The 523,556-nt window shown below is 37.6% G+C and overlaps 21 protein-coding genes and 3 long non-coding RNA genes across 43 annotated transcripts; 11 read left to right on the top strand and 13 right to left on the bottom strand.

Annotated features, from left to right (window-relative positions):
- Positions 1-5,390: 5,390 nt before the first annotated feature.
- On the bottom strand, positions 5,391-16,843 carry LOC139980693 (phospholipid phosphatase 1-like). The gene is made up of 6 exons (XM_071992530.1): positions 16,669-16,843; positions 11,940-12,100; positions 10,080-10,411; positions 9,795-9,852; positions 9,256-9,432; positions 5,391-8,878 (listed from the first exon to the last, which is right to left on the bottom strand). The coding sequence occupies exons 1-6, from the start codon at positions 16,826-16,828 to the stop codon at positions 8,759-8,761; spliced, it is 1,008 nt and encodes a 335-aa protein (XP_071848631.1). The 5' UTR covers positions 16,829-16,843; the 3' UTR covers positions 5,391-8,758.
- Positions 16,844-17,459: 616 nt separating this feature from the next.
- LOC139980692 (heat shock factor 2-binding protein-like) lies at positions 17,460-28,598 on the top strand. 4 transcript variants are annotated; one of them, XM_071992529.1, is made up of 10 exons: positions 17,460-17,590; positions 18,263-18,420; positions 19,094-19,238; positions 19,825-19,928; positions 20,614-20,763; positions 21,674-21,806; positions 23,116-23,239; positions 23,869-23,972; positions 25,066-25,166; positions 25,970-28,598. In XM_071992529.1, the coding sequence occupies exons 2-10, from the start codon at positions 18,334-18,336 to the stop codon at positions 26,075-26,077; spliced, it is 1,056 nt and encodes a 351-aa protein (XP_071848630.1). In that variant the 5' UTR covers positions 17,460-17,590; positions 18,263-18,333; the 3' UTR covers positions 26,078-28,598. The 4 variants fall into 4 exon arrangements, with proteins under 4 accessions (XP_071848630.1, XP_071848628.1, XP_071848627.1 ...); XM_071992527.1 differs by having other exon boundaries at positions 17,472-17,622; XM_071992526.1 differs by having other exon boundaries at positions 17,553-17,678.
- A 6,160-nt stretch (positions 28,599-34,758) lies between these two features.
- Positions 34,759-51,430, top strand: LOC139980688 (uncharacterized). 2 transcript variants are annotated; one of them, XM_071992517.1, is made up of 2 exons: positions 34,759-34,783; positions 48,938-51,430. In XM_071992517.1, exons 1-2 carry the CDS (start codon positions 34,771-34,773, stop codon positions 50,422-50,424), a joined length of 1,500 nt encoding a protein of 499 aa, XP_071848618.1. In that variant the 5' UTR covers positions 34,759-34,770; the 3' UTR covers positions 50,425-51,430. The 2 variants fall into 2 exon arrangements, with proteins under 2 accessions (XP_071848618.1, XP_071848617.1); XM_071992516.1 differs by lacking the exon at positions 34,759-34,783 and adding an exon at positions 45,181-45,247.
- On the bottom strand, positions 40,694-45,041 carry LOC139980695 (uncharacterized). Its single transcript, XR_011797642.1, has 2 exons — positions 43,639-45,041; positions 40,694-42,353 (listed from the first exon to the last, which is right to left on the bottom strand). It is a non-coding gene; the product is annotated as an uncharacterized lncRNA (long non-coding RNA).
- Positions 51,431-57,832: 6,402 nt separating the features above from the next.
- LOC139981596 (transcription elongation factor SPT6-like) lies at positions 57,833-101,312 on the top strand. The gene is made up of 36 exons (XM_071994100.1): positions 57,833-57,993; positions 58,819-58,917; positions 61,168-61,272; positions 62,011-62,081; positions 63,006-63,158; positions 63,988-64,054; positions 64,791-64,875; positions 65,494-65,596; positions 66,749-66,835; positions 70,681-70,767; positions 72,980-73,081; positions 74,299-74,412; positions 74,622-74,711; positions 75,853-75,995; positions 76,640-77,010; positions 77,791-77,920; positions 79,835-79,985; positions 80,876-81,030; positions 82,332-82,530; positions 83,134-83,279; positions 83,678-83,872; positions 84,741-84,876; positions 85,565-85,702; positions 86,294-86,461; positions 86,799-86,926; positions 88,034-88,241; positions 89,207-89,354; positions 90,642-90,790; positions 92,225-92,365; positions 92,798-92,993; positions 93,637-93,752; positions 94,070-94,192; positions 96,133-96,484; positions 97,446-97,523; positions 98,296-98,680; positions 98,966-101,312. Exons 2-36 carry the CDS (start codon positions 58,833-58,835, stop codon positions 99,210-99,212), a joined length of 5,352 nt encoding a protein of 1,783 aa, XP_071850201.1. The 5' UTR covers positions 57,833-57,993; positions 58,819-58,832; the 3' UTR covers positions 99,213-101,312.
- A 690-nt stretch (positions 101,313-102,002) lies between these two features.
- LOC139981598 (uncharacterized) lies at positions 102,003-227,116 on the bottom strand. Of its 3 annotated transcripts, none has more exons than XM_071994103.1 (26): positions 226,930-227,116; positions 225,587-226,100; positions 224,641-224,691; positions 223,637-223,713; positions 223,072-223,216; positions 222,800-222,937; positions 221,654-221,704; positions 220,908-221,000; positions 214,388-214,601; positions 118,358-118,443; positions 116,809-116,964; positions 115,267-115,385; positions 114,537-114,696; positions 113,803-114,023; positions 113,092-113,163; positions 112,644-112,730; positions 111,837-111,938; positions 111,380-111,491; positions 110,255-110,381; positions 109,251-109,371; positions 108,356-108,543; positions 107,692-107,868; positions 107,264-107,306; positions 106,187-106,288; positions 105,637-105,773; positions 102,003-105,069 (listed from the first exon to the last, which is right to left on the bottom strand). In XM_071994103.1, exons 2-26 carry the CDS (start codon positions 226,071-226,073, stop codon positions 105,039-105,041), a joined length of 3,297 nt encoding a protein of 1,098 aa, XP_071850204.1. In that variant the 5' UTR covers positions 226,074-226,100; positions 226,930-227,116; the 3' UTR covers positions 102,003-105,038. The 3 variants fall into 3 exon arrangements, with proteins under 3 accessions (XP_071850204.1, XP_071850206.1, XP_071850205.1); XM_071994105.1 differs by having other exon boundaries at positions 113,833-114,023; positions 226,930-227,110; XM_071994104.1 differs by lacking the exons at positions 214,388-214,601; positions 220,908-221,000; positions 221,654-221,704; ... (4 more) ...; positions 225,587-226,100; positions 226,930-227,116 and adding exons at positions 127,063-127,276; positions 134,962-135,054; positions 136,357-136,407; ... (4 more) ...; positions 140,340-140,863; positions 141,667-141,826.
- LOC139981594 (uncharacterized) lies at positions 154,254-209,734 on the bottom strand. 4 transcript variants are annotated; one of them, XM_071994095.1, is made up of 22 exons: positions 209,601-209,734; positions 189,792-189,958; positions 189,219-189,296; positions 180,085-180,931; positions 174,448-174,718; positions 172,409-173,691; positions 171,177-171,314; positions 168,976-169,063; positions 165,420-165,743; positions 164,385-164,876; positions 163,982-164,208; positions 163,406-163,567; positions 162,457-162,609; positions 161,693-161,753; positions 160,214-160,530; positions 159,652-159,829; positions 158,776-159,099; positions 157,708-157,937; positions 157,061-157,204; positions 156,564-156,716; positions 156,052-156,112; positions 154,254-155,679 (listed from the first exon to the last, which is right to left on the bottom strand). In XM_071994095.1, the coding sequence occupies exons 3-22, from the start codon at positions 189,236-189,238 to the stop codon at positions 155,378-155,380; spliced, it is 5,775 nt and encodes a 1,924-aa protein (XP_071850196.1). In that variant the 5' UTR covers positions 189,239-189,296; positions 189,792-189,958; positions 209,601-209,734; the 3' UTR covers positions 154,254-155,377. The 4 variants fall into 4 exon arrangements, with proteins under 4 accessions (XP_071850196.1, XP_071850195.1, XP_071850197.1 ...); XM_071994094.1 differs by lacking the exon at positions 209,601-209,734 and having other exon boundaries at positions 189,792-190,177; XM_071994096.1 differs by lacking the exon at positions 209,601-209,734 and having other exon boundaries at positions 168,976-169,060; positions 189,792-190,176.
- A 4,671-nt stretch (positions 227,117-231,787) lies between the features above and the next one.
- Positions 231,788-298,400, bottom strand: LOC139981595 (uncharacterized). Its single transcript, XM_071994099.1, has 22 exons — positions 298,261-298,400; positions 290,580-290,746; positions 290,002-290,079; positions 258,301-259,147; positions 253,623-253,893; positions 251,924-252,870; positions 250,688-250,825; positions 248,376-248,463; positions 243,622-243,945; positions 242,584-243,072; positions 242,181-242,407; positions 241,590-241,751; positions 240,640-240,792; positions 239,875-239,935; positions 238,394-238,710; positions 237,832-238,009; positions 236,956-237,279; positions 235,888-236,117; positions 235,233-235,376; positions 234,250-234,402; positions 233,751-233,811; positions 231,788-233,211 (listed from the first exon to the last, which is right to left on the bottom strand). Exons 3-22 carry the CDS (start codon positions 290,019-290,021, stop codon positions 232,910-232,912), a joined length of 5,436 nt encoding a protein of 1,811 aa, XP_071850200.1. The 5' UTR covers positions 290,022-290,079; positions 290,580-290,746; positions 298,261-298,400; the 3' UTR covers positions 231,788-232,909.
- LOC139981597 (uncharacterized) lies at positions 263,501-282,823 on the bottom strand. 2 transcript variants are annotated; one of them, XM_071994101.1, is made up of 9 exons: positions 282,429-282,823; positions 280,493-280,591; positions 279,655-279,808; positions 278,851-279,061; positions 278,055-278,082; positions 270,377-271,234; positions 268,088-270,061; positions 267,508-267,642; positions 263,501-266,788 (listed from the first exon to the last, which is right to left on the bottom strand). In XM_071994101.1, the coding sequence occupies exons 2-9, from the start codon at positions 280,587-280,589 to the stop codon at positions 266,583-266,585; spliced, it is 3,663 nt and encodes a 1,220-aa protein (XP_071850202.1). In that variant the 5' UTR covers positions 280,590-280,591; positions 282,429-282,823; the 3' UTR covers positions 263,501-266,582. The 2 variants fall into 2 exon arrangements, with proteins under 2 accessions (XP_071850202.1, XP_071850203.1); XM_071994102.1 differs by lacking the exons at positions 278,055-278,082; positions 279,655-279,808; positions 280,493-280,591; positions 282,429-282,823 and having other exon boundaries at positions 278,851-279,002.
- A 2-nt stretch (positions 298,401-298,402) lies between the features above and the next one.
- LOC139981601 (zinc finger HIT domain-containing protein 3-like) lies at positions 298,403-307,242 on the top strand. Of its 3 annotated transcripts, XM_071994115.1 has the most exons (5): positions 298,403-298,542; positions 298,792-298,858; positions 304,834-305,003; positions 305,489-305,560; positions 305,942-307,242. In XM_071994115.1, the coding sequence occupies exons 3-5, from the start codon at positions 304,871-304,873 to the stop codon at positions 306,178-306,180; spliced, it is 444 nt and encodes a 147-aa protein (XP_071850216.1). In that variant the 5' UTR covers positions 298,403-298,542; positions 298,792-298,858; positions 304,834-304,870; the 3' UTR covers positions 306,181-307,242. The 3 variants fall into 3 exon arrangements, with proteins under 3 accessions (XP_071850216.1, XP_071850215.1, XP_071850214.1); XM_071994114.1 differs by lacking the exons at positions 298,403-298,542; positions 298,792-298,858 and adding an exon at positions 298,867-299,084; XM_071994113.1 differs by lacking the exons at positions 298,403-298,542; positions 298,792-298,858 and adding an exon at positions 302,073-304,358.
- Positions 307,243-308,746: 1,504 nt separating this feature from the next.
- LOC139981605 (actin-related protein 2/3 complex subunit 3-like) lies at positions 308,747-314,612 on the bottom strand. Its single transcript, XM_071994118.1, has 6 exons — positions 314,413-314,612; positions 313,282-313,372; positions 312,195-312,274; positions 311,707-311,775; positions 310,904-311,030; positions 308,747-310,139 (listed from the first exon to the last, which is right to left on the bottom strand). The coding sequence occupies exons 1-6, from the start codon at positions 314,416-314,418 to the stop codon at positions 309,982-309,984; spliced, it is 531 nt and encodes a 176-aa protein (XP_071850219.1). The 5' UTR covers positions 314,419-314,612; the 3' UTR covers positions 308,747-309,981.
- Positions 314,613-316,787: 2,175 nt separating this feature from the next.
- On the top strand, positions 316,788-325,916 carry LOC139981600 (2-oxoglutarate and iron-dependent oxygenase domain-containing protein 2-like). 4 transcript variants are annotated; one of them, XM_071994109.1, is made up of 8 exons: positions 316,788-316,944; positions 317,744-317,864; positions 319,070-319,126; positions 320,080-320,190; positions 321,188-321,287; positions 322,687-322,811; positions 323,534-323,791; positions 324,904-325,914. In XM_071994109.1, exons 1-8 carry the CDS (start codon positions 316,937-316,939, stop codon positions 325,159-325,161), a joined length of 1,038 nt encoding a protein of 345 aa, XP_071850210.1. In that variant the 5' UTR covers positions 316,788-316,936; the 3' UTR covers positions 325,162-325,914. The 4 variants fall into 4 exon arrangements, with proteins under 4 accessions (XP_071850210.1, XP_071850212.1, XP_071850211.1 ...); XM_071994111.1 differs by having other exon boundaries at positions 316,789-316,944; positions 317,744-317,868; positions 324,904-325,916; XM_071994110.1 differs by having other exon boundaries at positions 316,830-316,861.
- Positions 325,917-326,124: 208 nt separating this feature from the next.
- On the bottom strand, positions 326,125-343,675 carry LOC139981599 (coiled-coil domain-containing protein 157-like). 2 transcript variants are annotated; one of them, XM_071994106.1, is made up of 14 exons: positions 343,486-343,675; positions 342,745-342,887; positions 341,803-341,915; positions 339,522-339,705; positions 338,550-339,055; positions 336,850-337,064; positions 336,065-336,255; positions 334,877-335,053; positions 333,949-334,123; positions 332,175-332,332; positions 331,539-331,657; positions 329,993-330,153; positions 328,520-328,627; positions 326,125-328,134 (listed from the first exon to the last, which is right to left on the bottom strand). In XM_071994106.1, the coding sequence occupies exons 2-14, from the start codon at positions 342,877-342,879 to the stop codon at positions 327,956-327,958; spliced, it is 2,421 nt and encodes an 806-aa protein (XP_071850207.1). In that variant the 5' UTR covers positions 342,880-342,887; positions 343,486-343,675; the 3' UTR covers positions 326,125-327,955. The 2 variants fall into 2 exon arrangements, with proteins under 2 accessions (XP_071850207.1, XP_071850209.1); XM_071994108.1 differs by having other exon boundaries at positions 329,993-330,150.
- Positions 343,676-344,528: 853 nt separating this feature from the next.
- Positions 344,529-354,021, bottom strand: LOC139981150 (N-lysine methyltransferase KMT5A-A-like). The gene is made up of 8 exons (XM_071993344.1): positions 353,998-354,021; positions 352,648-352,719; positions 352,147-352,207; positions 351,703-351,967; positions 350,962-351,055; positions 350,470-350,529; positions 348,916-349,106; positions 344,529-347,716 (listed from the first exon to the last, which is right to left on the bottom strand). The coding sequence occupies exons 2-8, from the start codon at positions 352,699-352,701 to the stop codon at positions 347,506-347,508; spliced, it is 936 nt and encodes a 311-aa protein (XP_071849445.1). The 5' UTR covers positions 352,702-352,719; positions 353,998-354,021; the 3' UTR covers positions 344,529-347,505.
- Positions 354,022-355,808: 1,787 nt separating this feature from the next.
- LOC139981149 (synaptic vesicular amine transporter-like) lies at positions 355,809-373,642 on the bottom strand. Of its 3 annotated transcripts, none has more exons than XM_071993342.1 (15): positions 373,539-373,642; positions 368,041-368,260; positions 367,042-367,468; positions 366,174-366,232; positions 365,479-365,562; positions 364,086-364,181; positions 363,739-363,828; positions 363,159-363,269; positions 362,396-362,491; positions 361,572-361,650; positions 361,090-361,141; positions 360,746-360,809; positions 359,926-360,045; positions 359,556-359,601; positions 355,809-359,001 (listed from the first exon to the last, which is right to left on the bottom strand). In XM_071993342.1, the coding sequence occupies exons 1-15, from the start codon at positions 373,539-373,541 to the stop codon at positions 358,842-358,844; spliced, it is 1,707 nt and encodes a 568-aa protein (XP_071849443.1). In that variant the 5' UTR covers positions 373,542-373,642; the 3' UTR covers positions 355,809-358,841. The 3 variants fall into 3 exon arrangements, with proteins under 3 accessions (XP_071849443.1, XP_071849444.1, XP_071849442.1); XM_071993343.1 differs by lacking the exon at positions 373,539-373,642 and adding an exon at positions 372,517-372,735; XM_071993341.1 differs by lacking the exon at positions 373,539-373,642 and adding an exon at positions 368,850-369,018.
- A 6,871-nt stretch (positions 373,643-380,513) lies between these two features.
- Positions 380,514-386,240, bottom strand: LOC139981606 (dCTP pyrophosphatase 1-like). The gene is made up of 6 exons (XM_071994119.1): positions 386,074-386,240; positions 384,879-385,019; positions 384,449-384,527; positions 383,775-383,806; positions 382,845-382,879; positions 380,514-382,611 (listed from the first exon to the last, which is right to left on the bottom strand). Exons 2-6 carry the CDS (start codon positions 385,016-385,018, stop codon positions 382,421-382,423), a joined length of 477 nt encoding a protein of 158 aa, XP_071850220.1. The 5' UTR covers position 385,019; positions 386,074-386,240; the 3' UTR covers positions 380,514-382,420.
- Positions 386,241-386,381: 141 nt separating this feature from the next.
- LOC139981604 (NADH-ubiquinone oxidoreductase subunit 8-like) lies at positions 386,382-395,909 on the top strand. The gene is made up of 6 exons (XM_071994117.1): positions 386,382-386,538; positions 388,791-388,859; positions 390,100-390,189; positions 391,523-391,695; positions 392,188-392,316; positions 393,303-395,909. Exons 1-6 carry the CDS (start codon positions 386,499-386,501, stop codon positions 393,432-393,434), a joined length of 633 nt encoding a protein of 210 aa, XP_071850218.1. The 5' UTR covers positions 386,382-386,498; the 3' UTR covers positions 393,435-395,909.
- LOC139981602 (ran-specific GTPase-activating protein-like) lies at positions 394,875-403,247 on the bottom strand. Its single transcript, XM_071994116.1, has 6 exons — positions 403,055-403,247; positions 402,135-402,238; positions 399,949-400,109; positions 398,897-399,025; positions 398,153-398,212; positions 394,875-397,435 (listed from the first exon to the last, which is right to left on the bottom strand). The coding sequence occupies exons 1-6, from the start codon at positions 403,073-403,075 to the stop codon at positions 397,194-397,196; spliced, it is 717 nt and encodes a 238-aa protein (XP_071850217.1). The 5' UTR covers positions 403,076-403,247; the 3' UTR covers positions 394,875-397,193.
- Positions 403,248-406,560: 3,313 nt separating this feature from the next.
- Positions 406,561-410,074, top strand: LOC139981052 (galanin receptor type 1-like). Its single transcript, XM_071993190.1, has one exon. It carries the CDS (start codon positions 407,108-407,110, stop codon positions 408,260-408,262), a length of 1,155 nt encoding a protein of 384 aa, XP_071849291.1. The 5' UTR covers positions 406,561-407,107; the 3' UTR covers positions 408,263-410,074.
- A 14,266-nt stretch (positions 410,075-424,340) lies between these two features.
- Positions 424,341-446,267, top strand: LOC139980970 (uncharacterized). The gene is made up of 3 exons (XR_011797751.1): positions 424,341-424,995; positions 444,049-444,181; positions 446,204-446,267. It is a non-coding gene; the product is annotated as an uncharacterized lncRNA (long non-coding RNA).
- A 3,856-nt stretch (positions 446,268-450,123) lies between these two features.
- On the top strand, positions 450,124-471,212 carry LOC139981637 (branched-chain alpha-ketoacid dehydrogenase kinase-like). The gene is made up of 11 exons (XM_071994175.1): positions 450,124-450,472; positions 451,719-452,118; positions 457,313-457,381; positions 459,737-459,895; positions 460,491-460,610; positions 461,168-461,266; positions 461,865-461,938; positions 462,696-462,824; positions 464,726-464,815; positions 466,480-466,638; positions 467,726-471,212. The coding sequence occupies exons 2-11, from the start codon at positions 451,861-451,863 to the stop codon at positions 467,868-467,870; spliced, it is 1,302 nt and encodes a 433-aa protein (XP_071850276.1). The 5' UTR covers positions 450,124-450,472; positions 451,719-451,860; the 3' UTR covers positions 467,871-471,212.
- Positions 470,784-483,917, bottom strand: LOC139981639 (uncharacterized). Its single transcript, XM_071994177.1, has 4 exons — positions 483,684-483,917; positions 481,661-482,393; positions 481,006-481,239; positions 470,784-478,648 (listed from the first exon to the last, which is right to left on the bottom strand). The coding sequence occupies exons 1-3, from the start codon at positions 483,804-483,806 to the stop codon at positions 481,013-481,015; spliced, it is 1,083 nt and encodes a 360-aa protein (XP_071850278.1). The 5' UTR covers positions 483,807-483,917; the 3' UTR covers positions 470,784-478,648; positions 481,006-481,012.
- A 1,502-nt stretch (positions 483,918-485,419) lies between these two features.
- On the top strand, positions 485,420-506,040 carry LOC139980835 (solute carrier family 15 member 4-like). 2 transcript variants are annotated; one of them, XM_071992791.1, is made up of 8 exons: positions 485,420-485,615; positions 486,756-487,430; positions 488,103-488,401; positions 492,190-492,352; positions 496,688-496,789; positions 500,505-500,844; positions 502,070-502,829; positions 503,239-506,040. In XM_071992791.1, the coding sequence occupies exons 2-7, from the start codon at positions 486,867-486,869 to the stop codon at positions 502,408-502,410; spliced, it is 1,809 nt and encodes a 602-aa protein (XP_071848892.1). In that variant the 5' UTR covers positions 485,420-485,615; positions 486,756-486,866; the 3' UTR covers positions 502,411-502,829; positions 503,239-506,040. The 2 variants fall into 2 exon arrangements, with proteins under 2 accessions (XP_071848892.1, XP_071848893.1); XM_071992792.1 differs by having other exon boundaries at positions 485,540-485,682.
- Positions 506,041-509,759: 3,719 nt separating this feature from the next.
- Positions 509,760-514,472, top strand: LOC139981240 (uncharacterized). The gene is made up of 3 exons (XR_011797817.1): positions 509,760-511,370; positions 512,314-512,446; positions 514,226-514,472. It is a non-coding gene; the product is annotated as an uncharacterized lncRNA (long non-coding RNA).
- The last annotated feature ends 9,084 nt before the right edge of the window (positions 514,473-523,556 follow it).

The raw sequence follows: 523,556 nt of genomic DNA, 5'->3' as shown, positions 1-523,556 counted from the left end.
TTTGCGCGAGTCTTCACACCCTTTAATCACACTCCCTATCATCCGTCTACAATTGTAGTCGTGTATACTGTCATAACGACAAAATATGCATACAAGCATACAGTAGCACAATCGCGTATAGTTCTGGTGTATTCGTGTTTGACTGGTTTGATTATTAGATATGCAGCTTTTAACATATTTTTTTGCCCTCCCTGCATGCAGTAAAACATGGTCACGTCGAGTATATAGAACTCAACAATACTCCGCAGACTTTATGCAGAGGACTGGACCAACAATAAATATCAATATCTAGTCGCGACTCGGATTCTTTTCACGTACTAGTTTTAAAGCATCACAAATGAGCAATCAACAACAAGCAGTCTGTGGAAATTACATCAATCACCAGGAACACTTTAAATCACACACAACAAGAGATATATAAACAAAAGCTAGGACTCACGTCTTGATCAACGTAGGTAGGTAGTGATGGCGCTGTATCAGGTACGTTAATATGCCATACTCCATATATTATATATCTCACAGCGCAGCTCAACATGACTGCATTTTCAACTAGCTAGATTGAGATTTCACTTTATTTGGTTCTTCGGCTTGGAAGACGGGAGATGCAGTAGCTAATTCCCCCCCCCCCACTCACACCCTCCCCCACCCCACAACAGAGACCTAAGAACAATTAAGTATCCATAATAATATTACATAATTATGAAGGAAATGGTAAACTGATCAAACTTCTTTCTCACTTTTTTTCTTCAAACATAGAGAAATTTGCATCTATGGGATTTGCACTGACTGGATTCACTCAAAGTTTTGTGAACTTGTCGCTGAATCTACTTTTCAATGATTTACTTGCAAGCCTTATTTCGTTATTTTCAAAATGCGACCATGCATTAATACATGACAGATTACCATCAATTTCAGTTAATATAATATCTTTCATCAAACCTGTGAGTAAGAATACCTGCACGAGGTCTTAGAACCTACATGTTCATGTATGAACATCAGGCGCGGCGGAACGGAAAAATTATTGGGGGGGCTAATGTGTGGAGACTATCTAAGCGGAGCGCCACCATCGGTTGGCGCGGAGCGTACAAGAAAATTTTGGGTTCTTTCAAACCCCCAGATGGCCGGAAACAGCACTTCCCGAGTGTTTTATGCTGCGAATACCTAGCCCTAAACTATGGGTCTCAAGCCTGCAATTCCTCAGATTGCACGTAAAAGTCTGTAAAAGCATTGTAATTTGTATATTTCGATGGTGTTTTAAGAGAGTAGCTATTACTCGTAGTGTACTCGCAAAGACGTTTTTGAGTGTAGTAAGGGCAGTGGCGGAGCTAGGGGTATTGGTCAGGGGGGCAAGAATGGTCTGTAGGGGCGCTTTCGACACTATCTAATCGGAGCGCCACCACAGGTTGGCGCGGAGCGTACAGAAAATTTTTGAGTTAAGTTACTCCCTAGATTGCAGGAAATGAACCTTTGCGGGCCTTGCTAATTTGCAGATAAACGGAGAATAAATAGGTGTCGTCGCCATTTTGTCGGAAAATTACACCAACAGAATATGACAAATGTCAATAGGTATATGAGAGCGCAATAAAATAGTCAATAATCGCGAATAAGTTAAAAGTAGTGAAAAGCTGAAAAGGGCGCCAGCAGTCCATTTGAGTCCGTCAGGGGGGGGGGGGGATCCGCCCCCTGACTGTATATATGGACGCTCTGCCACTAAGCAAGGGGATGTTGGAGAACTGGCTGAAATGAGGCAAGTCATTGGCCTAAGACGAAGTTGTGTTACGTTTACCGGTACTCACACTCACTGCTTCCACTTTTCACTGGCGTGAAGACGCGGTTGGGGTGACAATGTGGTCTATAGCCAGGGGACGGGCCGAGGGACCAGGGTCCCCCAGCAATTACTAAAATTATTACACCTATATAGTATACGTGTGCATCGGACAGATCGACAAGTATGCATTGAAAAATGGGCAGATGCACGTTTCGGAGCCTTGGTAAATATTGGGGGGGCTTATCATGCATTTGCCCCCTCAACTTTTTCATTGGGGGGGCTGAGCCCCCCCAAGCCCCCCCGGTTCCGCCGCCACTGATGAACATGCTTTGACTTAGTTACAGGTCGACGTTCATTTCCCCTCCAACACCCTTCCCTGCCACTCCTCCTGTTTAAGAACTACCAGAATGGCAGGTTGCAAAAAGTAATTCGGACTGAAACTAGCATGAGGCCTACCATCATATCAACCCCCCCCCACCCCGGTCTCTATATAACCCCTCCCAAACTGTTAAAGAATTACAATGCCAGGCATAGAAATATCAATGCTGACTTCAAAATCAGCATGAGAATATAAAACTTAGTTGGTTACACAGTTCTAACATTATTCCCCCCCCCCCCCCCCGCCCTCCCCATAATTTTAAAGAACTACCACAATGTCAAGCATAAAAATTTAAATTAGGATTTAAAATCAGCATGAGATATGAAACTTGGTTGGTGAGGGATCTACTATTGAATGTACCCCCCACCCTACCCCCTTCTAGCCCTTTCCCCCAACTTTTAAAGAACTACCATGATGTCAGGCAAACAAATTACCAATTCGTAATTAAAATCCATACGATATAAAACTTAGTTGGCTAGACGTCAAGCATTAAGACTCAGTCCCCCTCTGTCCCAACCCCCCCCCCCCATCCCCCTCCTCCTCAGGTATACAAATATCAATTCGAACTTAAAATGTGCTTGATATCAAACTTATTAGGTTAGAGGTCTACCATTAAACATCCACCCCTCCCACCCCCCCCCCCCCCCGATTGAAAAGAACATTTAAAGAGCCATATTAAGAATCATAATGTCATGCAATTCTGCATTAAACTAACATGAGGATATAAACTTAACCATTCTACACTTCCCCACTGTATTCAAAGTGTTGCTCTCATCTCACTCAAATTGATTTACTGAGACCGCCAAAGCTGAAAGAAAAATGTTATGTAAAAAGTCACAAAACTTTTCATAAGTATCCTAAAGTTCATTGGGGAGGGAAACATATCCGGATTCAACTATTATTTCCATAAAGTGTTAAAGATTGCATCCATCCAAAATAGGAAAATAGAATACACAGACATATAATGAAAGAAATATAATTATATATTGAGTGAAACCATTTATTGCACATCATTTAACTATATTTTTTGCTTATAAGGCACTTTTAACTTTTGATCATAACTATATAAAGAATAACTTTTTTTTGGATAACAATAAAACTGTTTCAAACAAAAGCAAATAAAAATAGGTTAGTGTTATAAAATTTGCTAATAAGAACTAAAACTAATAGGACAGATGTAGTAAAAGAAATAAATTGTCCTATATAAGCAATATCAGGAATATTTGGACATGGTGTCTAAATATGACACTTGTTTTCCCAAAAGTTTAACCTCTGAGTTAATATGCAAGATAAAATATTTAAATTTCAAAATTGTTCTTGAATAGCTAAAGATAAAGATGTGTCATAAATTCCGGCATCAAGTAAACATCTGACCATTATTATCTACCTCAAAATTCTAACTTTCACTAGTAAGCAAGAAATGGCATCGATCTAATGAATATTCATATAAACAGCATTACATATCAGCCAATTGGGACAATTTCCTAATGATAATACCACTCTACACTGTCCTCCCATAGCATGCTTCAAAGCACTGGTACTGACAGTAAAAACAGTTCCTAACCTTTAGAAACATGATAACCCTTATACTGCTCATACTGCCAGTACGAGTGCTTTTGATGCATGACACGAAAGTACAGTACCAAGGAAGTTGTCCAAAAATGGGTGAGATAATTTCAAAAGGGTTTCACAAGGCTTGAAATACAAATATCATCACAATCAATGTCTTGTTGTGCAGTTCGCAAATGGTGGTGATAGTAAAAGACGTAGTTAATCATATAAAATTACATTTACTGTACATGCATTCAATTAATAACGTTGGATCAAACTGTTTTCAATTTCTTTTCTCAGTCTAAACTTTGATGAGAATGATGGCAAATATGAGTTGCATTGTGTGCTAAAGTCTATCAAAACTGATATCAAATTCTAAATAATTTGTTGTGAACAGTGATCCCAAAGCATTTGAAACAGATGCAAGAAGAGTATTTCAATGTGAAATGTGTGAATTAAATCTTACATGTCTTCTCCACAGTTTTCCTATTTTGCTATATTGTTCATTCAATATCATCTTTTCCATTTGTATTGACATATATTTAAATTTAATTGATTTCAAAAGGTTTAATCTCCTTATCTTGTCAGGATTTCGGTTGTCTTTTCCATTATCCTTGACAGGAGTAGGCTCTGAGTTTGATTGGCATATTTAAATTATTTTATTAACCACCTAGTCTCCGTTTTAATTAAAATTTTGACAAATTGAGTGGTGCCAGTCGGTCTGCATGTGTTATTTTTGTCTCTTTCTTTCCAAATACATTTATTATTTTGAACACCCTATGGTAATGACAAGATGCAGAAACAAGCAGACTCTCTCTTGGGTCAAATCATAACAGAAGGTACTTAACCATGTTTTGTTTTATTTGGCACCAATTAATAATTTGAATTTCATGGAATCGAATTCAATACTTTTCTCTGTTTTTCAAGGATTTTGTTTCTACTACATTATTCTTGATGGCAAGATGCTCTGTATTTGATTGATATATTTAAATCATTTTGAAACTGAACGAGTCTCTATCTTGACGTGAAATCCGATCTTTTGCAATGATAGCGTACACACTCCAGTATTACTGAACATGGTTCAGTGTGGTTATTGCGTCTGAGTGAAAACAACATAAGACAGACACTTTACTTTGAATAGAAAAAGGAAAACAAATGTAGGCCAGGTCAGGAGAAAGTGTTCCTTCATTACATTCTTTCATCATGAACTAATTCATGCTCTCTCGCATTCATTAGCTATACAAGGCGGGTACATATTGAAGTCAACTCAGTTAATTGCCCATTTGGCATGCCTTGGCGGGACCGTGCCATATCAAGACAACAAGAGCACATGAATCTATATGTATCTATACAATGATAGCATGTGAATATATATAAACTGGATCTGGTTAGCACTGCGGTTGTACAGTAAACTGAAGGACATCCACTCTGTTAGCTGGTCAAAGGACCCCGGAAAGTATGTAAACTTTACAGAAGAGATATACAGTGATGATATGAATGGAACCAATTACAGAAAAAGGCCCTTTTGAATAAAAAGTATAAAATTAGACGTTCTAAACTTTTGATGAAGTATATATATCTATTAAGTGCACTTTTGTACATCAATAAGCATATAGGCTATGTTAACGTAACTTTTACCCCTGCTTCGATCGTTACTGGTTTTGGTATTCTAGCATATTAAAATTGTTTGTAGTAGATATATTACACAATCCTTTGACCAGAACACTACTGAAAGCCGCTCTTGAAAGTGAAGTGTACAAACACGATACAGGTCTTAGTATGTACATGTATATTGTAAGGTTGTAACTGTTTGCTTCTGGAACATAAACATCTTACTCTCCCTTTGAAATGTGGTTAAAATGGATAATACTTGAAAATAACGATAAAACTGATATCTAATCCACACGTTTGTGAGTATCGTGAAGAATCTTGGCCGCACATTTCGAAACCTCTTTTTCGACACTTTGGTAGTTTTCAAGCTATTAATTGAAATTTCTTGGATCTGACTGGTTCTGAAATTGTTACTTCAGAATATTTTGCCAGCAGAATTTGGCTGTTTCGATGAAACACTTTGACAACAACTCTTTCAGTTTCAAAAGAGTAAAATGATCATATTTCTCTTTATCAAAAATATATGATTTCCTTTTCAAAGAAATGGATTGACTTTTCTATAAACGACAAACAAAACAGATTAATAACAGTCCCATGTTAAGCTAAACAGTTTAGACAAGCTTTTTCATAAACAAATTAAGATATTCATTTCTGAAAATTGATTTTCTAAAAAACGTTTGTAAACATTGAAAAACTGGATAAAAACGAAAAGTATGTGCAAACTGTGTTTTTAGGTCCTAAAAAAGTCAAATGGGAATAAAGTTGATTTTTAAGTACAATCCAGTTTTGGCATACCATAGCTTTCCATTTCAAATCAAAGCTTACAGTAGCTTACTGTAACACATTTATTACCTAAAGGAATGAACTCTCTTAAATATTTTTCCTAGAACTAGGCTGAAAACCTATGGTGACCATGCATTCTTGTCAGCTGGTCATGTCTTGTGGCATGATTTACCTGTGTCTGTCAGGACATCCCCTTCTTTTTCTCAGTTTAAGTCACAACTTAAGATTTATTATTTCAATTTTGCTTTTTCATAATTATTGTACAGCGCCATCGAATACTCTGTAGAGTTTGGCGCTTTATAAGTTTATCTATTATTATTATTATTATTATTAAATACCTGACCATTGGATAAACCCCTTACAAATGAAAATTCCCAGTTTTTTTTTTTCTCTAAACTTACAATGCCCTCATCTAGTCTCACTTCCTCTTGTCAACATAATTAGTTCGTGAAGGTCATGTGATTAATCTGCACTGTACACAACATTGTTTTACCTTTGAAGATGGAATACAATGCATACAAAATTTATGAACAAAGTAAAAAAGACCTAAACATATTCTAGATAATACAAGAAGACTCACAAGTTTAATGTCAGTAAAGGTTACATTATGAACAGAGGAGGTCGTGTCCATTCATCAAAGAGAAGGGGAAAAAAATATTGACAAGCTGAGAAATTAAGAAATTAATAAATAATTTCTTCCTCCTGGATTAACCTTCACTTTTTAAAGTTCATTTACTTTCAAAGTAAAAGCCTCTCTCCAGGATTAACATGTTTTTGTTTGTACTTGTCGCATGTCTCTCCTCTTGTTCAAAGGTGGATGTAACATTATGATGCTAAGAGACAGTGTTCCACAGGTGCGTAGCGAGGAATTTGCCAAGGGAGGGGCAAACCTGTAGGCAAACTATTAGAGCTGTAGATTCGGCTGTGGAAACTATTTAAGCGTAGCACCACCATGAGTTGGCGCAAAGCGTAGAAGAAACAATTGGGTGAAAATGCCTCCCAGATCGCTGGAAATGGCACTTCCCAGGCTTGTAAGTTGCATCTAAGCATTTTCTATATTGAAATTACTAGCGATATCAAAAAAACATACCCAAAATATATGCTCAAAGGGGGGGCTACACGCCTGGTGTTCCATGCTTATCTATGCTACTATCGACTATCATGATTGATTTTACAATCTAGGTTCTCAAACCTACGGACAATGGAGAAGTCTTGTTTTATGGATCTGCAGACAAAGGGAGACTTTACAACATGACCTTTGATCCTGTCGCGGATGAGGAGGCTACGGTCATGAAATGTATATTTTTGTTCTCTGTGCACGTGATGGCACTTTCAGATTTGACATTGGATGTTAGTCAATAAAGTATTTACAGGCCCCCTTCAGCTTTTATGGATTTCATTTTTTTTGGGGGGGGGGACCCTCTGCTGACCCCTTTTACCATCATCACAGGCTCCCCAAAGTTTTCACAACCCCATTTGTTGAAAAGATGGATTCACGGTATCAGGAAACATATCCAACCCACTTTTGATTGAAACATACCTTACCGAAAGCAATTTTATTTTCACAAGCCGTCTGCATTACTGGGGATGGAACGAAAAGATTTAAAGCTATATATGTGCAAATTCACGAGTTTGCAAACCAAACCCTAGTTTTGGACTTTCAAAGTCATCTTTCCTTGCAAGCAGCTGGTTGCATATTTTGGTGTATTAACATGAAATATTCCTATAGTTCACTACCCTCCAGATTAACTCAAGGAATATAATGCAGGGTTACAAATGCTATTTAGTAACTATAACAATCTCATCTATTATTTGTTTATTTAAGCAAAGTAGGTACAGTAGTACATGGGCTTTGAAAGGGTCATCAGCACAGGCTAGGAATTTATTTATGCTTACAAAAACATCATCAGAAAAAAAAAGAAAAAAACTTCATGGAGCTTTAACCTTACTGGAAAATGGCTGGTTAAATGAAAGGACGATTTGTATGAATTAAATATATATTAAAATTGCAAGCAATAAGCTCCTGCAAACAAGGAATTATTGAAGCAAATGCAATAGCACCAAAAAACTTTGCTACAATTAACAATTTAAAAAAAAAAATGTAAAACCGGAAAGCCAGTTAGCTTTCGTTTTGTGATTCCTTGTCATACAATTAGCTCAAACTTTAAAATAATGATGACTAAGATATACATCTTGTGTAATCGTTTTAACAAGATTTTCAGACTTTCACTTAAATGTTGACTGCAAATGACCTTTGACCTCCAACCAATTTTCACTAGAGTTCTTGTAGTCAACAAACTGAATCTACATACCATGTCTCAAGTTTAACAAAGATGTACTTTTTCAGTTATTTTGGTCACAAAAGTTTTCAGACTTTCACCTCTGTTGACCCCAAATGACAATTGAACTTCACAGAAAACAATGGGCTTCTTGTACTCCATAAGACACATCCACATACTAAGTATGAAGTTAATCCACTATTAAATATTTGAGTTACGGTGTCTACATGCGAGTGTCACATACATACACACACATGTCATCATTATAGCATAGATTCCTTTCGCCTTTGGCAAGGTGTCAAAAGCCTCACATCAAAACAAAAAATATGAGATAAGTTGAAAGTTGATATTAGCTTTTCACTTTTGGAGAAGAGATTTTTTGTTGGTTTAGAAGATTCCTTCTGACCTTGAGCCTCTGTTTCTGGAGCTCATCTCCATGAAGACTTCATTCTGGTAGCTGTCACCATTGTTGGATTTACATCGAAACATCCTACAAACAGCAAATGCCTGTAATTAAAAAAACACAGATGAGAAAATGAAGAGAAACAAGGTTTTGGTTAAAAGTAACCTTGAGGTGGACAATTGGTTATCAAACGATGAGCTCTACAATGAAACCAACCAAACACCTTGGTCAGCCATAGTCACACATAGAAGATTGAGATTTTTCAGTGGTTTATAATTAAATTTGACTTTTCCCAAATTATTTTTAAAAATCAGAGACTTAAGCAGAAATACTCCTGCCATTTGAAAACATGCTGGATGGGGAACTGCCTGGATCTAATCTTTCCGTTAATGGTCTAATATGATACCACAAGCGGGGGTGACGTTTCATGCAAAATACTTTCAATGATATGAGACACGTACATCATGACAGTCAAACATACCATGCAAACTGCCACAAAAGTACCAATAATGGCACCAGCAAAAACGTCACTCCAGTGATGCTTGTAGTCTGAAACACGACTCAGGCAGGTGTAGGTAGCCAACATCAGTGCAACAATCTGGGTCATAGGTCGTATGTACATCAGCGACCGGCTCTGCCATCTGCTTTGGAGATATACCTGCATTGGTAGAGAGTAATTTTTCTTTTACTGAAAAATGATCATGAAATTTCCCATGAATAGTCATTGCCTTTGTTTAAGATAGGATTGTAAAAAAGTTTTAACAGGGGGAGAGGGTTTTGATATGCAACAATTTGATAATAAGGAAGACTTCTAATCATTGCTTTGTATCAATTTCCTGAGGTAGATTTCACATGAATGCTGATTGGTGACAGGTATTGAGAGAGGAGCAATTCAAGTCCAATATTTTACAAAAAAAACAGAAATCTTATCATCATTTCCATGGATGCAAAACCTAAAATGCTATAAAATTATTGCCTGAGCTGTGTTGCTGATACAAAATGAAAATAGATAAGGCTTACCGCCAAATAGACCATGCAGTACACCGAGGCAGAAGAATGGCCCGATGGGAAAGATCGTCTGAAAGAATCATTTTGATGTATTATTCATAGCGCATGTACTGTACGATGCAACTGAAAAACAGTAAAATGCTGCAGGATCTTCTTCAAAGGCTAAATGATATAATATTATCATATATACCTACAAAGGCACTTTGTACTGTTATGTATAGAAGAAAGAGATAAAACTTAAGAGTATTATGTCTCTTTCTGTCTTCATAAACCCCAGGTGAAGTTTTTACAACATACCTGGCTTCATAGATCACGTCCTCCGGTGCGTTGCAAACGTCATCGGTGATGTAAAAGTTCTGGATACCATCAGTGCAGTTCTCGGGGAAGAGTTCCATTTGGCAGACGCTGAAGAAATGAGGACGAAGTCGCCCTACCACATTCTTTATCACATCAGTCACAGCCATGGTGGTCAAGAGACCAAATCCAAAGACACAGAGGGTGCGACCAATTTGAAAGATCAGGGGCGGAATCATGAAACCCCCGCAGCAGTGGTTGTCATCCTTCGAGTGCAGGTAGTCGATGTCCATCCTCTGACGGTGGGCATAAATGAAGATCTCTGTGGCCAGAACCTGAATATCATAATAGAAATGTTTCTTATTATTGTCTGTATCATATCTTCATCAAATTGCTACCCAGCCTAAGCAACTCAGATTATTATGCACAAGTTACTATATTGCTAATAGCTCTCAACTGTATACTCTTTTGATAATTTTGACATGAAAAGTTAGTCTCCAAGAGGGAGGTGGGTCTGGGAGGGAGGAGAGGAGAGGACACCTGGAAGTTGGTGAGGTCTGTGAGGGGAGAGGGGGATTAGATGTCAAAGGTTACCATCGTCATGTTTGGCAGATGTAAACGGTGCATTTAGTACAGGGGAGATGTGTAGAAACAGAGTACATCAGGGTCCTCCATTCCTCAAAGACGACATAAAAGTGGGTGTGGGGGCGGGGGGGGGGTGGGGAGGGCTTCATATGCAATGGAACTTAGCATGTCAGTCATATAATATGTACATTGAAATACAGATAAAATATGGGTTGTCTAACATACATTACAGTGGACTCAGGGAGAAGTTTGAAAGTACTTAAGTACTTAAGTACTTTAAGTAATTCAACACTTGACTATGCTATGATTATGTTTGAGCTAGTAAAATTCTATATCCTCATGCATATTTGAAGTTTGTTTCAAGCATGTATGTCTGGTATAGTTAACAGCTTGATAGACGAAGCAGGAAATGATGTTTATATACAGAGTTAACGGTGGGTTTTCGTTTTCCTAAAAAGCCTTCCCATGAAGCATATGACAGGAAGAGACTAGTCACCGAAATTATTTGTCAGTTCCAAGGGCAAAACCTGTGTATCATCAGCACTGACTACTAGTACTGCAGTAACATACAGTCAAAAGCAGTCAAAAGTTCATCCCACTGATGAAAAGGAAATTGATCTCTTATCAATTGAAATATGTATGCCAGAAAATTGATAACAAAAATTGTGCTTATAGAAGCAACCCTAAGAAAGTTTACAAGTCTTTATGCTACAAGCCGAGGACAGGCTTTACAGAAAAGATATTGAGAAACAATAAAAAAGAGCAATTAGTTTCTGAACTGAAAGCAAAGTAAATTTAAAGAAATATAAATATAAAGGGAAAAAAGCAGAACAAAAAATCATGCAAAAAATACCAAATTGCAATGTTGAAACTGGAGCAAATATAAAGAGACATTTTAACTTCAAAGTGTCGATACTGTACATCTGTATGCAGAGATTGCACAGAGATTGCACAGGAAGGGAGGAATAAATAATACACAGAACAACTAATTGGCCAGTTATTGGTGCAGGAAAGTTGTAATTTGGAAAGAAGAGTACCCTAAGTCTTTTGGAAACTGGAGGACAATGGTAGTGCCCCAAAAGTTTGTCCAATCTCGTTTCTTGTATTACACTTGGAAATAAATCTTCAAAATAATTTTTTGTTGGTTGTTAGTGGTTGGTTAGATTTGGGAATATATATGGTGATAGTGTGCCACTGTAGCCGATACCGCTACTAAAATTGTGAAAACCCAATTAATTAAAGAGATTAAAGCCAATGAGAGGAACCACCCGTACTTACCAGTATGGTGGTTAGTCCGATGCCAACAGCATACATGACAATAGCAGGTACAGTAGAGTCGTTATATGGATAACCCAGCGAGTCATCGTTACAGAAGAATCCTCTGTGGAACACTGGAACCTCAATCCCAGGAAGACGGAATATAAGGACCGGGACCAATACTGAAAAAATAAAATGTTTCAAAGATGTTTAGTTGACTTAAAATAGGTAGAACATGGTTTCGGTATCAGGAAGTGGAGTTGGGGTGGTTGCAAATGACTACAGTGTATGGTAGGTGGTTTCTATTAGGGGTAGGGGTAGGGTGGGTATGAAGCTGAGCGTACAGTTAAGTATTTTAGATGTCGGCACTGAAGAGTGACTGATAATTGAGCAGATTTAGATGAACAGCTTTGCAGATAAATCTAAAAAAATTTTAAAAATAGCAAAATGGAGGTGCATGACTTCGTCCACATGCTCAAACAAAGTCAAACCTCAAAATACGAGAGGAGGCCATTTGTGACATATTAAGCAATCACATTTTGGGAAACCAGCCTGATGGTTTCCTACATTTGTTTCAAGTTCAATATACACAATTTTCATATAATTTTTAAATGAAAATAACTGTATCATAGAGATATATAATGATGAAACATTCTTAATTTTCTCTAAATCAATAACAGCTGCTTTTATAATTTAATGAAGCAGCTTCTTCATCTCAAAGGAATTTTAAATAAATTAATCAATCCCATCGGATAGTTATTATGTGCGCTAGAAAAGAGAATTACGAATACAAGAAAACAGAAACAGTTTTAAGACATCGTTGTGCAAGTTTCTAATCTTGTTATGATGGTCTCCAGGATATGACCGACTCAAACCAGAAATAAGGTAATTAATTCTGGCTTCCCTTGTGTAAATAACTTTAAGTACCTCCTATCTTAATATGGCTTGAATCACTGGCTCCTGACTCTTTTTATTTTTGTTCATTGGAGGGGTACAAATTACCAGGTGATTCATAAATGTCAATGGTGATAAGTCTGAAAAGTTTTCCTTCTGTTAACTTGAAAATTAAGTTGTAACAATTTCTGCTTTAAGATTTCACATGTATTTTATTTTGTTTTTTACTTGGTATACAGTGCTTTAAGGTAAATATATGTATCTGTCAGTGTCTTAGGCTCAGTCTTGGCCCAAACTGATGTAAGTATTGCATACATATTGCATTATAAAAGTATACATGTAGCCACATGAAACACACATTTGCAGTTACATTTAGAAGGTGAAGAGTTAGGCATGCAGAGAGAGTTATCTTTAAGGTACTAGGCTTATTATTTTTAAATATTTTTGTGCCCTTACTACTTGCTCTCCTGATGTCAAAGATGAAGTAGTCTCAGTAGTTCTAAATACAAACATCCTTGGCAAGCCTACAACTTGGCAGCATCCTCCTGCTATCTTTAGACTTTCATTGAAAATTGGCCAAACTCCTTGGAATTCATTGCCTGTGCATATTCCAAATTCAATTTCTGTTGTTAGCTTTTAATCAAAATCACATAAATAAACCCCTTTGTAGCCCAGACCATTTTGTTAAAGTTTGTAGGATTCATGCTTTTGTCTTTGTGAAGGATTTTAAATTGTTGCTTTTAACTTCTGGAGTTGCTTTGCTTAAATACAAGTGTATAATTAGTTTTTTAATTGGCTACTCTTGTTTGATTTTGATTTTCTTTCTTCTTTTAAAATCTTAATTATTCTTTGGGATGCAATGCCAGAAAGTTCTATGAAAGACCTGCTTCTTAACCTCATCCTATGCTTTCCTCCATGTTACTTACTTTGTACGATTATAAACAAGAAACTAAATTTATACTCATATTCGCATGAGGAGTAAACTAAAACAATAGCATTACATCATTTTTTAAATGCATTATATTTTCACGGTGATATTGTGAACTGTTTTTTCTTGAATCTCTATTAAACAGTGACATAGTTTAATCATTAATGTATGATCGACATATCATAAATGTGTTTGAATTTCTGTTTCATATCCTGCAGAGATTTCACTCTCAGGTTTCTATGAACAATAGACTTTGCTAATCGGCTAAGCAAATCTAAAGATAACAGGGAGGAAGTTAGGGTTCAAATTATGTGTGCTACAGTCTCATTTTCAAAGACTCTGAATTTTTTCTCTCACTGAATACTATAGTTCCAGTGTAGAAAACTGCTTAGACCTTTCCAATTGTATAGCAACTTGACAATTTTGCATTATAGCATTTTGGGATGCAATACTGGATAAATTATTCCCTGAATAAATATTTCCAGGTTTGAACACATCAAAATGTAGGAACTTTTTTTGTAAAGGCTGAACGTTGTCTAATCATGTACAGAATCAAAATAATTTAACATCTTACATTTAAAAAAAAATGATAAAAACAACCATCACCTTTCATGAATACACCATTTCGATTCTTGGAAAAGTTTAACAATGAAGTGTTTTAAAAGAACTCTTCTCTGTCAATTAGTAATGACCTGCCTGATGCAAGTTGATTAGTTTACTTTTGGCTGAAAGGTTCCTGGAAGTAATTTAGCAAATGTGTAATTTTTACTGCATCCTGACGAACATCAGCGAGGAAGTAACTTTCATTTTCTAACGCAGTTGAGAACAATGAAGGCATCATTTGAGAACAAGGGCAACGACTGGCAATGTTCACCATTACTGTAAGGTATACCTTATTTGTGTTAGCATACATGTTTATTATTACAGCACCAAAAGCAAAAGGTTGCCGAAAACAAGTGCAAGTACAGGATGAACTATATTGACACTATGTATTCTGAGATAATAAAAGTGTAGGAAAGTACCAGGGAATAATTTACCCAGTATTGCTGTACAAAATGCTGTACAAAATGGTCAAGTTCCTGTACAAGTCCAAAGATGTATACCAGTTTTTCTACATGGGAAATGATAGTATGCAATGAGAGACAAACTTCACAGCGTTCGGAAAATGCTACAGAAGATTTGAAGACTCAACTGTTCCCTTGGTACATTTTGCATACTGTTACAGTAATTAAGAGCCCTGTCTTTAAGAAATAATCCAAGTGTATTAATTGCAGAGTGTTACATTACCAAGAAGATTGGAAAATATCAAGTCATCCCTTGAATTCTCAAAATATAAGACTTGATATAAAACATTATTAAATTACATCTGATTAACTGATACTTCAACATTTAATAGCGAGTCATATTTAGCCAGTGAATTTGTTAAACATTCAGACTATGCAATAGAATAAGTTTAGTAGGGTAATGACCAGGACTAATTATTTTAAGTATGATCACTGATTTAAATTGATTTAGATAAAGACCAAAACCTTAAACTTATTTACAGGTACATAGTTTTTTATTTCAACAAATAATCAAAATTTCGCTAAGTTCTTTTATTTAACATGGAATGATTCAATTATGTACACTGGAAATAAACTGTGAATTAAATCTACATAGATCGATTATTTTAACCAAACAATGTCTAGAGAGACAGTACGCACCAACAAATCAAAAAGGTTGCATTATTTTTGTTAACCATGTAATTTCTTGCAAGAATATAATGAACTCATTGTTTTACACCATTAATGTGAGTGGTGAGGGGAATATAATGGTTTAATTAGCACTTTGCTAAAATTTATAGGCTTTTGCACATCTAGTGCTTTGTAATCTCAATTAGTATGCATTAGGGTGTTGAATTACTACCAAATAGATAATGGTACTGTTCCTTCATGGAATGAAAGGTGTTGCCAAGGGTACAGTAAGTCAAAATAAAGATAAATTGTTGATTGTTAAAAGACGTGTCTGTAAATTAAATGGCTACTTGTGAAAATGTCCTAACTACCTTCGCCTTATTGTTTGTGGAGACTTGTAATGTTAAATTAGGAATACTGTAACCTAAATATTGATTTAGTTCCACACCAATGAGGAATTAGATTTAATGTGAAAAAAATACACTAAGGAAAATGTATGTGTAATTTCCTTGAGCTGGGCATCAGTGTAAAGAACACATGGTGCAGTATTCAGACACAAGGTCCTGGGCACACAGGACAAAAGGCAGGCACAATTGTTCCCTGTACCTTAGCTGAAGGTTTTCATAAAAGGATTCGGGAAAAAGCTGTGAGATATGGTTCTTCGCATTCTCTAGAAGGATGATTTGTTCAATAGACATACCACTAATATGAAAATTGCAACAGCCAGATGGATGCTCTTCAGAACTTACCAAATTTCATGTAACTTATGCTCTGTGATAACTTCTTAGTAGTTTTAGTCTAACTCACTCTAACATAGCCTAAGTTACTCAAATTAGGTCAAACTTTAGGCCCAAGTCGCCCCTAGCCTAGTAAAAGGAAATTTAACTAAAGGGGCCTATTTTCGATGACCTCGATTCTTTTTAATCTCCTATTAAGTCTCATTGATATCTAACTTTTAGCAAACACCAGCAACGATGTGCATTTCCTTGCACAACTCGCAGTAATATTGAGCGAAACCGATCATGTATTCGCTGAACTAGTCCACCACAACAACTTACTGTAGTCTGTACGCTTGCATTCTGTATGCTGTCATAACGATGTAACGTAAAATGTTACTATAGCCTATACATATACTGTAGTAAGGTGGTTCAGCAGACGGAACATCGCAGCAGACGGCATCTTCATAAACATCATGAAACGGTCAATTTTCACCAATAAAATCCTGGCTTAAATTGTTCATATGAACGTGACTTACCAATTGCAAATGCAGCGATGTCAAGGAACATCGTCCCACACATTAAGAAACACTGACAACATTTATTCGCCATTTTCGCAGTATTCAACGTCAGCGAAGGAACTTCTGAATTAACACTTATATCTTGTAGTTCAGTCGTTTCATCTGCTTCACTTCGCATTGTTTTAGATTACTCACTGCGACTGCGTAATAAATATAGCGATGACGGTTTTCACTCTACTACTTTCTAGAATACCGGTACTTGTTCCTTGAAAGTGTCATGCAGTGGCTAAAGGTTGCATGGTGTGTTGTTGGTTTTTGTCACTCAGAAAATGTACGTTAGAGAATTGTGTCATAAGTAAAACACAAACTTTCTGAAGGAAGATGATATCTTTTATAACCCGACTCTGACATGCCGTCAGTTTGGTTAAATGCAATCTTGGACAAACATAGATTGCTTTCATCAAACATTATAGCGCTCTAATTCGATGATGAAAGATGCAACTTCTGTTGACGTAAATCAATTTTCTACTAGCTGTACACGCGACTTATCTAAGACCACCCCCCCCCCCCATTTTGTAAAAGGCCGAGATCTGTCACTCAGTCGGTCTTTTATGTGTGTGGTCGGGCGCGGGGGTCGGGGTTTCCTCTTTTTCAACCTCACAAAAAAAAAAATTAAGCACAATACACAATACACAACGATTGTTGTGTATTCATAAATTTTGCTAATGCACCCCAATTTTAAAAAGAAAGAAAATATATTTGCATGAAGATTTTGAGGGAAAACAAACAAATTTGGCGCTGTTACCCTACATGCACCAGAGCCGTATATTTAGATTCTGACATGCACCAGAGTTCCTTTATTAGTATAAAGGAACTCTAATATGCTACAACGAGAAAAGTGTCATGAAGCAACCACCACCTGACGTCATAAGCTGGGAGTGTAGTAAACCAATTGGAAAAGTTGACAAATATGTACAGTACCGCCTGGCAGGCCTAGCCTAGTATTTTGAATTCTCTCATTAACCTTGGTGCACTAACTTTAAAAATCAATTTGATTTAAAATTAAAGACAACTGTAGGCCTATGTGTTTGTTTTTAGCGATTAAGTTTAACTATGGCCTAGGCATAGGCCTTTGTGCAGTATAGCCGTTAGGCCTAGGTTAGGCCTTAGGAAGTTTAGGACTAGGCCTACGTTAGGCTATGACAAATGTTAGACCTTTCGACGCGTTACACTACAGTGACTTAGGTTAGGACAGTTTATGTTACGTTTAGTGTTAGGTTTGCCATTTTCACGTAATAATCAAAATCCCTAGAATCAAGATTTACTACATTTCTTTCTAAGTATAACATTAGAGACATTCAAGGAAAGAATGAAACCATTTTGGTTGAAATGCATTTCTAAATGTCTAGGTCTAACAGTAACACTACAATAAAACTCAAACCCAACTTTAAAAAATGTATCATTTTAGTTGGCTAGTTCTATCAAGTCAGTTTTATGAATAATTGTACATCCTGGTATGATTCAGTCCTAGTGTAAATGTCAAGTGGTAGTCAGTACAAAGAATTCCTCAAATTATAAGGTACTTATTTCAGTTGTGCTCTCTTTCCTTCAGTTTTATTATAGGTAAGCCTAGTCCTACGTTGAACACATCCTTGAAACTTATAAAATGCCCTCAGTACAAAGATGGAGGATCTTGTGCAAACAGCAAATGAAAATGTGCAGTGTCTTGCAAGTGAATGGAATCAATTGAAATTGACTTTAGAAGAAGAGGTGAGAAATAAGATATCTTTGGTTTAATTAGAACCTTTGTTTGAATTTTAAAGGGAGTATTGTGTGATTTTCAAGTATCTTAGAACTTCCTTTAGGTCTAACTCATTTACTTCATTCATTCATTCAATCCTGTAAATGTTACTCATTTAAATTTGGATAACAAATTACAGCATGTACTTCATATAAAGTTTGGGTTAGTAAAATAGATTTCTCATCTTTGTAATATATTATTAATGTTACCTGCTATCATAACAACCTAACAATGCTATTGAAAATGGCAAATTAAGATGCTACTAAAGTGCAAAGATAGAAACACTATGTAACTAGCACAAAATGATAGAAAAGGTCACTTATTTCTCACAAAGAAATATACAGGACCTTGTAAGAATATATTCAAAAACTAAATGTAATGCAGAATGTTAAGATGTTTATTTCTGTGTTTTTGATTCTCTGACAAAGGCAAAAGGAATAAAACCATGTGAACACAAACACTTAAAGTAAAATGTGAATGAACTTGATATGTTGATATGTCTGTTCAAATTTGCATTAGCACTGGTCACTTCATATTCCTGGGGCCTTTGGCCACTGTTATTGTTGACTGTTTTGATGTAAAATATGACAAGGAATCACTCAACCATTTGGCTTTCTGATTATCTATTTTACTAATGTACAGAAATATCAGAGAAGAGGTCATGTGATGGTGTCTGAAAGTGACCTCCATAAGTTACAAGTGGAGATATCAGCAAACAAGAGAATGTTGAACAAGTTACAGCCTGAGGTATCTAAATGCAGAGAATATTCAAGAGAACTTCATGAAGGTGTGATATTCAATATTTTTTTTATTCTATCAAATTTTTTATTATAATGTTAGTGTGTCGCTATTAATTACTGTACTTAAAATGATCATCATCAGCTGCTCTTTACACCATTGCTAGATAATGTGGAGATGTTTAAGCATCCATATGCACATCAACATGCATTATAATTACTAGAGTGGACTAGATTGATAGTCATGTATGGTTTAAGTAATGAATTATAACAAGCTGAGAGGGTTGCTACAGTACAGTGAAGATTTTGGGGAGGGGATGGGGGGGGGGAACAGTGGTGGCTACAGTTTACATAGGCTGCATATCGAGTCATTCCAGTGCTTGATTACTGTGTTTCACTCATGCCTTCACTATTAATTAATTTCTGTGAGTAGCTTTCACAAAGTACAGGGTTTTGATACCAGTATCATTTCAAAGCCGTGTTTAAAGAATTCATAATGAGACATAACAATTTATACATGTACAAAAGAGAGTAAACTTTTTTTCCAATTGATTAACATTATCAAAAACACAAATTTTTTAATCATTTCATTGAAACATACCTGCGAAGAATAAATATTTTTTCCCCCCATTCCAGCATTAGCTAATTCTGAATCAAGTTTAGAGCAAAATCACCAGAGACAAAACCACCTTCAGTCAAGATGTGAAGCTCTGAAATCAGAGTGTGATCTGGAGAGAGAAGTAAGTCGATAATGTGTTGATGAACTTTTGTTAAGTTTTTTGATAAGTTTTTTTTACCATGATTACCCTTTCTTTAGGTAACATAAAATAGCAACTATTTCACATAAAAATGAACACAAAGTTTGAACCAAAAACTATATAGAAACTGAAGCCCAACTGTGCTAAAGAAAAGGCCAATCTCATCGAAAAGAAAAAGAGAGAGAAAAAAAAAATGAAGGGATTTTAAATAACTAGTATGGAATTTGTGGTTTAATTTTTCAAATTTGACTTCCAGTTGGTACTATTAGTTTAATTTTTTGATTGTAAGGCATCAATCAATTGTTCAATTGAGATGCAGACATTTCAGTGAATGTATCTTATTTGTGGTTTTTCGTTGTTTTTGTAAGATTTCTTTTTCACACTATCCATTTTTCTTAAGCATATTGCACTAGTTGTACCTCCCCTTGTGTGCCAAAAAAAAAAAAAAAGGCTTAGATTGACTGGAATTGTGTTAGATAAATTAATTTTATGTTACAATCATAATTTTTTTCTTTATATTAATTTATGTCTGAAGAAGTAAAGAAATTATTTGTGTTAAATTTTCACACATCAACGCAATATAGACCCTCACAAGCATATCGGCGACATCTTAATGTAACCGTTTCATTTCATTTCACATTTACATAATATTTTTGTCACCATGCAGAGCAAATTAAAGATGCAAGCAGAATTGTCCGAGGTTTCCAACCAGCTTTCTTTACAGTCTGAGTACTGTGCTAGCATGGGTGCTGTCTGTTGTACACTGTTATGGCGGGCCTCTCAACAGGAACATATGATTCCACACCTTTTAGCAGGGGTACGTATATAATTTACATGTAATCTCTATCAGGGAATCATTATTCCAGTAAAATGCTATGCAAAATGTTCACATCGCTCCACAGGTGCAAAGGTGTGTAGCAGTTTCTTGTACTCAGGATGGAACTGTAGTATTTTATAAAATACTATTTTATAATGAGACAAACTGTTCAGAGCCCTTAACTCCACACACTATTAATTATTTCTTGTCTGCTGCCACCAACTTTTAGAATGCTAAATTTTGCTGGTTACAAACAGTAGCCTGCTTTGAGAGGTTTTTTTCCCCCAGGTATTTGCAGAAATTGATGAGCGTCCAGAACCCCACATCTAGACAAAGGGTCTGTGTGATGGAAGGGCACCGGGTGTTGGTTGGAGGGGTTTTATATTCATAAGGTGGTAGCAAAATATGACATTTGAACTAGATTTGATAATATATGACCATTTTTAGGCATTTGTACTTGCCAGTTCTATGACAAGGTGTACCTTTTTTCCCCCTTTTTGTTTACGTTTGTTTCATCCAAACATCAGCTACCAAGATATGGCACCTGTGAGTGACTTTTAATTGGGACTTATCCTATCTATCCAACATTATCATTTGAAAAAGTCATATGAAAACATTTTTTTAAATTTAATTCTCTATAATTTAAACTGTGTGAATTTAGATTTGCAGTTTTGGTATAATTAACACCGAACAGAGTTGCTGTTATGTCCATACTTTTTTCTGTCACTCTTTTCTACTGACTGACTAACTGAAAGTATTTCTAATTTGTTAAAATATCACTGTTCATATATAGCCATCATCTTAACTTTACACTTGGGTGAAATGTTTGTTAACTTGAGACTTGTTTGTCAGAAAATTTGTGAGATAAAATGAGGTCATTCCACGACTTAATGATTTTTAATGTTTACAGAGTCAAATGAAGAGTTTTCTATCGGTAGTCAGTCACACACTTGAGAGCTTCTTGGCCACATACGAAGAGGATATGTCAGATGGGGTGAATGAAGAAGTGCAGTTTGTGCTAGCCCTGGTGGGAACTGTCACCAGTAAGTTGATGGGCTTGAAGGTCGTCTGTATAGACCTCAACTATAGCACGCTATCATGGAAAAGTTTCTTGAGATTATGTAATCGACCTGCCTTGGTCGTAAAATGACCTCTTTTTACCAATTAGTTTGTCTTGGCCAAGTCGTTTGTAATAATACTCTTTTTTTCCCCGTGCAAACTGTACATGCCACAGAGTCTGTTTCTGCCTATCACGAATGTGCTTGCCCACTGTATTTTACATGCCCGAGGATCTGTCCGAGACAAACGCGTGTTGGGTATTTCTCCAAAGAGGGGTGTGAAATTATGCAAACCACAAAATCTTTATTCATATTATTGTTACGAAATTGCGTGTCATGTGAGATCATGTTTCTCCCACACAATTAGCGACCGTCTCGCAGTGTACAAACCAATCTAAGGTCAATTCGATTGTTCACTGAGGGAGTCAGGGCTTGAATCAACATTTTGGGGGAAGTGGGCCCAATTGGCAAACCTGATTGGCTTCTTCACTTTTCTGAATCAAATCTGCCAAAAATCAAAGGAAAACATAAGATAGCTTTGGATAAGTGTGCAAGACCCTAGTATCAATCTAAAGCGTTGCTGCAGGAGTTTTCTGGGCAGCCTGAGTACAGCCAATAGATACGGGAAAATAGCTTTGTGAAAAAGGGAAGGCACACAAGCCTGTACATACTTTGGTCTTAGCAAGACTACCAATTAGTCTGCAACGCCTGCCACATATTTTTTCTTTTGCTCTAAATAGTAAATTCACCATGGCAGATATATCCTATAGGAATATCAGTATGCCATGCTGTGATATATGTACCCTGTATCTGTTAAATAAAGGTACATATAACTGACAGGGCCCATATGAACTTGAACTAATTGTTCATATTAGCTCTAATTCAGAGTAGCTCTTAATTAAAGGAGTTTTCAGGGGGAAAAATTGAACTATCCCTGGATGAAAAACTTATGACCTCAAGGATTTTTATGAAATTATGAATACCCATGCAAATAATCAGATATTCTTAGACCTGACAAAATAAAAAATGTTTGAACAAATGTGTTGTGAATTTTTTATGTGGTGTATTACCATATAGGCCATTTGAAGTAAATATCATAATTCAATAGACAGTAAGAAATTTAATGACTATAGAGATGTACGGGTTGGAGACTTATGGACAAATGTGAAATGACAGGAGTTGAAAATAAGAAGACTTTTTAATGGAACTTCTTGTTCTTTTACCCAAAAGTAGAGTGTCTCCAAATGTTCGTCTTTTTATTAATTCTGTCCATTTTTTTGCTTTAATTCTTCAGATGTTGCTGCATCTGCAGTTGGAAGGGAATTCTTGTCCAAGTCATCTCACAGCCAAAGTCTTATTGAGACTTTCAAACATTTGCTCTCCAAGCCTCCTTCAAAACACATTGTGAGGTTGAAAGGGTATGTACATGAGTAATTAAACATTGTTTAATGCATTGACATATTTATGAGAAACACTTTCTGATGATTTCTGTGATGCCATGCCGTTTAAGAAAGAGTTCCTTAAAAACAGCTGAGGCATCAGTCGGACTAGTTTTAAGTCTCGCACCATTTAATGAACTTCAAATCGACATTTTTAACGATTTGAGATTAATTTTTTGCATGCCAATAATAAAAATTTATGATTTCTGAGATAGAGATATGTATATAATCAGATATGTAGATAATCAAATCACATTTGTGTTGAATTGATCTTCTTAATTGACCTTCTTAATGGACAGTCTTTTGATGGAAAACTCTTTCAGGTTCTGTGTCTAAGTTTGACACTTTTCCTCTCATCAAGAAACGATTGATTGCCTGTAAAAATTTCCCGTTTATTCGTATACCTCATTTATGTAAACTGCACTTGAGAAAAAGATGATTTAAAATATTGAACATTTCCATGTTTTACAAAGGAACTATGCGAAATTTGGCCGGTTGATGCATACTGAAATAGAATCATACATTGTGGAAATTAAGCCGGTGACACGATTTTAAGAATCATTAATGTTTGTATTTAACTGTTTAACATTCTGCCCTAAAATTTTCAGATTAGCAATCATGGCATTATACAACTTGAGCATCAATCAAACTGGACTCAAGTCATTGGCCTCAACGAAAGGATTGGTGCCTTTAATGACCTGGCTTCTCTCGGGTAAGAAAATTTCTGAATTAATGCAGCATGTTGTAAATGTCCTCCACTAAAAATCACGTTTCTGTTGCCCAATCTGGAAGGTCTTTTGAAATCGTACTAAATTCGACATGCAGAACCCTATGATATTGTAGCAAAATCTTTTAAATCAAGCAAGAGTAAACTGAATCGATGAATTTTAATTGAACGACAGACCAAAATACTAGGAGGAGTTTCTATGTACCATCTCTTTGTGAAAAATATGTCAACATATATAACTATATGAATTATAGATATTATCATATGATATTTTCCAAAAAGTACTTAAAAGTCCTTGAATTACATTATTTCGTTTTGTAGACAGTACTCTGGGGTTGTCCAAGGCTATTGCAGTCTTCCAGTTTAGTTAGTTCTGCACTGTTACTGAACTATTAATTCTCCTTCTTTGGTGAGGGCCTTTTCCTTCTTTGGTGAGGGCCTATTCCTTCTTTGGTGAGGGCCTATTCCTTCTTTGGTGAATCCCTCATATTGGAGACCTACATTTATCTATAGTTCTGCAATGCAACACTGGATAAATTATTCCCGCCTAAAAGTTATTCTGCGAAAGAGTTTAAAAGAATTGACCAATTAAGCAATTTGACCATAGTAATATGACTGACGATTATCATCATAATTTCATGAAAAATGAAATACAGATCCTCTAATAATCATCTGCTGCCACTGTACTTCTATCCCCTCAGCACCTCATGACTATATATAAATATCACTGCCTATCTCCCCTGCCCCCCCCCACCCCTCATGCTACATATCCCCTCCCAGTGCAGGGAAATCATTTTAGTCTTCAAATTTTGTGTAGTGCAGTTTAGAAGGTTCTGAATTTGGTCTCTAATACAAAATGCTATCGTTTCCTGTGTAAAAAAACAAAAAAAAGCGGCCAATCATCATTGGACTTTGTATCGTAATTTGACCATCTGACATAGCATTTTGATATGTGATTCTGGCCGGATAAATTATTCCCTGCGGTACACTGTGGTGATTTTGATGGTTTGAATAATAGTCCTTTTTGTTTAGTTTCATTTAAACATCCCATTTCTTCTTCTTTTTTCGCTTTCTTCAGCTGAAATTTCGGACGAAATGAGGCTCCATACATTGCTGTTGCTACATTCCTTGGTTTCTGAGCCAAAACATCTCAACTTAATGTTGGAGGTCAAAGAAGGGGTAAAATAAATTTTAATATATTTTTCTCAATTTGTCCTGTACATTGCCAGGTTCTGTAAATTCCATCTTTTTTTTGGGGGGGGGGGGGTTGCTCGTTTGGTTGGTCTTGCATATTGTTCTTAAATGTTCCAGAGTGTTTTTCAGAAGCTATCGTTATTATAATATTTGGATATTTATGTCTAAAAAAAGATCAAACCTTGCCCAAAAGTTTAAGGTCATTTTCCCACTCTAGACCTAGCATCCATACCAACGGCATTGTTTGCCAACATTTCACAAAAGAATTTATGAATTTTAGTTTTCATGTCAATTTTTTGGGTACACCAATATATATTTTTTTGACAAATTGTAAAAAATATACAGAAGTTGTGTTTCTGAGACAAAAAGAAACTTGTCATGTATTAGAGTTTTCACTATTTTTAAACAGCAGAGGTATATTCTTTTTGTTATCAGCTGACAGTATGAGAAGGGATAGCTAAAAAGACTAGAGGAGGGTGGTGGGGGGGAGGGGGCATTGATACCAATATAGGATTTCAGGATAGTGGTATGTTATGTTTACTAGTTAATAAAATAATAAGTTATGAAAGAGCAAGGAGATGGTTGAATTCCATTTTTAGCCACTATTTTTATCCCATCGTACTTTTCCTGATGTTTGTTTGACATCTCTGCTTGTTTTCGATTTGGTTATCAAAATCAAAATTATATTTGTGCGGGATTTTAATTGTGGGTGTAAGGGGAATGTATAAAGTCGATGCAAGTTCAGAAGCTTTCAAAGAGACAAACAGATTTTCGGTTGTCATTTTCAGATGACAGAACAATTGATGCAGGAACTGTCAAATCACAGAGACAAAGATATCCGAGAAGTGTTTCTGGAAATAACACAAGCTGTACGTGCAGTCGGGAGTGAACCATAGTACATGGTGGTGTACAATGGGCAACTTCAGGCTACACACATTGAGAAATTTAATTCATGCGACGACGTTGAGAGATGTAAGGACTCAAAAGTCTCGCATGTCAGTTCATCAATCTAAATCAAAATGAGATGTCGATACCAGCATAGGCGTAGGAGGCGGGGGGGGGGCTGGGGGGGCTCCAGCCCCAATGTTTGTGAAAGTTCGGGCAATATGCTGAGAATTTTTTAGGCACATACTGAAAGAAAAATAATTTGCAATGTTTTTTTCAATGGTTACACTGGTATTATTATCATCCTTATTATTGTAACAACTTCCCCAATAATTATAACCAATATGGAAGGGTAATAACATGGCAAATGATTGTATGTTATTGGCATGCGATGTATAATAACCGATGCATGCTAATAATGATGTGCACAAGAACATGTTGATCGCGCGAAGCGCAAAAGAATTTTGGTTATATTTTTCCGGCAAATCGTTACAGCCCCCCCAAATCAAATTGGGCTCCTACGCCTATGGATACCAACAAATAACACTTGTCATTGTTTGGTTGATCGGTCTGACTATCAATTACCTCTTAGCAAGAGAAAGTTTTTCCCATTCCTACCACGTCATTATAACACAAAGACAAATTGTAAGCCATCTGCTGCAATTGAGTCAATATTAACAGACTGTTTGCAACTAGTAAGGATTACCTGTGGTAGATATTTTACACAGTGGGTTCGTCAAGGCTGAACACTTTTCTCTTTTTTTAAATTATCAATAACTGTTACAGAGTTATACAAATACAGAGGGTGCTCCAACAGATGTAATCAAATTTATCGAATTAGTTAAAGGCAAAAAAAAATGTTTTAAAAATAAAATTAAAGGCAAAAAATGTTTTAAATAATTAAAGGCAAAAATATGCAATGCACTAGTTTTCAAACTTCAACAAGCATATCAATGCCACTTTCAAACCATTTTACAAATTTAATTTCATTTCATTTAATTAGTCATTTAGCTGTTTATAACCTTACTCAATATTTGGGACAACTTTGACAAGTCAAAGCATCCAGTAAAAAAAATTCAACTTTTGATAAATTTGAGCAATTTTAGTATTGTTATATATCTTTGAGACCAACGATTGGGGGCCTTTATGCTTTTATAAGCGCAGCTAATGGACAGAACTGTATGCATAAATTTTGCATTAAAAAAGGCAGGTATAAAGTTTTTTGACTTACTAAACATTGAAACGAAAATTAAATATAACATAATTAAGTATTCTATTATGTTACAAGTTGTGCAAAAAAAAATTCATGTCTGAATCTTTAAAGGAGGCAGTTGACATAGCAGCAGTAGTTGTTAGGTTCTTGGACTATTTTATTATTATTTTTCATGGCAAATGGAATATTTTATGGTTCCCTAATTCTTGCTATCCATTTATTAAGTTTTCTGTCTTTACACCTAATGGAACTGCAAAATTTTGAATTTTCAGAATACATGGCCATGGCAATCAAGCCTATATGCTTGAGGAAAGTATTACACTATTTGTGCCAACAATTTTCATTTTTTCCAACAAAATATGGATGTGCACGACCTTATGAGAGAAATGAAATTAGAAGTAAAAAAACAAATAATTTCCTTCTTGTTATCCAGCTAATGTTTTAGTTGTGATGAAATAAAAGGATTGAATAACAAAACCCCAAAAATATAAAAAAGTCTGTCGCATTAAAACATACTCTTTGAGCTGTGCCATGGGTTTCAAAGAAAATTACAATGTAATCTAAAAAATTCTAATACAATTTTATTACAAATTTGTTATATGAGTGGCCCTCACCCCCTTTTGAGAAATTTTGGTTAACTGGAGAGTGCTTGGATGTGGTGTTATATGTACACTATTGAGCCCTTCAACCCCCACCCCTCCTAATCCAGAAATATACAGGGTTGTGCCCCTGGTCAGAAAACTAGAATATATCACATCATACCAACTTTCTGCCATCCTTCTTTTCAAGTGCTTTCAAATGTGTCTGTTCAGAGCTATAGCCACTCAACAACATGACTGACTTGTTACCACGTTTAATGTATCTTAACCTATTTTGGGATTATTCTTCTATAAATGATGATTATTGGGATGTAAAAAATATAACAATTTCATAATGATAACTTGCATGATATTGACTATGTCAATAGTCTTGTTCAAGGCCCTGGCTTTCTGCTGTTTCTTTGCCTGTTACAATTAATATGAGTGCGCCCTCACATCCTCTTACGAACTTTCCCCCTGACAAGCAGCTTTTTGGAAGGGCGCACTTTATTAGTTTTATACAGAGCCGTATATAGACAGCTCTGGTTTTATAATTCGACGATATTAAATACAGAACAAACGTCTTTGACTAAGCCTACAATGTCAATGTAGTTGCTGCTAATGATTGAATAGTTCTTATAACGTTTGCTTATACATGTGTATTGTTTGTTAACCCTTTTTTTTGTAGCAATCAAAGTAATTGTATCAGAAATAAAAGTTTGTAAATGCGGTTATTACTTATGTTGTGTTGTCGGAGTGCTCTATCATTATTGTAAACATAGGGAGTCAGGAGCGGAACCAGGAAATTAACAATGGAGGGAGGTGGCCCTGAGGTCCTATGGAAATCGACTCCATCATAGGAGGTGGAGGGAGGGGTCCTGAATGAGTCCCCCAGGGAAAAGTAAACTTTTAGACTTGAAATGGTGCATATTTAGGCTCCCATACACACGTACATACACACATACATAGACATGCACTCAAACCGATGAAAGCATCATACTTCTATGACATCGTGCAATAGCACCAACATAATATTGGGTTAAAATTATCACAAATTCATTTCTATGCAGAGCATCTTTTTTTATTCAAAATGGTTTCTTAAATGATTTGATTTAATATATGTCAGGCGCGTAGCCAGGAATTTGCCAAGGGAGGGGCGAAAATGTACATTCGGCATTGAACACTATCTAAGCGTAGCGCCACCATGTTGGCGCGAAGCGTACAAGAAAATTTTGGCTTAGAATGCCTCCCAGATCGCTGGAAATGGCACTTCCCAGGCCTTGTAAGTTGCATCTTAGTATTTTCTCATTTGAAAATACTAGCGATATCATAAAAACCTTAAAAAAAAAAAATATGCTCAAGGGGGGGGGGCGGCTGCCCCCTTCGCCTCCCCCCCCTTGGCTACGCGCCTGATATATGTTTATTGATATTTCCTTATTTTTTTCAGTTGACTAACACTTTGAAAACTGATGCTTTTTTTACTAACTCTTAATTTGCCTTTAATCGCTGTTATTGAATTTATCTATCATACGTTTTATTCTCTCTTATTAAACATAATTGTATTTTATGCTATTTATACTGGAATGAAGGATCGGAAACTGAAACTATAACTAGATCTAACAGCTAGGACATGTTCCTTTTGAATTTATGTGTGCTATGAAAAAGAGGTTCAGCCTACACCCTCTATCCACTCTTGTTCAAGCATATATTAATTGGATGCCACCATACAAATTGAAATGATAAAACTACCATTAATTTATCATGCACAACCAACCTGAACATTCTGCAGCTTGCTTGCATTTTGTGTGCATTGAAACCTTAGCTTTTTCTTAGTACAAACTTGTCTAACATTCTGTCCAGGTGTTGATCAAGGAATGAAAAGAATGTAGTTTCACAGGTTTACATTAGCAAGACTTGAGAAATCAGCAGAAAGATGTACAAATAGAAAAATCTTATAATACTACCAAGTATTATTCTCAGTATTTTTACCGGGATTTTAAGAGTTGCGCCAGCGCTGGGATACAACATCTAAAAATTGTTTGCGTCCTCTCAGAAAAAACTTGCGTCCACACGTTCCTCCATGAAAACATGCACTTTAAATTACCTCTATACAGGAACGCACAATACTTAGTTACAATGACCCCTGACAAAAACATTGGCTTGTGCGCAACGGATATCCTATAGTTATAGGTTTATAATGTGCATATTGAAAATCATAAATGCAAATTATACAACTCATGCCTATGGAAGCGTGGGAACACTAATATTATATGTATTAATATATCTTAGATTAAAAATAAATTCATGTGTTTGCACTGAAACCCTTTACAAGGTGTACTTACTATATAAAGAGAAGTGCAACTCATAGCAAGAATATTTTGACATGTGGTAGCCCATACATGCAATACAGACACAACTCTTTAAATGTACACAGATTGAAAGAGGAAGGTGCCAACTGCATTATCAGTACGCAGCTAGTACGGTACGTTGCCAGCATTATTTTAATATATGCCAGCATTAATTTGAATTTATGTCCACATCAAATCAATTTTATGTAGACATAAAAAGTCTTGCCCTCTGATATGTCGTCATAATTTCTAAATTTTGTCCACTGTGGCCAACCATACACGTTGTGATATTTGAGAGTGCACACACATGAGAGCCTATACCATAATACGTTGTGTTTATTGAGCACGATAAATGCAAAAATGTTTGCAGACAATGGTAGGGACTATTAGCCAAACAAATCACAGGAAATTTGGAAACGCATCATTGACTGCTTTCAGCATGAAACTTCTTTGTAACGGGAGTGTTTTTAACATTCTACTTTGCGGTTGATTGTTATCATTTATTTGTTTTGAAACAAATTCAATCATCTATACAAAGGATTGGAAGAAATTTTGGTTCTTTTGAGAAGTTGCGGTTTTTAAAAGAAAGAAAGAAAGATATTATTCCAAAAAGTACGAAAACATGTTATTGGAAACCTGCTCAAATACCGAATCATGTGTCGTTGTACTCTTGTTTACACAATTTACACGTTGACACTGAGGGTTATATCTACGATTTGTGCAAACAGATGAATATTTTTTTCAACTCCCTGGTTTAAAGTTGCAGTTAAAACGGCATGTCTATTAAGTGTTTATATAAATGAGGAATTGTTATAACGGAACGTCATTACTCCTTTAGAGATGTGTAACCAACCATGTTCTTTAAAACTTTCCTAGCTTCCAAGATTGTTATTATTTTGAATTCTTATACATGAACTCATTCTTTCATTTTTGGCTTCATCATCTGTTACTAACAATATGTTCAAATTTGTTGTATCACAGTGTTCTTGTGTTTAATTGTTTCTACCTGGTAAGTTGCATCACATAATTTAAAAAACAAAAAAGCACCCACGGTTACAGTTTACCGTTAATCAATGAATCACAGGTAGGGATGTGTCTGTTGTATAAAGCTTTACAAGATTGTTTGCCCTACACAACAAACAATAACAACACCACTGAACTGAACAATGTGGCAACAAACACGTATTTAATGTAGATCCCACCCGTACAGTATACCCACAAAGAAATGTGTAATATACACTCGAGTCCAGTTTTCTGCACTCGGACTTTAGACCAATTCCAATTTGGTATATCATCTTGCTTGGTCTTGGCAAATCCCTTATTTCTGAAGTTTACTCTTTGAGTGTCCAGAATGAGCACTTATCATGTAAGGAGTCAATGCAGTCTTACACATTTAGCCACACATACAATGAATATCTTCTTGTTTAAAGCAAATCATATGAAGCCAATGCTTTGATCGGTTGCTGCTATTCGTGATATGGTAGATTCTTTAGCATAAACGATAGTGGCTTTGTAATTTATATAGAGATTGTGTGTATACGGTAATCCTCACAATATAACTCCATTTCAATTAGATCCTTTCATCGTTCAAAGCTGTTTGAAAGTTATGGTTACAAAGATAAAACGGTGATCATATAGATGTCATTTTGATCTTAGTTATACAGTGAAAGTCAGTGTGATGTGACAAACAATAATTCACAATTACACAGGCTGCCCCGAAATGACCATTGACCTCAACAACTGGCTTCTTGTACTAAATGTGATACATCCAAATACTAAATATGACATCTGTCCTTGTTAAAATATTGTGATAAACAATGGTTTCCACAATTTGAACCCTGGTGAACTCAACGAATATATGACCTCCGCCCACAACATAAGGCTCAATATCACAATATTGGGACTACTAGCCCCCTTCATCATCTACATGGCTGGCTGGTGAATGCCAGCTGAACATACACTCTCAGGCGCGTATCCAGGGAGAGGCGTTGGGGCGTGCGCCCCCGGGTAAGAAAAAGAGGAGAGAAAAAGAAAAGAGAAGAAAGGGGAAAAAGAGGAGGAAGGAGGGAAAGGAAGGGAAAAGAAAAAGAAGAAAGGGAGAAAAGGAGGGAGCAGAAGAAAAACGCCAAGACATCGCCAAGATGGTGGCGCTCCGCTTAGATAGTACTTTGCGCCCCCCCCCCCCGGGTTAGAAAATCCTGGATACGCCCCTGCATACTTCTCTGAGGATCTGATTTTACTCAAAACGGAAGGAGTAGCCAATTGCAACAAATGCTTATGGAAATCCCAACATGTCATGTCGCTAAAGTTCACAACACTTCATACATTGGATTGGCGCGCGTGATAATCTGTCTAAAACTGACATAACGTTAGATTAGGTAATACTCATAATTACGGTATGTTCACGCTATTGACTGCGTTCTACTATATACTTTGTGTATTTCGAACATTGTTTTGAGTATCAATACTGAGGAGTGTGCTTGTCCGGAATGTAAATGGGAGTTCATAATTAAGTATCAGACCCGGTATGTTATACCAGTCATTATTCCAAAAAGTTAGCAAAGTCAAGACGTAAACAGAAAAGAGACCTTCTGGGTAACATTTCATGCCTTGACTGCTATATACTTCGAGATTTGTTCACAAGATGCTCTTGATAAACTAAACGATCGCACTGGTATATATTGAATCATCTCTAAGCTTCAGGGAATAATAATTAACTAGATCTAGGGCTCGTTAGGTTATCAAACAGTGAAAAAAGGGACCACGTATTTGTTGAACCTCGAAGAACGAAACAAAAGGACAAGTGTTTATTCGAAAGATTAGGAAAGATCATGGGATTTATTTGAGGGACGACTAGGATATTCTGAGAGAACTTCGTCAGCTCTACACGAACCTTTATAAGGCAGAGAATGATCATTCTGGTGAAGGTCGTCTTTCCCACGAAGAATGTAAACTTGCCACATTTTCTTTCCTTACTCCAAATGTCCTGATAGCGATGGACGCACAGCAAAAATTTATAAGCATTTTTGGCTGCTATATAATTGGAGACTGTGTTGTCGATTCACTAAACCATGGCTATAATTTTACTAAATAAAAACAGACATCAAAGGCGCCGCAGAATCACTATTGTTATGACATCAGGGGTTTCTCATGGTTCTTTGATTTTTGTGAGATACAAAGAAATATATCACACAAAAAAATATCCAAGGACGTCAGTTAATGCACAACACACAGCTGATTGTCTTCATATTGGGGGCCTTAACTTTACTTGACGCAGGCTGCGTACCTGGGGCATTCGAGACAATGTCACTAACGTCATAATAAAAGCTCATTAAACTTACTTCAGCACGACTATATAAATATTATTCACTGTATGGAGAGATAAAGATCTTTAATTGATAATAGCTATACAACCCCTTTATAATTCTAATCTTTTGCATCCCCTATTTTGTTTTGGCAGCAAGCAATCAAATTCAATGCAATTGAATAAATGAAACGAACTTGAACTAACTTTAATGGATGTTTCCATGGAAGCAGAGAAAGGACATCGAATAAACAACTTTATCGATATGTAGAGCTTAAATAATGAAACACCCTGTTAATAAGAAAAGAAAAAAAATTAAACTTGTCGAGATGACCAGAAACTGCTATTGAGCTTTTTGGCGAGGCAAAATACCATGGTAGAATATGACATTTCTAAAACATGACCGCTGTAGCAAGTTATCGTCCCATTTTATACTGGAGAAAATAAACAATGCATTTGAGATATAAATAGAACCACTCCGAATTGTGGTTATGGATGGTAGAGCGTCGTAGCTATTGGAGTAGAGCGCCACCAATTTTAGTTTACTTTTTTTGCTTCATATTTTGATAGCGAGCTGGACCATGCTTTGGCCAGCTCGAGATCAAGAGAACCCTTAAAACCGAGAGATATTTGTGTTGTAGTACATCGAGCGGCGGTTTCTTTTAATTAACATATTAAAACTGGTAGTTTGATTAGTTGGATACAGTTGGTAAGTGATGTTGTTAAATTCATTGACGGGGTGATGGGGGCCATGGGACCGTTAAGCGTTTATAAATTATATGTTAAGAAATGTCACATTCATATCAGGCCATGTGTTGCATTTGTAGCCTTCTGTGCATTTCCATTGGGACGCTTAAGCGTAGGCTACTGCGGATTCAAGATAGGGATATCCTGCTGGCAGTGTGCAGTTGGGGTAGTCATGGGCCTAAGTTACTTAAGCTATGTTGAGTTGTTGGTATACAGGTATCGTTGATTATAGGTCTGATTTAATTATTGTTTTCATGATAATTACATTAAGAGTAATTACCTGATATTTATAGGATTTATTTGTTCTCTTTTTTTTTATATAGTGAACCGTGTTACAAGGCTATGTAAAGTCTTATCTCAAGGTGTGCACAGTGAGGGTCACACAATAAACACGAGTTGGCAACCCAAAAATTCGGAGTTTGTTTTATGTCACGAGTACAGATGGTAGAGCGAATTGTCTGAAATAACTAACTAATATTATCAAGAAGTATCAAAGTCGATGTTAAATATTGACATGATGATAATAAGTAAGTTTTTATTCATTGAAAGTAGGTCAATAGCTCATACCTTTTGAAGGAACTATTCCATGGCACTTGGACACATATTCAGGGTATATTGATCAGACAGAGTTTGAATATTTTGCTGTTTAAGTCTCATTGTGCCAGAATGCATATAGTCTTTCTGTATTTACTGCAGTACCTAGATCGACGTTTTGCACAATTTTTGTGTGCAAACCCAAAGGGGGAAGCGAAATAGTTTTCGGTGGGTCGCAGGATTGTTCTAGACGTTGGGAAATTTATCTTATGCTTTCAGAGCTTGCCTACAGAGATCGATTAGGTTATATTCATAACATCAACTTCATAGTCTAAGAGTTTGGGATCTGATGGAACATGACGACGCAGTCTTTAACGAAGATCTTAGGTCAAAGTTTGCAGACCACTGACCTAGATAACACAGTTGAAAAAATCAGCCCCCCCCCCTCTTTCTCTTATCTACAATAAAGCAGTTTAACCGAACGCTTTCTGCTGCCAAGGGAGAAAGGTTTCAAACCCCTAGCAAAGAGGCCGGTGATTTTTACCTACAGAATTTGAAGACGTGAAATATGTTTGTAGAGCTTTCGTGCAGCTTTTACATATGTGTATGTAGGTATTTTAGATCCTTCTGCAAGCAGGAACTCGCGAAGGAGCCTCATTGGCTTATCAAAGCCGCTAGCTGACCGAAATCAGTCTCCTATTTATTGCATATATATGTCCATTTTGCCACGGGAGTTGAGGTTCATCCGTAAATGTTGCGGTATTTGGGAATTTACTGCGTCCCACCAAAACAATTTCGTCCGACACCCTGTGTAAATCTGCATCTATGTGAGGTCAAAGTTTTGTTCGGTGATCCGAACAGCTTTGCTAAAGTAAATTGGTAATTTGCTACATTTCTCTCAAGATGTTTAAAGTGGTATGAAATCGCCACAATTAATCATATTTTTAAATCATATAATTATCCAAGAAGGCCAATATGATCTTCCATACGTGATGAAAAAGATATATCCGAGTGTATCTAAACAGATCAACCAATCAGTGTGCAGAATCTTGCTAACCTAACACTATTAGCCAATATAAAATGGTGAACTTAGACAAATGACGCAATATATATATATATATATATGTTCAGAATTGTAATTTCCCCAATTGTAATGAGATTTGGCTGGATAAGGTCTTACATTCCAACTCTACTTCCCAGTGTGTTTATTCCCGATATTTAGATAAAGTCGCTCAGATACCTACCGCCAGCCGTAAATGGGCTAATGTGTTCAACAACTTGACGACTGAAGATTGGAATAGATTCTACAGTATTCCTTGGGCTACAGTTTCCGAATCAAAAATCCAATATTTTCAGTTTAGAGTTTTACATAGAATAATTGGGACCAATAAACTTCTTCATACTATCGGAAAATCCGACTCTCCAAACTGTACCTTTTGCGATACGCATATTGAAAGTATAGAACATCTGTTCTGGGAGTGTAGTGTGACATCCACCTTTATTTTAGGGGTTGAGGCTATGTTATTAAATAAGCAATTCTTCTTCTCCAAGAAGGATATCCTTCTTGGTTTCGGTGTTGATGTAGCTCACCCATACAATTTTCTTATTTTATATATGAAGCATTTCATCTTTCAATGTAAATTGAATAAATGTATTCCTGTTGTAGAGGATTTCTTCTATAAATTTAAGTTTACAATAAGTGTAAAAAAGTACACACAACATCGATATCGTAGTAAAAGTAAGGTTAACTTTATGCAGCTTAAACAAGCATTTAGGACATGTGATTCTCTTTTCCATTAATCTCGTTCGATCAATTGTGCTGTTTATTAGAACAACTGTTATTTTGTTATGACGTTTATTTAATCTGAAGCATCTATAGTATGAAAATATGAAGTCTGTTAATTTGACTGAAGTTATCAATAAATGGAGGAAAAAAAAAAAAAATATATATATATATATATATATATTATATAGGCTATATATTTATAAAGATATATATATATATATTTATATATATATATATATATATATAAATATATATATATTTATAAAAATATACATATTTATAAAAATATATATATATATGTATATATATATATATATATTTAAAAAAATATATACATATATATATATATATTTATAAAAATATATATATTTATAAAAATATATATATATTTATATATTTGTTAATATATGTATATACGGCGATTGTTTTATTTATAGCAAAGTAGCTTGACACCGAAATGAAATAATTAAAATTAACGTTGTACCATTCAGTACCGAGCACTTTGCATGACGAAGCACCCAAACAAACAAAAATCAAACAAAACACACGGGTCATGATGACTTGATCAAATTTCAAATGTTATGAAAGATATATTTTAGTGGTTGATATTGTATTACTAGTCTTATTGTTCTCTCTCCAGTTTTCCACCATCTCTCTGTCCCCCACCCTCACCTCCTATCCTATTTTAGATCAGAGGAACTATTCAGTGGTACGGGAAACATGCGTACTGACCGTGTTAGTATTACACAGCGTCTCGACTATATTACACATTTGACGCCGCGTCAGTGTAACTTGACAAGTGATCACAAACCGCAATATTCTGATATAAAAACAACAACGGTTAGCTCGTTGTGCTATAGACCGCATACATCACTATATCTTTTCATTGACATATATTATATCATATGGAAAGAATATATACAAGAAAATATTGCCAAATAAATTATTTTCTAATCCTTTTGGTACTGCGCTTGATTAAACGAAGGAATGTATTTGTTAAGAGAATAGTCCAGGTCAAAATTTCTCTTTGATATTTTAAAGAGGAACATAATCTTAGCATTCTTGTGAAATTCTCATTGAATTCCTATGTACCGTTTTTGAGATATTGACAGTTGAAATTAAGTGATATCCTACCAAAAGACAAGCAGGTGTGATGTTATAGTTGCACACTGACAAATAATGTTTTGTATTTTCTTCATTTTTCAGTCTATTGATTTGACCTTGGATTGAATAGGGTAACTATTTTGTCTTAAGGGGATGTGAAGTTTATAAAATACTATATATGATACATTCACAAATTGGCTGCATCCAATTGTGGAGTATAAAATTAGATTTAAATTTTTTTAAAGGAAAACAAAACATTATTTACCAGTGTCCAACAATGAAGTCACACTTGTTTGCTCCAAGTTCACTTTTGGTGCAAAGGGTGGCAACTTCAACTGTCAATATCTTAGAAACGGTACATAGAAATTGAATGCAGATGTCACCAGAATTCTCAGATTATTATTTTCCCCTTAACATATCAAAAAGGAAATTTTGACCTGGAATATTCCTTTCTTGTGGTCAGGCAAGTAAGTATCAGAGGTATACATAGGCGTACGAGGCGGGGGGGGGGGGGGCAGGGGGGCAGACTGCCCCCCAAATTTCCAGAGGACAAGGAATTCGGGCAAAAGTCCTGAAAAATTCGGGCAGCCTAAGAGGAGAAAAAAATATATATATTTAAATATGCAGTAGCTTGCCCGAATCTTTTTCATATTTTTGCCCGACAATGCCGTGGAGAGCGTTCTGTTTCATTTGTTTTGTGACATTAATATTAATATAGGCCTAATGCTTTTCTTTATTTAGCATCATGATGCCCGAATATTTCCGTGTAACACCACCGTAAGCGCAGCTTATCTGGGCTACCACGCTTTTTGCACTATCGCCCAAATTATTAACAGGGAACGCCGCTCACAATCGTGGTGAAATGCATGCATGGAGATTAGCAGTCTCTGAAGTGAAAAAACCGCAGTAAACATTTCTTTCTAACTAGTCAACTGTAAACCTGGACATCCCCGACATGAGTGTATATAAGAAACATTTTCTTTTTCATGGATGGTGGGGGGGGGGGGTGCTACAAGCCTAAAAGTACAGGTTTATCATATTCTTTGTTATTTTTTATACTTTTTTTGTGAGACAAATTGCAGTCTCACCCAACACAGTGACATTTTCCCGCCTACAATGTATATTTTTCTGGAGGTAGCTGAGTACTGTGTTAAAATAATAAATACCGTAACTAAGTAGTAGCTTAAAAAATATACTGTCCTATTTTTCCCCTTCAAAGTGATTTTACCATTTTTTCTTCTTTTCTAATTTACCCAAATTTTTGGGGATTAAGTGAAAATTTCTAAACGGAGATTACAAAATAAAGAATGTTTAGATGCAACTTGCAAGGACTCAGAAGTGCCATTTCCGGCAATCTGAGAGGCATATTTTGCCAAAAAAATTCTTGTACGCTACGCGCCAACCGATGGTGGCGCTCCGCTTAGATAGTGTCATGGGAACTTTCGGGCACAAAAGTTTCTGCCCCCCCCCCAAACCGAAATGGTCCCGTACGCCTATGGAGGTATACCTGCGCTTTGGAGTAAAGATTGCGCCATAATAGGTATCATTATTAGCGAAGATATTCTCTCGATAAATTTTCATCAAAAACTTGTCAGAATAATTACGTACAATATGGATGAGCACGTTGATAAACTTAAGACATTGCAAACTATGGCCACGGCCAGACATAAAGAAGTGAATTAATTCATTTGACAATGGGTTAAATTGTCCAATCTAAAGTCTCAGTTGAATGGCTATTGAACTACTAACCGGGATACCCTATAATTACATATTATTGTAATGAGGCTTACGATATTAATTTCCTCGGATTGAAAGAATGGGTGAATGAAACTTAAATACTCTGGATTTCATACACTAACCTCGTGAAAAAAAAATTAAATAAAAAAAAAAACGTTAAATAAGTAATTTGTTCTAACGTTACGGTGCAAAAATATGTTTGCAGAAAACTTGTAATCTTAGTTCGTCGTCATTGATGGTGGCCATTATATCCCTTAGTTAAAGTATATGAGCCACCCATCCCCCTCCCCTCCCCCCCCCCCCCAACCGCAAACGTGCAACATGTCGATCACCTTGTCTGCGTACCAGTTCCCGGGCTTGTAAGCGCGTTCACACGATCGTGTTACTTTGACTCATAGATTAGCAACAGTTCAGATATCACGCAAATTAAGACATTGGCGACAGCACCATGTGTTAACACATCGCTGAAGCTTAGTTAAAGAGTATGTGACATCAGCCTTCTGCTAGGATTACCTTAAAGGCCCAGCCACATCTCACCGGATTGCACGAACGGACAAGAGTACGCGCGAAAAACAGTCATCCGGTTATTTCGGTTGGCAAAAGTTGTCGCGCATGCATCTGGGGGTTGCAACGTACCGGACGTTCAACGGTGAAAACGGATTACAAACGTACAAGGGACGGACAGCAACGGACGAACAACGGATGAACAACGGAATAACAACGAACGAACTAACGAACACTAACGGATAGTAACGAATTTACAACGGACAATTAACGGATATAGAACATACAAAACGTAGGAGTACCGGAAAAGTAACGGACATACCGGACTAGCAACGGAGAAGAAACGGTCTAAAACCTGGGCCTCCGGAGTGCCTTAAAATCAGGGGGCATCCTCATGAAGTCGATGAAAGATTTTGGTCTTCCATTCGCAGCTCCTGCATTAGTTGGTCATAAAGACCACACTGCCGTCTTCTCTGTGAACCTAGCAAGGCCCTAGACCAGCATTTACGCCGAGCACGTCTCTTCCTTCTCTTCTTGACTTATTCATTGGTCTTGATGTTGGCTTCAATGATAATAGTCAGTGGGCCGAACCCCAAATATATGCTTCAAAATTGACATCCGTTGCATTCTTTAGTCACTAAGGTTTGATGGTTGGGTATGGTTGAGGAACACCTGAACAATATATTTTCACTTGTTGTCCAGTGAAAAACGAGTTACTTTTTGAGAAATCGAAGGATTTTGAGAGGGAAATTTCACACACTGTAACGCCATATAGCAGTTCTGCTATTTATTTTTTGCTGAAAAATCAAAGTTCAGGCAATGTCAATGATAACTGCAGACAATGAAATATACGAATGAAATACAATGAAATATACAAATGACCAAAACATGGACAGAAAGTGCAAAGGTCGAAGGTCAAAGTCATGAACTCAAGGGATACCTTACTGTTGGAAATACATTAATATTTATTGATACTTTGAATACAAGTGCATTTATTTTTTTGGGAAAAACAAAACATTCATCCACCGCCTTGACCTGAAATGAAATATATTAAATGATATGAAATATAACAAAATTATTTTGTGAAGAAGGAAAATTGTTTAGAATTCTAATGTGAAACCTGAAATGAGCTGTGTTGCATATTAACAGATGCCACCAAAAGGACTTGTGCTATGTTATGTACAAAAATGTGTTTCATGTAGTTTCTTGTTTAACTTAATCTGTGAGGGGAATACTGAGATCTGTTAAGTAATTGAATACATTGGCTCAATCGTTCACTTATTGAGTTCCTTCCTTTTTAAATATAAATGCATCATGCAACAGAAGATCCAAAGGGGTCAGAACCCCCTGGGAATTGTTAAATATATTGATTTTATGAGATGAAAAAAAAATGGTCAACAGTAGCCTATCATCCACATACAAATTTTCAAAAAGGCATTGAAACTTGGGTCACAATTTAATGATGATTAACGTTTTGGATCTGTATTTCATCACTCCAATTTTTTTCTACCCCTGCCAACTCCCTCCCCCCCCCCCCACACACACACATACACTTTCTGGAAAATGTCAAGGTGTATATACAAAAAGAACACATATATATATTGTTACGTGACCGTTCTCAGACTTAATGTGGAGAACAGGTCACGTGACATAAAAAAGAGAACACGAGGATGAAAGTAAGTTTAAAGCATTTAATAAGCTATTTACATGGCAGAACAAAGTGTAAATATGAACATAATACATAACTATAGATTCTTAATTCAATTAACGTCTTTCTGGACTTGGAGAGCCGGGTGGAGAGTTTCTGCTTATTTCTTGAGTTACCTTAGTGCTAGGCGGATAGTGTCCAGGTTTGCTTTAGAAGTAGTTCGGCTGGATGTAGATAAAGTTCAGATAGAGCGACGCGAACCATTAGAGTGAGTAGGTCGGAGTTCAGACAAAAGTATAGAGTTAAATATATACTGTGTTTAAAATGGGCACAGTAATCAAGCCAAGGAAACATCAGAGGTGTGGCGACAACCTCTGAACGGAACGAACGGAGAAAACGGAGAGAGTGCTCAATCGGGCTTCTGCGGCGTTTATACCGGGAGTGTAAAGGAATGTTCCAGTAAGTTATGAATATTCATGAAGTCCACAGAAACACTTTGTTGGCGAGTTCCAGTTATGTAGAGCGCGTGAGCACATCTGGGATCGTAACAATCGGAAGACTCGGAGACTTGAATGGTAACTTATATTACGTAATAGGGTAGGTGAATAAGTGGGTTACATAACAATATAACATACAAATTGAAGCATGTGTTTGTAGCAGCATCCAAGACATATTTCAAAAATGAGGAGAAAAACAGGTAGTATTCTGGTCGCAGATGCTTGGCTGGGTTGGGAGAACGAACGTTGTTGCCTCTTGGTAGCCGGTGGAGCATCAGTTGTTTTTTCTGAAAAATACCAAAAGAGGAACAAATACTTAGGAATGCTCAACTATACATATATAGTTACAGAATTAAATAATGCTTTTCCTTTAGAAAACCATGGTTATGCAGAGGCTATGTAAAAAATAGTGCAAGTTTTCAAGTACTATAGTACTACAGTATATCTATGTGTTTACTGTTTAGACTACCAGAGCATCAACATGGAATTTCTCTTCTTCATCCATCTATCACAAACATGAATTACCACCCACCCACCGAACCTACTAGCAGTCACAAAAGTACTGTTATAGGAGATGTTATCATCATCGCACTCATCAAATAATATCAAGGAACACTTTTACCCATATGACAGATGGTGGTTAAAATTTATATTCAGAATGACCAATTAAAAAAAGTTTGAATGAAAGTAAATAATTAAACACTAATATTTGCATGTATGCCTGCCTAAATATGGTAAAGAAACTTCTGTCACTGATAAAATATATGATATAATGGACAAAGAAGAGGCCTAAATTCATATATAATATAGTTTCATTGAAGACGCTGTTGATACTCTGGCCAGAATGCTAACCATAATCATAGAGCATATAGAAATTGAATAACTGAAGCCTTGGTTATGGGGATACAGGGCTACACGTCTGGGAGAGTTGACTTAACTACACATACTGAATTGCTGTTGACTAGCAAAAAAAATAATCATAGTAGGACTGTGTCATATTGTAAGGATCGAGTGAGAGAGAGGACATGTGCATAATCCAGGGTCTGGTGCAGCTCATAGGCAAAGATAAGTTTTGGATAACCAATGGCTAGATGGGGATACAAGGCAACACAGGATAGTACATACATCATTATCCTACACCTCAATGGTCCACCCGACCCCATCTCTCGAGAATTTCATTGTTATGAATAGGCTAGTTATGAAAATGTTTATAAACGCAAGTAGCAGGAGGCCTACACAGTCAGGAAGAACAGAATGTAAAGTTAAAAAAAAAAGGAAGCCATCCTGCACTAGAAAGCTGATCTTCGGAGTCAAAATATGAGCTAAAATAGTTACGACAGGCCAGGCGTATACGGTATGCCACAACGTTAGGCTTACAAATGCTCAAGGCACTCGTAACGTTAAATATCACTAGGTCTATAGATATGTACGTTACGAATACGAGCCTAGGCCTATCACTACAGGCCTCAAAAAGAGTAAGTCAAAAGATTCCCACGGGGAAAATTATGATTTAAAAATTGATTGGATATGTGGTCAGTGATGAAAATCAGGAATCATATTAATAAAAATCACCTTCCGAAGTAGTATCCTGAGATTTCCTTGCTTTACTGATGTTCGTTTTATTAGTGAAGTCCTGGTAGCAACCTCTGTGATAACGAAACGAATCGTACTCTCGATTCCCTGTCCAAATACTCTCCGATTGAAGGGCAATAAGGCTGAATCTGCTATGGCCGATATCTCTCCACTGCTTCGCGCAGGTTCTAAAGGTGTTCCAGCTTTTTTCGGAAATTTTATCAATTTTTCAGTACTATTTGCTCGAGAATGGCAAACGCATTCATCCATCGTTCGTATCGGTAATCAGTAAGGTGAAAACCACAACAGTCTTTCTATAGCGTCAGGTGACATGATCACGAGACACAAACTGCCTTTAACCATTGGCTTAAAACGTCAATATTGTTACGCGAGGTAGGTGACTTTCACAGTGTCGGAACGTACACAGGTACAAATTAGTACCTATTTAACGCTTGTTTTCTCGAAAAGTAACTCGTTTCACTCTGGGCAACAAGTTGAAATGACAAAAGGAGTTAAATGTTAACGCATTCTGACTGTCAAACCTTAGTGACTCGAGGGGTGCAACGAAAGTGTAAGATTTTAGTGGTCGGCCCACTGACTATAAGCATCTGTGCTCCTAAAGCTGACAGTGTGTTCTGAAGCTTGAATCTTTCTGAAGGGTCCATGATGTAGGTGTTGACGGTAGAGGTTATAGGAGCAGAATGAGGCGTGGGACGCTTGGAGTGGACAAGGTGGAGGTACGCTGCATCTCCGTTCTATGTCCGTCTGTTATACTTTCCTGGCCTGAGTTCTTCCGTTTCTTCCGTGTAACGTCCGTTACCTATCTGTTCATTGTCAGTTCTATTCCTTTGCACTTCCGTTATTTCTACGTTAGCGTCCGTCGAATATACGGTATAGGTACTGTACTTCTACGTTTCATCCTTTCTTTGTCCGTTAATGATCCGGTGAGCAATAGCAATAACCAGAGACGAACGGAGAAATACAGTATGCCAAACGCATACAGAACGAACAAAACGCATGAGAAACTGATAAAACGGAATGCTTAACGGATTAGTAACGAATAAATAACGGAGATATTTTTCGGTGGATGTCCGTTCCAAGTTTTGTGCATGTTCAAAATCGACACCGGACAAACCGGACCCTCCCGGTAATGAAACGTAGACTGACGGAGGAGAACCGCATACTAAACGGATACTAACGTACATCAACGGAGTGCCATTTTTTGTCTTCGTTCCCTCTCCGTCATTGCAATCCGGTGAGATGTGACTGGGCTTTAACAGTCGAACTATACACATGTAATGCTAATTTGTATCAACGAGAGTTCATAGCTGCAAATTAAAGTATACTCACATTCTTGTGTATAATTGGCTTGGTAGTTCAACACGGTTGAAAAGTTCTAAAATTCAGGCACTCTACCGATGGCTGTAGTGACCATATATACAATAACAGGTGGATTGGGAACCACTGGAAAGAAGAACAACAAAAACTACAGTAGGAAATGTTGCGCGGAAAATAATAAGGGCTGTATTGAGGAAATTAGCATGTAAAGACCCCCGGATGTGTTTGATTACAACTTTTCTGTATGCTGCCGTGTTGGTCGAAATTAATGGTAAATATAGCAATTACCGACTTTGCGATCTGCGTTATAGTCATAACCGATTTTGCAATCCGCGGTCCCCCTCACAATGTTGCAAGGTCGGTAAGTGTGACTCGATAGGTTTCCCTTTTGGGGATCTGGGTCTTAATGCGAATAATGATGAGATTAAATATATACCAGAGTTTACGAGGATATGATCAAAGTTTAGCTTTAATAATAATATTAACTAGGATTAATGATCCACCAGTGGCGTGCACAGGACTGTAAAGGTTGGGGGCATTTAAAATCACCCCCCCCCCCCTCTAGTCCGAGTAAAACAATAAAGTAATATTGAAACTTCAAATGGTTCAGTCTGGGGTATATTTATATCATAATATAGGTTTTTATCAGTTGCTCTAAACGCAAATTCTTCCTAAAGTATTCCCTCGATTGATTAAGGTAATGTCCTGAATCTTTACGGGAGGGCCAGATGCGAATGAAATATTTTATATAGGAGAGTTGCTGCCGTGGGATCATAGAAACCGATTCCCGTGTATGGGGTGAGGGCAGTGGCGTCGTGCCCATTGGGGCCCGGGGGCACCGCCCCCCCCCAAATTTTGTCAAAGGTGTCATAAAATGTCATAATTTAAAAAAAAAGTGTTTTCGAAATCGAAAAGTAGACTAAATAGTCAATTGCTCTTTGATGGTCGTTGCGGATTTTCCACACAACTCAAAGACGACATATCGGGATTAGTAATGCCATTGCCTTTGAATATGTTTGTCCTAAGCTCGTGTTTGATACAGTCACAATTAACCTGGAAAATAATCACTTCGTTACCGCACGTTTTACCTTAGGTTTCGTTACTTTCGATTTTTCTGCCCATGTTTTCAAACGGCATACCTTTTTCTTCACCCAGTCACCACTTCTCACGGGCATGGGTGGTGATCATGGATCAGCCAACACAAAAATGTTTCGATTTCTTAAATTTTGGGCGCTTCTAGGAGACGAGGAATTGGTATCCTGAGGAATAAATGGCGATCACTTTCTTCGAGAATATTTCCCAGAATAAAAAATTGCCGGAAATTTTTATCAATTGTAGGGGTGTTGCTTACTGCCATAAGGCACGGGAAGTGCCATTTCCTGCAATCTGAGGGGTCTGCCAGACGAAAAATTTTCTTGTACGCTGCGCGCCAACCTGTGGTGGCGCTCCGCTCAGATAGTCATCACCTGCTCACGGGCCCCCCAAAATTTATTTTCGCACGACGCCCCTGGGTGAGGGTTCCTGGGTCCCTGAAATGGTGTAATCTGAAGCATTTTCGACTATAAATTAGGTCGATATAAGTAGCCTTGTAGAATGCAAAGTTTTGCGGGTAAGTTCTTTGGTGTGAGATTGAATGAAAAATAAAGGGGAATGGTACACCCGTAGTAGTGGTCCAATTCTTCGCAAACATCCCCGACAGAACCACCCCCCTACTGACGTCATCTGCCCTATCACAGAGATAATGACATAGGTGATATATTTAGGATACGTCATTGGGAGCAACCGTTAAAAGGAGAGAGTCGTCACAAATCATTATTTTTATCAATATGTCACATCAAATCATATCACATCATATCGCACCACATCATAGCACAGCATATCATATCACCGAGCAGAACTAGCAGGTGACGAACGCCTACAGTGGAATTACGGCCTTCCTTGTATATATATATATATATATATCTATCTATATATATATATATATATATATATATATATATATATCTATATATATATATATATATATATATATATATATATATATATATATATATATATATATATATATATATATATATATATATATATATATATATATATATATATATATATATATATATATATGGGCTCACCGGGGGTGACTTCAAATCTAGGTACCGCAACCACACGAAGTCGTTTCGCAACAAAAAATATGAAAAGGAGACAGAACTATCCAAGCATATCTGGGCACTGAAAAGCAAGGGGAAAGATTACACTATTGAATGGAATATATTGAAGCAATCCGACACACACCAACGCGAATCAGGATCATGCAATCTATGCATGGAAGCTCCGAGTAGCAGTATGATGATAGTTTAGTTAAGTATATTATGTGATATTCTAGCTCTGCCTTGGCATAGAGCACTCTTTGTGAATATTGACCACCATTCTATGTGATATATATATATATATATATATATATATATATATATATATATATATATATATATATATATAGAGTAGGTTGGCGTCTATCTTGGCGCAGAGTGCTCTATGTCCATTGGACAGAGCGGAATATATGTTGATCCTAGATGAGACTAGTGGAACACTAGTAGTTGTAACTCGGAGTTTCACGCGTTATAGCGATCTTCAGACAACTGAACTATATATATATATATATATATATATTTATTTATACAGTGGAGGTTTGGCCAATGTATTATATATATATATATATATATATATATATATATACATATATAATACATTGGCCAAACCCTATATATATATATATATATATATATATATATATATATATGTATATATATATATATATATAGTCTGTTCAAAGTATCTCTTTCGAGATCCGGCTTTAGGAATCACAAATGATTTTCGAGTTGGATAGCATCATGTTTGATCTCTAGAGTAGGGCAAAATATGTCACCAAAAACAGAACTAGTATTGTTCGATATAGGTGACAAACGTCTACAGTGGAATTACGATCTTCCTTACCGGTTTCGAACCTCTGGACATACAATCAGCGTCCATAGCCTAGTGGTTAGGGTGTCCGCGTACAGAGCGGGAGGCCCGTGGTTCGAATCCCGGTGGAGGCTGAAAGTTTTTTCACTGTTCTTGATTTTCCAACTCATTACGATTTTCATTTATATATATATATATATATATATATATATATATATATATATATATATATATATATAAACATATATAATACATTGGCCAAACCTCCACTCCCTTTCGTTTACGACTTAATAATCACAAAAGAACAATCAGACTCAACAAAACCAGTTTTCCAGTGGCTGAACATTTTAATCTTGTGTAATTTGTGTTAACATAATTAAAGAAACTTGAAGGAAGTCGAATTGATCGTTAAAGTACGTTCACACTGTCATGGTCTCAATAGGGATATGGCTTTTCTTTCCGGGTTCAACCACTTTGAGCAGTCTGGGGCTTACGGAATATGTATATATATTGTTATGGATATTATATAAAATAGAGCTTTTCACCTGGCGGTGTTATATAACAAATTCTATATTTATCTGAAGGTTGTGAAATGTATGACATAAGGCTCAGAACTAGCAAACTCGTATACATCCATTGAAATCATTCGTGCGCTGTCATGACTGAAGACACCATAAAAGATCGTAAAAGATTTTGTAGAGACGTAAATTGGCTTATATCTGCTGATTGTTTTGAATAATTCACAACTAAATCACGGTATTACACCCGTTGAGCTAACACTGATAAAACTAGTGATATATGTCACTACTGCAATTTTAAGTTTTGGTTTTCATTTATATTTTTAAAATGGATCTGATTACAGCATCATTACTTCTGCTTACTTTCAACTTTATAAATTGTCTATCGACTTGTCCAACAATTGAAGGATGCTCTTGCGATGATGATAGTTTTAACTGCGACTTGTCATCCACAAAATTACGAAGTATACCGCTTTCATTGCCAGAAAACACAAGAGTGATTAGCTTGGACTCTCATCAGATAGAAACTCTGAAAGTAGGTGATTTTAGTGGCCTTACGAATCTGTATTCTATCTCACTCGAAGATAACGCAATAGAGACTATTGAGGATGGTACATTTTTGAATTTAACTTCTTTAGTTTGTCTGAGACTGAGATACAATAAATTGTCTGTATTGGGACAAGACGTGTTTCTCGGGCTACACAAGTTGGAGACGTTAAAATTAGGGTCCAACAGTGAGTTAATTCTTCAACCATGTGCGCTGAGCCCACTGACACAGTTGATAACTTTGGACCTATGGAATACAAACGTATCCTTTGAATTGGATTTATTTACGGGTGAAAATTGCAGCAATGGAGTAGTGCCATTCTTGGGTCAACTTAACATCCTTAATTCAGCGACAGAAAGGATAACTAGCAATCTAATCTCTAATATTTCTCACGTAAGAGAGTTTTTGTTTGGACGAGATGGAATCGTCATTGAGGAAGGCTCTTTACATCACTTTCTACACTTAGAACGCTTAGGTGTTGCTTACCTACCCTTCTCTTTCTTTTGCGATGACAATGTTGGAAGTCCGTTTCCAATGTTATCAACTCTCATCATTTCCAACATTGACTATTTTACGAAAGGGATCTTACAGAACAACAATTTAAGAAATCTTATGTACAGAGATTCGAGTTTCACCCATTTGCCCGCTGATGCCTTTCTCGGAACTCCATCTTTGGAATCCTTAGGTTTTGTGTACAATCGGTTGACAACCATCCACAGGGATGCATTCAAAGGTTTAGCGAGACTGAAGGAACTACGTTTCAGTCATAACTTGCTTACTAGCCTACCTGAAGGCTTATTTGCTCATACACCATCGCTGTCGAACGTTTATTTGAATGATAACCAATGGCTTTGTGATTGTGGCATAAAGTGGTTGATTACTTTCTTGGATGATAAAAACCCTGATAATGCTGGACGTTGCTCTTCACCTGCAGAGTTAGCAGGAACCGAGTTTGTAGATCTCTCTATAGAACAAATAACTAACTTTGAAAATTGCAACAATACAGCAACAACACAAGAAACAGAGGTAGATCTACCATTAATGTGTTCGACAACCACTCCTGTGCCCACATTGACCGTTATTCGTTCGCAGTCCCCAACTAGTGCAATTGGCACGCCAGACTTCCCTAAAACATTTGTATTGCTTGGATTCGGTTTGGGTGTGTTAACATTAGTTATATTGGCAACGATTGCTTGCTTCATCAGAAAATGTCTGACCAAAATTGCGGATCATTGCAAGACGGAAGAACCAAATACCGAGAATGCTCAAGAACCTAACATATATTACACCGAAGTGGACGAAAACACAAATGGCGGCGATGTTGAATTAAGGGATATTTCAGACAGGGTTCCTCACGTTTATGATCACCGAATACATAACGATGCCATGGATTCTGAGTATACCAGACAAATTTACCGACAATAAACGTGATTTGGGGATTAAACATGTAATCTTTACATCTTATTTCTTCTTTTATTTTAATGTTAGTAATCTTGTCGAAAGTTTTGAAGTTGCGTACCCATCTGTCTAGTTTAAATGCAGTGTCCTGAAATCGTTATCGTTTCTTCTTTGAAGAAGATCCTGCTGAGAGGATGAAAACGTAGGACACTCTAATTTACACTTTTTGTTTTGATTTACTCAAAATTGAACATATTCAGTGGCAGACATTTTCTTCTTCAGAATCAAACATTTTACCTTTGACAATGGTTAATATTGTACATTTCATTGCTACTTTCTGTATGTTTAGGCTTCAAAGTGAATCTAATTCCAAGCAAGTTCATAACTACTTCTAGTTTTCATACCAAGATTATATGAACTATGAGGAAGTTTCCAACTTCTTTACTAAGACACTTGTCTGACTCAGTTGGATAAATGTACAGAAATCTTGAAAGTTGCGTTTACTAATTGCTGTTGATCATCATTAACGGTTTCTTGTAAGATTAATTGGTGACCACTTGGCGTTGTTAACCCAGTAAATATGGCGTTGTACTTTTGTCGGTTCATCGTAATAGTATGACAGGAAGTACTTATGACAGAGAATTCAATCAAGGAAACTAGGCCTAAGCTTGAGGTCCTTAAATTGATGGGCATGTTAGCCTAAGACTTGTTTACAGACGTACACGCAGAAATAGTTGAAGTGTATAGATGGGCAAGTTAGCCTAATACTGGTTCACAAATGTATAGTCTGTTACAACTCCCTGGTGTGTTACAAATTTCATTATTTTAAGTCGCTCATGTATAGAAAATAAATGATGTTTGATGCAATCTTTATAAATGGTGGAAGTGTTTATTGGCGCTGCCTTCAAATTTGCATCTTATAACAAAAAGAGGAACTAAACAGATTGGTGGTTTATTTTGTTTTCATGTAAAAAGAATGGTTACAATTGGCCATATTTGATTTTTGGTAATAGGGATTTATATATATATATATATATATATATATATATTTATATATATATAAATATTATATATATATATATTTATATATAAATATATATATATATTTATATATATATATTAATATATATATATATATATATAAATATATATATATATAATATGTATAAAAAAGAGGAACTATTTACAGATTGGTGGTTTATTTTGTTTTCATTTACAAAGAATGGTGTAATTTGGCATATAGCCATATATGTTCATTAATTTTTATTTTGGCAAATATATTATATTCGAAAAGGTGAGGTAGTAGACTTGACGTTTCTTTCAATTCATGTTAATATTTTTTTAGCTTAATTTTTACACATGCTCGATTCAGCTGGTTCATCATGTTAAATATATTTTTTGTTTAGTATCCTTAACAAAGAGTTAGGCAGCTCTTTGTTTAGATCTTTTCTTAAAAACCTCAGCACACTGAACACGTAGTAATAGTTGAATTTTATAGATGGGCATGTTAGCCTAATACTTGTTCACAAATGTATAGTCTGTAACAGCTCCCCTGGAATGTTACAGATTTCATTATTTTAATTCGCTCATGTATAGAAATATTGTTCTATGCTGTCTTTACAAATGGTGGGGGTGTTTATTATAGTTGCAGCCTTCAGATTTGCAACTTAAAAAAAAGAGAAACTATATACAGATTGCTTGTTTATTTTGGTTTTCATTTAAAAAGAATGGTTTCAATTTGGCATATAATAATAGCCTATTTTCGTTAATTTTTATTTTGGGAAATGGAAATAAATATTGTATTTGAAAAGGTGAGGTAGTAGACTTAATTTTTCTTTCAATTCATGCTGATACCATTTTTGTTTACTATTTACACATCCTCGTTTCAGCTGGTTCCAATTTCAGCTGGTTCCATATATATATATATATGGAACCAGCTGAAACTCTTTTCCAGCTGGTTCCATATATATATATATATATATATATATATATATATATATATATATATATATATATATATATATATATATATATATATATATATATATATATATATATATATATGGAACCAGCTGAAACTCTTTTCCAGCTGGTTCCATATATATATATATATATATATATATATATATATATATATATATATATATATATATATATATATATATATATATATATATATATATATACATATACATATATACTTTTTCACAGATGTATAGTCTGTTACACAGCTCCCTGGTGTGTTACAGATTTCATTATTTTAATTCGCTCATGTATAGAAATATTGTTCGATGCTGTCTTTACAATTGGTGGAGGTGTTCATTATAGTTGCAGCCTTCAGATTTGCAACTTAAAAAAAAGAGGAACTATATACAGATTGGTGGTTTATTTTGTTTTCATTTAAAAAGAATGGTTTCAATTTGGCATATATAACCTTTGTTCATTAATTTTTATTTTGGCAAATGGAAATAAATATTGTATTCGAAAAGGTGAGGTAGTAGACTTTTCGTTTCTTTCAATTCATGTTGATATCTTTTTTGCTTAATTTTTACACATGCTCGATTCAGCTGGTTCCATTTTTGTTGCTGTGGGTGAAAGTTCCTTTGTATATGCTTGGTGGGTATACAATCCGTAAACGGTTGTGAAAATTCACCAAAAGTCCCAAATTTGGAGAAAGGACGGACGTTGAAAATAAAAAATGTCGAAGTATTCTTTTGTTACAGTAATAAAAGAAATCATGCAAAAAAGGGCAAAATAACTCGCAATGTTCAGATAAAAAGTAAACATTTCCGTGTGAGAGGTTATTTATTTATGTTTAAGCTTAAGCGACAACAAATGTTGAAGAAGCCCGCAATGGCGTATGGATTACAGCAGTTACACGTCGAGTGGCTTCCAATTCAACATTTTCCCCAAATTTGGAATCTTTTCAATTTAGAAAGTTGTTTCAGATGGGAAATCGTAGATTGCCCTTGGATGAAAAACCCATCTTACTATGACCCGGCCGCGATTTTTTTTCCCAAACAGGTTTGCAATTACGGAGTTTTCAGCCGGTCAGATAGCTCGTTACGTCAGCCTCAAAAATGACCATCGCTTGGAAGTTCGAAGACATACACACTGACACTTAAATAAGTCTAGTTACTGGGTTTCCCTTCAAACGCCCTAACTTTACTTTTAATGCTTGGATCACATACTAACCTACTTATGACCCATACGCTACATTCCGTTGGGTTCGTGTTTTCGTTATCCAAGATTCGTGAGTCGTACTTCTATTGCAATCGGAATTCGTTCGTGGAATGGGTAAACCTACAGTTAAATGTATTATTTTGCTCATCTCTATATAAGTTCTCCTGCTTCCTTTCCTTTGCTTTCCTTTTCTTTCAATCATTTTTTTTATGTCCTGTCTCTTTCTTTTAAATATATTTCGTTGAACTGAAGCTGTTTTGTTTCTGAATTTCATTTTTATGTATATGGCACTAGCCTTGTAGGCTATTTCTATATTTTCTTCTCGAGTGGTTTTCGTAGTGTGCTATTTTACGACTGTAGTCATGTACATAATGTTGTTTCTTCTGTATGATGGTATGAGAACTAAATTTGAATGGGACTGAATTGTATGTAGTTCAACGGTTCGCAAAGATGAGTAAGCAATATCAAATGTGGCACGTACCACGTCGGTAATGTTTTGCATTACACTCTGACGATCCCCAAAGTTAATGATTGTAGCATGACACAAGTTATGTCTTTTCCATTAAAGGAAAAATACAAACGCGTCATTTGTGACACTAAGATTTCGATAAAGCTCTGGCCGTTTTTCCAATTCTCAGCCGTATTTCCTTATATCGCTTCTGAACGTTTTATTATAGGTAAAAATCCGTATGTAGTCTCTGTTTTCTTTTCCAGAGAATTGAGTGCGTATACTGCACTTGGCTGGCATATCACGGTCATAATCACGTGATCAGTCCCAATACTGATTCCCTTCATTGGGTTACGTTTTCAAAGAATCTGATTGTTTTATGTGTCTTCTTTACGTGAATCGTGATAGTTCTCTATAGATCAAATCATGATCACGTGAGTTAGTATAGCACCTTTTTAAGGCGAGGCTCTGTCTTGGTGATCGGACTTTTTCAAAAAGCATAACACTTAAGCTGTCTTTAGGTGGGGGGGGGGGTGGGTGCAGGGGTTGGAACTGTGGAAACTTACTCGACCATAGCGTTTTGGAAGTAAATACATTGTCATTTAATAGCGTGATGAAGCATGGCAATTGACGTAACCAATGGTTTTGGCTACGATATCTTCAAAATTGATATGCAAGAAACAATTAAAACAATGGAAACGATTGTTTCGATTGTTTCATATTCGATGTGCTAGTCGTACTTGACACGGAACGGATGCATTTTAAATTAATGTGCTATTAAACCACGAGTGTATTCATGTCAAATTCTTGTTAAAATTATGTCATTTATTCATGGACAAATTTACCAAGCCAGATTTTTTTTATCCGCACAATGCAGATTTCCTTTTGAGATAATCATACATATCTCAACAAAATTCTTGCAAAATCTTTCATATGTATGTTATAAACTTTCAAAGGAGGCTATATACATACTGCCGATTATTACATTGGTGAGTTCATGGGCGCATATCCTGGTGGGGACAGCGGGACGCGTCCCCACCAACTTTTTCAGTGTTGGGAACATGATATACCGTATCCCCACCACTGGCGGATCCAGGGCCTTTGTTTGGGAGGGGCCAAAGTGGCATTAGAGTGATATGGGGGAGGGGTCTAAGGAGGGGGTGCCCTCCCCTTTTGAAAATTTTCTATTGCTGAATGCTCTCAGACAGGCGCGGCGGAACGGAAAAATTATTGGGGGGGGGGGCTAATGTGTGGAGACTTTCTAAGCGGAGCGCCACCATCAGTTGGCGCGGAGCGTAGAAGAAAATTTTGGGTTTTTTCAAACCCCCAGATGGCCGGAAACGGCACTTCCCGATCGTTTTATGCTGAGAATACCTAGCCCTAAAATATGGGTCTCAAGCCTGCAATTTCTCAGATTGCACGTAAAAGTCTGTAAAAACATTGTAATTTGTATATTCGATAGAGAGTAGCTCTTACTCGTAGGGTACTCGTAAAGACGTTTTTGAGTGTAGTAAGGGCAGTGGGACGCTTTCGACACTATCTAAGCGGAGCGCCACCACAGGTTGGCGCGGAGCGTACAGAAAAGTTTTGAGTAAAGATACTCCCTAGATTGCAGGAAATGACCCTTTCCGGGCCTTGCTAATTTGCAGATGAAATAGGTGTCGTCGCCATTTTGTCGGAAAATTACACCAACAGAATATGACAAATGTCAATAGGTATATGAGAGCGCAATAAAATATTTAATAATCGCAAATAAATAAAAAGTAGTGAAAAGATAAGGCTCTGGTGAAAAGCTGAAAAGGGCGCCAGCAGTCCATTTGAGTCCGTCGGGGGGGGGGGGGGGCATCCGCCCCCTGTCTGTATATATGGACGCTCCGCCACTAAGTAAGGGTATGTTGGAGAACTGGCTGAAATGAGGCAAGTCATTGGCCTAAGACGAAGTTGTGTTACGCTTACCGGTACTCACACTCACTGCTTCCACTTTTTACGGGGCGTGAAGACGCGGTTGGGGTGACAATGTGGTCTATAGCCAGGGGACGGGCCGAGGGTCCCCCAGCAATTACTAAAATTATTACACCTATATAGTATACGTGTGCATCGGACAGATCGACAAGTATGCATTGAAAAATGGGCTGATGCACGTGATGCACCCCAACCGCGTCTTCACGCCCCGTGAAAAGTGGAAGCAGTGAGTGTGAGTACCGGTAAGCTTATAACACAACTTCGTCTTAGGCCAATGACTTGCCTCATTTCAGCCAGTTCTCCAACATCCCCTTACTTAGTGGCGGAGGGTCCATATATACAGTCAAGGGGCGGATGCCCCCCCCCCCCCCCCCCCCCCCCCCGACGGACTCAAATGGACTGCTGGCGCCCTTTTCAGCTTTTTCACTACTTTTTACTTATTCGCGATTATTGACTATTTTATTGCGCTCTCATATACCTATTGACATTTGTCATATTCTGTTGGTGTAATTTTCCGACAAAATGGCGGCGACACCTATTTATAAGTTCTCCGTTTATCTGCATATTAGCAAGGCCCGGAAAGGGTCATTTCCTGCAATCTAGGGAGTTTCTTTACTCAAAAATTTTCTGTACGCTCCGCGCCAACCTGTGGTGGCGCTCCGCTTAGATAGTGTCAAAAGCGTCCCTACAGACCATTCTTGCCCACCCCCGTGACCAATACCCCTAGCTCCGCCACTGCAATTACTACACTCAAAAACGTCTTTGCGCACCATCGAATATACAAATTACAATGTTTTTACAGACTTTTACGTGCAATTTGAGAAATTGCAGGCTTGACCCATATTTTAGGGCTAGGTATTCGCAGCATAAAACACTCGGGAAGTGCCGTTTTCGGCCATCTGGGGGTTTGAAAAAAACCCAAAATTTTCTTGCACGCTCCGCGCCAACCGATGGTGGCGCTCCGCTTAGGTAGTCTCCACACATTAGCCCCCCAATAATTTTTCCGTTCCGCCGCGCCTGGTCCATAGTGAGATTCTGGACAGAATCGAACCACGAGTTATCGCGGAGAAATTCATCGACAACAAGCCAAATACACGGAGGAAGTAATTGGATGTTTCTAATTATATGTCTCTGAACTTGTGAATTATGAATAAGCTGGGCCTTACAACCTGCTGTACACTACTGTGAGACGTATAAGCTTTCTAATATGAATATAAGAGCACGCAAGGGAAGCATCCATATAAGTCGATGTCACTTAAATTATCACCAGTTCTCATTTTATTATATTTATCCACAGTTAGTCCAAATAGGACGGAAATCGCATTTGCGGCAGTCTGATTGCTTTCAGAGAGAGGACCCGAGACCCATCGTATACAAAGGTCTACTTGGATTATTTGTCCACTGATTCTTTTTCTGCAGACGCCCATGCATTTCTCAAAACCAGATTTCTAAGCCATGAGATTTAAAATTTAAGGAGGTTTGGGAGCATCATAGGGTCTGGGTGTGATATTTCCGGCGATCTGGGAGGTATATTTGCCCCCAAAAAAATTGTACGCTACTCGCGAACTCATGATCGCGAGTAGCTTAGATAATATCAGAGAACAGACACGCGTCCCCACCATTATCCAAGACTGATCTGCGCCCATGGGTGAGTCAATAGATATTTTGAAAACATTTTTCTGACCAATTTTCGAATTTTATATCCCGATAAAAAAGTACACCTAAGGAGTAGGCCTGATATCTTGCTTGCTATATTTTGAGCATATCCTGTTTGTATTTGGCGTTCCAAGGGAAAGCTACAAAATGCTCAGTGTTAGGCTAGCGTTATATCATAAGACATTGCGTATTACATTGTACTTAACTGTGCTAGGTTTGGTTGGTGTATGGATACATAGGGCCGTCCTACAGTAACGCGCCACCAGAAAATTTGTTTTTCTAAAGCTCCCTTCGAGGGTTATTTCTCTTCGTTGTGACCTTACCGGTGGTCAATAATCACAAAGACAGTAAGCGAAACGCTTTTTTTTATTATTCAAGAACAAGTCGAAGCACTAACTAGCCTTGTACCAGTGTAGTACTACCATGATGAATTAGGGTAGTGTAGCCTAAGCTACTGTAGGCTAGGATAAGTTTAAACTTTCTGTTGGATGCCTACTCTAAACAAAATCATAGCATCAGTTATTCCTTAGTCAGAGTCAGACCTCTACCAGTGCAGTCTGTATAATGAATAATAATGCACTTAGCAGTCAAAGTGAGGCTACTATGGGTCTAACAAAATTATTGTTCTGCTTGATGAGTAAGACTAGGCTAAATCAGTAAGTGTAACATAGTAGTTAGTACATACCTTGTGTAATTTCCCCAAAGACTTTTCACGTTTGCCTAACAGGTAACATTAGGGCCTTATGTAAAATATATCAGATTTTCGAGGAATTGGATTGTTTCTTTGCCTTGGCTAGGGCTCATAAACTGTAAATGTTAGGAGAGCCTTGATTGAACGGGCCTTAATAATAAGTAATAAGTAGTATTAAGCCTCTTCCAGTTTTATGTATTTGTACTTAGGCTAAATTAGCCTAATGTTCTTTTTACATGTTAGCCTACTGGTATGTTTGAGGATAACCTTAAGTATGATTCTTAGTTTCGAGTGTTGTCAGCTGGCAGTGTGAACGGCAGTTCCGAAAGAGCTGAGTGCTTTTTATGCTATCTGAAAGGAATGTAAAGGATTGGAGGTATTATTAATGAAGATAGTCAGAGATTGTGGGAGTAATTCTAGAATCAGATTATTTCCTTATTTCATCAAGACCTCTTGTAACCAATTTTGTTTGTCTTATCAGGGGTCATCCAGGAGATGGAGAAGGAATCATTCTTTGAGGAGGAAGCAGATGTATCGGATGATGAAGATGTTCAAAACAGTAGTGATGAAGATGAAGAACGTTAGTACACATTTTAATCAAACAGGTCTTTGTTCATGCAATGCCTTACAAAGAGTCTTTCATAAAGGGTAGTTCAGCAATATTAATTTACTAATGTGGTGAAGTCAAGCTACTCATTGAATGGAATTGCCCTTTACAGATTTAAAAATCAGTACATAGTAATAATTCAGATCTAACAACTGGCATAATAATATCTTGCTAAGAAATCAAATTTTGTTTCCAAATTAATGTTTGTTTGCAAGTCGATGTTAATTGGACAACCGCATCTTGTCATCCAGCACTTTCTAATCTTTGCTTGTTTACCTGAATCAGATTTTTGTGCTTCCTTGGGTAACAAAGCTTTTTCCGGTAATGCTACAAAACTGTTTGAAACATTGGAAAATATCTTGAAACCAAACTTTTTTTCAGGAGGCATAGGGTATCAACAATTATTTGTTTCTATGTTTTTCTTTAGAGCATTTGTATGACTGTAGTAATACTCTGGTAAATTTTACTTGAAGAGACCATGTATCTTTTCTTTGTTAAATGTTTAAGTGTCACAATTTGTTACCACAAATGGATCTCTTGAATTGAAGCAATCAAGTCAAGTATATCAATGGGTATATGGGGCACTCAGAGTCAAGGCTTTAGTCAGTGAACTGTCCTTGAAGTGGATGGCTGGTTTGCCACCCACTCCCTCCTACCCCCTCACGCCCCTTCCCCCTCACCCCCCCCAAAGATTCACAGACCTACATCGTAGTCACTAGTACAGGCTTCACATGCACCAGCTGAAACAACCTTGTGGAAAGGAACAACGCAACACACAGGTTTTGAGAAGAGTGAAAAAGAATCAAATTGCACAAAAGTTTGATGAGAAATGAAAGCAGATTTATTTGCTTGAAGAGCTGAAGTAGATGCCACCATTTTTTTTAACTGGTAACAATCTAAGTAAACGAAGATTCTACAGGAACAACTCCAACTTTTGGACCTTTTTCTCAGGCTGCAAATTTGACACCCAGTGTGTTAAATTCAGGCCCCCTAATAGGCTTCCAAAAAAAGCTTGGCTAAAACCCACCATATTGTGGAGTCATTTAACTGTTTGTGGAATTGCATGAGTAGGGCTATTCAAGTCTGTGACATTTAATTCAAGTGGTTATTGGGAATTGTCTTTATGGCTAGTACTGTAGTAGGACGAGTGTTTACCTTAATACATGTGGCAAAAAATTAAAACAATAGTTCTTTGTTAGTTTTTTCAAACAAATAAACTGTCACACACATTTGCACTGTTTTTTCTCACCAGTCTGTACAGCATTTTGGCTCTAAGATTATAAGCCGACGAAAACTTGAAGTAGTCTTGTGTTTGACTAGCATTTGTGGATTATTGTCAACCAGGTCACTGTGCCATCTTTTTTATATTTGAAAAAGAGCATTGAATCTTCCCTGTAGCATAACAGCAGAGATCCTGTTTGGTGACTGTAACATATTTACATCCTGGATGCTGAACATCCAGTAATAAAAAGCTTTTGGGTGATGTGTTGTAATTCAGAAAAATGCCAGTGAGAATTGAGTTTTAGCCATTAGATTTTTTAAGTACTTGCATTTTCAAGCAAGTGGCTTGAAGCCTAGGCCTGTGAGCTTCATTAATATCATTGTGATGATGTTGTGATAATCTTCCATGATACATAATGAGATCATTATGATGATGTTGTGATAATCTTCCATGAAACGTAATGAGATCATTGTGATGATGTTGTGATAATCTTCCATGATACATGAGGAGATCATTGTGATGATGTTGGGATAATCTACCATGATACATAATGAGATCATTGTGATGATGTTGTGATAATCTTCCATGATACGTAATGAGATCATTGTGATGATGTGATAATCTTCCATGATACATAAGGAGATCATTATGATGATGTGGTTATAATCTTCCATGATACGTAATGATATATTGTGATGATGTTGTGATAATCTTCCATTATGCATAATGAGATCATTGTGATGATGTTGTGATAATCTTTCATGTTACAAAATGAGATCATTGTGATGAAGATGTGATAATCTTCCATGATACATAATGAGATCATTGTGATGATGTTGTGATAATTTTCCATGATACATGAGGAGATCATTGTGATGATGTGGTTATAATCTTCCATGATACGTAATGAGATTATTGTGATGATGTTGTGATAATCTTCCATTATGCATAATGAGATCATTGTGATGATGTTGTGTTTTTGTGTTCTATTTCTTTGACAGCAGATGAGGAAGACCAGGGCAACATCCCTGACCTGATCAATGATGATGTGGAAGAGGGAGTTGATTCCGATGAGGAGATCGTCGGCAGAAAGAAAAGAAGGAGAAGTGAGTCGTATTCTTGAAGTTTACGTTAAATCTAGTTTATAGACAGGTTTGAAAAGTATTAAATCAATCAGAGAATTTGAAAGTCTTATATGCTAATGGATAATTATTTTTGTTTGTTTGTTCATGTCAACTGAATGTGTGGCCTTCATTTATACCCTTAATCACTGTTCAACATCAACTTCCTGTTCTGTCAAGTGGAATTGGGATTTGCATATTGGATGTTGGTATAAATAACTTAATGATAGAGTCTATTAATTTGATCAAGTGAAGTCAGTTAGGTATAAAAGATCTTGTTGCTGAGCTGTTTTCTTGTCACATGGTCCCATAGGTTATGTTTGTCTAAGAAATTTTGGAAAGTTGATCTTAAAATTAACTGAAATGAACTATTTTTGAATTACAAAATACAGAGAAAAGATTCTCAGAAACAAGGAAAAAGTGTAATGTACGGTATGCCTATGATTAACCGACTGCCTCCTGACTGGTTTAAATAATTTACCCGGAAGAATTAAATCTTACATTTTGTTTTCTTTCTATTCTGGAACCTTGTGTTGGCTTGGATGTTGAAGGAGGGGAAAAGTGTACTGTAATATATACTATAAGTGTATGTTTCTTCAGTATAGTGTGAATATATGGCCTAATTAAATGAATTTTTGTCTTAATTTTTATCCCCTCTCCAACTGAAGTTTTCGTACCTACCTTTCGTAATGTTTATAAAATAATTTTTTCCTACTCTCACAGACATTGATGACAGGTTAGAAGATGAGGATTTTGACTTGATCGAAGAAAATCTCGGAGTTAAAATTGACAGGGTAAGGGAATTTACCTTGGTTTGTTTAACAGACATATAGTAGAACGAATAAAGGGGGTTGGGTGGGGTGGGGGTCACGTTGGAACCATCTCACTGATACCATTGCTCACAAAAAAAATTCAATAAATGTTGACACCATCATTAAGCACTTTGGAAAAGAGTTCTAGAAAGTAGGAAACATATTGACCTAGAAGCGATAAATTGTATGTAAGAGTCATTGGATTCTCTCATAGTCCTGTGGCTGCACCCTATGGGAAGTGCCCCAGGGGACACGTGGTAATGGTGCATTGTGGTGCCCCACGAGAGATTGTTTGAATTATGCACACTTTGGTGTGTAGGCGTGACAAGTTACCAATGACCAGGGTTAAGTAACACATCCGGGACAGCAAGTTTGCTTATGAGGATGTTCATTAATCAAGAATGTACTAGGGAAATGTTAACCATGTGTAGCAAGAAATGCGGGACAGAACTGGCCCAACTTTGGCTTTATAATTCCCTGTTTCTGTGCATGTTTAGGGTAAAAAAATAGTTAAAAATTTATTTTGGTCTCCTAGTTTTATAGAGAATAAATCTGCATTCCATGTATCCTTTCAGGTCCATTCAAGTATTTCTGGAATAGTTTCCGACAGCGTTAACTGTAACTGAAATGTTTATTAGTTAATAGTTAAAGGTGTACAGTTCTTTTGTGTTGTGAATGTTTGTGTGATTCACTACAGCAAGACTTGAAGAGAGTGGTTCAGCAATGAAAGCATGTCCCGAGGCATGAGTATCCGTGGGGCTACACCTGGCTCTTGATGCACCTGTTTTATACAGCCACATAGGCGTAGGAGGAGGCGGGGCTGGGGGCTGCAGCCCCCCCGCAACCAAATATTTTTTTGCAATTGTAACTGGACTCGTCTGTCTCTCTTCCTTTGGAATCGACCAGAAAAAGCGAAGGAGAGTGCAGCAGTTATCCGACGAGGAAGGAAGCGGCTCAGAGAAAGAAGACGAAGGACTCAACGCAGAGGATGACAGGGACGCCATCGCTAAGGAAATATTTGAAGGAGCAGAAGACGAAGATGAGGAGCAAGGAAGACAGGTAGATACACTAGCAATAAATGTTTACCACCTGATTCTGATCAATGTGTCAATGTGTCATTAGACCCATCTTTGATCTGGGTCAGTTTAATTTTAATTTTGACCACATGACTTAAAATTTGAGTCTTTCGCATTCCAACTAGTAAAGACTTGGCAAAACTGGTCCCCTTTTTTTTTTAATTTATATTTTTACATATTGGACACTTAGCTACAAACAAAATATTCCAAACTTCAAAAGATCTAAAAAGAGAATTTATGAACCATAGAACGGAATGCAAATTTGTTTGGCTCAACTTTTGCAGCTTCTTAGCATGTACATTACTGTGATATAAGTTACTAAAACTTATTCATTATTAAAAAAAGAAAAAAAAGAGAAAAAAAGTTTCATTCATTGTATAATAAGCCGAGACATCTAGCTATCTTTGTTTAGTCATGCAACACTGTCTTTATAACATGATTTTTGTGGTTACCATAGTTATGTAATAATTTGAATTTTTATTTTTTTAAAAGATGATGTAGCAGAGAAACAAGGCTATTACAAAGGGTAACCAATACTTGAAAAGAAACACAAAATTTTATCAATTAAGGAATCATTTCATGGTTATCCGTTGAGGCTGAAATTTTCAGCGATCCGTTTTTTCGTAACCGGTTTCGTATCATAATTGTGTGTATGTATCATCATCATCTTCTTCATTCCTCTCTTACCGTGCCCCCAATAATCTTAACAATGCGCACACCCCCCTCCCCACCTCTCAATGACCTAATGATCAGTTTACTAATTGCAAGGTTTATTAAAGTATTTCTAATTTTTGAAAAATACCTCTATTCAGGACCCACCAAGACCACAACCAATCCCAACTCAGGATGAATATGCAGAATCGGAGTCGGAAGAATCAGGTAAATCACTTGATGATAAAATAAGGCCGGCACTGTTTGTCATTATCGGAACAGCTCCTTGTGTTCAATTGTGTTGGAATTATCACTTTTTAGCATTCAAATTGTAGATTTTGTAGTCAATCTGTTTTATCGCTTTATGCTTCACCAGTACTTTTAATAGTTTTTCGATCTCATATTTCTGTTTTTTTGGCATTGTATTTTCTAGATTGTTTGTGAAGCGCACAGATGCATCGCGCGTAGTGCGCTATATAAGATTTTATTTACATTACATTACATTGTGAAGTGTATACATCATTGGCTTTAGTTGGTTAATAGGAAAATATGACAGCAGTATATTGGGGAGATGAAGGCTTAGATGATTATTAGAAGTGTGGTTGATTTTGTTCTACTTGATAGTCATCATGTACAATATAGATTCTAGTGTCAGAGGAGAGCGGAGGGGGAGGGGAGGGGGGGTGCCAAGCCTGATCATGGCTCCAGCTGGTTAATTTTCTCACATTCTTACATTCGACACAGATACTTGATGCAAGGGAATTTGAATGAATCCTTTCTATGAGTATGGTGGACGTAGAGTTAAGAGTCTCCTTCTACGTTTGATGTTTAGAGTTATCTTGAATCTCTTAAATGTTATTTCCTGCCTCTAGAGACTCACTTATCTGGAGAAGAAGGCAACAGACTATGAATGATCGTAGATTTTCACATATATATGGAACTGTGTTTTTAAATTTTTTATCAGATCCTGATGATTTTATTGTCGGTGATGATGGCCAACCTATCAGTGGAAAGAAGAAGAAGGGACAGAAGCACAAATATACAGATGCGTAAGTAGACAGTGACTCTTCAATTCCAACTGCTCTATGGTACATGTGTTACTGCAGTAATTGCTCTGTGCCAGTACACGTGTTACTGCAGTAATTGCTCTGTGCCAATACACGTGTTACGGCAGTAATTGCTCTGTGCCAGTACACGTGTTACGGCAGTAATTGCTCTGTGCCAGTACGTGTTACGGCAGTAATTGTTCTGTGCCAGTACGTGTTACCGCAGTAATTGTTCTGTGGCAGTACGTGTTACGGCAGTAAGTGCTCCGTGCCAGTACACATGTTATTGCAGTAACTGCTCTGTGCTAGTGCACGTGTTACGGCAGTAATTGCTTGTGTTGGTCTGGTACAGTACAAAGTAGCGTAAATGAGTTACTTCCTTTTGAACAGATCTAGCTGTATTAATTTATGATACACAAAACCTTAAAGAGAGAAGAAGATTTTTCTTGTGACCGCCAATTTTTCCAAATTTAACAAGCGTTACTTACTTAATAAATTTTGATTAAAACAATTCTCAAAGTTGCTCAAAGTGTAGTTCTCTTCTTGTGGTAGATGTTGTAGTTTATTCTGTGTTATATGTAAATATTTTGCAAAACTTCATGGATTTTCTTGTCTCTACAGGGCTCTACAGGAAGCTCAAGATATATTTGGCGTCGAGTTTGATTTTGATGAATTTCAAGAGTACAGAGAATCTGACGTTGACGATGATGAGGAAGATTACGAAGTAAGCTAAAACAATTGGCACATGCCTGCCTATCTGACCCTTCTTTGTCTGTTAATTACTGGTCTTGTCTTTTTGGAAAGAACAACCACACAATTTGAAATGACTTAGAGAAGTGTTATTTATCACACACAGTTATAGAAGAAAAAAATGAAAATAAGTAAAAACCATTTTTTTTTTTTTAATTGTCTAGTCACCTTATCTGCTTGAATCCATCTTACATTAATGTGTGATTTACATAACCCTTTATTTCTTTTTCTCTTTTTTTATATAAATATATGTGTTTGTGGGTATTCCTGTGCTGGGGTTTTTCTTTGGTTGGGCTTTTCATGAAGCATGTGCCCTTCTTGGACCTTTAACCTGTTATGTCATGTTATTTGTTCTCGTGCTCAGAGCCTTGTACTCATTCCTAGGGTACTCTTTTTGTACTCATGCTTAGAGCCTTGTACTCATTCCTAGGGTACTCTTTTTGTACTGGTGCGCAGAGCCTTGTACTCATTCCTAGGATACTCTATTCGTACTCATGCTTAGAGCCTTGTACTCATTCCTAGGGTACTCTACTGTAGTTGTACTCGTGCTCAGAGCCTTGTACTCATTCAGAGGGTACTCTAGTTGTACTCATGCTTAGAGCCTTCTACTCATTCCTAGGGTACTCTACTGTAATTGTACTCATGCTCAGAGCCTTGTACTCATTCATAGGGTACTCTACTGTAGTTGTACTCATGCTCAAAGCCTTGTACTCATTACTTCTTTTTGTACTCATGCTCAGTTAGTATCGACAGTAGCTGCATCAATCAGGAACGCTGGTTTCACAACTTTACTCTGTCAAGAATTAATGTCAGTATGGCCTCAACCAAGAAATCAACATTCCACAAGTAAAGATTATAATCTGAGGTTAACTATGATTGTGGTAATTTTAGGGACTACATCAAGTTCTACCCAATAAAAACATGTATAACAAAAAAAAAAGGTAAAAGTGGCATGTATTCTGGACATGTCATAAATAAATGCTTTAATAAACTAAAGATTTTGTCAATTGTCGCATCGCATAGTGTTGATGTTAATGAGCATTTGTATATATTTATAAAACACATAAACTACGTGATTTAAGCCTAAATGGATTAATCTCCGGTCATGTTGTCCCATTCACTCTAGTACGACGACGAGGAAGGAGAAGAAATGGGACAGAGGCGGCAGAAGAAGTCTGGTCGATCTAAAGCACCAAAAACCAGCATTTATGAAGTGAGTGTTGTTAATAATCTCTCTGCATTGGTTGATATATAGCTGTTTCCTAGAGTAACTACTACGTTCAGATACCAAAAGCCACTATTCCTGAATGAAGTGTTGAAAGTAGATACATATATATATATATACAGTGTTGTAGCCAGGATAAAGTGAGTGCTGGCTAATTTGAAGAGAGTGGCGGCTAATTTGTCTGACGATGGCGAGCGAAGCGAAAATTAGGTATGTTATTCAATACACCCTACGCCCCACCGGCATCACTGAACTGAACCCACGCCTAGTAAAGCCCTCACAAGTCACAATTACATATTAATTATCGTTGTTATTTGTATTGTACGAGGAAAGGCTTAATAAATAGGATTTTGCATTTCACAAAATCTGATTGTTTGTATACCGTTTTGTATGATTCAGTGCTGGATTGTATCGCTTAATCCAAAACACCTGTGCAGGTGTTTGCAATAAAAAAAAAATCTTGTTCTTGGCACCTTACTTTTTGAGTAATTTTCAGTGTATTTTGATTTCATTTAATACAAGATTCACTGATTTTTGTGACGGTCGGTAGGAAGCTTGAGTGGCGGTCGGTAGGATGCTGATTTACCCTGAGAGCCGGTCGGCAAGCACTAGTGGCGGTTACGCCCGACCGGCGCCGACCGGCGTGGCTATAACACTATATATATATATGTATATATATATATATATTAGGGCTGTGTCATTCCGGTTAATTCACTAACCGGTTAACCGTTTCTATTAACCGAACGGTTAACGTTTAAACGTAACCCGTGTTGTTGCCTCAAAATAAGAGCCGAAAATCAGAGTTATATAGCTCAGATTATAATTCCGAAAGAGCGCCACCACTTTTGATGCGGAAGTACATTCTCAAAATAGCGCTTCAAGTATCGTCTTTTCGTAACGCGTATGTCAAGAATTTGGTTGTATTTGCTTAGTTTTGACGATCGTTGCATTGAAAAAGACGAATCGCGCGTTTTCATGAAGTTTAAAACAGATTTTTGTTTCTCTTTCAGTTCATCGGTAACTGTTACAGAGATATTTGAAGCAAATATTTCTTCGTTAATTGCGTAGCCCCTACTGTAATAGCGCAGGCATTGTATGGCAGTTACAAGCCTAATATTACTAGGCCTACTTAATATTGGCATTGTGTATTGAAGTTCGCTATCATATGGAGTGTTAGACTAAAAGGCTTTCACCAGCTAGGCCAAGGTTAGGAAAGTCGGTTGTTAGGAAGCGATTACTACAGAAGTGTACGGTAGTAGGGCTAGGCCTACGCAATTACAAGTACAACAATGGGTCACAGATATATTGAATTTGTGCATTGTGGCGGGGTAGGCAGAGGGTAGGGGGAAGTGTGGAAAACATTGTAAAATTTCCCGCGAACACCCTGTCGATTTCCCGCCGGAGTTCGCACAGCAAACACAATTAGCACGCGTAGCATAATGGCGTGGGGCAGTCCCCCGGTGGGGTCATGTGGTGGAACCCCTTTGGGGGTCCAGGGGTTAACGCCCGGAAAATTTGGCGCGTCTGGCGATAAAATATTCGCAGCTGTGGATGCAAAATACTGACAACTTTTTTAATTTAAATTGTTCCGAAAATGATAACAATTTTGAAATGACAAGTAAGAGTAGCCATATTTTGTTGGATCTAACTGTCTTACAATCATTAAAAACTTTAACTTAAAAAACATGCGATTTTATGAAACAACGTTCGGCAAAGCCCCATTCCTAGACTGCCTAACAATAGCTTGCACTATACTACAACTAGGCGATAGGCTGCATTTTCCAAGGTACCTTGCCAAACAACTGTGAGCTCATCCCCTGTCTAACACCTGTTGTTAACAATTTTGTGGCATGTTGCCAAGGAACGTTTCATGATCTAGAATGAATAAGGTCAGTCAGTAAAGGTTCGGTTAAGTTATGAGAATTATTACCTTAGACGTGTAAGAAAAGGAGGTAAAATATGATCCCCGTAACAGCTAGGTAGCCTAAGTAAAACAGGCAACTGACTCCTCCGCATGAACAAGACAATCTATTCCACATGATACATGAAAGTAAACCTTGTAATCACATGTTTAAGGCCACTTGGCATGATTATAAATGCTTAATATTGTTTCCATGTTCTTGTAGAAAACGTAAACTTCGCAATATACAAGGCTAGTTGTGGTTTTGTAGTTACGTGAGATCCGTAACCGACGAGGTGGTTAGGCTATTTGCTATACACTAAACTATGGTAGGACATTATTTTCTCCGTAATTTTGGAAATTCTAGAAAATACTTTTTCGCCGCTTAACACCACATGTGTTCTTACGTTTTATTCATAATTGGGTGTACTAGAGCCTTGTTTACATGACATTAGTTGCATTTAGCACGATATGCCAGTTTCGCGTGAATTATTGGAAAGTTTTTTGCTCGATCTTTTGTAAAATTTGAAAGGTGTACCAACTTACTTTTCGTACACAATTGGTTATTTCTCTACTGATTTTCAGAGTTTTTTTACAGTCAAGTGTATACGTCGGCATTGAGTATAAACTTATCACGAATGCAAGAAAACGATGCGGGGATTTCCAGCAGACAAATGTTTTCTTTGTGGGATTACTGAGTCTGTTGAATGGAATCCCGCACCTTAGAGGGAACACTGAACTGAAATTACATCATAATAAAGAAAACGTTTACTGCTTAAATACAATATAAATTTGAAAGGATTAGATGCAGACTCGCCACGTTGTCGAACGGGGTAACAATAGGCGCTTCACGGGTCGCATACCGCTTGGTAATCCCTTCAATCGTACCGCCAATCTTAAAAATCTTTTGTATGGATGCGTGATAAAGTTTGCAATTGTTACGTGATTTTCGGCAAGCAAATGTTGCGGTCTATTTCGTGAATAAAGTGATGTGAAGACGCGCCGTTGCGACTGCGTAATTGGCATTACAAAAACGGTTAAACTTATACGATGTACGGTGGACGTTTATCCGGCCGTTCGGTCGGTTAACCGGTTAACCGTTTAACCGTTACAGCCCTAATATATATATATATATATATATATATATATATATATAATATGAATGTGTAGCAAGTGGTATGACAGATATATAGTAAATTAAAATAAAGGATAACACTTGGGTAATACGCCCTCAATGACAGTTATACAAAGCCAATTTATACGCATCACACACCAGTAGAATCACTGTGTTCCAGTGGTACGGACTTCGGTTCGTGACACAAGATCCGGGGTTCGATTCCTACCTTCACCTGATGAGTCCCAAAAGGACGAAAACGGTGGTTAAGTGGTATTTTTCTGGTTGTGGTGGTTTTCTGTTATTCTTTATTTATTTACTATATATATATATATTTATATATATATATATATATATATATATATATATATATATATATATATATAAAAATATATATATATATATATATATATATATATACATATATATATATGTTTGCCAAGTAAAAAACTTTATACATAGAACCAAAGCTAGCATTTCTGGAGTAAGTTTTCTAGCTAGTTTTTCATGGTAGTAGATATATAACTTTGCTAAAGTAACAAACTACATACACACTCTAAATACAAGCTTCTATGAAGGTAGTGTTGTAACACATTAAACTGCATTGGTAGATACGTAACTACTATTTGGAAATAAACAAACTAAACACACAGACACCAAAATCTAGCACTTCTGAATCTAACGTTTGTACCGCAGCATCAATTGTGTTTCCACATTCTGTAGCTTTATGATTCGTTCACTAGTTGAAGCAGCCCACGGTTACTAAAGTAAAAGAAATGACTGAGTTGTCAAGTTTCCAAAATTCTTCCTGTCCTACAGGTTTTCGAACCCAGCGATTTGGAGAGGAGGCATTTCACAGACTTTGATGAAGCAATCAGGACCGGAGATATACCGGAAAGATTTCAGGTAAATGGTATTCACATTTCTTTAAAATAAATCTTAGTATATCCACATAGACATTGTTGAAATTGAAAGAACCATCTAGACTGGAAATTTTCTTCATAAGTAAGAACAAAGAGTTTCCGCATTCAGGAAGGATAACTTACTTACGGCAAATTATCAATGAAGTCAAAGGATGCTGTAAAATATTCAATTTCTAAGTGCTTTTCCAGGGAAAACTTAAAATAAGGGGCTAATGCAGTATTGCTTATAACCTTTTTGAATTAGATATATATATATATATATATATATATATATATATATATCAATATATATATTTATATATATAAATATTTTTTTTTATTTTATATATATATATATTTTTTTATATTTTATATTTTATATATATTTATATTTAATATATTTTATATTTGATATATATATAAATAATTTATATATAGGCAAATACACAGTAAACCAACACGAAATGATAACATAGAGGTTTTCCACCCCTAAAATTGATATTTCCAATGTTCTGTAATGTTCAATATTACTCATTTGAAGCAAAGAGCTAGAGTAAAAAGTTTCAACTTCCTACTTGAATTTTGAAAAAATGGCCCATTAGAATCCTATAGGAAAATAACGGTTGAACATTGACATACGGCAAGAAAATACAACGGTTGCAAAACATTGACATACATCACATAGATGGCAATTTTTCATAAAGTTTGAAACATACTTAGTCTTTGACCTTTTCCTATGATGGCATACAGTCATGTCTAACTCACAACCAAATTAGAGTAATATATGATGTATATATCACGCTCAGTACAGCATGAAATAGATAACGGCGAACATGTAAAAAATGTTCGACCGTTATAAATTTACGTTAAAAAATGGCATAACTCAAAGATTTGAAATGTATATGATCCATGTTACTGCACTCAGAATCTTAGCCAGTAGTGGTTTATATAAACACTGAAAACATCATTTTTTGGTGCACATGGGGCACAGGTGGCAAATTTTAAGAAGTTTGACATACAAAAATGTAACTCATGTGTATGTCAATCTTTTTCAAACGTACCACTATACCCCCATGTGCATCATCAAATGAAGTTTCCATGGTTTTTATAAACTATTTCATGGTAGGAATCTGTATACACAAAAGGAACTACATGCACTGTATACTTTTTGAGTTTGGCAATTTTTTGTGGTACATTTATAACGGTCGAACATTTTTGACATATTGTTCGACCATTACCTATTTCATGCGCTACTAAGCCTGATATGCATCACCTATTGCTCTCGTTTTGTTGTGTGGCAGGTATGACTATATGCCATCATAGGAAAATGTCCAAGACTATATATGTTTTAAACTTTATGAAAAATTGCCTGCCATGTGATGTATGTCAATGTGTTACAACCGTTATATATATTTCTGGTGTATGTCAATGTTCGCCCGTTATTTTTCCCATAGGATTCCAATGGACCAAAATTTCAGAATTCAAGTAGGATGTTGAAACTTTCTATGCTATCTCTCTGCTTCAAATAACTAACACTCATCCTAATAGAACAAAGAAAATACCAATTTCAATACTGAAAACTGCATGTGTTGATTTTCGTGTTGGTTTACTGTGTAAAGGCCCATATATATATATGTAAATATATATATATATATATATATATATATATATATATATATATATATACATATATATATATATATATATATATATATTTATTTATATATATTTATTAATTGGCCATATTCTCTGTGATTTATACTTTGGAAGTAGGTTGTGAAAATATTTCAGACTGATAAAACAATATGTCATGTAGAGCACTCATTCATTAATAGCTATTATTAAAGGGATGGTTGGTGGCAGAGCTGATTTGCTAGCTCAGACTTGGTTAATGGAAGTGTCCTTTATTCATACATCATATATGTGTCTATAGGAAGACTGATCGTTCTGGATATTGAAACATTTTGGAATATAATTTCTATTCTGTAAGAATCCTTACCAGTAAATTGATTGGTCGATGCCCTTAGTACAAGCGAGTGCTTACAAATAAGAGCTGGAAAACCTCTGCTCTTTTGCTGGTTCTCACTTAATTTTTAGACAGATTTAACTCGCTTGCTCTACATTAAATGTCAGATGGTTATGTGGAATTTTGAGCAAATTGTATGGCAAGGAATCACAAAGCCAACTGGCGTTTCTGGTCATTCTTCTTCCTCTAGTTGAGACAAGTACCAATCACAAAAGCAGATGACTTAGAACTAGAAGAAGAGGCTGAGTGGATTTATCGTCAAGCTTTCCTGAATCCAACCATTTCTAATCAGGTAAACCGTCTGGTGTTTGATGATTAAAGTGAAGTACTGAGTGAGTAACCTTCCGTGAACCAACGAGGGTGGAGATTCCTCATTCAGTTCCAGTGACAAATTTTGTGGAAAGCAATAGAGTTTCCTGTAGAAGGAAACCCATCTTCTGAAGAAACAGAAATTGTATCCTCCGTAAAAAACATCGGAGAAAGTTTGACCAAGTTGACTTAGGGTTGTTGTCATAGTTAGGTTAATAGTTTTCTGACATGATTCCAGGTTTAGTTTAACCCTTTAAAATATTGAGATTCAATGACTGCAACCTGTTAGCAGCTTGCATCCATTTGCATATATCTCTGTCAATTTTCATTGTACAGTCAAGCTCATGAAGTCAGTACAGCTCTCCCTGGTTGGTGTAGCTTGGTTTAATTTGTAACTGACTTATATAGTCATTTAAAATATGAATCAGATCCATTAAATTTGTGTGTGTGGTGGGAGGGGTGGGGGGGGGGGAAGGGTGGAAGGATTTATTCTTGAAATGTTGCGTCACTAACACTAGTGTCAGAATCAGGAATCTAATACAAAAAAATAATCATATATACATTTTTAGTTTTTTTTTGTGTGAAGAAATCAAACTAATATCGCTGTTGCATATATGTTTACACTGCCATCAAATGTCGCTTGCAATAGAATTTTCTATCCGAAATGATTGAATGTTGCATCACTCTAAACACTAGCATCAGAATCAGGAATCTAACACAAAAAAATTATCATATATACATTTTTAGTTTTTTGTGTGTGAAGAAATCACGTTAATATCGCTGTTGCATATATGTTTACACTGCCATCAAATGTCGCTTGCAATAGAATTTTCTATCCGAAATGATTGAATGTTGCATCACTCTAAACACTAGCATCGGAATCAGGAATCTAACACAAAAAAATTATCATATATAAATTTTTAGTTTTTTGTGTGTGAAGAAATCACGTTAATATCGCTGTTGCATATATGTTTACACTGCCATCAAATGTCGCTTGTTAAGTTGTTATAGAATTTTCTATCCGAAATAATTGATCTTCATCCATCGGAAATGCAGACTTTTTACACGCCACACTTGGAAGCTGGATGAGAGTAGATCCTTATGGCTTGATTGTATTATTTGTACCAACCCTCTGGTGTTGATCAGTTAGCTAGAGTTTTCTCGTCTTTTGTTTCAATCTCTTCGTTGCTTCGTTTGAAGGCAATCGGTGACAACAGCGACGGTTATTACAATAATCTGTACAATAGAAGACCTGCAAGGACAAAAGGAAAAATCAGAGAGGCCCTTCATTTTATCAGGAACCAAAACTATGAGGTAGGTTTAGTCATCTCCTTATGGATGTCTTTCTTTCCTTTTTAAATCAATTTCTTTGCACCATTATCATTCCTCAAAATCCATTTCTTGATCCTGATGGCATTCTTCGCTGTGTGAACTTTGTAAAATTTGTGATTATGCGTCGTGTTCTCAGACAAACATCTTGACAGCCTCCGAGAGTGTAAAACTTGCCTTTTTATTTTTGGCAGGTTCCTTTCATAGCTTTTTATCGTAAGGAATATGTGGAACCAGAGTTGAACTTTAACGATCTGTACAGGGTTTACCATTGGGACGCAAAGGTTAGTATTGAACTTTATTGATATGTATCTATAGGGTTTACCATTAAGATGCAAAGTTTAGTATTGAACTTTAACGATCTGTACCGGGTTTACCATCGGGATGCAAAGTTTAGTATTAAACTTTAACAATATGTACAGGGTTACCATTGGGATGCAAAGTTTAGTATTGAACTTAAACGATCTGTACCGGGTCTACCGTTGGGGTGCAAAGTTTAGTATTAAACTTTAACGATCTGGACAGAGTTTACCGTTGGGATGCAAAGTTTAGTATTGAACTTAAACAATCAGTTCAGGTTTTACCGTTGGGGTGCAAAGTTTAGTATTAAACTATAACAATCAGTTCAGGTTTTACCGTTGGGGTGCAAAGTTTAGTATTAAACTATAACAATCAGTTCAGGTTTTACCGTTGGGGTGCAAAGTTTAGTATTAAACTATAACAATCTGGACAGGGTTTACCGTTGGGGTGCAAAGTTTAGTATTGAACTTTAACGATCTGTACCGGGTCTACCGTTGGGGTGCAAAGTTTAGTATTAAACTTGAACAATCAGTTCAGGTTTTACCGTAGGGGTGCAAAGTTTAGTATTAAACTTTAACAATCTGTACAGGGTTTACCACTTAGTGCAGTCAAAATGTAGTTTAAGGTCAATAAAATATGGCGAGTTTGGCATTTACCATTGCCTGCCTCTCATTCTCTCTATTGCATCTCTCGTTACGATGGTCAGATCTCTTTGCGTTATTAAATAATAACTGCCCGTAGCAATCCAGTTCATGAAATTGTGCTGGAGAGGGGAAGCAATGTTACATGAATGGTGGATTGGTGGGAATTACTTGAATGTTTATCGCAGATATCCCCGACTTTCAGATATCAGTTGGAGGGGTTTCAGTCTTCTCATTCTTCATTTCAGGATAACCGTTGGCCCTTCTAGATTTGTAACCGATGAACATTCATCAGTGGATTGATTGATTGATCAATCGATGTGATGTATCAAGCAAAGTAACATAATAGAAAACATTTGTAGGGAGAAAAGGACCCCACTTTATTCGTGGTTCACTGGAGTAAAATAGTACTTGTTTTTTTTTAAAATTTATACAACTTCTGATGGATATGTAACTTTGGTTTTGTTTTGACCCTTTCATGCAGTGGTGCCAACTAAAGACGAGAAAAGACAACCTACGTAAGTTACTGGAGCGAATGCAGAATTATCAGTATGAGGTTATTGCCAGCAGTGACAGTGACATCCTGCCAGACAAAGTCAGACCACTGACAGAAGCTGATGTAGACAGGTGCGTAAAATGTCTTCTCTGTGGTGATGCAGATATTTAGAGGGATCCATTGGGGGTGGGGGGCATGGGGGAGGAGGGGCATGGGGGAGGGGAGAGGTTGGTTACACACCCTTTCACATTAATATATTTTATGTAGTGCTGTCCAGTTGAGAGTGTGTGCTGTCCAATTGAGAAGGTGTGCTGTCCAGTTGAGAGGGTGTGCTGTTCAATTGAGAGGGTGTGCTGTTCAATTGAGAGGGTGTGGTGTTCAGTTTAGAGGGTGTGTTGTCCAGTTTAGAGCGTGTGCTGTCCAATTTAGAGTGTGTGCTGTCCAATTGAGAGGGTGCTGTCCAGTTAAGAGGGTGTGCTGTCCAGTTTAGAGTGTGTGCTGTCCAATTGAGAGTGTATGCTTTCCAATTGAGAGGGTGTGGTGGTCCAGTTGAGAGGGTTTGGTGTCATGTTGAGATAGTGTGTTATTCAGGACTAAACTGTGAAAAAAAATTGACTTCCTCTAGGTTTGAATCTTCTTCTTGTGGATAGAAATTTTTACAACATCAGCTTTATAGTGATTGATGTGAAATATTTAGAGATCAAACTGGATTTGATTCGGCGTGCAGATTTTTCCACTCTTTTTTCCAATTCTTTTTTTTTTATCTCCATTTCAGGATAAACGACGTGGACACGGTGGAGAAGCTGAAGGACATCTACCTGCATTTCCTGCTGTACTACGGCCGTGACATACCAAAGATGCAAGCCATGCTGAACAAGAAAGAGAAGAAGAAGAAGACCATCAAGGTCATCCGGAAAGTCAAAGTCAAGAAACCAAAGGAGAAACCGGTGACGGAGGATGGAGAAGAGAAGGAGGAAGGGGAGGAGGATGATGAGGAGGATGAGGAGGAGGAAGAGGAGGTAGAAGAAGAGGTCGAGGAGGAAGTGGAAGTCGACGACGACGAGAACGAGACCAGCGGCACCACGCAGGACATCAAGCAAGCCAATAGAAATACCATGTACGGGCTATGTTCAGAGGCAGGTCTGGGTAAGTGTTGCTGGGAATCGATTTGTTTTTTTCTGGTTTCGAATATCAAAATTGCTCCTTTATCCAATTTAGGACAAAATGTTAAAACAGGATATTGTGGTGGCCGAAGTTGATTCATGGAAATTTGTCTTGTATCTGCTCGGCCTAACCCCACCCACATAGCATCAAGTATGGACAAGATGTGAAATATTTCACCTTTGGTGGCAGTGTTTTCAGAATGGTCATGTCAACGCTAAAAACAATTTCCCAAAAATGTAGAGGGGTAAAGGGTTTTAATTGGCCTTTTTAAGGGAAACAGTCACACAAATGTTAGATGTTCAACATGGAACTCCTTACAGTACAGTGCGGTTGCTGTAGTGGTCTTGGCTCTTTCTTTTTGCCTAATTTTAGGGAGGCAACAAAATAGAAACTGTCAAATTGTATTATTATTATTGATTGTATATTGAATACATGTCAGTACTCACAGAGATGTCTCAGTCAAACAGGAGACGTATCTGTTAGTCTGTTAGTACTGCCAAACTGTATTATTATTGATTGTATATTGAATACATGTCAGTACTCACAGAGATGTCTCAGTCAAACAGGAGACATATCTGTTAGTCTGTTAGTACTGCCAAATTGTATTATTATTGATTCTATATTGAATACATGTCAGTACTCACAGAGATGTCTCATTCAAACAGGAGATGGATCTGTTAGTCTTTGTCCCTAAAATGAAACGCCAAAAGGGACTACATATTTCACGTTAAATTGAAAGATTTGTTTCCTTTCCTCTTTCAGATGGTCTTGCAAAGAAGTACGGTCTTACACCAGAGCAGTTTGGAGAGAATTTAAGAGACAATTACCAGCGATACGATCCCGAGCAGCTCCCCGTGGAGCCAAAGACTGCAGCCGCAGATTACATCTCAAGGTAAAACCTTGGACGGCCAGTAATCTCAGGCTCTCCCTCCATATCTAGCAAATCTAGCATATCTATATGGTTGCACATAGCAGAATGTCAAGTTTGCCAAAAAGAATGTCAGATTGCTACGCAGATGCGAAGATTTGGAAAGCTTTCATCTTGTACCCGGTATATTATTGTTTTCAGTAATTTATATGTTTGCGTGATTGATTATTATGATTATTAAGAGTATTATGGAAAAATTTACACCCTGTGTGCACCACTGTTGCATGCTGCAGCTTATGTGTTACTACTTAAGATATTTCTCAGCAAAAAACCAGCCATACTTTCTCATACTAATATCTGAGGTTTGTTTTGGTCACTAAAAGAGTGCCCTCTAAATCTCATTGATAAGCTTACTATATTAAAATATTTACTTAAAGATGAACGATAGTGATTTTCAGCATTGACGAAAAAATACGATTTTATTCAAGAGTATTCTAGTTGGTTTCCGTTTTACACATGTGAAAATTCAAGTCAATCCGATGTTTTGAAAGGCTGAAAAAACATTCCTAAACTCGTTGATTTTTTAAACAAAAATTGGGCTTTTCGCGAAAAGCGATATGATGATCACGTGATCTACAGTGACATGTGACGTCATTATGATGATAACAAAGTGAGCTCGGCGTAGTGTTCTTCAGCTGTGTGCACTGAGTGTGTAAGTTTAGTTGCAACCTACTCTATATTGGACTCGACAAACAACCTAAACCAATAGCAAAATGCCAAGAAATTGCGTTGTAGGGGGATGCAACAGAACGAATGTGGACTCTACAATCAGTTTTTTCAATTTTCCAAGGGTGTGTATGCTCGAGCGAAACAAAACATCGTGTAAGTATTACTTACGGTAGCGCACACTGTCACTAATGTTTGCACAGTGTGAAAGTTCCGTTTGCGGACCTACGTGAAGTTGGGCTAGAATATGATTCCTCCTGAAGCCCAAACCACGAGACATGCATGTGAATAAATGCAATAGGCATTGCATGTAGTGAGAAAATTGTTAGAGCTAGACTAACCACTCGATTGAGTTCAAATGCGGTTGTATTTCAAGCTCAATGGAACCTTTCTGTTGGATTTAATAACGTACGGAACAAGGAACGTTTATGTTTTACAGTAGGCCTAGTGCATACAAGCGTTTCTACTTTGTTTAGAACTTTGGATTTTCTTTCGGATGTTATACTAATCTACGTTTGAGACTATCATCACTATTATTATTGTGCCAGTTTGACCAGTAAGTGAGCACATTCATACAGCACTCTGTATAAAACCCGCCAACAACGTGATCTTGTGATTTACGTTACCTTGGGTCAGCTTGCGAGTTACCTCTTCAGATATTGCGAAATTGTTGTGAAATCGTCGCAAATTTCGTATAAAAAACTTGTAAACACGTGGTGAAGTAATCAAGAAACACCATGATATTCATAATCTATTTATGTCTTGAACATTACGCTGGAAAATTAAACTAAAATAACAGTTATGCTGACACGAAATGCACGCACAGCTCCGTACTGAACAGTATACAACAGAAAAGATCATCACAGTGACGTCATTCACTGACTTGAGGGTTGTTCAAGGTCGTTGCAGTGTTTGCAAATTCCTAAATTCGTATCAATTACGGAGACGAAAAAACAATGTTTTAATTCCCTTTTTTATAACTTTCCGGTGTGCTATTTGGAATATTAAAAAAATATGTTGCTTGGTAACATATAAACTACATTATATATGAAAAGGAGAGATTTTTTTTCTGTCACTATCGTTCTACTTTAATTTTTTTTTATATTACTGGTCCGTGTGAACTTTTAATACAGTTACACATCTTTGAATGAGCAGAGAGAAAAATTCAACGACTGAATTGACTTAATGTCTCATATTCTTTTGTGTTCCCAGTAAATTTGACTCAGAGGAAGTAGTCTTGAGAGCGTCTAGATACATGGTGGCGTTGCAGCTCGCCCACGACCCTATGGTCAGACAGTGTGTTCGCCAGACTTACTACGAACGCGCCAAAATATCTGTGAAGCCGACGAAGAAGGGATTCAAGGCAAATAATTTTATGGATTATATTTTTATGTATATATATATTTTTTTAATTGGGGATGTGGTGACCCCTTAAGGTAAGCCTAGGCACCCTTCACATCATGACCCAGTGGAATGGTGCTTGATCTTGCCCAGGGTTGTCCAACCTTTTGCAGAGGAGTGGCCACATGGAATGATTATGATGAAGGAGGGGGCCGCATGAACCCTACGCTTGATTTTTTGCCCGAAGCCCAAGGCAACAAAATGTGAGCACTACGCGCGGAGCGCACTGATTTATTTTCCATCCTGATAAAACAGATGAATAAAGTCCAGTTGCCCCCCCCCCCCTCCGATGAGAGAGTGTCACACAAACTGACCTGTATGCAGTTTTTTGGACCCAGAAGGTTCGAATGATTGATTATTTAGCTTCAAATTGTTATCAATAAATCTGCTCACTAAAATTTCGCACCGTAGAGCATCTCTGGCGGGCCGGACGCAACACTGCGGCGGGCTGGACTGTGGCCCGCGGGCCGTAGGTTGGACATCCCTGATCTAGCCCCTTGTGAAACCTTTTACGGTAACCCCAATACTCACGAGACATTCCGGACAATCATGTTTACCCGACTGCACGATTTACTAATGAAATTGTACTTCATTAACTAAATAGAAAAAACATGGACATCCCACTGAAATTTCTCACCCTGATTATTATGCAGCTGAAATGGTAAGTTGCTTAAGTTACATGTATGAGTGGTTTCTTTGTTTCTTTTTGTTTGTAATAACAGGAAAATTGATGAACACTTATCCCTGCCGCACAATAAAATACCTCATGTTTAATCGCCGAACCACGTCATGTAAAAATAGTCGGTACTGATTTTGCATTTTTGTTTTCGTCGTTGTCTCGTTTCATGACAGGAAATTGATGAGAACCATCCCTGCTACACCATGAAGTACTTGCTGAACAAACAAGTCAAAGATCTTTACCTCGATCAGTTTCTGAAACTAACTCAAGCCGAGGAAGAGGGTCTCCTGAAGATGAAGATGTCCCTAGACATGGACATCAGGCACAAGTGAGTGATGACATTAAAAAGTGAAATAAAGATGATACAGAGAGCGTGGTGGCCAATTGGCTAAGGCGTCAGACTCGTGATCCAAGGATTGCTGGTTCGATTCATGCGTAGTTCATTACGTTGTGTCCTTGGGCAAGATGCTTTATCTCCCTTGCCTCTCTCCACCCAGAGATTAAATGGGTACCTGTGAGGGAACTTGTCATTTGACGCAGTATATAACTGCTGCCGACTGGAGGGATTGTCTCTGGGACAGGTTATCATTGACCAGGGATAACATAACGTCTGTAAAGCGCTTTGAGACCTATCGCTGGTATAAAGTGCTATACAAAAAGCAAATATTAAATATTTTACTCTAGTTACATTAAAGATCTCCCTGCTTTGCCGTAGACGACCTTTTTGGGTCATCATCGTCGTTAAACTGGCCACCGGTGTGTCAGTTTATCTTCGTCTTTGTCTGCATCTCTGATATTCCTTCTGCCAATGATGGTAACGGCTTGGATGCTCGATATGAAAATTGAACTATTTAAAGGCATTGAAGACTCGCCCCAAACTGCGTGCCAAGCTCTGAAAAAGTGAACTTTCCGTTGCTTGCAAGTGAAGTTTTCTTCATGTCGCTGCAAAATGCAGACAGTAATAAAACGTGATACCTTGTTATCTTTAGCTGGACCTGAGATGTCCATCGCTGTATCGTTTGTACACTGTGCTGTGGGTATTGACCGTAGCTGTATGTACTGACTGTACACTAGTGTCTGGTTACCGACGGTAGCAAGCTGTGTGTGTATTTTCTGGGATCGATGGTGGTATCTATGACTTCTGTTACACCTCATTTCGAAACTAGTTCAGATTACCGGCATTAGACGTTTCTTTGTGCGCGAGTCTTCACACGCTTTAAGTCATAAATATGGTTGTCTATCTGACTAATATTGTGTAAAGCAAACTGAAGCATCGCTAATTGTCAGTACCAAAATTCAACAGAGACTGCCCTTGCTCAGTTTTTGTCACAATGAATTCCTACAAACTCAAGGAGTGTCATACAAGTATGGATACCATGCATGTCAGGCAATAATAATTTAGTGTCCAAATGTTGCCTAGCAGTTTTGAAGACTCGGAATTTTAAAAATAGTGAGCTTCCTGTGTGCAGACTCTGCTATACATCTTTGCACTTGAGTAGCAACCTGATCATCTTGCATAGCATTTTCAGATGCGATACAGAATAAATTATTCCCTGCATGCATGTTTGTAGATATATATACCGAAAACTGCCGACAAAAGGAAACTAAATTTGTCCTTCTTCTCCGCAGCGATACCTTTGGTTCTCATAGCTACCTGGAGGAGATTCGACAGCTGTATTACAGAGACGAGTTCAGTCACCACGTACAACTGTGGAACAACGAGAGAGGGAAGGCACTGGAGGCAGCATTTGAGAAGATACTTTACCCAGGGTTCGCAAAGGAACTGAGAGCCAAACTGATCGAGGAGGCTAAAGTTAGCATCACAAGGGTAAGATTTTGTCGTTTTTCAGTATTACACTTAAGAAGAAATAACCAAGAAAGTTTTGTGGTTCTAGTAAATCATGCTGTTTCCAAAGTTGGCTAACAGGCTGAATGTAAGGTTGAAAAGTCATCAACCTTGCCCCAGCCCCCCAAGAAATGTTAGAAAATCAAATAAAGGTCATCCTGGTTCAACCTTCTCGTAGTATTTTATTGGCAACCTCAAAGTATTTTGTCCCACTACAGTTTTTAACTGCCAAATTTAATATTCTTCAGTGTTGGGAAATATAAGGTTTGGTTAATAACGTTTGGGTAACTTTTAGCATCGTTCTAGCTAAAAGTCTGAGACACCGATGAACGTAACAGATTGAAGAACTTTTTTATAAAGGGGGTCGATATTGTCGTTTTTTTCAACAAACTATACGCAAGACTTATCGATTCTAACGAACGTAATTATCTTAATCTGTACCAAGTCAGAGTCGCAGGTTGTTGATTCTTTAAGAGTTTTTTTTTGGGGGGGGGGGGATGAAATTGGTACTAGTTCTGTGATCATAGGCCATTTACATGGCCACCAAGTATATACAGTACATCAAACTGTCGGTCTCTCTCGCAGAACTGCTCTCGTCAGCTGTTCAACTGGTTGAAGGTCGCCCCCTATCAAGCAGACCAGCAGATGGACTATGATGATGACGACGACGATGACTATGAGAGTGGGCGTTCTGGTCTCCGAGTGTTTGCAGTCGCTCATCCATCAGATCTGTAAGTTTTTATTCAACTTCGTCCCTTTTTTTATTATTATTATCATTATGATTTACCAGATTTTATATAGCGCCCTTTTCATGCTTAAGCATATACGAGAGTGCTCTACAATGACGATAAAGTGACAAAACCCTTAAAATATGAATATGAAGAATAAAATGGATGCAGCTTAAATATTTATATAATTAGATATATATTATATTAAAAATATTAATATAAAGACATATATATATATATATATATATATACGATGGCATTAAATTCTTCCTTCTCATCGGTTCCGTTTCATCTCAACACCTCTCTTTTTTCCAATTGTGATGTCTTCAGTGTTCTCAGACTGTAAACATGATAACTTCTTCAGGCATCGACTGTTTTTTTTTCTCTCTTTACCTCCGAAGGGATTCTGCGACATTTGGCGTCATCGTAGACGGCAAGGGTGAAGTGAGCGAATTCATCCGTCTTCCCCACTTCTTGAGAAGAAGCCGCAGCTGGTCGGAGAGAGACAGAGATCTCAAGCTGGCCGACATCGAGAGTCTGAAGGTGTTTCTCACCGAGAAGAGACCTCACGTAGTCGCCGTGGCAGCCGAATCCAGGTAATTTGTTTGAGGACGGTCGCCAGGGAGATGAAGTCCTGGAAAAAATGATACCATATCATTTGAATAGAATTGTTTATAGTCTTGGCTTTTCAAGCACCCCCCAATTCCAGAGGTGGGTTGGCCTGGCGGCCTAATGGCTCGGAACAGTCAAGCCTACTTGAGCTACTTCCAGGTTATTTGTGGTCTGAAAAAGGGCTACTCTCCATCCAAGGATCCAAAAGGCACCAAGATGTGCCACCCATCTTTAATGCTCGGTGCCACTAATTGGATTATTGAGTCAATATCAGTTTATGCTCCAATCTGTCCTAGCCTTATTTCTTTGCCGGCCACATTTTGCCCATAAATATGCTCGGCTCCAGTGGCAAATAATAGAACGTTTTCTCATTCGTGATATGGTTTGAAAAAAAGTGTTTTCCAATATCGCTGAGAAATTCTTATTTCATCTCATTATTTTTCAAAAGTCTTTCAACCACGAACTAAACCTTTCGTCCTTTTTTTTTGGTATGAATATTTGTATCTCATCGACTTTGTATAGTATAGTAAGTTTAGGAAACAGGTCGTTTAAAACGGTCTTTGAAAACTTGCCTGAAATCTATCCTTGATTACTTTTAAACCAATTGATACATGATTTCCAAGTGTTCTAAGAAACGATGGATAGATTTATAGAAAGAGGGTGTGTCTATGATGAAATTAAAATACCATTCTGGCAAGTCTTAAAAGTCATATTTTGTCACAGAATCACTGTGGGTTGTTACTCTCACAGCGGATAAAGAGTAGTTCATTCCAGTTCCCCTCGTCGATTAATTACCGTCACACTCTTCTCTCGCTTGATCCTTGTTTTTCGTTCTTCTGTTCGCCTGGGCAGGCAAACGTTAGACGTTATCGAAGACATCAAACGCTGTATCTCTGAATTGGAGACCGAACAGCAGATGGCTCCCATCAACGTCGAACTGGTCGACAGTAATGTCGCAAACATTTATGCCAACAGTAAAACTGCCGAGGTAGGTCAAAAGCAATCTCCTTTTCTTTTTCCCTTTTGGGGACGGGGGGGGGTGGTTTAGATTTTTTGATGATTGAAGAGTGAAAGGTATTTGCCTCGGCTCCTATCCTTCACCCCACCACCCCTCATAACACCACCCCTCTCTCCACCACCTCCATGAAATTAATTGTTCAACGATGTCGTAGATATCGGTGACCGTATTCCTGCTGAAATGTTCTCAGCACCCCATCACCATACTCCACCCTAAATATTGTACAACAGTTTGGTTAACATGTACAAAGGCTGTATAATAAAATATTTCATAAGAGTTCACAGTTAGGCTGCTCATACAAAAAAAAAAACAGCAAGTATTATAATTTTGATTGGTCACATTCATATGTAATGACTGTATTACTTTTCTTTATTAATGATATTTTATATTAACTTTCCGTCACTAATGTTATATATGATTTGTAGACTGGTGGTGTTTGTATGGCTGCCTGGAGTTTGCTTCACTACTGCTCTAATCATTCTTTCATATGAGCAACCTTACCAATGAGCAACCTTACCAATGAGCAACCTTCCAACCTTACATTTTTGGGGGAATGCCCTACTGGTGTTAAATAACAAAACAACAGTGATGATGGGATTCTGATTGACTTGTGTGTATTTTTCTTTCTTTTTTATCCCCCCCTCCCCCTCCCGCAAAGTCTGAGTTTTTGGAGTTTCCGACCTGTCTACGTAAAGCAATTTCAATCGGCAGGCGACTGCAGGACCCTCTCCAGGAGTTTGCCCGTCTCTGTAACGTGGATGAAGACATTCTCTGCATCCGTTTCCATCCTCTCCAGGTAAACCACTTTGCAAAGGAAAGCCCTAAATTGTTGGGTTTGATTTGGTCATTATTACCCTGGTATTCAATGTGCGGGTGGCAACCCTCTTTAGGGTCGACAAAAATATTTTGGAGGTTTGTGCCCAAAAAATTAGATTGAAAAAATTAAATTGCTGATACTTGTTGAAGAAGCTTGAAGTTTTAATTATTTCGAAAGATACAGAATATAACACAATTTTACAAATTTCTTAAATTAGGAGGATGCCACCCCCACCCCAAAGACTCCTTCCCCTGGCCACAACATCCACCATTGAAGGGTGGCCAAGATGATGATGGTGAAAACTGGGGTCACCCAGCAAAACATTTTGAAATACCATTTAGATTAATTGATTGATAGATATATTGATCTATTTGTTGATAGATTGATTCCATTAGTTAATAAATTGATTGTTGATGCTCCTCAAATTTATTACATGAAACTGCAAGGTACTAAAATTAACGTATAACTGCAACCTGCCCACAGTTTTTGTATTACTCGCATAGACAGAAACGTTTCTCGATTCCAACTCTTTGATTTTATTATTATTATTATTTTGTTTCTTTGAAACAGGATCTTATCTCACAGGAAATGCTGAATGAACATTTGTACCAAGAGTTCATCTACAGAGCTAACGAGGTAGGAGTGGACATCAACCAGGCTCTAGCACATAACCATGTATCATCATTGATACAGTTCATCTGTGGATTGGGAGCTAGGAAGGGAGAAGCCCTTCTAAGGGTAAGTGTTCTAAATAATATAAATACCGGTCAGCAAAATGCTGCAAACTTTGAGATAAACATCAAGACTGTGATCTTTTTTTGGGATGAATGATATAAACTTGAACTAACAAAACTTTTGTTTAATAATGTTTATGCCGATCCCTCATCATCATTTCTCATGGGTAGTGTAGGAGAGGGTTACGTTTGTGGAGGTGTCCGACTTCAGCGGTGTGTTCCGCAAACGTGAGGGTAGCCATCGTTACTGACTTCTACAAGACGTTAATATGTGCGTAGTTGTATGCGCTTGTATCACTGCTGCAGTATTTAAATTACCTTTGATCGTCATTTTTTCACAGACTCTCAAACAGCAGAACATGCATTTAGAAAACAGAAACCAATTAGTCATGGGATGTCAGCTCGGTCCAACCGTCTTCATCAACTGCGCCGGCTTCATTAAGATCGATACCACCTCTGTAGGAGACAGGTAAGATGAAATGAAACATTACATGTTTAATACAGTTTGAGATATGTTCAGTAGTGATGAGTGGGAGAGTGGTGTTCCCCACCACCTGGGTAGGGACAGGTAAGATGGAATGAAACATTACATGTTTAATACAGTTTTAGATATGTTCAGTAGTGATGAGTGGGAGAGTGGTGTTCCCCACCACCTCGGTAGGGGACAGGTAAGATGAAATGAAACATTACATGTTTAATACAGTTTCGAGATATAATCAGTAGTCCTCAGTGGGAGAGTGGTGTTCCCCACCACCTCGGTAGGGGACAGGTAAGATGAAATGAAACATTACATGTTTAATACAGTTTGAGATATAATCAGTAGTCCTCAGTGGGAGAGTGGTGTTCCCCACCAACTCGGTAGGGGACAGGTAAGATGAAATGAAACATTACATGTTTAAATACAGTTTGAGATATGTTCAGTAGTCATTAGTGGGAGAGTGGTGTTCCCCACCACCTCGGTAGGGGACAGGTAAGATGAAATGAAACATTACATGTTTAATACAGTTTCGAGATATTATCAGTAGTCATTAGTGGGAGACTGGTGTTCCCCACCACCTTGGGGACAGGTAAGATGACATGTTTAATACAGATATATTTTCAGTAGTCCTCAGTGGGGGAGTGGTATTTCCCACAATGAAGACAGGCAGAGTGAAGTGAGCTGTCTTTATGGAATTTTAGTTAAAGGTATCATGTTAGAGGAGGCGGAGAGAGTTCACAGGTACAGAGTAGTTTGAAGGAGAATCAAACCTTCCAATCACCATCTTTAGGTTATATGATAGGGATAACCTGTGATGAACAACTATCTCTCCCCCCATCCCCCCACCAAATTGTCTAAGATAAATCTTGCTCCGATCGGTAGAGATATCTTAGGTTGAAAGTTTTGTCTTTGAGCTGCCATTTTGTTGTCGGTCTGTCATGTCCAGATTTTCGTCCTTGTGCACGGTGCGTCCAATCGTCATTATTAAGTTCAAGCAATGGTCCCCACATAGTAACACAGTAAGTTCTCTCAGCCTTGTTCTCTCAGCCTTATAAATACTGTTTTTAATTTATCTGCTATCTTTGACCATCCTTCCAGCTCCGACTCCTACATAGAGGTACTGGACAGTACTCGAATCCATCCGGAGACCTACGAGTGGGCCCGTAAGATGGCCGTGGATGCCCTGGAGTATGACGAGTCGGCAGAGGACGCCAACCCCGCTGAGGCGTTGGAAGAGATCTTGGATAATCCCGATAAGCTGAAAGACTTGGATCTCGATGCCTTCGCCGAGGAGTTGAAGCGACAGGTGAGTAGAACTCGATTGAGTTACTCAGATCGTTACTCAGATCGTTACTCAGTTACTCAGATCGTTACTCAGTTACTCAGATCGTTACTCAGTTACTCAGATCGTTACTCAGATCGTTACTCAGTTACTCAGATCGTTACTCAGTTACTCAGATCGTTACTCAGTTACTCAGATCGTTACTCAGTTACTCAGATCGTTATTCAGTTACTCAGATCGTTACTCAGTTACTCAGATTGTTACTCAGTTACTCAGATCGTTATTCAGTTACTCAGATCGTTACTCAGTTACTCAGATCGTTATTCAGTTACTCAGATCGTTACTCAGTTACTCAGATTGTTACTCAGTTACTCAGAGAGCTGATGAGTACCTCGAGGAGTATGTGAGGTGTGAAAGCGGCCGGTTTGCAAGCAACCGATTGGCAAAATAAATAATTGGGTGGTGGGGGGGGGGATATCCAACAACTTATTAAACTTAGGTTTTACGTCAACCCGTGTGCACCTGAGATCTTTACGAAAACTGCAGTAACCGCTGGGTTAGAACCTAACAACTTCAATGGGGGGTACTGAGCACAGGAAAGGCTATGGTGACTTGAGCTGTGTTTGATGAGGATGTTTAGCAAGTCACAGATTGTTCAGTGAGGTGTCCAAGTAGTTGGTGATTATATAACCACTTTATTGATATGCTAAAGCTTCATGTCTTATCAAAGTGTAAAGAAAATTGGTAGTTTTGTACAATAGATGAGATAGATGAAACTACTCTGTGAGTGATAGGATTTGGTATTCTGGTACATGCATGACGAGATCGATACATCTTTTCGAAGTAAAAGGAATCGATGTATCGGTACAAAACTCTTTCGAGACCCAGACTGCTCGTCATCTTTCTCTTCGTGAGCTGTTTTTTTTTTCTCTTTTTTCGGGGGTATTTTGCTCACCTTTCTAAGTCAATGATGTTTTTTCGTTGTCTAGGGTTACGGAAATAAAAGTATCACCCTCTACGATATCCGGGCCGAGCTGAATAGTCGTTACAAAGACTTCAGGATATCCTTCCGAGCTCCGTCTCCCGAAGAGACTTTCTCGTTGTTGACGAAGGAAACTCCAGAGACGTTCTACAGAGGTGAGAATCATACGTTAAGAGTGACACGTGAACCCTCAGAGGAAGGGGTAAAAGTTCTGGGGGGGGGGGAGAGTGCCCAAGAACAAAGGTGGATAATAACTTGTAATCTTCATTTGATCTGCTCTCATCTGTTTATTCATTTCAAAACCACTGGAACAATCCAATTTTTTTTTTATTAACATTAAGATTGAAAAAAAGAGTGTCTACAGGAAGGTGAATCTGTTGAATTTGTTTTCAAGTACAGGAGTATCAGTACTTCTAAGTATGGGAGGGGGAACTTTTGTCTAAGAAGGGAAAGTGTATTTCTGGTGTTCTGTTTCCTAAATTATAAAATTATGATTTCATGTGTAATCAATATTGCCAGTATTAATGGACTTAAAAGTTAGAAAAAAAAATAGAAACATAAAGTAAGGATAGACATCTGTCTGATTTATGATTATGTCTTAACATTTAGATGATTAAACATCACCTTTTACAGTAATTGCATAGAAATGTGTTTGGTTTTTTGTTAAGAAGGAAAGGTTCATTCATAAATTGCAAACAAGAGCATCATGATCACATGCTTAGACTTGTAAATAGCAACTTAGAAAAGGAAGTACTATTTTCATGTTTAAACAATGCATGTATGTCTCCTAGCAACCTCTCCCACAGGTTTTTATTTGCCTGCTGACCAGAATATCTAAGAAGAGTCATCCTGTGCAGGGGTAAAAAACAGTTGTGTGGGTTGGATTGTGGCACTACCCTGTTCTGATATTTAGTAGATCTGTGGCCGCAGTAGTGCCCTGGGAGGGAGCTGTTTGAATTGTGCACACTCTGGTGTATCTGTATTACCAGTTAGCAATGATCAAGGGGCTGGGTACCCATTGTCAAGTCATGGGAGAAGGGCCTTGTCCTTGATACAAGACTCTTAGCCTTCCCAAGTTTTTGAAAGAATGTTTAAGAGGTACAGGAATCCACACATACTTTTTATTATAATGCAGACAGTTTTGGTTTCCCGGAAGGGAAAACTATGGAGTCTCTCTTACCGACCTTGCAAAATTGTGAGGGAGACTGTGGATTTCAAAGTCAGCAATAACTATAATGCGGATCACAAAGTCTGTAACTACCATTACGGTTAGATTCATCCAACACGGCAACATACAGTAAACGTTGTACTCAAAGCCGAAGCCAAAGTGAATTAATCAGGTCACACATTCGAAGTCTATGCATGCTAAGTTCTTCAATACCGCCCTCATTCCCTCTCAGGAAACATTTTGATTTAACTGGTTGTCCATTTTCTCTTGTCAGGTAAAATGATGGTAGTTAGAGTCCTCACTATTGCCAGGAGGAAACCTCGCACAGATCAGCTAGAACAGGCCAACCCAATCAGAGATGATGATACTGGCTACTGGCAGTGCCCATTTTGCCTTAGGTCAGATTTTCCAGAATTGAGTGAGGTATGAATTCAAATAGATTTGAATGATGTTTTTATTACCTCTTGGTCGGTTTCTTTCTAGTTTGTTTTAATTTGCATTGTAGTCTGCTTAAATAACAGTCCAGTTTGTTTGGCTTGTAATCCTTCTCTCTGTTTGTTCTGGTCTGTGTTGCTTGTAGTCTGTGCAATCTAGTGTGTGTACATTCTAGGTTGTATGGTTTCCCTCCTAGTCTGTGTACATGCTAGTCTGTGTTGCTTGTAGTCTTTGCAATCTAGTGTGTGTACATTCTAGGTTGTATGGTTTCCTCCTAGTCTGTGTACATGCTAGTCTGTGTTGCTTGTAGTCTTTGCAATCTAGTGTGTGTACATTCTAGGTTGTATGGTTTCCCTCCTAGTCTGTGTACATGCTAGTCTGTGTTGCTTGTAGTCTGTGCAATCTAGTGTGTGTACATTCTAGGTTGTATGGTTTCCTCCTAGTCTGTGTACATGCTAGTCTGTGTTGCTTGTAGTCTGTGCAATCTAGTGTGTGTACATTCTAGGTTGTATGGTTTCCTCCTAGTCTGTGTACATGCTAGTCTGTGTTGCTTGTAGTCTGTGCAATCTAGTGTGTGTACATTCTAGGTTGTATGGTTTCCCTCCTAGTCTGTGTACATGCTAGTCTGTGTTGCTTGTAGTCTTTGCAATCTAGTGTGTGTACATTCTAGGTTGTATGGTTTCCTCCTAGTCTGTGTACATGCTAGTCTGTGTTGCTTGTAGTCTGTGCAATCTAGTGTGTGTACATTCTAGGTTGTATGGTTTCCCTCCTAGTCTGTGTACATGCTTGTCTGTGTTGCTTGTAGTCTGTGCAATCTAGTGTGTGTACATTCTAGGTTGTATCTTTCCCTTCTAGTCTGTGTACTTGCTAGTCTGTGTAACTTCTAGTCCATGAACACTTTCTTCTGAACATTCCTGAGTTCATTTTAGACTGTTGTATTTAGTCTGTATAATCTAGTCTGTGAACTTGCTAGTCTGTGTAACTTCTAATCCATGAACACTTTATTCTGAACATTCCTGAGTTCATTTTAGACTGTTCTTTTTAGATTGTTCTTTATAGTATGTGCTATTTAGCCTGTCCATTTAGTCTATGTACTTTCAAGTGTGTGCAAACCTAGTTTCTGTACATTCATGGATATATGCGATCCTTTCTACTGTGTGCACATTTTGGTCTGTGTACCTTCTAATATCTAATCTAGTCACTTTCATGGAATTCTAGACTGTTTTCTTTGGTGCATTCTACTATGGCCTGTTCACATTCCAATTGGTTGTGTGTTATTCTAGTCTGGTTATATGCTAGTCTGTGTACGTTCTTTTCTAGTTTGTTTGCTTGACATTTACATTCTAAAACATTTGTTTAACCTTTATGACTTATATTTGATGACTGCCAACTGTAACTGCTTTTTCCCCCCTTACCTCCCAGGTGTGGAGTCATTTTGACGGGGACAAGTGCCCCGGTCAAGCCATGGGGGTCAGAGTTCGTCTGGACAACGGTCTGTCTGGATTCATTCCAACCAAGTTTTTGAGTGACAAGAAGGTCAACAACCCAGAGGAGAGAGTCCAGGTAATATAAAAATGAAAATATCCCTAAAGCCTATTCATTAATTTTCTTCTTTGAAGTCATAGAGAAGTATGCCAAAATTCTGGGCAAATTACCATTGATGCAGTTTTCATTTATTCCAGTATAAATAATAAAAAAAGTATTCATGAAAAAGAGTCAAAATTTGACATCATGATTTATAATTTTAACAAGTGGAGTGCACCCACAACTGTTCTTACCAATGATTAAATATGCAACTCTTTTACTTTAACAAATTGATTTTCTCCCTGTAGCATGGAGGAATATTTTTAGACTTGCAATAAATGCCACACTGTTTGCCTGTAATAATATCCTTTATGTTATATCCTGTATATATATATATGATAAGTTTTAATATGAGATCATTTTATATGGTATCCTGTTAATGATGTCGTTGTTTCTCTTCCATCCGTGCAGCCTCAACAGACCCTCCATGCCAGGGTTGCTCGCATCGATATTGAACGGTTTCAGGTGGATTTGACCTGCAAGTCATCAGACCTGAGGGATGAGAGAGGAGAGTGGACTCCTCCTAAAGATACTTACTACGACCACGAGACAGCAGATAGCGAGAAGAGGCAGGAAGATGAACAGAAGGAGAAACAGTCCAAATCAAGTATGTCCTCCTCTGCCACCTTCCCCTCGTATCTTCCTCTCCTATCTTCCTCTTCCACCTTCCCTTCCTCATCTTCCTCTCCTATCTTCCTCTCCTCATCTTCTCTCCTCATCTTCCTCTTTCTCTCCTCATATTCCTCTCCTCATCTTCCTCTCCTCATCTTCCTCCTCATTTTTATCTCCTCATCTTCCTTCTTTTCCCTTCATGTCCCTTTTTGACTTCCATTCGGAGTTAGATGAGCTCTGTGGTTAACTTCAAGTAAGTGATAATGAAAAAGATCTTAGGATATTAAGATGGAGAGAGAAAGGGTATAATGGCAGGGTATCTGGTTATAAAATGGGTGATTAATGTAACTTGGCTATTAGAGAAAAATGTGTTGGAAGCTCAGTGTATGGACACTAATATGATAGAGATGGGGGATAATGAGACATTTGCCTGTTTGGCTCAATAACTTATTATGTGGAATAAATAGCAGGAATAAATGAACAGCAGAAAACTGACAGACCCTTTTCCACTACAGATGTTAGTGCAGATAGCACACTGCTGTTATGTATCATATATTATTATATTCATTTCCCTGTAATAGTACATAAGGTTTATTGTTTCAGTATGATATGTAAATATTTCTTTCTTTCATATCTAGCTTACCTGAAGAGAGTCATAATCCATCCTTCATTCCACAATATCACCTTTAAACAAGCTGAAACCATGATGGAGGGAGCTGAAGTTGGAGAAGTCATAATCAGGCCCAGCAGTAAGGTTAGTCATCTTAAAGCAATTGACTTCCACTTCTCATCATATTTAGTGAAATAAGCACTTCTGTCTTCTTTACTCCCCCCCCCCATCCCCCCTCAGTTTTCTCCCAAGGATTGTTATATACACGGAGAGAGTCAATGCATCCAACCTGCAGACACTATTGTCTCCTGTATGCATCTATGGTGTTATATGATGTCATATAATGACAGTTTATATCCTAATGTGGGATCTCATTCATGAAAACAGCATGTATTTACCACATGTTTGATTTTTCTCAGAAGCATCTATTTATTATCGTGTGTATGATTTTCTCATGACAGGGTCCTGATCACCTCACTGCCACATGGAAGGTTGACGATGGCGTATACCAACACATAGATGTTAAAGAGCAAGGCAAGGATAAGGTCTTCAACCTGGGCAAGTCTCTCCATATCAACGATGAAGTAAGTTCAATTTTATAGATAGTCCCGGAGGGTACTAGATAGTCCCGGAGGGTACTAGATAGTCCCGCAGGGTACTAGATAGTCCCGCAGGGTACTAGATAGTCCCGGAGGATACTAGACAGTCCCGGAGGGTACTAAGACAGTCCCGGAGGGTACTAGATAGTCCCGGAGGGTACTACATAGTCCTGGAGGGTACTAGATAGTCCTGGAGGGTACTAGACAATCCTGGAGGGTACTAAGACAGTCCTGGAGGGTACTAGATAGTCCCGGAGGGTACTACATAGTCCCGGATGGTACTAGACAGTCCCGGAGGGTACTAGACAGTCCCGGAGGGTACTAGACAGTCCCGGAGGGTACTAGACAGTCCCGGAGGGTACTAGACAGTCCCGGAGGGTACTAGATAGTCCCGGAGGGTACTAGATAGTCTTGGAGGGTACTAAGACAGTCCCGGAGGGTACTAGATAGTCCTGGAGGGTACTACATAGTCCTGGATGGTACTAGACAGTCCTAGAGGGTACTAGACAGTCCCGGAGGGTACTAGACAGTCCTGGAGGGTTCTAGATAGTCCTGGAGGGTACTACATAGTCCCGGATGGTACTAGACAGTCCCGGAGGGTACTAGATAGTCCTGGATGGTACTAGATAGTCCTGGAGGGTACTAGACAGTCCCGGAGGGTACTAGACAGTCCCGGAGGGTACTAGATAGTCCTGGAGGGTACTAGACGGTCCTGGAGGGTACTAGACGGTCCTGGAGGGTACTAGATGGTCCTGGAGGGTACTTGATAGTCCTGGAGCGTTCCAAATAGCCCAGGAGGGTACTATATAGTCCTGGAGGGTACTAGATAGTCCTGGAGCGTTCTAAATAGCCCAGGTCCTGGAGGGTATTAGATAGTCCAGGAGGGTACTAGATAGTCCTGGAGCGTTCTAAATAGCCCAGGTCCTGGAGGGTACTAGATAGTCCAGGAGGGTACTAGATAGTCCTGGAGGGTACTAGATAGTCCTGGAGCATTCTAAATAGCCCAGGAGGGTACTATATAGTCCTGGAGGGTACTAGATAGTCCAGGAGGGTACTAGATATTCCTGGAGGGTACTAGATAGTCCTGGAGGGTACTAGACAGTCCTGGAGGGTACTAGATGGTCCTGGGGGGTACTAGACAGTCCTGGAGGGTACTAGATGGTCCTGGTGGGTACTGTTACAGAATAGACTTCTTCACACATTTCAAAATTTTAGACAACGCTCAAATGGAAAGCAAGGACGAACAGATAAGTGAAAGAAAAGGCATAAAATCAATTTGTTTATTTTGAAGTTTAGTTTGGAAATCTACTGTCATCAGAGGAATGAAGGAAAAAGAAACAGGAAGAAACTGAAAAAAAATGAAAATAGAATGTACAGACAAAGCATTACCCAATGCCCTGTAGAACAATCAAAATCTTTACAATGCCGTGTAGAACAATCAAAATCTTTACAATGCCCTGTAGAGCAATCAAAATCTTTACAATGCCCTGTAGAACAATCAAAATCTTTACAACGCCCTGTAGAACAATCAAAATCTTTACAATGCCCTGTAGAACAATCAAAATCTTTACAATGCCCTGTAGAACAATCAAAATCTTTACAATGCCCTGTAGAACAATCAAAATCTTTACAATGCCCTGTAGAACAATCAAAATCTTTACAATGCCCTGTAGAATGATGGAAATCTTTACAGTTCCGTTGTAAGAGGGTCATCGCAACAATCAAGCCGTGCCCTTCCTCTCCCCTTGACATAAAAAGAAATAGAAGAAAATGATTTGTATGAATGTCTGAACAATGTGGAGCATTAACAACCCAAAGATCCTGCTTCACAGGCTTTTCTGATCCTGTTATCAGAGAGTTAACCAGAGAAGCTTTCACCATGTAAATAGAAGTCTCAACAGAAAATCTATGACATTTCTCTACAGGAATACGAAGATCTGGACGAAATCATTGCTCGACACATCCAGCCTATGGCAGCTTTCGTCAGAGACGTCCAGCAGCATAAATACTACAGGGAGTTGGACGGAGGTGGGAAAGAGGCGATGAACAAGATCTTATCGGGAGAGAAGAAGGCACATCCATCCCGGATACCTTACTTCATGAGCTTCGTGAAGGAGTACCCTGGCAAGTTCTTGCTGTCCTACCAGCCACGGAGCAAACCCAAGCACGAATATGTGACGGTGACGCCGGAGGGATTCCGTTACAGGGGTCAGATGCACAGCTCCATCAACGCCCTCCATCGATGGTTCAAGGAACACTTCAGGGAACCCATACCAGGTCAGTTGAATGGTTCTATATGGGAGAGGGGGTGAACCCATATCAGGTCAGTTGAATGGTTCTATATAGGAGAGGGGGTGAACCCATATCAGGTCAGTTGAATGGTTCTATATGGGAGAGGGGGGTCACCTCAGGGAACCCATACCAGGTCAGTTGAATGGTTCTATATGGGAGAGGGGGTGAACCCATATCAGGTCAGTTGAATGGTTCTATATGGGAGAGGGGGTGAACCCATATCAGGTCAGTTGAATGGTTCTATATGGGAGAGGGGGGTCACCTCAGGGAACCCATACCAGGTCAGTTGAATGGTTCTATATGGGAGAGGGGGTGAACCCATACCAGGTCAGTTGAATGGTTCTATATGGGAGAGGGGGTGAACCCATATCAGGTCAGTTGAATGGTTCTATATGGGAGAAGAGGTCACCTCAGGGATCCCATACCAGGTCAGTTGAATGGTTCTATATGGGAGAGGGGTTTCACTTCAGGGTCAGGTCAGTTCAATCCTCCCCCCTCCCCGACACCCTACCCACCGGCCCATTGTCCACATCACTAAGAACAGGCTATGGGAGAGGGGATTTGACCTGGGTTGTTGTGCTTCAGTCAGTGGTAATCCAAATAAGTTGGCCATTGAAGCTTGGAAGAACTCACAGAAAGACATCTTATTACCTTCCTGATGATTTTTTTTAGGGGGGAGGGGGGTAGGGGGAAGTTATCAGAAATTAATTTCTTCATATCACAGAATTATTAATAACATAATGTAAAGATGATATTTCCAGACATATCTCATAATCAAGTGTTTGCCTAGGTTAATTCACATGTACAATGATGCTCGTTACCCTTTCTTCAATGCCGATGACCACCCCTAAGTTACCTAGGTCTTAGAAATTGACCTCATTTCCCCTCTCATTTCCCCTCTCATTTCCCCTCTGATTTCCCCTCTCATTTCCCCTCTTCTTTGCAGGTGTCTCATACACCCCTACTAGTACTCATCGCACACCGATGTCTGTCCGAGCGGATGGCACACCTGTGGCCTGGGGAGGTAAGTACCTGTCGTGTACATTATAAGCCTTCAAGAAATGTTCTCAGATCCAGACCTTCAGACAGGTCAAACCAAGTTATATTTTGGTATCATGGTGGGTCAGTTGCATTAATTTTGACTTGTGAAGTAGTATCTGTAAAGGGTGAAGACAATGAAGTAAATGTGTGGTCACTGGTCAAAGAAAATGAGGTCAGGATAAAGTTAAAGAGGTGACAACAAAAATGAGATTTTTGATGTTAAGAATTTAATGTAATATCTGTAAGGGTAAAGACAAATTAAGTAAATGTGAGGTCAAGATTGTGTGGTAAGGATTTCAAGGTAATATATATGTAAGGACAAAAACTAGAAAAAAGGTAACATTGTTAAGGTAAGGAATATAAGTTAGTATCCGTAAGTTAAAGACTATGAAGTAATGTGAGATAAAGACATGCAAATGGTGAGGATTTTAGGTAATATCTCTATGAAAGGTAAAGAAAAGGTATGAAAGTAAGGTAAGGTAAAGCATCTGAGATATTTATTGTAAAGTAATATATATATATATAAATGGTAAAGATTGAGTAGTATGTGAGGTTAAGATTGTGACATATTGGTCATAAGGTAATATATGTAAGGTAAAGAATGTGTAGTATCATACAATAAAAGGTTGTGAGGTAAGGGTTATAAGGTGGATAACTTACAGGACAGGTAATTGCAAGGTAATATTTGTAAGCTAAAGGTTCATAATAGTTGTAATTCCAGTATAATGTATTCTTCATATTTTATGTTTTTCCAGCGACACCTCTCATTCAGAAGACTGGAACAACTTTCACCGGTGTGTATGCCACGCCCAACATGCTTTCCCACACCCCACGCCAGACTCCAGGCACACCGTCTATCAATGCGGCAGCGGCTGCCGCCCGTTTCAGCTCCTTTGCTGGCGGCAACTCCTATCCTTACACCACTCCACAGATGCTGACACCGCAGTACGGTGTTCAGACACCACAAGCCAATAGAACCCCTCAGATCAACCCAGCCAGAACACCATCCCACAGCAGGACCCCTCAGTACCCTACCACCCCCCGGCAAAACCAGTCGGGACCCAACTGGCGATCAACTCCATCGACAGCCCAGCAGGTCGTCAACGCTATGCAGATGTCTCAACGAACACCTCAACAAGGGTGAGTGAGAGAGAGAGATACAGTCTGTGACAGAATGCGAACTGAAAATGGGATTTTGTGGGGCTCTCTAATCTTAACGCATTTGTATAAATTCAGTGGGTATTTTGCTACTTGTGTAGAAAAATCATGATTTTTATATTTAAAATGATATGAGTGAGGAGGCAGTGGGAGGAGATAGAGAAATCCGGGAGAAGTGTTCTCTGACTGTCCATCCATCTATCTCTAAGTTGCAAACTACTCCTTGCTCCTCCCTTATTTTACATCACTCTTCTATTCTTCCTATAGAAGTGCGAGGGCCACTCCTACTGCTGCGTCTGTGGACTGGGCCCAGCAGGCAGCCCAGTGGGCCAAAAGACGACAAGCTGGCAAAAGTCCATCGATCGGGCGCAGTCCTGCTTATGCACAGAGTCCTCACATCGGAGGTCGTGGCAGCGTAGCGGCTTCACCCATGCCCGAGCCTAGTCCCATGGTCCTCGCCACCCCTGCGTCAATCGGCCACGGGGACGCCACCCCATTGATAGACGAAAGCTGATTATAATTACAGAAGTCGCTTCTCTTTGAAAGGATGAAAAGTCATCGATGCGGACGGAAAAATGGATTGAAAAGTTGTTTCATTATGGACTCTGTATTGCAAAGCATAGGTCAACCCCGGACCCTTAAGATGATAAGTTGGAGAACCATGTGACAAAACTTGAAAAGATCATTTGAAACTGTTAACTTTCAAAGATACCTGTCCATCTGGTCCGATACTAAAACGGTCACTCAATTAAAAGTTTATGAAATGGTACAATTTCTCTGTAATGTTGTTTAAAAAAATTAAATTACCTCTTGAGGGAGTAGCCTCTTGGAGAACTCAACCCGAGTTTTGTTGTTATGGCTTACATGAGAGCACCTCTGCATATCCAGGGAAGTGTGCATATACATGAACTACTTGAAAATTGGCATTTTTAATAAAACTCTAAATTTCTTTGATGCAATATCAAATCTTTTAAAATCCAGAAAGTATGATGTCTTCATGTACAGCTGGTTAGAGGGCAGCCTATCTGTTGTGCATTTGAAATTTTGACAGTGCGGTTGACGTTTGCTTTTGCACGTACCAGTCACTCCCCGAGGGTTACAACTTGAGATGATGTTGTTAGTTTATTCGATCAATCATTTAATCAGCAGATGTCCTTTGAAGCTGTTTACACTGTTTTCTATTGCAGATGTTCCTGGGGTTAGACTGCTTTGCATATGAAAGAATTGGGACAGAGCTACAAGCTCATTAACTTGCAAGGTTTAATCACAAGAAAATTGCAGACAAAAAAAATATAGCTTGCGGGTGGGTGTTCTTAGGAAAAATTAGACTAGCTACTAACTTGGAAATTTCGAATATGCCGTTTGAGAGTAGGAAATGGAAAACAAAATTAGGTGCCGCTTTAAGCATTAATACAGAGAAATGGCTCACGTACCCTGAGAGTTACAACTTTATATTCATGAAACTGAAGGAAGTGGACATTTGGGTGTATAAAACTGTATCATAATGCTCCTTTTCACTGTGGAATATGTAAATGCTTAGTTCTGGTCTATATGTGCCAAAAAAACAAGAAAAATGGCTAATCTTTACTAATTTTATGAGCTTTTTTTTTTTTGGCAATGTGGATTTGAAAAAAAGTTCTGGACAATGTATCACTTTTGTGTTTTTCAGTGTAATTGGCTTCATATTGTGACTGATTAATGATCAAGTTATGACATGACATGTTTTCTGTTGTAATGTAATTAATTTCTCCTTGCTTAATTTCATGTCTTTTGTTTTAATTATGAGCTTTGATTCCAGCGAATGTTACATCTTAGTTTGTGTTTTAGTCTGATATTGGACGATAACTTTCATTGTGCAGCGGCTATCCGGTAACGAAGAGTACAAAGAAAGAGGATTTGAGAGTTTGTAATTGTGAAATTATGAGAGGAGGGGGTGGGTGGAGTAGAAAATAAAGATTTAATTTGAAGCAATATCAATCAAAATTGGACACAATCACTAGAGTCGAGACATTTTTTATTTCTAGAACTGCACTAAGTTGCAGATCTATCTGTGATATTAACAGAACTAATAAGTTGATGTGTCCCGTTCAGATGATTACATCTGTCTTTCTGACCACACCCAACGATTATGTTTATTTTTATTGCTGATAAAATGACCGATCATGAGAAATAATAATGAAGCAAGTCACTCCTGGAACAAGGAGAGTATCATCGTTAAAGGAGAAATAAACAAACACGTAATCATCATTACTTTTTGCCGTATAGAAGGTTGTGGATGATGAATAAGAGGAAAAAATCAATCATTTTTGCATATCCTATGAAGACCGACACCAAAAGATTTAAAGTCACGTCAGGTGGCTGTTAATTCAATCAGTGTGCTATTTTGATGAGCACTGTCTGTTCTGTTGTTGAAAATGAATTCACATGACGGCATTAAAAAGTGGTTTTTTTATTCTTTTCCCCTTAATAAATGAAAATACCAGTATGAGGTTTTGTTACAAAAGTTCAATATTTTAATAACAGCATTGGCAAATACCACATGTATGAAAGAACAAAGTAATGAAGAAGGACAGAGAGAGAGAGAGAAATAAAAAAATGGAAATGTCAAGTGCCAGTGGCTTTGTGATGTCATTTATAGACTTGTTCAAGTCTGCTGATCGAGATGTAAGAAGAAATATGAGAGAACCAGGTCGTAGAGGGGTTGTGGAAGGTTACGGGTGGGAGAAGTAGATGGAGGGTATGGGGAAGGTGTGGAAGGTACATGGTAGGGGGTAGATGGGAGGGGGAGTGTGCCTAGATGGGAGGGGGGTGTGTGCCTAGATGGGAGGGGGGTGAGTTGTTGCAATGTCCTTACAATGGATTTCAACTGAAACAAGGAAATTGTTGTCCTTGTTGAAACGGTTAATGAGTGTTTGATGTTACTCTCCTCATACACCTGACAAACTGAACGGTTAATGAGTGTTTGATGTTACTTACTCTTTATCACACACTTGACAAACTCTTTGTGTTCTGCGGTCTAGTCTTGAAAGACGCAACTAATTGAGTAATTTATTTTCTTTCTGTGGGGCGATAATCCAAACCCCCCCTCCCACCAACATGTGATATCCGTAACAACAACTCCAGGGCTACCCCTCCCCATTATAGGATACTGGATCCAGCAATTTTCTGCCAACAGAAAATATTTTTACAAACGGCTGTTTGGATATTACTTAGGTTTCCCCGACCCCCCCCCCCCCCCAAAAAAAATGATCCAGTTTATCAAGGAATAGTTCAATATAAGAAATGATGAAAATCGCAAGTCATGTTATATATATTCATGTTTTATTTCACCGAATTGTCCAAATGTTTTACAAAACTTTCCTCCAGAATCGACAAAACTTTCAGCATTGAAAATCAAATAAATTCTTTGTGTTTGTGAAATAAACATATTGCATCTATTTTCCTTAATTCGAATACAAACTTCTTCTTCCTTCTCATCATAGTACCGTGAGTAAATCTTCAGAAAATATTGACTTACTTCATTTAACCTTAAGTCTGACAATTGCATTTAATAATATCAGCATCTTTCAAAATGGCAGCCTCCGAAACTGCATGATTCTCAAACATTTCTCTGTGTAAGATTAAAATATTATCTTTTAATTATTAATCAGCCTTCTTTTCAAAGAAACAAATGAAATTGGCAGTAACCTATTACAGTTAGCCATTGATCAATATTTAGGAAGAAATTGCTAGCGAAAAAGAAGCTTCCCTTGTGAAGTTCCCTTGTGAAACGAAGAGACCTGAACTTTACATGAAGCAGACTTTTCAATCTCTTATATATAAATAAATTGAATACAATATTTGAATACAATGATGCTAATAGCCTACATAGTAGCATACATAGTAACATACATAGTAGCATAATAGCATTGTATCATTCTGTCGGGTATTAAAGGTTACTAAATGTCTTTGATTGAAAGGTGGGACACTTCATCCCTCCCTCTCCTTCGAATAAAATATTAGATCTTAAAGAGGGGCTGCATTGCTTTTCCTCTCAAGGTTGTGGGGGCCTATATGAAGCCATCCACAATAATTTGTGTGTTGAAAACGATTATACTATGCTTCCGAAATGGTCACTTCTAAGAGAACTCATTGCTAACAACTATGTCGTTGCTTTGTAATTATCAAGTTATTAAACCATTTAATACCAGTACAATTAATTTTGAGACTTAAGTTATGATTTAATTGTTGTTATTGGCAAATCTTCAAAGTGCTTGCCACAGTTTACTGTTTGTTCCTGGGTGGGATTTAATGTTGCAAAGAAACATCTTTTCAGGTATGTTTTATTTCCTAATGTTCCAGTATTTTTCCTACAAGATTATGGTAGTTTCAAGTTAACAATGCACCGTTTAAAATATCTGAATACTAGAATACACATAAACAGTGCTGTCAACACAGCACCATGTGAACTAAAATTTGGAAATGTATCAGCAACTTTTGTGGTACGTGGTCAATAATTTCACTAAATCTGCTGACTATAAATCAAAATCATATTGGAATATGATCCAACACATTTTTTGTGTGCACCAAATGATGGCTACTGAGTGGCTAATTAATGAAAAGTGATTCTTTTCTCAACAATTTGTTGCTCAGACAATTAGTATTTATACTTAATCTTCACCAAAAATCAATAGGAAAAATTTCAAAAAGTTTTCTTTTAGGGTTAGGAAGTTTTCACAACAATATATTCCACATTGTTCCTAAAAACACATCTGCTATAACATGAATGTAACAACAAAACTCCCCAAAAATCAACAGGATTTTTTTTTTAAATATCATCTTTTAGAATAGGGAGTTTTCACAACAATAAATTCCAAATTGTTACCAAAAACACATCTGCTATAACATGAATGCAACAACAAAACTCCTCAAAAATCAACAGGAAAAATGTCAAAAAATTGTTTTTTTAGGATAGGAATTATTCGCAACAATAAATTCCACATTGTTACCAAAAACACATCTACTATAACCTGAATGCAACAACAAAACTCTCACAGAATGTTTGTCTTGAGAATATAGTACCAGACCACGCCGGGAAAAAACCACTCCAACTTGAATGGTGGTGCGAAATGGACGACATACTGTGTAGGGTGCTAATCTAATGCATACAGGTAGTAGAGCTGTGTTGCTATGGGAACCATCCAACTAAAGCTTTGGCATTTATTTATATATAGAAAAATGAATACTGGCAAATTGCTTTGAAGGCAAAAAACATTGAAGCAGATTTAAGGGTGAAAATGTAACATCCAACATTTAATAAAGATTCAAATATTTTTTTAGCAGTGTGCTTCACGTACAGCCTCAAACAAAAATAGAGGCCCAACTTATGATTATTAAACTGGGAATCTGACTTAAGAATATCTTAAAAGGTAAATAGAATAATACATCAAGGTGTTAATAGTTGTGCTGTTCACAATAATATAAAGAAAGAGAACTGAATACATAGAACAAAGTAAACACCATCAAATAGGTTTTAATGTTAGTCCGATTTTTGTTTATACAATTTTTGTACAATTGTTAAGCAATTAAGATATTTTACAAAATTTAAACAGATTTCTTTTTTTTCTTTCTTTCTTAACATGATTATCATTATTTCTTGAAATTGTTCATTCTAACAGCTCCTAAGTGGCTGATTATTAGATTGAAGTATTTAGAAATGCAAAAATTTTAATTTCAAATTTGTTCTTGAAAGTTAAAAATAATGACTGCCTTGACAGTTAAAGACAGTTTTTCTTTTGAGTTCCACTTTAATCAATCGCTGAAAATATATGACAAGAAAAATAACGTTTTCTTAAATTTGTAACCTGAGAAACTTTTGAGAAATGTTTTTAAGAGCCTCCATAGTGAAGAAAAAATTTGACTTGTGCTGCATGTGAACCGTTTGAAGAGCGCAAATCTCTCTTGCGGTAAAACCTCTTTAATGTGACGACTACATGGTTTATTAAAGGTGTTTATGAGAATACATCAAAATGCTAGATGCATTTATATGAAATATTTTACCGGGCAGACTTGATTTCTCCTTTGGTATGGCTTAGTCACTTACCCACATTACTCCTGTATTGAATACAACCATCCAGTTGGAAAAAATGAATACATTGCAGTGAAATGAGCGTTTGAATTATCTTGCCCATTCTGAAAAACTTGTTGACTTTTTACTGTCTATTTCAAAGATCTGCTGCACATGGTATAAAGAGAATGTTCAAGTCTTGATACAGTCATGTAAATGTTAGTTTTTTTTCCTCGTTCAATTTCTCCCCACATATCTACGACCTGGTTCCATGTTTTATGTAAATCTTCTCACTTAACAGAATTCCTCATCTCCAGATATTTCACTGAAATTAAAGAGGAAAAGAAAAATTAATAGTTTGCTACATTGTTTTATGTTGAGTGTAAAACTAGATAACAAAACAAAGAAAACGGTTTAACTGTCAAATGGAAAGAAAAATAAGAAAACATAAGAGGAGTCTAAACCATAAAGTTAAATGTGGATTATCTAACGTTTTCCATTATCCTGATTCAGGATTAACTAGACTCAAGCAATCTTAGTTGTATGATACTGCAACTTTACCTCCCTGTAAGTTTACACATGGTTGCATGGTTACAGCAAACCATGATAGAAATGATATTAGTCACCTGAAATGAACTTTTAAAGTGACTCTTATAGTATGAACAAGTCAAGATGAAGTATTGCTTTGAGAATTTTGCTTTATTTTAGCAGTGCTCGCTTGTTGGGAGAACATTACACTGCTGACAAGATTGTAAACAGTGTGTTTTCTGTTGTTGTTTATCCCTTCAACTCATCCAGGTCACCCCTCTGGACCCTCTTTCCAAAACTACGACTCGTCTTCAACGAAATAAAATCTAAACAGAAAGACGGGAAGACGGTTATGTCTACTCACCTGGCTTCAAAATCTTGTTCCATTTCTTCCAGTAGTTCTGGCGCCCTCTCTAACATAAGCGTATACAGCTGATCAAGGTATTGTTTCTGTCTGTTGGCTTCTTGAACCTCTTCTTGAAAGACCTGTAGAATTTCACTCTGTTCCAAAAAAAATAAAAGTGGTGATGAAAACATCAAATAACAAGTCAAAATGTAATGTTTCTTTGAATACTGTTCTTTATCCATCATATCCATCATATATTGAACATTTCATTTGTACTTATATTTATGTATATGTATTTATACACATATATATTTTGTTTTTTCTTTTCTTTTCTTTCTTCAGGGAGTCTTCCACATTGTTAAGCTTCTAACTTTATGGAAGACTTCCCTCCAGTTTGTACTTTTGTAGCAAAACAAATAAATAAATAAATAAATAAATAAAATATCATATTTGGTGTCATTAAAAGTTGGGGACTCCCTCTCTGCCCCCCGCCCCCAAAATCCGTGTGGTGTATCTAGTACCTTCTGTGTGAATCGGACTGCCATTTTATCAGTCAAGAGTGACCTACCTTGGTATGAGATTTAATTGCCTCCCAGAGAGGGACGTCATCATCCAGATTTTCCAAGATACTGCTGAGATCTCTTTGTTCCTTTTGATGATTCTGGTCATTCTGGTGGGACGTAAAACAAAAGAGTTAATAATGGGTGAACACAGAGAAAACAAAGGGTAAACAGAGCGTGAGCGAACGGCTAAACAAAAGGGTATAGAGAGAGTAAACAGAGAGAGAAATGAATATCAAATGTAAAAGCTGTGTGAGGGATTGAAAATCCAATCTACCTGTCAACAGGGAGAAGAAATTCATCTTGGATGTCCACATAAAAGATCACGTGGTAGGAATTTATGATCAGTCAAAATTTGGCAATGCTAGGAATACTTGAGAGGATTTAACATGCACAGATCATTGTTAAAGCAATTAGATATCACAGACTACATATAAACATTGACTCATTAAAAACAACATATTTGCAAAAAATTGTAAGCCTAAGGGTGTGACTTTAATATTCTCTTGATGATATTTGTTGACATGTCTGATTTCAACATATTCGAAAATTTCAGGGACAGATAGATCTAAATAATTCTATTTGGATTTCAACATCTGAAGTTAAACTCTGATGACAATAGTTAATTTGGTCAAGCACAGACTTTGTTAATATAACTCAAGTAGTACTTTATAGATTTTGAGAACTCCTTAAATACAAAACTTGATTTTTTTTGGCCTGACATCACTCATTTATGATCTCCCGTTTAATACTGTTAGGTCAAAATAAATACTCTTTCTTTTTTCATTGAAAGACCCAACGCAAAATAAACATCATGGTAGCAGTTGCTAAACAAAAAGGGTCTTGCAAGTTTTCTAAAACTGTGTTGCACTAAAAATGAAGGCTTTAAATATCCATCATCAAATAACACCTACATCCATTGTAGTTTATTAGAATCGTAGGATGAGGAATGAGGAATATTTATTATTTGCGTATGTTTAACTACCAAGTCGTCAAAACAAATGTTATAATCTTTACTTTGTGACATACCATTTTCTATCTTTGGCAAAAACAATATCAATTTATAAAAACTAATTGATACTTACATTTGGAGATGAGGATTCATTCCTGGCTGTGTCCAAGGCTAATCTGAATAATGAAACGTAATATGTAAAATATAATATCATCGCTTGAAGGTGACTCCATTTCCCTTACCCTTTCCCCTCCCAAACCTCAGCAACAAATCAAAAAGAAAAAAAATCCAATAATTATTTCCCAAAGAGTAATTTGGAAACTTTTACCAATTTTATAGGATGCTGACATCTGTAAGCCCTACAGTTGACGTATAAAATCTGTCAGTCTATCTGTCTGTCTATCTATCTATCGAATTTGTCATCTCAATGTGGGGCTTCATTTACTGTTGGTATTCTGCTATTATCTCTGGTTTCGGTAAAAAGTCAACTCTTTTATTTTGTTCCCTTCCTGCCAAGCACAAAAACGTCACTGTTTAAACGATACATCCTGATAAACTCACTTCAGTTGCGTAATTTCTAGCAACAAGGCTTTATTTTTAGCGTTGAGCGTGTCTATTGCGTCTTCTTCCTCCTTCTCTCTGAGAAGGACCAGCTTCACTTTAGATGTGCTATTCAGTTTGGTGTTACCCTCGGCAACAGATGAGACGAACGTACTGTGGTTGTTGATTTCAATAACTCTGTGAAACAATTTGGAAAAAACAAGGAAGGAAATTAATACTTCCTCACAAATTTTAAATGTTTAAATAATTTTAATATTGTTGTGAATGGAATGTATGATACTAATTTCAGTTATCTCCTTTGAGTGATTTTATTCTAATAACTATATTTGTCAGCTATGAGACTTTTAACGGCAAGAGAGCAACAAAACAGCCTTTGCTAGATGTTACCAATATAGAGTATAGAGATATTTCACGTCTCCATGGAAACATGTTAACACTGTGACAATAACTGTCATGCAATTTTGAATACCATTCACATAGAGATATAACAACAAAAATATGCTTACAAAGGGTCTTGCAAGTTTTTTAACACTGTGTTGCCAATAAGGCATATCTAGCAATTTTTCTATCACTTTATAGTCTCTGTGTCTCAAATATACTGGCAAAACTGAACACCAAAAAATTGGCAACATTTTGATAATTTTTTTTTTTTACTGTTACTCACCTATCACCCAGTCTCATGGTGTCTTCTGGTCCACATTTACTGATGTAGATACCTTTCCTGTTCCCAGAATTCCCCAGCTCAAATTGGTAGCCCTCGGCGCCAGCGTTGACTATCGCGGTTACGATAACAAACTCTTTGTTCGGCGGCAAGATGGTAATCAGTGAACGACTCTCAGCCAGTTCTTTTCTCTGAAATAAAAAAAGGTTTTCAAATAGTTTGAAAGGGTAAATTTAATAGGCATGTTGATTCTCAATAAATTCATGAAAGCATGCATTCACACATCTATCCATTCTATTCGTTCCTTTAGTTCATGAATGCATGCATTCATTCATTCACCAATCCATTCCATTTATTTATTCCATTCAATAATGCACATTCATGCATTCATTCCATTCATTCATCCATCCATTCTATTTATATATTTAGTTCATTAATGCATTCATTCATTCGTTCCTTTAGTTCATGATTGCATGCATGCATTCATTCATTCACCAATCCATTCCATTTATTTATTCCATTCAATAATGCATGCATGCATTTATTCATTCTTGTAACACATTTACTTAGTTCCAATAAAGAGCTAACAATAACATGTTACTTTACTTTTTAACATGATACAATTAAGCTGCAAAATGACATTTTTTGTGAAACTTGTCTCCAAAAGTCTAGAATTCTGTGTTCTCTCTCGTCCCATGTAGAAGCGATAAACATTAAATCTCTACAGCAGAAAGAGTTCACAAGATCAGTCAGACTACTTACTACCAGTAATTGCTTGCTAATCCATACTACTCAATATTCGATTCAGTGTCATAAATAACTAACTCTAGGCGACGAAGAGATTTCGCAAACGAGGAAAAAAAATTATCCGGACAACGACCCCAAGTTTGACACTCACTTTTGCACAGGACATTTGGTAATCAGCCATGGCGACCTCCATTGTACAAAGAAGTCGAGTTTGTTCGAGTTTCAGAGCAACGAGGTTGGCCTCTTCCAGCTGTACAAGGTAATTATCATTCCTGAAACACAGACAAAAGAAATTTAGCTATAACCAAAAATACAAAAAGTCAAGAGAAAACATTTCTTGAATACCAAGTTTATTACTTCATGAAAATTAGAGTGGTACTCCTTATTAACTCATAACAAGTACATATTGGTACTCGTTTGGCTAGACAGGATTCTATTAACCCATATTACTTGAGCAGTGGTAGGTATATCTTACCTACATACTGACATAACCTAACACTCTAATAAAAATCAAAACAAGAAATATGGATTTATATAAACACGATGTCATGAGCATATATATAATATAAAACGTTTCACTTTCACTGAACAAGAGAACGAGAAGTGAGTATTTTCGTAAAGGCTGTGAGAAAAAGAAAATAACTGACTGAAATATTTCAATGGTATGACAGTGAAATCACTTTTCTATTATAAGGTATTACCATTCTACAGTACAATCACACTATATCCACTTTGTCATGTTGTGTTCTTCCTTTGCAAATCGTCAATTTTGAAACAATTCCTAGACATCGACTAATCGCATTTTAAATAAATGGTAACTTTAAAGAGAAAGATTCTAGCTGTTTGAAGCAAAGCTGGCGAGATTTAGTGGAATGTTAGCTCAGTGGTTAACGCCGGTGCCTTCCAATCATAAGGTCCCGAGTTCGAGTCACTCCAAGATTAATATATGTCGTCCATTCATAATCATGGACGTTAAATATGAATATCAGAGACTGACTTCGGTCAGCTTGCAGCATTGATAAGCCAATGAGGCTTCTTCGCGATTTCCTGCTTGCAGGAGGATCTAAAATACATACATACAGATTACTTCTAACATAGCACCTGTGCCAAACTTGATAATTGGGGAGTCAAATCAATATCTCAAGCCAAACTTACTCGGTATCCATGTTTGGGTGAGGTGTTTCTCTTTTCAAGTTTTCAATCTTAGCCTGTTTTGCTTCGACCTCTTGCGTTACGCCCTCGAGTTGAAACATCGGAGCTGCTAAATCTCTCGGCAATGAATCTGATGAGATGAAGTGTTTAAGCTGTCATGCATCCACTTTTCCACAACTGCTACTAAGTATTGTTTGTTTCTATTTCCATAACAGTGCTGCACATACCACATATAAATGTTAATTACATTGTGTTATTTAAATGCTTGTTGCATAACAAACACAAATAGTTTGTACAATATGGTTCAGCAAACATGCTATCGCAAATCCAAAATATGTGGTCACATCACCTTTCCACTCAGAAGGCAGTCTATAAACTGTTAGAAAACCCCCCCCCCCCCACCCGACCTTTCGCAAGGACCGAGTCACCGCCCACCAGTTTTCCCACCTCTCTTAGACTATGGACTTGATGCAAAAAAAAAAAAATAACTTCAAGGATCTCCTTGCACAAACACTCCAAAACCAGTAGATAAATTTTCCAACGTCTGCAAAACTGGAGACCGACCAACATATTTATGCGACCCACTTTTGGGGTCGTGACCTATAGTTTGCAGACCTTCGCTCCATGACCCGATCGTTGCATAAAAAAGCCGCACATGCACAGATCACAACATTACATACAAGAGCGGTTTCTGTTATTACATGTGAGGAGAAGATTTTAAATTATTTTTTATCAAAGTTGTTGCTATGACTACTTCTCTTTGCATACAGAAATCACAAATCCAACTTTAATCCTACATCCAAGAAATAGTTAGAAGACTACAAATTATTTTTGATCAAAGTTGTTGCTATGAGATACTTGCATACTTGCATACTCTTTGCATACAAAAATCACAAATCCAAATTTAATCCTACATCCAAGAAATAGTTCTCAGTACTTTTACAAGCTTCCTGTAAACAGTCTGAGTAGACAGGCAGAGTTGACAGGATGAACAGAGTTTAAACGCTATCTGATTTCTTATATTGTTACATTTTCTGACAAAAGCTTAACATTATTCTTCCTACGACAGCAGCTTTCTTTCCACATATTGAGACCACATGAATTTTTCACTAATCTTCTTCCAGTTACCTAAATCAGGATTAGCCGCTCTTCTCCGCTCCAGTAACTTCAGATTATTTTCTGTATTCAGTCTTCTCAGGGTGACCTTTAACTTGTTAAAGACTTCTTCCATGGAATCGACCTACACGAGAAATATGTAAAACGACTGAAGGCACTGAAGAAAGAAATTCATCATATTTGCTCTCAAAGAGACCACATTTCCTATGTACGATGCGCTATGTACCAGCCACAGAGCGAAATCGAAACCGTGATTGCATTACACAATTTTGAGATGCCCACATTACCAACCACAACAAAACCATATAATTATATTTATATCAATACACTTTAGCAAAAAAACATCACACTTTAATAAAAAATATACAGAATCTTGAATGAGCACACAGAAAACAAAAAAAAGAGACTTGGATAGAAGACTGAATGAACCCTGGCTTGAAAACTTCTGTGACTTTGAAAGAATACTTACCCCTTTTAATCTTTCTTTCAGCTTTCTGTTTTCCTCTTCAAGCAATTTCAACTTTTCATCTTTAGAATCTGCAAGTTCCTGAGACCTAGAAGGTGATCCCATCTAAATACATGAGATAAATTTTAAGGTTTTTGTTTTTTAAATTGTTAAATAACTTCTCTGGTTGACAAAAAAATATATATCAAGAAATATTAACCAAGCTCCCTCACAAACTTGGATTTTCAAAAATCTGTGTTAACTTCAACTTCTTGAGAGGGTGGTGGGGGGGTGTTCTCATTGCCTTGTCTGTCCCATTCATCTTTTTCAGCTGTTTCCTCTGTTTTCGGTACATTCTGTCTCTGAAGAAGATCCTGCTACAAACAAAACATCAGGCCCTCTAAACTGTTGTGTATTTATCAAAACAGGCTTTTTGCAGCAGATTAACAGTTTTTTATCAGTTTTCCTTTTTGTCGGGATATTTTTGTCTAAACAAAGCATGAAACTTAAGCTTCGTTCCAAAACACTTCAAATTCCTAGCAAATTACAACTTGACCCTAGCATTGCTTAAATTAGGATACAAGTTGTTACTTTATAACTTGTATTCACGAAATATTTCATTTAGTTCCTGGAGGAAAGAATGTGCAAATTAGTTAAATAACTTCAGTAAAAAAAAAAAAATTTTAAATTAATAAAAACTGCTTTAACAAGTAATTAAATAATATCAACATCAGAAAAATATTTGGGTAGCATACGAATCCGGCTAGATAGTTTATAAAAACATGTAAAACGTTCCCCCCCCTTCTCCCTTTTGCTTGAATTCTTACTTACTTTCCTGTCTGAGTTGTGTTTGACGTTGATACACCAGGATGCTGAACGTCCAATTCTTGTCTGGAGAGATTTTTCAATGGAAGCCATCTGAAAAAAATAAAAATCATCATAATAATCATAACATTTAGTGATTTATAACACGCGTATATATCCACCCGGAACGGTGCTCAAGGTGTGGGAGAGAAATGAAAGCAGAAACGAATGAACAAAGGAATTATTAGTTAACATTCATGAATGCGTGGTGCATAATATGAAATTTTTTAACAAAGTGAGGGAAGCAAACAAAATAGAAACAAATTTAAAAAACAACAGAAGAAGTTACAGAACGGATGTACTTTATAGTTTTCTTTTAGTCTGAGATAGATTTGAGGTTTGGATGCAGAAGTAACGGTTTGATTTCTTGGCAGACATGTTGTATTTTAGTCTCACTATGATAAAAAGGACTTACCTCTTTTTCCAACTGATTTAACTTTTCATCACCGACTGTGACAGCAAGTGTGTCAAATGATTGTGCTGACATCTAGGATAAAAAGATTAAAATTCATCAAAAAATTCATCGAAATGTGTATGAATTTTTAGAATTCACCCAGTGTCAACTTGCAATGAATGACAGCTGAATAAAGACATATGGACATGGGGAAGAGAGGAGGGGGGGGGTGGAGGGGAAGAAATGTGCAAAGAGCAAATTAGTCCCTGGGAGAAGTAAGTGTCTTTACCTGAATCTGACCTCCCTATACCCTTTATCTTATTCAATCTATTTGATGCAGACTTATCTCTGTTCTAAGGTTACTAAACACAACGTGAAGCAGACGTAAAAAAAAAACACACAGTTAGCTGAGTTAGTTCCTACCGTAAAGGAGCATTTTGCATCTGGCCACACATTGCAGCCAACTTTTTAAGCCATCCTTCAGGGCATTGTTCAAACTAATTTTAGACGTGATCAAACTTTTAACAAAACCTACAAGGTCATTTTTTCCACCAATGAATACTATTTAGTAATCCTTCTGATCTATCCCGAAAAAGTTTTCGGCAAGCCACTTTTTCGTTGATAGTGTTGAACATGTGCAAATCACGAAACAGAATCATGAAAACATTTTCCCCCCTCCTCCCACCTTTTTCTCTTCCTCAGTTGAAATGGAAACTTGATGAGTTTACTTACGAGTAGTGAACTCGAGTCGGTTTTACTTACGAGTAGTGAACTCGAGTCGGTTTTACTTTCGAGTAGTGAACTCAAGTCGGTTTTATCGGGATCCTGCTCCGCCTCTGCTTTGCTCTCATTGGTTATTGCCATTAGTTCATCCTTTGATACCTTCTTACATAATACATATGCATGAGACTCCTGTTGTAGCAACAGCGTCTCTTCGTCAACGTCGTTCAGATCTGTTGAGATAGCAAGAGGACATTTCGATGCTTTCCCATTACCACCGTAGGTAAAAACTCACCAGTCGACAGATCACTGTCTGATGACATGTGCAAATTATCTCAGGTCAAAGGCCAAAAACGCATATGAACAATTTTGGAATTGTCCAAGTTACATGTGATTAACACTACTTTGGATGATATTTTTTTCACTCGTTATTAACCTTCATTTGGTGAAAAAAAATAAAATTATAAAGGTGTCTTAGTTTAATCATTTGCAATCCTATTTTGAGTAATGCTTGATACGTTTGGTGGAACTAGTGCCCAGAAAACAAGATAAAATGCTACTTAAGAAAGAAAAAAAAACACTACATCTTAATAGCATTTTTTATGGAGGACAAAAATGTTGAATTTGTTTTTGACATGTTATAAATGCACCTGGCAACACCAGAGTTACAGATGTCACCATAGCATAGCAACTAGGCTGAGATTTTTTTTTTTAATGTGACACAGAACACTGTTAACGGTGCGTACCTCCTTTGCCGTCGACCTCCAGAAGACAAAAATCTTTAGCGTTAGCGTCGGACAAGCCATACTTCATGAGGGCCAGAGGAATTAGCTCATGAGCTGGAGTAGAGAGAGACATAGCAACCAACTTGCCCTTGGGTTTCTCATCAGGTAGTTTTAGCACCAGCTGCCAAGAATAGAAGATAACAAGTTAAAAAGGAAATATAACAGTGGCTGAAGTTAATTGGTCAAACAAAATTTCTGGATATTTTCGGCAGTCTTAGGTTTAAACCACATCTTAACAGCATTTTATATGTAACGAAACAGGGATACAAATACCATGTGTTTATGCTCATCTAGCTTGTACTCTTGAAGTTACCGTGGTTACAAGCCAAGGGATCTCACAAGCACACCATCCCTTAGATTCATTATGCCTTCAGCAAGGAATAATAAAATCCATATACTTTGGGTTGACAAATTGCTGGTAGGCCATGCTTTGACAATCTACATTCAGTAAGTTGAGGGGTGCATACTTTGATATGTAAATATATTTGGATGTATTTATTTTGGATGTATTTTGGATGTATTTATATTGGGATGTATTTGGGATGTATTTGGATGTATTTATATTTAGATGTATTTATTTTGGATGTATTTGGATGTATTTATATTTGGGATGTATTTATATTTGGGATGTATTTATGTTTGGATGTATTTATATTGGGATGTATTTGGGATGTTAATACATTTAGCTCACCTTAATAACGCCTCCCTGAGCAGTTCGTTGTCTCAATTCAAAATGTCCCGACAAACTCTCTCTCCAGTTCTTTCTAACTTTTAATGGACTCTCGTTGTCGTCCATTTCTCTGTCTGTCACTGGGGAGAAGGAAAGGTGACAATATCATTAAAATAAACATTTCATTACTAAACGCCGCAACGGGTAGTTCTATGCCAAAATTGGGTCATTTGTAAATAACGTCATGTTTAATTCATGTCGCATTGTCCATTTAACAGGATGCATTGTTTCTATCTATTGACGAGGTTGTCCAAAATCATGTTAACGAGTCATTTCTCTCGTCATTATGTGTCATCTAACTTGATGACAGGTTGTTTTTAATTTAGTGTCGTGGAATGAATCAATATGGACTTCACATCATGTGTCAACATGCCCAATATTACTTCATATTATCATGGTTTCATTCTTCTTTTGCAAGGGCTAACATAAAAACGAACTGTGAAGGTAAATTTCAAGAATGGTCCAGAGGTTTTGCATATTACTGACAGATAACACCGAAAAATACGACACAACACTTGACCAAAGCATATCTACAAATCTGATTTACAAGGTTGACAAAAAACAACATTTGAAAATGACCACAAAGCCCCAGATACTTTTGACAGTACAAACATAGTTGTTACGTCACAGATTTAAATTGTCCAGACCACCCAAATTACTCTAGGGCCTTTATCGCTGGGTCTTATTTTCAAAAAAGAAAAAAAAACTTCCCAGCGGTTACATATTATAAAATATGAGAAAAAATCTGAGCTACTTTTTCAAGAACCACATTTTGTTCCTTTACTGTACTCTTTAAATTTTGAAGTAGAGAATAATAATTTGATATGCCAAGGTACAGATCACTACTAGATGCTACATGGTTCAACAGTCATTTACCCTTTAAACATGTTTACATCATTCATCCTAACTTTATCCATGATGTTCCTGACTGTCCACAGAAACAAGTTTCTCATTCTTGTCAGCTGAATCTATCTCTCACTGAATTCTCTGAGCTCTCAAATTTTTAATCAGGAACCACGGTTTGACCCGACTTTTGGGAATCATGATTAGAAGCATTGACATCTATTTACAGTAACAACACAAAAACACAAATTCTGCATTCCAATGTCAGAAATTTGGCAATTTCCATGAATTTCCATGACCAAAATTCATTCCAGACATTGACTGTTTGTTTAGTATATACTGAGAATTTTTTTTAGGCCCACTAAAAATTTGAAAAAGTGGGTTGTTCATAATTTCTCTGCCCCCCCTCCCTCCCCCCATTAAAGCAAAGGCTCAATTAAAATGAAGGATGCCAAGTCGTTAATACATGGTTGTAATGAGACAGAAAAACTGCCATCATATTGAAAATATGTTGATTTTTTCTTTAACGATGTTATGACATTATCACTATTGAGCTAGTAACTACACATACTTAAAACCGAACATGATTAAATGAAAAAATGGCAAAAATGACCAGAAGTGACATGCAAGAGTGAGAAGGAAGGAAAAGCTTTGTATTACCTGTGCTGTGGTCTTTATCGTCAGCTACACAGACCTCAGAGATACAATAAAGTCTGGGATCTTCGACCATGTTCAGGGATTCTAAACAGAGATTAATCAAATCCTTGGCTTTGTCACTCTCTTCAATCTCCAACTTTAACCTGACCGGTTTATCCTCTGAAAAATATCAAATTCCATCAATTAATACTTAGACAACACTGTATATATATATATACAATTGTAGCCAGAGAAAGGATTGGGAGAGGAGAAGGGGTGGGAAAGGGGTGGGGGAAAGGGATATACCTTTCCTTCAAGTTTAAATATACAACTTATCAGGATCCAGATGTTGTTCCATTACACCTTTCAATTCCAAATTCCTTTCTGGACCAAAAAAGAATTATTCCATCGTCGCTATTAATTCCAAAACGAAATTCACAAAAATACTCTCAACAATGTTTTTGGTAATTTCTCCTCAATGAATTTTAAATAAAATTGTAGAGATCTTCTTGAAAGAGATCTTATTTGTGGACAACATGACTGTCTCCAAGAGTGTACTTTAACCGACAGTGAGATGGTCTTTACTGTAAACAGACTCTCTGGATACTGTAATTTCCTGTGGGCACTAATAAGAGTTCCAGGTTGTGATAACGGTTGCAAACCAATTGATATAAGTCACACAACAGAGAGATACTTAACACTAACAGATACCTTTAATATAGCTCCTGGCACATAAACTCAAAAACTCATTTCTTTTGTGACTACTGAGAGCTCTTCAATCTAAAAGTAAACTCAGGTAATAGAAGCTCTTTTCTGAGACAGTTTCATCACTAGAGTAACAATTACTCAATTCACACAGTAAACGTATCAGACTGTTTGATCTGAGCAAACAAATCCACTGGTGATGATAATAAAATAAACAAAATCAAATCCGAGAGTTATAATGTGTATAGAAGGGATAAATCTGAAAAGGGAATGTGGATGATGGTCTCAGCAAACACCAATACTTGCTGGTTTAAAACATATCAAAGAATCTGACTATATAATAAGAAGAGAGATTATATCAGAGACCTACTGTCCAAAATTGTTTTGAGCTCTCTAAACTGGTCACAAGCAATCAATTTCCAAAAGCCTTAAAATCACCCAATATATACACATATATATCTATCTATACATATACGTGCATCAGGGAGGAAGGTTTTACACTTAGATTCCCTCGAAAGCATTGTTTTTGCTGATCAATTGTTTGGATTGCGACCCTGTAAATTTAGAAAGTGTGGTGTTAGAAGACAAATGAACCAGAATCTTATGGAACTTAACTTAAGAAATCATAAAAGTATATACAAGACCAGTGACTACTTACTGTACACTATGACATCATATGCAACTATGATTCAAATACTTTTTTTTTTTATCAGACACAACTGAAAGTGTAATGTAATCATTTTTGCTTGCACAAATTCTGCTATAAAATTTCTTTGAAATTGAATATCAGCTTTGATAGCATTGTGCTATATATATCGTACCATACAATCAGAAAAAATAATTAGGTAAATTCCGTAATACTACTCACTCGCTGCACCTATGTCTGTCCACACTCGGACGAGCGATGGATTCTTAGACATTCCAGACAGAGCATCCCGAAGTTTGGTAAAACTCCTGTCGTGAAAAAAAGGTGATGATCGTGAAAGCAGTTTTCACCAAAATTTCTATCAAATGTATCACAGGATTACTACACTGCATGTGGTATTATCGCTAATTTATTTAAGAGCTATCCAGCATCTTCATGAACCGTTTTTGCCTTCTACAAAATAAAACAAGCTATGGAAATGAATAAAGACTGGACATTAGTTGATGTTTGCATCAAATTATTTTAGATATACTGAGATAAGGATGGTACATTACCATTGTTGTGCTTGAATTTGTCCACAACTCTAGGGAACTGTACCAATAAACCATTTTCCTAAAACTTAACCCACTGTATACTCTCCTCCCATATCATGTTTTCAAAGTGCTCGTATTGACAGTGTGGACAGTTCCCTTAGAACAGGGGTGGGCAACCTTTTTGAATGAATGGGCCAGATATAAGGGGTGGAAAAATGACTGGGTTTCACCTAACCAACGACCTGCTGTTGATTTCATACATTTGATTCCGAGGACTTTCAAGCAATAGGTGTGTGTACTATGGGGATCATAACCCTACCTGACAGCATAATTAGTGCAGATAAATTCTAAGCAGCTAGCTTGTTTTTTTGTAATGATGTAAAATAGATTGATTTTTCTTTTTCTTGAGACATCTCATGGGTCACAAAAAAATCACTGGTGGGCTGCATGTGGCCTGCGGGCCGAAGGTTGCCCACCCTGCCTTAGAACATACATCTGATAGATACATCATCTATATACTGTATTCATACTGCTCATACTGCCAGTACAAGTGCTTTGAAGCCGGACATGACAGTGCAGTACAGTAAGACTGGGTAACAACATGTAAGACCCTATTGGGACTAACCTACAGCTCACAAATTCTGTTGTAGATTGTGTGTAGAACACCAATACAAAAGTATTAAAGAACCTTTGATACTAACATGTAAGACCCTATTGGGACTAACCTACAGCTAACAAATTCTGTTGTAGATTGTGTGTAGAACACCAATACAAAAGTATTATAGAACCTTTGATACTAACATGTAAGACCATATTGGGACTATTAACCTACAGCTCACGGATTCTGTTGTAGATTGTGTGTAGAACACCAATACAAAAGTATTAAAGAACCTTTGATACTAACATGTAAGACCCTATTGGGACTAACCTACAGCTCACAAATTCTGTTGTAGATTGTGTGTAGAACACCAATACAAAAGTATTATAGAACCTTTGATACTAACATGTAAGACCATATTGGGACTATTAACCTACAGCTCACGGATTCTGTTGTAGATTGTGTGTAGAACACCAATACAAAAGTATTATAGACCTTTGATACTAACATGTAAGACCCTATTGGGACTAACCTACAGCTCACAAATTCTGTTGTAGATTGTGTGTAGAACACCAATACAAAAGTATTATAGAACCTTTGATACTGACTTCGTTATCGTGCTAAACGAAGACCACTAACAAACTTCCTTATTGTCAAATGTGTTTAGGGTGCACTTTCTTTTGTCACAGATCTATATATACAATTACGGAGGGAATTCCAAGTTTCTATACCCTTTTGCGATTCAATGAAATGTGACGCCATCATAGACACTGTGCTGATTGAGGTTACCTATGACAAACATCTGCAAGTTTCAACATTTGTCTACGTTCATTAACTGTACCTACCACTATTTTGCATGAGAAATAGGGATGTGGAGATTAAGGTTAAATTAAGGTGACCAGACATCCCTGATTTCCGGGGACAGCCCCTGGGTTTCACATGCTGCACCCAGATTCAAAAGTGTCCCACAGAAATTGTCCCCACTTTGTAATGCATTTACTCTCCCTGGAATATCCCTAAAGTTTGTAGAAAGACCCTGCCAGAATTTCAATTTTTACCTGTTATTGGTAACTTGTCATTGGTAACTTGTCACACCTACACACCAAAGTGTGCACAATTCAATCAATCTCTCCTAGGGCACTACAGTGCACCACAACCACGTGTCCCCAGGGGGACTTCCCATAGGGTGCAGCTACAAACCGGCGCACGCAACTATATTTACAAGTTACCTCGCAAGTCCCCATTTATACACCTGGGTGATGGGCAATGGAGATAAAGTGCCTTGCCCAAGGACACAACGCAATGATCTGGCCAGAGCTCGAACCTGTAATCCTTAGATCACCAGTCCACTGCCTTAACCACTTGACCGAAACGCCCTTGGAGTAAATAAATTGTTTCTGAATGAATTATTTCTAAACTTGGGCATTCGACCATCATCCTTGAAACATAGAATCCCCATATGTGCAGTGTAAGTACATATAAGTATGGATGCCAACATGGCCGGGGAGGGGGGGGTGGGGAGAGAGGAGGGTCATCAACAACATCATGTGCCTGGATTTTCTGAAAAAAAGGATGGTCACCTAAAAGTTTACAGGAGTGTCCAGAGTTGTTTACAACTGCCTGATAGTTTTTCATGACAATTATTTACTGGCCTATACTGTACAGACCTGTGTAAACAAGGGTAGAGTTGGGAGCACCTGTTCCTAAAATTGATATTTTTCCAGAGATTACCCATTGCCCTGCATAAGAATATCAGATTTATTATTCTTAATAGACTGTGTGTATAAAAGAAGGTCATACACAGCCACACAATTTATGATAGCTCAACTTATAGTGGGGGATGTAGAGACAAAAATGTATTAAAAATTTATATCTTATTGTCGACATTCACAACATTTCTGAGAAGTAATTTATTCTTATTGGAAAGAGAGGGGACAACACCTATGACATCTCATAAATTGGCAAAATATAAACCGATATATGCCCTAATATTCGCTAAAGAGATATGTACACACAAACTCATACTGAAAACTACCTATATCCAAAGAACAAGGTCATTTTTATTTCCAAAAAAATTATTTAAATTATTGGGAATAGAGATAAGAAGGAAAAGAAGTGTCTTACTTGAGAGTTTCAACCGACTGGCTTAATCCCTGACTACAGAACGACTTAAGCTCTGGAACGCTATATTTCTCCCTTAACGAGGAATTCATTTTAGACAAGACTTTTTTTTTGTACCAGCCGTGGTGTCTAACACACCTTCGTACCAGCTTACACTCCCTTCAATAGATGGTGTTGGGACGATTCGATGAATCGCTAAAGCACAGTGTTAGGAAACAAGTGTCTATCAATGAACAATGCATTGTTAAAACCCCACGCAGTTCTGTCTAACAGGAATTTCGACCATCACAAAAGGGGCAGGACTTGAATAAACATGTTACACATGACTAACCCTGCATAGTTCATATTCTATCATGCTAATCCATTCAGATGCCATCTTTTGAGTCAAACCAATGATTTTGAATAAAACTTTAAAGAATTCTTTTATGTACAGTAGTGGGAACCTTGGCAACCACTTCTAGAACTTACTGGAATTCAAATATGATCGTTATAGCAACAAGGTCACATGTTCACAAGGTGGTATATTATATATTATATATATATATTGCTTACTGTAGCACCGCTATAGGACTGAGATTCAATAGTTTGTTTACATTCAAACTTCATAGAAATTTTTTTCCTGACTTCAGTTTATATGTAAACCTGTAATGTACAGTATATAATATGGATACAAAAAATAGGTTATAAAAGATTGATTGATTTAGCTGAAAGATTCAGAATTTACAGATGCTAAACCAGAAATGCAGAAATTAAGCATTGGAAGGTGTTTTTTTTTTTATAGTTTTATTATTAGCCAAATCTTTAAGAAATCTGGAATCCTTCACTCTTTGAGATATCCTCTTATATTTAAGGTTTCCATAGATTGTTCTCTGTTGAAAAGAAATAACCATTGAATGATGCTAAAATACTGTAAATATTAGAGATGAACTCATTCAGAGACATATCCTCATAAAGTGTAGGAGATTCATCCCCCAAATTAACTACTTGAACTACTGTATCATGTTTTCAAGGTTTTCAAACATTGACCTCTGCTGACATCAAATGAGTTTTATTAACTTTGACCTTTGCTGACCTCAAATGATTTTTATTAATTTGACCTTTGCTGACCTCAAATGCACATGACAATCAATCAAAAGTAACTATTTTTTACTCAATACAGGGTATTCACAAACTTCTGTACAAGAGATTCATCCAACATTTATCTGTTGAGATACAGTATAGTGTTTTTAGACTTTGACTTCTGCTGACCCCAAATGACCTGTGACCTCTGATGGTATTCATCTGTACAGAATATGAGATATACTCATTCCAAATGTGAGGGTCATTAGAACTTTCCTTCTTATATATATATTACAAGCCAGGTATCAAACACACATACACTCAAATTCATATATACTATGTGTACATAGGTTTATGATTGCCATCAAAAGCAATGATGTTCATCTGCACACAATTTTTTTTAAATTTCTTTTACTTTCAAATTACCTACCGTAGTATATACTGTATGTAATAATTCTGCTACAAGGCATCCTGTCATAGTTTCTATATAGCATTGGTTGCCACATACAGCTGCAACAAGCTATCCAGTAGGTGCGAAATGATTCACAAGTGAAGCATACCTAAGTTACAAAATGGCTTTTTAGTTTCCATTGTTACTCAATGGCTATAAATGACCCTGAAGCACAATCGAACCAGAAAAGTCACTTTGTAAAATCAGGCATTCCATACACACCTGGGGGTGGAGATTTGACAGTTTTAGTGTAACTATTCCGAATAAGGCAATTTTTTTTAATGAGAATATTGTAACTTTCAATATTGAATCAACTTTTGAGTTAACTTTTTATCATAGGATGATGCTGTGTGACAATGCTATAACTGTTATTTGTATCATAGGCAATATTGGCTGATTAAGTTGACTGGTCAAGTGTAATTTCAGTTATTTAAGTAATGCCAAAACTTGGGAAATTTTCCAGATTTTTTATTTTTGAAATGTTCATCACTACTATGAAAAGAGTCTGGGCGACAGAAGAATGCGGATAAATGAATAAATATTAGTCAAGTAATATATTTACTCTTAAATTGATCCTTACTTAGTGAAAAATTCAAGGAATGTGTCTTTGATAAATTGTATTCTTATTTTGAGTAAATCTTGGTAGAAAGGCATCCAAAATTCCGGCTATTTACTGGCTAAATGTGAGTGAAATTTGTCATTTGCTGATAGCATGGAAAAAGGTACTGGCATTTTTCTGTCAGTAGATAATAAGAACATAACCACGTAGTATTAAAGTCGGTTAACATAATTTGTCAGTCAAAGAAATCAACATGAATTCAGTAATTAACATTTAGCCCCGAATTAATGATTATTATCAGCAAATATTATTGGGCTGCTCTCAAATACCTGTACCATATTAACTGAATGTGTGTTAAAATTCTGGGACTAAAATGCCAGCGGGAACTTAACTTTTAGACAGTAAAATATTTTTAGCACTTGCAAATTTTCTAAAAAATGCAAAATTCTAGGCCTGAGTAGTTGGTAGGATTGGAAATGTGAAGCTGCAGAAGTAAGTCTCAAAAAGCTGTTTTAGAGAGTAAAAATGCAAACTGAGTAAAAATGCAAACTGAGTAAAAATGCAATCTGAGTACTACTACAACCTGAAGTCGACTAAGTACTACTTCAAACTGAGTGTTTCTAAAAACTGAGTACTACTACAAACTACCGAGTACTAAAACTACTGAGTTATACTACAAACTGAGTGAGCTTCTAAAAACTGAGTACTTCTACAAACTACTGAGTACTTCTACAAACTACTGAGTACTACTACAAACTGAGTACTAACTACAAACTACTGAGTACTACTAGTGAGTACTAACTACAAACTACTGAGTACTACTATTGAGTAGCTACTACAAACTACTGAGTACTACCACAAACTACTGAGTACTTCTACAAACTACTGAGTACTACCACAAACTACTGAGTACTTCTACAAACTACTGAGTACTACCATAAACTACTGAGTACTACCATAAACTACTGAGTACTTCTACAAACTACTGAGTACTTCTACAAACTACTGAGTATTACTACAAACTACTGAGTACTACCATAAACTACTGAGTACTTCTACAAACTACTGAGTACTTCTACAAACTACTGAGTACTTCTACAAACTACTGAGTACTTCTACAAACTACTGAGTATTACTACAAACTACTGAGTACTACCATAAACTACTGAGTACTTCTACAAACTACTGAGTACTTCTACAAACTACTGAGTATTACTACAAACTACTGAGTACTACCATAAACTACTGAGTACTTCTACAAACTACTGAGTACTTCTACAAACTACTGAGTATTACTACAAACTACTGAGTACTACCATAAACTACTGAGTACTTCTACAAACTACTGAGTACTTCTACAAACTACTGAGTACTTCTACAAACTACTGAGTACTTCTACAAACTACTGAGTATTACTACAAGCTACTGAGTACTACTAGTGAGTACTAAATACAAACTACTGAGTACTAAATACAAACTACTGAGTAATACTACTGAGTAATAACTACAAACTAAGTGAGTACTTCTACAAACTACTGAGTACTAACTTCAAACTACTGAGTATTACTACAAGCTACTGAGTACTACTACAGTTAAAACAGGTTCTTTTTAGTATACTTCCAGCTTTGCTATTGACAGTGGCTATTAACCATATTAGTTCATGACAAGTTTGCACTGTACAGTATATACAGTAGAGTGTTCAGACCTAGTTAGATCTGTGTGACAAAAGGAGATACAAGAATTTCACACTTCTGTCTTTTATGAAATTATCCAATAGAACTTAAATGCTTTGTTAAACTGCAATAAAAAAAAAAATAACAGGTGTGAAAATTAACTGGATAGTATCTTAAAGTGTGTCATCAGGTACAGTACAGACATCGGTGGTGGCAGCAGTGAAGTAACACAAAATTTGGAGAGTTTGAAATTTGCATAAATTTGATCTTAACATTTAAACTTTTTAAGGCTGAATAGATATTTTCCACATAAACAGCTGTAACACAAAAGTTTGTTGTTCACCGATAGTGTTACCATACCAACAGCTTGATTTCAATAATTGCTAAAGTGGGAGGATTCGGGTGTAGAATATTTACCAGGAAGAATTTCTGTTACTCTCAGAAAGCATTCTTCTTAAAAGATCAGTCCAGGTCAAAATTCTTTTTGATATACAGGTATTAAAGAGGAACATGATCTAAGCATTCTAGTGAAATTTGCATTCAATTCTTATGTACTGTTTTTTCTATATTGACAGTTGAAGTTATCTGATATTCTACCAAAAGTGAACTTAAAGCCTAACAGGTGTGATGTCATAGTTGCACACTGACAAATAATGTATTCTTTTAAGCTTTGATTTACTCAATGTGTTCCAATGTTAAAGTCAACACTAAAGTAGAAACCAGTTGGTTTGTGCTATTTATGTTAGAATTTAGGCAATTTGCTACTTAACACTAGCAGGTATTCATGTGTATTATTTACAGTAGATTTGTGGATTTTCCTGTTTACCGGTAGAAATAAATAAGCTCTGGCATGTTTCTGCCGATAGGCATTAAGTACATTAACACATGAGTTGCTTAACAATCATCAGTACAAAAATCAGACACCATTTCTACGTATACCTAACGTGAAACCTGTATTACTGCATATTATCAGCAAATATGTGGAGTGTTAGTGTGGAAAATCAGCAAAGTGGAGTGTTAGCTCAGTGGTTAACGCCGGTGCCTTTCAATCATAAGGTCCCCGGTTCGAGTCACTCCAAGATTAATGTATGTCGTCCAGTTACAGAGTTGTTGACAATTCATAATCATGGACGTTAAATATGAAAGTAAGAGACTGACTTTGGTCAGCTTGCGGCTTTGATAAGCCAATGAGGCTTCTTCGCAAGTTCCTGCTTGCTGGAGGACCTAAAATACATACAAACATTATTGGCCAGCTCTCAAAGGCCTGTACAGTAAATAACAAGTTTTGTGATTCAGGAAAATGCCAGTGAGAACTACATTTCAGCCACTAGAATTTTTTTAAGTAACAGCTTTATTCTAGCAAGTGACTAAACTGAAATTCTAGGCCCGTACATGTGATTACTCTTTGTGAAATGCCAAAATAATTGAAGACTGTACCAGAGTAATTACAAAAGCAGAGATGCAAAAAGTATTCCTCATAAGTACTTGGAATTCATTTGATAGAATCTGATATCTATTTATATAGTTGAGACAAACTTGATCTTCAAGGTCAAAGTTCAAACGAGCTAGATAAACACAAACAAATGCAACTGCAAGTCTACTTGATATCTTTAGGTCAACGTGAATACCAGATATATGTACACAGGGTTATCAATGACACATTAGCAATTATAACAAAGACATAATAATATGTCTACTTGAAACAGAACTTGATATTGTAGGTGAAACTCGATTGGATATCCTCATTCTAAACGCAAACTTAAGACACTACGTAAATGTGACTGGAATAGGTCAGGGGACCCCCAATAGGGAGCCAACATTCCCAACATCTAAAGTTGATTATTTGTAAAACTTCAAATTCCCATCAAAATGTAGCATCACAATTCATCAGAATCAAGACTTTACAAAATGAGTTCTTTTAAAATTCTCTTACCCTCTCTTCTTTTTCTTGCCGTTCCCGTCACGTCTCCAACTCCCTCTGCTGTCGGATTCACTGCCGGTGCTACACATACTGTCCTGGTGCACAGCCCTCTCTGTCTCTTCGGGGTCCGCTGGAATCAGCTGGACCCTGGGACTGGGAGACTGCATCACCGTCACAGCGGCCAAATACTTCTGCTTTTCATATTCACTGGCTTCGTCGATAGAACCTACAAAAATAAATAAAAAATGTCAATAAGAACATGTATTGACTTGTTTTTTGCTTATTATTTTCACTTTTTATTTTCCTTATCATGTCACACCATGGTATTCAAACTTTTGTGCATGGTGATTTTCATCATTTTCAAGTTGGCACTCTCTAGTGGCCTAGGAGGAATCGGGGATATTGTGTCCCCCTCCCCTTTGAGGATTTTTTTTATTTGATTAACTTGATAAAGGGTGCCTAGTTTCAAAATGGTGTTACATTTTACAGCTTCTGACAGAAATTGTTTAAATTCACGAGTTTTACATAAACATCAGCAATTTCTTTTTTCTTTCAATTTTTGGGTGTGACCCCTCAGAAAATGTTTTGGCAAACCTAAAAATGGGCTGTGATCCCCACCACTAACAGAGATGTGATCATGTACTTTAATGACTATAACAATGGGAAGTGTTCTTGTGAAAACCATTGTTGCTCTGTAAAAGGACTAATTTCATTTTGTTTTAATCATACCAATAAGTTAAACAACAACAAAAAAAGTACAAGCATAGGCCTGTACAAAACCTAAAAAATTCTCAACGATGACATCATATTATTATTGTATTTCATATTTGTGTACTCTATCAATTTATACCAGGATGTTATGTGCGCTACATATTTTGATGATTCAGTCATTGTTATGAATCCCTTCAAATTTAGCGTCGCAATCGTGGGACACCGTGGGTGTGTACTACTTCCTTCTACTGTTATACAGTAACAATACACACACTGTAAGTTAAGAAGTCCATGTTTGACATTAACCTTATCAAACTGTGCCAAGTCATTCTAGGAATGTGCCAATCTGAAGCAGTTGTTTATTGACATTTTTCATAGTCCAAATAAAGTTCATGAGGTCAAACAGACTACTGCAACGCCAGATATCACCGACACGCCTAAGTGCTTCTTAGTACCACAAGACACTGGGAATAAACTTAGTGTTCAAATGTTGTGTGTCAGTTCCAGAATATATGAACTATTTCTCTATAAAATACGATGGTTCCTGCAATACAAGATCTGCTGCACAGCTTTGCACTTGGTATAGCAATGTGCTGCATTTTGTGATGTGAAACTGGATCAATTATTCCCCTGTAACCTCAGGTGAAAATCAAAGGTGAGACATTGACACTCAAGATTAACATAACCGATGATGATACCATAAAAGCAACAGGGTTAGGGAATTGACTGAGATAGACTGAAGGAGTTAACAAGAATGATGGTGATACCATGGAGCTCTTAAGAGTTACAGGACTGACAATTAGACCATGAAACTCACAAGTTACAAGAGTTTCTGTGTAACCATGGAGCTCTTAAGGGTTACAGGACTGACGATAAGACCATGGAACTCACAAGTTACAAGAGTTACGGTGGAACCATGGAGCTCTTAAGATTTACAGGACTGACGATAAGACCGTGGAACTCACAAGTTACAAGAGTTTCTGTGTAACCATGGAGCTCTTAAGGGTTACAGGACTGACGATAAGACCATGAAACTCACAAGTTACAAGAGTTACGGTGAAACCATGGAGCTCTTAAGAGCTACAGGACTGACGATAAGACCATGGAACTCACAAGTTACAAGAGTTACGGTGAAACCATGGAGCTCTTAAGAGTTACAGGACTGATGATTAGACCATGGAACTCACAAGTTACAAGAGTTAAGGTGTAACCATGGAGCTCTTAAGAGTTACAGGACTGATGATTAGACCATGGAACTCACAAGTTACAAGAGTTAAGGTGTAACCATGGAGCTCTTAAGAGTTACAGGACTGACGATTAGACCGTGGAACTCACAAGTTACAAGAGTTACGGTGTAACCATGGAGCTCTTAAGAGTTACAGGACTGATGATAAGACCATGGAACTCACAAGTTACAAGACCGACAGTGAAACCATGGAGCTCTTAAGAGTTACAGGACTGACGATTATGGCAAGGAGTTTGCGAGCGTTGAGATTGATGTTGAGGGCGTGGAACTCAAGAGATTTATTTTGAGACCACAAAACTCAAGATTTACCAGGCTGATAGCTCAACATTCTGTAGTTGCAGACCAACAGGTGATATCATGGACCTCTGTTTATAAGTCTGTTGTAAGGAACTTGAGAATAATAAGATGAGACTGGTAAGACCATGAAACTCAAGAGTAATAAAACTAACAGTTAGATGATTGAACTCACCAGTTATAAGACCAATGGTGATACCATGGAACTTCAAGAGGGACAAAACTAACAGTTACATGATTGAACTCACCAGTTACAAGACTGATGGTGATACCATGGAACTTCAAGAGGGACAAAACTAACAGTTACATGATTGAACTCACCAGTTACAAGACTGATGGTGATACCATGGAACTTCAAGAGGGACAAAACTAACAGTTAGATAATGGAACTCACAAATTGTTGGACTGATGTTTAAAAGTCACAAGTCACTAGATTTTAGATTGAAAAGTATCCATGATTGCTATCTTGAGATACCATGTTTACAATGTTTTCAGTGTTTGACATCTGGTGACCTCAGATGACCATTGACCTCCACAAAAACATTAGGGGAATTCTACTAAATTTATGATGCATATACTTGCCAAGTTTAAAATGTATTCATACTCCTATCATGAGATATTGTGTTTTACAAGGTATTAAGCATTTGACCTCTTGTGACCTTTGACCACCACCAACAACAATACAGTTCTTCTACTTACTATAATGCATCAACAGGTCAAGTATGAAAAGTGTCCATGCTTCCTAACTTGAGATATCGTGTTTACCTCTGGTGACCTTTGACCTCCACAAAAAAAGTGTAGGGTTCTTCTCTCAATGTGACATATTTACATGCCAAGTATGAAAAAGTATCCAGGATTCCTATCTTGATATACCATGTTTACAATGTTTCCAGTTATTGATGTCAGGTGACCTCAGATGACCTTGACCTCCACAGAAACAAACAATAGTGTTCTTTTCCCAGTATGACGCATCAATGTATGGAGAATGAACAGTATCAATAGTTCCTATCTTGAGATATCATGTTTACGAGCTGGGTGTCACACACACACCAGGGATGAGCCTGGGGTAAAAAAAATCACAGAATTTTGCAAAAATTGCGGTATAGGCTCCAGTTTGCGTATGCTACAGTGTGTTAGGATAATAGTTTTTGTCCCCGAGGTAGAAAAGAAATCACAGATATTCCGCGAATTCGCAGAAAAAGCTCATGCCTGACGCACACGCCAACCACGCCTACATTGGTTACGATTATCATCAAAACCAAAACCAAAGCCAATTGAGAAAGAATGAAGGAAGTCCCACAGTGTTGATAATATATAATACTACTGGTGTGACACTGTACATGTAGCCCAGGAGTCGACCCAGCCAAATTTTTGTGTCAAACCCTCATTTCTGCTTTACACTCTCAGCGTGTACACAATGAAGCAATCAAACCACACAGCTTTCATGTTTAACACCTCACCACACCACGGAAGAGTGATTTGTTCACCGGGTTACAAAAGCGATTTGGCTTTGTGGTTAACACTTCACATATCCCATGACCCTACTTCACTTATAACTTGACTTTAATATAGCCAAATGTTTGCTTCTCTGCCCAGCTGGCAGATGAACAACATCATTGACTTTATAAACAACCACCTCTGTGGGGAATAATTTATCAACTATCGCATTGCAAAATCCAATGCAAAGTGGAGGACTTGCTACACAAGTGCAGCTGTTTACACAGGAAAGATATGTAGCATATCAGGGGCATATCCAGGATTTTCCAATAGGGCAGGCGTCAGGCATGGATGATCGGCGTCCTGGGGAATGGGTCTAAGGGGAGGGGTGGACAATTTTTGCTTTCGAAGAAGGGCTGAAATGCAAAATGGTGCCATATGCATGGGCGGCGATCCGTACTTCCGAGTGGGGGGGGTATGACCTTGTTGACTATCTAAGCGCAGCGCCACCATGAGTTGGCGCGAAGCATACAAGAAAATTTTGGGATTAACAAACCCTCTAGATGGCCGGAAACGGCACTTCCAGAGATGCCAAGGTCAGATGTTTTTTAGGCGGGTGAAAATTGTCTGGTGCTGTTGGTTACATACACCATCTATTAAAGCGGAGCGCCACCATGGGTTGGCGCGAATCGTACAAGAAAATTTTGGGATCTTACGGCCCCTCAGATGGCCGGAAACATCACTTCCTGGGTCATCTAAGCTGAATCTATACTGTCTCCATATTTGTATTGTGTCTAATTTTTTTTCATTCCAGAGGAAAAAATATCTTGAAATAAAAAAAATCTCTGAAAGTTTGCAGACGCTGTAGCGTTCACGTGTGTCGTAACGGTATTATTTTTCACGAATCATATAGGTAACGTTGCTTTCAGCCAGGCATATTTAGCACGATCGGCTTTGAGTAATTTCCGATCCTGGCGGTTCTGAGATAATTCGCATTTTGGTGTGATGAAATGAATTTCACGCTAGCAATGATACACTTTCACAGGAAAAACTCTGTGGGCCTACAATGCGGGAGATTCTTCAAAAATGCGAGAGTTTTTTGGAAAATGCGGGAGATTCGGACAGGTGGGCGGGTGAGCGGGAGACGACCCGAAAATGCGGGTGACACCCGCCCAAAGCAGGTGACTTGGCAGCACTGCAGTTCCCGAGGTTTCCAAGCGGCATATACCCAACTTTAAAATAGGGATGTCATGTCCAAAATATCTCATAATCAGGATCCAAAATACCTTTTTTTTAATTTCGGGTGTTATTTTGGGAAAATTGCCCCTGTCAATCTTGTTTCAGACGCAACGTTAGAATGTTCGAGAGCTCTTTTATATTATTCGATGAAGAAAATGGCCTCATGCAGGCTATTATAGGTCTATACACATGCAATACACAATTACACATAGTTACATTCCTAGGTACCGATTGCTAGGGCATCCAGGTGAAATGTGTATTAAGCATTACCCTGGTAACATGAGATTCTCAGCTGTTCGAGGGAACATGTACGTGTGTAGGCCTACTATAGGGCCTATATGAATACTATGGGCAGGGATGAGACTGAGCCGGGGAAAAAAAATCTGAAATTTATCGATCGCCGTCCTGGGGGAGGGGTTTAAGGGGAGGGGGTGTCCCCCTCCCCTTTAGGATTTTTTTGTCAGGTAAGGAGGGGTTAAATGCAAAATGGTGGACTCTAGATGGAATCTATCACATCACGTAACTCGCCAAAAAAGTGTGGAATTTCTGCTTGTATAATTTATCCATTAGCTTTTTTGAACCAAAAAAGGCTTTTTTGCTTGCTTTGTGCTATTTGATTCCACCACTGGTCAAATTCGGTGTTCGTTCCCTTCACAGTCCAGCATGTTCGGCAAAAAAAATAAATAAAAAAAAATTAAATAAAAAAAATTAAATAAAAAAATAATAAAAAATAATAAAAAACGCGAATTTACAAGAAAAAACGCGAAAATGAAAAAAAAAAAAAAATCGGAAATCCGCGTTTCCGCGGAAGAGTCTCATGCCTGTATGAGGGTGCATATATGTACTATATCAATACCGTGGGCGCAATAATACATTTTGTTGTTATAGGGCCAATGAAGCCTACAGTCAACTATTCTTGCTTTATAAAGACGCTTTATTTGAAGATTGCACTGCGTTTATAGTACGCGAGAAATGAAGCTAAAAAAGAGCCGTACATTAACGATGATTCATAAATGTAGGCATGAAAATATTCTTATCCCTGGCATTTGGTGGTGGGGATATGGTGTATTACATCCCCTCCACCCATTTTCATGGGGGGATATATCCCCCCTTCCCCCCCAGGATCACCGCCCATGGCCATATGTGATCCATTTTTCGACCTTAATAATAAGCAACATTTCCAGTAAATATGGACACAAAATGCACAATTTAGTATGGCTGGCATGTCACTTAGTGTTTATAGTGATAATACAAACACAATTACCATCTATGTTTCTAAAACTATTATGCCGCCGAACTTCGCCAGAACCTTTTTTTGGCAAACAAAAAATAAAGCATACGGGAGGGGGGGGGGGTTGAGCGATCACGGACATCTCACTTAAAGGTCGTCATCAATTTTTTTATTTTTTTTTGCTAAACTTTTTTTTTGGTGACGGCCAATAGGGGGGCGCGCGCCTGTTGCGCCCCCCCCCTGGATACGCCCCTGGCATATTATAGGAGACAAAGTTCTGAGCATTCAAACCTGGTACTCAAAATTTGACAGTTGTTTGAACATCAACTTATTCAATCAATCAATCAGAAGACATTTATATAGTGCCAAAGTCAACAGAAATTGTTCAAAGGCGCTATTAGCCTTGGTCATTGGTAACTTGTCACGCCTACAAACCAAAGTGTACGCAATTCAATCAATCTCTCCTGTGGCACCACAGTGCACCACAACCATGTGTCCCCCGGGGACTTCCCATAGGGTGCATCCACAAACCGGCGCACGCAACTATATTTACAAGTTACCTCACAAGTCCCCATTTATACACCTGGCTGAAGAGAGACAATGGAGATAAAGTGCCTTGCCCAAGGACACAACTTAATGATCTGGCTAGGACTCAAACCTGTAATCCTTAGATCACCAGTCCATTGCCTTAACCACTTGACCACATTCACTGCTCTGTTGTACAGCATCTTAGTCCTGTACATCACAAGGTGTGTAAAGGGTAGATCAGACATATATGCCAAGTGGTCCCCAAATTCCATCAACAAAAAATCACAAACCTGCTGCCAATGTTAACAAAAAATTTGGCAACTGGTCCTGAATAGCTTAGTTTTACCGTTGACTGCTCAAAAATATCCTGGAGCATAAAACAATGGTCAGTGATGCTCAAAATATCAACAAAGCATTTTCTTTCCGTCTTAAAAAAGCATTTTACCATAGTTCCTTGGAGATTATTTTATAATTCTACATTTATTTCATTATTTGGATTTAAATTTATTTATTTTATTCTAATACTCATCAATGTCTGGGAATAAATTTGGAGCATGAGAATGTCTAGGAAAGTGCAGAATTTGAAAATTGTGAGCAACACATCGCAAAGCTTAAACATTAGAAGTTATACTGATGATCTTTAAAAGAATGGAGTTGAGTTAATGTGTGTATCTTGTACTCACTTAGTAACAGAGGATTGTACTCACTTAGTAACAGAGGATTGTACTCACTTAGTAACAGGGGATTGTACTCACTTAGTAACAGAGGATTGTACTCACTTACTAACAGAGGATTGTACTCACTTAGTACTCACTTAGTAACAGAGGATTGTACTCACTTAGTAACAGAGGATTGTACTCACTTAGTAACAGAGGATTGTACTCACTTAGTAACAGAGGATTGTACTCACTTAGTAACAGAGGATTGTACTCACTTAGTAACAGAGGATTGTACTCACTTAGTAGCAGAGGATTGTACTCACTTAGTAACAGAGGATTGCACTCACTTAGTAACAGAGGATTGTCCTCTCTTAGTAACAGAGGATTGTACTCACGTAGTAACAGAGGATTTTACTCATTTAGTAACAGAGAACTGTACTCACTTAGTAACAGAGGATTGTACTGTCTTATTAACAGAGGATTGTACTCTCTTATTAAAAGAGGATTGTTCTCATTGAGAACAGAGGATTGTACACACTTAGTAATGTGCAGAGGATTGTACTCACTTAGTAGCAAGGGATTGTTATTCGGATTAGTGGCGTCATAGAGGCTGGATAAAAACCTCTCCCTGTCCTCTGAGCTATACATCTTCATCTGATCTGAGAGTTGGGTAAAAAAAAAAAGTAAAAAAAAATTCAAGTTTGGGGATATATATTTATACCATCAAAGATATCCATGGGAATAGTATTTGAATGAATTAACAGACCCTGTCGAACAATTCGCAGGTAATCCATACATGAGTGCCTTGTCAAGGATGGGATATCTGTAAGGGTAACCTAGTTAGTTCAGCCACTTTGAGTGATAAGCCTCTCATGCTAGCAGGGTAACTTTAGTCAGGATTTTAGTCTTGTTATCTCAAGAAACCTGGATGGGTAAGATGACAGGGAGTCTCTCTTTCTTCGTACAGTCTTTGTTCTGTCTAATTTTTCTCTACTCATTGTGTTGTAGAGAGTAACGCAGTCTAACAATTTTGCACCTGCTATGTAATGTTATAGGCAAATGCTTTCAAAATGCCATCTATTGTTTGCCCAACCATTCTGTTTTTGTTATGTAAAATTAGCATGTTTTGTACTGAGTTACAGAATAGTGTGTTTTTAGAGACAGTGGTCAGTTGTAAACTGTTCTTCAAAGAGAAAGGTTGAGTGAGAAATGAGTATTAGACAGAACACAACGAGTTGTAAACTGTTCTTCAGAGAGAAAGGTTAAGTGAAAAATAAGTAGGCCTATAAGACAGAACAAAACTTGTAAAAGACTGAGAAAAAGAGAACGAGAAAAAGAGAGAGATAGAGAGATGAGCAACAAAATAAAAGAGAACAAGCAAATTTCCTTTTGAGAGTTAAATTTCATTGGTCCAATTTAGTTCTCTGTCCATCTGTCTCTTTTAATTTAAAGGTCGGAATTTCCGTCACAATCAACAGATGTGCGAAAACATTCTACATTTATATCGGAAATTGCACAGCAGGCGCGTAGCCAAGGAGGGGAGGGAGGGGGGCAAAGGGGGCGACCGTCCCCCTCTTGAGCATATTTTTTTGTATGTTTTCATGATATCGCTAGTAATTTCAAATAGAAAATGCATAGTGTCATTTCCAGCGATCTGGGAGGCATTTTCGACCAAAATTTTCTTGTACGCTTCTTGCCAACTCATGGTTGCGCTACTCTTAGATAGTTTGCAAAGCCATATATACAGCTCTGATAGTTTGCCTACAGGTTCCCCCCTCCCTTGGCCCCCTATTTGTTCATGACGTTAATACCAACTTTTTTTAGAATTATGTCCTTAGTGTGTCATTGTTTTTTTTTTTTTCGGTACGCCTCTGAAGAGGCTAACCAAGGTCAGTCAGAGGTCAATTCCTCTATCTTTTCATATAGTTTTCTACTTGATAAACAATTTGTTTTCTCCTCACCGAGTAAAGACATGTCAACATTCTTGAGCTTTGAGCCGGTGATTTGATGATCTGAAGAAACGAAAAGGGAAATGTAAAAGTTCTTAAAAGGTCAGCAATGCAGGTTTGCAAAAGAACGCAAACAACGAAGGAAATTGCTCAAGCTCTGTCCCTAAATTCCTAACTTTGATGAATATAAATTTATAATTGACTTACTTAAACTTTGATGAATATAAATTTGTAACTTGATTTATTTTACAGCTATCTTGTGCTAGGACAAACCAAAACCATCAGATTAAACTATTGTTGCAAAATCACTTTGGTTCAAAATCAAATTGATGTCCCTCTTAATGTGAATATTGAGCAGGAAGGCAGTTATTTGATAACACTAAGCAGCCACATGTGCATTTTCAGATAAGTCGAATTTGAATATCAGTTAACAACTAACATCAGGTGGCTCCTCGATTTACAGTTTTAGCTCAAAGTTAGAGTAGATTTGAAAGCGATAGATTCATGGGATCTCCTCGGTAGTGTGACCAAAATAATTCTGAAATTTATAAGATGTTGAGATATAAGAAACAATAAAAACTTTGCTAAGATAAAATCAAAAGAATTTGTGATCTATTGATTTGTAACCAACTTTGTTGTAAGATTTGGATGATTCAATTTGCTTCTTGATTACAACATTTCTAACAGTAGGCTCACCACTATCATGTTCTTTAAACACACTATGTGAATTTTGTGCAAATGAACCAAGATGCTTGTATTTTTTTTTTTTAATTACTGCTATGTACATCAATTAAATACTTATATTTGAAATGAGCAAAAAATGGCTATATGGGCATCTTCACCAAGAAGAGGGGCTGGAAAGCTCTGTTGGTAGATAAACAGGAAGTCTTGAAATCAAGAGGCCGCAGCCTTACATCCCACTATCAAGAAAATCTTGCTCTCATCAGATTTGTTTCTTATTTCCCCATTTAGTCTTTCATTGTCACCCTTTCATACTTACATTACAACAATGTTAATGCCTGTAAATTTTAGTGTCACTGGTACTCTAATTTTCTTTTTCGTAATTTATGTCGTAATTTATTCCTAATTGGACAAAACAGCACACACAATCAAACTAATATGGAAACCTCTCACTGCTTCCTCTAGATGGAGTGGAAACTTACCGAGGAAATGGTCCGAGTATTTTCCGAGTTTGATCGATTCTAGCCAGAGAATTACGTCTTCTTTGGTCCAATCATCTACGGGTTTCCCTAGTCTGGACTGGTGGCCCTCGGAGAAACCAGTCGGTGGTCTTACGATGTCTGAATAATGAAACATAAATATGTCAATTCAAACCAAAATATCTTTCACCATAAATGTAAACAGATAAAATACCAGGGATTGAGACGAAAGGCACTTGATCAAATTCTGACTGATTCTCTGCATGAAACTCACCGCGTGCTTTCCCCGATCTAGGTTGGTCAATCTTGTGGCCATTCTTTGCCTTCTTGTCATAGCCATCGAATTCGTCGACACTCTCCCACTCGGATCCAGATTCCCCATCTTCTAACCCCGGCAGGGAAAGATCGACATCGTCCTCCTGAGGTAGGAAATACCAAAGGCGTTATAAGGGTGAATATAAGACAATATAGATAAATACTTTCATTTGAACATAGAATTGAAAAAAAGACTGTGAGTTATGAAACTTATGATCCTTGTAGCCAAAGTGGGGGTCACAAAACAAAAAATTGGCGGGGTTCCCAAACGAGTCAAAAGAAAACAGAAATTTTTGATATTTGCCAAACAAAATGCCAAAACCTTACATAAAATATATACATTTATATAAAGCCCATGCCCAAGCCAAAACATACGCCACTGAATTATTGTTGCCAAACTTAGGCTCCTAGCCTACTATACATCCTTACTAAAGACAACATTTTCTCATGCAAGGTAGGTTGACCCAACATGTTTATCATAAATTGTCAGCGCACCGGTCCATGTACAAAGAGACAGACTCATTTACCTCTTGCATATTGATGAGATCATTGACAGCCAAAAGTAATCTCTTCCTGAGTTCGGTATCATCGACTTCTAGGTCAACTGCAAAAAAGAAAGAATGCACAGAAAATCTTGCCAAAAATAGTTGTGCAACGGTTTGAGGACTGATTTTGTCTATTTCCTTATAATTTACTGCGTCAAAGAATTTCCCACAAGTATGTCCAAACACGATAACGAAACATGAGAGAATTAGATGAATAGAACGCCTGTTTTAGGTTTGTAATGTGATTCTTGAAACGACTGTAAATTGTCCATTGAAGTTAAAAATTCCAATTTTAAAGAGTAACACTAACAGTGACAACCATCTTGAAAGCATACAAGATTTACTTAACATTTTCTTGTTTCATTATTTGGTTTTTAACGTCTTTAAAGCGATGGTAAGTTTTAAGTTCATGAGATTTAAATAAATTGAAATTCAGTAATATTACAAAATTGATGGAAACATCAAAACCATGGGAATTAGTGAGGGAAACTTGAAGGTCAAATGTGCAAAGGGTTAAAGACCTTGCAGAAGTAATAAATGTAATATATATCACTTCATGTTTCAGTTGTCAACCTTCAAATTTGAAATATAAAGCTCAAACTACACTACAGTATACAGTATATAGGTTTCTTCAATGTGCAACAGGGACACTATGTCAAAATATTGGATACCAATTGAAAAATACTCGAGTACCCTCGTTGGCCTCTTATTAACGCTCAGACTACTGAAAATGTTGTCATTCAAATTTTGTATTGTCCAGCTTACTGCACAGCAGGGTATAACTTTAGTGTTCAAAATTTTTTCTTCAAAAAATTTACTTCAAGAAATGCTTAATTTCTTAAGTAGAAGACTACTACGCATCCTATTGCACTTGTGTACATAGCAACTGGACTGTATGATATATATAGCATTTTCTGATGCGGTACTTGTTAAAATTATTCCCTACAGTACAGTGCAAATTTGTCTTTGACAGGGCGGACTAATTAAGTCAATTTGAATAACAAGTACATATGATTGCATATAAATTACCCAAGTCTTCCTCAGTTACTTGCAGTAAATAATCTCCATCAATATCACAACCTGGTGAAAAAGAGACAAATTCAAAAGAATAGTTGAGTGTCATGTTTTCAACACATGAAGTAACTGTAAAATTTGCAATCTGGCTGGTAATTCAAATACCCATGCCATGTATCCAGGCTCAGAAATTTCACACCAGAATATTACATAAAAATATATCTCACTGATACAGACAGTTTCTGTAAATTTATGTCCACAATGCAAGACAATAATATACTTTAAAACAGATATATAGTGAGTAAATCTGTGGTTGTAAGTCCTGCTGTACTGTGCACTCTCTCAGTCACTAAATTAGCTATACTTTACACAGTTTCGCACTTTTCACGAGAAACAGAGCTACAGTACATTAAGAAGACACAAATAGTAAGCAATATGATACAGTTTAAAGTTCTCTACATTATGGAATATTCTCAACTTAACCATCGATTAAAAAACATTCTACGTTCAATACAAATCAGCCACTGAAAATTTATGATTATACACAACAAAGAATCTTCCCCTCATCTGAATTGAGTCCAATTTTGTGAACATTTTACAGATACTATATAAGTCACTATGTGCACAAAAGATCAGTTAAAATATAAGGTCATGATTAATTATTTGAAAATTACACTGGTTATAGTATCATGAGTAACAAAAAATTGTAAGCTTAATACTGTATGGATCTAATTGGAGAGTAATTACAGTATATTATCATTATATTCATCATTATCATGCCCATAGCAAAAGGAGTGCACTATATGAAATGGATGTGGGCTAATTGAACACATGAAACTATTCCACCAGTGTTCAATAATAAACAGAGGCCTATAACCCCTCCCTCCCCCCCCCACCATCCCTATCGAAAAGGATTTTTTTGGTGTACAAAACAACAGTCAAAACATAGTTGTTGACTTACCATCAAAGAGTTCCACAAAGTATGCCAAGTCATTGTCTTTCAACCAAGCTAATACTTCCTCCTCACCCCAATCCTCAGTAGCTTTTAATTTGTAGCTCTTCACTACATCTTTATCTGCTACCCCGACAGGCTCTTCTGCTTTCTCCTTAGAATCTTTACGCACCTGCAATGCCTCTAAGTCAGAAGCAAGCTTTCCTAGGACGATATAACCGGGAGGCAGATTGGATGGTTTATTAGTAGTGCCGTTCTGAAGATCTTGTTTGGTAACTCCATGCGATACTTGAGTGTCCGAGCTTGATATGCTGCCAGTTTCTGACTTATTTTTATTTGATTTCCGTCCAAAGGGTAATTTAAGAGATGATACCTTACTTGGTTTCTTCTCTAATGATACCACTGATGAGGCTGGAGAATTTGAGGTAGAAGAAAGATTGGACTCTCCTCCTGTCTTCTTCTTTTTTTTAAATCCAAACATCTTGGAAATCTCTTGGAAATCTCATTTGCTACTCATGCCATGGCTGATGTTTCTGTGGAAAATATGTTTTATAGAAACAGGGTGACTTTATTGTCAGAGTAATTAAAGAATAGCCCCCACATTTCGAAAAGCTTAGTTTTTGGGGTTGGGGTGGGAGTCGCAGTGGGGCACTTAATACTTCCTAACAGGGTCAAACCGGGAGTCAGAGTCGCAGTACAGAAACCATTAATAATTAGGGGTAGAATATATTTTAACTGAAGTCAGAATCACAGTGGAGAAGCTAAATAATTTGACTACTTCATCCAAAAAAAAATACCTTATGAAAGGCAAGGTATTCTACAATTGTACCAAATTTTTACATTCCTAGGAATGTAAAAAACAAATCCTATCATACAAACTAATGAACCACAGCTTATGACTGCCAGTGTACTGGTAAATGTTAGTTTACACAGTCAAGTAAGACCAGACTAGAGCCTATAGAGGAATGCTTTTGACATCGCGTTGGGCTAGGCCATCAAAAGGGTTTACAGTTAGGCCTATCACTTTTCTAGTAATTATTTTGATACTAATTTGCCACATTGTTGGGTTCATCTGTACCTGTACGTCCGCCAACAGAGGTATACAACCGTACAACATTAATATTATCCTACTGTAGGTCTACACTCTGATACTGAAACTCACTGACTATATTATTACGTATGCTTGGCTTAATAACTAGTGTGATGCCTAAATGTTAGGCCTGTGTTGGTAGGCTACGCCCGTTCTCGGCAATAGCTTAAACTTAATTAAAGACTTGAGTTGGCATTGACAATAATATCAAAACCTTTATGCACATTATTGGGGTAAGACTATTACTTTTCTCGCATATAATTGGTACTACCAATTATAACATCACTCAGTTTCCAGATTTTCTCACAAATCCTCGTGTAGATGGAGGTCTCACGCTCAGCTGGTACAGTACAATAAGCCTGTTTGTAAACAAATATTTTATCGGTACAGTATTTCGAAATTCTCATTACGTCAACTTGCTCAAGTCGTTTCAGTCACGGTATCTATAGGACGCCATACGCACTGTGGACAATGCTGGGATTATGGATATCCCTGCGAGAATTGGAAGTTACCCGTTTCCGAATATATATCAGATCACGAACGCGCATCCGATTGTCTCTGTGTGGGGAACGGGCGGACACACTTACAATAATAATAACAAGTGTTATTAGTTGTAATTAAATAATAATAGACATTTCGACCGTAAAACCTCGCAAAACTCAGTCAAATTCTCGATTAAATGGTCAAGGTTTTAACATTTTGTGTAGAAATTTCGTCATAAACCAGGTGCGTATCCAGCAGAGTTGTCAACAAGTCCCTAGCTGCAAGTCTCAAGTCAAGTCTCAAGTCTTTACCAGCAAGTCTCAAGTCAAGTCTCAAGTCACCTTGAAAATTTTGAGCGAGTCTCAAGTCAAGTCTCAAGTCTTTGGAGGTCGAGTCTCGAGTCAAGTCTCAAGTCCCTAGCTGCAAGTCCCAAGTCAAGTCTCAAGTCTTTGAAGTTTGAATACAATGATGCAGGCTACGAATAATGTAACAGTGTTCCAGGAATTATGTGGTATAAATTAAACAGCCGAATAGCAAAACCGGGGCACACGCCACGGAACAAATTACCTCAAAATTTGCTAGCCACTGTTTTATTGAAAAAGGCCAACTTTCAGCCAAACAGCAGCCCTGGATGGAATATTCAACCAAGCCAATGGTAGTTATGGTAACGCCTGTAGTCGTCGTTGGGCGCTCGTAATTCGAGCGTACACGCAGGGCCGTCTTAACGCATGGGCCCACTGGGCCCTGGCCCAGGGCCCCGCGATGTCAGGGGCCCCGCAATCACAGTAACCCCGTGTCTTAATCTGGGAGGAAAACTTATTGAATAGGCCATTATGCCTGATTGAATTCGATACTTGACAACTTGTGACGAGAGTTGGTGAAACACTTGAGAGTTTGACATTAAATATTCAAATCTGAGTTGGCAACCCTGGAATATAAAATGCCCCGAAGGCTTACACAAAGAAACTGTTACTCCGTAACTATAAGAAAGAGGAAATTGCCTCAGCCACGAAAGGCATAAAATTTGAAAACCGTGGGCAATACCTCACTACCAAACCTAAACAAAAGTAACCTCCACTTGTGTTCAAGCTCACCTTTACACCCCATATCAAAACCACGCATTTGAAAAAAACACTTTAGAAACATTGGCACTTAATCTCGCAACACGCAACAATTATCCAAACTGTTTCCAAAAGAACCGATTCTAGCCTACAATAGGGCCCAAAATCTCAAAGATTTACTTGTTAACTCAAGGTTTCGTACTAACGAAGAATCAGCTGACTCTCAAGGTTCTCACGAAGCTCTTTTAGATGCTCTTATAGCTGCACCATGAGTCCATAAAAACTTGTGCACAGAAAATAGATGCCTTTTGAGAATGAGACGCCCAGGCCGAATATAAAATATTCAAAGGCTACTACTGATGAAGCTCCTCCTATGAAGTTTGAAAGCAGAAACCGGTCTAGTTGGTCATAAGAACCTACGCTAGTCTCTCCTACTATTAACAGTACACTCAATTCACCTAATAGGTGCAATTATGTTTCACCATGAGGAGCATGCTATAAGTTCATGTTCCTCGGGCCCTCCCTTAAAAATACTTCATGTTCTTGGCGACTACGTTGCGTTAGATAGTGTAAAACCGCCTACACCTCCCTCTCAGTTGAAAGACTCAACACAAGGGTGTTACAAATGGTAAGTCCAGTATTGTTAGGGAAGGGATGGAGGGCAACTGGAAGATTTCTCTTCTATAATGTATTTCATTTTTTAAAATATATCACGTATGTTATTCAGCTAAAGTTTTATGCGCGACATAGGGAGGGCTGGTAAATGCAGGCATGTCTATACTTGAGCGATTGTCAAGGATGTCAATTTTTCACGCAACTTTTTTCGAACTCACGGATTGATGGGCCCCGCTCCATTGCCGGGACCAGGGCCCGGTGATCACTTAAGACGGCCCTGCGTACACGAAACCATAATTATTTATTATCGATATCAACTTATGTAGTTATTTAATGATTAGAAAATTGTGAAATACAAACAAGTCTCTAGTAGAAAAACCGAGTCTTTTGAAGGCAAGTCTCAAATCAAGTCCCAAGTCTTTGCTAACTTTTTGGGCAAGTCTCAAGTCAAGTCCCAAGTCTCTGACAGCCGAGTCTCGAGTCGAGTCTCAAGTCCTAAAATTTGCGACTCGAGTCGGACTCGAGTCCGAGTCCCTGACTCGAGTCCCCAACTCTGGTATCCAGGGGGGGGGGGCGTTGGGGCGCGCGCCCCCCGGGTAAGAAAAAGAGGAGAGAAAAAAAAAGAAGAACAAAGGAAAAAAGGGGGAAATAGAGGGGGAGGAGAGGAAGGAAGGGAAAAGAAAATGAAGAAAGAGAGAAAAGGGAGAAAAGGAGGGAGTAAAAGAAAAACGCGAAGACATCGGGAAGAGAAAGAGGAACAGTGACATCATTACAGCGCTGAAGGGTAGCCAGTGACGGATCAATGATTTCGTAAATGTGTGACTCACCCTACCCCTTACACCGACAACTCCATTTTTTGACGTTTCCATTTTCCTCTCTCACTAATGATCTATATATATACTATATATGGTCTATCATAACGCGTGTGTAGAATTGTGCTATGAAACCAACTGTGGCTGATCTCGAACTCGACAGCGTCGTCGGGGAACATGACGATTTTTGGGATGGGGCGACCGCCCGCCCCCCCCCATTCAGCATTTTTTTAAATGATATCACTAAGTAATTTCAAAATAGAAAGTGCTTAGATGCAACTTACAAGGCCTGGGAAGTGTCATTTCCAGCGATCTGGGAGACATTTTTGGCCAAAATTTGCTTGTACACTCCGCGCTAACAAATGGTCCTGGGTAGTGCCATTTCCAGCGATCTGGGAGGCATTTTCGGCCAAAATTTTCTTGTTCGCTTCGCGCCAACCTATGGTGGCGCTACGCTTAGATAATTTGCCTACAGGCTTCGCCCTCCCTTGACAAATTCCTTGCTACGCGCCTGTTTGAATTTGTAACGCAAACAGCAGATATCACATCATATCAGTGAGCATGAAAATGGCGTTCCAGGATGAAAAGCCTCAAAACTGTCCGACTTGCCTGAAAAAATAACCAAAAATTTTCGCGCGCGCTCAACGTGTTAATGTCAATATCATATAAGCAAGCATCGGTTATTACATCGCATGCCATCATGTACCGTACGTTCCGTTAAAATTGCGCAGTATACCGCGGGATGCTCATGTAAACAACGACATGTCTCATGTAGATGTATAAAAAGCATGGCGGTCCAATTATGTCAAAACTCTCTTTTACATTAGTAATGGCGAATCAGGGGCTGCACCCCCGCCGCGCGCGAAAATATTTTTCCCACTTCGACGCGGCCACATGGGCGTGGCTTATGAAATACGTCACAGGCCGGTGTGACAGTACAGAGTGTCCCCCTGTACAAAGTGTCTCCGCGGACACTTTGTACCAGCATATTTAGTCCGGTCGGACATTATCTGCTGAAAATTGTGTCCCACCCTCACAGCAAATATAGTCCCACCGGACGAAATGTCCTGGTACAGAATGTCCGCAAATACTTCATAGCATCTTTTGTCCCGCATAAAATTTAAGCATTTCGACATTCAAAAGGCAATTGAGTTCATTATATCAATAATTAGAGCAGATGCATACATCAGAGTTAAATGTTACAGGAAATAAATGAGACGTTGTGCGTTGCTGCAAAACAAAAAATAGAAGGGGAAAAAAAGAAGAAGAAAAAGAAACAAGTCTTCCATCTGTAGAAGATGTTAATCATGTTTTTGTAGTGATTGCTGCTATTTCATCCTCCGTATATGTTGCATGTTGTATTCGGCAACTACATTGCGTTCATAGTCATCTTTACAGAGGGAGGGGTAGTATAAACCTAACTCCCCCCCCTCCCAACGGAGGGCGGGTACGGGATAGGGAATGCAACAGCTACAAAAAAAAAATGATAATTGCAGAGGTAAAATATTACGAACTTTAGGAGTCCAAACTTCATTGTTGCCGTATTTCCCTAACACACAGTGGGTAAGTTTTGGCAAGTATGGTAACTGTACTTCATGGGTCTACGAGAGTTGCCTAGGCAATATGAAATTTCATCCGTGCGTAAAGCTCATTATAGGACGGGAACCGAGGGTGTTTTCAAGTTACGTATAAGGGGGGGGGGGGGAGTTGGGATGGTAAGTTATCGAATTTGTGTCCTGGGGAGGGGTCTTCTTAAGTCTGTGACCTATCTGTGATGAGTTCCAAAATATTTTTGTTTGCTAATAACAACCATGAAGTAGCTGGACTAGATACTTCTCTGACCTTGAACATGTCAACACTGCCCCAACCCTCTCCGTATGGACTTGACACCTATTTATTGACTTTCATTACTACTTTATTGTTTACTTTTTTACCCTTCCTTATTTTTGTCACTCAATCGTCAAGGTTTTCTCCCTCTCAACAAGGTGGAGGGCCATTCCCCCACCCCCTGCCCCCTAAGCCCCGTTGTGATGGCCATGCGTGAAGCAAATTTTCATTTGTATAGACAAATGGCATTCCAGGCAATTCCAGTGATAAAGGTTCGTTGTTTCTTATTATGAATGTTTCTTATTGGACAAAAGTGGTTCAAGTTAGAAAAGATATATTAGAACGATACCCTCTTCAAAAGAGCTGCAAACATACAGGAAACAAAACAAAGCCAAACAAGGGAAAGAATAAAGCAAATAGGACAGAGCAGGATGCAATATGCTAGATTTTTTGTCTCATCATGTTTCTCACACTTTAAATATGTCATTCTTGTAGAGAAAAGTTTGTTAAAAGAAAGTTAATATAGTAACAATCAAAACATGAAATTGGATGATAGTCATGCACAAACACAATATTCTGAATCTATATCAGACTGGGCAAAGAGTGAAAAATGATTATACATGGGATCTGGGAGGTAGGAGCCTGGGGGGGGGGGCACTGTCTGTACATGCTATTTTTAAATGGCATCCCATATCTTTTTATAGCACGTTTAACAATTAACAATCTCAATAAATAGTATTGATAACATACTAACACATCATACATCATATTTAAGTGATATGGCCGGTGTGTATCGGTTTATATCATATCGAGTGGTGGTTGTGGAATGAGAAAATGTCCCTCTGATGTTGTGTGCCCACCCTCACTTCCTACCCCCTGCATGGGGAAATTTAACTGGAATGATGACTCTCCCTTTGTAGCTCTGATGCAACTAAAGATAATCCATGCTTTCTAGAGCATCCTTCAAGCAGGGAGGTATTGCTTGATTAGAATGATATACTACTGTCACTCTTCTTCAAACAATATGTACTTGAAACTCTCATAATCCACATGAAGAACATCCTCTTTAGAGTTTGGTAAAGACCTCAATAAAACCATGCAGAAGTTTCCCTATTAGAATTCCCCCCTTGAACTGCTTTCCACAAACAGTAGGATTACCTATATAATGCTTTAATGTGCAACTTGATACGGTCAAAAATTTAATCTTGATTGTTAATTACAAATAAAATAGCTGATTCTCATATATCCAATGGGTTTTTCGTTAAGACTTACACAGAAATCCATAACAGCAAAAGTTACAACAGGAAGAAGAATATGGTCGGTTATATGTTTTACTATGAGAACTTATCTTGAACACAACTTCCAGAACCAAGAAACACGCCTTCTTATTTGTTATTTAATGAAGTAATGAGGTGATAAAGAATTTCGAGCGTCACATCCCTTCGACTACGACTGGCAGTGAAAAGTCAATGGCCTGTCTTTGCTTAAACGTATAGCAGCCGACGCAATTTTCTCTCATGATATGTTAGAGTGAAAGACAAGATTATTGTCGGTAACAAGTTAACTGCTAAGAAAATCGTCTAGACATGTCTTCTGTTAACCTCATACATACTCCCTCCATTGGTGGTCAGGGATGAGATATCAGTACAACCAAATCTGTGCAAAATAAAAGTTGAAAGCAATATTATGAGTAGTGAATACCACACTGTAAGTCATATATAAAATAAATTATCATCTTGGAAAGTTATGTGTAAGCTCCACTACAAAGATAATTAACATTCACCATGTTGGTTAAGTGTAGACTGTATAGTGTACAACTGAACTATGCTTAGGCATTGAGTTAATTGGATGATCTTTTATTGTGACACATACATGTTTATGGGATTACTGGCTCCATTTTATTAATTGGAGATTGCATGTCATAATTTTGGCGCTATATTGTACAGTTCACTACCAAACCTGAAAAGTTTTAACCACATGAGCCAATACAACTTTGGGGCATATTAATTAAATTTAATATCAGAAATTTATCAAATTAGAGTAAGCTAGGATACAACAGAAACTTGATGCCTTTTGGTGCTCTATTGATGTATGTGTGCATGGTATGACTGTTTAATGCCGATCAAACATAAATTGTCCTGAATCAGGATCCATGGGGGGTTCAAAACACCCTCTGTATGACCCAAATGCAAAAACAAATAATGCTAGCTTACCATTATTATAGTAAAATGTACTATTATACATCATTTTGCATCAAGAGACCTAAACATTGCCTTATTTTGCCAAAGAAAAAGGGGTCCCTCTCCCAGGTTTCAGGAAATATCCCCCACCACACACACAAACACATTTAGCAATTTTCCACAACGGACCTAACAGAGAAATGGTACCAAAACTCAGTTGATACATTATCTCTCTTATCTTGTCGAAATTCCTGTCAAAACAGCCAAGTGGTAATAAGTTCACACTTTCTAAACAGAAAAGTTCCCTGTGGTTACAATATCAAACTGTCCAACACCTTTTTGAAAAACAACACACAATAGGTGGTGTCTAGCTGTGGAATGTGGTCTTAATTATTTACTCATCATTTGTTTGAACAAATAAACTGTGTCTGCTGCAGTGAAACATGTCCAGCCAAAATCACTTTTTGGGGATGTAAATCAAATGACGACAATTGTCAGGCTATATGCTACTTAAGAACCAGAGGTGGAAACTTTGCAAGTAAATATAGGAACAAAAACTACTTACATATAAACTTGTTAATGGGGACTTAACCTGCAAAGATTTACAGTACACTTTCTCTGTTCTCACCTACCTTTGTGATCTTTCTGTATGCTTAATACCTATTTGGAAATAATTTATACTCAAACACAGCATTCTGCCATGCACTACAAGTTATTTGCATGGTACAAATAACAGATATGATGCCATTCATATTGGAACTAACTACAGAAAATTATTCACTTTTTAAGACATGCTTACCTCATCATCACATCAGTAATGCAATAAGAAGTTGATGCTGCAGTCTTTTCAGGCACTGCCTTAGTCTCAGGCCACTTTGAATAGAAGTCAGACAGTGTTATGATGTACAGTCGCTTGGCAGCTGTCACTGGTAGAGGACCAATAAGATCTACACCAACCTGTTAAGAAAGAAGACAGCATTTAGGTGCTAATTTCAAAAACAATTACAAGTTGCATGCTTTGCCTTGACTGTTGTTCTATTCCATTGCTTCATTCTGTACAGAGATCTAGATAAAAACAGTGGGATATCTGATCGAAACAGGGTGTTGGTGGATTTAGGCCAATTATTTTTACCTTGCAAACATGAAAATGTAACTTACACCATACTGTACCATATATTTATAATCTCTTCAACCACTAAACCAGAAAAATGATATGCCACTTTTTGCAACTTACAATTATATTCCTATATTGATGGTTGCTCTGCAGTTAGGCCAGAGTGTGGCTTAAAGGTATGCTGTATAGGCCTTAAATATGCCAAATTTTCACTATGGACAAAATTCTTGAAGTATGTTTATTTCCCTGGAGGAAATTTACCTCACTGGGACATTCAATATCTCGTGTCATCATTTAGAATTTCTGAGCACAATTTAAAGGGTTATTACCCCTTGGAAAGTACTTTTTGAAAACTTTTAGCAATTAAAGTGGCCAAAATTTAGGGCCAATACAGACTACCTTTAAACTTGTAAATGTTGAATTTGTCCAGAAAGAGTGACATTAACTGTACTAAACCTTCACTGCATACTGCAGACATCTTGTGCAATTAAAACAGATTGAGAATTTACCTGTTTCCATAATCCAGTTACAGGAATGCTATGGAGACTTGTTCGTAGGTCTACAGGACAATGACGCTTAGACATCCTGTTGAACATAACTTGTTACATCAACGTTGATAGTATTCCAATAGAATCTAGACATAGTCTGTTGTCTTGTTTATCTATGCAAAGATGAACACCTTCAAAGAGATAAGAAAATTCATGATCAAGGAGATATCATGTTTTTTTGCCCCCCCCCCCAAAAAAAAACAAACAAACAAACACACACAAATATATGGGCTGCAGGATTGGTAGTTCTAGCTGAAGTGCCTTAAAATTGAATTACAACTCTATATCGGTGTTTGAAATGGAATATTCGCATTATTGTACATATTGCATGGCCACTATTTGGGTCTGTAGATATTTAAGGAGTTTTCTTCTGCAGTGAGGTTTGGCATGTAGAGAATATGCCACACCTAAAAAAGTACTATCAGGCCTTCAATATCTGTTCTTACCAACCAAAATTAATGAACGTGAATTTGTTATGTACAGTATTAGTGCCACTTTCCTCTAGAAGTAGGCTAGGCTATATGCTATTGTCCAATAATAGCATTTTATAGTGTCCCATGCATGCAAACCAGACTAGCTCTGTAAGCGTTAGTGATCTGTTGTTATCTTTTATGATAGGCAGGGCGATAAAAGGTAGAAATTTATAATAATTTTCACAAAAATTTGTTAAGACAATTGGGTAAACAAAACGAAAAGAAATAGGCCCTAACAACTTTGTTCATGCACTTACAACTTTGCTCAAGCATACAACTGATTATAATGTTGCATAAGCAATTGCTTGACTTTTGCGAATGAGTTTTTACAACTAACCAAACGTGGTAAAAGAATATCATGATTTGTGCACCAATCAGTCCTAGAGGCCTGGTTATAGTTTAACTGTGGAATGGCCGTTCGCCATTTAACAACCAATACCATATTGTGTATCCTATACTGTAAGTTACAGACATTACCTTATAGATGTCACTAGTCAGTATGAGCTGCCTCGGTTTGGGCGAGTTGAGAAGCCCTAGATAGCAAAACTTTCCTTTATTTTCGGTATGCAAGAGTTCCATTTTCAGCCAGTCTGAAAGACTGACTTTGTCTCCGTAAGATCCTTCTCTGTTTTATTCTTGTAAACCCACTTGAATAGCTCTCATCTCTTAGAATATCTGCAATTTGTCTCACGTTTTCTGTTAGCTTTTCCATTTTTAGTTGTCGCTCGACTTTACTGCTAAATATACGGAAGCCGAAATACGACAGTTTGCTAATAATACGGATACTGCCAGAGTCCATTACTAATTAAATTTTTGCTACTCGAACGTACATGCTAATGCGGACGTAGTGTTCAGGGGGACACAATTTACAACCAAATATGCGACCAACAAATAATGTCCCCCCTCGTTTCATCATAGCATAAACTGTCCTGGGAGACAGTCTGTACCATCTGGCCTTGTACAAAAGGTCCGGGAGACTAAATGTACTGGTAAATTCAGTATATACTGTCCCAGTGGGACTGGGACAGTTTATACTGAATATGGAATATTTGCGACAGTTTGTACTGCTACACCGGCAAGTTTGTGACTTCGACTTCGAGCTCTTACGTATAGCTCTTTAATAATATACTCAGCTAATATACTCAGGCCTAATATACTCAGGCCTAAGACATGACTTCATGAGATCCATGATGATGTGCGACTGCTCCTCCCAGTCAACCGTGTCTTATGGAGCTCTTGAGGTAAATTCCATCACAAAATCAAACTGTGTTTGTTTATTAGATGTGTTATGAACCTCCCGTGTCTGGAAAAGAACCTCTCGTGACAGCAGGGTCTGGAAAAGTTATAAATGAACCTCCCGTGGTATTGATTATTACACTTCATATTACACCAGGTAGGCCCACTGACCTTTCAATGCTAGAAACCTACAAAGATACATGTATTGTATTGTGCCCCATATTGTTTTATCCATCATTCTAAATTATTTGTTCATTTATAAATGAACCCCCTTTTAAACGGCAGTAAGGAGCCTACGTGCTTTCATCATTAGTTCGTATTGTTACGGACTTGAAATATTCTACCCATTTTATTAAACAGTTGTCACTTGCGTCTGTATTAACTATAACCAGGGAGCTGTTACTGTTAGAGTAGCAGCTCCCTGCTATAACTATGCCTAAATAGCAATGTCCCTCTGTACTAAACTATTTATTATACTGGTACGTGTACTAGAATCCCTGACATGTAACTTAATTGAGAACTTTCAGCACCCAAACAAACACCCGAGAGATATCACTGCATAGTCTGTGACGTGGACCAATAAGCCGTAACAACGACCGATAGTCCACGCCCATTATGCTAATGTAGCCGCGTCGAAGTGGGAAAAATAATTTCGCCCGCCGCGCAGTGGCGGAGCGTCCATACGGTCATGGGGGCGGATGCCCCCCTGACGGACTCAAATGGACTGCTGGCGCCTTTTTCAGCTCTTTACCACTTTTTACTTATTCTAGATTATTGACTTTTTTATTGCGCTCTCATCTACTTATTGACATTTGTCACATTTTGTTGGTGTAATTTGGCGATGACACCTTATTCTTCGTTTATCTGCAAATTAGTTAGACCTGGAAAGGGTCATTTCCGGCGATCTAGGGAGTATCTTTACTCAAAAATGTTCTGTACGCTACGCGCCAACCAGTGGTGGCGCTCCGCTTAGATAGTGTCGAAAGCCCCCCCTACAGATCATTCTCGCCCCTCCTGACCAATACCCCTAGCTCCGCCACTGCCGCCGCGCCTCCTACGCCTATGTGTGTAGTGTTCGGTTTCGGAAATATCTGCTATTTTTTTCATTTCCTTCAATCAAGTTTTATAATAGCCGTTATAAGAGGTTTTAATATTTGTACACCAATAAATTAACTGTGTCTGAAGTTTCGAAAATTTCTGACCAATATTCTGCCTCACACTTCCCTCTACTCGTGCAATTTTGACCGGTCTGTTAGGGGTTGAAGGAAGTTTTTCTATATTGGTTGTCCATAGATGAAATTTTGTACAACATTATGGGGATGTTTTGAAGTGAGTTTATTCACGAGAAATGGGAATTTTCAAATTCTGAACAAATATGGGGCTTAAAACCTTGAAAAGTGGGGCTGACGGGTATTGTGGGCCGCGACGTAGAATCACCTACAAAAGCAAAGACCCACAGGAGATGCGATCAGGTCGAACATGATGTGTGCCGGGTTGACAATCTTCAAAAAGGTTATGGATGGAAAAAAAAAACTATTAAGAAATACTTGGTTCTCAAGCAAAAAGTGTACATCTGGTTGGTCATTTCAAGCCCGAGAAGTTCCGTTTCCGGTGATCTGGGGGGTATCAAAATAAGAAATTTTCTTGTACGCTGCGCGCCAACCGATGGTGGCGCTCCGCTTAGATAGTAGTTCGCGGCCCCGGGTTTGAAAATCCTGGATACGCGCCTGCGTTTGTTGGTATTCTAACAAAACCATCACGTGAAAACAAAAACAAACACACGGCCATCGCATCCTCGATCGTGCATGTACGTGATGAGTGGTTAAAACAAACCTTGTGTTCTTTTTGAACGCCTTTCCTAAAATTCGTGCCTAGAATCTTGAGGTTGCATACTACTTATGAATTCAGAAGGCATGATATGAACATTTCGCTAAAACTGACTGAAATAGCGCATACTGTGCATGTGTTCACATTATCGTTGGCCTACTTTAATTTAGGAAGTGTAAATTGCAGGGGGAAGCTACAAATGACCCACTAGTTTGAATGCTAAAATATGCCCTGATAGTAGTGATTTTCCATGGGTAATGGAGCCTCAGGTTTCATTTGGCTTTGGCTTTTGGGTCGGTGTTGGTTGGGTTTTACTATGCATGTACTAATGAATAGAAGAGTTACTTGATACATGTTTAGGAGTTAATGTTTGCCAGCCTGTCTATGTGAATACAACAAACCATTCTGTTTCCACAAAGGTATAAACGTACGCAAACGAAAAGGGTTATGAACGAAAGGGTTTGCCACAGTAAAAGCTATAATCAAGATTTTCATGAGAACCATATGATCTCTTTTCTTTAATCAGAATTGAGAGGTTTGTTGAAATGTATTCTGAATCTGTTGCCAACACATTCTCCAGAGATACATTTGGCATTGATGTAGTGCCCCTCCCATGACCCTCAACGAACAGGTAATAACAACTCTATAGGGAAAACCAATGATTACTAAGTTTGTATCTGTATTGTCAATTAAATAAAGTGAATATGTACATTTCTCTGAAAAGCCAGATAATTTATCAGCTCTCAGCTTTTCCTTAACATTATTACACTTCTATGCATACATGATATAAATACTATGAAGAAAAAACTAAAAGACATTTTCAGTTCAATTGCCATGATGACATTCATTCTGTTAATTCCAAATGCATTCACAAGTTCCTATGATAAAATTTGACAAATTCATATCTTTCCACACAAAAAAAATGTTATGAGGATATGGTTTGATCAAAGGAAGCAGCCAATTTCCAAGAATTGTTTTGAGCCACCAGAATATACCTTTAATAAGTAGTTAATCTTAATGGGAATTACTAAACATCATCTTTAAGTAGCAGGTTGATCTACAAACTGACACATCAGTCCAAAATGTTATCCAACATTATCAAATGGCAAAGAGATTTGCAAAAGGTGCCTAGAAGATTGAACACTTTTGCCAGGTTTCAACATCTGTTGACCTCAACTGACATTGACCTTCATAAAACAAAACTGTTGGAGATTCTAAGAACACTGCACCTTTCATATTAAAACTCTGTCAAAGTTATTATTGTTCTGATATAGAACTTAAGCGATTTCACATTTTGCCATCTGCTGAACTTACATGACCTTTGAATGCCATCAAAACAATCACAACCTTGTACTCACAACAGGGAAGCTATACATCCATAGTATCAGGTCTGTCAACGTTAATACTGCTGTTGAGATATTATGTTGACAAAGTAGGGCGACATACACGCACATATGTTGACATGACTGCATATGTTACTTGTAATTGTTTACCTAAAAGGCAAGTATACCAATATGGACTTGTCACATAGAGTACATACATACATAACCATGTTAGACAGGGAGGAGAATATTTTATGTAACTCCTACACGTGTAATTACACTTATAGTCCTTTTGTTATTTATAAGCTCTGACTGTAAATAACTGTTTGTACAAAAATGTCTCGCTAACTTCCTTACCCGCTCTCAAGTGAATACATTTCTGGGTACAGCACCACTGGTGATATGATGCTTGTGTTCATCATTATTTACTTACAATAACCCACAATATGATTTCAGTCATTATTCTGGGCACATTGTAGCTTCAACTACATGATTTTTACTTCTGAATTTTCTGACAAGTTTCGCACATCTTTCATTTCCTTGTTCTGTTAAGGCATTTTCCAATTTTGTGATGTTTGTGGGAGATATCAGTGAATGTTTGGTCAGCTTCTCTAACAACAGAGTTCCTGGTGTCTTGTGCTTCTTGATCTCAGTAATTCCTTCCTCAGAAAGTTGGAAAATATTTGCCAGCAGGGTAGATTGGTCTACATCAAGATGTTCTGATAAGTTCTGCTTTAGCTGATCAAAAGATTTAATGATGGCTGTGAGGTTGAAAGGAAGGAAATTGAAAATTTTTTTAATACACTACTTTATATAAAATGAATTAAACTGATCCCGTGTCATGCAAACAACATGCAGAATTGTGAGACAACAGTGATTTGTTTCCACACACATGGGTTAAATAAACCTTAAAAGCTCAGAGTTTTCGATGAAACTCAACATAAATACTCAATAGAATATACATCTTGAAACAGGTGGTTGAATTTCACTTGCAGGCAGTATGTAAATGTTGATGTATGAAAAGTAAGATTACACATCTTATATGAAAGGATTAAAAAGCAAACCTCAACACTTTACATATGTCCTACAAATAATTAACATGATTTTAAATTGTTAATAAGGTAATTACTCACATTCAGGTAGGACAAGCTGGAATGGAGATGTGATTTGGTCAGTGTGTAGTAATTTGTCAATCTGTAAAGATAAAATGAAGAGGAAAGCTTGATGACTCTCCCAGAAAACTAGTTTGTGCATATCTCACCTCCATCAATTGACAGTGCGTACCAAAACACGGTTTAAGTGATATTTGTAGATACGCTAATTAGTACTTACTGTTTAGGATATTTTGTATGTATTACATTTGTGATATGAAGACAGCTTGTCCAAAGGCCTTGTTTTGTGTTCATTTTAACATTATATTTCAAACCTGTATAATGGAAATCAGTTCGTCAATTTAGGCAAACAAAGTAGAGATTTCAATAGAAACAAAGAAATGACTTAATTAGAGAAGGTAAAAATGGTTAACAATTAAAATAAAAGGTAAATATAAAAGAAGTCTTAGTAGCTAAGATAAATCCAAAGTGAAACTTTAAACTCCTTGTATTCAAAGTTTTCTTTGCGTTAATTTAAACAAAACTCAAGTTACCTGCAACTGAATGCTTAACTGGAAAAGATTCTTCATGGACATCCCAAATCTTGCTTCTATTTCTAGATTGACAGTATCTTTGATCCCTTTATTCTGAAGATGGAACTCTACCTTGTGTCTGTTCTTAAACCATATGGTTTCCATAGCAACATCCTAAAAGAGAGAAAATTCAAGATATTTTTTATTATCATTTTATAAACTTGTGAGAATCTTGAACATTGGTGGTCAAGTTGTTAGGGCAACGCGCTTGCAATTTAAAGAATGTAGGTCCCGGTAGGCCTACTGGTTGACTGGGGGGTCACAATCTGGATTTGGACAAGGGAAGTAACATCAATTGCATGTCTTCATCCAGGTGCATACATTGGAAAATGCAAGGAAAGTTGTAAATATGTGAGACAGGAATTAACTGCTTTCTGTACATGATGCTAAGAATAAATGATAATACAATATACATTTTACATTATATATAAATGATCATATTTGACAAAATTACTAACCACTTTTCTAGGATGTGGGTTACACTGTGATGTACTGGAGTTAGCGCTAACATGTAAAATCGAAGTCATAGATTTGAGTACAATGGAGACAGGATCATGAATTATGGTTCCTTTTTGCTGGTAGATTTCTTCATTGATAAGACTCTATTAATATAAGAAAATGAAACAATTGAATGCTATATAATTATTTATGTAAATTTTAATGTTAACATCAATGCACACACTGCTTAGTTGTCCTATGGATTATCAGGAAGCAATAACATCTTCCTGGTATGACCCTCTCTGGGGTGGCCATCGTTTGATAAATCCAGGAGCTGTTTTAAATATCTAAAACATAGAGTGTCTGAAAGGATGCATTATCAAAGACCATTAATAGTCTGACAGATTATGTTATGAAATCTAATTCTTTGCTGTCTAAATTGTGGACACCTGGTGAAGGTGTGTTTACAAATGTGTCTGTAATTACTTACTTGTTGCAAATTTGCAATGATCACTAGCAATAAATTATTGAAAACTTAAATAGCTATTGCTAAACACTGCATCAATCCTATACAATCATGTGTATGAACCAACTGGAATCTGGCAGACAGCTGGAATCCATCAGATTATTAGCAATACCACTTGAGCTGACAGAATCAGCTACTTACTTCATGTTCCAGAGTGTCATCATTATGAAACCAAAGATGGATTGTCAATTGATCGCCCGATTCAGAAACTCTGTTTACAATCGGTAAAAGACAAACACGCTTCCTCATCTTGGGTATGAAAGGGACATGAAGACCAATGAGACAGGGTTTCTCAGCTTCAACTGCAAGGTGCTGACTATTCATAGAGCAGCTGAGGTGTTTCCTTTCTAAGCTCCACTTGACAGATTTATCTGAAGAAAATTTTAAAATCATTTTGCTAGTTAGCTTTTATAACATGGTGAAAGGTAGAACACCAATCCTAAACTATACCGTATGTGATTTTAAGGGACAGTGTGACGGTAGAAAATACAATCCTACATACAAAGAACATCAAAATAGTGCAATATCATGTTACTAACTCTATGTATGGATGCAAGGTCACTAGATAAAATCCTGAAGTATAACAAAGCTTGAATGGTATCATTTTCCTTTGGAAATGTTGTTTATTTCTCCCTAAAATGTGCAACATTTGAAATGTTTGTACAACCAAAAAGAGAATGCCTCCTTGTAATGGAGATACTTTTTCTGGACATCACCTCCTTCTTGAGATATTGATATCTACATTACACAGAACCAGAAGGTGAAGTAATTTCCTTGCCAATATTGTGTTTTTGTACTCAGGTAGTGTCACGTATAGTGTGACTTTAATTCGTTTTACATAAGCAGTATGGAGGTTTGGAAGGTTTTCAGGCTTTGACACATATTGACCTCAAATGACCTTCTAACCAGCACAAAACACTTTGTTTTATATGTCCCAGTGGATCTAAATAGTACATATTTTTAAATCATTTTGCTTACAAATGTTTCAGACTCTGACCTCTTCAGAAATGTAGGGTTTTTGTTTTTATGTAATATGGCACCATACGCCCAGTGTCAAATAACACCATTATGCAATGTTTGGCCAAACCATGTTTACAAGTCAAGAGGTGGTACACACAAGCTCATATACATACTTCTGTTGATCATACAAATATTTTAGTGACTAAAGCTCACTGGAGTATAAAAGACAAGACTAGGAAAGAAACATACCTGTTTGTAATACACCAGAGTACACATCAATACCCATCTGGTTAGTTAAAGATATAGCACAGTGTGGAATAATCAAGGTGGCAGGCTTGTGTAAGGTTAGGCTTTCTGGACCAAATTTCACAAAGGGGGTCAACCTTAGACTCTTCTTTGAGATAGGTCCTTTAATGGCAGGGTCAGCAGAAACCCACAGACTAACAATCCTTCCAGTGTGTAGTGCACCAGCTGGTACACGCAGAATGACACCTGCAATAAACATCTCTCCTCCATGCTGATCAAAGTATTGTTCTTTATAAAGGTTGGATCCTGGGAACAAAGGAAGTCTCTCTGGAGGAGAAAAGTAATATATTTCATGAGAAAGGAAAAAGTTTTGTCACTTTCATGAATCATGTGTGAATGCAAACTGTTGTTTAATTCCACTATATGAAAATAACCTCTGTAACACAAAACTGATGTTTTCATATTCCTACTTTAGGCTATTTGTAGATAATTCAAAAATATCAAATAAATTGGAAAGTCAAATACTGATTTGATATGAGAAAGAGAGAGTAAAACCTGTAATCAACTATCTGCAAGAAATGTTAGCATCATTGAATTAAACATGAAACAATTAATGACATGTCAAATGTACAGAAACAATAATAAATAAGCAGGGTATATCATATTTCTCTAGCATTGACATGCCTGAAGCTATATTGGAGGCAAATGATAAATTCATACTGAAATAAAGAAAATCATTCATTTTGGTAAATACTGAAACATAAGGGTTGCATGAAGTAACTGTAATGATCCTAGAATGTCATATAGGATTGAGAATAAATATATAAGTAACAAACAGAGAAGGAATACACATGTTGCTAAAACTATCGTGTACTTTACCATGTTCTTCCTTAGCAAGCAGCAACAGCCTTCTTCCCAAGTCCAGTTTTCCATGAGACAATTTCAAGGCTCTTTGGACATCCAGTCTCTTGTATCCCTCCTCTAACAAAATTTTGAAATTAACTGACATCTTTGGTTCACTTTTTGAAAGGATTTCCTGTTTCTCTGGAAATTTTACCTATAATAAAATTGAAATATTACAAATTGTTTATACAATTCATACTTTTTATGAAGACAACTCTCCGCTGCATTTGAATATTTTCAAAAGACTTCCTGTGCACTTGATCTCTACAAACCCAACTTTTGAGAACTAAAGCATAAAATAAAGGTTAAATGTTTGTTATTTTGTTATGATTAGTAAAAGGAGGACTTATCAATATTAGTAATGGAAGAGTAATTCCTTCTTCTGTTATGTGACTTGCATGACTGCAAAAAAGATACTTTTCATATAAGAAAGTACAGTACTAATCCATTCGAAGATCTTGATTTTATGCAAATTGATCCTTGTTTTCCTTTAAAGATATAAGTTTCAAGTCTCAACAAGTTTTTGCGAATCACAAACCATTTTCTTATCATCTTTCTCTCCTTCATTTTCCTTTCCAATCTTCTCCTGTGATGTACCAATGTACTCCAGCACCAGTCTTGCCACCTTATTAAAGTGAATAGCTTTCAATCCATTATACATTCCAATCATTCTGTTTGGCATGATGAGCTCTCTTTCATCCAATATTTTCATCAGCATCTTTCCAGATTCTGCTGCTTCTTGAATTGTTTCATTTTCTGCTGGCTTGAGCTCAAAATACACACTTAGCTTTGCACAATGTTGTTTATCTAGAAGCTTTGCAATGTCTCCTTTCATCTTTTCATATTTGTGTATGTCTGAAAGTGAGAACAACAACATCTACTTTACAAAATCCGGTTCTGGTCGGATCCAAATTTTGGAACCGGCCGGAACCGGATTTTGCCGGATAGTACATGAAATGCGGCTGGAACCGGATTTTTTCATTACACAAAAGAAAATAATTAATAAGAAGAAGAAATATGAAAGAAGGAGCAATTCTTAGGTGAGGTATACGCACACCATCAGACCATTGAGAAAATTAAATTAAACATGTTAAACCTAATTTTTCCTTACTGTGAATGTTTTTATTAATTAGTGGAAATAGTTTACATTGATTTAAGTTAATACCAACATCTTTTTAAGGAATAATTCAGGCCAGATTTTGAAAAATCCGGCCCGATTTTGACAAATATCCGACCAGAACAGGAACTGGATAAATGCTCACTATCCGGCCAGGTAGTCCGGCCGGCCGGATATTCGGTGCATCCCTACTTTACAATCGAAAAAGTGTAGCGCATGCACAGATATGAGGGCCTTAACCACATGCTTATTATGTGCCAGTTTGAACAAAAAGCAACATTCACAACTAACATACATATTATACTACACAACTGGCCCACAAGCATGCAACCTGCATGACAATGTTGGTGTGCAGGTCAACTGTGGGTGCAAACAATAAATCGGATAAGTTTACTGCCAACAACTAATTGCATGCAACTCTGCAACTTTAAGCCCTTATCTTGTGCATAAATTCTAGTCTTGTATCCAGCTTCACCTTCAAGGTTGCTTTTTGCTACAAAGTAGGAAGTGAGCATACTAACTGAAAATGAAGGGTGTAAATATAAGTTAGATATGTTTTGGGTTTAGCAGCAAGATTAAATTTCTCTCCAAGATAAGTGTTTGTGTTGATCAAATATTTCCCAATAAACTAAGTTTAAATAAGTAACACTCGGGTGTGCCTACTTCTACAACCAAATATTATTACTTTTTCACCTCTACTCAGACACTCACCTGGGTCCATGTACTATATATGTGCTTACTCTTTCACCTCCACTAATACACACTTACCTGTTGTATGTATAGGATAAAATAATGAGCATTCATAATATTTTGTTCCAACTTCACTTACATGCAGGACAGAGTGGACTTTTAAAACTAGCCAAGTCCAACCATTTGTTCAACTTCCACTTAAAAACTCACCTGTATGCAGTTCTTTGAAAAGAATTTCCTGGCTTTCTGGAGATAAGAGAATGTTCTTCACCTGAAGGAAAAACAAAAATTTTATGAATAATGGAAACTTTAAATATGAGAAAGTCTAACATACAATAGTGCAGAATATCTAGCACAACCCTGTGAATGATTAGGTTACAGTAGGAATGTGATGTAGAAACATAGAGCTGAAACAGAATAAAATAACACATAATACAAATTGGAAATCCCAAGGAAAGGAATGTTGATGATAACATACCTATAATTTATGGAGTATTTAATGGGTACTTAAGATGCCAAATAAAACAAAAATTCCAATGGCTGTTGACTTGTGTGTAGAATAATTCATACTTTTTCAGCATTTTGCTGCATTTTGAGTTACTCATTTATTACAAAGCAATACCAAGACAAAGTGGTAAACAGGATCAAAGTAAGAAACTTAGGTACACCAGGATCACTGGAAAGACTGAAAAAATATACTTGAATAACAGGCTACTATAATTCAATTAAATTCAATTGTCACCCACCGTTAATATTACAATGAAAAGAATCCATGAGAGAACATGCCAACGAATAACTGTAATTCAGCACTGATTTTATTCAATCACCATGTAAACAGCTGCAAGACATTTAACAGACATTACATGAATAAACAAATAACTGATAAGAAGAGAGAAGATGTCGCTTAATGTCACATAATGAAGAACCATACGAGAACACAAACAGCTGGACGACAATCAACAGATATAACTCACCTTTGATTGGAGGATAAGGACTGTCTGGTTCTTTTCATGTTGTGATACTTTTAACTTCACATCAACCATGTCAGTATCTCCATCGTTGTTTCTGTTAAGTCTGAACTGATGAGAGACTCTACTGGCAGCACAGAGGTGATCAATGTCTACATGCTAATAGATAAAAGATATTGAAGTTCAATGTACTGAGGATGAGAGTGCTTGTTATGAATGCAAAGAAACAATGCCACATATAAGATATAAGTATTAAGGAAAAGTTAATAAGGAACCAAGACGTGTGGGCAAATACAAAGCCTTACATTTCATTGGCAGCTGGTGAAGATTGTACGTTATATTGTAATGAAGAATTCCATACAACATTTTAGGTTAAGTTTGTCACATGGGGTAGGAACCCAACAGGAACATAGTAGAGCCATGGATATTCATGTGATTTAAGATGAATACCGGCTTATATCAATCCTTCTGTATTTGATGAGTGTTCAGAGAGTTTACTATAGGCAGGCATGTAATTGTCTTAATCATTCCTGATTACAGGACAGCCACCTAATCAACATCCCACTCCAGCAAGTGAGAGTTTGCCACAGCATCTGAACACTACCTCCAAATAAAAGGGAAGTGAATAAAATACATCCCCATTAATCATCACCAGAGATGGTGGGTGAAATTTTTTGTGAAACCATGTGAAAGAACAAAGGATTTCATTTCCTAAGTCATGAACCAAAAATAGCAACCCTCACAAGATTATGCTCAACAACACTGCCCACCAGGCGTTTTGCATAGCTTATAGTACTGTACCTGTTGGGTTTTTTAACCAGAAAGTAGTGGTTGTAGAGCCAATATTCTAATCGCTATAACACTTTGAACCACTTTAGGTAACCAATCCTCGGTAACAAGGCAACTTACATATAATGTTAGAAGACAAACTTGAATAGCATTGGTGATTACAAACCTTTGTTGATTCTTCCTTCGTCAGATGGTAACTATCACTGGGCGATGACATCATCAGATCAATGTAAGAAGCATAATCACTGCCGTCATTTAATGTCCGGGTAACTTGAAATGTTGTATAGTTTCCCAGACTCAGTTTGGACTGGTAGTCCTCTAACAGCAACTAAAACATAAGAAAATAGAGAAGTTTAAAAAAAATAGCAGAGTCAATTATGCAATTTGTTGTGCCTTCATTCTTCTTCATCAGTACTGCTATATCAAGTAACAGCAGCCTTTGTCCCTTAATTTACTAAAATCACCAATAAATGTTGCATGTTTTCATTGGATCCTCTAAATCCTTGTTGCAAATTAAGTGTAAGCTCTGTATTTCAAAAGTAATAGAGTTTTCTCTTTGAATGTGCTATGATGAATCAATAAAAATGAACCCTTAACCAATCACTTCATAATTTGCCAGTAAAACACAATAAAATTCAAAGAAAGCAAGATTCCCAGTAGGCAACTTACAGATCAAAGTACAAAGCAGAATTGACCTCAAACTGCTACAGATATCACCATGGTTACAGGAGATTATCCTCACCTTGTACTCTTCATCACTGTCCTTACAGAAACAAACAGTTATTAAGACATCATCTTTGGCATCAAGCATCCCATCGATAAATGGAACAATACGGAATATATGCTTCTGTTCTGTTTCTTGGCTGACTAAAGTAACAAAAACGTAGCTCAGGTTGTTAATATCAAGACTGATCTTCTCTGGGTACAGCTTCCAATCATTAGATTTCTCTTCGGTCCAAGTTATTTCACCTATAGTAATATAATATATACAAAATATATTATTGGTAATCTTAAATACAGTAAATATCAAGAGCTTATTAACTAAGACATATTTTACCGTAATGATTCCCAGCATATAACTCATTTTATTTCTCCTGGTACATTCATCAATTGCATAAAAAGTGTTCATTGGTCATCATCTTTACCTTCTGGTGAATGTTCTCGATCTTTCAGACCAGTGAAGATCATAACACCATGTCGATCTGGCTCAGGGATAATAGCCGAGTGAGGAATAGTCAGCTGGGCTGGCTTGTTGAGGACGAGTCCTTCTGGCTCTAGTTTTATCAGGGGTGTCATTCTGCCTCTACGAGCACTTCCTGGGAGGTGTATGTCAGGAACATAGATTACTTTAACAGCAATTACATGATCGAAGGATACAGCGTCTTCAGGAATAGTCAGATGTACCCCCATGATGCTAATAGTTCCACCTTCACACTTTACCATGTGTTCAATGTATGAATGATGGTGCCTCATTTCAAGTATCTGTGAATCTTTTCTTTGTTTTGGTAGTTCTTCTCTCTCTGTTCTCTCCATCAAACTCTCCTCACTATGCTCGTGATCTTCCTTTGTTTCCTCTCTTTCATCAGAACCTTGTGATGGAGTTGATTCATCATTAGGGACAGATTTGACATTTTCAACTAAAAATAATGGAAAAACAAACACTAGTAACTGAAGCTTTGACTTTATATAATTTTTTTTTTTTTTTAAATTGCCATACTGAACCACATTAATGAAACACTTTTCAACAATACTGCAGCCTTGCTATTGATTTATGAAGGAGGTACGTATTGAAGGAACCATTATACAATATGTAACACACGCTTTGAGTTGTTAGAGAATTTGACGAGTGGCAGCGGACAACAGGAGATTTAAAGATTCTAGCATCGTGTCTGAGAGTGACCACATGGCTTAAATGGATACTTGAAATATTGGCTAATCCCATGGGACCTAAAATTTTTTGTATTTTCAATGTTTTTACGATAAAGAAATGAACCAAATGACGACAAATAATTGGCAAAAAGATCCACTTGTAATTACTTTTATCATACATACATAGTGATAGTAAATAATTTAAAAATAACAAGTTGCCTGAAAGCAGCATATTAAGCCCTGACTGTACTGTACTATGTTTGTTTAATGTATTCTGATAATGTATTCTGCATCATTTTATTCAATCTTACCAGGCCAAGCAAGCAGTTCTGGTGCTTGGTTTTCTTCAAACTGAAAGGGGTCAACTTTAGACTGATATGGAGATAAGAGATATTCATTTGTTCGGTTTAGCTGAATATAAACCAAACCCTTTTGTAGGTTAGTGACATCATACATGTTGATGATGTTTCGTGTCTTCATGAAGTTAATCAGAGTGATTCCTGGTGTCTCTATCAGAGAAACCCTGCGTAACAAATCAGTTTCTGCCGGTGGTAAACCAAACAGAGTTGCTAATTTCAGAGTGCTGTCTAGAGTAAGATCATCGGCAACATTGACCATTAATCTGCCGTAATCAGCTGAAGTGTAAATAAAAGTAAGAATAAATATGGTTAAAGATCACACTCAGCGCATCAAACCAAGTGAAAAAACTAATTTTTCAATAATAGATGAGATCACATTTTCCTATTTCTCATTCGATAATTGGATTGCTTTGCCAATAACATAAAGAATATAAATACCTCCAATATCTTTCTTGTATTCTCATTAATATATAACAAGTAAATACTTTCTTTAAAATCAGTTCAATAGCAGAAGATGATATAACTTATGTGGAATATGAATACATTTAATTCCTTTTAAAGTACTGTTGATGTAACTGTATTTTCTACAAAATTATACAAGAAAGAAATTGAAGGTGTTGATATGCTTTATGTTATTGGCTTGTTGACCCCAGTGACATATAATATATATATATATATATATATATATATATATATATATATATAAATATATATATATATATATATATATATATATATATATATATATATATATATATATATATATATATATAAGAAAAATCATCATTTACTCCAAAAGAAAATATTAATAGAGAAAACCAGAGAAATAAGATATGTCTCATAATTGACAATAAAGGAGTAAATTTTTAGAAAATATATTGGAATTTTCGGTCCCCCTGGGACCTTCGTCAGCAATATATGGCAGTCGAATGGTTTACTTTATTATATATATATCAATATCTAGACATCGCCCTAAACTCTAAGAACATACCAACAATGCAGGATCTTGTGATGTGCTCCCACTGCTCCTAACCATGTATGTTAAAAACCTTTGTCAGTTTGAAGTTACAGGAGTTTGGTATCCAACAGAAAGCACCTTCAACTGGCATTCACTGTACTTTTGATATTAATTGTATTATTTTGGATGATGGTGATGACGTTGTTGAAATGTCAAACTAGAGCACCAATGGTGCAGAAGCTCATACCTTTTCGAGCTTACAAATGTGGGGCCCACAAAACTTTATGGCCCACCAAATTTCAGGCCATTTTTCAGATTCCACCCATTTTTGGCCCATGAGGGATAACCCCCCCCCTCCGTTAGCAGAATTCTGGCCACGCCACTGGCTATAATTCCTATTCCCCCCCCCTTTAAATCCTATTTTACCCACTCTCTCAAACAATGCCACTGACCTACCCTATTAAACTTTCTCCCCTCTACCTGAGCAGACCTGAAGCACTCCTTGCCAAAATTTTGGCTGGCTGCCTACATACCTCAGGCTCAAAGACTTCTAAGAATCGGCAAGTGCTGATTGGCTATAGGGCTCTCATGCTTACAGTTCAACAGTTAATAACAACTCCCAGTCCTGCTTTAATTCCACTAACAGCCCTTGCAGAGCTTAACCACAAATGTAAACAAACCCTGCAGAGACTGGGAGACGAATTAAAGGAGCTTTGGCAAAAGGTGAAGGCTCAGATTTTTTTAAACAATGGGGATTAATTGTAATTAATTAACTTTTGACCAAAAATTATTAGGCATCACCTTATTCATACACAATCCAACAATCATCAGTTCAACTTTGAATATAATCCATCAAAATCTTGAGGAGATTGAGATATTTGAAAATATTACAAAGAATGACCCCTGATGACCCCCTAAATGACATTTGACCTCAATTTTCCGAACAACCCTCGTAACTCTCATCCCGAGGAATGTTGTGACCAAGTTTCATTATAACTGGCCATACACTGTACGAACAGGAGCAATTTGAAAATATAGGGCCGCGGCCGGGCCACAAAAGACTCCTAGTTGATATTTGATCTCAAATTCATGAACACCCTGAAGGTAAAACTTCCATAGTACTATCGTGACAAACCCTCAACATTGTACAATGGAGTCTGTAGGAGAAGAAGCATTTTGCAAAATTTCCACAAAATGGCCCATTACGGCCCACAGGTGACCTTTGACCCCAAATTTCGGACCATCTCTGATGGCCCTATACCCAATGGTCCTTGTGTCCAAGTTTCATGAAATTCCATCAAACACTGTGCGAGTGGGAGCGGTTTTACCAATTGTTGACGGATAGAGTGATAGACCTGCACTGTAACAAAAGCTCACACCAGCATGCTGGCATTAGCTAAAAAAGCTTGATCTTTGCTTGCGAGTGCATGTAAGGCACCTACTAGACTTGTGTTGCTAAGGAACAGTGAATCCTGTCGTCTGCTACTTATGTCAATGTACAATGTGAATGTACAGTCCTGATATGTTGCATGTGTTTCATCTGCAGCTCAATGTTTTTAAAGGAACTAGCAACTTTGCAATGGAAATATTGCAGTAAACATTGATACGTGCATCACTTATCTAAAATTCTGGGTTCCTTAACTTTCTTCAGGACTGTGGAAACTCTGCAATGATGACACTAGCTGTAGATGGGATACATTGATACAATGAATATGAGAGAAGTTATAAGTGTTTCCATGGAGTACATCACATGACCCTGCTTGTTACCATGGTGCACATCACATGACCCTCCATGGATGGTATGTCTTAAACACATCTCCTTTGACATATTAAAGTGGTCTAGCCTTCTGTTTAAATGTATATGATCTACTCCTGAATGGCCTTAGTTTAATTGCTATAAATTTGTTTGAGATAAACAACAGATACCTAGATGTGTTATTTTGTTTCCATTAGATAGTGATCACATGACTACCAGAGGATTAGCGCACATTTGGAGTTTCATAGCATTTCTAAAGATGATTAAACCTAGGTGAACTTTGACACATACAGTATGTATAATTATTCTGTTTCCATCTTCATAAACACTCATCAATACACAATAGAGTAAGATTTATTTAAGGAGTATATTAGTACCAGTGTATTGCTTCAATGATCTCAGGTGAGAAAGAAGATCCACCAAAACCAAGATGAGGTTAAGAAGGAAGACAAATTAATTTATCCCTGGACGGCCTGACTATCCTTTAAAAAGATATCTTCTTTCCCTGGTACCCCTTGATTTATTTACACCTGAGCACAGCCTACTTGACTTTCAATATCTTCAACATCATTGACAGTTTGGCAATGCATCTACATTAATTAAATCAACTGAAGGACCACCCACCCCACCCCCCTCTGCAGCCCAATCTTCCAACATCTCCCCTGACAACTTTGAAGATCTGCAGGTAGAACTATTTAAGGACAAACAGACTGATATAAGGAAAAACTGTACTGCCTGCTTTGATATTTTCATTGAGCAGCAGTACTTTGTCTTTTCATTGTGATCCTACGTACCTGCCAAAGTTGATTCTTGTGATACATCTGGAGTTTCACATCCTGCAAGTAGGGTTTCTTCCTCCATAACAGATGCAGATGAAACCTGCTAATAAAAAAAATAGGAAAGATATCTCATTTGGTGTACAGAAACATTAAACCAGAGGGAAACCTTTCCCAGAGGTACTTGCCTATAAATACATTACATATGCAGGACAAGAGTAGTTTGCAAGCTAACCTTGGCTGAAGTTCATGCTGCATGTACCTAAGCCGACCTTTGACCTCCACCCAAAGCAACACGGAAGTCAAAGCAGCATAAGTTTTACAACTTCGTTAGGACTTGACCTTTAGTAAGGTTTGACTTCTGCAAACCTTAAATGAGCTTTCACTTAGACCTAATTGTGCAGCAATTTTACTTATCATTTGGGGAATCTACCATGCATATATGATCTTTTTTGCAGGTTAGCTTCTCAATATAAAGCTCATTCGATGTTTCAAAATTTGGACCTCTGCTGACCCTTAATGAACTTTGACCTCCACCCAAAATAATAGGGCTCATGTACAGTACTTCCTGTAAGAAAGACACATGCCATCTATGAGCTATGTGGTATAACCTACAGTATATTTATATTGGGATATCAGGTTTACAAGGTTTGTGTTTATAAGGCTTTACAGAGTGTGACCGTTGCTGAACCCAAATTACCTTTGAAGTCCACCCAAAACCAATAGGGTTCTTGTACTAATTGTGGGGAGGCCACATGCCAAATATGACAACTGCAGAGGTGGCCGATCTTAAGATATTGTGTTTACAAGCTAGGACGTCATATAAACACACACGCACCAACTTGACTGTATAGGTAACTTGCCTACCTATGGTAACTTCCAAGTAACCAAAAAGAACATTAGTTTTTCACCTGTCAAATGACACCAACTATGTCTTCAGTTGATATAACCAACTGATTTTAGCATTTAGGTGAATGTACTCATACTCACTTCACATTACTTGTAATACAATGTAGCATGAAATTTGAACATATGTTTTAACTCATTGAACTATTTCTGTAAAGCTCAAGATTATGTCGTCACCTTGTAATACCTTCAACAGTGGAATATATATTTGATCACAAATTCAACATATTAATGGTCTAAGTCACAATATTTTCCTCACTTCATAAAGACACACTTCTTTTCTACTGATGGTATACTGGCTACAGATACACATTGTTCTACAGTCATAATTCACTTAGGCTTCTATATGTAAGCACCTTTCACACTTTCCTGGATCGCGCGGGGTCTTGCCAGATCTGGGCTACGGGCGCATCCGTGGCAATTTTTGAACATTTACAAGTCCAACCACCGATTGAAAGCAGAATAGGACCATAGCAACCCGTAGACGATACGTAGCAACCCATAGTGGACCCTTAGTGCTTCTTAGTAAGCCGTGATCATGTGATCGTAGACATATCCACTACAGGTTGGTACGTATAGAAACGGATCATGCCAAGTAATGGTACGTATGCATTACTACTGCTTGATACAATTTGCTACGGGTTGCAACTTGTTGTAACAGGTTGGAACGGATTGCTACGAATCGAGGTACCCGAAGCTTTGGTCAAGTGGTGACGCTTGCCTAACTGTTCCATCATTCTGCCTTTCTCCATCAATAGGAGCACATCTCACCATCACTGCAGTTCATTACACCACCAAAGAAGAGGGAATCAAGAGATAAGAGGGAGAGCCCAGCATTAGCAGCTACAGAGTCATCAGAGTTTGGATTCGATGTTGAATTTAGGCCTGGATCCAGATATGCATGTCTTTCTGGTGAGGTTTCGGAGGTCCTTCAATGTATGAAACAAGGTGTGGAATGAATGACTGCATCGGGCGAAAGGTCCTTTCATAGTACCGTACCAATCCATTTAACACTTAGGGGATATGTTACAGCCAATAGTAAGCCGTAGGGGAAACACATCAACCTGTAAGAAAGCTGTAGCTATCTGTAAGTAATATGTACCTATATGGAGTAGATCCGGGAAGCAATTCGTGACATCCTTATCAACCCATAACAACGCCGTTATAACCCGTACTGGACCCGTATCAACCCGTTCTGGATATGAATTATCGCCTTTCTAGGTCACAGACGCTGCCAGATCGCATTGCACTACTGATCGTTCCAAACTGTGGCGCCATCTGGAAAAGTGTGAAAGGAGCTTTAGTCGCTTTACCAATTGTTGCTGATTCAAGGCTTCCCTAGTCTGCTTCAGGACCTCTTGTAAGGCCATGGATTCTTTGGCATATTCCAGGTGAGACTTCACAAGTTCATCTTTTGTAGCTCTCAGATTTGATTTAGCCTCTTCCAGCTCCTGTCATGTAAACAACACAATGAATGAGACAAGAAGGATGCACCTCCCAGTGGTTACTAACCACAAATTAAAATTTATACTAGCATTGAAGTAGCCAATGTCTGAAGAGAACATACTGTATTCTCCAAGTTGACAAACTTCTTCATATTTATTTTCAGGCAGGCTGAACTGATAACCTTTTGACCTATACTTGGGGTGTGACTAATTGCAAAATTACTACCTGTCTCAGAAAATCACATGTTTACAATAAATTAGTGCAGAGAACTGTGACCAAATTGCCTTCAAAAGGAATTGCCATGAATGATGGAACTACTGTTCTAGAATATTAGGAATGTAGGCCTATTACATTGAAGGACAGAGGTTAAATTATATCTATTAGCTTGATTAATTTTATGTTTTGATGGTCAATAAGTCCCATAATATTGTACTACATATTGTGCCATAGCACATACAGGACTCCTCTGTTTACCTTTGCTAGATAACTTAAATTACCTCTTGTAACTAAACAATTAGAACAATGCAGTGTAGCTTCAGTTAAGTAGAGATATCAACAAAGCATCACACCATGCATTACACTCTCGAAGATCTGTTCCTGAGATAAAGGGATTAAATTTGTTTACCTGTGTGAAAACAGAGAGACATATAGGCTAGGTGAAGCAATTAAAGATTAAGTACAATAGGGATCTTGAACTTGTGATGTACAAGTTTCACGCCTAGATGGGTCTTTGTTAATTTCTACTTTTTTATTGTCTTACCGTTACATGTTTTGATTGACATAGCTTAACCTCAAATGACTTTTGACCTCTATAAATACGTGTAGAGTTAATGTACATCATATGAACTAAATATCATGCTTGTACAAATTCTGGAGAAAAAGAGGTGTTAATATGTTCATCATTCGACCTCTACTGTTGGACATCATAAACTGAAAATACATGTTTTGTTTGCAAATGGTAACTTACAAATTCACTTTATACTACTCGATCAAGCAGAAGGGTAGTCTTGTTCAAAGTGACTAAATTTCTCATGAACCAAGTTAGGTAACTTGGTCATCAGTTATCTACTGTATAATAAAATGCTATGTGAAGTCTAACCTCTTTCTGCTGCTGAATTAATTCGTCCTTCGCATCCTTCAGTGTCTTCAGTATGTTTTCAGTTGTATTCAATCGGTCTCTGAAGTGTTGTCTTTCCTCCTCTGTTGTCTTTAGTCTTCCAGTCAGCTGTTGTCTTTCTTCCTCTGTTGTCTTCAATGTATCTTTTAATTGTTGTCTTTCTTCCTCTGTTGTCTTTAGTCTTCCAGTCAGCTGTTTTCCTTCTTCCTCTGTTGTCTTCAATGTATCTTTCAATTGTTGTCTTTCTTCCTCTGTTGTCTTTAGTCTTCCAGTCAGCCGTTGTCTTTCCTCCTCTGTTGTCTTCAATGTATCTTTTAATTGTTGTCTTTCCTCCTCTGTTGTCTTTAGTCTTCCAGTCAGCTGTTGTCTTTCCTCCTCTGTTGCCTGCAGTGCAACTTTCCACTGTTGTCTTTCCTCCTCTGCTGTCTTCAATTTATCTCTGAATTGTTGTTTTTCCTCCTCTGCTGTCTTTGGTCTTCCAGTCAGCTGTTGTCTTTCCTCCTCTGTTGTATTTAGTCTTCCAGTCAGCTGTTGTCTTTCCTCCTCTGTTGTCTTTAGACTTCCAGTTAGATGTTTTCTGTCTTCCTCTGTTGCCTTCAATGCAACTTGCAACTGTTGTCTTTCCTCCTCTGTTGTCTTCAATTTATCTTTTAATTGTTGTCTTTCTTCCTCTGTTGTCTTTAGTCTTCCAGTCAGCTGCTGTCTTTCCTCCTCTGTTGTCTTCAATGTATCTTTTAATTGTTGTCTTTCTTCCTCTGTTGTCTTTAGTCTTCCAGTCAGCTGTTGTCTTTCCTCCTCTGTTGTCTTCAATGTATCTTTTAATTGTTGTCTTTCCTCCTCTGTTGTCTTTAGTCTTCCAGTTAGCTGTTGTCTTTCCTCCTCTGTTGCCTTCAGTGCAACTTTCAACTGTTGTCTTTCCTCCTCTGTTGTCTTCAATTTATCTCTGTATTGTTGTTTTTCCTCCTCTGTTGTCTTTAGTCTTCCAGTCAGCTGTTGTCTTTCTTCCTCTGTTGTCTTCAATGTATCTTTCAATTGTTGTCTGTCCTCCTCTGTTGTCTTCAATGTATCTTTCAATTGTTGTCTGTCCTCCTCTGTTGTCTTCAATGTATCTTTGAATTGCTGTCTTTCCTCTTCTGATGCCTTTAGTCTTCCAGTAAGTTGTTGTTTTTCATCTTCTGATTTAGTCAGTTTGTGAGAGAGTTCCTGCCTTGTGTCTTCTAATGCCTTTAGTTGATCCTTGAGTCTTTTTTTGGTCCACCATGAATCTGAAACAACCATATAAGATACAAACATGGTTAAAGATTGTCTTCCACCCAAGAAATTTAGTCATGTAAGTAAACACAGTTCAATGTATGTTAATATAATGTATGCAGTAAAAACTTCCAGGAAAATATTGTGACAAACTTGCACCAAAGTTGGTGAGCTCACATTTGGTCATACTTTAGTATGTTGTTTGAGGTGACACTGCAAATCTTTCACTTTCCTTATTGTTGATTCTCGCCCTGATTCTGAGCAAAAAATTCAAGTCCCTTAAATGATCCTCCAATATATCAAATTCAAGGATAATAAATTACAACATTTTAAAAGGAGTTGAATTTCCAAATTTTTACCAATCTTGTCTAAACATATCCCAAATCAAACTTTTGAGTGTATCCCATCAGTAACAGACTTATGCAAAGATTTGACTGTGGTGCAAGACCTTGACAATGCATTAAACATGAATAATTACACTTCTGAACATCCAAATTGGATTATCTTTCTGGATTTGAAGTACATACATTACAGGCCATTAGGTTATTCAATTTCTTGCCAACTCATTTATCAGGTTATTTGTATCAAAGGATATTGATGGCGGGTCCATCTTATATCAACCATGGGTTAATTAAGTTAAGTTAATACAATAGTATATTACCTCAAATCACATACTGTAGATCTATTCTTTGTGTAGGCAATGCGTTTGCATGTTTCGCGATTCATAACATATGTAACTTGCTAAACTCTCTGATATAAACATACTACACCTTGAACTTGTTGGTAGACAGTCAATACTGCCACCAATTTACTCAGTCCTTTGTCAGAGCATGCTGTCATTAAATGGCTGATGTCATCGACAGAGACCTTCCCTGCCTCTCTGAGATGGTGGACAAAGGAAGAAAAGGGTGCATCACTCTCAATAATGTCCTTTGACTCCTTAGCTGGAACCTTAAAGTAGTCAAGTAGTTTCTGACAGTCATCTTTCTCAATCAATGACTCTGAGTGGATCAGGAAGTTTTCAAAAGTAAAGATGTCACTCTATAAAAAAAGACAACAAAAACAAAATTAATATATATTTGGTAGCAGAAAACAAAATAGATGTAGAAAATTGACGCATTGAGGCAACAACATATTCAAAGTGATGGATTTATTTTAATATATTTTATGATGGTGTGGATAATGTGATTTTGGTTTACCTGAGTTTCTTTAACTGCAATATATATAATATATTTATTTCTGAAATCCGAATAAAGTAAAAGTGTTCAAAGCTGACAATGGATGGATTGATTTTTCAGACCGTGCATGCTTCTATACATGAAGCTGTATCAGGCAGAGTAGATTTATACATGAGACACCAAATTTAAATTATAGTGTATTGGGCTAAACATTTTTCTTCAAGTTTAACCAATGAACACTAAATTGTGACCCATGTTACTTTGTGAACGTGAACATGGACTCAGAACTACTTAAAGTGTCTTCTATTCTGGGCATTGTTGGTCATCAGTAACATTAAGACACACACTAAACCCTCTCCTACCCCCCTTCTTACCTATCACATTTTCCTTAATTCTTAATAGTGTTGTTTAACATGAGTTTACATATTAATTACTATGTCAATCATTGATGTTGTAGTTTACACAGTATTTTACTTACAGAAGATTCATTTATTTAATCCTAAAATCTTGCATTAGACATGTACTCAATGAGTAAACAACTATCTTAGAAGCACTATAGGTTACGTGCTTGTTAGTTGCACAGCTCAACTATATACATGTGCTGCAGCTCCAATGCCTGAATAAAGTCCAGACGCACTGTCAAGTCTTAAGATTGCTGTATACCCTAATTTGAATGTGCAGCTACTGCACTATGAGCTATATACAGCTTCATAACAAAGAACGCATTTGTAGTCAACTTATGGACAATTGAGATCGGAATATGGCCATGAAAATTCAACTAATCAACTGGAGAGAAACATTAAAGGTCACCGGAGGTCAACCTGAGGTCAATGGTCACCTAGATGCGGGTCGACTATTGGATTACAATAGCGTAACTTCCAACCTTGATGGACATTTTGTTCTCAAGTTATTGCAAAGTACTAGCTTGTGACCCCTAATTGACCTTTGTTGACATTGGTTCACATGACCCTTATGTTTGGAAACGATCCCTTACCTCATTTACAACTAGTCCCAAAATATCAACCGGATGTCAGAGGGAGTTTCACAAGTTATTACAAACAAACTAAACATTTTGACCCATAGTTGACCTTTTGTGACCTTGGATCACATAACAGTTATTTTGGAAAATGTGCCCCAACTACATTTACAACTTGTCCCAAAATATCAGCCACGTCAGACTTTGTGACTAGAAGTTGTTGCAAAAATTAGCATAAATTGGCGGTTTGTTGCACATAAGCAACCTTGAATGACCTTGGATGACCTGATGATTTTTATCAAAATGTTCTACTCGATGATGTGAAATCTGTCCTAAATTTGTTATGTGCTCTAATGTACACACACAATGTTATTGCTAATAAGGTATCACATCCAACCTTTGGCCCGTCATAACTTGAGAAATGGGGGTCCGATTGAAGCGGGAGTTGGTTTCCTCTATAGAGCACCAAAAGCTCTATCGTGTATATATCAAAATACTGACTAGGTTCTTTTTTTTTCTTTCACGTATCTCCTAAAATGAGCATATTTTTCAAGATTTGACCTTTTGACCTCACGGTCAGATGTAGTGTGACACAATGATTCCAAAACGCAACAAGTCTGTACGACCATCCTAACTGTACGTATTTATTTTTTTATAAACTGATAACTTCGCACATGAAGGTCGCAGAGGGGTCAACTATGGACAGTTTGGATCGGAAGGTACATTTGAGATCCAATTATGGCCACGAAAATTCAAATAACCAAGAAACTTTTAAAGGTCACCGGAGGTCAACCTTAGATCAAAGGTCACCTAGATGCGGGTCGACTATTGGATTACAATAGTGTAACTCCCAACATTGACGGACATTTTGTTCTCAAGTTATTGCAAAAATACTAGTTTTTGACCCCTAATTGACCTTTGTTGACCTTGAATCACAAGACCCTTACATTTTGAAATGATCTCTTACTCCATTCACAACTACTCCCAAAATATCAACCATGTCAGACCCTCTCAGTGGGAGTTTCATAAGTTATTACCAAAAAAGAACCTTTTGACCCGTAATTGACCTTTTGTGACCTTGGATCATATAACGGTTATTTTGGAACACGTGCCCCTACTACATTTACAACTTGTCCCAATATATCAGCCATGTCAGACTTGGTGACTAGAAGTTGTTGCAGAAATTTGTTGGCAGTTTTTTGCACATATAAGCAACCTTGAATGACCTTGATTGACCTTGGATGACCTAATGGTTTTAATCAAAAATGTTCTACTCGATGATGTGAAATCTGTCCTAAATTTGTTATGTGCTCCAATGTACACACACAATGTTATTGCTAATAAGGTATCACATCCAACCTTTGGCCCGTTATAACTTGAGAACTGGGTGTCCGATTGAAGCGGGAGTTGGTTTCCTCTATAGAGCACCAGAAGCTCTATCATGTTTATATATCAAAATACTGACAAGGGTTTTTTTTTTCCATGTATCTCCTAAAATGAGCATATTTTTCAAGATTTGACCTTTGACCTTTTGACCTCACGGTCAGATGTAGTGTGACACGCTGATAACTGATAACTTCGCACACGAAGGTCGCACAGGGGTCAGCTATGGACAGTTTGGATCGGGAGATCAGATTATGGCCACGAAATTTCAAATAACCAAAGAAACTAATAAAGGTCACTGGAGGTCAACCTGAGGTGAAAGGTCACCTAGACGCGGGTCGACTTCTGGTTTACAATAGCGTATATCCCAACCGTCACAGACGTTTTGTTCTCAAGTTAGTGCAAATATACTAGTTTTTGACCACTAATTGACCTTTGTTGACCTTTGATCACGTGACTGTTATGTTTGGAAACGATCCCTCACCCCATTCACAACTACTCCCAAAATTGAATATCAACCATGTCAGACCCTGTCAATGGGAGTTATTGCTGTTTTCAATATTTGGGTTTTTGGCCTCTAACTGACCTTTGGTGACCTTCACAGGCACCAAAAACAATAGGGCATACCTTCTCACAATGGCGGATCTATATAATGTACCAAGTTTGAGTTAAGTCCAACTTTCCCTTGTTGAGTTATCGAGCATACAAGCTAAAGCGCCACACACACACACACATACCTGAATACATAGGTTCCTTTGCTTTCAAGCAAGGAACCAAAAAGGCCTTTTACAGGAAGACTATTGTTCTTACACTGGTTGAAATGTGGTAGTGCTTTCTCATGCATGGGTAGCATTGATCACATTACATACATGTGCATAGTAATTGCATATATATTACACTGTGTGCTTGGTGACAGCCAATGAATGGGGATCTTCTCTAAATTTAGTTAATTAATGTACTGCATATTAAAACAATTGAGTAGGATATTGTGTATCTTCACTTACACAAAGTGATGTCTATTGTCACAAAATTGACAGGAAGACACTGCAGTAATACATTAGTTTCTCTGCATTCCTGACTAATTTTCACCTAAATAAACCACCCTACATCCTAAAATAGAAGGAAGCTTGTGTCATACCATTTTATCAAAACTTAAAGACTGTGATCAAATCAAGGTATCATCACTGCAGTATTTGCTATACATGTGCACTAGAGCCAATTGAACTAATCACTATTGCCTATTAAATTAATATAAAAATATTGCCCTTTGTCTTGAATTTTACCTCATTTTAAGGAAAATTGAACCTGTTGTGTTCTTAACAACAGTGTGCATTCAGTATTGTCAAATGTGTATATTTCAGCAGATTTGAGAGCCAAAATTAATGAAAGGAACTATACTTTTGCAACGTGCATTTTGCATCCCTTTTCATAGAATGTTGGGCCCAGATAATCACTATAAAAATCTTTGCCCATAAAAATAGCACTTATTGCATTAATTACAATATTTCACATTCACTACTATCAAATATTTTAAAAATTAGCAGATTGTATGCTCTGAAAATAAGAAAAATGTTTTACAAATTGTGTGTGTAACAAAGTGCAACAAGCATCCAATGGCCTAAATGTTTCATAAAATTTTGCACTTAATTTTCCACCATTTTAATCTCCCTCTTAACAAACAAGTAATAGTTGTGTTCTTAATTAAATTCCGCATTCACTGATCAAAATTTTATCAAAATTAGCAGCTTGTATAGTCAGAAAAAAAGAAAAAATATTTCCATGTATGATGCTCTAATATTGGAAAGTCAACAAGAATCCAATGGCCTAAATGTAAAAAAAAAATTCCCCTAATTTTCCACCATTTTGATCTCCATCTTAACAAACATGTGATATTTGTGTTAACAATAAAATTCCGCATTCACTAGTATCATATTTGTTCAAATTAGCAGGTTGTATAGTCAGAAAATAGGAAAAAATATATTCCAAATTGTGTATGTTGCTCTATTATTGCAACAGGCAACATGAATCCAACGGCCTAAATTTTAAAAAAAAAAATTACATATACTTTTCCACCATTTTGATCTCCATCTTAACAAACATGTGATATTTGTGTTAACAATAAAATTCCGCATTCACTAGTATCATATTTGTTCAAATTAGCAGGTTGTATAGTCAGAAAATAAGAAAAAATATTTCCCAAATTTTGTATGTTGCTCTATTATTGCAACAGGCATCAAAAATCCAATGGCCTAAATTAAAAAAAAAAATTGCACTTACTTTTCCACCATTTTGATCTCCATCTTAACAAGCAAGTGATATTTGTGTTAACAATAAAATTCCGCATTCACTAGTATCATATTTGTAAAAATTAGCAGGTTGCATAGTCAGAAAATAAGAAAAAATATTTCCCAAATTTTGTATGTTGCTCTATTATTGCAACAGGCATCAAAAGTCCAATGGCCTAAATTTTTTTTTAAAATTGCACTTACTTTTCCACCATTTTGATCTCAATCTTAACAAAAAAGTGACATTTTTGTTAACAATAAATTCCGCATTCACCAGCAACAATTTTGTTTATTTTTGAAGCAATTAAGACTGAGAAAATAAGGAAAACCAATTTTAATTGAGAGTACAAAACACTTTCCATGACAACCTTACCAGAATCAGCAAATCCCAAAGAAAAATTGTGCCCTTATTTTTCATTAAATTTTGCAAACTAGATCTCAAAACATCTAAAAGTGTCTTCTCGACACTTGTTCGCATAGAATGATACCCAATTTGTTGAGCTTCAATCAAAGGATTGCTTTAATAAAAGTGATTAATATTCCTAATTTTGACCATAGGCCTATATTTCCTTTATCAGTACTTACTGTGTGATATTCATAGACTTCTCCAGTTGTGCTGATAACCAAAAACAATCTGTTTATGTTATTATTGATCCTGATTCTCATGGAATCATCAGGAACTTTAAAAGAAGCCAAGATATGACCCCCAGAGATGGATGAATGACCCCCAGAGATGGCAGAATGACCCCCAGATAGAGAGTAAACAACAACTTGTCTACCCTCACCACCCCATAATATAAATATTAGTCCTTTCTCTTCACTCACTGTTATACTCCAAGCATATCTGTACTGTGTGTATGTATATTCCTGTTCTATTTCTCCCTCACTATTATACATTAAAGCTCTCCAATCGACTGTACAGATGAACAGTTTATAATTACTAACTGTTATATCAAAGGGCCAGTCGTAATCTCCTAATCCTTTTAAGGTGATTGTCTTCTTTATTCTCAATTCTCTCGAATCTAAGACAATCACCTCTTTGGAATCTAAACCAACATACACTAAACCATCTCTGGTTGTCATACACGAGGCTTCACCGTTAAACTTCCCTTGATTGACCAGACCGCCATTACTATCGTACAATGCTATCGTATCATTACAACATGTTAAAAACAGACGATCATCCAGTAAACAAACAGGCCGCCATTCTGAACCAAACTCGGTAAATTCCTCAGAAAAATAGGGATCTGGCGTCAATAATAACGGTTTTTCCTGAGAATCAGGATTAATGTTAAACATAAACAGATCGATAAAAGTGTTATTTTTCTTGCTGCTATATCCAGCGACTGCCAAACGGCCAGTATCGAGCACGTCCATGAACCACACATTGTAACCATCTTGTACAGTGAATCGTGGAATCGTTGTATGCACACTGTGTGTGTGGAACGCAAAAAGTGAAAAGTTAGGTCAGGTTTTGAAGCTTGTCTCCGTGGTAACGAAGAATCTAGAGTGATTTTTTATTGAAGAAATGTTGATGAACAACGCTCAGACTGCGAAGTGACTAGGCCTTACGAAGGGTACTGAATCCTCAAACAATCTTTTGATTAATGCAATGGAATTATGAAGTCGTGAACAACAATGGCAATTGTCCAGAGCATAGTAATCTTCGTAATAGAGACGTTCTAGGCCTAATAATTAGGATACTTGCCTATAGTACCATGTCTTATAGTTTCCCATTACGAAGAACCCACTCGCGCATATCACGAGTGTGAAGGAAGTACATGGCGCCACATGGATGTGTATTTGGCAAGCGGAGTAAAAAGTGGTAGAAATTGCAAAACTTGACTGAACCAAATATTCATATTAAAGTATCCTTTTAAAGTCGAAATAAAACTCAGAATGAAGAAAACAATGGGAAGTAATTACTGTGTGTACCGATATGAAATATTCCTTTCACAATATAACAACACCGACTAGCCTACATGCCTTACTGTTAAAAGCCGGCAGTTTCAGTCAAATTGATAAAATTGCATAGGTTTTAGTTAGTTTGCTTGAATACGATTTATTTATCTTCCATATTCATCGTTATCATATGTATTTACTGATGAAATTTTTTAATGCAACTTGTGCTGCGTACGTGTTGACCACATGCAGTACATGTTAATTCATTTGCATTAAGTGCCAAAAAATGGTGGAGCTATTCAAGAAAGCTAACTTTATCAAGGGCTCCGCTAATGAAAAATGATGGCGCTATTAAAGAAAATCAACTTGGTGTAAAGTTTTCAAGGGCTTCAGACAGAAGTTTAGTTTTGAGTTCTTTGACATATTATAGTCTCTATAGCCAGGGGCGTAGCGAGCGGGAGGGGGGGTGGGGGTTTGGTCGCTGTCGGCAAATTTTGGGTCTGTCGGCAAAAGGAGAAAAGGTGAAGAGAGCGGAAGGGGAAGAAAGAAGGAAAGCTGAATAGAGAAAAGGAGAACGGGAGCCTCTTCATCGGTTATTTCTATTTTCCAGTTCTTCATCTGATAAACTCATTCACCAATCCAATCACCCGACGCCTGCAAGTTAAAAATCTCTCGGCAAATAACTGATAATGTCAAGGTCGTCAGTATAGCTACTGTATCCAGGCTGAGCTAGACGAGTGCCAGAATCGCCGGCAACTCAGTGAAAGAAATGGAATTAATTTAAAGGTTCTCCGTATAGGCCGCAGCCCACGAGTCGTGCTATCGTGTGACAGCGTGTTGTTATATATCCTCTGTTCAGAATGACGTCTAATTAAGTAAGTAAGTAAGTTAAACTTTATTGCTCCAAATAAGGAAATTAGTGTCTCGCACATAAAAGTTCAAAACAGTACAAAAATAAATAAGCATAGGAAAATAAATCAGGATATATACAGATGGAGATTAAAGAATGAGAATGAAAAACAGTAAGACAAGGACAAGATAAAAGATCATTGCAACAGCCTAGCGACGTAAGTTGACATTGAAAAGTTTGATTGCACGGGGAGTGAACGAGTTACGATAGCGATTAGTTCTCGTGTACGGCTGTCTCAGTCTGCCACTGCCTCTGTTAATAACATTGTCATTAAGATAACAGTGAAGGGGGTGGCAACAGTCATTCCAAACTGAATCTAGCTTTGTTTGAAGCAGTGACTGGTACACCGAGTCGACTGTATGCTGTTGACCTCCAATGACTCCCCCAACTTTTCTAATTATGTGATCGATACGGTCCTTCTCGACTTTAGTGGCATTTCCACCCCAACATATAAGACAGTATCTCCAAACTCCGCAAATAATAGAATTATAAAACATTTGCATTATATCGGTATGTACGTTGAATTTAGACAACTTCCTGAGACAATATAACCTGGTATTTAACTTCTTTACCAGGGCATCCACATGACCATCCCATGTTAAGCTATTGTTGAGGTGAATACCCAGATACTTGTAGGAGTGAACCCTTTCAACTTCTTTACCCTTGATCATGACTGGAGAAGGTTCAACAGCATTACGGCGGAAGTCGATGATCATTTCCTTCGTTTTAGAAATATTCAATTGCAAGAAGCTACTGTCACAATAGTCAACGAATGACTGCAGCTGGCAGAGATATGCCCCATCATCATTACCACGAATGAGTCCAGCCATGGCTGTGTCATCGGCAAACTTGATGATGGGACATATCTTCTCCTGAGATCTGCAGTCAGACGTGTACAAGGTGAAAAGAAACGGAGCTAGAACTGTGCCTTGCGGCGCTCCGGTGTTGGAGGTAATAATGTTAGATCGACAGGTGGGACCGAGTTTGACAAATTGGGTGCGATTTGTGAGATACTTGACAATCCAGTGAATAAACCCATGTGGGATGCCCATATTGATAAGCTTTGTAGCAAGATTGTGAGGCTGAATAGTGTTGAATGCAGATGAGAAGTGAAAGAACATCACGCGTGCAGAATTGACATGGTGCTCTAAGTGTGAATACAAGCATTGAAGAAGTAGCAGTATGGCATCTTCACAACTACGGCTAGCCTTGTAAGCAAACTGTAAAGGATCTAAAAATGGAGCAACTAGAGGATTAAAACGATTTAAGAATAAACGCTTGCATACCTTCATTGACACTGCAGTTAACGCTATAGGGCGAAGGTCGTTCATACAAGAGATGACAGAACATTTTGGCACTGGAATAATACTGGATTGCTTATATAGATGAGGCACCTCCCCAGTTTTGAAGGACAAATTGTAAATTACAGTAAAAATGTGAGCCAGCTCTATTGCACAATGCTTCAAAACCTTAGGTTGGAAATTATCGGGTCCAGCAGCCTTAGATGGGTTTAACCTGGAGAACTGCCGGCGAACGTCCCCCTCGGACACCACTACGTCACAAGTATAATTTGTCGATAAGGTTTGAAGCTTACTATGTTCATCTGTAAAATCTTGCTGGTCAAAACGGTTATAAAAGTGATTCAAATCATTGGCATAATCATGGCTCATTTCTGGTATGTGGCGAGAACTAGAGCTATTACTGTAGCCACTCATAAGGCGAATACCCTCCCAGACACGTTTCATGTTATTGTCTGTGAACAGTTTCTCTATCTTGTCCCGGTAAGCGGCTTTCTCCTGGGCGATCACTCTTTTAAGCTCCTTTTGTACCTCCCTCAGTGCGCCCGAGTCACCCCTCTTGAATAAGCCCTTCTTCTTGTTGATGATATTCTTCACCTTCTTTGTGATCCACGGTTTGTTATTTGGGAAAACTTTGACTTCCTTCTTAGGGATGGTATTGTCAACACAGAAAGATATGTAATCGCTTATTGAACGTGTCAGTTCATCCAGGTCAGCGCTGGCCTCCACAAACATATCCCAGTCTGTACTGTCCAACTCAGTCCGCAGATGATCGACAGCGTCATTGTTCCATCGTTGTACATGGATTACGCGGGAATTCTCCCTCTTCACGATGGGTCGATATCTGGGCATCAGATTAACCAGATTATGGTCTGCTCTACCGAGCTTGGGCAGTTGGACGGACAGATAAGCGTCTTTAACATTTGTATAGAGCAAGTCCAGGGTTGCAGCTTCGCGGATGGCACACTTGACTTGTTGATAATAATGCACACTGCTTCGTCTGAGATTACAATGGTTAAAATCACCGTTGATTATAGTGAGAGCATCCGGCGCGGAGGTTTCAAATTTATCAATAATGTCAATGAGTTCCATTGCCGCTGATTTGGCAACATTGCGATGTGGAACATAGACAGTGTGAATAATAACGTGTGAAAACTCCCGTGGCAAGTAATAAGGGCGACATGTGACAGTTAAAATCTCGATATTGGGGGAACATGAGTGACGTTTAATATGGGCATTATTCGGGTGGCACCACTTCTGATTCACGTATATGCACACCCCACCCCCTTTTCCTTTCCCGGATTGAGTTGTCCGATCCTCTCTTAATAGTGTGAATCCATCTATCGAGGCATGGGAGTCAGTATGGTGTTCGGTAAGCCAGGTCTCGGTGAATGATAGTATACAGTACTTGCATTCCGAAATTCCTGCAGAAATTTGCAGTTAGCGGAGATCTCATCAATTTTATTAGTTATTGATTGTACGTTACCCATTATGATAGATGGTAGGTAGGGTTTGTGCTTTAATCGCCTGTTCCTCTTCCTCACACCTCCTGCTTTGCCCCGTTTCCGTTTTCGAATTTCCTTGGGAATGCTATTGTCAACGAACAGACGTTGTAACTCACTATGTGTAGGCTGGCTGCGTAGTGCGTAGAGCTCGGCTGTAGAATATCTCTTGTCGGCGATCGACTGAAAATCACTGATTCCTCCAAACAAAGAGATAATGTCCCAAGAAATACGACCAATATGGTCATCCAGACGATTGGCTTCATCTTGTATGTATGAAAGTAGACGATTATACAAAACGAACATTAAAATGGACGAAAAACTGGAGAGAACTAGTGCGAGTGTGTCGCCACTAGAGCAGCGCCACCAATCAGGCTCAAATTACATTCACCAATGTTCAGCAATCAGAATCTGACTTCCTAATTTCAAGCTGCGATTTGTATAATCTACTTTCCATATAACGTACCGGTATGCAATTTTTCTTCGTTATCCAATTAATTCTTCTTCTGCCGACTGCCATAAAAAATAATATCGAAATGGAAATTCTACGGTGCCAAATTTGACTTAAAATATGCACCAGATTGCATCTAAGGACGTTTCAATACTAAATATTTTCCAAAGGGGAGGGGGACACCCCCTCCCATTAGACCCCTCCCCCATTTCAGTCACCACTTCCAGATCCGTCGGTAAATCAACTTCTCCACACCCCCCAACAAAAACCCCTTCGCTACGCCCCTGTCTATAGCTACATATGTTTCAAAGATATTTACCTTCAGAATATGCTAAAACTCTGGAATGCTCACTTAATGGCATACAGAGATCGATGACGCCGGTGTCTTAGTGCAATGCTAAATCTTAATGTTAATCCACTGTTTTAAACTTCTAATAACTCCACCAAAACATGTTCTTTTATCTCTATTAAATTTGTATTATATCTTATATTATAATTTGTATTGACCCGATGCTGTGCATCCGAGGGGACACGTTCCTCCTGTTCTCTAACAAAAACGTTAAGAAGTGCCCCGTTTCATAGATTGGAAGTGCACATCTTGGACAAATACCTTACTTTGTCATTTTGTGTTATTTACAAAATGTCCTTTTGTTGAGACATTTAAGAAAAGTGTACTCAGGTAGTGCCATTTTGCTGATACATTAAAGTAATCAATCGAAAGGTGCTGTTTCGTGGTCATATTAAAATAATGTTATTTGTGGCACAGAATGCAGAAAGGATCAATTTGATCCGCGACTTGAGATGGCTTCGTTCTTTACCTCCTCAATGCAACGACACCGTGATGCCCCCCCCACCCACCCACCCCTCCCCCTCGACACTGATCCATTTCCCCCATTTCATGAGTTATCTGGGGAACGAACAGTTCATTTATGCAAGACTTCTTTTTACGAAAGATTTTTATTATATAACATTGCTTGCAGGGGCGGCGGAACCGGGGGGGCACAGGGGGCACGTGCCCCCCACTTTTCCTCGGGTTAAAAATGTGCCCTTTTTCTACATAACTAGAGCACCAATGGTGCAGAAGCTCATACCTTTTCGAGCTGAAAAATGTAGGGCCCACAAAACCAATTTTGGGCCTGTGAGGGATACCCCCCCTCCGTTAGCAGAATCCTGGCCACGCCACTGGCTATAATTCCTATTTTCCCCTTTAAATCCTATTTTACCCACTCTCTCAAACAATGCCACTGACCTACCCTATTAAACTTTCTCCCCTCTACCTGAGCAGACCTGAAGCACTCCTTGCCAAAATTTTGGCTGGCTGCCTACATACCTCAGGCTCAAAGACTTCTAAGAATCGGCAAGTGCTGATTGGCTATAGGGCTCTCATGCTTACAGTTCAACAGTTAATAACAACTCCCAGTCCTGCTTTAATTCCACTAACAGCCCTTGCAGAGCTTAACCACAAATGTAAACAAACCCTGCAGAGACTGGGAGACGAATTAAAGGAGCTTTGGCAAAAAGTGAAGGCTCAGATTTTTTTAAACAATGGGGATTAATTGTAATTAATTAACTTTTGACCAAAAATTTTTAGGCATCACCTTATTCATACACAATCCAACAATCATCAGTTCAACTTTGAATATGATCCATCAAAATCTTGAGGAGATTGAGATATTTGAAAATATTACAAAGAATGACCCCCGATAACCCCCTAAATGACCTTTGACCTCAATTTTCCGAACACCCCTCGTAAGTCTCATCCCGAGGAACATTGTGACCAAGTTTCATTATAATTGGCCATACACTGTACGAACAGGAGCAATTTGAAAATATAGGGCCGCGGCCCGGGCCACAAAAGACCCCTAGTTGATCTTTGATCTCAAATTCATGAACACCCTGAAGGTAAAACTACCATAGTACTATCGTGACAAACCCTCAACATTGTACCATGGAATCTGTAGGAGAAGAAGCATATTGCGTATTTCCACAAAATGGCCCATTACGGCCCACAGGTGACCTTTGACCCCAAATTTTGGACCATCTCTGATGGCCCTATACCCAATGGTCCTTGTGTCCAAGTTTCATGAAATTCCATCAAACACTGTGCGAGTGGAAGCGGTTTTACCAATTGTTGACGGATAGAGTGATAGACGCCGCACTGTAACAATAGCTCACACCAGCATGCTGGTATGAGCTAAAAATGTTCTACATATAAAAGAGTTTACAAAGTGAAACCCACGTCGAATGAAATATTTCGGTAAGTTTTAAATGTTTACTAGCATAGGCGTAGGAGCCCAATTTTGATTTGGGGGGCTGTAACGACTTGCCCGAAAATATTCCCAAAATTTGTCGCGCGCTAAGCGCGCGCTCAACATGTTACTGTGCATATCATATAGGCATGCATCGGTTATTACATCGCATGCCAATAACATACAATCATTTGCCGTGTTATTACCCTTCCATATTGGGTATAATTATTGGGAAAGTCGTTACAATAATCATGATGATAATAATATCAGTTTAACCATTGAAAAACCCATAGCAAATTATTTTTCTTTCAGTAGGTGCCAGAAAAATTCTCAGCATATTGCCCGAATTTTCAAAAAAATTATTGGTTGGGGGGCTGCAGCCCCCCCCCCCCCCAGCTCCTACGCCTATGTTTACTACTACAAGGCTTCTGACATGCTGGTGAGTGCCATTATGCATATTCAATTCGCCACAAAAATCCTAATGCATTTCCAAAAATGTATTGCTATTTAACATTGTGACTTTGTAATAAGGAGAAGCCATTTATAGCCTACTATGAATAATGAGTATGGTTTTAATATCCCATAACCTACCCCATCCTTTCGTATTTTGACATATTTCATTTGCTTTCATGCATGTATCGATCGCGTGTGCAGGGACTTGGACTTTATAATGATTTCACCTCATTTTGTCTCAAAAGAAAACTTGTTCCTTGTTTCCCAATTTGCACATTAGATATTGCAGTGCTAGTATGCATGTTTCCTTGAGGGGGGCAGTGGCGGAGCGTCCATACAGTCAGGGGGGATGCCCCACCCCCCCCCCGACGGACTCAAATGGACTGCTGGCGCCCTTTTCAGCTTTTTACCACTTTTTACTTATTCGCGATTATTGACTTTTTTATTTCGCTCTCATCTACCTATTGACATTTGTCACATTATCTGCAAATTAGCAAGGCCCGGAAAGAGTCATTTCCGGCGATCTAGGGAGTACCTTTACTCAAAAAATGTCTGAACGCTCCGCGCCAACCTGTGGTGGCGCTCCGCTTAGATAGTGTCGAAAGCGCCCCTACAGACCATTCTCGCCCCCTGACCAATACCTCTAGCTCCGCCACTGGAGTGGGGGGGGGGGTGGCGTTGATGGAGTGATGTGTATACGCAAATAAGATAATACAATAAGAGTTATAAATGGTACTAAATATCAGGCTGCATCAGTCCAATGGAATTTCTGCAAAGTGCCCTTCGACGTTGGTGCCCCCCCAGATTAAAAGTGCTTCCGCCGCCCTTGATTGCTTGTTTATTTTTAGGTGAATGTAAAGATAACAAATAATCAATACTTTCCTAATACTGTCATGTATAGTTGCCAAGAATATACATATTTGGATCTTTTATAAAAGAAATAATAATACTTACGAGGTTTTCCTGGTGGCCATTTTGACATGTGCTTAATAAGTTCTACGAGAATTATATTAATGCAGCGGGAGTTCTGATCTGCGAATAAAATTAGAAAAATTCTTAAGAAACAAATATGACATTCCCCCCCACCCCCCCCAAAAAAAATTCATACCGAGGAATATCTCAATAAATACAGAGATAAACAGAACGGAAAGAAGATGTCATTTTGGGTGAATGCTGTGGCCTCATTTGATGTTTAACAAGCACCCTTGAATTAATATGATGGATGAAATTATGTTACTGGTCATCCCCGATTCTAAAATCACACTGTGTACGATCGATCAGGAATTTACGTTACAGTTATATTTCATTTATGCTGGATTACGAAAAAGACGACGAAACCGTAAGAAAATAGTTGAACTTTTGAGAAAATGATATATTCACATATACAATGGTCAAAAGTGGGGATTTTCTTTAAAGAAATTTAAATTTGTATTCAAAATGTCCCGTACAGGCCTGTTGTTCAAGTTAGCTATATTTCCCTACACTGCAGTGCTGTTAATAGAAATTCATAAATGTTTTTTTACTTACAATGTCATACGTCTGTGTTAGACAGGTGTAGGTGAGGAACAGCTAATATTCTTCGGAAGGTCTTGAATATATACTTGTTCTTGATATAAATCGATCCGTTTTTTATGCTGAGTCACTGGCAGGTCAACGAAGCGTGCAGTGATAATACAAATTTCAAACAGAGGGCCCTTTGAGATAATTGAAAAAAAATTAAACGAAATGCTGTGCCTTTGATAAAAGGGTGAAGCAAATTCTCAACTGAATATAAGATAATAAACGCTAATACGTGGAACACAAAAAAAAGGTAATGGATGGATAACTGCTATAGTAAGAGAGGACGGCAGGCTTGATCTGAGCTGGTGTCTAGCAAAGGAATAAATAATAAATTATGCCCACTAACCCTTAACCTCTTAGATATAAACCATATCGCGTGGTTTTCAAGTCAATATTGAACTTAAACCAATTCGGTGAGATTTTCCTGTTTGTTATACTGAACCTATTTGAGTGTTATCTTGAATTTTATTACGTACTGAATTAAAAACATCGAACTTCAAAAATGGGAGGGAGAGGAGGGACGGAGAAGAGGGGAGGGAGAGGAGGGAGGGAGAAGAGGGGAGGGAGAGGAGGGTGGGAGAGGAGGGGAGGGAGAGGAGGGAGGGAGAAGAGGGGAGGGAGAGGAGGGGAAGGGAAGGGAGAGGAGGGGAGGGAGAGGAGGGGAGGGGAGGGGAGGGGAGGGAGAGGAGGGCAGGGAGAGGAGGGGAGGGAGAGGAGGGGAGGGAGAGGAGGGGAGGGAGAGGAGGGGAGGGAGAGGAGGGGAGGGAGAGGAGGGGAGGGAGAGGAGGGGAGGGGAGGGGAGGGAGAGGAGGGCAGGGAGAGGAGGGCAGGGAGAGGAGGGGAGGGAGAGGAGGGGAGGGCAGGGAGAGGATGGCAGGGAGAGGAGGGAAGGGATGGTGGAGGGAGAGGAGAGGAGGGAGAGGGTGGGTTGGCGTAACATCAATACAGATGATATGTCTGTAAAGTCTACAGATCATCGAGATAATCACATAGCCTGAGATATTTCACTCCCTCTTCCTCAATCTGTCTTCCACTGAGCAAGTGGGTCACTATTATTTGTCGTCTAAGAAGTCCAACATAAGTCAGTAAAACACGAATTCATGTTAATGCGTCTTTCATATATAATTACGGCCGATTTGTATGGTCAACGGTCCTACAGGCGCATATCCAAGGGCAAGGGGGGGGATGGGCGGGGGCGAAGGGGCAGCCGCCTCCTCCCAAGTTCTTGAGCATATTTATTTTTGTATGTTTTTATGATATCGCTAGTACTTTCAAAAGAGAAAATGCTAAGATGCAACTACAAGTCCTGGGATGTGCCATTTCCAGCGATCTGGGAGGCATTTTCAGCCAAATGTTCTTATACGCTTCGCGCCAACCCGTAGTGGCGCTACGCTTAGATAGTTTGCAATGTCGTATCTACGGCTTTGATAGTTTGCCTACAGTTTCGCCCCTCCCTTGGCAAATTCCTCGCTACGCGCCTGCGGTCCAATATAGTCTGATCTGATAACGAAATATTGGAAAAGTCTAAATGGTTTTCCGTTATTATTCAAAATAGAAACCTGGCAAAACAAGGAGATGAAGTTTTTCAGATCAGAGTATATTGGGTCTCTTGGATAAGTTGGGGAGGGAGTAAGGTTGGGGAATTCAGACGGGAGTACATACAGTGGATGAAAATATGTTCAACGATTGGTTCAGAGTATATGTCAGTGCACATGCAGGCGAAATATGCCGATCTTCCTGTATGAACTTCGTTCTTCTATGAGTCAGCCTTAACTTCCATTCCCATTGGCTCACAATTTCGGCCTCTAAATTAAATTAATTTGGTAAGCCATGTGCAGAGAATAACGGGTTTTAAGATAAACCTTAAATATATGCGTTCTACTGCTTTAATACTTAATTCCAACTGTTCCTAGACAACACTGACGTAATCTAGTACTTTGGACTATCCATGCACTAACATAGTTTCGTTTTAGCGCGAGCTGATTGCTTTATTTAAACACTTCAAGTCCAACAGTCCATGCACGTCACCAAGAATGATAACAAATTAAATAACCTGTCTTCTTCATTTCGTAGAATTATGAAAACAGTAGTTTTTATTATTTTTTAGGATACTGTTTCGAGCTTACAACAGCAGAAGGAGAGGAGGAAGACGGAGATGTGGATGAAAAGGGGTGTGAAGTGGTTCCTCATTTGATTCGGGTAATTTCGATCCACTTATCGGTTACAACGTGTCCAAGAAGCTATAGCTGTGACGCGGAGAGCCTACAAATATGACTTTGTGTTCAAAGTTCGTTATTTGTGCTCAGTTAAATATATGGAAAGTAAATATTTGAGTACTTGGGTAATGATGATGATACTTATAGCCTATATGACTACAAGTTTATTGCCTTCACACTGCTGTTCCAATGCACCGTGTTTATTACAATACCCTATACACATGGTACCGATAATGGAAAGGTCACAACGAACTTTCCTCATCTTGTATCTATAGCAAGGCCCTACCCACGCTGCGCGTGTAACAAATAAACACACCGGGATTACGGTTTACAGTGGCGTATATTTCTTTTTGAGATTAGGGGGATGTGGTGATCCACAGATATTGAGTTGAGGATGGCGAACCACGAGCAAAGTGCGATCGCAAAAAGATCACGCATATTCGGCAAAAGTTATCGTTTCCAACAATTCCGGTTAACAATCAAAGGAAAACATCGTCCATTTTTTTCATCCAACTGTTTTAAAAACAAAAACTTTACGTATATTTCTCTATACGTAAATATCTTATTTTACACAGTTTTAACAGTTTCCTTATTTTATAACTCTTCGTATCTGTTTATTATTTAGTTCCTCTGACATCTTTCATAACGTACTACATTATTTCGTAAAATATGTCCCTTTTCTCAACAAAACTTTCACAACGAGGTAAGCCTTTCCGGCTGACACTAAATGTACTTTTTAGTTCTTATGTGCACCCACAGCAATAGAACTTACGTTAAGAAATAACAACAACAATAACAAACATCAGCTGGTGTGCATTCAACATCACGTTTCTTACCGTCGATCTCGAAGTCTTAAAATGTGACACTACGTACTGTAACCGTCTCAAGATCATAAAATTATAGCCAAAACAAATGATCACTGACAATTGAATTGGGTGAAATTGTACATAAAACATGTCTAAGTTGCGTAGACCTAGCTGTGTGTACAAGAACTCCCTAACTCCAACTAACGTGTAGGCCTAGCCTAACTAACTTACAAGTTACGGTGGTTACAAAACTTACCATAGCTTAGGCCTATAATAACTAGGCTGTATAACCCTTAAATTAAATACTTATATTATTATTAGTGAAGGTAAAGAGTAAATGACTAAAACATTCTGTAGTTAGCCGTGACTTTGTTTACATTACAAGAGAAGGTTGTTAGTGTGACACCCCTTCTCAAATTTATGATGCAACACTACAGTAGTACTAGTACTAGAAGGATGGTCATAGTGAACTAAAATCAACAATTAGAATTGTGGTTGGCTAGGAATTTCATATGTTTTTTCATGTTTAATATAATATTTAATCTTTACAGAATGGCTGAAGTAAGCAATACATACAAAAGATGATTGGTATGTTCATTGCCGTGATAAGTGTAGCAATAATTTGTACTGAGAAAAAATTCGTAGGAACATCAAATCAGGCAATACCATTCCTGCATTTTCTATCTGCTTTTGTTTCTCCTTTCATATATATGTTTCATCATAAAGGAAGCATGATAATGGCAAAATGATTCAACCAGCTGTCTGCACAATGCCCACTGTGTTGTTAACTTAAGATACTATTGAATCAAACAGTCAAGAACTCAATGATGTTTTCCACTTTGGCTAAAAGATACAAAATTGTGGAGTGACTAATTGGCTGCGGTTTCTCTACATGTGTGTTTTATACTTCAACTGCTGGCTCTACCCTCTGTAACAAATTTCAAACAATTACTGTATAGTTTACTTGCCGCAAGTGATATACACATCACTGTGTAAAATATGTGGAAAGCTTGCCACCTACCGTATAACCAGCATTGTTCTGCATCATTCAAAATAGTCATATATAGATTTAGTCATATATATGTTAAATTTTACAAGCAGTGTCAGCAAAGTGTTTAAACCAGTTGCAGGATGCAGTAATAGATGGTCTTGCTTTGTTTATCCAGTAAATCCGGTGAGAAAGGGCAGATAGCCTGGTGGCACGCTTGAAGCAAAACCATTTAAAAAAAAAAACTATCAAATTTTTACTCGTTTAAAGCAAACGAGCAGTTTCACAGGGATGTAGCCAGGGGGCAGGTGGGTGGGGAGCAATGGGAGCGATCTCTCCATCCCCCTGTGAGTACCCCTAAAAGTAAAATTCAGCTAAAAGCAGGGGAAATCATTAAAGCTCCTTTTCACGTTGGATGATACTAAGTGACCCTTCTCACTCTTCCCCCTGATAATTTGTCTGCTACTGTACGTAATACAAAACTCTTATAATAGTCTTTTTTTCTTGCCATGTGGGAGACATTTTGGGCAAACAATTTTTTGTACATCTTGGAGCTCCGATAAGCGTTATAATGCTCCCTTTATGATAAATGCCCTTTTAAAATTCTGTTCCTCTCCCACCACATTTCCATTTCTGGCTAAGTCCCTGTTCACAGCTAATATTCTAGACCCATTTGTTCTGCCATTTTTGGTTAGGATGTTTTGGTCCCAAATCCTTTCGAGCCAACTTTTTTTCTGGACTCAACTTTGGATAGTTCCATTTTCTGTTGTGTTAGCATTTACTTGATCATTGGAGTTACTCATATGTAACATGATCAAAGGCATATTTAAGAGAGTTGATACGAAGTTGGTATGATGATAACATTGGGTGATGACATATGCAACACACTTATTTTACTTAAAACAAGGAACTATAGTGCCCATTGAAATGCATGAGACATATGGTTGCCGGACAACTACCCCCCGTACATATACCACCCAGACTCATACCCCCAGGACAAGTACCCCCCTGACAATCAGCCCCAGACAAAACCTTCGAAAAGGAATACCTCTGGGGACAACTACCCCTGGACATACACCCCAAGGACAAATACCCCCCCAGGATAAGTACCCCCAGACAATTTCCCCGGACAAGTACCCCCATGACAATTACCGCTGAGGACAATAACCCCACCTTCCGGCAATTACCTCCGGGAATACTCCATCCACATGAATGCACCGGCACAGATACCACTCCCATGTTGCTACCCGAACTAAACCAGAATACGCCCCAGTGCCCCCCCCCCTCCCCGTGAACCAAGCAGACCTTTAGCTGGTGAACCCCGTAGTATGAAAGCCCATTAGGGCCATGAAAGATAATCTTCTTAATCTGACATATCAGATTATTATTCTGATATATCAGATTGTTATTCTTTTTCTTTCATAGCCCTAATAGCCATGCCTCACCCCCTCCCCCTCCTGCGTCTAAAGGGCCATTGCACACAACGACTCTAGGGGGTATTTGTCCGAGGAGGTAGTTGTCCGGGTGGGTAGTTGTCCAGGGTTTTGTTTTCCTCGGGGGTAATTGTCCGGGCGGGAGTTTTCCTGGGGGTTATTGGCTTGGGTGGGGGGGGCTAATCGTCCGGGGGTATTTGTCTGAGGGTTATTTTTCCGGTCACGAGATATAGGGCTTTGGGGAAAGAATTGTGTTCCCTTCATATTGGGTATCTGACTAAGTTCTCACACCTCGTCTGCACATTTTGTGATTGGTATGGGGAGGGGTCTTAGGGGAGGGAGTGTCGATTGCTAGCTTAGCTTCATAACATGCTGTTCGTTCAACAACTTATGACGAATCATAAAAGGATGAGAAGGCACGTCGTCGTTGTACATACGGTTCGTGACACTCATTCGAGTGCGGTCAGGTAGGCTATATGTATTTTATTACGCAGTGGCAAACTGTAGGCTTGTAATAGGCTATAGGCTAAATTTAGCTAATTGTATTTGCCAAAATAAGTAAGTAGCTGAATCGGTAGGCCAGAATGTTAGTACGATAGTAATCGAGTTAACGAGCTGACGAGTATTCAAGATAAAAAAGCAGTGACAAAATACCATGACAAAAAAAAAAACGTCTTAAAATATTTATTTGATTCTGAAAGGGGGGGGGGAGCAGTTTCTCCCACTGCTCCCCTGGCTACGTCCCTGAAAACAACACAGTACACAAAGTTAAGGGATACGCGAATTTACCTTACAACACCGTATGTCAAACTCCTTCCCATATCAGTGGTATAACCCCCCCCCAACCAAGTAAAAAAAAAACCTTACCCCCTATTTGCCCATCTTGCCAAGGCTGTTGTCACTGCATATGTGAGGGGGGGGGGGTATAATATGAAACGTTAGGATGATATAAATCCGCATCTCCGTTGAGGCATCAAATACATAATAAATCAGCTTTATCGTCACCTGGAAACGATAGTCTACAGCATGACATCATGATTGCACAAAGCATCAAAACGACCAGTGTCGTTGCGCAATAGAATGGTCCGTTTGATTCATGGCTTAATAAATCCGGATTTTCTCGTAAAAAATCGGCGATAGACTAAAAAGAGAATCTCATATGCCTATCTTTACTATTCGCTGAATTTATTCCTTCAAATTCCACTCTAAACCTCATAAAATGTGTGCCTGAAAGATCCTCCAAGGAACGTATAATGCAGGTACAGTACGTCTTGGTCGGTAGCAAAGACTCAATTTTGATGCATGTAAGGGTGTTATCATATTTCATAAAACTTTTTATACCATTGTGTAATTGTGTTAAATTTGGTACTGTCAGAAAGACCATTTTCTAATTCACGATATTTTCAAATCTTATACATTTACAATGAAGTATGTGCCCGTGACGTCAATTTTTGGAATGATAGTTTACTCAAATTTGGAAGTGTTCTGAGTGGTCCTTTTGATGCTTTTGTCAATTTAGCTCCATAAAAGCCCTTTTATTAATTTTAAACGGAATAAAATGGTAAATGACAAACATATATAGTAACTGGCACGTTCTTCTACATCATTGACCAGATCCGATGTCAAAATTCGGTATTTCATGGTAAATATGGCACTAACCCTAACCCTAGGGTTAACCCTAGGGTTAAACAAAAATGTGACAGAAATTATGAACAAACTGATAAATCGACAGGTTTTTTTTAGGGGCGGTTCCTTAATGAACAGTTGATATTATCTGAACATTTGGTCCGCCAATTATCTAAATGAAGAAAATTATAAGGAATTTTGCTATTTTTTAGCGACAGAAGTAGCGCTATCGCGCAATGGTCAAAGTTACAACTTTAGAGGGCGTCCCTGTTGGTCCGTTTGGTGATTTTTCCTAGAATTCTCGCTAGGCTCGTCCACGGTATAAAAGTAGACAATTAAAGGCATGATCCGAGTCATGAACAAGGCTTAAAAGATAACAAAATCTAATTGGGGGCACTTAAAATGTTTCTTATTATTAATATGGACTTAACTACGTATCGCTGGTTGTAAAAATTAAGGAAGGCCGACTTTGCGTAGTAATTATTTGAAATTAAATGCCCAGTCGCTTTATGCAAATTACTTGGTCCTTTAGGTGATGAGTATATCGTACGTTTTCCCTACACGCCGTAATTGGTCAATTTAAACTAACATGAAAACTTTTAAACAGATTGATACCATTCCGCTCGTATATAGGCACACAATGTAAAAAAAATCGTGAAGGTGTGTCTAGATTTGGATTACTGATTACAGAGGGACTGGATTTTTCTCAGTTAAGATTATTTCTTGGACTCATCAAGCTACCCAAAAAATCTCATCAAAAACATTTCAAATGGGCAGAGTATCTAGTATGACCTCATTTTCATATCTGCATATGTAAAGTACTCAATTCAGTGGTGGAGCTATTGAAGGGGGTAATTAACTCTGCCCTCCCTCTCCCCAACCAAATCTGATACTTACCCCAACTATATAAAGCTAGGCTAATCATTTGCATTAGAAAAAAATCAACACAAATCATTTATATGAAAAGGCCTTTTGACAAGTAAAAACTCAACGAAGAGGAACAACCAACCCCTCCCCCAGGGACGTAGCCAAGGCATTATGATTTGGGTGGGGGTGTAGTGGCTGAAAATCCAACTGGATGGGTTTTGAAGCCAGAAAATTCCGACTGCCTTGTACCCCCCCCACCCCTCCGCGCTACTATTCAACGATACGGTCAGTGTCAGTCAGACACCCCATCTTTCGCGACTGCACTTTTGTTCCGAACATTTTCGATATATATGTACCCACTGGCACTCATTTCACAAATTTATTAGCCCCCCCACGCCCCACCAACCAAAAATTCGGGCAATATGCTGATAATTTTTCGGGCACCTACTGAAAGAAAAATCATTTGCAATGTATTTGCAATGGTTAAACTTATATTATTATTATAATTAATATTGTAACGACTTCCCCAATAATTCTTACCAATATACAACACGGAAAATCATTGTATGTTATTGGCATGCGATGTAATAACCGATGTATGCCTATATGATACGCACATTAACATGTTGAACGCGCGCGAAAAAATTTGTTTATATTTATCGGACAAGTCGTTACAGCTCCCCCCCTCACCCCCCCCCCAAATCAAGTTGGGCTCCTACGCCTATGACGGTAGTTCTATTAGGCATTTTCAGAGTATTAAAAATCATACGCAGTTTTGTATGGTGGAGTATAAGGATCGCGAGATACAATTTGTGGCAAGGAAAGCGTGGTTAATTTGACTGATTAAAGGTCAATTTTGACCGAGATTTTTCAATTATTAGGTCATTCACAATCACAGGAATATATGAAAAGGCCTAGATAAACTAAAGTGCGACAGTCGGAAATTCCGATTTTCCAACTATCGTCAGTTTTACCAAGCTTCTTTTTTGGGGGGGTGAGACACCCCCACCCCCCTTATATATTTGCCCTGAAAATATACCTTGCCGTAGTTGGGGCACCACCCCTATCTTGTTCTGGGTGAGAGTTAAGTGTTGCATATGTACCACAGTACATGTTGGTATTGATGCAAAGCATCTATTGGTGGGATGTAATTTGATACACCAGGGGAGGATCCAGGGGGGGGGTTAAACCTCCCTTGAGTTTTCTGAATTTAAAAAAAAACACCTTCATTTGTACGCAGTACCCTCCTTTTTCATAGTATCCACACAGAGCCTGTATAGATCTACTCAGGATCGAGTTGAAGATTGTAATTTGAGTGATTTTACCTAGGGACACACCCTCCACTTAGACCTTTCCCCTACCATTCCAGTCATTTCAATTTAGCTGAGAGTGAACACGAAAACTCCACTTAAAAGTGTTTCAAGGAATCGGTGGGGCCAGAGATCCTTTTCCTGTGCAGCCTCAAAATTGTGGAATTACTTACCTCAAGCAGTAAGACTTGTCAACAGCCTTGGAACCTTCAAGATATATCTAAAAACTTACCTGTTCCAAATTCCATATATGTAATCTTTTTTTCTGCAAAGCGCCATGAGCTACTTCAGGCGGATACCGGCGCTATACAAAGTGTCCATTATTATTATTATTAAATATTTTAGGGTTCTGTTGCCCAGTGTCTTTGCAATTATGACTGTCAGGGTCTCTGCAGAGGCACCGATGCTCCCATTTTGGCTGCTATTGGGTTGCCATTTTGTAAAATTTCATAGCGCTCCACGCCAACCGATGGTGGCGCTTCGCTTTATAGTTACTACTGTAATTTTAATTTTGCTGAGTGTACATGCACGGAAACCCGACTTGTTCCCAGCAACAAATGGTGGGGTCCTGCTTTGATGTGCAACTGTCTGCAACATCATAACCTATTTTTTTCTACTGCCCACTCCTGCAAAGATGCTAGACAACGTTTAGCAAGTAACACCGGTTTTATTAACCCCCCCCCCCACAAAGTCGTGAATCCCTTTAGGGCCCACCCAGACACACCTACACTCAGTTGGAAAAAATCTATTCAGTTGGTAGTTTGGAGTATCTCACCCCGAATCATCTGATCCTAGCTACGTCCCTGATTGGTTGTCCACAGATAATTGTGCAATATTATGGGTAGGTTTTGAAGTAAATCTAACGAGAAATGTGAATTTTGATATTCTGAACATATAATGGGCTTAAAACCTTGAAAAGTGGAACTGATGGGTATTGTAGGCTAGAATAACCTACAAAAGCGTAGAATAACCTACAAAAGCAATGATCCACAGGAGATGAGATGACGTCAAACATGATGTGGGACAGGTGACAATCTTCAAAAGGTTATGGATGAAAACAAATCTTGAGAAATACTTGGTTCTCAGGCCAAAGTGTACATCGGGTTGGTCATTCTCATGCTCTGGAAGTGCCATTTCTGGTGATCTGGGGTGTATCAAAACCCAAAAATTTCTTGTACGCTCCGAACCAACCAAAGGTGGCGCTCCGCTTAGATAATAATTTGTGCCGGGACAACTACGCCCGGACATACACCCCAAGGCCAAAAAAACCCGAGGATAAGTACCCCTGGGACAAGTACCCCCTTGACAAATACCATCGAGGACTTTTACCCCCATGCCCCGGCAATAACCTCTGGGAAAACTCCACATGCACAAATACACCAGCACAGATACCTCACCCAGGTTACTCCCCCAACTATACCAGAATGCACCCAAGTAACCCCCTCCCCCCCTCTAGCCTGTGAACAAAGCGCACCTTTAGCTGGTGAACCCCGTAGTACGAAAGCTCATTAGGGCCATGAAAGCAAATTTTCTTAATCTGATATATCAGATTATTTTTCTGATGTAACCAAATTTAATAGTGCAATATAAAGCCCTATACAAAAACTAACATAACATAACATCAAGTAAAATTACTCAGAAGAAAACTTAAAAAATGGTAAGTCGCAATAAGCCAGAAATGTTCGGAGATTAATTATACAGAATAGTGTCACTCTAACAAATAGTAAATTAATAGTTACTACCATCAGTGACTAATGCCCAACCCCCCCCCTCATGCTTCCTCAACCGCCGTCCCCACCTATCTTGCCCTGGACCTCGGTCCATTGTCTGGAGGTTAAAAGTGCCAGGGCACACTACGACCCTAGTGGTGCCTGTTTAACCGGTACCCTGACCCAATTGTAAATATCCTCTCGCAGTTGCCCGAGGGACCAGGGTAGACCTTTAGGCCCCTGGGAAACTAGCTGAAAAAAATACCTGCATATCTGTCGCTGTATCAGTCCCCTAAAGTTAACAGCATATGTCCATGTGGATATTCTTCCAGGGGTATTTATCTGGGGGGTAATTGTCTAGGGGGTATTCGTCCGAGGAGGTAGTTGTCCAGGTGTGTAGTTGTCCGGGGGGTTTTTGTCCTTGGGGGTAATTGTCCGGTGGGTATTAGTCGGGGTGTAGTTATCCTGGGTGATTGCATGAGAAATAGGGATGTGGAGATTAAGGTTAAATTAAGGTGACCAGATAATCCCTGATTTCCGGGGACAGCCCCTGGGTTTCACATGTTGTAACCCGATTAAAAGTGTCCCCGGAAATGTCCCCAGGTTGTAATGTATTTACTCTCCCTGGAATATCCCTGAAGTTTATAGAAAGACCCTGTCAGAATTTCAATTTTTACCTGTTAGGCCTTCTGTTCATAAATAGTGACAGCTTGAACCTAAGCTGTGATTGTTCACAACACTGTACAAACGTATCAGTTCATTCCTGGTTCAGAGACAACTTAGGCAACCCAGACCATTGAATAATTTCATAGCCTTTTAATTCAAATGGACGACATCCTATCATACTTAGTGATGAATAAGAGGGACAGACTTCCAGTTACCTTGTAGTTTCCTTCTTTTTTTCTCAACCAAATTTTTTAGCTTGATCAATCAATCAATCAGAAGACATTTATATAGTGCCAAAGTCAACAGAAATTGTTAAAAGGCGCTATTAGCCTTGGTCATTGGTAAACTCCAAAACTTACTGGTTTGGATATTTACGAGTGACGAGCTTACCTGTCTCCCCCCAACCTATGCACCTCATTCTACCGCGCCTAGAATGTCCTGGTAACCTTTTAACACTGTGCACCCTCTGTGACCCGGCTTCACGGGTCACCGACCTTCCTTCTCATGAGACCAAAGCCCCTCCAAAGTGGTCTCTGCCTTGGAGTCGAGTAGTAGTCCTTCCCGACAAATGGGAGGGCTACCCCCTCGACTCCTAGTCTAACATCGAATTTCTGACGCTTCCAACGGGAGGGGTAGTACTCCCCTTCCTGTGGGGAGGGGGGGCTACCCTCTACGACCCCGTCAGCCTGTACCCCTTAGGTCTAAAAAGGTAGCAGAAGGTACTCTACAAGTTAGGCCCAAGGCCCTGAACACCGTAGTGTTTAATGGAGAAAGACGAAGGAAAAAGAGTATCAACATTATAAAGGAAATATATATATAACGCTTCTCCATATATATATATAAAACACTTTAAGACACTCTTCCTTAAGTCACTCATAGTGGCCCTAAGTTACTACGAGATACTACAAGTTACTACCGATTACTACAAGTTACTACCTGTTACTACCGGTCAAGATAAAACTATCTTTGCAACAAACTCGCTGGTAGCAATAGGTGATGGTACGGGGGCTCGTACGGCAGTGGAACCTCCTTTCCTCAGGTCTCTTGGCCTGTGCTAGAAGGTGTTTTGTTAAGTCAATGAGACCGCTCCTCCGTGCGGCTGTGTTCCACCCCCCTCGGGGGAGGGAGGCGGGAATGGAGACAGGTAAGCTCGTCACTCGTAAATATCCAAACCAGTAAGTTTTGGAGTATTTACTTCGTTCCTCGCTTACCTGTCTCCCCCCAACCTATGCACCGAGTGGCACTGCCCGATGGTGGGAGGCCCGAGGGGTGGGACCTAGTACCCGCCGGATCTCGCATCACCACGCTACGAAATGCCGCCTCAGCCTGTAATGAGTCTGAAAGGTAACAGGCGACGAACGTCGTTGGTGTCCGCCAAGCTGCTGCCTTAAGGATGACCTCTATTGGGACTCCTGCAAAAAGAGCTGTCGAGGCCGCTTTTCCTCTAATGTCATGGGCTCTCGTTAAAGTTGTGCCAACTGCGAAGGGCCGAATAATCTCCATCAGCCACCGAGAGAGGGTGTCCTTAGACACCGTTGAAAAAGGTGCTCTGGGTAGTATGAACAAGGACATGGTTGTTCGTCTCAGGGGTTGAGTCTTGTTTAAGTACCATTTGAGAGCCCTGACTGGGCCCCACAGTATATCCTCTGCGACTGAGGAAAGTGTCTTTATTTCAGGGATAAAGATGTCCCCCGGCAGGAAGGAAAGGACCTGGTTCTTGGGTATGAAGGACGGATCGGGGACCATTCTCCCGTGGTTCTCAAACCTAATATGGTTCTGCTTTGTAGGCAGAGCGTGGAAACAGCTCCTTCTTCTTGCTGACGCGAGGGTGATCAGGAAAAGGGTTTTCTTTCTAAGGGCTGCCAGCGAGGCTGAAGCCATTGGTTCGTATGGTGATTTAGTGAGTGCCTGCAGTGCTGCTGATGGACTCCACGAGGGGGCGAGCCGTCTGGTCCGAGGACGCCTGTTTGTCATCCCCCTGATGGGCTGGGTGATGTCCCCGTTGTTGCCCGGGGTGGACCCATCTGGAAAGCCGCGGTGGATCGCGGTAATTGCCAACCTGTAGTTCTTGATGGTTGACACTTGCTTTCCCTCCTCGAAGAGGGAGTGAGGAAGTCTACCACTTGTGCCAGAGAGGTCTCGGCTGGCAGTGCCTGTCTGTTCTGGCACTATTCCCCGCCTAACAAAATAACCCTGATCAGCGATAACCTGTCAAACATAGAGACAGGTCCCTCCTCATTGCGGTAGCCAAAAAGCCCCCGACTGACAGTTTATCTAAAGGTCCCCCTTTATACACCTGAATGGAAAGACGCAATGGAGATAAAATGCCTTGCCCAAAGACACAACGGGATGATCTGGCCAGGACTCAAACTGCAAGTCTTAGATCACCAGTCCACTGCCTTCACCATTTGACCACAGTGCTCTCGAAAATTGAGTACTGAATGGATAGTTTGCTTCATCAGAATCTTGGTCAATGCTACAACTGTTATACTGTATGTGACTACTAAAACTATATATATGTATTTATGTATTTTAGTATAATGTATTATATGTATTTTGGATCATCCTGCAAGCAGGAACTTGTGAAGAAACCTCGTTGACCTATCAAGGCCGCAAGTTGACCGAATTCAGTCTCTTACATTCGTATTTAATGTCCATGATAATGAATTGTCAACAACTCTGTGACTGGACGACATACATTAATCTTGGAGTGACCCCAACTCGGGACCTTATAATTGCAAGGCACCGGCCTTAACCACTGAGCTACAGTAACTGGGCTATAGGTCTACTCATCAGAAACAAACTCCCAACAGGGACCGTGAAGTTGGTGAGAGGGTGGGTTTGTAGAAATTCCACCTCATACATCCCTGGCTGCTTTAACCGAGCCCGGGGAGTTACTCATCACGCACAAACGCGTTATTAAACGCTTCGTCTTCTGTTATGATAACCTTATTTGCGGTGTAAAACCGAAACGTTTTCAGGCTAGTAAATCCACACAAATTTCCTAAGGGCATGAATATGACATTAATATAACATTAAAAACTCATAGAACGTTATGTCGACGTTTCAACAACACCACATTTGATGTTGTATTAAATGTTATGCTAACGTACCTGTTACTTCTCAAGTCTCTTCATGTCGAGATGAGAATTGTATCACTATCGTAGTACAGTGAAAGTTTCCAACTTCCTATTGGAACCAGCTAGCGCATGGTCACGGCTAGCATATCAGGTGCTACGAAGTGCAACTCTGCTTAAAGTTTTGGAACATCGAACAAGTTATTCATGGAGCGTATCCCGTATGTTCGGCGCGTGATAGCCCTTGTAGCTTTCATGGGGTTCTATCCTACCCCTTATTCAACTTACTAACGCGTATGTCTTGGTAATTCACCAGAGAAGTAGAGAGGCTTATTCCATAGGATCGCTCACATAGTCGACAGCTCGTTGCAGCAAACGTTGAGCTCACACGTGGCAAGCCAGGTGACTGCCTGGCCCCGCCTCCTCTCTTAACAAATGTACCGCGTTATACACATTGCTGGCAGTTTGCCAAGGCTTAAGAAGTTTTCGTTTTTCTGGCACGTTGCCAATGTTTGAGATAGTCCTCTTTTTGGCAGTTTGCCAAGATATTAAAGCAGGGAGAGTAAGTCACGAGAACCGTTTGAAACCATTCAGTCTTGCGCATTTTAGCATATTCGGCTTGCGCATTTTAACATGTTCTGAGAGTGGGTTCCACAAGTGTTTTAGAATACAAGTGGGGTTTTAAACCTAGATATATGGCGATGAATTAATATTAGAGAGGAGTATAATTAGCGAGGACGATCTGACCCATGAATGCCCAGGAAAACTATGTCATGTCCTGGTTTCTGCTGGTACTGTACTTGTTAAACACATTTGGGATGTGTAGCGATTAAAGGTGTAGCGGTTGCGGTGTTTTTCCGCAATTGATTCGAACCTGTCGTCGTAGCCCAAGCTGCTAGTTTCGGGGGGCAACGATCCCCCCGATGTAGAAGGCTTTCCTCCTCTGGGAAGCGGGAGTAACCGTCCTCTGTAACCCCGAAATCTAGGGGTCGACCTCGTCGTCTAGGCCGGACAGGTTGACCGACGTTCTGCAAACCAGAAGTTCCTCACCGGGGGACAAATCAGGTTGCATTCTTTGGTCTGGGATTGATCGTGGTGTCGCGGCCGGGTGTTCAGTGCCCGTATTTGTCCTTCCCTCTCTGAGGCTGGGGATAAGTATATGTCCATTCGCCGTGGGAACCTCGCTCGGGGCCGGCTCTCTTTTCGGATTGGGCGCTCTGGGGGCCCAGCAGTTGTTACTCTCGTCGGCCCCCGGCCTCGGGATCGGCCGCGGCTCCAGCTAGGAGGTCTGCGGACCGGGTTTCTGCCCCTGCTTCCCCGTTCTGGGGGCCCAGCAGTCGTCGATCTCATCGGTTCCCGGCTCCGGGACCGGCTCTGGGTCCGTAGTGGGACTTTGGTTTCGGGCTCCCTATGGAGTCTCGTCGGACCCGGGCCCTCCGAAGCCCATCTCTCGGGACCCAGCAGTCGATTGTAGCTCCGGTTCCCGGCTTCGAGGCCGGTCTCGGGTCCGGAGTGGAACCTCGGTTCTTCACTCCCTCTGGGGTCTCGCTGGACCCGGGCTCCCGGAGCCCATCTCTGTGTGTACCACGCCGAGTACCACTCTCCTCGACCCGGACATTCTGTCCGTTCCGGTCGGAATTTCTAATGGGCTTTACATTGGCCTTTAGCCTTGCCCTTGCCTCCCCCTTGGTCATACAATCCGGACGTCGCCGGGACCTTGGGTTCTGGTCGGAATTTCTAATGGGCTTTACAGTGGCCTAGGCCTTGCCCTTGCCTTCCCCCTTGGTCATACAATCCGGACGTCGCCGGGACCTTGGGGGGGCAAAAACTCTTTCCTCTCTCTCTCTATCTCTCTCCTCCGGAAGGGGAGTCTCGTACATCAGCTAGTACAGTGCGCCAAGCCATTGGGCCACTCTATGTGTTCTTGGCCACTCCCCATTCTATCTCTTAACGACTCTTTGGCTTCTTCCTCACCTCCCGTCTCTCCTACAATTCCCTCCCCTCTCGGAGAACCGTTGGGGGGGCGGGATGGTGTCCAGTTTGTCCCGGAGCTTCGAATGCTTGCTAGCCAGCCAAGTGTATAATTCTTGCCAAGGAGCTGGCGTAAACAAGATTTAGACCAACAAGGGTCTCTGGGTTACAGGTCCTGCCTCTGGGGCAAGGATCCTGGCCAATCCCCGCCCGATCCGGGCGGAACATCAAACAATTGACATAATTCAAGTGGCTCCAAGTACATGATTGAGAAACTCACGGTAGGAAGGCTAGGAAAGGTAGTCTATCGTAAGAACGTAAACTAACCAAGGGAGTGGAAGGAGCGGGGTGGGGAGACTAGAATTGCTTTTGCGGTTTTTGATCGCGATAACTTTCGTGGAAATTTCGTAGAACTTCGTTGACAACCGTGCCCGCAGTGGTCTAAAATTTGTCAACGAACTTGTTCGTTTTCAACTTTTTTTTTTTTTTTTTTTGATTTTCAACGTCTGTTATCGATCGTTGGTTTTTTTTTTTTTTTTTTTTTTTTTTAACGGGAGTTAAGCGAAACAGTACTGTACGCTACAAGAGTGAAAACCAACACTTAGAAAAACGACCAAGTAACGAAGTACATGAAACGAGCAAACATCTTATAAGAAAAATAACAGATAAAAACATGTACAGATAAGAACATGTAAACAAGGCGAGAACCGCCCATTCGCGCTAATGCGAAAAGGGGGCTCGTGGTTACAAGGTACGCTACAAAAGTGAAAACCCAACACTTAAAAGCGAACAAGTAACGAAAGCATGGAAGGCAAAAAATTTTTCTCTTGGCCGGAGCCTGGCCCTTCTCTTTCTCTGTCCACACTCTCTTCCTCGGCCCCCTCTCACCACCTCTCCTTCCTCTTCCTCTCCTATCTGTACTAGGTCTCCCACTACTAGGGAGCCGCTGGGGTTGGGGAGCAAGTCTAGTATGTTCTGTAGCTACATTCTAAGTCCTGCTAGCCAGGTAATGATAATTAGCCAAGGAATGGGGGTGAACTGGGAACACACCAGACACGGAACCCTCCTGGAAAAAGTACGGCACTAGGGACAAGGGCAAGTTCATCCCCGGCCCTCACTGGCCGGAACATGGAGCAATCAATGCATTTCAGCTGATTCCTAGACATGACTGAATGACCCCTAGTTAAGGGAACAACTTCTTAACAATATGATAGGAGGAGCCCCCCTTCTTTGGGGAGGAAAACAGCTAACAAGGAAGAGATAGGTATAATGTAAACATTTACAAATAAATGTAATTATAAATATGATATACCCATGTAGTATAAATTAATATACACATGTGGTATAAGGATAATGAAATATACACACATGGTAAGGGCAATGCGATACTACCTTAACACCGTGCCTCGGCTAGAGGCCCGCGGCTTACAAGGTAACAGAAATAGGCATAAGGCCAGCCCACAAAAAGGTGGGGAAAAAGCCAGGAACGAGCCTGGGAGCAAGGAAGGGACAAGTAATATAGATATATAACGTATAAAGCAACGATAATACAAGAGAAGTAGAGTAGTTAACAACTAAACAACGGGTGAGGGAAAGAACTAACGCAATAGCGTGTGTAGCCAAAAAAGGCGGGAACTAGCGTAACTACGGTAAACAATTCGCGGAACTGCTACCAGTACTAGAGTTCTGCACAGAAAAAAGCGGAGCGAACGCCGCTCCCGAAAAACAGCCCTAAAAACCTCTCTAAGAAAAGAAAAGGATACTTATCGGGCTGCAAAGACTTCAAATACTTCCAAAAACAGTGGATGGGAAAATATTTCCGATCCTAGGAACCAAAAGTGGACGAAATTCGGTGGAAAATATCCGCTCGAAAAAATACGAAGTAGACGCTTTGGTTGGTAGAATGAGAAGGGAGGTCGGTGACCCGTGAAGCCGGGTCACAGAGGGTGCACAGTGTTAAAAGGTTACCAGGACATTCTAGGCGCGGTAGAATGAGGTGCATAGGTTGGGGGGAGACAGGTAAGCGAGGAACGAAGTAAATCTTGTCACGCCTACAAACCAAAGTGTACGCAATTCAATCAATCTCTCCTAGGGCACTACAGTGCACCACAACCACGTGTCCCCAGGGGGACTTCCCATAGGGTGCAGCTACAAACCGGCGCACGCAACTATATTTACAAGTTACCTCGCAAGTCCCCATTTATACACCTGGGTGATGGGCAATGGAGATAAAGTGCCTTGCCCAAGGACACAACGCAATGATCTGGCCAGAGCTCGAACCTGTAATCCTTAGATCACCAGTCCACTGCCTTAACCACTTGACCGAAACGCCCTTGGAGTAAATATGTTGTTTCTGAATGAAGTATTTCTAAACATGGGCATTCGACCATCATCCTTGAAACATAGAATCCCCATACGTACAGTGTAAGTACAGTATTAATATGGATGTCAACATGGCCGGGGAAGGGGGGGGCGGGAGGAGGGTCTTCGACAACATCATGTCTCTGGATTTTCTGGAAAAAATATGGTCACCTAAAAATTTACAGGAGTGTTCAGAGTCGTTTACAACTGCCTGATAGTTTTTCATGACAATTATTTACTGGCCTATACTGTACAGACCTTTAAACAAGGGTAGAGTTGGGAGCACCTAGTTCTAAAATTGATATTATTCCAGAGATTACCCATTGCCCTGCATAAGAATATCAGATTTATTATTCTTAATAGACTGTGTGTGCATGAAAATGGTTCATACACAGCCACACAATTTTATGGTAGCTTAACTTATAGTGAGGGATGTAGAGACATGAATGTATTAAAAACTGGTATCTTATTAATTATTCATAGTAGCATGAATAATTAATACTGTCGACATTCACAACATTTCTGAGAAGTAATTTATTCTTATTTGGAAGAGAGGGCACAACCCCTATGACATCTCATAAAATGGCAAAATATAAATCGATATGCCCTAATATTGGCTTAAGAGATATGTACACACAAACTCATACTGAAAACTACCTATATCCAAAGAACAAGGTCATTTTTATTTCAAAAAAAATTATTTAAATTATTGGGAATAGAGAAAAGGAGGAAAAGAAGTGTCTTACTTGAGAGTTTCAACCGACTGGCTTAATCCTTGACTACAAAACGACTTAAGCTCTGGAACGCTATATTTCTCCCTTAACGAGGAATTCATTTTAGACAAGACTTTTTTTTTGTACCAGCCGTGGTGTCTAACACACCTTCGTACCAGCTTACACTCCCTTCAATAGATGGTGTTGGGACGATTCGATGAATCGCTAAAGCACAGTGTTAGGAAACAAGTGTCTATCAATGAACAATGCATTGTTAAAACCCCACGCAGTTCTGTCTAACAGGAATTTCGACCATCACAAAAGGGGCAGGACTTGAATAAACATGTTACACATGACTAACCCTGCATAGTTCATATTCTATCATGCTAATCCATTCAGATGCCATCTTTTGAGTCAAACCAATGATTTTGAATAAAACTTTAAAAAATTCTTTTATGTACAGTAGTGGGAACCTTGGCAACCACTTCTAGAACTTACTGGAATTCAAATATGATCGTTATAGCAACAAGGTCACATGTTCACAAGGTGGTAATTATATTGCTTTCTGTAGCACTACTGTAGAACTCAGATTCAATAGTTTGTTTACATTCAAACTTCATAGAAATTCTGTTCCTGACATCAGTTTACATGTAAACCTGTAATGTATGTAATACAAAAAAATAGGTTATAAAAGATTGATTGATTTAGCTGAAAGATTCAGAATTTACAGATTCTAAACCAGAAATGCAGAAATTAAGCATTGGAAGGTGTTTTTTTTTATAGTTTTATTATTAGCCAAATCTTTAAGAAATCTGGAATCCTTCACTCTTTGAGATATCATCTTATATATAAGGTTTCCATAGATTGTTCTCTGTTGAAAAGAAATAACCATTGAATGATGCTAAAATACTGTAAATATTAGAGATGAACTCATTCAGAGACATATCCTCATAAAGTGTAGGAGATTCATCCCCCAAATTAACTACTTGAACTATCATGTTTTCAAGGTTTTCAAACTTTGACCTCTGCTGACATCAAACGAGTTTGATTAACTTTGACCTTTGCTGACCTCAAATGACTTTTATAAACTGTGACCTTTGCTGACCTCAAATACACATGACCATCAATCAAAAGTAACTATTTTTCTACTCAATACAGGGTATCCACATACTTCTGTGCAAGAGATTCATCCAACATTTATCTGTTGAGATACAGTATAGTGTTTTTAGACTTTGACTTCTGCTGACCCCAAATGACCTGTGACCTCTGATGGTATTCATCTGTACTGAATATAAGATATACTCATTCCAAATGTGAGGGTCATAAGAACTTTCCTTCTTATATATATTTTACAAGCCAGGTATCAAACACACATACACTCACATATATACCATGTGTACATAGGTTTATGATTGCCATCAAAAGCAATGACGTTCATCTGCACACAATTTGTTTAAGTTTCTTTTACTTTCAAATAACCTACCATAGTATGTATATACTGTAATAATTCTGCTACAAGGCATCCTGTCATAGTTTCTATAGCATTGGTTGCCACATACAGCTACAACAATATATCCAGTAGGTGCGAAATAATTCACAAGTGAAGCATACCTAAGTTACAAAATCGCTTTTTAGTTTCCATTGTTACTCAATGGCTATAAATGACCCTGAATCACAATCGAACCAGAAAAGTCACTTTGTACAATCAGGCATTCCATACACACCTGGGGGTGGAGATTTGACAGTTTTAGTGTAACTATTCTGAATAAGTAAGGCAATTTTTTTTAATGAGAATATCGTAACTTTCAATATTGAATCAACTTTTGAGTTAACTTTTTATCATAGGATGATGCTGTGTGACAATGCTATAACTGTTATTTGTATCATCTAGGCAATATAGGCTGATTAGTTTCTTGACTGGTCAAGTGTAATTTCAGTTAATTAAGTACTGTAATGCCAAAACTTGGGAAATTTTCCAGATTTTTTTTGTTGGAAATGTGTTCATCACTACTATGAAAAGAGTCTGGGCGACAGAAGAATGCCGATAAATGAATAAATATTAGTCAAGTAATATATTTACTCTTAAATTGATCCTTACTTAGTGAAAAATTCAAGGAATGTGTCTTTGATAAATTGTATTCTTATTTTGTGTAAATCTTGGTAGAAAGGCATCCAAAGTTCCGGCTATTTACTGGCTAAATGTGAGTGAAATTTGTCATTTGCTGATAGCATGGAAAAAGGTACTGGCATTTTTCTGGCAGTAGATAATAAGAACATAACCACGTAGTATTAAAGTCGGTTAACATTATTTGTCAGTCAAAGAAATCAACATGAATTCAGTAATTAACATTTAGCCCCGAATTACTGATTATTATCAGCAAATAGTATTGGGCTGCTCTCAAATACCTGTACCATATTAGCTGAATGTGTGTTAAAATTCTGGGACTAAATTTTCTAAAAAATGCATAATTCTAGGTCTGAGTAGTTGGTAGAATTGGAAATGTGAATCTGCAGAAGTTAGTCTCAAAAAGCTGCTTTAGAGAGTAAAAATGCAAACTGAGTAAAAATGCAATCTGAGTACTACTACAGACTGAGTACGACTAAGTACTACTTCAAAAGGAGTGTTTCTAAAAACTGAGTACTACTACAAACTACCGAGTACTGAAACTACTGAGTACTTCTACAAACTACTGAGTAATACTTCAAACTGAATGTTTCTAAAAACTGAGTACTTCTACAAACTACTGAGTACTTCTACAAACTACTGAGTACTTCTACAAACTACTGAGTATTACTACAAACTACTGAGTACTACTAGTGAGTACTAACTACAAACTAGTGAGTACTACTATTGAGTAGCTACTACAAACTACTGAGTACTACCACAAACTACTGAGTACTTCTACAAACTACTGAGTATTACTACAAACTACTGAGTACTACTAGTGAGTACTAACTACAAACTACTGAGTAATACTACTGAATAATAACTACAAACTAAGTGAGTACTACTACAAACTACTGAGTACTGACTTCAAACTACTGAGTATTGCTAGAGGCTACTGAGTACTACTACAGTAAAACAGGTTCTTTTTAGTATATGTCCAGCTTTGCTATTGACAGTGGCTATTAACCATGTAAAATTGCTATTAGCTCATGACAAGTTTGCACTGTATATATACAGTAGGGTGTTCAGACCTAGTTAGATCTGTGAGACACAAAGAGAAACAAGAATTTCACACTTCTGTCTTGAAACTATTCAATAGAACTTAAATGCTTTGTTAACCTGCAATAAAAAATATAAATAACAGGTGTGAAAATTAACTGGATAGTATCTTAAAGAGTGTCATCAGGTGCAGTACAGACATCAGTGGTGGCAGTAGTGAAGTAATACAAAATTTGGACAGTTTGAAATTTGCATAAATTTGATTTTAACTTTTAAACTTTTTAAGGCTGAAAAGAATTTTTCCGCATAAACAGCTGTAACACAAAAGTTTGTTGTTCACCGATAGTGTTACCATACCAACAGCTTGATTTCAATTATTGCTAAAGTGGGAGGATTCTGGTGTAGGAAGATAATTACTAGGAAGAATTTCTGTTACTCTCAGAAAGCATTCTTCTTAAAAGAATAGTCCAGGTCAAAATTTCTTTTTGATATTTTAAAGTGGAATATAACCTCAGCATTCTGGTGAAATTTGCATTCAATTCCTACTTACCATTTTTGAGATATTGACAGTTGAAGTTATCTGATATTCTACCAAAAGTGAACTTGAAGCCTACTGTAACAGGTGTGATGTCATAGTTGCACACTGACAAATAATTTATTCTATCAAGCTTTGATTTACTCGATGTGTTCCAATGTTAAAGTCAACACTACTGAAGACTACAATAGAAACCAGTTGGTTTGTGCTATTAATGTTAGAATTTAGGCAATTTGCTACTTAACTCTAGCAGTAGGTATTCATGTGTATTATTTACAGTAGGTTTGTGAATTTTCCTGTTTACCGGTAAATAAAATAAGCTCTGGCATGTTTCTGCCAATAGGCATTAAGAACATTAACACATGATTAGATGTTAATTATCATCAGTCAACAACTCAGGCACCATTCCCATACCTAATGTAAGACCTGTATTACTGCATATTATCAGCAAATATTATTGGCCTGCTCTCAACGGCCTGTACAGTAAATAATGAGTGTCAAGAAAATGCCAGTGAAAACTTTATTTCAGCCAGTAGAATTTTTTTTAAGTAACGGCTTTATTCTAGCAAGTGACTAAAACTGAAATTCTAGGCCAGTAACTGTTTGTGGAATGCAAACATAATTGAAGACTGTAACAGAGCAATTACAAAAGCAGAGATGCAAAAAGTATTCCTCATAAGCATGTGGAATTCATTTTATACAATCCGATATAGATATAGTTGAGACAAATTTGATATTCAAGGTCAAAGTTCAAACGAGCTAGATAAACAGAAACAAATGCAACTAAAAGTCTACTTGATAGCTTTAGGTCGAAGACAATATCAGATACATGTACACAGGATAATCAATGACATATAAGCATAACAAAGACATAGTAATATGTATACTTGAAACAGAACTTGATATTGGAGGTCAAACTCGCTTGGATATCCTCATTCTAAACGCAAACTTAAGACACTACTATAAATGTGACTGGACTAGGTCAGGGGATCCTTAGTAGGGAGCCAACATCCCCAACATCTAAAGTCAATATTGTCAAACTTAAAATTCCCATAAAAATGTTGCTTAACAATTTATCAGAATCAAGTAACAAAATGAGTTCTCTGAAAATTCTCTTACCCTCTCTTCTTTTTCTTGCCGTTACCGTCACTTCTCCAACTCCCTCTGCTGTCCGATTCACTGCCGGTGCTACACATACTGTCCTGGTGCACCGCCCTCTCTGTCTCTTCGGGGTCCGCTGGAATTAGCTGGACCCTGGGACTGGGAGACTGCATCACCGTCACAGCGGCCAAATACTTTTGCTTTTCATATTCACTGGCTTCGTCGATAGAACCTACAAAATTTTTTAAAAAGATCAAAAATCAAACGTGTATTGACTTTTTTTTTTGCTTAATACTTTCATTTATATTTCCTTTATCATGTCACACCCTGGTATTCAAACTTTTGTGCATGGTGATCCCAATTTTCACATTTTCAATTGTTGGCACTCTCTAGTGGCCTAGTGGCCTGTTTATGTTTAACTTGATTAAGCGTCCCTAGTTTCAAAATGGTGTTACATTTTACAGCGTCTGACAGAAATTATTTACATTCAAGAATTTTACATAAACATCAGCAATTTTTTTTTCTTTCAATTGTTGGGTGCGGCCCCTCAGAAAATGTTTGGCAAACCTTACAATGGGCTGTGATCTCCACCTTGAACTATAACAGAGATGCAGTTCTATGACCGCAACGATGGAAAATGTTCTTGTGAAAACCATTATTGCTCTGTAAGAGGACTAATTTCATTTTGTTTTTATCACACCAATAAGGTTTCATCAACAACGAAATAATACAAGGATAGGTCTGTACAAAACCTAAAAAATTCTCAACAATGACATCATATTATTATTTTATTTTGTATTTGTGTACTCTTTCAATTTATACCAGGATGTTATGTGCGCTACATGTTTTGATGATTCAGTCATTGTTATGAATCCCTTCAAAGTTAGTGTCGTCGTGGGACACTGTGGGTGTGAACTACTTCCTTCTACTGTTCTACAGTAACAATACACACACACATCTTGAACTGTAAGCTACTGTAAGAAGTCCATGCTTGACATTAACCTTTTCAAACTGTGCCAAGTCATTCTACGAATGTGCCAATCTGAAGCAGTTGTTTATTGACATTTTTCATAGTCCAAATAAAGTTCATGAGGTCAAACAGACTACTGCAACGCCAGATATCACCGACACGCCTAAGTGCTTCTTAGTACCACAAGACACAGGGAATAAACTTAAGTGTTCAAATGTTTTGTGTCAGTTCCAGAATATATGAACTATTTCTTGACTATAAAATACGATGGTTCCTGCAATACAAGACCTGCTGCACAGCTTTGCAACTTGTATAGCAATGTGCTGCATTTTGCGATACTGTGATACTGGATCAATCATTCCCCTGTAACCTCAGGTGAAAATCAAAGGTGAGACATTGGAACTCAAGATTGACATAACCTATGATGAGACCATAAAGCAACAGGGTTAGGGAATTGACTGAGATAGACTGAAGGAGTTTACAAGAATGATGGTGTAACCATGGAGCTCTTAAGAGTTACAGGACTGATAATTAGACCATGGAACTCACAAGTTACAAGAGTTACGGTGTTACCATGGAGCTCTTAAGAGTTGCAGGACTGATGATAAGACCATGGAACTCACAAGTTACAAGAGTTACGGTGTTACCATGGAGCTCTTAAGAGTTGCAGGACTGACGGTAAGACCATGGAACTCACAAACCATGGAGCTCACAAGAGTTACAGGACTGATGATAAGACCATGGAACTCACAAGTTACAAGAGTTACGGTGTTACCATGGAGCTCTTAAGAGTTGCAGGACTGACGGTAAGACCATGGAACTCACAAGTTACAAGAGTTACGGTGTTACCATGGAGCTCTTAAGAGTTGCAGGACTGACGGTAAGACCATGGAACTCACAAGTTACAAGAGTTACTGTATAACCATGGAGCTCTTAAGAGTTACAGGACTGATGATAAGACCATGGAACTCACAAGTTACAAGAGTTACTGTGTAACGATGGAGCTCTTAAGAGTTGCAGGACTGACGATTAGACCGTGGAACTCACAAGTTACAAGAGTTATGGTGTTACCATGGAGCTCTTAAGAGTTACAGGACTGACGATTAGACCATGGAACTCACAAGTTACAAGAGTTACTGTGTAACCATGGAGGTCTTAAGAGTTACAGGACTGATGATAAGACCATGGAACTCACAAGTTACAAGAGTTACGGTGTTACCATGGAGCTCTTAAGAGTTGCAGGACTGACGGTAAGACCATGGAACTCACAAGTTACAAGACTGACAGTTAAACCATGGAGCTCTTAAGAGTTACAGGACTGACGATTATGGCAAGGAGTTCGCGAGCTATGAGATTGATGTTGAGGGTGTGGAACTCAAGATTTACTTTGAGACTACAAAACTCAAGATTTACCAATCTGATAGCTCAACATTCTGTAGCTGAAGACCAACAGGTGATATCATGTACCTGTTTAATAAGTCTGTTGTTAGCAACTTGAGAATAATAAGATGGGACTGGTAAGACCATGATACTCAAGAGTAACAAAGTTAGATGATTGAACTCACCAGTTACAAGACTGATGGTGATACCATGGAACTTCGAGAGGGACAAAACTAACAGTTAGATAATGGAACTCACAAATTGTTGGACTGATTTTTAGAAGTCACAGGATTTTAGTATGAAAAGTATCCATGATTGCTATCTTGAGATATCATGTTTACAATGTTTTCAGTGTTTGACATCTGGTGACCTCAGATGACCATTGACCTCCACCAAATACATTAGGGGTATTCTACTAAATGTGATGCATATACTTGCCAAGTTTTAAAAGTATTCATACTCCTATCATGAGATATTGTGTTTTACAAGGTTTTAAGCATTTGACCTCTGGTGACCTTTGACCGCCACCAACAACAATAGTTCTTCTACTTACTGTAATGCATCAACAGGCCAAGTATGAGTGTCTATGCTTCCTAACTTGAGATATCGTGTTTACCTCTGGTGACCTTTGACCTCCACAACAAGTGTAGGGTTCTTCTCTCGATGTGACATATCTACATGCCAAGTATGAAAAGTATCCAGGATTCCTATCTTGAGATATCATGTCTACAATGTTTCCAGTTATTGATGTGTGGTGACCTCAGATGACCTTGACCTCCACAGAAACAAACAATAGTGTTCTTTCTCTCAATATGACGCATCAATGTATGGAGAATGAACAGTATCAATAGTTCCTATCTTGAGATATCATGTTTACGAGCTGGGTGTCACACACACACACCAGGGATGAGCCTGGGGTAAAAAAAATCACAGAATTTTGAAAAAAATTGCGGTATAGGCTCCAGTTTGCGTAAGCTACAGTGTGTTAGGACAATAGTTTTTGTCCCCGAGGTAGAAAAGAAATCACAGATATTCCGCGAATTCGCGGAAAAAGCTCTTGCCTGACGCACATGCCAATCATGCCTACATTGGTTACGATTATCATCAAAACCAAAACCAAAGCCAATTGAGAAAGAATGAAGGAAGTCCCACAGTGTTTATAATATATAATACTACTGGTGTGATACATGTAGCCCAGGAGTCGACCCAGCCAAATTTTTGTGTCAAGCCTTCATTTCTGCTTTACACTATCAGCGTGTACACAATGAAGCAATCAAACCTCACAGCTTTCATGTTGAACACCTCACCTCACCACACCACGGAAGAGTGATTTGTTCAACTAGTTACAAAAGCGATTTGGCTTTGTGGTTTAACACTTCACATCTCCCATGACCCTACTTCACTTATAACTTGACTTTAATATAGCCAAATGTTTGCTTCTCTGCCCAGCTGGTAGATGAACAACATCATTGACTTTATAAACAACCACCTCTGTGGGGAATAATTTATCAACTATCGCATTGCAAAATCCAATGCAAAGTGGAGGACTTGCTACACAAGTGCAGCTGTTTACACAGGAAAGATATGTAGCATATGGCAGCTGTTTACACAGGAATCATACGTAGCATATTAAAGGAGACAAAGTTCAGAGCATTCAAACCTGGTACTCAAAATTTGACAGTTGTTTGAACATCAACTTATTCAATCAATCAATCAGAAGACATTTATATAGCGCCAAAGTTAACAGAAATTGTTCAAAGGCGCTATTAGCCTTGGTCATTGGTAACTTGTCACACCTACAAACCAAAGTGTACGCAATTCAATCAATCTCTCCTGTGGCACCACAGTGCACCACAACTATGTGTCCCCCGGGGACTTCCCATAGGGTGCATCCACAAACCGGCGCACGCAACTATATTTACAAGTTACCTCACAAGTCCCCATTTATACACCTGGGTGAAGAGAGACAATGAAGATAAAGTGCCTTGCCCAAGGACACAACGCAATGATCTGGCTAGGACTCGAACCTGTAATCCTTAGATCACCAGTCCACTGCCTTAACCACTTGACCACATTCACTGCTCTGTTGTACTGCATCATAGTCCTGTACATCACAAGGTGTGTAAAGGGTAGATCAGACATATATATGCCAAGTGGTCCCCAAATTCCATTGAGAAAAAAATCACAAACCTGATGCTAATGTTTACAAAAAAATTGGCAACTGGTCCTGAATAGCTTAATTTTACCGTTGACTGCTCGAAAATATCCTAGAGCATAAAACAGTGGTCAGTGATGCTCAAAATAACCACAAAGCATTTGATTTCCACCTTAAAAAAGCATATTACTACAGCTCCTTTGAGATTATTTTATAATTCTACATTTTCTTATTTTGATTTTAATTTTATTTATTTTAATCTAATGCTCATCAATGTCTGGGAATAAATTTTGAGCATGGGAATGTCTAGGAGAGTGCAGTCTTTGAAAATTTTGAGCAACAAATAGCAAAGCATAAACATTAGAGGTTATACTGATGATCTTTAAAAGAATGGAAGCCAGTGAATGTGTGTATCTTGTACTCACTTAGTAACAGAGGTTTGCACTCACTGAGTAACAGAGGATTGTACTCACTTAGTAACAGAGGATTGTACTCACTAATGAACAGAGGATTGTACTCACTAATGAACAGAGGATTGTACTCACTTAATGACAGAGGATTGTACTCACTTAATGACAGAGGATTGTACTCACTCAGTAACAGAGGATTGTACTCATTTAGTAACAGAGGATTGCACTCACTTGGTAACAGAGGATTGTACTCACTTAGTAACAGAGGATTGTACTCACTTAATGACAGAGGATTGCAATCACATAGTAACAGAGGATTATACTCACTTAGTAACAGAGGATTGTACTCACCAATGAACAGAGGATTGTACTCACTTAATGACAGAGGATTGTACTCACTCAGTAACAGAGGATTGTACCCACTCAGTAACAGAGGATGGTACTCACTTCGTAACAGAGGATTGTTCTCATTTAGAAACAGAGGATTGTACTCACTTAGTAACAGAGGATTATACTCACTTAGTAACAGAGGATTGTACTCACTTAGTAACATAGAATTGTACTCACTTAGTAACAGAGAACTGTACTCACTTAGTAACAGAGGATTATACTCATTTAGTGACAGAGGATTGTACTCACTTAGTAACAGAGGATTGCACTCACTTGGTAACAGAGGATTGTACTCACTTAGTAACAGAGGATTGTACTCATTTAGTAACAGAGGATTGTACTCACTTAGCAACAGAGGATTGTACTCACTTAGTAACAGAGGATTTTACTCACATAGTAACAGAGGATTGTACTCACTTAGTAACAGAGGATTGTATTCACTTAGTAACGGAGGATTGTACTCAGTTTATAACATAGGATTGTACTCACTTAGTGACAGAGGATTGTATTCACTTAGTATCAGAGGACTGTACTCACTTAGTAACAGAGGATTGTACTCACTTAGTAACAGAGGATTGTACTCTCTTAGTAACAGAGGATTGTACTCACTTAGTAACAGAGGATTATACTCATTTAGTGACAGAGGATTGTACTCACTTAGTAACAGAGGATTGCACTCACTTGGTAACAGAGGATTGTACTCACTTAGTAACAGAGGATTGTACTCATTTAGTAACAGAGGATTGTACTCACTTAGCAACAGAGGATTGTACTCACTTAGTAACAGAGGATTTTACTCACATAGTAACAGAGGATTGTACTCACTTAGTAACAGAGGATTGTATTCACTTAGTAACGGAGGATTGTACTCAGTTTATAACATAGGATTGTACTCACTTAGTGACAGAGGATTGTATTCACTTAGTATCAGAGGACTGTACTCACTTAGTAACAGAGGATTGTACTCACTTAGTAACAGAGGATTGTACTCACTTAGTAACAGAGGATTGTACTCACTTAGTAACAGAGGAGTGTACTTAGTTTATAACATAGGATTGTACTCACTTTATAACAGAGGATTGTACTCATTTAGTGACAGAGGATTGTACTCACTCAGTAACAGAGGATTGTACTCACTTGGTAACAGAGGATTGTACTCACTTGGTAACAGAGGATTGTACTCACTTAGTAACATAGGATTGTACTCATTGAACAACAGTGGATTGTACTCACTTAGTAACAAGGGATTGTTATTCGGATTAGTGGCATCATAGAGGCTGGATAAAAACCTCTCCCTGTCCTCTGAGCTATACATCTTCATCTGATCTGAGAGTTGGGATTGATAAGCAAAAAAATATTTCAAGTGTAGGGATATATATTTATACCATGAAAGAGATCCATGGGGAAATAGGAATAGTATTTGAATGAATTAATAGACCCTGTCGAACGATTCGCAGGTAATCCATACATGAGTGCCTTTTCAAGGATGAGATATCTGTGAGGGTAACCTAGTTAGTTCAGCCACTCTGAGTGATAAGCCTCTGATGCTAGAAGGGTAACCTTAGTCAGGATTTTAGTCTTGTTATCTCAAAAAAACTGGATGGTTAAGATGACAAGGAGTCTCTCTTTCTTCGTACCATTCTTTGTTCTGTCTAATTTTTCTCTACTCATTGTTCAATGGTCCAATTTTGTCTCTTTTAATTCAAGAAGTCAGTATTTTCAACAGATGTGCGAAAACATTCTACGTAGATATCGAAAGTTGCATAGTATCATATTTTGTCTTCCCCCAAACACAACATGGCCCCCCTAATTTTTCATGACGTTAATACTAATTTTTTTTAGAATTATGTCCTTAGTCCATCATTGTTTTGTTTTTTCGGTACGCCTCTGAAGAGGCTAACCAAGGTCAGTCAGAGGTCAATTCCTCTATCTTTCATATAGTTTTTTTCTACTTGATAAACAATTTGTTTTCTCCTCACCCAATAAAGACATGTCAACATTCTTGAGCTTTGAGCCGGTGATTTGATGATCTGAAGAAACGAAAAGGGAAATGTAAAAGTTCTTAAAAGGTCAGCAATGCAGTTTTGTAAAAAGAACGCAAACAATGAAGGACTTGCTCAAGCTCTGTCCCTACATTCCTAAACTTTGATGAATATAAAGTTTTAACTTGACTTACTTAAACTTTGATGAATATCAATTTGTAACTTGGCTTATTTTACAGCTATCTTGTGCTAGGACAAACCAAAACCATCAGATAAAACTATTGTTGGAAAGTCAGTTTGGTTCAAAAACAAATTGATGTCCCTCTTAATGTGAATATTGGGCAGAAAGGCAGTTATTTGATGACACAAAGCAGCCACATGTGCATTTTCAGATAAGTCGAATTTGATTATCAGTTAACAACTAACATCAGGTGGCTCCTCGATTTACAGTTTTAGCTCAAAGTTAGAGTAGATGTGAGGGCGATAGATTCATGGGATCTCCTCGGTAGTGTGACCAAAATAATTCTAAGATGTTTAGATAACACTACTTCGCTAAGATAAAAATCATAAGAATTTGTGATCTTTTGATTTGTAACCAACTTTATTGTAAGATTTGGATGCTTCGATCTGCTTCTTGATTACAACATTTCTAACAGTAGGCTCGCCACTATCATGTTCTTTAAACACACTATGTGAATTTGTGCATATGAAGTAATGAACCAAGTTGCTTTTTTTTCCTTCTTTTGTTTTAACTACAGCTATGTACATGAATTAAATACATATACTTGAATAGAGTAAAAAAATGGCTATATAGGCATCTTCACCGTCAAGAGGCTGGGAAGCTCTGTTGGTAGGGTACAGGAAGTCTTGAAATCAAGAGGGTACTGCCTTGATTCCCACTCTCGACAAAATCAATTCTTGCTCTCATCATATTTGTTTCTCATTTCTCTATTTTGTCTTTCATTGTCACTCTTTTATACTTACATTACAACAATGTTAATGCCTGTAAATTTTAGAACCACTGGTACTCTAATTTTCTTATCTCTTTTGTGTCATAGTTTATTTTTAAGACGAAACAGCAAACACAATCAAACTAATACGGAAACCCTCTCACTGCTTCCTCTAGATGGAGTGGAAACTTACCGAGGAAATGGTCCGAGTATTTTCCGAGTTTGATCGATTCTAGCCAGAGAATTACATCTTCTTTGGACCAATCATCCACAGGTTTCCCTAGTCTGGACTGGTGGCCCTCGGAGAAACCAGTCGGTGGTCTTACGATGTCTGAATAAATGAAACAAAAATATGTCAATTGAAACCAACATATCTTTCACCATAAATGTAAACAGATAAAATCCCAGGGACTGAGACGAAAGGCACTTGATCAAATTCTGACTGATTCTCTGAATGAAACTCACCGCGTGCTTTCCCCAATCTAGGTTGGTCAGTTTTGTGGCCGTTCTTCGCCTTCTTGTCATAGCCATCGAAGTCGTCGACACTCTCCCACTCGGATCCCGATTCCCCGTCTTCTAAGCCCGGCAGGGAAAGATCGACATCGTCCTCCTGAGGTAGGAATGACCAAGGGCATTATAGGGGTGAACATACGACAATCGAGACAAATACTTTCATTTGAACATAGAATTGAAAAAAAAAAAGAGTTATGAAACTTATAATCCTTGTAGCCAAAGTGGGGGTCACAAAACAAAAAATTGGCGGGGTTGCTAAACGAGTCAGAAGAAAACAGAAATTTTTGATATTTGCCAAACAAAATGCAAAAACCTTACATAAAATATATACATATATATAGCCCATCCCCAAGCCAAAACATCGGCCACTGGATTATTGTTTGCCAAACTTAGGCTCCTAGCCTACTATACATCCTTACTTAAGACAAAGTTTTCTAATGCATGCTAGGTTTACAAAATATATTAATCATAAATTGTCAGCGCACAGGTCATTGTACAAAGAGAAAGCCTTATTTACCTCTTGCATATTGATGAGATCATTGACAGCCAAAAGTAATCTCTTCCTGAGTTCGGTATCATCGACTTCTAGGTCAACTGCAAAAAGGAAAGAATGCACAGAAAATCTTGCCAAAAATAGTTGTGCAACGGTTTGAAGACTGATTTTGTCTATTTCCTTATGATTTACTGCGTCAAAGAATTTCCCACAAGTGTGTCCAAACACGATAACGAAACATGAGAGAATTAGATGAATAGAACGCCTGTTTTAGGTTTGTAAAGTGATTCTTGAAACGACTGTAAATTGTCCATTGAAGTTAAAAATTCCAATTTTAAAGAGTAACACTAACAGTGACAACCATCTTGCAAGCATACAAGATTTACTTAACATTTTCTTGTTGCATTATTTGGTTTTTAACGTCTTTAAAGCGATGGTAAGTTTTAAGTTCATGAGATTTAAATAAACTGAAATTCAGTATGTTTACAAAATTGATGGAAACATCAAAACCATGGGAATTAGTGAGGGGAAACTTGAAGGTCAAATGTGCAAAGGGTTAAAGACCTTGCAGAAGTAATAAATATAATATATATCACTTCATGTTTCAGTTGTCAACCTTCAAATTTGAAATACAAAGCTCAAACTACACTACATAGGTTTCTTCAATGTGCAACAGGGACACTATGTCAAAATATTTGATACCAATGGAAAAATACTCGAGTGCCCTCGTTGGCCTCTTTATTAATGCTCAGACTACTGAAAATGTTGTCATTCAAATACTTTATTGTCCAGCTTACTGCACAGCAGGGAATAACTTACGTGATTAAAATTTTTACATCAAAAATTTACTTCAAAAAATACTTCATTTCTTGAGTAGAAGACTACTACGCATCCTATTGCACTTTTGTACATAGCAGCTGGACTGTATGATATATATAGCACTTTGTAATGCCGTACTGGTTAAAATTATTCCCTGTACAGTGCAAATTTGTCTTCGAATAACAAGTACATATGATTGCATAAATTACCCAAGTCTTCCTCAGTTACTTGCAGTAAATAATCTCCATCAATATCACAACCTGGTGAAACAGAGACAAAATTCAGAAGAATAGTTGAGTGTCATGTTTTCAACACATGAAGTAACTGTAAAATTTGCAATCTGGCTGATAATACAAATACCCATGCCACGGATCCCTCAGAAATTACACACAAAAAATATATCACTGATACAGACAGTTTCTGTACATTTATGTCCACAATGTAAGACAATAATATACTTTCAAACAGATATACAAGTATGTTAATCTGTGGTTGTAAGTCGTGCTGTACTATGCACTCTCTCAGTCACTAAATTAGCTATACTTTACACAGTTTCGCACTTTTCGTTTTCACGAGAAACAGAGCTACAGTACATTAAGAAGACACAAATAGTAAGCAATATGATACAGTTTAAAGTTCTCTACATTATGGAATATTCTCAACTTAACCATCGATTAAAAAACATTCTACGTTCAATACAAATCAGCCACTGAAAATTTATGATGATACACAACAAAGAATCTTCCCCTCATCTGAATTGAGTCCAATTTTGTGAACATTTTACAGATACTATATAAGTCACTATGTGCACAAAAGATCAGTTAAAAAATAAGGTCATGATTAATTATTTGAAAATTACACTGGTTATAGTATCATGAGTAACAAAAAATTGTAAGCTTAATACTGTATGGATCTAATTGGAGAGTAATTACAGTATATTATCATTATATTCATCATTATCATGCCCATAGCAAAAGGAGTGCACTGTACAAATGAAACAGATGTGGGCTAATTGAACACATGAAACTATTTCACCAGTGTTCAATAATAAACAGAGGCCTATAACCCCTCCCTCCCCCCCCCCCCCACCATCCCTATCGAAAATGAATTTTGTTTTGGTACAAAACAGGAAGCAAAACATAGTTGTTGACTTACCATCAAAGAGTTCCACAAAGTATGCCAAGTCATTGTCTTTTAACCAAGCTAATACTTCCTCCTCACCCCAATCCTCAGTAGCTTTTAATTTGTAGCTCTTCACTACATCTTTATCTGCTACCCCGACAGGCTCTTCTGCTTTCTCCTTAGAATCTTTACGCACCTGCAATGCCTCTAAGTCAGAAGCAAGCTTTCCTAGGACGATATAACCAGGAGGCAGATTGGATGGTTTATTAGTAGTGCCGTTCTGAAGATCTTGTTTGGTAACTCCATGCGATACTTGAGTGTCCGAGCTTGAGATGCTGCCAGTTTCTGACTTATTTTTATTTGATTTTCGTCCAAAGGGTAATTTAAGAGATGATACCTTACTTGGTTTCTTCTCTAATGATACCACTGATGAGGCTGGAGAATTTGAGGTAGAAGATAGATTGGACTCTCCTCCTGTCTTCTTCTTTTTTTTTAAATCCAAACATCTTGGAAATCTCATTTGCTACTCATGCCATGGCTGATGTTTCTGTGGAAAATATGTTTTATAGAAACAGGGTGACTTGATTGTCAGAGTAATTATAGAATAGCCCCCACATTTCGAAAAGCTTACTTTTTGGGGTTGGGGTGGGAGTCGCAGTGGGGCACTTAATACTTCCTAACAGGGTAAATTTTCTGGGAGTCAGAGTCGCAGTGCAGAAACCATTAATAATCAGGGGTAGAATACTTTTGATCTGAAGTCAGAATCAGAGTGGAGGGTTAAATAATTTGACTACTCCATTCGAATAAAAATACCTTTTGAAAGGCAAGGTATCCTACAATTGTACCAAATTTTTACATTCGTAGGAATGTAAAAAGCAAATCTTATCATACAAGCTAATGAACCACAGCTTATGACAGCCAGTGTACTGGTAAGGGTTAGTTTACACAGTCAAGTTAGGCCAGACTAGAGCCTATAGAGGAATGCTTTTGACATTGCGTTGGGCTAGGCCATCAAAAGGGTTTACAGTTAGGCCTATCACTTTTCTAGTATAATTATTTTGATACTAATTTGCCACATTGTTGGGTTCATCTGTACCTGTACGTCCGCCAACAGAGGTATACAACCGTACAACATTAATATTATCCTACTGTAGGTCTACACTCCGTTCAGCTAAGCCTTATTCTATGATACTGAAACTCACTGACTATATTATTACGTATGCTTGGCTTAATAACTAGTGTGATGCCTAAATGTTAGGCCTGTGTTGGTAGGCTACGCCCGTTCTCGGCAATAGCTTAAACTTAATTAAAGACTTGAGTTGGCATTGACAATAATATCAAAACCTTTATGCGCATTATTGGGGTAAGAATATTACTTTTCTCGCATATAATTGGTACTACCAATTATAACATCACTCAGTTTCCAGATTTTCTCACAAATCCTCGTGTAGATGGAGGTCTCACGCTCAGCTGGTACAGTACAATAAGCCTGTTTGTAAACAAATATTTTATCGGTACAGTATTTCGAAATTCTCATTACGTCAACTTGCTCAAGTCGTTTCAGTCACGGTATCTATAGGACGCCATACGCACTGTGGACAATGCTGGGATTATGGATATCCCTGCGAGAATTGGAAGTTACCCGTTTCCGAATATCACGAACGCGCATCCGATTGTCTCTGTGTGGGGAACGGGCGGACACACTTACAATAATAATAACAAGTATTATTAATTGTAATTAAATAATAATAGACATTTCGACCGTAAAACCTCGAAAAACTCAGTCAAATTCTCGATTAAATGGTCAAGGTTTTAACATTTTGTGTAGAAATTTCGTCATAAACCAGGTGCGTATCCAGGCGCGCGCCCCCCGGGTAAGAAAAAGAGGAGAGAAAAAAAAAAGGAAAAAAGGGGGAAAAAGAGGGGGAGGAGAGGAAGGAAGGGAAAAGAAAATGAAGAAAGAGAGAAAAGGGAGAAAAGGAGGGAGTAAAACAAAAACGCGAAGACATCGGGAAGAGAAAGAGGAACAGTGACATCATTCCAGAGCTGAAGGGTAGCCAGTGATGGATCAATGATTTCGTAAATGTGTGACTCACCCTACCCCTTACACCGACAACTCCATTGTTTGACGTTTCCATTTTCCTCTCTCACTAATGATCTATATATACACTATATATGGTCTATCCAAGGGCGGCGGAAGCACTTTTAATCTGGGGGGCACCGACATCAAAGGGCACTTTGCAGAATTTCGATTGGACTGATGCAGCCTTATATTTAGTACCCTTTATAACTCTTATTGTATTATCTTATTTGCGTATACACATCACTCCATCAACGCCTCCCCCCCCCCCCCCTCAAGGAAAATATGCATATATACTAGCACTGCAATATCCAATGTGCAAATTGGGAAACAACGATTATGTTAATATCTTAACATATTTTTCCCATTCGAAATAGCTTTGAGTTTGACCCACAGAAATTCATTAAAAGTCAGGGGCGAAGCCAGGATTTGCAAAGTTGTATGCACGACTATCTGAGCGGAGCGCCACCATCGGTTGGCGCGGAGCGTACAAGAAAATTTTTGGTTTTACAAACCCCTCAGATGGCCGGAAACGGCCCTTCCCGAGTGTTCATTCTGGTTCCCTGGCCTCTTGCTAACTTGAGACACCTCAATTTTTATGTAGAAAAAGGGCACATTTTTAACATGAGGAAAAGTGGGGGGGCATGTGCCCCCTGTGCCCCCCCGGTTCCGCCGCCCTTGGGTCTATCATAACGCGTGTGTAGAATTGTGCTATGAAACCAACTGTGGCTGGTCTCGTCGGGGAACATGACGATTTTTGGGATGGGGCGACCGCCCGCCCCCCCCCCCCCCCCATTCAGCATTTTTTTAAATGATATCGCTAAGTAATTTCAAAATAGAAAGTGCTTAGATGCAACTTACAAGGCATGGGAAGTGTCATTTCCAGCGATCTGGGAGACATTTTTGGCCAAAATTTACTTGTACGCTTCGTGCTAACAAATGGTCCTGGGTAGTGCCATTTCCAGCGATCTGGGAGGCATTTTCGGCCAAAATTTTCTTGTTCGCTTCGCGCCAACCTATGGTGGCGCTACGCTTAGATAATTTGCCTACAGGCTTCGCCCTCCCTTGACAAATTCCTTGCTACGCGCCTGTTTGAATTTGTAACGCAAACAGCAGATATCACATCATATCAGTGAGCATGAAAATGGCGTTCCAGGATGAAAAGCCTCAAAACTGTCCGACTTGCCTGAAAAAATAACCAACCGCTCAATGTGTTAATGTCAATATCATATAAGCAAGCATCGGTTATTACATCGCATGCCATCATGTACCGTACGTTCCGTTAAAATTGCGCAGTATACCGCGGGATGCTCATGTAAACAACGACATGTCTCATGTAGATGTATAAAAAGCATGGAGGTCCAATTATGTCAAAACTCTCTTTTACATTAGTAATGGCGAATTAGGGGCTGCACCCGCCGCGCAGTGGCGGAGCGTCCATACGGTCATGGGGGCGGATGCCCCCCTGACGGACTCAAATGGACTGCTGGCGCCTTTCTCAGCTCTTTACCACTTTTTACTTATTCAAGATTATTGACTTTTTTATTGCGCTCTCATCTACTTATTGACATTTGTCACACTTTGTTGGTGTAATTTGGCGATGACACCTTATTCTTCGTTTATCTGCAAATTAGCTAGGCCTGGAAAGGGTCATTTCCGGCGATCTAGGGAGTATCTTTACTCAAAAATGTTCTGTACGCTACGCGCCAACCAGTGGTGGCGCTCCGCTTAGATAGTGTCGAAAGCCCCCCCTACAGATCATTCTCGCCCCTCCTGACCAATACCCCTAGCTCCGCCACTGCCGCCGCGCCTCCTACGCCTATGTGTGTAGTGTTCGGTTTCGGAAATATCTGCTATTTTTTTCATTTCCTTCAACCAAGTTTTATAATAGCCGTTATAAGAGGTTTTAATATTTGTACACCAATAAATTAACTGTGTCTGAAGCAGGGGCGTAGCGAAGGGGTTTTTGTTGGGGGGGTGTGGAGAATTTGATTTGCCGACGGATCTGGAAGTGGTGACTGAAATGGGGGAGGGGTCTAAGGGGAGGGGGTTTCCCCCTCCCCTTTGGCAATTTTTTAGTTTTGAAACGTCCTTAGATGCAATCTGGTGCATATTTTAAGTCAAACTTGATTTGCCGACGGATCTGGAAGTGGTGACTGAAATGGGGGAGGGGTCTAAGGGGAGGGGGTGACCCCTCCCCTTTTGACAATTTTTAGTTTTGAAACGTCCTTAGATGCAATCTGGTGTATATTTTAAGTCAAATTTGATTTGCCGACGGATCTGGAAGTGGTGACTGAAATGGGGGAGGGGTCTAAGGGGAGGGGGTTTCCCCCTCCCCTTTTGAAAAATTTTAGTTTTGAAACGTCCTTACATGCAATCTGGTGTATATTTTAAGTCAAATTTGATTTGCCGACGGATCTGGAAGTGGTGACTGAAATGGGAGAGGGGTCTAAGGGGAGGGGGTCTACCCCTCCCCTTTGTAAAATTTTTAGTTTGAAACGTCCTTAGATGCAATCTGGTGCATATTGTAAGTCAAATTTGATTTGCCGACGGATCTGGAAGTGGTGACTGAAATGGGGGAGGGGTCTAAGGGTAGGGGGTCTACCCCTCCCCTTTTGAAATTTTTTAGTTTTGAAACGTCCTTAGATGCAATCTGGTGCATATTTTAAGTCAAATTTGGCACGGAAGAAGCTCCCGTTCTCCTTTTCTCTATTCAGCTTTCCTTCTTTCTTCCCCTTCCGCTCTCTTCACCTTTTCTCTTTTTGCCGACAGACCCAAAATTTGCCGACAGCGACCAAATTATTGGGGGGGGTGTGACACCCCCCAACACCCCCCCGCTCGCTACGGCCCTGGTCTGAAGTTTCGAAAATTTCTGACCAACATTCTGCATCACACTTCCTCTACTCGTGCAATTTTGACCGGTCTGTTAGGGGTTGAAGGAAGTTTTTCTATATTGGTTGTCCATAGATGAAATTTTGTACAACATTATGGGGATGTTTTGAAGTGAGTTTATTCACGAGAAATGTGAATTTTCAAATTCTGAACAAACAACTTAAAACCTTGAAAAGTGGGGCTGACGGTATTGTGGGCCGCGACGTAGAATCACCTACAAAAGCAAAGACCCACAGGAGATGCGATCAGGTCGAACATGATGTGTGCCGGGTTGACAATCTTCAAAAAGGTTATGGATGGAAAAAAAAAACTATTAGGAAATACTTGGTTCTCAGGCAAAAAGTGTACATCTGGTTGGTCATTTCAAGCCCGAGAAGTGCCGTTTCCGGTGATCTGGGGGGTATCAAAATAAGAAATTTTCTTGTACGCTGCGCGCCAACCGATGGTGGCGCTCCGCTTAGATAGTAGTTCACGGCCCTGGGTTTGAAAATCCTGGATACGCGCCTGCGTTTGTTGGTATTCTAACAAAACCATCACGTGAAAACAAAAACAAACACACGGCCATCGCATCCTCGATCGTGCATGTACGTGATGAGTGGTTAAAACAAACCTCGTGTTCTTTTTGAACGCCTTTCCTAAAATTCGTGCCTAGAATCTTAAGGTTGCATACTACTTATGAATTCAGAAGGCATGATATGAACATTTCGCTAAAACTGACTGAAATAGCGCATACTGTGCATGTGTTCACATTATCGTTGGCCTACTTTAATTTAGGAAGTGTAAATTGCAGGGGGAAGCTACAAATGACCCACTAGTTTGAATGCTAAAATATGCCCTGATAGTAGTGATTTTCCATGGGTAATGGAGCCTCAGGTTTCATTTGGCTTTGGCTTTTGGGTCGGTGTTGGTTGGGTTTTACTATGCATGTACTAAATGAATAGACGAGTTACTTGATACATGTTTAGGAGTTAATGTTTGCCAGCCTGTCTATGTGAATACAACAAACCATTCTGTTTCCACAAAGGTATAAACGTACGCAAACGAAAAGGGTTATGAACGAAAGGGTTTGCCACAGTAAAAGCTATAATCAAGGTTTTCATGAGAACCATATGATCTCTGTACTTTAATCAGAATTGAGAGGTTTGTTGAAATGTATTCTGAATCTGTTGCCTACACATTCTCCAGAGATACATTTGGCATTGATGTAGTGCCCCTCCCATGACCCTCAACATACAGGTAATAACAACTCTATAGGAAAAATCAATGATTACTAAGTTTGTATCTGTATTGTCAATTAAATAAAGTGAATATGTACATTTCTCTGAAAAGCCAGATAGTTTATCAGCTCTCAGCTTTTCCTTAACATTATTACACTTCTATGCATACATGATATAAATACTATGAAGAAAAAACTAAAAGACATTTTCAGTTCAATTGCCATGATGACATTCATTCTGTTAATTCCAAATGCATTCACAAGTTCCTATGATAAAATTTGACAAATTCATATCTTTCCACACAAAAAAAATGTTATGAGGATATGGTTTGATCAAAGGAAACAGTCAATTTCCAAGAATTGTTTTGAGCCAACAGAATATACCTTTAATAAGTAGTTAATCTTAATGGGAATTACTAAACATCATCTTTAAGTAGCAGGTTGATCTACAAACTGACACATCAGTCCAAAATGTTATCCAACATTATCAAATGGCAAAGAGATTTGCAAAAGGTGCCTAGAAGATTGAACACTTTTGCCAGGTTTCAACATCTGTTGACCTCAACTGACATTGACCTTCATAAAACAAAACTGTTGGAGATTCTAAGAACACTGCACCTTTCATATTAAAACTCTGTCAAAGTTATTATTGTTCTGATATAGAACTTAAGCGATTTCACATTTTGCCATCTGCTGAACTTACATGACCTTTGAATGCCATCAACACAATCACAACCTTGTACTCACAACAGGGAAGCTATACATCCATAGTATCAGGTCTGTCAACGTTAATACTGCTGTTGAGATGTTATGTTGACAAAGTAGGGCGACATACACGCACATATGTTGACATGACTGCATATGTTACTTGTAATTGTTTACCTAAAAGGCAAGTATACCAATATGGACATAGTCACATAGAGTATATACATACATAACCATGTTAGACAGGGAGGAGAATATTTCATGTAACTCCTACAGGTTGTAATTACAATTATAGTCCTGTTGTCATAAGCTCTCACTGTAAATAACTGTTTGTACAAAAATGTCTCACCAACTTCCTTACCCGCTCTCAAGTGAATAAATTCTTGGGTACAGCACCACTGGTGATATGACGTTTGTATTCATAATTATTTGCTTACAATAACCCACAATATGATTTCAGACATTATTCTGGGCACATTGTAGCTTCAACTACATGATTTCTCCATCTAAAATCTCTGACAAGTTTCGCACATATTTCATTTCCTTGTTCTGTTAAGGCATTTTCCAATTTTGTGATGTTCGTGGGAGATATCAGTGAATTTTTGGTCAGCTTCTCTAACAACAGAGTTCCTGGTGTTTTGTGCTTCTTGATATCAGTAATTCCCTCCTCAGGAATTTGGAAAATATTTGCCAGCAGGGTAGATTGGTCTACATCAAGATGTTCTGATATGTTCTGCTTTAGCAGATCAAAAGATTTGATGATGGCTGTGAGGTTAAAAGGAAGGAAATTGTAAATGTTTTTAATACACTACTCTATATAAAGTGAATTAAACTAATCCTGTGTATATGCAAAGAATATCCACAATCGTGAGACAACAGTGATTTGTTTCTACACACACGGGATAAATAAAACATAAACGCTCAGCGTTTTCGATGAAACTCAATATAAAAATTCAACAGAATATACATTTCGAAACAGGTAGTTGAATTTCATTATTTTGTTTTAGTTTTTACTGCAGTGAGACAAAACTGATGTTTCCTTATATCAAGTATTGCAAATAGCTGATAGTTATATTTCACCAATTGACATGAAAACTGCAGCCTGGACTCCTTTATGCAAAGTAAGATTAGATGCACATCTCATATGTAAGGAATTGTAGGCAGTATGTCAAATGTTGCTGTATGAAAAATAAGATTACAGGTACACATCTCATATGGAAGGATTATAAAGCAAACATCAACACTTCACATGCGTCCTACAATCAATTAACTGCTCTTAAATTGTTAATAACGTAATTACTCACATTCAGGTAGGACAAGCTGGAATGGAGATGTGATTTGGTCAATGTGTAGTAATTTGTCAATCTGTGAAGATAAAATGAAGAGAAAAGCTTGATGATTCTCCCAGCAAATTAGATTATGCATATCTCACCTCTATCAATTGACAGTGTGTAAAAAAAACATGGTTTAAGTGATAATTGTTAAGATAGCTAATTAATACTTATTGTTTAGGATATTTTGTGTTACATTTGTGATATGAAGACAGCTTGTCATAAGGCCTCGTTTGTTTATAAAATTTTAACATTATATTTCAAACCTGTATCATGGAAATCAGTATGTCAAGTTAGGCAAACAAAGTAGAGATTTCAATAGAAAAAATAAAATGACTTAATTAGAGAAGGTGTAAATGGTTAACAAGATAAATAAAAGGTAAATATAAAAGGAGTGATAAATCCAGAGTGAAACCTTAAACTCCTTGTATTCAAATTTGCTTTGTGTTAATTGAAACCAAAATCAAGTTACCTGCAACTGAATATTAAACTGGAAAAGATTCTTCATGGACATCCCAAATCTTGCTTCTATTTCCAGATTGACAGTATCTTTGATCTCTTTATTCTGAAGATGGAATTCTACCTTGTGTCTGTTCTTAAACCATATGGTTTCCATAGCAACATCCTTGAAGAGAGAAAATTCAATAGATTTTTAATTATTAATTTATAAAACTTGTGAGAGTCTTGAACAATGGTGGGCAAGTTGTTAGGGCAATGGGCTTGCAATTTAAAGAATGTACATCCCAGTAATCCTACTGGTCGACTGGATGGTCATGATCTGGATTTGGGCAAGGGGGATTATCCTCAATTGCCTGTCTTCATCCAGGTGTATACCTTGGAAAATGCAAGGAAAGTTGTAAATATAGCTGTGTGTTTTACTTACAGATGACCCATGTCGCACAGAGGACACATATATAGTAAACTGCAGTACTCTATAAATAACCAATAGAATTTATGCATAATGAGATTGATAGATGTTGTAAAGACATTTGACAAGGCTTTGGTCTACATACAAGGCTGTAAACTGTCAATTTCATATTCTTTTTAGCTCTTATAAGCTTAGAAAAGCAATAACAATAAAACAAAAAACAAATAAGAGACCATAACAATTACACACATCACAAAGTACTTATATAATCAATACATGGACAGTCAATGAGGAACGAAGAAAGGACTAGTCCAGAATGAAATCAACTGTATAGAAAACTGCAATTCATTGAATATCATAGGAATGACAGACAATTTAAAAATAACATAATGTTTATTTGTATAACAACATATGCTAACACCAAACTCATACCACTCAACAGATGCAAATAACTATTCATCTAACAAATGCAAATTACCTGTGGAACAGGAATTAACTGCTATACTTAAATGTTGCTAAGAATAAATAATAATACATTACACATTTTGATATTATATAAATGGTAATATTTGACAAACATTACTAACCACTTTTCTAGGATGTGGGTTACACTGTGATGTACTGGAGTTAGTGCTAACATGTAAAATTGAAGTCATTGATTTGAGTACAACGGAGACAGGATCATGAATTATGGTTCCTTTTTGTTGGTAGATTTCTTCATTGATAAGACTCTATTAATATAAGAAAATGAAACAATTGAATATTATATGATTATTTATGTAACTTTTTATATTAATATCAATGCACACACTGCTAATAGTTGTCCTATGGATTATCAGGAAGCAATAACATCTTCCCGGTATGGCGCCCTCTCTGGGGTGGCCATCGTTTGATAAATCAGGGAGCTGTTATAAATATCTAATACATTGAGTGTCTGATAGGATGCATTATCAAAGACCATTAATAGTCTGACAGATTATGTTATGAAATCTAATTCTTTGCTGTCTAAATTGTGGACACCTGGTGAAGGTGTGTTTACAAATGTGTCTGTAATTACATACTTGTTGCAAATTTGCAATGATCACTAGCAATAAATTATTGAAAACTTAAATAGCTATTGCTAACACTGCATCAATCCTATACAATCATGTGCATGAACCAAGTGTCATTCACAAAAGCAGACAGCTGGAATCCATCAGATTATTAGCAATACCACTTGAGCTGACAAAATCAGCTACTTACTTTATGTTCCAGAGTGTCATCATTATGAAACCAAAGATGGATTGTCAATTGATCGCCCGATTCAGAAACTCTGTTTACAATCGGTAAAAGACAAACACGTTTCCTCATCTTAGGTATGAAAGGGACATGAAGACCGATGAGACAGGGTTTCTCAGCTTCAACTTCAAGGTGCTGACTATTCATAGAGCAGCTGAGGTGTTTCCTTTCTAAGCTCCACTTGACAGATTTATCTGAGGAAAATTTTAAAACCATTTTGCTAGTTAGCTTTTATAACATGGTGAAAGGTAGGACACCAATCCTAAACTATACCGTATGTGAGTTTAAGGGACAGTGTGATGGTAGAAAATAAAATCCTACATACAAAGAACATCAAAATAGTGCAATATCATGTTACTAACTCTATGTATGGATGCAAGGTCACTAGATAAAATCCTGAAGTATAACAAAGCTTGAATGGTATCATTTTCCTTTGGAAATGTTGTTTATTTCTCCCTAAAATGTGCAACATTTGAAATGTTTGTACAACCAAAAAGAGAATGCCTCCTTGTAATGGAGATAATTTTTCTGGACATCACCTCCTTCTTGAGATATTGATATCTACATTACACAGAACCAGAAGGTGAAGTAATTTCCTTGCCAATATTGTGTTTGTGTACTCAGGTAGTGTCACGTATAGTGTGACTTTAATTCGTTTTACATAAGCAGTACGGAGGTTTGGAAGGTTTTCAGGCTTTGACACATATTGACCTCAAATGACCTTCTAACCAGCACAAAACACTTTGTTTAATTTGTCCCAGTGGATCTAAATAGTACATATTTTTAAATCATTTTGCTTACAAATGTTTCAGACTTTGACCTCTTCAGAAATGTAGGGTTTTTGTTTTTATGTAATATGGCACCATACGCCCAGTGTCAAATAACACCATTATGCAATGTTTGGCCAAACCATGTTTACAAGTCAAGAGGTGGTACACACAAGCTCATATACATACTTCTGTTGATCATACAAATATTTTAGTGACTAAAGCTCACTGGAGTATAAAAGACAAGACTAGGAAAGAAACATACCTGTTTGTAATACACCAGAGTACACATCAATACCCATCTGGTTAGTTAAAGATATAGCACAGTGTGGAATAATCAAGGTGGCAGACTTGTGTAAGGTTAGGCTTTCTGGACCAAATTTCACAAAGGGGGTCAACCTTAGACTCTTCTTTGAGATAGGTCCTTTAATGGCAGGGTCAGCAGAAACCCACAGACTTACAATCCTTCCAGTGTGTAGTGCACCAGCTGGTACACGCAGAATGACACCTGCAATAAACATCTCTCCTCCATGCTGATCAAAGTATTGTTCTTTATAAAGGTTGGATCCTGGGAACAAAGGAAGTCTCTCTGGAGGAGAAAAGTAATATATTTCATGTGAAAGGAAAAAGTTTTGTCACTGTCATGAATCATGTGTGAATGCAAACTGTTGTTTAATTCCACTATATGAAAATAACCTCTGTAACACAAAACTGATGTTTTCATATTCCTACTTAAGGCTATTTGTAGATAATTCAAAAATATAAAATAAATTGGAAAGTCAAATACTGATTTGATATGAGAAAGAGAGAGTAAAACCTGTAATCAACTATCTGCAAGAAATGTTAGCATCATTGAATTAAACATGAAACAATTAATGACATGTCAAAGGTACAGAAACAATAATAAATAAGCAGGGTATATCATATTTCTCTAGCATTGACATGCCTGAAGCTATATTGGAGGCAAATGATAAATTCATACTGAAATCAAGAAAATCATTCATTTTGGTAAATACTGAAACATAAGGGTTGCATGAAATAACTGTAATGATCCTAGAATGTCATATAGGATTGAGAATAAATATATAAGTAACAAACAGAGAAGGAATACACATGTTGCTAAAACTATCGTGTACTTTACCATGTTCTTCCTTAGCAAGCAGCAACAGCCTTCTTCCCAAGTCCAGTTTTCCATGAGACAATTTCAAGGCTCTTTGGACATCCAGTCTCTTGTATCCCTCCTCTAACAAAATTTTAAAATTAACTGACATCTTTGGTTCACTTTTTGAAAGGATTTCCTGTTTCTCTGGAAATTTTACCTGAAATAAAATTGAAATATTACAAATTGTTTATACAATTCATACTTTTTATGAAGACAACTCTCCGCTGCATTTGAACATTTTCAAAAGACTTCCTGTGCACTTGATCTCTACAAACCCAACTTTTGAGTACTAAAGCATAAAATAAAAGTTAAATGTTTGTTATTTTGTTATGATTAGTAAAAGGAGGACTTATCAATATTAGTAATGGAAGAGTAATTCCTTCTTCTGTTATGTGACTTGCATGACTGCAAAAAAGATACTTTTCATATAAGAAAGTACAGTACTAATCCATTCGAAGATCTTGATTTTATGCAAATTGATCCTTGTTTTCCTTTAAAGATATAAGTTTCAAGTCTCAACAAGTTTTTGCGAATCACAAACCATTTTCTTATCATCTTTCTCTCCTTCATTTTCCTTTCCAATCTTCTCCTGTGATGTACCAATGTACTCCAGCACCAGTCTTGCCACCTTATTAAAGTGAATAGCTTTCAATCCATTATACATTCCAATCATTCTGTTTGGCATGATGAGCTCTCTTTCATCCAATATTTTCATCAGCATCTTTCCAGATTCTGCTGCTTCTTGAATTGTTTCATTTTCTGCTGGCTTGAGCTCAAAATACACACCTAGCTTTGCACAATGTTGTTTATCCAGAAGCTTTGCAATGTCTCCTTTCATCTTTTCATATTTGTGTAAGTCTGAAAGTGAGAACAACAACATCTACTTTACAAAATCCGGTTCAGGTCGGATCCAAATTTTTGGAACCGGCCGGAACCGGATTTTGCCGGATAGTACATGAAATGCGGCTGGAACCGGATTTTTTACATTACACAAAAGAAAATAATTAATAAGAAGAAGAAGTATGAAACAAGGAGCAATTCTTAGGTGAGGTATACGCAAACCATCAGACCATTGAGAAAATTAAATTAAACATTTTAAACCTAATTTTTCCTTACTGTGAATGTTTTTATTAATTAGTGGAAACAGTTTACATTGATTTAAGTTAATACCAACATCTTTTTAAGGAATAATTCAGGCCAGATTTTGAAAAATCCGGCCGGATTTTGACAAATATCCGACCAGAACAGGAACTGGATAAATGCTCACTATCCGGCCAGGTAGTCCGGCCGGCCGGATATTCGGTGCATCCCTACTTTACAATCGAAAAAGTATAGCGCATGCACAGATATGAGGGCCTTAACCACATGCTTATTATGTGCCAGTTTGAACAAAAAGCAACATTCACAACTAACATACATATTATACTACACAACTGGCCCACAAGCATGCAACCTGCATGACAATGTTGGTGTGCAGGTCAACCGTGGGTGCAAACAATAAATAGGATAAGTTTACTGCCAACAACTAATTGCATGCAACTCTGCAACTTTAAGCCCTTGTCTTGTGCATAAATTCTAGTCTTGTATCCAGCTTCACCTTCGAGGTTGCTTTTTGCTACAAAGTAGGAAGTGAGCATACTAACTGAAAATGAAGCGTGTAAATATAAGTTAGATATGTTTTGGGTTTAGCAGCAAGATTAAATTTCTCTCCAAGATAAGTGTTTATGTTGATCAAATATTTCCCAATAAACTAAGTTTAAATAAGTAACACTCGGGTGTGCCTACTTCTACAACCAAATATTATTACTTTTTCACCTCTACTCAGACACTCACCTGGGTCCATGTACTATATATGTGCTTACTCTTTCACCTCCACTAATACACACTTACCTGTTGTATGTATAGGATAAAATAAAGAGCGGTCATAATATTTTGTTCCAACTTCACTTACATGCAGGACAGAGTGGACTTTTAAAACTAGCCAAGTCCAACCATTTGTTCAACTTCCACTTAAAAACTCACCTGTATGCAGTTCTTTGAAAAGAATTTCCTGGCTTTCTGGAGATAAGAGAATGTTCTTCACCTGAAGGAAAAACAAAAATTTTATGAATAATGGAAACTTTAAATATGAGAAAGTCTAACATACAATAGTGCAGAATATCTAGCACAACCTTGTGAATGATTAGGTTACAGTAGGAATGTGATGTAGAAACATAGAGCTGAAACAGAAATAAAATAACATATAATAAAAATTGGAAATCCCAAGGAAAGGAATGTTGATGATAACATACCTATAATTTATGGAGTATTTAATGGGTACTTAAGATGCCAAATAAAACAAAAATTCCAATGGCTGTTGACTTGTGTGTAGAATAATTCATACTTTTTCAGCATTTTGCTGCATTTTGAGTTACTCATTTATTACAAAGCAATACCAAGACAAAGTGGTAAACAGGATCAAAGTAAGAAACTTAGGTACACCAGGATCACTGGAAAGACTGAAAAAATATACTTGAATAACAGGCTACTATAATTCAATTAAATTCAATTGTCACCCACCGTTAATATTACAATGAAAAGAATCCATGAGAGAACATGCCAACGAATAACTGTAATTCAGCACTGATTTTATTCAATCACCATGTAAACAGCTGCAAGACATTCAACAGACATTACATGAATAAACAAATAACTGATAAGAAGAGAGAAGATGTCGCTTAATGTCACATAATGAAGAACCATACGAGAACACAAACAGCTGGACGACAATCAACAGATATAACTCACCTTTGATTGGAGGATAAGGACTGTCTGGTTCTTTTCATGTTGTGATACTTTTAACTTCACATCAACCATGTCAGTATCTCCATCGTTGTTTCTGTTAAGTCTGAACTGATGAGAGACTCTACTGGCAGCACAGAGGTGATCAATGTCTACATGCTAATAGATAAAAGATATTGAAGTTCAATGTACTGAGGATGAGAATGCTTGTTATGAATGCAAAGAAACAATGCCACATATAAGATATAAGTATTAAGGAAAAGTTAATAAGGAACCAAGACGTGTGGGCAAATACAAAGCCTTACATTTCATTGGCAGCTGGTGAAGATTGTACGTTATATTGTAATGAAGAATTCCATAACAACATTTTAGGTTAAGTTTGTCACATGGGGTAGGAACCCAACAGGAACATAGTAGAGCCATGGATATTCATGTGATTTAAGATGAATACCGGCTTATATCAATCCTTCTGTATTTGATGAGTGTTCAGAGAGTTTACTATAGGCAGGCATGTAATTGTCTTAATCATTCCTGATTACAGGACAGCCACCTAATCAACATCCCACTCCAGCAAGAGAGAGTTTGCCACAGCATCTGAACACTACCTCCAAATAAAAGGGAAGTGAATAAAATACATCCCTATTAATCATCACCAGAGATGGTGGGTGAAATTTTTTGTGAAACCATGTGAAAGAACAAAGGATTTCATTTCCTAAGTCATGAACCGAAAATAGCAACCCTCACAAGATTATGCTCAACAACACTGCCCACCAGACGTTTTGCATAGCTTATAGTACTGTACCTGTTGGGTTTTTTAACCAGAAAGTAGTGGTTGTAGAGCCAATATTCTAATCGCTATAACACTTTGAACCACTTTAGGTAACCAATCCTCGGTAACAAGTCAACTTACATATAATGTTAGAAGACAAACTTGAATAGCATTGGTGATTACAAACCTTTGTTGATTCTTCCTTCGTCAGATGGTAACTATCACCTGGCGATGACATCATCAGATCGATGTAAGGAGCATGATCTCTGCCGTCATTTAATGTCCGGGTAACTTGAAATGTTGTATAGTTTCCCAGACTCAGTTTGGACTGGTAGTCCTCTAACAGCAACTAAAACATAAGAAAATAGAGAAGTTTAAAAAAAATAGCAGAGTCAATTATGCAATTTGTTGTGCCTTCATTCTTCTTCATCAGTACTGCTATATCAAGTAACAGCAGCCTTTGTCCCTTAATTTACTAAAATCACAAATAAATGTTGCATGTTTTCATTGGATCCTCTAAATCCTTGTTGCAAATTAAGTGTAAGCTCTGTATTTCAAAAGTAATAGAGTTTTCTCTTTGAATGTGCTATGATGAATCAATAAAAATGCACCCTTAACCAATCACTTCATAATTTGCCAGTAAAACACAATAAAATTCATTATACAAATCATGAAAGAAAGCAAGATTCCCAGTAGGCAACTTACAGATCAAAGTACAAAGCAGAATTGACCTCAAACTGCTACAGATATCACCATGGTTACAGGAGATTATCCTCACCTTGTACTCTTCATCACTGTCCTTACAGAAACAAACAGTTATTAAGACATCATCTTTGGCATCAAGCATCCCATCGATAAATGGAACAATACGGAATATATGCTTCTGTTCTGTTTCTTGGCTGACTAAAGTAACAAAAACGTAGCTCAGGATGTTAATATCAAGACTGATCTTCTCTGGGTACAGCTTCCAATCATTAGATTTCTCTTCGGTCCAAGTTATTTCACCTATAGTAAGTAATATTATACAAAATATATTATTGGTAATCTTAAATACAGTAAATATCAAGAGCTTATTAACTAAGACATATTTTACCGTAATGATTCCCAGCATATAACTCATTTTATTTCTCCTGGTACATTCATCAATTGCATAAAAAGTGTTCATTGGTCATCATCTTTACCTTCTTGTAAAGTTTCATCTTTCAGACCAGTGAAGATAATAACACCATGTCGATCTGGCTCAGGGATTATAGCCGAGTGAGGAATAGTCAGCTGGGCTGGCTTGTTGAGGACGAGTCCTTCTGGCTCTAGTTTTATCAGAGGTGTCATTCTGCCTCTACGAGCACTTCCAGGGAGGTGTATGTCAGGAACATAGATTACTTTAACAGCAATTACATGATCGAAGGATACAGCGTCTTCAGGAATAGTCAGATGTACCCCCATGATGCTAATAGTTCCACCTTCATACTTTATCCTGTGTTCAACGTATGAATGATGTTGCCTCATTTCAAGTATCTGTGAATCTTTTCTTTGTTTTGGTAGTTCTTCTCTCTCTGTTCTCTCCATCAAACTCTCCTCACTCTGCTCGTGATCTTCCTTTGTTTCCTCTCTTTCATCAGAACCTTGTGATGGAGTTGATTCATCATTAGGGACAGATTTGACATTTTCAACTAAAAATAACGGAAAAACAAACACTAGTAACTGAAGCTTTGACTTTATATAATTTATTTTATTTTTAAATTGCCATACTGAACCACATTAATGAAACACTTTTCAACAATACTGCAGCCTTGCAATTGATTTATGAAGGAGGTACGTATCGAAGGAACCATTATACAATATGTAACACACGCTTTGAGTTGTTAGAGAATTTGACGAGTGGCAGCGGACAACAGGAGATTTAAAGATTCTAGCATCGTGTCTGAGAGTGACCACATGGCTTAAATGGATACTTGAAATATTGGCTAATCCCATGGGACCTAAAATTTGAGCATTTTTGTATTTTCAATCTTTTTACGATAAAGAAATGAACCAAATGACGACAAATAATTGGCAAAAAGATCCACTTGTAATTACTTTTATCATACATACATAGTGAAAGTAAATAATTTAAAAATAACAAGTTGCCTGAAAGCAGCATATTAAGCCCTGACTGTACTGTACTATGTTTGTTTAATGTATTCTGATAATGTATTCTGCATCATTTTATTCAATCTTACCAGGCCAAGCAAGAAGTTCTGGTGCTTGGTTTTCTTCAAACTGAAAGGGGTCAACTTTAGACTGATATGGAGATAAGAGATATTCATTTGTTTGGTTTAGCTGAATATAAACCAAACCCTTTTGTAGGTTAGTGACATCATACATGTTGATGATGTTTCGTGTCTTCATGAAGTTAATCAGAGTGATTCCTGGTGTCTCTATCATAGAAACCCTGCGTAACATATCAGTTTCTGCCGGTGGTAAACCAAACAGAGTTGCTAATTTCAGAGTGCTGTCTAGAGTAAGATCATCGGCAACATTGACCATTAATCTGCCGTAATCAGCTGAAATGTAAATAAAAGTAAGAATAAATATGGTTAAAGATCACACTCAGCGCATCAAACCAAGTGAAAAAACTAATTTTTCAATAATAGTTGAGATCACATTTTCCTATTTCTCATTCGATAATTGGATTGCTTTGCCAATAACATAAAGCATATCAACACCTCCAATATCTTTCTTGTATTCTCATTAATATATACCAAGAAAATACTTTCTTTAAAATCAGTTCAATAGCAGAAGATGATATAACTTATGTGGAATATGAATACATTTAATTCCTTTTAAAGTACTGTTGATGTAACTGTATTTTCTACAAAATTATACAAGAAAGAAATTGGAGGTGTTGATATGCTTTATGTTATTGGCTTGTTGACCCCAGCGACATATAATATATATATATATATATATATATATATATATATATATATATATATATATATATATATATATATATATATATATATATATGTTTGCACGGGTTACCCGGGTACCCGCCCGACGCAATACTACCCGGTTCCTAATTTATTACCCGAATCCTACGCAAAGTGTGATTTAAAAAAAAAAAAATTGGCAAACCGACGGTTAGGCAAATTTCCCATTGACTTAGTGTGGTGTTAGGCTACAATGTGGTCGAAGATAACAGCAATAACGAAGGTACCCGCCCGACGCGATTCCATCCGGTTCCGAATTTAATCCCCGAATCCTATGCGAAGTGTGAATGTTTAAAAAAAATTGCAAACCTACGGTTAGGCAGATTTCCCATTGACTTAGTGTGTTGTTAGGCTACCATGAGGTGGAAGATAACATCAATAACGAAAGCTTCCCATAGATATCTTATAACTGCGTCACAATTTCAGCTAATAAACAGATGGCTAGGCTAGATTACCCCCATTGACTTAGTGTGGTGTTAGGCAACCATGTGGTCGGACGTAACAGCAATAACGAAAGAATTCCATGGATGTTTTATAACTGCGTCACAACTTCAGCAAATAAACAGATGGTTAGGCTTAGCTAGATTTCTCATTGACTTAGTGTGGTGTTAGGCTACAATATGGAAGAAATTATTATTTATTCATTCGTTTATTTTATATAAGGAAAGGCTAACAAGGAATTTTACGAGATGTTTATGGATTATAGACGGGCTAACAAAGAAATAGTAATCGCAAGTGGCTTTTTACTAATCGTTTTTGCCAAATGCGATCAAATTTGCGCGAATCGCGCAATCTCGCGGCTAATGCGAACCATGGGCCTGCTTAATAGATTGTAGTAGTAGTAACAACTGTTTAAGAGCTAAATTGGATATTTATATGGTTTGATCCAATAGACGTGCACGAGCAAGCATAAGCAGCGGCGGCAGTGCGATGTTAGTAGTAATGCTAATTACAATTAAATAATTAATTTATTAACAAGTTAATGAAAGAAACAAAAGCAAATTTTAAATTATTGAGTGAGGTTTTATACCTTATCTTACACCTACGTATTTGAACATGGAATCATTGTCAGTAGAGAATATAATGCATTTATTACAGCATCCAATATGCAATTTCTTGAAAATCGTGGTACACGAGGGTAAACAATTTTTCCGGGTACCCGGATACCCGACGGGTAACGGCCCTCGAGTACCCGGTTCCCGATTTTTGGACCCGTGTAAACACTAATATATATATACATATATATATATATATATATATATATTATAACAAAAATCATCATTTACTCCAAAAGAAAATATTAATAGAGAAAACCAGAGAAATAAGATATGTCTCATAATTGACAATAAAGGAGTAAATTTTTAGAAAATATATTGGAATTTTCGGTCCCCCCCTGGGACCTTCGTCAGCAATATATGGCAGTCGAATGGTTTACTTTATTATATATATCAATATCTAGACATCGCCCTAAACTCTAAGAACATACCAACAATGCAGGATCTTGTGATGTGCTCCCACTGCTCCTAACCATGTATGTTATTTTAAACCTTTGTCAGTTCGAAGTTACAGGAGTTTGGTATCCAACAGAAAGCACCTTCAACTGGCATTCACTGTACTTTTGATATTAATTGCATTATTTTGGATGATGGTGATGACGTTGTTGAAATGTCAAACTAGAGCACCAATGGTGCAGAAGCTCATACCTTTTCGAGCTTAAAAATGTGGGGCCCACAAAACTTTACGGCCCACCAAATTTCAGGCCATTTTTCAGATTCCACCCATTTTTGGCCCATGAGGGATAACCCCCCCCCCCCCTCCGTTAGCAGAATTCTGGCCACGCCACTGGCTATAATTCCTATTTCCCCCCTTTAAATCCTATTTTACCCACTCTCTCAAACAATGCCACTGACCTACCCTATTAAACTTTCTCCCCTCTACATGAGCAGACCTGAAGCACTCCTTGCCAAAATTTTGGCTGGCTGCCTACATACCTCAGGCTCAAAGACTTCTAAGAATCGGCAAGTGCTGATTGGCTATAGGGCTCTCATGCTTACAGTTCAACAGTTAATAACAACTCCCAGTCCTGCTTTAATTCCACTAACAGCCCTTGCAGAGCTTAACCACAAATGTAAACAAACCCTGCAGAGACTGGGAGACGAATTAAAGGAGCTTTGGCAAAAGGTGAAGGCTCAGATTTTTTTAAACAATGGGGATTAATTGTAATTAATTAACTTTTGACCAAAAATTATTAGGCATCACCTTATTCATACACAATCCAACAATCATCAGTTCAACTTTGAATATAATCCATCAAAATCTTGAGGAGATTGAGATATTTGAAAATATTACAAAGAATGACCCCTGATGACCCCCTAAATGACATTTGACCTCAATTTTCCGAACAACCCTTGTAACTCTCATCCCGAGGAATGTTGTGACCAAGTTTCATTATAACTGGCCATACACTGTACGAACAGGAGCAATTTGAAAATATAGGGCCGCGGCCGGGCCACAAAAGACTCCTAGTTGATCTTTGATCTCAAATTCATGAACACCCTGAAGGTAAAACTTCCATAGTACTATCGTGACAAACCCTCAACATTGTACAATGGAATCTGTAGGAGAAGAAGCATTTTGCAAAATTTCCACAAAATGGCCCATTACGGCCCACAGGTGACCTTTGACCCCAAATTTCGGACCATCTCTGATGGCCCTATTCCCAATGGTCCTTGTGTTCAAGTTTCATGAAATTCCATCAAACACTGTGCGAGTGGGAGCGGTTTTACCAATTGTTGACGGATAGAGTGATAGACCTGCACTGTAGCAAAAGCTCACACCAGCATGCTGGTATGAGCTAAAAAAGCTTGATCTTTGCTTGCGAGTGCATGTAAGGCACCTACTAGACTTGTGTTGCTAAGGAACAGTGAATCCTGTCGTCTGCTACTTATGTCAATGTACAATGTGAATGTACAGTCCTGATATGTTGCATGTGTTTCATCTGCAGCTCAATGTTTTTAAAGGAACTAGCAACTTTGCAATGGAAATATTGCAGTAAACATTGATACGTGCATCACTTATCTAAAATTCTGGGTTCCTTAACTTTCTTCAGGACTGTGGAAACTCTGCAATGATGACACTAGTTGTAGACGGGATACATTGATACAATGAATATGAGAGAAGTTATAAGTGTTTCCATGGAGTACATCACATGACCCTGCTTGTTACCATGGTGCACATCACATGACCCTCCATGGATGTTAAATACACATCTCCTAATTGACATATTAAAGTGGTCTAGCCTTCTGTTTAAATGTCTATGATCTACTCACAAACAGCCTTAGTTTAATTGCTATCGATTTGTTTCAGATAAACAACAGATACCTAGATGTGTTATTTTGTTTTCATTAGATAGTGATCACATGACTATCAGAGGATTAGCACAACATTTGGAGTTTCATAGCAGTTCTAAGAATGATTAAAACCCAGGTGAACTTTGACACATATGTATAATTATTATGTTTCCATCTTCATAAACACACATCAATACACAACAGAGTAAGATTTATTTTAGGAGTTAATTAGTACCAGTGTATTGCTTCAATGATCTCAGGTGAGAAAGAAGACCCACCAAAACCAAGATGAGATTAAGAAGGAAGACAACTTAATTTATCCCTGGACGGCCTGACTATCCTTTAAAAAGATATCTTCTTTCCCTGGTACCCCTTGATTTATTTACACCTGAGCACAGCCTACTTGACTTTCAATATCTCAACATCATTGACAGTTTGGCGATGCATCTACATTAATTAAATCAACTCAAGGACCACCCACCCCACCCCCCTCTCCAGCCCAATCTTCCAACATCTCCCCTGACAACTTTGAAGATCTGCAGGTAGAACTATTTAAGGACAAACAGACTGATATAAGGAAAAACTGTACTGCCTGCTTTGATATTTTCATTGAGCAGCAGTACTTTGTCTTTTCATTGTGATCCTACGTACCTGCCAAAGTTGATTCTTGTGATACATCTGGAGTTTCACATCCTGCAAGTAGGGTTTCTTCCTCCATAACAGATGCAGATGAAACGTGCTAATAAAAAAAAATAGGAAAGATATCTCATTTGGTGTACAGAAACATTAAACCAGAGGGAAACCTTTCCCAGAGGTACTTGCCTATAAATACATTACATATACAGGACAAGAGTAGTTTGCAAGCTAACCTTGGCTGAAGTTCATGCTGCATGTACCTAAGCCGACCTTTGACCTCCACCCAAAGCAACACGGAAGTCAAAGCAGCATAAGTTTTACACCTTCGTTAGGACTTGACCTTTAGTAACGTTTGACTTCTGCAAACCTTAAATGAGCTTTCACTTAGACCTAATTGTGCAGCAATTTTACTTATCATTTGGGGAATCTACCATGCATATATGATCTTTTTTGCAGGTTAGCTTCTCAATATAAAGCTCATTCGATGTTTCAAAATTTGGACCTCTGCTGACCCTTAATGAACTTTGACCTCCACCCAAAATAATAGGGCTCATGTACAGTACTTCCTGTAAGAAAGACACATGCCATCTATGAGCTAAGTGGTATAACCTACAGTATATTGGGATATCAGGTTTACAAGGTTTGTGTTTATAAGGCTTTACAGAGTGTGACCGTTGCTGACCCCAAATTACCTTTGAAGTCCACCCAAAACCAATAGGGTTCTTGTACTTATTGTGGGGAGGCACATGCCAAATATGACAACTGCAGAGGTGACCGATCTTAAGATATTGTGTTTACAAGCTAGGACGTCATATAAACACACACGCACCAACTTGACTGTATAGGTAACTTGCCTACCTATGGTAACTTCCAAGTAACCAAAAAGAACATTAGTTTTTCACCTGTCAAATGACACCAACTATGTCTTCAGTTGATATAACCAACTGATTTTAGCATTTAGGTGAATGTACTCATACTCACTTCACATTACTTGTAATACAATGTAGCATGAAATTTGAACATATGTTTTAACTCATTGAACTATTTCTGTAAAGCTCAAGATTATGTCGTCACCTTGGAATACCTTCAACAGTGGAATATATATTTGATCACAAATTCAACATATTAATGGTCTAGTCACAATATTTTCCTAACTTCATAAAGACACACTTCTTTTCTACTGATGGTATACTGGCTACAGATACACATTGTTCTACAGTCATAATTCACTTAGGCTTCTATATGTAAGCACCTTTCACACTTTCCTGGATCGCGCGGGGTCTTGCCAGATCTGGGCTACGGGCGCATCCTTGGCAATTTTTGAACATTTACAAGTCCAACCACCGATTGAAAGCAGAATAGGACCATAGCAACCCGTAGACGATACGTAGCAACCCATAGTGGACCCTTAGTGCTTCTTAGTAAGCCGTGATCATGTGATCGTAGACATATCCACTACAGGTTGGTACGTATAGAAACGGATCATGCCAAGTAATGGTACGTATGCATTACTACTGCTTGATACAATTTGCTACGGGTTGCAACTTGTTGTAACAGGTTGGAACGGATTGCTACGAATCGAGGTACCCGAAGCTTTGGTCAAGTGGTGACGCTTGCCTAACTGTTCCATCATTCTGCCTTTCTACATCAATAGGAGCACATCTCACCATCACTGCAGTTCATTACACCACCAAAGAAGAGGGAATCAAGAGATAAGAGGGAGAGCCCAGCATTAGCAGCTACAGAGTCATCAGAGTTTGGATTCGATGTTGAATTTAGGCCTGGATCCAGATATGCATGTCTTTCTGGTGAGGTTTTCGGAGGTCCCTCAATGTATGAAACTAGGTGTGGAATGAATGACTGCATCGGGCGAAAGGTCCTTTCATAGTACCGTACCAATCCATTTAACACTTAGGGGATATGTTACAGCCAATAGTAAGCCGTAGGGGAAACACATCAACCTGTAAGAAAGCTGTAGCTATCTGTAAGTTATCTGTCCCTAAACGGAGTAGATCTGGGAAGCTATTCGTGACATCCTTATCAACCCATAACAACGCCATTATAACCTGTACTGGACCCGTATTGGACCCGTTCTGGATATGCAAGTTATCTGTACCTACACAGAGCAGATCCGGTAAGTTATTTGTGACATCCTTATCAACCCGCAACAACGTCGTTATAACCCGTACTAGACCTGTATCAACCCGTTCTGGATATGCATTATCGCCTTTCTAGGTCACAGACGCTGCCAGATCGCATTGCACTACTGATCGTTCCAAACTGTGGCGCCATCTGGAAAAGTGTGAAAGGAGCTTTAGTCGCTTTACCAATTGTTGCTGATTCAAGGCTTCCCTAGTCTGCTTCAGGACCTCTTGTAAGGCCATGGATTCTTTGGCATATTCCAGGTGAGACTTCACAAGTTCATCTTTTGTAGCTCTCAGATTTGATTTAGCCTCTTCCAGCTCCTGTATGTAAACAACACAATGAATGAGACAAGAAGGATGAACCTCCCAGTGGTTACTCGCCACAAATTAAAATTTATACTAGCATTGAAGTAGCCAATGTCTGAAGAGAACATACTGTATTCTCCAAGTTGACAAACTTCTTCCTATTTATTATCAGGCAGGCTGAACTGATAACCTTTTGACCTATACTTGGGGTGTGACTAATTGCAAAATTACTACCTGTCTCAGAAAATCACATGTTTACAATAAATTAGTGCAGAGAACTGTGACCAAATTGCCTTCAAAAGGAATTGCCATGAATGATGGAACTACTGTTCTAGAATATTAGGAATGTAGGCCTATTACATTGAAGGACAGAGGTTAAATTATATCTATTAGCTTGATTAATTTTATGTTTTGATGGTCAATACTGTAAGTCCCATAATATTGTACTACATATTGTGCCATAGCACATACAGGACTCCTCTGTTTACCTTTGCTAGATAACTCAAATTACCTCTTGTAACTAAACAATTAGAACAATGCAGTGTAGCTTCAGTTAAGTAGAGATATCAACAAAGCATCACACCATGCATTACACTCTCGAAGATCTGTTCCTGAGATAAAGGGATTAAATTTGTTTACCTGTGTGAAAACAGAGAGACATATAGGCTTGGTGAAGCAATTAAAGATTAAGTACAATAGGGATCTTGAACTTGTGATGTACAAGTTTCACGCCTAGATGGGTCTTTGTTAATTTCTACTTTTTTATTGTCTTACCGTTACATGTTTTGATTGACATAGCTTAACCTCAAATGACTTTTGAGCTCTATTAATACGTGTAGAGTTAATGTACATCATATGAACTAAATATCATGCTTGTATAAATTCTGGAGAAAAAGAGGTGTTAATATGTTCATCATTCGACCTCTACTGTTGGACATCATAAACTGAAAATACATGTTTTGTTTGCAAATGGTAACGTACATATTCACTTTATGCTACTCGATCAAGCAGAAGGGTAGTCTTGTTCAAAGTGACTAAATTTCTCATGAACCAAGTTAGGTAACTTGGTCATCAGTTATCTACTGTATAATAAAATGCTATGTGAAGTCTAACCTCTTTCTGCTGCTGAATTAATTCGTCCTTCGCATCCTTCAGTGTCTTCAGTATGTTTTCAGTTGTATTCAATCGGTCTCTGAAGTGTTGTCTTTCCTCCTCTGTTGTCTTTAGTCTTCCAGTCAGCTGTTGTCTTTCTTCCTCTGTTGTGTTCAATGTACCTTTTAACTGTTGTCTTTCTTCCTCTTTTGTCTTTAGTCTTCCAGTCAGCTGTTGTCTTTCTTCCTCTGATGTCTTCAATTTATCTTTCAATTGTTGTCTTTCTTCCTCTGTTGTCTTTAGTCTTCCAGTCAGCTGTTGTCTTTCCTCGTCTGTTGTCTTCAATGTATCTTTTAATTGTTGTCTTTCCTCCTCTGTTGTCTTTAGTCTTCCAGTCAGCTGTTGTCTTTCCTCCTCTGTTGCCTTCAGTGCAACTTTCCACTGTTGTCTTTCCTCCTCTGCTGTCTTCAATTTATCTCTGAATTGTTGTTTTTCCTCCTCTGCTGTCTTTAGTCTTCCAGTCAGCTGTTGTCTTTCCTCCTCTGTTGTCTTTAGACTTCCAGTTAGATGTTTTCTGTCTTCCTCTGTTGCCTTCAATGCAACTTGCAACTGTTGTCTTTCCTCCTCTGTTGTCTTCAATGTATCTTTTAATTGTTGTCTTTCTTCCTCTGTTGTCTTTAGTCTTCCAGTCAGCTGTTGTCTTTCTTCCTCTGTTGTCTTCAATGTATCTTTTAATTGTTGTCTTTCTTCCTCTGTTGTCTTTAGTCTTCCAGTCAGCTGTTGTCTGTCCTCCTCTGTTGTCTTCAATGTATCTTTGAATTGCTGTCTTTCCTCTTCTGATGCCTTTAGTCTTCCAGTAAGTTGTTGTTTTTCATCTTCTGATTTAGTCAGTTTGTGAGAGAGTTCCTGCCTTGTGTCTTCTAATGCCTTTAGTTGATCCTTGAGTCCTTTTTTGGTCCACCATGAATCTGAAACAACCATATAAGATACAAACATGGTTAAAGATTGTCTTCCACCCAAGAAATTTAGCCATGTAAGTAAACACAGTTCAATGTATGTTAATATAATGTATGCAGTAAAAACTTCCAGGAAAATATTGTGACAAACTTGCACCAAAGTTAGTGAGCTCACATTTGGTCATACTTTACTATGTTGTTTGAGGTGACACTGCAAATCTTTCACTTTCCTTATTGTTGATTCTCGCCCTGATTCTGAGCAAAAAATTCAAGTCCCTTAAATGATCCTCCAATATATCAAATTCAAGGATAATAAATTACAACATTTTAAAAGGAGTTGAATTTCCAAATTTTTACCAATCTTGTCTGAACATATCCCAAATCAAACTTTTGAATGTATCCCATCAGTAACAGACTTATGCAAAGATTTGACTGTAGTGCAAGACCTTGACAATGCATTAAACATGACTAATTACACTTCTGAACATCCAAATTGGATTATCTTTCTGGATTTGAAGTACATACATTACAGGCCATTAGGTTATTCAATTTCTTGCCAACTCATTTATCAGGTTATTTGTATCAAAGGATATTGATGGCGGGTCCATCTGATATCAACCATGGGTTAAGTTAAGTTAATACAATAGTATATTACCTCAAATCACATACCGTAGACCTATTCTTTGTGTAGGCAATGCGTTTGCATGTTTCGCGATTCATAACATATGTAACTTGCTAAACTCTCTGATATAAACATACTACACCTTGAACTTGTTGGTAGACAGTCAATACTGCCACCAATTTACTCAGTCCTTTGTCAGAGCATGCTGTCATTAAATGGCTGATGTCATGAACAGAGACCTTCCCTGCCTCTCTGAGATGGTGGACAAGGGAAGAAAAGGGTGCATCACTCTCAATAATGTCCTTTGATTCCTTAGCTGGAACCTTTAGGTTGTCAAGTAGCTTCTGACAGTTATCTTTCTCAATCAATGACTCTGAGCGCATCAGGAAGTTTTCAAAAATAAAGATGTCACTCTATAACAAAAAGACAAAAAAAAAAATTAATATATATATATATATTTGGTAGCAGAAAACAAAACAGATGTAGAAAATTGACGCATTGAGGCAGCAACATTATCAAAGGGATGGATATATTTTAATATATTTTATGATGGTGTGGATAATGTGATTTTGGTTTACCTGAGTTTCTTTAACTGCAATATATATTATATATTTATTTCTGAAATCCGAATAAAGTAAAAGTGTTCAAAGCTGACAATGGATGGATTGATTTTTCAGACAGTGCATGCTTCTATACATGAAGCTGTATCAGGCAGAGGAGATTTATACATGAGACACCAAATTTAAATTATAGTGTATTGGGCTAAACATTTTTCTTCAAGTTTAACCAAAGAACACTAAATTGTGACCCATGTTACTTTGTGAACGTGAACAGGGACTCAGAACTACTTAAAGTGTCTTCTATTCTGGGCATTGTTGGTCATCAGTAACATTAAGACACACACTAAACCCTCTCCTACCCCCCTTCTTACCTATCACATTTTCCTTAATTCTTAATAGTGTTGTTTAACATGAGTTTACATATTAATTACTATGTCAATCATTGATGTTGTAGTTTACACAGTATTTTACTTACAGAAGATTCATTTATTTAATCCTAAAATCTTGCATTAGACATGTACTCAATGAGTAAACAACTATCTTAGAAGCACTATAGGTTACGTGCTTGTTAGTTGCACAGCTCAACTATATACATGTGCTGCAGCTCCAATGCCTGAATAAAGTCCATACGCACTGTCAAGTCTTAAGATTGCTGTATACCCTAATTTGAATGTGCAGCTACTGCACTATGAGCTATATACAGCTTCATAACAAAGAACGCATTTGGAGTCAACTTATAGACAATTGAGATCGGAATATGGCCATGAAAATTCAACTAATCAACTGGAGAGAAACATTAAAGGTCACCGGAGGTCAACCTGAGGTCAATGGTCACCTAGATGCGGGTCGACTATTGGATTACAATAGCGTAACTCCCAACCTTGATGGACATTTTGTTCTCAAGTTATTGCAAAATACTAGCTTGTGACCCCTAATTGACCTTTGTTGACATTGGATCACATGACCCTTATGTTTGGAAACGATCCCTTACCCCATTTACAACTAGTCCCAAAATATCAACCGGATGTCAGAGGGAGTTTCACAAGTTATTACAAACAAACTAAACATTTTGACCCATAGTTGACCTTTTGTGACCTTGGATCACATAACAGTTATTTTGGAAAATGTGCCCCAACTACATTTACAACTTGTCCCAATATATCAGCCATGTCAGACTTTGTGACTAGAAGTTGCACAATTAGCATAAATTGGCGGTTTGTTGCACATAAGCAACCTTGAATGACCTAGGATGACCTGATGATTTTTATCAAAATGTTCTACTCGATGATGTGAAATCTGTCCTAAATTTGTTATGTGCTCCAATGTACACACACAATGTTATTGCTAATAAGGTATCACATCCAACCTTTGGCCCGTCATAACTTGAGAACTGGGTGTCCGATTGAAGCGGGAGTTGGTTTCCTTTATAGAGCACCAGAAGCTCTATCATGTTTACATATCAAAATACTGACAAGGTTTTTTTTTTCCATGTATCTCCTAAAATGAGCATATTTTTCAAGATTTGACCTTTGACCTTTTGACCTCACGGTCAGATGTAGTTTGACACGCTGATAACTGATAACTTCGCACACGAAGGTCGCACAGGGGTCAGCTATGGACAGTTTGGATCGGGAGATCAGATTATGGCCACGAAATTTCAAATAACCAAAGAAACTAATAAAGGTCACTGGAGGTCAACCTGAGGTGAAAGGTCACCTAGACGCGGGTCGACTTCTGGTTTACAATAGCGTATCTCCCAACCGTCACAGACATTTTGTTCTCAAGTTAGTGCAAATATACTAGTTTTTGACCACTAATTGACCTTTGTTGACCTTCGATCACGTGACTGTTATGTTTGGAAATGATCCCTCACCCCATTCACAACTACTCCCAAAATTGAATATCAACCATGTCAGACCCTGTCAATGGGAGTTATTGCTGTTTTCAATATTTGGGTTTTTGGCCTCTAACTGACCTTTGGTGACCTTCACAGGCACCAAAAACAATAGGGCATACCTTCCCACGATGGCGGATCTATATAATGTACCAAGTTTGAGTTAAGTCCAACTTTCCCTTGTTGAGTTATCGTGCATTCAAGCTAAAGCGCCAAACACACACACACATACCTGAATACATAGGTTCCTTTGCTTTCAAGCAAGGAACCAAAAAGGCCTTTTACAGGAAGACTATGGTTCTTACACTGGTTGAAATGTGGTAGTGCTTTCTCATGCATGGGTAGCATTGATCACATTACATCCATGTGAATAGTAATTGCATATATATTACACTGTGTGCTTGGTGACAGCCAATGAATGGGGATCTTCACTAAATTTAGTTAATTAATGTACTGCATATTAAAACAATTGAGTAGGATATTGTGTATCTTCACTTACACAAAGTGATGTCTATTGTCACAAAATTGACAGGAAGACACTGCAGTAATACATTAGTTTCTCTGCATTCCTGACTAATTTTCACCTAAATAAACCACCCTACATCCTAAAATAGAAGGAAGTGTGTGTCATACCATTTTATCAAAACTTAAATACTGTGATCAAATCAAGGTATCATCACTGCAGTATTTGCTATACATGTGCACTAGAGCCAATTGAACTAATCACTATTGCCTATTAAATTAATATAAAAATATTGCCCTTTGTCTTGAATTTTACCTCATTTTAAGGAAAATTGGACCTGTTGTGTTCTTAACAACAGTGTGCATTCAGTATTGTCAAATGTGTATATTTCAGCAGATTTGAGAGCCAAAATTAATGAAAGGAACTACACTTTTGCAACGTTCATTTTGCATCCCTTTTCATAGAATGTTGGGCCCAGATAATCACTATAAAAATCTTTGCCCATAAAAATAGCACTTATTGCATTAATTAGAATATTTCACATTCACTACTATCAAATATTTTAAAAATTAGCAGATTGTATGCTCTGAAAATAAGAAAAATGTTTTACAAATTGTGTGTGTAACAAAGTGCAACAAGCATCCAATGGCCTAAATGTTTCATAAAATTTTGCACTTAGTTTTCCACCATTTTAATCTCCCTCTTAACAAACAAGTAAAAGTTGTGTTCTTAATTAAATTCCGCATTCACTGATAAAAATTTTATCAAAATTAGCAGCTTGTATAGTCAGAAAAAAAGAAAAAATATTTCCATGTATGATGCTCTAATATTGGAAAGTCAACAAGAATCCAATGGCCTAAATGTAAAAAAAAAATTCCCCTAATTTTCCACCATTTTGATCTCCATCTTAACAAACATGTGATATTTGTGTTAACAATAAAATTCCGCATTCACTAGTATCATATTTGTTAAAATTAGCAGGTTGTATAGTCAGAAAATAGGAAAAAATATTTCCCAAATTGTGTATGTTGCTCTATTATTGCAACAGGCAACATGAATCCAACGGCCTAAATTTAAAAAAAAAAAATTACATATACTTTTCCACCATTTTGATCTCCATCTTAACAAACATGTGATATTTGTGTTAACAATAAAATTCCGCATTCACTAGTATCATATTTGTTAAAATTAGCAGGTTGCATAGTCAGAAAATAAGAAAAAATATTTCCCAAATTTTGTATGTTGCTCTATTATTGCAACAGGCATCAAAAATCCAATGGCCTAAATTTAAAAAAAAAATTGCACTTACTTTTCCACTATTTTGATCTCCATCTTAACAAACAAGTGATATTTGTGTTAACAATAAAATTCCGCATTCACTAGTATCATATTTGTAAAAATTAGTAGATTGTATAGTCAGAAAATAAGAAAAAATATTTCTCAAATTTTGTATGTTGCTCTATTACTGCAACGGGCAACAAGAATCCAATGGCCTAATTTTAAAAAAAAAATTGCACTTACTTTTCCACCATTTTGTTCTCCATCTTAACAAACAAGTGATATTTGTGTTTTTAATAAAATTCCGCATTCACCAGTAACAATTTTGTTTATTTTTGAAGCAATTAAGACTGAGAAAATAAGGAAAACCAATTTTAATTGAGAGTACAAAACACTTTCCATGACAACCTTACCAGAATCAGCAAATCCCAAAGAAAAATTGTGCCCTTATTTTTCATTAAATTTTGCAAACTAGATCTCAAAACATCTAAAAGTGTCTTCTCAACACTTGTTCGCATAGAATGATACCCAATTTGTCCAGCTTCAATCAAAGGATTGCTTTAATAAAAGTGATTAATATTCCTAATTTTGACCATAGGCCTATATTTCCTTTATCAGTACTTACTGTGTGATATTCATAGACTTCTCCAGTTGTCTGGGTAACCAAAAACAATCTGTTTATGTTATTATTGATCCTGATTCTCATGGAATTATCAGGAACTTTAAAAGAAGCCAAGATATGACCCCCAGAGATGGAAGAATGACCCCCAGATAGAGAGTAAACAACAACTTGTCTACCCTTACCACCATCTCTCCATAATATAAATATTAATCCTTTCTCTTCACTGACTGTTATACTATATGCATATCTGTACTGTGTGTTTGTATATTCCTGTTCTATTTCTCCCTCACTATTACACATTAAAGCTCTCCCACCAAACAGGCCTGTACAGATAAACAGTTTATTATTACTAACTGTTATATCATAGGGCCAGTCTCCTCTTCTTAATCCCTTTAAGGTGATTGTCTTCTTTTTCCTCAATTCTCTCGCATCTAAGACAATCACCTCATTGGAATCTAATACACCGACATAGACTAAACCATCTCTGGTTGTCATACACCTGGCTGTACCGTTAAACTTCCCTTGCTTGACCAGACCGCCATTACTACTACTATCGTACAATGATATCGTATCCTTACAACACGTTAAAAACTGACGATCATCCAGTAAACAAACAGACCGCCATGATGAACCAAACTCGGTAAATTCCTCAGAAAAATAGGGCTCTGACGGCAATAATAACGGTTTTTCCAGAGAATCAGGATTAACGTTAAACATAAACAGATCGATAAAAGTGCTCTTTTTCCTGCTGTTAGATCCAGCGACTGCCAAACGGCCAGTATCGAGCACGTCCATGAACCACACATTGTAACCATCTTGCACAGTGAATCGTGGAATCGTTGTATGCACACTGTGTGTGTGGAACGCAAAAAGTGAAAAGTTAGGTCAGGTTTTGAAGCTTGTCTCCGTGGTAACGAAGAATCTAGAGTGATTTTTTATTGAAGAAATGTTGATGAACAACGCTCAGACTGCGAAGTGACTAGGCCTTACGAAGGGTACTGAATCCTCAAACAATCTTTTGATTAATGCAATGGAATTATGAAGTCGTGAACAACAATGGCAATTGTCCAGTGCATAGTAATCTTCGTAATAGAGACGTTCAAGGCCTAATAATTAGGATACTTGCCTTTAGTACCATGTCTTATAGTTTCCCATTACGAAGAACCCACTCACGCATATCACGAGTGTGAAGGAAGTACATGGCGCCACATGGATGTGTATTTGGCAAGCGGAGTAAAAAGTGGTAGAAATTGCAAAACTTGACTGAACCAAATATTCATATTAAAGTATCCTTTTAAAGTCGAAATAAAACTCAGAATGAAGAAAACAATGCGAAGTAATTACTGTGTGTACCGATATGAAATATTCCTTTCACAATACAACAACACCGACTAGCCTACATGCCTTACTGTTAAAAGCCGGCAGTTTCAGTCAAATTGATGAAATTGCATAGGTTTTAGTTAGTTTGCTTGAATACGATTTATTTATCTTCCATATTCATCGTTATCATATGTATGTACTGATGTCATTTTTTAATGCAACTTGTGCTGCGTACGTGTTGACCACATGCAGTACATGTTAATTCATTTGCATTAAGCGCCAAAAAATGGTGGAGCTATTCAAGAAAGCTAACTTTATCAAGGGCTCCGCTAATGAAAAATGATGGCGCTATTAAAGAAAATCAACTTGGTGTAAAGTTTTCAAGGGCTTCAGACAGAAGTTTAGTTTTGAGTTCTTTGACATATTATAGTCTCTATAGCCAGGGGCGTAGCGAGCGGGGGGGGGGGGGGTGGGTGTTTGGTCGCTGTCGGCAAATTTTGGGTCTGTCGGCAAAAGGAGAAAAGGTGAAGAGAGCGGAAAGGGAAGAAAGAAGGAAAGCTGAATAGAGAAAAGGAGAACGGGAGCCTCTTCATCGGTTATTTCTATTTTCCAGTTCTTCATCTGATAAACTCATTCACCAATCCAATCACCCGACGCCTGCAAGTTAAAAACCTCTCGGCAAATAACTGATAATGTCACGGTCGTCAGTATAGCTACTGTATCCAGGCTCAGCTAGACGAGTGCCAGAATCGCCGGCAACTCAGTGAAAGAAATGGAATTAATTTAAAGGTTCTCCGTATAGGCCGCAGCCCACGAGTCGTGCTATCGTGTGACAACGTGTTGTTATATATCCTCTGTTCAGAATGACGTCTAATTAAGTAAGTAAAACTTTATTGCTCCAACTAAGGAAATTAGTGTCTCGCACATAAAAGTTCAAAACAGTACAAAAATAAATGAGCATAGGAAAATAAATCAGGATATATACAGATGGAGATTAAAGAATGAGAATGATAAACAGTAAGACAAGGGCAAGATAAAAGATTAAAGATTATTGCAACAGCCTAGCGACGTAAGTTGACATTGAAAAGTTTGATTGCACGGGGAGTGAACGAGTTACGATAGCGATTAGTTCTCGTGTACGGCTGTCTCAGTCTGCCACTGCCTCTGTTAATAACATTGTCATTAAGATAACAGTGAAAGGGGTGGCAACAGTCATTCCAAACTGAATCTAGCTTTGTTTGAAGCAGTGACTGGTACACCGAGTCGACTGTATGCTGTTGACCTCCAATGACTCCCCCAACTTTTCTAATTATGTGATCGATACGGTCCTTCTCGACTTTAGTGGCATTTCCACCCCAACATATAAGACAGTATCTCCAAACTACGCAAATAATAGAATTATAAAACATTTGCATTATATCGGTATGTACGTTGAATTTAGACAACTTTCTGAGACAATATAACCTGGTATTTAACTTCTTTACCAGGGCATCCACATGACCATCCCATGTTAAGCTATTGTTGAGGTGAATACCCAGATACTTGTAGGAGTGAACCCTTTCAACTTCTTTACCCTTGATCATGACTGGAGAAGGTTCAACAGCATTACGGCGGACTAGTCGATGATCATTTCCTTCGTTTTAGAAATTATCAATTGCAAGAAGTTACTGTCACAATAGTCATCGAATGACTGCAGCTGGCAGAGATATGCAGGTGCGTATCCAGGGGGGGGGGCGTTGGGGGCGCGCGCCCCCCGGGTAAGGAAAAGAGGAGAGAAAAAAAAAGAGAAGAAACAAGAGCCCAAGGGCACTGTGGTTCCTTGCTTGGGGTATATGACAATACACATATTATCAAGCAAGATTGGGCTCAAATAGTCCAAGCAATTGTGGCCCTACATGTACGCATAAAGTAACCAACACTATAGCCAACACTTTTGTGATCACAAAATGTGATCGGATTTTTGATCAAAAGGCACTTTTGAGATCTAAATATGGCGTCGAAAATGTAAGAAGTATAAGGTCACCTACAAGCGGGTCAACAGATATGATAACATTGGTGACCACAGATGACATGACCTTTAAGTTTGAAAATGTTCCACCACCCCATTCACAACTTGTCCCAAATTATCAACCGTGTCACACCTTGGTATTGGGATTTAATTGCATTAAATGTCTAAAAATTAACTTTGAACTTGTATACATAACTTCACACACAAAGGTCACCCGTAGGTCAACCAATTGACATTTTTGATCGGTGAGACCTAAACGGAGCATCAAAACTCTAAAAATTCAAACATGTTTTCTTTGCCCATTTTCTAAATAAAAAATACTAGTTTTTTAACATTAGCTGACCTTTGGTGACCTTGGATAACATGACCGCTAAGTTGGAAAATATTCCCCTATACCATTCGCAACTTGTCCAAAAAAATCAACCTTGTCACACCTTGGCACTGGGAGTTATTGCCTGAAATGTCTGAAAATTAACTTTGACCTCGTATAACTTCACACACAAAGCTCATCGAGGGGTCAACCTGTTGACATTTATGACCAGAAGGTACCTTTAACATCTGAAAATAGCATCGAAACTGTAAAAATCCCCAAAACACGAAAAGGTCACCAGAGGTCAAATTGAGGTCAAGGGTCACCCAGATGTGGGTGGACAATTGGATTACGTAGAAGCAACTCCCAACCCTAACTGACAATTCGTTCTCAAGTTATCGCAAAAATACTAGTTTTTTATCATTAATTGACCTTTGGTGACCTTGGATCACATGACCGTTAAGTTTGAAAATATTACCCTATACCATTTGCAACTACTCCAAAAATATCAACCGTGTCACACCTTGGAACTGGGAGTTATTGCATTAAATGTCTGAAAATTAACTTTGACCTCGTATAACTTCGCACACAAAGGTCACACAGGGGTCAACCCATTGACATTTATGATCAGAAGGTACCTTTAACATCTGAAAATAGCATCGAAACTATAAAAATCCACAAAACACAAAAAGGTCACCAGAGGTCAAATTGAGGTCAAGGGTCACCCAGATGCGGGTCGACAATTGGATTACATTGAAGCAACTCCCAACCCTAACGGACAATTTGTTCTCAAGTTATCGCAAAAATACTAGTTTTTTATCATTAATTGACCTTTGGTGACCTTGGATCACATGACCGTTAAGTTTGAAAATATTACCCTATACCATTTGCAACTACTCCAAAAATATCAACCATGTCACACCTTGGAACTGGGAGTTATTGCATTACATGTCTGAAAATTAACTTTGACCTCGTATAACTTCGCACACAAAGGTCACACGGGGGTCAACCCATTGACATTTATGATCAGAAGGTACCTTTAACATCTGAAAATAGCATCGAAACTGTAAAAATCCACAAAACACAAAAAGGTCACCAGAGGTCACCAGAGGTCAAATTGAGGTCAAGGGTCACACAGATGCGGGTCGACAATTGGATTACATTGAAGCAACTCACAACCCTAACGGACAATTTGTTCTCAAGTTATCGCAAAAATACTAGTTTTTTATCATTAATTGACCTTTGGTGACCTTGGATCACATGACCGTTAAGTTTGAAAATATTCCCCTATACCATTTGCAACTTGTCCAAAAATATCAACCACGTCACACCTTGGAACTGGGAGTTATTGCATTAAATGTCTGAAAATTAACTTTGACCTCGTATAACTTCGCACACGAAGGTCACACGGGGGTCAACCCATTGACATTTTTGATCGGAAGGTACCTTTGGTATCCAAATCTAGCATCAAAACCAAACATTTTCTTTTTTGCTCGTTTCCTCCCAAAATAAGCACATTTTTTCTAATGTGACCTTTGACCTTTTGACCTTGGTTTCAGATGTAGTTTAATCTCCTGATTCCAAAAAACAAAACGACAAGTCTGTGCAACCATCCTAACTCCGACCGAAAAACTTTGACCCCATATAACTTCGCACATAAAGGTCACACGGGGTCAACCTATTGACATTTATGTTCAGAAGGTACCTTTGACATCTGAAAATAGCATCAAAACTGTAAAAATCCCCAAAAACATGTAAAGGTCACCAAAGGTCAAATTGAGGTCAAGGGTCACCCAGGTGCGGGTCGACAATTGGATTACATTGAAGCAACTCCCAACCCTAACGGACATTTCGTTCTCAAGTTATCGCCAAAATACTAGTTTTTTATCATTAATTGACCTTTGTTGACCTTCGATCACATTACCGTTATGTTTGGAAACGATGCCTTACCCCATTCACAACTACTCCCAAAATATCAACCATGTCGGACCCTGTCAATGGGAGTTATTGCTGTTTTTAATATATTGGTTTTTGGCATCTAACTGACCTTTGGTGACCTTTGCGGGCACCAAAAACAATAGGGATCTTCCTCTTACTATGGGCTATCCACCCAACAAGTTTCATCATGATACATCATTTCCTTATTGAGATATCGTGTACACAAGCCAAGCGTCACATACACACACACACACACACACACATACATACATGTAACAGGCTCCAATCGGGGACTCTTTTTTTGGACTGACCAAGTGGGGACAGTGCCGCACGGCATATTCCCAGGTATGAGGGTGTGTCCTATGACTTGCAATGAGCCATGGCAGGAGGCTTTTCATTAACACTTAATGTTAGGGAATATATAAGCTAAAAACTATTTTGATTAAGTACATACCAAATGGGGACACACAGTGTTTTTCAACTGGGGACCACACTTAACAAGTAATGTACCAAATGGGGACACACAGTGTTTTTCAACTGGGGACCACACTTAGCAAGTAATGTACCAAATGGGGACACACAGTGTATTTCAACTGTGGACCACACTTAACAAGTAATGTACCAAATGGGGACACACAGTTTTTTCCACTGTGGACCACACTTAACAAGTAATGTACCAAATGGGGACACACAGTGTATTCCAATTGTGGACCACACTTAACAAGTTATGTACCAAATGGGGACACACAGTGTATTCCAATTGTGGACCACACTTAACAAGTTATGTACCAAATGCGGACACACAGTGTATTTCAACTGGGGACACAACAGTGGTTCATGTTCTATTATTGTCAATACCTAACAGGGTTTGCATTTACAATCACACTTCAGCACAGGGGTAACTTAGTCCATACTAAATGGGTACAAGCAAAAGTTGGCAACAAAGTTTTCAAATATGTCAACTTTAGTTGGATTCATGTTTAAAAACATACTCAGATCAGTTTTGATACGCGTTGATACGTCAAATTCAGACATTGACAGAGAACATAACTATAACACAATGGAAACTAAAAGTAAGTAACAAAACAATGTATTTATATAACACCAAGTTAAACAGCTTAAATATAACGAACAGTAAACAAACATATCAGCTTATTGATTTGAATCAATCTAATAGCATCACCACCTTTTTGACTATTTCAGCCATGTTTCAACTAGGCACCTCAGATGTGGCATTATTAAGCAAAGACCAGCATATAAATTAGCTCTATCAGTCAACTATACCAATTTTAAAGAGGTCAACATTCCCTATATTGGTAACATGCAATTGCTTAAATCAAGGTGATGCAGTGATTTTGAAAAAAAAAATCATTTAAGTAAAGTAATAAAGTTGTTTAATTAAAGAGCAATTCTATTGCTTTGAAAACTGAACTTATATCCAATATCAGACGTAAATAAATTGCTCAACTCAAACTGTCTTACCGGTCAGCCCTTAAACTTAAGTACAAATATCACTTTAATGGGACTGTCATCAACAAACAAAACAACAGTTTTTAAAATAATAATATTAATAGCAGTAATAGCAGCCATCTATTTTCTCCTTTAACAGAAGCCAATCTCACACATTGACAGAGAAAATAACTATAACACAATGGAAACTAAAAGTAAGTAACAAACCAATGTATTCATATAACACCAAGTTAAACAGCTTAAACATAATGAACAGTAAACAAACATATCAGCTAATTGATTTGAATCAATCCAATAGCATCACCACCTTTTTGACTATTTCAGCCATGTTTCAACTAGGCACCTCAGATGTGGCATTATTAAGCAAAGACCAGCATATAAATTAGCTCTATCAGTCAACTATACCAATTTTAAAGAAGTCAACATTCCCTCAGCCCTTAAACTTAAGTCCAAATATCACTTTAATGAAGCTGTCATCAACAAACAAAACAACATTTTTGAAAACAATAATATAAATAGCAGTAACAGCCATCTATTTTTCTTCTGCAACCACACTCAATGTCAGAGCTGTTCTCCTTAAAAACAACATTTATCTAACCTTTGTGTGTTTTCTTTTGAAGTTTCTCCAAGCAATTACAAATAAGTAGCTTACATTTTTCCTAGTGTTCTCATTTATCCAGGAGTTTTTCTATTACTTTTTTTTAAATTTTCTCTCTGCAGCTTTTTTTCTAAAGGCGTTCGACACAATTTAAATTATGCAGTGCAACGTAATTACTGAAATGAAAAACATGCCTGTAATAATGTAGTAATTAAGAATTAAAACACATAAACAATAAAAGAGCTGTTCAACCTTTCTAACCCTTTGTTTTTGCTCTGCATAAGTTTTTCTATTACTTAAGGAAATATTATCTGTGCACCATTTTATGTATGTAGTGCAACTTAGTACCTGAATTAAAAATAAACTAGTAATGCAATGTTGCAGTGAATTAGAAATAACACATAGGTCAAATAAGTCACAGCTGTTTTTCTGGTCAGCCATAAATCTAAAATACAAACACAACTTTTAAGAGTGATGTGATGAACAAACAACAAAAGCTTTGAAAAGTATCACAAAAATAGCAGCCGCCTATTTGCTTCCCACGTTTTTTCATGTAGAAAAGTGACACTGAAACTTGTATCCTCATAACTAATTACCACCCACTCAAATAACGGTTTATTTGAAACAGCTGTATAACAGCTCTACTCTTTATTTGCTTTTAGAAAGCGATTTCGAATAAAATCTTTCAAGTTGGTCCATTTGCGCCCTCTAAGGCAATCATACTGCTCAAGAACTTTTTCAATCGCTGCTTTTCCAGGAAGTTTGTTCTGTGCAATTTCCTTTCTGAAGGCTTTCTTCATTATGTCTACTTCTTCATTTGACCAAGGTCTCCTTCTGCATTGTGTTTCTGAAAAAGTGAAAAGAAATTAACTTAAACAATTATGCAGATATGTATTGCACTATTGCCTTAGATGAGAACAGACAAAATCGCCTTAGATGAGAACAGACATGTGTAAAAGGTCACCTAAAGAGCATGCCCGGTGCATCTGTCAGAATGGGAATAGGTCTGTTCATACAAAACTATAATGTTTTCTGGCTTCTCAAAAAACAGGTGGAACAATTCAATCATCTACTAGAAAATGAGTTGCGGCAAATCCCTCAAGAATTAACAAGACTAGTGTAAAAGGCAAATTGTGAGGATTGTTCACAGTAGCTACAGTAACATGTATTTGTTCAGTCATCCATGTCAATGTTACTGTGGATTGAGTCCTATTTTTGTTTTGTATGCAAAGTCGTGAGCAGTTAATGGCATATTTTAGAGTTATTAAAATATTATATTGTGACATTCACTCACATCAGACACATATACATTGAAAATGAGCAAATATATATTATGCTTGAATAGAGTTCAAACAAGTGACTGGTGAGACATTGTACTTTGCACACAACATGAGCAGGCATGACACCCATTTTCATCTGATATAAGCAAAACAGAAGCAAGGAAGCAATTGCAAGAGAAAGTCAGTGTATATTGTGAGCAGTTACTCATATCGCTAGCCGACGTGATGCTTACTGTACATGAAGAATTACAGAAATGTAATATTACAAACTATCTAATTTACATACTTTTTGCAGTTGCTGGAATTGGACTTTGTTCTGGCATTGTCACATGTGGAACATGGTTCAAAGGCTCCTGCTCATCCTCTTCTTCCACTTTCTCATCTTCTTCACTGTCATTTACACTTTCATCCTCCTGTATCTCTGCAAAGAACATCAAGAGTTATATTTGTGATATATATTCAACACATCTTACATACACGTAGACAATAATTGGGTAAAAAGTGCAAGAAAGCTGACTGTACCCTCACCATGTTTAATCATTTCAGCAGTACTACGGGTCTATGAAGGAATTTATTCCCTGTGAAACCAAATACTGAGCTCTAGTTAATCTGTTTTAGGCATTTAGAAATGTAAGCAGCATTTTTAAGCAAAGCAGTCAGGAGTGGTTTGCTGTCATTATACTTGATAATGTTTGACATATTTAGAGCTTGAGGGTGTAGAGAACATTTAGACCTGGGATTGTTTGTAGAACTAGAAATCATTACTCAGAACAACATTCAACATGTTCTACAAACAATTGGGGCTTGCATCATGGAGAAGTATGTGCACAGTTTCCCAAGAAATGTAAAATTGTGGTATTCCTTACCTTCATCTTTTTCTATGTCAATCTCATCAAGTGATTTGCCTGCAAGGTTTGAGGTTCTACCATTCTCCAGCGATAAGAGTAATTTTGAAATTTTCGCAACCTGCAGCGTGGAATCAGGTAGTCTATAAAACTCCCGATGTACTCGTACATCATGACCGAGAAATTTGGCAAGTATGTCAAGCTCGTTGTCTTTGAGGTTCAGCACTTGACTAACCGTGGCAATCTGCTTCCTTAAAGCTGTCGATCGCAGGAAAGTTGGATTAGTTGCTCCACACAAAACAGCATACCTTCTAATACAGTCAGAACCTCGAATGTGACCATCTGAAGTCGATGGAAACATATAAGGATTTTCAGCACTTACACCAACGTTCTCTCTGCTACTGAGTAGCAACGACATTGATTCCTCCATTTCTTTAGTTAGCAGAACAGGAACTGTTCTTCCTTTCTTCCCAACAATTTCTACTCTTTTGAATGTCCTGCACAACTCTTTCTCAAAGTCGCTAAGAGAATCATAAATGTAGTCCATGGATTCAGGAAGGCATCTACTATTGTAGTCATCAACACTCATTTTTGAGATCTCACCTTGTCTTCTCCTGTTGAAGAGCATCACTTGTGTCAGAGTAAGTTCATTCAGAGATTTCCAAGCTGTGAAACTGTCACATGTTCCTTCCTTCACAAGCTTCCTTTGTACTTCTGATGTTTCTTTCAGGTAGGATGTGAGACAAAGAACATCTTCTGCTAGAGGCAATGCCTTTGCTTTGTTTCTTTTGTTCTCCGTGAGTGTACGATGGGCATGGACAGAAATATCCTCTGTCCATTTCATCTCGCATAATTCATGAAACTGTGTGGATTTATTAACAGCATTTTCATCACCAGATTTCAATCCTTCAGCTTTTACGATAAGAGCACACTTCTTCAGGGAATGGCCGAGTTTTAATGCAAGACTGGGTACTTTGTATGTATGTGTGCTGCTATCAAATCCTGCTAAATTTCGCGCAGCAGTCACAACGATGTCATATTTTGCAGGATGAATTAGTTCAGTTAAGGTTTGGTTTTCAACTTTGCTTACAACACGAACGTCAATTAAGAGTCTTGCAACTTCTCGTAGCTTTGTGCGTGTGTAGTTTTGTTGTTCAGGATCATGGCCTAGTTTTAGATTCTCCTTCTTGGCAAACTGAAGAATGAGCTCATCACTCTTAATCACTCTTGACACATTGTCATTTTTTAGAGTAGACAAAAGTTCTGCAACTTCTGAATGCAAATTTGATGGGCTTGGTAACAGCATGGTACCATTTCTGACTCTGTCTCCTCTTTTCTTCTTTCCAGCATCACTCTGCTTATTTTGTAATGGACAGGTGTGCTTCCAGAGAAATTTCCTGGTCAAATACCCGTAGCAGGTTGGGCATGGAACAAACTCTGCTGGATCTACACTTCCCACAGGTCTATACTTCACAAGTAGTTCTCCCCTGCCTTCTTCCAAAACTTTGCAGTTGTTGATGTGATTTCCCAAGTTTCTGATTTTTGTAAGCTTGGCATTTTTCAACGTAATATTAGTTTCTCCCATCCAATCTCTGACAGCAGACTCATCTGAATGTGCACTTTGCAAGTGACGTGGCAACTTTGCTTGGGATATCTCACAGTAAAAGCAGACATGTTTCTTATTATACTTTCTACCATCTGAGTTGCTAGTGGTTTTAACATGTATTAGAGGTGGACCAGGACTATCTTCCTCGTTGAACTTTGCAGTCTCCTGTGACTCTGTAGTATCCACATCAGATCCAAGCAGTAGATTAAGGTTTGGATATCTTGGGAATGAATCATTTGATGCATCTGATGGTGGTACCAATTCTTCCTCTTCAGATGGTAAATATTCACTTCCTTCATCTGAAGAACTTGATGAGTCTTGATCGCTTTGACCATCATCTTCGCCTTCTTCATTACAACATGCCGTCAGCAAACTGTCATCTTTGATTTCTGAAAAGATCAGTGATTGTCACATTTAATTATGAAGTAATAATCAACTATGGAACACCTGCAATAGCCAGAAGAAGCACATATTTTTGCTTTAATTTTGTCTGAAAAATTTGAAAAAAAGTAACAAATTGTATCAAAGAGAACACTTAGTGTTAGGCTCTTAGTTATCCATCTTAGCAAACAGACATGTATTTCATACGAGGATTATGACTAGTTGCTTTCCACATAGCATATGCAAACAAATATAATACAGAATCACTTGTATCTGCACATTTAACATGATATGTTGATAATTGTTGATGATATGGTTCTTACTTGTTTCAAGAACTTTGTATCCTCTCACTTGGTCTGCTACTTTCATTTCTTGCTTAAGTTCAATATCTGTTGGCTGGACCTGTTGTGCTACTTTCGGTTCCTTTGTAGATTCTACATCAGCCTCTCTTTCTACATCTGATGGTCGGTTGAGTTCTGCTGCTTGCAATTCTTGCCCAAGTACTGCAGGGTGTTTTGCTTCTGTATCTGTTTTTTGGTCAAGGTCTGCCATTTCCTGATATTGCTCAGATCGTGTATGAGTTTCTCCAAACACCTCTGTAGGTTGTTTATTGTCGTTTACCGCTAGTTTTTGCTTAAGTTCAATATCTGTTGGCTGGACCTGTTGTGCTACTTTCGGTTCCTTTGTAGATTCTACATCAGCCTCTCTTTCTACATCTGATGGTCGGTTGAGTTCTGCTGCTTGCAATTCTTGCCCAAGTACTGCAGGGTGTTTTGCTTCTGTATCTGTTTTTTGGTCAAGGTCTGCCATTTCCTGATATTGCTCAGATCGTGTATGAGTTTCTCCAAACACCTCTGTAGGTTGTTTATTGTCGTTTACCGCTAGTTTTTGCTTAAGTTCAATATCTGTTGGCTGGACCTGTTGTGCTACTTTCGGTTCCTTTGTAGATTCTACATCAGCCTCTCTTTCTACATCTGATGGTCGGTTGAGTTCTGCTGCTGGCAATTCTTGCCCAAGTACTGCAGGGTGTTTTGCTTCTGTATCTGTTTTTTGGTCATGGTCTGCCACTTCCTGATATTGCTCAGATCCTGTATGAGTTTCTCCAAACACCTCTGTAGGTTGTTTATTGTCGTTTACCGCTAGTTTTTGCTGAATTACTGCAGAGGCTTTTGGTTCCCCATCTGTTGGATAAAACAATTTAAAAAAAACATAATAATAAATATCAAATATCAAAACAAATAAGGCAACATTAAACACCATGTAGACACCTTTATATTTATGCTGTGGAAAATGGAAACACATTTTCAAATTTACATTTACACATTAGCTACAATCAAAGTACATACCAACTGGGGACTCTGTGCATTAGTGCCCAGAAAGTACTCATTTCTATACTCACACACCAAATGGAGAAACAATGTACTTTGTACATGCAAGATCGAATGATGTATCACATACCACTTGTCGATGCAACCATTGGATTGATCTACATTCTATTTATCTTGAAACTGAATCCATTTTTAATGGAAAATATTAAGCATACAAAGTGGGGACACTCTGTGCTAGTAACCAGATACATGATTTGTTCTACTATGGCAGTACAGTATAGACATTCATGTAATGCACATTCATGATGTGTCGCATATCAAACGTATAAGGATGCTATGCTCTTCTACATAAGATCTTCCAGACATTATATACAGCTATATAGCATACCAACTTGGGACTCTGTGCATCGGTGCACATAAATACCATACATAAGAAGGGTACCCTTTAACCAACCTTTGTATAAGTTAGTAAAAACAGATAAACAGAACCAATAAAATTAAAAAATATAATCATAAATACCAAATATCAGAACAAATATGGCAACATTGCACAACATGTCTACACCTTTAAAGTTATGCCTAGCACTTTATAATTACTGTGGTAACACATTTGCAAAAACCAATGACACTATTATGTCAACACTGTAGCAGCTACAATGATGAATTAAATACAAACCATTGACATCTTACAGTAGCACACAGAAACTGATGACACTAATAACATACCTTGTGGGCCAATCTATGATAGAACCTAAGAACAACATAACTTGTACTGATACAATACAGCACATTCATGGAAAGATAGATGAGTCACATACAAAATGCTTGTGAATGCTATGTTCTACTAAAAAAAAAAAATATTTACCAGTAGCTACAATCAAAGAACATACCAACTGGGGACTCTGTGCATCAATGCCTAGAAAGTACTAATTTCTATACTCACACACACCAAATGGAGAAACAATGTACTTTTTTTGATCTACATTCACCATTAAGATGGAGAGGTGTACCACATACCATTTGAATATTAATGGATGATATATTCTAATACTTTATACCTTGACACATTAGCTACAATCAAAGTACATACCAACTGGGGACTCTGTGCATCAGATCCTAGAAAGTACTAATTTCTATACTCACACACACCAAATGGAGAAACAATGTACTTTTTGATCTACATTCACCATTAAGATGGAGAGGTGTACCACATACCATTTGAATATTAATGGATGATTTATTCTACTACTTTATACCTTGACACATTAGCTACAATCAAAGTACATACCAACTGGGGACTCTGTGCATCAGTGCCTAGAAAGTACTAATTTCTATACTCACACACACCAAATGGAGAAACAATGTACTTTTTGGATCTACATTCACCATTAAGATGGAGAGGTGTACCAAATACCTTTTGAATATAAATGGATGATATATTCTACTACTTTATACCTTGACACATTAGCTACAATCAAAGTACATACCAACTGGGGACTCTGTGCATCAGAGCCTAAGAAAGTACTAATTTCTATACTCACACACACCAAATGGATAAACAATGTACAGTACTTTTTTGATCTACATTCACCATTAAGATGGAGAGGTGCACCACATACCTTTTGAATATAAATGGATGATATATTCTACTACTTTATACCTTGACACATTAGCTACAATCAAAGTACATACCAACTGGGGACTCTGTGCATCAGAGCCTAAGAAAGTACTAATTTCTATACTCACACACACCAAATGGAGAAACAATGTACTTTTTGATCTACATTCACCATTAAGATGGAGAGGTGTACCACATACCATTTGAACATTAATGGATGATTTATTCTACTACTTTATACCTTGACACATTAGCTACAATCAAAGTACATACCAACTGGGGACTCTGTGCATCAGTGCCTAGAAAGTACTAATTTCTATACTCACACACACCAAATGGAGAAACAATGTACTTTTTTGATCTACATTCACCATTAAGATGGAGAGGTGTACCAAATACCTTTTGAATATAAATGGATGATATATTCTACTACTTTATACCTTGACACATTAGCTACAATCAAAGTACATACAAACTGGGGACTCTGTGCATCAGAGCCTAAGAAAGTACTAATTTCTATACTCACACACACCAAATGGATAAACAATGTACAGTACTTTTTTGATCTACATTCACCATTAAGATGGAGAGGTGCACCACATACCTTTTGAATATAAATGGATGATATATTCTACTACTTTATACCTTGACACATTAGCTACAATCAAAGTACATACCAACTGGGGACTCTGTGCATCAGAGCCTAAGAAAGTACTAATTTCTATACTCACACACACCAAATGGAGAAACAATGTACTTTTTGATCTACATTCACCATTAAGATGGAGAGGTGTACCACATACCATTTGAACATTAATGGATGATTTATTCTACTACTTTATACCTTGACACATTAGCTACAATCAAAGTACATACCAACTGGGGACTCTGTGCATCAGTGCCTAGAAAGTACTAATTTCTATACTCACACACACCAAATGGAGAAACAATGTACTTTTTTGATCTACATTCACCATTAAGATGGAGAGGTGCACCACATACCATTTGAATATTCATGGATGAAATGTTCTACTACTTTATACCATGACACATTAGCTACAATCAAAGTACATACCAACTGGGGACTCTGTGCATCAGTGCCTAGAAAGTACTAATTTCTATACTCACACACACCAAATGGAGAAACAATGTACTTTTTTGATATACATTCACCATTAAGATGGTGAGGTGCACCACATACCATTTAAATATTAATGGATGATATATTCTACTACTTTATACCTTGACACATTAGCTACAATCAAAGTACATACCAACTGGGGACTCTGTGCATCAGATCCTAGAAAGTGCTAATTTCTATACTCACACACACCGAATGGAGAAACAATGTATTTTTTTGATCTACATTGACCATTAAGATGGAGAGGTGTACCACATACCATTTGAATATTCATGGCTGATTTATTCTACTACTTTATACCTTGACACATTAGCTACAATCAAAGTACATACCAACTGGGGACTCTGTGCATCAGATCCTAGAAAGTGCTAATTTCTATACTCACACACACCGAATGGAGAAACAATGTATTTTTTTGATCTACATTGACCATTAAGATGGAGAGGTGTACCACATACCATTTGAATATTCATGGCTGATTTATTCTACTACTTTATACCTTGACACATTAGCTACAATCAAAGTACATACCAACTGGGGACTCTGTGAATCAGTGCCTAGAAAGTACTAATTTCTATACTCACACACACCAAATGGAGAAACAATGTACTTTTTTGATATACATTCACCATTAAGATGGAGAGGTGTACCACATACCATTTGAACATTAATGGATGATATATTCTACTACTTTATACCTTGACACATTAGCTACAATCAAAGTACATACCAACTGGGGACTCTGTGCATCAGAGCCTAAGAAAGTACTAATTTCTATACTCACACACACCAAATGGAGAAACAATGTACAGTACTTTTTTGATCTACATTCACCATTAAGATGGAGAGGTGCACCACATACCTTTTGAATATAAATGGATGATATATTCTACTACTTTATACCTTGACAAATTAGCTACAATCAAAGTACATACCAACTGGGGACTCTGTGCATCAGTGCCTAGAAAGTACTAATTTCTATACTCACACACACCAAATGGAGAAACAATGTACTTTTTGATCTACATTCACCATTAAGATGGAGAGGTGTACCACATACCATTTGAATATTAATGGATGATTTATTCTACTACTTTATACCTTGACACATTAGCTACAATCAAAGTACATACCAACTGGGGACTCTGTGCATCAGTGCCTAGAAAGTACTAATTTCTATACTCACACACACCAAATGGAGAAACAATGTACTTTTTGATCTACATTCACTATTAAGATGGAGAGGTGTACCACATACCATTTGAATATTCATGGATGATATATTCTACTACTTTATACCTTGACAAATTAGCTACAATCAAAGTACATACCAACTGGGGACTCTGTGCATCAGATCCTAGAAAGTACTAATTTCTATACTCACACACCAAATGGAGAAACAATGTACTTTCTGATCTACATTCACCATTAAGATGGAGAGGTGTACAACATACCATTTGAATATTCATGGTGATATATTCTACTACTTTATACTGTACCTTGAAACATTAGCTACAATCAAAGTACATACCAACTAGGGACTCTGTGCATTAGATCCTTGAAAGAATATAAATACTTACACAATACAAGTAGCTACAAGAAAATGACAAACCAAATGAGGACGTTGTGTCTGAGTGCCTAAAAACAATATTTGTTTAGTTTTACACTGTACACTGATGGAGACACTGTATTGTGCCCAATGAAGAAGATCACTGTTTAACAAACCATGTTTGGATAAAATATTCTATCTTTTAGAAATTTAACACATTTGCAATAGAAATAATACACGTACCAAATGTGATCACTCTATGTCATTACATAGGTACAGCATTAATATTTGGACCTTGTGTACCAATGGCTAGGAACAATAGTTCTGGTACATGCAATGAACTTTTCACATTAAAAGGATAAGTGCATGAGCTACATCAGATGTAGCACATAGGCCTGCCAATGCATATGTTGTTGTAATAATTAGTAAATAAACACCATTGAAAACTCCATGCTAGAACCTATGCTAAAGCAGCAACTTAAGACAATTCATGTCTTAGAATTAAACCTGCAGTGGCCCTTGGGACAATGGAGAATGTTTAATGCATATTTAAGAAGATGATGTATCACATATGACATGTGGATTCTATGGTATATAATGATTACAAACTAAGATCTAGAAAAAAATGATTTGGACATTATGAACTGGTACGAAAAGTAAAACATTTTTCCCATTAGGGTTAGGAGGGCAACTAATGTAAATTTAAACTAGATATGGTACATTACACACCAACTGAAGATAAAATATTTGTCTACTTGGCGATGTAGAAATTAGTACTGTACCAATTAGTGGCACTGCACACTGTCACAGGTAACAACAACATATTTCTATCACATGCACTACATCATATGCCATATGTTGTAAACTATGTGTGATGCAAGGTACTGTAAGGATTGATATATGATGTACCAACATTGCTGCTATTTTCTACTAATTCGTAACTTAACTTATTTGCAACGGTTAATTCTATACTGAATCAACTAAGTATGCATGTACCTTCAAACAATGTATTTCTTGCATACGCACCATATTCCAATTGGAAAATTATCATATCTGTAGGCTGTGACCTATCAAGGCTACTATGCTATACTACTTTACTTCACATTAAAATTAAACTGTTCACGAGATCTACATATATCATATACAGATTTACTGCACACAGTACCAAATGAGGACACTACTATTATATCCATATGTGCTTGCTCCAAAACAAACTAGACATTGTTTGGAATGACCATGATCACCCGCTTCACTGTTATCTGCACGATAATATCATAACTAGGGGCACTGGCAGACTGCGTCTCCCACCCATGAGAAGCAACCGTCATCGCAATTCATTTATTCCACGTGCAATAAGGCTTTACTATGATAACTTGAGCCGTTAGGTCCTGCCTTTGTGTGTTTTATTGTTCGATTGTTTAATGTTTTATCGTTCGCTCTATCACTATTTTTCATATTTGTAACATAGCCATATTTTTTACAGTAGAGTGATTGACTGACTGACTGACTGGCTGATTGACTGACTGACAGACTGACTGACTGACTGACTCAGTCACTTACTTACTTACTTATTATATGTACATTAATAAGACTCTCAATTATTCTGTCAACTTATTATTACAATTACCTCTTTTTATACTCTCATCAAATCATCAGCTGAAATGTTAGGTTGAAACAAGAAAGACAATAATGAACAGGCAAAAGAAAAAATGTGAGAATTAAACAATGCAAAAAAAAAGGTGTTGGATGGATAGTCCACTGGCACAAGTTGATGCAAAGATATTCATGATTTTCTTTGGAAAAATGTTTCAAATGTGTCTGGCAATGATGTTATGACAGAGTTGGTGGTGTCATTACATCAGACTAACTGAAAATACTTTTGTGTTTTATTATAAAGTGCAAACCATTTATCGAGAGTGGAAATAACATTCTTACTAATAATTTGTATTTTAAGGATTAAATTCAGAGTAAAATGAGAGCTATTTCCAATGAAAATCCAAACGTATCATATTTTAAGAACAAATCAACAGAAAAATTATGTAGTTAAAGTAGAGCTTTTGAAGAAATGATGACATATCACAGACCACCCACTCGGATCAATTTCCTGCAATTTTCTAGGCATTAACTTGCAAGTATAATTAACCACAAAGCAACACATTTAGAGACAAAATATTGAGACAGGGTTTTAAAGTACTAGTGCGGAATATTTTCATCTTTTTCGTGAATGTACAGTAACATCATCTGCCACTGGAATATCCCTTTAACACTTAATGGAATGCAAAAGATAAACAAGGCAAAATAGCCTTTAACTGTGTAACTGCAGAAAATAATAACTTGAAAACCAACACAAGAAATGAGAATTAACCTGTATGGGTCAGAGAGGAGCCTGGTGGCTGGAATGGAAGACATATATTGCACACATTTCAGTACTGAAGCTATGTGAAATGAGAATGAGAAACTTCCTGTCAAAAGTTTATTGCTGAATGCAAAGGATTACAGCAGATCAAGTTAACAATTTCCATCTGACTGGATCTAGGCATATTGCACTTGGACACCGTTTAGTATGAAAATTGTTTACAACAGATTAGCCGGAACAACCCTTCACATTCAGTACACCAAATAGATAGACAGATTTATTCTTATTCTCGAGTTAGAAATGAACAGGACATAAGTTTTGGTAAGGACTCTTTGAGCTGACTTTTTCAATGGGATACAGATTAGGTCACTTTGAAAATACATATATGATACACAAAAATAAGCTGGATACCTCTCAGTCTTACTAAATGGACATTATTGTTTAGTAAAACCACTTGCAAGCTGCTTAACAGTGATTAGTGATGGACTTAATACACAACCACATTTTGTTTCCCAACAATGAATGTACAGTAATGCATTCTATTCCCATGGGAACATTTAGCTAGTGATGGCCTAGTTCATCATTCCAGGTGCATTTTGGCAGACATAGGTACCATAAGGATGCCAAGTAAATGATCTCACCTTCAGTCTGCACTCTGTATACAACCAAATAAGTGAGAAATTAAACACCCAAGAGACTACAACGAGCCTGTTAGTCAGCTATGAAATATACAAATCAATATACACTGAGAATACAATATCCAAACTTATCGTGTACAAAATAAAACATTAAATTCCTACTGTACCTTCTTCATCCATGGCATATCCTTCTCGTCAAGGCCGTAATCATACAAAATTTCTACTCCTGGGGTAAGTCTTTCTTTGCTTAACAAGCACAGAATGGGCAAATTGTTCAGAGCCTTGACTACCATTTTTGCATTGGCCTGATCTCCTCTTCCGTGGTTTGCGAGACGGCCAAGCTTTGGACCATGAGTGGGTTCATTTGTAGCATCAACACTGCAAGAAAAAAGATACCAGTCACAAACACATGTAGTATACAATATTCCTAATTAATGGTGCTGATAAACACAGCCATTTTAATTGCAATACCTACAAAATGTGAAAGATAAATATATTGTAAACATTTATGGTTTTAATAGTGATAATCAAAAGAATAAACAAATGCAGTCAATATATTGTTAATAAAACTTTCCTTTCATGTGGAAAGCCATCAGATTGTACAATGACAAGGCTGTTTTGAATATGAATTATCTGTCTCCTCTCTCAATCATAACTGCAACTTTCAGTGATGGTGAGAAAGTTATTTAATGTGCTTTTGTATGCTTGAGAAAAGAATAGTGGAAAAAATAGAGCGATCATTCATATACCCTCGAACATTCTCTTGCCTGAGGTCCTAGGCTTTTTATTAATTTCAAGTCAAGAATAGTCCAGAATTGGATAGATTCAGAATCAGACAAGAACTCCTTAGGCTGTAAGTACATACTGTTGTATATAATGTATATAGTGAAGCAAGTAAAGTGCACTATGGTTATAAACCGTTTTGGGCTATAAATGGACTTTTTACTTCATGACAATTACATATCGCTTACCACCATTTCTTGTCTTGATATTTGAAGAAATATCTGAATACACTGCTGGTATGTTCCTCCCTAGTCTCCCCTTCTCTCCCAGAAATGAGTTCACCATGATAGGAGAAAAGGAATTCCCCTTTCTCAACTATGCAGTCAGTAAAGACACCTCTCCCTTTAATAATGAAAAGATATAGAACACATTCCTGCATCACAGCTAATGAAAAGAAAAGTTTAACAGTACAGTATTACATTTTGCGTTAGGAGACACCTTGCCAGTATAAGGCTATCCATCTGCTTTGTCACTCCACACTAATATGATAACAAAGTTGGTAAATTGGATCTATTTCGGATCTGTGGCGGAGTGTATAGCCTAGTGGTTAACGCCGGCGTCTCCCAGTCATGAGATCCCCGGTTCGATTCCCCGCCGACAGCAATGTGTGTCGTCTGGCAAGGGTGTTGTTCAATAGCAACTTCCCGACATGGACGTTAAATGGATGTGTGCCGAGAGATTGGCTTCGGTCAGCTTGCGAGTCTATAAGCCTCCATGGCTTCTTTCGCGAGTTCCTGCTTGCGGGAAAATCACATATACATACATACATACATACATTTCATAACTGAAGTGAACCAAACAACTGACAAGTAAGAAAAACATTAACTAAACAAAGCTTCAACATTTGATGAGTTAAAAAGTCGCAAACTGTATTACGCTCAGCATATGAAAGAGTTTTGTTCAGCACAGTAATTGGTTTACAGTGGTGAAAGTCCATCTGTCCATTTTGCAAGAAAGTATGCTGAATATATTATTGAAAAAGTGCTTATGAAGGGAAATACTTGCAATATTTATGATAATGCATACCTTTTCCTGGAGAATTCTTTACAAGGAATCCAGGGGGATCCTCTTCTGTACATAGTTCTGTAACAGATCTACGTCTTTTTCTTGTTCTTCTTTGCATGTCTAGTTGTTAAAATGAAGATTAATAAACACAAGGTTAGATTTTGTAGATTTTCGTACATTTGTGTTGCTCTATAGAAGATTTTCACATGACATCATTGACCTTCAACAAACCAAAATTATACAAGTCTAATATTAGCTTAGTTATAGTTTTTTAAACATCAAAATGGTAGACAACAATTGCATGACAGCATGTATCTGTTTGGATGGTGAAAAACCTTATTAGATCTTTGATGTAAGGATTCATGATATAAACATTTACTGCAATAATGTAAGTAAGTACAGTAGCCTAACAAAGCCTATAATGCAGGTCATAGACTAACCGATGCACTGGTAATATTTCTCTTAATCTGTTTGTTGGAGTGATGAACTATGAACATTTTGAGTGTGGAATAATGACATTTGTGGTTTTCTTCTCTCTTCAAATTTCAACAATGTAGTACTTGGGGGAAAAAGCATTGTAGTGAACTGACTGACCCATGTCACTGGTTATTTCTTTTAGTACTGAAACCAGCGTCTTGTTAGGAAAAGTTAGTGAGGTTAAAATATATTCCATTCACAATTGCTTCCAATTAATAACCAATGCAACAGAATGTAAAGATTAAAATGTTTTCATGACACTTTCATGAACAAGTAACTGTCACTTAAGCAAAAGAAGGGGTCAGTGAAATAACAGACTAAAGTCAAGAACTAAGACACAGCTTGTTTGGTTCTTTACATCCTATCAGTTAGTTTGAATTGTTTTGGTGATGATAAAAATATTTCATCAGATTAACTTTCTCAGGCGAATAAAGGCCTAAGTGGCCTTCCATGGCCTTTTTACTATTTCTGCTACCTAAAGCCTATGGATAGATCTTCCAACAATTAAGAACACCAACATAGGCCTACATATTCACATTTTGGGACAATATCTTACAGCATAGTTTTGAATGTTCACTTGTTCTTAAATATGAGCTACTTCACAATTAAGATGGTTGTGTAACACATGTAGTTGTATAACATCAAAATCTTCTTCTTCATACACAAATATGCACCAAGCTTTGAGAAAGTCACAAAAACAAATTGATAGTCTTGTTATCCCAAAGCGAAGACAGAGTGAAACAATCTCGTGGTAAACTGAAACTGAAGTTGTAATGAAATGTCCAAACACAGTATTTGGATCTATAGGAAAACCAGAAGAAGCCATATCATAGCACCAACAATGGTACTAAGCTACTGATAATAATTGACTAACCCACATGACCAACACTTAGGGTAGTACTAGTAATACTAAAGTAGTACTAGGCCTAGGCTAGTAGTACTACTACTCAAAGAGTGATTTTCTTAATCATTACAAGTGTGTGGAGTGATGGCTAGTCTACCTGGGGTATATACTATAACATCGTGTATCATGTTAACCTATCCAAATGGGGAGGACCCTTTTGATACTTCACGATTACCTATCCAACCGGGCACGTGTTCCTGCTTGACAAAATGCATGGCATATACCTTATCGTCTCTGTTGATGCTAACGTTACTTATGTTAGGCTACCCTAGACTTATCTAGCCTTATCTTAAAATGAGTGGGACAAATATCATTGTTCAATCATTCCGTAACTTTTGTTGTCTCTAAATTACCATTAAAAGCATTAATCGTTCCTTTTTAATTTAGACAGAACGTTGGTAAAACAGTTCCGACTAGACTAGCACAGAACTAACGATAGTAAGTCTATCAGACTAGGCCTAGCCTAACTTTAGCCTGGGCCTATCGGAACGGGGACGTCCACGTTTGATATTACGCTAATTAAACAACGTACGAGTTGTTTACTTGGAATTATTGCACATTGCTTAATTTACTTACTCGCTAGGTCCTTTTCTGGAAAAACAACGACTTGAATCACTGACTTATTCTGGATGTTTTCACTTGTAGTAGTAAGTAGCGTGCTCCTTGTGTAGTTGTGTAGTTACATTTCGACTAAACGGGGACATCGTAGGTGAGGGCAGTCGTCAACTTTCGCGGCAGTGACATGTCACGTGATTTGATTTCTCACTGTGCAAACAGGGACCGCGCATTACAGACAACCATGCTCAGAAAACACAAATATTTACACTCAAACGTTTCAAATATACTAATTGACGACTCCCGCCTATTGAACTGGAAATTTTAGCGGTAACTATTTTGACCAATAGGAACAGAGATACGAGCATAAACCAAACGGGGACGTCCCCGTTTGGGAGCAAGTCCCCGGTTGGAAGGTGTGTAACACTATGAGTGTCCTCAATTGGAAGCTGTTACACACGCACATACACACACACACACACACACACGCCAAGTTGAACGCATAGGTTCCTTGCTTTGCAAAAAGCAAGGAACCAAAAAAGGGAAAAGGAGGGGGAAAAAAAGAAAAGGAGGAGAGAAAGGAAGGGAAAAGAAAAAGAAAAAAGAGAGAAAAAGGAGAAAAGGAGGGAGTAGAAGAGAGCCAAGACCTCGGGAAGAGAAAGAGGAACAGTCATAGTTAAAGCGCTGATCCCTATTATATACACAGGGTAGCCAGTGACAGATCAAGGATTACGGAGGGGGTGTGCGCCTCACCCTACCCCTTACACCGACAATTCCATTTTTGACGTTTCCATTTTTCCTCTCTCACTAATGTATCTATATAAATACTATATATGGTCTATCATGATGCGTGTGTCTGTATGGACGCCTTAAACAATTGTACAAATTGTAGTACAATTGTGCTATATGGAACCAACTGTGGCTGGTCTTGAACTCGACCGAGTCGTCGGGGAACATGACGCATTTCGGGAAGGGGGCGACCGCCCCCTCCCCCCGAGCAAATTTTCTTTAAGACATCGCTAGTAATTTCAAAATAGACAATGCTTAGATGCAACTTACAAGGCTTGGGAAGTGTCATTTCCAGCGACCTGGGAGGCATTTTCGGCCAAAATTTTTCTTGTACGCTTCGCGCCAACTCATGGTGGCGCTTCGCTTAGATAGTTTGCCTACAGGCTTCGCCCCTCCCTTGGCAATTACTCGCTACACGCCTGTTCGAATTTGTAAAGCAAAGAGCAGATATAACATCATATCAGTGAGCACTGGCGGATCCAAGGGGGGCCAAGGGAGGCCACGGCCCCCCCCCCCCAAAGGTGAGCCAAAAAGTGTTGTCGAACATCCGCTAAATCATATGATTGGAAATTAAAAAAATCGAGAGAAATAGCAGTGGTAGACTAGTGTAAACCTTTTCGTTTTCTGGTTTAAAATTAAATGCAGAGCTCCCAACTGACCCGCAATTCACGGGAATTAGACCCGCATTCTAACACCCAAACCCGCTGACCCGCACAAGCGTCCGAAAAACCGCATTGTAATTGTCAAGTATACATAAAAAAAATTGCATCATATCTTGACTTAGCAACCATCATTTCTTTAGCATTTAGCATAATAGAGTATAAAACCTCCTTTACAGCATCATTTGAACCTCAAATTAGCCTATATTTCTTTTCATTGGGGCGAGCAGCAAACATCCAAATGTCTTATGTAGATGGAGAAAAAGCATACAGATCCATTTATGTCAAAACTCTCTTTTACAGTAGTAATGTCGGCCAAGCTTAGAACTTTATTTTAATTACCAAGGAGATCATTTTTAAGCTATTCATTGCTATTTATTTTTCTTTCAGTAGGTGCCCGAAAAAAATGGGAAAAAATTTGGTTGCGGGGGGGGGGGGCTGCAGCCCCCGCCTTCTACGGGACCTACGCCTATGTGTGTAGTGTTCGGTTTCGATATACCTGATATCGGAAATATCTGCTATTTTTCATTTCCTTCAACCAAGTTTTATAATAGCCATTATAAGAGGTTGCAATATTTCTACACCAATAAATTAACTGTGTCTGAATTTTCGAAAATTTCCTGACCAACATTTTTTCTATATTGGTTGTCCATAGATTGAATTTTGTGCAACATTATGGGTATGTTTTGAAGTGATTTAAGCCCATGAAATATTGGGCTTAAAACCTTGAAAAGTGGGGCTGTCAGATATTGTGGGCCGTGACGTAGAATCACCTACAAAAGCAATGATCCATAGGACATGCAATGAGGTCGAACATGATGAGTGACTGGTTACAATCTTCAAAAAGGTTATGGATGGAAAAAAACTTTTGGGAAATACTTGGTTCTCAGGCAAAAGTGTACATCTGGTTGGTCATTTTCAAGCCCGAGAAGTGCCATTTCCGGTGATCTGGGGGGTATCAAAACCAGAATTTTTCTTGTACGCTCCGCGCCAACCGATGGTGGCGCTCCGCTTAGATGGTAATTCGCGCCCCCCGGGTTAGAAAATCCTGGATACGCGCCTGATATGCCCCATCATCATTACCACGAATGAGTCCAGCCATGGCTGTGTCATCGGCAAACTTGATGATGGGACATATCTTCTCCTGGGATCTGCAGTCAGACGTGTACAAGGTGAAAAGAAACGGAGCTAGAACTGTGCCTTGCGGCGCTCCGGTGTTGGAGGTAATAATGTTAGATCGACAGGTGGGACCGTGTTTGACAAATTGGGTGCGATTTGTGAGATACTTGACAATCCAGTGAATAAACCCATGTGGGATGCCCATATTGATAAGCTTTGTAGCAAGATTGTGAGGCTGAATAGAGTTGAATGCAGATGAGAAGTCAAAGAACATCACGCGTGCAGAATTGCCATGGTGCTCTAAGTGTGAATACAAGCATTGAAGAAGTAGCAGTATGGCATCTTCACAACTACGGCTAGCCTTGTAAGCAAACTGTAAAGGATCTAAATATGGAGCAACTAGAGGATTAAAACGATTTAAGAATAAACGCTCGCATACCTAAATTGGCACTGCAGTTAACGCTATAGGGCGAAGGTCGTTCATACAAGAGATGACAGAACATTTTGGCACTGGAATAATACTGGATTGCTTATATAGATGAGGCACCTCCCCAGTTTTGAAGGACAAATTGTAAATTACAGTAAAAATGTGAGCCAGCTCTATTGCACAATGCTTCAAAACCTTAGGTTGGACATTATCGGGTCCAGCAGCCTTAGATGGGTTTAACCTGGAGAACTGCCGGCGAACGTCCCCCTCGGACACCACTACGTCACAAGTATAATTTGTCGATATGGTTTGAAGCTTACTATGTTCATCTGTAAAATCTTGCTGGTCAAAACGGTTATAAAAGTGATTCAAATCATTGGCATAATCATGGCTCATTTCTGGTATGTGGCGAGAACTAGAGTTATTACTGTAGCCACTCATAAGGCGAATACCCTCCCAGACACGTTTCATGTTATTGTCTGTGAACAGTTTCTCTATCTTGTCCCGGTAAGCGGCTTTCTCCTGGGCGATCACTCTTTTAAGCTCCTTTTGTATGTCCCTCAGTGCGCCCGAGTCACCCCTCTTGAATAGGCCCTTCTTCTTGTTGATGATATTCTTCACCTTCTTTGTGATCCACGGTTTGTTATTTGGGAAAACTTTGACTTCCTTCTTTGGGATGGTATTGTCAACACAGAAAGATATGTAATCGCTTATTGAACGTGTCAGTTCATCCAGGCCAGCGCTGGCCTCCACAAACATATCCCAGTCTGTACTGTCCAACTCAGCCCGCAGATGATCGACAGCGTCATTGTTCCATTGTTGTACATGGATTACGCGGGGATTCTCCCTCTTCACGATGGGTCGATATCTGGGCATCAGATTAACCAGATTATGGTCTGCTCTACCGAGCTTGGGAAGTTGGACGGACAGATAAGCGTCTTTAACATTTGTATAGAGCAAGTCCAGGGTTGCAGCTTCGCGGGTGGCACACTTGACTTGTTGATAATAATGCACACTGCTTCGTCTGAGATTACAATGGTTAAAATCACCGTTGATTATAGTGAGAGCATCCGGCGCGGAGGTTTCAAATTTATCAATATTGTCAATGAGTTCCATTGCCGCTGATTTGGCAACATTGCGATGTGGAACATAGACAGTGTGAATAATAACGTGTGAAAACTCCCGTGGCAAGTAATAAGGGCGACATGTGACAGTTAAAATCTCGATATTGGGGGAACATGAGTGACGTTTAATATGGGCATTATTCGGGTGGCACCACTTCTGATTCACGTATATGCACACCCCACCCCCTTTTCCTTTCCCGGATTGAGTTGTCCGATCCTCTCTTAATAGTGTGAATCCATCTATCGAGGCATGGGAGTCAGTATGGTGTTCGGTAAGCCAGGTCTCGGTGAATGATATGTATACTTGCATTCCGAAATTCCTGCAGAAATTTGCAGTTAGCGGAGATCTCATCAATTTTATTAGTTATTGATTGTACGTTACCCATTATGATAGATGGTAGGTAGGGTTTGTGCTTCAATCGCCTGTTCCTCTTCCCAGGGACGTAGCCAGGGGGGAGCAGGGGGAGCGACCGCTCCCCCCTTTCAGTGTCGATTTTTTTTTAAAACTGTTGTTTTTTTAGCATGGTATTTTGTCAGTGCTCTTTTGATCTTGAATACTCGTCAGCTCCGTTAACTCGATTATAATCGTAGTAACATTCCCGCCTACTGATTCAACTACTAACTTAGTTTGGCAGATGCAATTAGCTAAATTTAGCCTATAGCCTATTACAAGCCTACAGTTGGCCACTGCGTAATAAAATACATATTGCCTACCTAACCGCACTCTATGGAATGTCACGAACCGTATGCACAACAACGTTCGTTTTCATCCTTTCTATGATTCGTCCTAAGTTGTGCACGAATAGCATGTTATGAAGCTAAGCTATAGCAATCGTACGTGATACGCACTTCCTATAATAATTATTACACTGCTAATACACTGCGATAACGATATTTGTTTTTTGGCCACTGCATATCTGGCTATATTACAAAATATGAAAGTTTATATTGTCCATCAGTTAAGTTCGTCAAATGTATTAAAGTCCAGACATTGGACAATAAACAAGAATCATCCTACTGGAAAAATTGTAAAAGAGCACTATGTTTGTCTTTCTGATATATTATGTAAAAGAGCATGTAAAAGAATTCAAACAGGAAACAAAATCTGCTGATAATATGATATCATATGATCAGGGGCGTAGCCAGTATGTAGCACTGTAGGCCCGGGCCTACACTTTTTTTGGCCAAGTTATCTTCTTTATAAACACCCATATTTCAAATCCATAAGCTTGCTGGACGAGTTTAAGAGTCCAGACAGGAATAACTATTGAAATGAACGTAGCAAGAATATGGCTGCTAAATTAGGTGACCTAGTCTTCTAATTTAGGCTGTCATTTCTATCGCGTGCCGTTTCATTCAACACTCTACCCGCCGAAAAAAGTCTAGAATCCGATCTTGTCAGTTTTTTTAACATCTAGTTAAGAACCCGTTTACGCAGATAATATTTCAGCCTTGAGAAAACAGTTGAGAAATTTGCATCAGATGGCAATCGTCGGATAGCTCTCGCCTTCTCTTATATTAGGCTAACTTAAACATTTACAGTTGTAACAAAGACAATTACTGGCTATAGTTGTATCAAAGACATTTCTGGCCTATCTATATATGTATCTACAAGTATCAGCAGTTGAAAAGTAAGACTACTCTGTACATGTACTTTGCTAATTTTAAATACCGAACATTATGTAGTATTGAATTACGTACTATTTTAACTCGTTTGTCTTTTTGGTTTAAAAGTGATATTGAATGAGGTGTCTCAAGTTAGCAAGAGGCCATGGAACCAGAATGAACACTCGGGAAGGGCCGTTTCCGGCCATCTGGGGGGTTTGTAAAACCAAAAATTTTCTTGTACGCTCCGCGCCAACCGATGGTGGCGCTCCGCTCAGATAGTCGTGCCTACAATTTTGAAAATCCATATCAGTCGCAAAAAGTGCTCCCCCCCTTTCAAATTCCTGGCTACGTCGCTGCCTCTTCCTCACACCTCCTGCCTTGCCCCGTTTCCGTTTTCGAATTTCCTTGGGAATGCTATTGTCAATGAACAGACGTTGTAACTCACTATGTGTAGGCTGGCTGCGTAGTGCGTAGAGCTCGGCTGTAGAATATCTCTTGTCGGCGGTCGACTGAAAATCACTGATTCCTCCAAAACAAAGAGATTATGTCCCAAGAAATACGACCAATATGGTCATCCAGACGATTGGCTTCACCTTGTATGTATGAAAGTAGACGATTATACAAAACGAACATTAAAATGGACGAAAAACTGGAGAGAACTAGTGCGAGTGTGTCGCCACTAGAGCAGCGCCACCAATCAGGCTCAAATTACATTCACCAATGTTCAGCAACTAGAATCTGACTTCCTAATTTCAAGCTGCGATTTGTATAATCTACTTTCCATATAACGTACCGGTATGAAATTTTTCTTCGTTATCCAATTAATTCTTCTTCTGCCGACTGCCATAAAAAATAATATCGAAATGGAAATTCTACGGTGCCAAATTTGACTTAAAATATGCACCAGATTGCATCTAAGGACATTTCAATACTAAATATTTTCCAAAGGGGAGGAGGACACCCCCTCCCATTAGACCCCTCCCCCATTTCAGTCACCACTTCCAGATCCGTCGGTAAATCAAATTCTCCACACCCCCAACAAAAACCCCTTCGCTACGCCCCTGTCTATAGCTACATATGTTTCAAAGATATTTACCTTCAGAATATGCTAAAACTCTGGAATGCTCACTTAATGGTACAGAGATCGATGACGCCGGTGCCTTAGTGCAATGCTAAATCTTAATGTTAATCCACTGTTTTAAACTTCTAATAACTCCACCAAAACATGTTCTTTTATCTCTATTAAATTTGTATTATATCTTATATTATAATTTGTATTGACCCGATGCTGTGCATCCGAGGGGACACGTTCCTCCTGTTCTCTAACAAAAACGTTAAGAAGTGCCCCGTTTCATAGATTGGAAGTGCACATCTTGGACAAATACCTTACTTTGTCATTTTGTGTTATTTACAAAATGTCCTTTTGTTGAGACATTTAAGAAAAGTGTACTCAGGAAGTGCCATTTTGCTGATAACTTAAAGTAATCAATCGAAAGGTGCTGTTTCGTGGTCATATTAAAATAATGTTATTTGTGGCACAGAATGCAGAAAGGATCAATTTGATCCGCGACTTGAGATGGCTTCGTTCTTTACCTCCTCAATGCAACGACACCGTGATGTCCCCCCACCCACCCACCCCTCCCCCTCGACACTGATCCATTTCCCCCATTTCATGAGTTATCTGGGGAACGAACAGTTCATTTATGCAAGACTTCTTTCTACGAAAGATTTTTATTATATAACATTGCTTGTTTATTTTTAGGTGAATGTAAAGATAACAAATAATCAATACTTTTCTTATACTGTCATGTATAGTTGCCAAGAATATACATATTTGGATCTTTTATAAAAGAAATAATAATACTTACGAGGTTTTCGTGGTGGCCATTTTCACATGTGCTTAATAAGTTCTACGAGAATTATATTAATGCAGCGAGAGTTCTGATCTGCGAATAAAATTAGAAAAATTCTTAAGAAACAAATATGACATTCCCCCCCCCCACCCCCCCCCCATAAAAAATTCATACCGAGGAATATCTCAATAAATACAGAGATAAACAGAACGGAAAGAAGATGTTATTTTGGGTGAATGCTGTGGCCTCATTTGATGTTTAACAAGCACCCTTGAATTAATATGATGGATGAAATTATGTTACTGGTCATCCCCGATTCTAAAATCACACTGTGTACGATCGATCAGGAATTTACGTTACAGTTATATTTCATTTATGCTGGATTACGAAAAAGACGACGAAACCGTAAGAAAATAGTTGAACTTTTGAGAAAATGATATATTCACATATACAATGGTCAAAAGTGGGGATTTTCTTTAAAGAAATTTAAATTTGTATTCAAAATGTCCTGTACAGGCCTGTTGTTCAATTTAGCTATATTTCCCTTCACTGCAGTGCTGTTGATAGAAATTCATAAATGTTTTTTTACTTACAATGTCATACGTCTGTGTTAGACAGGTGTAGGTGAGGAACAGCTAATATTCTTCGAAAGGTCTTGAATATATACTTGTTCTTGATATAATTCGATCCGTTTTTTATGCTGAGTCACTGGCAGGTCAACGAAGCGTGCAGTGATAATACAAATTTCAAACAGAGGGCCCTTTGAAATAATTGAAAAATTTAAACGAAATGCTGTGACTTTGATCAGAGGATGAAGCAAATTCTCAACTGAATATAAGATAATAAAAGCTCAAGAATGGAACACAAAAGAGGTAGTGGATGGATAACTGCTATAATAAGAGAGGACGGCACATTCTTGATGTGAGTAGCATAGCCATAACTATATTTGTTCAGTATATGCCAGGGTGTGGCAGCCTGTACATATTTAATAGGCAGCCTAATAGTGTAGAAATTGCGTTATCAGAGTAGTATGCGAAACGATTAAGATATACCAAAGAGGTACGTTTTGATAATTATGTTTAATGAAGTAAATTAAATGTTAAAGTGTTATCGTAGAAATTATTTGAATTGCGTCTTTGAGGTTTGCATAGTATTTTCTATTGTTTATTTGATACTTTGTTTATTTTGTACTGTTGCGATTTAATTCTTAACATGATATTTTTTTGTATGTAAATTGAGAAGTTAAATATATATATATATATATATATATATATATATATATATATATATATATATATAACTTCTCTTTACACAAAGCGGTTAAAGTCACTATTGCAAAAGTACTATATAACCTATTTAAAACATACATATCAACAGCTAGTTGATGATATTTATCATCAATTGATATCAAAATCATAAACATACTCTTCACATTTTAGGGGTGTGTGATCTGCCTCACTTGATGATATAAACCTGGTCGTCTCTATTTTCACTAAGATAACATAACAACCAATAAAGGTCTTGTGATATACTCCCGCTGCTACTAACCATGTATGTTGAAGTCAGTTTGTCAGTTTGAAGTTGTATACGAATCTTATATACACAGAACGCCACTATAACATACATTTACGATATGTTTATTATGTATTGCTTACGTGTGGATGATAACAATCTTGATCTATATCTCCTCTGTGTCAGGAAAGGGGTGATCTGATATGAGCCCGGCTATTATTCGAACATATACATTCAGGGTTTTATATATGGAGTATGGTGAACACTTTTTACACACTTGTGCATGGGCGTATCCAGGATTTTCTAACCCGGGGGCGCGAATTACTATCTAAGCGGAGCGCCACCATCAACCAGCGCGCAGCGTACAAGAAAATTTATTATTTATTAATTTATATATATATATATATATGTTACCCCGGGGATTCGGGTGACCTAGGTATGAGCCAATATATAGGCCACCTGAGGGGTAGAAAGGAACAAAACTCAGAGCAAAATGAATAGTACAGCAACACAATGTCATATGGTATATCAATGTGTATTTACAACCCTTTAATCTAGAACAATAATTGTCCTTTACAGCTCTCTGTTATATCATATCAACCTCAACATCATGATTTTATTGATAAACAGATAAACCTAATCAATCTACAGATAACACACACTCACGCATAGACCAACAAACATATCCACCAAACTAACTGACATGACCCACACAGCTGCACACAGAAGTGTTAATATTTATTCTAACATCTTAATCCTCTGTGCACCCCTAGACTAGCAACTTTTCCCTGCATGAACTAGGGAGCTAGCTCACGACTTATTATTAAAACAAAGGTTTCAATATAGTTGTACCCACACACTACCACTGCACAGGCAGTATACAGCTAATAAGAACAATATCTCTACCTGGTATAGGATTGCCATGGTAACCTAAACAGTTCCACCAATCCTGTGCACCCAGATCTCTGTAGGGGGTCTACCCTATGCAGCTTGCTGTGTAGCTACTTTAATCAACCCCTCTTCCAATAGAACAATCCATCTAATTAGTCTATGCAGCACAGGTTATACCTGCTAAGTAATTTGACACCATGGAACCACCTCGTTCCTGGGCGTAGCTGCAGTGGCTTCACCATATCAAATAACAATGTACCATACAGGTAACATACAGCTTAAGGCTATATTAAGAACATATAAAACTACTAGCATTGATAAAAAGGGTTCACTTCAATATCTTGACATTTCTATTGAAAGCTACCATGAATACTAATAAGAATACATCAGTTAGATCCTTAAACTATTACAGATAAAGTAATAAGTACAATAAAGTAAAAAGAACATACCTGAGGGGTAGAAAGGAACAAAACTCAGAGCAAAATGAATAGTACAGCAACACAATGTCATATGGTATATCAATGTGCCACTGACAGGTCATTTTCCCCTAACCTCTGAATGGCTGTACCACTATCTGTGAAGGTAACTTAATAAAAATTTATAGGGGCCTCTGTTTTGTTCAAATCATGTTCCTAACATATATATATATATATAAAAATGAGTTGGAAAATCGTTATGAGTTGGAAAATCAAGAACAGTCAAAAACCTTTCAGCCTCCACCGGGATTCGAACCAAGGGCCTTCCGCTCTGTACGCGGACACCCTAACCACTAGGCTATGGACGCTGGTTGTATGTCCAGAGGTTCGAAACCGGTAACGAAGTTCGTAATTCCACTGTAGGCGTTTGTCACCTGTATCGAACAATACTAGTTCTGTTTATGGTGACATATTTTGCCTTACTCTAGAGATCAAACATGATGCTAACAAACTCGAAATCATTTGTGATTCCTTAAGCCGGATCTCGAAAGAGATACTTTGAACAGACTTTATGTTAATGCAATGGAGGTAAACGACAAAGGCAAATAAATATATATATATATATACCTGTAAATGAAAATCGTAAAGAGTTGGAAAATCAAGAACAGTGAAAAAACTTTCAGCCTCCACCAGGATTCGAACCACGGGCCTTCCGCTCTGTACGCGGACACCCTAATAACATATATATATATATATATATATATATATATATACAAACGCGTACAGTCAAGCGTTGCGCATTCGACGCATTTGCTCCTCTGAAGTCGATTTTGATTCACGCACTAAAGAACTGTCACAACACCTCCTAAACAGACAGTATTTTCGGGGTACTATTGAAAATGCCATCAAAAAGGCTAAAAGCAAACCCCGTACCGAAACATTGACGTACAAAACTCGTCAAACCAGTTCCAAAAGGGTACCATTGGTTACTGAATTCCACCCTGGTCTCCCACCACTGGCTAATATCATTCAGAAGAATTTTCACCTACTACAAGGCACCGAACGCCTGAAATCAGTATTCCCAGAATTACCTGTCATCGCTTTTAAAAGACCCAGCAACCTACGGGATATCTTAGTTCGGGCATCCTTTCGGGATGACACCCCATTAGGGGAAAGCAAAACAGAAACTGCAGGATCATCGCCCTGTACACGAAATTGCAAAACGTGCTTACTTGTCGATTCGACCGGGGCCTTTCAGAGCAACCAACCCAAACGCACGTTCCAAATTCGGCACAAAATTAACTGCCTATCCAAAAATGTCATTTACCTCATCTACTGCAATATTTGTAACTTACAATACATTGGAGAGTCAAAAAACACTCTTAGAATGAGAATGACCCAACATAGATTGGCGATCAAAACAAAAAAGATCTACCAACCTGTTGCAAATCACTTCAATCTCCAAAATCATTCAATTGAGAATTTGCGTGTCATTGCCATTGACCAGAACGATTCTTGGACAGATAAATCTAGGAAAGCGAAAGAAAATTTCTGGGAACTAAACCTAAAGACCACGGCACCATTCGGTTTAAACATCAGAAACGATTTGCTGTCCCAGATAAACCAAAACAATTCCTTTACAATTACGACGGAATCGGATTAAAATAATCCGACGCGGATTAAAATAATCCGAATTTCTAAAACTTCTGCTCAATTCAGCAGAAATCAGTAAGTCGCTTTGCCCTTACAACCATGCCGACATCTCCTTTATAAAACAGTTTCAATTCCTGCTACTCCTTGTCACTTTCGGTGATCATGCACTGAAGAAGAGCTAGTTTTGCTCGAAAGCTCTGCAAAAACCAAACATTGGCTGTTTTACTTCCAATCACTTACCTAATTCAATTATTGTATCTCACTCGAGATCTAGCCTTTCTCTAAATGCAGCATAGTTGTTTAACAGTTTTTCCGTTATTCCTATATATATATATATATATATATATATATATATATATATATATATATAGAGTAGGTTGGCGTCTATCTTGGCGCAGAGTGCTCTATGTCCATTGGACAGAGCGGAATATATGTTGATACTAGATGAGACTAGTGGAACACTAGTAGTTGTAACTCGGAGTTTCACGCTTTGTAACGATCTTCAGACAACTGCAGTTGTCTGAAGATCGTTACAAAGCGTGAAACTCCGAGTTACAACTACTAGTGTTCCACTAGTCTCATCTAGTATCAACATATATATATATATATATATATATATATATATTTATATATATATATATTATATACATATATATATATATATACATATATATATATGTACATATATATATATATATATATATATATAAATTAATATATAATAAATTTTCTTCTACGCTGCGCGCCGGCTGATGGTGGTGCTCCGCTTAGATAGTAATTTGCGCCCCCGGGGTAGAAAATCCTGGATACGCCCATGCACAAGTGTGTATATATATAACGTTGGTTGGTCGGCGTCTATCTTGGGGCAGAGAGCTCTATGTCTGGTGGACAGAGCGAAATATATAGTTATACTTATTCTGGCATGCCTTGACTGTAAGTGTTTATGTCGGAGAAATAGTACCTAGAGGTTAGACTTATATTCCGGCATGCCTAGAGTGTATGTATGTATGGGTGTGTGTATGTATGTGTGTATGTATGCATGTATATCAGATCCTCCTGCAAGCAGGAACTCGCGAAGAAGCCTCATTGGCTTATCAAAGCCGCAAGCTGACAGAAGTCAGTCTCTTACATTTATATTTAACGTCCATGATTATGAATTGTTAATTGTCAACAACTCTGTAACTGGACGACATACATTAATCTGGGAGTGACTCGAACCGGGGACCTTGTGATTGAAAGGCACCGGCGTTAACCACTGAGCTGACACTCCGAGTGTAAGTGTGTATTTCGGAGGACTAGTCCCAATAGGTTAGACTTATTCTGGAATGCCTAGAGTGTAAGTGTTTATGTCGGAGGACTATTCCCTTATAGGTTAGACCTATTCTGGCATGCTAAGAGTGTAAGTGTTTATATCGGAGGACTAGTCCCCCATAGGTTAGACTTATTCTGGCATGCCTAGAGTGTAAGTGTTTATGTCGGAGGACTAGTCTCCCATTAGTTAGACTTATTCTGACATGCCTAGAGTGTAAGTGTTTATGTCGGAGGACTAGTCACCATAGGTTAGACTTATATTCTGGCATGCCCATTGAGTGTAAGTGTTTATGTCGGAGGACTAGTCACCATAGGTTAGACTTATATTCTGGCATGCCCATTGAGTGTAAGTGTTTATGTCGGAGGACTATTCCCTTATAGGTTAGACCTACAGTATTCTGGCATGCTTAGAGTGTAAGTGTATATGTTGGAGGACTAGTCCCCCATAGGTTAGACTTATTCTGGCATGCCCATAGAGTGTAAGTGTGTATGTCGGAGGACTAGTCCCCATAGGTAAGACTTATGCCCATTGAGTGTAAGTGTGTAGGGTCGGAGGACTAGTCCCCCATAGGTTAGACTTATTCTGGCATGCCTAGAGTGTAAGTGTTTATGTCGGAGGACTAGTCCCCATAGGTTAGACTTATATTCTGGCATGCCTATTGTTATATATTAAGAGTTTAGTAACATGTGCAAATAAAAGAAGTTCGTGTGCAATATGTAGATCGTGTACACACCACCCTAAGTATTATGAACAGCCGTGCATACCTTATGAAAGCCCATGCATACCAATGTATTGTATTCTAATAATGTAATGAAAATAAACTACTCAGACACACTCAAACTGTTGACCACGAAAGACCGTCTCCGGGTACTCTATAATATGTCTCTCTTGGAACCTTTCGGTTTTCCTTACACCTTTTCCAAGATATAAAACCTATAGAGTAAGTGTTTATGTCGAAGGACTAGTCCCCCATAGGTCAGACTTATTCTGGCATGCCTATAGTGTAAGTGTATATTTGGGAGGACTAGTCCCCATAGGTTAGACTTATATTCTGGCATGCCTAGAGTGTAAGTGTTTATGTCGGAGGACTAGTCCCCATAGGTTAGACTTATTCTGGCATGCCCATTGAGTGTAAGTGTGTAGGGTCGGAGGACTAGTCCCCCATAGGTTAGACTTATTCTGGCATTCCTAGAGTGTAAGTGTTTATGTCGGAGGACTAGTCCCCATAGGTCAGACTTATATTCTGGCATGCCTATAGAGTAAGTGTTTATGTCGGAGGACTAGTCCCCCATAGGTTAGACTTATATTCTGGCAAGCCTAGAGTGTTAGCGTTTATGTCGGAGGACTAGTCCCCCATAGGTTAGACTTATTCTGGCATGCCTATAGTGTAAGTGTTTATTTCGGAGGACTAGTCCCCATAGGTTAGACTTATTCTGGCATGCCCATTGAGTGTAAGTTTGTAGGTCGGAGGACTAGTCCCCCATAGGTTAGACTTATTCTGGCATGCCCATAGAGTGTAAGTGTGTATTTCGGAGGATTAGTCCCCATAGGTTAGACTTATTCTGGCATGCCTGGAGTGTAAGTGTTTATGTCGGAGGACTAGTCCCAAATAGTTTAGACTTATTCTGACATGCCTAGAGTGTAAGTGTTTATGTCGGAGGACTAGTCCCCATATAGGTTAGACTTATTCTGACATGCTCAGAGTGTTGCTGTTTATGTTGCGCTTTGTTGTGAATGCTGTCATGGTAGTTACCAAAAAGTGAAGAACAATACAAAAGTACCCGACTGCTCGTCTATCTATAAACTTACAGTTTAAGATGAACTTGCTACACTATTGTTATCATAGCCTACATTTCCGTTCAAAGATAGGCCGAAATAATTGACGGAAAGTTATGATAGCTATCTACAGTTTTAGTATAGTTCGCTGGAGGGAAGCTAGAGGTTTTCGTTGTCAAACATTTGGATTTGAGAGGGAGGGGCGAATAGAACAAAATGAGAGTAATATTTGATGAGCGTATGCTGAGGGTAGTTCAAGCTGGTGCCAGGGGCGACAGTGGGACGAGGGGCACAGGGCACATATAGCCATGCAGGCGTAGGGTCCCTCTAATGGGGTCCAATGATGTAAGTCCCCTGATGCGCTGCAGTTTTCTTAGAAAAGTATGCACAAAGCATTAAGATGATCATGATTGTGGGCTTAGTGATGAAAAACCATCAGGTATTTCACATTTAGATCCAGAAACATTCGATAGGCATTAATGTTTTAGGTACATGCATGTAAGGTATGCATCGTAATTTTGCCCGCGTGTGATATTCTATGTAACCTATACACTAACAAAACCAGCAGTAAAATACCCCATATCACATATATATCATTCCCTTGAATGAATCATGTCTACTGTAAAGAATATAATTAAGAGGATCCGTGTTCACAAGTTGTTAATTTATTTTAAGTTGTTCAATTTACTGTTACCTACAGATTTTTCAACTTACCTTCCCGTACAAGATGGCGCTTGCTACAGTTCCTGGTATGGATTGTCGGTTGTACTTCCTTGTCTGGTTGTAATGATACAGTACCTTTGTAGCTTCCAATGCGCTCATTAAACTTTACACTTTCGTTTTCAATCGTGTGATAGACCTATCGGCCTGACTTTAGAATCCGTACCATATGAATGTGCAAGCTTACTTCGAATCGGCCGAAGAACAACTGTATAATCCGGCTGAACGTGTGTGCTCGCACCGGCTTGGTTCAATAGAATAACAGTCGGTGAATAGGTGCGTCGCGTGAATGATTCGCTTGAATGAGTTTAAGCGGTATAGGGTTAGGAAATAGGGAATAGTTAAATCCATCGATGTACGTGAAGAGAGATACGTGCAAGCTTTTATGCGCTATTGTTAATTCGCCTGATCGGTTAGGAGTATGCGCTATTGTTAATTCGCATCCTAACATCCTGGGTTCGATTACTGCTATGTGTTACTCATGTTATTAATCATGTTTTCTCCTCTCTTCTCTTCTCTTCATAGATATGTAGGTCTCATCCGAGAAAACGATTGAGGAAGACAGAAAGAATAGAGAGAACTACGGTTGAAGGTATGGGGGATGTGAAATGGGTACAATGAAGGGACATAAGCGCTGAAGCGAGTTTACTATGTTCATGAAAACCGCCAAACTCTTTTAGTCCCCCAAAAATATCCAAGCCCCATTTAAAAACGCTCACCCCATCAAAAAGAGCGCCCTCTTTTAGCCTGTCGGATATCGGATGGTACGGATTCTAAATTAGTACCCCAACCCTTCCGACTTGGGTAATATTCATGTAGTAAGTGCATTTATGTCATAGAGAAATTGATAGGCGTGTGTTAGAGATAACTGATCAGTTCTACTACTTCTTACTAGCCTAACGCAAGGCCTTACTGTACGTAGGCCTAGGCCTAACTACTCGTAGTCGTACAGTAGGCTATGCCTAATTGAAATTCGGCTACTTAGCCGCGAGCCTAGTATAGTCAGTATTGCGAAGTTCGCCATACTGCGAAGTTCGGGCACCCTAAGAAATACACGATTTTCACCATGAAAACCTACAGGAAGAGCCAAATTTCACCAAAAAGTACGAAGCTACAGTTATTTTCTCTCCAAAATGACCCGTGTGCAAGAAATTACTTACATATTTGTCAATAAAATGACGAAGAACTATGAAGTCTGTTATAATTACTGAAAGAGCAACAGCGCCACCAATTTTTACCAGCGCCACACTGTGGGTTGCGTGTCCGAACTTCGCAATACTCTAGCAAGAAATACCAGTTCCACAATCACGAAGAATCTTCTTGGAAAACAACGTGAAAACAGTTTGCAGGAAAGAAAGTTTGGCCGTGTATCGTACTATAACAAAATTCTCCAACCATATGAAGTATATTTTCAAATGATTTATACCAGAAGATTTAGTTTTGGGGTGTTTTAAGTCTTAAGTGGCCGAACTTCGAAGTCACCATCCTACTACTACTACTAATATTGGTACTAATGTTATTGTTCAGAGAGTCGGTGTAACTTGTTTTGTTAGGTTATATGCCTAGTTTTTAGTAGGGCTATTATCACTGACCATATCACAGTTCACACAGTGCCACAGTAGGACGGTGACTTCGAAGTTCGGACACTTAAGACTTAAAACACCCCAAAACTAAATCTTCTGGTATAAATCATTTGAAAATATACTTCATAAGGTGGGAGAATTTTGTTATAATACGATACACGGCCAAACTTTGCATGTTTCGCGATTCATAACATATGTAACTTGCTAAACTCTCTGATATAAACATACTACACCTTGAACTTGTTGGTAGACAGTCAATACTGCCACCAATTTACTCAGTCCTTTGTCAGAGCATGCTGTCATTAAATGGCTGATGTCATGAACAGAGACCTTCCCTGCCTCTCTGAGATGGTGGACAGGGAAGAAAAGGGTGCATCACTCTCAATAATGTCCTTTGATTCCTTAGCTGGAACCTTTAGGTAGTCAAGTAGCTTCTGACAGTTATCTTTCTCAATCAATGACTCTGAGCGCATCAGGAAGTTTTCAAAAATAAAGATGTCACTCTATAACAAAAAGACAAAAAAAAAATTAATATATATATATTTGGTAGCAGAAAACAAAATAGATGTAGAAAATTGACGCATTGAGGCAGCAACATTATCAAAGGGATGATATTACTAACAGGGATCATGCTTACCTGAAGTGTGTTAATTAGAACTTTACATAGTAAGATAGTAGACTGATCGCATGAAGACGATACCAATGGATTATGCTTTATGCGTTATATTGTACTAATGAAATGGAAGAAACTAGACTTTAGCTAAATACCAATAAGGTCTAGTTTCTTCCATTTCATTAGTACAACTGAAGAAGAGCCGTGTAAACGCTCGAAATATTTTGTTACCTATTTAACGTTCTAAGTAATAAAGTTGGAAATGAAAGTATCATTTTTTTCCATTTTTTTCTTGTGTATATATATATATATATATATATATATATATATATATATATATATATATATATATATATATATACAATAGATGCGAAACATCCAGTCGAGGCCTTGGTGTCTTCAATCTATATCTCTACCTTTACACAAATGCTCAAGGTCACCATAGCAACAGTACTATTTAAAACATACATAGCAACAGCATATTGATGATATTTATCATAAATTAATTTCAAAATAAAAAACATACTCTTCACCTTTTAGGGATGTGTGATCTACCTCACTTGATGACATAAACCTGGTCGTCTCAATGTACACTAAGATAACATACCAACCAATGAAGATCTTGTGATATACTCCCGCTGCTACTAACCATGTATGTTAAGTAAACCCTTTGTCAGATCGAAGTTGTATACGAATTTCATATACACACTATAGCAGACATTTACGGTATGTGTTATATTAATTGCTTACGTGTGGATGATAACCATCTTGATATTTATCTTCTCTGTGTCAGGAAAGGGGTGATCTGATTGGAGCCCGGCTATTATTCAATCATATACATTCAGGGTATTATATATGGAGTATGGTGGTTACTATTTACACACTTGTGGGTGCATGCACGGGCGGCGATCATGGGGAGGGGGACCGGGGGATATGTCCCCTAATATTTTAGGTGGGGGGATATAGTATCTAATATCCCCCCAAAATTTGGTGTTTTTTATATGGCTCTAAATAGAAAATAATGCGTGAGATTATTTATCCAAATCATATTTGGCGGTGGCGCAAACTTCTTCCAACACATGCTGCATGAGGTAAAAGACTTCGTGGTCGTTTCTGTGACATGTGACCGTATAGCATGTTGTCACTCATGATTACTATCGTAATGTCTGTACATTTCTTGTGTATGAGTGTAAGTACAGGTGCGTATCCAGGGGGGGGGGCGTTGGGGGCGCGCGCCCCCCGGGTAAGGAAAAGAGGAGAGGAAAAAAAAGAGAAGAAAAAAGGGAAAAGGAGGGAAAAAGAATAGGAGGAGAGGAAGGAAGGGAAAAGAAAAAGAAAAAAGAGAGAAAAAGGAGAAAAGGAGGGAGTAGAAGATAGCCAAGACCTCGGGAAGAGAAAGATCCCTATTATATACACAGGGTAGCCATGTGACAGATCAAGGATTACGGAGGGGGTGTGCGCCTCACCCTACCCCTTACCCCGACAACTCCATTTTTGACGTTTCCGTTTTTCCTCTCTCACTAATGTACTTGAACTCGACCGAGTCGTCGGGGAACATAACGCATTTCGGGAAGGGGGCGACCGCCCCCCCCCCCGAACAAATTTTCTTTATGACATCGCTCGTAATTTCAAAATAGACAATGCTTAGATGCAACTTACAAGGCCTGGGAAGTGTCATTTCCAGCGATCTGGGAGGCATTTTCGGCCAACATTTTTCTTGTACGCTTCGCGCCAACCCATGGTGGCGCTTCGCTTAGATAGTTTGCCTACAGGCTTCGCCCTCCCTTGGCAATTACTCGCTACACGCCTGTTCGAATTTGTAAAGCAAAGAGCAGATATAACATCATATCAATGAGCATTGAAATGCATGTTCCACGATGAACAGCCTCAAAACTGTCAATGTGTGTAGCCAAAGGCGTAGGAGCCATTTTGGATTTGGGGGCTGTAATGACTTGCCCGAAAAAAAAGCCCAAATTTTTCAAGCGCAAAGCGCGCATTCAACTATTCAATGCCAATATCATATAGGCAAGATCGGTCATTACATTGTGTGGCATCGTGTACCGCACGGTCCGTCAAAGTTGCACAGTATACCGCCGGATGCTAATGTAAACAACCAAATGTCTTATGTAGATCGAGAAAAACCATACAGATCCATTTATGTCAAAACTCTCTTTTACAGTAGTAATGTCGGCCAAGCTTACAACTTTATTTAATTTACCAAGGAGATCATTTTAAGCTATTCATTGCTATTTATTTTTCTTTCAGTAGGTGCCCGAAAAAATGGGAAAACAATTGGGGGGGCTGCAGCCCCCGCCTCCTACGGGACCTACGCCTATGAGTGAAGTCTTCGGTTTCGATATACCTGATATCGGAAATATCTGCTATTTTTCTGTTCCTTCAACCAAGTTTTGTAAAAGCCATTATAAGAGGTTGTAATATTTATACACCAATAAATTAACTGTGTCGGAATTTTAGACAATTTCCTCACCAACATTATTCATCATACTTTCCTCTACTCGTTCAATTTGGACCTGTCTGTTAGGGGTTCAAGGAGGTTTTTCTATATTGGTTGTCTATAGATTGAATTTTGTGCAACATTGTTTTGAAGTGATTTTATTCACGAGAAAAGTGAATTTTCAAATTCTCAACAAGTAATGGGTTTAAAACCTTGAAAAGTGGGGCTTTCGGATATTGTGGGCCGTGACGTAGAGTAACCTACAAAAGCAATCATCCATAGGACATGCAATGAGGTCGAACATGATGTGTGACTGGTGACAATCTTCAAAAAGGTTATGGATGGAAAAAACTTTTGGGAAATACTTGGTTCTCAGGCAAAAGTGTACATCTGGTTGCTCATTTTCAAGCCCGAGAAGTGCCATTTCCGGTGATCTGGGGGTATCAAAACCAGAAATTTTCTTGTACGCTCCGCGTCAACCGATGGTGGCGCTCCGCTTAGATAGTAATTCGCGCCCCCGGGTTAGAAAATCCTGGATACGCGCCTGTAAACCTCCTCATTCTGATAAAAAGTTGGAGTAAATAGTGGGTATTTCGAGGAAATGGTCGAATTTTTGAGATAACGTATAGTCAAATGCTGAGGAATCTGTTTCTCCTTTTTTTTACTTTCAAAATAGTCGACATTTTGAGAAAAAGTAGCCGACAGTATAGGCTTAACACTCGAAACTTAAAATGTCTCATCTTATCCACCTCAGCATCTAGCTTTTCACATTTCTATGTGATATCTATAACACCTTCAACTACTCTTATGTACTGAAATTTAAAATGTAAGGATAATAAGCCTATTTGCCCGTTCATGTGTATGTAGCAACTACACTAACTAACCAATATACATGTATAACCATACAGTCAATTGAATTCAATACAATGCTTGTTGCTGCAGCTGTCAGTTGATGTGTAATATATGAAGAGACCAACCTTATTCCCACCATTCATAGATATAAACTGAGCGTAATGCAAACTACAAACGCCAGCTGTAAAATACCAATTTGCCTATTTAATTAAAATTTAGTCCTCACGACCCTATGCTATAATTGCAATGACTAATGAACTCGGCTCTCATGCTCATGCCCTGATCAATGCCATCATTTCATGCCTTGCGCAAACATACTTTCTGCATGTCCCACCATATTTTCTCTGATTCATCACGGCAGTTTAGCGTTCCATATGACCACTGATATTTCGGCTAACTGTGCTAAGTCTATAGGTTATATCAGTTGCACGACAACTTTTATCAACGAGGGTTACGCACGTCCAGTCAATGGCACATACTTTTGGTCAAATATGTCAAAAATCAAAGCGGTGACCACACTAAAAGATACGGTTTGTTGGCACTGCAAGGAAGAATCTAAGTATAAATGCCCCAAAACTCAATTGCGATAGTGAGTTATTTTGAACCATATTTATTCAATGTTCTTCTTCTCAGCCTAGCCTAGTATAACTAGGCTAGTATTTATTATAAGTACGTTACTCGTTAGTTTTGGTAGTTGTAGTAGTGGTAGTACTTGCAGTAGTAGTACTAGTAGTAGGCCTAGCCTAGTACAGTTAGGCTCACATAACGTCAAACACTCAGACATACTGTTCTTACGATCCAGTACAGAACAGATTTAAGCAAATGATGCCATGACCATGGTCTCCAGATTATTCATTCATTCCCTTATTCTCTTCAAACCCTATTTGTTGTGATTAAATCAATAAAACTTACACATGTTGGAAATGTTGTTTCCCTACCACTAGTATAAATCTCTGAGGCATGCGAATGACTTGTCTGATTTATGCTTTGTTCATTCCTTGATGAATCGGAGAGTTTGAAAATTAATTTAATTCGAAAGTGAACTTTTCTGTATTTCTCTTTAGCTGTGGTTTAAATTGCTATAACAAATTGAAAGAAGATATGCAGAGTGGTATCATAAAGCCTACTGATCAGTTGGCAAAAGGATCGGATGTTGTGAGCACTGTGAAAGCAAAGGGCACAGAAGAGGGAACAGCTGCAACACACACAGCAAGTACACCAGGAAGCGTAGCAGGTAACTTCAGAAGGACGATTTATATGTCCCACACCTCCATAAATTGATAACACATTCAATGTCATTACAGACTTTGAGAGGGAAATGTCTAATGCAAGAAGAAAACATGTGTTTTACCTGATGGAAGGTACAACTAGTGTGGGAGAATCAGAGTTGAAGTTTTTTTGAGATATGGAGATTCATGTAGTTGTATTGAATTGAAGCAGTGGGTATGTAAGCCATACCTGTTTGATCAACCAGCTGTGAGGGAAGGTAATCATAACTTTTAATAGTCATGACATCATCATATCAGTTTTCCAGATGGATGGAAGATAACATAGATCTTTGTTAACAAAGGTGACTTTTGTGGTCATTTCAAGAAATGGCTATAAAATTAAATTATTTCATTTTAGGTGTTAGGTGTCAAACCTTACATTTTGCTTTCTGCTTTGTTCCCCTTCTTCTTCATGATCCATGTTTCATACTACTTTCCAACTTGCTTTCAGCTGTAACTGACACCTGGCAAAAGTACAATGATGAAGATGACAGGTTAAGCAAAGACAAATTGGATCTCTTAGGTAATTATAAAACTTTTGTCTCATACTTAGTGATGATGTCAAAAGCGCTGTTGCCAAAAGTTAGAAAATATCTTTGAACTTATTAAACAGTGGAAATGTTTCTAGTTTATCTCATTTGCCTTTTGGATTCCTTTACCTTTTGCAACCAGTGGGTGATTGTCTGTGGAAAGATAATCATATATAAGTACTCTCATGATCGGACAGATTAGCTTCCAATAGCTTACTGTAGTAGGAGGAACGAGTACTTAATTGGTTCAATACCAGCGATTGATGATAATTTCAAAGTGATTTGTTTCATATGTCGCTAGTTACATACTGTAAAGGCTACCATAATAAAAACTCATCAAGACTCATATACCAGTTTTTTTTTTTTTTAAACAGCCGACTCTGACAAAATTAAGATGCTTCTGACAAATCCACATTTACGGCAGATGTTGACATTCATTGATTCAAGTGAAGACAAAGAGCAGGGCATGGAGAATGCCATGAAAGAACCAATATTTGTGGAATTTGCTGATGCCTGTCTAGCTCTCGTGGAATCCGATAGTGACGACGACAGGTCTCCCGGACCAACGGAAACTTTTGTAGAAGTGAAAGAATTTGAACTACTTCAGTTTTGACTTGTTTTTTCTCTATTTTCTTGGGTTGGGTGGTGGATGTGGATGGGGGGGGGGGTTCCTTAGACTGAGGTGCATGGAAAGAAAGACATAACCAGGAGAGCATTGGTGTGTATCGTCTTGTTGGTGTAACCAAGACATTTTGAAACCAAGATGGCAACAGCACAGGACTATCACTGTCATATTTCTTACTAAAGAAAAAGATCAAAATCATGTAGGGTGTCAATTAATGCATTCTAAGAATTTTCAGTGCTTTTAAAGAAAATGGTGCGATCCATTTTTAATTCATATTTCTATGCAGCTCAACAAAAGGTAGGTTCTTGAGTGTAGCCAGCAATTGAAGGACATACTGCACAGGGATTAAGTTGTCTGGGATTGCAAAATAGTTACACAAATGCAGGGATTTATAACAGGCTTTTTTTTTCTTTGGTGGGGTGGGGGTGGGGGTGGGGGGTCTTTTTAGTACTGATCTATAGTATTTGCATAGAAAGAAAATTTCAAATAGCTTCACAAACAATTGAGCACTAAATTATTCCATGATATATGATTCTCTTGAAGAAAGGTGTCATACCTTCCTTGAAGTCCATCTTCTGGTAATATTTAATTTGTTGAATGAACGGACTTATCTCTGTTACACAAGACTTTCTCTGAAGTATTCCTTTTGTCATCTGTGCACATTTGCTATTTGGAGGTGGTTCATGTTTAACATTTGTTGACTTCTCCATTTTGTTATGATAGCTCAGTGGTGATAAACTGGTCAACTGCTCACAAAATGAACTTTCTAATGTATACTGGATTCTTGGAATTCAAAATGAATATTTAGTTCAGTTTCCCGTTGGGTCTATAATGTTCCTGTTGGAGGTTACTTACTTTCATTTCTATATCACAGTTATGCATAACCATTCAGTGAGATGTATTTGGTGTTGCAAAAACAGTCTTTATGAAGATGCCATTTGTAAATACTATTTTATAGTTCTTATTCCTTTGTACATATTTTTGTATGTTTGTGAAAATGGTATTTTCAAAAGTACAAGATTGAAGAAAATAAATAAAATATATCATTTACTGACATTTTCTAAGAAGAGGTTTTTCTAACCGTGGCATGATAGACATGCTTGTGTCTTTATCACAAATAGTTGCAAGAAAGGGACTGGGAAAAGAGGAGATGAATGATAAGAAGGGATGGACAAAGAGAAAGGAGGTGGGCTCTGTCGCCAAGACAGATGACAAAGGGTCTGTTGGACAGGATCATTTCTGGCAATGTGAAGGAAGGACGTTTAATATACAGTTCATAATAATAATAATAGCGATTTATAATGCGCACATATCTGCCCTGCGGGGGTGCTCAAGGCGCAAAATAGAGAAAACAAAAGGTATGGTAAAAGAATAGAAAAACTTAAAATCTAAATCACTGAAAGCTCGAGATGAGTTTTTTGGAGTTCTTTGAAAGTCAAAAATGCTGGTGCATGACTTCAGTTTAAGTGGTAGTACATTCCAAAGACGAGGGGCAGCAACCTCAAAAGACCTATCACCCCATGACAGGATTACACCTTCCCCCAAGTATATCAATTACTGTTAATCGAGTTGGAATATTTTTGAATTGCCTGTTTAATGGCATCTAACTCTATGAAAGTTTACTTTGATATGGAACTACCAATCTAACCTGAACCATTAATATGCAAAGTTAACTCTTGGTGGCTATAGTCATAACGTCCCACCTTTTGGAATGTGGATGTTGAACGTGGGATTTCTTGCAATTTAAAAGTTTGGTGATATCCTGCAAACAGTATAGTGAGTGACATCATCATGGCAAATTAATTGCAAAAAGTGTGTGCCTTTTTGAAATGAAATATACTTCTCAATCCACAGATGAAGATAATATTCTTAAAATATAACTTGCATTTCAATGAAGCCTTGGAATTCAAAACACGGCTAACATACATCTCAATGCTTTAACATTTTAAGATTATATTAACTAGAATAGCAAAGCTTTTACAAACTACCATTGGGCCTTAATGTGTATCATCAGTTCAAAGTGCACCATGATGACCTTAAAGCCTGCAGGTATAGAAGTGAGAGATCCCTGAGGATATTGAAGTTGAACAATCCATCTGTCAAATTTCAGTTTACTTCCAACAATCACATACCAGGGATGAATCCAGGGAGAGAACCTGCTTTTAACCCCCCAAAAACACCTCCAACCCCTACTCTATTGGAATTTTTCGAGCACTAAAAGTTGGCCGCAAAGTCACAAACATATTTTTAGGTCATTACAAGATACATAGTGGACAAATTTTTAGCATGCTATATTCTTGTTCATTCCATACATTTTACCAATGTTCTCTTAAGCCCTGGTATTTCAGTAGTAATTTCAGTACATACCGATGTTTTGTATCCACCCCTTCCCCCCCCCCCCCTCCTAACTCTGATCTGAAATCTAGCACTGTATCTTGAGTTAGGAATGAGTTGCACAGACAGGATTTTCAACTGGCATTGTGGAATAATCAAAGGTGGTCACACATAAACTTTGGTGACTTAGTTTATTAATGAAGAGAAACCAAACTGGAAATCATTTGTGATAATCTATTTAATTGCTCATTTCGTTTCTTGAAAATGGAATAGAAAAGTAAATTATCGCATGAAAAAAAATGAATCCCAAGGAGAAATCATCAATAAATTTCTAAGATACTTCTGAAGGTGTTGTTGCTGCCTGCAACACATTTTTTATTCCTACCAGCTAGTTTGGGAAAACTACGAATGTTAAATACCACTCTATACTGTACATTCTAATCATGATTCGCATTGACAGTACGAACAGTTCTTAGCCTTGATCTAATAGGTAACAGGATATTCATACTAACAACATTGGGAGTGCTTCAAGTCATAACAGGAAAGTACAGGACATAAAGCACAGAATAGAGCAGAGTGGTTTATAGATACAAATACGAAGTGACAACTGTGTAAGTGAAACAGTCATTTACATTTATGGGAACTTATATAATACAAGATACAACACCACCCCATAAGCCAAAGAACAATTCTTCCAGATCATAACGACAGTCAGGCCTTTGTATGTATTATGTATTTTTAGATCCTCCTGCAAGCAGGAACTTGCGAAGAAACCATCACTGGCTTATCAAAGCCGCAAGCTGACCGTAGTCAGTCTCTTAGATTCATATTTAACGTCCATGATTATGAATTGTCAACAACTCTGTAACTGGTCGACATACATTAATCTTGGAGTGACTCGAACTTGGGACCTTATGATGAAAGGCACCGGCGTTAACCACTGAGCTAACACTCTGTAGGAACTAAATACTTGAACCGGTCATGCAAGTCTGTGCAAGAGGCTTGGAAGATAAAAAATTCATGGGCATTTTAGAGAGAGCTGACTATACCTTGAAAAGGCTTGACATATAGGGTATTGTGAGGTAGGAAGTTGATCTCCTATACTAAATAAGTTGTCCAGCTCAATAAGTGACGTCAATAAAGAGCACTAAATTGGTTAATGAGGAGAGCATGTTGCTTAAGCAGTAAATCAAAATAAAATACTTCTACATATTTTACTACTTTTCTTGATATCTAACATGCACAAGTCATTAAGTCTGTGAGTGTTTTAAGGTTTAACGGAATGTCTTTCATCAGCTAGATACTAGACGATTTGTGACTTTCAAACATTCTATTCTGTGGTTCTGTATAATGAAAGCCTTGACAATTTGCAGTCTCCGCTGATATTCTCCAAACCGTAATATGCATTATACTAAGTAATAAAAGGCTGACTCAATAACAAACAATATCAAATGCCTACATTCCTCGAGCAGCTAAACTTTTATCCATAAACTTTCTCTTTACAAAACACATCCACCATTTGCTTGGTTTATTTGTCGCAGGGTCCATTACTTTTTCGACCAACCGTGTGCCAGTCTCTTGTCGAATCTGTTGCAGATATGCCCTCATTTGATCTGAAAAGAATCAACCACAAATAAGTACAATTAACTGTTTTCATATGAATACAAACTATATAAATATATCTATATGTATATATATATATTTATATATATATATATATATATATATATATATATATATATATATATATATATATATATAAATATATATATATATATATATATAGATACATACATACATACATACATACATACATATCTATATATATCCAAGCGGGAGGCCCGGTTCGAATCCTGGTGGAGGCTGGAAGTGTTTTCACTGTTGTGAACTTTCCAACTCACTACAATTACATAATCTATATATATATATATATATATATATATATATATATATATATATATATATATATATATATATATATAGATATATATATATTATAGATATAGATATATATTTAATGAATATTATTACTTTTATTTGGGGGGTAGGAATGGGGAGGGGGAGAGGATGATACAGGAGGTGTTCATCTGGACTGTTTTAAATTGTATTTGCTTCAAGAGTACATGACAAACGTGTACATTCAGGTGTACGAGAGAGCCAGTGCTGTACACAATCAGAACTTTTGAAATTGTGCAGCTATAGGCTTACGCCAATATCCAACATCCATTGTGAACTTCTGTTTTGAATTCAGTCTCCCAATTGCCGAACTTACATGTGTCCGGCAAGAGGATGGAGGGCAATGCACTGATTTGCCGGACATCTGGTCACTTAAGGCAGGAGTGACCTCTCAAGTAACTGACCCTGATTCTGTACTTACCAGCTTCTTGCCTATTTGCAGGCTTTGCATACATAGCATTGAGAGGGAAGCCCGCCTCTCCGGGGATACTGAAACTAGCAATTCCGAGCTGTTGCATGTCCTTTGCTCCTTGGACTTTGGAAGTACACTATCAAGAAACAGAAAAACAAGAAACAATGCCATATGCCGCACTAAAGAGTAGCAACTTTGCCAAATGTATCTTGTACATACCTTAGTACACAGAACAGCAGTACAGTGGCAGCATTAGTAACTAATCCATGCCTTTATAGTTATCTTTATCATTTTTATTGTTGACTTCTTAAGGGTACAGTCACAATGCGATCATGACCAATTTAAAAAATGTCAATTTGCTTTGTTAAAATGGCCAAAAGGAAGACATGCCCAAATAATGTCTGCAGGGTAGTGGTTAACTACCTATCACCAGAATTTTTCAATTTTAATAGATTTATCATAAAACCATGAACCTTTTTGCCCGGCAAAAACATAAATTCCTCTGGCTAATTTGCTCATACCTTCAGATGGGGAAGGTCACAGATGCCTAACAATATTCATAGTGTGGTAAGCCATACATGTTACTACACTGTACATGAACTTGTGCACACCAAAATGGAGAGGGATATCTATTAACTATTGCGGTAACATTAAAAGAAAGTTTTCTCATACCATCTTTGAAATCTTTGCCAAGGCATATCTGCCTGCCTGCATGATTCCTTAAAAGTTTGCTTATAAAAGAATTTTAAACGTTATCAAAACTTGAAAGGCCCAAACATATTGAGTTATACAAAGAATGTCAGGAAACCTACCCTTTGAAGTTTTTTCAAACATTCTGTGATGTAGAGAGTAAGATAGATGAGCACTCGATCCGCAGGAGTCTGAAACAAAAATGGCAAAAAAAGGAATTGGACTTGAAAATAATTGACTGAAATGTAACATTTGAAAAGTGAAGTTGAGTAATTGTACTACTCTGTCCCCCTACAAACTGCCTACATCTTGTGTAAGAAGACAAACTCTATGGAATGTTTTGGTGTCTATAACCCTTAATGACGAGCAAGGATTGGGAGTGGTTGAGGGATGGGGTATTAAGGGGTTAGGAGGGGGGATGGGGGATGGTAGAGGAAAGGAGGGTAGTGAAAGTTCCTGCGCCAGCTTTTTGTTACGCCAGTGAACACAACCCTCAAGGTTAGTAACGCTCTGGGTTAAAGGTGCAGAAAGATTCTACCAATATACATAGTAAAGGTTTCATTACATTAGACATACATAATTACACAGTAAACAATCTATAGCACTGTACCTTGACTTCATAGTTTTTAAAGAAGATGTTGGCCTTGAAGAAATAAATGGCTTCATCAATGATGTCTTTTGATCCATCACCTGTGGAACAAAATAGAGGACAATTTTTTTCACACTGATACAGAAATGTTGTCACCTTATGAAAACCTTCTTGGAATAGATCATGCTAATTAAATGTGGGGAATGAGCTAATACAGTACTGTTCTTCTGTCAATGAAAGGTCTGGAAATATAATGTAACTGTTCTCTTCTACCTTATCTGGCTACTTTGTATTCAGTGAGAAAATTAATTTACAGGCTGGTTTGAGCTTGGTCAGCAATTTTTCCGAAATCTAAATAGTATCATAGTACACAAAAATGATCATTTCTTTTTAATCTAAATTTTCCAACCAAGTCTTTCCTTACAGAATTTTGTTCTTACAAAATGGACTTTAGTAAGAGAGCAGTAAGTAATATTTAACATTTCTAAATATCCTCTGAGTCAAAGTTTTAGTACAATTTTTTTACTTTTGAATCTGATGACAAAGGAAAGTTTTGAGACACAAACTTGCACATGTATAGCAAATGATTCACTAAAACAGTTCAAAATGAGTACTGTATATATATATATATATATATATATATATATATATATATATATATATATATATATATATATATATATATATATATATATATATATATATATATATATATATATATATATATAGTGTCACCATGTTGTCAATTTTCCCCTCCCTGTATATATTTATAATTCAGATTTATCAGATTTTCATGGCCAGAGTAAACAAATCGACGTACAGCAGAAATAACCTTGAGTAACGTTTTGCATTTTAGCTACAGTAACCAAGGCTACCAAATAATATTTAAACAATGAAATGAAGAATGGATACAAGACAAAAGTAGGTATTTGAATGTAACAATGGCTATCTGAAGTCATCTTTAGACTTGCTCAAGTCTTACATACAGTATGATGAAACAAATGGAAATGTTTGTGGTATGAGGAGAACAGTGGTGTTGTTACATGTATCTATATATGCCAATGGTTTTCAATGGCTGATTTTATATGAATCTTTCATGAAACCTTACCTGGTGGAGCTGGCCCACGGAATTTTGTATTTATTGGTAACAGTGCCATGTTACCTATGCTGTTTGGAGCAGTCAGGTCTGAATGGTATGCCTAAGTGGAAGGAAAGAACATTTTAAAGCTTGAAACTGACTTTTAATATAGTTGTATAAATTTATTACTTTTAAAAGATGATAGTATTTTATCATATTCAGCAAAGCACTCTACCACCACTAAAAAGCTTGACTTAGTATAGCCATGCCTCCATGTGAAATATACAAATGCACAGGAGCCTCAACCCAAACTAAACATGTTCATTTGTTTTATAATAATTGAAGGTAAAATTTTCAGCTCTGGGGAACAAAGTACTTAGTTGGCTAGAAAAGACAAAACTGATCCATTAAAATTGCTATGTCATATTTATGTCTCAGATCAAAATATAAAGATGATGACCGAAATTAATTTGACGATAAATGTTTTGCTCTATTCAAAGCCTACTCTTATAGCTAACTTGTCCTTCTTCTTTTTTTGCAGCAACACACATCCAATAAATCTGATAGTTATTGAGGCCCAGTGATTTTCTGTGATACTTATTTTGTTATGTATTCTATCTTCCTACCATATTACTAGTACTAGGGCCTAGTAGTGGTACTGACACAGATACTAGGCCAGCTGCTTTCATTCAAAACTATTAATCTAGCAAACTAACTTACATTTTCAGATTTACATTTGTCAATGACACAACTTTCCAATTGTACAGAAAATGTCAGATGTTAAGAAATATCATGCAAGATTAGTTACTCCTGTGTGGATATGACTAAAATGTCTGGGCTCACTAGGTGTAACATTTGGCCTAGCCTATGTTACTATGTTTTGCTTCATTAAAAAAACTTATGGGAATTGTAAATGCAGCTTCAGGGTTAAGTTTGGGAATAGTACAACTACCCAATGATATGAACAATGTCAGTTGTTAAGTAATCTCCTGTTTGAGAGAGACTAAAAGATCACTTCCTTACTGTACGTAGGCCTAGCCAACACTACAATATATTCACATGAGAACAGATACACGAAACCTCCATCAGCGTATAACTATAATGCATTGGGACTAACGTTAGGCCTACGCCTACTTGAGAAAAAGTTGATGAGGAAGTTACCGGCATTTTCAATCTTCTTTCTCCTTTGCCTTGATTGATTGAACGCGTTAACCTTTAAGTTGTATGTTCTTTTTAATTAAGCCTCCCTGTTTTTGTGCCAAAATGCACGCTTCGAACCAATTGCTTGAAGTAATGCTAAGTCTTGCCGCAAGTTTCTTACTATATTGTGCACAAATGTTACAACTTATCTTCCGGGTTAATTATTATATCGTATTGGATGAACTACGTGTTGGTATGGGCGGCCATTTGGGCCAACAAATACAACAATAAAACAAATAAACAAGAAAGAAAATTGAAAAAGAAAATAAACGCAAAATTAAACAAACATATGTAATACCAATATAAAAATTGTGAAAGGCACACTTAAAAATAAAAAAAAAGACAATCATGTAGCGAAACATATCAAACACATGCAACCGAAGGATAAACAAGCAGCACCGGGAAGTCAAAATTGATCCACTTGTCGGAACAAAAGATCAGTCGCCATCATAAATATGAAGATGTATTGTAAGCAAAAGAACATTCGCACGAACGCTCACACGTGAACGAACAAGTACTCAGAACAAAAATAACAAGGGCAACCATGAAGCCGAAGATGCCGGTAACATAATCAAAGGACATTCGCACGAATTCAAAACGAACATTGACGCGAAACGAACGGATGCTTATGAACTAAAAGGACAGATGCCGCTGTTTTGGATTTCCTTGACCGTGTTACATTACGAAATGTAATTACGAAATTTTGTATGCATGACACTTCTGTCCAACCACGCTGTACCGTGCTTCACAATGTCAGTGAACTGTGTGGGTTAATCGTCGTTTTTGTCATTGTGCCCACAAGTGAATTTTTAACCGGGGCAGAGGTAGACGAGGGACACTGCCATACTGCTTTTGGCGTTCCATAATACTGATTATCACAGACAGGCCTTGTCACCGTGACCAAGTACAATATTGGCACTATTCTTCGCATTTTAAGCTTCAATCACACCACTCACACACAATAAAGGTGAGCAAAGGAAGCGAAAAGCAAGACATGAAAGACGGCCTACAAGTAGTACTCCTAGTAAAGACGTACGTTCGTTCTGTATATATCATCGAATTATTCAAACTAACTAAGGGCTTCCTTCCACAAAGCTACTTGTCAGGGGGAATTAGCCTAAGGGTGACATACTCCTATTAATGTCTATATCCATCCGAACGATTGTTCTCTTATTTCAGGAAAAATTACCAACATGCAGTAGGAGAAACAACGTTTATTGGCGGTCATAATGTGGCAGTGTTAGGATTGCATGATAAGTTAAATGTTCTAGGTCATTATGTGGAGGTGCTATTGGTGCCACATAAGGACTTAAATTGGTCTTGGTCATTATGTGGCGATAACTTTGTGGTCACATAATGACTTAGGTTTACATAATTTTTTAATGCACTTTTGTCGGTTTTGGCGTTCCAGAGATACGTACCAATTCCGTATTGCGTAACAAAAGTACGGGATGCGAAATTATTTTTCCCACTTCGACGCGGCCATATTAGCATAATGGGCGTGGACTATCGGTCGTTGTTACGGCTTATTGGTCCACGTCACAGACTATGCAGTGATATCTCTCGGGTGTTTGTTTGGGTGCTGAAAGTTCTCAATTAAGTTACATCTATTTAGGCATAGTTATAGCAGGGAGCTGCTACTCTAACAGTAACAGCTCCCTGGTTATAGTTAATACAGACGCAAGTGACAACTGTTTAATCAAATGGGTAGAATATTTCAAGTCCGTAACAATACCCAGTAGCGTACGTAAACTAATGATGAAAGCACGTAGGCTCCTTACTGCCGTTTAAAAGGGGGTTCATTTATAAATGAACAAATAATTTAGAATGATGGATAAAACAATATGGGGCACAATACAATACATGTATATTTGTAGGACTGTAGCATTGAAAGGTCAGTGGGCCTACCTGGTGTAATATGAAGTGTAATAATCAATACCACGGGAGGTTCATTTATAACTTTTCCAGACCCTGCTGTCACGGGAGGTTCTTCTCCAAACTTTTCCAGACACGGGAGGTTCATAACACATCTAATAAACAAACACAGTTTGATTTTGTGATGGAATTTACCTCAAGAGCTCCATAAGACCCGATTGACTGGGAGGAGCAGTCGCACATCATCATGGATCTCATGAAGTCATGTCTTAGGCCTGAGTATATTAGGCCTGAGTATATTAGCTGAGTATATTATTAAAGAGCTATACGTAAGAGCTCGAAGTCGAAGTCACAAACTTGCCGGCCTGTGACGTATTTCATAAGCCACGCCCATGTGGCCGCGTCGAAGTGGGAAAAATAATTTCGCGTACGGGATACTGCTACGGCTCGCGTAATTTTTTTCCTAGGAGAGTTAGGCTCATAGAAATACAATTAATTTCTGTGCTCTCCACCTGTCGGTTAGAACACTGCTGAGGTACGAATCTAGATCATAGTTACCTGAACATAAGCTAGAAAACAGGGCATAACCTTTGCATTTTACCACAACGAAATGAAACGGTATGACGAGGGTTTTGTTTGATTAGATAATTTGGTGGAAAGTCATGTCAACGAAAATATGAAAACTAACAAATTATTAACTAACCAGTAACCGAGAGCGACCTAACAGTAACAGTCAGTAACACTGTGACTGTAACACTAACAGTAACACTACAGTAACATTAATAAGTCTTAGAATAGGCTTAGATCTATTCTAAGGTAGATTATTTCTTTTTCATGCATTCTCATATTTTCGCAGTTTGTGCATGCGATGTAACTTTTTGTAACACACAGAAAAATGTCCAAGTAGTAGCACCAAAAGCAAGCTTAATAAAGGATTGCCATGCTGTATATTAATTATGACTTGCCATGGGCCTTGAACTTTTAATATTTTGGAAAACTTCTGTAGAATTATTGTTGTCGAATTAACCTTAGCAAAGTTGTGAATTGAACATCATGTTAATATTCCCAGATGAATTGTACATATGACATGAAACATTATTGCAACAGTACATCAGTTTTTCTTTTATTTGGGATAGGAAGGGTTGGTGTATACTGTGTCCTCCCCCATCCCCCCTCACCTTCCTCGGCAACTCTTTTCATCCATCCGTTTCCCCATGTAGACATTCATTCATTTCTTCCAGGAGCAACTGTTGATGCAGTTAGCATGATGATGGTGCATTTATATATATGCAATGACCAGTTGTTATAAGTGTGCTAGACTGTTCGGTTTATCCCATATATATCTCAGGTCTGTGTACATAATTACGTGTACTCTTCACTATTTTGAACTAACGCTGGTGACCAATTTCATTGTCAGGATGATGGGCGAATTTTTCGTATGCAGCTGCTTTCTTACCAACAACTATTTTTTGAAGGAATACAAGTGTCATGTGACCTACCATTCAGATGAGCATAGATTCTCTGAAGAATGGAGAGATGTGGGTATCGATCTGTCAGTTTTTCAGATCTTTTTTATTTTGTTCAAGACTATTTTTTGTTGGATAGTGATCATGCTAGGTGAATCAATCCAACTGCACATGTCTTTACTTGCAGTATTATACCAATAGCTGAATAGACATATTTTACTAATTAAAATTAAATAACAATGCACTAGTACCAAATTCAAACTCCTTTTTTATTTACAGAATATAAGAGACGCTAGCTTGTATCAATCATATTTAAGCAACTTTTGCAGATTTGGCTTTCTAGTAGATGAAAATTTCATGCTGCATATCTTTCAAAAAATTACCTAGATTAATTATATTACAATATAGTCGTTTAGTTCTGTACCAATTTATATTTACTTTTGATGTAATAATCACTTTTTTATGCATTTGATCATTGCTTGATACAGGGGCGTCGGAAGCTATTTTGGATTGGTACGGCAGATCAGAGTGTGGCCATCTATCATAATTATCGGGGGGACGTTTGGTAGGTCAAACTACGCTACGCGCCACCATGGTTGGCGCGTAGGGTAATGGAGAAAAATTTGAAAAAATGCCTCCACAGATTGCAGGAAATGGCACTTCCCGAGCTTGAAAACAAGACCCCTGTCATGCCAGAGTAGTCACATATAGCCTACTTGCCATTTTTTTTTCTTAGTACTACTGTTTTTTTTTGGGCCGTGAATATTGGTCCGGCGTTCGCCGGACCTGCCGTACCGGCTCCGACGCCCCTGGATATTCTCTGCCAACAAAAGTCAACATTATTGACTAAAGATTTTAGCTTCAAATTAATAGTAGTTTATGTAGAAATTTGTAACTTTTGATTCAATAATTACTTTTATGCTTTGATGAAGTCTGCCGATAAAAGCCATCATTACTGAACCCAGATCTTAGCTAACTAAATATTAACATTAGGTGTGACATTGAGGAGTGTAACATTCGACAGAAGGATTTCTCAGTGAGCAAATATCCTCCTTTTTCTTTGGGGGGGGGGGGGGCATTGAATATGATCACCGATGTTCATAATGACTATTGTTTCACTTCCTAGGCTAGCATATTCACAATATTAAACAATTTTAACTGCAATAAACATACATTCCTCAACTTAAGAACCAGTGGTTTACATAGTTGTGGATGATGTGGAAAATGTTTCATACATAACGTTTGCTATTTTCAATATTGGTTCTTTTTTCATGCAGACATTATTCGACAAAGGATGCAAAACAGACAAGCAATTTGAAGAAGTATTGAGAAAGGTATAACTTCACTTACTTGATTTTAGATTCTGAGGTATTGCAAACTTGGATAAACATCTGTTCTTGAGATCAGTGATTGCTTCTTTGGTTTCCATGTTTGTTTCATTCATGCATCTTGATTTCTTAACTCGCGCAAAAAGAAATGTCTAATGCTGGTAATCTGACCTATTTTCGAATGAGGTGTAACAGAAGTGTTAGACACCACCATTGATCCCAGAAAATACACACACAGCTTGCAATACCGTCGGTAATTAGACACTAGTGTACAGTCAGTACAAACAACAGCGGTCAATACCCACAGCACAGTGTATAAACGATACAGCGATGGACAGCTCAGGTCCAGCTAAAGATAACAAGGTATCATGTTTCATTACAGTCTGCATTTTGTAGCGACATGAACAAAACGTCACTTGCAAGCAACAGGAAGTTAACTTTTTCAGATGGCCGCGCGCAGTTTGGGGGGAGTCTTCAATGCCTTTAAGCAACTTTTTAAGTTTGGTTAACAGTTTTCACCACACTTTTTGAGATTTAAACTCAAACTTGATTGCAATTTATCAAAGGAAGATGTTAAAGGCAGAATTTACCTCTAATATTGTATGCTTCAACATGACACCCCAATATTTGGTGGAGATGCCTCTTACCATTTAAAATTGCCCACTGTTTCATCAATTTTTAGTTTAAAAATTTATCACAGACCTACAGTACATAAAATATAGACTTACTTGTAGGTGGCACTACTTCATTGCAGTTAGAGTTAATTAAACGATATTGCTATTCTTATGTGAAACCTCATCCTTTTTTTACCAAGTTTAATGATAACTTAGACCATATTACGTCTGATCATTTAATTGGATTCATTTTAATTTCCTGAATTTTCATTTTGATAAATTTGCATAAAAAAGTGAATATACAGTGTCGGTGACATGCAGGTCTAAATTTTTTTTTTTTATCAGCTGGAAGTGGAATTGAACAGGAGAAAGAACCTTGGCCCTTATAGTATTAAAAGAAGACGAGAAGTAGCTAGTCGCTACAAACCACTCCATCGGCATCTTTACAAGTTAGAGGTTTGTATGTCAATACACCCTGGACACAAACTGTGCCGCAATGTGTTAATGTCACTAGTGGCATTGAGACCGTAGGTCAGGCCCCAGCAGCAATTATGTCATAAGGCCTAGCCACCCTCTTCTATTGCTTCAATTTTCTGGTTCTTCTGTATTCAGGGAATAATTTATCGGCCAACCTCATCCCAAAATGCTATGCAAATTGGGCAACTTGCTTTAAAAGTGCAATGATGTATAGCAAATTTTTGTGCACAGAAGTCATAGAATTTGATAAAAAGCAAAATCAGAGCGGCCTGCAAGACTGCTACACAAAATTTGAACTTTAACTTATTCCCTGTTATTGAATATTTTCCTCGGCCCCAAACTGAACTCAAGCTGCAGAGCTGTATCCACTATGAGCACTCCCTCCTGCCTCCCCCCCCCCCACGCACAATCTTGTCAGGCCTGAATCAATCAATCAATCAGAAGACATTTATATAGCGCCCCTGTCAACTGAAAGGCACTATTAGCCTTTGGTCATTGGTAACTTGTCACACCTAAACACCAAAGTGTGCACAATTCAATCAATCTCTCCTGGGGCACCACAACCACATGTCCCCTGGGGACTACCCATAGGGTGCAGCCAGAAACCGGCACACGCAACTATATTTACAAGTTACCTCGCAAGTCCCCATTTATACACCTGGGTGAAGAGAGGCAATGGAGATAAAGTGCCTTGCCCAAGGACACAACGCAATGATCTGGCCAGGGCTCGAACCTGTAATCCTTAGATCACCAGTCCACTGCCTTAACCACTTGACCACAACGCTCTCTTGAATGTTGCAAAAGATGTGTTGGAACTTATAGATATCCTATTAAACATGCTTTATTTTTTTACTCTATGTACTTTTTACAGCAGAAGTTCTAGAAGCCTATGCTGCTGCATTTTAAACAGGAATTTTAAAGTTTATCAATATTTATTATATTATATTTGTTACGTTTTTGTTTTTTATCCTTTTAGGACAAATTTCTATCTCCAAAATTTCAAGAACTTGTTGAGTATGCACGTAGTCATCATGCAACGAAAGAAGGACTAGTGAAGGCAATATCATCGGAAGCCGGTTAGTTACTCACCGTTATTAAACGTGCTTCTTCAAGTACCTGTACATAAGAGCTATTTAATCATTATTAAAAGTCAGAAAGTTGAAAAAAGGTGGGGACTTTGCTACGGTTGAGCTATATTGACCAATGTGACATTGAAGGAAATGACCCAAATTCTGGTCAATTCTTTTATGGGGGATCCAAACATCATGCTATGAACAATTAATTATGGCAAGTAAAGGCAACAGTTTTATTTTTCTTTACAAGGGAGGTGAATGGTTTGAAACTGAAGTAGCATTAAAAAAAATGTATCTCACTTGGAAGTGAAAAGTAAGGCTTTTTGGTTGTCCTTGGTTTCTTAAGAGGAGGATAAGGAGCACAGGAGAAAAATTTCCAATATTTATGGGAAACTTTGACGATTATGGCACATCAAAATTTACTCTACAGAGATTTAATACAATGTCCATTAGTTACCAACCATGTGACTTGAAATACTGCACAGAGACATGTAAAGTTGGGCAGTATATTAATTATCAACCATGGTACTTGAAATATTCTATAGAGATATGTGAAACTGGTTAGTCTGTTAGTTTTCAGCCATGGTACTTGAAATACTGCTCAGAGACATATGAAACTGGTTAGTCCATTAGTTTTCATGGTTCTTGAAATACTGCACAGAGATATGTGACACTGGTTAGTCAATTAGTTTTCAGCCATGGTACTTGAAATACTCTATAGAGATATATAAAACTGGGTAGTCCGTTAGTTTTCAGCAATATGGTACTTGAAATACTCTATAGAGATATATGAAACTGGTTAGTCCATTAGTTTTCAGCCATGATACTTGAAATACTCTATAGATAAAACTGGTTAGTCCATTAGTTTTCAGCCATGGTACTTGAAATATGGCACAGAGATATATGAAACTGGTTAGTCCATGATTTTCAGCCGTGTTACTTGAAATACTGCACAGAGATATATGAAACTGGTTAGTCCATTAGTTTTAGCCATGGTACTTGAAATACTGTACTGCACAGAGATATATGAAACTGGTTAGTTCATTAGTTTTCATAACCATAACTAATATGTGTTGTAACAAAAATAAAAAAGTTGGCAGCTATCAGAACAAACGAATGCTTCCATCAACCTCCCCCTCCCCCCCCCCCCCATAGTTACCAAATATTGAAAACATTTCAGAGATTGGGTGTATTCATGGCCTAACACTATACATATCTCATGTGAATTATTTTACAAGATGGATGCATTATATAGTGAACTTATGTTTTTTAAAAACTTATCTATTGTAACTGATTGTGCTTTAAGATAAATATTTATCTTTTTTCATTTATATTTATATTAAATATAAGAGAAGTATTTCATGTCGTACACATGAGATGTTTTTGTTCATTTAATTTGCAGCAGAGAGAGTCTACTCTTTTCCCGTCTTTACGAAAGATTTCTGTCGAGAACTGATCGAAGAACTCATCCACTTTGAGCAATCGGACCTACCGAAGGGCCGACCGAACACGATGAACAATTACGGTGTACGTCGTCGTATCACAACTGTTACAATTTATATCTTGTCAAATGCAAATCAGGTCTCTCACAACACTATATCAGGATGATCCGAAAAGCAACTGAATACAAGGATACTCACTCCTTGAAAAATTTATTGTCTATGGCTAAAGCATATTCCACACTCGGGCTATGAGGTATACAGCATTAGGTACATTCTTAAAGGGTGTGAAGACTCGCGCAAAAAGAAACGTCTAATGCCGGTAATCTGACCTAGTTTCGAATGAGGTGTAACAGACACCACCATCAATTCCAGAAAATACACACAGTTTGCTACTGTCGGTAATTAGACACTAGTGTACAGTCAATACATACAGCTACGGTCAATACCCACAGCACAGTGTAAAAACTGATACAGTGATGGACATCTCAGGTCCAGCTTAAGATAACAAGGTATCACGTTTCATTACTGTCTGCATTTTGTAGTGACAAGAGAAAAACTTCACTTGCAAGCAACGGAAAGTTAACTTTTTAAAGATGGCGGCACGCTGTTTGGGGGAGTCATCAATGCCTTTAAAATAGGTCTGATTGATCTGTAAGGTGACTTTCTATAATGGATACAATTTACATTTTGCTTTGTTATCTGAACCTAGCTTTCCCTATAAGCTCTTCCATTCTGCTGAAAAATCCATTGGGATTTAAATAACCATGATTGTTGACCATCAACCTATTACATCTTCCTAACTTTTAGATTCTGCTTAATGAACTCGGCTTCGACGATGAATTCCTCACACCTCTCCGGGAGAGGTATCTGACGCCTTTATCTCGTCTGTTGTTTCCGACCGAAGGAGGCGGAGACCTAGATTCTCACAAAGCATTTGTTGTAACTTACAAGATGGAGGAAGATCTGGACTTGAATTATCACTATGACAACGCAGAGGTCACGTTAAATGTCAGCCTGGGCATGGAATTTATTGATGGTGTACTTTACTTTGGAGACATGAGAACAGTACGTACCGTAGGAGAAGGAAAGCAGTGTGTTTTACAAGGAAGAAAAGCCATGATTATGTGAATTGTAGTATTTGCTTAGAATAACGATGTGGTGTTGCTATTATATGTATAATATATATATATATATATATATTTATATACTGTACATTCGGTTGGTTGGTTGGCGTATATATCTTGGCGCAGCGTGCTCTATGTACGGTGGACAGAGCGAAGTATAGGTGAGAATAAGTTGACACAAGTGGAACACTAGTAGTTGTTACTGTGTTTCACGCGTTGAGCGATCATCAGACAACTCTAGCTTTATCTAACTCTCATCTATATATATATATATATATATATATGTATATATCCACCATGACCCAATTAGTATATGTTAAGGTGACCTTATTCTTTTCATGAAATCTGGGGACATGTGCCCAGTGCCCACCCCATCAAGAGTTAGTTAAGTATTTATTGTTACATTGTTTACAAGGAGAGGTGGAATTTTGGTGCTGAGTTTCAAGGATGATGGTCAAATGCCTGAGAAAGAAGTAATTTTGCCAAGGTAATAATACCCAAAAAAATGCCAAATGCCAAAAAAAAACTTAAAAAAAGATAACTGGAAGTCTTATTATTCAGAGTTAGTTAAGTATTTATTGTTACATTGTTTACAAGGAGAGGTGGAATTTTGGTGCTTAGTTTCAAGGATGATGGTCAAATGCCTGAGAAAGAAGTAATTTTGCCAAGGTAATAATACCCAAAAAAATGCCAAATGCCAAAAAAAAACTTAAAAAAAGATAACTGGAAGTCTTATTATTCATCACTGATGCAGAGTGATGCTTTTCATGTAAATTAATCAACAAGCTATGAAATTATTCAATAATCTGGGTTACCTTTATCCATAAATTAACTTGTTTGCAGCTGTTTACTCTACAAACAGGTAACATTGAAATGATTCAGGACCTTAATTCTTACAATTTTTTTAATATTCCAGGGACAATACATCAAATCAAGGGACATAAATGAAATCAGTGGATTGTCCCTGGAAATCGGTTGACGTCTTGTCACCTTAAATTTCATCTACAAAAGTTAATTAAATGCAATATCCTACGCCTCGATTGTTCTATTCAGGAGCCTAGGAGAGAGAAGTACACCAAGTACGTCCATAAACCCACCGTAGGGCTCCTTCACAGAGGCCAGCATATGCACGGTGCAATGCCTATCTCAGACGGAGAGAGATACAATCTAATCATCTGGATGAGATCGTCGAAGGTGCGGAACAAATTCTGTCCGATGTGCGATCAAGAACCCGAACTGGTGAAAAGTGTCGGCTACGGAGATGGTTACACGCGGAAGGAGGAGTTAGTCGATGTGTGTAGTACCCTCTGATATGATGGGAAAGCTCTGTATTATTTATAAGTGCATTGATTGTGTGCAAGCAGATAAGAATGAACTAAGAAGAGATATCACAGCCTACAGAGTGTGCACAAACTTGATGTGCCAGCTAGGCTACAGTGAAACTTTGTACCTATATATATATATAATAAATATAATTTTACTCATCACGACAGTACTAATAAATTGAGTTGACTTGTAAAATAAAATAAATTGAGTTGACTTGTAAAATAAAAGTTTACAAAGAAGCTATGAAGTCTTGTCTTTTTGATTAGATTGTCATTTTCTATCAGAAGATTGAAATTAAAATATTTCAAATCCTTTTGATTGACACTATTTAGTTCCTATAGTATGAATCCTTTACACCATTTCAATTATTTGTTCCATATTCCAGGGATATAAAGAGGAACTTTTTGGGCATTGCTTTTGGATAAGATTTGGTGCTATCTGATAATAAGATTACATATACATTATATATTAGCATGACTCCACTTACATCTCCAACAAAACACAAGATCAGACAAAAGATCACACATTCTATGAAATATGAGATAATACCCCCATTATAATGACTTATGGGTGCAAAGTTTGAGTTAAAATAAAATGTTATGGCAATAATAATGAAACAAAACAATATACTAAAGTAGAACATTTTATACATTGGGAACCTGATTGGATGAGCCTTTTATATCATCCACAATTTTTTTATTGAAAATTAGTAGAGATATATAAATATCTCTGATGGCAGCTCTGTACAATAAATAATAATCAAAATCAAATAAAACTGTTAGCAAACTGCTTATCCACTAGAGATCCTGTGTAAAAGAATGTGTAAAAGTAAGTTGGCCTGACGTTTCCATCCTAGCAGGATCTTCAAAGGCTAAATGACGAGTAATAGTAACAGAAGGGACAAAAACACACAAATAATAATAATCAGTAGTTTTGGTTACAACGCTCAAGCGACCACAAATGTGGGAGAAACCCGCAAGGGCTTATGGATTACAACTTACCCATTGGGTGGCTTCCAATTCAACATTTGAACTCAAATTTGGAATCTTTTCATTTTAGAAGGTCATCTCAGATGGGAAAACCATAGATTGCTCTTGGATGAAAAAAATCCACCTTACTATGACCCGGCTGGGTATCGAACCTTGAACCTCCCGATGGCTTAGCCTAATTGTTTCAAATGCCACCGCATTTATTTCACTGGGCCACAGCACCAGTTTATAAACTTAATCGTTTTTAAACTAAATGCTTGAGGTTAAGATAACAGCAACTAATAGCTTCAGCACTTCAGCAATGTATAATTATCTTGAAAGCAACGAAGCCTGTGATAGGGGTTGTAGAGGCATAGCCGGACTATTATCAAAGCCTTTGTTATAGGTACCTAGCAGATATCAATTATCGTTAAAATATCTTTTGAAAACGGAAAAATTGTGATCCAAGTCTCTTCTGAAAATCATTGCGATGCTAAAATTTGGAATTTCAACACAGGTAGAAAAGACATGGGACATTAATCTACTTTTCGTGCTCTTTAATATCACTGTACATTCAACAGTCGCAGTTAACCACAAGAATATATGGAAACAAAAAAATCAAGGCATCTCTAACATGTCAAGGTGGATTCTGTTAAGTCACTTTCTATTAATAAATATAAAGTTAACATAAAATGTAGAAAGTTATATATTACAAATGAAATACTAGGGTGTAAATTTTATCTTCTGCATTGAAGTTCTTATTCGATACAATTTATATTAATAATATTAAACAGAGACATGGTTAATATAACAAACCATTTTATCATCAAGGCATATAAAACATTATTTTTTAGCAAGCAAGGCTCTCCACGGATATGTCACTTCAGGCTTCTCTCACATTTCTCTCAATAAAAGGGGCAAACATTATGATCTACACTGCATTTTGAAATTTAGCAGTTAAGTAAAAAATTTATATGCAACAAAAGGTGCACATTTCCAAGAATTATGTAGTGTACTTTTGTAAAATCAAAGCATTGCTGTTGAGTGGGGGTGGGGAGGGTCCCCTAGACGCTGTACCAGCAGGCTACTAGGTTTATGGTAAAGTTGTGCATTTTACATCACGTTACTTTGCCAATGAATTAACCCCACACCCTATCCTTAACCCTTCTACAAGAACATTCTACAAACCACCAAAAAGCTCTTAAGGAAGACCCCTCCCACCCACACCCCCCCCCCCAAGTCAAAAACAACAAAAAGAGTTGTTCCATATCCCAAATACTTTCCTTCAATTCTGTATACAACATTAACATAATGATATCAAAACAGGTTCACCAACAAATTTGTTTTATATCCAAACACTAATTTTAATATGCAAGAATATACTTTCCAAAGGTGCTGCCAATACTACAGTGCTGACCAGAAGCATTCCACGTATATTTAGTTATTGGCATCATAATGCTATTATTATGCTACTATATAAATTTCTGGAAGGATTTGCCAATACTCAATAATCATAACATTAGCTAACTAATATTGCTCTGGTCTACCAACACTGTACCTGTCATTCATCCACAACACAGCACTTTACACTTTTGCAATGATAAAAAAATAAAATTGTGGCTTTGCCATAGCACTCCAAAAGGGCAAATTTTGGTCCACAGAAGATAGCTTTTAAAGTTGTAAGTCTATACTTAGAAATTTCTTGTACTAACTTCCATGATTTCCACTAGGGCTTGCTGTTTCTCTCCAAATCGCTTCGGACACAAAGGCGTGAGCTGTTCCACGGACGGAGTCACGACACATAACATGAGTCACCCATAGCAGTAAGACTGGTGGATATCTATATCACGTTGTGTTTGGTACATCTTATCACAGGATGGACATATGAACATATCCTGCTTGGTGTAGCTGTCTCCTGACGGAGGTCTATGCCTGGCTTCACTCGTCCAACCTTGTTTTGCAGGTTTGGTGGTGACTTGGCTTTTACCACCTGTGGAAACAAAACACTCATACAATTAATACATAAAATAGGTTGTTGGTCAAATTTATCTCTCATTGATTCCTCCTAAAAATAAATGATAGCATTGACTGGTACAAGGCTACATTGCATTTAAAATTTTAAAGGTTTTATCCAAACCATTAAAACCAAACGCAGCTGTGGTCTTGCACTCAACCCATGTTTTCTTATAACAAACAAATTCTGTTACTACGAGCACAAAAAAGTATGAAACCACTTCTGCACGTCTGAACGTTTTACATTTTTGCTATGCAATACCACATGAACTACTTACTGCTGTATGAGGTGAAACATTACTCAAAACATTCCGTTACCATAGCAACCAAAGAAGATATAAAACCGAGACAGAAATAATCACCTTTGGCATCGCCCACCCCCGTAGATAAAGAACCTGTCTTCTTCAGTTTCATGTAAGCCTCAACGCTGGCATTTCTCGACATTTCATGAACGCTCTGCTGTCTCTTGGCTAAGGAAGAAGATAAAGATGGAGCGGTAGATGACAATTCACGACTCCATATCTCTGAACACAACCAGACAATTTACTTCATATACAGACAGGGCCATGTGATGCTTTTAATGGCAATGATGACATATCTTCTGTTATTAGAGAGTATACATGTGTATTACTAGTAGCTGGCTTTGTTTATCAGTTAAGAAGTAATGAAAGGTTTATAAAGGACACAGTTACAGGTTTACAGTTGTATTTTTTCCATTGAGTGCCCGTGCAGAACTTGACTCATTTGAAATTACACAGGTGATTACACATGATATGAGTCATATTTTAAATCACAGAAATGTGCTTAATGAAATCCGGGTTATTTCTAAACAAATTAAACAAGTGTTGGCGAAACCAAATCCACCCACAAGAAGCGATTCTATGGTCACAGATCCACAGTCAACACCATGAAGACTGAGACCCCAGTTGGAGAACACTAACCTTCCCAACTATATCATTAACCACATGTCGCTACAGGGGATTGAATCCTTAGGTAGCCGTCCTGACCTAGTACGAATCAGCAGAGAGAGGCTGTGGATGCAACGCCTTCGCACCATTCAACCTCATGGACTCAACATTCAGGAAGGACATGACTAACTTGTTTACTGTCCCCCCCCCCCTCCCTTTGTTCCCCCACCCCCATCACTCCTCTTCTCATAGCTCTCTTCCACCCTTTTTAATCCACACCTTTCTGTCTTTGTCCTTCTCCAGATTATTCCCTACCGCCTTCCCTTAATCCTCTCTTTTGTCCCTCCACTGTTTATCTCCTACCTCTCCTCTTCCCCTGTTGGTTTCTTTCTTTCTTCTCTCCATCCATTGTCTACTAATCCCCTTACATCTATCTCTTTGTGTTCACCATGCTCATTAACCTGTCTGTATTCTGTGCGTGTTTTTGTCACTTCTGTTACTGTTACTTGTCATTTAGCCTTTAAAGAAGATCCTGCTAGGATAGAAACGTCAGGCCAACTTCCTTTTACACAAATTAAACAAGTGTAAAAGTAAGTTGGCCTGACGTTTTGATCCTAGCAGGATCTTCTTCAAAGGCTAAAAGTGATTCAGTATAAAGAAGAATAGCATAGCAATAAATGTTGTAAGATTTAATATCTGCTACTTGTTTAATTTCAAAAATAAAATAAAACTGTTAGCAAACTGCTTATCCACTACTTACTTTTACACATTCTCTTACACCGGCTCTCTAGTGGATAAGCAGTTTGCTAACAGTTTTATTTTCTTTCATATTCTGACGATTCTGCAGAAATCTGACCCCATTATCATATTTTCAATTATCATTCATGACTTTCCATAAACATCTGTTTTCCAGGTTTTGCATAATACCTGATTTTGTTGAATATTTTTGTCTGTTGATGAGTTTCTCATCAGAATTGGGTTTGCTTCCTTTCTTGGCTTGGTAAGAGGTTGTGTGATTATGGTTGACTAATATCGTTGTTGTTGTTGTAGTTGGTTGTATCGGCTCTAGGGTGCTTCTATGATGACTGCTGGATGATAAAAGAAAGCAACAATTTATTCTGATATATGTAGATATTGTGTGGGAGATTACAAACATCTCTATTGTATTTATAAGCTAAATATGGTTATTGGCGTTGCATCTCCTTTAAACTTCTCTGTATTTTACTGCTCATTGAAATACTCTTACTAAGTAAGTCTGTTCATATCTTAACTGTTCGATGACCTGTCAATATACCGTGCAATTTACAGCTTATAAAAATTACACAACGGGCATCAACTACTGGCATCTTTTCCAAGTCTGTAACTCACAACTTTGATGTAAACATTTGATTTATCTCCATTGCTATTCCAATGCATTCATAAATAATGTACAGATCCTTGTACAAATCACTGTGATTAGTTAATTCCACCAGGTTAAAGCATGGAAATAATTTAGCTTTCTATATTTTTATTTTTTATTATCAATATTATTTATATTTTTGTAGCAGTTTTGATGGCATTAAAGTGTCTCTCTCACAACTGCTACACATCTAAGCACTTGTACAGCAATCTGACAATTAAGGCGTATATAGCCTTTTACGACACCGGATATTAAATAATTATTCCCTGTAAAGGAAAAGCAACCTACTCATCATCACCGACCCATGTCATAATTATGCGTGTTGCAAACGATTTACATCGTGCTACCTAAACACACAGGTGAAGTGTTGAGTGCTACATGTATACTTTTTTGTTTACATAACGTAAAGACAGAGATATTTCTTGAACATCTCAAAGACATTTAGAAAAACCTTTCCAAAAACAGGACAATCCCAATACAATCGTGACCTATGGTAACCCCATACATGATACAATTGCAGCAGTATCACACAGTTATAAACGGTTGGATAACAAATATGGACAATCCAGGGCTGGGAAAAGAGAGGGCTCCCATAATCCTCGTTGGACTGTACGTACTAACATAACATTGATCAGGATGCAGTTTTCACTATCTGATGAAAACAATTTTGTCCAGTAAAGGTTTGATGTATTCAACATCTGTGCCAGGTTCATCCCGTTCTATGACAATCCTTTTCAGAACACTCATGACGAGAATTAGTCCATTAACCATAGGTTGCATTTTTCAGCTCTCTTGACCTCAACTTACTGAAACCCTATCGCTCCTGCAAACAGACTGGTGAGTTTGGAAGAGTTGATTTGTTCTCACCTTGCCATGTCTGCCTTGATCTGATAGTAATTTGGCTACTAGCTGTGTGATGAGTTGCATAATAGATGAATAGGCAGCTCAACTAAGGTGCGAAAAGATGGGACTGATCACTCAGGTAACCAACTTGAAAAAACCTGCCGTTCAGTACAAACGGCGAGTTTTTGGATGTAACCTATAGCAAATGGATACTTTCACGGCATGCTTTACCTTGCTGAAAATAAGTTATTCCTTTCCTGCGTTCTTGGGGAGACGTCAGAGAACCTGTTGGCTTTATCGCTTCTACTGTTTGTTCCTACCTGCCAAAGTGGGATGGCAGGACCATTTATCTGCAAAGAAACATAAAAAAGAGTTGATTATAATTTAATAGGCTTATTTCCCACCCTTCTAACCATTTAACCTAATGTTTATTACATCCAGTACGTGTCAACAGGACACAGTACAAACCTACAAAGATGTTTTATAATATATTTTCAATTTATGTCTCCAAAGCTATTAAAGCTTTGTTTTTATCATCATTTACCAGAAAAATCTAAAATTATTACCTTCAACTTAATCATCTTCATAAATTGCAGATTTCATAATATGCAAATTTAAGTAATGTATCTTTTATTAAGCTTAATTTTACTATGGCTCAGACAAGTATGAGACCTTGCCATTAATCAGGTTCCGTTAGTTTAATGTTCTTGTTGTTATTTCTTTTAGTGTGTTGACGTCTGTAATAATTTTTTTTAATTTTTTTTTATATATTTTTTTTTAAGGTTTTGTAAAGCGCCTAGAGGCCTTTTGGTATTTGGCGCTATATTAAGAACTCATTTGTAATATTATTATTATTAATAAGCTTACCTGAATACCAGTCGTCATTTTCTTCTCTTCTACCTCCTCTTCCCTTCCGTCTAGGAGTTGAGAGATATTCTTCCTTAATAAGTTATTTTCTTCCTCCAAGACTTGCATCCTGATACTATTGGCTTCCACCTGATTTTTCATGTCTCTTTCCTCCACTCCTGAGGAAACAGATACCAAAGTTACCTTCTCAAGATTTTACTCTTTTCTTGATGGAGAAAAAAAACTCTCCTCTCAGTAAACTGGTAAAAAGCTATCGACACCCTCCAAAAATTTAGTTGCATTATTCATGGATACATGAATTTTTTTTTTTTTTTTTGGATGCATGAATTGCTTAACTTTAATTATAACAGTTAGGCTGAATGGCAAGAATACATCCAATAAGGAGGGTGTGTATTTCTGCGAACAAAAGAACACACTTTCTTTGCATATGTCCTCCCCTATGAAAAACATTTCCTGTGGATATATCGTAGGCTAGCTAGCCAGGGTGCAGATGAGTTTATATTGCCTAAAAGGTTATTTTAATAATATGCAAAGGTTGGAAGTCACAACAACAGCAATACAGCTAGTAAGAGGCTTGATTCACAAATCTGAGTTTTGTTCACCAGCAGTTCCTTCAATGACACTAGTCGTATTTACTATACCACTGTAATCAGGGGAGTTATACATAATATCCGTTGAAACAGAGACTGGTTGGGTTCAACTGTCAGGGACCATAGCTTCCGCTTCAAAAAAATGTAGTGGGTTGGTGGGCCATTTTGTGTGAAGGGGCAATTTTGATACTGTCTATTGTTATTAGTAATTAATGTCTGAAGAAAGGTCATTTTTGAAGGTCATTGGTATTTGCCTCATGTTTTTTCATTTTTAGGTCTTCTATTGTTTTATTACTTTCAAAACTACTCCCCTGGCGATGGGTTCTGGCCCATCAAAGTTATTCCCGAACTTTAAAGTGCCTCTTGCAGTCTGAGCTTCACTGACTATTATAATTTTGGACTTTCGGAGTTATTTGGGGAAAAATACTGATAACCTTATCAAGATTGAATTTCAAAGGAAGAAATCTGAAGCAATCAATTACATGGTAAGACAATATAAAATATAAAAGAATGTAAGAGAAATATAAAAGAAATATAAAAGGATGAATAGTCCAGGGGTAACATTTGGCCATGACAGGGAGCTTCAGTACTTTATATTCAGCATTGACAAACTAAACTACAAAACTACAAAAAATCAAACATTGTACTAATGAAATAAAAACACAACAAATTATAACACCAATTGCTCGATGATGTCATCTTTAGACTTGATCAAGTCTTCAGCCTTGCGTGTTAAGAAAATTAACTCTGTGTTATCTCCCGAATGGAATAAGATTTATCTTAGCGGTTCCGAGAAGTTGTCAATGACAGTTATCTCTATCATATAATCTGATCATGATGCTTGGTTTGTATCTCTTTAGCTGTGGAAGGGGAGGGTGGGGGGGGGGGTCATTACAGGTATCTATATCACATAATCTGAGCATGATGGTTGGGTTTGTGTCTATTTTAATATATAGTTGTCTAAAGGGAGAGCTAATGGTCACACTTAGAAAGCAACTAGAAAACAAACCTTGCCAGCTCAAATGGCAGATGGCAAACCTTGCCACCTCAAATGGCAGATGCCAAACCTTGCCACCTCTGCATTGTTATTATTCCTATCAGGTCCAACAATCATTTTTGTACCAAAAATTAATAAAAAATAAAACTAACAATTTTTTTTGAATCAATCATCCTGTAAGGGGTACCTGTCTTTCCTGGATTTGGTACCAACGTCGGGTTTCGTTCCGGAAACTGGACGAGGAGTCTCTCCCTCTCTTGACCTTCTTTAACTTGATCTTCTAACGAAATGATGATGTCCTTCAAGTCATTGATTGACTTCTCAAGGAAATCTCTCTCCTTTTGCACCGTTTCTGCGAGTTCCTAAGATTAACGAGAACAAGTATTATTGTTCAACGGTATTCTGTTGTAAATTACCGGTGACATGTAAACAACGTGTTACAGAGTTCTACAGAGTATGTACCAGGTAGTCTGTCATGGATTAATGTCATTTCATTTAACTAGCTTTTCAGCAATTGTTGGCATATCAGTCTAGAAATAGATTAAGAAAAATTAATCCTCATGTGAACATTGCAATAGGAAGAAGAGCAAGAAATGACTTTAACATGCAAGTATCAACTCCCCTCCCCACCAAACACCACACCCCCCCCCCGTCAAAACACCCACCATATCATAGACATCCCATAAATGTCATCTGTGGTTACAAGTCACATATGCCCAATGGGTTTTGGTGTAAAGGTTACTTCCTCATAAAGGAAATTCAATAACAGTTTCTTCTTACATCATTTAGACACCGTGATCAAGCAGGCTTGTTGCAGCAGCTGCAAGCAAGATCCACTGAAGCTAGGCTGTATCAGTATCAGACAATAGGGACTGACATTGCAGACTGACAGTGCCTAACATTATGTGAAACTGCAGCTCTAGTACAAAAGAATATGTCCTATGCAGCCTGGCTGCATTAAAGCTGCAGCCCCATCAGCATCCAACTTTTGACATAATGCCTTATGCTCAAATCAAAAAGTAACATAAAGTTTGGTTCAATGATCACAATAGTAAAAATGTCAAATTTCATTTAATCTCAAATTTATTCCACTTCTTTCCCCTCCAAATTCTTACCTTTTCTTTTTGAAGATTGCTTTGAAGTTCCTTTCTTTCACCTTGCACTTGCTGTAACTTATTTTGAAGATCCTCGTTATGGTCCTCGGCCTCGGCATATTGGTCTCGCAATTCCTGACAATCCTTGTCCAGCTCGTCGGCCCTCTGGGCCAGAATGTCGTGCTTGATTTGCATTGCCTAAAGAAAGACAAAAAAGGAGAAACTTTGTGTTTACTGGGTTTAAAGTTCAACCCAATTATAGTGTGCACTTTTCATTTGTCCAAGTTCCTGTGTTGACTAATGTTTTGACATATCCTGTTTCTCTGTACTCTTGTGTTTACCTCTGTCTGTTTCAGACCGGCCAACCCCCCCCACCACCCATACCCCCCTAAAGATGTAAACCTAGAAATCCCCCCTCCCCAATAGAAAACCTGGTGTCCTAAGGTCACATAAAACTCATGGTTTCAACACAACTCCATGCAACTCTACTTTACTTTGTATGGCAATTTACGATTGTAAATGAGACAAGGATATCAAATGAGAGGATATGTAACCACACGGGTATCATGGTAAAACAGTGAGAGTTGGCAGCTTTGCCATGCTCTTATGCTTACCTACTCCTGTTTCTCCATGCTCCCGGTACTACCTGTCCCATACCTCCATCCTCTTCTTCTTACCTGTCATCATCCCCCTTTGCCTTATTGGTTCTATATATTTAATATTTAGGTTTTTGTTACTATTTGTTTTCATGTTAAAGCGCTTTGAGCAGCTTTGCTGATTATGCGCTATATAAATATTACTTATTATTATTATTATCATTATGCCTATTGTTCTTATTTAACCCTGTTCTCCATACTCTGTTTGGGCCTATCCCTGTCTCTATCCTCTTTTCCGTACCTGTCCCCGCATCTCCATACTGCCCCTTCTAACTTATCCTTGTCCCTCTATCATCTTCTCACCTGTCCCTGTTTCCCCATACTCCTGTTCTTGGCCTGTACCTGTGTCTCTATCCTATTTGTCCTCCCTATCCCTGTATCTCCATACCTCCCATTCTAACTTATCATTGTCCCTCTATCTTCTTACCTGTCCCTGTTTCTCCATACTCCTGTTCTTGGCCTGTACCTGTCTCTCTATCCTATTTTCCCTACCTGTCCGTGTATCTCCATACCCCCCATTCTAACTTATCCTTGTCCTCTATTGTCATCTTACCTGTCCCTGTTTCTCCATACTCCTGTTCTTGGCCTGTTCCTTTCCCAGTTTTCTGTTAACATCTTCCAGTTCACTATGGTTGTTCTTGAGTTGCTCAGTCATCTCCATCACGTCACTCTCCAACCTCACAATTTGATTACTCATCGTTGTATTCTCTGCTACAGACTTCTGAAGTTGCTTCTTGATGATATCTAACAATTAAAACATCTTCATGGTAAGGAAATATGCAAAATATCCTAAGATATTTATGGCTTTCCACAGGGCATTGCAAAACACCTTCCTTCAAACTTGTAATGTTCTTTAATAACATATACTACATAGGCAGACTTCAATCAAATACCCCTGAGGCACTATATCTTACAGTTACCCTTAACAAAGCCTTACCAACGTTCCCACATTTTCTTGAAAACAAACTTCCCTGACTTATCCATGATGAAATTAAGAAATTCTATGACCTTGTCATAGAACATGTATGAACTTTTGCTTTGGGCAAACTTCCAAAAAGTGGCTAAACTTTATCAATGAAACAGAGGTAATAAACTGAGTGCTTCTATTTGTTGCTGTTTTCCTTTTATGTTTTTTTGGGGGTTTTTTTGGACAGTTTTGAGGATGAAGTTTGTTTATCATGAGATTCTGAGCATACTCATGTTCTTTGTTCAAAAACTGCTATACATTGGTAATTTAGTAGCAATTTCCAATTTGCATGGCATTTTGGCTACACTAAAAATAACTCAATGAATATGTGATACATACTATCCTGGCCCATTTTTTCAAACTTTACTCACCTAGATCTTTCAAGGCATCACATTGTTTCACAAGTTCCTGTTTAAGTTTAACTACTTGTTCATCTATTTTTCGTTTCCCTTTCACCAGATCGTCGTAGCTTCTCTCCACCACAGACATGGATTCTCTGTGATTCTTTTCGATGTTCTTAATTTTGATCTCGTACTGGGCTACCTGGCTCTCCCGTTCAGTTCTCTCCTTACTCAATAGATGGGTTCTGTTTGAATCAAATCAAAACACGTAAATTCAACTACTTCACTGAGAGAATAGATACTACTCTGTCTAAACCAGTGGTGCAACCACCATTTCTGTGCTGGGTGGAATCAGATGTTATGTTCAATGTTGTCCAGGGCAAGGGTAAATGGGGAGGGGTGCCAACTTTGAAAAAAATTGGTAAACTGGAGGGTGCTTAGATGCAAAAAGTTACTATATTTAACAACATTTGAAACAAATGTAGAAGAATTGTCCACTGTTTAGGTTGTACTGCACAGACATATTATAAATTTATGTAATGTACAATGATAAGATTTTTGACATATTCTGTTTGCCAGAGGGGGGAGGGGAGTGCCTGATACCCCTGAGTTTATTCATGTGGAATAACCCTACCCCCCCCTCCCCCACACCAAAGCATATGTATGGTTGCACCCCTACTGAGACCAGGCACATATTTTGAACTTCCTATTCTCTATGAAATATGTTCAATTTCTCTAATGTTAAAACAATATTAGCAAAATATCATGTGTATTCATTCACATGTACTGTACTTATGATATACATGAGTGGAAAACCTTGCTGAATTTCCCACTATTTGTTCTGAAGCAGACTGCTGCACAATCCAGATACATAACAGAACTTTACAGTAAAAGGAAGTGCGAAACCCTCTGCATTTTACATCCTTGTTTTCCTTTAAACCTCTCTGTTTTCTTGATATTATTTCTATCTCTTAATTTTTATCTTGAACATTTTTATTGGAGGTGAATACTCACAAGACTTTCAAACTCCCACAAACCTGGTTCAGATATATGTTACACAAGGTTCTGTTACCTCTGACAACATTTTATTGTCATTGTTAAGAAGACAGTTTAATTTACAGATGATGAATGCATTCAGTCATGCCACTACTTATCTTTTTACTGATTTAAACATATGTAGATATCATACAAATTACAGCTGGTCCTTATTACTCATTGTAAAGTAAAAGGTCATCAGTATCGACCCTAAATTCAACAAATGCTAGAAGTTTCCACAAAATCATTTCCTGGTGGTTCTGGTCCTCACATTTATTACCAGACATTGCAGGAAGTTAGAATACTTTTGGAAAAATTAAATGTCTCAGATTTGATCAACTACTTTTATGCCCAAATTGGGGCACACTAATAATTGCTAGAAGCTTCCAAAAGTACAATCCTAGTGATGAATGAAAGGTGATACCAAGTTCTTGGTTAATCTTTCTTTTGGGGTGTTTTAGTAACAATGCAATCTGAATTTGATGTAAATAACTGGTCATCTGTTGGACAACCTCTAAATTCCAAACTTGGTTATCCGAACAGAAATTTGGTCGTCTCTGACGACCGGACAAAACCATTAAAAATGTGTCCTGCCATGTATGTCAAAAGGGCTGCCAATCAAATAGAAGATATCAGATGGCAAATAGCCTTAAATATCTACAGTATGTCATAAATATGTGTTAGAATCATCTTACTTGTCTGAAAGAGTCTTCGTCAACTTTTCGCAGCTCTGCTTTGATTCTTCTAAGGTCGATTTCAGAGGATTAATCTGAGCCATCAAGTTGCTGAGATGAGCTCTGATCCGACTCAGGTCTTTCTCTCCTTCTTTTCTCCATCTCGCGATGTCAGCGGCGGTCATGACCGCCTCCGTCTGATCGTCCCGGTGCTTCGAGACCGCAGACGGGAGTCCCTGTGCCTTGCAGACGTCGACCAACATGTCACCGACATCCCTGAAGGAGAGTTGGACCTGATAGCAGGCGTCGCAAGGTACGAAGGACGTCTCTAGCGTCTGAGATGCTATACTCCTGATATCGGTAGATACCCGGCCTGGAGAGGCAGGATGATCCGCATCGAGGACGGACGGATTGAGATGAGTTGCACCGAAGGGGCCGGACTGCGATTCTGACTGGAAACGAGTCTGATGTTGAAGTTCTTGGTTAATGTTCTCAAGTTTGCTTAAGGAGTGAGTCTTGGAACGGTTCTGTAAAGATAAGAAATGACAATTTTTTTATACGGTAGCAGTTGGAGGACCAGGTGCTGGTTTTTACCAACAGGGATAATTCTGTCAGGGGTGTCATTGGATAAGAGATGACCTTACCTCCTATTGGACAACCCAAACCTTTGAGTTGTCCAATAAGCAACCAACTTCCTATCAAAAAGAATGTAAAAGTTGCACCTTCCACTATAAACAATTTAATAACTGTTTGTAAAACCTTAACACAAAGTCTATGTCATCCAAGTGACAACTGGCAACCATCCCTATATTATACTCATGGTATGGAGAATTTTGATTCACTACACCTAACAAACTTGAAAAGTGTTAGTCATTGTAGTATACGCTGCTGTGGTCATTTCACAATTACTGTACCTGCGATTTGAAAAATATCACATATGGGTGCATCTCAGATTTATTTTACCCTAATTAATAACAACACAAATTCTTTTACCTCACTCTGCAGTTGCTGTAAAAGAAGACTCAACCGCACCATTTTGTTCCAGGATCTCTTGACGACAAGTCCAATAGACATTTGGTTCCCTACCATCTGAGGATTTGCCGTGGAGGGCCTCGCCGATGTCCCTGAGAGCATCTGATCTGTGAAACTTGCAAAGCTCTGAAGTAGCAGAACCATTCTGTCAGAAAGGTATATAACGGAAATGTGCTTTGGAAGTGAAATGAGCAAAGTTTTTTTCTTAATCCTACTGCGACAAATTGAAAATGAACTTAGCGAAGGCTGTCCATGAGGGTTTCCTTAAAGGGAGTGAAGACTCGCACACAAAGAAACGTCTCATGCCGGTAATCTGACCTAGTTTTGAATGAGGTGTAACAGAAGTGTTAGACACCACCATCGATCCCAGTAAATACACACACAGCTTGCTCGCGCGGTCGGTAATTAGACACCAGTGTACAGTCAATACATACAGCTATGGTCAATACCCACAACACAGTGTACATAGCAGCGATGGACATCTCAGGTCTAGATAAAAGATAACAAGGTAGCATGTTTCATTACTGTCTGCATTTTAGTGTTTGTAGCGACAAGAAAAAAACTTCACTTGCAAGCAACGGAAAGTTTACTTTTTCAGAGGGTGGCACGCGGTTTAGGGCGAGTCTTCAATGCCTTTAAACAAATACGATAACAAAAACATTTTGATTCAATAGCTGATGCAATATTGATCATATTTCCAGAGAAATTATCTCAATATCATATATCTAAATGTTATTCAGGGTATAATTTAGTGTTCAACTTTTTTGTGTAGAAGTTTTGAAGGCTTCAGATATTCTCTTATAATTTGCTATTATTCCTGTGTACATATAAGTGCTATACATCTTTCCACTGTACAGCAGTTTGCAAACTTTGCATAGTCTTTTGCGATGTATACCTTAACAATTGCTTCCCATTATTAAAAATTGGCAAATTGCAACACAAATACACAGAATGTATAACATTTTGTGCACACAAACCCACCAACCAATTATCAGCATTATATGAGAAACAAAATTCATAAACCTTTATGACTTCTGTACAGAATATGAACACTAAATGATTCCCTGATTCACAAGTCTGTTATGAACCCTTAAAGGAAGACTTAAGGTTAAAGTTAATTTTGATATGTTGAAGAATGCTAAAAATTCAACTGTAACAGTGCAGGTTGCATTGCAACACCATTTCTTTTTTTTCTTTAGAGAATTGACACTTTGCCAATTTGAGTCTCATAAAATTAGAGTAACTGGACTACTGAGTCTAACAAACAGACCACACAGTCGATCCTTCAGATACAATTACAAACTCAAAGGAAACTAAAAAGGACTTAAATTATGGTCTCAAATGACAAGCTTTTAGTGTATATTACAAAGTTGTCCAAGTTTGTCCAAATTTGTCCAATTTATATTACAAATTTGTCCAAGACAAGAGGAATTGGATGTCATCAGTGGGTGCTACGTTATTTAAATATTAAGTTAGAAGAACATGTTGGGGTCAGTTATTTAATTTCTTTAAACAATTCCAGGGAATAATTTATGCAGTATTGAATCAATATAGACACAAAATTAGCAAACTGGGATACAAATGAAAAGAGCTGTTGCACAAAGGAACTATCTTATTTTGTAAGAGAAAGTTGAAAACAGCAACACAAGACTTGAACAATAAATTATTTCCCTGAATGAATACTTGAACAATGTTAACAATCATGCCAGTGCTGAGGAGCCAACTTCATGATTTAGTTTAGCCAAAAAGAAGCATTTCAGAAATTTTAGCATAAATATCCTGAAAACCAGAATAGCTTTTTCAGTAACATTTCTAGAACTTTTCTTTTTATTTTTTATTTCTGATATATCAAGACTAACATTCTCTGTTAAAAGCCATCCTTGAAATGAGATCTTTCTTATTTAATAATTACCTAGACGTATGTTATGGTAATATAAGTATTTTGAACAGTCTTGTTAATTGGGAGTACAAACATGCATTACCCTGCAAAGACATGAAAGATATTCTGCTCCTTAATTACAGGGCAAAGTTAATTTTGCTTTATTTGTTTTTGTTTTTTTTATTAGTACAATATCCATTCAATATGATAATCTTTAGATTGTAGATATGGAGAGTCTATGGAAATTTTATGAATATTAGTTTCCTTACTGTTGGACGATCATCAGTGCTTACAGAAGATGGAGGGGAAGGGGTTAGGGGTAGGGAAGAAACTGTATATTAATTTTCATTTAATTTAACATACCTGTCAATAACCATCTCAAAGAGTTTTATGTGAGCCACCTGATTGTCTTCTACATCCTCATCGTCATAGCGACAATCGTCCAACAATTCTACGATGTCCAGATCACTTGATATCTGTACAAAGTCAGATGAATGACACTTACTATGTCTATAAATCAGGTTACTGTTACTCTATATCCTTATTAGTTTACAAATCCAGTCTGTTACCTAGGTTACCCGAAAAACAGATTACAAAGTCAAAGACTTCAAAAAAAAAAAAAAAAGTATAGTATAAGGTAAGCAAAACGGAAACACACTGGTTCAACTCCCAGATAACCGGTTATTACAATTATGATGCAATGATAAATGATCAATTTGTTCACTTTATTTTATGAAGTACATTGTACAATAATTTGTGATGTCCTTATTGTTCATTGTTTGTGCATTTTCTTATTGTGATGCCAATCAGGGCCCGGCCAAGATTGAAACAGTTGTTTGATTTTGATGAAGTCACTTGATCATACTTTACCAACAAAAATAACACTCCATTATATGTAAATACATTTATATCCTAGACTATATAAATATAATTTCATAAATGTTGAAGAAAAACACAAGCATTTGTTGATGTAGGCTATGCACAACATCACAGATTATTGCAAAATGATTTCATCCAAATACGGTGAATAAACTGAATTTTGATATGTCCCAACTATGAGACAAGGTTTGCAGCTGGGATGAATAATATTTAATAATTGCTTAAAAATTGTTATGAAAGTTGTTGTGTCATTCTAATGTAAGTTGTCATAATGGATACTTTATAAAAGGGACTCGTTAATTTATCTAAATCAACACAATAAAGGTACTATACACGAGAATTATGGAACTTAGGCCACTTGCCAGAGTTAATGAATTAAATGAATGATTCATAATATTTGCTCAATGATATGCTGGTGGTAATTACCTTGTCTGGAAATTTCCAGGAGGGGTACCTGACAGGGCCAACCCTAGAGATGACATCACTAACAGCAGCTTGCAGATCGCTTACGTCACTTGATAGAGACTCGATGCAGTACTTGCTGCCAAGTAGATAAGCCATCACTCAGTCTGAACATAAATGAAGAATAATACAAAGTACATATTACTTAGCAAATCACAACGACAAGTAAGGATTATGAACGTATAGAAGATACACAATATTACATTTAAAAGCATTTTAAAGCATCTCTTGTGAATATCTGGGGGCTAATTCTGCTACTAAAACAAGAAAATAACACTGTGCCTAGATATGCTTGATATATGCTTTATGTCGTAGGCCAGCATGTGAGTAGTTTTAGCTGCCTACAATATAAGGGTTTTCATATTACCAACAGATATGAAGATGTGTGCCCTTAATTATCTACTGTATCTGGTTGCTTGTTTACATGACCTTTAAACAAGGATGTTATCCCATTACTGATACTAGTATTAAGTTTGTACAGGTTGCACAATGTCATTCTGAATGATCACTCTATGCTCTCCCAACATAGCTAGGCATATGTCCTAACTGACTTAATGGATGTGAATGATCTGTAGCTTAGGCCTAACCAAGTTATGTGTAAATGCTGTGAAAGGGTGAGCGCTTGTGAGTAGTTAAGCCAGTAGGCTAGTTTCAATACGCTAATTATGTATAGGACCTACAATCTTAAATTAGTTACAAACTTACAAACAAAATGTTGAAGGGATCGGTTGACCTCTTTATATATATAATATTAGTTGACCATCACGACAACCAAGAGATTTGCACTCTCAAATGAGAGAGAAATTCTACAACGTGCAAATCTAGTACATTACTGGATACCAAATTCCGTCTTCCACTTCGCAATACATGGTACCATCTCAGCTATGTCTGCATGTACGTACGGATAATACATGTACCAGAAGATGACAAGTTGTTTGAAAACATCTCCAAGCTACCGGCCAGAGGTTACCATTAAGTAATATAAGAAATTGCTACAACCATATGCTAGCTCCTAAAGTTGTCGCCGAGAGGCCAGCAACAGAAATGTGGAGACCCTGCCCTGGCGGCGCGACTAGGCTGGTGCGGCCTCACGGGGCCCGGGTCATAGATGACCGGGTGACAAGTACAGAAAGCAAAAAAATCACCCTTCGCTTAAGCGGCAAGTGTAGATGTAAAATGTGCGGTCAGTAACGTTAGATAACCAGTGAAGTCAAGCGTCAAATAAATAAAACATGATTTTTGTCATAACTGATGCCTCTTTAATTTTTATGTCATGAACGCCGAACATATGTAACCAATGGGAGTAATATAATAACATTCCTTCTACTGTATATCTATCAGTTAAATCTTTTTATTATCGGGTCCGACTCCCGATTGACTTTCATTTCCATAGGCCTCAAACAGTACTTGTGACGCTTTGTGGGTGAGTGGCAAAGGAGGAAGTGACGTCGAGAGGGCGGTATAAAGACAGAAAATATTTCTTCCAAAGTGGAGCTGGAAAGCTAATTCGGTCCTTGATTTGTAACTAGCAAAGAGCTTTCCTTCTAACTTTTGGTGTTAACTCTACGGGTTACTTCACTCTCACAACATTGAGAACCAGAAGAAAAAATGTCATTCTCAAGCAGTAAATAATATATGGAGTGCTATAATTTACATGTCATATATGGCAAACTTTTGCAATTGGTCTCTTATTCGCAGTTATTGCACACACAAATGTATGACCAAAAAGAGGACAAAATGAAACCAGATTCACAAAATAAACTTTCAAATATATTACATAAAATACAGGAAAAGAAGGAAATATAAGAAGCAAAATATTTTAAGATATTTTTACAGACATTTGTGCATTTGAAATATCATTGTGGCACCTATTGAAATTTACATTCGTCTATCTATTCTTAACTGAAATGAATTAACTCTATACTGTGATAGCTTTTAATTATGAGTGGTTTCATCAAGCACCTAGAAAAGAATTTAAATACCTGCAGTGACCTTAAAACAATGGGGCTCTGCAACTGTAAGATTAAGGGTAAAAGGAAGCAAAACGGGTGCGCATTGACAAAAATGGTGACATCAACTGAAGAATCTTTTCATTTCTTATGAGCTTGTATCAGTAATACCTATCAAAATTTTCCATCACAGGCATTAACATTTGAGAGAACTCCTGATTAGCATGATCTTAGAGGACTTTGGATATGAAACTTTGAAAATTAATACAAGGTGCATTAGCTGCGCATATCATACAGTAAAGAACTGTTTGTAACAAGTATAGGTGTAGAAATACATGGTAGAGGAGGTTCATTGAACCAGGGCCCCCAATGTCCAGGGGCATCCAGGCCCCCCTCTCCCAAGGGTTAGCTCTGACATTATGAGCTTACATATCACAAATGCCAGTCAAGTAAGATCCTGCAGAAAGCCAGACAGAATGTTTTTTTATTTTTACAAATTAGTGTCTTTGTGTCAAGTACAGTTTAGATGAAGGGCTGTAAGGGTTAAAAGCTGCCGAAGTTCTCATTCTTGAAGCTAGCTGTGCCCCTAACACCATAGCTACACCACTACTCATAAAAAGGGTACTCAAGCAGTTGGGTCTGTGTTGATTGTGTGTGCCCCCACTTTCCAAGGCAGAAAAAAGAATGTGAGGGGTAGGGGAAGAGTGGCCTGTTGGAAAACTTTCACTACATGTCTTTAAATAAACTATTCCCCCCCCCACACATCCCCCCACCATGTTTTACAACAATATCTCACATCTAATCAGATACACTAACTAGAGAAATATTCTCCGCTAGTTACATGTTACTTCCAAAAGAAGTGCAGTTAGGCTGTTAGTCATAACACATTCCGCCTTATTCTTGTATGCAAAGTAGCTAAGGTTTGGTACCCTTTGATATGAAAGTGTACTTTAAAGAACAAATAAAATTTCTTCAGATTTGAGCATTAAATTATGATGTTATAGAAACAAGAATAACATTATAAATACTCTTTGCTGATTACATGTTACTTCCAAAAGAGATAAAGTTAGCTGTTAGTCAGCCCCAGCAGTTATTAAGGAAAATAACACCTTCAGCCCTTACTCTTTTATACAGAGTCATTAAGGATGGGTACCTTTTATATGAAAGTGTACTTTAAAGAACAAATCAAATTACTTCAGATTTTTAACCTTGAATTATGACATCATGGAAACAAGAATAACAAATCAAATAATTATCTGACTGAATTTTCACTAACTCGATAACGACGAAAAAATTACGATACTAAACTCAAGCATCTGCTTTAATGGAATACAGAATGCTATATATGTACAAGGCTTGTAAAAAGAAACAAATTTGTGCGTCTTAAAAGTTATGTAAGCTTTACAGTTTATTCTTCTAATTTGGATTATGCAATTATTCAGTGCTGTCTTTTTATTTTATATATAATTTTTCTGACAACCCTCTTTGCTTTTTTTACACAGTTGTAACAAGTCACTCGATTTTTAAAGTCCAGTTGAGTCATTACCAGAAATTTTCAAGGCTCCAGTCAAGTGAGGAAAACTTGTTGAACTTTTTTCTTTACTGTTTCTGTTCACTTCACGTTTGAAATCCAGTGACTCAACTCATGACTTTCTTACAACATTGATTTTTTTCCCCCTATGATTGTTGGAAATTTAAAAAATTGATAGATCAATTTGAAGGAATGTTTAGGATTTTTGAGCGGTAATGATGTCATAAATTGATCGAAATTAAACAGCGATTTAATTGCAAAGGGACCCTTCAATACATCACTGAAAATACAATGGACACCAATTAACCTGTCATCCATGCTTACATCACAAATTGTTGTACAATGTAGTACTCTTACAAGACAATATGAAATAATTTTTTTGCTTTATTTAAACAGTCGATTTAAGATATAGAGATGGGGATTTGACCAATATCTTTCTATCAGCATTTGTGAACATGTTTTTCCTATGCCACAGACTTTGTTATCCCATTGAATATATTTTATATTACTGGTTGCTTTTTTAGAAAAAAAATATAATAATAAAGTTACAGACATTCTAACACCATGGAAACCACATAGCTGAACTAGAACGCACAGTAATGATATGGATAAATATCTAAACCTTACTAAAGGTAACCTTACTTCTCAAATAAGAAATTGACAAAATGTCTCGACTAGAAATATTTCAAAAGTTTTGTCCACACATGGGGTTAGAAGACACCTGTAGCCCAGTACCCACATTGTACAACACACTATAAACATCTAACATGCAAGACTTCTCAATGGAGTACAAAACAGAAGTTGACTTAAATACAAATACATACGAATAACAACCAACAGGCAAAGATATCTGTATTCTGTAGCACCTGACATTTTCTTTGAAATGATAGACAATGACACAATATGTTCTACTTCTTGCCAACTGACGAATTACTGACACATATATTAGCACTTCAGCATCCAAAATCTCAAACGACATTTTTAGATAATGATGAGTATTTTTGTTCGACAACTCTAAAGCACCAATTGATAAGTCATAGCTTCTTTGAAGTGCTCTCTTTGAAGCCTCCACAAGTCTGCCGGACAATGTCTAACATTGCAGCACACGTTACCCTGCTTGAGAAACATTTTAATGTACAGATTTAAGGTGTTTTTTCATGACCTTCTTTGACCCCTGAAGCCAAAGGTTGTCCCAGCTTCTTCCTCAGGGTACTGTATCTTCCTCATCTCTCACTGTTATGGCCATCATGATGCTAGCCAGGGGTGTGATTCGAGGACCTCTTTGCTCCTGTCTCCGTAATCGTACAGCAACTCCTCTCCTTCTTTGATGTCTCTCTTCGCGACGAGAATGAGATGCGGCTTGCTCTGAATGGGGACGAGTTTAGTGCAGCAGTTACCGGTTTTACTGTGGTTCAGGAGACGGCCCAGCCGACCTGATTCTTTTGTAGCGTCCACGCTGAAAGATGCAGATTAGGAGACAATAAAACCTCAGAATTGCAGCCAGTGCTGTTCATTGTTCAATTGTAAGTCGTCAATGTCGATGTCAAAAATGTTACTGTTTTAAAGACACAATAGGGTTTCCCTCCACACAGAAAATACAAAGACCCAAACACCTCTCCCAGACAACTATTAAATAAAAATCTTTATTTCATTTGGTATGTATCTCAATTTTGATGTGGGTTCCAACATCGGACTAAAGACTTGAGTAAGTCTAAAACCAGTTTCACAAACCCATTTGTATAAATCTTTTCAGCTTTTTAATTATCCTTTGACAGAGACAGTTTTTGCAAATGCTTCTGTGAAAGTAAAGAATACAGCTTCTGGCACTTCCTGATACCTGGAAAGATTTTTGCTGTTCAATTTCATTATGAAAAGTATTTACGAGAAATTTTTGATAGCTCAAATAAACAGTTTCACCTTCTTTTTGGAGTTATGACTGTGACATCAAATATTTAGAAACACAATTAGGACAGCCCCTGCCCCCCCCCCCCCCTGACATGAATTAGAAATCATGATATCTCCCAAATGAAGCAAGATTTGCCTTAGCTCATGGAAAGAATCACAACTTTGCATTCTATTCTACCAAGCAATGTCAACAGGTACAATTTACCTTTCCCTTACAACTTAAAAAAAAAACATCTTTTTCATTATGTGTAATATCAGCTGAGTCTGTAGCATTGTATACGACTAATTGTCACACGAAACTGAGAGAATGAATGCAGTGAAGTCGCTGTTGTCACTGTCTTTATCGATATAATAGTTAAAGGGTGTGAAGACTCGCGCAAAAAGAAACGTCTAATGCCGGGAATCTGACCTAGTTTCGAATGAGGTGTAACAGAAGTGCTAGACACCACCATCGATCCCAGAAAATACACACACACAGCTTGCTACCGTATGTATTTAAGACACTAGTGTACAGTCAGTACATACAGCTGCAGTCATTACCCACAGCACAGTGTACAAACAATACAGCGATGGCCATCTCAGGTCCAGCTAAAGATAACAAGGTATCACGTTTCATTACTGTACTGTCTGCATTTTGTAGCGACACGAACAAAACGTCACTTGCAAGCAATGAAAGTTACCAATTTCGGATGGATGCACGCGGTTTGGGGCGAGTCTTCAATGCCTTTAAGGTATTATAAATTCACTCACCAATATCTTTTGTTCTTGAATTCAAAGTAGTACATATAACAGCCAATGGAGGGGTCCATGCCGTATTTTGCCTCCAATTCCTTAGCTTTCATAACGTCTATCAGATCTCCGTAATATTCCACAACAAACTGACCTTTGGCGAAGTCTCTTGTAGCAATCACGCCCCTACCCTTTCCATCAATCTCTCTCGACTGTCGGACAAAGATTACAAATTTAAAAGGAATGACATGAAAAATTTCTAAAAAGGAAGACGATAAATCTTGTAGATAAATCTTGTGGAAGAAAAATTCACACTATTTCAATAGTATTCCAAGATTACTGGTGCTAGAAGTGTTCCAATAGTACTAGTAGCATTCCAATAATGCTAGTAGTATTCAAATAGTGCTAGTAGTATTCCAATAGTACAAGTAGTATTACAATAGCACTAGTAATATTCAAAGGAATAGTAGTATTACAATAGTACTAGTAGTATTTCAATAGTACTAATAGTATTCCAATAGTGCTAGAAGTATTCCAATAGTACTAGTAGTATTACAATAGTACTAGTAATATTTGAAGTACTAGTAGTATTTCAATGGTACTAGTAGTATTCCAATAGTATTAGTAGTGTTTCAAAAATTACAAGTTGTATTACAATAGTGCTAGTAGTATAACAATAGTACTAGTAGTATTCCAATAGTGCTAGTAATATGCAAAGTACTAGTAGTATTTCAATAGTACTACATTAGTAGTATTTCAATAGTACTACAGTAGTAGTATTCCAATAGAACTAGTATTCCAATATTACAAGTTGTATTGCAATAGTGCTAGTAGTATCATGATAGTACTATTAGTGAGTCAAAACTAGTATTAGACAGTTTTCCACAGGAATTGAGATAGTTAGCCCCTAGACTTAGACGAGTAAACATATAATCTCTTTCTTTCCATCTTTACTCCTGAAGTGTTACACAATGATGTAAGTCATCAAACTTACAAACTCCACCCAGAACTTCTTCTTCCTCTTCGATACTAGTGTGACTTCTGAGTAATACCCCCCCCCCCCCAGTACATTAATGCAAGGATGCCCTTGTATGTGACAGTATCTCAAATAGTATCACATCCAACTGAGACAGTTGCTAATTAACAAACATCCTGGTGTCTTTCATTTTCCCTTTTTGTATATAAGTAAACCAAGAATGGTAATCTAAGCTGGAAATTATACAAAAATAAATTGATAAAAGTGAAGAAAATCTTTTGGCTAGAACAGGATTCCAACAAATGATCTCGGGATTGCAAGTACTCTCACCTGCCAACTGAGTACTCCAATCCTACATACAGAAGGTAGCAATCCCTACGCAACCCTACCATTTCATCCATCGTAAAAAAAGTGCACGTCTAAACAATATTGTGTAATGCTGTGTTGTTTCGATTGCAAATGTTTATGGCTTAATATTTTAATTTCTTGTGCCAGTTGTTAGAGTAAGAGATAATGTTTTCATCGGTATGCGAAAAAAATCAATGCGAGTTGCAGCCTCATTTCATCTGTTCTTCAGATGTTACCATGCTATCTCTCACCTCTAAGCCTTCCTCTTGTCCAGTCAGTATTGCTTCCTCCAAACGTTTCTTTTCTTCGACCTTTGATGACACAAATGAGAAAGAGTGTTGTATGTTTTTACCAGTTGAAAGTTTGAGTACCCAGTGACACAATTCCCATTATCCCTACAGGACTGCGATTTTAAAAAGTTCTCCACAATTTGCAGACTAATTTTCCAATCTGACGACCAAAACTAATGCTGCACTTCTTTATATATACAGGGACAAGAACAGCTGGTTGGTTTAGCTTTAAAGCAAAACATACCCAGTAATAACCTTCTTACATCATACATTAATCTTGATAGGAAGTCCACCCAGCTGCCTGGGCGATGTTTAAAAGTCAGTCGACAATTGGTGAACATGTCATCCAGGGAATAATGTGAGCATTTGGTATAGCATTTAGCACTAGTTAGCACTAGCTGTTTAGTCACTATAGACCTGCAGTTCTTAAAACAAAGTGCTCCATGATCTCACCTCAATGGAGGACTTGCATCTTCTGTTACTTCTTCTGACCGGGAAGAAATCGGTCAACCTTTTCATGACGGGACTCTGCTGCTTTAATGTAATTCTGAATAAAAAGAAGTGATAAAATAATTCATCGAGTTGATAAAACATGGACAAAAAAGGACAGTACTGACAAAGTTCAACATTATTTTCACATACCCTACTTTCAAAGGTAATATGTCAAAATGTGCCCATCATACAACAATTGGTATACAAACAAGATGACCAGATCTAGAAAATGTCCCGATTAATGTTTATTTCATTTGTTGACTTAAAAAGGGTGAAAATGCAACATGAAATCGGCAAACATTTTAGACCAAATCGGTAAGCTTGAATTTTGAAATCCATATGGACGTGTCAATATTTTATTTGATATCTCATAAAAATAAAAAAATGTGCAACAAATAAACATATTGTTACACAAATGCAAACCAAGTTTTTTATACTCAGAATATTCTCTATTTTCAGTATTTTGTGAGCAACCTATTTTCTGAATCAGAAATATGGAAACTAAATTTTCTCCATGCATGAAAAATACTCAGCCATTTCTTTCTTCCTTTTTTCCAAGTGTGCGATACCATCGAAAATATGACAACTTCATTTCACTAGTTTATGAGTGTGATTTACGGAAGAATGTCAACCAATGAAAAATGATTGCATGAATAGTCAAAAGTTTGAAAATATGTAATTGAATATTTCTGTATGACTCACTTTGGTAAGTTGGTTTTCTTCTTTCTCTTCCCTCTCTTTCCCTTGTCTCCAGTTTTCATCTGATCTTTTGGTGTGACCACTGATCTCTTAACTTTTGCGTCAGGATCCTCTTTACGATCGTCTGCTGAAGTCGGCTGTTTATCTGCCGCCACTTTTGCCCTACAAGTTTCTTCATTTTTCTGCGAGCCAGTTGATGATTCCGGTTTGCTTTCTAAGACAACCTTTGGGATGGTCACCTCTTCTTTTTCCATGTTTGGTTTCTTCGCTGTTGACAAAGGATAAATGATATATTTTATTGTTATCTGGTTAAAGTCACTAAAGTGCATGGTCCTGGTTGTACTAAACAATAAGGAATAAGCTCGCATTTTTTTCTTTTTTTCTTGAGGAATCATTCTCTTAATTATAATTTGGTCAAAACCTTGAAAAGAAAAGTTTCTCTCTTACCAACTGCATCTTTATTCACAGACAAATGTTGGTCTGTAGTATTTGTACTTCTGTCCGTTGGCTGTGGATACAATTATCGACAAATTTAGACTAGGCTGTATGGTAGTCATGCTTTTAGTAGGCCTTTCATTTTATTCAATAGTTAACTAAACTAAAGTAACTCAATGTTCACTATATTTAGAATTTCCATAAAATTAAAATGCAACTTTTTCTGTGGAAATATTATTTTCCTCAATTTTCAATTGAGAAAGTTCAATATTGTTAAAGATAAAGTATAAGGTTAATTTCAGATAAATGCCATGATGACTTAATTCACTCTGCTATTACAAGATGAACTTTAAACAAAAATTTCACCAAATTTGAAAAAATTCATATCATCGCCATACAAGATGCTACAGTATGTAGATGTGGGTTTTACCTTAGCAACTTCATCAAGCAATTGATTTCAGTCATCTGAATATTTTATTAATTCTGATATGATGGGACATTTGTTTTACTTACTTGGGATGCTTCTTCATTTCCTTTCTCCAGCTGAGTTGCAGAAGCTTCTTCCATTCTTGTTATTGTATGCAACTGTGAAGAACCCAATCAAATAATCTCTAATGAAATGTAATTTAGGGGTATTTTTACAAGCATTCATACTAAGTCACACACCAAGGCATCATCAGTTGAAACGCTGCTGCGCTTAGCTATTAACTAAGTTAGAGTGGCAGTTTTCTGAAAAGATATCCCCTGCTCTGTAATTCGCAGCTGGGCAAGGCCTAACATAGGTCTGCTTTTTGTTGTAGCTAGATGAGTGTATTGTTAAGCCATCAAAGTCTAGTATATTGGCCCAACCTAAAGCCTAACGTAGGCTAGGAATGTTTGAGCATAAAACAAAACATCACACAGATTCGCCTGGCAGCTGACGAATAAGGCGTAGTGTCCTCACTATTCACTAGGCTGCCAGGAGAATATGGACATATACATAGTCTTATGCTATGGGTGATGGATGGATTTAAGGACTAATGCTTGCACTTTTCCTCCGCTGCTGGGAGAATAAGAAAAGGTAGCATGTTATTTACCTGGCAGTCAGACAAATAAGTCATACTGCCCACTTTATTCATTTGACTACCAGGCAAATAACATGACCTCTTTTCTTATTCCCCCAACAGCCTGGGGGACACATTGCAACGCATGTTGAAAGCTGCATGTTCTGTGGCTAGTTACACTGAAACTGTATAGAATCATTAGCAAGGTTATTTGCAAACACAGATTATAATATAAGACCTAGCCTAGGCCTCGTTAGTTTAGAGAGGTACATGGTTAATGAAATGGCACCTAAAATTACGAGAGCCATGCAATTCTCATCACCATAATAGTATGAATTGGCCTAGGGCCTAGGTGTGGTTGATCCTATATTCTCCCAAAAGATGTCAACTCTTGTATTCATAGAACAATTGTGGAAGTTCATTGAAGGACTACAGTATGCATCCAATGGTTTGCAATGTTACATGAATAATGAAAGTGCTGAACCCTAATTGCATGGCACTTCATCAATAAGTGGGGAAATCTTGTTACTCTGCACTGATTGGTTAATTAACTGTGAGACAGATACAGTAGTCTGGTATCCACTGTTGTTCACCAGTCTGATGGTTGAATTGCCACGACAAATAAAATATTAACTCAGTGTTACTGTTAGGAAAGTTATTTCTGTCTATGCTTATCTCTATTCTCTCTGCCCAATTGTAACTTTAAGGGCCTAACATTAGGCTAATCAGTAGGCTTATGTCATGTAGGTCTAGCCTAGGCCTTAGCACATTACTCAAGCAATAGTTACTAAGTTAAACGTTCATAGGCCTAGGCCAATACCTTTTTCGTTTTCGCATAACTACTCCAAATTACATGGTATGACTATCAGGAGACGTTTTACCTTCACTACGTCTGGTAAACAATCGACCCTATCCTAACACTCACTAGCAAAGCTTGACAAAATTCAATAAATGATACTTGGAAACATAAGAGGACGCTTACCTTTGCCGGATTTATGCAGACAACGCTATTTTTATCAATTCTTAAGACTTATTTTATCGAATGATCTCAATATCAGATCATTCAAATCAGACAAATATATGCAAAGCCAGACTAGCAAATCTTTAAAACATGACGACTCTGTTAAGCAGGTCGCTCATTGGCCCGAAGGGATGACGTCACGTTTAAGCCCAAGATTTATGGAATAACACAAGCTTTATACTGACTGCATGAGCCGGATAAGGCTTTTCCACCCGCTGTGAATAAGTATTGGTGAATAAAACAGCTATCCTAAATTTTGGGGAATAACAGACGAGGCTCAGCCGAGTCCAGTATGAATGTACTTAATTATGTGAAACGAGAGAAGTACCCACAACTCAGGCTGCAGTAGTTTCGTAACAATAAGGACGTCTTCACATGCCGGTGAAGTTGAGTAGACCTATACCTTTTGCAGGATCCGAGTGAGCATGATAAATTCGCATGATAAACCCGATATTTTACTAAATGCAACGATATTTCAATCCAAACAGTGCACTTCGATATTATATTTTGAAATTCGAAGTTTCATCTCGAACTTGTTTATCACAAAACTATGCCGTTTAATTGTCAAAATTCTTACGTTTTACCTAAAAATGACTACAATTAGACAGTGTGAGATATTATCATCAAATTGCGCCGTTTAATATCGAAATGTCCACATTTAAAAATAAAGTAAAGTATGCCGTCGACCACCAAAACGTAAGGTATGTCACAGAGACCTATTATGACATTATTATTGATCCTATATTTTCCCGGGCTCCTAGGATCGAAACATCGGGCGCCCAATTTTCCTGGGGTACCGGTACTGCACCTCCCCCCCCTTCCACCCACCCCTCTCTTCAGACATGCTTGTATAGACCCTTCACGACCTCTATGTTCTTATCTCAACGTCCACCGTAAGTTTCACTTGTGACCACTGTTTGTATATGATATGGATACTTTCATTTTACCAATTAAAGGTAGTCAGTATAGGCCCCAAATTATAATACGCTAGAATTGCTAGAATTTTCCAAAAATACTTTACTGCCAGTCATTACTCTCCAAATTGTTCTCAGACACATTTAAGGAATACACAAGATGACTGAATGTCGCAGTGAGGACAATTTTCTCGAAGGTTGTAATAAAAACATTTTAAGAATTTTGACCAAAGGTGACCATATTTGAATATCTAGCATATTTGGGGCCAATACAGCATACCTTTTAAAAATCAATTTGTCTTCGTGTTTATGTGACTTTTGTGAGTTTGTCAGTCTACCTCGATATGATGGAGGTCCTTATAGGATCGAAACGTGACGCGTTCGGACTTTTCTTTTATATAAGTATACAAAGAACCACAAGAACATAGAGTTTCCGGATGGCTTAATAACCTATAGCCGAATCATTTTATTCACATTTAACTAAAAGCACAAATATAACGTGAAAAATAGTACGTGCTAAGGGTAACCTAGCTGCAACATGGTAAGCACTATATAAAACGAGGTATATTTGTTCGATATATAAACTTCGAAATAAAATAAGTTATCATTGCATAACAACGGGAGATTCCAACAAGATGATTGCGTTCAGTTAAAGAACCTCTCCTCTTTCATTCTTTTCTTCTTTCATTGTTTATAATTACAGTCAATTCCATGTTTTGACAGTACATGGCTCTTTCAACACACGTAAAAGCCATGTTGAAGCTGTATTTGTTGTGCATATACATTCAATTTAATCTACAATGAAACGAAGCAACACGAAAAAAAAAACAGATATAGTGAAAACGGAAGATCAGGTAGATCTACTTGGACGGTCCGTTGCAGCTCTCAACAAAAGTTCTCGCAATGAGACCATATATGCATCGAAGAAGCTGATAAACTTCGTACAGCAAGTGTGGATATGTACCATATTCTAACGGATGCAGTTGTGCAGGAGTAATACACGTCCGCTGTGCGGGCAAAGAAGCTGACGGAGCAAGGCTTTTACTACCAAGACCCAGATTAAGCGTTTCGTGCATCCACTGGCATTAGGCCTGCGAAAATTCCTCGACACCAGTGGCGGACTGGCATTTGGGCAATGCCCGGTGGGCCGGTGGGCCGGTGGGCTGGGGAGCCTGGTAGAAATTACAGCCCATTTTCACAGTATTTATAATAGAATACAGACGGGCTGTGTAGAAATATATTTTGTAACTGTGGGAATCAGCTCATGAAATCACCTTTTTAGTTAGTCTGTAAGTTCGTATCAAAAGAACGTGCTATTAGCAACCCATCCGTGCTAATGGATTTTATTTAGGTTTTTTTTTCAAATTTTTTCAAGCATGTTGTCACAAAATGCTTGAAAAACTAAATAAAATCCAGACTAAAACATATATTTTTGTTTACGTTTTTATCTTTCCTCAGTTTATCACGTGTAGCTTCTGGAAAATTATTTTTGTGTCATTTTTAAAGGATTATTGTAACCTACAAATTTGAGAAATATAGCACCATTTTGCATCTTTACTTCAAAAAACTTTCAATGGGGAGGGGATTTCCCCTTAGACCCCTCCCCAGGACGGCGATCACTATGTAAGCAGCATATCAATGAATAATGGGCCGGTGTAGGTGAAAAATGCCCGGGCCGGTATTAAGACCCAGTCCGCCCCTGCTCGACACTATCTACGGCAGGGTTGTCCAACCTACGGCCCGCGGGCCACAGTCCGGCCCGCCGCAGGGTTGCGTCCGGCCCGCCAGAGATGCTCTACGGTGCGAAATTTTAGTGAGCAGATTTATTGATAACAATTTGAAGCTATACAATCAATCATTCGAACCTTGTGGGTCCACAAAACTGCATACAGGTCAGTTTGTGTGATACTCTCTAAGCGGAGGAGGAGGGGGGGGGGCGGCTGGACTTCATTCAACTGTTTTATCAGGAAGGAAAATAAATCAGTGCGCTCCGCGCGCAGTGCTCACATTTTGTTGCCTTGGGCTTCGGGCAAAAAATCGAGTGTAGGGTTCATGCGGCCCCCTCCATCATCATAATCATTCCATGTGGCCCTCCTCTGCAAAAGGTTGGACAACCCTGATCTACGGGGAGCGCCACCATGGGTTCGTGCGTATATCGCACGAATATTGTTTGACTAGAATACCTCCTAGATGCCGGAAATGACACTTCCCATGCCTTGCACAATTGCAGATACAGATTTACATGGATAAATGAAAGTTTCATGGCACTTTATAACAGGCTAATAGAACCAACCAATAAATTGTTATGTAAGTTATGGGAATAAAGCCTATAGCAGTGACATACGGTCCATTACTTATAATAGTTAAATGAAGCAAGGAAACATATTATTTTGTATACTCCAGTTTACACACTCTGCGGCATTGCCGTAGCCCCCATTTTCTTCGTAGGCCCTATAGGCACAGTGCCTACTGGAAATTTGGGTAATTCGGGCCTGTAACCATTAGACTCACAAAACATGTATAATTGCCTTCATTTGCCCTAAACTATCGTTGTGTAAATGTTCGCATATGCATTAATCAATTTCTATACATAAATACTGACAAATGACCCTTCCATTCTGTCTTTCGTATCAAATTTATGTGTAGTCTCTTTATATTTTTTTTTTTAGTACAAACACCTCACACATCGTTACTAGAAAATACAAGAAAAGTTGCAGGAATGTGTAAACAATGTTGGGATGTGGTTGAGGAGAAACAAACTTATGTTAAATCATGTTAAAACGGAACTTATTATTTTTTCACCTAAAACCCAATTGAAAGACGATGTAACTCCGCACATTACAGTTGGGACCAATACCATTTATCCTGCATCTATTGTTAAGAATTTAGGAGTTTACTTTGACTCTCATCTTACCATGGAGACCCAAGTTAATCATATTATCAAGTCTTGCTATTTCCATATTCGTAATATAGGTAGAATAAGAGATTTCATTACAACTGATGCATGTAAAATACTGGTTCAATCCCTCGTTACCTCTTGCTTCGATTATTGCAATTCTTTACTATTTGGTATTTCACAGTCTCTAACAAACCGCCTACAACGCACACAAAATTGTGCAGCTCGCCTTATATCTAGAACTCCTCGTCGCAACCATGTATCTCCTGTACTGTATGAACTACATTGGTTACCTGTACGTTTTAGATCAAAATTTAAGATTCTTTTACTTACCTTTAAGGCTCTTAATCACCTGACCCCTAGTTACATCACCAATGAGACCATACCTTATATTCCGCCTAGATCCTTACGCTCAATGAATAAAAATTTACTTAGTGTGCCTTCTACCCGTTCATCAACATATGAATTTTAACGTTTTGATTATACTGCTGCCACAGTATGGAATAACTTACCCCAGGACATATGCAATATTAATATAGACTTAACGCAATTCAAGAAATTACTTAAAACACTGTTTTTCAGAGCTGCCAACACAGATTAATGTACTTAATTTTTACTTGCTGTACATACTTATTTTAGGTGTTATTATTGTATTTTAGTCATAATTTTTCTATTTATGTTTTAACATTTCTATGTTTCTATAAAATCTTAACTTTTATATCCTTTTTAACTTTTTTTACTTTTAACAAATTTTTCTTTTGCTGTAAAGCGCTTTAGAGCAATTTTTTAATTGAATAAGGCGCTATATAAATCTCGTGTAATAATAATAATAACTAGCCATCCACCGGATTTGACTCAGGAAGAAGTTTCTGCGCTTCGTCATGGCTATCTTTATCCAGCTCTGGTTCATCACAGCTAGTGTTCTCCCCTATTCTCAAGATGAGGCTCGCCAAAGCGAATGGTACAACCATGCATCCAAGGCCAGTAATCAGCCTGTAGAGAATATATGACGTAATAAGAACCATCATGATCAACATCATCACCATCATCATCATCATCATCATCATCATCATCATCATCATCATCATCATCATCATCATCATCATCATCATCATCATCATCATCATCACCACCACCATCGTCATCATCATCATCAACAAACAACATCATCAACAAACTTACATTTAAAGCTAATTATGGACCTAAGTTACGGTCTAACTCTGTCTCTGGATACACCATTTGTCGTCTAAACCGTTCATGTTAATTAGGCGAAAGACCCTCCATCGTGGGATTCGGCTTCAATGACCTATTGACCACACCATGGACGTCCTTTATAAAAAAAAAAAAAACCTTGCTTCGCCTGTGACCCTTCCATGCATAGGAATTATGACCAAATCTAAACTATTCGGGGAGTTAAGAATTCCCCTCCCTCCAACCTTCCCCTCAGCCCCTTCACCCCTCCACCCCAACCTCACCCTTTGATATCTGAAGTACGGTATCCATTTTTTGGGAGTAAAAAATTGGTCATATCTGTAACCGTGACTTACCATTGAAATCCGATTAAGTTAATCAATATACCCATTATAGACGGACCTGGAACGAAAACAATGTCACGGTGATAAACTAATATAGAAATGAACAAATTAATATAGCTAGAATCAAGGAATAATAGATACATATAGAATCACGTTGTTGTTATGGCGCAATTCCAATTGATTAAGAAACATGCCGGTTATCAATAAAAAGCCGGGGAAAAGCGTTTTCTTGGGTCCAGCCTGGCTTTCAACGCTCTGCCAATACTAAAAAATATCTTCTTCACTCTAAACTTCATTTTCATATACAGGGTTTAACGTCTTTCAAGTAGCAGTTTCAGATTAAAATCGGAGAAGATAATGATTACTTTATTATACTGCTCACCTAAGGCAAAACCAAAGCTGAAAGCGACGCCACATATAACAATGCTGGCGGCATACATCCCAGCATGTCTTTCGTGTCCAAATTTGCATATCAAGGCTGACAAAGTACTGTCTAAGGTTCCTTGAAAAAATGAACACAAAGAAAATGTAAAAGAGGGCTGGTTATGGTAAATTTTAAATGCTTTAACATGTAAAGATATACAAAACAGGCTATAGTCCTATATACACAACTTACAAACATCATTCCAAAAATGACAATATAGCTTATGACGGAGGCGGTCTCAAAATAGCGGAAATGAATGATCTCACATTACTGATATGGCACAAACAAGCACCAGTGACACAGCAAGGAGCACCAAGGCAACGGTTCACCTATGCAACCCCCCCCCCCCCCCCAAAGGAGAGTCCACATTTACCCAAGCCCAACCATTGTTTGGGCTGTGGTGATCAATTTTGAATATCGAGAACCTCTAGGCGCCTGGATATGGCACACTTAGGCCTATAATTCTGCATGGGGCCCGGCGACCGGCTCTTACGAATGGGTGGTTATTGTTTCGGTCCTCGTCACTGGGCCCCATTCGACCCCTTTCGGGCGAGGGCCCCGGGAGGTCAAACCGGACTAGTTACTCGACTGTATTCCCCATATCACATTCTGGAACATTTTGAAAGTACTCGAACATGAAGAGTAACATATTAAAAATAGCATACAGACAGAATGCAATATATAGACTAATATCAGATTGTAGTCACTGGTCGGTATACTCAGCAACACTTCTGTAGTCACTCTGTCGTCGTCAGCATTATATGATATGTTAACCTACCGAATCCTGCACCGAGAAGAATCATCGGTAGGATAAGTACCTCTGGTGATCGACAAAGCGGAATCTGTAGAAAATTTAAAAGATCACCTTTGAGTCAAAGAGTGACCAGCGGAGTCCAAAATGGACAGGCTTAATGAAAGACCAGTCCTATAATGGCACCTGTCAACACAGTAAATTACAATTCTAGTTTTTATTTTATTTCATGAGCTTTAAGTTGTTTTCATAGTCATAAAATTCTCGATAGTTACAATATACAAAGTGCAACTGTCCAATGTGATTCGTACGTGACATACTGTATGTGCGTGTATGCTTTGATATTTCTACTAAAACGAAAATCAACTGACCGCAACGAGTGCCGATCCGATGGAGAGAAACCCAGCTAAAACCATCAACCACCTGCAGGATGAGGCAAAACATGAGAAGGAATTTTACCGAAAATAGTCAACCTGATCGAAATAGATGAACATAGGTGTATGATGAAATCATTGAACACAATTGGAGGGTAGGTTGGTGGTCATGTTGATGTAGGGGGAGGGGACGTTGTTGGTGGAGGAGGAGGAGGAGGAGGAATAAGCTACAGTACCTTGTTAGCCAATTTGATCAATCGGTGTGATTTAAAGTAGCTTAAATTCTTTGTCAATACATCGACACCATCATGGAGTCAAATTCATTGGGGGGGGGGGGGGGGATAGGGGGATCGACATAAAAATCAGCCAAGCATTACACAATTTGCTGAGTTTCTATTGAAATATTGCTGACCGGGAGGAGGGGAAAGATATATACATAGCCTAGACTACCGATTTGAAACCGCATTTCATTAACTTACCTCGGTATTGTTGTTCCAGCAAATCCAGCGATTATACCGAAAGGAACCGCTACACCGGCCATCGGTAGATAGATGATACCTGTGGTAAGTGGAATTGAATTTGAATTTGTCACTAATTTAACAATGAAAAAGCCACCAAAAGAAGAATTAGGAAATTTCAAGCCTTTGAAATTTGTGTATTTCAGTTGTCCGATATATGTTCAGTTGGTATGTTCAAATATGTTCAGTTATCTGATGATCGCCGTGCAGCCGTGAAACTCGAGTAACAACATGCTGTAAGTATATATATATATATATATATATATATATATATATATATATATATATATATATATATATATATATATATATATATATATATATATATATATATATATATATATATATATATATATATATATATATATATATATATATATATATACATATATATATCTATATCTATATATATAGATAATTAAAGATATTATTTGCTGCATAGGAAATCTGTTTCCAGTAAAATTCAATAGTGATCTATGTCAACATAAGCCATCTTTTAGTCTTAAGTTTTTCAGCTATTTTACTAAAGGTGAAATTCATTCTGGGATGTGGATGACTCAATAGATTGGAGTCTGCTATTTTTAAAACCCGAATGAAAAGACGGTTTATGTTAAAGCAAAATGTTTAAGTTTCTATACTTGAAATAAATATGCTAATTTACTTCATGGACGTCGGCCCTGTTATGAAACGAGCAGGATTATATTCAGTTTTTTTTATATATTTTGGCATATAAAGTCATACTATGACGTTATGCTACTATGATGCCAGACTCTTCCACTACTGACCCTGTAACCAGGCGGGCGATGACATCACAGTGATCATCCAATGGGGAAGCGATGATTCAATTATGGATACACTACAACCCGCGAAAATAAATCCAACTGAAAAGTAAATACAATTATGATGTCATACATCTAAAGAGAGATGGTAAAATATAATCATAGTATTTAAACATTAATAAGCTCATGTGTCTCTATAAACTCTTCTAAAAGTGAGCATAACGACACTTTAACCAATTAAATAACAACTTTCCCGCCTTTTACTTGTATGGGGGCAAACCTTTACCAAATGTGGAACGTTGGTAATTAATATTTTGTAAATTAATAAAATATTTGCCCAACTTCTTTTAGAGTGTATTTTGACAGATTCATGACATCTGTGTGCAGATATAGCTATGTAGATATCAGGGATCAATTATCAGTATATCACATTCAACAAAACAATATTAAAATAATATTTGAAAAAAAAAAGCATCCGTGACTTTATACGTGTTCATAATAGCTATGTATGCATCAGTGATCATTTATATCATATTAAAACAGACTATCAATTCAGGATCAATTATCTGACATCAAACAAACCACTGTTTTGAAACATTCATGACTTACGTGTACATATAGCTATGTATGGATCAAGGATCAATTATATGACATCAAACAAACCACCAATATGAAACATTCGTAGCTTTCGTGTAAATAACGCTATATGTATGGATCAAGGATCTATTCTAACACTGCAAACCACTGTTTTAGAACATTCATGACTTACGTGTACATATAGCTATGTATGGATCAAGGATCAATTCTATCACATCAAAGGGACTACTATTTTGAATGGATTCGTCCAAAGAATTCTCGGTCAGTAACAGAAGCGAAACTCCTGCAAATAAAGGAAACAATTGACATGAAGTAAGGCGTCATCAATATTGTGTTATAGGGGCGTGTGAATATATATGTATATATATATATATATATATATATATATATATATACATATATAAATATATATATATATGTGTGTGTGTGTGCGTGTGTGTGTGTATGTATATGTATATGTATATGTATATAATTGTCAAACTGAGAGTCCCATGCTTTACATACACTGACAGGGACTGACGTTTCGATTTTAGCAGGGTCTTCTTCAAAGAATCCTGCTAGGATGAAAACAACCTGACTCTCAAAATGTTTCACATTTATCTAAACAGGTTATTTGCGGTATATTAAAAGCATTACTTCATTTCATAGTCCCCCCCCCCCTTTCCTCTCGTCACTGCCCCTGTCCCTAAACGTTAATCGCAACACATAAATGCTGTATTGCGTTTAGCATCTTTAAAATAAATTTAACTTACCAAGGAAAAGAACATAGACCGAGGCCATGATGGTGTACGGTGCAAAATTGCCTAAGAGATAGAAGACTAATCCACCAAAGGGTGGACCAACTATAAAAATAATAATAATAATGATTAATTAATAAATAATAAATAATAATAATAATATTATTATTAATGATAATAATAATAGTAATCACAGGAACAATAGTACATAAATGACATTTTAACTTCCATATGTGTGTTTATGCATATAATATCTTACAAATGTCTTCATTTAACAGTATTTGATTCGTCATACTCAAGACTAAATGAAAAAAAAGGACATAAATGGAAATAATTGCAGAAAATTAATGAAAAATACGAACCGACTGATCCGAGTGCCATAAAACTGATCATCGTTCCAATAGCTATTCCTCTCTGCTTATCATCTTCTCTAAAGGCATAATTTGTTAGTCCACCCACTAAATTGAATAAACAATAGGAAATGTTATGCCTTGACCTACTTAAACATATAGCCCCCACCCCCCTCCCTCCCCTCTCAGCTATTCGATTTTCTCTTACCATTTGACCCGAATAATATCGAAATTCACATCATGAACCAAAAATATCACTTTCTCCCAGTTGGTGATGATATATTTCTTATGCTATAAACTGATGTGAATTTTGTTTATTAAATGTGAAAAAAAGTACGTTGCTAATATACGAAGGGGGGATCCAAGCAGGGGGTGACAAGGATGCGGACCCACTCATTTTTGGCAAGTAAAATTCTGCGAACTTAAGTTTGCTTTGAATCAAGATGCATATAGTGGAAAAAAACTCAGAGCGCTTCGCACGGCATGCACTGCTAATATAGTAGTAATTTGGTATCTCAGTTTCGTAGCCAGACTGGGCACGGGGTCGCCCCCCCCCCACATCTCTTGCAGACAACTGCGCTTCTTCCCCATTTGTTCTACCACCGTGTGTACACAAATCCTCACAAGTTACAGGACATAAACATTTTATTCCTCCTACAACTTGTTGGATCCCTCCCAACTCAGAATTCATGGACCAGGGCAGCTACAAATCCTGGTAATTCTTACACATTACGCCCAAAATAGAGCGAAAATTTTGTGTATTGGATCTAATTCTGCGTGGAGCCTAGTCTTGGTCAAGACGTTCTCTCTATTTATATATATATATATATATATATATATATATATATATATATATATATTGATATATATATATTGATATATATATATTGATATATATATATTGATATATATTGATATATTGATATAAATATATATTGATATATATATATATTGATATATATATATATATATATATATATATATATATATGTATATGTATATGTATATATATATATATATATATATATATATATATGTGTATATATATATATATATATATATATATGTATGTGCCATCATGACCGTTTAGATTTGAGTTAAAAGAGCTCAATGTTTATCATAGTGCTCCCCATCCCCAATAGGTGTGATAAATCGATATGCCGAGTACGGTACATATATGCTCACACGATACCCGCATTTATTACTCGTCTCCCCCACCCCCTCCTTCTTCCCTTTCCTGGTAATTTCGAGCTTAAGTCTATGACTTAATAGAAACCAGCAATAAAATAAGGAAGTATAGATTCTATGTCACCTGTGTGATTCTCATGCAGATGAACTGATTTATATAACACCGTGTGCGGGTTGTACCATACACTATATACGTATAGTAATAATATATACTCACTTCCTACCGTCAAAAGAGTTGCAGAAATGCCATGAATTAAACGCGCGGTCAGGATATACGGAAACAGAGAAGATAGGGCATAAACTGAAAAGAAACCAATGAAGAAGTAATGGGTAGTTTGTGAGTACAGGTAATTATTGTCGGAGATGTTATCTGGAGAGATAGAGGTTACGGTATACGTTAGGGGAACGCCAAACTACCCCCATTCGCCCCTTCCATGATTCGATTTTTCAAGGTGTAAGAACGCGGGCCATATTCCCCATTTGGAGGCACTCACACATGAGTGAATTTCGGTCGAGATTTTCGGTCGAGATCTTTTTGCTTTCTCCCGCAAAATGTGGTCCACTGTTATGCAATAGAGAGCATAGGTTTTATCATGTACTGCATGCAGTATAAGTTACCTCAAATTGTGCCAAGAACTGCACCCACAAATAGTAATTGTTTTAAGTAACGTACGTAATAGAAGTGTTTGTACTTTAATGGTCTTTTCCCTTAAGCTTGTCTCTCCCTCTCCTTGTACTTCAGTTTCTAACCTCCTTCGTGACGTCACGACCTACGACAAGTTTGAAGTACACAGTTTCAGGGGAAACAAATATGTTGAAATAAGTAGAGGCCATATATTGATATCAAATTATATATAGTTTATTAATTATAATTTTGTTAAGTTTCTTCAAATTAAGTGGCGGCAGATTTACCTGTACAAGATATAGCCCCAGTTGTAACTGCCACGTGATAAACTGGAAGAAAGCCAGTGCTATAAGCATAAAAAGAATTATGAACATGAATGATGTGTAAATAATTAATGGATGCCTCGATTCATTCGGCGATCGAGCAAGACAGCACGATGTAAACACATAACAGTATTGAGACGTTAGGACTAGAAGACTTAAGACGTAAAGACGTCAAGACAGCATGACGTCAAGACAGCATGACGTCAAGACAGCATGATGTCATGACGTCAAAACATTAAGCCACCAAGACACAAGAGTAATATTTTTATATACACCAACATTGCACCACTTCCTATTTCTAATATGTTTAACAAACTCCAACGCAATTGCTATCCTTCCTGTGGCAGTAGAGTAGTATGGTGTTATGAGACTGATAAATCTATAGTACGACCCCTGAGAGGCTCCAAACATACTACCGCTAGTTCCGCTCCCATCCGTTCCATCCTCACACACCCATCCCACCAGCCCTAATCTATCTCCTACCTGTTCTCTCAAATAATGTTGTTCTGGCTAACTTCTCTCTAGGCCCCTAACCCCCACTTCGGCACACTATCCCACTTTCTGTCATTTCCTTCCGCTTCCTCCACCACTTCTACTTTCTCCCACTTCCTCCACCCTCTCACATTTCCCACTGTCTCTCACCCCTCCCACCCCTCCCATCGCTCCTCCCTGACTGCTCTTTTCCAAGTATTGAAGTTCTTACTGTCCTCAATTCCTCCCTCCCACCCCACATCCCTCCAAGCCCCCTCCCATTCCTTCACCTTCCACCCATTCACCTTCCACCCCTGCCCCTACCTAGTCTCTTTCAAATGCTGCTAGTGTTTTCACTTACTACTTTGGTAAGACCGCCAACAGTGGGCTGAGCAGGATCCGCATCAGAAACTTGGACGAGAGAATGACGCCAACCTTGACGTTAATTTCTTTCTCGCAATCCTCCCATTCTCGACATATATCTGCTGTTAGTGGTATCTCGAAACATTCCAAGGTCTGATTGGTCCGTCTGGATAGATTATGCAGTGACGTCATACATACGTCATCATCGAAAGCGGCTGTCCAACAGACTTGGTTTGTTCCATCGATCATGAAGGCGATCTTCCATCTGTCGTGTTCCGTATCTACCGTACAAAGCGTTTGTAAATCCATACTGAGTTCCTCAGAACAAACATGGTCATCTCGATACTGGGTCTCCGCCATGTTGTAGTGCATGTGGGCTAACTCAGACTGACATTTTCCAAGAAATAAGTTTGGAAGTATAGGTACTATAAGAAAAAGAGAGAAAATTACACAAGCATTGTTAGACATACGCAGAGAAGAAAAAAAAATGATGGGGCGAGCAAAGTTTGAGTTTTCGATAACAGATTAACAGTCCAAAGAATTCATCGGCTAGCATTAGCTTGTTAACCGGTTAATCGTTAGTATCAGAGGGGAGCTGCCGTTAGAGTAGCAGCTGCATGGTATCAGGTATCTCTCTGTGAATTGCTTTGATCAATAGACCTTTAACGGTTGCAGATATTTTTGTAACGAGAGAAATCAGTTTTCAGTTATTACAAGAAGTTAGTTTTAGCGTAAACCCCCTTGTTACCTCTCCTGTGGACGCCAATGGAGATGATATACAAACTGACGTATACTTGTTACCTACCACAAACGTATACCCGGTTTTTTATAAGTAACCCTATCTAACCGTAATGGTCCACCCCCGCCCCATGGTGGGGCCCGATGACGTAATGGTCACAGGGGCCCAATCTGGCGCTCGACGCGGCCTCTGTCAAGCAATGACTTACATAAAGACAAGGTCATACATTGAAATATGTTATTCGTAAAGCTTTCTTACCTGGTATAGTCATAAGCGTCTCGTCGATAAAACCGATGATACACGATAAAACCAAAATGGTGATTTTTGTATTTTGACACCGCGATAAGTAACGCCTCGTTAACTCAATCGGCAACCAATGAGACATATCGCGGTTTGGAGCACTTTCAGATCTACATGTCGTCCCTTCACTACCGTAGCTGGTTAGAATTTCATTCTTCAGCATATGGGAGTGCTCTGTCTGCAAATAAATACAAAGTGGGGAAAAGGCATAATCATCACGTGACTCGTAAGAGTGAGTCACCTGACGAATTGTTCCTGCCAACATCAAAGCATATTTACCTCAAAGTGTCACTTTTTAATGCCATGGAGCGGGCGTATAGCAATAGTCGCGTCCAGGAGTTTCATTGAACCAGGTCCCCTCAAAGTATAACATCTAGGTGATCCAAAGGTTTGTTCCGAAAATACGATAGCCAACAGACCACTACTGCTATTCGTGTGTTCCCTTTGCAATAATAATTGAATGACCTACCAGCATGCCTTTACTCTTAACGAATTGACACATTTACTTGCCCAATTCAATACCAAATCTACTCTTACAATTTTATCTTTGTAGCAAGTGCAGCAGGTTAGATGAAGGACGGGTTTCAAGGGGGCCCAGCGCTCACATTTGGACCGGAGCCACTGAAAGTCTAGTTACGCCTGCCATTGTTCAATATCTGTGAATGTATTGGAGACTCATGCATGCACAATCTCCAGGGAAAGTGCCTTTGAAACCTTTTAGCAATGTTGAAATTTTGAGTGGTTTAAAGAAGTGCTTTTTAACTTACGGTCTGAAATATGTCAACTAATTTGATGCTGATGTCACCCATTGAAAACCTCAACACTCTCTGCAGTGCTTTCCACCTGGGAATCCATTTATGAATAATGGCGTCGACGGACAGTTATTGCCTTTATATGTTTTAATCATAAAAATTTGTTTGTATGTACGATCTTTCAAATCAGGTGACGATATGCACTGCTCAGCTTTCTGCAAATCAAACAGCTGTAGAAAAGAAATATACGGGTATATTTTTCCCAAGGACTTTCTGGCCAAAGGAGTGTCTAAATATAATGGTACACACTCTCCCTTCGTATATTACATTAGCAAGCTGGTCAATCGAACGGAAATTGTCGATAAAGAGAAAGAATACGATGGCCACGAAACAGGAACAAATGGATGGGTACATGCAACAACTACAAACGGTGCCGATGGGTTACGACGGTTCGTAACGTATTGCAGTATGACAGCATGCTCTCTCCATAGAGGATACATAATTATGCAAGTAACCTAGAATTACTTTGCTAGAAGGTTCAGGGAAAAATCGTTGCTTGGAGCGAAGCGCCAGGTAGAATAAAAATCTATACCAAAACCTATAGATTGAGCAATGTACACGATAGACATGTAGGGTCAGTGGCGTAGGAAGGTACTTTTGAGTGGGGGGGGGGGGCTGAAGACTTATGGCCGGCTTGGGAGAGGGGTCTAAGGGGAGGGGGTGTCCCCCTCCCCCTTTGGATTTTTTTGCATTTCCAGGTAGCCTCAGATGCAATTTGGTGCAATATAGCACACCTCAACACCGACTCCATTTTGTAAACTTAAGTTTGTATTTTCACCTGGCCTTAGACGCAATTTGGTGCTCCAAATGAGATTTTTTTTCTTATTTGGAAATGAAAAAGGAGTTTTCTGACTTGCGAAGCGGGGGGGGGGGGGGGCGGAATGATACTTCCGACCCTCCACATTTTTCACTGGGGGACTGGCGCCCCCCAGCCACCCGGTTCCTACGCCCTTGTGTATAGGGTAAACTCAATTCCTTAGGCATTGATCATGGCGCTGCCTACCCGATTAGTGCAAGATTGTGGTCCGTATCGAAATCGTTCACAGAAGAACTCTTAACTAACTGTTTTGCAATTGATTGCTGCTTCGTTTGTCATCTTAGCATAAGTCAATGTTAAGCGACGGTGTGCTAAACCAGTATAAAACTGATGCCATTACGAAATGTCAAAGTTGGGTCACGAATTTATTAAGTGTAAACTAATTCTCGTGCCATGCATGGGATTGATAAAATAAGTAGAGATACATGTTCGTATGGAATGGGGAGGAGGGGGCAGGAAAATAATAAAAATAATAATAGTCGGGTAACCGTCCAAAAAAACAACCGGTTAACCGGTTTACGGGTAAAGAATTAATCGATTAACAGTCAAACTTGAGTCGGTTAATTATGCCATGTCGAGGGTGTGACGGTTTCATTAGATGAATTTTACCGGTCAATCATTCTGTAACACAGTGATAAGTTCTTTTCTTACTACTTTGACCCCTACGGGTGGTGGTTGAAGGGGGGGGGTGCTGAGGGCAATAACCCCCCTTGACCGCCCTCAACACACTGCGGACGCATATATGGAGATGTAGTAGTCTACTTGAGTCTAAATCATCTATGAAATCGTAATTGCATCGTACTGGTAAACTCGCAAATATTTTAATTCATTTTAACTTGGTTGGTATCTTACCCCATGTCTCTTTGACCAGGTTATGAATGAAACGCATTTTAAAGTCTCGGCTTCACCTTAGATCTTATATATAGTATATAGTGGGCCATACGGGAAAGAATTGCTAATTTAATGTCCTTACAAATTAAAATTATTAATGTATTAATTCTAATTAATACCGGCATTAATTCTCAGCCAATCACCATGAAGCTTCATACGCAGGAATTGAATACAAATATTACCGGCATTAAATAGAATTACAACCGGCATTAAATAGAATTAATACCGGCATTAAATACTACCATCTTTGTTTAGTTGGCACTGCAACTTTATAGTTGCGCTATATTGTAATATGCAATGTTATTGACAAGCTTCCTTACGTGTTTCCAGCTCTCAGTTGCGCCAGGTGTGAAACTTCCCCCGATAGTTCATCCATCTTGATATTCATTCAGGAGTCATCCAAACTTTGCATAGCGCAATGCTCTTCAATGCATTGCGAACTGGTAAAACATCGGATTGGCATTGCATGGGAGTCAACATTTGTCAATAACCCGAATGTATGTTTTGCTTCTCGACGAAAATCATGCGGAAATTGTTCTTTCATTTTTCTGTCATGCGTGCCATTGCGTTGTACTTTGCTAGTTTGCTTCCTACAGCAGAAATAACAATGCGCTGCTTTCACGCTACAGCAAGAGGGATTAACACTAGCGCAAGGCATGGTAAAAGCTTCAAAATTCGCTAATGTGATTGGTCTATTAAATGCCGGTATTAATTATTTCTCAGCAAATCGCCATGCAGCTTCATAATACGGTATTAAACAGAACTAATACCGGTAAAATTTTTAATACGTACGGACAATAAATCAGCAATTTTGTCCCGTATGGCCTACCATACACGTGGGATCTCATTCGCCTCTTTTCGCCCCATTACGTTTGTTAGTGTTCCTTGCTCTTCGGCGGAGGACTTCGATTCCATAAGATTTCTAGTTTAACTTTCTTAGTATACACAATGAATTTCCTTTCCCACTGTATTTTCTATTCTCTGTAATTTATTACCTATACTCAGTAAAATTCCTAATTCATACTAGGGGTTTATTTTTTCCTGTCAATATAGTGGTGTTATCACTTTTATGTTTAAATATCTCTTCCGCTGTTGTTTGATTGCATAAAAATTGAAATAAATCGAATTGAATATTTTGTCAAGTATCTCTATTATTACACGTATAGAAATTCTGAATTGAAAAAAATGATATAAAATAAAGATATTATAGAATTATAACATATGTGAAAAGTGTTTTATCTATTAAATAAACTATGTACCATGATCTACATTATGAAATAAAGACATACTGGAATTTCTTAATTGATCAAGATACATAAAAAAATCCATGGAACTTTTTATGTTACATGAGGATAAATATTCATAGAGGAAAATATTTCTCAAAGGGTCAAATGTTTTGTTCAGCTTGGATTCGAACTCATGACTCAGACTTGGAAAAGATACACTGCCAGGAATTGAACCTTATCCCAGAAATGGTTTAATGTCTGGGACTCTATATGAACATCTTGTCCCGGGCTAGCTTGGGACTCCAACTTGGAAGTGGGCTCAACTGTACTCGAATGCAATCATAATTATTACCCGTAGACACTGGATAATATTCCCCCCAACAACAAAAAAATCATGAACTTAAAGTTCTTATATTTATATGTCACAATAGTTGACAAAATAAAACGTTACAGACAATGCTAGACTAAAGCCAAAAGTAACATTTGCAAAATGAATGCAAAACAATGGATTAATTCATTCTACCACCCGTCTCTACCTCTATCACTTACTCCCATTCAGCCCCCACCCCCCCCCCCCCGCCCTCTTCCCAAACCTCTATCATTTAGGTCTCAGGATAGCTAAGTATTATGCTGGCAATGTATGCCGAGATATAGCCAACATTGAAAAAAAAAACTTTCGATCACCTACCTTTTCTAATCCATGCAGGCACTATAAATATCTCACAATCTGACAGTCACAAGTTATGGCAATATGCATGCTGAAACAAGTTTATATAAATAGTCATTCATATTTCGCCTAGCCTTTCTATTCACATGTATAACAAGCTTGCTTTTCATAGTTTAGACTCCATTGTAAAAACCGATAAATCTAACAAGAGCACCAACACGTTTCAAGGTGTCAAACTCACAAGGTATTGACCACACGCCGTCCGAAATATAACGAGCCCATTCGCGAAACCTATTTTACAACTGGATGAAGTATATATGCAACCACGATAATAAATGATAATTGCGTGACGCAAATTATATAACTGCAGCAAAGACAAACATGTAAACATAACTACTACGGGAACAGTTGTGCCGTTTCCAGTGGGGAGGGGGGGGGGTAGTGGGGAGTGCAGGGGAGAGTACCCTCTTCCTACAGAAATTTTGCGGGGAGGGCAAAAAAATATTGAACGCACGTCAAGTCGTATACTTCGGCATTGATTGAAAGTTGTACTACACAAAATGTAGTCAAAATGATGGAAGTGGTAACACAATTTTGCATTTGAAATCCCCTTACCGAAACAAACCTTTCTCAAGTGGGAGGGAAACTCCCATACCAGACCCTTCAAAATTCATTCCCCCTCCCCCACCCCGCGTCAAATAAAACTTCCAAATCGAGACAGAAAGTAGAGCGAGGGGAAGGGGAAACCTGGTGGACTTTAACCCCCAGAAAAATCTATAGGCGGGGAACAACTGGCAGACGGAATATTACAAAGTACAATATTATAAGTTACAATACTTAAACATATAATATAGATATGTGGTACAACATGTACGCCTAAAGTCGAAATTTCACACACATATCCCATTAAAAAAAAAACCAATATAGGACGGAGACAAAACTGAAGTAAATATTTTACAAAATTTGTTACAAAAACCAACGAAAAAAACCCACCACAAAAATAATGAAAAAAATCAATAGCATTCATAACAAAAAAGCGTTACCATTTTCCTTTACATGCCAGCCTGATGAAAACGAGAGCTTGTTCGATAAACCAAACACCATTCAACAGGTACAATCATATTATGTGTAGTGTTTGTTGTAATATTCCAAACGTGTAAGGGTACGTTAAAAGCGCTGCAATTACTTAAATTCCAGGGAATGAAAATACTCTACGGATACTTCAAAGAGTCGTATTTGTGCTTGATATTTAATTGACTACACAGAACAATAATAATTATTACTGATGAGTGGGGGAGGCGGTGGGGGAGGGAGGGAGGGGGGTACACAGTCACGTCTCAAACGACAGGCAAAGACCGAGTGTAAAGGAGCAACAGTTTGGCTTGGATCGAGGGAGATACCGCTTGGGGGGGGGGGGGGCATTGCAGGAGGAATGCCGCCATGGGGAGCGGGTCTAAAGAGGAGAGGATGAGAAATGTTTGCTTATCTCAGGGGGCTTAGATCCGAAATAATGCAATCTTATCCAGCTTTGTCCCTGCATTTGTATCCATTTTTATGTTTGTATACAACCTTACTTTTTTTAAACTGAGCTAGAAATTTTGAAAATTAATGGAACCCCCCCCCCCCCCGCCCCACGGCCAGGTAGCACCTAGTAAATGGACTCTAATTCTTAATGAGATGTAAGACTTATAATGTAAGTACTATGTACAGTTTTGTCATACCACCAAACAGCTCCAAGTACCCCAAGCTACTTTGCTTTTGCTATGTAGAGCAGTCCAAGGCTGCTTATAGTTAATTAAAAGCAGACTAGAGTCCGAGATTTTAGTTCTTGTCCTCATTTGAAAAATAATCACAGCCTTGCAAGATAGTATCATATGAATGTGAAGTTAACTTGCCCCAGTATATATAATCAAAGAAAAAACACATCTCGATTAATGTTGAAAATTTTTGATCATGCATTTCAGAGTGAATTTGGAATAAGCCGTGGCCGGTTAATATTCAAATCCCCACGAGAAAATATGTCACCTTTGTTGCGGCAAACATTGCAGAAAGAAGTGTTCCCGACAGACACGCTTAGAATACAATTAATACAGGTCTTGTTCTATGTGGCAATTTGGAAGGTTGGTATCTGCCTCCGTAACAAACAGTTCCTACAAAGCAGTATAACATAACTTATGCTGTGGATAGATGTTTCTAAGTATTTGTTTACTGTCTGTATTCTACAGAATTTAAATATTTAGTTAAGATATTGTAAACATGTGTTTTCCAAAGAAGACAAACCAACACCCTGCAAAATCAGTGGTTGTTGACAATAGTTATCTGGCTAAGCCTGAGAAACATGCAACTTCAATAACACTCTAGTTAGTTGTCACGCTTATACCAGCTTATCTTGGTGTGCCTTGTGTAATAATGATCCAATCATATATCTATCAGTGTGTGTATAAATCTGTATTAGTAACATCTATCTTTGAAGCCTGAACAGGCATGGTTCTATGAGGGGTTGGTTAGGGGTGACCCCCCCCCCACACAACCTCTCCAAACTACAAATTGTTTTTGTATAAATTAGTGGCAAAATATATATGTAGGACATAAAAAAGCATATAACATATTCTCCATGGAAAAATGGTTATGAATCTTTGCAATGCAGAATAATTCATGGAAAAATTATTATATGCATTTGTGTGTTAACGGTATTTAATGAGGCTGAGGAAGTCATTTGACTCTTACCATACCCTAATTGAAAAGGATTTTGGAGTTCCTCGTAAAACATTCATGACAGTTAGCAGTGAAATTAATTAGTAATTCTAATTGGCCCAAACACAGAGCTGTACTATCTCTTATGAGCCTCTTCCCCTGGGTCATGCCACCCCTAATATCAAAGTGAAACATTCTCAATGCCACTAAATACCCCTCCCCCCTCCCCAAAGGGTCTCTAGAGCTGCATGGGCTGCATTGTCAGGTGTTCATTATTGGAGGTCACAACCATGCTACAGTTGTGTAGTTTATGAGTCATATAACCATCAGAGTCTCTGGTTCTAACATGTGGTGTTTCATATCCTTGCCACCCAATCATACTCCAGTATGAATAGATAGCGCAGCAGCTAGTGAAGGAGTACCCTTCTCTTGCGCAGACCATAACACCTGCCGCCAAACCATACGTAAGATATCACAGAAATACAAATAATGAATTAACTGCAGTGGAAAGCAATGATATTTAAGTTATGGGTAACCAAATATTAAGGTGCTGGTTTAGAATAGTACTATGCATGAGAATTGATTCTCGTACAATTGATTGTAATTGTGATTCATGCTTAGAAAAATAATACCTGCATAGTAGACCATTAAAAATTCAAGATTTTCGGGAGAAATCAAGTTGGAAGGAAAATGCAGACTCCTTTATTACAGTGTACTCGAAATTGATGAATGGAACCAGAATGCATCATCACCATTGCAGAAAGCTACTCAATATTCTTGATTTGTAAAGTTACATTCATGTGCACCCAAATGTTTTGGAAGGTTATGATGATTCAGTAAATGTTGGGCAAAGAAGACTAGCTGGTTGAGCATATTGGCAAATGGCAATCCCTGACCATTTCATTTGTTGACCATAGTCATGCAAGTTTCTGTCAATAATGGTTTTTACCAGTCTAAACAGAAACATCATTATACTTTATCCCCTTAGGACTACTGTAAACTGAAACTGTCAGACAAGTTTAGAAATTAAAATTAATATAAACAAACTGTTAGCAAATTGTTAGCAAACTGCTTATCCACTAAAGAGCCTGTGTAAGAGAATGTGTAGAAAAGGAAAAGCAAACATTCTGGATCATCAGAAGACATCAGACAACCAAAGAAAGACAAACGCTTGCCTTCTCTGTCCAATCCTGGCTGGAGAGGACTCAGAATCTATTGCTGCACATTTAAGGTAACAAAAACCCAATGCTCTTATACAGTTAGTGCTGTTTGATCTCAGTTTTACATCACATTTTTCTTTTTGCAATGACTTTCATCTATCCCTGACATCAACGGTGAGGACACTACTTTAAATATGTTATGTACTCTCTTTGAAGTGGATTCATATATCATAGATATATCAAATATATAGAAGCCATTATCACCATTAATTTCATACCCCCTCCCCCTCTTGTCCCCCCTTCACCCCTCTCGTACTCCCGCCCCTCTCGTCCCCCTTCACCCCTCTCGTACCTCTCCCCTCTCGTACCCCCTCTCGGACCCCATCCCCATCCCGTACCCCCTCCCCTCCCGTACCCTTTTTACATATTTTTAATGGAGCTAGAAATTTTGAAAATTAATGGAACCCCCACCCTCCCCCCTCCGCCCCTCCCACGTGGCACACGTGCCTGCTACGTTTACATCATTTGACATACTGTACTGATAAAGACTGACAGATAGCCTGCATGAGATCTGTTAAATGGTTGTAATCCTCCATACCAAAAATGAAGTAAAAACTTAATTTTTGCCTTGATTTTAATACGTTCTCTATCCTGTTATATTTGACTCTGAAATACATTGCCTATGGGGAAGTTATAAAGTTTTAATTAAAATAAAGACTTTTATTGTTGGTAGATTTAAATGAAATATTAATAACTCTTAGTTTGACCAATTGAAATCTTTCAGTGTGAGTAATACTTCATGGATTTCAATTATTTAAACAGACGACCCAAAGGCAAGACGCTAGCTTCTTTCAGTAATGGCTCTTCAACAGTACCATACTTCTACTTACCTTACTACATGTATCTTTGCGTATGAAGTTCTACCTCTCTTCGTTCACACATAGACATTGAAATCATTCTGGTGCAACCAGCTACAAACATACCTTTCTCGGCCTTTTGGCTAAGATCATGTGTAGTAGCTGTTCCCTTTCGAGGGGAATGGTGATGCACACCCGACGATGATCACACAGTCACAGTCCCGACGCATGGGGACTGGGGTTGAGAGCGGATCAGTCGTTTGGTAGTTTGGTTTCGTGCCCAGGTTCTTTCCTGGGCGACTTTTCCTTAAAAAAAAACATACCTTTCAATCTTCAGATGCTGCTGGTATGCAGGGATCATTCGTATACGGTGGCCTAGTGTGCCTGAAATCCTGAAATCAACATAAGTTGAATTGAATTGACATTTGTCGGTTTCTCGTGCTCTCATTGGACGACCAGTATAACTTGTTCTTATCTAGCGATTTCATTGGAAGAAATCGACATATGTGGAATTAAATTGACATATGTCGGTTTCTCGTGCTCTCATTGGACGACCAGTGTCACTTGTTGTTATCTAACGATTTCATTGGAAGAAATCGACATATGTGGAATTAAATTGGCATATGTCGGTTTCTAGTGCTCTCATTGGACGACCAGTGTCACTTGTTCTTATCTAGCGATTTGATTGGAAGAAATCGACATATGTGGAATTAAACTAACATATGTCGGTTTCTAGTGCTCTCATTGGACGACCAGTGTCACTTGTTCTTATCTAACGATTTGATTGGAAGAAATCGACATATGTGGAATTAAATTGGCATATGTCGGTTTCTAGTGCTCTCATTGGACGACCAGTGTCACTTGTTCTTATCTAACGATTTGATTGGAAGAAATCGACATATGTGGAATTAAATTGACATATGTAAGTTTCTCGTGGTCTTATACTTTGGTTTTCTTTTGCTTTTGTTTATTACTCATCACAAATAATAGGTAATTAATTAACCACCAACGAATACATCAATACATTTTATATAACAAACGACGACAAAAAAGAAAGTTTTAATTATTTTTTATTACAATTATGGCAACTAAATATTTTAAGGTTCGGTGCATGGATACACCATAGCGTTAATGCATTGAAGACTCGCGCAAAAAATGCCGGTAATCTGACCTAGTTTCGAATGAAGTGTAACAGAAGTGTTAGACACCACCATCGATCTCAGAAAATACACACACAGCTTGCTACCGTCTGTAATTATACACTAGTGTACAGTAACTACATGCAGCTACGGTCAATACCCACAACCCAGTGTACATAGCAGCGATAAATATATCAGGTCCAGATAAAAGATAACAAGGTATTACCTTTCATTACTGTCTGCACTTTGTAGCGACAAGAAAAAAATCTTCACTTGCAAGCAAAAGAAAGTTAACTTTTTCAGATGGCGGCAAGCGTTTTTTGGGGGCGAGTCTTCAATGCCTTTAACAGTTTATAATGTATGCAGATATGATAGTGTTTTGTTCAATATAAGTCTGCATTTGGTTGTTAGATGGGTTGGCTGCATTTCTTACAACTTAGTTCCCCCCCCCCCTTCTTTTCAGAACCATAACTGTAGTAACATTTACTGTTGAGGGCGACGAAACCATCACCTGACTACTCGATTATTAATAAACCAGGTGTGCGGGTTGATTTTGTAACTTGTGTGATTTATTTTACTCGGTCATGTGCTAAACATTCATCTGCATTCTTACAAGATGGGCGGCATTTTCGTGAAAATGTGATTTGATGATCGGGTACAACCATGTCACAGGCAACTACACACCAAAGATATAACCCCGACTTAATATAACCCAAAGCTCATGTTACGTCATAGTTCATTTGTCTTGCAAATAGATACGGAAATAACACTTCCAAAAAATTGTTGTTCTCGTAACCATGGCACATTCACACAAAGAGGGCGTCTGCTGAAAACATTTTTTTTGCCAACGAGAGATCAAATATAACCCGCGAGCCAAAAGGACAATTTACACTACATAGGAATTTATGATGGTGATTCAGTTTTTAGCTCAGCTGAAAGCTTTCAGAGGGTGGGGGGGGGGTACATAAAGGGGAGACAGCCCTACTACTTCTCGTCAATCGGAGGATTATTATACATTCAGCGGGGAAAGTAGACCGTGCCCCCCCCCCTCCCATCCTAACCAACACACCCCTTTTTCCACCTCGCACAAAGAAAGTCAAGTTAACATGTTAGCACAACCTTGCATTAGACCTACTTATTGATCTTATTATTGTTTAAATCCACCAGAATGTACCATTTGACGTCTATACATATTTTGTTTCTGTGGGAGGGGGACTGTGAATTGAAATTGAAAAATGTGAAGGAAAATAAATAAGAACGAAGCACATTGGTCAACTTTGATCAGTGGAAATTTTAGCGGAAAACTTGTCTGTGTAACCACAGCGGGCTTGCAAAATCTCAATGAAACATTTCACAATGAAAAACACAAATGGGAGCAAATTTCAGTGAGTATGAAACAGATTTGTTTCATTTTTTTTATATTTCCATGCCGGATTATTACTTGCTAAATTTTCCTTGTATTTGTTAGCTGTCATGATATTTATCTTGGTCAGTTGTTTATTGGATTATATTACAGAGGTTGACAATATCACCCTTAGTCTGTAAGATGAGCACCCCTTCCCTCCCCTCCCATCCCCCATCTCGGATCTCAATATCTCGTTCTTAACTCCAGATGTTCTGTTGTTTTTCGCAATGTGAACTATTTTACCAGATTAAGCCTCCCTCACGCCATGATGGAGTGGATCTCAGTGGGTAGTCTGTGTTGTCAACAAGGTAAAGACTACTAATTATACTTTTATACTTTCCTCTCATGGAATATTGTTTGCTGATTTGTCACTTTACCATGTGATATATTAGCCATGTTAGCTTAGGTGTCGATGCAATATGTTGTAATTTGAAACGAATATATTTTCCTATTATTTGTAAATCAACATTGAGAGAAAAAACAGCGCTTTCAGCTCAATCTCCAAAGTGACTTCACTCACTCTACTGTTGCCAGATGGCAAATACATCCATAAAATTTAAACAAATTTTAATTATTTGAATCTTTCCAATGGAAAGCACTATTAGGATGTGGCTTTGACCTAGAGATGCCAAAAATTCAAGCAATAAACTTCGGCAACTGGAATATCCCTTCCCCGATCACTGTGAACAGTAAATTTTTCCAATCTCCTTCTCCTCACTCTGACAATAAAGGCCACCCAAAAAAAGACTTTGGAAAAATTGAACAATTTTTCCAATACCTTAAGTATAATTTTATTGTAGAAACTTTTCTCAAAAACAAAAACTGGATATCTTAAACTCATCACCTTAAAATAAATCAATATCTTGCAGAAAGCAAAAGTACTTTAAAAATTTGTTTTACATGTTTTTACTTTTTAACAATGTAAAAAAGTACAGTTCACACACTTTGCACTTATCTTAATTAGTGTAACAAATGATCCTGACCACTGTCTTAAATTAAGGACTGAACGGAAATATTAAAACATCAATGACGTAAATGTCTTGCACCATAAAGAAAAATATTAAAAAAAAATCAGTGAAAACACCATCGTAAAATGTCTAACTCTAACAACTTGGATTAACTAACCCTTTAAAGTTTCATTCTTAAATAAAATATTGCCTACTGTCGGAAATTACAGGTTTAATCTTTCAAAAATTCATGAAATTTTAGTGCAAGATTAACACCCTCTGGAGCCCTAAGGCAACGTATGCTCCCCCCTCCACCCCCCCCCCAAGAAATGTTCACAAAGACCCCTTTTTCCATCTGTGTATTGGATAATCCAGATTTAAGTTATAAGATAAAAATATCCAATAGTTGAGGTTACCTTGTACTACGGTTACATGTACATGTATAGATTCACCCAAGGTACATAATAAGGTGCTGATCACCTGTGGTCAGTAATGGTCAACACTTAGAAATCTTGAATTCAGCGTCACTTTTTGATGTTCTCGTTCAAAATTGGGCAAACGAATTACTAACCCAGTTGGCAGTTTCGTTTCATTTGTTCATCAAGATGCTAGACAGGGTAAAATAAGTACTGTAGGTTTATGTTGCATTTCTTCTTGTAGAAGGACAGAATCATATTAATAGGGAAAAATGTCTCAAAACTTTCATCTGTATTGTTAAGATGTTGTCTCAGTTTTCTAGCATGTTCTAATGTTACCTCATTATCCTGTTTTGTCGATCTGTCGTGTAACCTTTCTTGTGTACTCGATAAAAACTGAATCCACAAACCGAGTTGTACTGTACGTTCATCCACCGTGCACTTTATGAGTTACAGTGTTTACATGGCAAGGTGTCACACACACATTCACACCATCACATAGATTTCTTTAATCTTTAGCAAGGAATCAATGAAAACTAATGTAGGTCAAAGAAAATGGATGACCGAGCCAGAGACCGAGAGAGACCCGTCAGGGAGCTGGGTACAATTATATCACCACGTTTTGGAACTCTACATTTTTCTATAGAGTTATTATGACATCAAGAATACAATTATTTTTTCTCCCATATTTTCCACTCTCCTCTTATTGACCCTGTGCCTCAGGACTGTAGTCTCCTGGCTATCCCCTCTTGTCAGACCTGGAGCAAGCTTCATATTGTTTCACACAATCTTTTTGTATAGCTGTCAAACAGACAACAAACTGACAAACATCCCATTTGTGTCAAAACCCACCAGGGAGGGTGATAACATTAAGCAGAATGTGAGTGTGGATGTTGAATGCAGCAACAGTTTGGCAAATTTGCAGGAAAAGCATCATTTACTCTGTAGTATCACTTGAGTAGCAGATAAGCTACAATCGTGTTAATAAGGCACATTTTAATAAAATACTATACAGTACATGTGAATACTCATACTTCCCTTTGTTCACAGAACCTTGTAAAATGTTATATATAACCTTGTTAGTAAATACCAGTTGAGACAACCAATGCCCGTAGTAAGAATGTCCACTCTTTTAACTGCCATTTCCGATTCACATTGGTAAGGCCCAGCATAAAAGAAGCACGTGCCATTAAAAAACAAACCTTGTTCTCATAAAATTCTTGGCTTTGTTACCATGACAACATAATCATCGGACGCATCTCGCAGTCTTTGAAATGTCTGCAGTCTTTTAAAAAAAAATTCCCCCGTCAGTTATACTCGGTGTACTTTTTACTGGATCCTTGGACCTTTTCTGCGGGATATTTCTTTCCATTGAGGGCGATCTTTTCGATAGCAGCTTTCGGTAAATCGATGTGACACTTCTCGGAGAGTCGAACGAGATATATCAACACGTCGCTCAGTTCTTGCTCCAGATGTTTTTTGTCTTTCTCTGACCAATCTGTGAAAAATAAAAAATAAAAAAATAAAATAAAAAATAAATAAATAAAAATTTTGTTTTTGTAGTGCTAATTTCCATTTAACATTGCTCTTAGGGCATTGCATTACAGAATTGTTCTTCAACATTGTCCTGCAATCACTTTTGATAGGGTTTCTAATTTAACTATAGCAACAACAGGCAAAATTACTTTTAAAAGCCTTAGCATAATGCATTAGTATAAAGCTTAGGCTCACCTGGAAGGCCCTCCTTCACTTCTCCTTTCCATTGACTGTAAGGGTTGAAATAAAAAAATTTATGCACATTTCACACATTGCATTTGTGCATATATAAAACAAAATACAATATTAAAATCTTAAAATGTAACTTACGATAGACATTCAAAAAATAAATTCGTTCTCTACATTTTCTTGTTTAAAGATCTCTGGAACATCTCACAATATTTCTGACTATATGACAAAACTTATTAATATCATAACAAATCATCAGATATACCTCAAATCAGTGAGGTAAAAATAGTTAACAACATTTCTTTTATTATTATCAAAATCGCTGAAAGTCTTCTTCCCTCACGCCAGCCCTACCCACTGCTATGTGCACATGCAGTACCAAATGGAAAATTTTGTTTCCTTTTAGCTCAATGATGAGGTTACATGGTGGCAGCATATTCACTTGTTTGATTCTCAATGACCCATACCATGAAGTTGATACCTTCTGGCATCGTACTGTAAGGGTGACCTCGAACCAGGGATCTACAGCACCATCCAGTAGAAAATGGATTGCTTGAAAGGGTGTGGGGTAGGGGGAGGCAGAGGGGAGGCTAGTATATTAAGGTATCCAACATTATCACTGAAATAGAGGTGAATCACAAACATTGTTATATCACTAATTCTTAAAACCAATAAATTAGTCACCCCTCTTTAAAATCCCACTTATGATAATAGAAGGTTTAAAATGCCAACATGGTTTTTTTGTAACATGGTATGACCATATCTACCGAAATTTCTAAGTAACATCAGCATTCCAAGTCATGTTCCCGACCGACTGAGTCTTTAATTCATACAACTCTGAAAAATACAGGAAAGGGTTTTCCAGGGAGAACAGAGGGATGTCGTGGACATAGAATAACAGTTATAAAATATCATCGCAATAACCAAAAAACTTACAATAATTCTGCTACTTCTCCCACTTCTCCAACCTACCAAAGAAAATGAAAGAGAAAAATAAAAAGCATTAATAAACTGCCTATCTGCTGTTAAATGCTTGCGTGTAAAAGTTAAAAGGTTTGAAATTTCGATGCTGTAGTAGCAGGATCATCATCAGGGACAGACTAAAGAAGATCCTGCTAGGATTGAAACCACCGGCTCAATAACTTCAACACAAAGAGAACAAAATTTGTTAATAAATATCTCCAGTATAATTAATAATATAGCAATTTGATTACGTTAAGCTGAATGTAAACAAGTTCAAAATATTACCGAATATAATCATTAATCCTTACTTCTTTTAGAATTCCTATTTAGCTTCTACTATAGCGAGAAACAAAACATAAATAACACCTCTGGAATTGCGGGATGTATTTCACAAATACCACTAAATTTGCTCCACGAAATGCCATGAGGATATTCAGGTCAGATCCACAGATTCAGAAATTTCCAGAAATTTTTCAAAGTTTTAGAAACAACTGTATACTTTGGGTGAAGAGTTGTTTAGTATTATTTGGGTTATCTATCATTGATATGAAGAATTTCTGGACTATTCTTTCACAATACAAGTGAAGCCACTCGAATATATCCCTTTAACGGCCTAGAAGTCTGATATGAAGGACTGATTCTTTTACCATAGCTAGAAGCAGGTTCCTGGGCTGGTGGAACTGGTCCCAATCCCTCTCTTTGGCAAATTGATTCTGTAACATTCTCCTTTAAGAAGATATGCAAATAAATTTATTTATAACATACCTGGAACAATTTAGAATTAAGTTAACAATCTCTGTGACATCACAACAACATGAAGTAATATTAAATACAATATATTGATGAGGAGAGTTACATTAAAATTATCCCTTGAGATGTGAAACAGAATTATAGTTGAAAATTTCTGAAAGGAAAAAGAACATCACTGTTAGCATCACCATAACATACTGTACAGTTTAGGTTGAATGTTTTGAAAAAAGAGAGGATTTTTTTTTATTATTAACTATTCTCGTCTAAGAGCACAGTCACCATGTCATGGAAGTAAGGAAAGAAATTGAAGAGTAAGAATGAACTCACAGTTGATCTAAACTAGGACTGTCACTAAATTTAAACTCTTTTTCTTCTGTCTTAGTTTCATGTAGTTCTCCATTCTCTTTTGGAGTCACATGAACGGTCTTCTGTCTTTTGGTGAGAGGGGAAACGCTTGATGCCATCATGCTGACAAATAAAAGAGAGAAACAATTGGGAATTCAACAACAGCAAAAATATAAAGAGAATTAGAGATACTGCTGTAGTTGGTGAAAGACTTGTAGTATGAGTAGTTGAGTACCCCAGCTGAGTTACGAATGATGCCAGTATTCCCCTTGGTTTGAGGAGTAATTACAATCTGCTTTTGATTAATACTTACTCCATTGATAAACTTGGCCACCAAGAAGGAAAAAAACTGGGGAAACTGTGATTTGTGATTGCAGAATGAATTTGTATAATTGAAAGGTGTGTTTATGTGGATACTTCTGAAAAGCTGACATAAATTTCCTGATCCTCACTCCTACTTCCTACTAGTAGTAGCATGGTGACTTCGAAGTTCGGACACTTAAGACTTAAAACACCCCAAAACTAAATCTTCTGGTATAAATCATTTGAAAATATACTTCATAAGGTGGGAGAATTTTGTTATAGTACGATACACGGCCTAACTTTCTTTCCTGCAAACTGTTTTCACGTTGTTTTCCAAGAAGATTCTTCGTGATTGTGGAACTGGTATTTCTTTGCTAGAGTATTGCGAAGTTCGGACACGCAACCCACAGTGTGGCGCTGGTGATAAAATTGGTGGCGCAGTTGCTCTTTCAGTAATTATAACAGACTTCATAGATCTTCGTCATTTTATTGACAAATATGTAAGTAATTTCTTGCACGCGGGTCATTTTGGAGAGAAAATAACTGTAGCTTCGTACTTTTTGGTGAAATTTGACTCTTCCTGTAGATTTTCATGGTGAAATCGTGTATTTCTTAGGGTGTCCGAACCTCGCAGTATGCCGAACTTCGCAATACTGACTATACTACTAACTTAGGCATAGGTGTGGGCCTCGGAGTAACGTTCTGTAGTCAACAAGTCTAATGTAACCAGCCTAGGCCTAGCTTAAGGCCCTATAGTATAACTGTAACTTAGTGTAAGCTAGGGCCTATAAACGTGTAGCGCTAGTTACAGACTATCGCATATGAACAATTAATTGGCAAAGTTTGGCAATATTATTGTATTGTCACTAGCTACCTGGAAGTTTCGTTTTATTGTATTGTATCTTTCTCCAATATGTCGGCTTGTTAAGGTTGTCAGCTCAAACAAGCTTTCCTCGGTTGAATCAGTATTTTGCTAGGTCGCTTTTGATCACTTGGACAGCGGAGCAGGGTTAAAACAGACTTCACGAATAGCAGCAAGTCACAGTACATGTGATATCATGCTGTTAATGTTGACAACATACGCTATTCTCCGAATTATTTTTCCCGCGACATAGCGCATACGCTAATGTATTATGTAATATCCGGTTCTGCGAAAGGTCAGAGTTTGAACCGTCGGTTCAATTCTATGCCTGAGTTTAGTGTAAAGCCTAAGGTTATAAATATTACTAAGTAATGTTAGGCTAGACTGGAAACGCAGTTGCGTAGCTCGGAAAACTAATACATAGCAGTTTTCCAACGATGGCGGCATTAAGGCTTGTCCACAGAGTTCCCAAGCTTGGTAAGACTAATAAATGTTTAAGAGGTAGTGCTGATCTCTTTTAAGTGCTTAGAATCCGTCAAGTCTTAATCAAACTGAGTTGTGCTAACGTTCCGTACTGAAGCTAGGATATATGCCCTAGGCTATACTATAGTCAAGGCATAACCTATTCCTAAGTTTAACTTAGGCCTAGCAACGGACCTAGACCTACAATCGATATGTGGCGAACGTTGGAACGCCTGTGGGTCAACTCTATGCCCATATGATTATTGTAGGGTACCAGGATTTATGGGTGTAATCTCACGTTCGACCTACTGTAGGTATAGGTCCCATGACTAGGAAACCTTGAAAACTTTTTGCAGTAGCATGGTGGGCGCATAATTGAGGCACTTTCGCCAGTTAACTTAAAGGTTTGACCAAGGATATCAAGGAAAAATCCAAATACTCTACTATATGCGTTTTTCATATGTGTAGTTCCTCAGAAATGTAATGATCTCAAAACATTTATTGTTCTGTGCCTATGCAACGTACAAGTGAGCAGAATTTGACCATAAAATGTCTGCCGTGTCAAGTTCTTTCATACCCAAATTTGACACATTAGTCAATAAACTAGCTGTTAGTATACATCCATTGACCCTGGTTGCTGTTTGCTATGCTCTGAGCCTCTAAGCTCAGACAGGTCAGGTCCCAGAGAGTAGTGGTATCATGTTGATGTCATTTTGGTTATTTTAGGGAATAAGATTTCCAACTGCAAAAAATATGTGCACAAACTGGGGGAGGGTATAAAAAGCTTTTAAACAAAAACACACAATTTGATCAGCACATACCTGAAAGGGATTCAAACTCATGAAATATGTAACTCTGCTTGCTTCTCTGCAAAAAGTTAATGTTGCCTGCTAGTAATAATTGAAGGTGAGTCAATTACGAAGGTGCGTCAATTATGAAGCCTTAAATACACTAGCCTAGTACTACCACTAGCCTAAGGATTGGCTGCAAAATACTCTAATAAAACGGATAAGCAGGTTTCACTTATTGTTAAGGACTGGATTTGGTTAGGTTACATGTAAACTTACTGTACATTCTTTTGGTTGGTTCCATTTAATGTTAAGACTATTTTTACATAGATCTATGTAAACCACATACACTGCTGATTGCCAGGTGAAGATATGCTATTTGTACAGGGCTAGAGCCCAAGGACAGCAACTGTATTTTTATTTTTATTCATCCTTTTCATCTCCCTTTGTACATACAGGTAAGTTGATAGTCATTTGTAATACAGTAGCTGTATTGTCATATGCCTCTTAAACCTCGAAGGATGGAAAGAATTACACAATTATACAAGTATATATGATTAGGTAAACCTGATCACCCAAGATTGCTGATGACGTACTAGGCTGTGAAGTGAGGGAAGCAAAGATTGTCCAACCTTTGTTAAGGTCTATATCTGTTGGTCACAATTTGGCGAGTGTACTGTAAACCATCCCGGCCTATTCAAATGAAAACATTTCTATGAATCACTCAATTATATTCAGCAAAACCTCTGGAATTTTGTGGAAGAAGAACTTCATACGTACGGAGCTCTACAGAGTTATAATTTTTCGTTATTTACAAAGGCCCTCCGAACCATTCTTCCAAACCTACTCTATGACTAATGCCCAATTTCCCAAATGACCTAAAACTTGCAAAATCTTGATCAATTGTAGTCGCTGGGTCTGATCAATCAGTTGCGCAGTGTGCAAAGAAGTTGTGAAGATTGCACCAACATCTTCTTTACATACAGTAACAGATACAACAAGAAAGGTGGAACAAAACATTGTTCACATATATTACAGTTAAGCTGATAAACAAAAATCATTCTTGCATAGTACATAATCTGGATTAAGGGTAGGACATAGTTTGGAGAAATAACATTGTCCTTTGAAATTCCTTTTGTTTAAAAAATATTTCTATATATGGTTTCCTTCCATCTGCAAGAATTACCCACAAAGAAGCAAAAATTTTACCATTTAAGCAAAAGCAACTGTGTAAATGATGAAATACAATGTGTAAAATTTGTCTTGTCATTTTCTTGAAATTTAATTGCTTCAAATTTTGTAGATACTGTAAGATACTGTACTAGTTATCATTGACATTTTCCTTTCTAATGGCTGTGAACAAAAGTAGCGTAACAATGTAAGCAAAAAGTTAGCACTTATTGAAAACTTTCCCCATAACAAAGCCTTTCTGTTGTCTAAATATCCTTGTCAATATATCATTACTTTTGTCATTTGCAGGAATGGCCGCGGAGTTGTTGACAAGAAATACTGCGGCAGTGACATTAATCTCCCAGAGAAACTGTTACAGTAAGCATCATTGTTATGAACGGGAGTAATTTATTGTTCAGAGTTGTTTATAGGTTGTTTATAGGTTGTTTATAATGAAATCTGTCTTTTGTAAATAACTATATGGTTTCTGTATAGAAGATAAAAATGCTACACATCTACAGACTTGTATAGCATATAGCGGTCATCTTGCATAGCATTTTGTGATGCGTAAACATAACCGGACAAATTTTTCTCAGGATTGCTTCTCCTCATATATTACCACTTTTCCTCTCAAGATGCCGACAGTAGAAAAGTTTTGTTGGGCTTATGAACCAGTATAGAGGAGAAATATGTTGCATCTAAATCTGGGAGGTGATTGTAGCTCGGAGCTTTTAATCGCTTTTAGGGAACAATTAAAAAATTAAAAAAACTAAAATGTGTAAGCAGTATTTTGCGTTTGGAGCGTTGGGTGTAACACTTTCCTTTATTCACTGGAAAGTGGAAGCAAAGTAAACCTCCCAGAAGTGTTCACACTGAATTTGATGACTAATTAACATTGTCTGGTGTTCACATAAAATGCTATCTTGTTATCTTTTTATATAAATTTATTATTTAGCTTTGGCATCAAACATATATTTATTTTTTTAGTATTATTTTTTTCTCCACACTTTTCTGTCTTTGCCCTTCCCTAGTTTACTCCCTAGCCCCTTCCCTTAATCCTCTCTTTGTCCCTCTACAGTTTATCTCCTACCTCTCCTCTTCCTCCTGTTTGTTTCTGTCTTCTCTCCATCTACTAATCCTCTTAAATTTTTCTCTTTTGTGTTCACCATGCTCATTAACCTGTCTGTATTTAGTGCATGTTTTTGTCCCTTCTGTTACTGTTACTTGTCATTCAACCTCTAAAGAAGATCCTGCTTGGATCAAAACGTCAGGCCCTCTTACTTTTACACATTCTCTAACACAGGCTCTTTAGTGGATAAGCAGTTTGCTAACATTTTTTTTATTTCAATTTTATTTTATTTTGGTTATCTTTAACTGAGAAGTCAAAGCAGATGGGACTCAGTACTCAAAGCTATGGAAACATTATTTGCTGCTTAACCATAGATGATCGATTTTTTTATGCCAGAAAAAGTTATAGCTCTGCTAATTCTGTGTTCAGATGGGCTTGGCAGTATCTAGGGACCTTTTGTATTCTTTACCCTACATCTTGTGTTCTCAATTCCCCCCCCCCCCCCCCACCAAATTCATGCCAACTTTGTTTCTCATGTTTTCCGTTTAGAATTTGTAAACGAAAGAACAGCTGGTGAATCGATGAAGGAAATAACTGACAGAACTGCCTCCAGGCTTTTCTTCACAGAGTTACTCAGAGGTGAGTAAATGATCACGTTCATTCCTTAACATCCTTGAATTTGACGAGTAGACTTAAAATAGAGTAGAGAAAAGAAATCAAACATTGCTTTAAAGCTGTATGTCTTCTCTGATAAGCAGCCCGTTTTTGACTTAATCAATTTATGTTATTTCACCTTCACTGTACAGGTAATGTAGCATAAGCCAGACATATACTTAAGTTATTCTGGTGTAATATTTAAGTACATATGGTATGTTACCAAACAACTAGCATCACAGCAAATTCACCTTTTGACATCAAACCTCCAAGCTGTAAGCACAACTGCGACATTTTTTCCCCCTTATTTTGTTTCGGAAAGTGGTAATAAATAATGGTGTAAAATATGGGATTTCAAAAAGTAAAAAACAGTAAGGTAAGCTTTGAAGGATCCAGCTGCAATGTTAGACTAATGACAAACTGACCTTATTTGACCCCAGTAGAGTCACCTCGATAAAGGATCTGTTTTTTATTGGTTCCTTGCTGAAAGCAAAAGAAACCTGTATAGTTAGGTTGGCGTGTGCCATACTTGGAAGGTGTGGTCCATAATGAGTTGATGAACCCTATTGAGTTTGGTGCTCATATCATGAATGTTAATGAGGTCAAACATCAAAATCTTTAAATTACAGTAACTTGGCCACCACATATTGGAGTTTCTTCAAACTTGGTATGGTGATATTGGTAGACCACCTACCTATACATGCTGATGTGCCTTGCAATTGATATCATGCATATTTATAATGAGGAGGGGGGCTTAGTGTATTTTTGTAACATGTTTGTATGCACAATAATTAGACAAGGGAATTATTGATCAATAAGATACTTGGTGGGTGGGTGGTCCATAATGATTAGATAAACCCTATTGATTTTGGTGTTCATAAAATGAATATTAATGAGGTCACAGGGTCAAACGTCAAAATCTTCAAATTGCAATTACTAGACAGTAGACAATCATATGTCACAGTTTCATCAAACATGTGTAATTAGTAGATAGCCTACACAAAGCGATGTGCATTACTTATGTTACAAGTTTGTATGATTAATAACTTCACAAAGCAATTATTGATCTCGCTTCACAATTTCATACTTGGAGTGTTCCCTGTTAATCAAATCAATGAGCAGCAGTAAGGAACCTTGAAATGTTTTCATTCTGGTTAAGTTTGATTTTCATAAGCGTTCGTCTTACCCTGTGAGAAATTGTTTGCAAGTCTCAGTGTTTCACTGTACACACTCGAAAGTCTGACATTCATATGTATACTATTTGTATGAAAACTACCGACTTGCAAAATAATAACACCTGTAAGTTTTGTGTTCACAGGATTGGGCGTTACCCTCAGTTACATGTTCAGGGAACCAGCGACAATCAATTATCCTTTCGAGAAAGGCCCTCTCAGTCCTCGTTTCAGAGGAGAGCATGCGCTCCGGCGTTACCCCTCGGGAGAGGAGAGGTGCATAGCTTGCAAACTCTGCGAGGCGATATGTCCGGCACAAGTAAGTACAGCAAATAACCGAGGGCCTCAGAGAGATCATTCAGTTGTCAAAGATACTTACAGATACAGACATACCTTGAGACCAATCAGAAGAGAACATCGCTATATTTGATTTCTCTGAGGAAAGGCCCTATATCGTTTCTTGGATGATAGTAAAAGTTTTTCCTTTGTAGCTTTCATTCAAGCGATCATCACCACCTTGGTTCTAGATAGAAAGGTCAGCCATTTTGGCTGGAGAAGGTAACAGTATACCCCTTCACTTGTCTCTTTGACGGGTACCTGCGCGTTACAGTTTTTCATTATGATTATTATCATCATCATTATTACGACATTTTTGTCGGTATTGATAATTGTAAGTGAGTAGCTGATTGACGCAGTTACGAGGGGTACCATGTCAGTCTATGAGAGAGATAGAAGAGTCTCCTTATTTTTGCTTACTTTCCCGTTTGGTTGATAAACAGTTTTTCCCATTTGCTGTTTTTCTCGTCTTCAGGCAATTACGATTGAAGCAGAACCCAGAGCAGATGGAAGTAGGAGAACGACAAGATACGACATAGACATGACAAAATGCATCTACTGCGGCTTCTGCCAGGAAGCCTGTCCAGTCGATGCCATTGTTGAGGTAATCCTTTGTGTAGCATGGACACTGCAAAGTTCGGACACCTAAGCCTTAAAACACCCCAAAACTATGTATTTATGGTATAAATCACCTGAAAATATACTTGATATGGTGGGGTCATTTGGAAAGTAAAATAACTGTAGCTTCATATTTTTTCGTGAAATTGGCTTTTGCTGTAGGTTGTCATGGTGAAATCCGTTTATTTCTTAGGGGTGTCAAACTTTGCAATAATGACTGTTTATCAGCTTCTGTTGTATCGTTGTGTTGAGAGTGAAGAGTGGATGACCATGGTCATTATGGAGATGCTCCCTTGGTCATACTAGAACCCTATCGAAATTGGTCAATGTTAAAGGTCATACTAGGGCAACATACAGCAAAATTTGAAAACCTTGTAAACGCGATAATTGCAGAAGTCAAGCTTGAATGAAACTTCCGACTAAGATGCACCTTATTGAGTGTAAAACCCCCATTGAAATTGGTGGCAGTCATAGGTCACTCAAGATCAAAATCTTGTTCACATGACAACTGCAAAAGTAAAAATTGTTTTCCTACGACGGTCCGCGGACATGTTAGGTCAGCAGAGGTCCGAAAATCTTGTGAACACAATAACCCACATATCATGATACTTGGTATGCAGATCCACCTCATCAAGTACAACAACTCTAATTGTTGTCTCTGAAGGTCAAATGCTATTTGAGGTCGACAGAGGTGAAAGTCTTAAAAACTTTGAAAGCATGATAACTTTGTGAATTTGCACCTTACCGAGTACAAGAAATCTCTCATTTCCGAGTAACTCCAACGGTAAAACAACTTGGTATGCGCTCATGTACTCGGTATATGGATTCACCTTATTTAGTCACAAGAACCCGGGTGCGCAATTCACTGTTATGATATTCTCATATAAACTTTGCCACAAAGTAAACACTAAGTCACGTCTGCTTTCTGGTTGACATCTGATATATAACTTCATTCTCCGTTTTCAACCTCAGGGTCCTAACTTTGAGTTTTCAACCGAGACTCACGAGGAGTTGCTGTACAACAAAGAAAAATTACTGAACAACGGAGACAAATGGGAAGGTGAAATCGCAGCCAACATACAAGCAGATTATTTATATCGGTAGATCCCGTCCATTCACCATGGGCACAGAGAGACGCTTACCACCCAGTCAGAATATCGGGGAAAGTCCTAGTGGAAGCTTGGGCATCGAACATTTTAGGGATAACCAACTAGGTCGTTGTTAGATATTTTAGTCCGTTGACAAAAACAAAAAACATGTTTCCTTGTGTTTGAAAACACGTTTTCCTTTTATTCTCAAACCTGTGATTTTTTTGCTAAGATATAGCCCAGTTCATTGGATAAATTCTAACCAATTGAATTTCTCATTAATCCTTTAGTTTCTGAGCTTATCTTACTTCTCCTTGCTGACCCTTAATACTTTACGTGTAAATGCCATTCTTTGACGTAGAAGGTACATTTTCAAGTGGTAAAGGAATCAGATGTGTACGACTAAAATATGATAAATGGCTGGTTTAAATCATTCAAACAGTTTCCCGTATCGTAAATTAATCCTCGATATTCACTCTTTTATCGCTCCTGAAAATATTTCTGGGTTTACGAAACTTAACATTACAAAATGAATTATCACCGAAAAGTTGGGTCTTGTTTTTTTTTTCTGTTTGAGTTCATTTCACAGATACCTTTTTAACTTCCTTCCATCAAGAACTTCTATTTCCTTTTTATGACACTTTTAAAGTTGGCATCCAACAATCAAGAAACTGATTATTCTTGACAAGGAATTGTTTTTCAGGTCTACTATGAGAAACAGAAATGCCAATGAACAAGCTTTAGTGATCAAAAGAAAATTAAATATATATGAAGTCTAATTGCCATTTCAACAGACACATAAATTGAGCTCTTAATGCATCAATAAAGTAAACTTGATAAGGGAGGATTTGTCTACAGGAAACAGAGTTGAGTCAACCAAAGAAATATCTGACGTGGGATTAGCGTGCAGCTGTCATCCAGGCGCGTAGCCAGGGGGGGCGACTGCCCCTTCGCCCCCCCCTTGAGCATATTTCTTTTGTATGTTTTTTTGATATTGTTAGTAATTTCAAAAGAGAAAATGCTAAGTGCAACTTACAAGGCCTGGGAAGTGCCATTTCCAGCAATCTGGGAGGCATTTTCAGCCAAAATTTTCTTGTACACTTTGCGCCAACTCACATTGGTGGCGCTATGCTTAGATAATTTGCAATGCCGTATCTACAGCTCTGATAGTTGCCGACAGTTTCGCCCCTCCCTTGGTAAATTCCTCGCTAAGCGCCTGCTGTCATCCCTCCAACATTAACAAAAGGGGAGGGGAAAACGGGGGGAAGAGTTAGTAAAAACAAATTTGAACAACAAAGCCACAAGGTTTACGATGTCTGTTTTATTTCCTATACTTCAATTAAAATGTGAAAGGGATGTCAATGAGTAGGTTACTTATATGTTTTTACCCACTGTTGACTTAAAAAATTGCCAATTAAAATTTGTTGCATGAATATGAATGACAAGGTGCAATGGATTTGTGAAGAACAAAAACGACAGCTGTTGCTGTTAACATGAATGAGACGTCTGCTAGCAGTTCACATAAAGGACAAATGCTGTGATGTGACATCACAAGCTGGTCATCCACAGTACCTCAGCCCTCCTCCAACCCACTCCCTTTCTTGTTCAGTTTCTCTAGAGTAGCCTGATGATGTCATCACCAAGTATGATAATCGTTGCTGTGAGGATGTCCTTTATCAGACTAACATTTTCCAAACTGATTGAACGAAAAAAATTCCAGCTCTTCAAAAAGATCTCCTTGATAATGTAAAGTGAAGAGATTAACATTCATGTCCAAGGAAACTTTAATGCTCTTACTCTTGAAGGCTAAAATCCAAATTACTTTGTAGGCAGCTTTAAAGATTAAATAGTTATGTTACCATGGCAGCCATAAAGTGCACAAAGCAAAGAAAAGACAAGAAACCTGTACTTTTACATCAGTTTTAGAGAAGCCCCTTTAGTCATAATATGATCAAAGGTTTGTATCGTTGAAACTATTAAGAGGTTAATATCAAAGTGTATTACAAAACATTTGTAACAAAAGAGTTTCAAACTGTAGACTCACACCTGAGAGTTACGCTACTAGTGGTGAGTCAGTCATACCATACAAGGGTCAGAAAAGATACCAACTTGACCAGTCCAACATCATCCCCACTACAACCCCCCCCCAATCAATCTCCCGACACAACCTATTAATCACAGAATATGATTACAACCATAGGAAGTGATGGAATCTAAATAGTTCCATCATAGCCCGACATTAAAGCCAGTGGTACTCGGTCAGTAGTACACCATACAATGTCAGAATAGACAATAAAGTGCCAAAATCCAGTCTCTCTACCACCCCCCCCCTCTGCACCAATGACTACTGGAATTGGATCAACAACATAAGAAACAGGGTCATGTCATTCACCATTACAGAGACTTGTCAAAACTCACATTCTCTTTGGAAAAAAAGGAGAGACATGGAGATGAAACAAAACGAAGTACTGACAGTATAAAAAAAAAAATTTTTAAAAAAGGTTTGCCTTCTTCAAAATAACAAAAAACATATCTTCACTGACTCCTTTGATTTATCAAGAGGTTGTCCTCTGAATCACTTCTCAGAAGTAGAAACCACTACTCCTGCATCTAGCGAAATTCTATTTCAATCTCATGATCAAGATGTCCCCTTTTCTAAGCAGCTTTCAGACTTTGGCCAGTCATTTTTACGAACCTACCAAGTATATCGACAAAATATAGATCACATTCCATTACACTTAGACACTGTCCTCGATATTTTCACCAAATGAATCTTCATAGGGGTGTAATCAATTGAATTTGAGTCGATGCATGACATTTTATCGCCCTGACACGTTTCGACAGTCGAATCAAACACATTTGCATACAAAATTGGAAAATTTCCAAAGTTTGAACTTTCAATTATTTGACATCAAACTCCACTACACAACTTAATAAATATGTGACTTACATGGTCAAAGGGCTTTAGTTTGAAATAACATTGGAGGGAAACTTGATTACGATCTACTCATGAAAAGCGGTTAAGACGAAAGATGTTGATGATCATTAAATTGACCTATTGATACTTCAATCAACACAAACGTGTGATACAAATTCGCTGATGATTCCTTTAAGATGTTAAAGTGATTGGTGGGCCTAACTCAAAATTTAGTTTTTACTCAAATACTTTAAAAAACAACCATAGCCGAGAGAGCGACATGGAAAATTAATCACCACGGTGAACGTAGTCCCAAGATCCAAATTTTTTAAACGTGAATTTCTCTGTCGAGTGACTGCATTTGGATAACTACACCAATGCACAGAAAACCAATGCACAGGACCCCATTAATAATACTACCCATGCAGATGTAGCCCAGTTTACATGATTCTGTTCTCATATAGCGGGCCTACCCCTACCATAGGGCCCACCCCCGATACATGAGACTTATCACATGCAGAGAATCCCATCACGTGGCACTTATCCCACATATTTATATAGGAACTCTTTAATACTACACGCACAGTATTTTTTCTCTCATAGCAACCCACGTGTGTCGTGACTCTTCAAGTGACACATTAACACATCTTGTGACGAGGACCCCTTTAAACAAAACAAAAAAACGTGGCACTTTGTCTCAAAGTTTAATAAGAGGTAGACCGGAGCTTGATAGAATTTTCTCAGAGCCTCGGCATGGAAGAGTTTAAGATCACTTAAGTTCATTTCAGAAGCACCTTTACTGCAACAGACTACCAGTCACCACAAGTGTGCTTGCAGAGTGTCCCGTCAAGGCTACCATCAATTGGCCTCTTCTTCTGTCTTCGCCTCTTCTGTCTTCGCCTCTTCTTTCGCTGTGTCGTCCTTCTTGTCTTCTTTCGTCTTATCTTCGTTCTTCTCCTTGACGGTCAGTTCTTCTAATTTCTCTGTCACTTTGTTCGTCTCGTCTCCTCCTCCTCCTGGTTTACTACCCTCTTCCGTCTTCTCTCCGTTGGCCATCTTCTCTTTATTGCTGTCTTTCTTTTCTTCGTCTTTCTTTTCATCTGTAAATCATCAAGATAAACTTTGTCCTTTTTTTGTCATTTTTCAGGATTCACCCCTTTAATATCAATAGCTATGTATGCTTATTCTGAGTATCTTTACGAATATAAAATGTGTAACCAGACAAACCGACTGGCACGGACCGCACCCGAGGTTTTCAGCATCGTTCGAAGCACCATCATACTTGACCTTGTGTAGAACTGTATATTTTTAAGCTGTAATATTTTATGCGATTTTTTGAAGTGCTTTGTATAAAACGCTATATAAGAATACATTATTATTATTATTAAATGCATAACAGATGATGAAGGTCATGCAAGCTTTGACATTTTGAGTTATCATGTTTGCAAGGTTTTTTTACCCTAAACCAATGGTGACCTCAAATAACCTTTGACCTACAAAAACCAACATGGCTCTTGAATTCACTTAAGTGCATCTACACACCAGGTCCAATGAACTTGACCCAAACTTTTGCTTGGAAATTTATCCTATTTTGCATGGTTTTTACGACTTTCACCTCTGATATTGATATCAAATAACCTATCAAATGACCAGTGACTCCACACAAGGGCAAGGTTTCCTTTACTCAGCAGCCAATATCCCCCCCCCCCTTCTTCTCTTATAGAGATTCTTAAGAGATTATATACAGTAGAGTTCAAGAGCAATCTTGGAAAGACTGATGTTACTTAAATCCTGATCAGAATATCAGAAAAAATTACCTTCAAGTGACTCAAGTTCCTTCTGGCAATTCTCAAAAGCTTCTTTAAATTCTTTAGCATCTGCAGTTACAAAAAGGGAAAAGGACAAGAGGGAATAAGGAGATAAAAAAAAAGAAGAAAAACCCCCAATGTCAACATCCAGAATCTTGTAGAAGAGACTTGTACCTCCTGCGGTGTGAGATGGGAGAACAATAAAAATGGCTAAACCAGAGACAAACACAGCTGTTCTTGTTTCCTGCGTCTGCAGAAAACCACAGCTTCACCTGTCGATTCTTCCTGCTTAATGTGTAGCTTCGGGCCAAAAAGTATGCAATTGTTTATTGGATTATGAAATAAAAAGTTATCAACTCGTTGCTAGGCTATTCCTCTGGCAAATAACAACAAACCCCTGTGTTAAACTAACTTTCGATTTAGACAATCCACGATTTTAATTATGCAAAACTTATGGAGGAAAAAAAAAAAAATTAAGTGTGGATTTACTGAATTGGCATATTGTTAAATGTAAATGTCTGATTCTTTCCACTGCCATGGAATACAATTATTTCTATGATAAAACCTCACTATCGTTTAAGCTATCAAGGAGCACTGAAAACCATTAAACTGCACGTAGGCCACGCAGAAATGTTGCGGTGACGATGCAATTTTTAAATTTGGCTGATGTGGCAAAAGTATACATGCATCCAATAGTAAAGTGCAAACTCGGAGAATGAAATTCTTCGTGTATGAACGTTATAAACAACTCACGGTCAGCATTCCCAAATCTGATGGCTAGAGTTTCTGCTTTTGGTTCTTCATCAGCGAAATCTGCCGGTGTGTTCCATACCCAGGCCTTGTTGCTACCGCAATTTGGCTTTAATGTCATATCTTTCAAAACTAGACAGAGAAAGGCAGGGGGGAGAGAGAGAGAGGTAGAGAAAGAAAATGATGAATCAAATTTGACAGGAGGTCAGAATTAAACTGTATGATCCCATAAATTCTGTGAGTATTTGTCTTACACTACTGACTAGGTCCTGTCTTACGTTTAACCTAACATCATTTCATGTTTTATAGACTTCACCTGATAATTAATTAGGTCATTTTAACGTCCCCGATTAAACGATCAGGGGTTACAGCGCTAGCTCCAACCTCAGCACACTAACTATTCATATATTATAGGAGGTTAACACTTATGTATTTGTTTATCCAGCTCCATCCTGAACGCATGTTAAAGCCCACCCACATTGTTTTAACCACGGCTTTATCTCCAGTCTCAGCACACTCATTATGTCACTCAAAGGTTTCCCCTGTCTTTTTATGTAAACTTCACATCAACTCTGCAACGCACAACCAGTCAACCAGACTGTACACAGACATCATCAGTCGCTGCTGTACAAACCATGCTGGGTATATGGTATGTATTTTAATAACGATAAATACACCGAGCTGGAGCTGTAACCCCCTTATGGATTAAATAAGACAATATCTGCATGTATGGGTGCATCAGTTTTTGACAATGTGTTTAAATGTTGGTATTTGCATATTCATATTTCTTAACTTTTCAAGCTACCATGAAACCAGGGGGTTACATTGTTTTTGTGTACATTTTGTGTACAAGTTTGTTTCTCATACAGATAAACCAACTATTAAATTAGCTTGTACATAAACTGCTCTACGACTTTGCATCTGTACGTGTAAAACAACTTCCCCACACTTTATGTAGCGCACATAAAGTCACACCCGACTCCTTCCTACGCCCCCTCTCACACCACCACCACCACCTCCCCCACCACCTCGCTCCCGACAGTCAAAATTCTTACCATAATGATTTGCACATATCTTCAGCGTTTTGTCTCTCCTCATCAAGACTCGTATCCTAGATTTATCACCTTTGTTCTTTAACAATTTCACCTCTCCAGTACCCCTCTCCTTCCACTCCGGCGGGTCGGCTTCGGTCTCGTACCTATAGAGTCTTGCCCTCCTACAGAGAAAATCAGAAAACACTAAATGAATTTCTGCATTTCGTACACTTTATGCGAGATCTGCAGCTAATATCTCTCAGTACAGTGACCATCCCTTCACAATGTCAATTGAGATGACTAAATTGCTCATGCAGTTGGCAGTTGAATGAATCCATTTATACAGATAGGCCTATAGCCCAAGTACCTCTGCATGTATTACCTACACTGGTGCGTACAGTATTATTATTATTACTATTATGAATTACACAGTTTATACTTCCTGGTTGATACTCATCTTCACTCCAAAATTCAAAGTCAAAGTTCCCTTGACTCACTTGACTTTGTAATGCTATGAAGAGGCCTCAGAACTTTTTTTGGGGGGGGGGGGGGGGGATGGTGAGTGAGGGGGAGGCCACCAGCTTAGGAAACCTGGTTGCTAGAGTGCTTGTGAAGTTGTGAGTTAAACCCTTCAAGCAAGAGACAGCACATTAACCTGCATGGGTTCTTGGTGGGTTTTTTGCTGGAGAGGGTTGTGCCAGGTCTGACAGTGCCCCCTTCCCTGGGCTGAGGTCAAGCTGTAGTCTGTCTCCTGATTTAATCATATATTTTAGTCTCTTACTGCTTGCATCTTTCGAAAAACTACTTTAACTTTTTTCGAAGGCATAATAGCACATTGCATGGGTGTCTTATAGACAAAAAACAATTAATTGATGAAAATTTGATTATCTGAACTTTTTGATTATCGGAACTATCTTTGGACCCGACCAGTTCGAATAATTGGAGTTTTATTGGTCATATCTTGACATTTGTGTCCAGCAAATTGCCGATTTTGCATAGCGATTTGCTATCTGATACGGGATATAGCAATAAATAGTATCAAAAGATATAGCACAGACTGTACAGTACTAGCAAATCACAGAAGACTACAGAGTATGTGGGTGTGAAAAGTTTATAACTTTCTAAGCTATATTTTCATCAAAGATGAAATGAACATTGAGAAAATTTTAAATATCCCAAAAGTTCTCTTGTTCACTTATGAATGATATAACGCTCTACTCGAGAGTTGGAACATAACATGTCTGTGGCCTAATAAGAATTTACTGGTGGCATTCCAAAATGTCAAGATTGTTCATACAGGTTTGGCATATGACAAATACCGACGCATTTTCATCTCGAAAAACCCTACTTATTATGAACATAAGGAAAATCCACTGATGGCGGCGTACCTACAGTACAAAATGTAAAATCTGGTGCAAAATCCCTGCAAGCTATGCAACAGTTTTGTAAGTCGGAACCTGTTCTTTTTACGTAGGTCTTAAACACAAAATTACAGTAGTGAGTGATACAAGAGACTTTTAGATCTTGATGTGTAAAGTAAGAAAGAAAATTTACAAATACCGATGTAAAATATTTCTGATAATTTTTCTCTGCCTTAGAAGTATATATGCTTTTTTAATTTCATCAGTTAACATATGATCATATCGTTACAGCCAAGGCACCTGTTTTTTTTGGGGGGGGGGCAGGGCAAGTTACATATTGCCTTGGATTTTCGTTAATATGACAGGGCAAAAGGACATTTTTAGAGCTTTCAAAAGACCATCTTCGAAATTTCCAAAAGGTGAAAGGATATCTACAGTAGGCCTTTTTTTTCAAAAGTGAGGTAAAAACAAGTACATAAATTAAAATAAGCAGCAACTTTATCACCCATTTTCTTTATTTTGTTAATTTATGCCAAGCATATATCCTCAGATGTGTGAGGAACAAAGTTGAAGTAGAACAATCAAGATCATTATGGGGTTACGCTACCTTTAGAAACTTTATCAAAATTTTGGTAATTTGATCAATTTTAAAGGCAGTATGGCGACTGTTAAGGGTACTGTCGAATTATTCAAGCCCTGCATTAAGTCAGTATAGATCATCACTTGACCAGGCAATGGAACACACAAATTGGTGACTGTATGAAGCACTTGCAGTGCAGTTTAATAAAACATTACAGTGATAAAGGAAAGCCAATTGCTGACATTGGCACTTTATAGAATACTTACAATTTAATGATTACATCCTCGTCTTCTTCCAGTGTCTTTGTTTCTATCGTTGCAAGTTTTACAATAGGTTCAAAATGAATATCTGGACTACTTGGCATCTCCTCCTAGAAAGACAATTCCAAGAGAAAACTCTGTCAACTGATCAAGTTTATCATAGATTAAAGGGAGATGGGCTCATACTTTCCCTCTTCCTTCATCAATTTTGTGTCCTTTACTTTATTTAATGCTACGTTAGCGTTCTTGCTTTGCAGGAATCGGATCACACCAACAGTGAAATCACATAGTCCTGGACTAGTTGAAGGGCTAGGCACCTAACTCATACTTTTAGACTAGGCCATTAAACTTAGGAAATAAGCAGGCCTAGCCTGGGCCTAGTACTAGTTCATGCACAGAACAATATCTGTGAGATAACCATAACCGCTGTGCATTTAAGGAACATATTTTCTGTAAGCATCTTATGGTAGGACTTCTACTTCTAAGTTGGGGCTAGTGTAGACCGAAGATCATAGTTATAGCCTAGTAAAACCTTAAGTTAGGTTTAAGTTAACCATAACAATATTACATAGCCTAACTCAAAATAATTACGAGGCTAGCCTACGTGGAAATGGCTGCAATATAACTGTAAGAGAACGAGTTTTCTACATTTATCCCCCAATATACTTAATATGACATATAGAAATACAGCTGGTGACAAGTTGACACATTTAACATCAATTTAAACCATTTCTGCCACCAAAGAATAATCTGCACGAAAGGCTAGGCTAAATACTGTTGTTCAACATTACTCATTAGGCTCAGTAGTAGAGGATAGCGAGAACATTCTTCCTCATTCCATCGCCTAAGTAGCATTTTGTATAAATCATACAACGAAAATGACGCAAAAATATGAAAGATAAAACCCTTTCAAAATAATTAACAACCTTAACTTCGTCACCAGCCATAATGTTATCCCGATGGAATTAGATTCTTTCTCTCTGTAGATAATATTGTCAGCTATTACCAGGTACAGGTCTCTTTGTACTAGTTTCGTTATGCAAGTAGTACAGTATAGGCTATACAATATAGTAGAGATCATACAAACAGTGTGCATGTTGTTACACTCGCGCGAAAAGTGCAAATTTGATAATGTGACCCACCGGAAGCAGTACAAACTGTACGGGTACGTACTATGGAAAAACGTACGCTTCTACTAGTGTTAGTGTATTAAGACATTTCTATCTAACAGTGATACCTAAAGCAGCTTTCAACAACACCTGACAAGACCCCTTCCCCGCCGTAGACCCTACTTTCCCCCGGAGAAAGTTTATTCGCCTAGGTACCCATCAGAAACAATGTTTCCCATTTGAGAACAAGGAACATTGACTCAGCCGCATGTCCTGAGTTGGATACACCTTTGGGTTATACAAAGGAGGGGATGGGTTGGGGTTAGTGCTCAGAAAGTTGGTGAGAGGTGCGAAGTCTACAATATGTAATATCTATAGAAATGGGCGTGACGTCCTGTCCTCAAACTGAAACAACTGGCATCATGGTACTTGTACGTACGTACCCAATATACCTACCTTCGAAACCGGCGCACGTAGCGCGTGTGCAACAGTTACTATGGAACGCCAACAATAAAGCAATTTGTCAGTACTTCCTTGGTTGGCCATAAAAAAAAAATCAGTGCAACGCAATTTAATTATGTGTAAATGTGGCAATTAAATAACTACCCCACATGTTAATAACGTGCCTCATGGTACATGTAAGTGCAAATATACCTTCGTAACTTGTGCAGGCAATGCGTGTAGAACAGTTACAATGGAACGCCAACAATATAGAGTTGTCAATACTTCCTTTGTTGGCTTTTAAGGCCATCAAATCAATGCAACGCAATTTAATTAAATGTTTCAATGTTGCAATTGAATAACTAACCCACATGCTTAAACAAAACCAAGAATGTTATTAAGCTTCTAGTTGTATTTACTTTGAAATCGTCACGAACTGGCATAGGCGTAGGAGCCTTATTTGATTTGGGGGGCTGTAATGACATGCCCGAAAATATAAACCAATATTTTTCGCGCGCGTTCAACATGTTAAAGTGCACATCATATAGGCATTCGTCGGTTATTACATCACATGCCAATAACATACAATCATTTTCCGTGTTATTACCCTTCCATATTGGTTAGAATTATTGGGGAAGTCGTTACAATAATAATGATTATAATAATATCAGTTTAACCATTGAAAAACACATTGCAAATTATTTTTCTTTCTGTAGGTGCCCGAATAATTCTCAGTATATTGCCCGAATTTTCACAAACATTTTGGGTTGGGGTTCAGTCCCCAGCCCCACCCCGCCCGCCTCCTGCGCCTATGCAACTGGTGATAGTTGCAGACCGTACTCATGCCAGTAATGAGGGGAGGGGTGTTCTTGGGGTTTGGACCAACCCTCCCGCCCCTCTCAAAATGAAAAATGAAAAATTCACAAAGGGAAAAATCTCAAATTCTTCTCCATGTTGATATATTTTGATCTTTCAAATCACTTTAAATTTACTTGCGGTTCATTTTTTTCATTCTTTGTTCAGCAATATGTAAAGTCGGGAGCATGCTTTACGGCTATTAGTAGCCTATTTAGATTACTAATTGTAGTGCTTTCCAGCTTAATTCTGCTGGCAGGTTCGGACGGCTAAATTGCATGGATTCGTCAGATATTCCATCAGATACGCCGAATAACAGCTTAAAGTAAAGCTTAAGATTAATAAAGTAATGCAAGTTTCCCTATGGTACGAAAAAGACAATGCTTCACTGCCACTTAAACATTAAAAAAAAATAAAAAAAATAAACTGACAAACCAAAATTAATTAATGACCAATGTAATTTATGACAGCAAGGGCGTAGGAACCGGGGGGCTGGGGTCGCCATCCCCCCAGTGAAAAATATGGGGGCGGAAGTATCATTCCGCCCCCCCCCCCCCCCCCCCGCTCAGCAAGTCAGAAAACCCCTTTTTCATTTCCAAATCAGAAAAAAATCTCATTTGGAGCACCAAATTGCATCTAAGGCCAGGTGAAAATGCAAAATTATTTACAAAATGGAGTGGGTGTTGAAGTGTGCTATATTGCACCAAATTGCATCTGAGGCCACCTGGAAATGCAAAAAAATCCAAAGGGGAGGGGGCACCCCCTTAGACCCCTCCCCCAGGCCGGCCATCAGTCTTCAGCCCCCCCCCCACTCAAAAGTACCTTCCTACACCACTGTATGACAGTATATGCCGTAGATATAGAAACCACCCCCGTACCCCTCCGATGCGTTGACCCCCCCCCCCCCCGCCCCGTTTCACCTAATGTGCCAACATGTTATAGGTTTATAGGTTTTAAATTTATTTATTTCAATCCCCGAACCCTCGAAGAACTCCCTCCGTTTGAAATTTTACAAAGGAACATCCGCGTGCATGGACGTAACCAGTAGAGTATGATATTTTAAATTATTTTAGCCCTGATATATATATATATATATATATATATATATATATATATATATATATATATATATATATCGTAGAGATATCAATGATGTGAATTTTAAGTCGACCAAGACTATATGCTATATAATCCGAAGCATGATCTGCTTTGGAGTTTCGTACATGGACGTACAGACCGGGTGGGGTGTTACCCACCTACCCCAGAAAATTTCAAAAGTCGATCCCAAATCAATATCTTGTCGGTCCCAACATTGAAGCCAAGTTCAGCTTGGCCTTACACCATGCATGACAGTACGTAGAGAACAGTAAAAAAAAACATGAAAATTATTACTCCAAATTACGACAATATTTCCCAGATTTAGATAAATATATGCTCCAGGTATTGGAGGCTATATAAACCACCCCCCCCCCCTGGACCCCTACAAATAGGGATTTAAATATTCCGGAGAAATAGAATTCGTCTATCATATGAACTTTTTGTACTCAAGAACACCTTGTCAATCGCGTACCCACCCTCTCCCGGCCCCACCTCCACTTGAAATATGTGAAAAAAGGGTAATGTCCCCGGTTTCTAACCAACACAGTTTTGTGGGGGGGGGGGTCATTCTTACGTTCCAGTTATACAGGCGGGTCATTCTTCAGTACTTTATGCTGATTGCTGAAAACTCCAAACATTAACGCCATTTTTCTGCTTTAAACTGCAAGGAGAATTTTATAGATTCTCTCTTTCTCTCTCTCTCCACATCTTTCTCCACCTCTCTCTCGATCTGCAGAGATATTGTTGCCTCAAGTTTATTGTGTGAAATATGTATAAGTTCATATTCCTTTGACGTCTGTAAATTTAACCACCAATCAGAAACGGCCTCGCAGAACGAAAAAAAAAACAATGAATAGGCAACAAAAAGAAATCCTGATAAAAAATGAGAGATTTAAGGAAAAAGAGAAAGATCGCAGTGAAGCAAACGATGTGTAAGAATAAAGGTGTGTAAAGTTTCTCGCTGATCTTGCCAAGCATCTAATAAAGTACAGAAGGTGAGAAGTTTATATATATATATGATCTATATTTGTTTCTTCTCGGAGAAGCGTATCATATTAACGTTGACAAATTTCACAACATTTCCGAGAGATGAATTTTATCAAATGGAGGATAATTTGAAGACAAATATGTGATAGTATGGCGTGAACTTTCTCCGGATCTTTAATGTTTCCCAATGCACGTTTATTTAACGCCAAATCATTGGATATAAACAAGTGTCATTATTACGTTAGCCAATTTGGCACGTCATTTCGAGTTTTACAGAGCGGTAACGGCCGTGGAAAAACCCAAAAAAGATCACTACAAACTCTATACTCTGCAGCAGTAGTGGTCTCTGTACAATATACGGGACAGCTATTTTAACTGGTTTTTTTGTTGCGTTTTTCTAAATCTATTTTCCGTAATATTTTAAACTTGTTTTCAAATCTGTTCACATCTGAATAAAGGAGCCGAGTGCATATTTGAACTGTAGTCAATATGGCGTCGCTGTTTAACTCTTCAGACGGCATGTCCACTAACCTAACAGTGACATCACTGTCAACGGTGACATCCTTGTCACCCCAGATGTCCGCTTCTACACCAGCAGACGAGAGCCGTACCAACCTTTATTACGAGTCTCCTGTACTTATATCTGTCATGTACTGCGTGATCGGTATCGCTGGCATTTTCGGAAACAGCATTGTCATTATGGTCATGTACCGCACGCCGAGTCTACACGACGTCCCGAATTACATTATTACCAATCAATCGATAATCGATTTATACGCCTCCATCGTTTTCCTCTTGAACTACGTGATCATCGCCAATCCGGACCCATCCGATCTGCCGGCGAACCCGTTTCTGGCCACACTGTTTTGTAAGATCTGGCGATCCCGGTATATATTCTGGGGTTGTGTGAGAGTCTCGGCCGCCAACCTGATTTGTCTGACCATAGAGAGGTATTATGCCGTATGTCACGCGATTTCATACAAGAAAAATGTCAGAAAGAAACACGTGTGTTTCGTGAGCGTGTTCGTCTGGCTGTTCGGTTACACTTACCAGTTACCGATGTTTTTCTTGAATAATGTTCACGAGGACGGCGTCTGTCGCTTAATCTGGCCTCATCCCATAGCCCAATCGGCTTTTGGCATTTCCATTCTGGTCACCCAGTGGGTATTTCCGGTCATACTGATGACGTTTGTGTATGTTAAAATCTTTAAAGTAATCCGTAGGAAGATTCAGCCGGCGGCGAACCCGCCAGCGGCCGAGAATGGGTCACGGGCGGATCACATGAGTAAGCGTACCGCCATGGCCCGGAGGAATGTCATCAAAACGTTGCTGATCGTTGCAGTCATTTACGTGATTTGTTGGGGTCCAAACTTCACATTTTTTGCCTACTTCAACGTCGGCGGCAAAGTAGATTTCAGCGGGCCTTATTACTTTGTCGGAGCCGCTATGTCTCTCGCTAACATGGCCGTCAATCCTTTCATTTATGCTTTTAAATATCGTCGGTTCCAGCAGGGCTTGTTCGCGATGTTCAAATGTCAGCGTATCAGTGAAGCTCTGAGAGATGGGTCTTTAACCCTCACTCATGGCAAGACCGCTTCGTCAAGAGGGGCCACGGTTGTATCAGAAGAGATTCTACAGACTTAAGAATGATAGATCACTACACTAACGTTTGCATGCAGGAGCTGCCGTAGTAGTGTTGTAGAACCATCACATTTAGACTTGAACTGAATGGAGTACATTATAATTATCAGGGATGTCATCCAGAGTTAGAAATTGATCGCAACAAGGTTGTTGCAGAACCCACTGAGAGACATGCATAATTATGTAGACTTGATATATAATGGACCATATGTCCAGATGTCACACAAACTTATAGTGTTAGAAAATGAATCACATGTCCAGATGTCACACAAGCTTATAATGTTAGAAAATGGATCACATGTCCAGATGTCGCACAAACGTATATTGTGAGAAAATGAATCACATGTCCAGATGTCACACAAACTTATAATGTTAGAGAATGGATCACATGTCCAGATGTCACACAAACTTATAATGTTAGAGAATGGATCGCATGTCCAGATGTCACACAAACTTATAGTGTTCGAAAATGGATCACATGTCCAGATGTTACGAAAACTTAGGAATGGATCACTTGCATCTACAATAATGTTTGGAGAAGCGATCGCAATGAAGTGCACCACAGAAGGGGAAACGAATCACGTGCCAGGAGCCAACCAGACCCAGAATGCATCTCTAGGGAGCATCAAGACTGTACATAATAAATGAATCATAGTTCATGTGCCCACAGACTCAAATGATACGGAAGAGAAAGTTTGTAAACTTATTAAATTAACGAACGAAAACTATTGGGTGTATTGATGATCTTAAAAGTTTATATAAAGTTGTGGTAACTAACTATTTAAGAGCGAAAGACAATGCCGGACTGATTAAGATGAGACTCAACTCAACCGTTGCTAAGCAAGAAGATCGTGCATGGATAGTTAGATTGCGCATGTGTGTGCGTGCTTTCTTGCTGAATGCTACTTCCAACTGATCAATCTTTTAAGAGTTTATATATTGGTGTACTGTACTTTTAAGAGGTTTTGTGCGCCTGTTCGTGATCCGTCAAGTGTGCGTATAGACTTCACTTTATATTTCATATCAATTACTTTGATGCTGTATTTGCTGTGTTTCATATTTCATATCCTTCTAGGTTTTAAGTAAAATAAAGGGAAAACATGATTATTGCTCAGACTGCTAAAATTGGAGTGCATGTTTGTCATCTTAATATGAAGCACTAAAATACATCTAAATTCATGTATATGTGTATATTTATTATTAAGCAGTAAGTAACATCGATTTTGTTTCGCACGAAAGTCAGCAAAAGTCTCAACCACCTGCACATGATTATGCGACGGACGTCATTGCCTGTAAATGAAAATTACACTGTCATATATAATAATCTTTTTTTTTCTTGCAAGTGAATTTTGAAGCAATGAGAAAATTAATTTATGTATTAAAACTATTACACAGTGATTTTTTTACTGTGATGTCCTTGGTCATCGTATATGTCGCCCTCTTTTTCTCTAAGCTACATGTCACTGTTTTTAGCCACATATGCTTTCCATTTGGACAGTGACGTTAGTATTTTTAGGTCACGTGACGTCTGCTCGCCAGCTCAGCTGATTCAGATCTCGAGACTTCAGAATCAGTCTTCGCTCCCGTTCTGAATCGTTCGGTTCGGTAGTAGCCCTGGCTCTGACCATTGTGGTCGTATTTGTATATCGGTTTTGTGTCCGTCTTTTATGGTACACTTTTGTACGTATCGTTATAGGACTCTACTTCGGTATTGAGACCTCGTTTGTGACCATTTTCGTTTAAGTGCATGTTTTTTCTTTTCATTATTGAGGGCTTCGTTCCAATGTTTTGTCTATACCATGGCTGATTGTAGTAATAGATTACGAAACCTACTCAGCGCTCGTTCTTTACTCGTCTATCTATGTGTTATATTCTTTGCATGTAATAAAGAGATTCAGGGCTCAACAAGCAGTGGCGGAGCTAGGGGTATTGGTCAAGGGGGCGAGAATGGTCTGTATAGGGACGCTTTCGACACTACCTAAGCGGAGCGCCACCACAGGTTGGCGAAGAGCGTACAAAAATTTTTTGAGTATAGATACTTCCTAGATCGCCGGAAATGACCCTTTCCTGGCCTTGCTAATTTGCAGATAAACGAAGAATAAAATTATATAGGTGTCATCGCCAACGAAATGTGACAAATGTCAATAGGTAGATGAGAGCGCGATAAAAAAAGTAAATAATCGCGAATAAGTAAAAAGTGGTAAAAAGCTGAAAAGGGCGCCAGCAGTCCATTTGAGTCCGTCAGGGGAGGGGGGGGGCATCCACCCCCTAACTGTATGGACGCTCCGCCACTGTCAACAGGACACAACCATTCAAGTAGTCTTGGCCAAGTAGTTTGTAATACTCTTTTCCTCGCGTGCATACATGCCTCAGAGTCCGTTTATGCCTATCGCGAAGGTGCTTGCCCACTGTCTTTTACATGCCCGAGGATCTGTCCATACGTATCAATCGAAAGCGTAGCCGGGGCGCTCTCTTGGCAGTACAGCAAATAGATACTGGAAAAAAAGCTTTGTGAAAAAAGATAGGTACACTATAGGCTGTTCATGCTAGAGTCTTAACAAGACTAAAAGTGAGATTCAAAATGGGGATGTTTTTGTGTAAATCCCAGAATTGGATCGTGGTGGTAGAGGAGTGCGTCCCTAAAGTGACGGCGGCTTGGATGGTAGCACGCTATCATGTGAGTAATTCTCAAACTGTTAAATAAACCTATATAGGCTTTATAGCGAACCAAGGTTCGGGGTTGCTATATGTCTGCGAAATGCAAGTGCCAATTAGGCTTTGGTCAGATACAAATCTGGAATATTATGGTGCCGACAATGTTTCGGCAACGAGATATTGCATGCCCCTTTAACGTACTAGTGAGTATAATCATGGCTGCTGAAACGATCTGCGGTATAAGTCCAGGCCAGGAAAGTTTAGTACCAGGTGAACTTGCCAATAAAATGGACGGAGCAGAGCTTATTGTAGAGCCTCGTGAAAGTTTCGTGAAAGTCACGTGGTACTAATCCGTATGATTAATGTAGATTCAGTGCCGTTCACGGTGATGAAAGAGTTACGGCGGTCATGTGCCTGTAGAGGAATTTAAAACAAGGGGTGTGGGTGACCCTTCCAATGAGGATGGGGGAGTCATAGACTTACTACAGCACATTTTAGGGTTGTACAACTCTTTGGAAGGAACACATGATGAAAATCAAAATGCTTCAGTTAGGAGGTTTCTGTAGCAACCTGAGGATATTTTTGCAAAATGTATAAGGAGGATTTAGGAAGGAGTAATATTGTCAAACACAATATTCCAACTAAAGTGGTGCCACCTATTAAACGACATGCTATAGGAAACTGCCTCTGAATTAAAGAGAGGATGTGGCAAGCGAGGTTTCAGACATGTTAAGACGGGGCCTGGATAGAACCTTCATCTAGCTCATGGGGATCTCCATGTGTATTAGTTCATAAGACAGATGGATATACTCGATTTTGTGTAGATTTTCGTAGACTTAACGATAATATCACTAAAGATAATAGCTATACCCGTTCCCTAAAGTTGATGGCACCACTTGGTTTTCGACCCTCGACCAGTGGCGAGTGGATGACACTGGCATGTTGACATGGACGATGGACAAAATGGAAAAGACCGTTTTTATCACCCATGCACAGAAGGCTATCTTTATTTTGTGTTTCATGTCTTACGGGCATTGCAAATGCACCAGCTGCACCTTTGAAAGATTGATAGAGAAATGTTGTCTGGATTGCAGCGGTTTATCTAGACGATGTATTTATTTCTGGGAAAAAAATGTGAGGTGCACAATTCTGCCATAATTATAGATGACGTTTTCATGCGGTTCAGATTAGCAGGATTAAAATTGTCGCCTCAAGAAGTGTTTTATTTTCAAACAAAAAGTTGGGTTTCTTGGACACGTAGTTAGCAAGGATGGAGTTTCGACTGATCCGTCAAAGGAGGCTTCTGTTAGAAATTGGCTAAGGGCAATATTATTTTCGTGACGTGAGAGGATTTATAGGTTTATGTTCTTATTACAGGAAGTTTGTTAGAAACCTCACTCTTTATTGCACGTCCTTTACATCGTTTGACAGAAAAGGGGAAACGATTTCTGTGGAATGAGGGATGCAAAGAAGCATTTAATGCCCTGAAGGTAGCCATAACCTCTACTCCTAAATTAGCTTTCCCCACCCCCAGTGATAAGTATATTCTTGACACAGATGCAAGCAATTAAAAGCTATAGTGTTCTCTCGCAAAAATCCAAGGAGGAGAAGAAAGAGTAATTGCGTATATTAGTAAACAGTGCAGCCTGATACAAGGCTGAACGAAGGTATTGCGTATAACAAGACAAGAGTTGTACGCTATAGTTGCATCAATTAAAAACTTTCATCATTACATGTACCATGGAGATAAAACAGACCTCCATGCATGTACGGTGCCGGACCATGGTGCTTTGAGGTGGTTGCTTAATTATTTTTGCCAGATGGCTTGAAATGCTGGGCACTTAAAACTACGAAATTCAGCCTCACCGCCCGGCAGGGAGTAAGCATGGGAATGCAGATGCGCTTTTCCAACACCCGTGTTTGGCAAGCCACGAGGGACAACTTACACCGCATAGTATAAATCCGCGCGTATTTATTTGAATATAGACACGTATTAATTCGAATAGATATGCAAATGCGTATATGCGTATTAAACCATGCGCTGTTGTCTAGATCAAGTTCGTTTGGCCTGGGTGTACGTAAATAGAGACTAATTTTGCAATCTCTCATGTATTGCACTGGCGAGGCTACAATGTGATAACTCTCGAAACTCGTTTGTGAAAGCTATAAGACATGCCCGTTATTGTCTGATTTAATACGCGTTTATATTCGAATTAATACGCGTATAATATATTCGTATTAACACAAGGATATATTATACGGTGTTTGTCCCATATGGCTTGCCATACCCGTGCGTATAGATTGTAGGTATTGCCTCCGTTTAGAGGAAACTGAATCAATGGAAAATCAGTGGAAAACAACTCAGTGAAAGTGTGGGGGTGGGGTGGGTGGGTACCCTTGACACCCACCCACGTATGTAAGGTTATTTACACGTGTAATAAGGCTATACATGGTATGAGTCAAACTGATACAGTGGGCGAAATTATCACGTACACTGAGAACCGAACCGTGTCGTAAACACGGTATATAACCCGTTGTGCACACGTTTGGGGAATTACTTATAACATCAGCCCAAATGGTCTTTTTGTATTATATAATCATATAGGGACATACTTTTTCTAAATATACAATACGGAATTGGTGATTTCATAAAATGATCACCAGTCACAAATTTACCAGTTTTACCAGTTTACTCTACGAGAGTATACGCACCATTGTATAATGCATTGAGTTGAAACATGTACAGATTGAAGACGTCTCTTTTTAATCAGGCTTTTTCTCTAGTATATGTATATATAATAGTGTATATAATAGTGTCATTGTAACTATGCTTGTTAGCGCTTTATAATATTACTCTTCCAGACTTGCAATTAGCGCTAAGATGTATTACATACGTTAAATGGACGTTAAATGGATGTGTGCCGAGAGATTGGCTTCGGTCAGCTTGCGAGTCTATAAGCCTCCATGGCTTCTTTCGCGAGTTCCTGCTTGCGGGAAGATCACATATACATACATACATACATACATACATATATATATATATATATATATATATATATATATATATATATATATATATATATATATATGTATATATATATATATATATATATATATATATATATACATATATATATTACACACACACACATATAAATATATATATATATATATATGTATATGTATATATATATATATGTGTGTGTGTGTAATATATATATGTATATATATATATATATATATATATATATATATATATGTGTGTAATATATATATGTCTGTATATATATATATATATATATATATATATATATATATATATTTTATAATGAAATAAATTATGAATATGTATTTTATTTTTTATTTTTTTATAGTGAAATAAATTATGAATATGTAATATTGTTAAGACAAAAGATAAAATTAAAGGGCTTTCGAACACTGCTGTCCTTGCACGTATGACAGACGGAATTAAAGGAATTGTCTGGTAGAAGATTTTGATACATTGTCTTTGTAGTTATTATTTTTCTCTTTCTAACCATGTAAAAATTGTCCCCATTCGACGTTTCCTTCTTGTAGAAATCTGGTTTTCAAATTCACCAGTTTCTCACCAAAAGTACCGTTTGTTCGAACGCTTCAATATGGTGATTGACGTAGTGGTTGCAGATAGGCAAAACAGGCGACTTGAAGTTAGCACTCCCAATTCCGCAGCAAACAAACTCACGTGTAAGCACATTGGATTGCCTCATATATATAACGTACATACTCGCGAACGTATTTACTACGATGCTCAGTTGGTGTACTTGTATAGCGTTACACATAGTACACTCACACTCAAACCACAGTTCATTAACTGTTCTTCGAAATCGCTGAAATAAAATTCACGGATCAAATTAACAGTAAAAGGAAACTTGTAAAGTATTCGTTAAACCGAAAGATGAAACTTGGCGCCGAATCGATGTCATCGCAGAACTGTCCGATTGTAAACGTTAGGGTAGCCTATACACGCGAACATTCTTCGCGCTGGAGCTGGATACCGCGATGTGTAAACAACGAAGAGCCTGCTGTTAAAACTTATCTTGTGTTTCACAAAGACCACGAAACCACCGATCTACTACATATATTGCGGCTTAAGAAGTTTTTTAAATCATATCTAATTTATAAGAAATTTCACCGGAAATTATTGAAGAAATTGATCGAATTGTTGTCAGAGCAGAATGTAGCAATGAGAAGCTTAGGCTTCGCAGAACTGTCCGATTGTCAACGTTTGAGTATAGCCTACATGAGAACATTTTTCGCGTTGGAGCTGGATAGCGCGATGTATAGCCTGAACAACTCGGAGTCTGCTGTTAAAATTTACCTTGTGTTACACAAAGACCACGGAACCACCGATCAAGTACATGGCGGCTTAAGGAGTTTTTGAAAACATATCTAATTTTAAAGAAATTTCACCGGAAATTAAGGAAGAAATTTATCTGTATACAAACGCTGTTTTTGTTGTGATTACCGTATAGGTACTGTGCGGAGGGTGGGTTATGACGCAATCTGCTATGGCAGAGCTGACGTCACGTATTGTACTGTTCAAATCATATTTGAAATGTCTATCCATAACGATTAAAAAATCGTTTCTCTGTCAAACGCAACATTAGCGTTCTCATACTTTGACAACATGTTTGGAAAATTATTTACTATTTTTTAAGCTAACTTCTTTGTGCCACCAGACAATCCTTTTAATAATTCACGGAAAACACAGAAATATTGACATGCGTGTGAGAGTTTTGATGAAGTATATATTTTCAAGAGCGATTTGATATAACTAAGATTAAACTACGGTGGAAATTTATTCTTCCGGACTGTCAAGATGAATTTCACCGCTTTCTTAGTGTGAAATTCTGCAAACTTGGCTCTAACGAGAGTGGAAATTATCCTGCGGGTTCAAGTATCGTCTGCGTGAAACAACTCTACGCTAAGAGTGAAATTTCACTCCTTTATTCAGTGTCCATGCACGGACACTCGTTAAGGAGTTAATTTAAAATACCATGCAATTTGTCATTTAGTTTTGAGTTTTTCAGGTTAACATATATACATATGCATATACATATATATATATATATGCTGTAAGTAACATTATATAGGAATACTATATTATATATGTTTATATACACACATATATATATATAAAGAAATATATATATATATATATTTATATATATAAATATATATATATGTATAAGGATAACATAAGGATAACATAAGGATAAAATAAGGATAAGGACAACATGTAATGCCTTTAATCAAACATAATATTAAAAATAGATATAACTACACGCTACACAAATTTTCGGACACCCTGGTCCTTCGTCAGGTGTAAAAAAAATGATTGAAATCACGTCAGTCGACCGTAAGACTGCTCAAAGTGCTTGAACCCGGAAAGAAAAGCCATATACCTATTGAGACCATGACATTGTGAACGCACTTTAAGGATCAATTCGACTTCCTACAAGCTTCTTTTATTATGGTCAGACAGATTAGCCAGGATTATGGCAAACTTAAGACAGCCGATATTGTGTTGTGGAAGATTAAAATGTTCTGCCACTGGAAAACTGGTTGTGTTGAGTCTGATTGTGCTTTTGTGATAATTAAGTCGTTCACGAAAAGGAGTTGAGGTTTGTCAGGACAGAGAACACAAGTGATAAGATATATCACAAAGGGAGTGTCACAACTGATTGGACCTGGATGTAAACACACCCCTGAAGGAGAGAGCTGAATGTCAGGGTCCGTGATCATGTGATGACAGACCTTACACCGGGGTTTACCACATTTAATATTTCCCCTTGGGTTGGGAAGTACCGGTGGAGGGTAAACAACTCCTAACAAGGATGTTGCGTTGGCTGGAAGGTTGTCTTCTATAGCAACTACAGGGGGGTTAATAAAAATATCACCCATATCGTCTCCCAAGTTCAACGTGTTCCATTCATTTTTGACCAGCCTAATGAATGGATCGACCTTATCGCTCGCCGTAAGGACAAAGGGAATACGATTCTCTTTCACCTCCCCACATTAATTTTGAAGCAATTTCTCACTGGAAATTCTTCAGATCTTGTTAAGGGTTCTCTTCAATAATGTGTAGGGATAATTGCAATCAAGAAAGTGACCTACTATTAGAGTTGATTGACTACGAAATTGTAAGGGGTCAGAACAGATGCGATTGTAGCGAAGCATTTAGCTAAAGACAATGGACTCTTTAATATGAATTGGGTGAAAACGATGAAAGTCGAGATATTTGTAACGGTCTGTTGGTTTAGAATATACAGACGTGTTAATCCGACCGTTACACAGAATGACCAGCCTAGTGTCCAGAAAGGCAAAATACGATTTGGATTTCTGCATGGTGAATTCAATGGTGGGGTGGAATAGATTGAGGTTATCTACAAACGCATCGAGATACTGTTCCCCATGTGACCAATTAACAAAGATCTCGTCAATGTAACGTAGGTACAGGAGTGGTAGAAGATTAGAACTTTCGAGAAAGTTGTAAAGGCATTACATGTTGTCCTTATATTTTCTACTATTACTTCTATCCAACACGTGGAACATTTCATCATGCGTATATATATATATATATATATATATATATATATATATATATACATACATATATATATATATATATATACATACATATATATATATATATGTATATATATATATATATATACATATATATATATATACATATATATATATATATATATACATACATATATATATATATATATATATATATATATATATATACGGTAAACAAAACCGGTCAAATGTATACGTTTTGTAGATGAAGGTTGTGTATAAATTGTTGATACATGTATGGTTATTTTAATATTAACCTTTTCACTAAGTGTCGTGGGTGGTATAACTGCCCTACTGTGTATTTTACCCCCAAATAACGCACTGTGATAACTGGCACACAAGGACGTCCAATATATAAGACGAATCAGTTCTCTTGGCTTCGCACACGTCACAAGTGACGTCATGTGTATATAATGTTTTCATATTGTGAATGCTTTCGTCACGTGAGCAGAAGAGGCCTGGAATACATTATACTATAAATAACTCTATATTTACATAATTTCAATAAGCATCGTAGGCTACCTTGCAAGTTGCACTTTCAGAATGATCGCGTTCATATGGTTTCTTTACTTTGACATCCAGAAGAACTCAAATGAACTTTGACCCTGACGGAAGCTAAAAAACTATAAAGTGAGTCTGCAAGTATGAAGTGAGCCTATGCAATTCATCCAGGGTATACTTTTACAATGATCGTATTCACATGGTTTTCTGTGGTAACTCAAACCAAACGACTGACTTAACCAACCTAAATGTATGGAATAGATCATATTTCATATAACGTATTTCATAGATTATCTGCATCACCGGTATACTATACGGACCGAATAAACTAGACGGATATCCCACACTGGCCTCGTGTTGGTACATAATTGTTTTTTTCTGCCCAGTTTTCAAAGTTTGACGTATGTAGAACACAAATGAACTTTAACCATCACAGAAACGTAAGGATACTAAAAAATATGTTAAAAATACTATGTTCCTCCAAGCGATACTTTTATAGTTATTGATTCAACTGGTTTTGAAGAGTTTGTGTTTTGTTAAACTGAGATGAACATTGACTCTCATAGAAACTAAAATACTGCAGTAGGTGCTATATACATAAGGGAAAAGAGATCATTTAAAATTTAAACTCAAAACTTCTTCCGATTGAAATCAAAACTACCGTTCAATGATTCCGCTTTCTTTCTCATGACGTGAGTAACGTTAACATGTATAATCGCATGCTTTTGAGACTACACAAGGCAAATATTCATTAACCGCAAGTATATACCAAGGTAATATCATTATTACAAAAGGTATAGTATAGTTTACTCGAACCTATATAAGAGCAATATTTTAAAAAGCCTTAGGCCCTAAGTATAGCCTTCGGAATTGTTAACAACTAAATGTGTAATCATATATAAATATCAACTTGGAAGAATTGCAATTTAATATTTTGGAAATAATATAAGAAAGAAAAAGCAACTTATATATGGTATAATTAGTAAAATATGAAAAAATAATTTCAATGACACTTGTCGCAATAAAAGGGAATAATGAAAAAAAAAGATGACAGGAATCATTTACGGAAAAAAGTAAAGGCAGACCGTTATCAAGCACACCGTGGAATATCGGCCTTCGCTGCTTCTCTGCATGTTGAACCACAGTGTTGGTGTTACAAATTGCATTGGATTTTAATGTGCACACAATGAAAAGTATCACTTATATGGGCCTATACGATAGTCGATACGTAACGGCATGGTTCACTTATGCATTTATTCTGGAGTGGGCAGTCAAATGAGTCGAGCTTCTACCCCCCTCCCGTCTCTCCTTTCCAAGGTCAAGGGACCGAATTTCAAAGGACTTCCATGAACACTTCCAGGCAACTTGAAGACATAACAACTCTCCATTTGACTTGACAAGTATAGTGGAAACAGTGCAAAACTTGTCGAGCTCAATGATTACGATAATATGATATCTTAGCGCAAATTAGCAAATTGTCGTGTTGCTGCGTTGCACGTATTACTTAAAAACTTCTGATTTTGTTGTGTGATTGACTAGTTAGTAAGAGCTGATGTTACATCTTGATGAAAAATTGTCAAATTATCGAGTTACGACGTTGCGCGTAACCCGACAACGCATAAAAAATGCGATAAAATGTCGAGTTGATATGTTACGCAGACTCGACTTCCTGATAGTAATTAATGCGTTGCACGTTGCAACTCGACAAATTTCGTGTTTCTGACCTGTTATACCTATATGACACAATCAATCTGCAATTGGTGTGTCCCTTCATGACCACCATTTTTTGACCTTCCATGTAGAAGTTCTCACTAGGAATAATACTGTCCCTCACTATAGATGGCCGGAGAGTCGTTCGTTGATGCCAATGTGCAAACTTGAAATATAAGGATAGTTCCTGTTACAAGCGCATAAACCCTGCGAATAGCGAGTTACGTCACGAGACAGCTAATAGAGAGCTGTTTTAACTTACACGGTATGAAATTTAACAGCATTGTAAAATGTTCTAGTCTTTTGCAGTCGTTCGGACTAACGGCCAAATATAGTTCGGTATAGCATTTTTCCTTCTTTGATTCTCTTATCAAATTTTGCTTTGAAATTATTTTAGTAAGCCTATATATGGAAATTGTTATCATACTGTAAAAAAAATATCCTAACGATTCTAAATGAAAGTACAAGTTGATCACCGGTATACCTTCTGATTTTTACTTATCTTGGAAAATACTAACCTGTCACCTGAATAAAATCAATGACGTAACTTTGTACCCGTATTCACCGTAATGTTAGAAATCTAAGTATAACCTTGCTGATACTTATTCAAATGAAATTCTAGTCTTTGTGTGATCGATATATTAAAAATTAAATAGGACAGTAAACCGTATAAAAATATTAAAAGAAAGAATTGAACAAGTATAACTATATCTAAGTATAGTTGGTTACCACTTATTTTTGTATTTTTTTTGTATTTTTTTTATATCTTCTTCCCCTCGTCCCCCTTTCGCTACTATCACCTGTTCCTTTTGTGCAGCTCTTACGTTAAAGTGAACTACATTTATAAGGCTCTTCCAGTTAAGCTTTTATGAAGGCCAACTCGACTATATATACATAGCAACAATTCGCCATAATAATTATGTGTGCTTAAATACTTATTTAAAGCTCGCGAGCCCCAAAAACGTCATACATTTGCAAGATTAACTTATACTAATTCAAGAACATTCACGAATAATTATTATTTCCTTAATTCAAAAAGGCAATGCATATCTGAAGATAAACGATATACCATGTGGTAGATTTTCAAGGTAAATAGGCTACTATAGCCTATACCGCAAAGTTTTGAATGTTATATTGACCATCACATATACAACCATTCAGTGGCGTAGGAAGGTACTTTTGAGTGGGGGGGCTGAAGACTGATGGCCGGCCTGGGGGAGGGGTCTAAGGGGAGGGGGTGTCCCCCTCCCCTTTGGAATTTTTTTGCATTTCCAGGTGGTCTCAGATGCAATTTGGTGCAATATAGCACACTTCAATACCCACTCCATTTTGTAAAGAATTTTGCATTTTCACCTGGCCTTAAATGCAATTTGGTGCTCCAAATGAGATTTTTTTCTCATTTGGAAATGAAAAAGGGGTTTTCTGACTTGCGGAGCAGGGGGGGCGGAATGATACTTCCGCCCCCCCCCCATATTTTTCACTGGGGGGGCTGGCGCCCCCCAGCCCCCCGGTTCCTACGCCCTTGCAACCATTTCATATACAAATATTCCTGTTCGTCATATAGCTTCCGTCTTTGGGAATTTGACGAAGAGATTTATACAGGACATATTATGATGTTGGAGCTGATTTTTTATTTATATTACATATTCTACGGAAAGAACGACACACTGAATAGAACATAACTTGTCGAGTTAGAAAGATTTACCAATGTTCCTATCATACACATCTATACAATTTATGACGCTCGTAACCCGTAGGCATATTTAGAGTTTTCCATATAACCGCTTGATTTCTTATCTATAAAGCCAGTGTAATCCCCAATCAAGGTCTTGTATACATACATACATACATTAATTAATAGTTCGATTTCCCATCATCTGTTCGGATTAGATAGATTCCAAAAGGGACTTACAAATGACGTCGGGCTGGTGGGTGGTGAGAATTAATCGCTAATGATCTCTAAGGGTGCGGCAAAATACGTCGGTTGAAAGCAAGACTTATCTTTAATTTTTAATTATTTACCTTTCCTAACCAGTTTCAGGTTTCTGAATAGTCAAAACGTTAGTGTCCAGAACTATACGATATATAGTTTCAACAACAAAAATAACAATAATGACAGATACAGCCAAACATTAACGGATGATGGGGTGTCAGAGGGCTGCTACAGCCTTGGGGCCTGAAGTCAGCTATAAGGCTCGGGTATATATAAAACATAAATAATATTTCCATAATAAGAACAGTGCAAAAAGGGGACATAATTGTCCCTGGTAACCGGCTTGGCTCTCGAGGCCCCTGGATATAGCAGCGAGAAGTCCGATCCACGAGATTATTCAGAATCGAATTCTTGGTGGAGTCTGCATGTATATCAGTGGCGTAGGAAGGTACTTTTGAGTGGGGGGCTGAAGACTGATGGCCGGCCTGGGGGAGGGGTCTAAGGGGAGGGGGTGTCCCCCTCCCCTTTGGAATTTTTGCATTTCCAGGTGGCCTCAGATGCAATTTGGTGCAATATGGCACACTTCAACACCCACTCCATTTTGTAAACTTAATTTTGTATTTTCACCTGGCCTTAGATGCAATTTGGTGCTCCAAATGAGATTTTTTTTTCTCATTTGGAAATGAAAAAGGGGTTTTCTGACTTGCGAAGCGGGGGGGGGCGGAATGATACTTCCGCCCCTCCACATTTTTCACTGGGGGGCTGGCGCCCCCCAGCCCCCCGGTTCCTACGCCCTTGATGTATATTATCTCTAATCCAGTGTTTGATAACTCTTGGCTTTGCAGAAAATAGAGACCCTATAGTAGGAAGCAGAGCCGTATATTGCTCTGGTAGGAAGGTGTCACAGCGCCCTAATAGGGTGTTACCAAAAATCTACGATATTATTCTGACCGGACATCTTAAGTAACGGTCATTTGATTAACAAATAGACTTCCTTGAAATCAATTGAAAAAACGAGGTTGAAAAAGAAACAGACAAAAACGAGACAAACCTCGGAAATATACTGTGCATGTCGCATTTTAAGGACAAAAAAAACCTAACCATTAACTTGTTCTTATATGACATTATATCTTTATGATCTCTCCCAAGACGATACGAAAACTCTTTTAGTTGTCTGCCTTTTAAATGTGGGTGGGGCAGGGGTGTATCGTGCAGGCGAGGGGTGGTGGGGGGGGGGGAGATATCGTACAGTTTTCAAACGATGCTATCTATTTTCATATGTTTAAACACCCCTAGTCACAAAATCAACTAGTCCATATCTCACCTCCTCTCACTGCATTCCCCCATAGCAACCATGCGTTAGTCATAAAAAGGAGATTACGCAATGAAAAAGAGTATACTAACATTCCAAAAGAAAAAGACCCCATTAAGTTTTGGAAACAAATTAAAGCCATCTTTAAAACTAACAGAAAACCCAAACCTAAGAACCAGCACTAATTATTTAATTGATAAAAAGGGGAACACAATTCAAAACCCCAAAGACCAAATTAAACTCCTTTAAACTACCTTTAAAAATATCTTTACTGTCCCGACTGACCCTAATTCCAATAACCTTTTTAAAGAAGAAATAGACAAATGTGTTCAGAAAAATGCCAGTAATCTTCTCCTATCCCTCAATGGTACTTTAGATGACCAAAACCAATTAACCATAACGAATGGAAAAGGGCAATAAATAAATCAAAAATTTTTCCTCTCCTGGGAAAGATGGGGTAATGTACATAATGCTAAAAAAAAAACTGCCCAGATAACTTTATAAAGCTAACTCTACATCTCTTTAACGAGACACTCAAAACGGGTTATTTTCCAAAGCCATGCATGAAACATGCGCTTACAATACTTTTAGTTAAACCAAACAAAACCCGAACTAACCCAGAAAACTACTGACCTTTAAGCCTACTTTCAGCAAGAGGAAAAAAATAATGGATAACAGAAAAAGAACCCACCTAGAAAGCAATAACCTCTTTAGGCCCTCTCAATCCGGTTTCAGGACAAATCCATCTACAATAAACCATGCATTGCTAGATTAACTGAAGGAATTAAAATAGGATTTAAAAGTAAACTCAACATAACAGCAGTCTTCCTTGATGCACAAAAGGCATTCGATTAAACCTGGCATAATGGTCTCAAATACAAATGATTCAAATTCAACCTCCCAGTAAATATCACCAGACTTATGCCACCGGTTTATGCAAATTAAGTACAATTCAATCCATTCCGATCCTTTCATTCTAGAAGCTGGCACTCCCCAAGGCTCAGTACTAAGTCCTCCACTATACTCTTTATATGTAAACGACCTACCCACCAATAAAGTTGGTACTTCAAAAATTAACCAGTTCTCCGACGATATAGCCATGTGGAACACATGTAAAACACTCACAAATGCATCTACAAAACTCAATTTATATAAAAGATGAGTGGTGTTACCAGTGGCGAATAAAATAATCCCAAATCAAGAGTAAATTCATAATATTCGAATACCCGTTTAGTAGAAACAAAATAAAACCAAGACAATCAAGCTCTTAATCATACAATAACTAATTAGCAAAGAAGTTATTTTCCTAGGCGTAACAATTGATAAAGATCTAAAATATAAAGCTCATCCTTACTATAATTTGGCTAAGCTTATAATTGTTTGAAATCACTTTTCTCCGTCGTCTGCTGCTCGATTAGACTACAATTTTCGGAAAAGACATAATTTGTTTTTCTTATTGTCCTAAGGGGGCTTAGTTTTGGTATAATTGTCGCGTTTTGGTAACTTAAGAATAAATCATCTTGAAATATCCATTACAGATTGTTTTTCGTATCGTGAGCTTTGTGTTTTAGGTGATATTTGTGCTCCTTCGTCGACGTAGCGCTGCGGTATAAAAGTTGTTTAAATGAAACGAAGTTGTACAGTTTGTAGATGTAGGCCTACACGCCAAGGCAGATGTAGGCCTACACGCCACGGTATTAGCGGGACAATTAGTAAGTGATTGGTGAGTTGTGTGATCGGCCCTTCAATTTGCAAGTGAACATGTGCCTCAAACAGTGAGCGAATTATGTTATTCTCGGATTCGGTGTGACCGGGACGTCACCATACACACACTATCCTTAGCCTAGCTTAAAGGTTACACTGTTACACTTGTCGCTGTTCATGTACGCACGGTACGGTAGGCTATATAGTATATCCGAACTTGGCATAGCCTTGGCCTAATGTTTACACCTGGTGCTGTTCGTGTGTAACGTGGTGATGTTCGTGTGACTACGATTGGTGAGTTGTGTGATCGGCCTTCAGTTTGCATTCAAGTAATGTGCCTCAAACAGTGAGCAAATTATTCTATTCTCGAATTCAGTAGACCTGGTGCTGTTCGTACGCTTGGTAGCACTGCAGGTTGACTACAACGAGGTAAATGAATCTGGAGGATTCATGTCAATTGGGTGCGCGCGTACCATGTATGGAGGGTCATGTGATGTGTTCCAGGGTGGTACTATACTGATATTTCTCTGTAGCAGTTCGAGAACAGTGTTAGTGACTTCGTGAAAGATTGGTCGGTTCGGACATGGGAAATAACGGCATAAGAAGGTACTGGTACTTCAGGCCTACGAAATAGTGCTAATATGCTAACGTTCAACCTTATTCTCTTGAATGAAGGCAGGCTTTCTACATAATCTTACTTATTAATACAGCTCTAGGGCACGCTTTGTCTCATATGGCCTAACGTTTTAATACACGCTATAAGTTAATGTAGAAATGGGAAATGTTTAGTTCAGTGCAACCACGGAATTCTCCATGGAACAGAGCCTAATGCTGCTCGACGGGAATATAGCTATCACGTTAGGCTACAGGCACGGTTATTGCTAGGTAACGGGTGTCGTCTGCTGCTCTAAGCACGCAAACACATTTACGTACTAGTTGGGTGAAATAATCATGCGTAATAGGGAGAGTAGTATATTAGTACCACCCTGGAACACATCACATGACCCTCCATACATGGTACGCGCGTACGCCCGTATTTACTGTGTGATAGTTTCTCCAGATTCATTTACCTCGTTGGTTGACTATCCTAACTTGACATAGGCCTAGCCTTGGCCTAATGTTACACCTGTTGATGTTCGTGTGTAACATGGTGATGTTCGTGTGACTATTCTTAGCCTAGGTCTAACGTTATTTGCATTTAAGTGAACATGTGCCTCAAACACTGAGCGAATTATGCTATTCTCGGATTCGGCGTGACAGTGACGTCACTGTACACAAACTATCCTTAGCTATTCTGGAATTCAGGAATTCAGTGTGACCGTGACCATTTTTAGCCATAACCATATGACTTTTCAAGAAGGACAGTACTGTAAATAGCCTACTGGGGTTAAGTGTTCTACTGAAAAATCTTGCATAAAAAGCTTTGTAGTTTTCAATGGTATACACAGTAAGCTATGAACAGTGGATGCTTAGTGATAGCCACAGTAAAGAGACAACATGTTACTGACTACTGTATTTAGCTTGACAGGTACCAAATTTCATCTGTTACATTACCTGAAGGGTGCAGACTTAGTTGCAGTGAATGTAGGTATATGTTCTCATTTGTTACATTGTCTGAAGGATGTAATGACATCTTTGTCATTACATGACAAAGATGTAATGTCATGTAATATTGGTCATGAAATATTGGTCATGAAATATTGGTCAAAAAATTGACCAATATTTCACCGCCTCCCTGCCACAGGCACTGCCCCTAATTCTATCTAATAATGCCTCTTCACCTTTCAATCGGTATAATTTCACAAAGAGCAGCCATAGTTACAGCCATAACAGCCATAACTATACAACCACAGTATATTGGCATATTTTATATACGGGTATATCTGCTAGTATAAATAAAGTTACGTGGATAGCATGGAGAACCATTAAGACTAAAGAACATTAAGTAATACAAACATATTAAGAGCCGAAACTCTCCTCAAAATCTATCATTCCAAAATCAAACCTATTTTATTTTTATGATACTTTCGCCTTTATTAGCTCTCCGAACTTTAATAAATTAAATAGCATTCATAACTCTGCCTACCGTATGTGCCTCAAAACACCAAGGTTTACTTCCAATAAACAACTTTATGAAATAAGCAGTAATATTACTATCAAAAACTTTAACACAAAACATCTCAAAAATAACTTAATACATGACCCTGTAATAAAAAATCTACTCCTTGATTATATAATATCTACTACCTACTCTAAGCTTAAATCAAACAGAAACATAGGTACCCTGGATATCCTTAAGTTTAACCCGTGAAAGAAGGCCTCGGCCTTAGCAGAGGGGGATAGTGGGCTGGTGGCCCCTAAGCCCTGTAGAAAACTAGGAACCCGGTGGCGAGAGTGCTTGTGAGCTATACAGCACAGCCAGGAGGGTTCTGAACCCAGACGAAAATAATTCCTGGCTTTTAAGCAAGAGTCAAGAAAACCCCGGTTTTCCCTGGATATCCAAGCTTTATTCCTGCCTCAGGTAGCCAGGAAAAGCCAGGACTTTGAAAGTCCAGCCTTTTCCTGGCTTCACCCAGCCTAATAAGTCCACACTAGGCAGGAAAAGCGAGGGCAATGCTGTCCTGGCTAGGCAGGAAAAGCCAGGACTTTGAAAGTCCAGCCTTTTCCTGGCTTCACCCAGCCTAACAAGTCCACACTAGGCAGGAAAAGCGAGGGCAATGCTGTCCTGGCTAGGCAGGAAAAGCCAGGATTTTGAAAGTCCAGCCTTTTTCCTGGCTTCACCCAGCCTCACAAGTCCACAATAGGCAGGAAACGAGAGTGGAATGCTGTCCTGGCTAGGCAGGAAAAGCCAAGCTTGCCTTTTACCCAGTATTAGCTAGTTGTAAGATGGTCAGCTCTTACATAAAGTTTTCTTTTGTACCATAGTTCTACTTGTTTATTAGTTCAGTGCTCACTGTACAGAGGGCTATACATTTGTACAGTATATTTGTAAGTTGTTTTGTGGTCGGGGGGATTAAGATTTCTCTCTTCTGGGTTGCTAAGCAACTATCTTTGTTCTTCCTGGAAAGTAGCTCTCACAGGAAAAGGGGTCTGTGTATATATATTATAGGGACAAAAGAGTTTTGTGAGGGTATAGGAAGTTAGGCAGTTGGCCATGAGTATTGGAGTAAGACAGTTGCAAAAGAGGAGAAATATAGTTTTAATGCTGGATAGTTTGTTTTAAACCTTAATTTACAAAATCAAGTTACTGTAGTCCTTATTATTTTATGGAAGGAGTGATATTCACCTGACAGTCTGGCACGCATTTTACTATAAAGGACATTATTTACTATAAAGGATATTATTTACTTAGAGGATATTATTTTACCATAAAGGATATTCTGGGACACCATTTGTTTAACTGACATTATTTTACTGCAAGGATACCCTGGGACACTATTGCTTATTAATTAAAGGATACTATTTTGTTGGGATTGGACATTTATCATACAATTTATTCTGTTCAACTATACTGATGTCGTGGAAGTTGTTCTTCCTGGAAATTAGCTCTCACAGGAAAAGGGGTCTGTGCATATATATTATAGGAACAAAGGAGTTTTGTGAGGGTATAGGAAGTTAGGCAGTTGGCCATGAGTATTGGAGCAAGACAGTTGTAAAAGAGGAGAAATATAGTTTTAAATGCTGGATAGTTTGTTTTAAACCTTAATTTACAAAATCAAGTTACATGTAGTCCTTATTATTTTATGGAAGGAGTGATATTCACCAGACAGTCTGGCACACGTTCCATTTTTATGTGTCTTGTTCTGTGTTTGGTCATCACACCAAACCCAGAGTTCTCTGATCAAGAACAAACATTTATTTTCAGTGGCTAACACCCTTACATATAATTCATGATTTTAAGTAATGAAAATTTCCTATACCACAAACACACTTAAACCTCCTATAAGCTAAAAGTAACTGCCAACTAGCCAGCAAGGTAATTTATATAGGGTAATCATGGACACCTGGCTTTTCCGGGGTAATCCTGGGTATGTATACCTGGCTTTTCCTGGCTCCTCACTGATATAAACAGGGACCTGGCTTTTCCTGGGTAATCCTGGGTGTGCATACCAGGCTTTTCCTGGTTTTTCCTGGCTCTTCACTCACACACTAGAGACCTGGCTTTTCCGGGGTAAACCTGGGTTAACCATCCAGGCTTGTCCGGCCTTTACCTGGCTCTTCACTCACACAATAGAGACCTGGCTTTTCCGGGGTAAACCTGGGTTAACCATCCAGACTTGTCCGGCCTTTACCTGGCTCTAAATGAGTTATATAAACCAGGCTTTACCGGGCTTTTCCTGTCCGAATTACCATTTTCAAACCCAGGAATTTCCCTGGATTTCCCTGGGTTAAATCCAGGCTTTTCCTGGCTTATATTCCAGGGAATTCCAGGGTTTTCCTGCCTTAAATTCGTCTGGGAATGCTCCTTCTCTTAAAAGTTCTCCAGCCCAGGACAGGGGCAGCCTTCCACCCCCACTTCCGCCTCTCCATAATTTCTCTTATTATTACTTCCCCCCACCAAAAAAAAAAAAAAAAAAAAAAAAAAAAAAAAAAATATATATATATATATATATATAGATATATATATGTATATATATATATATATATATATATATATATATATATATATATATATATATATATATATATATATATATATATATATATCACATAGAATGTTGGTCAATATTCACAAAGAGTGCTCTATGCCAAGGCAGAGCTAGAATGTCACATAATATACTTAACTAAACTATCATCATACTGCTACTCGGAGTTTCACGTGTGCGGCTCGCGCACCGATCATCGGAGCCGCACACGTGAAACTCCGAGTAGCAGTATGATGATAGTTTAGTTAAGTATATTATGTGATATATATATATATATATATATATATATATATATATATTTATATGCCTCCCGAAAAAACGGAAAATTAAAAGGATATGCATAAAACAAATCAGAATATTACATCACGGCAAGCTGAAATGTCCTGTGGTAGAGGGTACTCCTCCGGTATATGCACTTACTTAAATATTCATTGAAACTAATCTAGTTAAAGTACTTGTCCCGTGAAGCAAAAGAGAGAATTGCCCAATATATTTGACAACTTTAATCAAATTGCCCTACAGCTGAAAAATTGGCTTTAAGTTCCCACCGGTGAATAGCAAAATATATCAACACGTTTTACTTTTATACGCAAAGCCCTTATCACTTTGTAAATGATTCATGGAGAAACGAAATAAAGTGAGATTGTTCAAAGATTCACGCAATTCCTCTTGCTAAACCAAAACTAACTTGTCGATTGTAACACAATCTCGGGGTATAGAAAAACCTTGTTGACTTAGAAAATATTTATATCTTCAAACAAATTGCTGTCATAGTTTGTCACCTTGACTGAAAGAGAGCATGAATTATAATCAAGCTAAAAGCCGATAAAGCTTTACAACAGGCCTTCTTTTTTTAGCACAATTGTCACGTTTTTTTTTCTGTTATTTTTCCTTATTTATCTGCGTTATTAATGACGCGATGCTAGAAGCGGTTTATTCTTCTCTTTCCAGACATTAAACATAATTCTTTTTTGCCGAAATTAACTTTTAAAATAAGATTTATAGTTGTGATAAATATCACAAGATGAGAGAGTATAGTTTAAGAATTGTTAAGTCACTCCCCGCCCGCAGCGTAAAAGACAAAAATCTGACGATGAACTTCGCACGTTTTAACATCTTTTCCGTCAGAAGAAAACCAATTTAATTCTTCATTTTTTTTTCTATACAAGACTAACAACTCATCAACTCGAAAAACAAACATGCATATTAAGGAATTGAAATGGTATAGTTTCTGAAGTTGAGGCCATGATTTGCAAAACTTTTGTGTTCATTTACTCACATCTTTCGGTTATGCATTTATCCCAAATTTTACACGCTTTTTGTTTTTGTATTCATAAGTTTGCAAAAATGAGTTTTGAAGAGGAGTAAAAACACCCAAATAAAGAGAAAAGATATGTGTGATTTATTCTGTTTATCTGAGTATATTTTTGGCGTGAAACAAGAAGAACAAGTATAAGAAGAATGAAAGTAATCTTCAATCAAAAACGCTGTTAGTGTTAGTCAAATCATTGATAACCAACACAATATTCTGGGTAACAATAACCACGTTATAAGACTAAGATTTCTCAACACACGCTGTGTATTTTCCATAAGTGAAAGAGAGTAAAGGAGACATTTGATACATGCATCATACAAGGGACAATTGCATATACTGTAGCAAGAATTTCATGTTTTAGATTAAAAATGAAGTTTGAAAGAAATCTGGGAGTGCACAATTTTACCCTAAGGCACATATATACCTAAACCTTGCATTCTAGGAGAAACAATCTCAACACCCAGATCATCCTGCATGACAATTATCATGTATACCCAATCAGAGAATGAAAGATGGAACAGATCCCTTGAGGAATAAACCACAGCTTGCAAAACTCTGATGTCATCTTGATGGTAATGTAACGATGTGATTGCAGGCTACCTATCACCAATGGTCAACAGGACCAGGTGGTGGTAATTAGTCCAGCATTCTGGAACATATGGCCAGTTTAAAGGTCAATTTAACTTTTAACAAATAAAACAAGTACATTTTGTTTAGTTTTTGTAAAGGAGTACATCAATTTGATAGTGTGATTGCTGGCTACCAATCACCATGTGAAAGATGAATTGGTTTCCTGACGTTGGTTTAAATGTCAAATGCATAATGGTGCTTTAATGCATGGACCAGGAAGCTTCAAAGATGAAAAGCTTTGTCAGACCCATTATTACGACCCTACCTTACATGTGATGAATGGAAATATGAATATTACCATCAAATTAAAACGAAAGTTAAATAAACTTTCGTCTTCAAAGGAATAAAACAGAATAATAAAAATGAATGGCCTATAAAAAAAACCTCAGAATGACCAAAATAAAGAATATATGAAAACTACAATTGATCATTTCCCAATGTCTTGCCACAATAGCTGACTTTTTCATACAAACACAAATGTAATCATAAATACAGAAATTTGTGGGCTCTCTGCTAAAAACTAAAAAGTTGTTCCAGTGACCTATCATTGCTGCTGCACATGATTGTAATGGGAATCATTCCCAATCCCTGAAGAATTAAGAGTTAGCTAATGCCTATATTTATCTTAAGCCTTTTCCACTTATACTGAACTGTGTGCTTTATTTATTGCTATCTTCTTGAAGTTAGAAGCATCTTGGTTTTTCATTGGAAGGTTGAGAATTCCCTCTCGGAATGACTTGCATATAACTACTTTTATATTTTCTAACATATATGTGATTTCATTGGTTGTTTTATCAGATTCCATAAGATTCATATATTCGTATGCCCCCTTAAAAGGTTACAATATAGTGGGATCAGGAATAGCCATAGTATGGGCATAACCAATAAGTGAATAAATGTAAATAATGCTCGGAAAGACTGAATGCCAATTGGAACTTTTTTCTGTAGTCGGCTGGAAATTAATACAACCAATTGCTTATCTTGGTGTTAAAGTTTTGCCGGTTGTACATAAGTTACGTATAGACCAAACTTATTATGATGGTATGTAGTAGGTATGCAAATAGGAACAAATATGCCTGAACAATAAAAAATTATCACTCATTATGATGCAATGATTAAAATTTTATTTGTATATTGCAGGACCTTATGATGAATAAACTATAATTATATAGTTTTACTGTTACGCAAATGTTATAGTGCCGCACAATGTTTTTCTATGTGTATACCTTATAACATCAATGGTACAATTGGGAGACATCAAACCGTTGGTATGTGGTGGAACTAAATTCCGCCATAGAGCTACATTGTATCAATGTCATAATGGTTCACCAGGTCTGGTGTGGTTATTTGTGAAGGTATACACTTTGAGTACACAACATCTTAATGATTTCAATTCCTTGTGGAATTCTTCTTCATACCTCTGGAATTTAATATGCAATACATGACATCTTTACATATATATGTATGTGGTGATAGGGTACATTTGGGAGACACGGGAAAAAGACATATGCATGGCTATATACATTACATTTGGGAAGCCAATAAAATGGTATATATTTAGCTATAAAAAAAAATCATTGGAGATATGAATTATAGCTAAACATTCGCTTAAAGTAACACTTGAAGTGGAATATTTCTCATTTATCTGGAATTAAAAGAAGAACGAAGGCAGAGGTCAAAGACAATTTATATTGTTCAGTAACCTCAAAACTATCTATTCGATTTTTAAGTTAACTGCTTTCTGTTGGACTGCAAACACTCGCTTTGAAAATTGGCTCTTAAGGCCTAACCACAATGCACAGTAAGCCATTATTTGATGGAAGATTCTTTAAGATATTCTGTTTTGCCCGTTTGGCTGGATTCTTATATTACCAATATGGAGAGATTGGGTGTTTTGTCTGACGGACACATTTTTGTTATCCATTAGGTTTGATCGTTTTTTTTTTTCTTTATTTATTCCTTTACTCCTCCATGTCCGTTTCTTTTGAATCACAACTCTATTTTAACGTTAATGGATATGCTGCCTATTACTATCCTTTCACTACCTCAAATGTCTATAAATGGCGGCTGATTTAACCATTGTTCCTTTAACATGCTAGAGGTATTCGACAAGTAAAGAAACGGAGGCAGCTTTTTTTCCTATTTACATAGGCGTAAGTGTGAAATATCTTTCATTTCAGTTTACAAAACTGAAAGAAAAAAACATTCACGATAAAATTCCACTCAGTCATATCGAAAGCTTTTTCAAAACTACCAGAAAAAGGAGAACACTTTTCTTGAATTTAGAGCAATAGTCTATCAAATGTAATACAAAAGGAATGTTTTCAACAATAAACCGATTTTCCTTTAGAAGAAACAAAAACAAAACACTGTTCTGTATTGCGCTAATAATAGTGTGAAGAGAATATGCTTAATTCTGTTGGCGAGGACTTTTTTTTCAAATATTTCGTAGTTAGTGTTTAATAAAGATATAGGCCTATGGCGGCAGTTCCTAAACGTCTTAATCTTTACCAGACTCTAAGATTATAGTAATGATAGCATACAATAGTAAATGTACTAAGCCTTTCGTAATGGAGAAATTCTATCAAATATGAATAAAATATTTCATCCAAGGACATTTCCTTGAAAATGCGGGTTTTAACAAGACTTAGAACGATTTAAACGAGATAAAATTTTAAGGATTGGTTTGATCTTTTAATGTTACAAATATTTCACTAAAATATTCTGCTGTAGCAATACAAATAATTAACCGTTATTACATATCCGACTTAAACCACGTAAATAGAACAATTAAGGCCGAGCGGATGCAAGACTTATTCTAAAATCGGTCAATAGCAAACAAAACTATAAGATTTGCATTAAATTTAAAAAGTATTAACTTCTACACTTTTAAACTCAAATGTCTGGGTTGTATCGAATGGTACTGCATGGATATGGTCCCTATGGTAACACTTTATGCAAGTATCTGTGGCTTCTGACTGGCGCCCCTAGAAAATAAATGGCAACTAAGGGCTGCGCAGAAAGCGTAGTTGGTATAGCTAGTGCATTGGCTTGAAATCCACAAGTCACTGGTTCGAATCCCGTTATAGCCATACATTTCTTTTTTCCCCTAAAAATATGTTTATCATATGATATTTGGATTTGTTTTTCCTTTTAGCTGAAGTTGATGAGGATATTGTTTACCGATATGAGGTGCACGAGACCAAATATATACGGTATCAGATCTGCTAGAATTGGAGATTTTACCTCCATTAGGTTGCTATAGGGAACTGTATTCAGCCACGTGGGTTGGGCTTGTGATCAAGCTCACGAGGTCATTAGTTCGAATCCCCCTATACAGGAAGTACTATAATTATGCACGTAATAACATTTTGTAATTAAACAGTAAAGGCTGTAAGAGTAGCCGTATGTTATCCATGAACGTTAATATAACTATGTATATCCAACAGAGAAATGGAAATTAATACAGAGGATATAATAACATCGTGAAACTAGTACACGTATGTCCCTATATAGACTGATTTACATCGTATTGCTCCAGGAGTTATCAAACAGGGGTTTCTATACGTGAGGTTCAGACAGATAGATTGGCCTGGAGCAAATCTAACTTTGAGAGAATCTAACAATGTACATAATAACCTGGGTAGTGCTATAGGGTCAGTGCGGTAGGCTGCTTAAATGTAGTCAGTATAGGCCCCCAAACGTTATAGCACGCTATAATTGCTAGAAGTTTTCAAAAAGTATTTTCCTGGAGGTCTTTACTCTCCAAATTGTTCTCGGACATTTGTAAGGAACACATAAGAAGACTGGATGTCTAAGTGAGGACAATTCCCCGAAGATTGTAATAAAAACAGTTCAAGAATTTTGACGACATGTGACCATATTTGAATATCGAGCATATTTGGGGTCATTACAGCATACCTTTATAGAAGCCTAAGGCCTTGGCGGACCCGCATACCCGATAAGAGCAACATTGTTGACCGATTTTTTTTTTCTTTAATTTTATTATTATTATAATTACTTCTCTCGCCTATTTATAACCCCCTGGTATAGAATGAGGACGAGAAAACAGTTTAATAATATAGCTAGAGTTAAAGGTAATTCTTTATAACTAGATCAAATTAGCAACATCGAGCTAACCGATTACAAGTGTTACGTACTCAGTACGGAATAATGAATGCGTCAAACAGGTCAAAAAGTCAGGTCTATATCGTAATCTAGTTAATCTGATAACAGAGAACTGACCTTGTCACTAATATAAATAATAGTGTAGCATCACAGGCGAACTGCCTATACATAATTCCATCTGCATATTAAATCACTTTCACGAAGACAATTTAGTTTGTTTCTTGTTTTCGTAGTTGCTAAGGGTAATTTCTGTGCAGGCCACGTAGCCAGGCTAGGTCACATGTGATTGTGCTCCACCCCCCCCCTACCCAACATGTACAGACTAGTGTGTCCCACCCATCTCATCCCCCATCTTGTGTACAGGAACTTCAAAAAGTTACAGGACATGATTATTACGCCCCCACAGTTACAGGACATGAGTATTGCGCCCCACAGTTACAGGACATATGATTATTACGCCCCCACAGTTACAGGGCATGAGTATTGCGAACACATAAAACACATGGCATATACATGTTTTTAACTATTTTTTTAATTATTCATTCGTTAAATCATTCAGATTGTGATGAACAGAACTGAAAACAAAACCAATAAATAACTATATATATATATATATATATATATATATATATATATATATATATATATATATATATATATATATATATATTCAGGGTTAGGGTTCAGGGTTAGGGTTAGAAAAAAGGGTTAGGGTTAGATTAAATTTAGTGTGTAAGTCAATGTAACTGTCGACCTAAGGTAGGATCCATAGTTATATATATATATATATAAATATATATATATATATATATATATATATATATATATATATATATATATATATATATGTGTGTGTGTGTGTGTGTGTGTGTGTGTGTGTGTGTGTGTGTGTGTGCTTTAACCGACCCACTTCGCTACTTAGAAGCTTAATGTAAAATGTTAATGCGTACGACATGACTTCTCTCTCTCTCTTTCCTGTTTTTCGTAATGATATTCAAATGAATGCAATTAGGCCGAATAAATTCAACATGATCTAAATCTCGTATTTAGGGAGAAATTATCTCGGTCAACATCCGTGGTATATGTCTCTAACTTGCCATGTGTTTTATGAGTGAAAAAATAGGATGAAAACAACTGTTGAAAGATTTCCTGGACGTTATTAAGTGATCAGTAAATAAGCGATCCGTTTAAGATCCGTATAAAGTTTACTTCCCTGTCATATGTGATTAAGCAGGGAGACCATGGCCGAAGAGGTTTCAATATGATAAGGAGGGTGGTGGTGGGGTGGAGGGGGGGGTACACAAACGTCCGGGGTATAAAGTGGGAAATATATGAAATTGATTTGAATGGGAAAACTATACAATGTTGAATGTCAAGTTTTTTTTTAGCAAAGGGCTTTTTTTGTTGACTTTATATTTTCTCTTTGTTTTCAACAGAATGGCATATTTTATTACAAGCAAATTGTTTAATTATCAAAATAGAAAGAGAGTACATTTGTTAATTTACCAAACAGAGGCGCACCATATATTTAGTGAAGAGGATACTATTTGATCAAGCTGCATGGGGTAACTTTTTCTACTTTTTTTGGCTTTCGCCAGAGATCATGCGGTAGGGTTTTGCTCATATGAACCACTCCAAGTCTAAAGCTAAAATGATATTTCCGTTCCGACAACAGTCTTCTTAAAGCGACTACTTTAGTTTCGAAGATAACCCAAAATATTCCATTGATATAACAAAAATGACATTTGGCTTAAAAAAAAAATTTCTCCGACGTCACACAGCATTGCGTCCTATATATCTTGTTCTTAATCTCAATGAAGCACTGATTTGTTTTAATTATTATTAATTTTTAGATTTATAAAGGGCAAATGTAACGTAATTATTCATTTTCTGTAAAATAAATTGTCAATTTTGCTGAAAGGTTTAATGAGGGAAAAGAAGACGATAAAAGGAAAGGCATTCACCATCTTCTTAAAAAAAAAATCGATACATGAAAACCACTTGGATTTGCTTGAATTCTCTTAAATGATGCTTCCTGGCTGATGATCTTAAACATTTCTTTAAGAGACCCAACAAATCTCAACTACTACTTGTTTGATGTGAACTTTGTTTCACCCATCTGTAGCGATTTATTTAAGTTTAATACAGTCCAGTGAACTAATTTGGTTACAGGAGACGATAGTTTCACTCGGGCTTGATATGAAGGACTTGTAATTCAGTTCAAATGCCATCCCAAGGTTATCATGAAATTATCGCTCCATTTAAAGAAGCTCGTGGGAGCCTGATCGGGCAACTTTCCCCACATCATACAGCCTCAGGGCCTGGGGTCAATTAGGGGGAACCCACAGGCGGAGACTAACACCAGCTCACACTCCAAAGAGCCGAATACCCTTAATCCTTAACCTTTTGATATTTGCATGTCGGTGACAGTTTGGGGCTTTAAATAGCCTCGTTTTGGCGTCAATTTTATCGAAGGATAATATCTTGAAATACAAAGAGAAAATGCTAATGTTGAAAACAGTCCTACTTTTCTAGAGAATAAGAACCCCCAGGCATAAAAGCAGCAATTCGAGTGAGTTATACGGGATACGTGAATGTTACAATTATTGTTATGTTGTTTTTGTTATTGTTGTTAAGGTATTGTTGCTGTTGATATTTCCATCGTGTCGAAGGTAATTTAAAGCTGCGAGAATAAATTACACCCTATACATCCGTCCATCCATCCATCCATCCATTCATTCATTCATTCATTCATTCATTCATTCATTCATTCATCATTCATCCATCCATCATCCATGCATCATGCATATGTATATAACTCGTGATTGTATCAGTCCCACTTTCACAGCGCTCACCTTTGTTGGAATAATTCATTGATATTAAAATGCTGACTATTTCATTTGTGTTTGAAACTGAATGATGTGAAAATAAGTAAATAGTTGTACTAACCAACAACACAACACATGAATGTTAAAGCCTATAGCCATAAATATAGACAAAAAATAATTTGGCGACCACGAACTATTGAACTATATAAACCTATTCCGCAATGCATATACTTACAGTCTTAAAAGACCTTCGCTATATAATAAATCCAGTCTGATGTTTTATTCACTAAGTAAGACAATTAATAACAAATCAGACGAAAATACGATATCAATTTCGACTTTAAATCATCCTTAATTGGAAATAAATGCTATCAATTCTACTTAACAATGAATTCCAAAACGAAATCAGATTAAAAGGTACAATTAATAGGACTTCATTCTGTACACGAAGTTCCTGGTTAATTGAGAGGCTTAATTTTGTGCTTAAGACGTCCTTGACTCTTAGGTTGAATTAGTAAATATGAGATATATGTATATATATTTATACATATATGAGATTATGTATATATATATATATATATAGAGAGAGAGAGAGAGAGAGAGTAGGTTGGCGTCTATCTTGGCGCAGAGTGCTCTATGTCCATTGGACAGAGCGTAATATATGTTGATACTAGTGGAACACTAGTGGAACTAGTGGACTAGTGGAACACTAGTAGTTGTTACTCGGAGTTTCACGCGTTATAGCGATCTTCAGACAACTTGTCTGAGTTGTCTGAAGATCGCTATAACGCGTGAAACTCCGAGTATCAACTACTAGTGTTCCACTAGTCTCATCTAGTATCAACATATATATATATATATATATATATATATATATATATATATATATATATATATATATATATATCCGTTTAATTCAATCAATATAATAATAAAAATGTCACCCAGAACATTTTGTTATTCAAATTATCTACTTCTTTCTTCCTTTTTTTTTAAATTTTTTAAAAATAAAACAAGAAGAATCGAGACTATTCAAGTTAATGAGCTTCAACGTTAAGTGGTCTTAGTATTTAAAATACAATACATAACCCCCAAAAATAAATATATAAAAATGATCGACCTCAACGGGGAAAAAAAACAAGAAAAGATAAAAAGCAGCAGCCTCCACGTTCCAAGATGCGTGCGTGTACTATTGGTTTGGCAGAAAGATAATAAATGCCATTTGAAGGATGATGATGATATAATATCCGGAAATATCTGACAATTCAAGTAAAAACTGAATTGTTGACATGAAGTAGTGTACCATATATGATATAAAAGTCATGTTGTTTCTTTTCGACAAACGATGTTTGCATCGTTTGTCTGATGAAATGATAATTTGACCGTTAGTGTCATCGAGAAACTTCTGCAAAAAGTCAAATCACGAAGCTATTCAAGTGAATGATAAGCTGAAATTTTCAACCTTTTACAGATCTGTATATATATAGGAGAAGAAATATTCTCGTCTACTTGGAATGGATAAAAATAAATCATCTTTCTGGGACAGTCAAAATCACCTGTCTAGTTTGTAACCAGTGTATTATAGTAGGTTAGGTCGCAGGAGTTATATTACAAGGTCGTGAAGCCTTTTAACATGATTAACTGTCAGTATGTTGTGGTGAGTGGGGATCAGCCGTAGGACAGTTTTTTATATTTTATTTTTAACTGGGTTCATGGCAACCTGGCTTGTGTTGGTGAGCTATAATAATAATAATAATAATAATAATAATAATAATAATAATAATAATAATAATAATAATAATAATAATAATAATAAACAACTTGTATAGCGTAATACGTTATCAGGGGGAGAGGGGGTGCGGTGGATTAAAGATAAATTATAGAAACGAGTTTTGACACTTTATGAATGCATGCAAAACAGGGTCAATATATTGTGTATGGCGATACTATATACTCTGTGTTCTATATCACATTGAAAATGTAAAACTGTACAGCGTTGAATAAAAATTTAATTTACAACTTATTGAAATGATGATATCGATAAATTCGAGGACTGAAAAAAATATATATATTTCTCGGAAATTTGTCAAATAAAAATCAGCGAGGCTTTCACAGCGACATAGCCACTGCAAAACGTTTTTTTAAATATTTTTTTATGAGTTTAGCCTGATATTACTATATATAACAAACTATTTTTTCGACTATTTGTATTGGTTTTTCATTTGGATATTTGGCAACGCAAATTTCAAGACTTACCCCCACCCCCCCCCCCCCCTCCCCGGCTTTGCATTTGGTCAACAAATCTGGGAGGGGTGCCATAAGGATGAATAATACTATTTTATTGGTTTGGTAAACTTTACGATCAAAACTTGAATGATGTTTTAATATTTAACCCCGAGTATAAATGGAAGTCATAGTGCGGAAGGGCGTGTGGAAGAGGGGGTGGAGAGTGACATTCGTGGTTAATTAAAGGGGGAAAGAGCTAAATGCACCAAAGATCTATAGTGACATAATTTCGTCATTCAGAACCTACTAGTGTAGGCCAAAACGTTTTCCGACCAATCGTTGTCACGGGGTAAACGGCCTATTACTAATGGGGTTCAAGTGGATATCCCTGGTCCAAAGGGATATCCATGGTCCAAAGGGATAGCCCTGGTCCTTCTGGTCTTCAAAGGTGCTATTGAAATACCAAGAAGTGGTCGTTATTATAGCACGCAGAATTGTAGTGTATATCGCAAGTTAACGGTAGAAACATGATATAGACCATGCAAGTAAGTATATAGGCAGCGAGTGTGATGTGGAACAATAAACCACATTAACATATAGGGACGCCAGTGAAATTAGGTGATGGGGACCGTGCGGTAAGTATAAGGAGTTGCAATAACTTGTCATTACAAGCCTCCGTAGTAGCAGTACTCTTCTTTTTTGTTGTAGCATATATAGTATAGGTTATTCTGTAAACTCGCGTCCTCGTGGAATTGTACTCTTAAAATACTTGCTCTCTACAAATCTATAATTTAGATAATGCTGTACTATATTAGGTCATCGAATCACGATATACTCATGTCTAAAGAGGGCGGGTAGGGGTGGGGGGTGTCGAATTGTTGTCATAATAACGCTATTGTACTCAATTAATTCAAGTCTGCAGCTGCATGGGACAAATTTCAAGTTTGACAAATTATCCAATTGCGAATCTGCTAAATTAATATACGAAAACATTCAGTTTAACTGTTTTTTATATCTTTTTTTATGATCTACGTCATTCGAAATGAGGCTGTAGTGTAGGCTTACAGCTTTTTTCAAGCACATGCAATGATTCTATGGGATTTTAATTTCGAACGTAATTCCTAAAATTCTGCGAAGTCCTTGCCGTACATACGGTTATTATAATTACAATTCAGCAAAACACGTTTAGTTCAACGTGAATATTATAACGTGACCGACTGTGCTCGTTTTGATGACCACAACAGTCTTTTTTTTTAAATATATAAAGAATATATGAAAAAAAGATTTAAAAAAGAGTTATCATGAGAGAAATACTTAGCCGTTGGGATTTAAATAAAAACAAATAAAAAAGTTAACATTTGTGGTCGACATTGCAGTTTGATAACCTTGGTTGATAAATCACGCTACCATATTCAAAGAAAAAGAATAAATTTATTTCCATGGAAACGAAGGCTATATGTGTTAGAAAACACTCCTTTTCGGTTACACCTTGCTTTGATACCCTAAGAGAATATTCACACTTGATTTTGTATTGCATCGTGATGGTATAAAATCACTTCTGGCCATCGCTCTGGACTGTTTTCATGGGCTCAGTAGCACGTACATACCAGATACCTTGCACTAGCCTTGGGTTAGGTCATGGCTAGCCGAGTAGACCAATACTTCTTGAAAAATAGTTCAAAATTACCTTTAATAACAAAAGTGAAATTAAGTAAACAGTATATTACCAATTTTTGTTCAAAACGAAAGTGACTGGAGCTCTGACTTATTAATATTAAAAAGGAGAAGATTGTTCCAAATTCGAGTGTTTCTTTAGCTCGTCATTGATTTAAGCGGCAAACGTAAAATTGTGTCCAGAACTTCAGTTTCCTTTTCTTGTGGGAGTGGGGGTGGGGAATGTGGTTGTTCATCATATATATATATATATATATATATATATATATATATATATATATATATATATATATATATATATATATATATATATTGACTTATTTATTTTCTTATATCTCGAGTGAATAAATCATCAACAGCTGAGGCTGCACGTGACATTTACCTGGAGGCCAGAGATTGTTTTATTTAAGTCACACAATTAGGAGATATGTCAACTGACTTTGAATCTGAATTATCGAGAGGCCCGGCTGTTTTCATTGAACTGAGTTGCGTTAAGTGTTCGACAACTTACGGGCAACTATACACTATTTAAATTACATTGCAATCATGAAATGACGATTGTTTAGTAACGAGAATAACAATTAAGGATTAAAAATTGTACCCATGAGCGCCCCTTTATTTGGCTTTTGACTTTGATACAGGAGTTATTTCAAATAATTTGGTTTCCGAACTCTCTGTCCGGGACTTTAAAAGAGGCATTCTGCCAAGAGCGAAAAACGTCCACAACAAAGACGTTATGTATATTACGAAAATTTGCATAATATGCAATTACATCTAAATAAAAAGCTTTAACCAAAAACGGGCGAGTGAACTATCAAAATACAATTTCAAGTAACCAGGCCTATTGTTGGTAAAACGACGGATTCCAGTACATTTTAAACCTGCAATGAAGGAATCCAAGTGAATAACTTTTAACCCCCCCCCCCCCACAGCTAAAAGGGTTTATAATGGTTTGACGGTTAATTTTCTCCTGATTATTCAGGAGGCAGGGGGGGGGGGGGGGAGAACGACCGCTGTACGTGCCCAGCCTGGCCAAGGGCCTTAACACAGACGTGTTATACTGGTTCGCCGGGCGTAACTATACGACGTGCGTCGAGGACGGTATTTGAAATGGAGGTGTGTGGGGGTGGGGTGAAGGGGTAGCGGTACGGTGTAGGAATAGATTAAAAAATGTTATTGTATAACATGTGTTTGTGATAAACCTTTGTGAACACATTCTGTATTTACTTAATATAGACAATGTGGACACAGTATATATGTTATGTCACGTTACATACGGTACTAAAATGTATGCGTGCGTTCGAGCAAAGAGGGTATTATATCTAAGTAAGATGAATCGAAGCTATAGCAGCTATAGCTAGCTTACCATGCTTCCCCTTGCAGTTTATCAACTTGTCTATTATATGGAAATCAATACCCTGCGGCCAAGTATATGTTTTCTCCCCAGCCATACGGGAAATGGATAGCTCCCAATACAAGTGTTTAATTTAAAGTCTCAATTAGGATTAACGGTGCACCCAATAGGGACTTCGTATTACTTGTGCAATTACTCCCGTGACAAGTGTTTAATTTAAAGTCTAAATTAGGATTAACGGTGCACCCAATAGGGACTACGTATTACTTGTGCAATTACCTTTACGTGAGAATAAATCGTTTTTAACGAATTTAAGAGGATAAATTTAACGATAACATTGATATGAATGTGTTTATCATTCATCATATACTAGTAGTGACATATATCTTGCCATGACCTGGCATGGATAAAAAGTAATCACACTTTCATACTATACTTACACATTATTCAATGTATACGACCCGGATATTTCTGACTGTGATCTTAGACAGCCTATACTTGCAGAAGGCAGGTTAACGTGTTTGTTTCTACTTCTTCTTCTTCTAGCAAAACACTCATCTGCTGCAAAGTGCACTGTTAGCAAACCACTTATTTGCTGCAAAAACACTTTTAGCAAACTACTTATCTGCTGCAAAAACTCTGCTGGCAATCCACTTATCTGCTGCAAAAACCTTTACAGGTAATTATGAAAAAGGGCCTGACGTTTCGATCCTAACAGGTCTTCTAAAGAGGGCTAACTAAAAAGAATTCCTTTTTCTTTCTCCCCAACAACCTCCAGCCTCACTCATCTCCTCCATCCACTGTCTCAGGTTTTCCTTCCTAATCCCCTTTCATGCCTTTTACTTCAATTACTAGTTATCTCCCCCTGTAATACCCTTCTGAGATTACCTCCACGGCCCTAAATCCCGTTGTTATACACTTCTGAGTTTATCTTCACGGCCCTAAATCCCATTGTTATACCCTTCTTATCTCCACGACCCTTAGTCCCATCGTTATACCTTCTGAGTTTATTAACACGGCCCTTAATCCCATTGTTACACCCGTCTGAGTTTATCTCCACAGACCTTAATCCTCTCATCACTCTTTCCTTTCATCTTGATTATACTTTGTTGTGTCTATTGTTTTACTCTATATTCATTGCTCCTTTGTCCATGATATTTTAACTGTTTTTCTGTCCATCCGTGTCTCTTGATGTGTTCTTAGTTTGTTTTTCGTTCAGTTATAGCCTCTGAGGAAGATTCGACAAGGTTAAAATCGTCAAGCCCTTTAACTATATATATATTTTTTTAAGTTGTCAAGCTTATCCACTCTGTTTCATGCATATATATATATATATATATATATATATATATATATATATATATATATATATATATATATATATATATATATATATATATATATATATATATATATATATATATATATATATATATATATATATATATATATATATATATATATATATATGTATATATATATATATATATATATATATATATATTTTTTTTTTTTTTTTTTTTTTTTTTTTTAGTTGTCAAGCTTATCCACTCTGTTTCATGCATATTTTATTTACAGATCGATTTATTGGGTATAAGCTTCCCATGTACGTCAATGTCGTATGCAAATCACCCTCGGTAATCTTCAAATTGGGCAAAGTACTATACTACCTGACACAATTCGTACATGACGCGTATTTAAAAACAACAATACATGAAAAGAAAAGAGAGGCAGAGGTCGAGCCGTCCTTCCCCTTTCTCTCCTCACCCCTCCCTCCTCCAAACATTATCCTCTCCTCTCCTCTTCCCTTCCCTTCCCTTCCTCATTCCCTCTCTCCTCCATATATAGGGCCTACACACATTACACTAATAGCCGCTGTGTTGAAATATATATTTTAGCCAAACTGAGTTGTCATCTGGGAATATAGTTTGGTGTAGTATATATATTTAAGAGAGGCTGTTTTTTTTTTTTCTAAAAAAATATTAAGGATATTTTGGCGGAGTTGATTGTTCCCAGAAATACATTTTTTTCGAAATACTAAACATTTTTGAAATGTATCTTTGTCAAGAAATCATTATTTTGTGGGATGGATTTGGGAGAAACACCACGGATTGTTCGAGAAATTATGTGACCCTCTTAATTATTTTACCAATGCACCCTCTTATTAAAATATATGACACTGGGCACAGCGCAGTTTATTGAGTCGCAAATACCGTCGAGTAGATGGCGCTCTTTCATTTATCTCAATGACCACTCTGTTGACAAAAAAAAAACACGTAAAGTAGTTCATTAAATGTTCAATAGCATGCAGTACCATTCTCTAGATATGACTATAATGAAATTCTCTCGTCTTTGACAGTCTGAAAGAATGATTTCTCATTCATTAAAATGGAGAGCTTATAAAGTCATGTTTATCTATTATAAGGTCATACTATGCTTTCCATGTGTTGGAGTAATATGTATGTAGATTGTATATAGTAGTGCATGGAACACTGATTATATTGTTTCATGCTGGCTTAATGATCACACCTGTAGCATGTGTATATATCTTGCACTTTATTGTACAGAGTCCATCAGGTATAGCAGTCTGTACAACCCATGCATTAAATAGACCATCTTTCTTTAGTTGGCACTGCTACTTTAGTAAGCTATATAGTTTAATATGCAATGTTAGTGACAAGCTTCCTATACTTGTTTCCAGCTCTTATGCCAAGTGTGAAACTTCCCCCGTTAGTTCATCCAGAGACAATGATGCGACATTAGGTACGTACTCGTCTTAATTCAGGAGTCTTCCAAGCTTTGCATAGCGTATATTCCGTATAATGCTCTTCGGAGATTAACAAAACAATATATATATATATATATATATATATATATATATATATATATATATATATATATATATATATATATATATATATATATATATATATATAGATATATATATATATATATATATATATATATATATATATATATATATATATATATATATATATATATATATATATATATATATATATATATATATATATATATATATATATATATATATATATTAAATGTTGTCGTAGAAAGGAAAAAAATAATCATATCATTTGGACAGTTATAAGTTACGGTTGAGCTCTGACGGCATTAACAAATCCACGTGTAAATATTTGTTAAAGCTCCTTTCTAAAAATCTACTGGTTTATGTCACAGACGCTTTTCGTTTGTAACCATACAAGTCATCCAATAATTCATGGAATAAATATTTACAAAGTATGGGATTTTTAACCAAATAGTCAACCAAAATGGACGCAACGTTAATACACGAGTTTAATCTTTAATTGGATATATACTTTTTTTACTTTAACATATATAGTTGTATAGCTCCATGGACATATATACAGCAGCCTTGGTCGTTCGTTTCTAAGAAAGTAACACCACAGTGTTTTATATAAGCTCATCTCATCGTTCAAAATAAGAAGGCCAAAAAAAAAACAAAAAAAAAAAAAGCTCTTGTGATCATAACGGGATATTAATTTCTAAGCTTTACGGTAATTGGTCCGATAAAAGCACATATATGATGGGTTGAAATAAATCCACTTTATTTCTTTAAATGGAATAAATAACAAACCTTACATATAGCCATGCATGATTACCAAAACCCATAATACGTGACAAATTATTCAAACGCAGTTCAACGGGGATTATTGCACCCATTATTTTAAGCTATCACAGGAAATCTTTTTTACAAGAATAAACGCAATTGGTAATACAAACTCTTGTGAGCATCCCAAATTATATAAAATTCCCTCTTACTTGTAACTTACAAAGTAACGATTGCAAAATGTATGCAAATTAGTTATCAGTTTCATCGACGGATATACGTTCGAAACCGACTTATGAATTATTCATAACGATTGTAGTGTGACATCCAGCTGAAAATGCCGATGTGCCAATCATTGGGTTGTACAAATTAATAGGCCTTCAAAACACGAGAAAAGGCGATATTTTCTCAACTCCTGACCCATAGAACGGCTGCTTGCCGTACTGGAGGAGTCGTTGAGTTTACGTTTGCGACCTACAAACTGAACGGAAGTCTGTGAGGACCGTTTTGAGGATGGCGCGCTTACTGTAATAGTTTTAGTGGTATTCGTGGAACTGGTATCATAAGTCGGTAACTTGAGAAAAAAAAAAACCAAAGTTTTCTCGAGATGTCAAGTTATCGTATAAGTAGGTAACTCGACAAAGATCACATTTTTGTCCTGCTGTCTGTAACTTGGCCAAAAAAAAAAACACGTATTTTTGGCGGGATATAATGGTATCCTGGTAATACGGTGATATATCGACATCTCGCATGTTCCCTTATACGGCTTTAATATGACCTACACCAATAGCCTGATGGTGTTTATTCCACTAAATGGCTAAAATACAATTAGTTTGAGGTTCACCCATTTTCTTGGTTTTTCCATTGAGGTAAAACGATGGAGCTAATTTTACCGTGACCTTGCAAACTTGTGAGGGGGACCAGTGGCATCGGCAGACATTTCAATGAAGGGGCACAGGCCGGGGGCACAGCACTTAATAACAGGAACACAATGTTTATTGGTGAATGTCGTCCTGGGGGAAGGGTTTAAGGGGAGGGGGTGTTTGATTAATTAACTCCTTAGATGCAATCTGGTGCTATATTTTGCAACTTTAATTAACTTTATGTTCAAGAATTTTCGGGCTTAGTCTGTCCGATATTTATGTTTTTAATTGAGGCAGATAAAGTTTTTGTTTGAGATTTTTTTAACACTACAAATCGCCCTTGGGTGGGGGGGGGGAACTTGGGAGGGGGCACGATGTTTTTAGGGAGGGCACACCTTTTAGTTTACAAAGTCGGCAATGACAAATACATGATAACGCGGATCACAATGTCGTCAAGTACTATTACTGTTAGACTCGTCCCAAATACAGAAACGAGGAACACTAAACTGGTGACTTGGTTGGTACAGAAACCTTTTGACCAGCAACGGCTTGACCGTCACTTCTCATCATAGGGTGCGAATAGTTTGTCAATGTTACAAGAAAACAACATTCAACAGGTAGAAGTAGTATTATCAAATGAACATTGAAATTGTACTTGGTACTATTAAATTAGAAACAATCGATAATAGCATGTAATTAACATGTCTTTAAATATTAAAATATGTTGTGCTTGATACAGAAATTGTTTACCTCCTATACAATAATCCAGGAAGATTTGTAGGTTAGTACCATTATGTTGATAGGGGTGCGGTAAGTGGCTTTAAAAACAAACAAAAAACAAAACAAAAATGGAAAAATAACTGCTTGCAAGGCAGATGACGTATAAGGAACACATGTTTTCTTTTATGTTTTCTGAAATACTGTTCTCATTCTACTACGTAAAAATGTATATTACATTCCAACCTTATGCATTACGAGAAGTACCCCTGTGACAAATCCTTTGCAATGTAATCTGCGAATTAGTCAGGTCCAAAGAACCCCTCTTCCATTTCTATGGTCAAATCACACATCCGGACGTCTATATGCATGCTGAATTCTTTGTTTCGCAAAAAGTTGGTGTAAACATCCTAATTTTCCATAATATTAGAACTCCTTTTACAGAAATCCAATACCGCCCTCACTACTGTCGGGAATCCTTTCATTACTGTAGTATTTGTATTTGTTTTCTCATACTGACTACTACTCTACAGTCTCGACTGGCTGGGATGTACCGAAACGTCATAAACAGCTGACATCCTCATTTGCATACAACTGTTCTTCCGTCCTTTGACAACAAGAATCAGCTGATTGTCGAAGGTCACATTGCGCAGGCCTAGTTTGACTAATAGTGGTTCGACTTTCTTAGGATATCAAGACCAACACCCATCGACCATTTTGCTACAGACTTCAGTCTAAGACTACGCGTAATGATGAAGGGGAGGGGCACTTCAAAGTGATTTTCCGTAACAATACATGTTTTCTACGAATGGGTAATTCTCCCAAATATTATCTAAGTGACCTTTTATAAAGGGATGGTTATTCTTTGTAGTGAACCAATACAGTACAATTCCCAAACATAAGGAACAGTCGTTTTACTTAAAGTGATTTATATAGTTGCGTCAGAAACAATTTGTTACCTACCTATGACAAACCTAATAAGAAACATCCGGATGGCCATATCGACGTATTGCATGGCATTAGTTTTAACACTGAAAAAAATTAACATTGGCTCTAACACGAGGTGGGATGGAATGACATTGCGTCATCGACTTGACAACAACTTGCCAGCGCACACAGTAAAGGGAATTGAAAGCCATGACCCGTTTACAGAGAAAGTCTCGAATAAATATCCAAGATTACGAGAAGTGGGAAAACTGTATACAAACATTTTGTAACTTTTTAGAAATTGAAATCAACCAAAAACATTTTACCGTCATATATTATCTTTGTATCCTAGAATTGATATTTTTTATATTAAATAATAAAGTAATTAACTATTTAAGGAATTTTAGAACAAATACAAGTTGTCAATGCTATACCCTCTGATAACTTTTCTGTTCTGGCGATACGTTTCTTGTTGTCACTGACACAACAGCGCGTGAACAGTGAGGTCAAAGTAGCAAATTATTATCTTGCTTCAGATGACAATAACAATACTCGTGTCATTCGTGTTGCTAACAAGGCCAGGCTACATTAACAGTTACATTTAAATACTACAAATATTAAGAACAACACCGAACTGGCTTGTTTGTAATGTATATACTGAACTAACGGAGGAAATACCTCGAATTATTTGGTACTTGATCGATAAACTGATACCGCATTGATACCGCAGCAAACGTTCAACAGATGCTTTTACGAAGCAGCTAGCAGTTCTAATTTCAAGGAATCGTCATTGTAGCACTCGAAGAATACATACTTTGGAGCATTATGCACCAGCGACATCACAAATGTCGTCGATACCGTTGTAAAAATCGTAAGCATTTTAGCGTAGTTTTCAAGATTCATGCTTCCTAGGCTTGGTCCACCGTTAAGTCTAACTTAGAAATATCAAATTTAATTCAGTATGACTAGGGCCCTAGGCTAGTTCTACTACTTCTAGCACGAACTTATGACATGTCATAAGTTAGTAACCAAGCCTAAGGCCAAGCCAACCAAGGTCTGCATGACACCAAAAAATAGCGTTTTTCACTCGAATGACAATTTCACCGATATTGCAACTGCACGTTATATCCTCTGCTGGGCCTAGCCTAGGTGTTTTCATCATAAGCATTTTTAGCCCAATTTTGAAATCCATGCCATTGATCAGGTTCAGCTAGAAGTATAAATATTATCCAACAAGCTGTTTGAAGCATGGAAAAATTTCCATAACTTTGTGCAAGCATTGAAGTTAACAGCTGAAGCTTAGGCCTAATTCCATTAAAACTTTTTAATAGGGTGAAATAATTTGTGAAAGTGCCTCATGAATAATACAAGCTTCATGTTTCTTCTGATGTTTCTGTTGCAATTTTAGTCGTTTTGCGAGAAGGGTTTGCAAATAACAATTACTTTGAAAATGTGTGGCCTAGCCTTCACTACAAAATGCCTTATATGGAGATATTTCAATGGTTGGATTGAAATGCAATATTATTTTTTTTTTATTTGCAAATAATATTTAGAACATTGTTGTACACCAAACTCCTGAAAGTATGTATATATGGTATTGGTAGGTCTAAATCCAACTTTCATATTAACGAAATAGAGCGAGATATTGTTTGGGATTATGGTGCCCATCTTTGACAAAAATGCAGACTGTAGGAATTCTGTTGAACTTGAAGCTTGTCCCATAAGTGCCACATTACAGTTTGGTTATTTGCTGGGCAGTTTGGCAAATCATTGATGAATTAGTTATTATTGGCTGAACAATTGACCAGAGTCATTACACAGTCACATGAAATACAACCTGGTTTCCTTTCAGTCTCAAAATGAATAAATTTATGACAAATTTCAGATTAACATTACAAGTGACATTGACCATGCATCATGGTTTAAACTCTGGAGCAACATCCACTTTCACCCTTTTTCAATGCTTAAATGATCATTGTGGAAATTATCTGTGTACAGGAGATTCTTTATAAGTTCAGAGTACAGTGAGTTCTTCAAAAATCTCCTCATTTGAAAGTGCAGCTATAAATGAATGAATTAACAATTATGATTTTTATTTCTCTAACAAATTTTCCCAGGTGAAAGGGACCAGAAAAAATTTTCATCAAGGTGATGTTCACCCTGTTTGATATGGAAGCACAACATCTACAATCCTTCGAAACAAAGCAAAATATTCAGTAGCGAGAAATTCCACGTCCATATTTCCGCACCCCCCCGAAAATGCAGCAGCAGGGAGGGAGATTGGCACTCTTATGGTCTTCTAAAGTAATACCCACATCAAACTCTAATCATTTCTGTTCCAGTGGAATTCAGATATTAAATTCACAGTCTAAAATGTTGCGTCTGCAACCGGTGTCCGCCGCTCTGCGTCAGAGTGCTCGATCTTTCTCCGTGGTTCACGATTACAGTCTGAACGAGAAGTCGCGATCAGTGGTTTCATTCTTCAACCAAAGTGCAATAGACAGTGCAGCCATTAAGGTAACTATCGATCCAAATTTTCATCAATTTTATGCCCTCCCTTCCTCCCTCTTTCCCTCTCTCCCTCCCTCCCAGCCTGTCTGAAGGTGAAGTTGCTTAAAACTTGTGCTGGTTGGAAATCCTCAGTAGTGTATAGTAGAAACTTGATGGACCTTTTTAACACAAAATGTCGACATGATCACTTTTGTATTTTAGTTAACTTTGGTGGTAGTAAATTGTACTTAGTATGTTAAAGAACAGGTTGTAATGGGGCTATACCATTCAGCAAAAAGGGAAGACAATTACTGGTTGCAAAGGGAGGGCCATGGCTCCCCCACGACCCCACCTCCATCGTTAGTCCTTGGGTTTTTGTTCCCAAAATTTAAAAAGTATTTATTTTTTCAGTAGATCTAATTTCATATAGACCTTATATATAGTCCAAATATGCCACAGCCTGGCACAATTTTGACATCTGACCCATGTCCTCATTCAATGACCTCACAGCCACACCCCAGTTGGGGAAAATTGGGAATTTGCCACACCCATCCTTCCCCCCACCTTGGCATCCTTTCCATGTAATCAAAAGTCATTGAAGGGACTTCCTTGTTCAATTTGTCTTATTATAAAGATATTATTTCTGACAAGTCAAAAGTTGATGAGAAAAACACAGTTGCACTCGTGCCATGTCAGATCTCAAATGATGTGTAATGTGCTATATGTAATATCCTATTTATGTATATACTTTCATGTATTTATACTGGGTTTTAATAAACTTGAAACTTGTGCTGGATGATATCAGTATTTAGTGAATTTGAGCTTTAACTTAAATAACATGATTATTTCCATTTCAATTTACTTTCTTTAATGAGTAGATATATTGGAAAGAAACGTAGAAGTCAGATTTTTTTTTCATCTTGTGGTAAATGAACCACTGGTTGTTACAGCATTTGCAATATTTAATTGAAAAGAAAAGAAAAGAAGAAAAACTAATTTGTACGCATTCAAATTCAACCAGCCAACCAGTTGCAGAGTAATCACCAGGGTTATAGCCACGCCGGCCGGCAGGCGGCGGCCGGTGGTAACCGCCACTCACGCCTGCCGCCGGCATTGGAAGTGAATAAACAGTGCACTGGCCGGCACAAAAAAATAGTAAAATGCTTGTGAAATACAACAAAAGTAACAAATTTATCTTTCCCTTGCCGTAAAACATGATACTAACGTCACCTTTTTCTGTTATTTGCCCCTGGACCCCACCAGGGGCCCTTAAGCGGGCCCCTGGACTCCCGGCCGTGAGATGCGAAAGCTTCGCTCGCTACGCTTCGCAAATTTATTTAACCAGCACTCACAATCTCCTAGCTATAACCCTGGTAATCACTATCCATGATTTGCGACATGTTTGTCAAGTCAGAACCTGAAAAGTTGTCGGGAAAAAAAAATTAAATATATATGGAAGGACAGTAAATCTGTTTCAAATCTCCTCATAGTTGTCACATTTTATGAACTAAAAGCCATTAATAATGAGTCAATTAAATAAAACTGTTACGATTGTAACCTCTGTATACAGGTATGGCTTTAAGTTACCAAAAGGACCAACTAATTGAAGAATACAAGTACCTTGAGATAGATAAATTATTTGCATAGGCTTAAAATATCCACTTTTTCTTTGTTCATTCACTAAGAATTTGAGATCAGATAACTACTGTAAGAGGCAAAGTGTAATCTGCTGTTAACAGTTCAAAACTGAAGGTACTGTACGTAAGGTCTATAAACTTCAAGAAAAACCGCCGGGCGTACTAGCGACCTACTTTGATATCGAGCCAAAGATAATGTCTAGAATCAACCAAAAAAATACATAATTGCGTAATCATAACTAACCAGTTACTCATACCACTGAATACTTAGTTGCATAATTCATTTGCATATTAAAAGTAATAGTCTAATTTTTAACTCTAGTTAAGTATATACTACATTTATCATACATTTATCATGAGGCATTTGACCATATTGAGTCTTTTAATTCATCAGTCACAAAAAAATTCCTTCAGTTTGTTTATGGTATATACTGTAAAAGGAGAATGCCCTGCAGATTTGATTGCTAAAATATGTCCTCATAGCTGGCCATCATTGTTGCTTTTAAAAGCCTCTTGTCAGACTTTGAAGCGTACAGTGCGGCAATGATTTAAAATTTATGATTAATAAATTTATATCAATGTCTTTTATCGTGTCACTGTTTTATAGCTAAGAGTATAATAGGAAAGTATGCAACATACGTACCGTTAATTTGTAACGTTAATTTGTAACAGATGGTTAAAACCAGACCCTGGCTTACATGTCAGCCGTTATAAATGATTTACAGAAAGCTGTACCAGTGTTGCTTGTACACCAGGAACATGCAGTACATATATGAGTAATGGTGTAGACTTGCATGCGAGCAAAAGTGTTTTGTTCGTAATGAAGCTGGAAACTTGTGATACTAGTTGAAGACTTGGATGCACTCCTGCGATCTTTCATGTAACTCTATTAACATATGCAGGTCATGAATGTCACTCATTCTTTAAATTAGGGAGTCCACTTTCTGTCATTTGTTGTGTTCACATTAGCCGGGCTGACCTTTGCCTTTTGTATAAAACTAACTACAGGTTGCTAATTCTGTCTTGAGACACAATTGAGGCCTTTGTACGTATGTATGTAGCTCATGTGCTATAGCTTATATATGCTCATGAATATATAAAGTAGGTCTGATTACATTGTTTACAGTTACAGCTTTGTGTACCCAACTGTATGATACATTTCGTGCGCATGCGCTCGGCGTACATACATACTGTAGCTCATGCACATGATGTACCTGTTATGCTACAGAATACAAAGCTAATGCACATATGTACAGCAGTTTACAAGTCCAAATGTACAGTAGCTACCAGCTTAGCTACTGTGAATATATGCAAATGTTTGAATATAGCCCTGTGTAAACACAGGGCTATAATCCAACATTTAATTGAAATGTTGCTCATACTACTGTACAGTAAATTGCGTACAGGTATACATACAGTTGCTCATGCACAACTACTGTACTGCTCTGTGTCCGTACATAGCGCATACAGTACGTATGTACAGTATGCTACAGCTATGTATGTCTGGTCACTGTGCATTGCTTTTGCTCTGTGTACGTAATTAACATACAATAGCTCTAGCACATTGTTCAGCACTGTGCTAGCACATACCACATGTACCTGTACAGCCCTCTGTGTAAACATTGCTCATCAGATCACAGATCATACACATGATACATTCAGTACAGCCTTCTAGGTCATTTACAGCCCTGCATGACTCATTCATGTACAGCTCTGTCAATACTGTACATTCCTCATGCACATACTGTACACCACAGCTACTGTACCACAGATAGTAAACTACTTAGCTCGAAGATGTGTCTCTAATGCAGAGTACATACAGTATTACAGGGAGCCCCAAATATTCCCCACATTGAACCCCTAAGCTATTCATTGTTTACAAAAGTGCATTATATTCAGTCGTTGCCAAGGCCAGCTGTTTTGGTAACTCCTCTGTACTCTATTCTATGGCTTCACTTGACTGCCTGCATACCGTTTATAATTTCTATTAATTAGTGTTGCTCCATTAACTCCTGATTAACATATATAGAAAGTGGTTAACATATCGATAGGTCGGTCAGATGCTAACGTGCCAGCCCTTTTGTATGATGAGTTTCAGGTGGTGCTTAGAATTGATATTGTCTGTGCAGTGCTATCTTTGGAGTGGTGTTGAGAACACGCAATGGGCACACATAATGTAAATAAGGATGATGCAGCAGTATATATACTCTCTCATGCTGATCACTATACTGTACTTAAGACTAAAGTATGTCATAATTGCTAGTATTTAAACACAGTCTTATTGTCCACTACTTGCAAACTTACAGTATAGAATTTCTTGGTTTAACAGTGTAAAAATACTTACTCCTTGCCGGAGGCATAAGGAAACTATGCGATGGTAATGGCGTGTGTGCGTGTGTGTGTGTGTATCTGACACTTGCTTGTGAACACTGTAACTCAAAAATTTCATGGTGGATTAACTTTTTACTTGGTACTTTATAGTCAGATAGTTATATGAAAATTTGAGCAAATTGTACATGCAAGGAATCACAAAGCAGTGTCGCTGGCTTTCTGGTTGAAATTTTGTCTTACAATTGGAATCCCTAGCATACTGTACATACCCCTTCCCCACCAATGTGACATGTCTACAATAGGGTAGAAATGGTGTACAAGGGTGAGTGATTGAAACAACTTACAGTACTGTAGCTTATATAGAACAGCCCACAGTTTGAGGTGGAACTCCTATTGAGATCACAAACTCTCTTACAGTAGCTAAAACATGTTTGTTTTTCTATGAAGTCACTGCTGTTTGTCATTGAGTTGACAGCTTACCCTTCTGTGATAACATTTGATGTTTGACACGTTTTAAGAACTGAGTTTCATTGTACAGTGATCGCATTGATAAAGTCTAATAGTACTGTACTTTACCCTGTACTGTACATGTACAAGGTGTTTTGTGATTCAAGGATTGCGTGCATGATTGCTAACCTTTGACCTTAGTTTCATGCCTACTATATCAGCCTTGTTCACAGTTAAAAATGCAAGATGGATCTGACTCTGCAAGGGCGATCAAGATAGTACTGTAGAGTGGACGCTCTCGTACTCAGGAGCAGACCCTGCAATTGAGATCCCCCTCTCTGGGGAAGATCCTGAACAATTACACAACATTGAAGTGTAGACTCCCTGGAATGGGGGGGGGGTGGAACAAGTGCACTGAGATCTCAGGTTACTTGACCTAAACACTTCCACATAAACCTGCACAGAAGTAATACAAACATACAGAACAAAGCCCTCACAGTGAATTTGTAAACAATCACGGGGACCTTTTCGTGTTTGTGTGCACAATGCCTTCTGTTCGTCATCGATCCACCTCGCATTCTCAAATGAGGGTGCGTCCAGGGTTCTGGCTAAAACAGGATCCCGATGCTCCTTTGCATTCTCAAAGTTTGTGAACAATAGAACTGGTAGACTTACAGTATTAATTGTGATTGACTAATTGTTTTATAAATGTTGCTAAGTACTATTAATGACACTCTATGTAACTTTGTCCTAGTGTATTTAAGTATTAACGTCATTCATATATTTTCACTATCGTCTGCCAACAGCCATCGGTTCGGTTGACGCCTGGCACCTTACTCTACACCGGCAAATCACCCGACGGAAAATATCTTTTGGTAAGTTTTTGGAACTTGTGTTTCTATTTTTGCAAAGTATGTAGCCATTCTTGCTCATTCTGGAAAGAAAGAAGTGTGATTCATTTCTCTCTCACTTGTCTTCTCCGTACAAAATGTGGACGATCTTTAATTGGACTTGCATGCTGTTCCTGCTTTGTCATATTACCTTCCCTCCCACCCCCCCCCCTCCCTCTCCAACCCTCATGAAAATCCTCTCCAAAGTTTTAAGATGCTTCTCTGTATCTTGGTCACCAGCCGAAAAGAAAATGCTAGTTGAGCTCATTTTATTGGTGCTTATTTTAAACTGGACCATACTTCAATCAGGAAAATTCCTTACTGGACATCTCAATTACTTCACAGTATGGATGGATCTAGAGTAGTTCAGAATCAGATGTAAGCCTCAGTTTGAATGCCAAGAGTGTATGAGATGTGAACACTGAATGTACATCGTCTTGTCATAGAAATATTACCCTCGGTCGAATACCTCATCCAACTTAGCGACTTTTATTATATTGTATTAGAAAGATCAGCTCATCTTTGGTATACCTGTAAATTCAGCATTTTAAGTAAAAATAAAAATGTCGAATGAATGCCAGACCAAGAAATATTTTGAAAATTTTTATAAAGAAAGTATCTTATTTGGCATTTTGTTGTTCTTACTAGACTCCTTGAACATCCATTTTATAAGTGAACCATACCTTTGGATCGAGCTCCCCATCAATTAGGTTGACAACACACACACAAAAAAAAAGGATAAAAAATTAGTTCATGCATAATGTTCATATCCAGAGACTGGTAAGAAGGTAATTTCGGGCCTTGACATTCCTTGCTATCTTTTTTTACAACTGTTGGATAAAAGTACTATCATATAACCATGGAGTTGTTCCATAACAACTCCTTGAGATAACCAGGGAGTTGTTGTTCCATAACAACTCCCTGATATGATATAACTCACATCCCAATATAGCTACGGTAACTGCTTCAACTGTGCATTATTGCTGGTTGACTGGCTGTTGGTATCCAGCCAACTTTTATGACTTTTAGTCCAATCAGAATTTGCCGATATATTTGTTTTTTTTTCATCGGAAACTATCCCTCAGATGTTGGCAAACGCTCATAGTCTGGTAGTTAGATTATATTTGGAAGTGTCAATGTCAGTCTGGGTCAAGGCCAGCGCCCCCTGTACAGTAATGTCAGTAAAAGTGTTATTAATCCCACATGTGGGACTGTATACCAGGAGAAAGAAAAAAATCTGGGTGCATTTTAGTTTTTATTGTACAATGATGGGACTTTCCATGAATTCCTTATATCTGGGTTATAATACCGTGGGTGTGATATGCATGATACAGTAGGTCTAAATCATTGCCAAAAGAATTTGGCACACATCCAAATTTCAGGATACAGCCTGTATGAATAGTAGAGTTCTGCCACAGCACCCCACAGCTTCTACTATTATTCATACATTATCTCTTTAAAGGCAGGTGGGGAAGGCAGGACTTCCTTGTGTACAGGATATTTGTGTGTGTAACTATGGCGACCATGTCATCCAAGTTGATAACAATGCACAGGAAAATACTGTGCACCGGTGCAATTCTTCTAAAGTGGCTGATTATCTTTTCATGTATTGTATTGTAGCTTTCTGTACGTGGTTTATAGTATGCTATGTACATATGTATAAGCGTTTAGAAAGTGATTCTTTCCCTTTCGTATCTTGGTTATTTATTAGGTAAATTGGTGACATCACTTGTCAGTATAACTTTGCAGTGCTGTGAAAAAGTTAACACATTTTACTTGAACAATATGTTCTTGAACCTTGTACAGTGAAAAGTACATTCACATGACTGTGTGATTATTAAAGGGTGTGAAGACTCGTGCACAAAGAAACATCTGATGCCGGTAATCTGACCTACTTTCGAATGAGGTGTAACAGAAGTGTTAGACACCCCCATTGATCCCAGAAAATGCACACACAGCTTGCTACCCTCGGTAATTAGACACTAGTGTACAGTCAATACATACAGCTACGATCAATACCCACAACACAGTGTACATAGCAGCGATGGACATCTCAGGTCAAGATAAAAGATAATAAGGTATCATGGTTCATTACTGTCTGCATTTTGTAGCGACAAGAAAAACTTCACTTGCAAGCAACGGAAAGTTAACTTTTTCAGAGCGTGGCTTGCGGTTTGGGGCGAGTCTTCAATGCCTTTTACTACAGTACTACATAATATAAATAACCACAAGTGTTTGGAGAGGTGATGGTTTAGTTCTTGTTTATCCTTAATGGAATGCATATATATTAAATGAGGCTTTAATACATATCTATTGTTAATTCCCCCTCCTCTTCAACAGAGAAGCGCTCAATATCTACACAAAGAACTACCTGTTCGTGTAGCCCATCGCATTGCAGAGTTCAGGGGTCTGCCCTTCATCGTTGGATGCAATCCAACCATCCTCCATGTTCATGAACTCTACATAAGATCTTTCTTTCTTCTGTCTGAGTTCCCACAGGTGAGAACCAGGCTTCACTATAAAAAATTTCCCTCAAATGTCCCCAAATTTGTCTCTGGTTGGATTGAGCACAGCCACCTCCGTAAAGAGTGTGGGGACTGTGGCCTAAACTTGTGATTTGTTTTCATGATGTATACATTCACAGATTTTGACAGTAGGTTTTGGGCGGTGGGGAGGGAAGAAGTTGGGGAGGGACAGGGAAGAAGGTGGGGAGGGGCAGGAGAGATTGGAGGACGGTGGATGTATATGGAAGGGAAAGCAAAACTTTTGGAGCAACTTTTGGTTCGAACCCATACCTCCCACTTTTCATGCAGACACCCTAACCACTAGGCTATGGATGCTGATTGTATGTCCAGAGGTTCAAAACTGGTAAGGAAGGTCAATATATATGTATATAAGTAGTTTGAATTTTCTCATAAAACAGCAAAGATTTGACTTTACTCAATGATGATATTAAAGGCAAGTAGCTACCCGGCCTGTACATGGTATAGTGTATAAGTTTCAGGATTGCCACATTTTTGGGGAACAGCTGTTCTACGGAAAACACATGCAGCTGTTACTTATTTCTGGCTCTTTATGTGTTTACCTCTGGCAGATTGATAGCCTAGCAACCGAGCAGAGGTACTCTCGTCTAGTCAGAAACTTGCTAGATGATCATAAAGATGTGGTCACCCACTTGGCCGAGGGCTTCAGAGAGAGCCGCAAACATATCAAGGTCAGTCAGATTTTGTTTAACATGTACGGTGTAACAAAGGAAAGTTTGTCGAGGATATAGGCTAGCTTAGATAATATTTTCTATGGTTATGAAACATTTCATGGTCACACAAGTGACAAAGACTTTATCACTTTTAACAGTGTTGCGTTGCATAGTCAACAAACAACAAACCACTCTCAAGGGCTCTTTGATTGCATATTTTTGTGTTTTGATGGCCATGGTTGTCATGGAAACTAATATCTAATATGTAAAATGAGTTTATACAGGGTACTCAGATGCACCACTGAACTTGAGTGAAAAGTCATTTCATGTGAAGTGGAATCTGGGAAGCATACACACCATAGACGTAATTACTTTTACGACGTAGAATCTCGTTGATTATTATATATGTCCATATTGAGCAAAAAGATGCCATAATTTTGCAGATGTTTTCAGAAACTTAAAATAATTATGAAGCAATGAGTGATATTCATAATGTTGTTTGACAGCTAGACTGATGATGTTAAATTGTATGCATCTTGTTTCATTTCTAAATAATGTTTTTCTCTTTATTTCAGGACGAAACTCTGATCCATCGGTTCTTGGATCGTATTCTAACGTCTCGTCTTGGGATCAGGATGTTGGCAGAGCATCACTTGGCACTTCATCAAGATAGAGTAAGTCTTGCCGAGAAGTTTGGGAACCATACCGGGCTCGATCCTTAAAACATAAATTGGTTTTCATGTTGAACGTAGGAACGAGCATCTCATAATCGGTGTCACTGAAACAGCGATGACGTGATCGCCGCCGATCCGGTAGTCCTTTGATGGTCATGATTATACCAGCCGGTTGGAATGACAATTATTCGGACCGATACCTCGTCTACATCTCGTTGGATGTCCACACAACTGATACTATTTAAAGCATTTTGTTGTTTCCAAAGATGTTAACGTTTTCTCTTCCGAAATGGCTTTTTCTCTTTTTTTTTCCTCTTTTTTTTGGGATGGTGGAAAGTTATCCGGTTTAGTGATGTGAGAGATTCTATGTTTGTTAAAGTTCCTTTTTTTTCTAAGTTTGACATTCTGTTCCCGGTTTCTCTTCAGGACCTGTTGTTACCAGATAGAACGATCGTAAAACTGCTCTGTTGGCAGCCTTTTTTAGTAAAGTTTGAATCTACAGTCACTGAACAAGTGTTTTTTTTTTCCTTTTCTTTTTTTTCATGTTTCTCTTTCCCTCCACGCAGCAGTTTTGTTCCTCTTTCTTACAATTCCACAGCCCGACTTTGTGGGTATCATTTGCACCAAGGTGTTCTTGAAGAAGGTCCTCGAGAAGTGGGCAGACTTTGCAAGGTAATGTGAGAAAGAGAGAGAGAGAGATGGATAGGTAGAAAGGATGCATGCAGGATTTATGGGCTATAGAATGGTTTATTAAAAGAAGATGGGTATAACACTAGTCATCTTTGATGATGGTGATGATGATGGTGGTGGTGATGATGGTGATGATGATGTAGAGGAGTAGTAGTAGTGGTAGTAGTGGTAGTAGTGGTAGAGGTAGTGGTGGTAGTGGTAGTAGTGGTAGTGGTAGTGGTGGTGGTGGTAGTGGTGGTAGTAGTAGTAGTAGTAGTGGTAGTAGTAGTAGTAGTAGTGGTAGTAGTAGTGTTAGTAGTAGTAGTGGAAGTAGTAGTGGTAGTAGTAGTAGTGGTAGTAGTAGTAGTGGTGGTGGTAGTGGTGGTGGTGGTAGTGGTGGTAGTAGTAGTAGTAGTAGTGGTAGTAGTAGTAGTAGTAGTGGTAGTAGTAGTGTTAGTAGTAGTAGTGGTAGTAGTAGTGGTAGTAGTAGTAGTGGTAGAAGAAGAAAAAAATTGAAAGTTTTATTTCGGGAGAATTTGAAAATATCTTATAACAAGTGAGACGTTTCTTCATTTCCCATATTGTTGATTTAAAAGTTGCAAAATGTAAGGAAAGCTGCTAAAATCTTTGGGTTTCATTGCCTTGTCAGGCAATCTTTTCCTAAACTATGTGCTCCTGTAGGGTGAGGCGGTAAGGAATCCAATTTTTTTACAAACACAAACCTTCATAACCTATGTGTACAACAAATCTTGTTCCACAGAGAACAGTGCGAGCTGAGGTACGGTTACGCACCTCGAGTCCGTTTGAACGGCCACGTTGGAGCAATGTTTCCATACATAATTCAACCGTTGGACTACATTCTGCCCGAAATTATCAAGAATGCCATGAGGTGAGTTAAGTTGAAAGCCTTGGTGAACCTTCCATTTGGAGTCGCTGATTAGGCAGTATTTAAAGTTCAATTTTCGAAAACAGCTCATACGAGATCCTAAATTGGGTTGGGTGTGGTATTATTTCAAGCAAATTTTGTGGTAGCTTTCTGGTAATAGTTGGGAAGATTGCCTACCAATTGTAAACATTTTTCTATTCTACTCTATTTGATTGGGCTTCTCACACAAACACATGTGGCTGGTGCCATCCATGTTGATTATTGTAATGCAAAAGTGACATATTTGATTAAGAGTTACATTACTGATTCGTATGGGTATGACATTGTCCCAACTTCGATCGCTATTGAACAGGCCAATCTCAGTAACAATAACATGACATGAGCTTATACTGTGTGTGTCGTTATCAGTCAGTCATTGCTTAATTATGTAGTCAATTAACATTATTCCTGTTGTGATATTTTAATGTTTCCTGTTGCAACTGTCACATTGTCTGCATGGACTCGGTCGAATTTCATTAAGACATGAGTCAGTGCCATTAGACTTGAGTGTTTCATGTTCCTGTGCTGATTTGTATATGTTGGCATAAAGAGATCATGTAATTAGTATGTAATTTAGTAGGAAAGCATGAACATCGGATATTGAGGAACATGTCTATATCTAATTTTGACATGTAGACAACCTCTGCTATTGAGAAACATGCCTGTATCTAATTTTGACATGTAGACAAGAAATGAACATAGCTAACATAGAGAACATGTTGGAGCTTACAAGTCACCTTAGACTAGATTCAGCAGAAGGTGTGGGATAGGGGTTTAAAGGAAGTATTCCTCCCACCAAGCCCCACCCCATATGTCTACTTTTGGACAGTACCAAACAGATCGCTGATCGAAAGGCAAAATGCCCGGGCTTCTTCCAAATCCATTTCTAAATATGGCTCCCTATAGCTACTAGAGTGCTTCCTTCGCTAGGGCATAACAATGACAGTGCTGTGTATGTACATTCCATTAAACAGACATATATATGCAGATATATGCAAACAAGCGTGATAATGCTAACAATTGAAAATGACTTTAATACCATGACTTTGACCTAACTGTTTCTAATGCTCTTAAGATAACGGTAAATTGTTTGTTGACAAGTGTCACAAAGGTCGAGTCATTATCTACTGCCAGGGTGATATTGTTTTGTTTACTTACACCTATTGTTTCAAGCTTGCAAACTTATCAACAGCCTGAACCTGTTTCTCAGCTGTTAATAGTAGCAGGTTTTAAGGTTGGCATGTTTGTCTAGGTTACATATTCTCTTGTTTGTCTAGGTTACATATTCTCTTGTATAATACTTTCGTGGCAATAAGTTAGCTGGTATCATTGCATAGCAAACTGCTGTGCAAAATCACCAAATTACTGCATTAATTCAGACCTGTATCACAGATTTTGTGCAGTACAAAAACATCTGAGAAGAAAATTAGTCAAAGTCAGTTAATATATCACACGATACCAAATAAAAGAATTTATCCAAATTGAGGCTTATACCATCTGTGTTCAGTACAAATTGATCCAAAATGTTTTTTCCTGGCATAAGTTTACTAGTAAGAAAACAAGTTAAAATGGTATTAAACCTCCATGAAAAAAAGGCCTCTCTCACCATGTCATGTGAGACAATATGCGCTTAGTCAATCAGTTTCTGCCATCATTGACAATTAGCACAAAATCTTAATTAGGGACAGAAGTAGTCTCAGCCTTTATATAGATCGACCAGCTTCTGTCCTCATCACTCTGAGGAACGTACAAAAACAGGCCTGACTTGTTTGCTCTATGAGGCGTTGGTATTTCATTCTTTAGGAAGATTATGTTTCTGGTTTGAACTTTTACCAGTTGTGACATTTAATGACTCTCTCTTCCAGGGCTACCGTGGAGCATCACCTCAACACTCCCAACAATCTACCTGACATCGTCATAACAGTAGCCAACAACGATGAGGACTTCATTATCAGGTAATATTTACTGCCGTCTGTAACTCCTCGCTCTGAATAAGGAACTGGTATTTATATGTTTTGATTGTATGGTAGTTTGGTAGGCAGGTTTAATTGTATGTTTATGTTAGCAGGGCACTGGATACCCTCTCTAGTATAAGCTCATAGTCAAAGAGTTATTTGTGCAGCCCCGGGATCGATCCATATCTCTGAAGACTATATCTCATCTGGTAATTGTTTGCTACTTCTATTATGAGAGTGGTTTATTGGCAAAGATCTGTTGCCATGCACTATCTGGAATCATCCATTAAATTGATGGGGATGTGAGATTTTACTCTGTCTAGCAAGTTTCAAAGTCACTCTTGACTCAGGGGATGACAAGGATGAAAAGTTGTATAAAACATTTGATTTGGATGCATCCATTATATATTGAAATGGAAGGGAGAAGGGGGGGGGGGTGTTTGGTAAGGATAATGTTGTCCAGCATTTGCTGTGTTAACATAGAAAGTAGACTAATGGTTGTCTGTACTGTATAAGAATGGTATGGTCCAAGCTGATGGAGCCCATAAAATGTTGAAAGTATGAAGTTAGATAGATAGATTTAGATGAAATTGCTCTTGCCAAGACAGCATATAATGCTATGTATTGAAGCTATTTAAATGCCATTTTGATTGATAACATCCATACTGTGGACTGGTATTGCCTTGTGTCGGTGGATCAGGGTTCCAGCTAAGGGAGCTCTCCTCCTTAGCAAGATACTTGATATCAAAGTTATGAGTAGTGGAATTATGTTTTATTATTTCTCTTTGTAATCCTGAGTTAAAGTTCAGCTGGTAATCATTTTGATTTTTTTTCAATAAAATGACACCTGTTTAGCAGAATCTCTGTATTTTTTTTTTTTTTTTTAAACGGGCTGACCAGGGTAGCTTGACTGAGGAGAGAACAACAGTTCTGTGTCCATATTATTCAGTTTGACTCCCAAGTCAAGTCACCTTGTAAATTATTTTCAAAAATGGTTCATGAATATTAGGGTTGTCTTTCTTATGCAAAAAAAGCCCCATTCTCTCTCTCTGAAGAACGTAGATAATATCACGGAGAGGAGTGCAATTGTGTGTCTACATATTTTATTTTTATTTTTTTTAGTTTGTAGTTTGATCTCAGACTCCTGCAGGCCCTTGAGAACAAACACATTTAATCCGGGTGACGTGACGAAGGCATCCGATTTTTGTCGGAAAAATGTTTGGTGTTCTGTAAGAATGATGAATAATAATAATTATGGACATTTATAATGCGCCGGTATCCGTCAAAAGAGACGCTCATGGCGCAGTGACACAAACAGTGAGACAGCAAAACAAAAAACAGTAAACATAGTACAAGACAAAAATGCAAGCAAAAATGGGCAACAGTGAACAATTAATTAAACAGTTTTCATCAGATGAGTCTTGAGAGAGGGTTTGAAAGAAGCAAGAGATGGACTGTGTTTACATGTTCTGGAAGGCTGTTCCACAGAGAAGAGGCAACAGCAGCAAAAGCTCTTTTGCCCCATGATCGATTTGAGTGATTTTCACACAGAAGTAATTTATTGTGTGATCTCATGAAACTGCGATTTACGTGATATGGTTGCAGAAGTTCTGACAAGTAAATGTCAAAGTTCTAACAAAATAGAGGATCTTTTTATCTTACAGGGTGTCAGATAGAGGCGGTGGTATTCCTCATAACACCTTCCCCAAAGTGTTCCAGTATCATTTCACCACAGCCGAGGACAGTACGGACCGAAGGCTGACCGGAGGAACGTTTGGCGCATTTACCTCAAACACTGGACCAACCGCTGGACCACTCTGCGGGTGAGTTCATTATTTGACCAAAAAGTTGTATTTCGTTACAACAAAATCTCATCAATGCGAAAAATATTTGGGGTAATTAACCAGTGTGTTATAGGGGGTGGGGGTGGGGGTGGGGGAGGTGAATTGGTTCTATTACACTGGTTGGATGAATAGCCTCTTGCATTGTAGTTTAGATTTACCAAGATAAAGACTGTTAATTGTCAGCTTCATGAATGTACATTTCGTTTGATTATAGCCGCTGAACAGAAAATTTAAAATATCGTACAAGGTTTGCTGACGGTTTCCTGTTTTAGACATTTTTTGTCAGTTGAAACTTTGTCTACCGCTTTCATTTGGCTTATAGTCAGCAATAGATGGCAGGTCAAGGATTTTTTTGAAAAGGGGTTTGGTGTGGGGGGGAGAGAACTCAATTTTCAATTTCAATTTCTTTATTCCAGTATAAATTACAAAATTTATAAATAGGACACATAATAATGATACATAAAAGACGTAAAAATGTACAATCATGAAAGCTAGAACAAATAAGTAATAAGATGGAGGATTAGATATTGAAAGGTTTATTACAGAGATTCTAAGAACCCATTTTGAATATGTATGGCTGCTATGCAGATAAATGAGTTCTTAAAAAGCATAATTCTAAAAGTTGGCAAGATAGTAGGATTTCGTATATATTGTACTTGTTAGTTCTATTGCATAGAGAGATCAACTCGGAGTGAAGTGGGTGATCTTTAGAACTATGTATATTCTTAGCTAGTCTAGAAATATTGACAGATATCTATTGAACTACCAACATAGTGCATGATAAAAACACTGGTAAAGTGTAAGGACTGCATGCACAAAGCATGCTCAATCTCAAAATTTCAGGTTGGGGGGGGGGTAGGGCAAGGGGAGGTGGGGGATATACTCTCTGAATCCACCCTGGTCAGTGACTGATTCCATTCACACGAACTGGAACAGCCCTTTGTCCAAAATTCACAGTGTTATTAATTACAGCTGTTGATGGTAAAAACTACAAGCATTTGTTTTTAAAACACAGGTTTGAAATGTCTTCCCATAACCAGCATAACCGCTTTTGTTCCTTACGTAGGTTTGGCTTTGGTCTACCGGTCTCCAAAGCCTACGCAGAATACCTGGGAGGCTCTCTGACCACCCAGACTATGCAGGGAATCGGTACGGACGTGTACCTGAGACTACGTCACATTGACGGCAAGCACGACAGCTTCAGAATTTAAATCAAGACACGCCTGACCGGCGGCTCTCCTCCTCATTGATGTTCGTCGCCCTCTTTATCCCCGATATTTGAATTTGTGATGTCACAAATGTACAATGCATGGTGGTTTGTGGTTGAAATGTATTTTTACCTCTCTGTCAGAAGTTTTCAGCGTTTATACCACAATCATCAGAAAAGCATAAATTAAAGTGAAAGTGTGTGATAGTTGTCCTATGTATATATGTGTGAATCTCTTTATTATATTACTACGTTGCCCAGGCAACGTCACAGTGTTTTTTTTTTCATTTTGCTTTCCCGACTCGCTATATCACCTCTGTATGTTTTGTACAAAGCTAGTAGAACCAGCTCATTTGCGTCCAAAGAAATACGTGGTCTCATTATTCTCATGGGACATTGCCCAATTTGACTTGTAACCATTAACTAAGCTGCATGAAAGTATAAAGTGTCATTGATAGCTTGCAAATATTCAGTAGGAACCAAAAGAGAGAAATGTGAGACAAGAAAGAAGGTGAATAAAATTCATTTGTCTTATTTCCAACAGAATTCCAAAAATTTAAAAAATCCAAAAATTTAAAAATCAGCTGTTCCAGTTTATTGTTTTTAAACTTTTTTTTATTATTATTATTATCACCATTATTATTAGTCTCAATATATATTTATGAATGCTTATGTGACTTAAGTCATTCCCTAGTCTCTAGAATTGTCTGTATTTCTTTGATATATAATTATTCATTAGTGTATTGCTCTTTTTTGTCAATGACAGAAATACTCCTTGAAATGTGAATTCTTTTTTCGCTGCATTAATTGTCTGATATTACATACCACTTGCCATATTCTTATATTGCATTTAAATGGAGTAAAATAGCTGCTCTTGTCAGAGTCATTCTGGGATTATTACCATTATTATTATTATTATTATTAATATAATTATAATTATCTGGGATTCTTGGGCACTTACCATATTTTACAATTAATGAATGTTTACTTTCATACTCTCCAAGATTATTATTAAGAGATGTCCTTCGTGGTGGCTCAACGTCAGAGTCTTTTGAACTGTACCTGTTATCCTGATATTATGCCCAAACATTGGACAGAAGTGTGCTTAAGAATGAAAACCCAAGGCCTAGCTGAACTATAGCAGTATGTAGTTTTGAATGGTGTTAGATAGATATACCTACATATATAAGTTGAAGTTTGGATTATTTCAACCCTTGCAGTATGCCAAGACTTTTGAGTTTATCGCTCACAGTTAATAACCCAATAACTGTACGGGACTGAAATGATCTGGGTGGTGAAGAAGCTGGCTTGTTTTTGTTTTGTTTTTTTGTTAACATCTCATATTTTGAGGTGATAGTTTACATCGGTGGAAATATTTGTGGATTTAAGTGAGTCACATGAAGGGAACAAATTTTTTTTCCTTCTGGTCCTGGTTTTGTGACTGTATGTCCTTAACTGTAGGGAATTTCAAAAAACAAATCATGCATAATGAAACAAGACTATACATCAGCTCAGTGGATTGGGTATTAAGGTTTTCTGGTGGATATTTTTTTGTATTTTTTGTTCCACCATCTGTAAAAGCAAAGCACACAACTTTCAAAACAGTATTTTCATTCATTCAGTTGGTTGATGTTTGGTTATTGAAAGTAAGCTATTTTTAATATTCCCAAATTATTTATGAAAGAAAAATTAAAAATTTCTTCATCATAATAAGTGAACTGAATCAAATTGTGTGTTTTATTAAATCTTTGATCACACTCTCACAGCAAAACCACCTCACATTGTTGGTAAATGTAAAAAAAAAATAAGGAACTCAAAAATGGTAAGAACATCTAAGGGGTTACTCTACCTTTTGGCAAATTGGAAAGCACAGGGAAAAATTAAATCTATCGACTAAATACGCTCAGTTTTCATGAAGAGTTATTTTGCTGTGAGTCCATTTTAAATTTTATTGAAGAGTGGAAGGGTCTATGGGAGAAACATTAATTCTTGTAAATATATATTTCACGTTCTTTTTTTTTCTTCTTTTGCAAAATTCTTTTTCTTTTATATTCAATAACTTATTCATAGATTATCACTCACAAAATATGATTGATATCTGTGAATAATTTTGTGGGTCATCTCGGGCAGACTGTCAGGCCCTCCCACCCCCACCGGTTCCTTGTCTTTTAATATATTAGCGTCAATGAGGTTGGGGGGCGTCGGAGGTGATGGAGGCATGTTTTTATGTTTCTGAAACATTTCTTAAGCAGAAGGTGGTGAGATGCTACTTCCAATTGAGATTGTGATTGCAAGCCTGTCTGTCTGTCTGTAAAGTTATTCAAATTTTTTCTTTGCACCACATGTGACCTGTTTTAAGTTCACTATGGATGAGTTATTTTATCATACCTCATTGCTTATTTTAGCATCAAAGACTTAATGAAATTGTCCTTTTTACAGATTTCAAAATATTATAAGAAACAGAAGGGTAACATAAGAAATCTGTAAAAAGACCAGTATTACCTCAAGTTTCATGGCAGGGTAAAAACTGCTAAAAATTTGTGTTCTCAAAAAAAAAACAGGTTGTGAACTTAAAATGTGTTCTGCTATAGGTTTTGAACCTACAATATTCTCCTTGTCAATTAAGATATTTTAAGTTATTACTAAATAATACCTCAATGAATGGGGAAACAAAAATACTGTTGAGCTATGGCTGTAAATGAATGCTTGCTGTAATTTTGCAAAATGAATCACCATTTTTGTTTTTTTAATTTGAGATCAGGGAAATTGAATGGAAGTAGCTGGTGACTTATTAATTTCTCTTGATTAATTTTCATTGTATACATCCTTTAATTTTCTTGTCAAGCCTTCAAGATGGTCTTAACTTTCGGAAGTAATTTTGTTTCATACCATGTAGTGAGGAACTGTTTTGTAGATAGTTGATTACTACTTAGTTGGGTGCATACAGTAGTACCTCACACCCTCTATTGAATCCTGTCGAATGTCTATAGGATCATGTGTGTAGTGTTTGTTCCATTCAGCATCCCTTGTATAAACCACTTTTCCGATGTACTGCGAAGTTGAGAGAATTGGCTCAATATTGGCAATCGTGCAGAAATGTTCAGTCTCCATTCTTGTGGGACATTTGAAAGAAAAAAAAATTGTAGTGGGTTGTGGTGGGTTGAAGTGGGTAGTCGGTTGTCATAGTGGGTTCTTGCATCATGCAGTACTTGCTTTATTTTGGGCAGACTTTACTGCACAAACTGTTTTGTATGTTTTTCCTTCTTTTTGTTCAAATGGAGAAATAAAAAAAAATTAACACTTCTTTTAATCTTCCTTTAAGCAAAGTAATAAACGTAACTTCTTACTTGTTTTGCTTTTCTGTTCTCTGTTTTATCTTGCAAGATCGACAGTTATGCAAAGGTTGACCATACAACAGCAACTCAGAAATACCATCCCATGGTTTATTCATAAAACATTTAACTCTTCTGTGGTGTTTGATCCATATATGGCAGGTCTTCCTTCCCACCCCCACCCCTCCCAAAACACACAAATTCATTTTACATGAATATTTTCATTTCCTTTATCCTTATGAAACAAAACTCAACCAGAAAGCCAGCAGGCTTAGTGATTCCTTGCATTATTATAAGTTTGTACTGTATATGGAATCATCTCATTGATAGAGCAACTGAGGAAAATTTGTTCTGAAGTCAAAGTACCAGAACATCTGAAAAGGGTTCCTGATATTAAACTTTATCATTGCAAAGGTATTACACTTCTGAAATGTGATGACAGAAATATATTTGTGGGAAACCCTCTCAGCCACTTAAAAAGAGGAAAAGTCAAAGCCTATGACACAGAAAAGTCATTCACAAAGATATGTCTCCAGACTTTGACCTCAAATGACCTTCAATCAGCATCATAATTGGGCAAATAGTTGGACAATATCCGTCACTGAATGTACTTGTTGAAATAAACAAACGTTGTGTATGGACAACTGTAATGCGATAAGGTCAAGTGTTCTGTGTCAAAATAAATCCCTGAGGTCTTTAATATTGATAATTCAGAGCATTTTAAGATATTGTGAAGTAATTTCTGACTAAACCTAGATACAAATGACATCTTTAAACATGTACCAATTAAGTATGGTGAGAGCATGGATGTATTTCAAGATAGTGAGAATAATGATTACCCTGACATGGTGTAAACTTTCAGGAATTACTAGTTGAATTCTTGAAAATAAAAATCATTCTCAACTTCATAACAACAAGTTCAATTAAGGTCTGACAATTATGTGCTTTGTGCCTGTACACCATGTCCTTGCACAAAATGTCACACTGAAACCAAAAGCTTATTTACTGACCACTCCTTAACTAAAAAGAAAGGTTTTCAGGGGTTGATTACTGCCAGCTTTAAACAACCATTGACTTGAAGCAAATTAGAAGTCTCAACTTGAAAGCAAATTTATCCAGCTACGGTGCTTTTAAGATTTTTTTTTACACTTCCCCCTTGCTGACCTTTGACCTTCACAACTAATTCCTAGGCTCTTGTACTCACTATAGGAAAGTCATATGACATCTGATGAAACTGCCTTTCTTATGTCATGTTTAATATTTCCAGAGCGTAACCTCTGCTCAGCCCAAAGGACACATACCCTCCACCAAAAACAATAGAGTTCTTGTACTCATTATTGGGAAGTTATATACACCAGCTACTGCAGTTTGCTATCTGGAAATATTGTGTTTACAGTGTTCAAGTTTGACACCTGGTGACCTTAAATGAACTCTGACCTACATCAAATTGTGTACACACTATACAACATACAAGGCTATCATATATGAGCTCCTTTCATGTTCTGGTTCTGGAGATATAGCACTTTTGATGTGTTCACATTTTGCCCACTGCTGACCCCAAATGACCTTTGACCTCCACAACAATCAATAGGGTTTACTAAACTACTGGAAATTCATATGCCAATTATAAGAACTGCATAGGCAACCTTCCTTGAGATATTGTGTTTACAAGGTTTTCCCTCTGTTGACCTCAAATGACCTTTGACATTGTCATTCTTGTGTTATTGTGTGAAGAATGTCTCAGACTTCAATCCATGCTGACCTCGAATGACCTGTATTACAAACAACAATCAATCCCAAACCAGTTCTACCCAAGGGGAACTTACATGTATACCAAATATGAAATGTACCTCAGTTATCCTTCTGAAGTTAAGAGCGTTTATGAGCAAGTGTCACATACACACGCAATCACCATCGAATAGATTCCTTCTGCCTTCGGCAAGAATTTTAAAGTAAAGAGTTCAAAAATTAGATAAAACAATTTACATCTCTTTGGAATATGTGTAAAAGTTTCTTTTATTTCAACTAGCAATGATGAGAATAATAAATAACTATATATCCTTGTAAATAATAATTTATGATAAAATAGACAATTATCCAGTTGTGCATGCATAACTTTTGTACATTGATTTGGCAAAGACAAAACCACCCATTCTTGTATTCAAACAATCTCGTTTGCTGGCACATGCGGATCGAGGGCTTTTCCATAATTTTTTTAAAACTTTCACAATTTTTGTTACAATGTCTTGGATACTTGTAGCACAATTTGCTGTCTTGGCAGGTGAATAGTACTCATGTTCAACATTTTAGTTCCTACTCAGAAACCTGCTACAAGTTTAAGATCATAAATTCAGTGAGGGCATTCCTACCCCCACCAGCTGTTAGAACAGAATGGACGTAACAGTTTGTGTTAGTTTCTCACATACAAATTTGAACCCATCACACCCCAGCAGTGTCATTCTTATGGTGGGGTTTAACCACTCAGGTTCTTAGAGGAAGCATTACAGCATGTGACTCCGATAAACAAGTCTTCAGGGAACTTTACGAACAAATGAACAGTGTCAGTATTCTCATGTAATCAATTATAAAACACTGCACCTTTTCTTTGTTCTAGTAGGGTGTAAGTGCTCCAACTTTGTAAGGGAAAGCATCAGATGTGACCCACCACAACCCTTCTCCACCCCCCCCCCTTTCCCCAGTTGTCTTGGTATGACAGATGACAGATCAAAGGAAGGTTAATATGAAGATGACCTCATTCCATTAAAATCTGATCATTACATTTTTAAACCATTCACTTAATTTTTAAGTTCTGCTTTTAAATGCAGAAGTAGAATTAATACTGGCAGTATGATTATGAAATGTAGATTAAACAGTTTTGAGTTGTAAAACCTGGTACATTGTCCTCAATAAAAATGAGTAATGCCCTTGATACAAAAAAAGTATCAATTGTTGTGAATAATATTGAAAGTTTCAATCTGCAATATTTTGTTATGATATAGAGTCTATATGAAACCGTCTAAATATCTGTAAAGTCAGACATAATGCCTTTGAAGACAACCCCCCTTGCCCCCCCCCCCCCCAAAAAAGTAACAAATTTCATTATTTTAATGCTTAGACAATTTAACATTTCTGACGCAAACCTTGAACCTATTAATGTTCAGTAAACATCAGTTTTGACAACACAGACTGAATTAGCATCATCATTTTTTGATGAGTCTTTTTTTACTTTTTCATCCTAATTAATTATTCTTTTTTAGACAGATCCATGAAATTTTTAATTAATCCAAATGTCACAAAGACTCATCATTAAGTCGAATGCTGAAAATTGTGGATTCAAAATACTAGTAAAGTTCACAGGCTGAAGTGATTCCTTGCCACATTTGAATATTCAATAGTAACAATGCACACATAATATTTCAAGTAATGATGAGTCGATGTTAAATGGAAGTCATCAGCAAGTTTCTTCAGTATATAAAGTTTATGACTTATTTTACAAATTAGCACAATTTCATAATCCACAGACAATGCCCTCCATAGAAAAGAAACAGAATGAGCCTCTTTTATTCATAAAAGTGGATTCACCATCGACAAATTAATGACGTTCATCCAAGCCATACTTTTGCAGTAAGCATGAGCTGTTGCCTTAATGATCTTCAACCTTACCAAACTAACACAAACATTCCTGTACTTAGTTAGATCTACAGACTAAATATGAAGTTCATAAAAAGGCCGTCCTTTCCCAGTTACGTTTAAAGTTGATCAGACTTTAACCATTGTCAATCAGAAATGGCCTTTAACCTCTGCTACTTTGCATAGCATTTTTTATACTTATGAAGGTGGATCAACTTGCCAAGCATAGAGTTTGTACTATAAGCTTCACTTCTGCAGTTGTGTTGACAAGGTTTTCAGGCTGTTCTTAGCAACAAATGAAAGTCAACCTCTACAGAAAGATGCCAAGGCTCTTGAACTTAGTAAGAATTTCACGCATCTCGACGTTACATGATGAGTTATGGTGTTAAAAAACCAATTGTTTCATAAAAAACACACACACTCAATCCATCACTTACAGAATACAGTTATTCCTTATTGTTATTCCTTATTGTTATTCCTATTGTTAAAAATAAACAATTTTGAAAAATACATGCACAGACACTATGCTAAAAACCAACCTATTGTTATTCCTTATTGTTATTCCTTGTTGTTATTCCTTATTGTTATTCCTATCTTGTTAAAAATAAACAATTTTGAAAAATACTTGCACAGACACTATGCTTTGCTAAAAACCAACCTACAACAGACACTTTTGACGACAATCATTTTCTTGCAACTTTTCTTCAAAAAGGGAAGAAAAAAAATAAGTAATGTAAAACAAACATTTTTTTTTCAAAAGAAATAAAACTTGGAAAGACAAAGTACCTGACTAAACAACTCAAAATTTTACTGACATATGAACATTATGATTTCATGTCAGTACATATTACTTCAGTGGATGACAAAAAATGCAAATAAAACATAAATAAACATAATGGAAGTAATTTGGATAGCACTGTCTACTCACTGGGAAGCCCTTGAACAAATCTACTTCAGAAAATATCCATAAACATGATTTAAAGTTTTACAAAATTGTCCCCTCTTAAATCTGACAACAAGTCTGGATAATGAAATGTTTAGAAATGTGTGGAATCATTAATTTGTTCCATAAGGACATCATTTGATGAAAATCAGAAATCCAACAGTTTTATTGATTCCTTGCCAAATTTTGTTAAGAGAAAATTTTAATGTATGACTGTACACAAGATCCTTGCACTTGATATTAACGATGGATTCACCAGGTATGAAGTGGATCCAAGTTTTACTTTTGTTGTTATTCTCAGGTTTTCAAACTGTGACCACTGTCGGACCTCAAAATGACCTTTTACCACATCAACATTATTGCTCAATAGTGTGGACCCACATACCAAGTATATAGCTTGTTCATGCCTTAAATTACGTTATGAATCGTCACATAGAAACACACAAACACAAGTAGCTGTATATAGCTCGTGAGCTACCTATTAAAGTCTACTCATATGTAATACAAACAGCACCCGATGCGACCTTTAACCCATTCCTAGTCAAGGTTAAATAAGAAAAAAATTGTATTATTAATATGTTCTGATGAGTAAACTATCTTCCTATCTCATTGGTGATCAAGCAAAATTCAAAGCAGACTAGATCCAGCCACAGTCACAGCTACTATAGTACTTGAACCTTAATAAGCATGTGGGACTGTGGTATCCATTTTATTAGTATTTTGTTGTCTTTAATGTCCCAGTCTGTTTGCTGTTCATGATTTGCTATGTCATATTAAATTACTTATAGCAGCACCACGAATAGCAGTTTAAGGATGACTTTTAAGCAGAAGATTAGTCTTTGATATTTCACAGTCCAAGCATTTTGCCCTAAACATTAAAATGTACCAACTACTTGTACTTCAATAGAAAAGAATATCTGTTCACAGGGGACATTCTGTGTGTGCAGACAATCTTGGCAAAGAAATGATTTAAACATCTGATAAGTCGATATTTACGTGGAGTCAATAAAAAAAATAGTAAAGAAAAATAGAGCCCACGATACTGAAGACGTAACAATGAATTTTACACGTGGTATCCTTGAGTTGTGAGTCTTTGGACGAAATCTGATATCTATGGCAGTATTGAGATTACAGAGGAAGGTGATAGTAAAAAATGTATTTATACAAGACAGTAACAATCTATATAACGACATTAAAAACACACAGTAACGAATGAGCTGATTATGAAAAAAGATCATACCAAAATATTTAGGTAATTCTAAGCAGGGTAATAAGTAGTACTTATAGCTGCACAAGCTGAGAATGAACAGATACCAAAACCATGTAACACACCGTACCACGTAACACACGTACCAAGTTAACCAAGTAACACAGGGTACCACGTAACACAAGTACCATGTTGACCACGTAACACAGGGTGAAAAAAGACACCACATCCTGTTGCTATACGGTATATAGCTTGTGTGCTATGTAAGTCAAAATTACAAGTGATACAAACTACCAATGAGACCTCTGAACGATTCCTGTTCAAGGTTAAATTAGGAAACAATTATATCATTAAACATGTTCTGATGAGTCAACTGTCTTCCTATCTCATTGGTGATCAAGCGAATTTCAAAGCAGACTTGATTCATCCAACGGTCACAGCTTCTCCAGTACTTGTACCTTAATAATCATGTGGACTGTGGTACCTCTACATTGTGAGGCAACAAATATATATATGACTGTTAGAACTTAGCATTACATAGATGGAACTGAACAATAGAAACTGGTGGTATGAAATTCACGAAAGAGCCGTTGAAAAATACTATGGTACAAAACCCACCCATCGATATTACAAAAGTTTGATATCTCCAGTGTATATTGTATTACTGCAGAAAATGTCAAAAAGCGAGTGAAAGACACACACACACATATAAAAGAAAAACCAAAAATGACTTGATTTTGACATGACTTGAAAAAATAGCTCTATACAACTGTGAGAAAAATCACTCAATTCTTTTGGGCAAAATTAATTGGGCAGATAAATTCCATAGTATAAAACAAATAAAAGTTAACACAACACTGCATGGGTTTGCATGCAGGTGGGTGAACCCATTTTACTGACAACACATAAATATCTGTGAAACTAGAGCAGCTCTGACACAAAATCTCAATACTACCGTTTAATGCTGTTCGTGTACTTGGACGCACCCTCCCCCACCCCCCCCCCCAAAGTTGTCTGGTCCAGCAACTTACGATTGCATTCAGTAACCGGTCAATTGCAGGTATCACAGTCACATGAGCCCAGCCTGTTACATAATTAGGCAAGAGTATCGAGTATAGCTTGTGATCGACTCTGAACTTGGTACCTGATACTATCGGCTGGGATAATCGACACCGTTTACCTCTGTCACTCGCTATGCCAGGGGGCCTTTCAGAGGTCATAAACCTGTGCGATAGGGCATGTTAGACATGGCCAGAGATCTGTGTCTCACGCACCACAAGATAAGGCAGACATGTCCAGAAAGGCAACCTGCTGAAAAAGACAGGACACCCAAGCTACACACAAACTGCCAAATAACATGTTGACTTAGCGTTTATTGAAGACTGAGTAGTAAACAAAGTACCCCACCATTTTATGAGTTAATCTGACTCTCCCGTATTAGGAACTTGCCAGAAGCCACATCTTCAATAGGAAATTTGTTACGCAGATAAATAAACTCTTTAAATAAATTACACCATTTTAGTAACTAACATACTTGTTGTCTTACTGCTGAGCTGCTTGCGGACTTGTATTTTACCGTTCGTGGTTGTAATTTATACTGTCAGCTGATTGGATTCGGATTAGATGGTGGCCCTGGATAGTACCTCCTTTGTGAATATGGCTAATCAGGACTGCAACACAAAAAGAAAGGAAAACAATTTTTGTATCAAGAAATACAATCAAATTACAATTTAAATAGCAAAATAAACCCCAAATATAATTCAATTCCTTTTTGGAAGAAAAAAACAAACTAAAAAGTGCCCTTTTTTGGGAAAAATACACTGGACTTCCCATTTGTGTTAATGGAAAGTACCCTTTTTCACTTTTGTAAATAAAAGTGGCAAAGTGCTCTTTTGTTGGGAAATTAAGAGAGGTAGCTCTAGGTAAAAAGTACCATTTATCATGAGGAATATATAATTTTAAAAAAAAGTGTAATTGAAATGGTTTTATTAAAGATTGAAGGTATAGAAATCACCGAGGAACCATTCTGTCCATAACGTTTTCAGGTGAACTTGTGGTTAGGCTTCCTCAAACCAAGATCAAATTTTTTTCCAACCTATATGAAACACTCTACCACTACCACTGATGTTAAGGTACATATTTTTAAAGTTAGTTTCACAGCATGTGTTTAGCATCTTTCAATCCACTGTACTATAGTTTGCAAATAACTATAGAAGCAAATGAATCAATGCTTGGCAATTTCGTAAAAGTAGGAAAAAACTCTCATGAAACCAGTCTATGGTGTCCTTGTAACTTTATTATGCCAGCAAAAAGTGAAGAGTTTCCTTTTTCTTTCACAAAAAACTGTAGAGTATTTTATTTTATCACTCTTGTAACTGATACCTACTGATACCCTCAATACACGCTGGTATGCTTGACAATAGAAACATACACGCATTGCAACCTGATTAACAGAGAAACTTGAACTAATAAAAAATCCAGAGTGAGAGTATTAGCATAGGTGTAAAAGAGATAAGAAAATGAGATAAAAAAATGAAGAGAGATGGTACATGAGGTCCATATGGAAGAGACAGTAAATTCAGACAGTTTTCAGGATGGTATGGGGTAAATAATAACTGCACTACTTGCAGTGAAGCTTGGTAATATATGTACAGTATGTGCTGCAGATGGAAGTCCCATGCCGTCAGAGTATAGCACAGTGAATGTTATCCATACTCTGTATATATATACATATATATGTATATTTATATATATATATAGGTTGAGACTAGTTGAGACTAGTGGAACACTAGTAGTTGTTACTCAGAGTTTCACGCGTTGAGCGATCATCAGACAACTGTTTTTGCAGTTGTCTGATGATCGCTCAACGCTTGAGTAACAACTACTAGTGTACCACTAGTCTCAACCTATATGGTATGTTAATACTCCAATCGGTTGATGCTCTTCAGGAAATTAATTCATTTTAATAATCGCAATACATTTTATAACTCCATTTGAGATTTATGAGTACCATTAAGGTTCCTAGTTCTATTGTCTATATACACCAGCCTCATTAATTATAAATACTGTGTTCTTATGTCAAATGAAAATATGTGTGTAATTAAGTACTTGAAAACAGTACAGACTCCCATTTCATTACACACACAGTGTAATAGTCAATGAAGTTATTGTACAGTACAGTAGTTCAGTGCAAGTGAACTGCATCACCAATTTATATGATTTTCTACCAGAAATTGCAAGTTAGGAAAAAACACATGTAAGGTGTAAAAAGTACAAAAACAATTAATATAGATGAAAACCAGATATTTATGAAGTAGTCAATTTTGTAAATTTATACATCAACGTTAAACCATAGTTACTGTATGCTCTCAAACTGTATAAATATAGCTAGATCCATAGTCATGCTTTCATGTTATAAATATTGGAAGATCAGCTGTCATAATAGACAGACAGACAGACAAAAAACAAATAATGTTTACAGACAAATTAAATAATGTCAACTGCTCTGCAAAACAAATTGTGTTTACAATAAAAAAAAAAATTGGAAACGCCCCGTAAGTCAAGTCCTATAAGTACCATGCAATGTATTTTTCACCAAACAATAAATTTTGCATAAAAATAAAGAAGGACTGTCAATTGATATATTTCTGTTTCCCATCTCATGTTTGCATTCTCAAGTTTATGAACCCCCCCCCCATCTACTTTCACACAGTCACTCTTCTTTGTTTACAAGGACAGATTCCTATTGTTAGTATTTTTACTCCCAGGCCTATAGGGATTCTGTTCATTGCAGCCTAGAGTCTCTCTCATCAGGAAGAGCTTCTCTCTGTAAGACTTTCTGTGTTTCATACTTCTGCATATTTTTTCGAATGAATGTACAATTCCTAGCAGTTCTTTTGACTTTCTTTCTGGGCACCTGCCTATGATGTCGTTACAACCATTGTTGTTTTCATGGTTACACTGTACTTACTGAGTTTACAATTTTGTAAGTGAAACACGACCAAGTGTTTATCTTTATCTTACTAACCTTGAAGCTACCACATTATTTCACTTTCTTCTTCTTCATCTTCTTCTTCTTCTTCCTCAGAGATTCTTTCCCCTCTGCTATCGTCTGAATCGTCATCTGGCATGCCTGCCTCTCCATTCTCCACCAGGGGAAGAGTCAAGTAGCGTCTGTTATGGTTATGGCCACGTCTACCTAACCTATCCTTAATTCTCCGTGAACGGACTGGAATTTTGCCAAGTTTTGCCTTCAGTAGTGCTGTGGTATACCAAGACAAATAAACAATAAAGACACCACTATGAGACTTGACAAAACAAGAAATGAAAAGCAAGATTATCAGAAGCAACGCAAAGTACAAAAAAAAGTTAAAAGTTTAATATCAGACAATGTTAATTTGAATACAAAGCAAACAAATAGCCCTCGTCTTCGAGTGATTACTAACAAATATCCGTTCCAGTATCGAATCTGATTTGTCGAAAGTCTGTGATAATATAACAACATTTATGAAAACATTGGTCCAGGTTTAACATTTTACAGAGCAAAATTGATTTTTAAAGTGAATTACATTGTTAAACCTTTACAATAAAGGTAAATCCCATTTCTCCAACAATATCTTTTATCTCTAGCTTGGTTTACCTCTTCCCTGTCTTCGTTTCCCCCCCTCCCCCCCCTAATTTACCTTTGATGTCTGTCTTCCGCCTCGATGAAGACCTCTCTCTATCAATAAAGTCAGGATAGAGCATGGTATTCCTCTTCTTCCACAGACCGGTGTACAACACAGCAGATGTAAGGACTGTCAGAAGGAAGCCAAGACTGCCAAACGCCATATAGGCATCCCCATCTAACTCATAAGGTAGCCTGGATCCTGAGTTGCCCCCCTCACAACCCCCTTCCGTGATGCATTCTGCATTTCCAGTCCTGTTATTCTCCTTCGGTGATTCGCTCGAGACGCGGCTCGTTTCCGAAGAGTTTACTTCTGAGTCCCTCCTGAAGATCCTTCTTCGTCGACCCCTTCTTGCCCCAAATTTATGCTGAACTGAGAGTATTTCAGTGTTGGTTGTGTTATGATAATTCATTCCCTGTTGTAACTTTGAGCTGTCTTTTGAAACCGTTTCCGATTCCGTGAGAGTTGCTTCTACGCTATCGTTATGCGTCTCATCTCTTTCGTGACTGTTGAGCTGAATAGACTTTGGCCGGAATTTCCCCACACTAACCCCCTCCTCGAATGTAAGGGTGGACTTTGACCCAAACTGATCACACTTTCCGAATAGGCATCGACCAGCGTGGTCATATTTCCCAAATTTTAAAATCCGGCTCCGTTTATCCAGAGATCTCGGCCTGTCTGCAGCATACTGCAGTGATATTTTCTGTTTAATGATATTAAAAGGTTTTGGCGACGCTGTATGACTGCCCTGGAGAGGGAAAAAAGATAGATGATTCAGGAAGGTAGAAAAACAGATGCAATTTTTATAAAACATTGAAATGCAAATCAGACATAGGTCCACTGATGAGAGATGCTTGAAGTAGTAGGACAGTCTCAAAGATTCCTAAATTTAACTTTGCATTACTTGGTATTGCTTAGAGAATCATTGTGTATAAGTTCAGCCACTGAAATCACTGTGGTAATAAGCTTATTGGGTCTATCAGTGTCATAACATTTGAAGTATATATCAACAGAGATTTTCTAGTTGGTTTTAGTAACTTCTCTTGATGCTAATGTTCAAAACCAAATCCAATAATCAGGGTTCATATTTTATTTTTGAACGTTTTATTTTCTTCTTCCCATAACTACATTGAGTTTGTTAAACTTTAAATAATAACACAGTTTACGTGTATTCTTAAGTGCAACCGGGTACTTACAGTGAATGAGAATATACAACCAAAGAAATAATACATTATTTGGCTGCAGTTATCAATATGCCATGAAAAAGGTGAAAACCAGCTGCTGTATGGAAAAATTCTGTCACGCTAAGTTTCATCCTTATTACTCGGTCCGCATTTTAATACTTTACTTATTCCATGACTACACAGCCTCCTTTTGCCTTTTAGGTTGACCGCGACCGCCTTGTACTTCTTTATGTAATCCCTTATTACAAACACCTATGCCTTTTGTTAATTATAAGCAGCTTAACTTCCCTGACATAAGCTCAGTCTAACTATCCTTATCAACATTCTTTGGTACTTTCCCATGTTATTTTCATTATCCTAGATTTGGTATCCTAATATTAATGGGAAACCTAGGCCTAGTGTACATTAATGTATAAAAAAATAAAAAAATCAGCAAAAAGTAATCAGCCGAATGTACCGTGTGCAGAGAATAACTGAAACCGCCTAGCCTAGATGTGTAGACTAGTAGTAGGCCTAGTAGACTAATTCTTGCTTCCCTGTGCAATCTCCATAGAGGGCATGTATAGGCCTATAGCCTAGTTGGGTTCATTCAATCACTGAAACTTTGGCCATTACATTGATGTAGGATGTGTACAAAGGCAGAATGACTGTAGGCACTACAGACATGGAATGTTACCAAACCTTTGCCGATCCTTTCTGTTAATATACTATAGCCTAACTTAGGCCTAAGATAAGTGCTAGCCTAGGCATTTACTAACGCCTAACGTTACGGTTCGCATAGGCTAAACATTCATTCACGGTTGGATTATGAAAACCTGTCATTTCGGTTCACCAGCTCATTTGAGATAACTTACATGCAGGTCTCCCGCTAAACTCATATGAATGAGCAACGAGAGACTCAACTTAATGAGTTCCATCCCTTTGATCAAGATGAAAGATTGCCCATTGGAGTTACATAATAGCATCTTCTTCCACATAGGCCTAGTAACTAATAGATTTGCGTGGAGCGGCGATCGAGAGAGTACAATTCACAACACTGCATAAAATCAGCAAAATTTACGAGTCAGCGACGTACAGCAAACTTCAGTGTATAGCTCTACATTATGGAACGCCAAAAGTATGGAACGCCAAAAGGATACTGGTGGCGCTACTACTGTACTCCTAAGTGACCAGAGCCGAAATAGACGGCTCTGTAAGTGTAAAATACGTTTAATATGAATCTAAGAGACTGACTCCGTTTAGCTTGCGGCTTAGATAAGCCAATGAGGCTTCTTCGCGAGTTCCTACATACAGAAGCTGGATCTAAAATACGTACATATAATAGTTCAGCCAGTACCTAAATCAGTCGGGGAGAATTTGAATTTGGCCACCACCTTTGAAATCCTGTGCACGCAACTGTTCGGTACACCTGCTGTATTGTGTCACCAATATGCATATTTTACATGTGACAAAACACAAATATTGTGAACCTCCCTAAAGTTTCACTCCCCTTGTTCAACTGCCCCACATCGTACCCATCAAAACTTGGCCAGTGGGCATGAATGCAGGGGAACCGCCTGTCTGTAACTTAAAGGCATTGAAGACTTGCCCCAAACCGGGTGCGGCCATCTGAAAAAGTTAACTTTCTGTTGCTTGCAAGTGACGTTTTGTTCGTGTTGCTACAAATGCAGACAGTAATGAAACGTGATACCTTGTTATCTTAAGCTGGACCTGAAATGTCCATCGCTCTATCGTCTGTACTGTGCTGTGGGTATTGACCGCAGCTGTATGTACTGACTGTACACTAGTGTCTAATTACCGACGGTAGCAAACTGTGTGTGTATTTTCTGTGATCGATGGTGGTGTCTAACACTTCTGTTACACCTCATTCGAAACTAGTTCAGATTACCGGCATGAGACGTTTCCTTTTGCGCGAGTCTTCACACCCTTTAAGTCATGTTACTGAAAGAAATATAGCTATGCGTGAATTTCGTCGAGATGGAAGAGTACAAGTACTTATGGCGGGAGAGCGCGGCGGGCGGCCGGTTGCAGAAATTTGTCTGCATAAAAAAAAACGCATCGATCACTCTCCAAGGCTTAACAACCGTTGTAGAAAGCTCTATGTATGTATTTTAGATCCAGCTCCTGCAAGCAGGAACTCGCGAAGAAGCCTCATTGGCTTATCAAAGCCGAAAGCTGACCGAAGTCTATACACTAAATTTAAAAATTTGAAATGCTGAGCAAGTATAATATTACCTACTTTCAGACCTAAATTAAACCTGGTCAATTTATTTGAAAGTATATACATATATATTTTTTAACACTGTATAAGCTAGTGCACTGGCAAGAAGTTTCTTTGCAAAAAACAGTTAACATCATGACTTCATCCGACCCTCAGTATTTGAGAAAGCCCGTTCGTGAGATGTTGAACGAGGTACACTCTCGTCCGCCGGCTGGAGACGTTCATTGGCGCTCCCGGGAGCATGACTGGTTGAGAAAATTACATGCCCACCTCGTTACTCATCGGAAAGAGGCGTGGGAAAGGCCGTTGTTAATCCGCGATCATCACTTTGTTAATCCGCTTGAATTAAACGGCGGTCGTTATTTTTAAGTTCCAATGGAGATTTTATGGCAGATCAATGAACGGAAATTTTTCAAGTAGAATATATGGTCACCATTTTATTTTCGTCTCCTCACATGACAGTGAATTTTCTTGCCAAATGTAAACATTATTGAACACTAACGAAAAGAAACCAAGCATACTACTACGAAGGCCACTGTCACGCCGCTAAATAGCTTTTCAGATGGTATTTATAAAGCTCTTCCTTTTCAAGATTGAACGTACTTTTAAAGTCAATTGGTAACTTAATTTGTGTAGGTGAACCCTATTTTTGGTGCCAAACCAACATATTTTAAGTTATAATAAAGTTTTAATAAATTTCAACACAAGTATTCAGTTAGGCAACCCAGTACAGAAGTCGATTGTTGTATTGTTACTGCTGTTGCCTGCGGTTGCGTAGGCAGGAGTACCGTAGGCCTAACTAGGATATAGAATACAGTGCCACTTAGGAGACCTACCATAGCATACCTAGCAATACCTATGCACGAATGCCCAGTCCATAATGGCAGATTAAAATATTCTTATGTTGATGCGCAGATGGTCGGATGTGGGGTGAGGAAAAGTGATTGCGACGAACTAAGGGCTTGATAGCTCCATCGGGAGAGCAAATGACTTATGTAATTCTGTTCCAGCCAAAATTTCTTTGCGCTTTCAACACTAGCTGAATGTTGTCAGACAACTAAATTATAAATCCTTCAGACTAATTGAATATTAAAAGAGGTCTTTTGTCCAAAGAACCAAGAATCGATTTGCTTCAAGCAAGAAAGGATCAGTTCCACATAAGCCATGTTGTAGTAAGCCAATGATAAACGTATGTAGTAAAAGTACAGTGCTGTACTTCTACATAGTTCCATCCTATTATTAATCCTAGTTTAATGTGATACAAGAATTTTGAGGCAAACTGTTTGCCTTGGTGTTTGATAAAAGTTAATACCATTTTGTAACATGGCAGGTCAAATAGCTTCACTCAGAAAGTTTGATTTAGTATATCAAATGAAGATGTCATTTTCTTGGTATTTATTGATTTATGTGTGTGACTTACTGTAATAGTTATGATGTTATAATAGGACACTTTGAGGAATCTATGCAAAATTTAGTTGAACCATTTATGTTCACTGAATATAACATTCATATGGTGAAAATTGATATCATATTTTGTTCAATTTTTGCAATTTATACTTTGAGTACTTAATAAGGGTCAGGTAAAATGCCAGAAATTCCATAACCTTATGCAAAACAGCAGAGCTCTTTAAGTTGGAAGAGTTTTTAAAAATGTTACTACTTGTACATGTATAACAAAATTGCTTTCATTGTGTCTCATTCACAGAAACTCTTGGAAAAACATCAACAGAATTGTCAATAGACAATGTGATTGTCCACAGACAAGTGAAAACTAAGAATATTCAGCCACAATAAAAGGGAAGCATAAATTATCAAAATGACTACTACGGATGAACACAGCCCCCTTTTGGTTTACTCCCTTTCGACAACCAGTGGAGGAACGTCCTCTAACCGTGAGATTTCCAAGAGCCGGCGAAGAATGTCATGTTTTTGTATCTTGGTCGTGGTCGCACTGGAACGACTAGCGTTCTACGGAATAACGTGCAACTTGGTCATGTTTCTCAACGCCGACCCTTACACTTGGCAAGCGCTTACTGGAGCTGCTAGTACCATATTTGTCTTTTTTTCGCTCTCCTTTCTATCCTCCCTCGTCTTTGGCGTGCTGGCAGACTCTCTCTTTGGGAGATACTCCACGCTGGTTCTCAGTCTGGTGCTCTTCATCTTCGGAAGTATCTTGATGTGCTTGTTAGGCTGGCTGACGACGCACAACGATGATTACGTGAAATTTTGTACCAGCACTGGGGCAAACGAAAGCTCCCCGGTAGACGAAGGCGACGTGCCCAATACGCAGTGTACATCCATGGTGTTTGTGGCTTTATTCCTGATAGCCTTGGGAGCCGGATCCATTCGGTCGAATCTGTCACCGTTTGGTGCAGAACAGGTACAATGATATTATACACAGTGTAGCTAATTGGAGTCTATGTTTACTTTATCGTTAAATACTTTCAATTTCCCCTACACAGTCTGAAGTGTAAAGAGTAAAGTATCAAATAATTTCATAAATTCCAGAAAGGTTTTTAACAATCGTTTTGACCTTTCATACAGAGAGTAGTTTTCAGACTGATGGGACGAAACCCATGGGTACAACCACCACTTTTGTAATGGTGTGGTAGGGGGGCGGGGTGGCTAAGATGTGATTTTGTCCAGGGACGGGATCTCAGGGGAGAGGGGTATGAGATATTTTGGTAAAATTACAGGTGCCTTATGCAAAATGGGGCTATACTTTTAATAAAACTCTTGAAAACCATGTTGAAGAATGTTTGGCTGTTTAGGTTATACTGCACAAAACTGATTTGTATTTTCAGTATGTACAAATAACACTAGGATTGTCTTTTATGATGTCCGGTCTGCCAGTGGGGTGGTTGAGCCCCCTTGATTTTACTCTGTGGGGGTGGGGGAGCTGGGTATGGGTGTGCCCCTAATGGAACCATTATTCCAATAGCTTTGATATGTATATCGTCTTCTTATCAGATACATCTACTAGTAACACACATCATACAAAAATTTCAAGATCGTCTTTGACGTTTACTTTTCTTTTTCTCCTCCCTCGTAGGTGAAAGATGGAGGTCCCGACGTCATGCATACGTTCTTTAACTGGTTCTACTGGGCCATCAACGTGGGTTCTCTCATCTCATATTTTCTGGTGGCGTACATACAGCAGAACATCAATTTCTTCTACGGTTTTGTCATACCAGCCGCATCTGTCAGTGTTTGCCTGCTGGTCTTCATATTCGGTAGAATCTGGTTCATCACCAGGAAGCCGACCGGCAGTGTCTTATGGAACACTGCGAGGATAATCTGGCAAGCATTCAAGAGAAGATCGGTCAGGTCTCGATCCTACACGAGAAACAGGTAAGCGAAAAGATAACTGTCACAAACTATTACCGTGGATTGTCGCAAAATTGCTGCAAATTACGGTAGCTACCGTACTGTACTGTATAGTGTATGGTCTTGATTGTCCCAAAGGGATGGATGGTTGTACAAAGAAGAAATGCCAAAATAAAATGTTCTAACACTGACAGGAACCTTTAGTTATTAGTAGTGTCGGATCAAAGGGGGAAGGGAGGAGGGGAGAGGGTTGGTGGTCAAATTCTAAGTCACCCCTAACTGATTTCAGTAGGAGCAGGAACCTTTGTGGAGGGCAGATCCAGGATGTTATAAAAGGATATCCTGTGGCCTTGGGCTCATTGATGCCGACTTCCATGTAGGATGGATCTGGGGGTCCTCCACCAGGAAATGTTTTTTAAAAAAGTTTAGGAAGTCAAATTGTGAGGTATATTTGGACTATAAAATAGGTCTGAATGTAATAGTAATGATCTAATGTAGAAAAATCCACAAAGTTTTTCCTTCCATGAAGTGGAGTGAGGGGGGGGGGAGATACATGGCTTCCCCATACCTATCCCCCCTCCCTTGGGCACACCAGTGCAAATGATATAGGGGAGTCCAGAAAGGAGTCACTCAATTTTAAATGACCGAAAGAACTTTGACAACTGGTTTTTTCCTCATACAGTGATTTCAAGAAAATCACTGGCAAATGACTCCACCTAAACCTATAAATATTGACCTGAGATGAAGGGACTTTTTTTTCCGTTTGCAAAAAAGTTTCAGTTTCCGAGATTTGCAGGACCTTTAAAGGTCTCTCTGTCTTTGCTGGAAAATTTTACAGAGCTTTTGATTTGGCTTGTAAAGCCCACACAAGTACTCTAATACATATTAATGATTGACTTTAAATCATTTCCTCTTTGTTAAGAGAGTCATTAGGACCTGATATTTTCAAGGTAACTGTTGACACTGAAACCGAGCCATTGTTACGATTATGTTATTAGGCGCATCAGTAGTTTAAAGGGCCTTTAAAGATAACAGAGTTAGAAACACTAGATGTGCAGTCGTTGGATATTTCAAATGTTTTGTTATGTTTTTTGCAGAAATACATCAAATAAAACCAATGTAACTTTTACTTTCATCACAATCTGGGTTAAGATCAAATTTAAAGGGTAAATTATAAACCAAACTGAAAATTAGTAAATTGTGTCCGCACTATTTATGATACAATGTTTAATCTTGAAAAAGTGCATCATCCAGGACTTTTAGTTGCAATTTTACTTTGAAAAAGCTTTTCATTCGGTGGCTTTTAGTATTATTGAAAATTAGAATTGCCCATTGTTTGTAACTTCTTAAGTACCATATTGTAGTGCTTCACTCCAAAATACTTTTGAAAAGAGACTGGGGGTGGGGGGAGGGGTGGGTGGGGGGAGTAAAAAAGAAAAAGTAAGCAGTTTTCACTTTTGCTCACTTTTGTTTCCTTGTTTCCCAGCTTCAAGAATCACTGTATGATTTAATTCAACAATGATGGTAGTACTAGTAACATGCATGAGCTGTCTTTCAAATTTCATATTTGCACAAAAGAAAGTGGGGAATAGAGAAAGTAAAGTAAAGTAAAATTCATCGATATTCATCATAAAATGACAATATAATAAAATGGACAACAGCATCTCAAAAATAGGTTAAAAAAAGTTATCTATACATCATACAATTCAAAGTCTCAATACTTCTAGGTAAAAATGATCACCTAAACCGTTCTGTCCGCATACGTGGGATCGTGTAATATCTACGTCGTTTCATGTAAAAATCAAAGAGAGGGTGATCGAAAACCTCGACTATAGAAGAAGCACACTGACATATTATACGATCAATAAAATCATCCGTGATGGTAGAATACAACTTGACGGATTCATTCAAGTAGTCTAATTGTCCTTTAGAACAGGATGATAACCAAACTGGGCCACACAAGGAAAGACAACACCATTGTCTGAAAAAGCCAAAGCTGCTTATCAAAATCTAAGCCAAAGCCGGCGACCCTACAAATACAATGTAATCTCTGTTTAGCTTTTGATGCCATATTGTTCACGTGAAAAACACTCATTGTGACATCACTGTGCATTAGTTTACTTTTAAATTAGGCTCACCTATCAAAATATGACCAGCTAAAAGCCAAATGAGTCACCAATGACTTTTTTCTTTTCATATAATGTTAATTGTTACATCACAGTCCGTAACATCTTTTTTTTGGTGGGGGGGGGCAGGTTTTGAATGGGGGATTTTGGGGGATGATAGTCTTCTTAGGGTTGTTACACAACATTAATTTAAAGTGTTACTTTTTCCCCTCAAAATATCCTGTGCAAAATGGATGAAGGTCGTTAAACTCCAATTGCTTGAAGCTAAAGTCTTGCTCTAAAATGCATTTATCATCAATTGCTTTCATTTGAAAATGAATATGTGGCAGAAATTCCTGCCCATTAATATCAAGGTACTACTGAAAGGTTACATTTCACTATGAATAAAGTAACAAAGAGAGACATATTATTCATCTGTGATTTCTCAAATGCTTACTGGTTAGTTTCGGTTTTACGTTAATTTTTATGAGTCGTCGTGCAAAATTGTGTTTGTTTAAAGAAGTCGTTGATTAGCTTGTACCGTGTCTATGACACAAGTGATAGCAAAACTCTTTATAGTCTGTTGTAGTAATTATATTTTTTCAAATCAATTCTTCCTTAAAGGGTAAAGCAAAATCCAGTGCATGTGGGTAAGATTAACTCGGATAGAAAATTTGAAGAAGAGAAAAGATTAATGTCCATATGCTATTAGGAGTAAAGTTATGTTCTCTTCAGTCTGTCTGTCTGTTTGTAAACCTGTAAATAGTCTTGTCTTGTGAGTGTCTTGTTTTTTTTGGTAAGAAGATCCTGCGTGGGTTGAAATATCAGGCCCTCTGACTTTACACACAAGTACCTACACTATCATGATAGTTTTGTTGTTGTAGATCATGGTTGTCCAACCTTTTGCATAGGAGGGCCACATGGAATGATTATAATGAAGGAGGGGGCCGCATGAACCCTACGCTCGATTTTTTTATTTTTTTGCCCGAAGCCCAAGGCAACAAAATGTGCGCGCGGAGCGCACTGATTTATTTTCCTTCCTGATAAAACAGATGAATGAAGTCCAGCCGGCCCCCCCCCCCCCTCCGCTGAGAGAGTGTCACGCAAACTGACCTGTATGCAGTTTTTTGGACCCAGAAGGTTCAAATGATTGATTATATAGCTTCAAATTGTTATCAATAAATCTGCTCACTGAAATTTCGCACCTTAGTGCATCTCTGGCGGGCCGGATGCAACCCTGCGGCGGGCCGGACTGTGGCCCGCAGGCGGTAGGTTGGACAACCCTGTTGTAGATATTAGCTAACAAGTTAATTAACAGTATTTTCCTCTCTCTTAATATGAACTGCCCAAAGGAGACCTATTTCTCCTCTCCCCCCCTCTCCCTCCCCCCTCCCGTGGAGCCAGCACCTCAACTGCAACTTATCAAGGACGAGTAGGGAATAGAAAGAGTTATGAAAGATATGTGCAAAGAGAAAGAAAAAGGTCTGCGTAGTAAAAGTTATCACATATCAAATATCAAATAGGGTTTCATCCTACGGATGAATAGAGAGTTAAGTCTTTGCAGTTAACATATTTTCATCCAACCTATTGTAAAGAAATATTAATATTAAAAATTGTTCAGATATTACTTCCATCTTTTTTTTTTTGTTCTTCTTTCTTTGTAGTCCTAAATATATCTTTCTTGAACGTTCTTCTTTCTGTTTTTAGCGGTGTTATGATGGGATTTGGACCAAAGCCAAGTTTTATGGACATGGCCAAACTTCGATTTGGAGGGAGTTTCCATGACAACATGGTGGAAGATGTCAAAGCGTTGGGCAAAGTCATCCTAGTCTTCATAGTCCTAGTGCCTTACTGGATGGTCTATTATCAGGTATAAAAGAAATCACATACTTTATCAAAAAATAAAATGAAGAAAGATCAAGGGGTTCAAAAATTGAACGTCTGGTGTAAATGGTCCAAACAGGAAAGCCATATTCAACATGCCGAGAACACATGCCGAGTACCGACACAGCTTCAGCTGTTTATCTCAATATGTATAGGCTAAATACGTAATGAGATATGCTTGAAATCAACTATGTTCTCTCTGCTTCTGCTGGCATACCTTGTGGACAATTCTTTTCAAATATTACCACTGCTTGCAATATGGGATTGTTTACAAAAGGTGCTTTTTTCTTTTCTTGTTTTTGTAGCCTAAAATCATATCAGAGGCAATATTAGTATGCAGTTCTGTCCTTATTTTGGTGCATGAGACACACATGTCATGATCAAAGATATCTAACTTAAGGCCTTAATGAGTCCACCGCTAATTACAAGCCCACGTATATCAATTGAATAATGTGATGTTCTTCTCTTCAAAGAAGACAATAAAATGTTTCCAAAAATTGCCTTTGAGCCAAAAACCTGTGTTCACTGTCCTTGAATCGATGGTTGTACAAACAAAGGAATAGCATAAATGAAAATAAGGGGGTCACTCGCTTTACTGTACATCATCAATGTGCATACTTAGCTAACATTTATTCATAACTAAAAAATACTAAAAAAATTCATAACTAAACAAAATCAAATTAAGAAAAGACTTAAAATATCAATCTTTGGTGGATTTTGATGGGAGTTGCAGTTATTTTCATGATTTGTAAAGCCTATTGTTGGAGTGATTAGGACAATGTTGTCCATCAGTGTCAGTAGACCTTTAAAAGGTCTAATTGATGGGATTGACTTAAAGGTAATTAAGGGCTTTCAGCTTGCCAAGTTTATCTTTAAGTGATCCCGTTGTATTTGTAATCGCTTCTGCAACTTGTGAGTTTTGTATGAAAATATTTGTTGACAACTATGCCTTACATAACTTCCACTTGTACCAATGACTTCATAATACCTGCCTTAACTGATATTTTTAGTATCAATGTACAATCACACCAGAAGTATTAATAAGAGTTTTACTCAGCAACATTTTATTTAATAGCAAGTAACCAATGATTTCTTCCGGATCCAAACATTTCGCCACCCCCTGGCAATTCTTCCCGCTGGTAATAATCAGCTACCAAAAAAAAAATTCACATCAGCTATCTTCAAAATTTTAGACCATAGTCTTCCATCAATCTACAAAGAAAACTTCATCAGGGCTCCAAGCTAATCGACTGCCCATTTTTGTGGGTTTCAGCATATATGCATCACAGTCAGATATTATTAAGCCAATTAATGCCCAAAGAGCTGTTTAATTGGAGTCATTGAGCTAAGGGCATAACATCTGACTGTAATGGATGAGGTTCATTATAATACTAGGAATACCGAGATTAATTAAGAATGTCTGGTAACATGGAGTTTATGCTTTTACAGTTTTGCCAATCATTAATCAAGCACTTTCTAGTATCATTCCACAAAAACATTTCATTTACCCTCATGAGGAAAGGATCATCTGCTAATATCAACCAAGTAATAAGTTTCTATTTTTTTGCTGGCATTTTGAAGACAATTCAGTTACTTTGCCCCATAAAGCTGTTATCATTCATAGCCTTTGACTTGGTAGATATTAATAGCTTTACACAGCTCATTGGGTTTGAAGGGTAGCATCTCTCACAGTGAAGTATTCTTCATTAGAGACTGTTTGGTTGGTTTATGGTGTTTCATTAATCCCACAACAACAAATGTTTAAATTCTTTGAGAAAAAGTCTGCACCACAACATTTCAATATTCAAAATAAAGGTTAAAAATTGTTACATTAGATACCTCCCACAAATGGCATTTTCAAAGGGTCTTCTGTTGGTAAGTAGTCGATTGTTTAGCAAAATATATTTCAAAAATATGAGTTTTACTGTATCTGGGTTTGGGGTAATCTGTTCACATTCATTGCTTTGAGAAATGTCTGTCTTTCAAAATTAATGCTTAAAACCAGAAGACAGAAACTTGATTCCTTGATGCAACAGCCTATGAATTCATTGAAATGAATCCATTGAAATGTTGTATGTGAAAATCCCTTCTTTGCACTCAATAAGGAGGCTCCTGCCTATTTCAGTTGGTCAACTACTATGCAACAATCATTTCCATTTGTTTACATTTCACCACTCACTTCCTCTTTTGGTTGTTTCATTGTTTCAATCCGTGCGACAAAACCTTTCCTGCTTTAGGGCTAGTTATTAGAGCGTAATTTAACAACGTTGTTTGAAAAGATTAGCATTTTCGTGGTTGTGTGTCTCCTGTAAAAAAAATCGACTAATTATTTCAGGGAAAAGTTGATGGGATGTCTCCTTGTTTGAAGGGGAATTAATTGTTCCTTTGTTCAAACAAAAGTTATATCATTTAAGGATGATCTTCTTTGCAACTTTTAAATTGGTCGTTTACACTTTTCAAACTTGTTTTATATCTCCTCTGATTCACTTGAGTTTTGCTACTGTGTTACTGTGTTCACTATGTAGGTCTTCTGCCCCCCCCGCCCACCCTATTCTCTCCCCCCCAAAAGGGAGCATAATTTGATAGCTAACTTCAACAGTTTTAATGACAATAACAACTTAACACTAATTCTCGCCAAAAATTATGATAATTTTAAGTATTTCTGAAAGGAATGATGTAAGCTTGATAGATGCCAAGTGCTGTAAAGCTCAATTATATATATTTATATATATATATATATTTATATATATATATATATATATATATATATATATATATATATATATATATATATAGATATAAATAATGTACACTCGTACAAAGTTTGCGCTATTACTTGAGTTTCATGCTTCTTCGCAATCGTCAGATAGCTAATGATCAGGTTGTCTGGCTGTAGCGTGGTGCTGTCATTTTTTCTGCTTTTTTCTGTGTCGACACTTTGACAAAAGCTCAGTTCTTTTGTTCAGCAGATTTTGGTTTCTCAGCTGAAGTATTTCCACCTTCTCCTCAATGCAGAGATTACATTGATCCGATGTACGCATTTGTGTGTTAGATTCTCGGATTATTTTCCACGCGATGCTAAAATCTTTTCTTTGCTTTTTGAGCTCCCAAACATATTTTGATAGTTCTGTTTCCTTCGCGTGTCTTTCGTGGTTGAGTGATTTTTTGTGATTGTTGTACCTTAGTTTGAACGGCCCTCCTGATAATCCAACGTATGTCTTTTGTTCGCCCCCCGATGTTTAGTCCGCTCTGTATATTACTGCCCCGGTCAGACATTTACCTCCGAGGGGGCAGGCCTGCTTGTCCCTGCAGTTGCATTTGCTTTCACTTGCGTCTGGTTTTTCGTTGTTGATAATCTTGCTGTTGTGTGATTTGATGATTGATTTTATGTTCTTGGTGCAGCTGTAGCTTATCTTAAGCGTATTTCTATTGAAGATTTTCCGGAGTTTGTGTGTGGGGGGGAAGTGCTTCTGTATAAGTCTTAGAAAAGTTGCTCCTATGTTTGTTTTCACTGCTTTGCTGAAGGGGGGGTTGAACCAAATGATTTTCCACGGTTTGGGGGTTTAGTGCGTGTTGTTTCGGTCGGTGTAAAATTGATGGGGTCTGCATAGCCGCTTCTTTTCAGGGCCTCGCTGTAAAGTGGGGCGGCTTGGTCGAACGTATCTTTGCTGATGATAGTGAGGAGATGCGCTTGCTGATGGAAGTGGGTATCTGTTTGGTGATTGATGGCGGGTTGTTGGATTGTGCATTGATGTATGTCGGTTCATTGTTAGGCTTTCTGTATGGTTTGTACTTTCCGGTGTTGAGGTTTAGATTGACATCCAGGTAATTTACCGCTTTGAGGTTTGTTTCCACTGTTATTCGAGGGCCGAAATTTCCGAAGATTTCGACAAGCTGCTTCCTTACATGGTCTGCTTGTCTGCCGGAAAGACTTTGTAGCACAGCTAGGCTGTCGTCGCGGTAGAGGCTGACATTTTCGATGTGTAGTTTGCTTTGCAGGGTTGAAAGGGTATATATATATATATACATATATATATATATATATATATATATAAATATACATACATACAATATATATATATATGCAATATTTTCACTCCATTATATCATGAAGCGAAACCTGAGAAAACATTATATTTTGGCTTGTGTTTTCCTGACTATTTTGTCAACATTTGTAATGTATATCTCTCAGAACTAAATCTCTGCACTCTGTTTAGTGGCGTGCACCCTATAGACTATATATCGTATTGCGACAGTGAATAAGAGAGTACTTTTACAGTTCTTTACTCTGTTTTCCTTCTTCCTTTTTTTCTTTCAACAGATGCAAACAACTTTTCTCGTGCAAGGTCTGCATCTAAGGATAACGAAACACAACAAAACGTCACTCAACGATACGACCGATTCCAAATTCAGTTGGTTTGGGGTAAGTCTCAGATTGTTTACACTAAATGCGGGGAGGTGTAACTGCCGACCCACTAATAGTGGGGAGATGTCACTGTCGACCCACTAATAGTGGGGAGATGTCACTGTCGACCCACTAATAGTGGGGAGATGTCACTGTCGACCCACTAATAGTGGGGAGATGTCACTGTCGACCCACTAATAGTGGGGAGATGTCACTGTCGACCCACTAATAGCGGGGAGATGTTCATCGGGTATTTGCGGACCTAACTCTTCATATTTCATCTTTCGGCAATTTTGTTTAATCTATTATAAATATACACACAGGGAGATAAAAAAAGAATGTAAAACACTAAGAAAAAAACACCACTGACAGAATGTGTTTTTGTTGTTAATGAGTGTTTTACAAAAATAAAGATCCTTGCAGAAAATTAATTTGATTTTTTTGCTGGAATATTTCTGCTTCATGTCACGATAAACCATGGACGATCAGTTCAATAACTGGAATGAAAATTGTGCATGTGGTTAAAATGCATGTTAGTGACGTATTACCGCACCACACCCTGTACGGGACCATGGCAACATTTAGAATTGCCTCTCTATGCACTGAGTAGAGGTACTTAATAACGTTTTCTAAAGCTTTAAAACATAAACATATTCAAAATGCCATATCTGGCAATTATCATTAACTCTCAAGGTTATATAGACGTTATCTCTTTTGATAGGATTTTCATTGTTTTCAAAGTTCCAAGTTTTCAATCAATTCGATACTGCAATATGCCCCAGGGTCGGCATTGTTTAGTTTCAGGTAGGAGGGATTGCTATAACGTGAATGCAATCTATTGGTTAACAATCAGATTGAGTAATCAGAACAAAGAGCAATCACAATAACAATTAAGAATCAATTAAACAATAACAATTAAAATTAAATAAACCTGTTAGCAAAATGCTTATCCACTAAAGAGCCTGTGTTAGAGAATGTGTAAAAGTAAGTTGGCGTGACGTTTCGATCCTAGCAGGATCTTCTTCAGAGGCTAAATGATAGAAACAGTAACAGAAGGGACAAAAACATGTACAGAATACAGACAGGTTTATGGAATGAACACAAAGATGTAAGAGGATTAGTAGACAAGGGATGGAGAGAAGAAAGAGACCAACAGGGGGAAGAGGAGAGGTAGGAGATAAACTGTAGAGGGACATAGAGAGGATTAAAAAAAGAGGGTAGGGAATAAAGTCGAGATGGACAAAGACAGAAAGTTGTGGAGAGAAAGAGAAAAAGGGGGTGGAAGAGAGCTACGAGAAGAGGAGTGACAGGGGGGGGAGGGAGAGATGGAGAGGGGGGGTCACAAGGAAAGATTGTCATGTCCTTCCAATAACAATTAACAATCAGAACAAATAGATTAATTAGCAGCGTATTGGGCGATCTGAGTAGGATTCTAATCGGAGGCAGTGCAGTCAGTAATCAACAATGATGGACTATTATGCTACATTTCTGACCCCGAGCATTAATGATATTCATTGCTCTCGTTTTTGGGTCTAAATAACTTCCCAATAATGTAGCTTTATTCCCCTTTCAAATCCTGTGAAAGGAAGTGATTACATATATATGAACAGTTTGTTAAGTTTCCATGTTTCACTAGGTTATTATCGAAACATAGTTCATCGTAGTCTGTGAAAAAAACACTTCAAATTCTTGATTCCTTTATAGCCATCGAGCTGTATGGAAAGGGGATTGCCACATTATGCTGCTATTTTAAGCAAAAGTTTATGATCTTGATATGTCATAGACCAAGAAGGAAAAAAAAATGGAGAGCTGGTAATATTTCTATAACTGTTCCAGTTTCCAGGATATATATTCACCCTTTACAATATACCAAATTTCTGGAATGCTTCTTTAATTAAGGCTAAACAACATCTGCCACTCAGTATAGACCTAAATGTTAATATTGTCTTTGTTTTATACTGTAATTGGTAATGTATATGTATTTGTATGTATTTTAGATCCAGCTCCTGCAAGCAGGAACTCGCAAAGAAGCCTTATTGGCTTATCAAAGCCGCAAGCTGACCAAAGTCAGTCTCTTAGGTTCATTTTTAACGTCAATGATTATGAATTGTCAATTGTCAACAACTCTGTAACTGGACGACATGCATTAATCTTGGAGTGATTCGAACTGGGGGTAACTCGGGTAATAACTCAACCAAAACAGTTTCCCTTAATTTCCTTTGATGTATTCAACATATGAGCATGTTGTTTGAGGTCATAAAAGAATCTCCTATTGAGTTTTGTGTTGCATCTGCCTATAATTGACCTGTGTGTTAGACTGAGTAGTCCAGCCATTTTCATTGATTGAGCCTCAGATGTTTCCAATGTGTATTTAAAAAATTTTTTTTTTTAGTAGTCAGGTTAAAGCTTGTGTATTAACAAAACATCTTTACTCTTTTCTTAAGGATACAGCACTGATATGATGTAAAGTAAAACAAACAGTCAAATTAATATTATTCAAACTATCGAAAACCCAATCAAGAGTGGACACAATACATGTGTTGCCTGCAACTGCCCCTCCTCCTCCCCTCCCTCTCCATCTGATGTAAACCCTGTCTCCTACTTTGAGGTATGTTAATGATGACACCTTAGAAGTTGCAGTGCGCTGGACAATCTATTTCAGGGGCGTAGGCAAGGGGCATTGTCATTTTCCGTTGCATTTCTGTAACCTTGTTTCCTTCTCACACGAGGAAATAATCGAACGTAATATTTAATCTGCTCTCACATAACTAAAACAGTGCTGTTTGCAATTAATTGACTACAGTACAAAACCTAAACATTACTGTGGCACTTTCTTTTCTCTGTTCTTTTTATTATGTTTAGCAAACAATTGTAGCATTTTAGGTATTTGAATGGCCGGTATTTAATGGGCAAAAATCTGCTTTCTTTTTTAAAAATGCAGCTTCTGTATCATATCTGTATCTGTGGAGTGTTAGCTCAGTGGTTAACGCCGGTGCCTTCCAATCATAAGGTCCCTGGTGGGAGGTGGGGGAGAAGTGGATTTAATTTGCACTCAGTGTGCCACCTTGTTTCATTAGATATAAAAACAAATTGTATCTGTGAATAATTTCTATTTTTTTTTTATTTAAACTGTTTGTGTCAAGTTCATTTTAACCTTTTTTTTTCATGGTAAAAATTTGACTTCATTCATTCTTACAGGCAATTCCTGTGGCCTGGCTATCTTTGTTCAACATCTTAGCAGTGTTAATACTTCTAGTTCTGATGGATTGTATCGTCTGAAACATTTGACTTTCATTCTTTCTTACAGGCAATTCCTTTGGCCTGGCTGTCTTTCTTCAACATCTTAGCAGTGTTAATACTTTCATTCTTTCTTACAGGCAATTCCTGTGGCCTGGCTATCTTTGTTCAACATCTTAATAATAATATTAAATGAGACTTATATAGCGCCAAACCAGTAAACAAAAGTCACTGCTCAAGGCGCTTTACAAAGAAAGCAGATTAATATACAAAAGAACAAGTGAAAAGATGTGTCTTAAGTAGACTTTTGAATGTAGCAGGTTTAGAGCAAGTTCGAATGTGATCTGGTAATCTTAGCAGTGTTAATACTTTCATTCTTTCTTACAGGCAATTCCTGTGGCCTGGCTGTCTTCGTTCAACATCTTAGCAGTGTTAATACTTTTACCTCTGATGGATCATATCGTCTGTAACATTTGACTTTCATTCTTTCTTACAGGCAATTCCTGTGGCCTGGCTATCTTTGTTCAACATCTTAGCAGTGTTAATACTCTTACCTCTGATGGATCGTGTCGTCTTCCCTTGGTTGGACAGGCGGGGCCTACAGATTTCTCTATTGAAGAGGATCCTGATCGGCATGGTGTTCAGCATCCTGGCCGTCGTCTGCGCGGGCGTCCTGGAGGTCTTCAGGGTCAACTGTTATCAACACATTCAGGGTTGTGTCTGGGAGCAGGTGATCGGTAACTCGACGACCTACAACGCAGCAAACATCTCGGTGATGACACAGATACCCCAGTACGCTCTGATAGGAATCAGCGAAGTCTTTGCCAGTGTAGCAGGTTAGCCCATGATTTTTCTCCTTTACCAGAATCGACTATTTTATTTTCCCTTTTCTTGCCTCTCTTTTTTCGAAGGATGGTGACGGCTGCTGGGTGTTGATGTTTGTTGTGGGTATGCATGTTGCAATGATGGGGGCAAGGGGGGGGGCTGTGAATTGGGGGATGAAGAAAAAGGACAAAAACTGAGTCTTCTGCTCCTACTTTCAATTTCCTGTGCATATGGGTTGACACATACCTGGTAGACACAACATTCATATCAGCTTGAGTGACTGTCTGGTTAACTGCCCGGGAGGGGGGGAGGGTTGGGGGGAGGGTTGGGGGGGCCAATCCAAAAGTTTCTCGCAATAGATGTTTTTGTTTGCAAGATGGAATTTCGGAGCTTATTCACAGAAATTGATTTAAGTTATATATTTTAATGGCACAGGCAAGTTTCTATGTTTTCTGAGCATTGTTTCTGAAGGGTGGAGGTAGGGGGTAGGGGGGTTCTTCTGGGTCATGGCTCAGTCCTCACGGAAGATGCTAGAGAACTATGTGCAGGCTTTAGGCAACTCAATTTGTTGAATCAGACACTTCAAAATTGGATGATGCCTGTTTGCACACTGTTAGACTGAATGCAATCCATCTCCAACTCAAAATGGAAATCATGGAGTAACAGGGACTGTTTGTGATGTGGTTGAGATGTGGTTTGCCTTGCAATTTGGTGCACGAAAAAGCGAAATTTAATTATTTGTGTTTGTGTAGCGATTAACCCATTGTTTTAAATAGCATTTGCTACATGGAATACCAGATAAATTAATTCCCTGGCGGGTTCGGTTATTGGTATTTTAAAATTGGTATTTTAAAATTTAAGTCTAATTTTATACTCCACAATTTGATGCATCCATAATGTGTATTGGTATTTTAGAAACTTCACATCCCCTTTAGACAAACTGGTAACCCTATCCAATCCAAGGTCAAATCAAAAGACTGAAAAATAAAAGAAAAAAAAACATTATTTGTCAGTCTGCAACTATGACATCACACCTGTTTGCTTCAAGTTCACTTTTGGTAGAATATCTGATAACTTCACTTGTCAATATCTCTAAAACGGTACATAGGAATTGAATGCAAATTTCACCAGAATGCTTAGATTATGTTCCTCTGTACCATATCAAAAAGGAAATTGTTTACCTGGACTATCTTTTAAGAACACTGTTTTGAAGGCTTTATTTGTTTTTTCTTGCAGGCTTAGAGTTTGCTTACTCTCAAGCACCAAGATCTATGCAAGGCCTCATCATGGGTCTGTTCTGCCTCTCAAATGGCATCGGCTCAGTCTGTGGAGGACTCCTCCTGAATGTCGTCTCCTGCTTCGGCTGGATCTCAAAAGAGGATGTCGGGAACATCAACTACTCCAAATTATACTTCTATTTCTTCCTCTTGGCTGGGATACAGCTAGTCGGGACTCTGATCTTTGCGGCGGTGGTCTATTTCTACGAGAGACCGTCCTCAGAGAGTAGTATACAAGATGATCCGTTTGCGTCGGACAGATCACAGTTTGGAAATCCTCACAGAGGCAAGAATACTTAACTGTCTTTCGTGGAGATGCGATCCAGGTGGAGGAAAAGGATTCCTCTGGGAGAGAGAGAGAGAAACATTTCCAGTTTAGGATTAACTGGATTGGTAGAGAGTGGAAGGGATTTCTGCATTAGAGAGATACCCTAAGATCGTGTACTTGAGATCCTGCGGGTGGTATATGTGAGCTACAAGCCACAGCATGCAGCATTCCCAAATTATATATCCAATGGATAGCAAACAGCCAATGTGGTTATGTATCAGGGAACTACCAATCTTGAGGTGATCCTGTGGGATCATGTAGATTAAACCCATGAGAGAGAGACAAGTCACAACAAGGGAGACAAGTCACAACAAGCAGCATCCAGTTGATAGAACTAGTGGATATCAAACAGCCAATGTGGTTCTGTATCAGGGAAGTACAGATCATTGAGGTGATCCTGTGGGATCCTAGAGATTAAACCCATGACAGGAGACAAGCTTTAACAAGCAGCATTCCAGTTGTTCGATCCAGTGGATATCAAACTGCCAATGTGGTTCTGTATCAGGGAAGTACAGATCATTGAGATGATCCTGTGGGATCCTAGAGATTAAACCCATGAGAGGGAGACAAGCCTTAACAAGCAGCATCCAGTTGATAGATCCAGTGGATATCAAACAGCCAATGTGGTTATGTACAGTATCAGGGAAGTACAGATCATTGAGATGATCCTGTGGGATCCTAGAGATTAAACCCATGAGAGGGAGACAAGCCTTAACAAGCAGCATCCAGTTGATAGATCCAGTGGATATCAAACAGCCAATGTGGTTATGTACAGTATCAGGGAAGTACAGATCATTGAGATGATCCTATGGGATCCTAGAGATTAAACCATGAGAGGGAGACAAGCTTTAACAAGCAGCATTCTAGTTGATAGAACTAGTGGATATCAAACAGCCAATGTGGTTCTGTATCAGGGAAGTACAGATCATTGAGGTGATCCTATGGAATCCATTAAACCCATGAGAGGAGACAAGTCACAACAAGCAGCATTCCAGTTGATAGATCCAGTTGATATCAAACAGCCAATGTGGTTCTGTATCAGGGAAGTACAGATCATTGAGGTGATCCTGTGGGATCCTAGAGATTAAAACCATGAGAGGAGACAAGCTTTAACAAGCAGCATTCCAGTTTCACATATCAGGTGGATATGAAATCGCCAATTGTGTTTCTTTATTATAAAGATTGAAACACAGTAAGAGAAGTGATCCCCTCAGATACAGTGGATACAAGTTCTTAAAAGTGCAACTGTTTTGTTCTCTTAAAGTAAATGTTGTGTGATGGAAGTCAGTGCCAACTTTTTTTGGGGGGTATGACAAGCTTTTGTACTGAATACTGAAATGAATTAAACCACTAGTATGTTGTAAGATTTACAATACAGGCTGTATATTGCAAACAAGAGGTGTGAGCTACAAATCTATGCAATATGGTAAGCAAGAAATAATTTGTATCAAACTCGACCATAATCTAGTGACTTTGTTAACAACCTTCGTGATTGCTCCTGGTATTATATTTCTTTGCATGACAATGCAAGCGATGGGATGATTTTATTTTGTAGAAAAGGGGAAATGAGAATGGTTGTTATAGCAGAATACATCCTTATATTTCACTTTGTCATTAGTCTGAAAAGGATAGTTTTAATAATGAAATTCAGGAACACCGTATCCCAAAAATTCTAAAAAAAACTTCATTGTAGATTTATTAACACCCTCCTATTCTGGCATAGTCAGAAGTTCATTGAAGTGATTTGGAGATAGCAACAACTTTAAGAGAAAATCATTAAAATTGGTTAAAATTAATTTATTTCCATTATTTTCATTCCTTGCTGAAATAAGAGAAATATTGTAAATAGACAAACCATTTCTTCTTGGGAATATACTCAACAGCACATATTATTTACAATTTTATTAAATTGACTGAAAGGATTGAAAGAAAAGAGAGTAATAAATGGGGTAATATGCTTGGACAGAAAAAAGTTATCTTCTCCCCAGACACTCTCAGGAATGGAGTATATAACACACACACACACACACATATATATATATATATATCAATATATATCAATATATATATATATATATATATACACACTCCATTCCTAAATACAGTGGCGTAGGAAGGTACTTTTGAGTGGGGGGGCTGAAGACTGATGGCCGGCCTGGGGGAGGGGTCTAAGGGGAGGGGGTGTTCCCCTCCCCTTTGGAATTTTTTGCATTTCCAGGTAGCCTCAGATGCAATTTGGTGCAATATAGCACACTTCAACACCCTCTCCATTTTGTAAACTTAATTTTGTATTTTCACCAGGCCTTAGATGCAATTTGGTGCTCCAAATGAGATTTTTTTTCTCATTTGGAAATGAAAAAGGGGTTTTCTGACTTGCGAAGTGGGGGGCGGAATGATACTTCCGCCCCTCCACATTTTTCACTGGGGGGGCTGGCGCCCCCCAGCCCCCCCGGTTCCTACGCCCTTGCCTAAATATATATATATATATATATATATTTATATATATATATATATATATAATATAAGTTTAAATTATAATTGCCAAGTGCTTAGCGATGGTATGAACTTCCTGTTGACATTATAAACTATATCGTCAAGTTGAAAATATCTTTGAAATCTGTCAGTTATTTAAAAGAAAAAAAAAAAAAGAGTAAAACTCTTACTCAAAAGAACCTTGGCCTCTGTGATTACTTCCTTCCAGGGCTTGCCTACTCACTGTAATCGACAAGGGGGAAGAAAAGTAACAAAATGTCCTTGACATTAGAGAAATTTGAAATGCTATCTCTATCTGGTATCATTTCTCACCTCAAGGGAAAATGATTTCTGCACATCGAGCAGAAAATCACAAATTGAAGGAAAAGTTGAGAAAAAGCAACAAAATGGGGAAAAAAGAAAAAAAAAAGTGTTTCTAACCGATTAGTTTACGCCTAGATGACAACTTGGTTTACCTCTTCACTTTGTGCAAGAATACAAGGAATATCTTGCCATCAACATAGTACACACACATATAGGAGGAGAAAGCATGTTAACTCAGTAGCACTGAGAGGATGTTATCTAAACCCCCCAGAGGTATAAGTTCACCTTGCATGTTACACTCTTTGCTTAATTTCCAATTTTGTTTTATATTTCCCTTTTTTTTTACAGTCTATTGGAAGGAAATAGATCAAAAAAATATCGATGTATTTTTGCTGCCCCACAAGGTGAAAGTTTATTTATTTTCATTCAGACTTCATTGATTTTGCCTTTCTTTTTCTTCGAGGCGTTTTTATCTGTGTTGTTCTTCGATATAATCTGTTACAATGTATCTTATTGTGACAGGTGGTATTTATTGCCCCCCCCCTGCATCAGTTGACACTGGAAGGGGAAATCGTTTCTCCTAAAAGAAGCAATTATTGATGTTTTCTTTGCATCAACGATTACAACCAGTAATACCTCAGCTCTCACTTAGTTCTTTGGTGCAACATGTCACATTTTTGGTCTGGGTCTAATGTTTACGGGTATATCATACCGACAGATCCATTTTTGATTTTTTTTTTGGTCACAAAGATATTAATATTGGTTCAGTTTTTTTTCATGAAGGTATCTGGCAACAGATAAACATTAAGAGTAAGAATGAGTAACATAATTAACCTTTGTATTGTTCCGGTACCCGTCAAAATGATACAGTTGAGGGCGGGCATTAAAACAACAGTGCGAAGCAGGTAACAGATAAAAAGTGAAGGTAATGATAAAACAGAAGTTCCATCAGAAGTTGTAAAGTTCTAGAAACAAATGAGAGATGGGAGATGGAGCTTGATGAATTCAGGTAATTTGTTCCAAAGATTGGGGGGTGGGGGAGGGGTGTAGCAGAAGCAAAACAAAGGCATAAGAGAGCTACATGTCTTTATATTGGCGGTTTTGTTTGTTAAAGCAGCGTGAATTAAGTTTGTCTTCTGCATTTGTTTCATAATAGTTTTCATTGGATTGTCCCTTTAACACGTGAAAATTATTAAAGGTTTGATAATTTAATTTTGTTTATAAAGGCATCTGGTAACGGCTAAGTTAGTGACATCATCGAAATACTTTAGCTTACATGAGTTCTTAATTGTTTTTTTTTTTTTTTTTTAGAGCAGTGGAATATTTTTGTCTTCTTTACCAGTGTCACATTGGTTTGTTATTGGAATATCTCTTGTTTCTTTGCTTTCTTTACCAAAGACTTTTAATTGTGTTGTAACGTATGATTTTGGAATTAATCAAATTGAGACATCAAGCAAGCGATAATTTATTCTCTCAAGTGTAGCTAATTAATAAATTAATACGTATAGGACACCTTTGTACCATTTGTGTAATGCAGACCTCCCAAGCGAAACCAATAAAAAAACATTTATTTCAAAAACAGCTCTTTATTTTTCAAAAATAGTCTTTAAAACCTTTAAAAACTTTTATATTTCGTGTCATGCTAACCATTGGCCATTGTGTTTTTTTTTTTGTGGACAGCCAGGCATTATTCATGCACTGAGTAATACAAAACAGACTCACAAACAACAGTCAATGTAAGTCAGGTATTTTTAATTAGGGCCGCAGAGTATGTAAAAATGGGCAAAGATGGTGAGTATGTTACAAATTAACTTCATATTGGACCATTAAAATCCTTTATTTTCTTGTTTGAAGCCTTTAAAAAACCTTTATTTCTTCATTTGCTACCTTTAAGAAAAACATTTATTTTGTTGAAGAGGTGCTGGGAGGTTTGTATAATATTATAGTCATATCTAAGCTCATGTAGACGTACCTGGCCGCCTTCTGCCAAACTAACATTTTTGGTTATTTGAAAGGAGGTTCGTTTGATGGAAGTACTAGATGGAAAAGAGATAAGGTATACCCTTCCCCGATGAGACATGCGTATGTGATTAAAGGTTTTGATTTGATTCAAATGATGGTGTTACATTTTCAACTTTTGAAGTAATTTTATGTACAACAGTATCCACCTTTCCTTCTCCACACATAGCCTTTGTCAAAATTCTTTTTTTTTTTTTTTTTTTGGTTTGTTTTGGCGAGCCCCTACTTTGAACACCAGGGCTCTAAAGTATTAAAACACATTTCGTTTTTGAAAAAGTCACACTTGGTGGCTGTGAATGTGGGGAAGGTGTGTGCAATAACGGTCGAGGGCTGAATTCTAAGCCCTCACCACCCCGACTGATTTAGATATAGGCATGAACCTCTATAGATAGGACAGAGTTCATTAAGTTTTTATCGATATATATTCCAATATTAGGAACATGCAGCCAAGCAAAAACAAATTTTCAGTGGGTAACCTTTCCTACTTTTCTTAAAAAATTAAGGGGAAAAAAGAGAAGGAAAAAAAAAAGCTTTCAAGTTCTGTCAAGATACAACATTTACTTTACTATATTTATTTTCCACAAATTTTGATCAATTCTTTTTGAACAGTGAAAATTTCTGAAAAGATTTAGTCTTTAATAATGTAGGACGTACTTTTTTGGTAAGGTCACATGAATTTTGTTGAGAACGGATTGTTACATGGTCTTTCTAATGTGTCAAGAAAACAGTTTATATGCTGTGGAAACACTCATGTGATTCCTTTTGCAATTTTTCTTTGTCGGTTTCTTATTATTCTCTTTATTTTACATCACGATTTCGGCCCGTATTATGTAATATACAACATGAGTCAATTAGTATTTTCACGATAACATAATTGACATAAAAATATGTTAAAACTAGCAAAAACGTTGACATTTTGGAATGTATTTTTGGTCACCTTTTTTCCGTTATATCAATGTAGTAACTTTATCGAGTTATATATCGAGTTATATCGAGCTATATGTTGCCAAATTTGGTTAAAATTATTGTTATTTCGTTACATTAATGTTACAATAAATAATAATGTGACACCTCTTGAAAACATTTCAGTTACTTAAATAGAAACTAGATGGGGGTTACGTGTCAGTTTTGGTCAATTGTTGGTCTGATCTTGACTAAACATTTTGGGTAAAATATTTCGGAAGTTGGTGACGATATTACGTACGCTGCTCCTTTGACTTATGTAAAGGGAAGTCTTTTACGAATAGGCAATCACGTCCTCTATTTATTGCATCTAATCTGCTCCTTGTAGTATATGAAATATCGCAAGAAATGTCGATTCAAATCCTGCGGAAAAAAAACGTAATGCTCAGTTATTATGTCATTATCAATTATCAAACTTTTCATTTTAATGGGTTTTTATATTTTGTCATTTTTTTCATTTCTGTTTCTTCTTTTTCTTTTCTATGCAAAAAGAAAACAAACGAATTTTCTTCAAAAGAAGCCAAGTGCAATTACTAGCAGAACACTTATAGTGATATATTTATTTCTATAATATAACATCGGCCTGGATGAGAGACATTTTGGCTAAAAAAAAAATCAACAGCAAGGAGGGAAAATGTTGTGTGATAGAAGCAACCTAGTTGCAATGAATAACGTTTTAGGGCAAGGAAGCTGCGTATTACTTAATGAGATGATGTATTTTGTAGTCTTAAGATTGAAGAGTTGTTGTCAGTACTATAAGTTTCAACGATCTTGTATACCCACCGATAAGAATCATGGAATTATTTATCATTATTATTTGAAACAATTGTCTATATGAATGATAGTCTGAAATTTAATTCAATGTTTTGTTAAAACCAAGTATGTAATTAAAACAAAAACAAAAAACATGTGAAATATTACGGTAAGTGTTGTTTATAAATAATGGAAATCATTGGAAATTTTAAGATAACCAACGACTGGAGGTATATCAGCCCTCTATATTGTGCACGGACGTTCATGAATACAACGGCGTATTGCGCATGACGTAGGGATCTGCAACGGTCACGTGATACACACGCAAATGCATAGAAAAAAAAACTTGACAGATAAGAATAGGCATTAAGTTAATTGTTTTCAGTCTCACCTATACGATATCACATATTTTGCATATATACGTTTGTGAAACAAGAAACGTGTGTAAGTTATACACCCTTTGTTATATCAACATTGTCCTACCCTGTTTTGTTATTTGTACAATAGAAACTGTTGAAATACTTGAAAACATGCACATACAAAAGACAATAAATTTCTTCTTTTTTTTATATTCACAACTTGAGTAAAATTCTGTTCTTTTCGTTTCTTGGACCAACATTTCTGAAAATTAAAAAGTATATGGTTATCGAGGACGTAATTTGACAGTTCAGTGACGTCGAGTACCCGGTTGTCGAGAGCAAAGATCTCCTGAATCGGAGAGAAATCGGTTCATAACGACCATCTCAAATTCTGTGGCCAGGCTGGAGCCGAAGGGGGGGGGAGTGGGGGGTTGGGAGCGGGATAATGCCCCCCGATTTAGCCGAAATAGATGCGTTTCCCATTATGTTAATTATAACGGCGGTACAGTGCCTCGCTGATGGTGCTATTATTATGAACTAGTACCAAACCATCAAACCTACTGCAGTATTACCAGCTATAATTCAACGCCTTTAATGACAGAATTTATAACTTGCAGTCGAATGGTAGGAATAACCGTGTAGATCAGTAACTGCTTGCTGGACACGAATATTGTGACCCTCTTTATCTTATTGACCCCTCCCCCTCCCCCCACCCAACTCAGAATGCCTTATCAAAGACTTGATCTAACCAAGCTGGAAGAACACAAGCCGTGTGTTCTTATATATATGGTTCGAGTCTCAGTCTAGCCGATTTCTTCAGTATAGCCGATGACGTCATGGCCTTTATTACGTCATTGGATAAGTGACACGACGTAACAATACCAGACAGTTTTAGATCTATAGTTGAATTTTTGTTTTTAAAATAAACTTACTAATATATTTTTTGGCAAGAGAAGAACAAATCGGGTATATTTTTTCCAATGAGTCATCTTGGCACTAAGTTTTTTTAATTTCAATTGCCCCCTTCACTTCCCATTTTCCTTTCGTCCCCCCTTTCCCTTATCCAGTCCTTCTTCCTATTCTTATTTACTTGCTTACCCCCTTGTCCTTTCCCTTGTTACCACTATTAACCCTACCCCACCCCCTACCCCACCCCTCGCCCCAACCTAAATCATAAAGTTCGTATATTGATATCATGGAAGCAAGAGTTAAATGTACATATATTTATTTATATATATAGTGTAACGCTGTTACTGTAAAGTTGTGGAGCAATGGGAGTTCTGTGTGGACGGTGTGGAACCATTGTGATAGTTTAAATCCCCTTGGAATTATATAGGGGTTTTATCTCTCCTGGCATTAAGTAAACCAGTTGTAATTGTTGGCAGATTATGGCTTTTGGGGCTGCTCCTATGGATCGGCATGTGGTATCAGGCTTATCCTGGGCATTGTGATGTAACACATGTGATATTTTCTAGGGATACTCACGTGATCACATTCATCTCTGTAAAGGAGTACAATTGTTCGAGGATGGTAGGAATGCACTGTAGATTTTGTGTATTATGTCTTAAGCTCAGTTGTAGGGTAAAGTTCATCATTTGTATACATGTGGTATTTCCACGTATTTTTAAGGGATTTATATAAAATGCATTACCTGGGTGGGACAGGACAGTCTAGTCTGGTTGCTGTCGGAAAAAAAACATTCTTGATGGTAGGCTTCAGGGCCGCGTAGCCTCATGTTTGTACAACACATCCAGTACAACACACTCAACCTTACTGTAAGAAGTTCTTTTCAATATATCGCTGTTAAAAATGCCATCACCTCTCTGGATTTATTTTGTGTTCATCTTCATTCTCTGGCCAATTACAATACTACACCTTAGGCCATGAAACCCGAATCGGCTGGTCGGCGCTACTCACAGAGGAAAGTGAAAAAACTTCCAGCCTCCACCGGGATTCGAACCCGGGCCTCCCGCTCTGTACGCGAACACCCTAACCACTAGGCTACAGTGGACGCTGATTGTATGTCCAGAGGTTCTAAACCGGTAAGGAAGGTCGTAATTCCACTGTAGGCGTTTGTCACCTGTATCGAACAATACTAGTTCTGTTTTTGGTGACATATTTTGCCTTACTCTAGAGATCAAACATGATGCTAACCAACTCGAAATCATTTATGATTCCTGAAGACGGATCTCCAAAAAGATACTTTGAACAGACTTTATGTTAATGAAATGGAGGTAAACGACAAAGGCAAATGAATATATATAATTGAAAATCGTAATGAGTTGGAAAATCAAGAACAGTGAAAAAACTTCCAGCCTCCACCGGGATTCGAACCCGGGCCTCCCGCTTTGTACGCGGATACCCTAACCAACTAGGCCATGGACGCTGATTGTATGTCCAGAGGTTCGAAACCGGCAAGGAAGGTCGTAATTCCACTGTATGCGTTTGTCACCTGTATCGAACAATACTAGTTCTGTTTTTGGTGACATATTTTGCCTTACTCTAGAGATCAAACATGATGCTAACCAACTCGAAATCATTTATGATTCCTGAAGACGGATCTCGAAAAAGATACTTTGAACAGACTTTATGTTAATGAAATGGAGGTAAACGACAAAGGCAAATGAATATATATAATTGAAAATCGTAATGAGTTGGAAAATCAAGAACAGTGAAAAAACTTCCAGCCTCCACCGGGATTCGAACCCGGGCCTCCCGCTCTGTACGCGGATACCCTAACCAACTAGGCCATGGACGCTGATTGTATGTCCATGCAGAGGTTCGAAACCGGCAAGGAAGGTCGTAATTCCACTGTAGGCGTTTGTCACCTCACTCACCTGTATCGAACAATACATATTAACCTCATTATTTTGAACCCACACAACACCGTCCGGATGTTACTTCACTAGACATTGCTTATAGCTCCACGGAAGTGAAAAATCTAATCATTCACTTTTATAACGCTTTAATCGCTTTTTATTTCAGCAAAAGAAGAACAATATGCAACCCGTATATATTGTGTTACGAATATCGATAATGAGGATTGCCACACAATATGCTGCGCATGCCGAGAGTTGACAAGATTGACGAAATTGGCCTCAACAATGGCAGATCAATGGTAAAGAAATCGATATATTTAACTCTATTCTAACAATAATCTTTTCAAATGTGGGAAATCTTTGCTTTGGATCAAACATTATTGAACAGTATAACGTATTACGTAACATTGATCCAACAAATGCCGTCATAGATATTTTCACCTTTTATATGTGGCGGTTACCGAGCAAGAAATAAACCAATTTAATTCGATATTCAACATTTCGTCGCCCAGAAATATCATGTTATTATCGTATTTATCAAATGCAAATAGCAAAATCGGGAAACTTTCTTGATCGTTTGAAATTAAATTAATTGGCTTTACACGATAATGAGCTCCACTGTTATGGGTCGGGTGGAGGGGGGGGGGGCTGCATGGAACGTTTATCAATCTCCACTCAAAAAGAGGGATCTCAAAATCAATAGATATTGCTTTACCTTCAATCCTGAATCATTTTAGGAGTGTTAGCTCAGTGGTTAACGCCGGTGCCTTCCAATCATAAGGTCCCCAGTTCAAGTCACTCCAAGATTAATGTATATGTCGTCCAGTTACATAGTTGTTTACAATTCATAATCATGGAAGTTAAATATGAATCTATGAGACTGACTTCGGTCAGCTTGCGGCTTTGATGAGTCAATGAGGCTTCTTCGCGAGTTGCTGCTTGCAGGAGGATCTACAATACATACATACAATTACATACATACATTTTAAGTAACTCTTAAACTGTTGTAGAAACCTTTCGCCTGACAACATAGACAATTTTTGGTTGCATTCTATGAAAGTACCAATATATATATATATATATATATATATATATATATATATATATATATATATATATATATCATTCAATTCTTACGGTAACTGGCCAAATATAACAAGCCTATAACAATTAAAGGTTGTCATATTTTGTTTGAATTTGTAGCCGTTTATGTCAGTTTTGATGATAATCCCGAAATATCAATATTGATTCCAGTTGACAATATACGTCATAGGAGGCAATTTTTTTTCCTTCGCAATTCCAACAAATCTTTGAATTGATTTCCTGTCAGGGAATGAATACAGAGATTTTTGCTGACAACACTAAATGTCTTATTAATTTTGTTCTTCAGTAAGTCAAGACTTTCGACCTGTTTTGCATGTTTTTTCATTGAATTTCTTCACGAATCGTTAACGACTGCAACGACCTGTTTTGACTGACAATCAATAAAATGGCGGCAAGGAAGATGCTTAAATAGTTGATATTCTCCGCAGTTTATACATGTACCGTTTTCTCATATATATATATATATATATATATATATATATATATATATATATATATATATATATATATATATATATATATATATATATAAATATATATATATATATATATATATATATATATATATATATATATATGGCCGCTGATATATATATACATATATATATATATATATATATATATATATATATATATATATATATATATATGAGCTATTTTAGTGAACTCACTAGTTTGTAGAGGAAACCAGTATTTGATTCCCTAATTTTACTCGGTCAATCATTCAGAGATTTACTGACAGCCTTTTTGTGAGCTATAAAATTCATATACTTGAAAGCAAACGAAGCAAGATGTACCATGAAGGGCAATATGTATGTGACGTAAAGTGAGCGTATTCAGTTATGTCGAACTATATATATTAGCTTTGATATGATTGATTCACTTCTATGATGAATAAACCCTCAGGGCCGACCGGATTTTGAAAGAATCATTATTAATCATGCAATTTTTTTTAAATTGTTTTTCGGCTTCAGAATGAAGTAGCAGAAGGAAAATCAAAACAGAAGAATGGGGGAAAAAAGCGGTATCGTGTCGGCCGTCAGCAAGGGTAGGTCTAATTTACGTATTTCCCTTGTTGATGTTTCGTTCAACGGAATTCAATAACAAATAACCAACAAACAGTTATTTCAAGATTAACAGGTTCCTGTCCTGCATTTAATTAACCTATTCTTCTTTGGTACAGTTTTATACCTTAAAATGCAAATACGATATTCCAAGATATTGTTTTTCGATTTTATATTTGTAACGACCAGCAATAAAGTCTTTTACTTTGATTGCAGGTATAACGGCATCCTTCTTGTTTATGTTTTGTTTTTGTGTTTTTTTTTTTTAAAGTGTGTATATTTGAAGACTGGAAGTACAAATGGCTGTATATGTCATTATATATATACAGTCATTTCTGTTTGTTTTTGTTTATTGTCGTATGATGATGTATTTTGTTATATTTGTAAATAAGGTTAATTAATTATCACAGCTCCTATACAACAGTATACAACATACGGTAAATGATCACATATACAATTGTACCATCAATGTTGGGAATTTGTTTCCCCACCATTTATATTAAATATCAACTTAAGGCAAAACAAAACAAAACAATGGATTATACTTTCAGATGTATTCCAGGTTTATGACTATAACACGTCCAAAAAAAAATATGTGACAGTTTCGGCAGTTTCATCAATATGAGTTTATAAACTTGACTTTTCCCCAATTTACAGGAGTAAAACTTTTTTCGGGAGATATTCATGACATGATTATATATATGCGTCGCCTCATATGCAGAGATGATTGTTATTTTAAGTATTTTTTTTTAAACAGTGTATATCCCTTTAAAGTATGATAACTCGCGTCCCATAGACGCCATTACCCCACGCAGACTCAAGTCTCAAGTCTTTATTAAAAAGCAGTCTTCGTTTATGTTAGCACAACACACTACGAACTAACGTAGAGAAGTGCATGTTGATCTGTTCCGTTATTCGATGTCACATATGTTAATCTCGTTAAACTATCCTGTTTAAAGGATACATCCTCTCGAGATGACATGATAAAATTGTAATTAAAGTTCGGCATTTTTTCATTGTCCTATTCGGTTGGGGAGATGTCAAATAAGTAAACGGTTGTCAAACTATTTGTGCTATCCCCACGGGACCATATATATATATCGGCATCAGTTGACTATTTAAAGAGGAACCGTGTGACGGGGGTAAACAAAACACTCTCTTCGACAGTTATATTACAAACCTTTCGTAAGACGTCTGTGAGCAAAAAACAATACAACAGAGGTCGGCTTTACACTGGCTCTGTACTGTAACATGGGATCTTTCTAATGTAGAGGCTCGCTCTATGATGTAATTGATTGTGTTACAGGTTATGTAAGAATCATATTTCTTTACCTCATTATTTTACACTTTATGCTATACTCAGTCAGTGTGATCTTGGGGCAAACAGGTGTGATGTCATAGTTGCAAACTGAAACCAAATGATTTGTTTTTGGGCTCAAATTTTCATTTTTCACATTTTGTTTTGTTTTGACCATTAGTTAATGTTGTTAATGTGTATCTATGCCACAACGCTTGCTTCAATTCATGCACTTTTGGTATACAATTTTTTTTTAAATTCAACCTTGAATATCTCGCAAACAGTGAGTGTGGGAATTGAATTCAAAAGTGCACCTGTATGCTAGAAATGTATATTCCCTTTGTTCAGAGTTAATTCCAACAATGGAATACTCTTTTAATCTATTTTTGATATTTTTCATTCAAGAAACATAATCCCAATTGTCTTGCGTAGATCAGGGAGTTGTCACAACTTCCATGCTTATCCACATTCCAGCCGTTTGATATTTTGTATTATGTATCTTAAAGGCCATTTATTGTATATAATATGTAAAAACAAAACTTTAAGATTCTCTTTGAAATGCGTTGTATCACATATAGGCTATTTATTATCTATAAACATTTCGATTAATTTATTTTTAAATTTACCGATCGTCGCGTTAACGCCGCGTGTCATCAGTCAAGCCGATTTTGAAACTGTAACTTTTGATCTCCCGAACCGTAAAAAAAAAATATGAAACAGATGTTTTAACAACGTGTGATGTTAAACAGTACATTCAAAGTGACATGAGTTCTAAATCATCGATACCTTTTTTTTTTTCTTTGTTAAAGTAAAGCCCTGTTCAATTTTCTTTCCCAATGTTGCTTTTAAGTTTCGCTACTTTAAAGAATACATTAAGATTCTTTAAGAATTAGAATGCGATATTAATGGAGCCTGTTTATTGACAAGATTAAGACACCGCTTGTTACATAACAACTCTGTGACCATGGTAACCGTACAAACGTTGTGACAGCTTAATCATCGTAACAAGATAAAGGAGTCGTTTTATGTAGAAGTTGCAATATATTTTGCACGCATCACTTATTTCATTTTAATTTTCTTGCTCTTTACTTCTTGTTCTTATTTTATTTTCCCTTTTTGTCATCGGTGCGTGAACAAGTGACTTACTTAATTATAGAAAAGAATATTTCATTTAATATAAGAAAAGGTAAAAGAAAAAACAAAACAAAACAAAGCAAGAGAATATTGTTTGATGAATCGTCAATCATCGGCTGAAGAAAAACAAAAAGAGAAACTTATATTGAACTCGAAAACACCGCCATTTAGAGAGATTACTGTTAATATTTGATATATCATTCAATTTTCTCAGTGTGTTTAAGAGGATTATAATCAACAGATAGACCGAAAAACAATAAAAGGGAGACAATTATCTCAAAAACAAATATTTCTGCAATCAATCTTTAATGATGAGTTTGTTTTAACGTTCGTTTACAGGCTGTGACTGTCTGGGTTATAGGATTGTGGTCCGTTGCTCATCAAAGCATATATAGTCAACAGGGAATTGTCGATAAAGAAAGGTATACATTGACCAAGATTGCCAGCATAGCTATCAGTTTTGCCATGGCAACGGTTCTGCTCATGCGTGTTCATACACAGGTAGATCATGTTTTTATTAAACAAAAATCTGGCTGGTACCAATCCTTCACAGAGGTTTTGAAAATAAGTATTCCTTTAAAAAAAATATGTGTCATATAATTGCCGTAATGTGGCATACTGCATATATTTGGTCGATATCAATCCGCCCGAGTGTTCTCAAAGAGCTCAGATAATATGCTCTAAAGCGCCATGGCTAACATCTTTTCAGATATGTTACCTAATTAGCATCTATTTTTTTTTGGGGGGGGGGGGCTTTTGTGGCTTATTCATTTTGAAGTGTTTTAATAAAAGTATGTATAGATGGTGAACACATTGGGACAATTCATGCAATTTTAGAGCACTTTGAGTCTTCAAAGAAGAGCTTAGGAAATTGTGTTTACTGGTGAGTAAAAAGGTTTTGTATTTTGTGTTTTACATGTGTGGAAAACTGTGGAGTCTTTTTGCTAAACATTTTCATATGATACGAATAGTTGAAAGTGACATGAATGTGTCAGTGCGTTTACTTATAGCGGTATATAGTAAAAACAGCTACATTAGTTGGACGATTTAGTTTATAAGTCAGTGAGTAAAATTATGCTATGGTTTTAGTAGTTTGCAACGGTGTTAGTTCTATGCTATGGTGTTACAAAGTAGTAACAGCATGCTATGGTGTTGCAAAGTATATTCTTAAAATCTAAGTAATAAATATAGGACAAAGGGTAAAATACATTTCACACGAGAGGGTAACGGGGCTCAATACATGCAAAGGACGTATATTTTTTAACTAATAAAGAAGTACACCGCTTATGCAGGAGTCCTCATATATAATAAACTTAAAACCATGCTAATCATGTGATACCTGGTCAAAGGTCTATGTGACCTTAAAACGCGAACTTTTGTTAGTACCTTTGATATATTTGAAAATTGTAAAACTTGGAGAGCTTCATTCTTTACTTCAAACGATCCTATATTGCTGGAACAGCCCCAACAATAAGCCCACTCTAACCCGCTTACTCCATGCCCACTTAGATACACCCCTCCCCCTCGCCCCTAACCCGCTCACTCCATGTCCACTTAGATACACCCCTCCCCGCCCCCCACCAACCGGTATAAAATGATTTGGTGAAAGCACGAACAACTGAAATCTAAATCTTAGGAAGATGCAATATCTACTTCAAACAACCCCAAATTTTCAGAGGTAATTCCACACGAACCCCTTTCTAGCCCTCTTATATGACGGCCTCTCCTCCCTCCCCTCCCCCACCACCCCACTCCCAATTCTCTTAACTAAGATTGAAGTAATCTAATATTTCCTGTAACCGAAATAATCTTGCACTTTCAAAAACTTTTTAATTGCTATGAATTATACGCCTATAACTCTTAAGAAACTCTTTTATTTATTTTATTTCTCTGTCACCGTTGTAAAAGAATTGCAACCTTCGTCTTAAGAATTTAAATGTCATTAGTTATTACTCCCTACTTATTTTATAAATTTGAATAACGAAGACGTAACTTATGCAATCAGACGACCTTAACAGGTTACATCAAAACATTTTCCCTCACCGAGAACCTTCATTGGTTTAATTTAACATTCCTAAATATATATTGGATTATTTTGGAAATTTCACACCCTGCAAGAAATAACCTTAGAAAACCTACGTCACTTTGATTTGGTTGGTCCAAAACTGCAATATTCATGTGTACAATGTTTGGTTTGTGTGTGGTCATTGTAAACCTGTTTGCTTTCGATCTTATATATCGAAACAATGTTTCCCACCACGTAATCAGGTTACAACTGACGTAAGACCTAACGTACATTAAAATATGTTCATCTTTTGGTAACCGTACGCTATAGGTGGTATGACGTAAAGTCTAACCTATATTGAGATCTTATAACATGTTCTTGGTAATCACCGCTATGTGATGTGACGTAAATCCTGACATATTTTGAAGGATCGAAACATGTTTGTCCTCATAAATAGGCAACCACTGCTAATCGGTGTCACGTGGGATCACTGTACCAACTTGAACCAACTTGACCTTCACGTAGATTACCATCGTGATAATTAAGGTGCCTTAGAACGACCAACATATTTTATTTTTAACAATGTTATCATTAGTTTAATAATTCATAATGAACTTTATTCCAAGTACTCAATTTTCGGGATAATTCAAAGAGATTCGCTAATTATTGTTCGGGAAATAATTCATTTGTTTTTTATCGGGATTAAGCGAGCAATACCCGGCTGACAATCTATAGTAAAATGAATTAATTTGTGTGCGAAGAGGCCTATACTTATTTTGCCAAACTTTGTTAAAGATCGCAGAAGGTTATCATGAAGTTACAAAGTTGCTTGATTTTATTCTGTGTGAATAGTTACACTACAACACTTATCGTACAGTTTGACGTTTTTCTGTATGAAAACTGGATTTCTTATGTGATGGTGATGGTGATGGAGGTGTTGGTGATGATGGTGATGGTGGTGGTGATGATATGATGATGATTGTGATGATAAAAGTGATGATGATCACGATGGCGATGGTGAAGATGATGATGATGGTGATGATGATGGTGGTGATAGTGATGGTGATGGTGATGATGATGATGGTGATGGTGATGATGGTGATGATGATGGTGATGATGGTGATGATGATGATGATGATGGTGATGGTGATGATGGTGATGATGGTGATGATGATGGTGATGATGGTGATGATGGTGATGGTGGTGATGGTGGTGATGGTGGTGATGATGGTGATGGTGGTGATGATGGTGATGGTGGTGATGGTGATGGTGATGGTGATGGTGATGACGATGGTGATGGTGATAGTGATGGTGATAGTGATAGTGATGATTATGATGGTGGTGGTGGTGGTGATGATGGTGATGGAGGTGTTGGAGATGATGATGGTGATGGTGATGGTGATGGTGGTGGTGATGATGGTGATGATGATTGTGATGATGATGATGATGATGGTGATGGTGATGGTGAAGATGATGATGATGATGGTGATGATGATGGTGGTGATGGTGATGGTGAGGATGGTGATGGTGTTGGTGATGGTGATGATGGTGATGGTGATGGTGATGATGATGGTGATGATGGTGATGATGATGGTGATGGTGATGGTGATGGTGATGATGATGATGGTGATGGTGATGGTGATGGTGATGGTGATGGTGATGGTGATGGTGATGGTGATGGTGATGGTGATGGTGATGGTGATGGTGATGGTGATGGTGATGGTGATGGTGATGGTGATGGTGATGGTGATGGTGATGGTGATGGTGATGGTGATGGTGATGGTGATGGTGATGGTGATGGTGATGGTGATGGTGATGGTGATGGTGATGGTGATGGTGATGGTGATGGTGATGGTGATGGTGATGGTGATGGTGATGGTGATGGTGATGGTGATGGTGATGGTGGTGGTGGTGGTGATGGTGATGGTGGTGGTGATGGTGATGGTGGTGATGGTGGTGATGGTGGTGATGGTGGTGGTGATGGTGGTGATGGTGGTGATGGTGGTGATGGTGGTGATGGTGGTGATGGTGGTGGTGGTGGTGGTGGTGGTGATGGTGGTGGTGATGGTGATGGTGGTGATGATGATGGTGGTGGTGGTGATGATGGTGATGGTGGTGATGGTGGTGATGATGGTGATGGTGGTGGTGATGGTGGTGATGGTGATGGTGATGGTGGTGATGGTGATGGTGATGGTGATGGTGATGGTGATGGTGATGGTGATGGTGATGGTGATGGTGATGGTGATGGTGATGGTGATGGTGATGGTGATGGTGATGGTGATGGTGATGGTGATGGTGATGGTGATGGTGATGGTGATGGTGATAGTGATAGTGTTGATTATGATGGTGGTGGTGGTGATGATGAAAAGTGCCTGTCTAAGGACGACGAGTCGATGCATAGGGCACATGGGCAACGTGACCCACTCCATTTTGAAAGCTCTGGAAAGTCCCCTTTTTTCCCTTGGCATGAAAGTACCGTTTGGGGATAAACTACAAGTACCCGTTTGTTACGGAATGCACAGAAGATTCATGTTGTGTGGACCTTTTGAGGTAATTATGTCGTTTATCATGTCAAATTAAAGTCACATATCCCCTACCCCCGCTGCTCCTCCGCCCGTTCGCCACTACAACCAGATTCACTCCTCTGCCACTACCCATGAAAAGAAATATAGTTAAAATGTCCTACGATAACACGATATGTGAGTTGCATGTTACATTATCTCTCTAGTTGCGACGTGAAAGTAGGCTGAGGTTGTTGTGATATATGAATGCAATGTTTCACCGGCAACAAGAGGCTGCTATACTGGCCTCAGTATTTGCATACCATAATTGCCAATATACTATATACAAAACAGAACAGATAACAAAACAGAACAGATAAATATGTCCCCTGACATTGAAAGAGACAGCCTTTATAATTATCCCATCTCTGAATAGAAAACCTCGGAGGTCATCAAGTGGCAATGAAGTCATAAAACAAGAAAGATGAACTTAAATAGGCTACTTGTAAACAGTCAAGTGATTGTGATAATATTGAGGGGAAATAAAGTTGTTTTTTTTTTTGCTCTAAAGAAAATGTTGTAATTTTGTTAGATGGGTTTGAATGGAGTTAATATGGAGTATGTAGGGTGTCACCCCGCCTCCTGCCCCCTCCTCTCCCCTTACCCTCCCTCCTCCTCCTCCTCCTCACCCGCCCCTCCCCCTCACCCCAGTGAAAATCAAAAGCCGATCTGGCCATGCGATTCTGAGTTGGTTTAAAAACAGCGAAAACGGTTTTACACTCGTGGACTTAAAGATTGATAAAACAAGATTGAATAAGAAAACAGTCCCATTCTTGTTTCCTTACTTCTACATTACCCAGATTTAGCGGGAATTAATGTCTGGAAAAACATCTAGCTTCAGGACCTGATTATGTTTTCACGATATCGCATGCCGGAAAGCCCTTTGAAAGAAAACTGATAACAACATCACATTCATTGGATCAAATTGACAGCTGGCAGACTCTTACATGTGGGGTGGGTGGTATGCTCAGAGGACAATTATTAACGATCAACACATCATGAAATTCCACTTAAAGAACGGTTTCTTCCTTTTTCGTCCGAATTCTTAACATTCAGGCTCAAGATATATATATATATATATATATATATATATATATATATATATATATATATATATATTTATATATATATTTATATATATATTTATATATATATTTATATATATTTATATATATATTTAAAAGGTCATAAGATAATGCTGTTCAACGAATTGGAAAATTTCAATGTTTATTGAGAAGAACATAAAATAGTTAACCTTCACTGTAGGAGTCTCTTGAAGCATTTTCTCATCTTCAAAATTGTAATATTGTTCTAGGTTTGGTTTGCCTGTACAGTTAACAGCAACATAACGGCTTCAATCCTGAGTTATAATATGCAGATAAAGGTTAGTCTAAAACTAGCAACGTACTAAAAAACATATACAATGGTATAGATAAGGTTATATAGGCTAAATGTTTTTGACAGTCTTTGGCGACATACAAAACATAGAAATATAAGTGTTCTATTCAAACCATTCTCACATGGATTTATCATTATCATTACCCTTCTCCCTAAACTTCATTCTCCTCTTTCATTCTCGAGCCCCCCCCCCCACCCCATCACCATAGATTTCCGTCACGTTGTGGCACTTTCTATAAAGATACGAAAAACGGCATAGTCGAAATTAAACTCATTGGATACTTCATCTTGGTTATTCTTGGTTATTTTTCAGAGTAGATAATATATCATAAACCTGTTGCGCTGCAGACAAAAACATAATATGTTCGCTGTCATTCCTGAGAAATCCACACAACATTCAATACGTTATGGTATGTTTTCTTGAGATAATTAATAATCGACAAAATTTTGTAAAAGGAAGTGTGTTGTCATGATCCTTTGGCATGCTGGAAATTCTAATTCTAGCCTTTACATACCATAGCATCGTTTTACACGGATCTCCCTTTAAGAATTTGACAGGGACACACAGCATGTGATGGGTATCAAAGAAATTACCCACGGTCAACTTCGTAAACATTCAAGAAACCTCTCCATCCTGCTTGTAAATACTGTATATAGTTAAACAACTGCGGGGTTCACAATGCGACCCACAAACTGGACGCAAGGTAATTGGTTCTGTCCGTATTTTGGGCCGGTGTCATGTTCGTAACTGACTCCAGATGTTCACTGTAATACATACGATATCACATTATTACGGTAGCCGAGAAGTTCCCAGTAAATTCTCCACGATATGTAGAATATGCTTAA

This window comes from Apostichopus japonicus, chromosome 15, assembly GCF_037975245.1.
Source record: "Apostichopus japonicus isolate 1M-3 chromosome 15, ASM3797524v1, whole genome shotgun sequence".
Classification (NCBI taxonomy): domain Eukaryota; kingdom Metazoa; phylum Echinodermata; class Holothuroidea; order Aspidochirotida; family Stichopodidae; genus Apostichopus; species Apostichopus japonicus.
The sequence above is the reverse complement of the archived record's forward strand: the minus strand, read 5'-3'. Positions and strand labels throughout refer to the sequence as shown.

Coding starts and splice junctions, on each gene's coding strand:
- LOC139980693 (XM_071992530.1), bottom strand. CDS start 16,828: ATGCGAAGTGAAGCAGATGAAACGACTGAACTACAAGATATAAGTGTT. Junction 12,101..16,668: donor CATCGCTGCATTTGCAATTG/GTAAGTCACGTT, acceptor TTATTTTTTCAG/TATTGGTCCCGGTCCTTATA. Junction 9,433..9,794: donor ACTGCATGGTCTATTTGGCG/GTAAGCCTTATC, acceptor CTACCAATGCAG/GTATATCTCCAAAGCAGATG.
- LOC139980692 (XM_071992529.1), top strand. CDS start 18,334: ATGGAGGATCTTGTGCAAACAGCAAATGAAAATGTGCAGTGTCTTGCA. Junction 19,239..19,824: donor TTCAAGAGAACTTCATGAAG/GTGTGATATTCA, acceptor CCCCCATTCCAG/CATTAGCTAATTCTGAATCA. Junction 23,240..23,868: donor CACATTGTGAGGTTGAAAGG/GTATGTACATGA, acceptor TAAAATTTTCAG/ATTAGCAATCATGGCATTAT.
- LOC139980688 (XM_071992516.1), top strand. CDS start 45,196: ATGTGTTTGATTACAACTTTTCTGTATGCTGCCGTGTTGGTCGAAATT. Junction 45,248..48,937: donor CGTGTTGGTCGAAATTAATG/GTAAATATAGCA, acceptor TTTCATTGCCAG/AAAACACAAGAGTGATTAGC.
- LOC139981596 (XM_071994100.1), top strand. CDS start 58,833: ATGGAGAAGGAATCATTCTTTGAGGAGGAAGCAGATGTATCGGATGAT. Junction 62,082..63,005: donor TCGGAGTTAAAATTGACAGG/GTAAGGGAATTT, acceptor GGAATCGACCAG/AAAAAGCGAAGGAGAGTGCA. Junction 66,836..70,680: donor CAAAAACCAGCATTTATGAA/GTGAGTGTTGTT, acceptor CCTGTCCTACAG/GTTTTCGAACCCAGCGATTT.
- LOC139981594 (XM_071994095.1), bottom strand. CDS start 189,238: ATGGCCACCAGGAAAACCTC. Junction 180,932..189,218: donor ATGGCCACCAGGAAAACCTC/GTAAGTATTATT, acceptor CCACACACACAG/TGTGCATACAACGATTCCAC. Junction 161,754..162,456: donor TCCTTATCCTCCAATCAAAG/GTGAGTTATATC, acceptor TTTTTCCTTCAG/GTGAAGAACATTCTCTTATC.
- LOC139981598 (XM_071994103.1), bottom strand. CDS start 226,073: ATGAGATTTCCAAGATGTTTGGATTTAAAAAAAAAGAAGAAGACAGGA. Junction 222,938..223,071: donor TAGATTGGGGAAAGCACGCG/GTGAGTTTCATT, acceptor TCATTTATTCAG/ACATCGTAAGACCACCGACT. Junction 109,372..110,254: donor CACCCAAACATGGATACCGA/GTAAGTTTGGCT, acceptor TCTGTGTTTCAG/GAATGATAATTACCTTGTAC.
- LOC139981597 (XM_071994101.1), bottom strand. CDS start 280,589: ATGCAAAGAAGAACAAGAAAAAGACGTAGATCTGTTACAGAACTATGT. Junction 279,062..279,654: donor TATCAAGACAAGAAATGGTG/GTAAGCGATATG, acceptor TTTTTCTTGCAG/TGTTGATGCTACAAATGAAC. Junction 266,789..267,507: donor AATTCCAGCAACTGCAAAAA/GTATGTAAATTA, acceptor TCACTTTTTCAG/AAACACAATGCAGAAGGAGA.
- LOC139981595 (XM_071994099.1), bottom strand. CDS start 290,021: ATGGCCACCACGAAAACCTC. Junction 252,871..253,622: donor TGTCTACCAACAAGTTCAAG/GTGTAGTATGTT, acceptor TGGTTGTTTCAG/ATTCATGGTGGACCAAAAAA. Junction 240,793..241,589: donor CGAAGGAAGAATCAACAAAG/GTTTGTAATCAC, acceptor TTTATCTATTAG/CATGTAGACATTGATCACCT.
- LOC139981601 (XM_071994113.1), top strand. CDS start 304,069: ATGCCTTGCGCAAACATACTTTCTGCATGTCCCACCATATTTTCTCTG. Junction 305,004..305,488: donor TACACCAGGAAGCGTAGCAG/GTAACTTCAGAA, acceptor ACTTGCTTTCAG/CTGTAACTGACACCTGGCAA. Junction 305,561..305,941: donor AGACAAATTGGATCTCTTAG/GTAATTATAAAA, acceptor TTTTTTAAACAG/CCGACTCTGACAAAATTAAG.
- LOC139981605 (XM_071994118.1), bottom strand. Junction 312,275..313,281: donor CCGTGGGCCAGCTCCACCAG/GTAAGGTTTCAT, acceptor TTTGTTCCACAG/GTGATGGATCAAAAGACATC. Junction 311,776..312,194: donor TTAAAAACTATGAAGTCAAG/GTACAGTGCTAT, acceptor TTTTTGTTTCAG/ACTCCTGCGGATCGAGTGCT.
- LOC139981600 (XM_071994109.1), top strand. Junction 321,288..322,686: donor GGCAATATCATCGGAAGCCG/GTTAGTTACTCA, acceptor TTTAATTTGCAG/CAGAGAGAGTCTACTCTTTT. Junction 322,812..323,533: donor ACACGATGAACAATTACGGT/GTACGTCGTCGT, acceptor CCTAACTTTTAG/ATTCTGCTTAATGAACTCGG.
- LOC139981599 (XM_071994106.1), bottom strand. CDS start 342,879: ATGGCTTATCTACTTGGCAGCAAGTACTGCATCGAGTCTCTATCAAGT. Junction 335,054..336,064: donor GTATGGAGAAACAGGGACAG/GTAAGATGACAA, acceptor GTCTTTCTTTAG/GCAATGCAAATCAAGCACGA. Junction 332,333..333,948: donor ACCAAATCCAGGAAAGACAG/GTACCCCTTACA, acceptor CTGTTTCCTCAG/GAGTGGAGGAAAGAGACATG.
- LOC139981150 (XM_071993344.1), bottom strand. CDS start 352,701: ATGGAAGAAGCTTCTGCAACTCAGCTGGAGAAAGGAAATGAAGAAGCA. Junction 350,530..350,961: donor GATGCAAGTCCTCCATTGAG/GTGAGATCATGG, acceptor GTGTCATCAAAG/GTCGAAGAAAAGAAACGTTT. Junction 347,717..348,915: donor TTCAAGAACAAAAGATATTG/GTGAGTGAATTT, acceptor TGCATCTTTCAG/CGTGGACGCTACAAAAGAAT.
- LOC139981149 (XM_071993341.1), bottom strand. CDS start 368,891: ATGGGTGACATCAGCATCAAATTAGTTGACATATTTCAGACC. Junction 361,651..362,395: donor ATCGCCCGCCTGGTTACAGG/GTCAGTAGTGGA, acceptor CACTTACCACAG/GTATCATCTATCTACCGATG. Junction 359,002..359,555: donor AACTTAATCGGATTTCAATG/GTAAGTCACGGT, acceptor TATTCTCTACAG/GCTGATTACTGGCCTTGGAT.
- LOC139981606 (XM_071994119.1), bottom strand. CDS start 385,018: ATGATGGCATCAAGCGTTTCCCCTCTCACCAAAAGACAGAAGACCGTT. Junction 384,528..384,878: donor AGTCCTAGTTTAGATCAACT/GTGAGTTCATTC, acceptor ATCTTCTTAAAG/GAGAATGTTACAGAATCAAT. Junction 382,612..382,844: donor AGTGAAGGAGGGCCTTCCAG/GTGAGCCTAAGC, acceptor TATTTTTCACAG/ATTGGTCAGAGAAAGACAAA.
- LOC139981604 (XM_071994117.1), top strand. CDS start 386,499: ATGGCGGCATTAAGGCTTGTCCACAGAGTTCCCAAGCTTG. Junction 386,539..388,790: donor CCACAGAGTTCCCAAGCTTG/GTAAGACTAATA, acceptor TGTCATTTGCAG/GAATGGCCGCGGAGTTGTTG. Junction 391,696..392,187: donor AGGCGATATGTCCGGCACAA/GTAAGTACAGCA, acceptor TCTCGTCTTCAG/GCAATTACGATTGAAGCAGA.
- LOC139981602 (XM_071994116.1), bottom strand. CDS start 403,075: ATGGCTGGTGACGAAGTTAAG. Junction 400,110..402,134: donor GAGGATGTAATCATTAAATT/GTAAGTATTCTA, acceptor TTTTCTCTGTAG/GAGGGCAAGACTCTATAGGT. Junction 398,213..398,896: donor CAGATTTGGGAATGCTGACC/GTGAGTTGTTTA, acceptor TTGTAACTGCAG/ATGCTAAAGAATTTAAAGAA.
- LOC139981052 (XM_071993190.1), top strand. CDS start 407,108: ATGGCGTCGCTGTTTAACTCTTCAGACGGCATGTCCACTAACCTAACA.
- LOC139981637 (XM_071994175.1), top strand. CDS start 451,861: ATGCAGCAGCAGGGAGGGAGATTGGCACTCTTATGGTCTTCTAAAGTA. Junction 462,825..464,725: donor ATTATCAAGAATGCCATGAG/GTGAGTTAAGTT, acceptor TCTCTCTTCCAG/GGCTACCGTGGAGCATCACC. Junction 466,639..467,725: donor ACCGCTGGACCACTCTGCGG/GTGAGTTCATTA, acceptor TTCCTTACGTAG/GTTTGGCTTTGGTCTACCGG.
- LOC139981639 (XM_071994177.1), bottom strand. CDS start 483,806: ATGTGGAAGAAGATGCTATTATGTAACTCCAATGGGCAATCTTTCATC. Junction 482,394..483,683: donor GTTTAGCGGGAGACCTGCAT/GTAAGTTATCTC, acceptor TTCCCTCTCCAG/GGCAGTCATACAGCGTCGCC. Junction 481,240..481,660: donor GCGGAAGACAGACATCAAAG/GTAAATTAGGGG, acceptor GGTATACCACAG/CACTACTGAAGGCAAAACTT.
- LOC139980835 (XM_071992791.1), top strand. CDS start 486,867: ATGACTACTACGGATGAACACAGCCCCCTTTTGGTTTACTCCCTTTCG. Junction 488,402..492,189: donor CGATCCTACACGAGAAACAG/GTAAGCGAAAAG, acceptor TTCTGTTTTTAG/CGGTGTTATGATGGGATTTG. Junction 492,353..496,687: donor ACTGGATGGTCTATTATCAG/GTATAAAAGAAA, acceptor TTCTTTCAACAG/ATGCAAACAACTTTTCTCGT.